This window comes from Thermobia domestica, chromosome 13 (genome assembly GCF_964235325.1).
Source record: "Thermobia domestica chromosome 13, izTheDome1.hap1.1, whole genome shotgun sequence".
In the NCBI taxonomy this organism is placed as follows: Eukaryota; Metazoa; Arthropoda; class Insecta; order Zygentoma; family Lepismatidae; genus Thermobia; species Thermobia domestica.
Window position 1 is genome coordinate 64,396,297 of NC_137466.1, and position 505,393 is coordinate 64,901,689.

General features: G+C 36.6%; 3 protein-coding genes across 4 annotated transcripts; all 3 read left to right on the top strand.

Annotated features, from left to right (window-relative positions):
- Positions 1-50,477: 50,477 nt before the first annotated feature.
- enc (R3H domain containing protein encore) lies at positions 50,478-363,622 on the top strand (the record flags this gene model as incomplete). Its single annotated transcript, XM_081735830.1, has 21 exons — positions 50,478-50,499; positions 115,131-115,241; positions 206,919-207,019; positions 209,206-209,412; positions 212,779-213,028; positions 215,879-216,023; positions 218,872-219,124; positions 235,665-235,766; positions 236,630-236,826; positions 242,963-243,147; positions 247,574-247,734; positions 251,196-251,324; positions 254,980-255,477; positions 291,010-291,243; positions 308,132-308,369; positions 315,253-315,421; positions 318,897-319,128; positions 332,519-332,707; positions 346,578-346,815; positions 354,508-354,768; positions 362,028-363,622. Coding segments are annotated over 21 exons (4,212 nt in total), but the record flags the coding sequence as incomplete, so codon positions are not given.
- Positions 363,623-401,473: 37,851 nt separating this feature from the next.
- Positions 401,474-402,652, top strand: LOC145667627 (uncharacterized). Its single transcript, XM_081735089.1, has one exon. It carries the CDS (start codon positions 401,474-401,476, stop codon positions 402,650-402,652), a length of 1,179 nt encoding a protein of 392 aa, XP_081591215.1.
- A 1,190-nt stretch (positions 402,653-403,842) lies between these two features.
- AspRS (aspartyl-tRNA synthetase) lies at positions 403,843-462,358 on the top strand. 2 transcript variants are annotated; one of them, XM_081735831.1, is made up of 13 exons: positions 403,843-403,962; positions 410,738-410,804; positions 416,817-416,904; positions 419,460-419,634; positions 420,955-421,057; positions 432,088-432,265; positions 433,943-434,086; positions 436,303-436,474; positions 439,198-439,345; positions 442,939-443,128; positions 449,736-449,816; positions 451,544-451,655; positions 457,512-462,358. In XM_081735831.1, exons 2-13 carry the CDS (start codon positions 410,764-410,766, stop codon positions 457,673-457,675), a joined length of 1,596 nt encoding a protein of 531 aa, XP_081591957.1. In that variant the 5' UTR covers positions 403,843-403,962; positions 410,738-410,763; the 3' UTR covers positions 457,676-462,358. The 2 variants fall into 2 exon arrangements, with proteins under 2 accessions (XP_081591957.1, XP_081591958.1); XM_081735832.1 differs by lacking the exon at positions 403,843-403,962 and adding an exon at positions 403,995-404,044.
- Positions 462,359-505,393: the final 43,035 nt, after the last annotated feature.

Consider the following 505,393-nt stretch of genomic DNA (forward strand, 5'->3'; position numbering starts at 1 on the left):
AACGTGAACCCAGGCCCGAGCCCGAGAGGCAAAGTGTTTTGGCAGGATTAAAAAAAAAAAATCCGGGTTTTCCGAATTTTCCCGTTCAGGTGTATGATACGACATGTGAGTGGTACCGTTGGAAAGGGCTTTGACCCATGATTCTAGATCAAATAGTAATGACGCAGTACATTCTTGAAGTGTTTATATATATATATATATATATATATATATATATATATATATATATATATATATATATATGTATATATATATATATATATATATATATATATATATATATATATATATATATATATATATATATATATATATATATAGGGTCACCTTCAGACCTTCAAAAAAATTTCTCCCGACCCTGGTTTTCAAGATACAAGATTGAAATTTTGCATACATATTATGTACGTAACAACGTATTTTATATATAAAAAATCAGATCCCTACGTGATCCCAGGGTCGGGCTAGAGGGGCGCAAATATTTCGAAAAATCTCTCGCTCTTTTTATAATTTTCCCGTTTTTGATATATAATACGGACAAGCGAGCGGTACCGTTGGAAAGTATGCTCTATCCTGAAAAAAATAGATATGAACCATGATCCTACGATGAATAGTAAGGAAATAGTAGCTTTGAGTGAAAGTCTAAAATTTACCTTAAAAAGTGGAAATCCTAAAAGTGTCAATCATATTGAAAATTATTATATCTAACGTTTATTTGAAGTTATCATTTACAACAATATACATATATTGTCTAACTTAATCCACTAATTCTTTCTTAATAATTGTTAATGATGATATACTTTCCAAATCTTAAAAGCATCGTGTTTACGTATACAGCGTAAGAAAACCATGAATAACCTTGAAACAGCTGTCTGTCTTTAAATTAAACCGCATGAAAGCGTATTCTTTCACGTAGTTTTGACTATGGTGATATATACAGGTATATAAATTCAAGAATAAATGTACAGTATTCCAATAAGCCTAGTCCTTACGTTATTTATTTTTATTTTTTTTAAATTACATTTCTGGTTAGATGACATGTTTTCCAGACACTGGATTGAGAAAGGAAAAAGAACAAAATGAACGTCGCCGTCACATAACCTTACATCATTGGAACTATGTTATATGGAGTGTTTTGAAATCTGAAGTGTTTTCATAAATATTAAGAATATCTCAATTATTTCCGATGAAGGGTGACCAATGTAGTGATTACTCTGAGAACTCATATACTCAAAAAGAACCCAAAGAATTATGGTGTTTTAGGAATGAAGAGTGAAACGCTCCAGAATGTTTGTTAAGAATTGTGGCGGACAACTACTGCAAATTTTTCACCGTTTCTTCCATGGAAATAAGATTCTATAGCTACTTTGTACATGGAAACATGTTTGAATTAAACATTGAAAATATTCTTATTGCGATTATAGCACACATATAATTTCTTAACACTTTTTTGTTGTTGTGTCGACTATTTTGTTAGTTTTCCATGTTATAAGCGCATTGCATATATATATATATATATATATATATATATATATATATATATATATATATATATATATATATATATATATATATATATATATATATATATAAACGGTTTTTATTTTTATTTCCTAATTTTGGCGTCCCTCTCAATAGTGAAGCTATATGAAACGTGGATCTACAGCTTATTTCTTTAGCTTTCTTACACATTTTGTCATCTTGTGTGTGTAACATCAGAGAAGAAAATAGAGGAAAGTTCAGATGTTGCATCAGAAACTCTACCACTATTGTGCACTTCGCAAGAGTGACGAGTACAAATGAGGTGATTACGGCTAATTCTTCTGTGTGTGTGTTTACATTACACTATATTCTGAAATCACTAATGTAAAATTCTTCGAAAATTTATTTGTTAAAGCTTAGGGTCCCTTTTCAGTACATATTTTATCTAAGACGTGAAACTACAAATTAAGATGGAATCGGAATCACCGTAGTGAGATCAAATTTTTAGCACTTTCCCAATGGGAATCAAATTCGGCACCATGTGCATCAAAACCACTATACTAGCGCCAAAAGCTGTTTCGAAAATGTTCGTTAACTGTGCTCTCTCTCTCTCTCTCTTTTTTTTTTTTTTTAACTAATCTTACCATGTTCCTAAGTTGAGAGAATCGTGAGATACTCAATGTTTCGCATAAATTTTGAACCCCCCGCTCCTTTCTTAGGATATGCCTACATATTTTAATCAAAGAGCATGGTAAAACTGTAAGGTAGCGAAGGGTCAAATCTGGTGCAAAAAATAATCAAAATCAGTTTATATAAAGCATTTGAGCCTCTTCCCAGTTCTAGGATACACGTCGGGGATGAATTTGGACTTAAACAGCATCGACAGTGTCATTATTCATCTCATGCATTGGACAATAATATAGTTTTTTTAACATATCATCCTCTTCCCACCATAGTCCATACAAGTGGGTTGAACTTGGACTTCAATGGCGTCCCTAGAAACTAGGACTAGTCACTAATATCCTTAGTTTTTGATTATTTTTAACGTCACCCCTTACCCCTTCACCTTCCCTTGCCGAAAACTGTACTAAAACCTAACTTAGACCAGGGTCCACTCATGTACCAACAAAAATCATCATAATCGGCCCAGCGGTCTAGGAGAAGTTCGTGGACAAATATCGTAACACTAATTTTTGTACACATAGGAGATGACCCCTTTTTCCCCTTTAAAATGAGAAGGTTCAAAAACTCTGAGTTATAGGTTCTATTATTTTAAATGAAGAATTTATGTATCAAGTTTCACCTTTCTAAGTTGAGGATTTTAAGACACTAAATTTTCCCTTAAATATTGATCTTCCCGTTTACTCGTTAGGGGACTTATTTTAACCCAAGTAACGTGATAAAAAAAACCTAGGATAGGCTATGGTCCAGTCAGGTACAAAAAATCATCAAAATGATCTAACGAGCTAGGAGGAGTTCACGGACAAACATCGTTATATTAATTTCTTACATGTCCCTTGCCCCATTAACATGGGAACTATTGGGTTATGGGCTGTATTATTTTAAACGTAGAATTTACATGCTCAGTTTCATCATCTTTGGGATTATGAGATACTCAATTTTTCGCATAAATGTTGAACCCCATTTCCCCCTTAGGATACGCATTTTAATCAAGGTAACAAAACAAAAACCCCAGTAAAGTAAGGGTCAAGTTAGGTGCCAAAAATATTCAAAATCGGTCAAGCGGTCTAGGAGAAGCTCAAGGACAACCATCGTTACACTCATATACTATATATTCTGCAACAATCATTACATATTATGACTACGTGAGTTGAGTTTTGTGTGGTATTGCATTTGAAACTATATTAAGCCTGACAGATCCGGGTTCCCCGTCTAGGTTACAAAAATGTCTTACCCGAATAAAGGTTAAACGTTTATTAACAAATCTCCTACTATATAGTCTGCGTAAGACCAATTTATTTTTCACTAAGCAGTCATGGATACTAACCATTCAAAATGTGTGCACAAAACATTTATAGATACATTACACCATACACTTGCGAAAAGGACTTCGCGAAACCTAGTATAGGTGCAGGCCCGTAGCCAGCCCAAAAATGTAGAGGGGGCCCGGTAGAAGTTAGGGGGGCCCAAGCCAACCATATTGTAATTCGTCAAATAGTAACATGAGCAATTCATCATACCTGCTCTTGAATGTTTAAGCATTTTGCTTCCACATAATTCTATTATCCCCCTCTACACACACATTAAGTTAACATTCTGTAATCTACATGAAAAAGACGTAAATTTTATTAAATAGGTATCACTAACTACACGAATTAGAACTAAAATATATATGTTTTAATAGTCCCACATGTAATACTAACATTAAGATCAAGAACGAGAGATGATCTACTGTGAAATAAGGAAATTAAACTTTACTTAGGCTCTTGTTTAGGGTTAATTGCCCATCCGTTTTTATCAAAATTTTGAAAATTTTCCTGGAAGAAATTGATAATTTGATTGCTTGTGTGCTTGATAAAATGTAAGTAAAGCGTGTAATATCTTTTGATAAGCGGTTATAAAGACGGGACTAGTGCTCTCAAACGGGTCGGGTCGGGTCAGGCTACTCGGGTCGGGTCAGTCGGGTCAGTTCACTTTGGTCAACTGAGTTTAGGTTGAGCTTAAACTCGGCTGGAGTCGAAAGCTACTGTTTTTCACTAGCTGCCTAATTAAAAATAGCAATTTTCAATTGATTTTATAGAAACCATAAATCTATTTTGAACACTTGCAGCTAGTGTTTTTATGGTAAATGCTTATTTTTGTACTTGTGTGTACTTTAATTTTTAAATGTGGAAGATTGATTTTACCAATCGACTGTAATATTAATATCTACGCCAATATGGAGTCTGGATTTAGAACAAAACTAAAAGTTGTTTAAACAAGGCCAAAAGAAAGATTGGATATGGACGACCAAGCCCAAGCAGGGCCGCGGTGGCTCAGTGGTAGAGAATTCATGTCTGGTGCATGGTGTTCATGGTTCGATCCCAGCTTGTGCTAAGTGGGCTTTGTGGTGGAGAAACGCCGTGTAGTGGGTTTTCTCGATGTTCTCCTGTTTCCTCCCACTTTCTTCATTCCACCATTTCATTCATTTCTCATGGTCACCATATCCCTTAGCCTCGGTGCAGAATCGAGGGACCTTAAACTGAATATTTCATGTTATTTCACCAAGCCCAAGAACATCGATACAAGAATAAGATAAAGATTGGATATGCAATACGAAGTGCATAGTAATCTTGCTCTTGGTCTTGTTTTGGTGATCACAAAATAGTGATGAGCATATTTTCTTGCTTTCCGTATAGTATGAAAGACCATAATCAAAATCACACTTGGTCTTCATTTGTACCGATGAGGCGAGCATTCTTGGCTCTTGTATAGCATGAAAGACCACCAAGACTACGAAATGCAGGACCAAGACTTGACTGTGCAAGACAAAGAATAAGACGTAGTATTGATGACCAAGACCCAGGATGCGAATTGTTTGAATTTCATTTGTTGGGCTGAAAGTGATGAAATAAAATTAGTACTTTATAATTAATTATCATACTGTATTTTTAAATTTTAATTACAAAATTCATATTATGTATCTTCTTACTTCCAACTATATATACTGTAAAATACGTTTTAATTACCGAGAAAGAAAAATCAAAGTGGCGCGGGTCCCGGAATCATAATAACCTATTTTGGAATGAAAGTTGAAGGGTTGGAAAAAATCACAGGTGTTCTCCTGTTTCCTCAAACCTTATCATTGTAGTTAAACGATTTCCTTTTGTCTCCGCCAAGAGACTCTTGCTACTGCCTTCCGAGAAGACCCCCTGCCGTCCGAGCAAGTGAGAACACTGACCTTGAATAAAAATTTCGTCACATAGAACTAAAGCAAAAAATAAATAAATAAATAAATTTCTCCCACGTCGGACATTGGTATCAGTTATAAAAAGAAATAACCAAACCTCAAAAGTGCCAAATATTCATTAAGATGCATATACAAATCCCCCGCTTGATCTAGCTAGTGGTTAACGTGTAAGACTTCGGTACACGTGGTCCGGGTTTAATTCCCAATGGGAGTGCATTTTGGCGTTCACCCAGTGTCGTGACCATAGTGCTCTCAAACGGGTCGGGTCGGGTTGTCGGGTCAGGTCAATCGGATCGGATCACGAGTCGGGTTAGTCAATTCGGGTCACGGGTCGGGTTGGGTCGGTCTTCAACCCGACCCGACCCGTTGAGAGCACTAGACGGAACTAATTCGCAAGTACAGGGAACTACTTGGCTCTAGGTTCAGGACGGTTGGATTGTGGATAATTTTCGAGTAAACATACCTGCAAGTGTACAGGGTCTTTGCAATGGATGTCAATTGACAATACTAACATTTGTAAAACATGATGTTGATAATGAGGTTAAACTTTTGAATATGTGTAAAATTCATGGGTTAATGAATGAAAGAACAAAGACCACCAACAATCGTTCACGAGTTTCTCCTTGAGATAGAGGAGCTCTACAAACCTAAGTACGTACTAAGGTAAGTGCGAAGTAGACATAACCTAACCTAAGTAACCTAGTAGTGCGTTATCCCACCTTACTTCGGCTTCTCGCTTCGCTCGTTCTTTCCTCTCAACTCCGCACTCCCCATTACTACCCACAACCGTGCTCCGCGCGGCCCGCCAGTCTCACCTGTAGGTTAATAATGGATTTCCATATGTAATTATGGTTCCTCTATCCATACTCCCACCCTCCAGGTAACGTAACAGAACATAAAATGAGTAAAGTTTAAGTAGAAATTGATGATTGTAGATTTTATTGTTTTTTTTTTTTTTTTTTTTTTTTTGTTGTTGTTGTTGTTGAAAATTAGGTGGACGGGTAACTGAAACATTCTGCTACTTAATTTCTCCTCTAAATCTTGCAAATTTTTGCTAGTCCTGGCTCCACAACCCGGAATTTAATCCTTAAACGTTAAATATGTTCACTTGCTCAGCTACTCATCGAATTAAGGTAATATAGCTTAACTTTATTCTTCTACGAGAACAAACATATGAAATTCTTTGCAACCATTACTTTTTCGGTGAATGTACCACCACAGTTCTTGTCTTACATATCACACCACAATAATTTACTAGAATCAGTCGCGTTTAACGGAACTCGGAGCTCTTTATTCACTCCACAACTAATTGTTCCACAATTAGTCTGTTTGCTGTTGACGAAGATTTTGCAACGCATGTATGTACTACAACTATATAATAGAATAACAATAACCTACCGCCGTTACTGCAATCGACGAAAGATAAACGTTTTGTTCCTGCTCCTGTTTTTATGATTTGGCTTGCGGTAAGCACTTCACACTTCGTCTCCTACCTCCAAGATCGCTATTACAACTGTGGCGTGAAGTAGTATGAACATATTCCTTCTTTTCGGAAAACTTGCTTCAATATGTATTGTGTCATTTCATATCGAGATTCAAGAAGACTGATAAACTTTACTTTAACTCCTTTAAAATATGTTTAGAAGTAAAAATCTTTGGGCCTTATGCAGAGTCATTCTGACGCGTGATTACTATTATACTAAAGAGTTCGACTAACATATGTTTCGTGCAGTAGTCAGGTCTTTAGCATGACGCTAATCACTCTTCAAAACGACTCTGCATAAGGCGGTTTGAGTTTTACGTCCCACGGTTAGACTAAAGGAGACGATGATTATGAGAAATGAATGAAATGGTGGAATGAAGAAAGTGGGAGGAAACGGGAGAACCCCGAGAAAACTCACGAGCACGGTGTTTGTCCACCACAAAGTCCACACGGCGCGAGCTGGGATCATGTTTAGAAGTGTTCGTCAAATAGTTAAAATGGAAAAAATTCTTGGAATAATCTCTTTTATATTGCATTTTATTCTTAGTGTTTACACATAGAATTAATCGAGATTTTTTGCAAGTCTTCCGTGAAAATTTTAGGGGGGACCAGTAAAAAGTTAGGGGGGCGGCCCTCTTGCCCCCCATGGATACGGACCTGTATAGGTGGGTGTGATTATGGGTTCGAACGACAAATTTTAAATTACCAAGCTAGGAAATTAACAGTCGATCAATTCTACAGATAAAATCTGAAAAGAAAATTATCACACTAAGATTTGCGCGACGTAAAATGAAGAAAACCACATATAAACTGGAGAGCATATACAAAGTTTAAAATGAACTTTTTACTCTCTCATTCCGAAGATGAATGATGCTGTTATTCTGCCGCATGTTATACATAGAAACAGGGGCTAAATTATCTCTAAGCTTACGTCATTCTCTAACTTTCCCTCATCAGAAGTCCTTTGGTTGGTGCTGCTCGTACTAAAGTAAATGTTGACACTAAGATAATTGGCTGCGGGGAAAATTGTCCTTCGAGGCCGACACCCCATCAAAAGTTGACATGACAAATAATACGTGCGACTAGTGGTTTAATCAGACGATTGATGTAACAGGAAGAAGGAGAGAGTTAATAAAACAACAGACAAGATAGAAAAAGTACAAAATATTTTCCACGTCTAAATTAAGGTTAGAAAAGAAGACCAAATCCTGTTCAAGAATTTAAAATATGTATAACTTTATATTGCAAGTGGATGAATGCACCATGTAGTTTAATCACCTATGGCTCTCCAGTTTAGTGAAGATTCGCATAATTTCACTTTTAATGAAATTCATTTCTATACTTCATTTTATATTTAGAATTACATGACAAAAAAGAAACACGAGAAATTTTACTTTAACAAGACTACATTGTAAAAAACACACACAAAAAATACTATAATACTCGTATATTGCACATTATTAGTTTATAACAAATAAAAATATCCAAAAATAAATCGATAGACCATATTGTGCTGAACAAAACTATATTTATACGAGAACCACATAATTTATATATATATATATATATATATATATATATATATATATATATATATATATATATATATATATATATATATGTATGTATGTATGTGTGTGTGTGTGTGTGTGTGTAGGGCAGGGACGTACGCAGGAATTTATTTCGGGAGGGATCTAAAGCGTTTCGGGAGCGTCCAAATACAATTTGAGGCTAAATTATATGAAAATTTCTAAAATTGCCCCTAAAAGTAGACTACCTTTAGAAAAGAAGTCGGGATTTCGGGGGGATCCGGACTCCCAGGACCCACCCCTGCGACACGACCCTGATACAGGGTGTCCACATGAAACCCCCCTGAATACAAATATTAATTGTATGGAAACCATTAGTCCCAGAGAAATAACGGTTTACGGCATCTTGAAGAGCAAGGGAATGTCAACCGACAGCCTGGCTCGGGCAAAGCACGAACGTCTGATGGAACTGTGGATGAGGTCAGGGAGGCCTTCACTAGAAGCTCAACAAAGTTAGTTCTCGGAGCGTCACGCGAGCTGAACATCCCACGTTCAACGGTCCATAAGATGCTCCATAAAAGACTGTGTTTGTATGCATATAAGGTTCAAGTCGTTCAGGCGCTACCAAAACGAACCAGGTTTGCAATGGAGGTTCTGGAACCTGACATAAGTCATATGGATTTCTTGTTATGAAACTATATCAAAGACAGAGTCTACATCACACCTGTACGTGATATTCCTGCTTTTCGTCACAAAATTTATGAAGCCATCTACTCAATCACACCGGACATGCTACACAACACATGACGGGAGATTGAATATCGACTGGATTTTCTGAGATTTACTAACGAGATCCACATAGAAGTGCATATATATATATATATATATATATATATATATATATATATATATATATATATATATATATATATATATATATAAACTGAGTTGCTCTTCAAGATGTCGCAAACCGTTATTCTCTGACACTAATAATTTTTGTAATCAGGGAGATTTCATGTGGACACCTGGTACACACACACGCATATATATATATATATATATATATATATATATATATATATATATATATATATATATATATATATATATATATAAAATTTTCAACATAGATGAGGTTCGGACCTTGGAGTGTTTTTATCATTTCACTTTGACGGTACAACGTAGGGAAGGGGGAGGGGGAGATACACAAAAATAAATAAAACAATAATTCTTGAACCACGAGACCTCATCTATTTACCATATAGATGAGGTTCAGGCCTAGGATGGTTTATATCATTTCATTTTGACGGTGCACATAGTTAATATTGTGATGGACAAACACTGTGTACGTGGGTTTTCTCGGGGTTCTCCCGTTTCCTCCCATTTTCTTCACTCCACTATTTCATTCATTTCTCATCATCATCGTTTCCTTTAACCTATATCCTGCATAATCGTGGGACGTAAAACTCAAAGATTTCATTTCATTTTCTCTTTGACGGTGCAACTTAAGGGAGGGGGAAATATATATATAATTGACCCAAAATGACTTGTATTAGTATCGAATCCATAGTATTCGGTGTCACTGAGATGAACAATGATACTCCAGATACCGTTTAAATCAAATTCAGCCCCGCAATTATGGGGAAGGGAGAGGATATATATATATATATATATATATATATATATATATATATATATATATATATATATATATATATATATATATATATATGAGTGTGTGTGTGTGTGTGTGAAATGATCAAAAATGACCTATATTAGTGTCGAATCCATAGTATTCGGGTTCGCTGAGATGAACAGTGACACTTCCGATGCTATTTAAATCCAAATTCAGCCCACAATAGTAATATTTATTTTTACTGCCTTTTTTTCCAAACACATGACTTAAGGAGTTGTATATACATTTAAAGTTTTTATTTTAACCCAGTAAAAGACTGCTACTTAATTTACCATTTAAAACATACAAGTTTTGTTTCACCTTGTAAGACTACAGTAAATTTCCAAAATTACGCAAATACAATTGAAACCGGAAGTAGTATGTCAATAACTTTTGGCTGCAATAGAGTGATAATGTGAGAGGATGAAACCTGTTCACCGGACACATAACCCACATCAAAAACGGTTTCTCGTTATCTCTTTATAATCATTACTGTGTAAGAATCAATATTGAAACCGGAAGTTGTAATACTTCTTACTACTTCTGGCTTCAGCAGAAGAATGACCTTGATATGAAATGCCGTATGTTCTTGTGATTCGGAATTCATATCAAAAACCTTTTCTCGCCTCTATTCCTGTTTTCGCTCTATGGACAATATTAGAACCGGAAGTGGTAGTTGCATTCTACCACTTTCGGCTGCAAAAGAGGAATAAAGCCGGAAATTGAACCTATTCTTGTGGTACTGAATTATTTTTTAAAACTGCTTCTCGCTATCTATTACTATATTTCATCATTACGATCAATGTTGAAACCGAAAACCGTAGATTTTTCGGTTTAAATATAGGAAGAAAGGACGAAATGAAAGTTATTTTTTGAACAATCAATCCATATCAAAAAGGCATTTCTTGCAATCTCTTACTGATTTTGTCCCGTCGAGATCAATAACGAAAGCGGAAGTAGTACTAAATTTCTACCATTTCCGGTTTTATGTGAGAGATATAGGTGGACACGGTATATTTCAATTGGACGCTGAATTGATTATAAAAACTCTTGCCTCTATCTATTCCCGTTTTCTTTTATGGTGAATAACGTTGAAACCGGAAATGATTAATTTCTACCACTTCTGTTTTGAATAGAGGGTTAACGGAGGAGATTGAACCTATCCTTGGAACGCTGAATTGATTTGAAAAGACCACTTCTCACTATATTTTAGTGTTTTTATTCTATAGTGATCACGTTGAATCTAGAAATTATTAATTCTTGAGCTTCCGGCTTGAATACGGGATTATTGGAGCAGATGGAACTTATTATTGGGACGATAAATCTTTCCAAGAAACCGGTATTCCTATCTCTTGCTTTATGGATATCAATATTTAAACCGGAAATAGTGTTAAATTTGGTAAATGTTTATCATTTCCGGTTTTATTGAAAGTATCCATGTACAGTATTTCGTTCTTGAAATGCTGAATTGATTCCAGAAAACCATTTTTCTGCCTCTTATAGATTTTATTCTTTGAAGATCAACGTTGAAACTGGAAATGCTTAATTTCTACCACTTCCGGTTTTAGTAAATTTCTACCACTTCCGGTTGACTGAGGTAAAACATATTCTATGGACGCTCAAGTGATTTTTAAAATTTCTCGCTATATCTTATCGTGTTTTTGCTGACTCGGCGAGATGAACGTTGACCCATACTACTAAGAATTTCCGCGACTCAAGTGGTTTGGAACTTTTGTCAGCGAATTTCCAAAGGTGAAAGATTGGTGGAAAATTTATTTCGACTTTTAAAATTATTATTGCAGTCATCTCCCATTGGATTATAAGAGGCACTTCAACTAGTACAAAGCTTAGACTATATCGAAAAGTTCTAGGTGCAACTACGAAAGCCACTTACACAGGACGTATTAGTATTGCCCTTCATACCCACAAGTTATGGTTTATTCCTCAACTAACACATATGAATTGTTTATCATGCATTAATGTTTCACATTCTTCGTTCATTGGCATCACATGTTGACATATAGATGAGATTCTCTAAACATGCGATCTATATCTAGAGTATCTCTCTCTCTCTGTGTCTGTGTCTGTGTGTGTGCGTGTGTGTGTGTGTGTGTGTGTGTGTGTGTGTGTGTGTGTGTGTGTGTGTGTGTGTGTGTGTGTGTGTGTGTGTGTGTGCTTATGGACTGGTGAAATAACTTTATTTCAAAAAGAAACCTATCTCTTTAATTTCATTAGATTAATAAATCATCATAAACACTGATGGATTTAACTGATGACATAGTAGTAATTGCAACACCCCGCCCCTCAATTTGCTCATATATCCTGTTAGAATTTTCCACCTTCCCGAACTTTATATTTCCTACGCTGAATTTTTAACCTTGTAGCTTCACATAAATAATAACTATAGAATCAGAATGTTGAACACCGTACACAAATCAATGCTATGCCGTGTTACTTAAGATTGCTTCTGTTTTGGGAACTTTCTTCAGAGTGAGGTTCTCAATCTTATACACCAGTTCCCATCTGAATGGAAATTCGCAGTCTGCGTTAGACACTAAATACATTTGAACCTGACCTGGGAGGACTGATAATCATAATAAAATTCACCAATCGTTTCAGACTTTGGACTTCCCTTAGCTTCATACCAGGTACTTACGTCACTACAAATTCTATAACGTTATAAGCATTTAACAACAAAAAAAAAAAAAAAAAAAAAAAAAAAAGTCTAAAAATGAGACATACAACAAACAATGGATAGATCTCTTTGAGGTAAACAAAATGCTATAGTGACTATAAACCCTAATGCGTACTTATCGAGAACATGGAAAAAGACGATTTTTTCCCCGCAAACCTAAAAGTAGATACTATACGATAACCAAATGTAAAAACATGCCCTGCATCTAGATTACTGGTATCTTCAGCTTCTAATACTCTCCATGGCTTTGGATTGATTATTTTAACAAAAGAAACACTGACCAAAGCTTAAAACACACTTTATTTTAAATTATAAAGGAAGAAGGATTCGTCGCTGCGCCTCGAAGAACCGCTATGTGTTAAAACTATAACTTTTCAGGAGGAGCAAAAAACAATCCAAACTTAACATTTTCCAAAATATATACGGAAACACTTGAAAAATATAATAAAATGGGTTCTGCGTATATTATGCACTGGACACTGTTGTAGCTTGCTTCAACAATATTATATTACTATTTCTGTATTTACATAGCATATGTCGTCGGTTTTACTTTTGCGCTTTTATAAGCACATAGAGGATCAATACGTACGTGATGAGAATTTGAAGTCTTTAATTTCAATCTATTATTTTATTTTTTATTTTATTATTATTTTATTTTATTATTATTTTTTATTGCTGTGGCGATACAATTGAATATTCACTTATCTTATTATAAGGGATGCTGTCTGACAGCTTTCAGATTTGTTTGCACGGCATAACTCATTTTCGACAAAAATGTCACATAGCGATTCTTCAGGGCGAAGCGACGATATCTTAGATATTCGAAACCGTTATTATAATTTAAAATAAAGTGTGTTTTAAGCTTTGGTCAGTGTTTCTTTTGTTAAAATTCTAATACTCATATGGGATTTCCACGATTCCCTACAAGAATTGCCTACTTGTTTCCCGATGCTATAACGAACCATACTAGGCTAAAGCAGTAATTTCCAACCTTTTTTTTTTGAATGACGACACAGTTTACTGAACATCCAATACATCACAACACACTTGCTTTTTTTTTTTTATTATTATTGATCTAAACCAATGATGGTCAAACTTCTTTAGGAGGAGATCTAAAAGTTTATCATAATCTGATTCGAACTAGAATGCAGTAATTCTGAGAAGTGAAGTAAATTCATCAGATTAAGAACAATGTTTCGGGGCGGACAGAATCTTTCAGGAGGCCACTTTTGGTCCGCGGGTTGTAGTTTGCCCATCACTGATCCATTCCATATTAAAGAATATCAGTGACTTATCATACTACTATAGATGGCCATAGTGCTCAGGCCATACTACTATGAACTACTACGAACTATTGTGCACGTGAAACTTTGTAAGAAAATTCAATTTGGATTTCCTAAGGGGTATGAAGGAGGTTTATATTTGTTGTATCTCACTAATACCTGAAAGTTACAGATATGAAAGTCGACATGGTAAACTCTTCATTAAAAATAAGAGATAACATACATTTTGGAAAATTCCATTCCTAAGAGGGGTCATTTCTAAAATACTGAAATATACACCGAACTTTTCGGATCGAGATCAAATTAGCAATATGGTAGACCTTGACCTGCAATATAAATACGTGAAGTATATTGTGGAGGATTGCTCTTCCCGAATTTTGAATCGTATTTCCAAAGAAAAAAACAAAACATAAATGAGTCACATGCGATCGTGGTATGGTTGTAGACCTTGACGTGCTGTATAAGCATGTGAAACATTATGCTGTGGAGGTTTCCAGTTGACGATTTATAGACGGTCAAATTTTGAGTCATATTTTCAAGAACAGAAAACATAGATCGAATTCATCTGATCGGAATGAAACTTAAGAAGGTGGTAGATAGACCTTAACCGTAGTAGTACGCGCTGGAATATGGCTTAATGGTCTATTAAACCTCCGTGAGAGGGGGGGGGGGAACAACTCACGAAACATTATGGATCTTATTCGGATTCGTTCTGACGCGTGATTAGTGTCATACTAAAGAGTTCGACTAACATGTGTTCCTGCTGCAGTCAGGCTTTTAGTGTGGCGCTAATCATACGTCAAAACGACTCTGCATAAGGCCTTATATCAGGGCGCAAAATTTCCGGTCGCCAGTCGCCATTGGCGAGTAGAAATTTAGAACTGGCGACAAGTGTTCAGTAGGAATGGCTTCTGCCTAAACTCAGGGCTGTGCAGTATCTGTTTCGCACGAAAATAATTGTCACTGAGTGAGAGAAAAAACGGAATGTGAAGTCTTCATAACAGACATGGAAAGTGAAATCTTCACAAGTTGTAATTCGCCCCTTCTTTCCAACCCTCATGGTGAGATCGTTTCCCCTCACTGTTTGAAGCTAGAACAGCTGGAGGATAGCCCAGTGCCTAGAATAGATCATCCAAATCACGTCATGATGTCAGTGATAAATAAACTTAATTAAATAACAAAACAAGTAAATACATAAAATATTTTAAAAAAATAGATATTTGCATGAGATACAGTTATCACTGGTCACCTAACTGCTTGCTCTTTTTAGCCAATCAATCAGTCAATAAGTACATGAAGATGTAAGAAGGAACAACTTCCATCTGGCACTGAAATTAACCTCTTTGTCAAACCAAAGGCCATGGGGGGGAAGATTTCATAATTTGTACCTGAGAGATAGTGGCTACCATCATTTTTGGATTGGCAAGTGCGTCTGACTTTGAAATTCTGCGCCCTGTCTTGTATATTTATCTACAACTACATATTTCTACGGTGTAGAATAACACTAGGTGTACCAATGCAAAAATAATTACTTGTATCCTTACTTTTGGACAAAACAGACTCTTGATATTTTACAAGCGATATTATATTGCTCGGTGCAGGTTTACTTTATGGTAGCGTTATTCATTATGATTATAAATACAGCTTTATCTGGACAGAAAATGTTTAAATCAAACTGGCGTAATCTATATTATAAAATGAAAGTGACCATGTTTGTGACTCTTAATCTCTTGAACCGCCCGACCGATCTCGATCATATTTCCAACGTAGATGCGGTTCTGGTCTGGGAGTGTGTTTAGCTATTTACTTTGACGGTAAAACTTAGGGGAGGGGGAGGAGGGGGACCTAGAAAAAACAAATAAAACTTAATAACTCTTGAACCGACCGACCGATCTTGATAAAATTTTCAGTGTAGATGAGGTTCGGAACTGCGACGAGTTTTATCATTTCACTTTGACGGAGCAACGTAGGGAAGAGGATGGAGGGGGAGATATATAGAAAAATTAATAAATATAAAAATAAAAGTGATTATGTTCGTGAATGAATTACTTTTGAGCCACCCGATCGATCTCAATCAAACTTTCAGCGTATATGAAGTTCAAACCTGGGAAGTTTTTTATCATTTCATTTTGACATTAGATCTTAGAGGAGGGGAAATATATGAAAATAAATAATACTTAATAACTTTTGAACCACCTGACCGATCTCAATCAAACTTTCAACATAGATAAGGTTCGGATCTGGTATGATTTCTTTATTTCACTTTTACAATGAAACAAAGAGGAGGGAGAGGGGAAGACATATATGTCAAAATAGTAAAAATAAAAGTGACTGTCTTTGTGATTTCATCACGTTTAAACCACAGGACCGATCTTAATCAAATTTTCAATATGGATGAAGTTCGGACGTGGGGTGGTTTTATCATATCATTTTGACGATACACCTTAAGTGAGGGGGAGGAGAGGGGACAAATATATATAAATAAATAAAACCTTATAACTCTTAAACTACCTAACCGATCTCGATCAGATTTTCAACAAAGATGAGGTTTGGGCCTGGGATGGTATTTATCTATTCACTTTGATGATAGAACTTAAAGGAGGAGGAAGGAGGGGGAGATATATAAAAATAAATAAAACTTAATAGCTCTTAAACCACCGGACCGATCTCGACCAAATTTTCAATCTAGATTAAGTTAAAACATGAGATGATTTTTCTCATAATACTTTGACGATGTAACTTAAAGGAGGGGAAAGACATTTACAAATGATCGAAAATGACCGATATTGGTGTCGAATCTATAGAGGTCGCTAAAATGAACAGAGACACTTCTGATGCCATTTAAATCCAAATTGAGCCCCATTGGGGGTATATATATATATATATATATATATATATATATATATATATATATATATATATATATATATATATTTAAATCCCTCTACCAATATGGGGACCGTCATAAAACGTATCCTTTTTGCAACCGGTAGAATGGCTGGAGTATAGAAATTTGTTTTTGAATATATCGTCTCTAGACATTGAGGATGACACCTTAGTCAACTTTTTTTGTTCATAATTGATGTATTTCTGCCTGTTCCCAAACTGGCGTTCTTCTGGAGACAATTCACTCAAGTACCTCTTCGGAGTCCAGTATAGATGCTTTTTTGCATACAGTTTCAGGCAATTTCTGCGCCCATTCAAGCAGAAGTACCAACGTTTGCTTGGGTCGTCCAATTAGCCTTACAATGAAGCGGACTTCCGGCGAAGCTGTGTATAGATGTTTTACGCACCTCTAGTTATGGCAACAGATATGTATGTATTTATCTGATGGAGCGACGAACTCTTTATTCTGTTCCTTCAGCTTTTTACTATATACAAGGAGTATCAGACCACCCGTCCCAGGTACTTTTCTCGCCTCGTAGTGCACGTAGACACTTGAAACAAAAAATGAACTACCAAATCGTATGTGAAGAATCAAATAGTGGTGCCTCCGTATCCAGTGGCGTAGCGGGAATACTTCCACGGGGGATCAACTTCAAAAATTTTAAATGGAATACTTCGACCGGGATCAACTTCAAAAAAATTATATGGGAAGTGGTATGAGTTTCGATTTCTTTGGAAGTATTATTGAAAAACAAGCAATTTTGCAGGAAACACTTTTCTTTAAATTCTACGGTTTGGCATCTATGTGTGTTATTTGTTGTTGAATTGCTATCAGACCACCCGTTCCACGCATTTCTCTCAGTTCGTACTTCGTAGTGCACGTAGACACTTCATACAAACAAAAAAAATGAATTACCAAATCGTATGTGAAGAATCAAACTGTGATTCTTTCATATTCAGTGGTGCAGCGAGAATACTTAGGCGGGGGATCAACTCCAAAATTTTAAATGGAGAGTGGTACTAATTTCGATTTATTTGGAAGTATTATTGAAAAGGAAACAACTTTTAAGGAACATTTTCGTTAAACTCTACGGTTTGACATCTACTGTATGTATTATTTGCTGTTGAATTGCAACTAAGGACAACAGCTTTAGTTGGTAATGACTCCAAAAGAACATCAGATAGCACATGTTCTATTAAATAGTTGTTGAAAACTCTTTACAGAATTCAGTATCAAACGTTAGGGCATATCTCTTCTACTTATCAACAAACGGAAACAATATTACAGAACAGTACTAGTTTAAATTTCGGAATCTGAACCAATTTAAAACAGAAAAACAGAGCAAAACACTCTGGTTTTAAACTACGTATGAAACAAATTTGGATGTAAAGTTCAACAACAACCCCCCTCCCCCAAAAAATCAAACTTACGAAATCACTGCCACTCTCTTAGTCTTCTTAACGTATGTAAACATTTTAATAAATCACTTTTCGGAACTCATTGCACAAACAATTGTTCAAGAATAGTACATATAAATAAACTGAAGATAATAAATAAAATAAATAACATGAACTGCAAGTTCTGAACATTCTCACAAAATATCGTACTCCCCCCCAAAAAATAAAACTCACAATAACTGTTCAAAGGATCGTCCAGCACGTGCGATGCACATTCGAATGCGCACCGGGACATTGTAGATTGCTCTTAACACTTCATTTCCTCTTAGTCCATGGCAGACATTATAGATCTTGTTCATAATGTCTTCCCTTGTAGTAGGACGCTCTTGCTAAACCAGCTCCTTCACACGTCCCCAAAACAAAAGTCGAGAGGAGTCAGGTCCGGAGAACGAGCTGACGAGGAAACGGCCTCCTCTTCCGATCCACCTGTTTGGAAATAAATGAGCAACAGTTTGTCCGGCAACTCTTGCAAAATAAGCAGAGTAACCGTCTTGTAATCACATTGTTTTACGAGTTGCTAACGAGACCTCTTCCAAGAGCTCACAAAGAACATCTGACAAAAAATTAGCGTATTCTACTTCTGTTAAAGTACCTTCGAAGAAGTAAGGACCAATTTGGCCTCCCACTATACCACAGCAGACATTTAGACTACAGATATGTTGATTGTCAACTTCACGTACCCAGTGAGCATTCTTGCTGGACTAGTAGTGAGCGTTGTGTATGTTGACCTACATTAATCTTGAAGGTCGCCTCATCCGTACACAGAATGTTCTAGTGAAACATGGGTTCCTGGCGCTCACCCATTGACAAAACACCAGACGGTTATGGAAATCTTGTTCTCGGAGTTTTTGGTGCAGACGAACATGATAAGGATTTAACGCGTTATTGTGCAGAATCCTCCAAATCATTAAGTGGCTCATAGCAGCATCCCTAGCTAATCGTCCTGTTGAGATTTGGGGAACCATAAGGACTGCATCAAAGATGTCGGGAGACCGTTTATCCTGCACATGACGCCTGATCTGCAGACGCTGGTTGTGGTGAGGATGGACGTGCCCAATCCTTTGCATACAAAGTACCGATCAGATACTCGTGGACAGATAGTCAGTGTCTGTGAATATCTAGTGAATTCAAATCGGTTGAGGGCTACGTCCATGTGACATACCTTTTGGTATGCCTCTGAAACAAGATGCGCTACATCGTATTCGGATGTCTTTACTCCAGCATTTTTGCGCATCCACAGTGAACACACATCATTGTATGCGTCTTGAAATGGTTTCATAAAACATTTATCAGTGAGTTGAGTCTTGTGAGTGATATGTGGAGAAGTACTGAGCAGTGAATCCTGTGATTCCTCGCACACTTAATCACTTTCAGTTCTTTATGGCTGCCATGTCCACCGACAATTAGCAGAATTGGGATGTCAGGGGAAGAATGACAGAATTTCACAAAGTGTTGCAACAAAGCTAAAAAAGTATCACTCGTTATCCAATCAGTACTTTGTGCTACAGCAATACTCTCAAGTGGAGCATCAACAAACAGTCCCTCACTCATTCTCTGGCCCGGAAATACGACTATGAAGAGGGGTAGTACAAACTGACCAGTAGCACTCACGCCAGTGGCGTAGGGAAGGGGGGGCCCGGAGGGGCCGGGCCCCCCCAAAGAGGTCCGACAATGTACTTTGGTAGTTTGATGTTTGTAATTTTTTATATATTTTTATATTCATATATTTTTTTGTTTGCAATTTTTCTATATGTGCCTATAACAGCACTTGGCCCCCCCCCCAAACACACATCCTGGCTACGCTACTGACTCACGCAGAATATTAATGTTATATTCCGACCTCTTTCGCCCGGCGTAGGATTGCCAGATTTTGTAAGCGAAAAACCGGGACACCAATCTCACGCTATATAGCCATTAAGATCACGGTTCATACTCATTTTACAAGAATCGATTATACCTGTCTTTTCCAGATTAGTAGCTACTTACAATTTTCAGGTGAGACATACTAGTTCTTGCGGGCTGATTTTTTTTTCAATCTGAAAAACGAAAACAGGCGTCCTGAAAGCCTTTCTTGGGACACTTAATTCTTTCATTGAAAACCGGGACGTCTGGCAACCCTAGTCCGACGTCAACTTGCCCAGAACTCGTATCCGTTTTTCACATATCACTTTGTTACTAACATGAACACACGATACGCCAATCTCATGAGCGTTCAGTATTCGTGCTGGTGGAAAAGAACATTTGTTCATCAGTGTGCACTAATTTGTATAGAACTTTGTAATTCGTTCCTTATTGAAAGTTGTTCACCGCCGGCCAGCGTGGCTCAGTGGTAGAGCGTTCACCTCTGCTGCATAGAGTTCTTGGTTCGATCCCAGCTCCGCCAAGTGACCTTTGTGGTGGACAAATACCGAGTGTGTGTGTGTTTCCTCCAGGTTTTTCCGTTTTCTCCCAGCTCCGCCAAGTGACCTTTGTGGTGGACAAATACCGTGTGTGTGTGTTTCCTCCAGGTTCTTCCGTTTTCTCCCACTTTCTTGATTCCACCATTTCATTCATTTCTCATCATTGCCGTCTCCATTAGTCTAGCCGGCATAAGCGTGGGAAATAAAACTCAAAGATTTCAATATACTTGTAGACACAGGTGTTCTAACAAATAAATTGGGAAGTCACTTCTTAAACTCGTATAAAAACCTTTCACAACACCCTGTTTATCTTTGTTGAATCTGTCATTGATATTTAGTTCTTCAGCTAAGTCAAACTAGCTTCAGGTATTCTTACCGTGATAATGACACTAAACGATCAGCTAACTGTTTCCCATGGCATTTCAGCTCTTCTCCATACATATAGGGGAAAGTATTTTCTCAATTCCTAACTTACGCGCAACAGGTAATTTCATTCCTTGCTTTCGCTGTGACAGTCTGCGTTGCAAAGAAGTATTTGGGACACAAAATCTATGTATGAAATGCCATGTGAAGCAGTTAGCTGATCGCTTAATGGCATTATCATAATAAGAATACCTAAAGCTAGTTTGACTTAATTGAAGAAACAAATATAAAAGCATCACCATTTGTTGTCTCAAGTGTATACGTGCACTACGAGCCGAAAAAAAGCCTGGGACGCCTAATCTGATACACCCTGTATACTTTAAAATTTCTGCAAAATTCCTGAAATGGGTTAAGTGAAAGAACATCTGAGGTTTGAAACATTTCTTTCAGTTTCAAACAGTGTTCAGTTCTTTTAAAATAAAACGTTTACTTTCCTTTAAATGGGTGAATATGCAACTGAGGTAAACTGTATGGCGTTTTTTCTCTTCAAATGTAATTTTCTGTTATGTAAAAGTAAAGCGTTGACTTTTATTTATATATCTACAGAATACTTCAAAAGTGCTGTAATATACAATAAATTGGTGAAACTGAATTTGCGGTGAAAATGTGTGAAAACAAAATTTCTACAATTTTAAACATTATGTTCACTTCTGTATATATTAAGTGTTTCCGAGGTTCCCAACGTAGTTTCGTTTGGGTGAAAATCCGTGGCCATAGGAAAAATTGTTGAATATGCATCTCAACTAAAAGTTCATAAGAATAAAAGTTTAGCAGTTTCAAGCGTAGGTTTCAATTAAAGCGGGTTGCAGGACATTTTAGATACCGTATTTACGTGAGTTTAAAACGCCCTCAAATGTGAGACAAAAAAAAAAAAAAAAAAAAAAAAACTACTCGGCATTGACTTTTAAGAATGAAAAAGATAAACATGTGAAAACACAATGAAAATGTTTCGTCTTCCATTTTCAGTTTCCAATTTCCGGATAGAACAATTTCCCATTTTTCGGAAAATGTGGGTATTCCTAGTATACATTTTTCACAGAATCATGACTAAGGAGTTTAGCTATCTCCGGCAAAACTCAATCGTTTTCTGCTGTAAATTGGGCCTTACTGACAGTGCAAAATGTAGGCCTAAACTTGCAAACTCGAATGTAAGACACACCTCGATTTTGGGGCTGACAAATAATTTAAAATGTGCGTTTTAGGATTGCGTAAATAAGGTATTTGAAAATGAAGGGAGGATAGGAGGATAAGACAAGACGCTCAGCCATTCACGATATCCCAAAGGAAAACTACATCCATTTAAGCTGCGACTTTTCCTTCCCCACGATCGTGAATACAAACTAGTATTGTGTGGTTATTTCTTGAACATGGATAAGAATATTGCACTATGTTATTAGAACATATAAAGAAAGCAGGTTCATGCAAGTTGGTGCCCTAGCACACTACGTCTTGCTCATACTAAACTACTTAAACACTAGATTTCAGTCAAACTGTATTGATCGTCAAGGAGCCCGAAGCTTACTTTGAGTTCGATGAACTACGCTTTCTGGGAGTATGGTTAATCTCTGTTGTAATGCAGCGTATAGATTCGCGACGGGGCTCATCTTTGCACGAAAACAAAGGATATATATAAGGGAAGCAATTTTCCCAAATTCCCCCCCCCCCCGTATCCTTTATCATTCCGCTTCAAAACATGGGTAGAATTCAACAGAGGGCACATTGAACAAATGTGCTCCCATCTAGGATACGGGACTTTTTAGACACCCTGTAAACAAACTTCAAATTTCTTTTCTTCTTGAAACTATTGCCATCCCCTTAAAAATTTTACCCTTATACGTATAGCTTTACTACGAACTTTTATATTTAACTATCATCCTCCGCAACAAAATCTACTTTTTTTCTTGACACTCACCCTCTTTAAATCAAACCTCTTTCACAGGGATGGACGGGAGACGAGACGAGAAATGGAAAAGTCTCGTCTCGTCTTGCAGTCTCAAATGTTGGTCTCGTCTCGCGTCTCGTCTTGTTTCGCAAATGTGAAGTCTCGTCTCGCGTCTCGCACAAAATTTTGAGTCTTATCTCGTGTCTCGCGCGGAACTTTCTCGCATGGTCTCGCATATATTCTGGGTCAAAATTTTGCAATGTGTTATTCTATGGCTGATAATGAATGATGGTGTGATATTCTGTCCGAATGCAGGTATTTGACCTAAAAGTCCCTTGGCAAGGTGAATCCATGGTGGTTTGCCATTGCTTTCCATGGGATGAATGTTCATAACATCGAAGGAAACGGAACCTAGAGTTCAACATGGTATTCGAACTTGTGTCCCCTCCGCTCCAAATTAAAAGAAAAGTTGTGCTGGAATTTGATTGCTGGACCATTAATTTTCGTCAAATTAATAGCGTATTTTACAGCAAAACCAGCATAAATTGTTGCTGAATCCAACATTGTTTTCCAGCTTAGAGGTCTCCAGCAATATTTGGCTCTTCTAAAATATAGTCGCCAATATCAACATTTACACGTTTTGGTCGTTTCCTTGAAGGGTGATTTTCCATTATAAAGATGTTTTTATATCACCAAAAGCACTTGTAGGCAAAAAAAAAAAAAAAAAAAAAAAAAAAAAAGAACTCCCCACAACACAATACGACCCAATTCTTTCGGTTCGTTCGCGCTTGTGGCAATGTAGCATTATCGCATTTTATCAACTTTCGCTTTTAACTTATATGGTATAGTGTTGCCAGATCTAGAAAATAAAATACTGACAGATATAGGGCCTTTCCTACTATCTCCCACCAAACCTATAGGGTCATCCTACCAAACCAGTGTTTGAATTAAACTTCCGAACTAGAGGGGTTGTTGTTGATAAATATATAGAAAGAAAATACTTATTCCATGTAATCATGTTATTTCTGCGAGCCGGGCCGGAGATAAACTTTGACGAGAGGGGATTTCTCCGCCATCCCCCAACATTAATCGCTAGTAGTAATGCGAAAAAGCAGAAACAACAGAAATATCACATTTCGCAGCAAGTTCATGTATTCGTGCGCGCCCGCGTGTGTGTGTTTGTGTCGCAAAAGAAAGTCCTAAATCGATGCTGTAATAAATTTCCAATTTACAAAGCTTTTCTTTTTTAATGATGTTTAGAAACTAAAGAAGGCTTTAATTCTGAAAATCAACCTTGAATAATAATAAATATCATAAAATAACTATTGCCCCAATCACTTTTTTGTTCCTGGAGGCATTAACGCTCAACTTAGAAAACAATAAATGTAAACTCACTAAATATACAATTAAATGTAATTCATAAGTGTTGCGAGACTGCGAGAAGACTCGCGAGACTTCTCATGCGAAACTTAACAGAGTCTCGTCTAGCGTCTCGTTTCGCATGGATTAGTCTCGTCTCGCGTCTCGCATAAAATGTTCACTCTCGTCACGTGTCTCGTCTCGCAAATGCGAGACGAGGCGCGACATAAGACGAGACTTCTCACGTCTCGCGTGCATCTCTACTCTTTCAGGCTGTTGCTTCGTAATGGACAATTTAATTGTCTCATTTTTCATTACAACCTTACGTGCTCATTGACGAGTGTCACATCAAGAGGCAAGTAAAAGTATTGAAGCCTTAAATACCAATTAACCTATAAAGAAATCCTACTTCCAGTAGTGACAGCAAAAGCAATAGTGTTGATTATCCGCATTAATTGAGACCGCGGTTACGCATCTAATTAAACATGCGTTTGTTTAGCAAAGAAAGGCACTACAGAGCATTGTTACTTTTCTTATAATACGTTAAGCTTGAAAAAGTGATGGCGGAAACTCAAGCAACCTTATAGCTTCAGTGCCTTGTGCTGAGAAGGCTCCATATAATAATCATAAGATTCAAAAATTATTATATTAGAAAGTAGTGGATATATGATACCACTGTTTTCTAATTATTACTGCTTTCTAATTAATTGAGACTGTATTTTTTGTGTCTCAATTAATAATTGTTTCTTAATTTTTTCTCAACTAATATTGATCATTTTTGATTAGTTTTACAAATCAACCCACTACCAATTTCCCATATATAGAAAGTCCCCCATAGAAGAGAAATTTAAAAACTGCTAGAACACGTTCTGTTTATTTTTAATAAAGAGTGAATATACTGAATTTCACTCCGTAAGTTGAACGACTTGTGAGATACTCAATTTTTCGTAAAAACTTGGACCTCCTCTCCCCCTTTAGTACATGTATTATAATAAAAGTGATATGATAACATCCCAGTTGGGATTAGGGTCTAACTATCTACCACAATTCATTTCATTTGGCTTTGCCATTTATCCGTGATCATCACTCACACATAGTTACATTCGCTTTTATGTAATAATTCATGTATTACAGGTGATTCAAAAATGTATTTTTTTCAGTAGTTAGTTCCTCTAAAAACTCTCAGGCTGTATCTCAAAAGCCAGGTAGTAAGTCCTATTGTTGTTACAACAGTTACAAATATCAATATCCAAAATACCTTAAGTTCTTTTTTCACATAGATATACTCATCTCAGATAAGTAAACAGAAAAAAATGAAAAATGAATAAAATGGAGGCCTTGAAAGTGAAACACAGGCACATTCATCTGTGTTCAGAAGATGCTGTCTACTATGGACTGAACAGAGTGAGTCAGTCGGTCTGAGTGTGTCGGTGAGTCAGAGTGGGTCACTGTGGGTGGTAGGTAGCAGTGGGTCACATCCTGCTGACCACGACCCACTGATCCACTCACAAATCTTGACCCACTGACCTATTCCATCTGTGGTGCAGACATATATATCCTTTGGGGACTTTCCTTGAAAAAAAATTATCATAGTTCAAGTCTTCAAAAGTGTGAAGGCTGATTGAGATTCAGACATCACTTCAACAAATCAGAAAACAAGATACAGTAATCACAAGAATTTTCATTGAATTTGCGTAGTGAGGACAACATAATAAAAATTCCGTACTCATTAAGATTACTCGAGAAAAGTATAAATAAGTCATGAGATCCGTCAACGGAACAACTCTTCTTCTTCGGTCGGGGTAAAATAGGACTAGTTTATCAAATTGAATGTGAATGTTCAACTTTCTAAATTAAAACATTCTGATTTCCTTAGTGATGATATTAATGTATATTAAGTAAGCAAAGCTTGTAACATATGAAATGTCACCAACATTATCACAAAGACATAATGAAAGTGAAAATACAAGTGTTGATAAATTACTTTCTTATTGGAAAAAGTTTCTTCAATTTACACACAGTATGAAAGATTATTAGTTACTTTGAATAAAACCGTCAGTAATAGAACTTAATTACTTGACCAATAATTATGTAGTAATGTTTGCACTAAATTATTTTGAGAACCAACTTACATCATTTACTTCAATTATTTTAATCCCAGCCAAAAACAAAGAATAATTAAGGAGGAAAATGAGTGATTGAACAACGAAAAAGAGTTGTAGCTAAACACATGAAATTACTAGTACTTTTAAAGAAGCTCGAAAGCAGTTGACTGTACCAGTAAATATATCAGCACAATCTTCCTGTCTTTACCCAACAATGAAAAATTAAAATTACCCTTACCAATTTCAACCTAGAGATTACAAATGTTCAGAAAAGGAAGTTCATATCTCATTTAAGGGCTTGGTTGTGCCGCCGTTTTAAAGTTATTTGCCTTTCTCATTGTTAAAGCGTGCCATACACCATGAATGAGCTCGGTATTCGTTTTGTAGGCACTTCGTTCGAACTTTTTACATGTCAACAGAGTTTTTTTTTTAAGTACCGTCAACCAGAGCCGTAAATAGAGATTTCGGCGCCCGGGGTGAAGTAGAATTCGGCACCCAGTACAGGCACCTTACCAAGCTTTCTTTTTTCTTTTTTTTTTTTACATAAGAAAAGCAGCTTTTGTTATTATAGTACACTGAATTTTTATTAAGCTGCTTAAAAGAGCATTACAACAGCCAAAAGCGATCATTATGTATGATACAAGATCATAGGCGAAGACGAAAAGGTTAGCAGAGGACCGTGGAGCATGGAAGCTTCTCAGCTGCGGCAAGTGACCTGCCAATAAAGGCAGAATACCTATGATGATGATGATGTATTCTTTTACAAATAAGAGCTGCTTTCAAGAGGTTTATTTTGGAATTTTTGTTAAACTTGACAAAACTCCCTTTGGTTCTATACAAATCCACTTGGAGAACAGTTATGGAATCTTACAGTACAACTATTTGCAATATTTCATACTATCGATAAGAAATGAAATTTCAGTACAGTAGAAACTATGTGCTTTTAAAATGTTCGAAATGAATTATAGCATTCATTTCCAGTAATAATTGTAAACTTTTGTAATTTTATTCTGTAAGTAAATAGGATTTTAATTTAAATTCTTTTACGGTAAAAAATATTTTGTGAAATGTAATGGACATTTAGCAGGAGCCTTCTTTGCGAATTTCTCAATATTGATCTATGGAGCTAAAGAATATGTTTAGTGCTGTATTTCAAATCCGAAATATAGTTCGCTACAACATTTTGAAATAATAGTAATTACTTAATCTCTTAATGAATAGTTCTGCATTTAAGGTTGCTTATTATTAATGAACATACTAAAAAATACACTAACACACATACACACATATATATTATATATGTATATACGTTTGGTATTATGCTGATAGAAAAACCACAAAACTAGATACGTATGCACAAAAGAAAATATCCTGGAAATACAAGTGGTTGATGGAGAAATAATTCCAACAAATTCCTTCAAATTGGAAGCATTTCTTATAACCTATCAAAGGAATAAAAAAAATACACTGGTAGTGATCAATCTTTGAGAAAGAGGAAATTCGCTGACTCCTTTTTTACACCTGCATAAAGTTCGAAAGTGTTATTATTCCTCTTGTTTACCTACACTTTTAATATTCCCGCGCAAACAGCAACTTGCATGTCCTCTCATGTCTCTTCACTCCTTTCATTTTTCTATCTTCATTCTCACAGAAATATTAATCCCATTGGGTAGAAAAGCATGATTAAGTAAGCAAACTCATCACCATCAACGTATTTCAGACTCAGACTTTGACTGTTTCTGATTTTGAAAACGCTCTTGAGTACATTATAAATCATTACTTTTACTTAGCACCTTATATATATCACATCGTCATTAAAAATGATATACAGCAATAACTTTCTTTAAGTACTAACATGTAACACTTCCCAAGTGTAACACTCCGATTTTGATAAAATTTGGCAGGTAGATGTTACACATGAAATAAATGAATACGTAATTTCTTCCTACGAAAAAAGTTTTAGGGTGCACAAGCCCGAACTCAAAATTTTGAAATTTGGCGTTCGAAAAGCAAGAAGAAGTGGACCAAAGTAAATGAAATTATGCATAGATACCGTAGAATTAAACCGAAGGAATACGTATTTCGTATTTTCTTAAAAAAAAAAAAAAAAAAAAAGGTAGATGGGGCACAGACCTTTTCAAACCTTTGATTACGAAATATCAAAAGTGCGAATAAGTATATATTAGAAGAGCCTAAAGGATAAGAAGAATTACTACAACAATTTGTGTAGAGACAATAGGCAAAAAAAAAAAAAAAAAAAAAAAAAAAGCGAACACGTGTTTTTAGTTTTTGTGGAAAAATAGTGTTGGGGCCAAGGCCCCTCCGAAGAAAGTAAATATTACAGCAGAAGCGCAAGAAGGAGTGGAGCGAAGCGAATGAAATTGTGTGTAGATATTGTATATGTATATAAAATAAAGCAATTCGTGTTTTCGAAGTGTCTCGTACTGATTTGCTTCAAATTTGCACATCAACAGTAAACAGCAAACAAATCGACACTTGTTTTTATTTATGTGAAAGAACACTGTAAGGGTTAAAGGCGCACCCCAAAATACTATAAAATACGCTATGGGTAGAAGAAACTAGTATGAAAATAGTGAAATTTTACCAATAGATAGATGACCTAAAAGTAGGAATCAATACAGTGAATTTCGAGTGTTTCGTGTTTCTGCCCTCAAAAGTTCAAGTTCAAAGACTGAAGTTAGCGCCCCCTAGCTACTTGCGAAACACATATTGCCTTATTTTACATACACAAGATCTATGTATAATTTCATTCGCTTCGGTCCACTCCTTCCTGCGCTTCTGCTTTATTACGTACTTTTTAGGAGAGGAACTTGGTACCCACACAGTTTTTCTGCACAAACTACAAAACACGGGTTAGTTTATTTTTGTGTATTGTTTCTTAACACACTTTCGTTGCGATTCTCTATGTAATTTAGGCACTTCGAAAGTATACTCAGCACTTTTCATATTTCGTAATCAAATAAATGGAAGGGTCTTTGCTCCACCCATTTATTTCTTTGTTTCAGGAAAATACGAAACAAGTATTCCCTCATTTTACATCTACTAGGTACAATATCTGTGTACAATTTCATTCACTTCGGTCCACTTCATACTGCGTTCGGGCGTGAACTTTCGAAATATTGGGCAGGGGCTTTGATCCCCAATAATTGTTTCTCCGCAGAAAATAAAAAAAAAAAAAAAAAAAACACGTATTCGTGTATTTTATGTGTAGTATCTAACTGCCAAATTTTATCAAAATCGTAGTGTTACAGTTGTATCAAATTGTATCAAAACCGACAACAACATTGATTTAATAGGGCGTCAGTACTTTTTTAAATCATTTCTAGCACTTTTCCTTTCTTTTTGCTCGTTCGGCGCTTTCTAGCCATCAGCGCCCGGGACGACCGCCCCGCGCGTCCTCTTCGAGCTACGGCTCTGCGGGAAACGGATCCGAGATTTAAGGAAACTAGTATAAAACGATTAACAATTTTCTTATAAATAGATATAAAACATTTTTAAACTTCTGCCAGTAACTTTCGGCTTTTATTATGTGAAAGTGGCCCAAAGACGCCCAACACTGCTTGTAAAAGTATTTGACATCCCACACGATTAATATGTATGATAATAGTTGAAACAACGTATTATAATAATTATTTGTAGATAGTCACATGTATTCTATGTACAAGCTAAAAATATTGTTACTTTTTCTTATCGTCTTGTATATTACTATATAAAATATTCTGTCAGTTTTTTCAGTTATTTTTTAATCATTGTTTGATTCCTTCATTCATGTTGTTTCTTCTAGCTTCCGAAACCGCGAGAAATCTCTCTATCTGCAAACAGAACAAAGTGCATGCACGAGCCAATGGTGAGCACAGCTGCCAACTGCGAAATGAGAACTTCCGGTGGTCCAAAGCGCCTTGATGTAGATAGAACTATACGCTCGACAAGCTATACACTCGCGACTGCCGCGCACCTGCCGATGAAACCCTGAACTGCAGTTATACAAAAAAAAGTTATCTCAGCACTGTTGGGACCACCAACGTCAATTTTCAAAGTTGATTTCTACGCATTAGTGATGGTGAGAGGAGACCGTCTAACACGGTTTCCCACTGGACGACCATATAGTGTCGCCTGATCGACCAGGTCGCCTGATGGAATGCAAATCGCCAATGTATGGTCGTTCCATCGGTATCAGGTAATATATATATATATATATATATATATATATATATATATATATATATATATATATATATATATAATGAAAATGACCAATATTAAGGAGCGCTTTAGTAATAGTAAAAAGTGACTGACTAACGAAACATATCACTATTTTTTCTTAATTTAACTCAGCGAAGCGGGTAATTGATGCTAGTATGGAATAAAAATCATCTTCTACTGTAAACTTTTCTCAGAAAATGGCAGCGAAACTTTATTTATATCTATACTACCCTTCGGCTAGCTAAGGACTTCACCCCCGGATCCCCACACTTGGTGACCAACTAGTTTCACATTCCTAACATCGAGATATGACCATGTTATTTTAATAATTAGAATCCACAATTTTTTCTTCCCTTCTAAAGAAACATAAAAAACCGCTGAATCATGTCTTTAATTGTTTTAAATTCAAAGTCTAAACATCAATTTTCATGTGTCTAACCTTACGGAATTTCGAGATAAGGCCATTTTATTTTAAAATTGCAACCCCACTTTTTTTTTAACCTGCATTTTCCCCTACTTCTAGAGGAAATATTAAAAAAGTGTTGAAACAAGTCTTGAGCCTTTAAACGCCTATTGACGCCCATCTGCGTTATGGCTTTAAACCTTTATAGCTCAGCCCCTAATGAAGGCATGAAGATAATTTTGGTATCAATGTATTTGTGAAGGATTAAGCTTTCCAAGGACATGCATTTTATGTATGTGGAGAATGCCACGGCAGAGGGGGGGGGGGGGGAGGAAGGAAAAAATTCGTGTTTTTTTTCATAAGTTTCTTTGGAGGGCATTCTCCCTCCCTCCTTGGGGTACAGTCATAAAAATCGATATACGAAACAATAAAGTAGTCCACTCTACCTCGCGAAGTATTTGTTGGTTATGTGTGTGGAATAGGGGAGGTTCAAAGTTTACCAACTTTGGGTTGCCAGGGCCTCCCAAATTCTATTTTTGATATTTTTTTTCGGATTTTTTCTTTCTTCATATTTTTCTTCTAGGAATAAAGCGGAAATTGCATAAGTGTTATCTCGTTGGAATTTGCAATCCATAAGCTTTCCAACGATGTATGAATCATGACTGTGATAATTACGAAGATTACTAGGGCCCCTAGGGAGAGTCTACGATTTTGTTGAAATCCCTGGCCGGCATTAAATGTTAATTACTTTGAATGAAAAATCTAAATACCAAATTTCGTGTTTCTAATGTTCAGTGATTCCACTCTTCCCCCTTTACCCTCTTTCCAAAAATATTCAACACCTGACTAGAACAATTTCAACCAAACTTAGTGCAAATATGACTTACAATCTGGAAAAAGTACAGAGAGGCTAAGACACATTGCAACTCTCTAAAAATGGATAGTGACACAGAAATAATAGAAAACGACCGATATTAGCGTCGAGTACATATTTTTCGAGGTTGCTGAGATATATATAGTAACACTATCAATGCAACTTAGATTTAAGTTCAATCCCTATCGGCAGAGGTGAAAAGAAGAGGTGAGAAGAGGTGAAAATAAAATGTGAAGATGACTGAGGGTATTGTCGAACATAACCATAGCTAGATATTTTGGCACCTGGAGCGAGTAGAATTCGGTGCCTTCGACACTCATCTCACCAAACTCTTACTTCTTTTTCTTTTTACATATAAGAGAAGCAGCTTTTGTTGTTATGCTACGCTGAATTGTAATCAAGCTGGTTGGACAGACCATTGCAACAGCCAAAAGCGATCTTTATGTATTCTTCTATGAATAAGAGCTCTTTTCAAAAGTTTTCTTTTGGACCTTTTTATTGAACATTAAACTGCCTTTGGTTGGTAAAGAGATCAACTTGGAGAACAGTTATGGAAATACTTCTAATATTTTCGAAATGGGTGACAGCATTAATTTCCAGTAATAATTTTAAACTGTTGAAATGTTATTTATGTGACCACACAAATAGCATTTTAGTTTCGATTCTTTTACGGCAAATAATATTTTGTGAAATGTAACGGAAATTCAGAAGGAGTCTTTTTTGCAAATTTCTCAATATTGATTTATAGAACTGAAGAATATGATTAATGTTTGTATTTAAAATCCAAAATATAATCTGGCTACTATATGTCTTTGAAATTACAGTAATTACTTAATATTTCAATGAATAGAAGTTCTGAATTTATGATTACTTATTATTAATGAACATATGAAAAATACACTAACACAGTAACACGGTATACATAACATATACACGCATGCATGTAGGTAGATAAAAACATCACACAAATAGATAAGAATATACGCACAAAAATAATCTGGGAATACAGGTAATGGATTGAGAAATGATCCCAATAAATTTCTTCAGATTGGAAGCATTTCATAGTATATCAATGGAATAAAAAATTAATAGAAGCGATTAGTCTGAAAAAGGCGAAATTCGTTGGGTTAAGTTCTGACGCCCATATTCGACAATTGCTTCAAGTTCGTTCATTTTTAATATTTCCGTTCAAGCAGCAGCTTACGTGTTTCTCTTTACACATCTCATTCTTAAACTTTCATTCTTACCATAGTGATTAATCCGATTCGGTGAAAAAAAAAAAAAAACGCAATTAACTACCCAAACTCATCACAATCAAAATGCCAAACATACATTTTTGATCTTGAAAATGCTCCTGCGTACACTATAAGTCATTACCTTGTATATCATATCGTCATTAATCAATATAGGTGTAATAACATTTCTAAGGGCGCGTCCTCAGGTTGCGGATCGAGGAGAAGGCCTCTAGATATAGAGGTCGCTGCGGATATACTTCAAGCAGTCGCGGACAGACAAGGAGTGGCCCTCCATCTTGGGGGTTTGGGTAAGGCTAACAACCTCATCCTGAGAAAAAAAAAATCAGAAACATTCACAGAAGCTTCGGAACAGGACTGATAACTTGGCACGACCTCAGCAAAACAAAATGGATATGAGATTTGGAACATGGAATATTAGAAGTCTTTATAGAGCAGGCGCGTTAAAATCCGTAACGAATGAGTTAGAGAAATACAGAATGAACCTTGCAGGAGTATAGCAAATTAGGTGGGAAGGAAATGGAACTGTGACGTCCAGAAATTTTACGTTCTTCTACGGGGACGGAAATAAAAATCACGAGTTAGGAACCGGGCTTTTTGTTCACAAACGAGTAATATCACCTGACACTGTATAAGTTTGCTTTATGGGATTTGTGGGTAGAGAGCTGAGCGGATACCCTCAGTACCTAAAGTAGAAAATTGCTCTCCCTAATTTATTTCAGCTTTTCGTGTCTGATAACTGCCCTCATTTACATATTTGGCCAAGTCATTTGATTTTCAATTCTACAATCTAATTGATGCAAGGATCTACAAATCCTTTTTCCAGCTGATACAGTCTGCTTCATGTTCGTGGCTTGTTTCCGAGTTTTCTTAGTTACTAATTAAAATAGTGTATGGAATTCTGAATAGTCCATTCTGGAGAATTTCTTGTAGGAACGAGGATCTTCTGCAAGTAGTTCATTATCTACCATTGAAAATACGGTGCTTTCCTGTGAATTATTGCGGCGAAGAATCGGGACTAGCTCGGGAGAGTAATAATCCCAGAAGTATGAACTAAATACACGGTTCTGATTGGTTGACGTTGTCCGTTTCTTGCCACGTAGCCCACATATAGCAGAAACCAAACGCTTTTTGCTGTCAGTCCTCGGGTCGAGCGTCAGTCTGTTTGTGGTAGCTGAAGTGTGTAGATGCCTCTGCGGCCATGCAAGAGGGCAGGCTTTTCTGTAACCTTCGTGCTGTAATCATATCAGATTATCTTCTTTAATAGATATATCCACAGAAAATCCGTTTATTTGCATAAACTCTTGTTTTGCGACAGTAGGAGCGAAACACAGTTATGGATAAGAAGGCAAGGCAAAATACAGTTAAAGTTTCATTTGATAGACAGACAATGAGTGTTCGACCAAAACCTTTTGAAGTTCATGTTTGGTTAGCAGATGTTGTCAAGTTAAATATTGATCAAATTGATTGCTTGCAGTTAAATAGTGATGAGTATTGTATATTTGTCAAATTTATATTCCAAAGTGCTATGGACAATATTTTACGAACCTTGCCGGATAAGTTACCTTTCAAGCGTGCAGACGTTACTGTAAGTGACGTGTTCATAACGAGTACAAATGAGGACGTAACAAAAGTTAAAATAGTCAATTTGCCTATGGAAGTCGAAAATCATTCAATCAGTGCTGAATTACGTGAGTATGGAAACATTTAAAAAATGTGAAAGAAACGTGGTTAGAAAAATTCCTATTTCCCGTAAAAAATGGGAATAGACTAGTGTACATGGAAATCAAAAAGCGTATCCCCTCCCGACTTTTAGTCAATGATCATCGTGCAACAGTATCGTACTATGGCAAGCCTCCAACATGTTTTTTGTGTGGTTCAGACTAACCTCTTGTGCATAGTTGTTTATTGAACAAAAGCCGTCAAAAAAGGGAACCGTCCCACAATACATTACATGACTTATTACCAGATACAAACTAATAAAGGCGATATTGCAACCGTAATAAAAGAGACGACTGTGCATCCAGCTCTGTAAATGCATACATTAGTGCTGACGTAAATGGTAGACTTACTTCCGCACATGCACATAAAACAAATCAAGATCATGTCTTTGCTAATTCAGTCTTTGAAATTGAATTTCAGACTTTGCTCAGCACATTATCGACCCAACAAGCATTAATTCTTCAAGAACATATACCTGAACAGAGGACAAGCACAAGCACCAAACAAGTACACAATACGATTCGTTCTAACAGTCAGGTCTCAAATAAAATTAATGCTTTTATCAAAAACGTTTCACAGGAAAAAACCCGGTTCATCTGACGCAAAGTCAGCAAATGTGAACGAAGAGACTGCTACTGCGGGAAATATTATACTGAATATACGTACATAACTTCGAAAGTAAAATCACGGCTCGACAGAACATATATCTCCCAAGAAATGTTACATAGTGTATGTTCAATATCAATTGTCCCGACCTCCTTTTCTGATCATGCTGCGGTATTCCTAATATTAAAAGTTCAAGGTATTACATGTAAGACATATGGACGATCTTATTGGAAAATGAATAAACAGCTTTTGTTTTCCGACGACAGAAAACTGCTATTTAATAACAAATAGAAATATTGGTGTAAACAAGAAAAGCATTTTCCTACATTAAACGCTTGATGGGTGCACTATACAAAAGAAAAAATTAGGAAGTTTTTTCAATGGATGGGTGTAGAAAAACAACGGGACAGTACAAATACATTAGAATTTTTATTTTGGGCCACCCTATATATTAAATGATTTGTGGAAAACTAATACGAGCCCACAGAACTATTGGCGTGTAAAAGTAATAAAAGCAAAAAATCTAATAAAACAAAGGCAATATCTCGATAGATGTCAATATACTATACAAACTGCAGATTTATTTACGAATGAGCTCATGACACTTTATCATGTAGTTCGAACATTCAAACGAAAAAAATACAATAATTTTATAGAGTATATAACCACAGTTGATGGAAGAAAAATAACAGCGTTCTCAGAGCTTATGACTTCAATTTCAGGTGAATTTCAGACCTTTTCACAGCCAACAAGGTGAAAAATGATGAATGGCCTGTCTTGTATGATAACTTAAAAGGACCATTGTCACAGTTTGATTGCCCCAATTTCAAAAGAAGAGTTGTTCACTGTAATCTGCAATTAAATCTGCAAGTAAGCATACCAGCTCTGTAAAGATGGTATTATTTATATGTTTTACGAAAAATATTGGGATATCATTGGTGGCGTCTTCACAAAAATTAGTAATGAAATATTCGAACACGGAAATGTGTTACAAAACGACGGGATAATAATTATGATTCCAAAAAGGGAACTTCTGGAAAAAATCAAAATTTTAGACCTATTACGTTTCTAAACACAAATATCAAGATAATCACTAAAGTTTATGGACGTCGCATCAGCCTCTTTGCCAAAACAATACTAGGCAACAATCAAACAGCCTTCTGTGGAGAAAAGAATATTTATTATGCACTAAGTACCATCCGTGACATTGCATATTTTCGTTTTCGGAAAGTGCCAGCATGTCTATCGATTTTCAAAATGCGTTTGACCTATTAAAACAGCTACTTGTATGCTGTTTTGGCTGCTTGTAACATTGCACCACGATTCATTAAAAACATACAAGATCTATATACAAACGCTACCTCACAGTTACAAATTAATGGCCACTTAAGCACACTAATTAAAATTCAGAGAGGAATTGCCCCTTGTCTATGCTACTTTTTGGGCTAGCAATAGAACCATTATTACGAACGGTAATTTGCTTACAAGGGAGTCAATCTTCATGATTTCCGCACTATAACGGTGCTAGCCTTTGCAGATGTCACGGTAACATGCACTAATAATGAACAAATGATGCACATACAACATACTCTAACAAGATATTATTCTGCAAGTGGCGCTAAAATAAATTTTAACAAAAAAGTTTATTTGGTGTTACAAGTCATTCTAACTCAGTGTAACTCCACGTAAGCTCCATTTGTAACTCTTACAACATCTAGCCTGAACTAAAACCCTCTCCACGTATTATGTAACATCTGGGGTGTTACTGAAGCAATCGCATTCCTTGTACAGTTCTTCAGTTCATTGGGGTTACGCACCAGACAAGTGAAAATTTGCCTCATAAGAGAAAACAATGTTCAATAGAAAATTATGGCCATAATCAATCCTGTCCAGAATTTCAGTAGCAAATGCTGCTCTCTGTGGCTTATCGTTGGGCTTAATTTCTTGCAACAATTGCACCTTATGCACGCGCAAACGTAATCGTTTGCGTACCACATCATGCACTGTTGACTTTGGAATTGCCAATTGCCTGCTCGCTGCGCGAATTGACTTCCTCGGGCTACGTGAGAAACACTCTCTTATTGCTTCCACACTTTCTTCTGACACACGCGATTTACCACGCTGTGTTGTTTCACTATACTCCCCGTTGATAAAAATTGATCCTTCCAAGCCTGGATACTGTTGCGTGATGGAGGATTCTTGTGGCAAACACGTCGAAAGTTTCGTTGAACTTGAACAACACTTTTTGTCTCTGCAAACCACCACACGCATTGCGCCTTTTCGACTGCCGAACCCATTTCGGTTTATCTCTGTTTGTCGATGATACTAGCGCTGTCACCGGTAGTTGTTAAAGTATGAAAATTTCTGAACAAAATTTTTCGAGTTTTCCTTCAATGTGGATGTTTTTTTCTTCTGTATCTCTGACCATATTAAAACTATACACTTTTAAAAACCACCAGTCCCATTTCGGACATCCTATAGATCTTAAATGTATCGCTTTACTTCTCATGCGTGCCTATATCTTGTTTCACCTCGACGAAACACATACAAGTCAATGGATACATTGCTGGACACCACGATTACCTACCCCAAATCCACTAAATTATGATTACGTAAGACATCGTCCAAAATATATGCAAAAATATGCTTGAATGGAGTTATATAACCACGGAAGTGCCGGGAATCTACCAGACTTCAAAAACTTTATATCAGTTTCTATTAGACAGATCTACTACCAAACATGTACCAAGGGTAGTCACTGAAAATCGATGTATACATTGGTCCCAAATATGGTCTAATTTGCATGGTACCTTTTTGACATCTCAGGTGAAAAGTTTTTGGCATATGGTTATACATGATTTATTCCCGACAAACAAATGCCTATCCGAGATACAACGTTCCGATTCAAGTGCCTGTGGAAAATGTGAAGATGACGATACATTGATACATAGATTTATAAAGTGCATTACCGTTAAGGACATTTGGATACAACTTGTAACGATGCTAGCGTTAATATGTCGTGTATCACCCAAGGCTTTTTGCCTGAAATAATCATTTACCCAGACTACAAGTACTATCCGAAATCTAAAAATAATGCTGTATCATGGCTAATAGCCAATTCTCTTTGATATATTGACAACTATAGATCTTTCCTCACAGTGGAAAATTACATAGATTTTTTGGAAGAATAAGATGGAAGACATGCCAGTTTCTGGAGGAAAACAAAACGTTTGATAACTTTCTTAAGATGGTATTGGACAAGAAGATAACATTATCACTTTATTTATTGACTTTGATGATCAGACATGTTTATCTTCCATTGAAAACCTACACTGTAATAACATGTATATACGAAAATAAAGTGACTATTAAAGAAACAAAGCGTGCTAGCGCTATGAGCTGTAACGGAAATAGCTTTTGGCGTGGATTCAAACCCTTCCCAAGGAAAGTTTTATTTTTTTTTTTTTAATTTTCATAACACTTTTTTGATTAAAATAAGATGAAAAATACTCAAAAAGTGATTTACTTATTTTTGTGCAGATAAGTAGTAGTAGTAGTACTAGTACTACTAGTAGTAGTAGATGTAGGAGTGTTAGTAGGAGTACGTGTAGTAGTAGTAGTAGTAGGAGGAGGAGGAGGAGGTGTAGTAGTTGTAGTAGTAGTAAGAGGAGGAGGAGGAGGAGGTGTAGTAGTAGTAGTAGTAGTAGTAGTAGAAGTAGTAGTAGGAGGAGGAGTAGTAGTAGTAGGAGGAGGAGTAGGAACGGGTTAGAAGCCCTGCAGGGCTCATTTTGTTCCACCTTGACCCCCATGATATAAATTTTGTGACCAAATTAAAACAGCTGACTGGGATAGCGCGCGAGAAAAACGTATTTCCGGCAATATTACTCTCCCGAGCGGGTTGGGAAGAATCCACTCCCTGACCCAGCAGCTCGTCTTTTTTTTCTGTTTCTTTTTTTGTAGGGAGGGGGACTTTTGTGCAGACAACAGAGCAGATATCGCTGCTATGGCTATTTCATCTCTTCTGATGAACTCATATTGCGAAATAAAACAATAATATTTACGACTAGCAGCGTTCACCCCGCTTCGCTGCGGTCACCCCGGAACGCAATAAACTTTGTTACTTAGATAATTTTTACTTTTTCGCTTTCAAGTGATATGATAAAAACCATAGAAGATTGCAGTAAATCTTAACATTATATCGCCTGTCATTTATGTTAACCCGCCCCGCTTCGCTGCGGTCATCCCGGTGCTGGCATATTGTAAAAGTGTCTGTAAAAATAAGCAAATCAATTAAAAAATTTTAAACAGAAGATTCAAGCTATTTTCCGCTGTATATCGCCTGTCATTTATGTTAACCCGCCGAGTGACACGGTCATGCGGGTTGCATATAAATACGTTTATTTTTACCTATGATGAACTAATAACAAAGGATTTGTACGTTATGGACACTTGAATGGTCAATTATCTCAAGACACTGGTAATTAAAAATTAAAGTGATATGATAAAAAACATCTAGGGTCCAAATCCTAATAACCCCCCAAAAATGAAAGAAATTGGTTCAGCCGTATTAGCGTGATGAGCGGACAAAGGATTTTGTACGTTCTCTTTTATATATATAGATTATGACAGCTGATTGCCTTGTACGTAACACATTCTTCAAGTGTTTTTCGCCTGTTTAATATAGCGGCCGCAAGAGGCTCTGCTGGTAAAACCTACCTAGTTTTAAGGATCGTCTGAGACCCCTACATCACCTCAGGATAGGGCGACCATACGTCCCGTTTTGGCCGGGACAGTCCCATTTTACGGGCATGTCACAGGTGTCCCGTCAGTAGATGAAAAAAATAGTATTTGTCCAGTTTTATGCAAGTGAAAGAAGTAATACTCCTTGTAAAGGTATTAATTAACAAAGAGGCAAGAAGTGAAGTGAAATTCCCTACATTAAACATTAAACAATACTATAGTTCGTAGTATTGCTCGAAAGGCAGCAGAGGTTTTAGCAGCTGCTTGTTTGTTGAACAAACTTCAACATATCATTTGGTTAATTAGAAGAGGAAAATATAAACCTTAATATTCTATTGAAAAGTAGGAATGGTGTTGTGCTTGCCTTGTACATCCGCCCCTATCGAGGGTGTTTTTTCTATCATGAATAACACATGGACAAGTGAAAAATCTTCCTTGCATGTTGCAACAATAAAAAAATCTGTTACTGGTACGGGTAAATTTAGAGAACTGCAGTGAATTTTACGAAAGACTATTGAAGAATAAAGCTATTCTCAAGAAGATAGCTTCTTCTGAGAAATAGTTCAGGCATTCTTCAGTTCAAGAGTTAACTTCTCACCCATTGTAATATCAAGAATACGAGTTGCGGCAAAAGAGCAAGTGCAGCACTGGTGCAAATCACGGGGAGGATGAGGGGGATGTGTCCCCTCAATCTTGGAACTGGGGGTACCGTCCGATTTGAAATGTGGTTTTGGGGGAGACATACGATGATTTGGGTCCGACTGCCACTTCATCTACATCGCCTGATAAATAATATACAACAGGTTCACATCAGAAATCAGATGCATCTATCGTAATATGAGTCTCATCTCTCCCCTCCCCCAGAATAAACTTCAAATCTGCCCCTCCCAATGTTGAGGTAGACTAGACACACGAGGCGGTAGACTAGACACACGAGGCGGTAGACTAGACACAGTGTCTGACTTGTAAAGCGTGGTTTCACGAACGTTGTGTTAATGCTTTTGGTAAGAAAAAGTTTATTTGCGGCATTTGCAAATCACAATCATTGTGATCCTATTTTCCCCAACACTGATCCCATATACCCCACAACCTTGGGGTAAATCGGATAGATCTACCATCTGTTACAAAGTAAAATTTTGGGGATAAGAACTATAAAATTTAAAAACTTTTCATTATAGTCTATTAGATAAAGGTTCACTTATTGTTATAGACCCTATATGTACTTTTTGTTTAAATAGAAGCATATTGAACTTCCAATTTGACGTTTTCTGCAAAGGTGATCCGATTTCACCTTACCTACCCTATATCAAGCTGGGTTTTTATCATGACACTTTGATGAAAGGGCGTATTCTAGGGGATAGGGCGTTTCAAAATTTATTCCGAAAGTAGACCATTAAGGATTTTTATAATTACACTTTTATAGAAATACATATCCTAAGGAAGAAGGGAAGGAACTCAAATATTTTTTAAAACTTAGTCTCTCCACCCAAAGAACGAGAAAGTCAGTTAATAATAATAACAATAATTGCATCACCGAAGCAATATGGGACGTTGACCTCCAGCTTAATGTCGGATCTGAACCACATTAATTCTACCGGGAGTCGAATCCTGACCTATTGAGCCACATAAAATCTTGACCCGGATCCGCCCAATGTGACACATATATAATACAAGAAAGAGAAGCAGATACGCGTCATCTGTAAGCTGTTTCGCTGTATGAAAACAGATGTTTCGTCAAATGTTACGTGAGAGGGCTGTCATCCACCTGAAGAACAAATATTGCATTCTTTGAATATCAGTAGCAACAGAAGATTGTCGAAGTCATATACAGCTTCTAGACATAAGTGCTGAGCACATACGTCTTAAGTAATTACTTATTCTTTATTTCTTGAATGGCTATATAATAATAAATATGTATGTTCCACTTCGCAGAAGAGTCTAGAGAGTAGTCTATTTTTCAAGATTGCTTTTTATTTGCATATTTTGATTTTGTTAACTTGTAAATTGTGCTATTACATACGAGGTGTGGCAATTAAATAACGAGGCTGCCCACCTCCTGTCGCGCAGGATCGTAGGGGGGGGGGAGGTAGCTAATGATATGTTGTTGATCTTGAACCTTCATGAGTAGCCAGTATTTGTTTCATGATTCTGAAAGCTTTTCTTTTCTTTGCAGGCTTGCATGAAGAGGACAGTGTTCTGTAGTAGTGCCGGAATCATGGTGAACAGTAAAGTTGAGCAGCACATTAACATCAAATTTCCGGTGAAATTAAACAGAACACCGACGGAATGTTGTGCAATGTTAAAAGAGATGTATGGTAATAATGCTATGTCACGTGCGCGAGTTTTCAAATGGCACAAACGATTTTCAGAAGGTAGGGAGGAGGTTAAAGATGATGAACGACCCGGCCGCCCTTTGAATTCAAGAACGGACGAAAATGTTCAAAAAATTAATGAACTTGTGCGGAAAGACAGACGTCTGAACATTCGGTTGATTGCAGGCATGACAATTTAAACATGACAAAAATTTGTGCAAAAATTGTCCTGAAAAACCTTTCTCAGGAAAAGATAGACATTCGAAAGACCATTTGCTGCGACGTCATGCAACGACGTCAAAGCAGAACCAGACTTGCTAACACGTGTCATCACATGTGATGAAACATGGATTTTCCAGTATGACCCCGAGACTAAGCGTCAATCCATGTACTGGAAGACTCCCACATCGCCAAGAATGAAAAAAGCATGAATGAGCAAGTCGAAAGTGAAGGTAATACTCATATTTTTTTTTCGATATCAGGAGTATCATCATGACTGGATGGGTGCCTCAGGGTCAAACGGTGAATCAGACATACTACAAAGAAGTCCTAATCAAGCTGAGGAAAAGAATAAGGAAGAAGAGACCGGATTTGTGGCAGAACGATGCATGGATCCTCCATCAAGATAATGCGCCTGCCCATAATGCCCTTTCTGTGAAACAGTTTTTAGCAACCAAGCGCATTACTGTGCTCGACCATCCTCCGAATTCCCAAACCTGGCTCCCTGTGACTTTTATCTATTCCCAAAAGTGAAAAGTGCATTGAAGGGAACACATTTTCAGTCTGTGGAAAAGGTGAAACGAAAAACGGCGGAGTTGTTGAACAGTGTGACATCTGATAACCTACAGCATTGCTTTGAACAATGGAAGGCACGTATGCAGTGGTGTATAGATAGGGAAGGGGAGTATATTGAAGGGGATAACAGTCAATTGTAAGTTTCTTTGCAATACATCACATTTATGACACCAGTCTTGTTATTTAATTGCCACTCCTCGCATTTGTTATATTGGGCGCTTACTGTTTGTCATTTCAGTTTTACGGTGCTCAACCAATTGTCGAACTGCGCTTGTTTACGTTCTTGATTTTACAAACAAATATATTACCTTCAGTGTTATTACAGTAAGTACGTACAACCGTTTTCTAAAAATAACACCTGTTCTGTGCATGAACGTACACATGGAGCTTAGGGGACAAAACACACCAAGATCTAAAGTTTATGCAAATAAATTGTTCCTCACTTTATACTTCCTTGTCGTTATATTTTTAGTAGCTAAATTTATTAAAAAGTAATATATGAATTGAAACGTATTTCTAGCTATCATTGGCGTAACTAGGACATTTTGCTGGAGGCAGGAGAGATGCGCACGAGACAAGATTTGTGGTTGTCTCGTCTAGAAAATGTGCTGTAAAAGTGATGTCTCGACTCGAAAAATGTATATTTCTCTATTGGAAGAGCCGTGTCTCGACCAGAGTTGGCGTGGGTCAATGAAAACCTGACCCACGACCCATTGACCCACCACCCACCATGACCCACTCTGACTCACCGTGACCCACAACCCACCATGAACCACTCTCATTCACTGTGACCTACTCTGACTCACCAAAATCCATCGTCATCAACTCTGAACACGATCCACGGCCTCTTCTGTACTGACTAGAGAGTTTACACTTGTAATAAAACAAGACTGTGAAATTGTCACTAATCGGAGTTTGAATTTCTAGTCAATCGTTCAAGCACCACTCTGTTACAATAACGGCGGATCTGATCTTTACAATATCAAATGGTAAAGAGTTTATCAGTGAGGAAATTGAAACACTTCGAGGTGGGGGGAAATTAATGTGAGCCTAAAATATACTTGCACTAAGAGAGTATTCTTGCAAGTGTTAATTTCTGAACGCATTCCAAAAGAAACTTCTATTCACAGGAAAATACCCCTGCACAATATGGAAAAGGTTTGGTTTCTCAGTTCAAAGTGTTTTTCTCACAAAAAAGTTGAACAATCAGTTTTTCATAGTGTATAAAGGTGCTCAGGTACCCTCTGTGAGAGCATCTCCATGAAGTACGCTCATAATTGTAATTTGTGTAATCACTAAAACATCACGTTAAATTTAAGTTACAAATATGCATAATTTCAATTATTATGAATATTTATTCAAAGTGGTTTATCTAAAGCAAAGAAGAGACTTATTAAAAATTAGGTACAAAGTTGAATAACACAAATAAGCCATTAGCAATAGAAGTATACATTTTCTATAACTCGTAATTTGTCACCTTAAAACAAATCTGAAATCGGGTTTATTTCCTGTTGGCCTCCAGAACTTTGTCGTGGTAAATCATCCGCAGTGGAATGATGTCCATCCTTCAGCCAAGAAATAACTAGCTCGTCTACTTTGAGCTTGTTTAGCGTTGGGCCATTAACATTGATGATCAACAAGTTAGACAATGTTTCAGCACTTAGTCTATTTCTAACATCAGTCATCTTTAAATTAATAAGGGGGAAATCCCCGTTTGCACTCTGTCGTGGAAATTGATAATACTTCTACCCAATTTCTGCAACTCCTCATCGACAATCTGTTGGCAGCTTGTTAATAAGCTTGTTAGACTTAAGTCTGATAACGATTTTTCTCAGTCAGTTTTGAAATATTCAGCAAGAAGTATCATCTCTCTATCACCATACACCTTTTCCATATCGACCATGTCAGTTGGCAATGTCGACTCATGGAGAACAGAAACTTCATCTACCACACCTTCGATAGGGAATCTTGAATTATCAATTAAAGCCTGATAAAATGATTATTTCTTATTTGTTTATGAATTTAATTTTTGTAATTACACATGAAGGTTTGATGCCATTACCAAGTTTCCTCCCCCCCTCTCTAGAAAGCGAAAGGGAACGAGGTTCCTGGAAAGTGTTCAGAGGTGAATGGGAATTTCCCTCCTTCTTTCCCTTCAATTACCTCACTGTTGTTTGCCATCTGCGAAATTACGATGAATTTCAATTAAATTATCATGGTATAATTTTCCTTGATGAATTATCGATACTTTTCAGTAGAAAAATGGATGAAATTTGAAAGTCCCAAATCAAGGTAAGTAGATCAACGTAAAGGGGGAAAAAAAATAGTAAAATTTTCCATATAATTATGCGTAGAATCTAAACTTACAATTTCCGTGTAATTAAGCTCACAGTACAAATTTTATGTCTTTTTTTCTCACAACTTTATGGGTTGATTACTCTGTGCTGTAAGCGCTCCATATAATAAACATAAGCTTCAGCAATTATTATAGTAGATAACAATGGATATATGAAGCAAAGCACTGTATTTTTTGTTTCTGATTTTTTTCCTAGCTTATATCAATCGTTTTCGATTATTTTTACAAACCAACTCAGTACCAATTTTCCATATATAGAAAGTGCCCCCCCCCCCTCCATAAAGGAGAAATTTTTAAAAAAATGCTAGAACACATTCTGTTTATTTTCAATAGAGTTAATACACTGAATTTCAGCTCCATAAGTTTAACGACTTGCGAGATACTCTCTCTCTCTCTTTTTTTCGAAAAAATTCGGATCCTCACTACCTTCTTAGGATATTATGTATTATAATGAAAGCAATATTACATCCCAGTTTGGATTAAGGCCTAACTATATACCAAAAGAAATTTCATTTGACTTTGCAATTTGACCGTGATGATCAGGCACACATAGTTACATTCAATTTTTTATATAATAATTTATGTATTACAGTGATTCAAAAATGTATTTTTTCCAGTAGTTAGCTCCTCTAATAACGCACAGGTCTCGAAAGCGAAGTAGTAGTATAAGCCCTATTGCTATTATTACAATTACAAATATCAATATCCAAAAGTGCCTGAAGTTTTTTCACTTGGTTAGATATACTCACCTCAGGTAAGTAGACAGAAACAAATGGAAAAGGAAGGGAAATGGTATTGAAAAAAAACGAAGACAAATTTACCAGTCTTCAGAAGATATGGTCTACAATGCAGTGAGCAAAGTGGGTCTGTAGATCAGACTGAGTCGGTGGGTCGCAGTGGGTCATGAGGTATGGTGGGTCGGAGTGGGTCATGGTGGGTGGTGGGTCGCAGTGGGTTATGGTGGGTGGTGGGTCGCAGTGGGTCACATGCTGTACCTTGACCCACTTGACCCACGCCATCTCAGGTCTCGACTCGTATTTTGTCAGGAAAATCCTGTCTCGACTCGTCCCGTGCGCATCCCTAGGCAGGGCCACTTACTTCTGAAAATAACACTGTCTTTTATTCTGATAGATTAAATACGGATGAAAATAACAATGGATATGCGTGAACTGAGATAAACTTATCACGTTATTTTCGTCAAGTAAAATAATTATAAGCGAGACAGTTTTGCTACTGTGGATGTCCTGGCCCCATGCCCCCCTCTAGTTACACATATAAATAGTAGCTATAAACTACACTTGCTTTCTTACAAAAATGATGAGGTAGCATGGAGATGTTAGGTGCACTTTCTGATTCGGAATTTTGAAACAAAACATTTTTTCCGCATACTTCCTTCCATGTAGGGATCGTTTCCAGGACCGTAGCCAAGGGGAATTAGGACGCCAGGCCATCTTTTTTTGCCTCCCTTAAAGTTTCTGGATGACATATATGGGAAAATGTTTTAATGGTTTTTAAATGTGGTCATATGATTGGTCCAGTTCTAAATTTTTCTAGCATCGTAAACACTTTAGCTTGCTACGATGTTGATCGGTTATAAAAGTGTGAAGTCTCATACAATTACATACACCTGTATATGTTTCAGTTTGTATGTATATGCATGTGTGTATGGGGGGAAGGCGCGGTGGCTCAGTGGTAGAGCGTTCACCTCCGGTGCTTGGGGTCCCTGGTTCGATCCCAGCTCGCGCCGTGTGGACTTTGTGCTGGACAAACACTGTGCTCGTGGGTTTTCTCGGGGTTCTCCCGTTTCCTCCCACTTTCTTCATTCCACCCTTTTCCTCATCTCTCATCATCACCGTCTCCTTTAGCCTAACTGGCATAACCGTGGGACGTAAAACTTAAAGATTTCATTTCATTTTTTTCATGCATATGTGTTTAACACGCTACATATCGATCCCAAGATATCAACGTAGCCTATAATGCCTCGATCTATTGGTGCGGAGGCATGTGTATGGAAACCTGCTACGATGGAAAAAATCATTTTGTGGTTGCAATTTCTGACAAGAAGGCGTGAAAATGTACTTCAGATCATTACAAGGGAGATGTGAGAACAACGTGTAAAATGGACTCTGCATAAATTGCTTTATCTCCTATCACATACACTGAATGAAAAAAAAAAATAATAAATCTTTGAGCAATTTCAGAAAATGTATTCTTCATTTATATAGAAAATATGCCTATCTATATCATATTCAAAGGCGATTCTTGGTGGAAGTAACACAGGCAAAAATTAAACTCTTATTCCTTCAAACTAAGAAAAGAAAACTGATTTGATTTACAAACTCTTGTATATAATTGAGGGGTTGAGCGCAACAGTGGCCTAACCCACATTTTTAAAAATGGAGAAAAATCAAGTTAAACACATGAGTTTTTTTTTTTGTACAATATACCAAAAGCAAGCACAAGTGCTTAAATGTTTCATACATTGTAAAAAAAAAAAAAAAAAAAAAAAAAAAAAAAACGATGTGTTTAAGTGTAACTTGATTTTTCTCCATTTTTAAAAATGTGGGTTAGACCACTGTTACGTTCAACTCCTCAATTGTAACACTAGGTAAGTTTCATTTCCTTAGTTTGAAGTGATAACAGTTTAATTTTTACTTGTGAAACTTTCCTCAAGAGCCGCTGTGCGTGCATTTTAGCTGAATATAGCATCTTTATTGAGTGTATGATGAGTATATTTCTCAAAATTTACAAGTAATAGGAATATAAATAAATCATTAATTATGCAAAAGAAGCCAAAAGTTACCAAGATTGCGAATTGACACGATAACCACCCAATGTAAATATGTAGACTTTCCAGATTTTTGAAGCTCCAAACAGGGACACTGTCAATGTCAATATTTTATAAAAATTTCTCATGATAAATTCTCAACTTAAGACATATGGAAATTCATAGGAGACTTAGGATTTAGATTTCTGGATTCGGCATCTAAGGCCATTTTGCCCTTCACGTTTTGAGGGGTGACGTCACTCGGCGAGCACACAATCCGGGGAAAGGGAAGGAAGAAAGGGTTGGGGAAGAAGGGAAGCGGCCTGGGACCTATAGGTACCACCCCAGCATTTGCCTGGTGTGAATGAGGAAAATCCAGGAAAACCTCATTCAGGGTGGATGGCCTGAAAAAGCGTTTTTCGCTTTTTCGACCGAGTGCCTCCACTGGAATCGAACCCAGGACCGCTCGCACCGAAGGCGAGGGCTTTAGCGACTAGGGTACACGGGGCCACAATTCATAGGGAACGTTTTTTTTTTAAATTCTAATATAAGATATATTCTTACACACCACTCAGAATTCAAACAAATTTACACTGCATAAATATTAGTATGGACCAAGACAGTATTTTCATTTGTGGTACCAAATAATAATATGCTTAATGATAACAATAATGAAGAAATCAGTCAGAGATATTTTAGTCTCAAAATTTGCTGTTCAGTAGTCAAATTTGGTGTTTTAATTTCTCTCAAGATTTGTGTCTGTTGATATATATATATATATATATATATTTAGCAAGACAAAATTTAATAACTAACTAGTATAACATCTTCGAAACAAGGAGAAAAGAAAGAACACATTATTCAGGCTTATACATTTTACTTGAATGAACCTTTCTCAAAAAACACTTATTGTTCGTAGTTTATCAAAGAATTCACTGCAACTCATTGCAAAGTTGATTTTGCAGAGCATTAGCTCTTTCATTTTTGACTTTTCCATTAAACTTTCGCGACGAGGAACTAAATTTCTCCGTCTGACCGGGACTGAACACAAAACCGGCCGGGACGCTGGGATGACCCCTTAAGACCGGGACTGTCCCGGTCAAACCGGGATGTTTGACAAGGTATCCACCCCTTCCCTCCGCACATTGAAATCCGGTCTTATAAAATAAATTCAAAATTTGTCATAAATACTCATCAAGAAGAAATACTATAAGAAGCATAATCATATCACACGAAAAAAGAGGGTCGGATCCAGGTTAAGATGGTACTTAGCATTTCTTGCAGTAGCGAAGTTATATATGAGACGTGGACCTATAGCTTAACTTGGGATACGAATCACTGAGCTTCTTCCGGGAATCGCACCTGGATGTCCCTCGCGAACTTCATAAAATAATTGACAATGTCTATCGATACCATTGGATGATAGATCATTTACCTGTCATGAAATTAGATTTTAATTACCTTTATTTCATGTTCTGTGTTACATTGGTAATTTTCCAAATACTAAAGGGGACCGTCTTTTCTGAGTTTTCAATTCATGGCGTGAATCTCTCTTCGCTATTTCGTCATACTCGTGTCAGAATTCTATACTTTAACGTAACCTTTTACGCTTCCCACAATCAAAATCCAAGTACTCATCTCAGCATGGCATTAACGGGATTTCCGCATACTTACATTGGAAATTACACTTTCGCATGTTTTGAATCGGTCTCAACATTCCGCACAGAAATTTCGATCGGCAACTATTTTCAAGTTGCGAGATTAATTCCTAGAGGACGTCGATAGCGTGTGTGACGTAACGTGCAGATTTGCAAGAGGTGAGGTGTAGTTTAATATTGTAGTTCCGAAACAAATAATTATTTACCGACGTATTTTGTGCTGGTGAGTGTAATTTTTTGTAATATATTTTTGATATTATGTACTGTGTCCTACGTTTAATAAAAAGTATAGTGTTTGACGTAAAAGAATATTTGTTATCGCTAATATTAATGTTGGCGGTTTGTATCTGCCATGTTGTCTGCAGTAGCAATAAATATGGCCTCCACCCGAAGTTATTTAAATATCGGAACGAGTGATTATTTGTGGTGACATGTGGCACTAAGTTGCACAAGTACGTCAGCAATTAACTTACATTGTCACAAGTTCCGTTAAGAACAGCTGACTAAACAAGGTGAATGAGCTGCTATTTTGATTTTCCTGAGTGACAATTGAAAGCACATTGCACGTTTCCTTCAAGTCATCTTATTGCGAAGCATACGCATAAATTATAACGCGGTAAATAATTTGTTTATGGATATCTATATAGAGCTATATGAATTGCGTGCAGCGTTATGAAACTACTTTTAATACTTAAAGTGTATAGGAAGATAGTACTGGATATCTTAGTTTATATGATAGCAGGAGACTGAAAAAAAAGTATGATAAGGTAATTCGTAGTCTTGTATGGAATTTGCATATTATTTGTCAGCAGTTTGTGGATGTTAGAGCGTAAATATATTGCGTGGTCTGTATTTCAAGATATACACGTAACACTTGTTTTACCGTAATATACGTATATTCATACTTTCGCAGTCGCCACCAAAAGTGATAACCTGCTGATAAAAATTTTTACATTTAAAAACTTCGTTCTTAGAGGGTTAGTTGGATGTAGTGTGGTTTAACTTGTAGGAAATTTCATTGTCTTTTTTAGCGTATGTCGTAGAGTAGGTTCAATATTTGTAACTTTTGTCATTCGTCAGGAAATCCACCGTCTTTATCTTAGAAAGTGGTTCTTAAGAATTCCTCGGTACACTTTCAATTTAAGAGGACTCCACCATTTTGCTTGTAAATACTGCGTCCGGAAACATGCTATGGAAGCTACAGTGTAAAAACCACAAACCAACCTGTGCTAGGTTTGCACTAAGAACATGAATGCTGTCTTAAGCGAGTCGGAGCAGGAGGCATCAGTGGGGAGAGAGCTATAACGATGGAGTACGTCCATAAGGAACCGGCGCGTTAGCGACGGTGGGTGTGCGCGTAAACGAGGATGTCACTAAAACCAGTAGATTGGTTTTTATTTATTTATTTATTTATTTATTTGGATTGAGTATAGCCCGCTCCCCCCAGTGATTTTTAACGAATCATAGTGATTCTAACGATTCGTATTAGTTCATAATGAATCGGAATCGCATGTTATAAAGATTTAAGATGTAAATCTTGTGGTAAGGAAGCTTTAGTGTAAGTAGTAGTAGTAGTAGTAGTAGTAGTAGTAGCGGTAGTAGTAATAGTAGTAGTAGTGGTGGTGGTATTTAGTAGCAATAGTAGTAGTAGGAACGGGTTAGAAGCCCGCAGGGGTTGGTTGAGTTCTGTTCTCTATATAAGTAGTAATAGAAAAGTAGTAGTAGTAGTACCGGTAGTAGTAGTAGTAGTAGTAGTGACTCTTCCAGTTCCGGTGACAAAGAACTGGGGGGAGCGGGCTATACACAAGCCATTTATTTATTTATCTATTATTAACACAGTGGTTACTTACCTTTACGATTTGTGCAATTCCGACACTGCCTATGGTCACTGACTTCATTTGTCGTAGATAATTTAACTTAGCACTCTGATAAATAACCCGTCTTATGCTTACTTTTCTCTCCGAATGCCGTTATCGCATAATTCTCTTGCCCTCGAAAAAAAGTACCTTTGCCGACTTTTGCCAATGACATATTCCATCATGAACACGATGTTCACATATAAATATGTACCTCTTTCTCCATTTAAGGAAAAAAAAAAAATAATGCCGTGCTTCTTTTGGCACACTTTCTGCTTAATCTCAATAATCTGTGCCGCTCCACAGAACATAATACCGGTAACTCGCCTTTTTCACCAGCATGCATTCTTATGAATGTCAAAATCGAAATGCCTTATGGAACTTGCTATCTTTCAGTAAAGAGAATTAATTTCTTCATTACATCCTAATGTCTGATGTCAGCATACTTCCACCCAAAATATTACCAACAACACGCAACTTTTTCACATTTCAAAATATTACAGTAAGCTTGTTTAATTAGCGTGATTTTCACGAAAAAAAAGTTCGGTCCTTCCTTTAAATTTTATATATTTTTTTTATGTTTCTGGACTTACTCTGCGGCAGTTTACACAAGTTTTAGTAATCTATATTAATCAAATGTCTTAATTTCCAAGGTTTTTGATGACAGGGGCTGCTTTCACTGGTGACAATTGATTCAAGAGGGTGCGTAGAATTTAATCGCGTTTTGTTTATAGGGTATATGTTAGAAAATGAACTCAGATATCGATGCTCTTTTTTTTGTTTTCTCAATAATTAGCATGTTAGGCATACTTTCCCCATACTAGGTGAACTTTGTGGTGGACAAACACCGTGCTCGTGGGTTTTCTCGGGGTTCTCCCGTTTCCTCCCACTTTCTTCATTCCACCATTTCCCTCATCTCTCATCATCACCGTCTCCTCTAGCCTCACCGGCATAATCGTGGGACGTAAAACTTAAAGATTTCATTTCATTTTTTTTCTCCCCATACTAGAACATGACGCGATCTGCGATGTGATCACAGAAGATTTGCCGCGCCTGTGCAGAAGAATTGCCAGAGAGAGAGAGAGAGAGAAAATAAATAGCTAACAGAAAAGTATAAAAACATGCCTGCTATGTGTAGATATCTTAAATGCGCAGAATCTTTCGTAAATATAATTTGAACTGTTTTTTACGTCACGTAAAGCGTATTTTTAATAATCACAAGTGTTTCTTTTACGGAAATTTTTTGCAGGACCCCTGCAGAAAATTTTTGGCTTACAAAAACTCTTCGCAGAAAGACAAAGTTCTGCTATCGGGCATACTCTAGAAATTCTGATTTTAAAAATCTGTCCGGTGTCATGGCAGTTAATGATTCGGGTGTAAGTTCAGAGTCGATCATATGGTAGAGCTTACACTACGCTAAAACATCCTCCTAAAAATCCTCTAGTTTATTTGTTCTCTTTTATTAGAATATGAGGTTACTGTAGGCAAGGATCAATTTTCGTCAAGGCTTTTCGCTACTCACGTAATTTATTTAAAGTTCGTCCATGAAACTTAACCTAAAAGGCAATTTTCTCATTGGGGAACTAGAACTTGCAGTATTTTGTTAAAGTATTTTATAGCGGACTAGTTTCCGTATAAACCTATGGATGATCAGAATCTCTCCCAACTCGTTTCATAGCTCCAGACCCGAGTACCTTGTTTTTGTTTAAATTGTGATAAAGGTAGAAAACAAGAAGCCCGGTGGGGCTTCTAATCTCCTTTGCTCACTCAGTTATATTTTGTGAAGTGACACTGGAGATGTTATATGTGCAAGATTGGGGTAGAAACTAAAATATGCACTAAACCTATAGTTGGCAGGGGTGATCTTTGCAATGAATGCGTCTAAAGCAGCATGTGTGTTAGTGAAGATTCGTATAATTGTACGATCGCGTTTGAGTTGGGTCTAATTGCAGTCGTTCTTATCTGTTGAAGTTTAGCGTCCTCTTTTAGCACCAACGCTCTATGAGTCTTGAACTTTCAGTTAAAAGTGGAATCCGAACCATCGTAATGCGATCGAATTTCTAAACTTCCGTAGTGGGGATCTAACCCAGTACCCTATGTGCAGAGGCGCGCGTGACAGCTACTAGACCAGATGGAAGGCTGTGGTTACTTTCATTCAGAATATAAATAATTGCGTTTGCTCATTTTACTTTGTTATACCACGTTGAGTTTTTATCCTAATTTTATTACCAGTGGACAGAAATATATGAATGAGTGCAAGTGTATATATGTACAGTGAAACGTCCCGTAACGGCAGGGTTTGACCCACCCGGAAAAAAAAAACTTTAAGACCCACCTGGAGTTTTTGAGCTTTTTTGTAGTATATTATTGGTACAACTAAAGTGATCACATTGAAAGTGGTTTTTCTGAGATTTTGGACTTCCCTTGGGTGAATTAGATGCTTTCATGTTAAAGTATGCAACAACATTCAATGTTAAACCTATATAAAGTTCTGAATGCACTGAATGATTAAAAAAGCTTACCTCAGCTTGGGATAATTATAGATCCAATTAATGTATGGATTGTGTTTATAGCCTATTTGAAGTAAATAATGCAATTTTATATTTTAGAAAATACTTTCCGTGAATAGTGTGCTTGGCGACGCCATGGGACGTTGTCCTTTATACGTTTGACGAGTTCAAGGCCATAATACCTGTATCACCAGCAGTGTCGGTTTCTCTTAATGTTTGCATGTTTGTACAAATCTCCTACCAATATTTTTATTTTTTATTTATGCTAAATCACTTTTCGTTTTATTGTCAATATCATCATTCATTTAAAGTGCGTTTGAAACGGGACTGGCTAATAGCTTTCTGCTTGGGAGTTTGACAGACTCCCCAGCTAGGCTACTGCGGGGGTTACGAGGTGCGAGGATCCTTATAGTGCCTCATAGGAATCTATATGTTTGCAGATCTTTTGCAAGCAAGTCTAACAACAAAAACAACTTGTGCAAAACAAAACGCTTTGGAACTGAAAAATATTAAATTATTATTATTATTATTATTAAATTATTATTATTTATAATAATAATAATAATAATGAAAAAATGAGATCATGTATTGTGCACCACCTAAAATTCAAAGCACGAGCCGCCACTGATCACCAGTAAATTTGTAAATACATTAGTGAAACTATTAGTATTATTTCATACATTTGATAGTAACAAGTTCTTCAGTAAAATTTGATTTTCCAACAGTAGTTTAGTTTAGTAATTAGTTGCTACTCATCAAATAAGCATTTTGTAGAATCAACACCAGCAATAGCGTAAAAATTCTTGTCAAATTTAAGAAGCTTGCTCGGAGTTCTGAAGACTATGTAACGCTACTATTTCAAGTGCTGGGTTTAAACTTCCGTACTAGTGGAAATAACGATGTACAGAAAAAAAAATGCATTTTCGGGGAAAACCCGTCGTGAAAGAAGTGTTCGGGAAATTCCCTCAATGGAACACACAAAGCATCGGAAGTGAATATTTCAACAATGAAACTATTTATTTTAGGTTGGAACATATTTAATTTCGTTTAAGACATTTTGAAACATTTACTTTATAAAATATGAATTAGCTCTTTGTTAATTGTTTTAAATTCATTTTCGGGAAAGAATCGTCTTGCTAGTGCTAGGGAAATTCCCGTAATTAAACGCGCAAAGTATCGGAAGTGAACTTCAACAATAAAACCATTTACTTTATAATACAGTGAAACCTGTCTATGTTGGCCACCATCGGTTCCATTGAAAAGTGGCCAACTTACAGAAAATAGGTGTAATTAGTGTATTTGTAGAATAGGATTTCTAGTATTACTTGATTGTAAAATTTTAATAAACAATGGCACGACAGCTCATTTTATATATATATATAACAATCAATGGCGTAATTATTATTTTGTTTCGGGTGGCTTTGCTACCTTTGTTTCTGGAAATGTAAAATTCTGTAAGATATTTGATTTACTTTAAAATAGTAAATAATACTTCGGGGGGCTTAAGCCCGGAAGCCCTCTTAAATGTGCCACTGAGAGTAATCATAACAATATACGGTAATAGAAAAATACGTATCTTATGGTGGTTTATTCTAGACATTCTTTTATTCGTTTTGGCACATATGCACATTCTAATTTTGGAGTTCTTGCATAGTATCCTCTACCGCTTATTAATGGGCTACAACTGTTTCACTCGGAGCAAAAGATGTTTTGAGAAAATCTTAAGGGAATTCATATCTTAAAACCTTCGCTACCTTTCGACAAGACGTCAGGTGTCAATAGTCGACAATTAAGATGGTTAGCTTTCACCTTGTATTACTAAAGCTCCCCACTGATGAAATGAGCCGTTATTGCTAAAGGTTTTACCAAAAGAGACAGGGTAAACAAATACGTACAGTCATTTCCTGAATTCCTGTCGGTGATTTTTCTTATTCACATCTTCCTTCACCGCCCCTTCATCAGGGTAGCGTATGTAATAACTTGGGCTCGGATTTTTTATGCTTTTATCAAATCATGGAATCTTGTGAGGAAGGATGTTGAAACTGTTTCCAGATTATTAGCACGTGATTTTTGGGGCTCTAAACTCGAAATATATGTCCACCAAAATCAAATAGAGCTCAAATCAAGAAATTCTCACTAAATAAGCATCAATTTTTAAGTTTGCATTCGTTTCAGCTGTCCATAGACCTATTGTATCGATTTAGGTCTCAAGTTCTTTCTCTTTCCTCGCTAGTATTAACGTTGACTTATTGCGTCCTTACATTATCTACAACAAGGTACGTAATTTTGTTTACAAGGTGTCGCAACCTAGTAAATAGATACTGTAACATAAGTTCAGGAAGGTATAAGGCGAAGAATGAAAATGTTCCCCGACCTCTCTCAGATTGTGGTTTATGGAAAATAAACATCCTGAAATTCTGAATTTTGCTACTCCCGATTAAAACGACTAAAATCACAGAATATCTTTGGTAATATAAAAGAACTTTAAGTCAATGTTAGATATAATCACACGCTCCTTTTCGCAGTACAAAATACTCCTGGCAAACCGAGAAAGTCTCTCATATTCTCCAACATTAAGATGATGAATGCTGCCAAATTCAATTTATTTCTATTTCACTCTTCTGTCCTAAAATATTAACAAATAAAAGGTCAAACTGTGATGTTCATTTAAATTTTTCGATGTTCTATTAAAGACATTTCTCAAGTATAGAATTTGACGGGAAAATGTTAAAAATCACATTTTCGATGTGGTATAAATGTAAATTAAAAATAAGTTGACTTGAAGATTGCGTGACAACTGAAAAATTTAATTAACTGAAAATTTTCGTGCAATGATTTATTACAATTTTCGACGTGGATTATGAAGACAAGAGTGCAGCGATCACCTTTTCTTCCACATTTGGCGATAAAGCCCTATCCTTGGCCACTGTGAAACGCTGGTGTAACATAACGATTTTACTCGTGGCCGCCATACACTTACTGACGAAATTAGCAAAGGTCGTCCAAAATCAGTTATTCAAGAAAACATTGATACTGTGCAAAACCTAATACTGCGAGATCGTCATGTGACATACTGTGAGATGGAGGCAACCCTAGGCATTAGTTCCACCAGCATATGTAAATATTACATGATCATTTAGCTCAGAGAAAGGTTTGTTTTCGTTGGGCCCCACATAATTTGACAAAAACTCAAAAAGAAGTCGATTGGTGCACACAAATGCTCAATAAATACAATGGCGGTGCTTCAATAGACATATAAGATTGTAACAGGTGACGAATCATGGATATATGCATATGAGCCGGAACATAAAAAGCAGTCGACTGTATGGGTGTTTCAAAATGAACCAAATCCAACAAAAGTTGTTCGCGCTCGAAGCACAGCGAAACAATTTTTTTTTTGGGGGGGGGGGAAGAAACTGGTCATGTGGCAACTGTGCCTTTAGAGGAACGTAGGACGGTCAACTCTGAATGGTACACAACAATCTGTTTGACGGAGGTCTTCGGTCAAATACGGAAAACAATCAATCGCCGTCGGATCATTCTTCATCAAGACAATGCGACCTCACACATCTCGTCTAACAACCGACTATTTGAACACACAAAAAATTGAATTGATGGGTCATGCGCCGTACAGTCCTGATTTGGCACCCAGTGGCTTCTTGTTTATGAATATCAAGAATAAATTGCATAGACAACTATTTTCGTCGGCACAAGAAGCCGTTGATGCGTTCAAAAACCATATTATGGAGGTGTCTCAAGAAGCTTGGAAAAAATGCTTTGACAAATGGTTCGAACGAATATAAAAAAAGGAGAATGTTTCCAAAAACAAATCAGTTTTCAATGACAAATTATTGTTTTTCATTGTTAGGCTCAAAATGTAAATAATGGTCCTCGTAAAGAAAGAAAAAAGAGGCTTGTACAACAATAAATCATAAATGGTACGGACGGGACAGCACATTAGAGACCTGCACGGGCCGAATGTTTCGGCCCGAGCCCAATCCGGCCCGAACGTACCTAGGCCCGGCCCAGCCCGGGCCCGAAAAGTTTTGGAGATTTTCGGCCCGGGCCCGATAAATTTTAAAAGTTTTTGGCCCGACCCCGGCCCGATAATTTTTTTAAAAAAAAATAGCTCGAGCCCCAAACTTTCTCAAAATTTAGTACTAAATTTGACCTAACCCTCAGAAACATTTTCTAAACTCTGGTTCACAATCGACGCTTGCCTCCCGAATGGTACCATTGCCTCCTAGAACTTTGCCTGTTATCGAGAGAACGAAAACTCCATTCCCTGTAACAAAAATCTAACTTAATTGATTTTTAGCATAAAGTGAAGATGGCAATATTGTTTAGCGACAGGCAAAACATTACCACCCCTTCTTGTTATATTTTGAGTTCAGTGAATGTCAAGGTCAGAGCTCAATTTACCGCATAATGCCTGCAATCCTCTATAGTGAAAGTGGGGCCGCTAAGCAACACAAACTGCAAATAGCTATTGCATCCTTTGTAACATTTTTCACGGACACACTTCTTCAACGTTTGGCTTGATTCTAATTATCGTTTAACAAAAGTCAATAATTATTAAAGAATTGCAATTGATCGGCCCCAGCCCGGCCCGACCTGAAAAGAAATCAGTGTCGGCCAGCCCAAGCCCGGCCCGGTCCAAAGAAATAACAGTGTCGGCCCGCCCAAGCCCGGCCCGGCCCAAAGAAATAGTCGGCCCGCCCAAGCCCGGCCCGTGCAGGTCTCTACAGCACATATCTGTAGTACCTTATTATCGAATACTACGATCGTCATACACTCACTGGACAAAAAATTAGTCACCCTTGTGCAGAAGGAGAGATGAATCGTAAAACCTGTACAGATGTCGCAGCAGTCGAGTCACGTGCACAACTGTGCGCGCACTGCCTTTATGGAACCATAAGGCAGCTTCAGTCAGTGAGACAAGTGTGTTGCAAGTGGACAGTGTCCGTCAAAATGAGTAAACGTAAAGATGTAACAGAGTGGCAAAAAGGAGCAATCGTGTTTGGCCGTTACCATGGCCATACGGTGAGGGAAGTTGCTGGATTTGTTGGTGTTTCGCAGCGAACTGTTCAGCGCGTGTACAAGCAGTGGTGTCATACACGTGGCCACAAAACACGGCATCAGAATTGTGGTCGGAAGAAGATCATGACTGAAAGGGACCGGAGACGCGTTTCTCGGCTTGTGAATGAAAATCGGATCCAAACCCGACAGGAATTGCTGCAGACAGTGTATGCAGGTCCATCCCAACCTGTTAGCGAAAGAACATTACGACGGGAACTGCATGCATTGAACATTTGGAGTTGGGCACCTTACAAGGGGCCATTGCTCACACAGACACATAAAGCTGCGCGTCTTCAATGGGCCAGAAATCACCAAATGTGGACAGTAGCTGACTGGCGGAAGGTAATGTGGTCTGACGAATCACGTTTTTGCTTGTATTCCAATGACGCACGTCGTCGAGTGTACCGAAGGCCACATGAAGCGTTTCATCCTGAATGTGTGCAAGCGCATGTTCAAGCCGGAGATGGGTCTGTGATGTTTGGGGGTGTTTTTCTTATCATGAAGTGGGCCCACTTACTGAGGTCACCACTACAATGAACCAGCATGTGTATTTGAACATTCTGGATGAGCAAGTGTTGCCTTTCAGTCAACATCTTCATGATGAGTATGCTGTGGAGACTCCTATTTTTCAAGACGACAGCAGCAAAGTTCATAGGGCGGGAACAATTTGTGCGTGGTATGATGAACACTCCGAACCCTCTTCCATCTAGATTGGCCTGCAAAGCCACCAGATTTGAACCCCATCGAGAATCTGAGGGAGATGTTGGAAGAGCGCGTAAAACACCGAAATCGGCATCCACACAGTTTGGCGGATTTGCGTGATCAAATCCTGAACGAGTGGCTCCAACTGGATGTGACATACCTGCGAAACCTTGTGGACTCGCTTCCAAACCGAATCCAGGCGGATATCAAAGCCAGAGGCAGTGTTATACGCTATTAATTACTGCTGTTCACGAATTCTTGAGGGGTGACTAATTTTTTGTCCGGTGAGTGTATGATGTACTAGTTGAAACGAAGTTAGATGGAATTGAAAATTTTACTTTCTTCAACTGACTTTATTTCAAGAATCCTTAGGTAAGTGTCACAACGAATTATGTAGATAGTTTTCAATACACACAAAGATTATAATGTTGTTTACAGCAATTTAAATGTCAAACCGTTCTAGAGATATAAAAAGGAATAGCGTATTTGTGGGAAGGTTTTAAAACAATTGTGGTTTTCTTTTGCTTCTATAGAATTATAAGAATAGTTTTTGGTAGGTGTAATTTCAACAGGTTCTTGGAATTATATAATTTTAAGCAGTGTTGCGAACTTCACCGGTATTTACAATGTGTCCAGAATGGTTAAAAGTATCAAGTTGTTTTGAGCAGCATTGTGGTCTTTATTCAGACTGGCTATATAATTGGTGGTACTTCTTAATGCATTTTTTTTTTTCCGAAATAAAGCCCTTTGAAAACCGTAAAAATTTTTAATCCCTTGTAACTTTGTTACTGTTCGTTCAAAATAATATCATGATCATAATATTACTAAGGAATTTCGGATGTGCATTACCTCGTATGTCTTACTTGCATTGTTACTGCTATAGAGGTCTCCAAAATTTTGGTGATTGTGATATTGTAGCGCCCTTAGTTTGATACACTGAGTGATAAATGGGATATTGTGTTTTTGTGTGATACATAGATTTGGAACTTGTAATAACTTGAAGTAGTGCGATTAAAAAATATGTATATATATATTGAGATTTGCAACACTGTTACCGTGGTGGTCCTGGTGACGATTGCATGATGCAAAATTTCAATGTTTTACATGTATTGATTTAAAAGTTAGAAAAATATATAGTTCATCCTGTATGTGTTCAGTGAAATCCGTCTCTATTGGCCACAATTGGTGCCATGAAGCAATATGTACAAGATGTCCTACAAAGGCGGTTATGTTGTTTGCACTTGAATAACTCAAACCAAACAAAAGATATATATTTTTTAAACCACAGAGAGGTCGGCAACGCTGTGGAACCGACCGAAAACATATGGTATGATTTCCGTTGGAATGGATTCACAGACAGTCTCAATCGCCTCTTTAATGGCATCCAGCGTACGTTATTTTGTGGGTAGACAGTGTTGTTCAGAGTTCCCCACAGAAAGAACTCTAACGGTGTAGATCGGAATATCTGGGTGGATACTCGACATTTCCTCGTCTTCCTGTTCATTCCTAAACAATTGTTTCATTCAGAAATTGCCGCACATTTCGATAGTAATGTAGTGGAGCGCCGTGTTGTTGAAGAAACAATCATCTCGGTGCAGTTGACAATTTTTTTCCTTCAACATGTTCAAGTACTCTACACCGGTCAGTATTTTTTGAAAAAAACAATGGCCCGACAAGACCTCTGACAGACATACCAAACCATGCTGATAACCCAGGAAGACTAACAGCTCGTTCTTCCATAACACGGTTATTATGTCTTGTCCAATACACACAATTGTAACGATTGATGGTACCATTCAATTTAAAAGTTGCGTCATCTGGCTAAACAATGAAATCCGTCAACTGTTAATTATAGTAGACCTATTCTTAAAATTTAAAGCGCATTTTCGGATCGTCCCTATTGATTGTGTGAAGGAAACTGGGAATGTAAGGTTATATTTATCATATTTGAATTTTGCTACACACATACACAAACAAATCTCCTCGTCATGTGCCCCCGTGCCAAAATAAATATAAATTGTTCAAGGTTGAAGGATCAATCTTGTGATTAAAATGCCCCAAGTTAAATTTTTTTTGCGTGCTGCTAGGTTCGAGTTTGGAGCCGCCTCAATTGTGAATATGCCTTTGTTTACCACGCCAAAATAATACATATAAAAAAATAATTCCAGGCCTCTCGAGTTGTGTCGAGAATAGTCCAAATCGGTAATTCTTGCCATTCAAGGCCGCTATGTTCACGAAAATCCGTTATTATTTCTTTTTATTTCATATTTCTTAATGTAAAATAGTGTGTATTGTTTCAATTATAAACGTAATCCATACATTAAACTGTTCTTTAAGTATCTCAAGAATAAAATGATATATACAAGGTCTGCCTGGAAAGTACTGTCGCAAAGTCAGCAGGTATGAAAAAAAAAGTACATAATAATAATAATAAAAATACCTGTATATTAAAATTCTTCAAAATATTGTCTTCCTGCTGCTTCGGTACATATTTGTCAGCGGGATTTCAAATCTGCAAAGGCATCCTGGAAGATCTATTCAGGAAGTGCGTTTAAAGCCGTTTCACAAACTGCTTTCACGCAGTTAATTGTTCAGTAACGATGTCCTTTCAGGGGGAGGGGTGGGAGGAAAGGTTAATTTAAACGGAGAAACAAAAAAAAAAGTTTACGAGAACCAAGTCAGGACTCAAGGGTGGTTGGGGCAGCTTTGCCACGTTAATTTGGCCAGGTACCTGGTGACGACGAAGGTAGTGTGGACTGACGCGTTTCCATGGGTTTTCAGTCGCCGCTGATGTCTGGTCTTACGAGCGGGATCCTTGCTGTAAGTCTCTTGAAAACTTATGCGTTAAATTTAGAGTTAACCCTTTTTCCAGAAGGTACAAACTCACGGTGGACGATACCTCTGATGTCAAAAAAATACAATGAGCATGGTCGTGGTCTTAATTTGCTCATTTTGAACCTTCTTTGGGTGAAGAGACGCCGAGGTTTGGCACTCGACACTTTACCTCTTCGTTTCGGGGTCGTACTGAAATATCCACGTTTCACCTGTGATAACATTGTCCAAGAAGTGAGGATTATTTTACACATTTCCAAAACATCTTGACAATTTTCCACTCAGCGAAATTGATCGTCGGTCAAAATTCTTGGGACAAGCTTTTTGTAATATACACATAATTATTGTTTTCCCGCATTTTGTTCAGCAGTTCCAAAGAAACTGAACATGCCATTGAATTTTTTAAATACAATGTTATTCAACTTTCATTTTTACGAACTAAACAAAAAGTTGAATTTTACACAATTTAATATCCTACCTCATGATGAACCAATTTCTGTTAGGAACAAGTTAATATATTTAAACGTGTTAAACAGAAAATCATTATTTTGTTACACAGAACGTAAACAGGAAGATATAGCAGAACTAATTCATATTTCTGGGTCAATAATAACTAATTACAAGATATGAGTTTTTGTTAGTAATCTAGTTTCTGAACGAGAAACTTATATTTTGAAAGTTCGTTGAGGCTCTTTCTTTACAAATGGAATAAAATGTTGAAAAGGAAATTGTCTCTTTATCTTTTCGACGGTCAGTATCCAGTAATATTTTTGTAGTTGGTGTAGACTGTGTTAATGAGAACCTAATAGGCATATAAAAAGGAAAAGTCTAATTTTCGAGGGGATTCATAACTGAGCTTTAGTGTGTTAGATTGAAAACGAACTATTCTATCATGTTATTTTCTGTTGAAAAAGTAAAAAATAAGCGTGCTTCGGCAATACATTATGATGATTAATACATCGCATTTTGCGGCGAAATTTTTCATTTGCAGCAGGGACGGCGATTAGGGGGGCAAGAGGGGGCAGTTGCCTCCCACTTTTTTTTAAAGTGATCTCTTGATATATATAGTTAAATTTGAAAATGTAAAATTTTTATATGTATTACTGTTTCATAGAAAAAATGGTGCACATAATGTTTGCCTTTGTGTGAGTACGTATTAGTTGTCTTCCCGTGGAGTTAAGAAAGCTACAGAAATTGGGTTTTAATTGTAATTCAAAGCAATTAATATTGCAATTGAGTTTTTCTTTCAATGTCTTAGCATGTACTTGTAGTGTTCACTGTCTTTCGTTTTCTAAAAGTAATAACATATATTTAATAGTATATGTGGAATATAAAAATATACATTGTTCATTAATCCCCAGTTTCAATATAACTTTTCAAAATAAGCCTCATTGTTCATTACTATTATGAATATTGTCTTTTCTATTTATTTAATTTGCAAATTTCTTATTAAATAATTTGATCACATAATTTTCCAGACAGAATTTTAAGATGTTCATGAGCAAGGAATCAAATCTCTTACATTTTTGTTGTTTGAGAATACAAAGGATTAGTACCGACTTCAATTTACTTAATAAAATATGAAATACGATATATTGTATTTTAACTGAAAAAGATAGTATCCTATTAGTTATACAACCTTTCGTCAAACAAAGTGTTAGAAATAACTAGGAAACCTAACGTTGATATACAAATATTCAGATCATGTCTTTCTCCCGCCACTTCTAACGTCGAATCGACGATACTGGTTTGCAGTTTAGAATTTTGTGTAGCAAGCTGTGATGCAATACAGCTTAAATAAGTTGATACGTATTTAAATCAATAGTCCATTGATTTTAATGATAAATGAACATTTGTTACTGTAATCTTTGTAAAAATTATGAAGTACAGTTTATTTATTTATTTATTTATTATTATTATTATTATTTTGAAAGTTAGAAAGTGTGTGTTACAAATTTTAGATGACATTTGGAATCTTCTCCCGTTCATTGCTCAGCATTTAATATATTCTACATAAGGGAAGAGATAGATAGCCACTCAACAAAACAGCATCTTTTGATGCTAGTCTCGATCGATGAAACCTGTCTGCTCCAGTTTACATCTCCACAGTCAGCTTTTCCATGTGGGAAACCTAACTTGCATCAATACGCCATTATGTTCTTGAGTTTTTTGGGTTTTGCGATTTACAAGTTTTGCCTGCATTCTTTAGTTATTAGTTGCATTTAATTGTCGCTAATTTTAAAAAATTGAATTGAAGAATAGGTACAATGTCGTAAATTGTGTACAAAAGTGGATTTAACTTACGACTGAATGTGCAAAGTACCTTTTTATTTAACAATTGAATATGACAGAAAACTCAAATGTAATTTCGTTTATTTTGTGAATAATCCTTAGAAGCAAAAGAAGAAAAGTTTGCGCAAGTCGGATGCACAAACTAAACGCCAATACAAAAATCATATAAGACATTATATTACTTATTAATTTTATCTTTCCATTACAAAATTAGAGCTTGATTTTTTTTTTTCTGGTTGTGATCCATAATAAAAGATCTCTTTATGAATTTTGAGTATGATTCCTCCGTTTTATGTCACAGAGTAGAGAGTACTCTTTCGTTCAAATGCGTAACTGTAAACTTAAGCCATTAGTATTTTCTAGAAGGTGTGACGGCGTGCTGTTAATACTGTACAATAAAATAGTACTTTAGATTTCAGATACACAAACTTGGAAAGAAATTACAAACTGATTCAAAATTGAAGTACAACGGCATGTTTTTGTAGCACACATGTAATACACCAAGATGGAGCTGAATAATAAAAATATAACAATTCTTTTTGTTTTAACTTCAGACAGTTTGTGTTTTTTTAGGTTAAAGGAACGGATACCGTAATTAATAAAAGTGAATCATTAAATAACTGATGGAATGGGATGATAGGAAGAAACGGGGGAACCCTGAGACACGATATTTATTACAAACTCAATTCCTTGGATCGAATGAGAAACCTCTCGCATCACAGATGAGAACACACTGAGCTACTGTGGTTTTCTTAATTACGAGCACTTGTTAGAATTCAAGACGAGTTAAAATTAAAAAAAAAAAAAAAAATAACATTTCACGATTTTCTACCGAGGTTAAGGGAGACCGTGATGATCAGATGAATAATTATTATAGTTGAATGACGAATGTGGAAGGATACGACAGAATCTCGAAAGAATTCATACACGTTGTTTTTCCTCCAAAAAGCCCAGTTGGCTTCGCGGCAGCTGGGATCGAACCAGCGACCGCTGCACCAAGGTGAGCACTTTACCACAGAGCCACCGCGGTCCCATGACGTGTGATACCAATAGGTTGTAGCGTATGATGGATGAATGTCTCTAGTGTAGATGTGATAGTTGGTTTGTTAAGTGTCGAAATGAATGTGTGGAAACATTTCTTTGATCACTTGGTTAGTATTCATAACTAACTAAAAACTAACTAATTCTATGGCCTATGGAACCCTGAGGTTCAATGCCGCGTTCACAAAAGCTCTTCACTGACTTCTATCCTTAGCTAACTGCATCCAGTTTCTACTTTGTATTCCAATCTCTGCGAGATCCATCTTAATATTGTCCTCCCATCTGCGCCTAGGTCTTCCTAATGGTTGTTTTCCGATTGGTCTTCCAGTCAAGACTTTGAAAGCGTTTCTACTTTCTTCCATTCTAGCTACATGACCCGCCCACCTAAGCCTCCTAGACTTGACGATCCTAACAATGTTGGGTAAACCATATAAATTATGTAGTTCCTCGTTACGAAGTTTCCGCCATTCCCCATTCCCGTTCCTCTTGGGTCCGAATATTCGTGTTGGATGACAAGGCTCTGAAAGCAGTCATCGCAAAGGACAGTGGTCTGACGTGTGATGAACTTGCAGAAATGTTCCATGTTTCCGCTGAGACAGACTGCACTCACATGGAATAGGGTACCCAGTTAAGCAAGTGGGTACCCAACACATTGTCGGCAGCCAACAAGGAACAACGAGTGACAGCATATTAAGTCTTTGCTCACTCTGCACCAGAACACACCCATCTTTGTCACTGGTGACGAAAAGTGGGTCCTCTGTGAAACTCCCGAGAATACCAGACATTGGTTGTTGCCACATGATCCTGTTTCTCACATCTCAAGACCACGTTTGCACCTACGAAAGGTTATATTCTTTGTATGATTGAACTGTCGGCGAGTGGTGCATTACGAGCTGCTTCCACCTGGTCAGACCATCATTGCTGACCTCTGCTTTAAGCAGTTGCAAAGGGTGCACCGTGAATTGAGGCAGAAGTAGCCGGCATTAGTAAATCGCAAGGGTGTTCTGTACCAGCTCAATTATGCCAAGTCATATGTGGAAAGAGGACCAAGCAGACCCTAGGAGACACTGAATCGTGTCAGTATACTACCACCTGTTTCATTCCCTCGACAACCACCTCTGTGGAAGATCCTTCGCAAATGAGGAAGCCCTTCGAACGCATTCGCGGACTTCTGTGCATCCACGACCGCTGTGTTTTATCACCAGGGTATTGTGCACCTGCAGGAACATTGGTGAAAGGTGTTGGGTGCCGAAGGAGATTACTTCCAAACCTCAAATTTCACACCGTCCACTGAATTGCATTTTGTTTATCACTGCTCTAGAACGGGAAGAACTATCTTAGTTACCTTGTAGATCCGGACTGAAATTTTGGCTGAGAAGTCGCTATTATGTTGTGCTTTAAGCAAGTACCTTAATGTAGCTGACAGTATGAGCTGCTTAGTTTCCGTAATATAGTGGGACTACATATGTTTTAAACAAATTAAGGGCTAAGAGTTTTTGAGCCTATTTGTGAGTTTTCATACTTACTTATTTTTTCTGTGGAATAAATGAATAAATAAAATGACAGTCGCTCGCCCTGTCTCCCGTTTGCATTCATAATTTCCTTATTCGTAGGATCAGAAAATATTTCAAGATACCATCTTAATTGGCTAAAATAGGTCTTTGCCAAAGCACCCAAGATTGTGGCAGTTGTCAGTTAAAGATAAATCACAAACTCTTACATGAGTTTGAGATTTTTCTACTTAATTCATGCAAATAGCATAGAAGTAACAGAAAGTTAGGTATTTGTCAACATTAATATATACAAATATACCAGAGGCATGCCGAGAGTTTTTAGATACTCTTTGAAAAATCAATTTATTTTCAGAAAACCTGTTACAATTTGTCAAAATAATTCCTTTGATCGTCAATGTACTTCTGCATTCTTGAAAACGAGTAAAATATTTTTAATAATTAGTTTTTTGGAATATCATAAATTTCATTATTGTGCGCTGCTATAGCCACTTCACTTGTTTAAAAACAGGGTCATCGAAGCATTTTCTGAGGTTTTGGGAAAAAGGCAAGGTCACATGGAGCCAAATCTGGAGAATAAGCCAGATGTAAAATACGGGATTAACGAGCGTCTGACGCTTTTAAATTCCGCAAATTAATTAAAAAGAGTTGTACGTGAAGGGATAAAGTCCCCGAAATGATTTACCAAACTATCGTGACACTGCTCTTGCCTTAAGCCGTACTTAAATCGTAAAAGATCATTGCACGAAAACCACGTCGCTCAAGCTTCATTGTCAGCAACTTACAGGCTCTGTAGCAAGGTGGATTGATTTAAATCAGTCTGATTTAAATCACGATTTTAATCAAGATTTAAATCACTTGATTTTTTAAATAAAAATCGTTGATTTAAATCAAATTTTGAAATAAATTAATTTAAAGTGAAAATAAGTAAAATCCCGTTTCTGTTCTGTTATTTTGATTATGGAAGATAATAATCATAATACAATGAGACCCAAATATATGTACAGCACAGTAGTAGCAGAGGATGATTAGGGAAAATCCCGTTTTGAACGGGTAATGAGAGAATCCTGCTTTCTTCTCTTCGTAACATAGGGTTTTTAAATCGTTAACTATTCCAACGGAGAAATCACCATCGACATTTAAGACAAAAATTTTTATGTCCACGTCTACTTGTTTGTTTGCAGATAATAGGAGCGTATTTAGAGGGGCCCGATCCCCTTTCCGAAAAAAAAAAAAACTTTAGGCGAAATTTATGTACTAAATACACAGAAGTTCCTCGGGATCGTAATACGGCAAATTTCGGATGCGTTAAAACATCGAATAATACTTTTGATAAAGTGCATTCTTTCAAATATCTAGGATCAAAATTAACAGACGAAAACAATATTTAGGAAGAAATTAAATGTCTACTAAAAGCAGGGAATTCGTGTTATTATTCAGTTCAAAATCTCTTGTTGTCACGAATTCTGTCCAGGGGCCGCAGTGACTCAGTGGTAGAGCGTTCACCTCTGGTGCTTGGGGTCCCGGGTTCGATCCCAGCCCCCGCCAAGTGAACTTTGTGGTGAACAAACACCGTGTGCGTGGGTTTTCTCGGGGTTCTCCCGTTTCCTCCCACTTTCTTCATTCCACCATTTCATTCATTACTCATCATCACCGTCTCCTTTAGCCTAACCGGCATAACCGTGGGACGTAAAACTCAAAAATTTCATTTCATTTTTACGAATTCTGTCCAGGAATTTGAAGATTAAAATATATATGCCTGTTGTTCTCAGGGTGTCTAGCAAGCAAGCATAATCAAATTCTCTGACTTTCCCTGACAAAATTATAATTTTCCCTGACTCTGTCATTCTTTTTTTCTTAGTAACTCTTGAAAAGTAACTTATATTTAAATCATGAAAATGAAATCTTTCAGTTTTACGTCACACGGTTATGCCGGTTAGGCTAAAGGAGACGGTGATGATGAGTAATGAATGAAATGAAGAAAGTGGGAGGAAACGGGAGAACCCCGAGAAAACCCACGACCACGGTGTTTGTCCATCACGAAGTCCACACGGCGCGAGCTGAGATCGAACCAGGGAACCCAAGCACCGGAGGTGAACGCTCTACCAGTGAGCCACCGCGCCCCCAACTTATATTTAAAGTGAACTGTGTTTTCACCATTGCTTATATGCTTATACAATATTCTACAAACGTACAAACGAACCAATTCATTTACCTGTAATTTAGGACTATTTTAGTGGCATTCCTTCACCCCTCGCAGCCTGGGAAAGATTTTTCCCTGACACACAATCAGTGGCGTATTTAGGGGGGTGGCTTCCGGGCTTAAGCCCCCCCGAAATCTTGTTATTATAGTAAAGTAAATGAAATATCTTGCAGAATTTTCACATTTTCAGGCAAACCCCCTTCCCTCCCGAAAGCTAGCAAAGCCCCTCCCGAAACAAAATCGTAAATACGCCACTGCACACAATGAAATTCCCTGACATTTTCCCTGACCCTGCAAATTCCCTGACTTTCCCTGACTGGTAGACACCCTGCTTCTGTATGGTTGCGAAACATGGTCGCTTACTATGAGGGAAGAACGTAGACTGAAAGTATTTGAGAACAAGATCCTGAGATGAATATTCAGACCCAAGAGGAGTGGGAATGGGGGAAACTTCATAACGAGGAACTACATAATTTATACGGTTTACCAAACATTGCTAGGGTCATCAAGTCTAGGAGACTTAGGTGAGCAGGTCATGTAGCCAGGATGGAAGAAAATAGAAACACTTTCAAATTCTTAACTGGAAGACCAATCGGAAAACGACCATTAGGAAGATCTAGGCGCAGATGGGATGACAATATTAAGATGAATCTCGCAGAAATAGGAATACAAAATAGAAACTGGATCCAGTTGGCTAAGGATAGAAGTCAGTGGAGAGTTTCCGTGAACGCGGCATTGAACCTACGGGTTTCATAGGCCATAGAGATAATTAGTTAATTTTAGGCGAAATTTATGTACTTTACATGTATTTCGTGCCGCTGGCTAGTTTCGATTTTTTAAAAATATACTCCTGCCAAATATCAGGAACTTTCGTGAAAAGAAAAGTGTCATGTTGATAAACGTTGCTATACGTTTTTTCCTTAATGCTTAAGAAATATTGTTTCATATTGAAATAGGTTAACGATTGAGGATTAATTCGAAATTAAACCAAAATACTTGCACTTAAATGGCATAATTGTCATTTAATATTAATTCCTAATGTTTTTTCTCCAGTTCGCGACTTGTATTATACGAGGAGAAAGATTTGATTTAAATCAAAAAAATCGATTTAAATAAAAAAAAAATCAACAAAAATGATTTTTATTTAAAAAATCATGATTTTTTCCCCCCTGCTCTGTAGGGATATAAGCAGTTACATTTTACGTTTACCTGCCAGTATTGCCCCACATCATTTTAATATTGCTCAACAGTAACATCGTGCGATTTGAAAACTAGAACGTAAGTAGAATAACCATTGTTCGGGCTCTGCTTTTTAATTACTGTTTAGCTCGACTGCCATCATCATAATGGACATTTGTAATTCAACATGCAGAACAAAGAGAATGAATCTGACTTCACACTATAGATGCATTTCTCATTTAAGTGGATTTATGAGAAATTGTCTAACGATCTTCTAAATTTAAATTTATTTCTGTATACAGTTATTTGAAGCAATGTTTGAGATGACTGGAATTTTTTCTTTTGAATTTTTGTTTTCTCTAGTCCTCTCTCCCGAAATACTGTATCTAACTGACGAGTTTTATTGTGAAAAGAAAGGGGGGAAAAAGTTTCCGATTATTATTATTATTATTATTATTATTATTATTATTATTATTATTATTATTATTATTATTATTATTATTATTATTATTATGTTGTCCGTTGATTCTTGCGTGCTAAAGAAACTGATATTGCAGGAGCCACTTGTGATACCACCTCGGTAGTAACGAAAATTTAAGATCGTGCATGTCTTAACAAACTGCTAGCGTGTACACCTACGTTCGATCCATTGCGTGGGAGTACTTAGTGTGTGGGTGTTTTTTCCGGTCGTGTTTTCTAGGCGGTGTTGCAGATGTTGATAAAAGTGCAAATCCAGAATCAAAGCGCAATTTGACTCCAACCAAATAAGTTCTCGTGGCTCTTTTGTCGTGATTAGTAAGTGATACGGACCTAGTTCATATTTGTTATTAATTTTGGATAAAATCTAGTTAGGTAAAGCGACTGTAGCGTTTCATCTTATGCAATGCAGTATAAAAATCTAGTTAAGTATATTTTTTTAAAAAGGCGTAAATGTGATCTATGAGTTGGATCGTGGAAGTGAACAACTGTATTTTGTTTTCGTGTGCATGAACTGAGCACTTAGTGCCGTTATAGGTTAAATGTTTCTGTATTGTTTTCTTGTGGTCATTGATGAAATTTTATTATTGTTAAATAATTGCATAAGCGACAAAATGTATTTGGCTTCAGTTCAGCTTGTTTTACTGAAATGATACACTTCATATTAAATCTTCAGGTTAACCAGTGGCCTTCAAACGTTAGCGCACTTTTAAATCACTCCACATGGCTTAAATCGCCTAACTGGTCACCACACCGTGGAAGATACAGGTAAGTAATATGATGAAACATTATTTCTGCACTATTTTGTTTTGTCTTTCCAATTATATTTCCATTTGGCTGTTCCGAATTCATAAAGTGGACCTATGTTGTTTGCCGATTAACGCGCGTGCCGTTGGTGCATGTAGTTTTGGGTTCGATTTTTCTCGTTGGTTTTTGTCGTCTGAGGTCTGATTGATTTGCAGCTACGAGCGATACCGAGTAATATTCTACTGGCAGACGTGATTTCTAGAATTGAAGGTTTTCGGTAAATCGACATGAATTACATTGTTATATAGGGTCTACAGGGTGGCTCAAAAGTAGGTATACACTCCTGCATTGATCAAGTATAGCATTCTAGTTTATTGGTTTATTTGCTTCGACTCTTCCGAACTTAAGATGTAAGTAAAAACACACTAAGAACAAATAATAAAGAAACAGTCTACCTGATGGATAACAATAAGAAATGCAATGAGCTGATCACTACGGTATTGTATATCTACTTTCGGGCCACCCTGTACAAGACGTAATCTAAATATGAGTGTCGTGAGAATTGAGTGAGTACTGGTTGTAACGGGCTTACCATAATTTTCTAGTCCTCCCCCCCCCTTTCTTACTTTCGTTCTTTTATTAAAGGAGGATATTAAAGCGAGGAAGCTTGAGTGAAAGAATCAATTGAGAATTAGGATGACCAACACCATATTTTGAATGAAGTACGTATTAAATAATTACAGTTTCATTACACAGATAATTACTGTACACAAATTAACTTTCTTGCTTATAAAGGCACTCTAACTTCCTATGCAGTCATTACAGAAATAAGATTGCCAGATGGAACTGAATGTAAACCCAATACTAGCGGCGTTTGGGTAGTTGAGGACACAAATTTGAAACAAGATTTTTGTGTGTTTATTGTCACCGTACTTCTTAACACTAACTCAACTACTACTACTAACTGAAGGTATACAGCTCAGAGCTAAATATAGATTTTAGTGATTATTTGACAGATCATCATCAAGTTAATCTGAACACAAATAGCGACCACCACAATTTCTGTTGGCATTTTGTTTGTATCATTTGACCATAATACTTTCATTACACTAAACACTTTTGAGGTACATTATTAACTGATAAGAGAATATAAAAGGTTTACTGTATCTGCTTTTACAAAAAGCGCACCATAATTTAGTTACTTTTATCCTTCGTATCAAGTATTGATATTACAGATGGCAAGCAGAAAAAAACATTTTACTGTCCATTTCCTAGAAACTAACTTAAGTTTCATTCATTCCTCTGTCAAATCGTTAAATCTTGGTGCCACGTGATAGTACAGGCGCAACAATGGAAAGTAAATGATAGCATTTTATTGTATAAACAATATACGTAATTAATTATATATGAGGTAAGATTTAAACTAAGGATGGCCAATTCCGAAATTTTTACTTTCCGGAAATCGGAAAAAATTCGGATTTCGGAAAAATTCCGGAATTTTTCCGAGAATTTTTCTGAATTCCGATTCCAAAAAATAAATTATGCAGATTCCGGAAAATGTTGTCCATTCTAAGTTAAACTCACAAATGTGTGCGCTGGTCTGTAGTCTTATGGAATGAATTTCGAACTGAGGCGGCATCCGGAGATATGGCAACTTTGTAGAAAAGTTGGGATACGTGAACGATTTGGAAATAAAGTTACCTCAAGAAATACCATAACACCTCCATCAGTTGCTCTAGTGAACCACAACCGTTTAATCGCTGCCCAGTGTAATTTTCATTGTAAGAAACTCGCAGAGATAGGACTTAACAAAGTTTTTATGAAGTCCTAAAAAAAAAAAAAAAAAAAAGGAACAACATATCGGACCCTTCCCGAGTTTATATATCGATAACTTACGAATGAATTGACAAATTCAGTTTTAGGAACTGTACAAAGAATGCATTCTCTGTATATTAAACAAGACAAAATCAGTTTACTCTTTACTGACAAAATAAAGTGCAAGGTGTGAAAATCCAATTTTGCTGGCGACTGTACAGTTTATTAAATCTCATAGAAAGCTGTCGTAGTGTAGTATAAGGAGCGAGGACTCGGACAGTTCGATCAATTAGAAATGTGTTAAATTTTGGAATTGGGGATCCCATGGTACAATTTGTACCATACGGGGTGTTTCATGGTACATTGCGTTATAACTCTCCTATTTGAGCTTTTTCGTCCGTTTTTTTTTTCAAGTCCAGAGGCATTGAAGAAGACATTACGTATGGTTTCACACCTTCCTGCGTCGAGACATAAGAGGTGATGACGTCATAAGTCTAAAATTTATATTTTCGTGTAATACTTTTTTTGGGGGGGGGGTATGTAAAGTATTTTTGGCGGGCTTATTTTTGCACGTAGAAGATTGAAATTTTGCACAAACATGCAGTCCACCGAGTAGTATTTACCAGATTTTTTTTCAGATTTCTGCGTTAAAACAGGGGGGGATCCAGAGGGTCAAAAAGTTGAAAAAAGGGATATTTTTACCAAAAAATCCCTTTCTTCGCGATTTTCGCGCCTTAGATACATGATGGAGACAAGTGAATGGTACCGCCTGAAAGGCAGTTCTATCAGGGAATTTTTATCAAAATATACTTCTGTATAGGGGAATTTTGGACATTTTCGGTATTATTTTTTGCTTGCTTATTTTTGCACCTAGAAGATTGAAATTGTGCACAAACATTCAGTTTACCGAGTAGTATATACCAGATTTTTTTTTCAGATTTCTGCGTTAAAACAGGGGGTACAGAGGGGCTAAACCTTGAAAAAGGGAAATTTTTACCAAAAAATCCCTTTCACAGGCTTTTCCCGCCTTAGATCCATGATGGGGACAAGTGAATGGTACCGCCTGAAAGGCAGTTCTATTCTGAAGAGAATGATGTTCGAAACATGACCCTAGGGTAATTAGGGATGTCTCAGGGAATGTTTAAAAATTTCCCTCTGTATACGGGAATATGGGACATTGTCGGTATATTTTTTTTTGGGCGGGTGTACTTTTGCACCTGGAAAATTGGAATTGTGCATAAACATTCAGCCCACCGAGTAGTATTTACCAGATTTTTTTCAGATCTCTGCGTTAAAACAGGGGGGTCCAGGGGGGCTAAAAGTTGAAAAAAGGATATTTAGGCCCAAAAAATCCCTTTTTTTTCGGGATTTTCCCGCCTTAGATACATGATGGAGACACGTGAGTCATACTGCCTGAAAGGCAGTTCTGTTCTGAAGAGAATGATAGGCGAAACATGACCCTAGGGTAATTAGGGATGTCTCAGGATTTTTTTTACCTGAGATCATGGTGTTTTACGGTAATTTGGGGCATGGTGGGAATTCCTGATAAAATTTCTCCCGCCCTTGGTATACAAGATAGAAACTTGAAATTTGGCACACACATTCAGTATACCAAGTACTATTTATCAGATTTTTTTTAGATGGCTACGTTCACACAGGGCCGCTCCAGGGGGGGGCAAAGTGCAAGAAAAAATCCCTCCGAAATTTTCCCTTTGACATCATTTTTCCCGCTCCTGGTATACGGTGTGAGCATGCAAGTGGTACCATTTGAAAGCCAGCTCCATTCTGAAGAGAATGAGGTATGAACCATGATCCTAGGATAAATAGTGACGATGCAGTAGCTGCTTGACTGAAAGTCTAAAAAATAGCCCAAAAACCCCGGATCCGGAAAGGGATAAGGAGCAAGAACTCGGACAGTTCGATCAATTAGAAATGTGTTAAATTTTGGAACTATATAACAAGCTTCTTTTTATTAAAACAACTGATAGTTTTCTATTATTATTATTATTATTATTATTATTATTATTATTATTATTATTATTATTATTATAGTAGTCATTTCAGCATTGGGTGATATCAATAAAACGGAGAAGTTACTCATTACGCCCAATTTTGAAGTAGTTACTCGCATTGGTATCAATAAAAAGAGAACTGAGCACTAGTTGTCTCGGCTGACCTCGAAGAAGCCCCGCCCTTTTGAAGTAACCACATCTCTATTCTCGTGCCCAGTAACTACTCCGCGTTTGATATCAATAAAAATCAAAGACTCTTCTGTGATGCTAATAACTTCTCCAAACTTGTGGAGCAAGCTAAATAGGTGACTCCGTGCGAAATATGGCAGAGTATATGATTGTTTTGCTATGTAACAAAATTTATTAATTGCACAGAAATGTTGCAAATGGAGATTACAAAAAACATAGGTTCATGAAAGAAAATGTAGAGTAGTTAGCACAACATTTTTTAGGAGAATCAACGGAACTTTGGGGTGATGCACTACGTAATGATGAAAAGATGCGGTTTTCTTGCTTTACGTGAGTGATCCGGGATTCCAGGTCTGAATGTCAGGGGATTCTGTTGTGGCTCAAAGTACTGTGTCTATGACTACTACAAGTGTAATGTATGCGATTATTGCGAAATCTGAAAATTGATTGTTTCCGGAGGCGTGTGTAATATTCAAACAGCAAAGGCAGAGTGGCAAGAACCATATACATTTCCGGGTGCTATCGAAGCACTTGACTATAAACACGTGGCAATAAAGAAACCTAGTATTTTGGAGACGAATACGCTAATAGGAAAAGCTCCTTCGTGGCTAAGCGGATAGCGTACATGCCGTTGGCATGAGAGACCCGCGTTCGATTCCCGGCAGGAGCTCATATGGTTCGGATTCCAAGTTAATCAGTGGGTCCCGTCTCATACATATAGCCTCGCTACTGAAAAGGACATTAAACTCAAAATCAACTCAACTCAACGCTGATAGGAAGGGTGTATACATGAGAATGTATATTTTTTTATGCCAAGGTGAAAGGGGACACGTATGGTGTGGAAAACGCAATCAGATGGACGTGCTTTACGACGTGACTGGTTGTACTATTTAAAAAAGGAAACAAAAGGACCAAGTGTCTGATTTCGTTCTTAAAGCCAAACAATCTTGGACAAGACCTTGGACAACACGTGATATGCGCTTGTCGTGCTAATCTTGATATTGCTGGATTCCAATCAACATCCATCAGTTCCAAGAGGTTCGTTCCCGTGGTTTCAGTATTACTTTTTTGTTTCCCGATTTCTTTTTCAAATTATTATTATTTTTATTTTTGTTTTAATGCTCGCTCGGATATTAAAGATTCTCTTTTGGATTTGTGTCTCAGTCGTAGATGTATTTGATATTTCCTTGCATTTCACTGTAATGGCCTTCAAAGCTTCGGCTTTCCTTTGTTTACTTTCTGGTAATTGTGACTTTGAAAGTACTACTGGAAACTCTTATAATATCCACAAATGCACTTTGATTGATTCATTCATTTCTCATAATCACCGTCTCCTTTAGCCTAACCGGCATAACCGTGGGACGTAAAACTCAAAGATTTCATTTTACTTTGATTGAAAGTGTCGTTGCTACTTGCCCGTGGTACTTGCTGAAATGACCGCGCGACGGATGGGAGAAATGAGTAACTACTTCTTTTATTGATACGACTCAGTGCTACGTGCAGAGGAAGCGCGAGTAAACGTTCATAAATCTGAAGCAGACTAGACCTGAGTAGTGGCTTGTTTTATTGATACGAAATTGAGGGAGATTACTCCAGGTGTAGTTACTCCGATTCTCGAGCAGGACTTCTCAGGAGTAGTTACTTATTTTTATTGATATCACCCATTGTCAGATGCGTTATTTAATACTACGTATATCTTCACTTTAAAAAGTGTGTTGTGTGATATTGGAGAACAGGATTTACAGCTCAAAACTTCATTAAAGTCTAATTGGGTAACAATCATAATTGATTCATGAAATGAGATCTTTAACAGTAGACGAAGACATGGAGGCTCAGAGGTAGAGCGCTTACCTCTGGTACGTGGGTTCCTGTTTCGATCCCGGCCAGGGTTTGTGGTGGATATGTCCGTGGGTTGTATCGGGATCTTGTTTCCTCCCACTTTCTCATTCCACCATCGTTCACTTGCCTTAATCATCTGTCTTTCTTAAAGTGCATATTCGTGGGACGTTAACCCTTGGATGCATACGTGGGGTCTCTTGGACCCCAAGCTGTTTTTCTTGCTTCACATTTCCCTTATTATATAGCACAGGAAATCCACATTTTATGACTTTTTTCCTACAATATTTTTTTCATGTAAAGGCATTTCTCAAATTTCTTTTAAATTTCTGAAAAACATAATCGATACCCTCATTTTCCATCTAAGGGTTAAACTGAGAGATTTCATTTTAACAGTAGACTAAGCACTATGAACTAGAGCAGGCGATTGATAAATACAAGTGAATGATGAAATTATTGCTGGTGTTACATAGTGGTGAGAACTCAGAGAAAACTCACTCAGTATTGTCCACCATAATCTCACATCCATACTTAGCATCAGAGTGGAATACTTTGTCACTATACTCAATTCATGGCACACTGTCAACATTTTTTCTCTTTTCAGAGAGAAAAATCAGTGATGCAAACTAAACTTAATCGTTCATGACAGCACGTATCTTTTACGATTCGTATTCATTGCTCAGTCTGACCAAACATTTTGACACGTGTCGGTAGATGGTATGCATAAGCAAGTGAGAGCACATGTGTGTTCTATATCGGGATTTCTCAACGTTGGGGTCGGGATCTAGGAGTCACGAAGGGAGATGGGAAGATAAATGTAATTAGGGTCTAGTAGCGGGAAAATTGTATTTTTAAATATTATTTTGAATTTCTTATTTTGATAGACCTATTATTTCTATTTTATCGTCAAACCAGCAAAAATTCTAAACAAACAAAGAATCGGTTAGAAAAACAGTTGGAATAAAAGAGGAAAGGAACTAGTAAAAAGATTACAAGAAGAAATACAATTCAAAGTGAATTCTAATGTGACTTGACTGGCTTCACAGATAGTAAGCAAGGATCAACGGAAAGCTTATTCCAAACCAAAATTATGGGATCTCTGAAAATAGGATGTGATAAAAGGGGATCGTGATACAAAATAGGTTGAGAAAACCTGTTCTAGGCGCATTTATTGGCTATAGTCTAGCGCACAAGCGACATGTATAGGCTATTCAAAATGTCCGCCGTTGTCAGTCTCACAGGCCAATGAAATACTGGTCAGTCAGTGATAGAACGCACTACTTTTAAAGGGAACGCTGTTCGCTGCAAGGCACGTTTCAGGGACGCAATATCAGGTGTCGCATCGAGTAGAACTTTGCCTCCGATTTAGACCACAGATCGTAATCCCTGGAATTGAGACTGGGGCTGCCAACCAGTCGTTCGTCCGTCGTGGTAAAGTCGGGAACGTGACTTGTCTGAGTTGACTGCCTTATGGGCCAGAGCTGAAGTTGGAAGACCGGATATTGGCAAACAAATTGTATGTATGTGTGGAGAGGGGGTATGGGTAAGAGCTCCAACAAATATCAGAACATTAGACTGGTATTTCACGTTTTCTCCAGTTCCATAGAAGTTGAATTTTTTGACTCTAATATGAATCTCCATTGTACTATTACCCTGCGAGATGTTGCGCTCTGGGAACGTTCGAAATGGCTTTATTTTTTATTTATTTATTTTTTTTTTTTAAATTAACGATTGCATATACTCGTTCATTTTGAATGTTCCAAGGACTTTGAATAGTGAAGATCTTTTCGTATTTAAACAAGATGTGAATGTAAATCAATTGTGAACCACTGAAAAAGCTGCTGTGCTCTTAGAACTCTGTTTCACCGTAACTGCAGAACTACGAAATATCCTTTGCAAAATTTGTAAGTCCGAACCCATAATCCTCACGTCCATAGAAGCCCTTACAGTACGTGATGACCTGTTGAGTCCTTACAATACAGCCTGACCTGTTAGACGAACAGAGTCCCATTTGGCTGCAGGAGTTTTAATATCTCATTCTCGATTTTACCTGCTTTATGCAGACCGAGAAACGTTGGCCTATTCTCGTTTGTTCCCCAATCCATCTGAAACAAACATGAGTAGTTCAAACATTGTGATTTCAAACCATAATACTCTATACCAGGATTTCTGAACCTCTGGTACGCGAGCTGTTTTTGGTGGTGCAACGGTGATGTTAATGATTATTAATATTCTTTGGTGGTACACCGATGGTAAGGGTTGAGACCCCTGCTCTACTATTTCCATCGGATATCACATTTTGGCAGCTCCTAATTGGCTACTTACGATGGCATGAATTTTCTATCAGTACCGTTGTTTAGGCTTGGCATTTACAGAACTAGAACGTCTCGACAGTCCATTGTTACTTGCACTGCAATTTTTAGAAAGCAAATTAGCCGTAAATTAAAACTACTAATTTGAGTAGAGAATAGTTCTTTAGAAAAAGTAAAGATAATTTATTTAGGAAACATTACATTTTGGAAATTTAATGTAGAATCTTAATATTTTAAATTGCATTATATTTAGCAAGATTTTGAATCCTTGAAGATAAGCCAGTTATTTAGAATGTATAGAAGTAGCATATGGGCCGGTATATGCATGTATAGAAGTAGTAAGGTGTGAATCAGGTTTATTGTCCCAAAACGAAAATCAAGGGAAAAAAAAAATGAAGCATGATTTCCAAACCAAAACTCTTTATTTCATAGACTACAGGATACATACAGGAATTAAAATTTCTTCAAGCAGATAGCATATAGCCCTTCTTTTTCTGCCACGCGCAGCTTTTTCTTGAAGTTGGCAAAAAGACGTTTTCCGTGTTTTGCAGCCACCTGCTTCGAAATACGGGTCCAATTTCGCTTAAATTGCGTTATGTTCTCGCAAAGAAGCTTTTTAGCAGCCATTTCTCTCTTCACCATAGCCCAGAACCACTCAGTTGGTCTACACTGTAGCACAGACGTGGGGTTGTCAACTCGTGACACATATGAGATCTGATTGTTCTCCAAAAACTGCACGTTGATCTGAACATAATGCGATGATGCCTTGTCCGGCCAAAATAAAATGGCCTGGGTAATGTTCAGACTATGTATCCATGGCAGCAAAATGTTTCGTAGACAATTTGATACGTACATTTCACTGTTTAATGTTTTGTCGGTCACAAACGCTGGAGAAAGCCTGCCACACCATCATTTTCTTTGGAAATTTGGATTTCGGTTTTGTCATGGCTTCCAGAGGGGGTTGGCATCCTGGTACAATAGACATATTCATTAGCATTCATCTCTGAAGCGTCCCATACGACTTTTGTTTCATCATCGATGATTAAGTTACCTCCCAAAGGTATGGCTTTCTTATACAATTTTGCACAATTTGTCTTTGCTTTCTCCAATTCATCTTTTCGTATTTTTGCCACTGTCTGTCTTTTTCATGAGTGAATTCCGGCTGTTTTCCGATTTCTCATCGCTGATGCTTACGAAATGTTTAGTTTTAGAGCAGCTTGTCGCGTTGACAGATTTGGTTGTTTCACGAACACCTTCTTTGTTTTTTCCACCATCTTCTGGTTACATGCTGTGCGCTGGGGCCCTGAATTTGTGTTGTATCGAACTTCACCAGTGTTAAGAAATCGTTTAATGACTCTTGATCCTTCTCTCTCTCACACACACATCTTTTTCTTTGAAGTAAGACACTGTCACCTGACGATCACAATTCTGCTCCTGGAAAAACAATGGCAATCGCAATGTTCTGCTTTTCCGTCTCCCTTGATTTAGGCATACTGCCCATGTGAACCGTACTGTCACTATCAAACACTCATAGGTCACTGCACAATTTGGGTGCAAGGCGCCTTCACTCCTTGCTCCTGTTCGCAGTGGTGCGAACTCAAAGTTTGGGACAATAAACCTGAATCGCACCTTATATAAGCCGGTATATGCTGGTATGGCATACCATTACTTCTCTATTCCATTGATTTTCATTCCGGCACTTTTTAAAGTAACTATTCTATACTGCTACACTAATTTTGTTCATTCGGATTTAAAATGCTATTTTGTTACAAGGTGTGTATCAGTATTTTCATCGAATTTAAGAAAAAGACAGAGATGGCTGCAGATTTATTTGTCGATAAATACACAACTGTGACTGTTACATAAATTGTTTCTCTTTGTGCTGATTATTGGTAGAAGGAAGTTCACCTTGCTATGGATGAAAAGCCCCAAAATCAAATTACAACAGTGAAAGATAATTCTATTATTTTCAAGTGGAATGTGTTACTTTGGTATTTTTTTTTAACTCGGTTAACTGGTTAAAAAAAGAAAGAACTAATAAGCCCTTGTCTGTTTCTAAAACACTAGGGTCCACAGACGGTCACATAAAAAGTAGTGCTGGCGGGAAAAAGGAGTCGGCAAGGGCCTACGTTCAAGGTACCATTTAGGTATTTACATAGTGTGGCTGAGAATAAATTACGGAAAATTCTAGTCAAGATAGCCGGCCAGAGGACCTTCCGAATGAGAAGCCAAGTGACGCGTTATCACATTATTATTATTATTATTATTATTATTATTATTATTATTATTATTATTATTATTATTATTATTATTATTATACGAGTGAGAAAATTTGAGGTCTTCCTTCATGCTAAAATACGACACTTTATTGGACGGCAATAGTTGAATTGAATTACAAAAATATACCGGCACTTCTTATTTATTTTTATTTCGAGTTAACATGTAAAGATAATGGTTGGTTTCAATCAAATAACCTAACTACTATTACTTCTGTAAACTACTGGCTACTTGGTTCTGTAATAGCTTTTTATTTCAAAAATCTGAGTATCATATTCTGCATATAAAGTAAATTGAGTCATTTGCAGCGCTAGTTGCAGTAGGTATTATATATATTCATTAGTATTTAAATAAATTGATGCCTAGTGCAGTCATTTCAGATAAGAACTTCGGACGTTACCTTTATTTTTCTAATGTTGAATTTGAGAAATCCTTAACTTTCTTCGATAAAAAATTATACTAAGATTGATTGTTTCGTCTAGCACGTTAAAGTATTACGCCGTATATAATGAAATGACATTTTAGCACCTACGAACTAGAGAGAGATTAAAAACATAGACCATCAAAGGAGTAGTAGGAATGGTAGCGTGACAAACGTTGTTTCCAAATCTTTTCCCTAAAACATATAATCTGAGTGTACGTATAATTTGTCTTTAACGCGTATATTGCGTGATTTTCATCATATGCCTGGAGATAACCAAATGTAATTAAACACATTATTAATGTCGCCGTTGTTAAGAATATAGTTTGATGTCTTCGTTCATATAGAAATGATAAAAGGTTACAGTAAGAAACAGTAGCTTTTATTAAGGTCGATAGTGAGTAACCTGGTAGGAGACAGCGAAAAGTATCGAAAATAGTATCGAATATTGTATTAGATAAATGAGAAGTATTTGATTGCTTGCAGTCTTAATTATTCTTAGGGGAGTCAGTGGCTTCTTATTAGTGTAGGCATAATGGTCTGGCTTTATAGTAGGTTTTAGTAGAATGATTTTATACTAGATACACTGTGAGAAAAGAAACAATCGATATATATTTGCAGCATTATGATTTTGAGATGGGAATACAGTACACCGGTACACCATTTATTTCTTTATTTTTAGAAAGGCCTACGACTCTTTTAGGAGGGAAACATTATACAACATTCTTACTGAATTTGGAATACCGAAAAAAATAGATTAAATAAGGTGTCTGTAAATGAACCCCAAAGTAAAGCCCGAGTAGGAAAATACTTGTCCACGAGCTTTTACGTCGAGAATGGCCTGAAACAAGGAGATGCGTTCTTGCCATTATTGTTTAAGGGTCAATCCAAAAGAAATTTAGCAATTTAGTGTTTGATTACTTTTTATTATTATTATTATCTAAGTTTGTATCATATTCTGGGAGTTGAAAACGGGTATTCATTTATTTTTTAGCCGCGCAGGTTTTGTCGTAGTGGCCATTTTGTATAGGCGCCTGAGCGTATTTTGAACTTTTCAGAGAATTCCGTTAAACGCTTTAACTTTTTAGGTTTTAAAGATAATGAATTCAAACCAAAACCATATGGAAAGATAATGGAATGAACAACATTCTGTGTTCTGTGGACATTGAGACGTACTTTAGAACGTCGGGGAAAAAGGCTTTGAACAAAGCTCTGAAACCTAAAAATATCCGTTTTGGAATGTATATTTTGAAACTAAATAAATGAGACTCACCTTCAATTTTTTTGTCTACATAGAGACTAGATAATAGACAACGTCCTAAACAAGTTCCAGATCTGAGAACTATATACTTGATTTTTTGGAAATTTTTAAACATTGCGAATTTTCGAAAATCATGTATTTTCACCATCAAATATCTCAGGAAGGACGCAAGAGAAAAATCCGAAATTTGCACAAAATACACGATAGTTTTGCAGTAACTAGTGGGTAAAATTGCGTCACTGAGACTAGTGGTAGATTTCATTTGGATTGCCCCTTAACTTTGTTCTAGAGTATGTTACAAGGAAAATCAAAGATAGCAATCAGGACCTAGAGCTGAATGGTGTTCACCAGGTTATGACGTATACGGATGATGTAAATATAATAGAGGATGATATAATAGAAAAAAAAATGCAGAAGTCTTATTAAGCTCTTGCAAGGACATAGGTTTGGAAATAAATGCTGAGAAAATTATATACGTCGAAGTTCGCCGGGATAATACTGCAAATTATGGATGCGCCAAAATTTCAAATATTACTTTCGACAAAGTGATACTTTCAGCTATCTAGGATTGATATTAACTGATCAAAACCATATCCACGAAGAAATTAAATGTCGACTGAAAGCAGGAAATTCGTGTTGTTATTCAGTTCAAAGTATTTTGTCTTCGCGAATTCTGTCGAAGAATTTGAAGCTAAATATATACAAATCAATAGTTATGCGAAAAATGATCGAAAAAAAAGGAAAGAACATAGACTGAAAGTATTTGAAAACAAGATGCTGAGGCAAATATTCGGACCCAAGAGGAACAGGAATGGGGAGTGGCGGAAATTTTATAACTAGGAACTACATAACTTATAGGTTTACCAAACTTTAAGGTGATCAAATCTAGGAGGCTCAGGTGGGCAGGTTATGTAGCCAGAATGGAAGAAAGTAGAGTCTTAACTGGAAGACCAATCGGAAAACGACTATTAGGAAGACATAGAGGCAGATGGGAGGACAGTATTAAGATGGATCTCGCAGAAATAGGAATACAAAGTAGAAACTAGTGTTGGGCACCAAAAACGGTTTTTCAGTTTCCGGTTTTTAGGAATATCGAAACCGGTGACCGGTTTTCTCCAAAAACTGGTTCAGTTCATAAAAAGGAAGTGCAAACCGAAACCGATATGCTTAAAAACCAGTATGTGTAAAACTAAAACTGCTTTTGTTGTAAACGGATCCAGTTTTGGGAGGACAACGGTACTCTACTCTAATAAGAAATCGAACCGAGTCTTTGAAAAAATCGAAACCGATTTCGTTTAAAAACCGAACCGTTTTTTGGAGAAAACCGAAATGTCGGACTTCGGTTTTTCTAGAAACCTGTTTCCGGTTTTTATAAAAAAAAAAAAAAAAAAAAACTGTTTTGCCCTCCGTAGTAGAAACTGGATCCAGTTGGATAAGGATAGAAGTTGGTGGAGAGCTTTTGTGAACGCGGCATTAAACCTCCGGGTTTCATAGGCCATAGAGTTAGCTAGCTAGTTATTTAAAGCATAAGCATTATAATTTCCTACTGACTATTGCCAAATTTTGGCTTCTAAAGGAAGGTAGGTGGGGAACTTTTTTTAAACAAGACATAAATGAACGAAAATTAGTTGAGACCCACTCAACAAGTGAAGGTGTATGTAAATGGATAGCATTCTTGCTTCACAGTTGGAAGATTCTTGATTCAAATCCTGCTATAGACTGTCTAAGGTTTTTCCAGTTTCCGTCAGCCCTATCCTGTAAATATTTGGATGGTACTTCTAGACAAATACACGCATACAAAAATGCATACTTATTACCTTTGCCAACTTGCTTCTCAAATTTCTACCTCATATTATATTATTGTTTCCTGTGTATATGTCAGTTTGTTAAACTAAAATAATAAATAAGTGTTCTATGTATAACCCAAGAAACGTGATTTCTGTGACTATTGAGTTTGGGCGATTAGGATGCTGTATGGAGGGGAAAATTCACAAGGTTCGACTTGAAACCCAAAATGTGAGAGCATGGCATTTACATAGGACTACTGCAAACTGTGTTCGATGCTCGTGAGAGTTGTCCATGTTGAGCAAGGACTATATCATTGTGAAACACAAAATCAACTGAAAGATTGTTTTCTATATCTGAAGTAAATGAAACTGAATATTATGTATGTGGTGTGAACACAATCAACAGCGTTTATAAAAGATAGGATAATGAACCCATGCCATGTAGGTGTTACGTGAAATTCCGTTTTTGTTTATTTATTTCGTCTGGCAAGAGAGGCAGGTCTCAGCATTAAAATACCGGTACCCATAGCATAAGGCGTGCTCACGAGAGTTAACCCTGGTAGAAATTTAAAGTTTTCTAGCAAGCTTTTTATCTGACAGAAGCGATGCTGGCAAATATCGTTTGTAGATGTAAGCTGTAATCATTATTATTCCCGGTGTTCGGAAATATTGGCTTTTCTTTATAGCTCTTCCGCCCATAGTCTTACAGGAAATAAAGTGCTATGATAACCCTGAACCTAACCCACAGAATTGCACGCCACTTTGCGTGCAAGACAGTTACCTGAGTGATCATATGACCTTGACCTGAAAATTTCATCAAGTTTTTCAATCAAACCATAACAAAAGAGCCACTGTTTTTTTTTTCTCCTTCTCCCGAACTCTTTCCTCTTTTCCGAGAAGTGCTGCTTTGCCTCTCCCCTACATGAAAAATTGCATTCAGATCACGTAAGCTTTCCTTTAAACGAGGATCATTTGTCATTTTGGAGGGCGTGGTTTATTGAACGGAACCTCGAAATACCGCTGTCTGATATAACACGAAGTTCACAAATCTGCGCCAATGCATTTTCAGATCTTCCAAATTAAAAGAGTTAAAACAATGAATTTTGAAGTCGTAAGCAAAGCTAACTAAATGTGAGTGGTCATGGATTGTTATATAAAAGTGATTAAATGCAAGAGATTCTATAGAAGCATTGAGTTTTAAGAGCGGAGACAAATCGTATATATGAAGGTTGTTACCGAAATTCTTTTATGTTTACAAATCGGGTTAGAGAGGAATCTGATTCATTGGAGCTATTTCATTTTCATATTACAAATTAAAATGGAAACATCTCAAGAAAATATAATTTAATTAATACTCCGTGGACTACAGTTAGGCACAGTCAGACTTGTTCATCGTGGAATTGAGGTCAGTCAGTCATGCATGGGCGGCGATTCGGGGGGGGGGGGGGGAAGAAGGGGGGCAGTTGCCCCCTACTTTTTTTAAAAATTACCCATTAATGTATATAGTTTCATTTGGAAATATAAAGTTTTGTAGGTATTATTTGTTCATAGAATAAAAATGGTGCCATAAAATATTTGTCGTTCTTGAGTACTTATTGGTTGTCTTCCCGTGGAATTAAGAAAGCAACAGGAATTGCGTTTGCACTGCCACTAAAAATGGCCCAAAAGTTAACCTATTGGAGCGCCACAATTCGAGCGTACTTTCATTTCTTCTTGCAATTGATCGATATGTTAGTCAGCCGCTCTGGAACTAATTGAGATAACATTTCGCAAGAAAAGAAGTCCTTCATAAGTTATTCTTTAATTGTACAAAAATAGACAGTTCCTAAAATGTATTTTCTTCTTTCTAATAATAATAATATTTTGATTTGATTTTTTCAGTTTAACATCCTGTTCAGCAGCGAAGTTATATGAGACGTGGACTTAATTATCAACGTGGACTCCGAACCACGTGAGCTCCCCCGGGAATCGAGCCCGGGTCTCCCACGTCTAAGGCGCGTACGCTAACCGCTTAGCGGGGTGTACATATACAGTTTTGTATATACAATTAAATTTAGTGAATTCAGCATAATTCTAGGTTTTAGGACTGAGTTTTGATATATTCCAAGAAAGTGAAAACTGTACTTAATGGCAGCGAACATGTTTCGGGAAGCTGCAAAAGTATTTCTTCAAATGTCGTAGCATATGCTTATAGTATTCACTGTCATTCTAAGAGTAATAACACATATAATAGCATTCGTGGAATTAAAAATATGTTGTTCATTAATTTCCAGTTTCAATATAACTTTTGCAAAACAAACCTCATTATTCATTACTATGATTATTTGATTAATAATATTCTTTCTGTTTATTTGTTTTGCAAATTTGTTATTAAATAGGCCCCTAATCTGATCACACTATTTTCCAGACAGATATTCATGAGCAAGGAATCAAATCTCTTCTTACACCTTCGTTGTTTAAGAGTACAAAGGGCTAATATCTACGTGCGTTGCTCTTGCCAATTTACTTAATAAAAGATGAAACAAGATATACGGTATAACTGAAAAAGACAGTATCCTAATAGTTATACAACCTTTCGTCAAACAAAGTGTTACAAGCAACCAGGAAAACTAACATTGATATCAAATACTCAGATCATGTCTTGCCCTCCCACTTTTAACATCCAACCGCCGCCACTGCAGTCATGAGTAGTTTCCAGAGGAATGTTGTTCCATTCCTAATACGCGCGGCACACAGTTCCCGTTAGCAAGGATGGAGACAGATGTTTACTATGGAGTATGAACTCCCGAGTCTAGAACTGCCCCCAGATGTTCATTGTGTTGAGGTCTGGGATTGAACGAGTCAGAAGAGCTGTCATAGTTAGACCTGTTGTTTATGAAACAATCCCTCAGTAGCGCGAGCATGTGAACTTCCGCTTTGCTATCTTGTCATTGGCTGGAAAATCTGTACCATAATATACATGTGACTACCTGAAATTCCACATAATCACGGGAAGTAATGCATCCTGTAAGCGTAATCACAGGACACGGGATACCAGAAAATGGATGCAGTTCCTCGTCTTACGTAATTAATACACTGACCATCTTAAGCTTGCACCTCCCGGGTTCGATCCCAGCCCCCGCCAAGTGAACGTTGTGGTGGACAAACACCGTGTGCGTGGGTTTCCTCGGAGTTCTCCCGTTTCCTATCACTTTCTTCATTCCACCATTTCATTCATTGCTCATCACAGTCTCCTTTAGCCTAACCGGCGTAACCGTGGACGTAAAACTTAAAGCATTTCATTCATTTTTTTAAGCTTGCACGAACTGACCACGCACCCAGAATTTGGTCTGTTTCAAAATGAGAGAAGTCTCTCATTTTGCATTACCCCCGTATGATTGGAATCACATGCCTCTGTTCTACCTCGAAGTGACGTACTACAGGACTATCACCTAACTCACCAAGAACAACCAGGATCTGATGCGCGTCATCAGTGTTACATGTTACATACCTTATATATTACAAATCACAGAGGTTTCCATTATTTGGGTAACTATCTGATATATATATATATCGTATATGCAATAAATTCACTGCTGGATGAAGGTCCCACCGACTCAATTCCACAAACACATATTTTGGATTTCGTGAGGACATCTGTTATTTCTGGTTAATGATTGCTTCTGACTGCGAGCGATCTTTTCTTGTAGTATGTCCGGCCTATTACCACTTCAATACCTTTATTTTCATAATAATATCTTCTATTATATCTCTAAGCCATGTTATTCTTTATCTTTACGTATGATTCATAGCATAAATCAGTCTGTGCTTTGTTCATTTAGTTGAACAAAATTAAAGTAATATCGTTTACACCAGTCTTGAAGGTAGATCTTCAAGCTGAAAAATATATTCTTTTTAGGCAACTATGCGTTGTTCTAAAATAGTTAAATAGTAATCCAGTAACCGTAATGCAAATCTTAAATTCTAAAAGTATTAAACAACATGTCGAATTATATACTAACCGATAAGTTGCAGATAAAATAGACTTTATGAAATGATCAAAAAACGTGTCTTATATTACTCCATATATTGAAGGAAGGAGTGAACAAAAATTTGATAGTTGTCTGTAAATATATATACGTGTTGTAAACAGTGAAAAACTGAGCTCTTGGTATACTATTAAACATTTCTGGATTGAAATCATGTTCTGATGCGAATACGTAACTCTAATCAATCAATTCAAAAACAGTGCGGGTACGAAAGTATTTCGAGATTTATTTATTACTAATATATGATGAATTCAAATTAGTATTTAAGTAAACTTTGTTACGTAAGATGGAAGAAAGTAACTATAGAATAGTGATCTCCCTTTGAAATTATCCTGGGAGTGAAACTATCCAGTAAAACTTAGCTCACAATGTGGTTGCCTACATTAGTAGGGGTTCATCACCAATAAAAACCTGTTTGACTCGATGTTGATATTAAGCGTGTGATAATCATCTGGAAGGGAATATTAAGACAGAAAACTCTTTTGAAACTTTTTTCACTATGATTAAAGCAAACTTTCTGAAATATTACGAAGTGTGCTTATTTATACAGTTTCTTTAAAACTGACATTTAGTCATGAGTAGACTGGCCAAACTGTCTGTACGAAGTGACTTTGTCCAAGATTGATATTGCCAATTCCGATTAAATCAACGTAGGAGTCATTAACTAGCTTTTGTTGGGTGGCAATGGTAGTTTACTTTTTACAGTAATATCTTGAGTATCGTGATTTCAGTTTATTACGTTGAGATTAAAGCAAACTGATTTTAGAGCAACACTTTGGTTTATGCTTTTACATTTTTTTTTTAGTTTTATTTACTAAATAAATTTTCAACTTTTCAAACTTAAGTCGTAAGTTTTATTTTGTTCAGTAGTTTTGTCTTTACGTAAGGCATGTTACACTGCTGTTAAAAGTTGAAATTATTCCATTAATATTCGAAGCCTTCCTGATAAACACCACCTTTACGAAGACACTTATGAGTCGGGTAGAAAGAATTGCGTGCTATAGTGAAATTTAGAGCTTTGTCGGTGGTAGTGCACTACCAAAAGGACCATCTTATCGAATTTGTCTAAATAGAAAAGCCAGACGAAGTGTGTTCTGGGAGAAGGCAGCAGTTCTCCAGTAGCAAAGTTGAAGGAAATCATAGTGGTTAGTACGGCGATTGGACATTACTCCCAGGCGTGGTCAGAGTGAATTTAATGGCTGGGTAGAAACCACTACTCTATTTTTTTTTCCTAGTTTGCTAACAGCAAAAAGAGATCATATCTACAATGGTCTTTCGCAGGTCAAAATATAGTTCCGGAGGTAAAATATCCCCATTTGAATTTCTGAAAGGGGGATGTCTTGAGAAGTACTATTGGATAAGAAAGTAACAATGTGGGGAAGATAGTTAGAGAAGCAAGAGCAGAAGGTTTAGGACAGGGATATGGAACATACGTACAGTGTTACAGTGAGGGAAATTAGAAAATCTTAAAGAAGAAATGAAGCAAAATAGTATAGATTTGGTAGGAATTTGTGAAGTTAGATGGGAAAGTAATGGATTGTTGAGCAGCAAAGGATGTAGAATGTTTGACTGAGGTAATGAAAAGGGCGGTCATAATGGTGTAGGAATAATTCCTGGTAAGCGATTAACAGAGATGGTAGTGAAAGTAGAATTTGTTGACGATAGTGTTAGGATGTTACGACTTAAGGGAAAAACGAAGGATCTACTTGTGGGGAAAAGTGCATAGTTTCAGAGCTAGGGCTGTCCAAAATAGCGAAAAGGTCAAATTTCAAGAGGCCATATTTCCAATTCGGCAAATCGTGCAGTGTGGTCCTTATTAGCGTATACGCAATCCAAAAATGCATATTTCATTAATGTTCAGTGGGTATACAGAGTATTTCCTGCAGGCTGAAATTCCCATGCATGGCATCAACCGAATTTTGAGATATGGTTTGACTTTTTGATTGGTCCAAAGTAGGCAAACGATAAGCCGTGACAGTAGTGAACATGAAATCCTTTGCCGCAATGTCGGAAGTGTTAAGGGTAGTCAACAGCACGGTCTCTCATACTTGGGAAATAGCATGCTGCGATGTTATATATATATATATATATATATATATATATATATATATAGAGAGAGAGAGAGAGAGAGCTACCGGTTCCTAACACTTCGACTTCTCTCCAAAGCACTGGATGTTGATTGTTTGAAGGCTTACCTCCTGCATACTTTGGACCCTCCTTGAAATCAAGGTATATCTAAAAACTCTATTGAGAGCATACTTGAGAGTTATACCCTGTACAGAATACCCTGTATACCCACTGAAAATTGATGTATGCATTTTTGGATTGTGTATGCGTGACTTCCTTTACGCTGATAAGGACCACCATCCCCAGTTTCAAAAATTCGAAATAGGGCCTGTTGAAATTTATAGCTTTTTCGCGTTTTTGGACAGCCCTAGCTCTGAAAGTATGCACTTTTCGCAATAGCTCCATATGAACTTTTTCGCTTATTTTGATGTTAGGAATCACCTGTTACAGTTTGTTGGTATAGTTCATTAACACCCTGTATATATAAAGAAGAAATTATTATAGACAGGAAGAAGAGGTGTGCATGTGTAATTGTAATGAGAGATTTCATGCACTTGTGGGAGAGAAACAGGAAGGTGGTGTCGTAGGCAAATATGGTGTAGGTGAAAGAAAAGAAAGGGAAGGACCGGTTAATTTCTGTAGACAGAATTTATTAGTAATTGGGAACACTTGGTTCTGTCAGCACAAGAGAAGAATACATAACCTGGAAATCCTCAATACGGCAAAGATATCAGACAGACTACGTTATGATTCAGTATAAGTATCGGAATAGCCTGAAGAATGCGAAGACCCTCCTGGGGCTGACATTTTCTCTGTTCATAACATTGTGCTGGCCGAAATGAATATTCAACTGAAAAATGTATGCAGAAGAAAAGTGGAAAACAAGTTGTTGAATACTGGAAAGCTGAAAAACGAGGAAGTAAGAAATAATTTCGTCAAAAAATTCGAAGAAAATCCTCAGACGAGGAAGGGATAAATACAGGTAGTTACAGACAGTGGGAACATATTAAACTATGTATACAGCAGGCTGCAGAAGTAATAGGTTACCGCGAACACACAACTGCTAAATAACTATGGGTTGCAGAACAGGTGTTGCAGAAGATGAGGAAAAAAAAACACGTTAAAACAGATTGATACAGAAGAAGGCAGAAAGACTACAGGAAGTCACACAACGAAATACGAAGGAAAACAGACAGAACAAGTAAAGTGTTTTACAAAAGAAAATGCGAGGACATAGAAGAATTAGAAAGAATTGGGGAATATGAAATGTACAAGCAGGTGAAACCTTTATAACTTCGGAGGAAACGAGGGGATATTACGGTGGCAGTAGAGAATAAGAAGAAAAAGGTAGCCAGAGAGAAGTGAAGTTTTAGGTAGATGGAAAGAATATGTTGAGGGCTTACGAAAGTATATGAGAGTAGGGATAGACCGTGTGGTCTAGATGTTAAAGTAGAAAATGAAGTACACGAGGATGATAAAGGATTTAGTATCCTTCAAGTATGAGTTTAAAAAGGCTCCGAGGTTAGGAATGGAAAGGCAACCGGGATAGATAATATGCCAATCGAATTCATTAAGAATATGGGGGACAGTGGCAAGAAAGATTTGTTCCGACTCTGCAAAGAAATATATGAAAGAGGAGAGCAGAAAAAAGTTCTTGAAGATGATCATAATACCGATGGCTAAGAAATAGAACCCAGAGAGATGTGAGGGTTATAGAACTATTACCCTCATATTGCATGCAGCAAAAATTTTGCTCCGAATACTGAACAGAAGGTTTATGGAAGAATAAATGAAAAGGTTGAGGAGGAACAGTTCGGGTTCAGGAGAGGTACGAGCACAAGAGATGTAATTAGATTCTTAAGGGTGATCGGTGAAATATTTATAGAAAAAGGGAAGTATCTTTGTTGTGTTTATTGAAAAGGCTTTAGTCCACGTAAATTCGAAAGTGTTGGGAGTTCTAAAGAAGGTTGGCCTGGAATGGAAAAATCGAAGACACAAGAAACTTGTATATGAAGCAACAAGGAAGTGTTAGAATAGGAGAGAAAATGTCAGGAGAGAATGCAATTGGAAGAGGAGTTCAACAGGGATGCTGTCTCTCGCCAACAACTTTTAATATCTATCTAGAAAATACAGTGAAAAAGAGCCTACATAATCAAGACGGCATTTCGGTAGGATGTAGAATAATACGGTTTGCAGATGATATGGCACTTGTGGCGGAATCTGAAAAGAAAAACAGTAATGTCCCTTTCACATTATCCGGCGATTTGCCGGATCCGGTTCCGGCGAATTGCCGGACGAGGTAGAAAGACATTGCAAGCAGTGAAGCTTTTCACATATGTGCGGCGGTCACCGGACATTCATCCGGCGAGCAAAAACAGCCGGATCTCCCTGCTAGAATCCGGCGCGGCAAATCGCCGTGTATAGCCAAGCGGAACATTAGAAGCAATGGCGCTCTTCACATATACGCGGCAAACTACCGGATGGGTGTTGGGGGAGGAAGCAAGTGTTGCCAGGAAAGAGCAGAAAGTGGCTGCTATAATATGGGAGCGTGTGGTTTTGTGTGTTATGTGAAGTGTGTTTGTGTATGTGGTTATGTTCTAGCCCAGTACATCTGGAGTAATTAACCAAACCTGTATATATAATATATGGGGAAAGATGACATGTAAAATTAATTGAAAACTACCAATACTACCGAAGTGTCGAAATCAATATAAATTATTATTTTTCTATGTAATAGAAGATTGGGAGATGTCCGTGTAGCACTGGACAAATGACCTTCTATAAATTTGTGGTGACCCAAAATTGAAATATACACTATCAAATATTTCAGCAATACAGTCTTTTGCTATATATTTATGTACTATTTTGCTACGCAAAGCAAGAGAGAATTCATGATGTGATATTTGATAAATATACCGTATTTTATATATTTTATAATTATCTGGCTGTAATTTCTTGAATAGTCCTCTGAATTCAGAGACTAGAGCAGTGCTTTAAAGAGACTTGAGTCAATAGTCGGAACGCTTAAAACAAAAGAATAAACACGAAATAGTATAATAATAATAATAATAATAATAATAATAATAATAATAATAATAATAATAACTCCAGGTTTCGGAAAATCTTTAGAACCACACACTAAATTTGGTCATACCTATTATTTGTCGTAAGAAGAATTCCACTAGTATTATACTGGCAAAGGAAGTACTAGAACTGAAGAACTAATTTTACATTAGCTTTGAATGAAATGACAACACACAATCAAGATGTAGTTTCAAATACATAAAAAAAAAAAAAAAAAAAAACATATAACTACTGGATTAAGTTTTCTAGTAATAAGGTTCTAAATTTTGTATTACGTCCTATGGTTCTGTTGGCTAGGCTAAAAGAGACGGTGATGATGAGAAATGAATGAAATGATGGAATGAAGAAAGTGGGAGAAAATGGGAGAACCCCGAGAAAACCCACACAAACGTTACTTGTCCAACACAAAGTTCACTTGGCGCAAGCTGGGATCGAACCAAGCACCCCTGCACCAGAGGTGAATCCTCTGCCACTTACCCACCACGGTCCCCTCGTTTGATTGAAGTGAAACAATTTAACATTAACTTATTTCTTCACAATTCTTTTAACACAACTAATGTTCGTCGAAAGTTATTCGCGTACTGAATTGAAAGAGAGACAGTATTTAAGACAAAATATTTGATTTGGATTTAAAACTTTAATTTATAATCCCCTTCATCGTGACTTGGTCGTGATAATCGGTCCTGACTCAAAAATATGAATTGTAGGGGGAAAAATATGACCTAAAATGTGTTAAAAGGTCTTTCTAAGAAAATATTCAAAAATTTAAAAAAAGAAAGAAAAAAAAAGGAGGTTGCTACCCGTCTTTCCAATCTGCCTTTTTCAGGTCAATTTACGGATCCTGTAGTATTTGCTTACTTTCAACAAGTTTGGACTTTTTTTTCGATTGGAAACTTATTTTGCCCTCAGGAGTAATCCAAAATGGCCGAGCCTAACATTTCTAACTCAAAAATACGAATTTTGGGAGAAAATTATAATCTAAAAAAAATAATACACTCTGTAAAGAAAAAATAGCGACACCTCAATTCTCAAGCTAACTTACACAGAAAACCATAGTTGCAGCCCGTTAGAAGAAGAATAGAAGGAAATGAAGAGTGGGATAGTTCATTTGCGTTATCTGTGATACCTGTGGTGTACGAAATCGCTTGCCAATTGTTTGTGTATCTTTAATATTTTCGCTAGATGGCACTAAGTGCGCCCCGTAAATTATTGTAGTGAGAATTCTGCATTGCATTTGTGATGTGTAGGCTGAGTTAAATAGCATTTTTGATTGTTCTTTGCTTTCTTTTTGTTTGGATAGTGTCAAGTGGCAAAATTGTTGTTGTGCAGCGTTGTTTGTGTGTGATATTGTTGCTACATGTGGATTGTAAACAAATAAGATGGGTAAGCAATGTGACTTGTTGCCATGTGAACAAGACATAATTCTTACTTTGCGCAGCTAAGGCAAATCTCTTACGGAATACTGAAAATCCATCATTCTATGGCAGGAAGAGTAATTTACAAGTGGAAACAGCATAACAAATCGTCCCTTCGTCAACAGTGTGAAAGAGAAAAGAAGGTATCACCCAGAGCAGATTGCTAAATAAAATCAATAGCACTGCCGATTTCAGGAGTGATTTCCCCAAAAATCGCTTCTGTAGTTTAACGTGATCTTGGAACTGCAATTACTCGTACAACTGTATTGTCTTGAGTGTATGAAGAGAATATTACAAAGAAGAAAAAGCGTAAAAAGTCGAAACTGACAAAACAAGAAGGACTTCATGTAGTTTTGTGAGTCGATATGCAACTTGGACTTATGACAACTGCAAGCACGTCGGTTTTTTTTTCGTTGAAAGGAGTTTAGAATAGTGGGAAACGATGGTGGTGTGAAGTTGTGGATACGAACAAGCAAGGAACTTGACAAAGATTTTGTTTAAGAGATGCAAATATTCAGCTACTGAGTGATGGTATTGGCTTGGTTCACCGTTAAAAACGTCAGAACGACGGATATATGTGAAGGATCGTTTGATGCACGAAAATATCTTCAAATTCTGGTACGTAAAGTTCTTACAAGAGCTAAAGATGACTTTTCTGAAGAAAATTTGGACTAGTTCCTTTTCCAGGATGATAATGCTTCATGTCACCGAGCGAAAATCGTAAATATGTGGTTCAAGAATATGACTATTTAGAGACTCATGCGGCCTACAAACTCACCTGACATGAATCCAGTTGAAAATTTGGGGGCTCAATATGAGCAGAAGATTCAATAGATAACTATCTCAAATAGAATTGAATTCAAGAAACAGATAATTCGGGTGTTATTCCGTGAAATCGAGGTTGCATTTTGCAATAGCCTTGTTACCAAAGGGCTCCGATGATTCGCTGCACTCCAGAAAGCCCATCGTGCACATACAAAATACTAGTTTGGTGTATGGCACTTCCCGATGTTTGCACACAATATATCTTACCCTTTAGAAATTCCATTCCTTGTTTTCTGGTTTTGTTGTTGATCTCTTTCAGTTTTATGTATAACTCTTCCTATAAACGATTTTGCTCTAAAGACACATAGGTATTATACGTGCATATAAATTCATTAAATTCATGTCAAAAGGCTGAAACTCTGGCGCAAGTATTAGGAAAGAACTGCTCATTAGGAATATGCATTGTAATATTATCAGGAATTAATATAACAAATCATATTAATTAAAGTATGTTGTGAAAACCATATCCGAGCAAGTGTCGCTATTTTTTCTTTACAGAGTGTAGTAATAAAATAACAAAATCAAAAATTTAGAATTAAAACAAATTGGATGAATTGGTTCCAAAGTTTTGAATTAGTAGACCTAAGAAAAAAAAGTCCCCTTTTCAATGGTCTTTGAAAAAAAGGACTTTTTGGCGTGAAATTATTCCCCTCCTCCTTAGAATTCGAAATTATCACAAGGAAAAAGGGGCCCCGGGAAAAATGTTATAGAAATCTTATACTCTGCCTAGCCATACATTATTATTTTTATTACTAATTTAGTCTAAATTCAGTGGCGGATCTAGAAGGGAAAACATGGGGGGCTGCCAGAACCCAGGCTGTCATAGATATATCATGAGTTTACTATAAACTTACAAAAATATATAATATGTTAAATTATTATTGTCACTCAAAAAACTGGGGGGCTAGGCCCCCCTGGCCCCAGGCTAGATCCGTCACGGCTACACTATTCTATTGATTACAGAAAGGACCTGGATCCATCACCTTGGAAATTCAGCTGCGAATATATGTAAGGTACTATTGATAAAGGAATTAACTTCTTGTGTTGAGTGTTTCGTCTCGTATATTGTAGTGAAATGTTTTAACATGGTTTTTGTTCAATATCTTATGACTATACGAAATTGACTCAGATCCTTTCTTCAACCATCTATTCAATTACATTAAATTTAACGTTATCTGTGTGTATAAAAAATACAAATTATCTTATCTTAATGTTACAGCCAACATTTCTGGAGGTTGAATACAGTTCCTAAATTTTAAATTCTGCCTCTGCAGCTGGGTCCGTCACGATCCAACAACTCATCAAAAGATGCGATAGACATACGAAAGTAATTAAAGAATTTTACTTCGTCTTCCCTTAATTGTGGAAACAGTATAGAAAAATCTCCTTCAAGTACCGCTTCTCTAAAAAAGGGTGAACCCATATGTGTCTCTGACTTTTTTTTCTACCTGTGTCTTAACAAGGCGAGTAGAAAACACATTTTGCGTCTGTCCATTACAACCACCACAACACGACAAGAGTCACTGAGTTTTGTTTCTTCAGTTGCACAGCAACCCTGCTCGCATATTTTTCATCCACGGCAAAACGCCGGATAATATGAAAGGGGCCGAAACCGGATCCGGCAAACAGCCGGAACCGGATCCGGCAAATCGCCGGATAATGTGAAAGAGGCATAAGATGTTAAACTTCAGGAAGGGCTGTGAAGAATGTGATGAAAATAAATGTTAGACAAACAAAAGCCACGGTGATTAGAATGAAGCAGTCGGTGTCAAATATAGTAATACGAGGAAGGAAAATAGAACAGGTAACTAGTTTCAGATACCTGGGTAGTATTATTAGTGATTATATGAAGTGCGAACATGAAATAAAAGCAAGGATAAGAATAGCGAAAGAATACTTTAGTAGAAAGAAAATACTATTTTGTGGGACCCTGAACAGAGAGTTGAGAAAAAGACTCGTAAAATGCTTCGTGTGTAGAAGTATGATGCAGAAACACGAACATCACGCAAAAATGCTGGAAAACGACTGAAAGCTTTCGAAATGTGGATGTGCAGAAGAATGGAGGAAATTACTAGGATCGAACGGAAAACGAATAAAAGGTTGTTAGAAATGGTGGGGGAGAAAGGAACTGCTTTAGATACGTATTATTGAGAATAGGAGCTGGTTGGGACATTGGCTAAGAAGAAAGTGTCTCGTGAGGGATGTGCTAGAGAGTATGGTGGCAGGAAAGACGCAGGGCGAATGAGACAATTAATAGACTATATCAAAACAGAAAAATCGTACGTGAAGACGATGAGATTAGCGGAAGACCGTGGACCATAGAAGGTTTTTGAGAGCTATGCAACCTTGAGTACAATTATGTGTTGTTAGAATGTATAACGCGTAGAATATGATGCTTTAGTTTTTTTTTTTAATTTCAACACTTCCAGTGTACCCGTAAAAATGTAATAAAGAAGTAGTGGCCATGTTTTTTTTTAAATATTCAATTAGAACTGGACAATCTACACAAAATTTGCAATCCATCAGTGAAAACGTCATCTTGCTAGAGCCTGTAGTTTCCGAGATCTCATTGTCGAAAGGATTGGCCACAAACATAAACGCCCACAAACGTATAAATAAAACAACTCCAAAGATGGCAGCACAATTCATTTGCATTGATTTTGGAAAAGGCTTATTAAAATACAAAGGCTTTGAAGAATAATTTAAAAACAAACTTTATGAAAAAGGTATATTTAAATAATTTATTGAAAGTACACATACTTTAAAATATTTCTTTTTGTTAAAACGTGAAATCACAAATCACCGTAAATCAAAGGTTTGAAATCAAAAGTTATAGGTTGGAGCTCAGGCGCTTATATTGCTATTGTAGCATTTTAATAGATAGATATTCCGAACATGGGCCAATTTAATGCAATTACCTGTAATTTAGAGAATAATATTAGTAAACCGTGTAGTATTCAGTTTGTAGAGTGTTATTCTTCGGTTCCTTCGCAAATATCAATACAATTTTGAAAGTTTTTTTTTTTTTTTTTTTGCAAGCATATATTAAAAATAATAACCTGTACTACTACAGATGGGTTTTAGAGGGGAAGATTTGGAATATTTTTTAAAACGCGACTGTACATTAATGCACTAAAAGGTGGTACGATTATTAAAACAAGATCATATATTGTGTATGTATCAAGTGTTCTATCATATATTGTATATGGGTGACCAAAGATTACCAAAACTGAAGATATAGATAGGGTCTATGTATAGAATTTTTGCGAGTACTTGACGATTTTGTTTGTGCTGACTGAACAATAATTGTATACATACAATTGCTTTTTAAATGGATGACAGAGAATTAGATGTACTTTAAAAAAAAAAAAAATTAAAGGTAGCATTGATGTAGAATAGCGTGCTACAAAGTACCTGAGAAACAACGATGACATTGTAATGATTATCCACAATTCTTGCGAATAATGAGCCTGAAGATCTGAGATAAGTAATCATTTGTATCGTAGGCATGCTATACATCCAAATTTAGACGAGGTCACCTGCATTTGCTTTATGCCTTGAAAGTTTGGCGGTTGTAAATTTTAAGAAAAAGGTCACGTCATGATAATTTTTGTGCTTGGGATCACCTTTTCCTTCTCCTTGATATTATATTTATTCTCGCTTTTGTACCTTTAATCTATGACAGACTTAACACTGCAGTGTATTTCATTGGATACAAAGCCTAAATAACCTTGTAATGGAAGAGCGGGACTTTGAATAGTTGTGTAAATATTAAAGTAAAATGCTTCAGTATGAATGTAATAGAGACTACTGTAGGCTTTAATAGTGAGAGCCATGCAAAAGAGTCAGATTATTTTAACATTGTGTCTGTCATCATTTAAAGAGTTTCGTTTGATATTATCAATATTGGGTTTACCACTGCATATATTAGTGAAGTGAAGCCCTAAAGGAAAAGGTTTTCGATTAAACTTGGGTCACAACCGTAAGATAGAACATCTGACTGTATTTTGGCTGTAATATTGGCGGTTAACTTCAGTTCTAATTACCGGGAGGGTTTGTTGTTTTAGAGGTGTGGAAAGCAGTCACTGTAAGGGCCGACAAAATTTAAAAGAAATCAGTGGCGTAACTGAGGAGCCTGCAGTGCGGGGAGGTCCGCAGGGTTTGGGGGTCCACCGCGAAGTAAATGCCAAGGCTACAAAATGTAAGCTGAAGACGGAATATCCATTTCCCTGAACAACATTATTTATTTTAGAAAAGAAAAATATGCTCTGGGTGAAAATTCATCCATTCTAGCAACATCAGTTTAAAAAAATCATCTTAGCACTCGAAGGTTAAGGGGAAATATTTTTTCCCTTTTTCTGGGCGTATTAATTTTAATTGTAATTTTGATTATATTCCATGGATTTATTAACCATTGTCTTCTACGGGGACAATATAGTTGGAAGTTAATGGACATGGGAAAGGGGCCCCAAAAATAATCCTGCGGTGGGGGGCGACAGCTTTGCGTTACGCTGCTGAAAGGTATCACCTACAAGAATTTTCGTCAAAGTTAAGCCAGTTTCGTAGAATACTGCTGTGTATAATGGGACTGTAAAGCAATAATTGAAATTGAAGTGTGTAACGTTTTAAAGTCACACTTCAAAATAAAACTGGGAGAAGGCGATTTCAGCCTCTAATCGGAGTTACTTTGCACCGATCCAAAGTAACCCCGTAGATAAGAAATTACTACTGCTGATACCTTTTACATTCTAATTTTAGGTAAAATTTCTATTTGAGTAATGCCGGAATGAATTTCTTGTTGGAAAATAAATTACGTACAGTGGCGGATCCAGAAAAGTACCTTGAGAGAGACTTCTTAGAAAAACTTGTTTTTTTTTTTTTATTATTATAAGAAATCACCAGATTTTTGGGGAGGGGGATTGAAGCTTATACGCATAGGATTGATAACATTATTATTATTATTTTTAAAAAGAAGGAAATCATGCAATTGAGGTGGGCTTCAGCCTGAAAGCCCCAAACCTTATAAACCTTCCACTGATTACGGTTGAAATAATACTCTTGGGCATAAAGAGCAACCACAGCAAATCAGTTCTCGGGGATTTTTTTCTGTTCCTGAGTTTGCATTTTTGTGTGACATATGCTAAACTATCAGAATGTGATTCCTGTGCCGGTACCGCAAAATACATAATTTTCTTTACAAATATCGATAATTCATACTAAGTACTGGTACCAGTACCTCATTCTTATATTAATATTTGTAGACTGCATGCAGTTTTGTGTAGAAAGCGAAATGTATAAATACTGAAGGGAAAACATTGCACAGAAACATTATGTTCGTATGTTGAACATACTTTTTTGTATGGGGTTACTTTGCACCAAAGTTTATATTTCAATAACTATGGTCATACTGAATGTTTACTAATGCACTTGCACGAATGTTTTCCTTATATATCTAGCTAGTATATGTTTAAAATACAGTGTTCTAAATCATTACGTCTGTAAGTTACATGCATTTTTTTTTTTAAATTCCTAACATCCGGTGCAAAGTAACCCCGTCTTACGGTACTCTAATCGGGAATCGGACTGCACGTGCACCAGCTTTTACGCTACACGTACACTTCCTGTGCTACCTTACACATTTCACTTATTTGCAAAGCATCACGGTATGATTGTCTTATTGCTCAACTTTTAAGTCGTGACTCATTAAGTTGTACACATTTTCATATTTTCCGAATATTGATAAATAACTCAAAGGAAATAATCGCTCGGAATCGTTAGTAGGTACATTTCCTTGGTTTTGTAATAATGGAAGAGAATAATAGTATACACAGAGAAATTCGAGCTTGTGCTGATTATAATATCAATGAAAGATTTCTTAATGTAGTAGTACTAATAAAATGTGCCATTTCCTTCCTTGGTGGATGTGTGTAGGTGTTGTAGCGTGCCGTTCTTTCGTTTATACGCCACATCTTTGATTGTGTGTGTGAAAATCTTTGCATGATTCATGTGCTTTTAGCGTGTTTCATTTGTGACATTGATCTTGCTGCATTCATTGTGGTAGCTATAGTAGATTTGCATTTTTAGCACGGCTTAAAAGAAAGAAGCAGTAACAAATTACAGTGGATCTGATATTATTAGGGAAAAAAGTTTCTTAACATTTTTGTAAGATAATCTTCGTTGTTAATCGTCAGTGTTAAATTTTTAGTAGTACTCGTTGAGGTACTTACGTTGAGAATAATGATAATACAGGTTAGAGATGGTCAAAAGTTAGTTTAATTATAACCTAAAATCGGTCTGTGGAAAGACGGAAAAACCGACTTTTTTGTTTTCTTCAAAATCAGTTCGGTTTTCGCTGAAACCGTAATTACTTTTCTCCAATAATTTCGAGGTTTGACTGAAACCAGCATGATTTTCGCCGAAGCCGGCATCCTTTCTTGTACTTTTAATACTTATTCGAACAAGTTAACAAAAAAGCAAAATCTTTCCTTTAGAAAACCGAGTTTTTTTTTTATTTATAGGTAAGCGGAACTGGTTTTTGAAAAGCGGTTTGTGGAAGTTTTCAGAAACATGTTTCGTTTTTTCCAAAACCGAAAAGCCGGCTTTTATGCTGACCACTAGTATATACCCAACATTTAATGTACTTTCAATGATATATCTTCTTGTAGACCACCATTTCTTTGGAATTTGGAGCTACTGATCGTGTTAGACATCATTATATGTGCTGAATGTGTGGTTAATTTCGATTCTATTTGCGCTTTAGAATTAGTTGCTCCTAGTGGCTGCTTCTTGATGTTCCTTACTTTTACCGGTGGTAAACGAATAATTTTATGCTAATTTTGTCTTTAAGTGCTAAGTGCAATTTAAATTTTGTTGGTAGTTGCTCTGGATTTTACATTTTACGCGCTTCATTACACCGGAACAGTGCAAAGTCGTAAGGAGCAAGGTCCGGACTATAAGGAGGGTGCTTAAGAAGTTTGTCCTGTAGTGGTCAAATATTCGGTGGTGGTTTTCGCACAGTGAGCTAGATCATTGCCATGATGAAAGAACCAGGTATCAATTCTTGAATTTGGTTGTAGATTTTTCATAGATTGGATTACTTTAGGCAGGTACTGTTCAGTGCATCACTTAGCTGTGACTGCCTTTTGTGTGTCCAAAACGACACGCTCCCGACTTCCACTCGATTTAAAAAATACAGCTATCATTTTCTTCTGTAGTGATCGGGATTTTCTGACAGCTACAGATGTATCCACATCATCAAAGATCCAAGGTTTGTTCTCAGTCTTGGTCGGCACATCATAATAGTGCAACCAAGTCTTATCACCTGTCACCATGTTGTTCACATATTGAGATTGTCCCTTATCAAATATTTCCAGCTTTTCCCGGCATCGCGTCACATGTCCTGACATCTGCTCTTCAGTCAGACTATGCGGCACCCAGAAACAACAAATATTCTGCACGTGCAAATGATCATGCAGAATCGAACGAATTGCTGGTGCATTTTATGTCTAAGGTGTTCTCAATCTGCAGATAGGGTACTCGCCTGTCTTTGTGAAGCATTTTCCTAACCGCAGTAATGTTTTCCTCCGTAACTGACGTTTGTAACCTTCGTTCTCTCAGCGTCCTCGAGTGAAATTTCCCCTTTGGAATCCTCTGTAACACCTGAATATAGTCGTGTTCATAGACAATCATATACTGCAAATCATTAAAGCACTGGTCTTCGTTTAAACCACGCACAAAGTTATACCGCAAAACTGCTCGTATCTCATTTCGTGACCAAAATGCCATAGACTTAGGCTTCAGACTATCGCTGCTAATACATAACTCAGCACATAGACTTCGCGCAGCGGTTACTGTGCAGGTATGAACATGTCTCAGCACGAATCAAGAAACAGACTCCAGCGACACATGATTTCATCGTGTTGCAAAACTTTCATAGTACCCTTTTTAATTCGGCCGCGAATGTTAGGGTTGTAGAGTTCTATCGGTATGTGGTTGTAGAAACAGGTTGTTTCATATATCGCAGTCAATTGTTGCATTAACTTTACAGTTCTTTGTGACAATGCTCTTTACAGCGATTCCTATCACCTAGTCTTTTTCCGTTCATTTTTATTCTTTAACATCTTGTCATGAGTTCTATATGCCATCATCATCTTGGATACTGTTACTTTCAGCACACGTTAAGCATTACACATACCTGCTTCATCTACGTACTGTTTGCCCTCTTTGAATATTGGTAAGTTCTACGATTTTGTACCACCATCGTCTGTCCTTTGGTACACACCATCCGTACTATACCGCCTCGTTAACTAATCACTGTCACCCAATACCACTAAAACTAGATAATCATAGTACATGAATGTTTAATGTTACTAACAAAAGGTTGTATACTTAAGTACATGGATATTCCTATACGAAGGGCTGCTGAAAAGTTCATAGCATAACCCAAGAGTAGTACACGTGAAATGATGAAATTTTGCAGTTATTCTACGTACTGCTTTCAAAGTTGAATACACTTCCTTTAACGGAGATTCGGGTTCAATTCCTGGCGGGAGCTCATGTGGTTCGGATTCCTCGCTGCTGAACGGGCCGTTGTAATACAAAATAAACTTCCTTGAACGGCACTAAAACTTTTTACCTTTTTTTAAAAAAAAAAAAATCTGAAGACTACTGTACTCGCACAACTATTCCATAGCAATAATCACCAGATCAGATCCAAATTGGCGTCATTTTAAGTGTTGTTTGAGCTTGGGGAATAAACAATAGTCTGATGGAGCTGGGAAATGAGGATGATTATCTAGACATTGAAACCCTAGATCATGGAGTGTCAGTTGTATTTGCAGTAATCGATGGACAGGGGTATTTTCCTTAAGGAACATGATTACTTTCTTCAATTTTCCACGGCATTGCACTTTGTCCTCCAATTACTGCTCTTATACAGGTAGTCTATGAGTACGACTCCATCTTATCCTAGAAGAAGTTGCATATTTTTCCAGCGGATTTTTGTCTCGTGAACTTCTTGGGACGAAGGGAACTTGAGTGCCGCCACTCCATTGTAGTGTTGTCAACGGCTCGAGCGGCTCGGCTCACGATTCAGTCACCACCGAGCCGAGCCAACAGCTCACCCAACCGAGCCGGCTCGAGCCGATGGCTCAGTTGAACCGAGCCGAGCCGGTTGACATCAGTACTCCATTGACTGTTTCGTTTCAGGATCATAGTAGTACAACCATGTTTAAAGCGGCCCATACACGTAAACACATGCCTGAAGAAACAGCCCGACTTGTATGAAAAATGATAAAACCACAGGCAAGTTGATCGTGTATGGCCTCGTTCATTCATGTTGAAAGTTTTCAAAATCTTCTGAAAACATGTTTGATGTTTTTGCCGTTCTGCATGCATGTTTACCGTGTATGGGCTCGTTCATGCAAGGTGGCTGTTTTATATTTAGGTCCGCCAATCACGACAGCGGAAGAAATCACGTGAGTCTCTCCTCCGTCGCATGCCAAGGTCGTGCAGTTGCAGAAAGAAAAAGCACGCGTTTCCTCGTCCTCCACATTTCTCAAACTACTTTCAGTATGTTGGACAGCACGTTGGTACGTGTGTGGTCAAAAAATTCTTTCAAGATGCGTGATGAAAGAAACCTTTCATACATGTTGGTAATGCAAGTGCGTGCGTCTATGGCGCGCTTAAGGCATGGTTACTATTCTTGACAGAAATGGACCGGCATTCGGGTCGAAATCGGAGATGACTTCCTTTGATGCCCTCACGCTTTTGATCTGACCGATTTTTGGGAACCCATTTTGCTGATTGCTTACGCGTGCTCAACTCCGATGTTACCGATGGGATCCCGAAAAGTGGCGACGATCTCTGCCACACATTTTGCTGAGATTTTGCGAGTATTAAATATAATGTTGCGAATTTCATCCACGATTTCGGGGACATAATGTTTTTAATCTCCCTTCACGTAGAGTATCATAATCTGTTAAGAAATCGCCACGTTTAAACTGTGCCACCCGCTTCTTCGCCCCCTGCATATGGCACAGAAAAGTCTCGTAATGTGTCGCTGATTTCCTCCGAATTTGCTTTAGTGACTTTCCTTGGTGAAGGGAGCGCGGTGGCTCAGTGGTAGAGCGTTCACCTCTGGTGCTTGGGGTCCTGGGTTCGATCCCAGCCTCCGCCAAGTGAACTTTGTGGTGGACAAACACCGTGCTCGTGGGTTTTCTCGGGGTTCTCCCGTTTCCTCCCACTTTCTTCATTCCACCATTTCACTCATCTCTCATAATCACCGTCTCCTTTAGCCTAACCGGCATAACCGTGGGACGTAAAACTTAAAGATTTCATTTCATTTCCTTGGTGGAACAAAAAGGGTGTAGCCGGATAAGATAGTGAAGAAGAGTGCCCTTACATGGATTGCTATTATATTTATACCAAAGGTATCTCATATTCAAAGATAATTTTGGCCAGAAAATCAACGTCAAATTCCTTCGAATTTTAAAGTTATTGTTGAAAATTCGAAAATCAAAAATTGTTCATACCTCGGAAACGACTTAAGTTACGAGGATAAAACAAAATACCGTCAAATGGGGTGAATAGAAACATGGGGGTGAATAGAAACAAAACTTCCAGATTAGTTTTGGATTTATCTAGACGATAAATTAATCAAGAAAACTGAAATTTCTTAACATAGTCTTATACGGCTAAAGTGTTCAGGGCAGAGACAAAATGTTTTACTGAGTTGGAAACACTGAGGTAGACGGCAGTAGCATTAATGTGTTACTGAAATCTTACACGGTATTTTCGCGCTCCTCAAACTTTCTTGGTAAGTATGACATTTTCATATTTATTGCATTTGAAATATGCCTATTTTGTAGTTTGTTGTTTCATTTACTGACGTTCATAGTAAAAGTTTTCCTTTTGTAAATAATTTTTAATCAAAATTTAACTTTACTGGGTTATTATTATGATTTTTAATTAGTGGGGTGAATAGAAACACTTGGAAAATTCTTGAGGAGCGGAAAAAAGGAAGGACAGGAATGAATCAACAATCTCTAAGAACAAATTTCCAAGTGTACTAAAAAAAAAAAAAAAAAAAAAAAAGTGACAAACTGAAGGAGGAAAATATCAGAGCTGGATTTGAAAAGTGTGGAATTTTTCCCCTTTGTCGAGACCAGATACTGAGGATGCTGCCAAAAAGAGACAATGAACGAAAAGAAACAGCACAGCAAAAGACATCTCAGACTGTAAACCGTTCCTTTATGGATCTTTTCAAGAGCATGAGAGAAGATGGAAAAATTAAACAAGGAAAGAAGAGAGTACGATAGTACGAATAGATGTTTCTGGTAAGAGTTTTGGTTTGTTTTCTGAAAATGATGCATTTTCATCAAATCACAACGAAACTCAACCTACCCTTGTATTGTCGGAAGAGGAGAAAGACAACACTCCAGACGATCACGAACTAGATGATGGTTTCCTAAAGCTGGTGATTTTGCTGTGGTAAAGGTTTATGAGAAGCTAAACCTCGATGAGACTATTCACTACCCAAGTGCGAAAATGTGAACATGATGGATATGTGGGAGTGTTTTATAAGAGAGCACATAAACAATAAAATTTTCGGAAACTTCTGAAGAATCGTTCTTTCTACATGAGGATATTGTTACGAAACTGTTAGGTTTTATTAGGAGTTCGTCAGCACGCTTTAAGTATATGATAAGTTTCGGGCTCCTTCGTGGCTAAGCGGTTAGCGTACGCGCCTTTGGCCTGGGAGACCCGGGTTCGATTCCCAGTGGGAGCTCATGTGGTTCTGATTCCACGTTAATCAGTAGGTCCACGTCTCATATAGCCTCGCTGCTGAACGGGACGTTAACCTCAAAATCAACTCAACTCAATCTTTTAACTACTGTTACGTTTTTGTTTGAACTGCGCACTAGCAATTCGAATAGTTTTAGTGCTGCAGTTCTAAGGTTGGAAATCGATCGAATAGGAACGGCAAGATGTCGAATAATGAGCAGGAATGAAAATCGTTCCCTGGACAAAAAAAAAAAAAAAAAAAGCCTCTATTTAAGCCATTTAATATTTATATTAAGACTGGTTATATTGTAGATATGCTGGGGCCAACATATATTATTAAGATCCAAACGGACTTTCGATTCTCATAGCACAATGTGATATTTATTGTGTGACTCGCAGCTTTCGGGATACAACTGAATATTTGGAAGAAAGAGGATTTACAGTTTTAATCCTACACTGAAAGGTAAGCGCAGGCAATTGACAACGGCTGAGGCGAACTTTTCCCGCTATGTTATAAATATTTGTTGGGTTGTTGAGGCTGTTCATGGTATTCTTGGACAAGTATTGTCTTCTACATCACCAACTGGACAAGTTGCTTCCTCATGTTGGAATTTTATGCTGGATAGCTTATTTATATAAAGCTTTTATTTTTTTTTTAATTATCATAATTGTGATGATAGCCTCGACGAGGAAGTTCAAGAAATGGAACGACAGCACATTGCAAAGAACACATTAGGATTAGAAACGAAAGAGCATGATTGGGACAGGTGTACACGCCCTTTCCCAAAATTCACATCTACGGACATCCCAGACTTTCCGGAGTAGACAGAAAGAGATCTACAAATTCTTTCTACAGGTTCCTGTCAGTTGTCTCAGGCAGTTTCCCACTCGGCTGGAATGATGAACGAGAGCTCCTTTCGTGGCTAAGCGATTAGCGTACGTGCCTTTGGCGTGGGAGACCGGGTTCGATTCCCGTCGGGAGCTCATGTGGTTTGGATTCCACGTTAATTAGTATGTCCACGTTTCATATAGCCTCGCTGCTGAAAGGGGCGTTAAACTCAAAATCAACTCAATTCATGCAATGATGAATGAAGATAACAGCGTCAATCTCCATTTCCTGAGAGAAAATACCCACACGAGGTACGATCTCGACATATTAGTAGGAAGACATACAGGTGTTATATTGATTTTGTTTCGACTACAATAGGGTATTCGGGTCTAAGCCATATAATTGTGAATGTGCACATAGGAATCGAACAGTGTGATGTGGTTCACATGTTGTTAAAATAATTCATTGCTTTCACGTGCTCGATACTTTGCTAAGATTGTTCGACCTACAGAGATTGTAAGCAAATTGTGTGTTGTCGGTCTTGGCACTCCAGTAATAAATGCACATATTCAGTGTCAGACTAGAGCTGTCAGAGCTATGCGGAGATGAAAACTTAGAGAGGCGGCTCATGGACAAATTTATGCAAACATTTTGGCTTTTCAAATGACTTTTTAATTTGTTCACAGCATTAAGCATACACAATTACACACAAAACGATTAGGACGAAATACCGTAAATGTTGCATAGCACAGAATAATATAATTACCGTTAACAAAAATGCGAATGTAGGATGGATAAATTAGCAGTAGTCTACCTATTTGAATACAAACAGAAGGGAAAAAATACCATTAGGTACAAATTACTATTAAATTTCACATCATGAGTAATCATTTAAGACCTCTTGAGCTTTTTGCTATTTCGCTTCTAGTAACATCGTAACCTACAGGAAAATTCTGGACGTCTTCAGTAATACGGAGCATTAAATTTTCCAGTAGACTTTGCCCTAAAAGTGATCTCAGTTTTGATTTAATGATCTTCAACTTAGAAAATAGGCATTCACAAGATACCGGGTTACTTGGAAGAGCCACGTCATATTCATACACACAATATAAATTGCTATAAATGCTTCCATTTAGAGTCAGCTCATACAAGAGTGTAAACGCACAGTGTATGCAGCTGATCCTGATTTTTCATTTTGTTTTCACTCCATTTTTTCATTTTTTTTTCATTTCCAGAATCAGCTGAGCACTGAACAACAACAAAGTCACGAGTAGAAGTATCCTTCAAATTCTTCAAGCAATCTTGGTAATGAATCGCAAATTGTTTGAGTTCGCGTGACAGGGTTTCTTTACACACGCCTGTATTTTGTGATAATGTTTTCAGGGCTCCATCTGGTAACCCATTTTTTTTATTTCTTCAAATCTTCATGGGTCCAAACAGGCATAATCTTTCATTAAATGTTCACTTGGAATAAGCCTCTCCTCAACGCTTATTCCAAGCGGTGTCACAAATTCTGTAGAAGATTTCTACTTGATGCTTCTTCCGCTTGGCTTCTTCTTGCAAAGACGAATCTTCATCAGAGCAGTTTTCATCAAGAAAAGCTTTTTGCACCGAATCCTTTTCGTTCCAAAATCAGTATCTACCCTGAGATGAAGTTCGCTTTTATCCCATTCCCTGTTAAGATTTACCGAAAAAAAATTAACGTTTCCATACAGGTGAGAAAATTTCTCTCTGAATGACTTCAAACTTGTCGCTAGTGTTCGGACCATTTTCCACGCCGTTAAGTAGTGCATCTTTGGGGACAGTGGATGATTCGAAGTTCGTGTTTTAAACCCTAAATAGCTCTGTGTAAAGAGCTTCTGTCATTACAGTTTCGACTTTTTGTCTCAAACTTTTTGCACTGGCTGCTCTGCTCTGTTTGCACCATTGCATATATCATTTTAAATTAAAATAAAAATAATATTGGGCTATTGAGCTTTCAATATAAAATCCAAACGTCCTGTCGCTCTAGCAAAATTTTAAACGTTAAAAATACATACTTTTCCGTTCTTACAATGCAGACGATACACAGATCTAGTCAAAAGAGCGACTGTTAACTTTTAACCAAAATAAACTTATAATTTCATAACTACTGAAAATTCATCCAGACGGAATGTGAAGATGTCTTTTAGATACATATGACGTATCTAACATATGCTAAACATAAAACATATGTTTAACATATGTTACGTAAAACATATGTTAAACATGATTTACGCAAAATTTGGATAGTAAAATTCTGAAGAAAATTTTATCCAAAAATATTTCTATTTTTACCTAAACATGTATGACTACTAAAGTCAAATTACATTAATAAATAACACAATAAACAATTGCACATAATATTCTTGCCTTAATTAACATCTACTTTCCTACCTGAGAGCACACAGGCGCCGCTTATGTTGAGTCTCGATGGTAACATTATATCATTACTACAGTCAAATAACGCAACGAGAGAATGAGTCATACAGCAGTCACAAGGCCATTTGTGATATTACTAGATCAGACAGAGTTGTTACATATCACCTAGGATATCTGGCAGTGCTGACACCCGCAACGAAGAGAGCACAACGGCTTGACAGCTTAAAACCTTTAAATAATCTACGCAAACCTGCAATAACTCTGTTACGGTATATAATATTTATTATAAAGACAATGACAGAAGTTTTAACTAAAATTTTCTTGTTCAATACAACTAAGCCTATTTTATTGTGACAAAGGGGCGCCATAAGAGGGTGGGCGCAGGCGGAAATCTCCGCCTCGTCACCCTGTCCAGTCCGACACTGCACATAGTGATCAAGATTGAAAGTTCCATACACTATCTCCTTCATTTTCCTTGTATTGTTTTCTAATACAGGAAAGACATTTTGAATATTTTTGTATTATTATCTTGTGCACTATAATATTTTGTACATTATATATAGGTATACATTATATGTAGTTATAATCAAAAACATTTTCTGTAAATCACGATTTAAAATATTAGTATCCTACTAACTAGTAAGACTGATTGAAAATCAATGGCACTAGTACTCTCACGCTGTTTCTGGAAGAGGGACGATTATGAGAGTTATATTTCCACGTAGAATCATTCATGACTAGTCAGAAACTCAAATTCGACCATCTTTGACTTCTGACAGTATTCGTGCCGGCCAAAATATGTATGGCGTAACGCCGGTTGCAGATCCAAATTTGGTTTACCTCGTTTTACACTAAGTTGCACCGCGAGTATCAAACCATGATCAAGATTTATATTATAGATGGGTTGGTGTTGCTTCTATGGTGGAAAATAGAAAGGTGATCACTCACACATAAAGAAAAACATTCTAGTTTTCAGTAAGGCCCTTCAACCAAAGTATATTCATATTTTGTTTCATCCTCGTAACTTAAGTCGTTTCCCGAGATATGAACAATTTTTTATTTTCGAATTTTCAACAATAACTTCGAAATTCGAAGGAATTTGAAGTTGATTTTCCGGCGAAAGTTTTCTTTGAATATAAGGTACACTCATGTCCAAAATTATTGTCGCATGTCTATAAATATGTTGTTGTTGGAATATAATTTTATAACAAATTCGCCCGGTATTTCTTATAATCGGCAAAGACATGGATGTGACAAATTTCATCTGAAAGAGCAGTAAATAAGAACAGTAAAACGAAAATAAAACTTTCTTGTCCATTTTGCAACATTTCGTTTTACTCATTCTAATCTTCGTAATTTTTTCCTATGAAATTTACCATAAATTTCCCGACTATACACACAGTATCAGTATTACAAGTACCCTACAAAATCATTATCAAATTATATTCTTACAAGAAGACAATTATAGATATGAGACAATCATTTTGGACATGAGTGTACCTTTGGTATAAATATCACAGCAATGCTTGTAAGTGCGTTTTTCACCGTCTTATCCAATGACAGCTCTGATCTTGATGTTCTTGAAATTTGTTGGTTAGGCACACATTTTCACTTCAGGAGCCTGAAAAAAGACTTAAGAATTTAGTTATTGATATGAAAATATGTATTTGTACATACATAGATGTGTTCTTTAAAACGTAGAGCTAGAAATGTTTCAGTAGTCTCTCGTCTTAAAGATGAGGCTACAACTTGCAACATATATGATGTTCATGGCCACCATCTTGAATGCAAGTTCGAAATTTCAAATATAATTGTAGCATTTTTCGGAGATTTTTCGAGCCTAAGTGTAGTATATATGATTATAGGAAGTAGTCATATTGTTAAAGACCAAATGCTACGTCTTAGTTTATTTGCTTTTTGTAAACCATTGTTCGTTGAAAAATATAGGATTAACTGCTCTTGCTTTATATATATAATTTTATGTAAAATCGAAAGTTATTTTGTTCAAAAAAATATTTTCTGTTCATTTTCTTTTCCCTTTAATTCTGTAATTAATTTATAGAATATCTTTTACTTTGTGCAGGTGCTTCATGCAAGGAACAGACCGGCGGGCCCGGCGCTGCGGAGTACCAGGATCATGTAAAACGATCCGCGGCCCCGGATCATGCTGCACAAGCCGAATACATTATCAGAGGTGAGAATGAAATGTTTCGTTATTATCAAAATTACGTTGAAGTATTGCATGAAAAACTCATATATTTGCATAGTATGCAAATTTCAATATTTAGTAATATATTTTTAATACTTAATAATGAATATATTCCGTTGTTAAATGTGAAGAAATCAGTAGTTCGGGGTATGATTTTCAGTCGGTCTTACATCGTTGATGCTATTCCAGTTAGGGTTGCGCACGAGACGAGACAGTATTTTCTAGGGGATACAACCCCATCAATAGTAACAAGTACATTTTTCGAGACGAGACAACGTTTACGACACATTTTCAAGATTAGGCAGTTTCAGCTATTGTCTGGTGCGCATCACTAATTAAAAATGTTATATTTAAATCCAAGAATTTCTCTCACTCTCTCTTGTGCAGTATCAAATGTTACTCCTTTGGCTAAGCCAGGATGTCGTAATGAAAAACCTTAATAGCAAGATGGAAGTTGGAATAGGGACATTTTCTCTGAGACGCGGTATAAGATGATAAATAAGACCGTAATAATCAGTAGAAATTCGAGAATCAAGGGTGATTTCATATTACAGTTCCTGAGTGTCATATAAGTGACCTGAGCTGCGTTTGAGGTGCTGATATTGTGACTTCCATCATTTCGGACTTGAGAACAGTTCGGCTATTTGTTCCTGTAATAATGATTTTTCAATTAGTAATTACAGAAATTCTATATTAGCCATACCAAATAAGACTTGACATTAAAAAAAAAAAAAGTCAATGATGGTTTCGCTCGACTTGTTTCATTGGTTTTCAAAATTGATTTTTCTTGTTCCAGAATTTCTTCAAATATTGTTTGGAATGCCTAACATCAACAGTAATGTTGTGTAACTTATTTGGGTTTCTTGGTTTGCAGGGGAAAAATAAGGAATACTTTGAATAAAGAAAAGGATAAACAAGCACGAAAACCACACTTTATATATATATATATATATATATATATATATATATATATATATATATATATATATATATATATATATATATAATACAGGATGTTAATGAACTATACCGACAAACTGTAAGGGGTAATTCATCACATCAAAATAAGAGAAAAAGTTTATATAAGCCTATGGCGAAAGTGCATAGTTTCAGGGCTAGGGCTGTCCAAATCGCGAAATAGCCAAATTTAAGCAGGCCCTATTTCGAATTCCAGAAACTGTGGATGGTAGTGCTTATCAGCGTAAGGCCACATTGCCACGTTAAGTGAATCTTGTAGCTGTCATAAAAGAAAAAACTTGCAACCTGATCTTTCTATTGACTGCGTACATATTACAGCTTGAAAGCAAGAAAGGTATTTCCACCTATGCAGCACTGCACTCTAGTGGACAAACGGTGAACGTGTATTTTGGCGCACTCCCTCTCGCTGTCCAATCTTCCGTTGTTTCGGAAGAGGCAAAACTTTTTTTTCTCTTTCTTTACGTCAGCGGGAGGGCGATAGCAGGTAACAAGCAAGACGTCCCAGAAAGTTGCACACTGTTCGACTCCTTGCAAGATGGAAAATATTTTTATGACCCTTTCAAGACTATGTGTACATGGTGAAATATGGTAGGGTTTCAAGATTTTTTTTGGTTCTTTTTTTTTTTTTCTTTATGACAGCTACAAGTTCTTCTAACGTGGCAACCCCTTTAAGAGAAGCCACGCATACACAATCCAAAAGTGCATATTTCATCAATTTTCAGTAGGTGTACAGGGTATTCCCTACAGGGTGTAATTTTCAGATATGCTCTCAATAGAGTTTTCAGATATACCCTGATTTCAAGGAGGGTCCAAAGTAGGCAGGAGGTAAGTCTTTGCAACAGTGGACATCCAGTGCATTGGAGGGAAGTTGGAAGTATTAGAAACCGGTAGCTCCATGGTTTTTGTGTTCCTAATAACGTGTAATACAATGTATTTTGTCACGGTATATTTCACGTTTTCAATTATAAGCGTGAAAGAAAACATCACAGCATGCGTTTTCTCGAGTACGAGAGACTGAGCTGTTGACGATCGTTAACACTTGCGACATTGCGCCATATGATTCCATGTTCACTGCTGTCAAGGCTTATCGTTTGCCTACTTTGGGCCAATCATAATGTCAGAGAATATCTCAAAATTCCGTTGATGGCATGTCTGATGGCATGACTTCCTTTACGCTGATAAGGACCCATCCACAGTTTTTCAAATTCGAAATAAGGCCTTTTGAAATTTGGCTTCTTCGCGATTTGGACAGCCTTAGCTCTGAACCTATGCACTTTTCTCCACAGGTCCATATGAACTTTTTCTCTTATTTTGATGTGAGGAATCACCTCCTTACAGTTTGCCGGTATAGTATATTAACAACAGAATACGTTGTGTAGATCATTACAAAAAACAGCATCTTTTCTGATTAGTCTTGAGGAACTTACCTAAAAATGCAGTATGTTAGAAGCCACGAGGGTCACAGTCCAACGTTGTCACTAGTGTTAAGTGCCTTTCACACATCGACAATGAGTAGTGTACGCGTAATATGTGTAATTTCATTTAATATTGTGTTGCTACAAGTCTAAAGTTTATTTTTTTTTTCACTAATAGGAAGACTTGATATCGAATATAAGTTCCTCATGTACATTTTGACACTGCCACGTTCAGTAATGATGCATCTACTAAGAAATAGAGTATATGTCGGGCGATTCTATGAAAATTTTCACTGACGATAATTTTCAACCAATTGCTTTAGAGAATTACGTGATATCGGATGTTTCTATAATACCCCGAAGTTTGTTGGGATATTGTTACTTTGGCAATTCATTTTTAAGTCTGATGTACAAACGTTTGAAGTAAGGGAAGGGGAACACATCTTAGTAGTATGTTTTTGATAGATTATAATTTACTTCAGAAATGGAAGAACTTCAGAAATAATTTGTTTCGAAGTTGGGAAACTGTCATTTGCAGATTCTGTTTTTATCGTTTCTGTTTGGATGATTTGAAACTTAGCTATTGACAGCTGAGTTTCGAAGGTTGTGATAGAAATTCTAAATTCGGGATAAATGAAAAAAGAAATAATTTATCTTATATGAATGTAGTAAGGGGGGGGGGAATAGTACTGATTTGAATGAGATAAAAAAAGCTTTTGATCTGTTGCGAAATATTTACTGTAATTTATTATCTATCCCAAACTCCTGTTTCATACATGTTATAACCTTGCAATCAATCCACTTCTATTCTCTATTTACTGTGAATATTTTCAGTTACGTATGTATATTCTGATCGTCAGTTCGGAGCAGAAACACGGTCAGTGTTCTTTGTTTGGCAACCATTCAAGAGCGTTGGCTAGACCTTGTCCTCAACACAAAATTACCATTGCCAAAACTGAAACACTTCTGTCACTCGACAAAGTCAAGAATGATTTGTCTTTGTTGCTGTTAGTGATATTTTGCAGCCTCTTTATTTTCTGAAAATACTTCAAGGAAGAAGAAAAAAAGCACCCATTCAAGTACAACAAGACTTAAGTAATTCAATCGGTTTCTTAATTTCGTATTTTCCTTGTGTAAAAGAGGGACACGGTGGCTCAGGGGTAAAGCACTTACCTCTGGTGCGTGGGGTCCCTGATTCGATTCGTGGCCAAGTAAGTTTGTGGTGGACAACATCATGTATGTGGGTTTTCTTGGGCTACTTACGTTTCCTCCTATATTCTTTTTCCACCAATTCTTCCATCATCATTTCCTTGTTTTAATCATTCGTCTTCCTTAGCTTAGCGGGCATAACCGTGGGATGTTAAACTGAAATATTTCATTTTTTCATGTGTAAAAAATTGACACACTTTTTAAAGCGTTCTCTAGCATTTTGTAATGTCACAACAAATGGAAAAATACACTTTTAGTGAAAGGAATATTTGTTTCTGTTCGTATTGCACAAATATGAAGTTGAGATTTAGCATTCAGTTTTCAGTTTCTTGATATGAGAACATTCTAGTTCAAGTGAAAATTGGATTCTCGTGTGTCTTTGATAAGGAAACCGAAGTAAATTAACTATGAAAACGAGTAAAAGGCTTGAATTAAGAATTACTGTATGCATTTGTATCGTTATTGATGTACTGTAGCGTTTATATATGACTAGACACCGAGCTCTCAAATTGTCAAGTTCTTACTGTAGTGCTATTGATGAGTTAGTTGCGTTACAATGTTTAGATATATGCAAGACAAATATTTGTATTACGAATTCTTAACTCTTCTTCCCAAAAAACCACTGTGATCAGGTAGTAAGTAGTACTTCGCATTCGAAATTGAAGTTCATTGTAGAAAATATTCATATATTGAATTCAGGCGATGCTTGACCAAGTTTAACTCAGTGACAATTATTGAGTACGGTACCTAAAATTGAACTATCAATTTCAGTAGCGGTAGTCATTGTCAGTAGTGACAGTTAACTGCGTTTCGCTGTTACGCAAAGTGAAACAGTTTTAGCTTCTGTTACTGTAAAATACGGTGATTCGTGAACTGGGACCCAGGCGCATAGGTATATACACAAAATACCAGGAAAGGAAATGCTGAAAGATTATAAGGCGATAAGTAATTTTTCAATGAATCCCTGTCTGTGAGCTTTGCAGTCTAGTTACAAGAACACACACATTTTCCGCTGAATTCACGATGTGTGGCACTGCCATTTAAAGGGTAATTATGGTTAAATCTTGCATTAATGAGTCATCATATGACAAAACCATCCTTTATAAATTCAAAGGTAAAAGAGGGCACCCTTTAGTATCCCAGACCCTAAGAAAAGAAGTTTATTGTACCAAATACACTTTGCGGCTACTTAAAAGCTTCAGAGCTTTGTGGTGGACAAACACTGTGTGCGTGGATTTTCTCGGGGTTCTCCCGTTTCCTCCCATTTCATTCATTCCACCATTTCATTAATTTCTCATCGTCGCAGTCTTCTTTAGCCTAGCCTGCATAACCGTGGGACGTATAATTAAAAGATTTCATTTCATTTAAAAGTTTCAGCATAGAAGAGCTCTTTAAAATAGTTAATGAATAGGTTTTTGACCTATTCGAAGGTCCAGAGTGAATACGACGAACAAGTCAAAAGGAAAATAAAGAATCTGAAATAAACAGAAGAAAGAGAAAAAGAATAGTTACAAGCATAAATAGGTTTGGGAAAACTTTCAAGGAGGTCATAATAATAATAATAATAATAATAATAATAATAATAATAATAATAATAATAATAAAAGAATTGAAAAGAACAGAAGAAAATGAAAAAGTAATAAGAGAAAACGAAAGATGATGGACATACATAGAAAACATCTGATCAGAATCTGTTGCGGAGAAAAAAGGAATAAATACCTACAGAAAAGAGGAAAAGATGTAGGAGATAACGAGAAAGAAAGGAAAGTGAAGGAGAAAGACTGTTAAGCTGATGGAAGGTGTTATTTCGAAGTCAAATGAAATTATTGCAGTACATTGATGAGACAAACGAAAAGTAGAACATAGTCTGAAGCAATATAAGGAGAACATGAAATTGAAAAAAGATTGAAGTACCATTTTCCAACATCTATAAGTCTATGAAGTAGAGTGGAGAGGGCAGACGTTTGTGGAGTAGAAAAGGAGGAAAATTTTCAAAAGTGGAAAGAAGGGAAATTAGAAACTGGCAGGACTAACGGCGATGGAGGAGTTAGCTGTCAACAAAGAATAGGAAAAACTACTGATTGCAGAAGAGAGGAGGAAAACAGAACAGAAAGGACAAGTTTAGTCAAGTTATGTTTGCTCGCACTTCTAAAAACGATTCACTGAAAAAGTTACTTTGAAATACTTATACTTTTAATTAGTGTGTGGACAGAAATAAATCATTTTAGTTGGAAGTGGTAGATGATTGATTGGAATGAATTCATATAAATATGTGATATACTTCATGTTGTTTAGATGAATAGATGATCATAACGAGATACTGTTTATTAGGCATACTCTAGCGAGATACTCTAGAAACACTTTAATCTAATAGTGCTCTATAGCATCTCTCCCCTGAAGTAAAAAGAAAGTGATCCTCTAAATACGTTAGCTTTCGAGCTATCTTAGTATGGTCCAACAATTAGTCTGGTCTTAGTATGATGCATGTCCATATGAACTTTTCTGATTAGAATCACCCATATTAGCATTTTCTGAAGTATTGCCCCTTCCTCCTGGGACACTATATATATATAGTATTTAATTGTTTTATCTTCTAAAATACACGTTATCAGACAGTAACAGTTATCAGATTAAATCTTGAGTTATTTCTTACGAAAATAAAAGGATTTGTTAGGAATTAAGTAACTTCTTTCATCCAGAAGATGTAATTTCGTGGACTTTTTAATATAATTTCACCTTCATGAAGAGGGAACCATGGAAGAGGGAGAATGTGTGGAAATTCTGTTGAAGAATGGTTTCACTGTACAATAGTACGGTTTTTCTTTTAATTCCACGAGATAATAAATTCGTGTGTAATATTACTTTGCTCGTGCCTATATAGTTTGTGTGTTCGGTTTTAGTGCTGGAGATTCGGGTTCGATTTCTGATGGAAGCTCATGTTCGTATCCACGTTAGGTGTAGGTTCACGTCTCGTATGACCTTGGTGCTGAAAGGGACGCTAAATTTAAATAAGTCCAGTCCAGAGCTTTCTGACTTTCTCATACTGGTATATAATAATAATAATAGGCCTAATAATAATGGTGTGCATTATTTATCTACATTATTATGGATTGATTTGAATAAAGTATTCCGAGGTAAATAAATCTACGTAACACTATGGGGCAGGGTTGGCTGGTTTAAACCAAAAAACAAAAAAATGTTCGTAAAAGTGTAAGTGTTTGTAAAATCTTGATGAACACACATTTGTGGGTTATCACGTTTCATTCCCGTATATTATTCGTATTATATTCAGACCTAAATTCCCCATTCATTACTCAAAAAGATTATACTACAAAAGCAACTTTTTTTTACAAGTTTATAAATGTTTATTTTGTAATTTTTTTGTAGTTATTATTATTATGTAATTGCAATCGAAGAAAAAATCTAAATATTGTTTCGTTTCAATGTTTACTATTGATAAAATACATCGAAAATGCTGTACTTTTTGTATGTGTGTGTGTGTGGGGGGGGTCATACAGACCCCACGAGAGGCATTTAGTGAAATAAGTATCTTTGGTATATATTTACATATATATTTACATATAAAAGAGTCTGAGCCAAAGTGGACTCAAATAATTCGTATCTTTATTCACTTTTCTTATTGATATGCAGATTAAGTCAGTGTATTTCTTTAATTTGGACCAATAAAAGTCGTTGTTAACTAACTTGAACTAAATTAGTTCTTCTGTACTCCGTCGTACTTTGAAATTGTTCATATGTAATTCTGTGTAATGGTTTCACTTGTGCAACTGTTTATCTTTTTGTCCTTCTGAAATGACTCTTGACAGTTATATTAAATAGCATGTAAAGATCAGTACAACGTATTTTTTTTTATCAGGATTCCTTCGTGAGTGAGTCGGCAGACGTATCGCATTTGTGGCCAATTAGTCCTGGTTCCGAGTTCAAATGTAGGACAATTTCTCTCGGATGTAACTCGAGAAGCGGTTTTTATTCTGCTTTAAGCTTATGTGACCCCTTCCAGCATAACCCGGTTGTTGCATAATAACATCAAGGCGAAACAAACTTATTTCTGTCCATATATGATATGAATATATAGAGCAAATCATTTAAACCATAAAAACCTGGTTTAAACAAACAAACAAAAAAAAAAATGGTTTAAACCAAAAAACGTTTTTTTTTTTTTCAAATAAAAACCATGGTTTTTGCTAACCCTGCTATGGGGAATAAATAAATGTCTGTTTAACAGCTATACTTCAAGATTTGAAATTTGACTATTGATTAGATTGCTAGATTATCCTGTAGTTGAGAGAGTGAAGAGTAAAGGAAGATATAAACTAGGAAAATATTTAGTTAAGGATTGAAATATTTCTGTACTAATAAATTCCAGATAAACTTTTTCTGTTGCTATAAATTTGCATAGTATGCAATATGTCATTTGTGAACTTCCCATATAGGTTAAATAGTATAGATGAAGTTCATCAGCCACTCCAAGAGTTTGGCAGAAGAATGGAATTCTTTGGCGAGATCCCAATCACCGAAAGAAGGATCAAGTGATTACTATAGCAGTCGCATTTATTTTTATCTATTTTCACTGTACTATAGAAAAACATACATGACATTTATATGGCAGGAGTTCAGTCGGATAAATTCAATTTATGGAATTCGAGTTCGGAAAAGTTGAAATGTATATTGTGTTCAAGATTTGTAAAGTGGTGTAGCATGATAGTACAAGTTTCCAACGTCATAATATGTAACCATATTACATGAAAAGTTATTTGTTCGAATAATTACAGGACGGGAATGGGCTGATATTGCTTTGCGAATATCATGACTATTATTTAATAAATTTGAACGGCAGTGATCATATAAATAGGTGTATTCGAAACTCCAGTTTGATAATTCATTTTTTTCATCCGTTTTTTTGAGATTTTTTCTTTCTCCGTTTGACCAGAACTAAAACTAAAAATCACGCGTTTTTCTAACTTCAGCGAGATGTTTGTTTTCCTTCAGCTCTAAGTACAAAGTAATTGTTAGAGAATCGTTGGAAAAGTTTCTGCAATCAATATGAAAAAAGACTTGTGGAATTCTGGGAACAGCGTTATTGTTTCACCTTTAAGATCGATACAATTGTAAACTCTCAAACCATTGTGAAAGATTCCACCCCCCCTGAAGCTGCTACTTGAAAAACCGCTGTTCGCAGTATGTCAACAAATCATTTTAACACTTTGCGACCTCTGAGATTTACTATAGTAGTGTTTCATAATCTGTTCAATAGCTCCGGTTTGTAACTAGAATGAGGTGATATATACCCTTTCATTTTTATAGACAATATCTACACTTCTAAATTTTAAGTTGTGATAGTCATAAATTCGTTAGAGTTAGTAGAGAAGCACTGCTGAAAGGTCCGGAAAAGTGGACCCCAATCTGCTTAGCTAGAATTGGTGATTCCACATTTTTGCTAAATAATTTGTATGGTATTCATTGTGAGACAGTATTATTTACACCAAGGCATTCTTCTTCATAGCACATTGCGTACACAATTCTAATGAATCTAGTACAGGATAAGAACTAAAAATAACTTTACCTCTTCAAAATTTCAAAATCTTCCACAGGCATAAATTTGCATGTTCTGATTGAAACTTAATGACCTTTTCACATGTGGTTGGACGCGCAACTCGCATCATCTGTTAGTTACGAACTCATTGCAGTAAAATTCATCAGAGAGAGAAAAAAAGCAGGATCCATTTCACCCAACCGGATCTAATGCCCGAACTTCCTCTATAGGCCTATTTATTAATTTTTATTTAAAGAAACTTTGAATAGGATATTCAAACAGTAAAGCGAAAGCGAAGCCATACATGGTTATTATAAGTGTTGCTTTATTTATAATTTCACAGTTAATTTGTCAATAACTCCCCCCGTAATTTTTTTGTTCACTACCCTCCAAAGAGCCTCTGCCCTAGACCCTATCATGTTGAAAATTATAAACCTCTCTCGAAATACTCAACTATACACAGGTATTTACTTTATCTCGGAGGAGGTGGGCCTTCTATAAGTATAAAAGCATAATTTTACCCTTGTAGTGCATAAATGTTAAGTTTGGTGGAACCTCGCATATGTATACAGGTCGTAGATGTTCAAAATAATCGTGAGTTTAAAATGAAGCAAGCTACTGGTAAGATAGCGAGGCGTAGTATTGGTTGAAAAATCTTGGAGAAGGAACTTCGGGTAAATCGAAAGTGAGGTAAGAGGCTAATATGAAGTAAATTGTGTGTATGAGGTGAGCAATAGCGATTGTGAAACGACTGGATTAGCACAATTATATGACGTTGAACCTGCGTGTTCCTTAAGTCATAGAATGTGTGGCGTAGTATCACGTGAGTCAATCAAAAATTGGTATACTAATTTTTACTTGTTGGTGTACATGAGGTAGAACCGCTTTTCGTGTTTGACGTTAGCTATCAATATATAGTACAGCCTTTATGATTGTGATGTGTCAAGCAATGGATTTAACCTTCTTAAATTTTTTGTTCTGTATGCAGGCCATGGCGTCGGCCTTCGGAATTTGCTTTATAAATCTCTAGTAAAGCTTTTCACACTGGGTTTTTTGCATTTATTCAAGTATGGAAGCATCAAAGAACATGTTTTATGGGCATTTTGCAGTCACGTATGCGATGCCTGGGGGCAGTGACGTCACAAACAACGAAGGCGGCTTTTAAAAAAGGGTAAATTATAGAGATTTTTTTTTCATCCCTATTAATCTTAGGAACATAGTTTGTACCTCGTTGGTTTCGTTATGAAGCAGTTTCCAAATGTAGCACTCAAATTTCCCTGTTAAGTACCAGAAGCAGGAAAATTCCGCCCAAATTGAAAAAGTTTTTTTTAAAACAAAAATTCCCTTTTTGGGGAATTTTCACCCCTCAGGTGGACGATAGGGATAGGCAAGTTATACCATTCGAAAAATCCGATTCATGCCAAACAAGACGAGGTACGATTGATGTTCCTACAATGATTAGTCTTTATGCTGAAGCGGATTGGATAGAAATTGACTGAAAATGTATTATGGAGGGAAAATTGGTAAATCGGCTATAGCGTCGAGACTATTTTTCCCCGTACATTCTTCGTTCCTCATTATTTTCACAATGAAGCAAAGTTTTTTTGGTACCATTCGCATGTGCGTGTCATATACCTGAGCGGAGAAATTCGCGATAAAAGAGGACTTTTTCAAAAAATCCCTCTTTCCCACTTTGAGCGAGAATATCTCGCATTTGGTACGTAATAGGGAAATTTGACTGATGCAGTTTGAAACACTGCTTCATTGCAAAAAAAAAAAAAAGTACGAACCAGCGTCAATAGTGTTGGTACTGTAGCTGCTTGACTGAAAGCCTAAAAATTACCTTAAAAAAAATTAAAAGTTAATACTCCTGGAACCTTCCAAGTGAATATTTCGAATTACAAATCTGTCTAGACTAGGGATGGGCAAAACCGGTTTTTATAAAAACCGAAAACCGGTTTTTATAAACCGAAATCCGAAAAACCGACATTTCGTTTTTTTCAAAACCGGTTCGGTTTTTCACCGAAACTGATTTCGGTGAAAACTTATCGGAAACACACAAAACTATTTCTGTGGAAATGGATTTGGTTTCCGGGGAACAACGAAACACCATTCTGGTCAGAAATAGAACAAATTTTGGAAAAAAAAAACAGAATCGGTTTTGAAGAAAACCGAAACCGGACCAGGTAAAAAACCGAATCGGTTTTGGAGAAAACCGATAACCGGTTTCGGTGAAAAACCGGTTTTTGTGCCCACCACTAGTCTAGACCATCTATGTTTGTTTTTGTTGAAAATAACTATAGTTTATAGAGGGTAAGAACTAACGTAATTAAAATTCGACGTGTTGAATATTCGAACATCTTAGAATATTTTCGAAGGACAGTCGTTGAACACATTTGAATAAATGAAAAATTGAGTAAATATGAAGATATGCGGTTTGTTAAAACTTTCTTACTGGATAGTTCAGGAATTTGACAAGCTGTTTGTCAATGCAGGCTCTTCAGTAAGACTGTACGCTCCCGTCTAGTTTAGTTTCTAATGCTCGTGCCTTTAGTTTACAAGGTCCCGGGTTTGATTTCCACTGCAAGAGCATTGAACGCGTTTCATTGGTTTCGATTCTACCTTAAGCTATAGATCTACGTCTCACGAAACATTCTTGTTAGAAAGAAAAGAAATGAAATGAAATCTTTGAGTTTTACGTCCCACAGTTATGCCGGTTAGGCTAAAGGAGACGGTGATAATGAGAGATGAGTGAAATGGTGGAATGAAGAAAGTGGGAGGAAACGGGAGAACCCCGAGAAAACCCACGAGCACGGTTGTTAGAAAGAGATGCTGAACCAACCAGCAAACAAAATATACTTTGAAGAACCTTACTATCAGAGTAATCAGAAGTTAGCGTACAGTTCAGTTCGAACTGTTGTATCTTTAGATAGTTTTCAGGCAATAAGACAGACGACGATTTCCTTATGTAGAAAACTGATACAAAAAACTACTATAGAAGGGTTGGTGGAGGATAGTTGATATTAAGCTGAAGGTAATGTTTATAATAAATGAGTTGCAAGTGAATGGTGTTCCATTTCTCTCTATATTTTATTATTCTTTCGTAAGATGAATTGAAGCTAATTCCTGCATTATAGAGGCATACGAATCTGCATTGTCTTCGTAGAGACTGTTTTCACAAAACGTTAAATTGCTTCATTACTTTTCAGTTAATAATAGCTTCAATTTTGTAAATTCATTCTTTTTCGTGTTTCATTACCGTAGTACTTCTTACAATTTATCAGTGCAGATGGAGATCAATTTCTTGTTCTCTCGTCTGCCTTATAGTTTTTCTATGTATTACGAATCTCGCCTTTCTGTATGAGAGTTACGAATTTTAAATCTATTGTAGTTCAATTTCCAAACTTTGGCAATGCGATTTCACTTAGCTAATGATCCAGGTAACTAAGATGGAGCTCCGCCTAGTGATTGTGTGCGTGAAGCGCAGACTCGCACGCATTCTCTTTTGCGTTCGTCCTTGTTTTCTTTTGGTATAAAGGGAACGAGATACGAGTCAGTACTTCATACACGCCCCACTTTTTATGACGTCAGTCATAGCGTAATGATTGCGTGTCTCGTCTGATATGACGTCACAAGTGGTCAAAAATAGCGCACGGGAGCCTGGATAGATCGAAACCACGTGCAGAGAGCTACCGCATTGGAGCCGCACTTTGAAATGAGGTCACACATTAACCCTGTGAGGTTTTAAATGTGCAGTTGGAAGTGCGCATGTATTTGTTTTGTCAACAAGAATGTCAGTTTGGATTGTTTTTTTACTATTGCAACGGGCAGAAAATAGAGATTTATAGCAAAAATTCTGATAGATGGTTAATTGCATATCTGATGCCGAAATGGGCATTTATCGATTTATTGGTTGTAATATACAAACTTAATAATGTTCTTGTACAAATTTGGTTTAAAATTCCCTTATTTGTACGCTATTCCTAACAAGGAAAGTTAAAACAATGCTTCCAGCGACTCAGCTTCCTGTACGAGTTCTGTGGAAATAGATGATGATGATTACCTACTTTGTTATTTATAATCAAGGTTTACTTTTGTTGTACACTTTCTTATATCTAAACGATCATCATTTTCGTCGTTTACACAGTAGATCTAGGTTTAATTCTAGATGGTAATTTCTAGTCCTACATTTAAGCTCCAATCAACCAATATTTTCATTAAAAGATTTAAAAAGAAAAAGTTGATGAATAGGAGCGGAAAAATTACACTGTTTTTTCTAAACATTATATTTTTCCATTGTTTTGTAAGTTCAAGAATAGCATCTCTCCAGTGCCAAGGTTCGAGATGTGGATGTGCAGTTAGAGGAATCCAAATTTCAATGCTCTCCAAGCGATGAGGGCTTCTCCTCATCATCTGTTAAAGTTGGAGTAATCACGTGGCAAATCTAGATACGTATAGTAATATTTCAGAAAGATGGAGTACGAATTTGTCATATACAAGTACACATTCTTGATCTGTATCGCAGTTCCAATGGAGAAACAAGATATGCTCTCTGTGCGTGTTGCCGAGCTTAGTCACCAGTAAGAGCATATGTAACGTGAAGTCTGATCTCATCAAAAATTAATTTTTGGCATGCGTATAAAGTAGCTGAAATATTAAAATCAAACTAAAGTAGGGGGCGCAGTGGCTCAGTGGTAGAGCGTTCACCTCTGGTGCTTGGGGTCCCGGGTTCGATCCCAGCCCCCGCCAAGTGAACTTTGTGGTGGACAAACACCGTGCTCGTGGGTTTTCTCGGGGTTCTCCCGTTTCCTCCCACTTTCTTCATTTCACCATTTCACTCATCTCTCATCATCACCGTCTCCTTTAACCTAACCGGCATAACCGTGGGACGTAAAACTTAAAGATTTCATTTCATTTCATTTCATTTCATTTTCATTTCAAACTAAAGTAAAGGGCCTATCCGGTTGCAATGGTGTGAACAAAACTTCGGGTGAGATGGCTGAAATTCGGTTCAAATGTAGAAGGTGCTTATATAGATTATGTATTCTAAAAGCAGGTTGTTGTAAAATGGATGGAACATATTCAAAAAACGCACAAAACATTAATGTCAGTTAAAAATCAGTGAAAAATAATTCATCCTCTTACCTCAAAAACAAAAAGAGGGAGATGACTGAAATTCAGCTCAAATATAGAACAGACTGTGTAGATTCTACATTCAGGAAGCACGAAACATGAACATTAAAGTCAGTGGAAAATTTAGTGAACGAAAATGTATTCGTCCACATATCTCAAAAACTATGATAAAGAGTTGGCTAATTAAAAGCTTATTTTAAAGATATAATGAAGCGCGTAAAACCGATGTATAGCACGTAAGGTAAATATGGACGAAACATTGTCAAAAATCAATTTGAGTAAAATCAATAATAATAAAATATATGTATCTTCGAATTACAGAGATCGACCTACGCGGAGGTTACGTCTTTAGAATATCTCACATCTGGATTTGGAATCTCCAGACTCGATTTAGCAAGAAACGTGACTTTGACTTGATCACGTGACACAGTCTGGTCCGTATGGCTAACCGAATAGGCTCTCTGTTGAGCACATGCTTGTGATAATACTGCCAATTACTGCTTGCTCCTCCTCCCCCTCATCACCATCATAGTCATCATCATCATCATCATAGGTGTTCTGCCATTATTGGCAGGTGACTTGCTGCAACAGCTCCATGCTTCACGGTCTTCCGTTAACCTCTTCGTCTTCACGTACGGTTTCTCTGTTTTGATATCGTCCCTCAATTATATTCCAGTTGTTTTCGTCGCTTTTGCGTAAAAATATTCAACACCCATACAGTACAATACTTCACACGAAGCACTTTATGAATCTTTTTTTCAACTCTTTATTCAAGGTCCCACAAAATAGTCTACAATAAGCTGTAAGCTGTTTTTCAATATTTTGGTTGCTTATGAGGCTCATTACCAAAAATGCAATTTCCTTACAATTAAATAACAAACAACACTGTATCTAAGAACAAAATTGAATTAATGCAATAAAAGAGAATACGTATGCGTAGAAAGTGACTTGGACCCACCTTACGCGCGAATCACATTTTACAATATGGCCGCGTGCGGGGAATATGTAAAACATGGACAGGGTACAAGCACGTGCTTCTCGTAAGAAACGCTGACCGATAGCCAATCATCCGATAACTGGCAGAGTAATATCATTCTGCAATGTTTATATCAGGATCAGAAGGTTAGTAGAATGAACTTTAGTTAGTTACCTGTTCTATTTTCTCCCCTATTCTATATTTGACGCCGATCCCCTCATTCCAATCATCATGGCTTTTGTCTTTTTAAGACTTATTTTCATCCCATATTTTTCACATAACTGTCTCAAGTTTTTTTTTTTTTTTAAACATCTTATCGATTTTGTCTTCAGATTCTGTAACAAGCGCCATCATCTGCAAATCGTATACGCCTAATCATTCTACCTCCTACTGAAATGCCGTTTTCATTTTGTTGTAGGCTCTCATTATCTATTCTAGATAGATATTAAATAATGTAGCCGAGAGACAGCATCCCTGTCGAACTCTCCTTCCAATTGCAATTTTCTCTTTCTGCTGTCAGCAAACTACAGAAAAATAGTGGCGGTGGTTTCCCGTTGCCTTGCATCCACAGTATCCGTGCCGTTAAAGTCAGTCTGACCATGCCTGGAACTACTCTCCAAGTTGCCGTACCAATGACTTTGCTTTCCGCCAACTTGTTTACTGGATAACTGCTGCCTTCTCTTCGTCTGGCTACTCCACCTAGACCAATTCGGTAGGGACGGCCCTTCTGGTAGTGAACGATGGCCAACATAGCTCTAAATTTCACTGTTGCACACAATCCTCCCCACCCGATACGTAAGTGTCTTCGTAAAGGTGGTGTTTATCAGGAGGACTGCCACCTCAAACAATATAATATTTAACGTTCGTTTAGACTCCCCCTCCCCCACATACCTCTTCCGAATTTCACCAAAATAGTCTCAAACGTTTGTGCATAAAGCAGTTTGAAGGTATTCACAAACTGGTCCGGGAGAGCTGTCTAAACACAGCTCCTTCACCTTCGCGATTTACGCCAAAATGGTTTCAATTCTTACTGCATCATGTATGCACGTTTATGCAAACAAAATTTTCATTTATGTACAATAGGAAGTATGAGATACTGGCGTATCTAGTGCAGATGCCGGCCTCTCCTCACCTCCGCAGATTGGCACCAAAACGGTCTCAGTCGGTAGTGTAACGTTTGTACACAACAGGAAGTATGAGATATTTATTTCTCGTTTGTATTATACAAAGAGAGTGTGAGATTTTGGAGTATCTATATTTGGGCACCAGTTTCCCCAGACCTACCGATTGGTGCTAAAATGGTTTCGGTTGGTTTTCGGCTCTTGGGTTTAGTCTAGGATTGGAACGATTGGAGCTATACTCGCAATATCCATAGCTCTCTGGCCTACGATTAAAGAACAAAGAAATAAAATTATATTTACATATACCAAGGGGCACAGAGAGTAAATTCATAAAATTTGTCGAAATGAAGCAAAACTTGCAGAATTCGCTCTCCATGAAGCTCTGAAAAATATTTCATTTTTTTCTTTTCCTATTTCGCGGAAGCAGAGAGGAAGTATTTCCCATGTAATGCCATGGTTCGGCTTTTGGGTCTAGCACGAATGAGTGGAATTACTGGAACCAACTTGCAGAACTCATAGTTCTTCGTCTTATGATTAATAACAAGTGAGTTTCGTTTCAAAGTGTGAAACTACGGTGGACTTTCAAACTATCAATTACCTTGGTGGAGCTGGTTAATTGAGTCATTCATTAACGAATAACGGCGACTTTTAGCGTGACGGTCTCTAACCCATATCCCATACACGTAAGTGATCTTTTTTTTTTTTTTCACCAGTAACTAGAGCGATTATCTCGATCGAGTTCGTTAATAGTCAGTCTGTTAACATATTTTGGGATAACGGTGACTCAAATAGCGCCTATCTACAGTCCATTTTCCATATATGTAAGCAATTTTTTTAAATTCTGTTTTTTGTAATTGAGAACTAGAGCGACTATTTCGACCGAGTTCGATAATGAAATTAATCCTTTAATATCTTAACGGATACCAGTGATTAAAAGCGCCTTTTCGTACGTACATAGAGATTGCGTGATCCTCTCCTGTCTTTACCGAAGCTTATTAGAATTTTAACTCAAGTATTTTTTTTTTTTTTTAAAGTTGCTTTTCACACGGTACCGTTATGTGTATAAATGATGATAATGTTGGAATCAAATATTTGGGAAATTTATGTTGTATGGTTGTTAATACTTTTTTTTTTTTTTAAAATTTTAGTGAATAACACCTTAGACAATAAAGAATATGAAAAGTCAGGTAGTATCTACAAAACGCTATTAAATCAACTATTATCCATGTCCATACCTTTTTATGTTCACCAGAAATTTGAACCTACCCAAATTTATACACTGTAGGAAAGATATAGATAACAATTACTAGTTGACATTATAAGTTGTAAAAACAGTGTGTACAAATATTTTGATACCCGGTCTACATATGTACAGCAAGATATCGAAGGAGTGTTAGTGATGTCTTGTAAACAGTCGTATTGGACAATGTTCGATTAAATTTCGTGTAAGTATATCTTGACCTAAATTGGTGTCAGGAACCAAAGTTGAGATTTTTTTTTACCTCATGTCAGGAATCTAATCCTGGATTTTTTTTAATGCCTTGTTTGCACGATAATATACGCCGAATGTAGTATCAATAAAATACGTTACAATGAGTATACAAAATGTTAAGTGCTTTTGATTTGATGAATCTTCGCTACCGAAATCATTTCTCAATCTGATTAATATTCATTATTACAAATTTTTAAATTATTTTTCATAGTAACGAGAAAAGTTTTAGTAGTATCTACTACAGTGATTCCTGAACTTTCTTCATAGGTGACACGTCACAGATTCCTCACGATATCGCGATACACTTATTAGGTTTTTGTTAATGGTAATACAGATGATAATGGTATAAGACCGTGCATTTCTGTCGGATACGTGAAGGCAAGTAAATGATGGTGGAATGAGAATGTAGGAGGAAACGGGATTTTCCGAGTACGAACCACAAACTTGCTTGGCCGGGAATCGAATCAGAGATCCCACGCTCAGAGGTAAGCACTCAGCCACCGTGCCCCCCGTAAGTATCGACCTGTCGAATTGAGCATTGTTGCTACCTTTGACTGATACAGACCGTCTCAGAATTTATTTTAACTCATTACTGGCATATATTGTCCGCTTCGCTGAGTTGAAATAAATAATTTAAATGCACTTCTTTGTATCTCATGTATTTTATTCCCATTAATTGTTTATTGTTTATTGCAGCAAGCATGTTTACACAGTTTTTGTTAATGTTTGAGAACGTTATGGTGTAGTAAAAATCTTTTCTCTTATCCAGGTTGTATTATGTAATTCGTGTATCAGTGCAGAACAGATAGTGATAATAATAATCTTAGTAGTACAAATATAGCTGTTACTGTTGGAATTAGATACGTTCGTAACATTATTGCCAACTAGTTGCTGCATCGTTCCAATTTCGTGTGGTGGTGGCGAATTTCAGAACTAAAGCAAGCGAATGAAAAACGCACAAGTCCTAAATGGCAGAAGTCCTAAATGGCAGAAGTCCTAAATGGCAGAAGTCCTAAATGGCAGAAGTCCTAAATGGCAGAAGTCCTAAAAATCGTATCGCGGCAGAAGTCCTAAAGTGCAGAAGTCCTAAAGTGCAGAAGTCCTAAAGTGCAGAAGTCCTAAAAATATGTGCACTAGACCTAAATTTTAGGACTTCTGCACTTTAGGACTTCTGCACTTTAGGACTTCTGCACTTTAGGACTTCTGCACATTAGGACTTCTGCCTCGGTATGATTTTTAGGACTTCTGCCGTTTAGGACTTCTGCCGTTTAGGACTTCTGCCTTTTAGGACTTCTGCCGCGATATGATTTTTAGGACTTGTGCCTTTTAGGACTTCTGCTTTTTAGGACTTCTGCCATTTAGGACTTGTGCGTTTTTCATTTCTGGATACAATTTCTGGACAATCGACTTTCGAATGCAAAATATATAAATCAGAGACTATTTGCAAGTCGTCTTTGTTCCAACGTTACAATTACTAGACAGGGTAGAGGAGCTAAATTTACTTGGGTAAAAACCTGTGTCCTTAAACGTTAAAAATCTCAAAAAAATTAGCTTGAATTTTTTCGAGCATGAACGTATCTTTACTGGTTTGAAGATTCCAAATTGTACACGCACATTCAAGCTTTGAGCGTACGCATAGTATAACGATTTCAAAGTATTGATATTTTCGAATTCTTTACCTTAGGCCTAGATTGCGAAATGCCTCGTTGGTAATATGTTCAATATGGACACTGAACTTTAGTTTCGGATCAAAGTACGCCTTGGTCTTTGATTACATCTTTCCTAAATAGTGGCTGTTCATTAATTACATACTCAAAGGAAATACAGGACTGTCTTCTGGTATATAACATTAGCATTTAGTTCATATTTGTTATATTTGTTAGCATTTAGTTCAATATAATTATTTTTACACCAACTGCTTATGTGATGCAGATCCGCTTACAACAGTTCACAATCTTGAACTGAGTTAACTTCCATATAGATTTTGAGATCATCAGCAAATAGTAACTTATGTGATTTACTTATACAGTCCGGTAGGTCGTTGATATAAATGAGAAATAGGAGTGGTCCTAAGTTCGATCCCTGAGCCTGGCACCTGAGCTTGGCGAGAATGATTTGTTTGATCTGTACACGACGAATTGTTTACGGTTTGTTAGATAGGATGAAAAGAATTTTACAAAATGTTGAGAAAAATTAAGGTGTCCGAGTTTAGTTAGTAGGGTTTGGTGATGTACTTTGTCATACGCTTTCGTAAAATCAGTGTATACAGCATCTACTTGTTTGCCATTGTCAAGGGTAGTGGAGATAAAAGTTTATCAACGTCAAGTTTGTTACCGTTGATCTTTGTGTAAGAAAGCCATGCTGGTATTCAGAGACAGCGGTTCTAGTATGAGCCATTATACGTTCAAACAGAATGGTTTCAAACACCTTTGAGCATGACGATGATATAGCAATAGGCTTGGTGTCCTCTATTGTTTAACAAGCCTGAGTTTTAGGAATGGGGCAGATTTGTGATGTTTTCCAAATGTCGGGGTAAATGCCTGTTTTAGCGATAAGTTGAGCAAAATAATCAAGGGGTAGGTAAAGATCTCTTCGCATCCTTTTAATATATAGCTCGGTACAGTATCAGGACCCAATGTTCTTTTTGGCTTCAATTTTTTAATGGCTGCCCTAACCTCGTCACATGTTGTTTTTTTCAATATGTAGCATGTCTAGGAGATTGTTGGTGTTGTGCTGTACAACAGGTGGCGTGTTGTATAAGTGTTTTTTTCCCGAACACAGACTTAAAAAATGCTGCAAAGGAGTCAGCAATGTTTTTGTTACTGTGCAATTCTTTATTGCTAAATGTTAATGCATTATTGCGCAAGTGTTTTTTTTTTTTTTTTTTTTTTTTTTTTTGGAGTTAATAAAACTCCAAAGCCTGCTGGAGCCAGAGCGTAGTAGGATTTTACTATTTTTTATGCAATTTGAGTACTCTAATTTTACTTGGTTTTTTATGTCCTCACGCAAACTACTGAAGTGTTTATATAAAATGTCATATTCATCCGTCCCTTTAATTCTTTTGAGTTTGCGATGATACATTCCATTGATATTGATCATTTTGACAATCTTAGGCGAAAACCAACAGAATATTTTACATTTGATTCTTTTACACAAGAAATACATTTATCAAAAATCATATAAACTACATTGTAAAAATGCTTAGTAGCCTCGTTTACCTCTTGGTACACTCGTGTCCAAAATTATTGTCGCATGTCTATAAATATGTTGTAGGAAAATAACGAATTCGCTCGGTATTTCTTATAATGTTAGTATGTGTATAATTGGCAAAGACATGTATGAGGCAAATTTCATGTCAAAAGAGCAGTAAATGAGAACAATAAAAAGAAAATAAAACTTTCTTGTCCATTTAGCAACATTTCGTTTTACTCATTCTAATTTTTGTATTTATAATTCTTTTCCTATGAAATTTATCACAAATATACATTTCCCGATTATATACACAGTATCAGTATTAAAAGTATCCTGCAAAATATTATAAAATTTATATTTTTACAAGAAGACAGTTATAGATATGCGACAATCATTTTGGACATGAGTGTACCTATTGAGAAAATTCCAATTTACGTCCAAAAATTATCTGTATTCTCTGTAGCTTTTTTAAAGTTATATCTTACAGATCCATTTAGTTTATTTTTAATTCTATGGTTAAGGTTCACTGTTATGTGAAGTGCAGGATGGCCATTTTCGATCATTATTATATATAGCTCCCCTCCCCCTCCGTGCTGCGACACACGGCATCAGAATTGTCACTGTTAATCTCAGCTACTTCTAAAACTATGGAATCGACACTAATATTAGTCATTTTCGATCATTTTTAAATGTTTATCCCCCTCCCCAACTATCAGAGCTGAACTTGGATTGAAACATCATTAGAAGCGTCATTGTTTCTCTCATCGGCCTTGAAAACTATGGACTTAACACTAATATCGGTCATTTTTGATCATTTTAAAATTTCTTTCCCCCTCCCTTACGTTGCATCGTCAAAGTGAATAACGTAAAGTAATCCCTGCCCCTAACCTCATGTATGTTGAAAATTTGATTTAGATCGGTCTGGTGGTTCAAGAGTGATGAAGTCACAAAGGCAGTCATTTTTATTTTAATTCTCTTTCTTTCTTTCTTTCTTTTCTTTTCTTTTTTTTTTTTTTTACATATATCTCCTCTTCCCCACCCCCCCTACGTTGGCTCGTCAAACCGAAAAAACACCCAAGGCCCGACCCTTATATATGTTTAAAATTTGATCGAGATTGGCCGAGATTCGTAAGTTATTAGGTTTTATTAGTTTTTATTTGTGCGGCCCCCTCCTCTAGGATCTACCGTTAAAGTGAAATTACAAAAATGTTTCCAGGCCCGAACCTCATGTATTTTGAAAATTTGATTGAGATCGGTCGGATAGTTCAAGAGTTATTAAATTGCAAAAATAGTCACTTTCGGTCTTATATAAATTGATATATATCATTCAATTAGAAGATTGAGTCAGAAACATAGTGATTTTCAATTTTATATATGTAGATTAAAGGCTTCATGCTAAAAATGTTAAGTCTAGAAGCCTTCTGGTTCAAGCAAGAGGAAGTACATGATAAATATTATGAAATTATAGGAATGACTATAACATAATAAAGAGCTACGTGTATAGGTGAACGTCTTCCTATGTACGTAGTACATAAAATATTCCGTATGTATTTTTGTGAATATATTTATTCAATGTCAGGCGTTTCTTTTTAAAATTGTGATCAGTTATTAATATTAACTAGCACTTGTTTCGTTCTGTTTTTGACATTTTCTCGTGAAATACCAAGTGCTGTACCGCAGTTTACCTTCGTAGTGCTTCCATGACCTTTCCAGAGCATTTTCCCTGGAGAAAACCTACACAGCTAGTAGACAACCCACTCGAACTTCGCAAAAGAATGTAGGTACTGGATAAAAAGAAATATGCTTTACAATGCAAGTTTTAAATACTTCAGCATTGTAATATGAATAGTCTAGCTCTGTGACTAATATGTCCGCGGAGACTCAGTGGTAAAGCATTTGTGTACGATCATAATTTCCGTACTAGGATCACTGTTTTATTTAACATATTGAGTCAGTCATTTAGTTATTTTGAAATGCATTGGATTTGATTGCAGTAGGCTACATTGTTTACACATAGTGTGCATATCATTGCAATAAACTTTGGCATTACGTGGTATTATGTTTATTCAATATTGAAGCAATATCCTGCAAACATTGTGACATGAGGTTTTATTATTATTATTTGCAACGAAAAGATAATGTGAGCGTTATTTGAAACATAAAAATACTTATCTTTGAAAGTAATGTAAGAAGTTTGGCTAGAACCTGTATATTCAGCATGGTATGGCCGTTGGCAAGAAGTTTGGTTAATACCAACAACTCGAGCCCTTTCCGCTGTCTGCGTGGTCCTAGGTTGGATTCCTGGTGGGAAATCTTGAAATTTGAATGCATTACTGCGGTTGGGATTCCACCATAAACTGGAAGTCCCCATCTCATATAGCCTGTGTGCTGGTGCCTCGCTAATCTTTAATAAACAAACAAACCAAAGCAACACCTCGAGTCAACAATATATTGACTCATTATTATAGGTATTCTGCCACACATACCATAAATTGTAAAGCTGACATGCCCTACGATCTTAGTTAACTTTCTCATCTTGGCGTAAGGGCTACTTTTTAAATACCGTCCAATCACTTGTCTTTCCTCCCATTTCACATATTTTATTACAAATTCGAAATATTTCTTCCTTTCTGTTTCCCGTTAAATTCTTACGTAACTAATTCTCTTGGCATTACGTATTCCACTTATTTCTATTCTCTATTTTAGCAAGTCCTTCTTCGAACTCGTATATTAAATCTTTCTTTTTGTGTCAAATACAAGGTGGTTACAATTAAAAGTGCCGCTATCCACGACGGTCCAGCGCAGGCTATAATCAACGTATTACATTGAAAGTTGGTAAATATGCTAATGATACAATGCGGAAGGAAGTTAAACTTGAAAAAATATTAGTTATACTCTCCGCCACCAGGGGGAAATCTGGCTCTGCACAGGCCATAACACGCGAGCTCACACTTCATACACACGATGGCATAAGGCTGTTGATAAGGTTAGTAAAATTGGTCTATCAGAACGGGAACAATTACAGTACATCATTGAGGGAATATCGGTCTGAAAGTAATGAGAAGAGAACCGCTATCAAGAAATAGCATAAAGAAGATAGTATTAAAATTCGAGATAACGGGTGAGTTGCGTTGGCTCCAGAAAGAGGAAGTCAACGGAAGTTAGTGATGAGCAAATGCAAGACAAAGACCACCCAGGTCTTGGTCTTGCACATCCAATCTCGGTCTTGATCTTGCTGCAAGAGTCTTGCAAGTCTTGCTTTTAAGAAATCGTATGCCTTTCGTACGTAAATTTTACTCTGGATAAATTCTACAATGCGCCACAACTAACGAAAATACAATGTATGTTTCTAAATGAAATAGTTTACCTTCGTGTATGTATGATGATAGTATACAACATAGGTGATAACCTTTTTTTACTTTCTTTTTTTTAATGGGTCCCCACGGTTCACTACTTATAAGATAAATCACAACGTTTCGTAATCTTTTAATATATATATATATATATATATTAACAGATTCAATACTCCACTGGTTCCCAAATTGGGGAAACGCATGAAAGAAAATAAAGACGGCACAGATTACTGAAATACCATAAATTGCTAAATTATTTTTACACTCTAAAGGCGTCAGATATTTTTCATTTTCAACCAAGATTAGCTAATCTTTGAATTGAACAAACTTCCAATTAAATATTGAGATTTTATTTTACTGATTCCAATATGTACTCTATGGAACAGAAACATGGACATTACGCAAAAGTGATGAAAAAAATATTGGAGGCTTTCGATAAAAGGAGAGAATTAGCTGGGTAGAACGGAAAACGAAGGAGAAGGTGTTAGAAATAGTAGCAGTAGGGAAGAAAAGAATCTTAGATGTAATTAAGAGAAGGAAAAGGAACTGGTTGGGACATTGGCTGAGGAGGAACTTTATTATGAGGGACATGCTAGAGAATATGGTGGAAAGAAATAGAGGGAGGGGGCAAAGAGTCTGTAGTTGAAGAAAATTGCTATGTCAAAACGAAGAGACTAGCTGAGGACCACCGTAAATCGAAGCTTCTGAGTTGCAACAAGTGACCTGCCAATAATGGTAGAATAGCTATGATCAGTGGCGTATTTACGATTTTGTTTCGGGGGAGGCTTTGCCTGAAAATGTGAAAATTCTGCAAGATATTTCATATACTTTACTATAGTAAATAAGGTTTCGGGGGGGGGCTTAAGCCCGGAATCCCCCTCCCTAAATACGCCACTGGCTATGATGATATGAAGCAATATTGGCCAAAAAAGAGAGAGAGAAATTAAAATAGTAACGATGATAAACCTCTTAATATTTTAGTATAATTTGAGTAAAAACTGAAAACGACTCAACTGTTTATGTATTTTGTGTAAACTCAACTTATACTTTGATCTATATTAGAAATACAAAAACACAGCATCAAACTCCAGGTTATTTGAAATAACTGTACAAAATCATTCTCACTTGTGAATATGGATTTTTATTGTTGTATAATGTTACATTGCTCAATCTTCGTATGTCATACCTGAGGAGGCTAAAAGTTATATTGATAAATAACTATGCAACGTTTAAGCATCCGCCCATGAAATCAAAGTATTTCATACACAAGTTTTTGTCAAGTCATGAAAATGTTATTTCGATATTAATTGTTTGAGCGCACACTACAAATTTCTAACGGATGCATGATCCTTGTAGCCAAGGCCATACCCATGTAGTCGGCACCTATGGTGTACGGAATTACCGATGTTCAATACTACATTTCTCTTTAGTTTTAGAACACCATCATTAATATGTTTTGAAATGATGTAATATCTAGTTTTACGTGCCACGATTATGCACCTAGGCTGAGAGAGATTGTGATGATGAGAAATGAATGAAATAGTAGGAGGAAACGAGAAAACCTAAGCACACGGTCTCTATCCACCAAAAAGGCTCATGGTGCAAGCTGGGATCGAACCAGGTACCCCAGCACCAAAGGTGAAAGCTCTATCACTGAGCCGGTACTTGTGCAAGAGTCTTGGTCTTGGTCTTGCATGCAAGACTTGCAAAAATGCGAGACCAAGACTCTTGCGCTCACCACTAACGGAGGTTGTTGATGAGGTTGCTCTGGCTCTTATGAACCACGCTGCACGTGCTCCATATTCCGCTACCAGTGCACGGACGGTGGCACGGGATCTGGCCATCCCATGGTCAACAGTGAGGAAAGCTCTTAGAGGCATTTTACACTGGTATCCTTACAGGATACATACAGTACATCAAGTAAAACCTCAAGCCGTCACAACGCCTTGCGTTTGACATTCGGTTTTTGGCACGGATAGAAGTGGATGACATGTGGCTGTGGGTATCCTGTGGACTGATGAGGCGAATTTTGCACTAGAAAGGGCAGTGAACATGCAAAACTGTCGGGTGTGGGAGCTCGCATAATTCTCGTGTTGTGCAGGAACAGTCATTACACTCTGCATACGTGACTGTGTGGTGTTGATTCACACAAACGTTCATTCCTGGCCCGTTTTTTTTTTTGGGGGGGGGGGGAATGAGACCTCAAGGAGTTGTCACCTGTACGTTATAGGGACCTTTTAGAGCGACATGTGATCTCTGCTTTACAGGTGCGTAACTATTTGGAAACGACTGTTTTCATGCAAGACGGGGCAACACCGAATATCGATCGCCACGTAAAAGATCTGCTTTGTGAAACCTTCACTGCTGATCACATCATCTCCCGAGGTTTTCCAGATAAGTGGCCACCAAGATCCCCGATCTAAATCCGTGTGACTTCTGCTGTGGGGATATCTGAAACCTAGAGTCAATCAGAAAAATGTCCAGTCATAGGCAGATCTCAAAGACAGCATAACGCATCATGTCGCAACAATTCCGCCGGAACTGCTGCGAACAACTGTTGTGAACGCCATTTTGCTGATGCAACATATCATCGATGTATCTGGTGGTCATATGGAGCATGTTAGGTAAATTGGTCATTGTAACCAGAAATGTTAATAAAGTTATTCCCATTGCATCTTTTGTTACCATTAAATGGAGATAAAGTTTCACCTTTTGTTACTCTCACATTGTTCCTAAAGTTGTTCCCTTTGCACCATTTGTTACAATCACCTGCCCTTCACTGTGGTTGCATTGCATTTCTCTCTCATGTTTGACCTGTTCAACCTAGATAATAGTCTTATCCATACATTCAGGACCATTTCCACGTGTATATTATCTGTACAGCGCATTTTTCCTTGGTGGCGGAAAGTGAAACTAATATTTTTTTCCAGCGTAGCTCGCTTCCGCATGGTCTCAGCATATTTACCAAACCTCAATATATGATGTTGATTACAGCCCGCACTGGACCGCCGTGAATAGCGGCACTTTAATTGTAGCCACTCGGTACCTAGACTATGTAGTAAGCTCACTTTAGTTCAGTTTCGTCAGTGTATTTTTTTTCAGTGCCTAAAAGTTTTCTTTCGTTCTCAATTCTAGTGTCGTTTGTGCTTCCTGGTTTCCTTCTTATTTACATTGTTTTACACTTGTTTCCATTTTGTTCATAGTACATTCATATTAGCCAATACTAGATTGTGATCTGAGAAACGTGGACTCCAAGGAAAATGGGAAATTCTTTAAATTCTTATAAAAGCCACGCGGTAATACAAAGGACTCAGTAAGTTTTGCGCAGATGAATATATCTAGGTAACATTTTCATTATTGCAATATGATGATGAAATTCTAGGTGAACATACTTCAAAACGGTAATAATTGTTGTTTCCTACGTTCACATCAATTCGTAGGAAGTTACTTCCGGTTTTATTTGGATCACACATTGGACCGCGTCAGTGTCCAGCATTGGTTGCAACGGTTTAAGAAACCTACATTTCCAGATCCGGGCAGAAAATTATGGCCTCCTATTTCTGAGAAGTGCGGTGTCATTTTCATAGACTTCTTGGAAGCACAAAGGAGCATATTTAACAAGGAGAGCTATTATTTGTCACTGTGTGCCCTCCAGACCAAGAGACTGGAGCTGCAAGGTAAGGTAATCAAAAATCCATCATGATAGTCCCAAGCCTCAGTCATGATGTTACAGCAGAAAATCATGAAAGTGGGATGAGAAGTTGTCCGTCAGGCTCCCTACAGTTCGATCTTGGATCCTTCGGATTTCTTTGTTTGGTCGTCTGACGGCCCAACTGCGAGGAAAACATTCGATAGTGACGAGATCCTAATTTCTTGTGTGAAACAATGGTGTAAAGTCAACCATTTGAATTTTACCAAGGTGCATTCAAGAGATGGGGGAAAACGGACGAAATGCGTCAGAGCAGATAAAGGCTACATTGAGTGACATGGTCTTGTAGCCAAAGGATCAAAGTATGTTCACGTAAAATTTCATCATCATATTACATTATTATAATCACTATGATATTACACTATAATAACAATATTATCATCATCTGTGCAAAACTTATTAAACGCCCATTGTATTTCGATATCGCTATCAGTGGAGACAGTCACGCATATGCTTCTGTAGTGCTCGTTGAATCACGTAGTTCTCACTGAGATCTGTTGACCAAAATTGATCACCAATCTATCCTCTTTCTCCTTATTACTTTCTTGGCATTGTTACTCCCCCTCTTCACTCACACACACCCAAAGCAAATTTCAACTCACCCGTCACAGTTGCACTTCCATCTCCCCTGTTTTAAAAGTTATTTTTCTACGTGTATTAAGTTGTTAGTTCGTATCTGTATACTGTATCAACAATAGCGAGATACTTCTGTGCCATCAGTTTTAAGTGCAAATTTAACCCGTCTGGACCCAGGTGGCCAAAGTGACACACACGGTTGTGTCACTTTTTAAATCCGCTCCTGTGTGGACACTAATTAAGATATCAGGATATTTTTTTTTCTATGCCAAGTATGGTTGAACCATAGTTTGTCATATTAGTTTCTTTTTCTTCTGGGTGTCGAAGTTCCTTCTCAAATTTCAATCCAAAGTCAAAATTCGAGAAATTTCGAATTTTCTTTTTTTTTTCTTTTTTTTAAATCCCTGTAGCTTGCTTCCTTGTAGAGAGGAGAGATCTCCTTACGACTTGTCAGGTAGATACCTCGGATGGATGCCTAATTGTTGACATCACTTCGACCGGCCCGCGTGCACTGTTGCCAACTAGGGAAATTAACATTTCTCTATTTTCGGGTGGAAAAAATAGAAAATTTCGAATTTATGTTGATAAATCCGTATGTGTACGAACACAAATCAAATTACGCCAGTCGAACATCAGTCTTTACTGAACAAAATCAAATACAGATTGTTACAATTTGGTAATTAGGGAGCGCACGAAAAATTAGAATTTATTTTCTAAACCTTTTTTTTTTATTTATTACTTTTTTGTTTAGCATAATCTCTATTCTTTTTAACTACAAGCTCCGTTTGTGAGACATCAACATGATACTTGTAGGATGTATTACTGGTGTACGAAAGTTTATTTTAAGATAGTTTTCGTCTATCTGGTAGCAATGTTTTCAGCCACAAAAAAAATTTTAAGTCCCGATTTTAGATGAAAAATTTGGAAAATATCCCACGTTTCTCTATTGTTTGCTACATTGGAACAAACGTACCAGTATCTGACAGCCTTTTCTTTGGCCTACATAGTGCATTATAAAAAGTTTCAATAGGATAATTAGGGAAGCTGACTACCCTGCATATCTGATTATGGCGGCCAGCGATTTCAGGTTTTCACCGTACCTTGTCAACACACTAAAGAATTATTTTAGGCGACTTGGACCCATGTGGCAACAGCGATGCCAGCTACAAAAAATCTTGAAATTCGGTTAGGGATTTTTTTGTAAATTTTCACCCCTACATTTCCCTCAATAATGTCCCTTCCTTTGGCAACGCTGCAGTGTAAATTACATAATAAAATAGCCACATCTCTCTTCTAAAAAACAAGGCCTTAACCATATCAGTTGGGTAAATAGCTTTTGAGCAATAAGTCACTAACTGAAAATGTAGGAAAACCAAAAACGATCTGGTTCCGAAAGGGTTAAAGCCTTCAAGTATTCAGGTGCAAATTTAAACATATCTTCATCAAATACTCGTCAGCTGGACGAATACGTAAACTAATGTGTGTACATATCACACATTTACATTGTAAACCAGTGCCATGTGATTTCGTGTGGTTAACAGCGGCTTATATGGAGTCTCAGGCATTTCGATTTTTGAGAGTTACATGTATGTTTGTCTGAGGTAGGTGAAGATGGTTTTGAGCGAATGGTCCACATAATGTTTATTTTATTTTATGTATTTATTATTACGGTTGATTATAGAATATTTAGTGTACAGCCCTAAAGATACTTGCTGAAGAGACATTACCAGGTAGGACTAACAGACATATTGAAATGGTACCATATTTTCAAATACCGAAATTTTGTGTTACTTATACCGATTTTTTTATTCCTTAGGATAGATAGAGCTCCTCCGTGGCTAAGCGATTAGCATACGCGCCTTTGGCGTGAGAGATCCGGGTTCGATTCCCGGCGGGAGCTCATGTTCGGATTTCACGTTAATCAGTAGGCCCACGTCTCATATGGCCTCGCTGCTGAAAGGGACCATAAACTCAAAATCAACTTAGTTCCTTAGGATAGATCGGGATTATGTGAGTATAATAGGAGAAATTTTTTTTCTTCTCAAAATTACACAAGAGGTGATTTAACTTAAGACGTCAAGAACAAATTATCATAGTACAGTATAGAAAAGAACTGAAGCTCTACTCTAGAACAGATAATCAGGAAAAAAATATTAGTGAAAATGACGGAAAAGAAATCGTGAAAAAATAATATAAAAAATTATTTTCAGTATTGCACTGTACGTTTATTTTATATATATATATATATATATATATATATATATATATATATATATATATATATATATTTTAATGTTGCTTATCTATGCTCATATTACTTACTACATGTAAACTACTTTAGAATAATTAGAGGTGGTTAGAGGTAGATATCTTATCCAAATTAGAAATGTGTACGGTGTAGTGAATTAAAAAAAAAAGTCCCGTACTACGGAAGTTATGAACCAAGAGAGTTTAAAACTTGTTAAAGAAATGACCACTTGACAAACATTTACCCCACACAAATCGTTTCTCCCGAAGCTCATGCACACATTTCATGATATAATTGTTTTCGTACTTGGCAGCGAATTCAATAATATTATCTGACAGATTCATCAGAGATATCTCTATACTTTATTCAAGGAACGTTCAGTACCTCATGTAAACAGATTCACGTGGTAATTGCTTCACTTTATTGGTTCAAGAGCCTTGGAACATCCATGCGGCAGAAGAAAATAGTCCATTGTCAAATAAGCTGTTTTTCAATGTTTTTGTTGCTTGTAAGGCTCATTACCAGAAATGCAATTTCCTTACAGTTATATAACAGAAACAACATGGTGCCTAAGAACTAAATTGAATTAAAGCAATAAAAGAGAATGCGCATGCGCAGAAAGTGGCTTTGACCCACCTTACGCGCGAATCACGGTTTACAGTATGGCTGCGTGCGAGGAATACGTAAAACGCCGACAGGGTACAAGCACGTGCTTCTCGAAAGAAGCGCTGACCGATAGCCAATCATCCGATGACTGGCGGAGTAATACCATTCTGTAATGTTTACATCAGGATCAGAAGGTTCGTTGAATGAATTTTAGGTATTAATTGGCACAGTTCACGTGACATTTTTTTCCTCAGATTCTTTTATATTGTAGTATTCATGTCGGTTATTGGTTGACACAGGTCGCCTACGGATTTTTTTTCTTGTAGGTTATTTTTTGTCTCCGAGATAGTGTTACTGCTTTTGTCAATATTTGAAATATTCTTTAAAAAAAAAAAAAAAAATCGCAGATCAGTTGTTAGTCTTACATGTTCTTATTATCGACCACATGCAACAAATATGAGAGCTCTATCACTGATCCACCGCGGCTCCCATAACCCTTCTAGATAGAGGCATATCTTCAATAATCGTAGCGCAGATTTAACCCCAATCGTGCAATAATTTCCAGCTTACAGGATGTATCCAAACGTTTTAATATACAAGGTGTCCACAAAATCCTGCTACCGTTATAATGAAACATAGCTTGTAAACTATATGATATAGAGACATGCGATTTTTTGCAACGTGTTCTACATTTCTCAAAGTTTTATTGAAAATTACAACACTTTATACGTGTACTTCTGGTTGGCATCATGATATCGAGACGATATTTGAGTTCTATCCGAGAACCGCAGCAATCCAAGGGAGTGATATCAGGTGAGCACGGAGACCAAGCGATTGGTCCATCACAGCCAATCCATCTCCCAGGGACACTTTGATTCAGAATATTCCGAACATCTAGACCAATGAAAATGTGCTCCATCTTGTTGGAAGTTACGTCTGGCTGCAGTTCCAGCACCTGAGGGAGTAGGTATCATGAAGCATGTTGTAGTACGCTGCCCCTGTATCCGTGTCCGCAGCAAAGAAAAATGGACTGATTACTCTGTCATGCATTAGAGCACCAAACGTTAAATTTCGGGGTAGCACGAACACATTCACGAATGATGTGTGGATGTTCAGAATCTCATATCCGAACGTTATGGAGGTCAGCATGTTCAGACACAAAGAATGTGGCTTCATCAGAGAGCATCATCCTGTGCAGTTACTGATTGTTGGGTTCGATTGAATCCAGCATGGAAGCAGCAAATACAAGACGCTGAGGAAGATCATTTGGCTCCGAAGCTTGCTAAGTTGCAGTTTATAGGCATGAAGATGTAACCGCTGGTACATATAATTCCCGTGACCACAACACACCGATTTCTGCAGGCTGCGTTGAAATGCAACTTACACGTTGTCCACAATTGCTTGATCCACGCCTGGTCGTCTACTCCGTGGCATGTTCATAACGTTACCTCTCTCTAAAAATTCCACGGTTCATCTGATTGTGGGGATGCTTTTGCTGGGAGATCTCTTCCATATTAGAGGCGGAATTTTCGTTGAACATTTACTGATAATTTCCCAGACTAAGCATATTACCACACACACATTGGGCCTTTTCCCGTGCTGCTGTCATTGTCATTCGAATCACAATCTGCAGAGAGAGAAAAGGGAACTTTTAGGTATGTGTAGAACACATTGCAACCACATAACACGATACGTGCATAGCACTTCAAAAGATGTGGAGCACGTTAAAAAACACACATGTCTATCTCATATCGTTTACGCGCTACGGCTCTTTGTAATGGTAGCAGGAGTTCGAGGATACAGTGTACTCAGTGGCATACATTATTTTGACGGCTTGGGCTACCACTGTCCTTGATAATACGTTATTATTATTATTATTATTATTATTATTATTATTATTATTATTATTATTATTATTATTATTATTATTATTATTATTATTATTATACTAGTTAACAAAGGTTTTGTTACATAAAAGGAAATACCTGTTCTTAAAGGAACTTTTTGCGCTGAATTCGAATATGCACTCGGTTTTTCTCCATCACGTACGATTATCCCGTAACGGAGGGATTTTCGGGAAAATCCCTCAAAAATTTTCCTTTTCGTTTATTTTACACCCCAAGATCTTGTCCCCTTGCATATACTAACATAGAAATTATACCTAAGTATACTTTGATTCATATTTAACAAACCCTCCAAGTTTCGTAATAATCGCTTTATTCTTTCTAGAGAAATAAATATGTTTGTATGTATACTGTGTGTACTGTTTATTGCACCTTATAGTAATGTTTTCAGATCTCTTAAGTTGAGGTAAAACGTTTTGCTTTATTACCACAAACACATATATAAAATATAATACAATATAATTTACAAGTGTGACAATTTACAATAAACAATAATACAAATGTACCAAAAGGTCATGAAAAGACAATCAAAACTATCACAATATATGAAACTTCCATTGGGTTACAAAAACGTACACTACTTCCTTCTTTTGTAAGAAATGTTGCATTCTCTAACAAGACCCCAACAATAGTCCCCCATCATTGAAGGATCCCATCGTCCCTGGTACCTTTTCTCCATTGCCATTATATCTTGGTGGAATCTTTTCCCCTGTTCGTCGCTGAGAGCACCTAGGTTAGCAGGAAAGAAGCTGAGGTGGGAGTGCAAAAAGTAGATTTTTAAAGACATCCTACAACCCAACTCTTTGTATTTCTGTATCATGTCCTGTACGATTTCTGTGTAACTCTCAGCTTTGTTATTGCCCAGAAAGTTGCGCACAACACACTTAAATGCTGTCCAGGCTGCTAGCTCAGCACTGTTTAACTTGCTGTCAAAGCTGTCATCAAGCATTAATTTCCTAATTTGGGGACCAATAAACACTCCCGCTGAAATCTTAGCATCACTCAGGTTAGGGAACTTATCTCGCAAATACTTGAAACCTTCACCAGATGTGTCCATGGCTTTGACAAAGTTTTTCATAAGTCCTAACTTGATATGAAGTGGCGGTAGTAATATCTTATTAGGATCTACCAAAGGAGCGTATTTGACGTTGCATTCTCCAGGTACGTAATTCACTCTAGGTTCCCATTCCTTCACTTCATAATGTTTGTCATCAGCTTCTTTCTTTCTTTTGCATTCTGTTACATTTGATAACAAATATTGATAACCATTTCCTGAACAAAACGAAAAAACTTGGAGAATTGTATATATATGTATTAAGATATACTGTACGTTTAAAAAAATATACGTTGGAAGTACATTCTATTTTTATACACGTTTCTTATTTACAGAGAGCAATACAAGTGTGTTGTTGACTATTGTAAATATTCATTTTTATGTCTGTGTTTGTAGTAATAAAGCAAATCGTTTTTACCCCAACTCAGGAGATCTGAAAGCATTACTATCAGGTGCAATAAACAGTGCACACAGTATACATACAAATATATTTATTTCTCTAGAAAGAACAAAGCGATTTTTACGAAACTTTTAGGGTTTATTAAACATAAATCAAGGTATACTTAGGTATAATTTCTATGTTACTATATGTAAGGGGACAGAAGCTAGGGGAATAAAATATCTGAAAAAGGGAAATTTTTGAGGGAATTTCCCGAAAATCCCTCTGTTACGGGAAAACTGTACGTGATGGAGAGAAACCGAGTACATATTCGAATTCAGCGCAAAAAGTTCCTCTAAGATCAGGTTATTTTTCTCATGTAACAAACAAAAAGTTTAAATTTGTTAACTAGTATTATTATTATTATTATTATTATTATTATTATTAGTAGTAGTAGTAGTAGTAGTAATAATAATAATACTCAAAATAAGCATAACAATGAGCAAATAGTGGCTAGAGATGTTTTTTCTTAAACTTTAGCTTTCAGACCCTTAATTTTTTAGTTTCATATTCCACGACTAGGCACCGAGACTGAGTGATGAGATGGCTGGTAATGGTGAGATGACGGAAAAGGGAGGAAACTGAACCCCAAGAAAATTCACTCACACGATGTTTGTCCACCTAAAAACTTACTTGGTGGGAGTTGGGATTGAACTAAGGAGTCTTCGCGCCAGATGAGAGCACTTTACCACTGAGGCATTGCGGCTTCTGTCTTTAAATGTATAGATCGAGGATGACTTGAAATGCAGCAATACCAAATTTGTCTAATTCTGAAATTTGCAGAACGTTACAAATGACTTTACCTTGTATCTTTGTCGATGAAAGTATCTTAAGTTCTCACCTACGTCTCTATAGAAGTGGACCAGCTCTTTCGATGATTCTTTGTGTTTGATGATTGCGGATCTTTTCTCTAGAACAAAACAGCTGGTGCGATGACTAGCAGATATATTCTGTCTCCTTTTGCACTAACACCAGTGTTCTCCAGTAATATAATATGTCTGTACCTCTGTTTCCTGTACAGCCTGTACCTATAGTGACATAATCCATGATACGATTCTAAAACATGAGAGCGTGTTTCTCACATCTTTTAAAAATTACAAAAAGGAAAACAGAGGAAGAAGTTTTCATTTTGTTAACAGGCTGTGGTCTTAACAGTTGACTTATGGTGAATACGTCTGCAGCAACTTCAAATACGTCGGATCACTTAAATAATCACACTAGTGAGATAGATAAATTTTCGAAGTTAGTTAAACTTATGAAGTTTCTCCTCGAATATATCGAATATAACCACGTGCCACATTTTTTATTTTTACCAGAAAACAAACAAACAAAGCGAAAGTTCTATAGCAACGTGATAATGGTGTGACCGGGAAGGTGTCAGAAAGTAATCGAACAAAATGGCACATATGAAGATTCATAATGTTTTGAATTCACAATAAATGTATTCTCTATTTTGATCTCCGAACACTCAATACTTTTTTGACAACTTGGTATTTGCATAGTAACAAAAGCTAGAATTTCCTATCGATTGGCATTTAATATCGCTCTTTACACCGAGAAGATACGAAACGAAACTTGTTGCTTATAGTGGAATCCGAACCACTTCTCAGAAGCAAGAATTTACACTTGGAATCATATTCGAGACTACAAAGCAGTGATACAAAAAAGTGTGATAAATATTTGGCGGTAATTCATTCTCAAAGGTAATATAATATTAGTGTAAGAATTTCGAGATTTATCAGCTTTTCGCACAGAATTATTTACGATAAAGCCTGTTAAAATAATCTCTTTTTTAGTACGCGGAATCGTGTAGATGCAGCTGTATGCTACTACTCAAGTTCATTGTATCTTTGAAATCATAAAGTCGTCAAAGTAGGTGTCACTGTACGTTATTGGATAATAGCTGATAGACGTAATTTCCATGAAGTAAAATGATTGAGTATACATTTATTCTCGCAATTGAAAGTTTTACGTGTAGTGAAATTTTTCTTTTTCCTAGTAATGAATTTCTCTAAGCTTCCTTCATAAAACAGCCTAATGATGATGCGTGGGATGTGTAGGACAACAAAACATGTCAATCACTAGCACGACCTTGGTCTATTCTTACCTTCTGTCGTGATCTTAGTTGGCAGCTAATATGGCTTCTGTCGTATTATAGTAATTTTTGAACCAAACTTTTTGTTAGACATGATGACTATGCTTGATGCTACAAAGTAACTTAGAATTATGCTAGTACAATGAGTAATATGTATGCAGAAAATGATTCAGTGATTGGTTTCAATAGCGAAAATTAAAAATAATGTAAACTTTACTTTGGCTAAGGATTCGTAGACTTCAAATAATGGAAGGAAACAAGGAGCTAAGAATAAGCCCACCCGTACAAAGGCCTGATTCTATAATGTGTTCATCATCAGAAACCATCCAGGACGTAGTAGCTATGGGCATATATATATCGGGTGTTCTAAAAAATGGCGCCCACGGACTACAGAGCATTAAAGTCGATATTGATTGACACTAGCACCACTTACTAGTGTACCAATTTATTCTACTGATTGTTGTATTCGCCGAGTACCGCTAATGGCTCCAAGTTAATCTGCGATGTTGCCACATTGTGAAATTTTGATTCCCCATAGCGGCTGGAGGCGGTCCCGATGAGCATACTATCACAAACTATTTTCGCTTTATTTTGGCCTATAGAATAGTGCTCAGTGGTCCGTGGGCGCCATTTTTAGAAGATATATATGGGAAGGTAAAATGCAGTTTTATTCCTAGTTTTCAAGTTACTGAGATTCGTTTTAAAAGAAATGTATGTATTGGATAGTACAAAAATACTGTTCCAGTTTCCACTATAAACAGTTCCCAGTTTCTTTGTTGGTTAGATTGGATTATAGATGAAGCCATATGTAATCCATAGGAATTCATTCACAATCAGTTTCTCATGTTTCGTTGTAAAAAATAGATAACGTAAATCTCTCGAAGACAAAATACAAGCTTTTAAATATTTTTGCAGTGTATTTCGTGATAATTTCCCTCCAAGCTGTTATTTATTTATTTATTTGTATTTTGTTTAGTTAGTTAATTGTGTAGGTCTTTGAAAGTAAGTACTATAATTCATTGGTTACGATTGAAGTACTAGAGCTGTGTGTTTGTTTCAAATAATCTTTTCTTTCAAACTTTAAGTTGTAAAACTTGCCTAGAAAGAAAACCGTGCATAAGTTAATCAAAATAGTGAAAACACTGTGCGTTAATATACAATATATTTGATGTTATTGCAATGATACAATGTAAAAAGAAATTACGTTTTGGAAACAAGGTATGCTGCTTCATTTTTCATGAGCAAGGTTAAGGTGGTTATATTTACTATTACAATAAATGTCTTTCATGTCGAAAATCATCACTGGAGACGAGAGTTGGTCTACTGTTACGTTCCGGTGACGGAAGAACAGTTCCCTTACTGGAAGAATTTAATGAAATAACGCTTTTCGTTTAATAATTAAAGCGGTAATATGATATAGGTCTCTCCTTTGCAAAATAGTTGAGAATTGAAAAAAATGATTGGACTTTTTAAATTTACGAAAACACCAACCAATTTATAACGGTATACGTGTATTCAAACGAGTATCGCTAGCCTGTGTATACATATGAATAAGAAATAGATTCACAGTTGCCGTACTTAACTTCTGCCTGCTATAAATAAATGTCCGTTGAACAAGAAGAAACTTAATCAAGGATATGATAAATATTCGTAATTTACCATCACAACAGCTCAGCTAATTGCATTGTTTGATCTAGAAGAGATCAGAAAGTGAATATTTACAGCATCTCATAGATTGAATTAAAGGTCCGATTTGTGCTGTGTGATTTGTCTGGAAGTTATTATTATTGTTGTTGCTATGTAGAGAATATAAATGTTGTTTGTCCAGGCTGATGGCTGAAAAACAATGATAAATTATTGACCAAATAGAAAAGCCGTGTGCTTGTGGTGCGCATTGTTTCAGGTTCATTCATTGGGGCCATAAAGTCTCGAACAGGAACAGAAGTAATGTTTTGTATTCTACTTTAAAACCACTAACAACTAAAACTGAGAAGTACGATGATTAATGGAGCGTTGCAATACCATGTATTCAGTAGATGATGCAGACTTCAAGGGTCTACTGCAAAACAGAAAGAAGGGACTCCATTAAGCGCCTTAGTTCGTGATTCACTTACGTAATATCATTTCTAGGATCCCAATATTTGCCGGGTACAAACACTACATGGTTTTCTGGAATCTTATTGCTTATTGCTGTTTATTTTCAATATGCTGTTGTAATCACATATGGCTATTCTGTGAGTTTTCTATTACATACATTTTCACCTACCTAAAATTCCCGGGTTTTCTCGTCGCTTTTAATGTTTCGACACATTAACCGACTTGTGTTTTCTTAAATTAAACATAATGCTTTTGCACGAATTTTTCAAAATTTCAGATATAGTATAATATTTTAAGAGACTGATCAAATAGCTATTTCTAGAATTGTGGGGCCGTGGTGGCTCAGTGGTAGAGTGTTCGACTCTGGTGCGTGGAGTTCCTGGTTCGATCCCAGCTCGCGCCAAGTGAACCTTGTGATGGGCGAACACCATGTGCATAGATTTTCTCAGGGTTCTCCCGTTTCCTCCCACTTCATTCCACCATTTCATTCATTTCTCCTCATCTCCTTTAGCCCACACAGCATAACGTGGGACGTAAAACAAGTTTTTTTTTTTAAATGTGCATTTACCAAAAATGTACAGTGATTACAATTTACAGACTGTTGTGCAATAGGCCGAATTAGTGTATTTTCTCGTGATTGTTTCTTTTTCCCATGTTCCTTGTCGACTTCGTTTGGTATTTCTATATATTTCGTTTTTCGATATAATTATACTTTTCGGTATTCAAAACATGCCGAACAATACTGAACACTTCTACTTAAAGTTTTGCAGTGGAAACAATATCGGTGTAAGTAATTTGAAAGTAAGTTAGCAAGGATGTGTCTGTAAAACTAAACCATCCATAAACACTTTGGACAAAATACACCCATATTGTTCAGAGTATTACGGGAAAGCATACTGTATTTTGTTCGTATTGCAATGCTGTGGTAATTGAAGTTATGTCACATCATATCTATTGCGTCAGCTATAAGAATGGTATGATAAAGGTATCCAACCCGATAGTAACCTTCTGTTTTAGGCGAGACTTTTGAACATTATTATTTCATGCATACATCCCGCCATCCTCGGAGCAAATTTAAATTCGATTGTATGCTACTGTTGTACAGAGCATATCCAATACTAAATAGTGTCTAAGTGCACTCTCTTCACATTTTGATTTCCTGCTCCCCTCTGATAGAATTTTCTGGAAAAAAGCCTATATTTGAATAATGGAGACAAATGATATTGAGTTACATAACACCACTAAGCAGCTCGAAGTTGAATTAAATTCAGGTTCCATGGCTAATGAAACATTGTATATATGAACAATTACCCTCTCACAGAATAGCGTGTATGAGTATTTAAATTTTATTTGGAAGTTGTAGTGTCTCAAAGAAAGACCCAATGGGAAGCCGCGGATCGCAAAAACCCTTTATAAATCTTACTACGGCCAGCCAAGGGATGAATAGTGCTGCTACTCCTTGTTTGTGCCGTGGTCTTGGTATAAGCATGATGTTACAGTAACGAACAGTTTTCGTCTATATTAAGTTTAAATAAATTATTGATTATACTAATAGATAATAAGCGTGCAGAATATATAATTCGAATATTCATCCTGTAAGGCAAGGCCAATGTCGTAATGATGCCTCCATACACCTGGCAATTTCGTGCGAAGTTGCAGTCGGAGCTCCCAAGCCCTAAGTATTGATCGGTTAGCCAAGCCGTGCTGTGATGCCAATTTTTACCAGGTCGTGCCAGCAGCTGGCGCACTCTACCCAGTGCCCTAGATACAGCCTCGTTCAGCCCGGTTCTGGGATGTTGCCGTACGATGTTTGTTGCTGATAGTATTTCTTATGTTGTTGATAGTGAAGTAATAGTTGATATTAGTATCATGTGCTAGTAGTATAGGAGAATGGAGAGGACTAGCAGTCTTCTTTTTATTTTCGGGAGCGGCTGAATTTTAGCCTCACGTGCGCCAGGTAGGGCTATGTGTTGAAAAGCTGCTGTGCTGCACAAAGTCATAAAAACCGTCCAATCGAACCTGGGCCATGCTGCAGCCGAATCGAGAAGGTAGGTATTGTTTATAAATTTCTTTTTACTTGATAATTTCCTTTTCATTGAATGTGACCTTGACCTTTGAGTGGTTACACTTGAATGTGGAAATCAAAATTTTCTGGTAGCATTTTGTGCAACTTGTGTATGTGTATATGTAATCAGTTCTTACACGAATATACATAATCTCAAGATAGTGTAGGTATTACAGTGTGTATTTACATATATATCTCGTGGAATACTATTCTTTGTAAAATTCGCGGATTTACAGAAAGCAGTGACGGCTTCGATACGAATCACAGCTTATAATTTTATTTTTAATTCTGTCGAATGTACGAAACCAATAACAAGGAATGTTCTCAGTTGACCCAGACCCCCTTTCTTTTAAAGCATAGTAAAATATTGCCAAATCTTCTGGCACGAGCGAGAAGTTGACGTAAGCCTTTGATTTCAAACTTCAGAAACTAGAGAGAGAGTGTGTGGGAGAGAGAGGGAGAACGAATGTTGTTTGAACGAGTAAGAATGCTCATTTAATTTGGAAGTGTTCTTTCGAAATGGATTTATTGTTAGCATCGTTTATACGGCTGATCAGATTTTTGTAAACTGTTTCGAGAGTGTATGATCATGAATGTGCTTAATACGTATACTTTAATGAATTAAATATGAATTCTTGTTTTGCCGTTGAATAATGAGGTAATCATGCAAGATAATTTTATTTTCGTGAGGGGAAAATAGGTAAATCTTCAGATTTCAGTGTTATCATTAAGTTATAACTCTTTCTTTTTTGTGATAGTATGGAATTATCAAAGACGCGGTGATTTTATTATTATTATTATTATTATTATTATTATTATTATTATTACTATTGGTTATAGTTAAGGAGCCGTACTTCCCATTTAGGGAAGGACGAGAAACGCCATACTTTCAGGAATTATTCAATGACTATCTAGGATGTTAAAAAGTAGGTAATAGACTGAGTTCTTGCCCTTGTACTTAGGGTGTTTAGGTAGTATAACAGTAAGATGTATCCTCGTGCACGGGAGATGAGAAGTAGCTGTTCTTAACTATTACCTTATTATTATTATTATTATTATTATTATTATTATTATTATTATTATTAGACATAAATCAATTTGAAAGTTCACAGGGAAAATACAAATCAGTTCTAAAACATTGTTACAGTGGCGCTTACGGATAGTTCTTGATTTATTTTTATGTAAGGGATGAAAAGTAACGATTTTTAAAATTTGTTTTCAACGCTGTGCCAATAGGTACACAGTGATCAACCGTGTATAATCTATGTATAATATTTACGCAACATGTGGTTTGCTACTGTATAAAGTGGTAAGATATTAAGAGATACACTTTGACTTTTGTAAGTACTAACTCCTTAACCCCCAACATTTGCAAATTCAGTACTTAAAATATAGTGCACTATGAGACTGTAACAGTAGTGTAACAGTTAACGATATTTTGTAAACTATTTTGTTTTTATTTAGTCTAAAGTTGAGGAACAATAAAAAAATAATTATTCGTGGGAGTTAGTTTTGAGTTTGTAGCACGTGACGTAGAATTTTATAAATTATTTTGATGCGTCTTCATAGTTTATATATATATATATATATAATACACTTCCTAAGAAACCAAATTTAAAACTGAGTTTATATTCCATGTAATGTACAGACTTCAAACCAATTCAATTGAACATTCTTCCAAATTCTTCAGTTTCTCTTAGCATTTAACCAGTTACTACATTTAATTGTTTTATAGTTAAATATATGGAATTATTATGTATCAGGACACCAGATCAGGGACCTTCAGATTCTTAAAAATAGTTTCTTTAAAAGTAAGTTCCACCGTTAATAATATGTCAGTTACCTTGCTCCTCCATGTAAGATTTCAAATTTCAGTTCATTAATTTTACAAACTCCCGAAACAAAGTAAATATAAGAATTAGTGAAAAGTAAATGACTATCTATGACTGTGAACAATTATAATCTTACGTGATATGTTTCGTGTTTTTATTGCATATACATATAACTAATGTGGATTATTATTACGACTAATATTTTTACTGTCCGTGTTCCTTTTTATTTCATTGTCAGTCACTGCTAGTACAGAAGCAAAACGTTGCAAAATCAATGAGTACATTTTTTTCTTAATATTTATAATTCTGCTAAAGCTTTTGTGTGTATTAAGTCAGGAAAATGCCATGTTCTGTTGTAGAAATCGTGTTAATTAATTTCATTTAAATTCTTTAATAAGACAACGTAGTTTCCGTGAGTTTGAAATACATATATGCATACGAGTATAAACACTTAGTTGGATTATGTCTAACATTATATATTTTAAGAAGGGAGATTAGTTGTTTTCGTCGCTACGCATTAAAGAATTATATGAAAGAGGCGATCAAAATGTGTTTGTTATTCATACAATGGAGAACCTCATTAACAATTTAATATTTTGATTATAGGTCTTTAATGTGCAGTGACGAAAACGACTAATTTCCCTTTTTAAACATATAATGTTAAACATCATCCAACTAAGGTGTAACCTTAACAATTTAATTTCAAAATTCTTAAATCGACTGATACTGGTAAACCTTATACATACAATTGGGTAAAATAATTTGATTCAAGCTACTATCTTACAGTTTACGTATAAAGTAAGTTGTAAGAAGATATGTATAACTCGGAAGAGCCGGGGGGGGGGAGGAAACGCGTTGTCCTACCCAGTAAATTATCGAATAAGGTGTAAAACATTATCGTGTGCTAGCTAAGCTCCTCGTAAAGTTTTCTGCTAGTTAGAGCTTGAGTGTACCCTATCGCATTGTTCATACTTATTTGCAGTAAAATCTGCGTAAGTTAGCCACGATATACATGGTTTATAAGGATAGTGGCTAAAGTCTACAACTTGACAGGTTTTACTGTATAAGCCACACTCTTGCTGGAGGCTTTACTTCTATGGAAAGCATAGAAGTTTGTTTCCAGATGGCTTATTCATGGTAGTGACAAATACTAATAAGTAATGTTTTATTCCTATATCCTAGTTCTTGAATTTTAAATATTGTGAAAACGTATGACAGGTGAGTATTAAGGTTATTCATTACGTCCAAATAGTTTGTGTCTAAAACGGTAGATGGCGCCACCGTCACCAATGTTAACATATGTAACTAATAAAATTAAAACAATCAAAAATAAAATGAACAATTCAAAAATTAAGCAAAACCGGATATAATCTGGTTAATGGACGTTACAAAATCTAGGGAATGGTACGTGTCGATTTCACTTATTGTTATTAGTTTCATTGTTAGAGGCCACCATTGTTAAGTAAACAATCAACTTTATCTGCCGTACTTTTTACCAGAAACTGACCAAACTTTACACACCCATTTAAGATTGAAATATCTAGGGAATGGTACGTGTCGATTTCACATATTGTTGTTAGTTTCATTGTTGAAGACCACCATTGTTAAATAAACAATCAACTTTATGTGCCACACTTTCGAAAACAAACTGACCAAACTTGGCACACCCACCCGATTAGCACAGATACATCTAGCGAATGGTACCTGTCGAATGTTCGACAGGTTTCATTGTTCGAGGAAACCATTGTTAAACAAACAATTGCTGGATTTTTCCATTGTTAAATAAACAATTAACTTTATCTGCCATACTTTATACTACAAACTAACCAAACTTGGCATACTCATTTACAATTGAGACATCTATGGAACCGTACGTGTCTATTTCACTTATTGTTGTTAGTTTCATTGTTAGAGGACATCATTGTTAAATAAAGAATCAACTTTATCTGCCACACTTTCTACCAGAAACTGACAAAACCTTGCACACTCATTTAAGATTGAAATATCTAGAGAAAGATATGTGTCGGTTTCTCATATTGTTGTTAGTTTCATTGTTCAAGACCATTATTGTTAAATACAAAAGCGTTGGATTTCTACATTGTTAAATAAACGATCATCTTCATCTGCCATACTTTCTAACACAAACTGACCAAACTTGGCGCACCCATCGGATTACCACAGAGATATATACTGAATGGTACCAATCAATTTCTCATATTGTTGTTAGCTTCATTCTTCGAGGCCACCATTGTTAAACGATCGTTGGATTTCTCCATTATTAAATAAACAATCAACTTTATCTGCCATACTTTCTACCACAAACTGACCAAACTTGCACAATCATTTACGATTGAGATGTCGATGGAACGGTACGTGCCGATTACACTTATTGTTGTTACTTTCATTCTTAGAGGCCACCTTTTTTAAAAAACAATCAACTTTGTCTGCCACACGTTCTACCAGAAACTATCCAAACTTTGCACACGCATTTAAGATTGAAATATTTAGGGAATGGTGCGTGTCGATTTCACATATTGTTCTTTCATTGTTAGATGCCACCATTGTTAAATAAACAATCAAGTTTTTCTGCCACACTTTCTTCCACAAACTAACCAAACTTGCACAATCATTTACGATTGAGATATCTATGGAATGGTATGGGTCAATTTCACATATTGTTAGTTTCATTGTTAGAGGACACAATTTTAAGTAAAGAATCAACTTTTTCTGCCGTACTTTCTACCACAAACTGACCAAACTTTATACATCCATTTAAGATTGAGATATCTAAAGAATAGTACGTGTCGATTTCACATATTCTTGTTAGTTTCATTACTGAAGGCCTACATTGTTAAGTAAACAGTCAACTTTATCTAACACACTTTCTAACACAAACTGATAAAACTTGGCACACCCATCGGATTACCACAGAGATATCTACTGAATGGTACCAATCGATTTCACATGTTGTTAGTTTCACTGTTCGAGGCCACCATTTTAAAACAATCGTTGGATTTCTCCATTATTAAATAAACTATCAACTTTATCTGCCATACTTTATACTACAAACTAACCAAACGTGGCATACTTATTTACGATTGAGATATCTATGGAATGGTACGTGTCGATTTCATTTATTGTTGTTAGTTTTATTGTTAGAGACAGCCATTTTTAAATAAACAATCAACTATATCTGCCATACTTTCTACCTGAAACTGACCAAATTTTGCATACCCCTTGAAAGTTGAAATATCTACGGAATGCTATGTGTCGATTTCACATGTTGTTGTTAGGTTCATGATTGATGGCCACCATTTTTAAATACAGAATCGTTGGATTTCTCCAGTGTTAAGTATACAGTCAACTTTTGTCTGCCATATTTTCTACCAGAAACTAACCAAACGTGGCACACTCATTTACGATTGAGATATCAATGGAATGGTTCGTGCCGATTTCACATATTGTTGTTAGTTTCATTGTTGAAGGCCACCGTTGTTAAGTAAACAATCAACTTTATCTTTCGTACTTTCTACGAGAAAATGAAGAAACTTTGCACACCCATTTAAGATTGCAGTATCTAGGGAATGGTACGTGTGGATTCCACATATTGTTGTTAGTTTCATTGTTGAAGGCCACTATTCTTAAATAAACAATCAACTTTATCTGCCATACTTTCTAAAACAAACTGACCAAATTTGGCACACTCATCGGATTTGCACAGAGATATCTACTAGTCGATTTCACATATTGTTTTTAGTTTCATTGTTCGAGGCCACCAATATTAAATAAACAATCGTTGGATTTCCCCATGGTTAAATAAACAATCAACTTTATCTGCCACACTTTCAACCACAAACTAACCAAACTTGGCACACTCATTTAGGATTGAGATATCTATGGAATGGTACGTGTCGATTTCACTTATTGTTGTTAGTTTCATTGTTAGAGGCCAGGTTTGCTAAATGAACAATCAACTATATGTGCCATACTTTCTACCAGAAATTGGCCAAACCTTGCACACACATTTAAGATTGAAATATCTAGGGAAACATATGTGTCGATTTCTCATATTGTTGTTAGTTTCATTGTAAAGATCACCATTGTTAAATAAACATTCATTGGATTTCTCCATTGTTAAATAAACGATCAACTTTATCTGCCATACTTTCTACCACAAACTAAGCAAACTTTGCACACTCATGAACGATTGAGATATCTATGGAATGGTATGTGTCGATTTCACATATTGTTGTTCTTTCATTGTTGAAGGCCACCATTGTTAAATAAACAATCGTTGAATTTCTAAATTGTTATCTAAACAATCAACTTTATCTTACACTCTTTCTACCACAACTAACCAAATTTGGCGCACTCATTTACAATTGAGACATCTATGGAACAGTACGTGTCGATTTCACTTATTGTTGTTAATTTCATTGTTAGAGGCCACCATTATTAAATAAAGAATCAACTTTATATGCCATACTTTCTAGCAGAAACTGACCAAACCTTACACACTCATTTAAGATTGAAATATCTAGGGAAAGATATGTGTCGATTTCTCATATTGTTGTTAGCTTCATTGTTGAAGACCACCATTGTTAAATACACAATCCTTGGATTTCTACATTGTGAAATAAACGATCAACTTGATCTGCCATACTTTCTACCACAGACTAACCAAACTTTGCACACCCATTTAAGATTGAAATATGTAGGAAATAGTACGTGTTGATTTCACATATTGTTCTTAGTTTCATTGTTGGAGGCCACCATTGTTAAATAAAGAATCAACTTTATTTGCTATATTTTGTACCAGAAACTGACCAAACTTGGCACACCAATCGGATTACCACTGAGATATCTAGGGAATGGTACTTGTCGATTTCACATATTATTGTTAGTTTTATCGTTTAAGGCCACAATTGTTCAATAAATAATTGTTGGATTTCTCCATTGTTAAATAAACAATCAACTTTATCTGCCATACTTTTTACTACAGATTAACCAAACTTAGCACACTCCTTTACGATTTAGATATCTATGAAATGGTACTTGTCGATTTCACTTGTTGTTGTTAGTTGCATTGTTAGAGGCCACCATTGTTAAATAAACAATAAACTTTATCTGTCATACTTTCTACCAGAAACTAACCAAACTTTGCGTATCTATGTAAGATTGAAATATCTATCCTATGGTTCATGTCGATTTCACATATTGTTTTAATTACGTTGTTGGAGACTACCATTGTTAAATAAACGATTCACTTTATTTTCCATACTTTTTACCACAAGCTGACCAAACTTGTCATATTTACAATTCAGATATCTAGAGTGGTACATGTCGATTTCTCATATTGTTGTTAGTTTCATTGTTGGAGGCCTCCATTTTTAAATAAACAGTAAACTATTTTCCATACTTGCTACCAGAAACTAAGCAAACTTTGCTTACCTATTTACGATTGAAATATCTATGGAATGATACATGTCGATTATCAAGGGCTAACAAGCTCTAGCCAAATTGTGTGTAATACATCAGTATGCGTTGGGATCAAACGATAATTATTCGTGATCAAACGAGCTGAATTTGTTTTCATGGTGGCTGTGGTGGAGGGGCTAACAGGTCATCGGTAAATGTTATTGTTCGGAAAATGGAATAGTAAATATATATATATATATATTTCATTCAGAACTTTGTTGCGCCAGAACTTGTTTATAGCCAGTGTGAACTAGTTGTGTGCCTCCAGATTGTTTTTTGTCTCAGGTGGAGCGGGATGGCCCCCTACAGCGTTCCTAGAATTACACTCTAAAAGCCCACAGTGTTCCTAGAATTGCACTCTAAAAGCCCCTCCCATACAACTGACCTGTGCTTCCCAGCAGACACCTCACATTTGAACTCTGTTGAGATTCTATGTAAGTTTGTCGGCTGTACGTACAAATTCAGAGAATAAACATGCATTAGGGAATGAGAAGTTCTCGAAATAAATTTGCAAGCTGAATATTTTTTCGCGACATAAGTGAAGAGTAATTATATACCCTTGAAGAGTACCCTGGAGAGTAAGAAAGCTCTAAGCAAAATAATCATTGAATAAATAGTAATGTAATCACAGTAATGTGTATATATGGCATGTTGTATTTCTACCAGATTGTCAGAGCACTAATTATCTCATTTTTTGATGTGAGCGATCTCGCTATCGAATTTCCAGAAGAACATTTAAAAAAAGTTGTATTTAGGTCTATTCCATTTTAAACAAACGAAATACGTTGCGTAAAAGAATTTTCCATGTTAAAATATTTGATAGGTAGAGTAGTTTGTGTGGGATTTGATTGTTATTGCATGTATCTATTGCATGCTGAATGGGTAGCTGGGAAAGCAGCCAGGATATTCATTCTGACGGTTGCAAGCCCATGAAAATACAGAGCAATAGTTACTCCAAGGGAGTAGATAATAGATAAAAATTCTTAAAACAACCGTGGGGGAGAGAGCCGAAAATTTGGGCCAGAATCACCTGTATACAGCTCTCATTGTTGAGACACTAAAATTTTTCAATTACTCGTATACGGAAGATAAACATTACGAAACTATTTTTATTTATTTATTTATTTACTTATTCCTCGGGGGTAGTCTATCTCAGAAAATTACGATTAGCATAATTCTATGTTTCAGAAGTGCGCTTCGAACCCACCCCCCAGAGGCGGTTTTTTGGGCGGGCGAACTATACCTTGTCCGCAGGTCCACACATTAATTAAAGTATATGTAACACACATGTACGTGTGTGTGTGTGTGTGTGTGTATGTATATATATATATATATATGTGTGTATATATGTATGCTAAATGTAAAATATTTTTGAACCAATGTTTCCAATCCAAATAATAGAGCCCCACGGCTCCAACTCGCCAAGGGCTCCATAAGAACAAATTCCGCCTGTTTCACCTTCTACACATCAGTGACTATGCCCATAGTATATTCTATGATAACAATTGACTGAATGTGCTTTTCAAGTTTCACTTTCTTGGAAAGAGAATGCGTAAGACTCTCTTAGTGTTCCAACGAGACGGGACTCGACTCTTTGAAGCGAGACACGATACAATACGAAACTTTTTGTGAAATGTCTCGTCTCGTGTCTCGATAAATACAAACACAGTTTCTGAATTTGCTTAAAAATTTATTAACCCGGAATAAATTATTTGCCTTCGAAATGTATACCATCTTTTATTATTTCAAATGATCCAAATGATTCAATGTTTCAAATCCTACAAAGAACAGGGAATACCTAAAGATTTTTTTAAAAATGATTCTTACAAACAGCTTTCACTTCCATTTTTCAATCGATTCAAGTTTAATTATTTTGTGATAGTGCTCTAGATTCAAATACAAATGTAAAGCGTTCATTGAGATCAGTGTTTCAGAAGATTTTATTCCGGGGGCTGGTGGAGATATCTACGTATAAAAATCCTGTTATAGAAGTACAAGTAGAAGTGGCAATTTTATCAGTAACTAACTATTGTTTCATTGTCTTTCTCGTTCCGAACCAAGACAGAAACGTGTCAGCCTTTCTCGATACTGAGTTTTGAAAAGATGCTGATTTGACAACAAAATTTATCTTTTTTATTGTTTTATGATGTTATTCGAAGCTAAACCATTTTTTAAATGGGAAAGTTACATAGGCCTCCTTATTTGTTGAAGTGGCGCCAGGGGTTCTGAAAAAAGGATATCAGAATAAATGGGGAAATCTTGCCTTTCGACTGTACTGACGGTATTGACAAATGTTCCTATCGAAGTAATTACTGGTTCAGTCGAATCTAAGCAGCCGTTGCTGGAAGATTGCAGTCGTGTTGTGTGTTGTGCTACCAAACAAAACTTGGTTAAAAGTTGTAATTTTAACCACTTGGTATAACAGCTCTTTTTGTGGGCCTCAGCCTTTCTGGTGTTGCCACGAGACGAGACAGAACCATTCGATATGAGACGAGACGACACAGCCAGAAATCTCGTCTTGTCTCGTAGCAAGACTAGACTCTCTAGATATGTCAGTAAAAGGAATGACAACGTTCCTCACGGAGCACGTGTTAGCTCTCAGCCTCTTTCTTTCACTGATGTTTGTTTACATAGTAGATGAATATATAGAGAGTAACAAAAGGATGAGATATGCAGATTCTCCTGAAACCACATTAAAATTGTAGCAGTATTTGGAGCTTGTTATAAATGGATGTACCGGGGAACTAAAATAATTCTTGAAATTGATCATACAGTATTGATATAAAAAAAAAAAAAAAAAACATGGAAACAAGTAAAGACAAAGAACTGAAATCGTGAATTTGTTTTCAAAATACAGAAATCTCAAAGGAATATCTGTTTAGCCGACTTTAATTGTAAACGAATTTTGAATAAATTTGCATTCCCTGAATTCTTATACATAAAAAATAGAAATTTTTCTTTTAGCGTACGAATGAGAGGCTTTAGGAAATTAGGCCAAGATAATTAAAATGATACTGTCCTTTACAAAATTTAAGGGGAAGACCATGATCGAAAAAGCATCAGTCAAACTATAAAGGTCAATGGTAGCTTTTGTCATTTCTTACGACTACTATATGCACCTTATTGCGAAAAATTTATTCGTATTATAAAACCGCTATCGTTCAATAAATGTCAAATTTAATAGATCTTAAAGATGAAATTGTCATTACCTCTGTCGCATAATATATTCTAGCTTTGGGACCTATGTCATTATATGACTTTCACGATAAGTGACAAGAAGAATATAAGTCCCAAGTTCAAAACGTAAAGAAAGAAACCGGCTGTTCGCCCTTCAAATTATGAAAAATGTACCAAAATGGTTGAAATTATGATTTTGTATTTCTTTACGAGAGAGAAGAATAAAAATAAAAATTGGAGCAATTGTGTATGTATAAGGCCACTATCTTCTTCAAGTTACTAAACTAACTTCAAGTGTTTCAACCATTTTTGACACATATCTCGAAAACTTTTAGTGATATTAGAGGCAAGAATACGTGGTTGATAATGAGCTTTTTAATTATGTCACAATACTTTTGAACTTTACCTTATGAGAAATGGCATATTCCAAAAATAATTCAGTACTACCCTAACCTGAATTTTACCAAAAGATTAGCGAAAGTGATACGGTGTGCGTCGTCCAGAGTTTAATTCCCGGTGTGGCACTCAAACATTGCTGTGTTGACCAAACATCGAGAGAAAAGTTGGGAAACTAAAAGATAGCGGACTTCAATCTAGACAGCCGGCTACGTTGGGTGTAGTTGTGCTGACCACTAACATAAGCCCGCTGCAGACTCAGATCACAAGGGACTGTTGCTCCATGAGTTTATATATATATGTATATATTGGTGTTATTATTTTACCTTACCTCTCAGTAGCGTAAGTAAGGACGAATGGGCCTCCCCGCAAAAATGTTAAACGGACCCCCTCTATCCACATCCGTGAGTCACGTAAAATTTACAGAGAACAGTTTTGACTTTCTATGTTCTATCAGTGAGTCACAACTTGCTCATATGCAAAAAAAGCACATTATTATTATTATTATTATTATTATTATTATTATTATTATTATTATTATTATTATTATTATTATTATTATTATTATTATTGTGCTATAGTTTTCGTCTATTCTTCTGTACCAACCTCGAGAGTCTACGACATTTTTAATGAGATGTAGTCGCCCCACTTTTTGTTGTTTGGTTCGATGCTGGTTTCACTGTCCTTTTCCCATCTTTGAAATACATAAGCACTGCAGATCGCGAAAACTCGACAAGTCGCGCTGTTTCCGAAATGAAGCTCCCAGCCATTTAGTCACCCTGATATATCGTCGTCCTTCCCCATTCAAGGCACAAGCTCCACACTGACTAATCGAGTGAGATTCTTGTCGTGTTTGGCGCGCGGTTGTGATATGCCTTGTAGCTCTTATCTCAGCCCGATGATTTCGTTCAAAAAGTAGCGAGTGGTCATAATGTTTTCGCTGGTCAGTATAAGTTTTGTTGGCATTTAATTTACTAAATAATCGCTCAGGTGTTACCGTCTTCACAGGTAAAAATGATATATAGTTGAAACATCACATAATTTTTAACATCCTAACATTATAAAGTTTAACTTCGAAACTGAAATGGGCCTCTTTCTGTTCTGGGCCTCTCAATGTTGCGGGCCCTGCAGGCCCTTTAGTTGCGCCACAGCATTCTCTCTACTCAGAAGGATAGGGACAAATAGAAAAATCAAAATTAATTCTGTCCATTTTTCAAGCATCATACACTTCATGAAAAAAAAAAAATCATATAATACTGATATGTAAGAAAATATTGGTATTGTTTGTTTTCTGTATACAAAGAACCATTTAGGTTTTTTATCTCATATTCTGGTAATAATCGAAAAAAAAGAAAAGAGCTTCATGTGATAAACGGACGAAAGAAAATTTGTCAACACGATGCGAATGACGCTCTTTGCAACCTAATTCACGTTTTTCGTACAAAAACTCTATTCCTACCTGCAAAAAGAAAAGATTTCTGTTACCCGTCAATGGTTGAGATTTTGCCCTGCGGCTGAACAACACGGCTTGCTGACTGACTGCAGGTGCACGAAGGAAAAAAAAAACTGTTGGATTCCTCTCCCCGCCCACTTCAATTGTGGATATCCTGGACACATTTAAACTGAGCGGTACGATCTTTCAGTTCTTCCCAGTAGAGCTGCCAGCAGTGATTGCTAAATGAAAAAGTGAGCACCTGGTGGCGAAAAGGCGAAGTGCTCGGACAAGGGGGTGGGCACAGTAACCTTAAGCTTTTGCGTCATTTTTTTCTCTATTGTGATCAGTTGGCTCTTTTATTACCAGTTTCATAATGGATTAAAAGTAAATTTTCTCACAATTGCAGAAGATAGTGGCAGTCAGTGTTCTGATTGGCCCATGCAGTTCCCCTTTATAGTTAAAGTGAAACTTAAATACCCGAGTTCGAGGATATATTTGTCTGCTTGCGGTTTCCTTTTTCATCGATCTTCAAAAAATATCAGAAATTTATAAAAGTTTTGGATATCCAGTATTTATTAAATGTTCAATTCATTGACAGTTGAAGAATACGTGTATGGTCTTTAACTTTTACATTTCAACTACAGTAGAGCGTCGATTATCCGATTGGGGGACATGGGTGTTCGGAAAACTGGTTTGTTCGGATAATCGAACTGTACATGTTTATTTGCCAAAAAGAAGTACTGTACAGTAAATTTATTCATAAAAAGAAGTGTGCTGATTGTTGAAACACAGCAACTGGCGGCTTGGCCGGTCAGCAGCGCCTTATGAAGGCCCCATTAGAAGCTATGTTCCGCCAGCGGTGGCTCAGTGCGGCGACTACTGTGGGAAACTTGGTTTGGGAGTGAGGGAGATGATGGACGGTAGGGTGGGAGAGTAACAGGTGCGAGCTAGTACACAGTTCGGTTAAGCGGTCGTTCGGTTGACCGACGTTCGAATAATCGACGCTCTACTGTACTTAAGAAAAATGTTCTAGAGGGTTCGTCAGTATTTTTATCCTAATTTATCACCTATAATTTTTGCCAGGTAGAATTGAGGACAAGACTATATTTCTGCTATATTAGTGTCAATAATAATAATAATAATAATAATAATAATACAAGAGGCAAAGTGTAGATTTCACCGTCAAAAGATACAATATCAACGTAACTTCAATATTCATACTTACTATGCATATTATTATTACATCTCAATTCCGAAGTATATTTCATATATGACTCAGCGAATACCTGTTAAAAGTTAACCTCATATAAAAGATGCTGAAAGTAAAATATTAATTTTTTAAAGTTATTTTACACTTTTAGACCCCGAATCTGACAATCCTTTCATCCTGTGTGTTCAGAATTACATCTTTTAGCTTTGTTTCAAAACCTTATAAAAATCGGATGAAGATTTACATTCTTTGTGAATAGTGAACTGGTAAAGGTTGGAACCCACGGGTGAAATGAAATCCGAACCTATCCCGGATTGTATCAGACAGTGTACTCCTAGCAAACCTGCAAACGTGTGCATATTGAAACTTTTTTTTTTTTTAGATGAATGAACGATAATCGTGTAGTTACTTTTTACCATAATTGGAAATCTGCTTCTTGATTTCACTAGTTAGTGTATAATTCTGATAATAACTTGGGCTAGTTGTGGAAGTATAGTCGTATCAAATATAATTGAGTAATACAAATAAAATTCAAACTTTCAATTTACGTATTTTTATGAACTCAAATTATTCATTATTTCCACATAACTGTACTATTTTAGTAGAAAGATGTCCGATTACTTACAGTTTTCGTTGTTGGACATTATGAAGAGGATGGAGAAACTGTTTAGATTAAGCCCATTATATTCATCTGTTTCGTCAGTCTACTTAGATCTTTGTATCTCCAGATGCAAGTTCGGTTCGTGTATTGTGAACATCTTAAAATTTCTTAATGCGTTTTAATCCTTTACGTCTGTACTCTGCAATAGCTTTTAGAGCACGCTTTTCATTTCTGGATGTCGCCAGAATACAGTAAGCTGTTGCATGTCAACGAACTAATTATTTCAAACAATTATCCATGACCGAGAGAATACATGACCACTTGTCCATGAACTGAGTTTTATGCGAACAGTCAAGAGGGCAACTAAATAATATGGGAAAAGTTAATCATCAAGACAGGATAAGAGATAAGTATATAATAATTTCAATAAAATCATTGCAAGAAATTTGTCAAATTTAATTGTATTAATATTTAATTGTTTTGTAAGGGAATAAAACAGCAGTTGCTTTGTCCGTTGTGGTGTTTATTATATCTGTAACGTCTTGTCTCAATAACTATAACATGACAATAAATGGTTGATAGATTTGGAGAATGAGTTCCGCAGTTTACGCGGCCCGTTGAGGTATAATCTAAGTTCAAAATAAATCTACGGCAGTTCTCAGTATCATGTCTTGCCTGTCAGTGGCATAACCAAGTATCTTTTGGTGAAATTTTCCTCTGTAGCCTATATCGAAAATTATCGTTATCGAAAAATCGACTTCAGACTGTGAATTACCATCACCACTATTGTAGTTTTCCGGTGTCGTGGCCGGCCTGTCAATGCTGTCAGGAATTCATTTGCTAGAGAAGGGATCAACTGTATCTTAAGAACAATAAGAGGTCGAGAAACGGATTTCATGTTCATGTCACCACTCTCAACTTATCCCGCCATTTGCAATGTTATTTACGTCAGTGGCATTGCCAGAAATCTCTTTAGGATGGGAAAAGTGTAGGAACTGTTAGTTAGGCTCTTTTAATGGGATTTAACCGAAGGGAACCACCTACTTTTACCTGTAAATTATATTCAAATTTGACCTTGATTCCCTTCTCTTTATTTTTGAAGTAAGTTCTAGCGAATGTCTGTGTGTACCCTTTCTTGCGAGCTCACGTTTCAAGTGTATACTACCTATGGAGGATAATCGAAATTTTCAAGAGTTAAAAAAGGAAAACATAGTACCCTTCTTTGATTCTTATTTACTTCGTTTGTTTTACTTACAGTAAAATACTAACAGAATGGTCCCATGGTGCTGATTCCCATTAACTCCCAGTCAATCAAATAAAATTGTCTATTGTAATTTGTAAACATGTTTGGAAAATGGCTGTATTATTTTCGTAACACAATGAGATACTTTATACTGTATATTTTATATGATTGAAGATTTTTAAGACTGGGCTTATAATTTCAAAATGGCAGTGCTAACAAGCTATTGTGTTGCATCTCCTTCAAAATAGTTTCCTCCTGAATGAACATAGCCGACTCATAGACGGAGATGAGGCATTGCCCTCCTCAACTTTTTGAAGAAAGAAAAAAAAAAGTAGGGCCTATTCATATTAACTCCAACTGTGTTTCCCTTTCGGAAGCATTCCTGAAAATTTTCTTCCTTAAGTGCGTTTGCACACGGCAACGATAATATCGGTGGAACCACCGATAATGTCGGCGGTGAAATCGACTTCAATGTATTCAAATCGTAGCTTGCACACGCCACCGATATTATCGGCCGATCCTCCGACACGCAGATGCTGTCGGCCAAGCCCCCGATATTGTCGGCGGTATCGCCGACACCGATTTTGTCGGGGGCAATGTTTTCTTATGATTGGATGCACACGCCACCGATAATGTCGGCCGGCCAGCGGGTCAGATGAAGAGAGTGAGTGACAAGGCGCTGTATATTTTTTTTTTGTTTCGTTTCTTGTCTTTGGAATTTTGTTTCCATTTTTTCTATTACAATTGTATAATATTATTATTATTATCTTGTCCTAAAAACAACTTCGGAACAGCTTATTATTTTTTTACAGTCTCTGTTTTGGAGTAGCTAATTCCCTTTATTAAATAAATATAAAATGTGGGAAGTCTGAAAGGTACTGGTTTCCCTCTAAATAGCTATTACCAAATAGAATATAGGAAATTTAGATAACCAATTTCTTGATTATTTTCCACTCCTTTTTTATTTTTGTTCTTTCTCTCTCTCTCTCACACACACACACTCTTTGATGATATATTTTTTAATCTATTAATGCTTTTAAATTTTAATACATTCTGGAAATTAATTTAAGCGTAATTTTCAAAGTTTGATACACTGTGAACATAAGCATATGGAAAAAAATTCTGATTATTATTACTTTCTTTTATTTTCATCAGAATTGTGTGCAGATCACTTTTCCTGGTTCCACTCAATAAGCAATGATTGAATAGAATATTTGTTGACAAGTCAAAGTAGAATTATTATTATTTTGAAACGAAACCAGCACAATCAAACTCTCTTTCCAAAGCTCCAAAGCAGGAGCGTCATTTCAGATTTTGCTTGGGGGGGGACAAGACCCTTTGATATAAGTAAAATTTCGCGTATTTCACTGATTTACTACTATTTAATTGATAAAATCTATAGAAATCTCAAACTCAGGGGGGGCAATTGCCCCTCCCTCCCCCTTAAATGACGCCCCTGCTCCAAGGACAAGTTACTCATTTGGCATTTTCTTGATTGTGATCTCAACAATAGGGATGTGACTTTATGCTTCACTTGTTGCAGATTTTTTCTCTCATTTCCAAAACTATCCCAAATCCCCCTTTTTAAAAATAATTTGTGGAATGGCAATTGAAAACAAAGACCAAAGCTATGTATCCAAGTTCTCCCTCTCCTCTTTGTACCGGGTTCCCCCCCTGATAGAGTTCTGCAGTTTAGCTACAGTGACTGAATGTAAAGGTTGTGTATTATTGCATTCGTATCTTTCTAGTTTTACTTAGAGTTTTAGGGATGGCAGGAATTTTTCCGTTCGCTATTTTAACCCTTATTGAACTTGTGGAATGTAGACCTTGCATATGGGATAAGATAACACTCTTTCAAGGACAGAATTGAAAAGCAAAAAGCATGGCGAAAAGTTTATGCAAGCCTTGCCCAGGATTTTGAGTTCATGGACAAAAAGAAACGAGAAACGACAGGTATGTATGCAACAGCGCAAATCTGTCTTCAACGTTGGAGGGGGGGGGGGAGGGTAAGATCGTTCCCATATTATATATATATAGCGATGTTCAAACTATTTCTGTAGTCGAGAAACAATGCTGTGGAGGATCAGGGGAGCAGAGTTGTATTCAACATTGGGAGGCGGACAGTTTTGAGGCTTATTCTGAGTGGACATTAATTTCATCTCACTTTCCTTTCTGGCGATCGGACACAATCAAATTTATCTCCCAAAAAACACATTTCAAATCGGATTATTAAGGGGGGGACAATCTCCCCAGTTCCAAGATTGAAGGGGACATGTCCCCTTCATCCCCCCGGGATTTACGCCAGTGTATGTATGGAGCAGTGTAAAACAGAATTACTAATTCGAATCTTATCGTTTAATCTACTATCACATTAATGTTAATTGCATAGAAAACAAAATATACATACAATATGTAACAGTGTTCCAACAAAAATTAAAACTAATATAGTTTGCAATGTACAGCAGCATCAATTCTCATCGAAACGAAAATAATATGTTTACAGCACCTATTTAAAACGGCACTGTTAAATCTAAACATGTTTAGGCATAGGGCTATTTTTTCTAAGTTTTGTACCGTCCTCCACACCTCTTCAGAACAGTTTTTGTAGTCCTTGTTTTAAAAAATAATTTTCCCAATTATTATTTTTTTTATTTGTTTTCATATGTGGAGAAGATTTTTGTGTGTGTGTGTCGCTTACTTCGCTCATCACCGGCAACGATATTGTCGGGGCTTCCACCGATATTGTCGGCGACGTGTGCAAAGTACGCCGAAACCGACACCGATATTATCGTTGCCGTGTGCAAACGCACTTAGGGTCTGAAGAACCTTATTTGGCTGAATGTCTTCAATGGCGTCAGATGGCTTTATCTTTCATTTCAATTTAGGAAACTCATAGAATTCGACAGGGGCTATATGACATTGCAGAAGTACAGGAATTTGATAATTCTTTAAAAATTCCGTAATCGTTCGGTTCAGTTTTCGGCCCGTTTAAGCTTTTTTCTGGACACTCCGCCTGGTCTGACAATTTCGGAATGAATTCCTGGACACATTACGCATGTTCAAATCTCCAGTTAAAGTTGATGAAAGCGCATAGAAACTTGAATTCATCAGCAAAAGTAATTCCCGTAATTGTAAGTCTGTGGTCAGAGCGCACTAAATCACGAAGTTTTACAATGTTTTAATTCGTTTTTGAAGGCCGGCCAAACTGAGGATCATGTTTGATTGATTCGCAGTCATCTTTGAATCTGTTTTATCATTTAACGTTTGGCCAGCTCAAATATTTATCCCCGAACGCTGTAGGAGTTCATAAGTTTTCGAAGCTTATTTCCCGGTTTTAACACACAATTTCACACACACGCACACTGATTAACCCACCGACCACAGGTCTTCAATCACCAGGCTACAACTGTCTTCTCAACCAAGATATCATGGTGATTTTTGCAGGATGTTTCAATGAAAGAACGAGGTTCCATTCCACACTCGAGGGCAAACCTAATCCGCTCTTATTGTGCAGTGACACCAGGTACTTCTTATGCTCGTATCATAAAGAAAATTTGTTTTATCTACTGTGTACTAGAACTAAATAATATATACTTAAAACAAACGTACTTGAAGTTCCAGGCCTGCATGTCGAAAACTTGATATGTTGGAATAGATTTCGGTGTTGAATATCTTTTCCGATCAATTTAAATGCAAACTACTTCTCGCTAACAGTCGTCAGGAGATATGCGTTTATATACGGTGGGCCTTTTATCGTGATGGCGTTCTTGTAACTTTTAAACCAATGAACAGAGAACGCTGATTCGTGCAAATATCGACAAGGGGACATTTTTTAAAGTACTCTGATACCACAAGATAAATAGTGTTGCTATCTTAAAGAAGTATTTTTTTTTTTCAAATGGCACTACTTCAAATTATTACGAGACCACAAGAAAAGGACCGATAATTTTTACGCGGAATTGGCAACATCGATGAAGTCAAGCATGAGCAGGAGTATGCTTTAGTATTCTGTGCTTGCAACAGAGGTAGAATCCCGTGAGTGCAGTTGCGTACGTGCGAATAGCAGTAAGGTGAATGGCTCGCGTAATACAAAATCCCGTCAAAGTGATATGAGATCTGTCATACGATTTCTGAACCCTAAGGACGGAATTTAGCTGACCATAAGGGTATTATGTGCCATTTACGGACCGACAGTAATGAATGAAAGAAAGGTCAGGCAGTGGTGCAGTTTTGGGAAGGACGTTAGTGTGCATGACGATGAGCGTAGCGAAAGGCATAGTGTTCAGACGGACAGTCTGGTGGAACGCTTTAACAAAAGGTGCGATGCAATCGCCGGTTCACAATAACTCAACTCGCCAAAAAGTTCAAAAAACAATGCATCGAATTGTGGCTGAGAAACTGGCTCATCGCAAACTGTGCGCTAGGTGGGTGCCAAAGTGCTAACAGATGCTTACGACGGGCAAAGAATGACAGCGGTGCGTATTTTTTTTTTTGCCCGCTCGAAGGGAGGATGAAGAAGACCTCTCACCTGAATATCCTACGCCACTGGGGAGTCGAAACAGCAGTTTACACGATGGCGGCACTGATTTTCCTAAAGTGAAGAAATTCAGACAAACCTCATCAGTTCACAAAGTCATGGCAACCATATTTTTGGATCAAAATGGTGTTATTCTTAAAGAAATCTTGTAACCAGGACGGACAATTACCGCATACATGTCTTGCAAAACACTGGGTGAAGTTCGTGCCATCCAAAATCCGTTGGAGAGGAATGTTACGCTCTGGAATTCTTCCGATCCATAACAACGCCCGCCCAGCCTCGACATAGCTGTTTGTACTGTTGAGACAATTCAAAGATTTCGATGACAACTATTCAATTCCCCTTACAGTCCCGACCTTATTCCCAACGATTTCTTCCTTCGTTTTTTGTTTCTGAAAAAGTGGCTTGTATCCTAAGCGTTTCTACAACAGGGATGTGCTCAAGACATTAGTTATACACTGGCTGCACTTTCAGGTGGCAGGTTTTTACATAGAGCAAGCTTGTACCACGCTACCAGAAGTATTAGTTCATGGTGACTACGTCGGAAAATAGCCAAGATATGTACTTGTGTATCAATCACAATAAATTTCTTCTATCATTTTTTTAATATCTGCTTTTTTTGAATTTTGACATACGCCTTGTATACATATTTCAGATCTTCATATAAAAGGGAAACTGACAGGAAAATTTGTTGCGTAGTGTTGCAAACTAAAGACGGACAGTATTACAAATATCGAAAAACAACCAAATTTTGAAGAGTTTTGTAACAGTTGAGATGAACGGGCTAATACTACTCTCACCCACTGTGACCCACAGACCCACCAAAACCCATTGTCATCAACTCTGACCCATGATTCACGCCCTCTTCTCTACTGACTAAAGAGTTTAAACTTGTAATAAAACAAGGCTATGAAATTATCACTCATTAGAGTTTGAATTTCTACGATCAATCGTTCAAGCACCGCTCTGTTACAATAACGGTGGATCTGACCTTTCTAATATAAATAAAATAAAAGAGTTTGCTTGTGTGTCTGTCTGTGTGCGGCCTGTGGACCAGATGAGTGGACCGAAAGTTTTGCAAAATTTGGTCACGGGTATCTTGGTCTACGCCCCAGATCAAGACGAATTTTTTTTTTTTAATTTCGAACTAGAGGGGTCTCAGGGGGACGCTTACTACGACCGGCCTGGGGACCAGACAAGTTGACCGAGAGTTACCAAATTTTGGTCAAAGATACCTTGGTCCAGGTCCCGACCAAGGCGAAGCGTTTTTGACAAAATTCGAATCAGGGGGTCTGAGAGGGCGTTTACCGGGACATGTAAAAGTAGTGGAAAATGACCGATATTAGTGCCGATTTCATAGTTTTCGCAGTCGCTGAGATCAATTGTAAAACTCCGATTGCATTAACTTCCAAATTCACCCAATTCGGCTGCGGGCCAGGGGTCAGCGGGGAGGGAGGAGGGATACCGAAACGTAAAAGTAATCCAAAATGACCGATACTAGTGTCAAATCCATCGTTTTCGCTGTCGCTGAGATAAATGGTGATACTCCCACAGGCGTTAACTTCTAAATACAGTCCCCATCAACTGTGGACCAGAGGCGTTTTTTTTTTTTTCAGAATTGGAACCAGAGGATCATAGGGACTTTTACCGGGATATGTAAAAGTAGTAGAAAATAGCAGATGTTAGTGTCACATTCATAGTTTTCGCGGTATAGGCTGGGGGCCAGAGGCGATATTTTCACAATTCGAACCAGGGGGGTCTCAGGGAGCGTTTACCGGGACATGTAAAAGTAGTAGAAAATCACCAATATTTGTGTCGAATCCATATTTATCGGGGTTGCTCAGATGTATAGTGACACTCCAGATAACGTTTACGTTCAAATTCATCCCCATCAGCCTTCCCAATGAAAGCACATGTACGTTGTTGGATATATATTCACACAAAATATATCCCGTTTTAGAAATGTCTCTTAATTGTTCTTCCGTTGTTCAGTTTGTTTAGATTGATATTTTATCTGATTCGTGCGAGGAACGGACATAACAGCTAGTACGAAATGGTAAAGTGTTTTCATGGAGCAAATTACACTGAATTCAATTATATAGATAACACTGGTCTACATCAATTTTGTTGATTAGAGGCTACAAGCTGCTTTAATAATTCGAGTGTGCTAAATCCAAAAATAAAATCCGTTTTTCTCTATGACGTCAGGTATTTTCACAATGAAATTTTATCTAATATTTCATGTATGCTTTAGAACCATTAATCATAACGTACTTCTAAAAGATATCACAAGATGGCAGCACATGCACTGTTACGTTTAATTTTATTTTTACGAGTTATTGGAAAACATTTAAATGTAAGAATTAAATAATATATTAAAGTATAGGTAATTCAAAATAATGTTCATTTAAAATTATTTGTTTATGGGACAGCCGTGCAAGGAATGAACACTGGGTAGGAAGATTGTGGCCTGCCACTGTACACTTTGAAGTGGGAGAGTAAAACATCCAGAACGAACCGCTTGTTGACTGTAAGAAAGTGTTACTCCCTCCACTACACATAAAGCTGGTATTAATGAAACAATATGTAAAAGCTTTGAGTCAGCTTGCTTCAAATACATTTGCTCAAAATTTCCTGCATTGACACAGGAGAAAGTGAAAGTTGGTATTTTTGACGGCCCCCAGATGAGGTTGCTAATGAAAGATAAAAGAGTTCTTATAAACCATGAATCCCACAGAAAGAGATGCATGGGATGCTTTTTGTGCAGTTGTTTGAAACTTAATTGGAAACTTTAAAGCGGACGACTACGAGGAACTTGTTGACAATTTGTTGGCCACATTTCAGAAGTTGGAGTGAATATGAGTTTGAAGCTTCACTTCCTACACAGCCACCTAAACTATTTTCCTTCCAATCTTGGTGCCCTTAGTGAAGAACAGGGTGAACGTTTTCACCAGGATATCAAAACCATGGAGAACCGGTACCAGGGAAGGTGAAACAAAAACATGATGGCGGACAATTGCTGGTGCTTGCAGCGTGACATTCCGGAGGTCACTTACTCCAGAAAATCAAAGAAATGAAGATTTTTGCCTAAGTAGGTAAGCACGTTGGGTTATTTTTTCAGTGTAAGTATGATCCGATTGTGTAAAATGCTGACGTGATAGGCAAAAACTAACTACACCACTGGAATCAGCGACCTCGATTTTAAAAAAAGTCAAATATCTGTCAGCATAAAAAAGTTTTCATATGTAGACCAGTGTAATTGTTATAATTATCATTTATAATTATTTCCTTGTTAAATTATAGACACTTTTAAGTTGAATAAAGAATAAAATTTGAAAATCCCAAATCAAGTAAAGTAGACCAACGTAAAAGGAAAAAAAAAGTATAAAACTTTCCATATAATTAAGCGTACCGTACGAACTTAAAATTTCCATGTTATTAAGCTTACAGTACAAATTTTCTCTTTTTCTCAGAACTTGATTTCCTTGTGCTCTGAACGCTAAACACAAGCTTCAACAATTATTATAATAGAAAGCAGTGGATATATAATGCGAAGCACTGTATTTTTTGTTTCTGACTTTGTTTCTAAGCTAATATCAATCGTTTTCGATTATTTTTTTACAAATCAACCCACTACCAATTTCCCATACGTAGAAAATCCTCATTCCATAAAAGATTTTTTTAAAATGCAAGGACACGTTCTGTTTATTTTTAGCTTCATAAATTGATGTTGAGTTTCGTGTCGAGCCGAGTTTGACAAATAGCTCCCTCGTTCAGCTCGTTTTCACTAGTTTTGAAATCATGATCTGATAATACTAGAAACCGAAAGTCATCAGAAATGTAAGCAGTAATGTGGAATACTTTTAGTGTGCATTTTGTCTCGTACTTTTAGTGCATCTCGAGGGGTACTTTTAGTGCATCTCGTCTCGATAGCGATTTCCTCATGACTTTCCTTGGTACTACAAAAGTTTGATAACAGTTCTAATCTTGATGTTCGTGAAATTCGCCTGGTTGAGCACACATGATCACTTCGGTGTCTGAAAACACAATAAGAATTTCATTATTAATGTGAAAATTTGTATTTACTTACAGAGAGATGTTCTTTAAAACACTACAATTTCATCATTCTACCTGCATTGCTCCTGGGTGGACGACGAATTTTTCAGTACCCCTTGTGTATATATAATTACAGCTAGATTTTAATATATAAAATAGTACAGAGGTTGTTCAGCCTACGTTGGCCGATTTCTTTCCTTCCCCCTCCCGGGCAGAATGGACTCACCCAACCTGGCTCGTGTCGTCCTGCAGTGTTGTGCAGTGGCTTCCTAGGAACGGAGTTGTTTTTCCGCGCGGACGACAATAACTCACAAAACAGGACCATTGTTGTGAGTGTTGTGTTAAATTTGTTTCCAAATGTGTGGGTTTCCGCTCTGTGACCAAAATGCCGCCCAAACTAGGCCGGTTTTAGGAAGGCTATGTTGTGGCTCTATATGACGCCCACTTTAGTGTTTTTGTCATTAGAAAACAGTGCAAGAAAAATGGTTGCAACATCAGTTTAAGTGGAATAAAAATGTTATTAAAAAGTACAAGGGCAACGAAGCTCCACCATTTGGATCACCAACGTAGTTGCCTAGGAAGCGGGAATGCACCAAGGCCACCTCCACCATGCAGAGGAAACTTCGCAAAATGGTAATGCAAGAAAGTCCGCAAACACAGAGGTGTATGGCTAATCGTCTTGACGTGTCTTTGGGGACTGTGACTCAGACCTTACACCATCAACTCAAGCTGGAAAAAGTCATGAATGCTCGCGGTCATCTTCTCACGGATGCCCAGCAAAAGGAACGAAAGTTTAACGCCCGGAAGCTGTACGAACATCTGGGAAAACAAAGGTGAATGTACGTCGTAACGCTCGATGAAGCATGGATTTACCTTTTTAACTGCAGCAAACCGAGAGCCATCATGTACCAAGAGAAAGGCCCCAAGAACTTCAGAAGGTGGGTCCGTGTCTGTAAAGAATCCTTCCCAAAAGGGTTCATGGTCGTTACTGGCTACTGTTACCGAGGTAAACTGAAGATTCATAGGGTGGCGAATAACTGCAAAATAAATTCGCAGTATTTTCAGGAGCAGATTGTGCGGCCGATCTACGAGCATGGGATTCCAATAATGTACTGAAATGACGCCAATCTGGTACGCATTCACATGGTCAAGGCCTGATCACGTATCGCACAATCGTCCCTCGCATTCTACAGGGAGATTGAGACAAGTTGTATACAGATGATACCTTTCAATGAGGTACCTGTTAAATCTCCAGATGCAAGTCCTATGGACTGTTGTGGATTTGGATTGCTGAAGCGGGCTTTGGGAAAACGGCGTGTAACAACTGTGGAAGGACTTTGGAAAGCTGTGCAAAGGGAATGGGACAAGATTCCCCTCCCAGTTCTTCAGAGAAGCCTATTACAGTGAAAATTACGCTGTCGAGCTATTGTTAGGAACCAAGGGAAACACGTCGAGCACTTAGGGCGCCATGGATTATTTTAAATTTTTAGTTAAGTCGAAATTGGCCAAATGTAAACTGAACAACCGCTGTATTTTCCTTCCGATCGCTATCAAAATGTTATTTCTTTCCGTGAGTATGTGTTCAACGAAACACACACACACAAGTTGGTGTGAGAATACAGTATAATAAATGACGTTATAGGGAGCGGACATGGGTGTCATGAGCTGGCTGTTGACTCGAAATCACGTAATTGGATATGAATACACAATCAGTGCTCTGTTATACACCCTTAGCAACAATTAACAGAATAATTTCAATGAAGCGGAATTGAAAGATGCGATCATCCGGATTGCAAGGTTCCTGCCATCCAAATCTACCAATGACATTGTAGCCCAGGCCTCTGCTTACAAAACTACTACAAGTGACATAAAGCAACAGTTAGGTTACCCCATGTACCTCAATATTTAGAACTGTTGCATTATCTAGTGAAAGTCGGTGATAACTGTGGTCGTGGATAGACATACAAATTCTACCATCCTACGGTGAGATTCAATGTCATTTATATTATGGGCTTAATTTGGAATTGTCATAAGTTTTTTTTTTCTTTCTTTGAGCACATGAATGCTGCGTAATATGCAGGGTGTCCCACTCATTAGAGGCCCCGGGAAAAGTGTTATAAAAAATCTTAAAAGTAAGTATGGAACCAAATTTGTATATAACATACCTTTATGGTTTGGAAATGAAGATACATTACAGGAAGTGCTGGAAGTGACTTGCTCCCAACTGTACCTAAGTATACACAGTTCAACACGTCACTGCATGTTCATGAATATTGCTGCCAGAGTATTGGACATGACTGCCTGGATTTCACGGTAATTGTTTTCGTGTAACTCGTCGATGGTAGTGGCTTGTTCTTGTAGATATTACCTTTAAGGTGATCCTGCAGAAAAAAAATGTTAGGTGAAATCTAGGTGGTCACGCCCATATACAAATTTGGTTTCATACCGCTTTTAATTAAGATTTTTATAACACTTTTCCAGGGGCCTCTTGGGTGTGGGACGTCCTGTAGTATAGAATCGTATTGCAAGATGGATCGCTACCCTTTGGAGCATGCGAACTATTGCAAAATAATTAATAGATGCCAGCACTTGTTAAGACAAAGCTTGTAACATACTAGAAAAGACAAATCGAGGTTTGAATTTTTCCGTGGCCCATACATGAGTCTTACAGGAATGGCATCTTTTGTAATTAAAATATAAACTCTCACAAACAAATTACGTGAAGCACTCTGTGAAGAATGATTCCACCCGTCACACGATTTATCGATGGTCGATTGGATACTATCCCACATAGGATTGAGACTTTGTCCTGTCAGAAGTGGTGCTATCAAGTTCGTACTCTAGCATCTGAAATTTTTCTGTGCACTGATACGTAACAGTGACATGTTTCTGGTGGCAATTTATATTAAGAGATTATAAATGGGAACGGCTAATGAGTAAGACAACGGGGATGGGAACATCTAATAGGTATTCGTCTATCTGACTCAAACATGGTACACTATGGTACACAAGATGACGATAGTAGGTGTTAGTGGCCTCAACAAGATGTCAATGGAACATCACGAGCATGTACAGGCGTATTCAAAAGAACTAACCGGCGACACAAAGCAGCTATTGGTAGGATATGGTATCCCACGGTCGCAGATCTTGACGTAGTTTGGTGAGAGTCTTCAAGAGTGCGAATAGCAGTGTTGCACTGTACCACCATGTTTCTTCCACATGTGCTCGACAGACCTTGATTCGAACATCTTACCAGCACAGGGTAGAATGCATATACAGAGTAGAGCGCGCTGGGTTGCTTTGGGAGTATGGGACTGTATGTTATCCAGCAGGAAGATGTTCCATAAACTGTCTAGATTGGATCAAATAGGATTGACAGTACGAATGCACAACACATTAGTGATAACTTCCTTGAATCAAGACCAGGGACAAGCGGGATGTGCAGCTTATTGCTCTCATACCAGAATGAGAGGTGTGGATCTTGTATAATGCGAATACTCGATCGTCACGGAGACAGACGACTCGCATCGCTGAATTCCATAACCCTCTCTTATCCTCTTCACCATAGTATGTTCCGACACTCCCAAAGATGTTCTCAACGATGACCACGTGTCATAAATTATTGATAGTACAGTAGGTGTGTTTCATATTTCGTACAATTCTGATTATGAATATGGGATGTACTTAAATGTGCTTCTGGTTCATATACGTAAACACAAGTGTTTGAAATTGAATGAGGCAGAATTTCTTTATACACACACCATGAAATGGGGCCATTGCTTTTCTTTATAATCACACGACTACTAACTCTCAGAGAAACGACACTTTTTGTGAACGGTAGGCGCATCTGCCGTGATTTACGAATAATTTCTAATGATTAGAGGGTTTAAAGTTGTGTGATTCCGATGGTTTTCGGTAAATGAACAGCGTAAAGAAATTAGGCCTTAGCCTAAGTGACCCGTGCAACACTGATATATTGGTAGAATATTAAATAATTATTTATTTAAGAGTAATAATAGGATACTAACTGAATTTGCGCTTTCTACATAGCGCATCAATCACATATGAGCATAAATCTTGTCATTCCTCACATCTGTACATTTCCCTTTACACAAGTGAAGACGTCTTGATAAAAATCGCCAAAGGGTATCATAAAGGGGAAACATTTTTTATATCCCACGCAGTTTGCAGGATTGAACCTACTTCCGGTTGGAGTTTCTAATTCATATATGATCAGTTTTCTTTCTTCTTGCATGCAGTATGTATTAAGCAAATACATTACACACACAATTAATTATAATGTCAGTGATATATTATGTTCATTGGGCAAAACTTCCAAACAATAAAGATTCATCTCAGACTGGAGAAATGGTTATCCATTATTTTCCATTATAATTTGGAACAAACACCTGAGAGATATGCAACTCCTGTATACTATTATGTACTGTTGGAATGTATAATGAGTAGGATTTTTTTTTTTAATTTCAACACTTCAGTGTAACCGTAAAAATGTAATAAAGAAATAATGGCCATTTTTTTTTAAATATTCAATAAGAACTGAACCAGCTACGCAAAACTTGCAATCGATCAGTGAAAACATAATCTTTCTAGAGCCTGTAGTTTCCGAGATCTCATTGTCGAAAGGATTGGCCACAAACATATAAACGCCCACAAACGTGTAAATAAAACAACTCTAAAGATGGTAGCACAATTTATTTGTATTCATTTTGGAAAAGGCTTATTAAAATACAAAGGCGTGGAACAATAATTTTAGAAAATAAACTTTATTAAAAAAGATCTATTTAGTAACTAATTTATTTAAAGTACACATACTTAAAAATATCTGTCTTTATTAAACGTGAAATCTCAAATACCCGTAAATCAAAGGTTTGAAATCGAAAGTTAAGAGGTTGGAGTTCAGGCACTTTTATTGCTATTGTAGCATTTTAATGGATAGACTAGCTGAATCTGCGCTCTCTACACAGCACATCATTCGCATATGAGCATAAATCTCCTCATTCCTCACATATTTCTATGTACATGTCCCTTTACACACACATGTGAAAGACGTCTTGATTTAAAAAAAAAATCGGCAAGGGGTATCATAAAAGGGGAGATTTTTTCGATTATTTTTTCTCAATATTTCGCACCGTTTGCAAGATTTGAGCCTACTTCCGGTTGGAGTTTCTAATTCATGTATGACCAGTGTTTTCTTTCTTCTTGCATGCAGTATGTAATAAGCAAATACATTACATATACAATTATTTATAATGTCAGTTATATATGGTGTTCATTGGGCAAAACATTCAAAAAATAAAGATTTATCTTATACTCAAGAAATGGTTATCCTTCCTTTTTCACTATTATTTGGCCATGGAACAAACGCCTGAGACACATACAACCCCAATATACAACATTGTGGTGTTGGAATGTATAACGCATAGGATATGATGCTTTAGTTTTTAATTTCAACGCTTCCAGAGTACCCTTAAAGAAATAATGGCCACGTTTTTTTAAAAATATTCAATTAAAACTGGTCAATCTACGCAAAATTTCCAATCGATCAGTGAAAACGTCATCTTTCTAGAGCCTGTAGTTTCCGAGATCTCATTGTCGAAAGGATTGGCCATAAACATATAAACATAGTTTAAAAGAACTCGGAAGATGGAAGCACAACTCACATCCATTGAATTTAGAGAAGCCTTATTAAAATACAAAGGCTTTGAACAATAATTTTATATCATAAACTTTATGAAAAAGATATAGCTAACTAATTTAGACTATTTAAAGTACAAATACTTAAAATGTTTATGTTAAACGTGAAATCATACATAACCGTAAATGAAAGATTTGAAAGCTAAAGTTATAGGTTGGAGCTCATGCACTTTTAATTGCTATTGTAGCATTTTAATAGATAGATTATGCAATGTAGTACCTGAATCATCCATGTCGCTGTGTAGTTTCCCCGTTATGGGATGAGTCCTACCTTAAAAGACCTGCTGGAAAGCCTATGATTGGCTCATGATTACGAGGACGTGGCACTAATTGCTCCTTTCTCCTAATTGCTCATACAATGCACAAAACCTTCGAAGAAGGTAATGGGTTACACCCATTAAGCGCGACCAACCCAAGTTTCCTATTCTGGTCCTCCTATAAGGCCCCTGAGCGTCTAACAATTATACCTATTGGTTGAGGGAACTTTCCTAGCGAGCAGGAGTCTGTCTGCATCTGCAATGTTTGCATCCGAGCGTTATATGATAAGCTTACCCGCCCATTGGAGTCAAGACTCTTAAGTTACCGAATTCCACTGTAAGACTACAGCCCAGCAGAGACCAACCTAAGTCCAGAATACCGTGGTATTCCTGAAAGGATTTGCTACTTTCGCCCTTGCGTACCTCCGATTGTTCTAATTCCGGGATGATATATCACAAACACGTTAGGTAGTAAGTACCTCTCTGTTCCAATGGTACGTGCAGATCACCATTTGAAAGAGAACTAAGGCTCTCTTCCCATTGGAGCGTCCCATCGTCTTACATCTAGTTATTTGTAAATTCCAGAATTCTATCACTGATTTAGACCATCTGATAACATACATTGTCATTCGGGAGGCTGAGCTCTCCCCCGGTAGGGATGACAATAGTTGCCTACCTCAAATCGTTCAAAATTCTGTGCTGAGGTACCGCGTACAGTTTCGGAATCAATGTTTCATGTTAATGACTCGACAGCAACAGTAACCTTACTTCTTCCGGTAAAGGTTCCCCCTCCTATTGCTCGTCACCATATATATATATATAATATAGTAATGTCCCACGTGGTATTTTGTATAAACAACTCTTCTGTCCCTTTCACATTATCCGGCGGTTGCCCAATCCGTTTCCGGCGAATTGCCGGACGAGGTAGAAAGACATTGCAAGCAATGAATCTCTTCACATATGTGCAGCGGTCGCCGGACATTTATCCGGCGAGCAAAAACAGCCGGATCTCCCTGCTAGAATCCGGCGCGGCAAATCGCCGTGTATAGCCAAGCGGGACATTACAAGCAATGAAGCTCTTCACATATACGCGGCAAACTACCGGATGGGTGTTGGGGGAGGAAGCAACTGTTGCCAGAAAAGAGCAGAAAGTGGCTGCTATAATATGGGAGCATGTGGTTTTGTGTGTGTGAGTGGTGTGTGTTTGTGTATGTGGTTATGTTCTAGCCCAGTACATCTGGAGTAATTAACCAAATCTGTACATACAATATATGGGGAAAGATGACATGTAAAATTAATTGAAAACGACCAATACTACCGAAGTGTCGAAATAAATATAAATTATTATTTTTCTATGTAATAGAAGATTGGGAGATGTCCGGGTAGCACTATAAATTTGTGGTGACCCAAATTTGAAATATACACTATCAAATATTTCAGCTATACAGTGTTTTGCTATATATTTATGTACTATTTTGCTACGCAAAGCAAGAGAGAATTCATGATGTGATATTTGATAAATATACCGTACTTTATATATATATTATAATTATCTGGCTGTAATTTCTTGAATAGTCCTCTGAATTCAGGGACTAGAGCAGTGCTTTAAAAAGACTTGAGTCAATAGTCGGAACGCTTAAAACAAAAGAATAAACCCGAAATAGTATAATAATAATAATAATCTAATATAAATAAAGAGTTTGTGTCTGTCTGTCTTTGTGCGGCCTGGGGACCATACGAGTGGACCGAAAGTTACCAAAATTTGGTCACGGGTTCCTTGGTCCAGGCTCCAGATCAAGCCGATGCGTTTTTTTTTTTAAATTCGAACCAGGAAGTCTCAGGGGGGCGTTTACCATGTAAAAGTAGTAGAAAATGGCCGATATTAGTGTCAAATCCACAGTTTTCGCGGTCGCTGAGATCAATGGTAACACTACCATTAACGTGCTCATCTTTTCTGTATGTGGCATGTTCTCTCATTTCGGTAATAAACAGGCCCGTATCCACGGGGGCTAGGGGGGCCGGGCCATCTAAACTTTGGCTGGCCCCCTAAAAGTTTCACGGCAGGCTTGCAAATGAACTATAATATGGTGATGAAGTATACTATGATTGGGTCGGGCCCCCTCTAAATTTTTGGGCTGGCTACGGGCCTGGTAACGAAGCGAATAAAATGCATATTATTTTGCATTTGTCCACTGCAACCACGTTAACAAAACTAATGAATGACAATAGTTGAGGTTGACAACTCGAATCAACAGATTTTTTCCTCCTTCTCTACTCCGAAAATTGCATAACAACCATGCTCATATATATACTTGGATACAACTGAAAAATGTTAAAAGAAAACTCTGAAATACGCTGTAGCCCATACGAAAGTAATTGAAGAATTTTCCTTTGTCTTCCCTTAATTGTGGAAACAGTATAGAAAAATCTCCTTCAAGATACCGCTTCTAAAAAAAAAAAAAAAATAAAAATAAAAAAAAAATAAAAAAAAGTGTCTGACTTTTTTTTTTCTGCCTGTGTGTCAACAAGGCGAGTAGACATTACAACCACCACAACACGACAAGAGTCACAGAGTTTTGTTTCTTCAGTTGCACAGCAACCCTGCTCGCATATTTTTCATCCACGGCAAAACGCCGGATAATATGAAAGGGGCCAAAACCGGATCCTGCAAACAGCCGGATAATGTGAAAGAGGCCTTCACGCTAATGTTTAGAAGCACCACCACATAATTTAACAAGAGGATTCTACACACCAAATGGATCCACTATCACCTGCAGACGACGGACTTCAGGCCCTTCCCACGGAGCAGACGATGACAACGAAGCAGCAGCGCCACCGCCTTCCGAGGATCACTTTAAATTTGGTGACACCAGCAACTAGGTACCAGTTTTCTGGTGTCCCTCCTACTGTGAGAAGTAACCTAACCCAAGGCCTCTAGTCTGCAACGGGACTCTTGGTCTACCCTTTCTCCTGGCTTAGCCTGCTGCGGGGCTCTGTTGGCCACCTAACCATTCCTCTGCTTGCCACGGAGCTTTGTGTCCCTAACTCCACTCTACTTAGCCTGCTACGGGGCTCTGTAGAGATCCTATCAGCGACCTTACTGTCAAAGACTACCTATAACTAACCTTGCAAGCTTGGAGAAATTATCTGTATAGTATTTTTGTAAAATACTGTTTATAGTGGAAGTTTTATAATAAAAGCCGGTAGTGGGAGTCTATTCCGGACACTCTTTTTTATTAACGCTTTACTTATAACCTATATGGGACGAAGGTTTACTATATATATATATATATATATATATATATATATATATATATATATATATATATATATATATATATATACACCCTCCATTCCAAAAGAAACCGAACGTTTTAAAAAAACAAAAAAAGCAATGTACATTTTGGAACAAATCATTTTTATTAATCAATGTATTCCCCTTCTGCATCGATACACATATTTGCACGCTCCAACAAGTTGTCAAACGACTTCTCCATGTCCTTTATTGGAATGGTCTTTAGGACGGCGGTCGTCGCCTTCTCAATGGCATCAATCGATGCGTGCCACTTTCCTTTCATCGCCAAATGCAGTTTCGGGAACAGATAGAAAGCGAGATCGGGTGAATAGGGCGGATGATGCAACCGAATAATGTGATTTTTGACCAAAAATTCAGTTACAAGTCGCGAACGATGTGATGGTGCATTATCGTCCAAAAGAGTCCAACTGCCGATTTCGCGATATTCGGGCCGAATACGACGAATTCTTGCCAGCAAACGCTTGATGACGCCCAAGTAAAACTCTCCAGTGACTGTCTGGCCGGGCTGAACAAATTCTTTGTGGATAATTCCTTTTGAATCGTAAAAACAAATCAGCATCACCTTAACTTTTGACTTCACTAAGCGACTTTTTTTGGGTGTTCCTTCATCCGGCGCTCTCCATTCAGCACTTTGCCGCTTTGTTTCGGGCTCATATTCAAAACATCACGTCTCGTCACCAGTTACAATCGATTTCAAGAAGTTTCGATCCTGCCGAGCACTTTTAACGATGTCTTTGCAATGCGCAATTCGATCAACTTTTTGGTCTTAGGTGAGTTTGTGTGGTACAAACCGCGAATTAACCTTCTTAAGGCCCAAAACTTCGGTCAAACTGCGGTATGCGGTTGTTTGAGGAATGCCTAATTCCATTTCAATAACTTTCACAGACGATTTTTTGTTATGTTTGATGAATTCACGCATTTTTCGATGTTTTCTTCCGATAATCCGGTTCTGGGACGGTCTGATCTTTCATCATCATCCAGCGTCTCTCTACCCGATTTGAATCGCCTGAACCACTCGTAAACTTGCGTACGGGATAGACACTCATCACCATATGCATTTTGTAGCATTTGGTGCGTTTCACTAAAAGTTTTACCCAGTTTAACACAAAACTCAATTGCAGCTCGTTGTTTGAAACTAATTTTCCGACCGATGTACACAACACACTGACAGTTGAAACGCAATAACTTTGTTGCCGTGCATCCAAATGTCATGACATTTATACCAGTTGTTAATGAGGGACTACGCCATCTACCGGTAAAATATTACAACAGATGGCACTAGTGGTACTATTTGTTTTCAAAAGTTCGGTTTCTTTTGGAATGGAGGGTGTATAAAAGAGCAATGCAGTCGAACGATAACGATTTAATTCTAACATTATACCAAACTGTCCTACTTTGGAAACTTGCAGAAGCATAAATCATAGGCGATTAAAGTCCTCGGCACAGTATTTTTCACTCTGTTGCGTTGACATTGCTGATCAAATATTTGAAAATCACAACCCGACCGTAGGCATAAGGTTATGTAACTTTCGTCGAACTGTTATTGTAGATGCAGATTACTCCAGAATCTTTTCCTGTTCTGTAGTGAGTTGTACAGCATTAGCTCTGCAGTTCCTTGTGACCGTTTCTTCAGAAATGTCCCATATTTTGGTTTGGTTTCTGCCTACTGTTCTCTACTTTGACACAATCTTGCCAGGTGTTCTGTATGTCGACGTTGTCTTTGAGCTTGCTCAGCCTTGCATACAAGTACTCCAACCGCGCACTCCCAATTCGCTCTCGTAGAGAATCAAAGGGGACTTCCATTTTGCACTCCCGTTTGGTCTGTTGCATGAATCCGTACTACGCATCCTAGCTTACTATTATCCAACAGAATACACTTTTTAGTATTACTAACTCACAAATATTGTGTGTTACAATGTATTAATGTTTCCATTGAATGGTGACTGTAATAGTTGATAGAAAACTTACGTATCTCTATCGTACACTTGAGTCACCATGAAGATTTGAATCACGTGGTGTTCAGTGTTTAGCTGCATATTATTTTGGCTTTGATAACTACTTGGCGCTTTCGCTTTAAATTTATATAATGTTTCAGAACTTTCCTCTCGTTCTTGGAGCATTAATCGTTTCAGATCCTTTTGACTGTATTGCTTTTGCAGATATTTTTTTTTTCAAAACGTCCCACAAACTTGAATGGAGCTCGAGTCTGGTGACTAGGTGGGTTTTTCATGATTATTTTGGAACTTTTTTTTTATATATATATATATATTAGCCATGTGTTTATTCAAGTTATCATTTTGAAAGTAACATGCGAAGGCAACCAATTTTATCTGCAATGTTCCCTTTTTTCCCCTTTGTTAAGCATGTGTTTATATACCATTTAATCTGTTACTTCATTCATAAAATATAAACTTTTCCCTTCTAGATTATGGAACTACGTCCACATTTAAGTGTTAGGAAAGCATTTGTTACTTCGTTGTTAGTATTTTAACACAGTTAACTCAATAATTGCAGTAGCAGATAGCCCTCATGCAAGTCGAACCTATTTGTCCTCAGATGGAAATTCCTGGTAGTAAATAACACTTCCTGCCATGTACACAGTTACCTAGTGTGTACGAATAGAAAAGATATACTGTATATTTTAATTGCATATTCATTTAATAAAAGCACATATCAACTGTTCTTCAGTTCTGCTTTGATAGCTGTTCCTTAGCCATATTCCCCCCTCCCCCGCTGGTCTGGTGGCTAGTGCGCACGCGCTTTCGGTGCACGGGTCTCAGGTTCGATTCTCGGTAGAGATCCTTGAAATCTTGAACGTTACGGTGGTTCTAATTCCATCTTAAGCTTTAAGTTGATGTCTCATATAGCCTCGGTGCTGAAAAGGGATGCTAACCTTCAATCAAACAATCTTAGTTATTTTACAGTATCGTATATAATGGCATTCAATTTTGTAAAAATATTTCACTTATGAGTTGGAAAAGTAGGTACGGTATTCAGCAGTGAATTATTCCATTTGCTACAAGCAGTCGCTAACTGGAGATGCTACGTGAATTCTTTGCAATAAGGAAATGCTTTTTGTTTGTAAATTTCCATTCTTCAATTTTACCTAGATACAGTAGCTTCTTTAAACATAAAATAGTTCTTCATGTAATACTATTGTTTATGGTATATATTGTGAAGTAGTGATCCTTTTTTTTTTTTTTCGACCTAATTAGAGTAGTGAAGTAAGGCCTCTAAATGAGACTATACATTAATTGGAACTGACAAGTTCTGTTGAAATCGATGATTACTTGAAAGATATTAATTACTTTATATTTTATTTTATTCATTTAATAGGTGTCTTTATTTTTTTAAAAAATTGAGTATTAGTAATTTATAAGTAATAATTTGCTCTGTCATCAAACATTCCCTAGTTTATTACGTGTTAAAGCTTACATAAATTAAGTTGGTGTCATTTTAAATAGCACAATTGTGCAAGCAATATTCTTGGCAATATTATGGTTAAAAAGAGATAAAGAGAAAAGAAAATAACAAGTAGTATGAGTGTATAGTATAAAACACTGATTGTCTATTCTTGTGAATAGATTTCAGGAACAGTCAGTCCTGACCTCAGTAGGCAGAATGCAGAACTAACCTGTCCAACATTGTAGTGCCCCTAATGTCAGACATGGCCAAGTTAGAAAGTGAGTATATTGTGTAACCCCCGCCCCTTTACCATTCCACTGCATTTTTAACAACTTCCATTGTACACCTGCACTAAGTATTAGAGTAGTTGATCCTTTTTGGCACAATATTTCCCTCACACTTCATTCTAGTGACAAACAGTAGTATTCTGTCTTAACCATTGTTAACCACAAACATACTTCTGTTCCTCCTCACTATAGACTGGTTTGACTTTCCATGTATTCATTTCAATTCTTCAGTTTCTTGTATTTCTTTGAAACAGATCTCTTAATTAACAGTGAGATCAAATTCAAGGAATGCTATAATAGAATGCAGTTATTTGATTGATTATTGTTTTGAATTTTTCCTTCAAGATTTTCTACTTTCGTGGTTGTTTGTTGTAATATTTATACTTATGCACGTGTCATGGATTTCTTCGTTAATAATTCCATATTTATCCTGTGATTTCCCCCTAAAAGACATTCCTGTTGTCAGTTTTCTCTATTAAATAATCTCCTGCATAAGTCGACTATAATTATTATTTTGTAAAAGCGTATTTTGAAGTTCGTATTTTGAAGTGCGTATGTAGATAGATTTGTGACACACAACTGCGTCCTCAGTTGCTTGGAGAGTTCGTGTACTATGACTTTTATATTCCCATCTAGTTTTTAGCATATAAAATTTCTTCTGTCCAGTTATTCCTATATGTTCTTTATTCGTTTTTTTTTTTTTTTTTTTTTTTAAGATTTGACTGACTATTTAAATTTTTATTCACAGCAGAAATATTTCGACTCCAGGCAGTAATTAAGGCATTAAATTCTGCAACTATGCATCTAGTTGCAGAGTTTATCCTATAATTATCCGTAGCTAAAATGGGATTGAAGGAATATTATAACGCATAACATGGAAATTATTTATATTGAGTAGTATGCATATTTACCTGAATTGTGTAATACGGAAATATTAAACAATACCAAGCTGATTTGAGTCTAAATTAAAAATATTATCTAGAAATTAAGGGTAGAAATAACGAAGTTTTAGATGAAAAGTGATTTATAGGAGAGCTGAATATTAAAATCAATAATTAATAATAATGAACGCATTACTGCAGAGCATTCAGTTTAGAGAACGTTTGTAATTTTAAGCTACTTGTGGTATTAAAATTTCGAATGGTATGAATATTAAAGTATACTCGTAAGTTCACAGGAGCTAAAACTAACCACTGATTGCTCATTTCAAATGTTTAGTTAAAATTAATTATTGTAATTCAGTAAATAAATAATGACCTGCCCTGAAACTGAAATTGCCGAAAGTATCATGAAAATACAAAAATACAGTTTAATTCAAATGCTTTAATATAATTAAAGGATATTGTCAAGGTAGCAGTGTTGAGTTAATCATAGCTTGAAGATCACTGTTAAAATACATGAATCAACTTAATATTTCTAGATGCCGTTAACATGTCTATGTATTAGAAATCGGGAATGTAGTGAAATCTTCTGAATCAGCTTGAAGAAAGCTACCAACAGAGGCACTCCCTTTTTTCTCACCAAGAGTATCTTAATCTGTAGGGGGCAGAAAATCTAATTTGAGAGAATAAATAAATCACCGGACAGTAAAGTAATATATGAGCAGCTCGGTGGAACATAATGGTAACCACTACTTCCGGTGAAATTGAATCAGTAGATGAAATGAGTTAAGATCGAACCATAAACAATATGTAGGTAGTTCTATTTTGGAAATGTATCTGCAGATGGTAAGGAAAGAGCTTGTTTGGTATGTGTCATTGCATTGAATTGCATGGGAATGTTGAAACTTCTTTTGAAGTTTACTCGAAAATTAGAAAATGTCATACTACTGTATTATGTTAACCCGAGCCGCTCATGTATTGGCGGAAACGTATTTGAGAACACTCCTTATATATCATCCATTTCGAATTGAATTCACATACAGAATATATATCTGTAGATGGCATGTCGTTTCTAGTTTGAAGGGAGTTGTACGAGTGTCGATGTATGTATATCATATTGTGTGTATATACAACTTCAGGATGATGCCAATGTACGCCTGTATTCCAATTAAGCAACTTTGAGCGTGGATTTATAGTGGGGGTGCAGAAGGCCGGATAGTCTCTTCATAGAATTCCCGTTCTCGTGTGCCATGTCACCGTTCTATTGATTGTGTAAACGTTGAGAGGCAGAGGATTACCACCGAAAACGTGGTCTTACGACACCGGGCATTTTCTGAACGTAAGGAAAGTTCGGTCCACACTAATTTACACGACGGCTACCATCAGTAGAATTAAAGCACAGCTACTCGAGTGATCACTCGGCTTGCACCGTTCCCTGTTCTGTAATCCATTTCTAGCAGTATATATGTATATTACAACTTAACTGAAGTCCAGAAGTATATTGAAGTTTAATATTGAATAGTAAATAGTCTGTATTTCTTATCTTCAATGATACATTAAAATTTAATTTGTTCTGAAACTTTTTAACTTGCAAATAAATTAGCCGTAGTCTATTTTTCCTGTATGGTTTGCACTGTCAGGCAACGGATCTAGCTCTTGTTTATATCAAACTTACTTCACTTTTGTTATGGGTGGCAGTTTGCCGCAGTGTCAATTATTTAATTTCCAGAATGAATAATAATAAATCGTTTACTTTTGAAACTTGGAAAGCAAGAGCAACACATTAAAATTTCAATCTTTTAGGTCAGTTGATCAACCATTATTATAGGAACACAGATTTCATGAGCACTTCAAAATGGAAGATTTTAGAGTATTTTAAAATAAATGCGTTGAGAATTTTGTAATTATTTTATTTTCTTCCTAGAAAGAACAATAATAAATAATAGTAGTTAAGTGGTAAAGCATTGACATAAAGAACAGACTGTTCTGAGCTTAAATCCCGACGCTGGTAGATTTTTAATTAAATATTGTGAGCTTATTCTATAGGCTTCTATCGTCTATTATTCAGTATTCCACTTTCTTTTAGAGCTCCCTCGTGGCTAAGCGGTTAGCGTACGCGCCTTTGACGTGGGAGACCCGGGTTCGATTCCCGGCGGGAATCATGTGGTTCGGATTGTGCGTTAATCAGTAGGTTCACGTCTCATATAGCCTCGCTGCTGAACGGGACGCTAAACTAAAATCAACTCCACTTTATTTTATTTTCTTGTCATTTTTTATGATTAGGTATTTCTTTAATGACATCTTCTAGATAGTCTACTCCTCATACATACTATGAATGTTATTTATTTATTTATTTTACGACAGAAAAATGAATTCCCTGTTTGCAGACCTGACAGAATTGAGAGGGATCTAGATTCAATTTTTTGGAGTTGGATGGTGAAGATGAAAAAATGGCTTTTTTTGGGGATTGTTTTCTTTTCCTTAAAAATACTGCTGCTCGTAAAAAATAGCTTTGATTTTGAAGAATCATTTTTGTTTTCCTGTAGTGGATTCGACAGTTAAGAAAACGCTTCACAACATTCAGTACTTGGAGTTCCGTGTTCAGTTCGCGGCTGGGTGCCTTGATTTGTTTTCAAACTAGCATTGCATTGGTTGCCAAGTGGTAAGTTATGTAACCCACTATACCACTAGTCTCGCTTTGGTCGTTAACATCTTATCAAGTGTCTGGAACACATACGGGAAGCATGTCAGAACAAAGAGCCGATCTTAAAGTAAATAAATAAATTTAAAAAAAACGAGAAAATGATGGAAGAAATTTGTGATTGATGTACGAGTACATACTGTCGCTGTTTTTCGACTTAGTCACCATGAACCTCCAGACAATTCGGAGGCTTCTGTATATCCTCTGTATAAAAATCTGCCGCCTGAGAGTACAACCAGAATACTTTGATGCAAACCACTTTTTCAGGTGAAGACAAAGAAATCGTTGTGGGCAAGATCGGGGCTGTAAGGATTGAATAGTTATTATCGAAATCTCTGAATTGTCTCAACAGTACAAAAACATGGAGACGAGATCTACGATGAAGTAAAGACCATGTGCCAAACTCATCTGGAGCTTCTGAATTAGCTGATGTCAACCAAATTTTACTAATGACGTGTTTCACGCAATGAATGAAATTGAAGGTTTTATTTTCTCTTTAAAAACAAGCAAGTAAAAGCAAGCGAAGATCATGAACTTCTTTGAGTGCAGTCAGTCAAGATTGTTATTACTATATGAATCTTTGTCTTAATGTACTGTACGCGACACTTTGCTTCAATGTATTTTCCATTGTATGTTTGGCTTAATTTATGTGCGCGTGCATGTCGTTTGGCGGTATTTCATCACACAAATAATGTACTGTCTTAATGGTAAAGCGTACTGCATACTAATCTTTTCCATATACGACGCGTTCCATCTCAATTCAGGCAGGGCATGTACCGGTCAAGTCATGGATTTTGATAATTATTTTTTTTTTTTTATGAATTCCTTATGGAAAATTAGAAAACCCGTATTTTTTTTCTCGAAAAAATTTTCTATTGAGATATTGCTTCCTTAAGTTCATTGTCCGTAATTGCTGAAGACCAAAAAGTAGTATTCTGCACTACTTTTGACGAAGCATATCTCAGCAACAAATTAATTTAAAGAAGTAATTTTTTTTGTCTAATAGATAATTGTGTGTAGTTTGTGATGTCAGAAGGTTATTCCCATGTCTTGTATACAGGGTGTCCAAAAATTGTGGCAACTTCAGAAAAAATTTCGAAAGTTACACAATTTCGGAATTTCCCCCCTCTTTTCCGTAACAATATATATATTTGTTGTTTACAACTGTGAGTAGGCATGGCTAGGCTCTTTAACGCAAAAATACTTTAAAGAGGTTGTGACTGTTATTTTAGCAGTAACAACAACGAGAAGTTAGCAGTTTTCGCAAAGTCCGCCATATTTAGACGCCTTTTTTTTTTTTTTTTTTTTTTGAAAACATATTTTCAAAAAATATAATTTTTCAGTGTAAATGAGCTATGTATGTGTTCTAAAGGCTCACCAAGTCTTATGTTCGACCACGCACTGGTTTAGATTTTATGGCTAAAAGTTTCCTCCGAAAAACTGTGTTCACGAGGCAAGTCGCGGGATATTGAAATTTGACGGAAGATGATGCTGCGGTCGCCGATAATTCATTTCTCACCTTTGCGAAGTTCGCAGAACATTAGTTACCATGTTTAATCTCGTCCCTTCCTCCTCCTCCTCCTCCTCGAGCTCCTTCGTGGCTAAGCGGTTAGCGTACGCGCCCATGGGGGGAGACCCGGGTTCGATTTCCGGCGAAGCTCATGTAGTTCAGATTCCACGTTAATCAGTAGGTCCACGTTTCATCGGTGCTGAACGGGCGCTAAATTAAAAATCAATCAATAAATCCTCCTCCTCCTAATAATAAATTGCTATTTCCAGTAGTAGTAGGAGGAGATAGAGAGTTCTTATCCAGGAGGCCATGTATTCGAACCCAGAAGTTTCCAATTCTATATATTTTCCAATTATCGTTATCTACACCAGTTGAATGCCGGGATAGTACCTTAAAACTAACTCCTGATGTACTTCTTTCCGACGTACTTTTTCGTAACTCCGTCCTATGCTGAAAGGTCATAAATAAAATAATAATAATGATTATTATTATTATTATTATACTGCGTGGCCAAGTCGGTAACGCGCTCGCTTTCAGTGCGAGCAGTGCGGGTTCGATTCTCGGGTGCTCAAAAATTTCGGTGTTGACTCTGCATCGTAAGGACAACTCGGGAGCTATCTGAATAGAAAGGCAGCGGACTCTGGTTTGGAAAGCCAGGTTATACAACTGTGGGAGCCGAGGTGGGAACCACGTCTCACCCATGCGAAAAGCTGTCTGGTCGGTTTAAGCTCTTTAGGGCTTCATGCTATGGAGTTAATATTGTTGTTACTATATGCCAATTGATTTTAGTTTTCCACAAACAAGCGAAGGCCACCACTTCTATGCAACATGTTTGAATGGAAAAATAAATTATACAATATTCTGTGACCTTTTATTAACAAAAACGGGACATTCCCTAAATAGAGGCCATTATCGAACGGTTGCAAAATCGGGATTTTTTCTAATGTTAGTCATTGGTTTTGACTGTAAAGATTGGGAAATTTCCGAAATCCTAAAGAAAGCACTTCGTCTTGCAAACGCATTCTCAAGCAGATCATTTCGAGTGTGAATGTCGTGGAGTATGTTGTGTGTGGGTGGTTAGTTTTGCTGCTCGTTCACTTCTCATCGTAATTTTTGTAGTGCCTTCGAATATTAACTGAATACGTTCTTAAGGTTCGCATTTTGAAGAACTTGTGTTTTCGACTGTTCGGGCTCTTAAAATTTAAACTAAGACTGGAATTTTCATTAATTTACGTAACCGTGAGAACATGTTGTAAACATGTACAGTGTGGCTAGGACACAGCATGTACACAAAGTTGTTGACATAGTGCTTTGTAGAATTAGTCTCTTTCGTGCATATGATTGTGTAATTTTCAGTTCTTTGTGGTTAATAATTTTATCGAGGAAGTGTTTATAGATAAATCTTGAAAGGAAAAATACTTGGGCGTTCTTGGCCTCTGAAACTACGTCATTGCTTAAAAAAAAAAAGTGATCGTTTCAGTGAAAATATTGGGTGCATTGTCAGGAAGTGACTAAATAGCTTGTATACTTTCACAAATACACCCTCCATTCCAAAAGAGACCGAACGTTTTAAAAAAACAAAAAAGCAATGTACATTTTGGAACAAATCATTTTTATTAATCAATGTATTCCCCTTTTGCATCGATACATATTTGCACGCTCCAACAAGTTGTCAAACGACTTCTCCATGTTCTTTATTGGAATGGTCTTTAGGACGGCGGTCGTCGCCTTCTCAATGGCATCAATCGATGCGTGCCACTTTCCTTTCATCACCAAATGCAGTTTCGGGAACAGATAGAAATCGCACGGAGCGAGATCTGGTGAATAGGGCGGATGATGCAACCGAATAATGTGATTTTTGACCAAAAATTCAGTTGCAAGTCGCGAACGATGTGATGGTGCATTATCGTCCAAAAGAGTCCAACTGCCGATTTCGCGATATTCGGGCCGAATACGACGAATTCTTGCCAGCAAACGCTTCATGTCGCCCAAGTAAAACTCTCCAGTGACTGTCTGGCCGGGCTGAACAAATTCTTTGTGGATAATTCCTTTTGAATCGTAAAAACAAATCAGCATCACCTTAACTTTTGACTTCACTAAGCGACTTTTTTTGGGTGTTCCTTCATCCGGCGCTCTCCATTCAGCACTTTGCCGCTTTGTTTCGGGCTCATATTCAAAACACCACGTCTCGTCACCAGTTACAATCGATTTCAAGAAGTTTCGATCCTGCCGAGCACTTTTAACGATGTCTTTGCAATGCGCAATTCGATCAACTTTTTGGTCTTAGGTGAGTTTGTGTGGTACAAACCGCGAATTAACCTTCTTAAGGCCCAAAACTTCGGTCAAAATGCGGTATGCGGTTGTTTGAGGAATGCCTAATTCCATTTCAATAACTTTCACCGACGATTTTTTGTTATGTTGGATGAATTCACGCATTTTTCGATGTTTTCTTCCGATAATCCGGTTCTGGGACGGCCTGATCTTTCGTCATCATCCAGCGTCTCTCTACCCGATTTGAATCGCCTGAACCACTCGTAAACTTGCGTACGGGATAGACACTCATCACCATATGCATTTTGTAGCATTTGGTGCGTTTCACTAAAAGTTTTACCCAGTTTAACACAAAACTCAATTGAAGCTCGTTTTTTGAAACTCATTTTCCGACCGATGTACACAACACACTGACAGTTGAAACGCAATAACTTCGTTGCCGTGCATCCAAATGTCATGACATTTATACCAGTTGTCAATGAGGGACTACGCCATCTACCGGTAAAATATTAAAACAGAATGCACTAGTGGTACTATTTGTTTTCGAAAGTTCGGTTTCTTTTGGAATGGAGGGTGTATATATATTTAGACAATCGTTTTTAAGCTGTTAACCGGTCCTATTTTTATCGTAATTCTTCGTAATGAGTACGTGTACAGAATACCGTATAAAGTGTGCGGATTATGCAAAACGGCACAAAAAAGTGATTTATAACCAAAGTCAAGCAAATTTTGTTCTGTTGGCGAGTTAGGACTGGTTAGTGTAAATCAACGCTGTCATCCTCAACTTCTTATTTCGGATGCTGATACTTTGTGTTCGCGGTGTGTTGAGTATTATCTGAGTGCAAGAGAAGACCTTCCTGAACCATCCACACCAAATAGTCAGCCTAGTACTCCCACGGCAATATCACCTGGTACTGATGAGCAGAGGTATGAAGATCCTGCAGCTCTCACATATTCTTTAACTTTGCCCGCACGAGTAATGGAAATAGACACTAGTCCCCTTGTGCCACCGAAAGTCTCAAAAGTCACTAGCTAACGAATGTCATATGCGTCAAATAACGTCGTAAATTCTCAAGAATTTAAAAAAGTTGTAGCGAAAACAGTAAGTTCAGTGTACGACGTCGACCTTACACCAACTAAAACCACCCCAGTCAGTCCCGTTAAGTGTTTTGCATGGAAAGAAAATATCAATAAAGGCTTTAGCGCAACAACATCTTACAATGAAAAGGTACGATTGGCTACGATAATACCAACTTCCGTTTCCAGGTCAAAGGCACTAGAATTATTTCCTTCCGTGACAAAATACTTAATTGACAAGTCAAGAACAGTAATAAAAACCAAAGGAATTTACAGAAATCGCGATCCAAACTGTGACCATCCAATTGATGAGAACACAATTGGAAGAGCTTTGAAGTATTATCTATGTGACGAATTTGACTGCTCCCGTCAAAGCCCAAACAAAAGCGATGTCGTCACTGTGGTAGAAGATCGTGTTAAGACAAAGAAAGTTAAGCGATACCTAACACGGTTAGTTAAAGAAATATATAAAGTCTTGAGAAGAGAAAATCCAGAATTGAAAATGATCCACTCAAAATTTTATAGCCTGCGGCCGAAATGGGTTATACCCCAACCCTATAGAGACTTGTTTGTGTCTGCTGTGCGAACTTCGAACTTGCCGTTATTGCTTTAAATAATCTGAGAAACAAAAAAAACTAGTAAAGAAGTGTTCCAGGAGCTCTTTTCACTTATGGTATGCTCAATTGACAGTCAAAGTTGCAAGCTGGAAGAATGTACCGATTGCCCTGGTATAGAAGGAATACACATCGCTTCCCTGGAATTGGAAGAATACCTAACAGAAGAGGTTTCTTATGGAGTTTGAGAAAACGACGATCTTATAACGAAAACCGTCCCTCTGCAAAGTTTCGTCTCGTACATTGGTGCAGTCACAGTTAAAGTTCTTGTACATAGGGAAGTGAAGGAAATTCAAAGGAAAGCTGTAGCTACTGAAAAACTTGAGATGCGTGACGATAGTAGTTATTTAGTAACACGTTAATTTTGCAGAAAATTGGTCTGGGGAAATACAAAGTTACCACTGGCAATCCAACCAAATCTCAATTTTCACCTCAGTTACATACAGTGGCAATGAAACCAAATCCTGCGCTGCTGTTAGTGACGATAAAGTACATGATATCACCCATGCTATATAAGCTATGAAAAAAATTGAGGAGCACGTTAAATTGGAAAGCCAAGCAGAAATAATGAAGTTGACAGTTGTGTCCGATGGAGCAGCTAGCCATTCAAGAACCGATTTTAGTTTCAGGAACTGAAAAATCACTCGTATAAATTTAAACAATGGCTTTTCACGACAGCTGGACATGGAAAAGGAGCTGTGATGGCATTGGGGACTTGTAAAACATTTTGCTACACATCACAATCTCAGCAAAAGCGCTACTGAAGTGATCAAGAATGCACAAGATTTTGAATTAACTGTGCAAGATTATGTACCTTTAATTAAAATTATATTATTACGAAGTTCGGATGTGGAAGATTTTCGAAAACAAAGTGTCGGCGTGGCAAAAGGTTCGTCCTATTATAGGTATTCAGAAATATCATTTGCTTTCCCAGGACAAAATGTATTTACCTCGCACAATCATGATCTCCACGAACCAGAGAACATTGGGACAAAGTATGTTGGAAATGGCTTCGTGCAGTTAAATGATATTAAATCTGGTTTCTTTGTTACTTGTCTTTATGACAGTGAATGGTGGGTGGCAGAAGTTTTAACGGTAACTATGAGTTTCATGTTTGTTACCGCATGGGCCTTGTGGAGGTTATAGATTTCCCGCTGAGCACATGAAGGAAGAAACATGTTCTATCCCACTAACAAATATCTTAAGAGTCGTTAATACACCTGTACCGGTAGGCAGCACAGGAAGGTCACACAAAATAAGTGTTTTTGATACTGAGGAAACCATTCGTCGCTTTTCATGGAGGACACACTAGTGGTAAGTATTTATATTTGCATATAAACATTTGTAAGCATGCTAGCTTATTATTACATTATACACAAGTTGTTCCATTGCGTTGTTACTGGATGGGTAACATAGATTTCGACTGTGCAGCATTGTTCATAGTCGATCTCACTTTTCGAATCAATGTTGTCCTTTTCTGTTTTTCGATCAATCTAATTTAACGATGGTAACTAATGTACTGTATCAGCACATGTTCTGCGAGCTTCGCAAAGATGAGAAATGAATTATCGGCGACCGAAGCTTCATAGTCTTCCGTCAAATTTCAATATCCCGCGACTTGCCTCGTGAACACAAATTTTTCGGAGGAAACTTTTAGCCATAAAATCTAAACCAGTGCGTGGTCGAACATAAGACTTGGTGAGCCTTTAGAACACATACATAGCTCATTTATACTGAAAAATTATATTTTTTGAAAATACGTTTTCTAAGAAAATGGCGTCTAAATATGGCGAACTTTGCGAAAACTGCCAACTTTTTGTTGTTAAAATAAGTCACAACCTCTTTAAAGTATTTTTGCCTTAAAGAGCCTATCTAAGTTGTAAACAACAAATATATATATTGTTACGGAAAAGAGGGGGAAAATTCCGAAATTGTGTAATTTTCGAATTTTTTTCTAAAGCTGTCACAATTTATGGACACCCTGTATACAAGACATGGGAATAACCTTCTGACATCACAAACCTATACACAATTATTTATTAGAGAAAAAAATACTTCTTTATGTTAATTTGTTGCTGAGATATGCTTCGTCAAAAGTAATACAGAGTACTACTTTATGGTCTTCAGCAATTACCGACAATGAACTTGAGAAGGCAATATCTCAGTAGAAAAGTTTTTTTCTTTTTCGAGAAATTAAAAAAATTACGGGTTTCTTAATTTTCCACAAGGAACTCACAAAAAAAAAAAAAAATAATAATAATAATAATAATTTCCAAAATCCATTGCTTCACCGGTACATTTTTTCTTGACCTGCCTGAATTGAGATGGAACGCGTCATACAGTAGTTTTGTTCGCGTGATTTTAGGTACTTGAAATGTATATTTTTGGATAATTCGAGCTTTTTTTTTTTCATGTTCCCTTGGACTTCGAGTTAAAAAGAATATATAGTTGTTCCTCAAAATCTACATAATTTTCAGAACAGTTATTGCTAGTATTGTTGGTTGAACTTCGCTTGTTTTTATCGTTCAACGGTAATGTAATAGCTCTACAAACAATTCCTTGGAACTAGAAAAGCTCTGCATACACCGATTTTCCCTTTTTCTATCGAGTGACTGATTTTCTTTAGTTCTAGATCCCCCCTCCCTTCAGAACAGTAGATAAGGTTTTATATATTATAATGAAACAAGAAAGGTGGAACTGTTCTCTCTCTCTCTCCACCAAAATTGAAATATTTGAAAAGGTTTAAAAAAAAAAGACATGGAAAAACCGTTAATTAAAGCCATTTTTCGTGGCCTTGCATCTTTACGCATGGCATCATTCTCCGACTTGGTTCGGAAGCATTAATGCATTCCCCGTATTGTCTGGGTATTGTGCCGTCGAATTAAAATTAGTTGTATTCGTTAGACAACAATCTGCGAAAACAGCGGTTTCAAATCCTCGATGAGATGGCTGTCGCATTGTACAATTTCTTTGGTTTGCATTCCGCTGTTTTCCGCCGTGAGATCGATAGTCTTCCCGACTGTTGGAGGTAGGTTATTACTTCTGATAGGAAGTATTTCTGATTTTCCAGGTACGTCTTCGTTTATTGCCTTTGTTTTTCGAAGTTCAAAATCCAACAGAATTTCTTGTGTACCAAATAAATGTGATCTCAATTTCTGTTACGATTTGGGGGGGGGGGGGTTTGCTTTAACCTTAAATATTTATCGTATGCATTTTTAAAAAGTTGACATTATATTTTGCTGTCTCATTAGATTTGCTGCATGACAGTGTTTTTATATTGCAGAAATCATTCTTACTGTATGTATTTGTGTTGTACAAAATGAAAATTGAGAATTCAAATTACTGAATTAGAAATAGGTCTATTATAATTTATATTAATTTGTTTGCGAGAATACACATACTTTGTATAAATTGGCTACATTCCAGTGGAAGCATGATAGTGAACATAGGTTTTGTGGCAGTGTGCGTATCACGGATGCGTGGGGTTCCTGGTTTAATTCTAGTCCATATTAAAGCCTGTGACAAACATCTTGGTATTTCAGCTAAACAAATGAAACGCAAGCTCTGACGCGACGTTGCCAAATGGTAAAAGGATGTGGCTATGACTAAACAGACAAACTACAACGTGGTCAGATGGCAGGGGACAGTGTGGATGTGTACAAAATAAATGTGGCAATACCGCTGGCCTCTCATTTGCTAGCAGCATTTAAAGGGAATTTGGAGCGCCGCCTTCAAATGACAAGATGTTTGTCACGCCGTTTAGTTTGCGATGGACAATGCCGTGTCCGTGGATTATCTCGGTGTCCTTCAGTTTCGTACCACATTTTCATCCCATAAATCATTTCACAGTCATTTACTTTCATTAATTATCTGTCTCCTTTATCCTACAGGAGAAAAACATAACATGTTAAACCCGTGTTTCATTTCAGTTTTCAGTTAGATAGGTTTCATTGTACGTGAACTAGGAAATTGCAGAACGTGGTATTATCCTCCCACACCTTTTACCTTGATGTACTTTATTCCAGTAAAGAAAGAGGCTCTCAGCTATTCTATATGGCTGAGAAATCTTCTCTTAGCAGTTACTACGAATGTGCGAACTACAAGTTCGAAATAAGTGACTGTGAAATGACAGACAAAAGATTACTATTGTATGATGATGCTCCAGAATATATTCTGTTCCAGTACAGACTTACTTAGTATTTTAGTATAGTAAGAATAGGTATTACAGTGATGTAGTCTTGAATGTTCCTTTCTATTTATAGAGCTACTTGTTTCTTGATTAGCTACGAACCATATGAGAATAATGGACGTGGTGCTCATGTGCTTTTAGTGTAGAATATAGTGAAGAGTGCTTGGAAGTAATGTAGTTCTTTCACATGGCTCTGAAGGTGATGCTCTCTTTTCTGTTCCACTAACTTGTCTCAACTGTTTTCCTTTCTGTTCTCAGTCCCCAGTATAGTGGTGCACAACGGTTCTAACAGTGCTCCAAGCAGTCCCAAGATGGAGCGGACTCGCAGTTTACGTTCGCAACGCATGCTTTCGAAGCAGGTATGGTGGAGGGACAAAAAAAAATCACAAGTGCATCATCTATATTGCTTCCTTTATTCGCATTTTCTGTTCTGCTTATTTGCGTAGCTGACAGTGTTGCACGTTATGCATGACATTTCAAAGAATGTGAAAATTGTTATACCCACTATCAAAATTGCTATTTAAAGAACCTAATTTATTTTAAGATGTCGCTAATCTTATCCTAATATATATAAAAACAGGCTTAATTATTTAACCCAATATGTTCAATCAAAACATGTGAAATTAATGTTCGAAATGGTTTTTATACTTCTTTGTATTATTTAAGTAAGAACTCTGCGTGATCTTTCAGTTGTGCTTATCGTGTCAATAATTTGCATTAGTACTTACTTTTTTTTTTTCTGTTGATACATCATCTACTGGATCAGTGTAAAGAGGAATGTTGAATCGGGAGGGGGTAATCAGTGAATCAATGTTCGTCGGAATTCGGTATGATATTGTGTACCACCTTGAAATAAAATTATTACCGTATGTTTCGTCTATCCCATTCTTCGCTTTCTTTCGCCTTGTTGCTATTATTAAAGAACCTTTTTTCTTGATGTATGTATTAATATTGAACCCTATTCTGTAAAATGAATACTAATCAGTGTTTGGCTTCTTGTGGCTGAACTTTCGTTTCGAATTGGAGCATGAACCATTAAGAAGGCTTTAGTTAATTTTTTCCAACTCTTGTTTAATTATGACAGTCTTTCCGTCATTGACTATATGGTGTGAGATAGTGAGTTGAATTAAAATTTAGTAGTGGCTGTTGCAGTGTTCTATCTGTGCATAGACGTATTGCAAGCTAATTACTTTGTTAGTTAATTCTAGAAGTGTAGAAGTTTTTAACAATTGTGGATATATTAAATAACGAAGGAGTTTTTCACCACTGTTTTGCAATTTTTAAACTAAAAAAAAAAAAAATACATTTGCCGCCTTACTAAATATAAACTACATTTCGTCCAGATTATTGAAAAGTATTCTTGTTAGCAATACCAAGATACGTAACACTAGAATTCGTTATAAATGTTTGCCAAACTTCACACAATATTTTTTCACTTCTAAATCCTATAAAACGGAATATTCACAAGGAAATTGATAACATAAATTCCAAATTATGTAATCTCTTCCGTTAGGAAGAGGGGGAAATAGCGTAAAATAATTTACCTAAAGAGTAATGTAGAAAGTGGTAAATAAATTAAGACAATTAGTTTTAAGTAATTATTTGTTTTCGTTTCAAACTATATAAACATTTTACCTTTATCTTGCATGTTTTTGAACCTATAAATATCTTATAAGTTCCCTGAAAATTGCACTCATTATAAAGAGATTTTATAATAAGTGCAATTTTCAGGGAACTTATAAGATGAACTAATAAACTCATTTAAAAGATAACGTAAGTTATACTTGGATCCTATAGACTTTCGATGCTGAACGTACTCCACATAATGAAGTGTGACGAAAATAAAAGTTGTACATTAGTGTACGAAATATACATGCATGCTAAATTTTTATTAAAGTAATTATTTGCTTGGGTTGGAATGATCAGCATTCAATTTTAAAATAATCCTTTAAATGTCGTATCGTTCACATACTGTTCCTATCTTAGGAGCTCTTATCACCGCTCTTTAACAGTGCCTTATATGCATACCTTTTTTTTTTTCTCCAAATTTATCCACAGATGTGAACATCTTCAAGCATTTACATTGTTCCTAATGCCAATATTGTTTGTATTCTACTGTGAATGACTGTTAATATTGAAAGTAACCCAGTTATCAATATTTTACTGAATAAGAAACATTTTAAGATTTATGTGATTATTGTGTTCTTTCACGTTTACAGCTGAAAGTCAATTTACAAATCATTCATAATCTTATGGCATTAGGGAAGTATAGTTAATCTCTTTTCAGTTGTCCGTTTTCCGTAAATTAACTGTAAATTACTGTTGTCTGCATATGTGGAAAACATGAAAGTAAAAGAGAGTATGAGACCAGCATTTCATAATGCTTAGTAGAATGTTTGATTTTGAACTCTTAATATGAGTGGAAAAAGCAAAGTAAGTACCATGGTCTGTTCCCCGTTGCAGTGCATAATAAATTCATGTTAATTTAATGTTTTTAAATGTTCGTAATGTGAAAACATTGAAATATTTGTCCATGTTTCAACAGGATGAATTTGAAGAAGCAGATGATGAGAATCTCGTTTTGGAAGAAATCTCAGGCACATTGGAGGAAGTTTCAAGTAATGGCCATAACGCACCTACTACAAGTGAAGGATTGGGGGTTACTGGGGATGAGCTAAGTCAGGGGCCAAACACTGCTAGTCTTGATACAAAGGAACAACGCGAAGAAGAAAAGCAAACATCTAGGCAACGGGTAAGAATAAATATTTCGATCTTTAATATAATAATGTGTGCTTGAGTAAGTGACAGCTTAGAAAGTGCAATTTTGAATTTTCGTGCAATAGTTAATAGATTTTCATGCATTGAAGTTTATCTCTTCTTGCAGAAAAATCAGTTCTGTTGACATGTTGATATTGTTTGACTTAAATTGATTGACCATAGACATAATCATTTATATGAGCAAGAAGGTGTATACTTATATATTTTCTCAGACTACATAGTAGATCAAACTAATAGTAATATGGACAAGGTGTATTAGTTTATAAAATATGATTGTAGTTCAGCTTAATTAAAATAGCTAATAGTTTCATTTTAAACTTAATAACTCTTTAGTCGAAATTGCATTAATTTATACATTCATATCTATCATATATGTCGGCTTTTCCTCCTGGGACGTCCTACATATGTAATATACAGGGTGTCCCAAGAGGAAAAGGCAGTATTTTGGGAAACGATAGTATAGCTCATTAGAAGCAAAAATACCCCCTTTATTCAAAAGAACTTCAAAATTCCAAATTTTTCTTTATATTCGGGTATCAAACCTTGCTTTATATATATATATATATATATATATATATATATATATATATATATATATATATATATATATATATATAAAGTAATGAAATTAAATGAGCAAATATGACTACCTTATGTATGCTCTAATACATCTCGTTGGTGCTCAAATTTGTGTCGCAACACGAATATTAATATCGCCGACATAATACAAAGAATGCAAATTGCAAGAAATGCTTACTGAATGTTGGTTTTAGGATATCGCGCAGATAGATTTAAAAAATATAATAAAACGTGTAATGATTTGTATTTTGCAGCAGCCTAATAACACAAATGAATATATAATATAGAAAATTCGTGAACCATGTAGAGAATACTTACAATTAGGGAGTTCACTTGACAGATCGCTCGAGTGAAGATGTTACCATCACAACAAGAACATTATTTAAAACATCTTTCAAATCTTAGCCACAGACGAAATTATTCGGAAGTGGCCATTGAATGTATCATCACAATAAATTTCCAAAAATGTCTTCATCAACTGCAATACACTTAGCACTACGTACACATCATGGTATCGAAGATTTCATGACTTTGTGCAATTAGTTCTCATATACATCTTCTGTGTAACCCGTTTCCTTAATATAACCCCTTACACAGAAGTCTACAGGTGTTAAATCTGGTGATCGAAGTGGGCAGTGAACGTATTCACCACAACCGATCCACCGATTGAGGAGGGTTGAGATGTCTTGAGAATGATGCCCACATCATGTTTTTTAAAATCCATATTCATATAGTTATCTAACTGTAGTGGAAAATCATATTGCAGAAAATATAGCTAGTTTTGGCCCGTCATTCGATCAGATAACACAACGAGGTCAATGATCAAATCATTAATAATCGCATCACACGTTCACCGCAAAACGTTCCTCGAAACTTGTCTATAAAATTGAATGCAAATTCTCATGCATTCATTGATACGAGTATTGTTCATGCTTTTGTCGAGTGAAGGCAGCTTCGTCTATAAATAGAATGAATGGAAGTAAATGTCAATTTGTCTCACCCTCAACAAAATTCCACACGCAACATGCAGGTGTTGCAACTCTTGTACATGAAAAGAATGTAAATCATCTTCGAACAGTAACTGATGCACATAGGATTGAGTTACACGTTCACGTGTGGCAATCTTGCGTATGCTGGGGTAGGGCTTATTTGAACCATTTCTAAAATATTATAGTCCTCGTCATCGTCTGGGACGTTCAGACATTAATTTGGAAGCATGCCACTATTATGTAATGCCTTATACACATGGAGAGATACGCACCGATTACATGTTCTGCGATCAGGATGCCGTCATATATATTCTTCTGCACACGTGTTAACTACCGTCGCAGAAGCCATAGAGAAAGAACATGTCCATATAATCGGCATTTGTGTACAAGTGCGACACTTCTAACATTTTGAACTTATTAACTTCACCACATAATCTTTTATTATTTCGGACCATCACTTTCTTTTGTTGCACTACTATAACGCTGATTCCTTTTCCGATCAACAGTACATAATATTGATCGTAAGATTGTTGCAGATGTTCAATACAAAATGCAAAGCGTAACATATTCCTAAAGTATTTGTTGAGTGTGGTAAACTTGCCTTACAAAATATTGTTTCATTTTGTAATTCTATTAATCTGTTTTTCTTCGTTAATTGTCATCATACAACCAATAGGCTCTTAGTACTACCATCTTTCTGCAAACAAGAAACAGTCATTATAAGTCTACATATTTACCCTAGTTACTGACGCATAATAGCTCTTCAGAACTGAAAATCAACATTGAGTTATTACAATGATATTGATCTCAAAGTTCCTTCATTTCCAACACATTTAATTCACATTTGATATACTATAGATTACAGTATACTGAGAGAAAACAACTTTTCGAATTTTTGTATTTGATGTCTCATTATTCGTGTTGTAACACCGATGGTAATAGCTGTATTGCAACACAATTTTGAGCATTTACATTATGTATTATCGCGTACATTGGGTAGTGATATTGCTAATTTATTCTCATCACTTTCTAAAATATCAGGGTTCAATAGCCAAATTTGAAGGTGAAAACTTGGAATTCAAAATTTTCTTCACGATTAAAGGGGATTCTTAAATGGGACTAAGTTATACCTTTTAAAATCCTATTTCCTTCCCTACCTATCTTCTTTTAAGTGATGATAATATATACATTATTACAGAAAATACGTAACTAATAAACTGTAAATATAATAACTTGGTCTTTATTTCGATATATTAATGTCTCTAAGACTAAAAGGATTCGACCCATGGTTCATATACACTAACACATGCTATCATTTTCCAAAATTTTGCCATATCCTTCTGCGATAATAATATAGTTCTATGACATGCATCTTTTAATGTTGGAAATTCAACTCTTGCCATTATAGTAAACATAAAATGTTCATATTTTGATCCATGCAAATTGAACACAAATGGGAAGAAGCTTACTCAGCACTATAAAATATAATGATGCTTCCGTAATTATCAGTGGAATATAGTGAAACAGACTTGCATAATATTAATTTATTGTAAACATTTTTACCTTCAGTGAAGTCAGTCTTACAGTATGTCGAATAGAATATTGTATATTTAGATTTTCCTGTATTTGGGATTTTTTTTATATGATACTTAAAATCTAATTATGTGGCTAAAGCTCTCCATGGGCTGTAATGCCAGAAAGGTCCTAAACGTATAAATATACGCAATATAGCTTTTGTCTTCATTAATTGTTTAGCTTGTATGTTGTTCCAGTCTCATTCAAAGGTTAAGTTGTTAGTTCGAAGTCATGCCATGAGGGAAGAAACATCGCCGCCACCAGATCTTGATATCGGCCAACCTGTTACTGCACAACCTGTTCCTGTCTCTGCTTCACAACCCACTCCAAACAGTCTTTCTGTGACAAGTGCTTCAACGTTGAGTCGGCCAAGTTCTCGCCACAGACTGAGGCATCAAGGCAGCTCCCAAGGTAGTGCAGACAGCTCCTCTCCATGTCTTTCTAGAGGTGAGATCCGCGTACTCAACTGATACGTCAATTAATTTATTCGTTTAGTAATAATGTTTTTGCTCGTCATCGTACTTTAAAACCGAATAATGCCACATTAACATCATTGTGTTGTAAACATATATTTTGAAACGTACTTCCTCGAAATTTCACGTCAACCTAAGTTCTACATACACATACTGTGTCTTTCATTACAACTAGCGGTGGCTCACTGGTAGAGCGTTCACCTCTAATGCTTGGGGTCCCGGGTTCGATCCCAGCCCCCACCAAGTGAACTTTGTGGTGGACAAACACCGTGTGCGTGGGTTTTCTCGGGGTTCTCCCGTTTCCTCCCACTTTCTTCATTCCACCATTTCATTCATTTCTCATCATCACCGTCTCCTTTAGCCTAACCGGCATATCCGTGGGACGTAAAACTCCAAGATTTCATTTCATTTCTTTCATTACAACTATGTATTACAATCTTGTAAGTACACATTCAGTCGGTAATTGCTTTTATGTATATACAGATCTATACGTCTTTTTAGTTCATTCGTAGTTAAGAGTAAATTTGTTTTATTTATTTAAATTAACACTTCATTATCCGACTGTCCTAAATTTTACGTTATTCCAAGTCGAGTTTACAGTTCGTATCATCAGTGAAGTGGCATAATTGGAAGTACTAAACCATTCGTACATAGTTGTGATTGATCTTAGAAAATAGTTTAAAATGGTAGTTATTACACTTCGGTAATTCTTGGATGCAAATTCAATTATTTTCATGCAAAAGATTTCTGGTCTGTTGCTTTTTTTTTTTTTTTTTTTTTTTTTTTTTTTTTTTTAATCATGGCATATAACTGATGAGTAAACATATTGATTTCAACTGAAACAACACTAAAGCACAGCTTTGTGTTAGTGTTAAAAAAAACGACTATTAGGAAGGGGGAACACATTAAAGATTTGCCTTTATAGAGATACTACAGAGACTGAAATTCCAGACATCGATCACCATGTTACAGACCAAATAGAATTAAAATAGACGTAACTCAGATTCGAAACCAGTAATGAACAAGGGATGGTAGAGCGTTAGTTTTTGAAATGAAACGTGACACATTCAATTAAAGTTTCGGCAACCGCGAGAGGTTATAGGTAAGAAAGAGGAGAATGTCAGTAATGACACGTTTATATATATATTTTTTATGTCAATGTCTTCATTCCTCTCATGGACCACAGTTGGTTTTACTCACGAACACTCCCCGGTTCGATTTCTGGCCGGAGCTTATGCAGTTCGGATTCCACGTTAATCAGTAGGTCCCATTTCATATAACCTCGCTGCTGAAAGGGACATTAAACTCAAAATCAACTTAGCTCACGAACACTGTCTATGGTAGTGTTAAGTTGGTAGACGAAAAGACGAAGTCCACAGCTAGTCACCAACACATAACTATCTGGTCGAGACCACGGACAGATCAACGGTTGACGAATCACAGCATGTATGATAAAGATTCAGAGTAGCAGAAGATTTCTTCCATTTCCATGGATTAATGCCAGTTTGTAGTTTCTAGGATGAACACCTTTCCATATTGCTTTCTGTTTGAGTAAACATTACATTGTGCTGTATTGGAGTCAGCGTTCCTTTCAACACCGAGGTTATATGAGACCTAACCTACTGCTTAACGTGGCATCCGAATCACATGAACTCTTGCCAGGAGTCTAGCATAATCTCCCGCGCCGGAGTAAACGTTACAGACAAGTGGAGGAGGAGCTGAGAGTTTAAGATATGTTGTAATGAACTATATTTACACAACTGATATTTTTATAAATTTGTTACATTCAAACACGAGTACTCTTCGTGGTTAAATGCAGATATATATTAATAAAGCTTGTGTAAACAGGATTCTAATCCATGTTAAAATGAACATGGGTACATTGAATCCGTTATGTTGGCTTCTAGACTAAGAGCACATGGTTATTAACTTTCTCCGTTTTTCCGTTACTGTTCTGTTGACTGTGAACTTTCCGCAGGCTTGGATGTGATATCATGTAATATGCCAGTTTTTGACTATTTTTGTCATATTTTGTGAATGTTTTTTTACCTGTCACTTCCTTGAGACAATGTCCAGATGGCCTGTTTCTATTAGAGAATACGCAGGTTGCTCTGAAAAAGAATGGAAGGAAAATATATTTCCCTCTTATGCAGATCTAAGGAACGTAAGGATCTAGGTTCAACTTTTTAGACTTGGACTCTGGAAAACAGTGTAGGTTTTTGTGATCAGGAGTGTATCCCATGAACCGGCTGACAAACAACTAAAACCATCTCTGCATCAGCAGAAGGTGATTGTGTGTGTGGTGAACTATTCAGGGCATCACGCATCCCATGCTGCTATCGTTTGAACAGATGATCAAATATGTAGTGCAGCAGTTGGAACATGGAATTACTATTTCTTGCATTCGTTAGACAATCATCTGTGGGGACGTCTGTTCCAAACTCACAACAATACAGCTCATGGACTACGAGTTCATAGTCCACATATCGCTCTTCTGTTACACTGGAAGACCCATAGTCTACCCGCTGGAGATAGGTTATTGCTGCTGATAGGGAGTAATTCTTTTTTTTCTTTAGTCTTGGTTTTTGTTCATATTTGTTTGAATCATCATTCCCTTTGTAGGATCAAAATCGGTCAAAGCTTTCTTTGATATCTAATATGTCCGAATGCTTTACCTCATTCTAATTTTTGGTTTAAAGTAGATTTTCGTATAGAGTCAATTTCGTTGAGTTCGTAAATTAAAACAAAAGACGTCGTAAATTATATAACCTTTACCTGTAGTCATTATTTTGTGTGAAATTCTGTATAAAATGTTATTTTTCAGATTCCAGTACCGAACAGCCCTATACGGATAGCACGGGTATTGATTTGCAGCAGTTTATTATTGATACTTTGAATAGGAACCAAAAAGACAGAATGCTTCTGCTTAAGATAGAACAGGAACTGCTGAATCTTGCTAAAGATAACAAGTAAGTTTTTCAGTTTAACAAAAAATTGGTTACTTACTACAATATAACATTTAATTGTAAATTTTTTCAATGTTTGAAGTAATTTACTTACGTTGTTACTCAATCAGCTACTTAGTCTAGTGTCAACGTCGGATAAAACCTTGCCTCCGACCTCTCTTTAAAAGGTTGTATATAAAACGCAACGTATGTTAAAAAAAAATTTTGGAGTAAAGATCTAAATTGGCCAAAGAAAGTTCATATTTGTTTGAATTAATTCAGTCTGTCAATAAGGACACAGAATTTTTACAACGAGAGGTGGTTGACTAGTGTTTATTTTGAGCAAGACTGTGCATAGATCATGGTTAAGTTGTGCATGCCTTAATTTACCTACATCCTTTCCTTCCAAAAATAAAAATAACCTGCTCTTTTCGAAGATTTGGACGTATACAAATTGATTTTGACCTCTACGCAAGTAAGTGTGCAAACTATTAGAATCATGGCACGATGTGATGTATACACCAAGACAAGTCAAGGGTAGCTATATGTGCCTTGTCCCCTTTTAAATTTACACCATAAAATAGTTTCAGCATTTAATTTATCCTAAAATGGATTAAGCCACACGCAGACGTGTTAAGCTTCTCTTTGACTAAACCGTTGTATCTGCACCTGTAAATTTGTTCATTTATTTCTTTCGTATTGGATCCTAGTGTATACCTGGATGCTACACACGTTTTTCTCTGTTCTGTAGTTTTTCTGAAAGGAAAGAAAACCTAAGTTCCTAAGTGTGAATTAAATGTCCAGTTGAGTGCCATATTTTAATACTGCCATATTTCTTTTTTCAAAGGAAATAGGAAATGGATACAAGCTTATACGGGGAACAACAGAAAGAATGGCGTTGAAATTACCTTGGATAAGAATATGAAAAAGAAATTGGTGGACGTGAAGAGAGTAAGTGGCAGAATTATTAGAGTCAAGCTCGTGCTAGGAGGAGTAACCCTGAATATAATCAGCGCTTTTGTCCCGCAAGTTGAGTGTAATGAAGAGCCAAAGCAAGAATTTTGGATGGAACTAGATGGTACTCTGCAGAATTGTTCTTTACATGAGAAACTTGTCTTAGCAGATATAAAAGGGCATTGTAGGACAATCATGATAAGGATATAAAAAAATACATTCATATGGATTGAAAAACAGAAACAAGGAAGGCGAGAACATACTACAAGTGGCAGAAGCATACGATCTCGCTATCCTGAATACCTCCTACAAGAAGAAAGAATACCTTATTACATAGAATGGCACTCTAAGGTATCGATCGACTTAATCTTATAGTGGAGACAAATTCTACATGATACAAAGGAGTGCAAAGTAATACCAGGTGAGAAGCTAGCGGAGCAACATCACCTCGTAGTAGCTGATATCTTCATAGAAGACAAAATGTTCTTACTCGAACACAAAGTATGGAAACTAGATGGGACAAGTGCTGAAAAGATTCGAAAGGAAATTATCACATCCAAATATCGCAAATAAAGAAAGAAGAGTTGCTCGTGGAAGAGGACTGGAACAGAGTATCAGTAACATTCAGAGCAAACAGCAAGAACAGTGTTGGGAAAAACAAAAGGAAGACGCCTCATTGATAAGAAAACATGGTGGTGAAATAAAGAAGTACCTTAGTTGTTAAGAAGAAGGAACGATACAAAAACTGGCAGAACTGGCAATCGACTAGGTCTGATATATTACAAGGAAGCGAAGAATATTAAGAAGGTAATTAGTGTAGCAAAAGACAAGGCCTATGATGAGTTGTACAACCTGAAAACTAACAAAGAAGAAAGATGATGCACACGCTTTCGAAGGTAAGAGGGATATATATATATATATATATATATATATATATATATATATAATATATATATAATATATATAATATATATATAATATATATATAAAGGACGAAAACAACGAGATTCTGACAAGTGAGGAGAACATAAAGAAGAGGTGGAAGAAGTATTTCCAGAAACATCTCAATAAACTAGAGGGAAAACTTGCAAAAATCTGTTTACGAATCAGGGACTGGTTCGGCCTGTGACCATAGTAGAGATAGAAAATGCCATGCAAAAGATGAAAAGTGGTAAAGCTCCAGGACCGATAATTTCCCTTTCGAAGCATGGAAAAATTTAGGTAAAGGAGTGCAGTGTTTTATTCAACTTCTTAATAGGATGTTGGAAACAGGAAATATGCCAAGAGAATAGAGAAATAGTGTGTTGAGTTTGCAGTTCTGCGCGCTACGCTCAGACTTCAAATTTAAGAGTTAATTAAGAACCTTTTGTTGGTCGAACTTCAGATTTTTTGCAGGAAAACAGTGGCTTAGTAGTAGAGGGCTCATTTCAGGTGCGAGGTTAAAGTATGTTCCTTGATTGGACAAAGTGATTTTCCTCTGCTACTTACACCTTATAATTTCACCAATCATTAACTTGCATTTGAATCATCAAAATGCAAAACATATGTTTGAAAAAATGTTGTTGTGATCGGTTAGTTGCTTTATATGGTTTTAGAAAGAAAATTAAGATGCATTCCCCTCTTCTCCCTAAACCATGCCTATAAATTGGAAGAAATTAAATTTATTGTAGCTTTTCACTGACCGAACGAGTAATGAAATTGCTTTGTTGCAAACTGTTTTATATAAGAAATCATGTTTCAAGTAAGTTAAGCGCCATCATGGAAGCAGGATATCAAACCTTTAATTTAATTTAAATTCGCAGGGCAAGGAGCACGAAACTTATTTATTTTTGTTACTGTTAAAAGTGATATACAATACTGTATAGTTAGCTGTTAGATATTTAAACTTAACTTACACATCATTTGTGAAACTTTTCAGGAGGGCACAGCACAAATTTCCTCAAATGTCATCATACCAGAGGATGCTAGTTCATCGAGTAGCAGCATTTTTCGGAATGGACCACAATGTAGATCAGTCAGGAAATGCAGTCATAGTAAACAAAACCAAAAATACTAGGATACCAGATATTAAATTTAGGGAACAAATTCGGGATGAACTATTACCAGAAGAACCAAAGAAGTCTATTTTGAAGAGGGATTCATCATCCTTTGAAGAGGGATCAAATTTTAAGGTGAGTTGACAAGATCGAGTACAACATTACTTACGAATGACCGCACAAAGAAATACCAGAGATTTCACTACACAGAACAAAATATACAGTAATCTATATTTAGTGTGTTATTTTCCATAGGCCTACGATTAAAGTACTAAGTTTAATTAAAATTTGAATTATTTCCATAACTATGTTATTGTCAATTCATTCTTTCAGTTCAGTTCTTGAGTAATCCAATAATAGGTATGCATGCATTGTGAGATACTGGTGGTATAATTGATCAACTGTAGGGTCATTACTCGTGAAAAGCTGATGTACACGATTGAAAAGCTGATGTACACGATTGAAAAGTCGCTTACTTCAAAGGAAGCAAATCAATTTTAGTAGGTTAAAGTACAGACTACGAGACAAACAGTACGTCTTAAAACACCTCAGATGTAGAAATACAAAATAAAAGTATATCTTTGCAACACATGCTTGAAATGAGTGTCCTGTTCAGAAATGCATGCGCGAACTCTCTTTTCCTGTGTTATTTTGCTGAGTATCTTTACACTGACATTACTAACTTTCATAATGTTCCTATTTAGTTCTCCTAGTATGTGTGTATTGTTTGTGTAAAACTTGCGTTTGTTACCTCCCCCTCCCTTTTCTCAAGGAAAAAGTCTGATGAAAGCGGAAACCGTAATCCTTCCGATAACCGAAAAACTCGCGCAAGAACTGCGTGGTTTCATTGGATGTGTGACATTTGGCACCGTATTACTGGAATAAAATCACGTTTATCGGCGCTAAGAAGTGAAGTGAGCTGTACTGAATGATCTCGGTATAGTGCACTGTTCACTGAATTTTCAAAGAAAAATTGACCTAGTGTTCGACGACGTGATACAGCACAACACACTCTAGTTTTCTGACAATGCAGTCATATTTCACTTAACATATTTTCAGGCGACCAAATCCTACTATTTTGACTTTACATAGCTACAAAGGTGGAACCACGCTTCGTCGGTAAAGAAAACATGATCAACTACTACAGTTTCATGGTTTCAACAAATGATTGGAATCGTCTGTCTGTACGTACATACGAACATTTTTCTTTATCCACCCCCTTCAATTCCTGCACACAGTGAACATGATATACACCAACTGATAACTTTTCTTTCTGAGCACTTCCTCACAACATTTCTGGTTGTATTGAGCCTTTTTAGGATTTTGGAAAGTGAATCCTTTACCTTTCGTCAAAATAGTCGGTCTCCCGGATTTCTGTGTGTCTGTAACTGAACCGCAGTCTCGAAAATGGGAGATTACTCTTGTATCGTGAAGTTACTAGGTGCTGTGGAATCCGAATATTTCTGCTTAAACTCATCAACGACGGGTGCATAAGAGTGATGACCGAAATAATGTTCAACAATGAAAGAGTGTTAATTTTTCTTTTCAATTAGCAATGGAATAACAGCTGTACTTGAAGTGTTATATGACCACTATGCGTCAGATGGCGTGTATCCTTGTGATTAGTACTTCTATGGTATCGTATGGCGATGGTGAGCACAAATTTTCGATGTCACTGTATAACTGGAGTTCATTCGAAATATTAAAGACTTGCAATTTTTAACTTTCAATAACCTTGAAGTATTCCCGGAGGAGTACTTCATATCTCCAGCTGGTATTTAATAGTATTTGTTATAATAAATTATAGAAAGTGGTTTTGTAAAATATACTGAAGATACGTTCGTAGTTGTAGAAGCAAAAACAGGCGGTACCTTAAGAATTTTATATATATATACACATACACGTTCTGTAACCCTTGTCTTAGAACAATGCTCTGCACCGTAACTCGGGTCAGCTTAATTGCAAAATCTGTTCTTTCCTATCACTACTGGTAAGTTTGCCATAAACCTCCATTTGGTCGCTACCATGTGTTTCCGGAAGCATATTGAGGCAGCCTGTAGCGTAGAAAATCCATTAATGATTCTTCGAGTGCTTATGTTAGTACGATCGTATGAATCCTATATTCTAAGCATATGCTTCATGTAGGTGGGTATGGACGTGGATGCGCCCCTGCTCTGCACTGCTTCCTTGTTTAACTTAGGAGCATCCACATGTAACTCATCTAAATAATTTGGTAGCTTGTTTGCATGGTAAACGGAATAATTATCGGTTCGGATACCAAACATATCTATTCCTAAGACCTGTCTGACTTCGTGACAGGGACAAGTAACATCGTTGCAGACGTCCGTATTATACCCCCAGCCAACCACCTCAGTGATTTCGCTCTAAGCATTACTGCCAGAGATGTTAAAATGCTACCATGAACTGATCTTCAGTAGAAAAGACAGTTTTGGGGGAACCTTGTCTGGGAAATACACCAGTCTTTGACATAATCCTTACAATGTAGGTGTTATATAAGATATGCACTAACGTGACAACTATTGCGGGTTTATAGCCTACCTCGCTGGTCTATGGCTAACACGCGCGCGCCCTTGTGGTACATATGATCGTGGTGGGAGAGCCGTAATATTGTGAGCACATTACGGCTGTTCGGATTACACCTTAAACTGTAAGTCAGTGTCTCATACATCGTCAGTGCTCAAGTGGATGCTAAACTCAAAACCAACAACTTTTTATAGGGTTTATGATTGTCTATGAAACAAAGATTATTCAGTCTAGGATTTTGTTTGATGTAATTCACGAAATAACTTCATTAAATAAGAGGACGAAATATGTATTCCAAAATTGACGGTGAACATACTTCATACGAACATGGTTTTGGAAACTAGTAGAAGTTTTGTTTTATAAAATAGTCTTACTATACAAAGTTCAAATTCTGATATTAAACTTTAAAATAATAGTAATAAACTGAAGTTAGCTGTTAAATAGTATTTGTGTATGGACAAATCAAAAATGCCTGTTAGTACGTGATTCTACTTCGGAAGGGGACAGGATTTCAGGTGTTGACTCAGCATCGTGAGACTCTTCAGATGCTTTTTGGCTTTTGCGAATTGCTCTTTTCAAATGCACTTGCAAAACATTAGCATGATAATATCCATTTACAATTTCATTACCTGGAACCCAATGTTGTAGTACTATTTCGCGCATACCAAAAAACAAACTTAACGCTTACTTATTTGGGGAACCAGAAACTCTTAAAAGAATTTCTTTTGGGAGGCTTCCTTCAAAGTACTGTAACGTGTGAAATCCAGTGTTAAAAACTTAAAACGACTTTAATAATAATAATAATAATAATAATAATAATTAATAATAAATGTTTCGAAATGGATAGTGATAATTTTAACTCTGCCAGTAACTCTAAGCCAGCATTCAGAAATTATTTTAATGGCTTATAGTTTCTGTTGAACAGCTTCTATGGAAATAATTTGACATAGGTTCTTGGAAGAAAAAGTAATAATTATAATAATACTTTTATTTTGTTAACAAATAGTTCTTCACATTAACTATGTAGAACGGAGTAGATTATTTTAATGAATTAAGAGGTGAAAGAAATACGTATACGAACTTCATATACAATATGCTCTTTTCTTTTGTCTGAAACTATCTTACCACGCACAAGGAAAGTTAATATTGATGAAAGGTTAAGAAACTTCGAAAAACTGCAGATGGAATTGATAGAAAATTGCAGTAATTTTGGGTTGAATACTAACGCTAAAAATTATATATGCACGAAATTCGTGGTAATATTGTATCGTATCGTAGAGTAAATATTTCGGAAGTGCTAAAATCCTTATGGTCGCACTATGAACTTTTTAAGTTCAATAAATCAAAGGACTTTAAAATTCAACAGATATAATATAGTGAAGTATTTAAAAATGACGGTTAATTTTCATAAATCAGGATATCACCACAATCAAAGGGATATGACAATGATTGTCCACTAACGTTAGTACTAATCCAGTAATGCGAAGTAAAATGCACATATTTTCTGAACATTAAATAGACAGAGTACGCAAAATTCCATAATATACAGAGTATAAATTTTCACTTGTACGGTGTAATCTATAATAACTTGGTGATTAGTAGTTGAGCTATTAATTCACTTTATTTCTGTAGCTAAGTATATTCATTTGTTTAGTCTGCAAAAAACGTTCTCACTCTGTAATAGTGGCTAGTCTCTTTTTTTTTTTTTCTTTTTAAGTAAAGTAAAGTAAAAAGCTGTGTTCGAAAAGGGCGTCACGTATTTCACTTATTTTGATAGTATTTAAAATCAGAAATGTAAAGGGGAGAATTCCTAATTGTGAAACTACGAAAGCTGGATCTCAAATGTACATAACCGTTGTTAGTCAACTCCAGGTTAATTGCTGTTTATTTACCTGATGCGTTTGTGTGCAAACGAAGATGTATTACATACTGAATTGTAGGGTTGTATAGTATTAATATTTTACTTTTTCTTAAATTTGTAGTAGTTAAGACTTCAAGAACTAAATATTAAAATGTAATCTGGAAAGTTCGAGATAATATGAAATTGTTTTTACATGTCGGAAAACGTGCATTTAGAGAAGGTTGTGTATATGCAGTCGTTAAAAAAAATAAATAAAAAAAAGCCCATGCATTCCAGTACATAGGTGAAAAGCATGGTGGTGGTGGTTTAGAGCGCGTACTTTTAGTGGGCAGATTAGATTATATGAATGTTAGGACGGATTGTTTATTCGTTTAACTTATTCCATTGAACCTACTATTTCATTATTCACTTCGTAAACTTCTGAATCTACAAAGCAAATTCCTCACTTTCTTTTAGTCTCCTAGTAGGGTAAACCTACCTAACTTCTTGATATTAAGGAGGTTGACTGAAAAAATACACATTTCCAAGCATGCAGGATAGATGTAATTTCTATATTAGGAAGGCCGAACATAAACACAACTGCTGTAGTAAAAGAAGCGCAAACAATATAAAAGAAAGAATATAAAGAAACATAATACAATATGTGTGAACTACCTAACTTCGTGATAGCATACCTTATTCCGTGAGGGTGTGTACCTAATTTCGTGATACGGTAATGTACTCACGTTATATTAATTATCACAGTCTGTATCACTCATTTGTCATTGCACATATGCTGCACATGAAAATGGTTATGCCAGTTGAATTAAAACTCTGGCTCCTTTCATGAAACCACCGTAAACAGGAGCAGCACTGTATCCGGGGGCTACGATTCTTTCCCAAACCGTAGCGCTCGTTACAATTAGCGCTCAAGTCATCAATTTGCTTACGCTGACACTTGTTCTTTTTAGCTGGAGAATCACGTTGAACTGTAGTGACATTTGCCGTCGACGTTGTGCCTAATCAAGATGAACTGTTGCCTTTGTGTCTCGTCGAGCTTTTCTGCTAGAAACAGTATTGTTTTTGTCAATCAGGATTAATTCGGTACACGGGGAAGACTATCCATCGGTGATGTAGGACTACTGGTCTAAGCGAGTGATTAATTCTCAGCGCATACAGACTTAGTTGCGTCCAGGGAGGAATCGAGACGTCTTGAGACTGTTTTAAATGCTTCAGTGGACACTTTGTGAGGATTCGGAGGAAATATTCCCCTTTTAATGAAACCAGATATGATATTATTTACGGAAAATGCTTTAATGAAGGAAAAGTTCAAGAGAGAATGAAACTGAAAACGACCATGAGCCATTCTGACACAATTTATAATAATATGATGCAATTTGATAAGTGTCTATTGCTTTACAGTTGCATTACTTCAAGGTTTCACACAAAATGACAACCAGAGTATTTTTAGACCAAACGTCTGTAACAAAAGCTACACAATAACACCGTACACAGACATAAAATATTTGGTCTTCGAAGATCACTTGACTGAGAACCGCTTTCTACCCTGTGCACCAACTAACATCGTGAGTGACATCCGCAAGGTAACAGTTGCCACTGGAAAACCTTTTTACCACTTGTCGGTATTCCTACCCTCTCTTGAGCACCGCTGTAACTCTTATCTATAATGCATACCTTTCTCTGTGAAGAAGAATTTGTCTCGTATCACGAAATAAGGTATATCACGAAGTTAGGTAGGTTTACCCTATATTATTTAAGGATGTAATTTCACGACTTAATAACAATGAGATGTTCAGCTTTGACTTCAGTAAATTAGCTTTAGTACGTAGACCAGGAGATAAGGTATGCAGGTTATCATTCATTGCAAATAGACTTTATCTTCAGTGCACGTAAAATAATTTTTCTTCTTTACCAGAAATATTGATCTTATAGGAGTGAATAGTCAACATTTAAAAATAAGTTTCTTTTTTTTTTTTTTTTTTTTTTCATTTTATTATTTGTTTTTGTATATTGTTGAGTTTAAAAATATATCGTAACATAGTTTGTGGAGTATTCTTATATTTCATTTCTAATTCATAAGTGGAATTCATATTTTCCTTATATCCTTTAAATTTGTTTATTAGCCGGACCTTGGAGTTAGTTATCCGTGACATTTCCCACAATAAACTGAAGATATTTGGACGTTAACCAGCGTCGTTAGGAAAAATAGGGATATACTTGAATGGAATAATACCGGTGTTCGGAGATAAATTCAGAAATAACGAATGGGAAATAAGAAAAAAAAAATGAAAATCAATGTCCCGTCAGGCCGGCTTTAATTCTCCGTAGCTTGTAGTATCACTATTATTATTATTATTATTATTATTATTATTATTATTATTATTATTATTATTATTATTATTATTGATTTATTATAATTATTTAAAATGCACATCTTGTTCAAAAATAACCTGACCACCTACCGCGCCTTCAAAACCTATATTCTGTTAATGCATAAGGTGGAGTAACTTTATTTGAATCCAGTGTATTAAATTTTCCATACGGCGTATGATTTTTTTAAAACAAGACTGTAAATTACATACGGCTGTACCAACATTTGTAAACATGACTGTTTATTATTTGTAAAATGCATAATCAAATAATAGTTATTGCATCAAGTATATTAATCGTCTATGTATATAAAGAGCTGCTTCCTGTTGAACATTTTCCTCAATGTGGTTTTTGAATTGATTTACAGTAAAACCTGTCTGTTGACCACTGCTTGTTCCGTAGAAATCTGGAGATTTACAGAAAATGAATATAATAGATGTATTTTAAAGCAGAATTTCAAATATTCCTTTAATAAAGTTCTAACAATAGAATATTTCCTTACTCTTAAGAATCAACAATCTTTTACGACAAGAACAGCTAAAGAATATCAGAATTTTAGTATTATTATATATAACAAAAGTGACGACAATGAGTCGGTTATTAATGAAATTTCTGTTACAGCGGTTTATTTTGTATTTCGTTTACTTTCTGTGTCGCACATGTAGATTTTTAACTTTGGAACTACAGACAAAGATTTTATACTTTTCAATACCAACCGGCACGGCGTTTTTTTTTTTTTTTCCTAGACAATTATGTGCACTTCCTGAAGTGAGGAGCAATTAAACAATAAATTGCTACCATCTTACTTTTTATTAACTAGAACATTAATGAAATAAATTTACGTTTAAAGATTCTTTTAAGGATTTTTTTTATTTATGAAGTAACGAACACTATGATACATAATATTGAAATTTAGACGTCAGAAATGCATTCCTATGTAACAAAATATAAATTTATATAAAATTTTCCAAAGAGTTTTCACAAACTTGCAGTGGTTCTTGGTTTTAGGGAACAAATGAGTCACATGGACTCATGTCCGGTGAATAGGATGGGAGGTCTAAACCTCCTACTCCCATCATGCAAACGGGTTCCTCACAGGAACTGCGTTTTGACAACGGGTGTTGTCATGCAAAACAATGGATGGATCCCTTATAAAGTTTGGTCGTTTTGTGCGCGGCGCAGGACAGAGATGATGATCCAGAAACCTGCGGTAGTACACTGCATTTATGGTCTGGCTCGCAGTGACTGCATGCCGTAATATGACACCACGTACATCGTATGCCACTATCAGCATACCTTCACAGTCCCCTACGTTATACTTACTTACATGCTGACGCAGCTTCTTGGGTCTGGAAGATGATGGGTGGCATCACTCGTTGGATTGGCGCTTAAGTTCTGACTCATAAGAGCGCGTCCATGTTTCGTCAACTGCGATAATCCTGTCCCGGAACACGCGACTTTCCCGTCTCTAACGTACCAAAAGATCACCGATGAGGGCGTATCTGTGCCCTTTTTGTCGTCTGTAAGATAAGGCGGTAACCACCGGGATGCAATTTTTCGGTAACCTAGGACATCGTGCAACTCATTCAATACTGTAGTGTGGGATGTTCCTACCTCGTTAGCCAGTTGCCTGCCAGTCCACCTCTGTCCACATGTAAGAATTGAATCAATTCTGTGACTTCCGACCCCATGTTTACTCCATCTTGATCCTGTTGCACACTATCCGGCACGAAACGTAACCCAAAGAATCTCAATCCAGTTCGATATCGCAATGCGTCATTACCGCATGCTTCACGTACTTCAGAGTGACATTCCCTGGCGTTTTTTCCATGGTCCACTCGGAAAACATCCCCTTTAGAGCTGTGTGATTTGGCAACCTACATTCAACACACACCACTACTACCACCGCAGCACCTACACTAGCGCGCCACACGCGTTGTATAGCTCCACATACTCTGCATGTGTTGCCAACATCAGCTCGAACAAAACTCCTTGCACGGAGATAAAATAATGTTGTCACGTGTTTCTTCCTAGCCCTCGTATTTATTTTTAACTTCAATCGTGATAGCTAGGAGAACTTTAAAATGCTGCTGCTGCCATCTACACAATTTCAACCGAAGCTGACGTTTGAGAAATATGTTTACACTCAATAAAGGTCAGGGCCCAACGGACCTGCTTGGGAATTCATGCTATAAATTAGTAAACCTACCACATGACCTACAAAATAAAATAACACCTAAGTAATTTAAAACAAGAATGCAAACAGAAAAAAGTCAGAGAATATCAATATCACAGTATCATTATAATTACTGACAAAAGAATGTGTATGGGTCCAATGTACCCACCTGATAGTCGTAGAGTTAATTTTGAAGCTATTCAGTTCACATTGTTGATGACCTTCTGCAGCGTTTACCCCGAACTCTTATATAGTTTGAAAAAAGCGTAAAGGAACACAGTTATTTATTCACGAACTTTTGACAAACTTGACAAACCATCGAATGGCATTATATGAAGATAGTTATCTTCAATCTTTGGGAATTGACCAAAATTAGACTCCTTCTGTTGAAGAGAGACTACGATTTGTTCACTCACTTGTCCAAAACAGACTTGAAAATAATAAAGAAAACCACTCCACTTAATATACTCCTGTACTTGTTTTTCTTAATTGATTTCTTCTTCCTCCACCCTTTAATCTGAGTGGCATTCCTGTCATTGACCTCTCTGGACAATAGTATAGCGTTGAGTTTCCATTAATAATTTAGCACATGCGCCTCGCATACAGCTAATACGAAAATTGAGGTTACAAGATATGTATGTAAGAATAATATGCTCAATATAAATAGGTAATTTTAAAATTTTGAAATATAGCAACACAGACTTCTTATAATATGGCCAAGTGTCAAGTTACGCAAACATCAGCTCACAGAGGAATAAATAATATGTGACTTACGGAAATTTTACGGTCTGATAAAAATAGGACCAAGTTAATGTTTTACCGTATTTATTTAATAGCAGTAGCGATACGAAATAAGTCATGTGCTAAACACAGTAAAGTACAAATGAAGGGTAAGGGAAAAAAACAAGGAATGTCACAAATCTACATTTTCGAGGAAATGGCTTTTTAATATTGAAAACTGTGTACAAAATGAATAGGGTTGAATTACAAGAACGATCGCTTACTCAAGTTAAAAGTTATTGTTCATTCGTTATTGTACGCAGTGAAATAGTACCAAGAAGTACCAACAGATAGGCAGGCTAAAACACTCGTTAAAACAAACACATGGACATTCCTTGTTTTTTTCCCCTTACCCTTCGAATATAATTAGTTTTTATTCAATAATGTACCTTCATCCACAAAAATTAGCTTTCTTCTTTCCTTTAAATTATACTGTCATATCAATAGCTGCAATTGTATCAAAAGAGCTTCTGTTAAGATTTGGAGGTTGCTCATAAGATAATAGGTTGAGATAATTAAAATCACCTCCTTATATCAGGAACCTCTTCGTCCTTCCAAGACACATGTCAACACCAATACGTTTGTGAGCAAGTGGTACAGTAATCCAAAAATTCTTGTCTTTTTTTCAAATGATTGTAGTTTTATGGTGGAAGTAATTATTTCTAATGCAATATATTATCTACGAAACAAAGTAAGGATTGTTTTATTTAACCGCTAGTACATTTTTGTTAAATGGACAGATAGCGTTTTACTTGACACTTCTAAAAGCTCTTTACTTGCAGCAGTAGGAAATTGTTTGTAAGCTTGTAAGAAAAACTTGCAAGGAACGAAAGTGTCTCCTTTCAACTAAGCTGTAAAGCTTTTCAAAAGAAAGTTACCTTTTAGTATAACTATGCATGGGAATAACGAGTCAATGAGACAGGTGTGCCTTTCGAATAATATTTAATTCACTTTGTGTGACTCTCAGATGTCCTATATAAAGAACACTTGTGCGTCAATTATTCTGTGGAAAACGAGGCTAGAATAAATTTCGTAAAATAAGTTTGCTCAAAGGTAAAGATTCACTCAGAAAGTGTGTCATTTGTGTAGATTTCTTGTTATCGCTCCATGAAAAGTACATCTTCTCTTAATAAACGTGAGGAAATCATTTTGCCTATTGGAACTATGCAAGAATCTAATGATGCCAATTAAATAGGGTAGTCCTGAATGAAAATTTTTTATGACACATGTATTATTTTCCAGTTATGTTTTATTTAGTAGTTCCAGTAGTTTGATTATTCGAAAATGAGAAACAATAGTTCAATTTTTCAAGTTTAAATTTTCCGTTCAGTTTCGTAAGATTTAATAAGGAGTTTTATAATATGAAAGTAAAATTGTTCTTGCTAATAAATAAAGCCAATTTAATTGATATCGCGTAGTTGAATTTTGCTTATAAGATATATTTTGAATATATCTTAGTTATGTATGTGTAATTATTCAAGTTCCTTGTTGTTATGAACTGTGGCTATTTATACAGTCTTAAGCTCAGAAGTTTATTCCGCATTATTGATTTAAACCTTCCGAATATTTTCGAATTTTTGATTTTCTGTAATTGGATGAGATCTAAGAACATTGCATCTTATCAGTAATTTAAATTTCACAGAAGTTCCCGAGAAGAACTTTCAAAATTGATCTTATGCATGTATCTACCTTCTTCGAAACTTATTAACACCCAACTAATTTTCTGTCAATGTTTTTTTTTTAAACAAAGAACAAAATTTGTGTTGGGAGAGAGAACAGAGACATATTAAACAAAATGACATCTTGATAGATTATATTTCAACTGAATGAATGTAACCTTTCCTAACTCCCATAGTACTCGTGACATGACAGTAAATGTTAATTTTTAAGTAATTTCTCTTCAGCTGTTATTGTTTTGCGTGGTTGTTTCACATATCAATGAATGAATCTCTTGTATTTCATAAACATATAAAGAGTGCATCATGGGTGTACTGGTATATTTTATGGTGTCCGAAAAGATTCGACCCATATTGCAGGAACATATATATGAGGCTTGTTGGGAAAGGAAAGATACAAACACATTTGCACAAAGTTGGCAACATTAGCAGTATTCTTGATCCATACGACGAGGATTTAGAGTACTTCATCAGTTCTACGCTTTGGAAGTGGCAGCAGCAATACTGAATCCTGTTGTGTGTGAAGTGCACTGCGTGATAAGGTTTTTGCAGGTACAAGGAAAACGTTCACCACAGATCCATCCAGAAATAGTGCCTGTAAGAGAATTTAATAGATCAGCAAAATGTAGCAAGGTGGTGCCGTCTTGGTAGAAAGTCGGTGTGATATTACATGAAGAGAAGCGGAGATCACTACCTACCTTCGCAATCGCATTGAAACAGAGGTGCATGCGAACGGGCATTTGGCAATTAGAGAATTGTGTGTACTTTCTCCTGACGATTCATGAAAGACTATCATGAAGTTACGATCGGTTTAAAATACAAGAAGTTGTGTGCACGCTGGATCCCTAAACAGTTGATTGACGAACGAATGGAATACGCACTAGACTTCTTTACGCGCTAAGCAGAAGAGGAAGATCTCGTATTCCTGGACTTCATTGTGTTAGATTGAGATACGAGTGTTTCACTATACGCCTGAATCCAACCAGCAGTTACTGTAGTGGTGCATACCTATTCTCCAAAAATTAAAAAATATCAAAACCTAATTTTCAACCCCCAAACGGATGGTGACAGTTTTCTGAGGTCGTCACTGCATCCTACTGGTGGAATTCATACCTCCTGGAAGAGCAGTTAATGCTGAAACATTACCAGACTTCGAAACATCTTCGCCGTGCAGTTCAAACAGAGGCTTATGTTGTAACGTGAAATCCATTTTACTTATGACAAAGCCCACCTCCATTCAGCAAATGTTAGCAAGATGTTGCGGGTTCATGTTCAAGGATATCCCACTGAAAATCCGTCATACAGCTGCGATATCTCACTTACCGACTGTCATCTGTTCCTGTACCTAAAAATACTTTGACGACGATAAGGTTGAAGAAGCATTCACAACGTGGTTTCAGATGCAAATGCTGGATTTTTATGATTCTGATTACAAAAACTTGTTTCGCGTTTGAACAATATTTTGACATTTGTGGCACTAATACAGAGAAATTAGCCTCTGCACCAGTGTAGCTTTCTATGCGGCCATTGTATTTCTTGTATATCCTATTTTATGTTTGTATCTTTACGTCCCTGACAAGCCTCGTACAAGAACCCGGTAGAACAGCTTATATCTACAGTGATGAACTAACCACTGTACACGGTGTCCATAAAATCTGTGCCATCTCTGAATCTCCTAAATATTTTATATAGCGAACCTTAAACACTGAAATTTTAAGTAGTACTGTCAGGTAACATCGTTGGCGAAATAATATTTCAGTACAACTCTCAAATCTTTTTGTTTTCTTTTTAAAAGGACAAATGTGTTTACAAGTTCGTATCACACCTTCTGATTCTCCGAAACAACCGAGAATTCTGTCTTTTAACGTCGAGATTCATATTCCATTGTTTATAAGATTAAAAAAAAAAAAAAAAAAATCAGGGCGTCACTACAGAAAAATAAATAAGTAGCAAAGGGCTTCGAGTGATACATCTTGAAAATGTCTTAACGGTAAAACAGATATCTTACTTTCTTTCCAAAATGGTGGACTGTATTAGAGAGATGAGCGTGGACTGATAAGGTCTTCGAGTCCGGGCTACTGCATCAGCACAGCACTCGCCTACCACAGAGCTTTTGCGAAATTTCAATTGATCCTATCTTCAAAACTAAGAAGTGCTTCACTTCGTAGTTGCAGGAGTCATGCGATTTCATAGACATCGTCCACCATTTTGGATGGAAATGGTAATTTTTGTTTTGTTTGGTTTTGTTTTTTCAAGACTTTTGAACGATATATCACTAAACCTTTTTTTAACATCCTGCACAGTTCTTGGAACTAAAACTTCGTTGTTTTAATTTGTTTGATGTTTTGAGCCGTGGCATGAGGACTTAATGGACCCTATTTACGTTTTGAGTAGAAATATGAAGATCTAAAGAAGTACCAAGATGTTGCTTTCGTCAAGACCTTTACAACGAAATCAGTTAACCCCCTGTTGCTATGCTAATTTATGTTCATTTTTGGTGTGAATGATTTCAAGTGTAACTTCCTTTCCTTCATCATCTACACATAGGGTCCGAAACACAAAAACTGTCCTCGAAAAGGACCCTTCGTGTATTACTTCAGATGGAATTTTATTATTCCTGAAATATTTCTGTTTTTCATTTTATTTATTTACTTTCCTTCGGTTGGAATATTCAAGAAATGAGATTTCATGGAATCTACTGCAGTATCTACCAAATCTTTATGGCTCGCTGTATGTTTTTTGTTGAATGCAAGACTAGTGTCTGTTTATGTTACAGATCCAGTAGTTCTAAAGTCCTTGAATCGTAGATTATTTTTTTTCTTTTGAAAATAGAGAAGTTTAATTACTTTCGGGAAATTGAAATAATTTGCCTTGCATATTTTAGCCAGTGCAGTCACATCTCTGTTGCCCAGTCGAATAACGGTCATTTCAGGTCTCCAAGCTAGTCAATGATTTGGAATTATTTTTGCGGAGTTACTTTAAAGTTCATGTGTACAGGATATAAAGGAAAGAGGAATAAAGTTTGAGAGGTGACACCTCACACCAAATGTAACAAAAAAAGTATAATATAAATAGGTTGAAAACGCGTTCTTTCATAAATACGGGATACTCCTAAAATCTGCACTCGTTCCCAGAATGTCAGAACCTGAAAATACGGGAAAACTCCCGAGATCGCATCACATTTATACTTTAAGGATTAACTTTGAGGAAATAAAACTTTCTTTGTCAGCTTGAAGAACGTGGAGGACTGGTTGACTCTAAGAATTTTAAGTAGCATGGAAATCAAGCACGTTGTTTGAAATGTCCGTAAAATAAATATTTCTGTGTAACTCCGAAGTGTTCTAAAAGACCTGTTGAAAATAATGGAACGCGTCAAGAATATATATTCTTGTCTAATAATAATAATTCTTGATTAAAACCTTGACAGTATATCACTCGATTTCTATTGTTTTAAAATTAGGTTATCTATTTTTATCACGGTTTCAAGAGTAACTGAGTAAAGTATATTTCAGCTCATCTGGGAGTTTTTTCGTTTCTAAGATTCTTAAAAAAGCGAGTAGAGAAAGTGTCCTGCAGAATTAGTGTGTGGAATTCCCTTTCAGCATGTGTTCCTCTGTTCCCTTTGCATCCCGTAGGTATGTATAAGCAAAAGAAAATCGAAAAAAAAAAATGACATAATTCAATTTGTTACAATTATTACTTGGAAAGAATAGTCTCTTTGAGTAATTTAAAGATTATATATGAAGGGTAACTACGACTTCTTACAGTTAATAAGTTTTGATTTCAGTTCCGAAATACTGCCATGCTTTCAGACCCGAGATCTGTTTCTCGACTGGAATGACACTTCAGATTGAAATCCCACCAAAGTAATTTTAAGATTGTATGTTTCAGAACTACAGTATTCACCCAAAGTACAGGATTATGACAGTCATTTGACCAAAGGAAAGGAAAATTGTTCCTTATATATCGAGCTTTTTATATATCAAATTAAAATAAGTTGACATTTTACAAATATTTGGACATAAATTTCAGCACATATGTGGAATCCTAACATGGCCTTCCGCCGAGAATCGAATTTAGTTTTCCGTACGAAGGTCAAGGGATTTAACCATTTAGCCATAAGTGAGCTGTAGAAATAGCATAGTATCAATTTCTTCAATATTACATACCACATTTTTATATTAAAAGACTCTTGTTAGCAGATACAGTATATCTGATACGTATCATTTTGAAGCAAGATTATTCAGCCTTATTTCTGTTGTTGTTTCGTTTCAAAGTTATCTTAAACTCTGGCAGCTTAAATCAGTTCCTTTTCCTTTTTCTTACATCGTGCTGGATCTGTTCGAAATCCGATTTTGAGAAATTATATCTTATCCCGACTAATATGAAGAAATTGTACAACAGTATGTGAATTGTAAATCATGGAGGTGAGTGACTGAAGTTATTGCAAAAAATGTACATCGCTCTTCTCCAGTACATTACAGCTTCCAACGTACAGTAATATTTTGAGTAGTATATGTTTTTCAATAGTATTTATTGTATCATTCGAGGCTCAAACTTTTTAAATGTGTTTGTTCGCGAGATGAAGGAAAGATGTAAATTTTGAAATAAATCGTGATGATTTCATGGGGAAACTTCCATTAATTTGATTCCTCTGTAGTAGAAGGCGACAATCAACGCATAAAAATTAATCAAAATGAATAGTCAGTTTGTTTATTTTATATTACGTAGTCACACGCATAAGTCAGTTGTTACAGTAGATTTTCTGTTATTTGTGTAAAGTGTGTTTATATATTTATTTAACATGTATTCAAAGAAAATAAATAAATACATACATATTGAATTTGACATAACATGCAACCATATTAATTCCTGTTGAAATTATGAATTTTATATAATATGTACTAGCAGACAACCTAATACCTTCTGATTATATTTTTGTTAATATATTCCCTGTCTTCACATACTGACTCAGTTTGAAAATAAATTATTATTATTAGAAATGAAAATTTAAATTAAAAACTAAATATTCAAAAACATATTTGTCTTAATAAAAATTCCTCTCATTCAAACAAAATAAATTTTTCCGTTAATAATAGTCTTATTTACAAGTAACAGAAGTAGTTGAATTTATTCCAAATGGAATTTGAAATCAAAATTTGAATTAAAATTTAACTCAAAAATAAATTTTAAAGCAAAAGAAAAAAATGTAATAAATACAGAGAGCAAGACCTTGGCAAAATGAAAGAGGTATCAAATTTCTTTCAGTCTCCCGAGAGGCAGTTAAGCTCTGAGTCAAGGCGAAGTAAAAGTTTTGAAGAAAGAGAGGAAGAGTATGAGAAGGCAAGGAAAAGGATTTTTAATCAGGATGTGAGTATTGTCTAAGGTTGTTTGCGTGTGTGTGGTTGTTTGTGTGTTTGTGTGTATGTACGCCTATGTGTGTGTGGTTTGTGTGTATGAGTGAGTGCGTGTGAACGAATGTGTTTTCTAAAGTAGGTCACTAGTCACAGCTTCCGTATCCTCGCACACACAACAGAAAAAAAAAAATACACTGCTTTGTCTAAAAGCAATGCAACGCCGAATATACAAAAGGAACAGAAATAACAGCTATAACTTTATACACTTTTTGTGTAAGCATGAGTTTTACTTTTTCATGAACAATTGAGTTGCAAATTGAACTTGAAAAAGCACACTTTCTTTTTAATCCGCCGAGAACAGAGCGGCATTATGTTCACATGTGTAAATTGAATTTAACCCTGGATTGATAACTTCATACAAAAATTCATTCCGTTAATTGAACTGATGTTTTGATCATTGCATGTCGATTGCATATTAAGTTTTGTGTGCAGAATGTTTCACCTCCGAATACGGAAGTTAACGTGTCAGAATTAGTAGCCACTATTTATCCTCCTTACTGAATCTTACGAAAGAAACCACAAGCGTAGAATATTACTGCAAAGTACATACAATTTAAAGTAAAGATGGAGAACAATGATTTATATGTGCTTGTAGTTTTCATGGAGCAACAACCGCTTTCCTTGTAGAATAATTCAAAGTTGATAAATTAGTTACCTAAGTATATTTTGCAATATAGATCATCTCACTTTACAGGCATTGTTGTTTTCATTGATAGTAGGTACGGTAAATTGGCTTTCGAAACTAACTTAAGGCGTTTATTGGATCGTAATCATAATTTTGATATAACTAATTTGTAAATTTGCTTTTCCTTCTAGTCGTCATCATCTCAGGAAGGTGCAAATGATTCTCCACTGCGTAGTCATGAATCAACGCACAATTCATCACGACGGAGTAGTCAGGAAGAGTTACGTTGGTCTGGAGAGGTTCAGCCATGGAGCAGTTCCGATTCTGATACTTCAGGAAGACTGAGACCAGCAGGTGTTAGGCCTGCTGATTCAGACAATCAATTAAGGTATTTTATAAGTGTGTGCTGCATTTCGATTGAATAAGTAGATGTAGAAGTAATACCAGACAACAGTGGATTTTACATATACAAATGTGTGATTAAGTAAAGCTGGGCATTGATCTAAACTCGATTCTAGTTTCAGGTGAATGGATTAAATCCTTTTAAAAATGTCAAAAATCAATGAATTTATTACATTCTAATATCTAGAGTATAGATAAAGAAAAGTCTGAGAGTAATGAAATATCTTTGAGTTTTGGAACGTGATACGATATAATCAGTGAATTACAATTAAATGATAAATGACTACAAATGGAACTCCTTGGACAACCTTTATTTTACTTTGTTTCATGCAGTTTCTCGAGTATCAAATACTAGGCGCATACTAAAAAAATAAATAAATAAAAATAAGAAAAACAAGAAGATAAGAGGAGAAATTTATTGTGATTGATACACAAGTACTACCTTGACTATTTTCCGACGTAGTCATCATGAACTTTTAGACATTTCTGATAGCGTGGTACAAGCTTCTGTATTCCCTTTGTATAAAAATCTGCTGCCTGAGAGTGTAGCCAATCCAGAACTGATGGCTTGAGCACTTTCTTGTCGTTGTGAAACTCTTCAATGCAAGCCACTTTTTCAGGTGAAGAAAAAGAAAGAAATCATTGAAGGCAAGGTCAGAGCTTTAAGGGAATGATTGAATAGTTCCCATCGAAATCTTTGAATTATCTCGATAGTACAAGCAGCTGTTTCTGGGCGGATGCTGTTTTGGATCAGAAGGATACCAGATCTTAACCACCTTCTGTGCCGATTTTGGATGGCTCGTTAGAGATTATTCAGTGTTTGACAATACACATCTGCTATAATTGTTCTTTCTGGTTCCTAGAATTCCATAGGAATCACATTCTTTCGGTCCCAAAATATGGTTGCCATGATTTTGTGAAGTGATGGATTGAATTTCTTCGCTTTAATTGAATCAGAGTGTCCCCTTTGCATTGACTGCTGCTTCGATCGCCAGTAGCGAACGATATCCAGGTTTTGCCCGTCACTATATGAGAAAAGAGGTAATTCCCATGTTTCCCCTTGCGGGCCAAATAATCACGTGCAGCTGTCATTCTTTGCTCTTTGTGAGCATCTGTAAGCATTTTTGGCACCCACCTTGCACATAGTTCATAATAACCCATCTTATGTGTCACAGTTCGATGCACTGTTTCTGCAGACATCCTGGAAATTCTTTGCGAGTTTAGTTATTGTGAACCGGCGATTGGATCTCACTTTCTCATTAACGGGTTCCACCAGATCGTCCCTTTGAACACTAGGCTTTCCGCTACACTCATCGTTATGAAGATAGTGGCCCCGCGTAGCATAGTCGCTAATGTTCTCGCCTCGGTGCGAGCGGTCCCGGGTTCGATTCTCGGTGGGGTCATTCGGTCGAAAAAGTGTGACACGCTTTTTCAGGCCAGCCACTCTGAATGAGGTTTTCCTCATTCACACCAGGCAAATGCCGGGGTGGTACATAACTTATAGGTCCCCCCAGGCCGCTTCCTTCTTTCCCCAATCCTTTCTTCCTTCCCTTTCCTCGGATTGTGTGCTCGCCGAGGGACGTCATTCCTCAAATCGTGAAGGACTAAATGGCCTTAGCCCAGAAAGCCCAGCAATCTAAAATCATAAATCCTGAATGTCATGAACATTTGAGAGCCCTTCCCGAAACACACTCGACCTTGTCTAAACCTGTCTTTTACACATTACTATCGGTCCGTAAATGCACACAATTTCCGATGGATGTCAGCTGTATTCTATCGTTTGGTATTTAGAAATTGTATGACATCTCATTTCACATTTGGTGGGATTTTGTATTAGGCGGCCATTGCACCTTACTGCCACTCGCATGTACGCCACTCCACGATTCTATCTCTGTTGCGAGCATAGAATATTAGAGCGTGCTGAACCTTATCAGCGTTGCCAGGTCCCGTGTAAGTCATGAGTCTTGATCTGGTGAACCATCATACAGAACAGCTTCAAGCTGAACTTGAAATTCTTCTTTTTTCTGTCCGCAGTAAATTGCTTTCTGGTGGAAATCCTAGGAAACCTTCAATAAGCAATAACACTCATGCAGGGTCAGTCGTGTGGCCAAGAATTATATGCGAAAGATCTTCCCTTCCCTAACAAATTTAGCCCTTTTGCCTCTGGGCCTTGCATCTTTCCCGACAGTTTCATAGATAACAAAACATTGTTTGTTTTACAATAACATTTTCAACGAGCAATGTTTCCTCTCTTACTTTTTTGGGGGGAGGGAAGCAACATTTTCTTTTACTTATGGTGCTGTAACAAGTCTGGGTTGGAGTTCTCCCGGCTTCCTTTTTTACTTTCTCTAGTCTTTGTGATTGGGACCAATAAACAAATGCACTCTCAATAACTTGCCTTTTCATCCATTCCGCCAACGAAGATGCCGCGCCAGTACACAAACACACATGTTTCTTCCGCAACCGCATTGAGGATTCTCAGAGGACACTTGCTAATGAGTTTTATTGCCCTTGTAGAGGAAAAAGCATGCCTTTTTCGCTAAACAAAAGTTTAGTTGGTTCCTAACGCATCTTTTGAGAAGGTTCTGAGAATATGAAATAAATGAAAAACGCTTGGCCTCCCGCTTTCCCCTCTCATGTAGGAAAATATCCAAACATCTTCGGCATATTATTCTTTATCAGTTGATGCAGTGCAAAAGAGTGTGCCGTGTCGTGCGTATAATTTGTGGGTTTGTTACATTTAGTTAAGTGCGATGGCCGCGAAGCGGAAGACTTTAACAATTCGCGAAAAAGTTGAAGTGATCGAGTGGGTTGAAAAAACGAAAAGCAGTGCTCGGGTAACTGCCGAGAAGTTTAATGTTGATAAGACTCAAATTAGTTCCATTCTACAACAAAAGGACAATATTTTAAAGCAGTGGCGTGAAAACGGCAGCGATAGTATGAAAAATAAATTTCCAAAAAGTGAAGGTCTAGTTGTCGATAGTGTTGTCTTCGAATGATTTTCAGTAGCAAGAAGTAAGAACATACCAATTTCCGGTCCTTTAGTTCAGGAGAAAGCTAGGGAAGCAGCAAAAGAGCTAGGGTTCGAAAATTTTAAAGCGTCGAATGGCTGGCTGGAAAAATTTCGTACCAGGCACAACGTAACTTTTAAAACAATTTGTGGGGAATCAGTCGACGTTCCAGTAAAGCAGGTTGAAGATTGGAAGGATAAACTTGAGTCCATTATTTCAGGCTATAGTGAAGAAAACATTTATAACGCAGATGAAACGGGTCTTCTCTTTCGTGCTTTACGTGAAAAGACGTTACGTTTTCGCGGTGAGAAATGTTCGGGTAGGAAAATATCAAAGGAACGATTAACTGTGCTTTTGTGTACAAATATGGCGGGGGACAAAGAAAAACCATTAGTTATTGGGAAAGCAGCAAAACCTCGCTGTTTTAAAGGAATTGACGTTAGAAAACTACCTATAGAATGGACAGTGCATAAAAGATCATGGATGACAAGGGAGATCATGACAGAATGGGTTACAAATTTTGACAAGAAAACGGCGAAACAAAAAAGAAAAGTTCTACTTTTCCTCGACAACGCTTCTTCCCACCCACAACTAAAATTAAAAAATGGATTGTTAATTTTTTTACCTCCTAACACCACATCAGTGTGTCAACCACTGGATCAAGGTATCATTCGAGTATTCAAAAGTCATTATAGGCGGATGATACTCAGACGTCTTATTGCAAAAATGGACCATTCAGTTTCTTCTACAGCACTTAGTAAATCGATCAATGTACTCGATGCCATTGGTTGGGTAAATTTGTCGTGGAAAGCAGTGAAAAAAGAAACGATTCGGAACTTTTTTTTCGAAAGCTGGGTTTTCTGCCCCGTGCGAGCCAAACGTGGGAGACGTAGAGGGTGATGAAATCAAAAGAATTCTATACAGACACTTCTCGTTCAAGCTGGGCATGGAAATGTTGAGGCGTTCGATTACACGTCTATTGATAAAGATTTGTCAAAATTGGCGTGTCAAACAGTTGAACAATTAAAGAAATTTGCCATTAATCGCGGTGACACAGAAGCTCTCCAATTGATCCAACAGTTACAAATTTCGAACAGAAACTAGTGTCCGTAGGATGTACACGGCAGACAAGTATTGCAGACTTTTTCCCAAGAAATTCATAGTTGGTGAGTTTGTTCTCAACATTTTCAATATTTAAAAATAATACTGTATGCACTTAAGCTATTTTTATTTTTAGTATAGGCGGTATGTGAATTAATGGATTTTTTACAGGGTGATGACATGTACTTAAGAAAATTACCATACACGTATTATCTTTTGCAATATACAAATATATTAACACATCCCCAGCAATATTATTATTTAACAATTGAATTTCTCCTTCATCCCTCCCCTTAATTCAAATACTGTACGTACTAAATACAGTATTTTCATATTGAATTCTACGTATTTACGCTCATACATAATGTTTTTACTGTATATTACTGCATACAATTACCGTTGGGAGAAATTAAATTTCTGAACCTCTCTGTAGCGGACACCTCTCAATAACGGACAAAAATCCATGTCCCATTGGTGTCCGTTATTCAGAGGTTTCACTGTATATATATATATATATATATATATATATATATATATATATTACATGTGCCTCGTAATAAATGTAACTCACGTAAAATTTCTTGCAAAATCTTTAATCTAATATCGTATTTTAATAATAACTTATTTGACTACTTTTTTTCTGTAATAAATAGTGAAATGTGATCTTAGTTATATAAAGCTTCGGTTATTTTGTAAATATTACTGCTTAAACCAAAATAAAATAAAATTCGGATAAAAGGAGAGTAGGGGTTGCAAATAGTCAAGTAATCGAAAATACTACTTCGATGAGACTGCAGGAGATAATGAGAAAGGGCCGTTTGTAGTCGCATCAGATGAAAACGTTACATCAAAGCATATACAAACAGAAAATCTGAGACATTGATTTCGTATATATACTACACGATGTTTAAATTGTTGCCAATAAATGAAAGGGAGTGAAAAATAAATTAATTTTTGACAGTGGCTTCATTTACACCACTCATTTTCATCGTACTTTTACTCATAATTTTCATTCTGCAGAGGAAGATCAGAGCTATGAAGAACCCTGCAATTAGTTAGGTTCTAATAAAAATTCTTGAAAATTTGCATCATAAGATGCTACTTGCCATTTCCAATTTTAGAAGTCATTGTACTGTATTCCAAGTTTGTCCATACTGGATTCATTACCTTCTACTTCAAAGAACAGCAGTAAGAGGAAAGTAAGTAAAATGATCAGTAGCAGACGGACAATAAGTTGAAGCTTAATTTGACGCATTTCAGTAGAAAGAATACATAAGCTCTTAAGATTTGTGAAAATATTTTCGCACTTGACACTAAGTTAATGTATTTCACAAACAGTTCTGTTTATCTACCTAGTATTTGTTCTAGACCAAATGACATATACCGAATATTGAAATCGAGAATGGTAAGTAGCCAATATTTGTACCCAATAGAGTTCGAACAGTCTTGCGTGATAAAATATGATCTGTCCGAAATTTATTTTCAATATGCTATAACCTTTAATGGTTTAGAAATTGGGAAATTTTTCTTCTTGGGTAAAGTGCTTTAGAATATCCTCGTATTCCACACTTCGTGACACTTGTCATGCCTCTTAATATCTATTGCTTAAACACTGTAGTAGTATAGTATACTTACGCTAAAATTAAGAATACTAACCAGTTTACTATTTTCAGTCGATATAAACTTTGACTATTGAATTTGTAGTAATGCTGTTAAAAGGTGTCACTTAATTGATTCATTATTATTATTGGAATGCAGGTGTGTGCATATTAACAACTGTGTACGCAGTTGTGAAATATTTTACAAAAAAAAAAGGGACATTTGTAGTTTTTTCTATGTAATTCCTTCATAAGCTGTTAATTCTATCGCTTTTAAATTCTGTTGTATAGAATGGTGATGCAATTCTTTGTTTTAAAAAATGTAATTAGTTGATTGGGCTTAATAATAATGAAACAGTATTCTTTCCTAACAATATTGAATCTAATCTTAGAAGTTATTTTTTCTTTCTAGGCCAACTAGGCTTCTGAAAGTGGAATCGTTTGAAAGCAGAGACACACTGAAAGCCAACTCGCTTCGGCCTTCTGTTTCTAAATCGTACAGCTTTGGAGGTTACTCAGGTGGTGTATCTGTTCTTTCCAGAGGCGATAGCGTAACTAGCACTCAAAGTGCGGGAGCGAGACTGTTAACTAAACAAGGTCTGTTGTAGTGCTGAGTGTTAAATACGAAACTTTAATGTCCGTTGCTTCAAGTTACCGAATGACAACCGCCTTTTGTATTGTCAGTATGCTTATGTGGCATGTGCAACTAACGTAATTAATTTTGATCTTCATTATTACACAATGGTCACCTTAAACATGAGGATAATGATTTGAAAATTAACGGAAGTGAAAAATAAACTCCACATCTTCCAAGTTAAGAAAAATATGCATGTCCTTAACAGTAAATAGCTATCGTACTTGCTTGTTCTGTTAATGCTTTAATCGTAACTCTTGTACAGATTTCTTACACATCAGATCTAATCACGAAAAGCAGTATCACTGTGCATACTTTGATTTTGAGTATAGGAACTGTAAAAATCTAGTAATGTTATATCCATATTTGATAAAGAAATGTTCGTAATGAAGCAAAATAGGGGGGAGTTGTAAATATGATAGTTGTATGGTGATTACTTCGGAATATTTTCAGTTTCATGTGTTTTACAAGAAAAGAATATTACAAATCGGCACATCTTGTTTCAAATTTTTTTGTTCTTTCAAGTTTTTAATTTTATGCACCATAGTGTTTCACATTAGTATGTAAGAACTCCCTTGCAATGTTTCTAGACTTGCATGTATCAATTTTCCTTTATATATGATAAAGCTGTAACACCCGTTCTTCGCATGGGAAAAATAAGTGTATGGGAAATACTTGAATATGATTCAAAGTGAATGGGAAATATGATTCAAACTTTAATCGAAGTAACATAATAAAAACTCACCTGGACGTAGATACTATGTTCCAAAAGTTATTTCAAACTGTCAGCTGTTCTCCCGACCCAGAAAATAATGGATCGACAGTTTCTCGGTCATTTTGGATTTTTTGAGGGCTGAACGTAGACTTAAATAGCATCGAAGGTGTCAGTATTCATCTTAAGTGATTCTGTAAACTATGGATACACTATAAACAACACTAAAATAGGTTGTTTTCGATTATTTTTACATAACCCATTTCCGACCCCACAATGGGTTCTAAGGGTGTCTTATCCGTACTGGGGCTGAACTTAACGGCGTTAGGAATGGCAGTATTCACATCTGTGGCCCAGAAAACTATTTATTCGACATTAATATCTGTCGGTTTCGATTATTTTTACATCATTCCTATCTACACCAACTCTTACTAAAGCTAGGAATGTCTTTCTACAGGTGTTTTTTTTTTTTTTTTAATTGTAAAGCATTCGTGTACCAAGTTTGGTTGAAATAACTCCATATGTTTGAGTTATGATGGAATATGAAGGCTTTGCCCTGTCGGAAAATAAAGAACTGAGTAGAATAAAAACGAAACGCAACTCCTTTGGCGTTGCTCCTGCAAATTCCCGAGTCAGCTAATATATCCGTTCTTGCCTAAGCTTGGGCTTGAATGTCATTAGGATTGGCACCCAACAGCTAAACAACCCCGAAAACACAGTAATCGATGATGGACCCCGATGAATTCGACAGTAATTTCGATCATATTCTCACCGTCCATATCGATGGGGACTGAATTTAGATTTTAACGGTATCAGACTGTAACTGTTCATCTCATTGACACGGGAAACTATGAATTTGACACTAAAATTGGTAGTTTTAGATTGCTTTTTCAGGTTTCTCCCACCCCCTAATGATTTTAATGGGGGCTGAACGAACTTAAACGGCATATAAAACGTCACTATTCATATCAGCGACCTCGAAAACGAAGAATTAACCAGTAATATTGATTATTTTATTTTTACACGCTAGAGGATCTTATCCACACTGGGAGCTAAACGACATCGGAACTGTCACCAATTAACTTAGCGATTCCAAAAACGATTGACTGGACACTGTCAGTCTTTTGATTAATTTACATGTCGCTTTTTCTTCTCCCCTCCCCCAGTCGTGTTGATGGATGCTAAACTTGGACTTGAATGTCATTGAAAGTGTCACGTTTCACCTCAGCGACCCTCGACATTAATATCGATCATTTTTAACGGTTATAAATCACCCTTCCTACCCCCCCCCCCCCCCCCATGAGTGTTAGGGATCTTACCTGTAGTGGGAGCTAAACTTAAGGGGCACTAGAACTGTCACCAATCAACTTATGGGAGATTTCTCCTGGGGTGATTCGTGTCACTTAGCGTTATGTTGATTCCTTGCGCTGTTACAAGGAACCAACGCTTCCTTGCGCTTCCTCACAATAAACTTACAGGCTCATGTTGCAGGTTTTTTTGCTGCGGACTGTACCAGTGAGTGAGATCGCGCAGTGTGGACTTTGTGGTGGACAAACACCGTGCTCGTGGGTTTTCTCGGGTTTCTCATAAGTGACATCTACAGCTGCACGTTCCTCATTCTCTACTAAAATGTCTGTCCCAAATCGAGACACCCACTTCTTCACCGTTGCGTATGACTAGGAGACTAAAACCATTAGAGCTGTGAAGTCTGCCGTATAATCTAATTGAAATTTTGATACATAATTTATTTATATCATACCTAAAGCATAATTGATGAAATTGTCATGCGTAACGATCAGAATAAAGTTCAATACTTACGAGCACCGCTTCGTACAGTTTGTACAGAAGGTTATTCGCTTTATATCCGACTATTTTTGACGGGTACTCACATTAAGAGATACCGCATAGCATTGTGGGCTATCACACGGCTTTGCAGTTTCCATTGCAGCAAGCTCCGGCGCAGAACAGGCATGAGAATTGTGTCCCACTCCTTCCTGCAAGCTTTCCATAGACCATCCAGGGTGCGCTGGCGGCAATGTTGAAGACGTTATTTCAACAGTCCAAATGCGCCAAAATCTATTGGACTGGCATATGGGCTTTTCACAGAAATGTCTTCAAACAGAATGACACGAATTCCTAATTCTTTTTTAAGTGATGATGTGGCGGTATGACTTGAAGCCTTGTCCACCTGGCTCGCGTACTTTCCACACAATTGTGGGATGTCTCTTCAATAGATAGGCGTCAGAATGGATTCTTGGAAGTATCTTGCATTTACCTTCACGTTTTTGTGCACCTTGCATATCAACTTACCCTCATACGTGAATCCCATAACAACCACAAAGCCGCGAAGGAAATTTTCCCTGCACTGATGAACAAAGTTGCCACTCCTCTTGCCGTCAGTATCTCAGTACGTTATTGCCTGAATGTGACCACCAGCAGTGAGATGGAGATATGATTTATCCATTGTGACAACTTTCTTCCATTTGGAATCCGCCAGGTACTTTTCATATAGTTTTTTGCAGTTCATATTTCGTTCAGTAATGTGCCGCGGTAGCAAGTTGTGTACACGGACTTTCCGCATACACTTCAACCTGAGGCGCTTGCGAATTGTTTTGTTCACAGTTGATGGTGCGAGGAGAAATCTGTAGTCCATATCCCATTGAGTCGGGGATTTTCTTGGCTCGCCAATCGACGAATCCCCCTTAGCACTACGGATATCACTTTGCTTGCAGCCTTTCTCCTGATGGTTTTCGTGGGTGAACGTTTCGCAAGGAGAGCCTGTTGCGTGTAACGAGCCACAGTAGCTTTTACAGTCGTCGTCCCGAGTGTTAAGGCATTCTCCCGACACTGTTTCACAATGCGTACGTACGAAAACGTAGCATGGAAAAGGCCATTACTTAACCCTCCTAATACCGGTTGATTTTGGGCGCCATTTAATAACACTCACGCACTTACAAGGTCAAACAACGCTGCTCCCGCCAGCAAACCCATAATTCCAGCATGATACGCCAGGTGACAGCACCAAATCGAAAATAGTCAGATGTACAGCGAACCACCTTCTGTAAAATTATTATAAGCATTGTTTAATTAAAAAGAATACATTGATAGGAAACGAAAAATAAACACTTAGAAACAAGTGACATTCCAAAAAATAATCCAGTGTCTCTTACACCATGTGCTGTACGTTAAATTAATGCCAGGACGGTGTAAGCGAATACAGCTTATGCAGTTGAATTTAAGCGAGAGCATGTCGTGACCTACTGAAAGCCGGATAGACGTTCCGCAGAGTTGCGCAATTCGTTGCACGGGGAGTATCTGCTGTACATCAGTGTTAGTGCGATTAGTTCGAGGGAGGTCTGCCTTAGTCAGAATGGCAGCTGCGTGAGAACTGTTATTGAAGATCGCACTACTTTTATCACATTACAAATTAGGCTGATGTCACACTTGAGTTGTCAAGTAAAATCATTTGCTGGAGCAGGACTGTAAGTACCCTAAACTCCTAACATAACCAACCTACCAGCATGATTATACAGTGTAAACTTCAATCCTTATGTGCGCAAAATTTCATTCGTATAGAACAGTGATTTTTGATTGTTCATTTTTTCTACCAATGTAGTTATAAATTATTGAGAAATTATTAGGAACTATTGGGGTAATGGAAAATTTGATTTTTCCAGATTCTGGGAGCAGTACAACGTCTCGTATCAGTCCATCAAGCTCTGGATACAAGTCTCAGTCACAACGTTCTGATACAAGCACAACCATGTCCGCAACCCCATCTCCTACACCAACGCCTACTTCCCAGCTCAGTCTTTCAGCACCGTCCCCCCAGTCTCAGGTAAGGAAAATGTGTAATCTAATCAGTAAATGTAACATGTGGTAAAATATTTGTAAGTATATGGATACCAGATGGTTCTAGTATGTCATTACGTTTTCTTTCTCAGATGAATAAATTGAATAATTGGGATGTTTTTGTGATACTTGTAAAACAAGGAAATTTTTATATAGGGTGGGTCATCATCTTCGGATACCTTTGTAACTTTTAAACTAATAGATAAAATAATGTACGATGCAAATTTCGGCAGGAGGATACTGTTCTTGATACTCTGCAATACTGCCAGGTTAACAGTATTGCCAACCGAACATATTTTTCTAATGACTAAATCATTTTGTTACGTATTTCAAATCTTACACATGTAACGAAAACTTAGAACGCTTCATTCATTGGCATTGATGGTTGTCTAAAGACCATAGTACCGTTTACAGCAATAAGGTAGCTCAATCCGTCCCAGAGAGAGATGAACACATAAGTAGAGATTGCTATATTGCCTAAAATAACAATTTGATGTTTGTAGAGCAGCCAGAGGAGGAGCACACGTGAAGATCCATTAGGTTGGGGGAGGAGGTACAGTGATTTCTCTTTTTGAAAAAGAAAACCACGTGATCTTACTATCGGTAGCAGATATATTTTAGTTTATTACTGTATTTTATTTGGTAGATATTTTATCTAGACATCTATTTCCCGAAGTGAAATATAAAATATATTATCAGAAAAGAGTAAAACACAAACACGACACTAGAAAAATAACACTGTGAGCTCTTTCATTAAAGCAGTTCATTGTGTAATGAGAGAAGAAAAACTAAAGCAGATAAAAAGCTGCTAAGCGTCCAGATAAGTTCCATTGGCGAAGAGACGTCAGCATTCTCTTCATTTACTATTCCTTCACATTAATTCCCATTAGTTTTAGCTTTCTCCACTAAAATCAGTCTACATTCAGCCTGGTACTATCATCACATGACCCTGCATTCCAATATGGCACTAATCACACACGCTTCACAGCTTTCTCTAATATTTTTTTCTTTTTTCACTAGTTAGCATGAACGAATGGTAATACTCACACAAAAATATGCTACAATATAATTTCGTTTCTTCCTGCTCTACTGCCCCCTGCCTAAAGTCTTTCAACTGAAGTATCATAGTGTACTTGTTTTTAGTGTATGTATCATGTTCTCACTATTTTCTGTTAAGTAATTAATTTTATTATAATGTCAGAAATACAAGTGTTTACACTTTCAGTATATCTGTCTTTGATATTGTTTCACCAGTGGAATACAGTACTTTCCAAAGTAAGATTTTCTGACCCGAACTTACTACAAAATTAGAAACAATCATACAATCGTTGGGTTGGTTTATTAGTTCGTTCCGTTTGGAACCAATGGATAAATTTCTAATTTGAGGCTTAAACTAATCAGACGCTGGAACACTAGCGTATTCCCTCTCATTTTTCACAGTCTCTTTTGTTAGATGTCTTTACGGAAAAAAGTTTGGTGGCTTGGATGCATAGAAGTCATCAGTGAAATTTTGCAGCTGCTCAGTTTTCGAGTCCTACGGAGTGCATTCGACAGGGACCGGAAATAATGGGAATCAGTAGGAACCAATCTAGGAAATATTCCTGACAAGAAAGTACTTCTCATTGAAACTGTTGAATGGCAATGATTGTCAAGTGTACCACATGTGGTTTAGCGTTGTCCATGTGGATGCCGATGCAATGTCTTTTTTAAGAGCTGCGTGAACACGTTCGAGTTGATCACAGTATGCAGTAGCAATGGTTTTACGATTACGGGGTAGGAGTTTACTGTGGACAATTCCTTCCACATCTCGTCACATACTAACTCTATGGCCTATGGAACCCGGAGGTTCAATGCCGCGTTCACAAAAGCTCTCCACTGACTTCTATCCTTAGCCAATTGGATCGAGTTTCTACTTTGTATTCCTATCTCTGCGAGATCCATCTTAATATTGTCCTCCCATCTGCGCCTAGGTGTTCCTAATGGTCGTTTTCCGATTGGTCTTCCAGTCAAAACTTTGAAAGCGTTTCTACTTTCTTCGTCACACACAAATTATCTTTTTGGGATGCAAATCCTGTTTGAGACTTGGTGTTGCCTTTGTGTTTGGGCTGACTTATTCCTTCCTCCGCTTAAAGTTCACGTACAAGCATCATTCATAATCTCCGGTAACAATGCAAAAAAAAAAAAAAAAAAAAGGATGTTGGTAATAGGATTTACGATTACGGATCAACCAAGAACCACATATAGCAACACGCTGATTCTGGTCTGCACTGAGTGAATGAGGCGCCCACGAAAACAGTTTTTGAACCTCTTCCGTATGTTAAAGGTGACTCACAGCAGTTATGTGACCACTGTCTATCTCCATGGCCAATTCCCGGGTGCTTTGACGTGGGTTATGGTGGAACAAGTCGTTTAAATGGTCCTCATTAAAGTTGGATGGGCAACCAGAACGTGAGGCATCACTTGGGACAATTTCCATTTCGGAACCTGTCAAACCTTTCCGGGTGCCCCTTTTTAGCAGTAGCTCCATACACTGCATATATATATATATATATATATATATATATATATATATATATATATATATATATATATATATATATATATATATCTGGATGCCTCTGTGACACTGTGGATGGAGGAGGTGACCCTTCTTTTCAACTTTTCACTTCATACTTCAGACCTTAAAAAACAGAAATTGGTTATCCCAGCAAAACAGCAAACTACATGTTTCACAGCACTGCCATTATCACTGATATCTAGCAAAAAAAAATTCTGAAATTGAACGGCATAAATTAATGAACCAATCCAATAGAAGTGGCTAACACACAATTCATACATTTTCCCACACTTTTTGTTTTCAAGATTGTTGTATCCTCTTTAAATATTCTTCGGGACTTGATTGCAAATCATTGAGTGTTAGGTTTTTCTTTTATAAGTTAAGCATTTCTTCATTACTGTGATTTTTTCAAGTAGAGAACTTTTACAAGTAGAAGTTAAAAACGAAATGTCATTTGAATGAAATACTTGTGGCAATAGAATTAAGAATTTTCTTTTTACATATGGGAGTGAGTTTTTCAAATATCGTGTACGAAACATTCATACTACTTTAATATCAATATATAGTTTAGTAATTTAAAAATGTAAGTTTTGGATATATAATTTTGTACGTTGTAAAATTTTCTCTTGAGAATTCCGTTAAAGATATCTTCTCCATCTGCGTCTATCTTTTTTTTCTTGTACAGAAGCGCATACGTGAATGGGTTAACCATGTGCAATACGTAGTAAAACTGACAGTTCTTACATTCAAGTACAGTACAATAGTACTGAATTGCAAATCATTAAAAGAACATATTGTTCAATACTATAAAGATCTAATTGAATCACCCTGTACTAGGTATATATAACTGTTAATGTTGTTATGTACATGTAAGGATCTTTTCTTTCTAGTCGTCTAGTCAGATAGTGTTGTCTCCAAGGAGTAACACTACACCCCCTGAGCTACAAGGGCAAACTGTTATGTGGGCTGTTACGAGTATGGAAGCTGTACCCCCAGGAAGTGTACTTATTAATCCACAGGTAAGAACAAGATAAGTGAGGGCACTACATGTAATTCTATAGATAAGTCCCAATTAAGGTTTCTGTTTGATTTAGTAGACTTTGGTTCGATGGCCGGTGAGATGTCAGTGTGGTTCCAATCTTGCACTAAGCTCTTAGTCCATATCTCGTATGCTCTCGGAACAATCAATCAGTTATTTGCCATATAGAATAAGAAAATATTAGAAAGATTTGTAACATGAGTACAATTATAAGGAGAAATACAATTGTTTCTGTATTATTGTTTTTCTCATGTCAATCCGGAGGATTACAGTGAAATCCCTGCAACAAGATGTAGTACAGTAAACTATATTTCACTGAATTTTGGTACTATTTTGCTGAAATTACTTGCAATTCATTGATAAAACTAGTGAAATGTGCCATTTTCGAAGGAAATTGCTAATTGAGTGATTTTGGCATACCAACAGATGTTCGTCATATATTCTGGTAGGTCTGTAATAATCTCATTGTATACGTCGGCGGGAAAGTTTTCCCAGTTTGTTCTCAGTCTTACGCGTTGAAACTTCTTTCATCCAAACCTTTCGTCTTTTGCTATTGTTTTGCTCTCGGAATCTTTACCTATACAAGTGGGTGCGTTTCAAATACTTAATCAAGTTCATTGTAACGCCTTGCAAAATTCCAAATTGATAATTCAGTGATGCTATTACATTAGTGCTTTACACGCACATGTATATATGTATGAGAATAGGTGGGCAAAATATATTGGATGGTTGAGAAGTAATGAGGGATTAGAAATTTTCGGTACTTTTTTTTCTCTTTATTTAGTATTTAAGCAATCTGAATAAGTAATAGCTCGGAACTGAACGTAGACAGCAACAGGGACCTGTTGTGTTGATTTTCGTAGATTGTGTGAACATTTTCTGCACAAATGCCACATTCTTAGAGCGTGGTGTTGACGGACGGCCACTTCTTAAGTCTCTAACCGAGCCTGGTCATAAACTTCGTTTTAGTATTTGTCTCTCCGGCTCGATGGTTGCATTTGTACCCTTCACGATGTGCTGCCTTTGCTCAATAACGACTGAATTTCATACTTCGTAGTATGCCTTAATCTGCGTTCGCTTCTGTATAGTCTGCGTCAAATGGACATATTATTGAAAAGAGAAAATATAATTAAATTTTGAAATTTGCTCTTTAACTACAGCAGATTTTCAATGACTAATTACTTCCCTGTAGATTAGTTGCAAGTTTTATATCCTTTTAGGCTATAAAACAGATACTAAAATTAAGAGAAGTACTAAGTTGTCATTTTCTGTGTGCATTCTTTTTCCTTATAAATACAGGATGAGTCAAGTCTTCTACACCCTTTTATTTTGAAACTTGAGATGAAAATGTGAAATCTTTTAATGGGGGGATGTGATAGAGTGGCAGCTTGTAAGTACTTGGTTACTATGACCGCCATCTTGAATGTAAATTCGAAATTTCAAATGGAAGGGAAAGAGGCCTATATTATATCAAGTAACACCGGTGCGAGCTCAGGAACTCAAAGGTATTAATGTTTCTTTCATCTTGTATGATGTGCACATTGTGAACAGTGAAGTTGGAAAATCACCTATCAACAGCAGGTGTAGGTGAGTGGGACCTCTCACCGTGGAGCTTGTGGTGAAGAAACACCGTGTGCGTAGACTTTCTTGTACTTTTTTCATTCCATCATTTTATTCCTTATCATCATCATCTTAGCCTTCACAGCATAATCGTGGGACATAAAATTGAAAAGTTGTATTTCCCTTCATTCTGATATCCCTCCTTCTCATTTGAAATTTCGAACTTACATCTAAGATGACGGTCACAGTCGCCATGTATCCTACAAGTAGCGCTTCCATCCTCCCCCATCTATCAACTCCTATTAACAAATTTTACATTTCCCTCTCAAATTTCGTAATAAAAGGCTGTCCAAAAATTTTTGACATCCTGTGTTGGTGTTTCATAAGTTGTAAGCATTACTAATATCTACTATCTTGAATTATGTAATAACAAGTACAAGAATTATCTTTTTGAAAAAAAAAATAATAATAAATTACAGTAGAATTACTATATGGACTATCACTTTTTTTCCATTTAGAACAAAATTAGAGGCTTTTAAAATAAGCACAGTCTTGAAAATGTAATTCATCAATTTTTTAAACTAAGTTTCCAATTTTAATGCATTTCGTGATAACATTGAATTCCGGCTTTTGCTTTAGGAAATAGTTTGTAAAAGTAAGGAAAGTTTCAGAAATTAGGCATGCCGCCAGCATTACAATGATTTAGAATTTATATATACAGTGGGCTTTCTCTTTAACCGTCCGTCGGCTTAACCACCCATCTTCCAAGAAAAGTTATTTTCGTTATCAGCCGCGTTCGGTGGTCCTCAACAATAATATGATACTTTACTGTACTTCATTCAGTATTGTAGGCCCAATCATATTTTTTTCAGTTTTATGTTTTTCTACCCACATACTATCAACAATTGGTTGGTTGGTATGACAGTCTAGTGTGTGTTTTATTCAGTATAAATTAGTGTTTTATTCAACTGAATGTCACTGGAGCAGCTTGCGGATGAAACATCTGATTTTGATATGTTAAATATATTGAATTATAATACTGCATGCCGTTTGTTAACCATTATAGAGATGCCATAAAATTTAAGGGGTATGAAATGATAATTTCCATTTTAACCGACTTTTTCGTTATCTGATCAGGACCCAGTCCATAGTGATCGGTTAACAGGGAGTCTGTGTATATAGTATATGTATATACATATAATAAAGTCTACTAATTGTAAAATAAAACGTTCTGCATTATCATTTAAGGAATATTTAATGTTTATATCACAGTATGTTTAACTAGTGTTAAATGCATGTAATCAGTAAGTTAATTCGTACAATAGAAGCGTGCTGAAACAGGTAGTACGGTAACACCACCTTGAAATCACACCTCATTTGTTACTGCCATAAACAAGAACAAATATTTCTCACACATATCAAAACGTATGATTATAATTTGTGAATTGTTGTCATTAAGACTCATTTTATCTGTATGTAATAGTAATGTGTTAAATATAATAAGTTTTCAGAATAGTTAATTATTTTGTTAGAATAAAGTAGTATGTAGTTCTCCAAATATTTTCCAAGGAAATGTGCTAAGTTCATTACTAAAATTGTCATAAAGCATCACTGTAATTTCATTGCATGCAATTCCTGATAGGTAAGTTATTACTTCAGGATTGCCATAGATTAAAAACTAAGGATGTTTGAGTAAGTTAGAGAGCAGGAAGAATTTTTCAGTTTTTGTATACACACTTAATTCATGTTCTTGGTTTCAGTTAAACTTACATGCATATTTTCCTATCTTCCATCCGATTAGGAAAATGTATAGTGTATGAGCCAACCAGATATGTAAATCGGTTGATCGCATTGTTTTATCAAATGTTTCAACATGTTTGAAATATCGAAGAAGTTAATGTAAGATTGTGTTGATCTTGCTATTTCATCCTGAAATCTCCGTTTATGTAAATGTTCTTGTTCGTGAAATGCATTATTCGCCACTAATGAGAAATCATGATAGCATGTGATTCTATTTTGCGTCTTGTGTATATGAATAACGTTGGTGTAACTGCATAAACTTATTTCATTTACAGACTGGACAACCATATGTAAACGCTGATGGCTCAGTGTATCGATTTGATCCAGCCAACCCACCCAAAGTAGTCCAGCCATCAACAGAAACTTCCACATCGGGCAACAAAATACAATCGCCGCATCCACCACAATCATCATCATCATCACAGTCTGCATCCGTCAGCTCAGTCACAGTTACGGGGAATACGCCGGTCGTATCTTCGTCTGCATTGCTCACATCGCCATCACTGCCCCCATCATCATTGCCCCTTACCTTGAACCCACCAAACCAACAAGTGGTCTTGCCAGCTCCTTCCCACTATGTGGCCGTTGGAGACGGTAGTGTATCAAGACCAGTAGTGGCAGCAAATACTTCTTTCCAGCCATTTACGAACCAGTCAGAACTTGTGTTTACGCAAGCACAACCAGCACAAGTATTATATACTACTTACAGTGTTTCTGTGCCTGCTTCTGCTCCTGGACCACCGACAATGGACCAGCGACATGTTCAAGGAACAGTAAGTAAATATAGTGAAACTATCTGTATCTATGTCCTGTTAATGATTAGGTTTGTTTGGAGAAGCGTAATTTCAATATGCATGAAATATGGAAATTTTAAGTAATTTTAGTTTCAAGCTTTTTTTGCTTGTACATCTATCACCTTCTGCTTGTTTACCGGAAGTGCAACATTGATTTTTAGAGATGCAGAGGCCCGAGAAGAAAAGAGGCGTAAAATTTGAACGTAAAATCCGTAACTTTAGTGCCTTTCCTTAAGATTTGAATTTAAGTGAGGAAAATAGTAATTTGGTTCGTTCTTCTTTCTTCACTATAACATGAAAAAAAAGCGTATTTTTACCCAGGGATGTGCGCGGCCTCGAACGCTCGGAACCGCAAAAAATGTGCTTAGGTTATAAATAGCTTATCCAAAAACAATGTTATGAGTCATTTCCCTGTAAATCGCAGCTGTTTGCTAGTTCCTTTCGAAGGTGGAATGTTGTACCTGTACAAACACGTACTTACTCCAGTTGTGTGAATAGTATAGCTGCAATAGGCCTTATTTTGGAGTGTTCTGTTGTGGGTGAGAGTGTAAAGAGGGTACATCAGTATAATGAGGCGAATTAATTCCATGAGTGTTGTCAAACTGTTAGAAGCAAAGTTGCGACGTCCTGAATATGGAAACGTAATCGGAGTCAGGGGTGCTGTTCTAGAGCATAGTAATTTACAAATACAATTGGGATGACGCAGAAATGCATGAAGATACGCTGGATAGCTATAATGATTGTGAAGGACAGGCAGAGCCCGTACCTGAAGTTGGCCCATCCAGCAGTACAAGACTCATCTCGAGAGCAACAGGAAACTTCAAGTGAAAGTGAGTACAAACCGTATCCACCCAAAATGTCGAGGGTCAGTATTTTAAAAGGTATTGATGACAACATACTGGAGAACATTTTTGAAGACTATTACAATCTTGGCTTCAACTTCTATAGCAAATTTATAAGGTGCATTCGAAGTAAATCAAATTGCAAGGTAATATTAGATTATATAACAAGCAAAAGGCGAAATCGAGTTCACTTCAAGGGAAACAAGGTGTCACAATTAAAAATGATAGAGTATGTAGTGTCACAATTTGATAGAGCAAGAGCGTATTTTTTCTGCTGTTCACTATTTTCATCCATAAATGTGGGTAGTAGAGAAGCGTTTAAAGAATTTACCTTGACAATTTCACAGCTTCGATTACTTTTATCAACAAATTTAGGCTGAATATGGATTTCTTCCAGACATCATATTATGTTCGTCTTATGTTCATCAGAAAGCACAAGGGTTTGTGGAGGAAGTAAACAAGTATGTAACAGACGGGACTGTGGACAAATAAAGTATTTGGAACAGTGACTAAAGTCAATTTAATTACGAAATGTCTTCATTGTTAACACTGTCTCACAGAGGCGAGAAAACTACAGCTGGTGTGTTGAAATCTGTGCATAGCTCTACACATAGCTATACAATTTATGTAGTTTTATCAATGAGTGGCAAATAAGCTAACAAGTTCTATATTTTCAAAAGCCACAAGGCACTTTTGGCACAAATGTTTCAAAGAAACTTGAAGCAACCACGAAACTTTCATGTGGAGGCAAGCAGAAGTGGCAGAACGATGAAAGAGCATATGAAAAGTTTTCTCTCGCCCTTGGTGAACATGTACATACGATGTGAAAAGTCTATTACTCTATGATTCCTGGTCAGGCCATCAAGATCATACTCTATTAGATCCGAAAGTTTTCCGAACAAAGATGTTACGCTCAAGACGTTGCCACCTGTTTGGGGTTATTTGTGTTTTTAACAGGGTGCTTCTTTAGCTAGCAACAGTGTGGGTTTGTGGAGGCTAGAATTGCAGTTTTCTGGTAGACCATATATTATGATCGAAGATCGTACAATATATTTCGAACAATTAGCCATCGTATCACAAGCAGTTACAGCTAAAGACCTTGTGAATATGTACCTTTCTGTGTAATATTATTGTGTGCAAATTGAAGTTACTATCATTTCAATATAGTGCATTTTATATTAGCTGCACTCGTGTGGTGATATGAATCAAACTTCATTATAGTCCATTATGAATATTGTTTCTAACTAGCATTTCATTTTATTTAGTGAAAATATTTCAAATATACACATTTACATTGTACACCACCGAAGACAAACAAAATATTATCAACCTCATGATGTGTACTTCTTTAGGTAATATAAGCTCTACGTGAGAAGGATTTTGTAAGACTACAGTGTGAAAAATCATAAGTAGAGTTACACGATCGTCATTGCATCTTGATATTTCTCTGTGCTACACAATAAACTTTCTGCACCGAAGTACAAGCCTATGTTACAGTATGCTTGGCAAAAGACAGATTATGATCTTGACATAACAATATCATCGTTTGAAAATGTAAATAGTGTGTCGTTTGATATTGGACTACTTGAATACAGAAGTGCTGCAGAATGTAAAAAGTGGCTTTAGTCAGATGTGCATTTTGTTCTGTTCCTCTTTGCTTTGACCACTTCATTGAGGGATTGGGGGGGAGGGGCTTGGTGGTAGAGCGTTCACCTCCGGTGCTTGGGGTCCCTGGTTCGATCCCAACTCGCGCCGTGTGGACTTTGTGGTGAACAAACCCCGTGCTCGTGGGTTTTCTCGGGATTCTCCCATTTCCTCCAACGTTCTTCATTCCACCATTTCATTCATTTATAAACACCGTCTCCTTTAGCCTGACCGGCATAACTGTGAGACGTCAAAGATTTCATTTAATTTTCATTTCACTTCATTGAGATCCCATACCTGCACTTCAAGAACTGAATAGCGGGCAAGCATTATCAGGTCAGTGGAAAAAGTTGTACAGATAGCGAAATCATTTTAAACAGAAGGAAAATAAAAATCGGTCGCGACATTTCAATATGTTTTCTTGGTCCTATTACATCGATATTTTGTTTCTTCGTGTTACTATAGTTCCTCTTAGACCTTGCCTAGGTGATCATTCAAATGTCTCTCGTGGTAAGACGTGCAGTTTTGCATGTGAATGGCTCTCACCACTGCTTGTGGGATGAGCAGTTTTATATTGTAAGCACATTTTCGTGCGATTTTGAGCGTTTGAGGTCTCTCATATCTCTTGTTGGACGGAACATAGTTTTTAAATTATCGAATCAAGAGCAGAATTGTGGATGAGATTGCACTAACTTAATATTTTTTCTTCATGTTTATTTTTATAATAATTACCAGAGTAATACTTAACAAAGAACTCTAGTTAATGGATCCAATGTCAATTGGACTGAAAATGTAATGGTCATTTTTATATTTCATGAAGTTATTATCTGTGAATTTCAGAATAATTTACTTTAATTCTTTACACATACGTTAAATAAACAATTTATGTGGAAACATAGACTGTAAATTACCATACTTAGATATTGTGAAAATTGAGCGAAAAGAACTTGGTTAACTTTTACCAAGGTACAAGAAGATTGTGTCCAGTTCTCAACATTTTAATATGAAAGTAACCCTTAATTTATAGCAGTAACGTAAAATTGTCTAGTTTATAGTAGTAATTTCGACTACCATGCAAAAGCTTCAATTTATTAGAAATGGCGGGTCATTTCTTTACCTTTGGGAATTGTATTCACAACAAGCTTTAAAACCCAATATTTGAGACCTTGTACAATAGTACTCTAGAGCATGCGTTATTTTAATGCGAAAAGAATGAATGTGGTGTTAGAGCTTCTACATTTTCCTCCAAGGCAGTTTTATATTTCTTGTCTTCCAGTTCGAAATTAGGCAACGCAACTCAGAACGATAAGGTGTGTAACTTTGTCCTAAGCATTCCAAATAACAGTTGGGTTACTGTGGTTAATATTGCAGACAGAAGATATCACTTCAAAATGAAACAAGGTAGTCAGCCTTGGATAGGCAACCAAGAAGTCCAGAAAAAAAAAAAGTGTAAAGTTTATTTAAATATAAAGTCTGCTGTATGAAATCAAAACTAGTGGTTGAGAAAAGCTAACTTTTACTTTTTTAAATCGAAAATCTGAAGTTTTCTGTACGTATGTAACATTCACAAATGATATCCCCGATTTTGTTCCCATGTTATGTTAAAAATATAGTGCCTAGAGTATTGAAACACAGCGCGCAAAAAAAAAAAAGTTATGTCCCTCCTCTAGTCAGATAGCACATGGTAACATGCAGAAGGCTGTTTCATCCTTATGGCAGCAATTTGCAGTCGCCACCAGAGGCGCTAGTTTCGCGTCAGCAACGTGACGCACGCAGTACGGAGTAGCCAGACACTTGTATACAAGCCGTGCAGAAGAGAGACGTGTGTGAGCAGAATGCCGCCGAAAATCGACCTTTTTTGGGAGGGCTACATCGTAACACTTTCTGATATAGGCTACAGCTATAGCCGAATAAGAACACAGTGCAAGAAGAAAGGTTTCACAGTGTCTGATAAGGGAATTAATGCTGCCAACCATCGCAATGCAAACCCAGAGCAACCATTGCCATGCGTCGTCAAAAAGGGCAAAAGAAGCAACCGGCTCTACAACGCAGTCAAGACGTCATTGCCAAGGTCCGCCGGTTTGTGACCCAGGAGAATCCACCCACCCAACGTGACATAGCGAGGCGTGATGGACGGTCAACTGCAACTGTGTACCGAATCGTACGCGACAATTTGGGACTCTGAAGTGCACACAAGCGGCGGGTCCATGTTCTGAAGCCAACGCACATCACAGAACGGCGTGTGGCATGCAAAAGGCTGTATGAAGGTTACCTGGTAGGTGACAGATGGCGTTATGTGATCACCTTAGATGAAGCATGGGTCTATTTGACCAGATCCCAACAGATGCGTGCAATTTACTACTGCCGCAGTGATGGAACTGATCATGCAAAGTGGGTTCGCTCCTGCAAGGAGAGTTTTCCAAGAGATTTATGGTAGTGACGGGTTACTGTGGAAAAGGAAAGCTTCCGATACACCGGGTGTCATCAAATGTCAAGGTGAATGCAGCGTATTATATCGACATGTACTGGAACCCATCTATCGCCAACATGCCCCGGCTTTGTATGGCAATGACACTGACAGTGTGTTCATCCACCAGGACAAGGCCAGCAGCCATACTGCCAAACGAACGGTGGCCTACATGACACGTATGGAACAGGAGACAGGTGCAAAGGCTATCCCATTTCGAGACATTCCCGTTAAGTCACCAGATGCATCTCCTATGGACTTCTGTGCTTTCGGCCTCCTCAAACGGAACATCAAACAGAACATACTTTCCATCGTCCGACCACACTTGGTGGCCTTTGGAAAGTGTGCAAGGAGGAGTGGGTGAAATTGGATCAGGCAGTGCTCTTTAGAGGTCTCCTTTAGCGGAAACTACGATGTCGTGCAATCGTTCATCAACGGGGCTCTCACATCGAACATGATCGCTGGTGGAAACGGGGTTTTACGCCCTAGGGCACGGATCTATACTTCACTACCATAAGGCTGAAACAGTTTTCTGTAGTAGTCCATCGACACATGTTGGAGCACATTCTCGTCAATTCTACGTACAGCCGCTCGGATCCGATTCCTCAGGTCATCAACATTAACTGGCAACAGTGGTACATAAACTTCGTCTTCGACGAAACCTTACGGAGAAGAAAGTCTCAAGGGTCAGTTCATGTAACCAGGGAGATTAACTAATCAGACATCAATCATGGGAAAAGGTGGGCGTTCCGTGGATTTCTTCCAGATATATCCACTTGTAAATTCGGAATACAAATTACGTATTTTCTTTTCACTTGACGCTTTCTTACGAAATCGTGCAGAGAAATAACAGTAATCACTTATTACTGATCTTGTTGCATGGAATCAAGGACGTAATGTACACCTTGTCTCAAAAAGGTTGAGCGCATTCTTTACTGGTGTTTTGAGGCAATAATTTTCTAAGTCCAGCTTCGGGTATCTTCGGGAAAAAGTAAGCCAGGTTCGAACCTCCAAGCCAGCCTTTGCAATCGGGAAAAAGTTTGCAGATTTATTTTTCTTCTTTTAAATATAATAAGACTTGTTACCAAGTGTTTAAAAAAGCAACATTGATTGAAATACTTAATGATACAATATTTCGAAACTTTTTTTTTTAATGTCAGCACATGCTTGTTTGTCATTTAGCTCTCCATACGTAATGGAACATTTAAATACGTTAAAGAATCTTTCCATATGTAAAAGAATGCTCAAAGTTAAGAAATAGAACATAATTATCGCCTGAGTACTAAAATAAAAGTCAAAGTAGAACAGAAACAGCGTTTGTAATGGATATGAATGTCATAATTATCTTGAGATCCGTTATACATCGCTAGAAGCATAGTTCTAGAAGTCCTTGTGCTAGCTCATTGGTAAGCTGTCGGATTTCAAATCATAAGGTTTCGAGTTCGAATCCCGTTTAGGTTAATCCTTTTTTTAAAATTATATTTTCCGCAATGCATGAAAAATTATATAAAATAATTACATTAGAATACATAAGTTGTGTATATATAACATAATCATTGCAGAACATAGTAATTAATATGTTTAAAATATAACATTTGAGATAATTTTCACAGTAGGTCGGTATTATATATGAGGATGTAAATAAAACTTAAGAACCTCGTTCAATAGCAATAAATAAATCATGTAGTGTATTTATTTGCAGCTATTTGTCATATAGAGGGTAATTCTCAACATTCATAATACAGAATGTCATTTATGTTCTTGAAAAGTTATTCGATGCATAAACAGAAGGTATAAACAGAGAATCCAAAGTCGGAACGCTCACAAAAAAATTCATGAACCCCAAAGGTCACATGAGCAGACTGGAATTGTCCTTATGAAGCATGCCACAGCAGAAAGTCTTTACATAGATTTTCAATTCAATTCCTGATATACAGTATGCTTTTGCAATGTGGAAGTGGTGATGCCTTCAGTCGCCCTCTCTCGCTCGCTCGCTCGCTCACTCTCTATTTATACAGAATATAAAAGTGGATTTATGTGTGTATTTCAACATAATTCTGATATATCTAGAGCAATTTTAACTATATTTCTTACAGTCTGGAAAAAGAGTACTGTCGGGATACATCTCAAAAATGCTAGAAACGGGTCGATATTAGTATCGAATCCATAGTTTCCTGGTCGCTTAGGTGAATGGTTCTACTTTCAATTCAAGTCCAACTAAGCTCCCATTAGCACCCAGGGTGGTTACGTAGCGACATAAAGATATCGAAATCATTCGATATTAGAATCGAATCGTAAGTTTTCAGCGCCGCTAACAGTGCAGCATTTCCCATTAGTCCACAATAGTCCACATTTCACATTAGTCCCATTGCCTAGAGGGCAACATATTTGCAGAGTGCAAAGTTTAAAACTTGAATAATATTTTATTTTTTCCGTATGAAAAAGTTATATATCAAGAGCAAATATACTATTTCACGAACAATCCTCTTTTACTATTCTAATATGTTTAATAATAGCGTAAGAAATCTAATAGTAATTCAGAACATGTTTCACAGTTGTTATTTTTTGTTACATAGTTGTAGCTGTAGCATGTAGTGAGTGGAATTTAACTGTAATAAATTCACTAATTAACCATATTCGAATTAAGTTTTATTTTTAAGTTCGGGATGAAGGGGCGGAGAAATATGTAGTTATTGGGGGCACCGAGCTTTTCTACATTTTACTTTCAAGATCTCCATTTTTCTTTTGTCATTTGTTCCTAATAAAAACAGTTCAGTCACTTTTGGATTGTCATAGGATAGTAGGAGTTGGATTTTGGGATGCAGCCTGTGAGATTCTAGAGGAGCTAACTGCTTGAAAAAGTATCTTTGAATCATCTGTAAGATATGAAATAAGGATATGTATCATAAAAAATTGAAAGTAACTATGTCTGCGTAATCATCACGGTCAAATTGCAAAGCCAAATAGATTGACGTTTAGTATATAATCAGGTTCCAATCCCAACTGGGAAGTTATCATACGCGTGTCACTTTCATTAAAATACATATCCTTAGGGGGAGTAGAAGTCCGAATTTTTGCGAAAAATTGAGTTGAGTTGAGTTTAGTTTAGCGTCCCTTTCAGCAGCGAGGCTATATGAGACGTGGACCTACTGATTAACGTGGAATCCGAACCACATGACCGAAAAATTGAGTATCTCACAAGCCGTTCAACTGAGAGCTGAAATTCAGCATATAACTCTTTATTAAAAATAAAGAGAATATATCCTGGCATTTTTTAAAATTATCTTTTATGAGCGGGGGGACGGGGGTGCATTTTCTATATATTGGAAATTGGTAATGGGTTGATTTGTAAAAATAATCAAAAACGATTGATATTAGTTGAGAAACAAATTGAGTAATGCAAATTAAAGTTCTTTTTGAATTTTATACCCACTGCTTTCTATTTATAATTGCTGAAGCTGGTGTTTAATATATGGAACGTTCCGAGCATAAGGCAATCAAGCCATAAAGTTAGAGAAAAATGGCCATACAATTTGTATTCTAAACTTAATTACATGGGCATTTTCAATTAGTACGGCATGCTTAATTATATAGAAATTTAGTTTCTCTCTCTCTCTCTCTCTGTTTTTTTTTACGTTGGTCTACTTTTCCTTGATTTGAAACTTTCAAATTTCACCCTATTTACTGAAATGTGTCTGTAAGGCAACAAAGAAATAATTATATATGATAAATTTAAATTCATTTTAATTTGGAAGATGAGAAACACTTTGCCATTATATATCGTAAAGGTCAGACCTACCAGTATTGTAACAGAGAGGTGCTTGAGCCACTAACGGTAGAAATTCAAACTCCGATAAGTGATAATTTCACAGTCTTGTTTTATTACAAGTGTAACCTCTTTAGCCAATGGAGAGGAGGACGTGGGCCATCGGTCAGAGTTGATGTCGATGGGTTTTGGTGGGTCGGAGTTGGTCACAATGGTTCAGAGTGGTTCATAGTTGGTGGTGGGTCAGAGTGGATAACGATGGTTGATGGATCAGAGTGGGCCAATGGGGCATTTGGGTGGTGGGTGATAGTGGGTCATGGTGGGTCGTGGATCAAATTTTCATTGACCCACACCATCTCTGGTTAAAATTGTACTAAAGATAAGAGGCACCGAAGATGCATGTCGGCTATTATGCTCAAATTTTGCTCATGGATAGTACTCCACCAGGAAGCAATAAATCTGAAACGGTTCACGGTATCACCTTCTAGAACTCGAGATGTAGGGGTTTGTCTGATTGGCTAAATTAAGACGTCAATGATTTATCCTTCAACAACCAAGCTTTTTATGATCGTTTCCGTGGGGAAGTCAGAAGAACACGTGCCTAGTAATCGTAATATTGATAGTTTGCGTCCACCCCGGGTATTTGTTTTGTGTTTTTTGATTCATCTAAATATAAACAAATCACACATATAGGCATTTTGACATATTTTGGGAGAGTAATTTTGTGGTTCGTTGGCGTTTCATCGCGTCTCTGCTGCTGGTAGTAAAGTTTTCAAAATGGAACTTGGGCCACCACGGATCGTCGCTGCGGGGCCACCAATTTCTGGCGAGAGGTCAATAGTTGACCATCTGTAGTCCACCGACGCTTACAGCTTAGAGTAATGAACGATGTCTTTGCCTTGTAGAGTTCATGACTACCGACGTCGGCAGTCAACTAGCTTTTAGTATTCCTTTACTAACCATCTATTGTTCATGTTTGTACACGGTGTTGTCATAATAATAATAATAATAATAATAATAATAATAATAATAATAATAATAATAATTATTATTATTATTATTATTATTATTATTATTATTATTATTATTATTATTATTATTATTATTATTATTATTATTTGTAGTAATAGTAGTATAATTGATGATAGAATAATTATTGTCTATGTATTGTCCAGGTAGGACTACACACAGGATTTTGCTCGTTTTGGTTCGACTTGACTCTAATCCGAGTCGAGTTGGAAGATATTTTTCGCGCCGAGTCCAAGAGTAGACCTCAAAGATGTCTGTTTCGAGTCGAGTCGAGTTTCAAAGAAAAGTCGTTCGTGCCCATCCCTACTAATCGGAGTTAAGCGAAATTGAAAGTCTCACTATTTATCTAAGCGACCCCGAAAACTATGAATCTAATATCGATCATTTTCTACCAATCTTTTATATGTATCCCCCTCCCATTCACCATAGGTAACCCGACAGCACTCTTTTCGAAACTATAAGAAATGTGGTTAAAATTACTCTAGGCCAGTGGTTCTCAATCTAATTCCTATCACGATCCCCTTTTATCACACGCTCTTGCCAGCGACCCTTTTATAATTTGTTTTATAATAAGCTTGTGTGGGATTTTTAACATACCTATTTCTATAATAGTAGAATCCATTTTTTTTGTTTATAGTGAACAGTGCCATGGAAAATCAGCGCCCGGGGCGAGAGTATAGTACGATGTCACCGTATATATGAGTGACGTCGGCAGACTAGCTACGAAGCGCCACCATGGTTGGCACGAAGCTCAATAACATTTTCAAAATAAACCATACCTTTCCTTAATTTTGAGCACATTTTATTACGTTTTTCCTTCTATTTTACACATGTGCACATGCACTTTCCTAACATGAGTAACACACTTCCTCCGAAATGTGTGGCCCCTTTTTTCGGCGCCCGGCACTGACAGTGGATTCAATAACTGTAATATCTATATTCCCAACGACGAAGGTGCTGGTTCAAGATGGATGTTAAACTCCTTCATTGAAGAGGCCATTAACGTATCCGATCTAAGCCCACAACTTCTTGACCAAATAATAGAATGATCATGCGACAAGTCTTTGCAACTGGTTTTTTGTAACGAAGACTTGGACAAGTTCTGCCTGATGAGGAGAGAAGAATATCCTGGTCTGGGGATTGCTGCTTTAAAAGTAATAATTCCATTTGCTATATCGTACTTGTGCGAAAGTGTGTTTTTTATGGTAAACATTAAAACAAAGATAAGAAATCGCTTATCAGTTGAAAATGGCTTGATAATGTTCGTCATGAAGATTGAACCGGACATTGCTGAACTAGTGAAATTACACCATGCTTAGGTGTCTCATTAGGTTTTAATTTTAATTGTATTTCAATGTGCAGGTTTTGTTACATGTGTATTTTTCTAGTATTTCTATATACAGTTCTCATTAGTTTTATATCATACCTCTTTGATTTAAATTCATTTTTAAACAACTCTACTAACTAACTAACTCTGTGGCCTATGGAACCCGGAGGTTCAATGCCGCGTTCACAAAAGCTCTACACTGACTTCTATCCTTAGCCAATTGGATCCAGTTTCTACTTTGTATTCGTATCTCAGCGAAATCCATCTTAATATTGTCCTCCCATCTGCGCCTAGGTCTTCCTAATGGCCGTTTTCCGATTGGTCTTCCAGTCAAGATTTTGAAAGCGTTTCTACTTTCTTCCATTCTAGCTACATGACCTGCCCACCTAAGCCTTCTAGACTTGACGACCCTAACAATGTTGGGTAAACCGTATAAATTATGTAGTTCCTCGTTATGAAGTTTCCGCCATTCCCCATTCCCGTTCCTCTTGGGTCCGAATATTCGTCTAAGGATCTTGTTCTCAAATACTTTCAGTCTATGTTCTTCCCTCAAAGTAAGCGACCATGTTTCGCAACCATACAGAACAACAGGCATGATTATCGTTTTGTATATTTTAAGCTTCAAATTTCTCGACAGAATTCGCGACGACAAGAGACTTTGAACCGAATAGTAACACGAATTCTACACCCTTTGAAAATGTTCAGTAGACTTATTTTTTATTGTTCTTTACAGTGTGTATAAAAAACAAAATTATGCCTATCAGAACAAAATTAAAAATAATATTTAAAAATAATTTCTGGTATTAGATTCTAACTATATTTATCTCTTCCGCCTATCTTCGCGATCCCCTAGGGGCCGCGACTCCCAGGTTGAGAAACCCTGCCCTAGGCATACATGAGTTATGTTGGAACATACATACATACACTTTTATGTGTATAAATGCAGATAAGAGAGAGTTGAGAGAGAGCGATTAAGGAATTACCGCTCTCAATCTCTTCACTTTACTTTTGCGATTCGTGAATTTCTTACGTGACAGTTTGGGGTTAGCTAGTTTTTTGTCTTGAACCACGATCCGATTTTCGATATGCTCTACCTAAATGCTGTAATGCGAATATTGAGAAGTTATCTGCGATGAAAGTAGCTGCAAATAAATACATTACATAACTTATTTATTGCTATTACACGATTTTTTAAATTTGTATTCAATATTCACACATAACACACCGACGTTCTGTCAATACCTCAGATGTTATATTTTAAAGATAAGAATTACTTATGTCGTGAAATGATATGAATATATATATTCAACTGATATATACAACTGATGATATGAATATATATATTCAACTGATATATACAACTGATGAATTGTAATGTAACTATTTTACAAAATTTTCATGCATTGAGGAAAGTAGAATATCATAAAAGATTTTCACCTGAACGGGTATCGAATTCACGATTTAAACGCTCGGTGGTGTACCACTGAGCTAACATGACCGCTTTTCGGAAGCTGCTTCTGAAATATAACTGAGCTCATACGTAAATGCTCTTTTCCGTATGGAAATCACAATGACGAAACGAGAGTGTGAATACATAGTCTCGAAATATTGTATCATTAAGTATTTCAATGTTACTTTTTTCTACACTTAATACCATTTCAACATATCTTATTATATTTAACAGAAGGAAAAACGTATCTGTACATCGTTTCCCGATTACTAAGGTTGGCTTTGGAGGTTCGAGCCAGCAGCTTTAGTTTACTGTTTTCCGAAAATACCCGAAGTTGGACTTCGAAAGAGTTTGTCTCAAAACAGCTATCATCATATCACTCAATCTGTTTGGTATATGGTATATGTTTTTATACGTGTAAAGTCAGTATAACAATTCATTCTTTAAACAGCTTTTCGTATGTATTAATATTACTTTATAAAAACTGTTTTTGATATTATTATTACGGCACACCATTATCAGATTTCTTTCGCGAGTCGTTGACCAAGTCGTTCCCCACCAGCGTTGCCAGACTCACAGCTCGGAATTATTCCAAAACCTGATCGAACTTATGCTAGATTCGGTCAAATTATGCTAGATCCTCATAATTACTAATTCAGGAGTTTAAAAAAACGAAGTTGAGATACGATAACGTAACTTAAAATACACAGAGAGCAAGAATGCAATACTTCACGCACCAAAATTTTAACTCAGCTAAATTAATGCAGTCGTTGCCAGACTCAATGGCGTATATATCGTATAAATGAATGGAAAGTTTTTGTTTACATATTTTGAAAGAAAATTACTTCGCAGCATAAGGGGAGTTGGGAATCGTCTGCTGGGGGGGGGGGGGGGGCGGCAGATTTTTGGTCGGTCTCGGAGCTGTCATTTCAGGAATAAATATGATCATGAAGTCAGAAATAAAGATGGTGAAGTTGTCAAAAAGTTGGGGGGAGAATGGCCCCCATAGCTCCGCCCATGCCTCGGAGTTAAAGGATTAGAAAACCCTGGGTGGAGCCACAAAAAATCCCAAAGACGTTTCGAACTTACTTCGGAAAATAAGACTGCCTGTATGGTTTACCGACTGTATGAATCAATGGAAGAGGATACATTTCTGCCGTTCTTTTTCTTCCCACGACCAACTTCTTTCTCATCTCCAGGTTTTACGGCTTTCTGATAAACTTGCTGAAATTGTGCTAGATTTGGGCAGGATGCTAAAAGCAAGATGCTAGATGCTAGAGACATGCAAATTATGCTAGATCTAGCATCATTATGCTAGATCTGGCAACGCTCTTCCCCACAATAGGCGTGTCGTGCAAGTAACCAATCACACGTCAGGTACTAGCTTTTACCTACCTATTGCTTCCTTCTCACAGCTCAGAACATTGGTAACTATGGATAGACGTACAGCAGTAATTACTTTATGGGAGTTGGAAGGTTATTCTGCAACTGCAGCTAGCAGGCGAGTAGGTGTCCCGGCCTCTACAGGAAGGCGATGGATTCGGAAATATGGTGCTACAGGTCAGACTGATAATTTACGATCTCCTGGTCGTCCGCATGTGTCAACCGAAGCCCAAGATGCGAGATTAGTAAACGAAGCCCGGTTAGACCTCCCAAGGACGTCTAGACAGCTAAGGGAAGTTTCTCTTAGCAGAGGAAGCATACAGCTCTGCGAAGGCTTCGTCATGCTGGGTTACGTGGCCGTGTTGCTGCCGTGAAGGAAAAACTCTCAGACGACCACAAAATTTACCGTCTCGCGTTTGCACAGGCGAATGTGGGTCTCAATTGGGAAAACGTAGTTTTCTCAGATGAATCCATATTCACAACATCAAAGGAGGGACGCCGTTTTGTGTATCGTCCGAGAGGCACCCGATATGACCATGGATATGTGGCTGCTTGCAATCGCAGTGGCCATGTATCTATTTTATGTTGGGGTTGGATTTCCAGTCGCGGAGCAGGACAGCTTCATAGAACTGAAGGACATCTGGACAATTCTCAGTACTTAGACATTATCAGTAATATCATGGTGCTATCTGTACGAGTATTTCAGCCTGATGGTGTAATTCAGTTCCAGCAATACCAGTCGCCAATACATACTTCCCGTGTGATTCAGGAATGGTTCGCAGGGCACCCTGAGATTGATTTAATCGACTGGCCGCTCGTGGAGCAGACCTCAATCTCATGGAAAATATGTGGGCAGAAGTGAAGCGTACTCTAAGGGAAAGTTGGCCTGAGGCAGATCCACCAAGAACTCAGGATGACCTGTGGCATCTTGTTTCCGAAGCATGGCTGGAGGTAGGGGAAGGAGATAGATTTGTCACCCATGTAATAGATTCCATGCCCAGAAGAATGGAGCGTGTAATAAATTCAGAAGGGTCTTGGACACAATATTAATGTCCCCGCATTAACTCCCGAAAACAGCCCTTTTCAGGGCTACCTAAACGCTTCTGAAAATATTTCTAGAAGTAAACCACTCCTTGTATCCGATTTCTGTGCAATCCTACTAACAAAAGAATGATAATTAGCTGTAGGCTTTGAACTCAAGACCTCTTTATTGGCAAGTCCGTACTCTACCAGTGAGCTAACATGAACACGCAAACCCAACCTGAAGAAACACGACTTTCAATTTCTGGTATTCGATGACAATGATGCTCATATACTTGGCAAATGTTGTATTCAACTTGGAATATTCCGCAACACACACACACACACACATAAACAAAGCGAAAGAGAGAGAGAGAGAGAGATGAATATACAAAAGCATATTCAACGTATTCGAATGAGACTCTAAGTAACGACATTCCGTTCTAAAGAGAGTTTGTGTTTCTTCCCGTGACGTTAAGGGGATCGGGAAAAGTTATGTGTCTTGAAGCAGGATACGACTTTGGATACTCTGTTTATACACTTTCTATATCCGTAGGAATATATTGTATTTCACGAATGTAAATGACATGCTGTAATGAGAATAATGAGAAGTTACATCTGTATGACAAATAGATGCAAATAAATACACTACATAACTTATTTATTGCTATTGAACGAGTTTCTTAAGTTGTATTTACATCCTCATATATAATACCGACCTACTGTGAAAATTATCTCAGATGTTATATTTTAAACATAATAATTACTATGTTCTGCAATGATTATGTCATATATACACAACTTATGTATTCTAATGTAATTATTTTATATAATTTTTCATGCATTGCGGAAAATATAATTTTAAAAAAAGAACTAACCTAGACGGGATTCGAACTCTCAACCTTAAGATTTGAAATCCGACAGCTTACCAATGAGCTAACACAACGACTTCTAGAACTATGCTTCTAGCAATGTATAACGGATTTCAAGATAATTATGACATTCATATCCATTACAAACGCTGTTTCTGTTCTACTTTGACTTTTATTTTAGTACTCAGGCGATAATTATGTTCTATTTCTTAACTTTGAGCATTCTTTTACATATGGAAAGATTCTTTAACGTATTTAAATGTTCCATTACGTATGGAGAGCTAAATGACAAACAAGCATGTGCTGACATTAAAAAAAAAAGTTTCGAAATATTGTATCATTAAGTATTTCAATCAATGTTGCTTTTTTAAACACTTGGTAACAAGTCTTATTATATTTAAAAGAAGAAAAATAAATCTGCAAACTTTTTCCCGATTGCAAAGGCTGGCTTGGAGGTTCGAACCTGGCTTACTTTTTCCCGAAGATACCCGAAGCTGGACTTAGAAAATTTTTGCCTCAAAACACCAATAAAGAATGCGCTCAACCTTTTTGAGACAAGGTGTACACACGCCTCTTGCATCGCCACAGTTTCTCGCAAGTAATCCCCTGTCGGTGATGACTGTACTAAGATCTCTCACAATATCTGAAACGAAACTTGGTGAGTTTTTTATCTTAAGCTAATGTTTCAATACTCTCCGCAATATACTGTTAACACAATATACAGTGGAAGTCATACTAGCCTCACATTTCTTCAGCCTTTATGGAAGTAAAATACTATTTGTGAAACTTTGTGCAATATTTTATGGTATTGGCAAAATTATCTTTCGAGGTTTTAAAATTCTTAAAGAAACAAGAAACCAATAATGTGTTTGATTGCCATATGATATATCGATTCATTAACCAGGGGGCTATCAATGACAGGTTGAATCTGCGTAATCTCGTTACGTAACAATCCGTCATGTCCCTGAAGATTTGATCCCAGAATACATTAATATTTATTAAAAATAGAAATAACATCTGAACTACATGATTACAAGAAGAGGGTACGGATAGTGGCCAAAATAGTGGAAACATTGGCAAAACATGCCATTGAAACCACGTCATTCCACTTTTTGGTGCGGATAATGGAGACTAGGAGTACGAGAGTGTATATTTGTGAACGTTCTGCTGATTCAGACTTAATTGTAATATCTAGCTAGAGCATCTGCGACCAAAACATGAGAAATAGTACGAAAATCATGATTACATACACTTACACGGTAGAAGAGGATTTGATCAAAAATAATAATCACATGAAATATGTGCAAGATAGAGTACCATTGGGTATTGAAGCGAATAAAGATGTCGCGGTGGCCGCCGAAGTATAATGCCCCACTGCACACGGTCCAGGATTCCGAACTTAGGCACATTTATAGAAAGATTGGTTTTAACTTGTCACGTTATGTGATTGTGTTTTTTGTAAACAGGTTTCCGTACAAGTTAATTTTTTACATCATGGTTACAATGTGTTTAAATGGTGAGAGGATTACAAGGACTTCGGTTCTCATCGCAGTTCATAATTTTAATAATAATAATAATACTAATAATGAAATTAATCAATTCCGGCGTAACAATCCTTCGTAGATCTGAGCCTACTCTAACGTTATCTGTTTGCGACTGGTGGAACTGCGCGTCTAACAAGCGCGGGAGCTTTCTGGACCTATAATAATAATAATAATAGAAGAGGAGGAATAAAATATTCGTTGATATACTGCAACGAAAATCTTTTTTTTAAGATATAGTAAAGCAAATTGTAGCTTCAAAAATTTAAAAAAAAAAAAAAAAAATCGCGCTTTTCATAAGAAGCTTATTTGTTACTTTGCGAAATATTATCAGTAAGGATTTTTGAATCAAAACAGCAAATTTGCTCTTCAAACACAATGTAAAATTGAAACTAATTAGAGTTAAGATTTGATACTTTGACGGTATTATTGTACTAATAAGGGCAGCTTAAGGATAGCTAATGTTCCCGCTTCGAGGGATCCCATTCTTGTTATCCATTGAAAGTCCAAATGTATCTTGGTAAAATAAACAGATAGAAGTATCTTTCAAAATTCCTTAAATCAAAGATAACACAGACATTTGTAATCCCGTTCAACTTGTTCATTTTAGGTTACCATAATAAGTTACAGGAAGAATCTGGTGGCAGTAAATAGCAAGTAAAATAAATGTGGGTAACGGGATGAATTATTTAGTACATTGAATTTTATTTGCTGCGTAGGCAAACTTTAATATTATAGGTTATGTGTAGAAGCTTAGTGGCTTCATTTTACATTTTTATACCGCCCATTCTGCGTAATATTTCAAATAAAGTTAAGATAATTAGGAATCGGTTTTGAGTATAAATATAAATAAGCAAATGGTAGTTAAATACTAATTAATTCGACGTCGAATTGAAGATTTACGAGATGTAAACGAATAATTCAGTTAGAAAAAATGAAATTAATGAAGTAATAAAGAACAAATGGGCAGAACTGATTTTATGGATCGTTTTGGATTTTGAACACGCTATGCTAATATGGATATAAGACTACGCATTTCATATTGGTATCTTGGAACAGTTCGTTACTATTCTATATCTCACTTTCTGACTAGCTCTTTTGAATGCGTTATTATATCATTCACACTATCTATATTGACGTATAATAATGGGATGCATAATTTTAAATTAATGCATAAATTCTAGTATGATGTTAATATTACACACAAATTTCTATTATGAACTCTCCCTATATTGCATGCAAGTATTTTACGAATGCCACTACATGTAATTTTACTACAGCAAAGTCTACCAGTTCTTACACAGAATAATACAGCAACGCTTCCTAAAATTAACCTACTAGTTGCAAATATTCTAACGTGGAACGACATGCTTTTTACACGAATCTGGATAGCACTATTTTATTTTTGTTAGGTAACAAGGAGACTTAAGCAATGATCCGATATCTTCGCGTAGATGCCTATGTCACCTCGCGCGGAGCCATCTTAAGTGTAGAACATGGTGCGCGAAAATGCACTGTTTCACCGAACGACATGCAATATACGAGGAAGCATGAAGGATGGAGAAGGAGAACTGAACAGAAGTGACTGCAGAAGTAGGCGAGCACCTAAACACTCCCGTGTCACACAAAACAGTGAGGCGGTAACTTCAGAAAATGAATATCTATGATAATGTTATAGCAAACTACTAGTGACAGACCGCTCAAAAACGACGTGCATGGTGCGCCGATCAAAAAATTTTGGAGTGTCATTTGGTCGGACCAGTCGACTTGAACGCTCTCGGAACTATTAAACGCGTGTTTGTATGGCGAACACTGCACCAAGCACATGATGAGAAGTCCCTCTTCCTGACAGTCAAGCATAAAGTGACTATTATGATCTGGTTGCTATATCGTAGTATTCGACAACCCTCCTTGTCACATTGTACGGTTGGGCCACAGCAAAAGCATACCAAGTAGTCTTGGGCAACCATATGTACCCAACGTGGTGCAAACATTATTTCCGGACGGCTTTGTCATATTCAAGGATAATACCTCCATCTAAATTTCTAACCCTTCGGAAGGAACTAGAGAAGCTAGATGGTCGTTGAAACATGAAATCGGGCAACCGAAGTACAAGGAACAAGACAAATATCAGGAAGCCTAAAAAATTATTGATATTTAACCTTTTGCGCATGAAATGACATTAATGTCGTAAATATTAAGACTATATGATTTGCAGTAGGTCAGACCTAACACTATTTGACAACTGACTTTGAAACTAGTAAATGTGCAAGAAGTGGTGAAATTCTTACACTCAGGTAATGTATTTTGCCATGAAGATGAGTGAACTTCCTTCAAAACTGCGTTACAATTTACAACTTTATTTCGATAAAGGTGCAAATGCTGCACAGACACATGCAGGAACTTATACTGTTTATGCTCAAGTTACGTTATCAAAAGCAACAACGAAATATGTTCAGTCGCTTTCGCTCTGGAAAGTTTGATGTCGAAGATGCTCCTCACAGTGAGCAACCAAATCACAATAAATGTGGATGATATTCTGGCAGAAGTCGAGAAAGACCGGTATGTAAGTAATCATGACTTCACCAATGACCTAAATAAACATGCATCACTAAACAGTGTTAAACCACATGAATACAGTTGACTACGAAAAGAGTATCGATGTATAAATGCCACATGATTGGACTCAAAAATCGGATGAGTGGCACTCCCATCGTCCAGCATTATGTTACAATGCTTCCGTCCGAAAAAGCTGCATTTTGATCTGGTCGAACGTGCGAAAAAATAGTCTAGGATTGAGAGTGATTTTTTGTTTTGTGCGTCTCTTTGTCTGTGTTTATATATCGTTGGACTTACGATTGAAGGCATAGCTTTGGACTTTCTTAGCATTGACGTTCGGACCTGATGTTTGGTGACTGCTGGTGAAAACTCTGGGAGTGCGCCTTGTAAATGTCCAATATGAAGTCTGATTCCTCCCCTTAGTCGGTGAGGCAACGGTCTCCTAAATCAGTACTTATCAGTTAAGGATGCAAGTGATCTTGTCTTATTGCAATTGTGTGCTCTTGCTTTAAACGATGACTCAGCGTGCTGACGTAGGGCGATCAGACATTGATTGCTCCTAGAACAGTGACGATGGAGTAGAGGAGATTTGGGTTATTTCATCAATGTAGCTACGCTTCGTAATTTACCCTCCTCAGGAACAGACCGTGGAGTTTACCTCCCGGTATTTAATAATCAAAAATTGATCCGCTGATACGATAGTTTAGGTAATTTGTCACCTTTTGCTATTCATAAACAACTCTTGCAAATGTCATGGATACCTTTCCCCTGATCATATTAAGAAATCATGCAATGACATTTTATTAGTGCATATTATAACCGACATACAGTCTGAATTGTTGAACTTGACGTCGTTGGGACCTGCCCCTATCTGAGTCGAAGCCCACCGTCAACTGAACACTAGTAGAAGCGTCATTACTTGCTTTGATCTTCAAAATGTCAGCGAATAGCAGTTAAAAGAAAACCTCCACGGCCAGCATATAATGATGTTAAGCAGATTCAGAATAAAACTAAATAGCATTCTTACGCCTACCCCTTCCTCTATTCTTACATGCGGTGGTTCTGAGCTTCCATCAGCTGTGCTCCACGATCAGCATGTAATTGATATTAAATGGATTCAGAAAAAAGCGATGGCATTCTTACGGCTACCCCATCATCTATTCTTACCTTTGTTGTTCCCGAGCTTCTATAATCTGAGAGAGCAACTTACTATGTTCTCAAGATACGACCGTATATTCCATTGCCATTATATTCCTTTGTTTTAAATGCCAATATTATGGCCACACTACAGAGTTTTGTCCCTGGCTTCGAACTCGTATGTGGTAACTGTGGTCCTTAGACGCAAAGAAATAAGTCAGTATCTGCTGAAATCTAGTAATTAGCAGGAAGATGGCTGCAGACATTCCAACACAAGGAGCTATACTTTAAATGTTAACCTGCTTACATTGTACTGTAATCAATATAGGTATGTTGTGTACTAGAATATTACAAGACTTACGACTGAGCCTTGTATACTGACAGAAAATAAGCGAAGGGTTTGCCGTATATAAAGTTCGCAAATAATCCTTTACATAATATCGTAAGAATCACCAACAAAACCATTAATTTGACATATTAGAAAGGACTCTTGCTGGGTACTCATGTTGCAGAGCCATGGTTACCCATCATCTATAGTCTTCCAAGAATCTATAATTAAGTTTGTGAGGTCTTTTATATGAAGACAGCGCCATCTTTCGTGCAAGTTGGTAGAGTGGATTATATTTTTTTTTTTTTTTTCAGTGAGTTAAATATTACTGTCACGCACTATGGGGGGAAAAACTGTTGAAGTAAGCTAATTTGTATTGTAAATTAGTCAGTGTGAACTGTCAAAATAGCCTCAATAGATGTGGCTGATATTTACCTTACTATACTAAAATTAGTCTTCGAATACATAACAGCTGTCTTATACATAAAGAAGTTAAACTCTGTCAAGATGTATGAGATATTGAAGTTGCTCGCACGTTGTATATCATACAACATTTTTTTCCCCTTTGAGGACTGTGTATTTCATCAAGGAGAGATTATTAATTGTTTCAGTTTTTCGCTAACCTAGTTCTTCACACATTCAATAGTAAAAGAATCCTAACTTACAGGTGCTATACTCTACTATCGTTATATAGATAACGCAATGTTTCTCTACAAAAAGGATTCACTTGTGAAACTGCTAATTATTAAATTAAATGAAATTCTTCCTGGCATGAAACGTACTGTTGAACATAAGCTACAAGGATAAAAACTTACCTACTGAATTCTTAACATTATGGGACATGATGAGTGTATCATCAGTAATCACATAAGTCTGTTGCAGGTACTTAGTGTATTAATAGGTCCGCACATTCAACAGTTACCAAATAAAATATACAGGAATTTTTCTTGGAAATATAAGACTTTTTTTCATTGAAATCTGACTTAAGGAAATATATTAAGGATTAGTAGTTTGAGTAGATATCCTGTATCTACTATATTAAATTAGATAATCATGTAAAATGGAATTTGACTTGAAGTGCGCGAAACCGGGACAATAGTGAAGAAATGAGTTGTGCTGCGTATACTCCCAATATTAACAACTGCATTGAATAAGACATTTTTCACTGTGTGGCTTACGCGTTGTATTCATTCCTCCCTCGTCCTCCCCTTCCAAATGAACCAAAGTTATCGATTTTAAGGGTAAAGACATTTCGAAGATACGTCGCGATCGAGGTCGAGGTTTAAGTCGCTGTCGCTCTGTCGTCGTCTAAATCTAGCTGGATGAAGGGCACACATAGTGAAGAGGTCTCATCCTCGCTGCAAGTTCTCAGTTGAGGAGAGACATTATTGTGACGCATTTGAAATTATTCCGTCAGTGCATAAAAATCACTGCGAAACTACATTTTGAAATTGAAAGGACCAAACAGTTTATAAATAGGGGTGGAGCGAGACGAGACATGAGAAATGCAAAAGTCTCCTTTCTTGTTTCCCAAAAGTATTGTCATCCGTTGTCCATCTCTATCAATAAATCGAAGACTTTTACCCTTTTTCAATTTTTTATGAATAAATGCCCACTTTCAGCACTCAGACGAGAAATCATTTATTATTATTATTATTATTAATCTCGGAATTGGGAGGAGGGGTGAGGTTTTTAAGCATAAAAATGATTAACAGTAGCTTCTTTTTTCTTTAGAAATTCCGGAATTGAGACACTTCAACCCTAAAACCCCCTCCCAGTAACCACCACTGTCTTATAATAATAAGCTACATTATAATTCTCAAATATGAATAACTTATCTGACATTCCCATTTGAGTTACTGTTCGCTTTCATTCTCTGTTTAAAGCGTGCCTGTTATGTTGTTTGTGTCTCCTATCCCATATTGCTGGAACATTCTTCATTAGTTCTACTAATATGTCTTTCATAATCAAATTTAAAGTGCAGCCTCTGCAGACGAAATTCTGAACAAATGAAGATTTTATTCCGTGCAACTCTTAAGAGTGAACCAAGGAAAACACGAGCCAAACCGATGCTTCCACTGAACATCGATGTGAAAATAAACTCGATTGTTTATCATCGCGACTACTAATTCACCATCGCGGTCGACTTCTAGGTCGCGATGTAGCATACGTCTCCGGCATGCGCTTACCCATTCGAACCAATGTGTTCGTGCGGTTATCGTGGTAGCGTCCGCGACTGAAACCTCGACCTCAATCGCGAGGTATCTTCAGTATGTCTTTACCCTAAGAGTTACAAACACTGATCCGAATATGCAGCAAGAACTAATTTTTGAACTTGGACTGTGTAATATTGGTCTTTTGAGGCAAACATTTCCTAAGTTCAACTTCGAGTATCTTCGGGAAACAGCAAACCAAAGATGATAGGTTCGAACCCACAATCCAACATTCACAATCGAAAACATTCTGTAAATCTATATTTTCCTCTTTTAAGTGTAATAAGATATGTTGATCCATTATTAACTGTACTGTAGAAACAATTCATCATTGTAATACTTAAAGATAAAGTATTTCGAAATTATGTATACACGGGGGCACATGGTAGTTGCCTCAATCTAGCTATAATCAATGCCCGCAATTTCCTTCGTGTAGTTCAAACCGATTTTCCTGCAAGCTGTTACACAACGACAATTAGTCTAGTTGTCTACGTGTCGAACTGCTGAGCCAAAGGACTAGGGATCGAATCTCTGAGATGGACTAAATTTTTATTACTTGCAGAATTATACATTTCACCCATAATAAAATGAGCACTAAAACTGTTTCCGTGGAAAAGTAAGAAATTATTTCAAGTTAAACTTGTGAGCAGTGAAGCAAAACGAATTGGGCTCATGGTTGTCCGAATACCTGACGATTTGAATAAATCATACGACACGCCTTTAGTATGAAGTTAAAAAGCTTTCTGATACGTATAAAGAAATCTCACTGACCTAAATTCCATTACGAAATAGGACCTACCAGAAGCTTCAACACCACGTCTGCGTCACTTCGGTGAACGCTGTATCGAAACTTCCGATATAAATTTCACTCACTTGACGTCTAGTCAGTCGACCGTACTTGGTTTGTTAGCTAACTATATTGAAGGGGTATAAACGAACAATATGCAAAATCCATTTTTCAATTTTGTCAGGAAACGAAGAAAATGTGACGCCCTTATGTTTCAGAATTGTTGGACTTTTTTTTTATTGGGGGGGGGGGTTAGATTTCACTCATCTGCTGTAAGTAGTGACTACTGCTGTTAACCATTGCTTCCTTTCATTTTTTCATTTACACATCCTATCCTCTTTCAAGTTCGGTTCCACATGCCATTCCATTTAGTATCATATATTCTGTTCGATTACATTCTGTTCGATAATATGTCCAAATTAACAAAACGGTTCTCTTGCTTTCTTTCTAATAATGATGATTTAGATTTCAAGAGAGTTAATTTTAAATAAACTTGCAACCAATTTGTTAATTACTACGAGCATTGAGTTCTTCCTCATTGTGTGTTTATATATATTCTTCAGTGTTTTCATTCTAATAATAATAAATGTTTATGCCACAATTAAATATAATTGCAGTATACGAAGGTTAACTGGGTAATAAAGCAGTTCAAGCCAATATCTTACTTCAATCTGTATCGTAGATTACAATTATCCTTAAAATAAATTGAATATTCGCATCCAAAATTTATTTTATCTAGTTAGTTTGGATAGGGATGCGCAGGAAACAAGATTTGAGGCCGTCTCGTCTCGACAATATGCTGTAAAAGTGATGTCTCGGCTCAACAAATGTATATTTTTGTATTGGAAGAGCTGTGTCTCGACTCGAATTTTGTCAGGAAAATTCGGTCTCGACTCTGCGCATCCCTAAGGATGGACAGTTTGTAGCGCCGAGTATTCCGAAGCTGGCGGGGTAACCAATTACACCATTACGCAACATCTATTTCAGATACAACCATTATTATACACTTCATTTTCACAAGCTGCTTCTTATAACTATATCGATTTCCTACTTAAATTCACTTATAGATAATTGTTTCTTATGCAGCAGCTAATATTCATGCTATACAGTATAAAACAAGTACACATTCAATGTAAATAAATACAAATGTAAGATATTACAGATTACTGGCATTGCGATTTAATCCGATTTTAAGCAGTACATATTTTCTAAATAATTGTTCAAATTGCTTTATAAGAATCCAGATTGAGGCATCCTAAGTTTCTGTAATGCAAAAAAATACAAGCATATATATAGGTGTATTTTAGGGGACTTCTGAGTTTGTCCCCCCCCCCCCCCGGAATTTTATGTTTATTCAAATTAAGTATTGTGAAGTGAATGAAATATCTTGTAGAATGTTCACATTTCCAAGAATGAAGTTAGCAAATCCCCCGAAATAAATATATAAATATATAAATTATATAAATTATATATATATATATATATAAATTATATAAATTATATATATATATATATATAAATTATATAAATTATATATATATATATATATATATATATATATATATATATATATATATATATATATATATATATAATATGAATAATTTTCATTTTAGGTATTCAACTGTGTTCACATTTCTCATTTTAGCGTTTTCGTATATAAATTATGGACATGACGGGCTAGTAAATGTAACAGGGATTTGAAAAGTGACAGTTCGTCGGATAATGTGTTTCCAATCACTTCACAGTAGAAATTTATATTTATAAAAAAGTTCTCATATATTTTTAAAAAAAAGTAAAAAATAAAAACGAACACTCTGCACGGAGGCTCGAACCGTCGCCCTTCGTTTCAGAAAGGTCAGTAGCAGTACTAAACCCGCTTGACCACAGACGCAACTTACAAGAAGTTGTTATAATATTGATAATAGAATCGCTCCAAGCACAGGTTCCTACTTAGAGGTTTGAATATCCATTTTCTGTTGTTTTCAGCAATTTCTACTTAAGTTAATGGTTGATTTTGCATATTGGAACTGTGCATGAGGTGTGCAATCAATATTAATTTCAAAAATAAGTAGTTTCATTTTGTTTTTACATTTTCACATCGCTCGGATGACAGTACGGTTTGCAGCTAGTGTCTATATAAAGAACGGCGGGAACATGTAATTCCCTGTGCATAGATCTGCGGGAATTGTGACGGATCTAGACTCACTTTTCCGGACTTAGTTTCTGAACGAGTTTCCAGCTTTTTGTGAACAGGTGTGTACCATAGCATGACCGAGTTTTCTAGAATACTACTGGTACTAGAAGTTATTGGTTATTGGCTGGATGCGGAATCCATATTTTTGTTTCTATACGTCCCTTCTCCCTACTGCTGATGACTAGATATAAGATGATGCCTCCGTATTGTTCAGACATATAGGGGAAGGGGGAGCAAAACTATCTTGGACCAGGGGCGTAAAATACCTAAATATGATCCTAATTGTAGATGTTGATGAAATTGCTAATAATAGTTCTACATTCTTATTTATTTATTTATTTATTTTTCATTAGCAAGATAAAGAACAGCCATTTCGACAGACTTAAAACAACGATGATATAATAATAATAATAATAATAATAATAATAATGTTTAAAATACGTTTGTTGGAAGCAAACAGCATTACAGCCACAAGTGCTCCAAAGAAAAAAAATGTTTTTACAAGCATAGGGCGCATGCAAATAGAATTAACTACATACAACTGATTATACAAAAATAGATGAAATGTATAAAATATTAGTTCAGAAAAATAACATAAAAACATGCAGTATCGGTTACAAACTGGGAAATACAAAAATAACAATAGTAAAAAAAAAAAAAAAAAAACATAATTAACATGCATATAGAAAAGGTATACCATATAGGATAAGTACAAAGTATAAAATTCTAAAATAGATTATTATTTACCATGTAGTTGTAACAGTTTACAAAATATTGAAATAAAAAAAAAGTTCAAAAAGACAGTATGTAGCTGCTATTACAAATTAAAAAATTTCTAAGTTACACATCAAGTAATACACTGATTCATAAGGCTAGTAATAATGACGAAGATAAAATAAGCATAAAAATTACATATGACACAAATTTAAAAATCCATGACCAATTTTTTTTTTTTTTAAGTGCAGTATACGTAGTAAAGAAGGAATTAAGCATAGAAGAAAAGATAATAGAAAAATAAAAGACGAGAGAATAACAGTAATAATAATAATAATAATAATAATAATAATATAATAATAATAATAATAATAACTAACAAAACACTCAAGGATCTTTCAAATGGCACCTTACAAACTATACAAAATGACCTCCAGAAATATAATAAAAATAAGAAACAAACATGTATATCTATTCAGAGTTAAAAAGGTTCTTACAATTTGGTTTAAAAAAAATACAATATATACATATAAAACAAATCCATACAGTATTTAGTGAAAATACAAAACAAAATTAAGACAATGAGTTGCAAGGCTAAAAATACTTAGACATTTCATACTTTGTTTAAAAAATTAAAAAAATAATTCACACACCTTCTTGAAACTCTTATGAAACAAATCAAGAACCGGATAAAAGTTTTTAGCTGTTTCTATACTTTTACAGGGTTGCCACAGACCTGGAAAATTATGGAATTTGAAAGTGGTCAGGGAAAATCATGGAATCAAGGTCAAAAGAGATGAAAGTCATGGAAAATTGTATAAAGACGTATGTTTAAAATTATTTTGCTGTGTTAATAGTTTTTGTTTGTGTGACAATAATAAGTCGTCTTGAAATTACAACATATGAACAATCCAGTGGTGACAGAAGAAATAATAGAGCAAATGTTCTTAAGAGACTCTTCAATTTAAGCAGAATAAGTGGAAGTGTTGCAGAGAAGGCAGTGTTCTCTATCATGATACAGTGTTTGCTTCCACATTCTTATGTATTGCTTGTCCAGTATGATAAGTCGATTCTTCACAATCTGTAAAAAAATTAACTTTGACGTGAACAGGATTTGAACCTACGTTCTATAACTGTATTATTCATAAGGCCATTACGTTACCCCTACACTATAATGCCATCTGAAATTACAAGCCAAATATTACTTACTTTAGCCCTGATCTTTGGAACGAACCAAAGTACACAACGAAATTGACTTATTCGACGGCCTAGAAAGAAATTAGTGCCCACTAATAAAGGAAAAAAACACAATCGAGGAAAAGAGAGAAATAAAACATATTTTACAATAATTTCGCCATGCAAGTTCAAAAGTACGAAAATAATAACCTATATTATAATATTGAAAGTATCTATGTTTGTGACTTCTAATCTCTTGAACCACCCGACCGATCTGGATTCAATTTTCAACATAGATGAAGTTCGGGCGTAAGATGGTATTTATCTATTTACTTTGACGATATAACTTAGGGTTGAGGGGAGGGAGGGGTTAAAAAGAATAAATAAAACATGGTAATTCGTGAAACAAAGGATCAATCACGATAAAATTTTTAACATAGGTGAGGTTCGGGCCTGAGATGATTTTCATCGTTTCACTTGGGAGAGGGAGATATATAAAACTTAATGACTTAAAAGTGATTGTGAAGAATCGACTTCTTATACTGAACAAGCAATACATAAGAATGTGGAAGCAAACGCCTGTATCAAGATAGAGACGATTTACGAATGTTCGTTGGGAAAGGAAATTACCAGGACATTCTAAAGACATCATTGATCTGCAGTGTAAAATTTTCGTGTCATCGTTCTCAAAGAAACACAACACCATTTGTTACACAAAGTTTGGCTAAAGCAATCGGTGGTGTAGTGGTAACGTGCCTGACTTCCAAATGGAAAATCTTGGTTCGATTCTCCATCAGGTATGATTTTTTTCGCATAAAATAATGGCTGCAGAGATTTATCTTCTGATGGAGAACTTACAAGGCATCACTGGCGATAGTTCGAGTAAACAGTGTGTGCGTTCTACATCATACCCTGCAATGATGTTTCATATTTATATTCGTCCCCCTTTCTCTCTCTTGACGTTTCCCTATCCTGTCTTTGCATCTTTCACTTCTCTTCCTCTCTCCTCTCACACACATGCACTTCATGTTCCAAAGTTAAAACGGACCAAGAGTCCGATATACCTGGTCTGGAGAATCTCATTAACTGTTAACTTCGGCGTCGTGTTCTTCGTGCTCTGGGGATAACATCTCCAGTCCTGGTCATCTCTGACAGAAATTCTGTTTAAACGCAAGGGAATAAGTAAAATCTCGTTTTTATCCTCTGGGTTACCGAGTCTCAGCCGAATTACCGGATCACTACGGATTTGAATCCTCGACCCAGTGGTGGTCTATAACCTAACGAACATCATCCGATTGACACGATGATCCGTTTGAGCTTTTAGCGTATTCATTCTATCTGTGCAAATTACGTTATATCCCGAGGAGATGAAATCAGTGCTGGATGTTCGGAACAGATAAATCTTTGGAAAAGACTAGAAAATGGTAACCTCTTTGGTTATTTGAAAACAAAATTTTATTTATACTAGTTCGACACAAAATTTGTTCCCATGCTATAATTCAATTTTTTTTTTTTTTTTTTTTTCACGTTGAAATTTGAAACATGCTACATCTATGAGGAACATGAACTTTTCTTTTCCAGCATTTGTTACTTTTCATTACGATACACTTTGAACTTTTAATATAAGGTATTTCTGATAGAAATTTAGCAGTAAAATAGAACTTTTCTTTTCTTTTAGTTTTTTTTGCTTTTTTTTTTCAGTTTGCATTAGTAGTCTGAAATAGAGGATATGACCAACGCTATCTACTGGGTTTATTAGAATGTATTTTGGAACAGTACGTCCAATGAAAATCTACCGAATTTGCAATCGAACCACGCGGAAACAAAGCGTGTGTGTTAAACTTCCGACATTATCCCAGATGTGTCTCTGAGATCTAAAGTTCTACTTGAAATTGAGTATGTTATTCATTATGAAAGGGACAAAATGAATGTTTAAAGCATCCTCTATGTATTCGAATAGTTCTGAAAAAATATGTAAAAACAAACAGTATTTCTACATTACTGTTGGATTTCTGGAAACGGAACTTGATAGTGTTAGGTTGTTTTCTTTCTACGTTTGAATTCCAGTTTTATCTGTTCTCCCTTTTCTTTTTCTTCCTCTCTCCTCTTCTCTCTCTCTGTCTCGTTTCTGAATCTCTGTGTAATAGACATCCATTAGTTTCAATTTTTCATTGTGTGTGTTTCAGTTTCTCCCTACATCAACCTATGAATCTTGTTTCGTCTCGATTTTATTATTTCATTTTGTCGAAACTAATACATGTGTAGTTTGAAATAAAAATTGCGCTTATGTTGTTAGCTAATTTTAGTATAGGAGAGAAGAAAGGAGAGAGAGGGGGGGGTCTGTTTACCTGACACGATTATGGGATAAGAAGATATATATTGGGTGGCCTAACTGCACGGCGTTAGCTGTCGCTTTTTTTTTTTTTTTTTTTTTTTTTTTTTTTTTTAATGCGGAGTGTACAAGTCACTTCAGTTACATTAAGTTGTTTTACAATACTCTCAACTTCTTTTACCTCAACTGAGGGGTTGAACCTAGTTACAAATAATGTTTTTTTTTGTTTTTTTTTTTTCTTAAATTAGTAACCAAATTTGAATTATTTGATCCACTACCTACTTTTAGTTTCCTCTGTTCCTTTCTTAAATTTGATTTATCTTGTACTGTTTTAGTTGATTCACTTTGTATACGTTTTTTATTTCTTACAATTACCTGAGTTCAAGTTTGAGGGAGACCTTCATCCTTGTTACCTTCATTACTTATTGCTAATGCAGGGAATTGATTTTTATCGTTTACATCTAATACAGATTCATCATTCGTTTCAGATAAAATTGTTTCACTTCCAACTTGTTTCTTTACTAGTAACAACTTTAATTCAAAGTTCTCTTTTTTCAAAAGATCAAGCTCCTCCTCTATTATGCCAAATTCATGTTGTAATTCTAGTCTTATTCTGTTTATACTCTGTTCAAACAACTTAAATATGGATTCAAGATAAGTAAATGATCCTTTACATCTAGAACACAAATAATTTTCTTTCGTTTGCACATTTTCTAAATAATCAGTTGATTTACCCAGAGTTGAACCTCCGGCCACGCCAGGAGAACGATCTTGGCCAGTTTTCAATTTCAGAACACAAATATTACACTTGGAATCATTTATATGAACATTGTTTCTATCATTATATTGTTCAAAACAAGATAAATGACTTTTGCTCGAACGTAAAATACATCTTACTGTCTTCTGCCTACCATACACAGCTAAATCACATAATGGACAATTATCCGAAGAAGGTGCCATCAAACAAAAACTAAATATTAAGAAAGAACAACAAAAGCAAAGAAAAAATTCACACTCCCTGGCCAGAGTGGAGACAAATTAATGAATTCAAAAAAGACGCTTCTTGACCTGCCAGAGGATCTAAAAGAAATGAAGACCTCACGACCTTTCAGTTGTTGGCTGGAGTTAGAAAAGAAAGATGTAGAGTTCCCTTTTTAGCCACCGAGAGCCCTACTGCAGCACACAAACATTGTAGCACGACCGAACGACGTAACTACTGTGAATGGCTGACTAACAGCTCACGGTGTTATCAGCCCCAACCGGCCAAAGTTAAAAGAAAAAATCTCATTGGTCCTCTAGGAGGAAGGGACAGTCGGTCAAGATGGTAATTGCCAGAAACAAAGGAAATCCTATGATAATAGAGCGACCATGGGGCCAAAGGCCGAGAAGCGATCCACTGAATAATAATAATAATAATAATAAAATAAAGTTCGGCAAAATTAATCTACTATGAATTACAATAAATATGAAACTAAATTTATATGGAATACTAAGTTCAGGTAGATAACTAGTTTTATTTTCTCTTTGTAGCTGAAATGAAAATACGTAGAATTACTCAGAATTCATTTAATTTGATGTATTCTTGAATCTGTAGAGAGAATGACTATAAGTAGGCATGATAGGGTTGACACCCATACATGAATCCTTTCTCCCGACTAGTTCATTTTTTCCGTTGTGAAATCTTGACTTAAGTATGAAATCAATGTTTTATTGATACTTACGTGCAATAATTAACTTCCGTAACAGTATAGCTTGCGAACAATGATAATAGTCACAATAGTAAACAAAAGAATGCTTTATACTCACTGCAGTGATTATGAAAACTAAGAATGTTTTCGAGGATTACAGTACTCATCAGCTTACTTTTAAGTCGGAAAAAGGTTATAAAACTGTAAAAGAAGGATGTGGAAAAGATGAAGGGAATTAAAGGTAATTCGAAGCAACTACACAACTTCATGTAACAGAACACTATGACGTGACGTGAAATATGTAGTTGCTTCGGATTACCTTTCTCTCTCTCTCCACTTTTTTCACGTTTCTTTTAGCGATAATTATTCCCATTAATTCTGTCTTCATTTCCATTAATTCTATTCTTCCTTTCTTACCTGTGTCTTGACTGCATATTAATGCAGAAAAATCCTTAATTGATGTATTATTATGTATACCAAGATTTTATCGTACTGAAATGACATTCTTAACCAGTTTTAATGGAAATAAGTTTTAAAAGGGTTATATAATTAAAAACTAGACGTTTCGTACATGCATAGTTGGTACCAGTTAGCCCATATATTGATTGTAGGATCATAGTTATACTTCAGATGTTGTTTTGCGATCTTTATGACAAGCGATAATAGCGCGAACTGAATGATCATAGAGATAAGTTAAACTTTATTTTTCCGTGACAGGTGTGGGGAACGTTCGTGTTGAAGAATGGCACTGAAGACCGATCCGCTGTTGGGAAGGCTACATAACGGCGCTTTCCGGTACCAAATACAATTGAATCGGTGAGTAGAAAAAGAACATTATTCCAAAAATAAAGGATAACATTCCACGATAACAATTTCTCCACAACTAAATATCCAATCCCATTACGTTTTTGGAATTTTGGGAAATGAAAGGTCTTAACATACGCTACAAATCTCCCATACATATATTTTTACGTAAGCAAGGTATTTCCGGTAAGGCAGTTTTACTTTTCGTTTTTCAAAAGTAACGTGTTGGGGAATTTCTTCTTTTTCTACTCACTGATTCAATATAGTGCAATAATAAAGATCTACGCGAAACATGGATTCTCTGTACCAAAGAATGACGTGGTATGTGTTTTAAAAGGAGCAGAAAAGCCGATAAGTGTGGGCGACTCCTGTTGGCCAGAAATAAACCACCTACGTCCTGCTGCGAGCCATATACCAACTATTCGGAAAGTACAGGCTCTCAGCAGGTACATGAGAGGTATTGGAAGCTGTGTTAGAATGTTTTCGAAGACAATGTACAACATAATGGGTGATATCAATGAAAATGAGTAACTACTCCTGAGAAGTCCTGCTCGAGAATCGGAGTAACTACAACTAAAATAATCTCCTCCCTCAATCTCGTATCAATAAAGCAAGCCACTGCTCAGGTCGAGATTGCTCCAAATTTATTAACGTTTACTCACGTTTCCTCTGTGCGTAGCAGTGAGTCAATCAATAAAAGGAGTGATTCCTCATTTCTCCAATCTCCTGGGCGATCATTTCGTTGTGATTAACCTATAAGCAGTATCCTAAACGCCATGGAAGGAAGAACTTGCAACGACAGTTTAAATCAAAGTGCATTTGTGGATTTTATAAAAGAATTTTCAAAGTCACAGCTTCTAGAAAGTAAAGGAGGGAAAGCCGAAGCTTTGAAAGTAATAACAGTGAAGTGCAATGAAATGTCAACCACTGAGACATAAATTCAAAAGAAAATCTTTAATATTCGAGCGAGAATGAAACGAAAAACTGATTTAAAAAAAAAAAAGGAAAAGTAATACTGAAACCATGGGAACGAACCTATTGGAGCTGATGGATGCTGATTCGAGTCCAGCAATATCAAGATTAACACGACAAGTGAATATCACGTGTTGTCCAAGGTCTTTGTTGATTGTTTGGCTTTTAAGAATGAAATCAGGCACTGTCCCCCTTTGTTTCCTTTTTTTTTTTTTTTTTTTTTTTTTTTTTTTTTTTTTTTTTTTTTTTTTTTAAGTCCAGCCAGTCACGTCATAAAGCACGTGCATCTGATTGCGTTATTCACACCATGTGCGTCCCCTTCCTACTAACGTATTCGTCTCCAAAAATACGAGGTTTCTTCATTGCCACGTGTGTACAGTCAAGTGTTCCGATAGCACCCGGAAATGTATATTGTTCTTGCCACATATTAGCATCAATTTTCGACAACTCGATGAGTCATATAGTATGCAACAAGGAGAAATAGGTTGTCATTCTGGACGCTTATGTTTATCGTAAGACTGCAACAGACTACATTAATTTTCTACAGAGAACGTGGTGTGAAAGAATTCGAGAGATGGTACGGGAAATGTAGTGGAAGTTTTGGTTGATTTCTGTAACAGTGGAAGTTGAAGATGCGTCTTGTCGCCAAAACTGTCAAAGTAAATTTTAATTATTATCGAACTATTGTCCTGACACCAATTTATTGTAATATCATTCTTTGTCTATATGGGAAGGAGACAAATCAGGTATATTGCATCAAAACAAGCCACCTAGCCATATTCTTATTCGACAGTCCTCTGCCTTCTACAAACGACAGAAGAAATCCTTTCCTTCACCCAAATTCCAGTGGCATCTCCGAATGCCTCACCGATAGGCTTTGTGCCTTCAATTTCCTCAAACAGGCATCGGTACAGCGGAAATCCCACACCATTTATGGCCTGGGAAAGTGTGAAGAGTGTTGGTTTTTACTCTATACTGCATACCAACCTCCTCCGATGGAAACTTAGATACTGGGTATCAACTAGAATGCGGGGACAAAAATGCAGTCATCGGAGATGCTGTCATGAAATTTCCTGAATTAGGTACAACTCGAAATCGCAATTATAGATCGCAAACATCATCTGTATTTAGTTGACTATAAAGTTTACTGTTTCAACAGACTTAAAATAGCCAAACCAAAAAGTGCTAGAGGAAGTATTTTATTCTTTCCTCCTCAGGTGATATTTACTTTTGTAATAATGTTGCCATCTTCTATATTTTCAGGATAGCAATATCACAGTAACTGATCTCAGTGGTTATTTTATGGGAATGAGCCTGACTTCAGGTGCAGTTCCCGATCAAGGTGCGGGTGGAGATACAACGCAGCAGCAAGTAACCTCAACCCCTGTTCATCCAGGAGCTCCCCCTACACCTGTTGCACCACCAAATCCACAACAGACGTATGCTCCTGCGTATCCCAGTTATTGGCCCGGCCAGCCCCAAACTAGTCCAGTGCAGGTATTTTTGATTGAATTATATTGTTTACTAAAATATCTTAGCTGGTGTCATCTCGAAAGATGATAAATTTCATTTTAATTTAATCTATTTTCATATAGAACCAAAGTACGAATTTCTTCGAGGTTACTCGGCTGATCGTTATACATACGCAGCAGAAGTTAAGCAAAAACTGTAAAGTATTATTAGACTTACAATGGGTTTACAGGGCCTGTGACACATCCATAAGGTGTCTGGGACATAACAACCGATTTTGATGAAAAAAGGTGGACTAATAGGACACCTTGCAAAGGAATTTGTCGAAAAAGCTGTAGTTTCTCAGATACAGTCGATTCATTAAAGATGACATTTGTCGTGATATCTCGAGAACGGCTCCTCCGAGAACAAGCAAACTGTGCAAGCCATTGTAGATACAGGATAGCTTTAAAATGAAATTAAAACGAATTGGCTACACCTGCGCAGAATGCGCAAATAATTGTGCGCATGCGCATATCTCGAAAACGTGAAGACTGTGGTTTTTTAGTTTGAACTATATGACAAGTATAACATAATGCAAGAAAAAAACTAGACTCAAAGGTGAGCGTTTTCAAGCAATTGAGGTGAGATGATGTTGGGGTGGTCTGCCTCCGGACACCCGCCTCTAGTTACGCACTCTGTCTGGCTTCTCGGTCACAAATTTCCATTATACCTGTGTAGAAGTGATATAGTTAACGTTAATACAGAATAGACACCATATTCGGGTCGTAGTGATATCAAGTACTGTAAGTCCTCAATGTTGCACAACACAGTAACACAGTATTAAGAGAGCGTAGGGATAAACTATAAGGCCTATAGTCGCGATCTATTGAAATTAGTGGTAGGCACAAAAACATGTTTTCCGGTTTTCGGTTTTTAGGAAAACCGAAACCGGATTTTGAAGTTTCAAAAACCCGATTTTTCACCGAAACCGGTTTTAACCGAAATTGTTCGGTTTTTACCGAAACCGGTTATCCATTTTCTACAAAGCAGGTTCGGTTTTCTTCAAACCCGGTTCCGTTTTTTTAAAATTGGTTCTATTTGTGACCAGAATAGTATCGATTCCGTTTCCACAGAAATAGTTTTGTTTTCTAAAAGTTTTCACAGAAATCAGTTTTGGTGAGAAACCGAACCGGGTTTTGAAGAAAACCGAAACCGGTTTCGGTGGAAAAAACCGAACCGGTGTTGGAGAAAACGGACCCTGTTTCGGTGGAAAAACTAACCAGCTTTGAAGGAAATGAAACCGGTTTTTGGAGAAAACCGCAATGTCGGCTTTTTCGGAATTCGGTTTTTCTAGAAACTGGTTTCCGTCTTTTATAAAAACTGGATTTGCCCATCCCTAATTGGAACCAGGCTATACTTTTGTGACGAGACTGTTTCACTCAACGAGATGAGACTACCCCAAATGTCTCGTCTCATGACCACACTAACTGTATATAGGTAACCCTATGGCCTATGATTTTGCAAGTTTCTTTGAAGCATAAATGCCTGCATCACACTGACGTGTTCCAATAGACCGCTACAATAGGCCTGATAGTTTATCTTTACGCTCTCTTAATACTGTATTACTGTTGTGCTACATTGATGACTTACAGTACTTGATATCATTACGACCCGAATATGGCGACTATTAACATTAACTATATGACTTCTACACAGGTGTAATGGAAATGTGTGACTGAGAAGCCAGACGTAGTGCGTAACTAGAGGCGGGTGTCCGGAGGCAGACCACCCCATCATCATCTTACCTCAATTGCTTGAAAACGCTCACCTTTGAGTCTAGTTTTTTTCTTGCATTATGTTATATTTGTCATATAGTTCAAACTAAGCAAGAGAAAAATATATCGCAGTCTTCACGTTTTCGAGATGTGCGCATGCGCACAATTATTTGTGCATTCTGCGCAGGTGCAGCCAATTCGTTTTAATTTCATTTTAAAGCTATCCTGTATCTACTATGGCTTACAAAGTTTGCTTGATCTCGGAGGATCCGTTCTCGAGATATCACGACAAATGTCATCTTTAATGAATTGACTGTATCTCAGAAACTGCAGCTTTTTCGACAAATTCCTGTTAGTTACATTAGTTTTGCAAGGTGTCCTATTAGTCTACCCTTTTTCATCAAAATCGGTTGTTGTGTCCCAGACACCTTATGGATGTGTCACAGGCCCTTTGCGTTTTATATATATTTACTAATAAAGTAATTTCAGATACATTGAGACCAAGTAAACTCAAACAGTACTTACCTCGTTCTTTACACTGTTCCGAATTTATTAAAAAGAAACTTTATAGTAAAGTTCTTTTATTTCCTAATAGCATTGCTCCAGTGCAGGTAAGAAAGAAAGTAATAATGGAGATAAAAACTATAAAATTAATGGGAATAATTAACGTTTACAATTAGATACAATAATTCCCATTTATCTTACTTTTTCCCTTTCTTTTACGTTACGTGACAGTTTTGCTAATAAAAGCAGAGAAAACATGATGATTAGTTTTGAATATATGTATAACAGTGTAGAGAAAAGCAAGGTAAGTTCGTGTTTATTTGTAAGATAGCTCAAGTGTCTTGCGTAATCAATTGAGACTAATTTAAGAAGATAATTTGAGAAAAGTCTGTTCCTGCAGTATAAATAAAATTACATAATAAGACCTGTCAATTTCATACCCCTTGTCTAAGTACAAATCAGTATTTGAATCTAGTTGCCACAATGCTTTAACTTTATGTGCTGTGTGGTTTTAGATGTGTGTGTGTGTGTGTGTAGTTCCTATCTACGTAAACTCTTTTCTTGACTTCGAAGTGTGAACCAAATTAAGTACCGTTTGGTGTAATTAGAAAAAAACGTCTTCTTAAAATTAGAGATACAATCTCAAGACTTCTCGTAATGTGGAAGTTATTGATAAGAGACCAAATATTCACATAGTTCAATCTTTTCGACTTAGATTTTAATTCCCGTCTACTTCCCGCAAAACTTACAGCATTTGAACATGTTGCATTGACAGTTGGATCAGTTTGTAATGTAGATAACGTAAGAACCTTGTTTGTATTTATATTATCATTCTTAACGAACAGGGTCACTTCTGTTTAAGAACGCTTACTACAAAACCTCAAGGATTTTTTTCTCGACCTTATATCGTCATTTGTAATGCTGTCTGGGTTTTGAATAATCAAAAGCGGGATTTGTAAATTTCCTTCCATATTATTTCTGGGATTGCAGAAGTTTTAAATTTTAATATTTCAACTTATTATTAGACCCTGGTTTTAAAATAATAGTCTTCATATGGATTTGCGTAAAAGGGTTTAGATTAGTTTCTGAAAGTGGGATCCGCGGACCTTAATTGGTGTTTGAGGTTCTCTTACAGTAGATTTAGCATTAGAAAAAAAAAAAAAGAAATGTGTATAACACTATGAGAATCTCAAACAGGTATAGATTATACAATTTAATAAGGTAAAGATTATAAAAATTCTAATAGCTTATGCAGATGTATTATTATAAAATATTCGTGATTAACCTTCAATTAATTATCTACAAGTATTAAGGCCGATTTTACGTCTTCGCATGAGGATTATTTTGGTCCTCAATGTAACGATTTATACAAAAGACCTGTAAATCCGCACTTAAGGAATCATTAGTAAATTTCCTTCACTTAACGAAAAATAATACAGAAGGAAACATAACACAGTGCAACAGTGAAAAAACGTTTTGCGCAAAAATGAGTGTTCTTTATGTATTTCGATCTCCTGAATTCGAAAATGACACTCAAAACATCCTATCACCCACTGTTTTACCACAAATCGTATACTTTGCCATTATTGATAACACACATTGAAGTATTACATATATATATATATATATATATATATATATATATATATATATATATATATATATATATATATATAGAACGCGAATCATGCTGAAGTAGAATATAAGTTCAAAACAACAAAATATTGAAATATGCACACAGTGAACAGATGCATACAGAAAATGTGACACAAAACATGCATTAAGTTCATTCATTCCGTGCTTTCGTCTGGTTATAGCGTGGCCCCTGCTTTTCCCCTTATACGGCATTTCCTAGTGCTCACGGTGAAGCGTCCAAACGCAATCACCCATCATCCGAAGTTCCCTGGTATCGTCGTTCCATGTCCTCGATATCCTGATGGAACCTTTCACCCTGTTCCTCACTTACAGCACCCAGATTTGGAGGGAAAAAGTAAAGATGCGAATGTAAAAAAATGTAACTCCAAATTCATTGAGCATCCCAGCATTTTGAATTTCTTCAGCATGTTCTCACCTATGTCGATATAATCTGGGCTACGATTGTTTCCCAGGAAGTTTTGAACCACACACTTGAAGGCAGTCCAGGCTTCTCGCTCCACGGCATTCATTGAATGAAGGAAACCTTCATCCAACATTAGTTTGCGAGTATCGGGACCAGTAATCATACCTTCTTTCAACTTAGCATCTGACAGATTGGGGAACTTGTTACATAGATATATATGAAACAGTTGCCACACTTAGGTAATGCCATGACAAACTGCTTCATTATGCCTAATTTGATGTGCAGAGGTGGCAAGAGTATTCTCTCTCTCTCTCTCTCTCTCTCTCTCTCTCTCTCTCTCTCTCTCTCTTTCCACTAGAGGGTCACGCTTGATATGTTTGTCCCTTGGAACCAATTCCAACCTTCGGGGCCACTGTTTGTGCTCCCAATGCTTGTCACGAGCCCGACTGTCCCATTCGTAGATGAAACAAGATAATTTGGTATATCCTGATTGTTGTCCTAGAAGAATACCCAACACTTTCAAATCACCACACACCATCCAATTGTGATCTTCATAATGTATGGTGGTAAGAAGCACCTTCATGTTGCCATATGTTCCCTTCAGGTGCACAGAATGGCCAACAGGCATTGAGGCATACATATTACCATTGTGCAGCAGAACTGCCTTCAGGCTTCTTTTGGATGAGTCAACAGTCACCTGGCGCGTACGGAATGTTCAACTGACCCATCAAAACTTGTACATCACTGCAGTACACTAACAAGTCCTATTGAGCAAAATATTGTGTGAATATTAAGTCTCGTTGTCTGTAAAATGTAACGGGTCTTTCACGCAGTCTCGACCTTCGGAGCTCTGCTTTGTCCTTTGTCAGTCGCAGATCACGGACTAAATCATTTAGATCTTACTGAGTGAACAGAATAGGGCCCTCATCTATGTCTACTTCAAACTCAGTATTCTGCATCTCCTGCACGGTATCTGTCATCAACGTCATCCGTATCTGATGTCTGCGAAGGCTGTGCTATAGATATAACCGCGTCATGTGGAACAGGACGAATCGCTGAGCGAATGTTGTTCGGATACACAATATATATATATTTGGTCTAGGAATTAATTCGTGCGGGTGGACAAGAGATGGCGCAACGAACGGAGCGTCCCACAGTTCCGTGTATCCACACATGTGTTGCAAACCCCTGTCATCGCGTATCGTTCGTAGTATAGGGCAGTGGATTAAAGCGTCAACAACACCAGTTTGTAGTTAAGTGAACAAGGCGCAATTTGTGCCTGATAAAGTGTTTTTGCGGGGTGTCCTGCTGCATTACTTTAACATGCAGAAAAGTGCGACTGAAAGTCATCGTATTTTGGTGGAAGTGTATGGTGACCATGCTCTAGCTGAGCGAACGTGTCAGAAGTCGTTTGCACGGTTTAGAAGTGGTGATTTCGGCTTGGCAGACCAAGAGCGAGCTGGACAGCCAAAAAAATTTCAAGACGAAGAATTGACAGCATTGCTCGAGCAGGATTCGTGTCAAACGCAGGAACAACTTGCAGCAGCATTAGTCGTTGATCAAACAACAGTCTCCAAACGCTTGAAAGCCATGGGAATGATTCAAAAGATGTCACATTGGGTTCCACATGAATTGAAAGACAGAGACGTTGAAAGACGAAAAACCATTTGCGAATTGCTGCTTCAACGACAGAGCAGAAAGGGGTTTCTGCATCGAATTATTACAGGTGATGAGAAGTGGATCCATTACGAGAACCCTAAACGAAAAAAGGCCTGGGTGAAACCAGGTGAACCAGGTCCATCACAACCAAAACGAGATATTCACTGTGCAAAGGTTATGCTGTGCGTATGGGGGATATGAAAGGTGTGGTGTACTATGAGCTGCTGCAACCGGGTGAAACTATGAATGGAGAACGTTATCGACGACAATTAATGCGCTTGAAGCAAGCTCTGGCCAGAACACGACCAGAATGGGAGAACATACATGATAAACTTATTGTTCAACATGATAACGCTCGCCCACATGTCGCAAAACCTATTTAGAAAATGTCGATGGGAAGTTTTACCCCACCCGCCGTATTCACCAGACGTTGCTCCTTCGGACTACTACTTGTTCGATTGCATGAACAACGATTTGATTGGACAGCGGTTTACTTCTTCAGAAGATATCGAAACATGGGTCTCTGACTGGATCGCTTCCAAGGATGAGGACTTCTTTCGCCACGGAATCCGTACATTGCCTGACATGGGCGAAAGTGGTGGCTAGCGATGGACAATATTTTTCTTAAGGTATTTATGTATTTTGTGTTTGTACTACAGCTTCAATGTGTGCGTACCAACCGCACGAATTAATTCCTAGACCAAATATATATATATATATATATATATATATATATATATATATATATATATATATTTTTTTCGTGTTGAAACCAGTAACCTTACAAGAGCAGAAGTAGCAGTCGTCGGTGTGATTCTGTTGCTCCCGTCAGACCATGGGGATGACATATCGTAATGACTTCTTCTTTCCTGACGCCCGTCGTAAATCTTCTACACACACAACCTGTGGAGCCCATGGTTTGTTTATGTCGCCTAGTTTCACTCCGAAATAGACATGGTAGATTTTTATTTTTTTATTTTTTTATTTTTTTTTATTTTTTTTTAACGAAATCAGTCATGTTTCTTCAGTCTTTTTTCTTCACAAGTTCACCACAAATATAACAAAACTGTTAGGAGAGTTTACACAGCCTCGGGTAGACGTTGTACACTAACACGTTCTTCCTTCGTCAAACAACACAGTGACGAACAGGAAGCGCCATTTCCAATGTGACCGTTCATTGTGCCGCTAGTGGCTTAACTGTTGATATGCGATGCGCCACTTCTGAGCTTCATATGGTGTTTTCGTATATATTATAATATCATTATATTACATTGTCATCAATTGCAAATGTAAGCGATTTGAGCCAAAATTGTGGGTGGTACAATATTTTGAGTATCATTTTCGAATTCAGGAGGTCAAAATACATAAAGGACGCGCACATTTTCGAAAACAGTTTTTGTGACATTGCAATTTGTTACATTGTGTAATTGTTAAGCAGATTGTATTGATTTACATCGCTCACAAGATGCCATATTTACTAGAATCGGTAAATCCACTTGTATATGACTATTTCGATTAAAATCAACGAAAACTAGTATCAATATTTCCGTTCATTATCGACTGGCATTAGGACCGAATATTATTTTTTTGAACTCTGTTAGGAGGTATAGAATGAAGCTAGATGGCTACGGACTTACAATGTTATTGAATAATGGCACATCCCTATACTACGATAATGTGTTGCAAGGTTTTATGCTGTGCAAATAATGAGTAAACCTTGCAGCAGAATAACATAAAATAGTCATGTTCCATTATTCAATAACATTACAAATCCATGACAATCTAGCCTCATTTCATATCTCCCAACAAGCTCAAAATGTTCAATCTTTGGAAGATGAAAACAGTGATATTTTACAATTCTGGTCACAAATAGTGGGATTGCCTTCCAGAGACTATCCAAAAAATTAACCCTAGATCCTTACGAATCTCCTTTAGGTCTGACTGTTTTTATCTGCATTTCTGCAACAATCGTGGATGGAAATTGAACGATAATACTGCAGTATGCATATGACATTCTAGACAAACAAAATAGCTAATATGGAAAATTACCGTAATTTTTAGTCACAAATGTGATAATTATTTATAATCTAGAAGATTAAATAAGTGATGGAAGTAGAGAAAATATCGTAACTACAGACAGACTACAGTGATGAACCATCTGCTTCATGCAGTTTAGTAATTGTTCCACTGCCAGTTCGAGTGTCTCCAAAACCTGTTTTTGTTCAGTTATTTTCCTTGGAGCCAAAACTAACGAGTAATTTATTTATTTATTTATTTATTGAAAAAAAAATCAGCAGGGTAAAAGCAAGAATATTCGAAAACGTGGTGCTATTTTCTGGTATTTGTGATTCATCCAACCCATCTTTTCCATAGGAGGTTTAGAGGGGCTATATTTCAGGAAGCAGAGCAAAATTTCATTTACTTATATTATAATGCCAGTATTACAACTTAGCAGAAAATAAATCAAACACTTAAATAAGTTTTGCTGCACATAAGACGAGTTACTTTTCTTTTTTTTAAAAAAAACTGGGGTCTTACATTAGGAAAGTAAAGATTTCTGCAGTTTATTTGCTGTGAAGTTCTTCAGCAAGGAACTCAAAATTAACATACAAACACAATGAAAAGAGTCTTTGAAATTATAAATCTTTACAAAACATAGTGATTTGTTTGTTACTTTTTCTGATGTGAGGGGGCACGGTGGCTCAGTGGTAGAGCGCTTACCTGTAGTGCGTGGAGTTCCTTTTTCAGTCCCCGTCTAAGTAACGTTGTGGTGGTCCGTCATTCACTTGCCTTAATAATCTCTCCCCCTTAGCGTAGCAAGCATAATCGTGGGGCGTTAAACTGAAAGATTTCATTTTATTTTTCTTTCTCTGGTGCATAAGGTCCCTCAACTTTGTAGTTGACAGCACCATGAGCGTGGGTGTTCAGTTCTCTCGTTTTCTTGTACTTTGTTCATTCTACCATTATCTTCTATCTCATTAACAGAGCTTCCTTTAACCTCCGTACGTAAACTTGGGACGTTAAACTAAATAACAGTATTCTACGGAATATTTAAAATGTAAGAATAATGCTGATGTTTCATTATGTTCTTAAATAACCCTTACGCAGTTTAAATTAATTCAAGGTAGCCAAAAAAATTTTTTTTGCCATTCTATAGCAGTGATGAACAAAGAGCATTACAACGGACGGTACATATCTTCATCAGCTTCCAACACCTTTTGCCAATGCTCCTGCAACTGCACAGTACCCTGGTGATAAAATTCGGCAGTCGTGGATGCAAAGAAGTTCGTGAGTGCATTCCGCAGTTCTCCCTTATTTGTGAAAGATCTTTTACGGGGGTGGTTGTCGAAGGAATAAAGCTGGTAATAATCTGTTGGCGCAAGGTCCGGTGAATATGGTTCTTGACACTATCTTCCAGCTAAGTTGCTGAAGGGTCTCCCGGATTCTCGTTGCCACATGTGGCTTCACGTTGTGCAGGAACAGCACACCCTTGTGATTTAACAATGCCGGCTCCTTTTGCCACAATGCACATTGCATCCTTTGCAATTCTAAGAGTAGAAGTCAGCAGTGATGGTCTGACCAGGTGGAAGGAATTCGTAATGCACCACTTACCGACAGTTCCACCATACAGAGAATAACCTTTCGTAGGTGCAGAAGTAGTATTGAGTTGTGAGGAACAGGGTCATGTGGCGACAACCAACGTACGCTTGGCAGTATCATAGAGACTGGTGACGTAGACTTTGTTCCCAGTGAGCAAGCGATCAAAGATGAGTGTGTTAGGTGCCGAGTGAGCAAAGACACAATCACCCCTTGTTCCTTGTTGGCTGCCGACAATGTGTGGGGTACCCGCTTGCTTAACTTGTATGACTTCCTTATTCCATGCAGATGCAGTTTAACTATTTCATCGGAAACATGAAACCTTTCTGAAGTTCATCACATGTTAGATCACTGTCCTCCTCCATGTTGGTTTCAGGGCTTCGTCATCCAACGTGGTCGTCCACTGTGAGGTTCATCCGAAAGGCTCACATCTCCTGAACGGAATTTCTGGAACCAATACCTGGAAGTGCGTTCGTTCACAGCATTCTCCCCAAATGTATGGTATATGCGGCAACTTGATGCGGCAGCTACAGGCGCACTTTTAAAGTCATACAAGAAATACATGCGAACAAGCTGCTTCGATACCTCCATTTTTCTTCAACACTGGACGAGTTATGACTGTTGTGTGTGCGAAACGTGCCTGTGTAACTGTAGATAGATGGCCAGACAAACTCGCGATCACTTGGCAGACATGTGCGTCATTTCGTTTCCTCTCTGTAAGCGGATGATTAATGAGACATCAAAAACTGCAAAAAACCTTTTAAGTTACCTTGTAGTATCTGACGATTGAAAGAAAGTAGGATTCTTCTAACAGCATTCCTACAATCTATTCATTAAAAATACCTGATTCAGGATTGTAAAAAAAAAAAAAAAAAAAGAAAAAAAATGCAATATTCAAATTTCTAGTTTTAAATTTATTACATCTTCCCGCCGTATGCAGGAAAGACACTTTCGTTAGTATTGGGTAAAATTTAACGTCTACTTTACATACACAGTTGTTCTTGCCCGTATTAGTCATTTCAGGTTTGGCTTGTGCGAGGGGGACTCTTCGATATTCGTAGTTTCACGTTTTTCAGTAATATATTATTATACTATTGATTAAAATGTAACGCATATATATTATCCGCCTGCTCTCCAGAAATGACGCCCCTGCTTTCGCGAATTACTAAGGAAGTAGTTTCTAGAATGGACGTCTTTCCGTATTGCCTTCTGTTTAAGAGTAAACATTAGACTGTGCTCTATTGAGGTTTAGCTTCCTTTTCAACACCGAGGTTATATAAGACCTGGCCATACTGTTTAACATGGAATATGAACCACATGAGCTCCCTCAGATAATCTAATATGGATATCCCACGCCGAAATAAACTTTAGAGACAAGAAGAAAAGGAGTTGTTTTTTTTTTAATATATAGGTTCTGATGTACTATATTACATAGCTATGATATACAGGGGTGGACAAAAAAATCTAAAACGTTTGCAAAAGTGTGAAAATCATACCTAGTATGGTGTGGGGGCCTCCTTTTGAGTCCAAAACAGCTTGGATCCGACGTGGAATGGACGTATACAGCTCCTAAATCGTGGTGTGTGGAATTTTGTACCATTGTTCATCCAAAACATGGTCCAGTTCCTTAAGGGATGCTGGTGGAGGGTAATGAGACCGAACACGCCTTTCTAACTCAGACCATAATGGCTCAATGATGTTCAGATCTGGTGATTGTGGGACCCAGGGGAGGTGTGATAGCTCCTGGTCATGCTCCTCAAACCATGATTTCACCGTTTTTGCAGCGTGACAGGGTACCAAATCATCTTGATAGATGCCACCACCATCAGGGAACAATATTTGGGCCATGGGTAGAACCTGATCCCCCAAAATGGCCTCATACGCCATAGCATTCATCATTTCATGTAGGGCTATGATGGGACCTGCAGAAAACCATGATATCACTGCCCATACTGTAACAGAACCATCGCCACGCTTTACAGTTGGGAGCAGACAGTCTGTATCATAGGCCACGACGGTGTTCTCCATACGTAAACACGACCGGTTGTTGGAAACAAGGTGAAGGTCGATTCATCGGACCACATTACGTGTTTCCACTGCTCATGAGTCCACACCTTGTGGTCCTTGCACCACTGGATACGCATCTTCGCATTTACTGGTGTGACCAGGGGTTTGGCGATAGCAGTCTGTCATGAATTTTCATTTTATGAAGTTCCCGTCGTACTATTTTCGATGAAACCGGGTTCTGTAGGCCGGAATTGAGTTCAAACGTAATTTTCATTGCGTTTTTTTTTTTTTTTTTTTTAAGCTGGCTACAATCTGTTTTAATGCCCTCCGGTCCCATCTAACAGGATCGTCTTTCGACCACTGTTGTGCTTTGCAGACGTCATTTGCCCATGAATTGTGTATGCCCTCGTGACATTGGATGCAGCCTTTCGATATCCCCACAATGTTCGCCACTGTTGCCACTGAAGCTTCAACCAGACGGACACCAACGATCATACCTCTTTGGAAGTCTGTCAGGTCGCCCATTTTACCGCACCACTTTCACACCACGACACTCACAGGTGAACTGGTTACTGCTGACGGAAGAGGAAGGTCCACATGACACACTGAAAACAAAAAAAGATCGGCAACTGCAGCACGTGTTGTACAGTGGAGGGCTAACCTTACGTGTCCTGTATGAAGTGTTTTTAGATATATATTTTTTTCTACCTCCTGTATGTGTATATAAATTCCTTGATTCAAACATGAATGCTCTTTGTCAGTAAAATACAGATTCTTTATTTAAAGAAGAAAGCTTGCCCAACCAGGATTCGAATCCATATTGAAAATAAACATTAGCACGCAAATTGTTATCCACCAGACCAAGAGCGCATGACCATTAGCCTTTTCCATTTGTTACTGTTCTGTTGATGATATACAGGGTGAGTCAAAATAAGTGTTACAAGCCAATATCTCGCTAACTATACATCATATAAGAAAAATATTAAGAGACAATGTACAATACAGAGGGGCCTCAGAAATGAGTCAAACATTAGGTTTCCCCCGTCCCCCATTTTGGGGGCAGGGGGGTGAACGTGAAATTTTTAAATGGGAACATAAGCCGAGTGATACCTCGTTCGAAAGAGATTGAAAAATTGAACAATTTTTATAGGAAGCAATTTTTGATATGGGGCACCGTTTTCAAGATGGGCACCAAAAATGGTCCAGTATCCGATAAAATTTCCACTACTTATAAATAAGTGTTACAAGCCAATATCTCGCGAACTATACATCATATAAGAAAAATATTAAGAGACAATGTACACTACAGAGGGGCCTCAGAAATGAGTCAAACATTAGGTTTCCCCCGTCCCCCATTTTCGGGGGAGGGGAGTGAACGTGAAATTTTCAAATAAGAACATAGGTCGAGTGATACCTCGTTTGAAAGAGCTTGAAAAATTGATCAATTTTGTAGGAAACAATTTTTGATATGTATCTGCTACAGGACCATTTTTGGGGCCCACTTTGAAAACGGTGAACCATATCAAAAATTGTTTCCTACAAAAATTGTTCAATTTTTCAAGCTCTTTCGAACGAGGTATCACTCGACCTATGTTCTCTTTGAAAATTTCACGTTCACTACCCTCCCTCCAAAATGGGGGGCGGGGGAAACCTAATGTTTGACTCATTTCTGAGGCCCCTCTGTATTGTACATTGTCTCTTAATATTTTTCTTATATGATGTATAGTTCGCGAGATATTGGCTTGTAACACTTATTTATAAGTAGTGGAAATTTTATCGGATACAGGACCATTTTTGGGGCCCATCTTGAAAACAGTGCCCCATATCAAAAATTGTTTTGTACAAAAATTGTTCAATTTTTCAAGCTCTTTCGAACGAGGTATCACTCGACCTATGTTCCCATTTGAAAATTTCACGTTCACTCCCCTCCCCCCAAAATGGGGGACGGGGGAAACCTAATGTTTGACTCATTTCTGAAGCCCCTCTGTATTGTACATTGTCTCTTAATATTTTTCTTATATGATGTATAGTTTGCGATATATTGGCTTGTAACACTTATTTATAAGTAGTGGAAATTTTATCGGATACAGGACCATTTTTGGGGCCCATCTTGAAAACGGTGCCCCATATCAAAAATTGTTTCCTACAAAAATTGTTCAATTTTTCAAGCTCTTTCGAACGAGGTATCACCCGACCTATGTTCCCATTTAAAAATTTCACGTTCACCCCCCTCCCCCCAAAATGGGGGGCGGGGGAAACCTAATGTTTGACTCATTTCTGAGGCCCCTCTGTATTGTACATTGTCTCTTAATATTTTTCTTATATGATGAATAGTTCGCGAGATATTGGCTTGTAACACTTATTTTGACTCACCCTGTATATATAATATGCTAGTTTTTTACATGCCACCTGAATATTTACTTGGAGACAATGTCCAGATATATTTCTTCTAGAGAACACGCACATTGCTCTGTAACAGAATGGAGGAAAATTAATTTTCCTTGTAATGAATTTTGAAGGACATAAGAATCTAGGTGCAACTTTTTGTATTTAGTCGTTGGAAAGCAGTCCCAATTTTTGTTACCAGAAGTGGACATAGTACATATTTATAAAATAATAATAATAATAATAATAAACTGATTAGATTCAATGGTTAATAACCTGTTTGAAGAGATGTTTTTTTCATATTTGCATATGTTAACTTTGTATTCTTTCTAAAAATGCAAATCAAAATAATTCAGATCTGCTATTTTAAAAACACAAAATGTGTTAAAATATTAAAATTATTATGCATATTTCTTTCATATCAAACTGCTATTCGGTGAAAAACCCCATTTAAGGGGAAAAATGCTAAAGCAATTTGTTAAATCACATATACTCTTTTTCTTTTCTTTTCTTTTCTTTTTTTTAATAAACTTAAGAGAATTAATACTATTTTGTGTATAAGTGTTGTGGTATATGTTAAACAAAAAAAAAAAAAATCCGAATGCGACAACAGTAGGGTGGTCCGTAGAATGTGACTAATAAAACGGAGTACCTACTTGAGAAAGTTCGAAAAACTTCGCTGTAGAGGATAATACATTTTGTCACTCCTATATTTTGTGTAATATATATTTGACTAAACCAAAAATAGATTTTGCGTATGTTGTGAATGGAAAAGAAAAGGTAATAGAGAACAAGATAGTAACTGTTCTATCTTTTCGCTCTTCTTAAATGAATTGCACTTATAAGGGTTTCCCCCGATCTGGAAATCCTAGAAAGGTCAGGCAATTCAGCTTACACTTAAACCAGTTCTGAAAAAGTTACAAAATTCCATAAAACTGAATAGACTTCGAATAGTCAGGGAATTTAGGTACAGATGTTTACATCTCAAAACTCATTTCTTTTTATCTTACCCGGCTATTTGGTAGGAGTATTTTATAAATAACTTAGTTTATGTAGCAAAACTTCTCGGCCTACACTCTCTCACTATACATTTATATACATAGTAAATAAGGAATCCACTTCTCGTTTTGAAAAATATAATTGCTTTTTTACATTATATATAGACCTAGAAATTTATAAATCGGAACCTGGAAAATTCATGGACTTCGTGTTCACCAAATAAGAAGGAACCCTATTACAGTGTTAGATTTTTGTCTTTTGAATGAGTTCACATAACATTGTTTTGTAATAATGTTAGAAATAAACAAACCATTGCATCACAATACAAAGCAGAGAGTTCCTATTACTGATATCTTTATACTTGCTTTTCAGTAATGTAAGTAATTTTAATTGGCAAAAACTACAAATCATATATACGAGATCACCTTTTATGCGAAAAATTTTGGTTGGATCGGTAGTAGTATGTGTGGTCCGGATTCCATGTCAAACTCTTGTCTATATCTCACTTACTTTTGATGTTGAGATGGACATTAAACTCGAGAGGAACCAAAGAAGATAATAAAGCTTATGTAGTTTTCTGAAAATTCTGAAGTGTGAACATAAAAATTCAAATATCAAGCTAAAATGAAAATTTACAAAATTGGTCAGAGAAACAATGAAATGAGGACGATCCTAATAAAGATAAGATTGGGGGGGGGGGAATGTTTCTTTCTTAACAATTTCCTTTTAGATCGATACGCTTTTCCCAGCAATGTTCAATAGCTTCGATACCCCGTTCGTTTATAGTCTAAACCGTCGAGATCCTAAAAATAGCCATTAACCTCAGCACCTATTCATTGTTGGCAGTTTTTTCAAGTTTGGAAAGAGAAAATAATCTGAGAGGCTAAATCTGGCGAATAGGTTCGTGAGGAAGCAAATTAAACTTTCTCATTGGTTTTGGCCATAGCAATAACGGATGTGTAAAATGGTGTATTGTCGTCTTGATGACACAGCATTTTCTTTTTCGCGAAATGCGGCCCTGTTTTATTTATTTATTTATTTATTTATTTATTTCATCATTCACTCGCTGGAATAAGTTCGCATAATTTTCGCCGTTGATTGTTTTTCCTTTTTGAAGATAATAAATCAGTGAAAATTCTCACATATCTCAAAAAACTGACGCTATGACTGCTAGTAGATGCAACTATCGTCGCCTTCTTTGCAGCCGATTATCCGTTTTTAGTCTATTGTTTTGACTATTCCTTCCTCTCAGGCGTGAAGTGACGGATCCATGTTTCATCCATGGTTATGAATTAACGAAAAAAGTATGATTTATTGCTGCGAAACATCGCCAAACACTCGGTTGAAACATTCTCACGATGCTTTTTGTTCCATTGTGACCAAACGCGGCGTCATCTTGCACACAGCTTTCTTATATCCAAATTTTTAGTCAATATACGATGTACAGCACGTTTTGAAATGCTTACAGGATCTGCTAGCTCTCGCACTTTCAGTTGACGGTTATCCAATTCCATTTTCTGGATCTTTTTCCATATTTGACGTGGTCACCTCATTTGGTCGACCACTGCGATGTTCGTCTTTGCAGCTTGTGCAGCTTCGTTTAAATTATTGACTATTGTAAATAAAGGAGAAAAATCTAGTAAAATTTAGCTCAGCTTTGGTATTCGTTGAACTTAGGTCTTTCAAATGAAAGTATTGTATCACATAACAATGACCCATTTTTTTTTACTGAGAGCGTTCATTGTTGATGGCTGCCAAACTAATACTGAATAGCATAACGTATTAAGCTTTATAAGGTTGGTACTTTCAAACAATTTTTTTTTTTTTTTCACGCAACAGCTGCGATCTAGAAGTCAAGTCGACTAATTCTGGGACTGCTCACGTAAATAAATATGAAATATATGTATATTAGCAGAGTGAACAACATTACTTTTCTTTCTTTCTTTAGCCTGTCTACTTTGTACCTCCAGCTGGAAACGTTGGATCATGTGGTCAACAGACAACTCGTTTTGTCTATCCTCAGTATATTCAGTCTCCTGCTGGACCACCTCCAACTCCTGCCCCAGCGCCAACGCCCACTCCCGCTCCGCCTTCCAATCCCCCTCCGCCTCCACCGCCACATGCTCTGGTCAATCCTTCACAAACCTTGCAGTCGCAGGATCGACAGCAACATCTTCCTGTTACAGGTAAATATGTGGATATTTTTAAGAGATTTACACAAATTGATTGATTTTGTGATGGTGAGAAATTAGTTACGGTACAAGGTGGATATGAAATTTGAAACTAGTGGGAGAATTAATGAATAGTACATTACTTTAGCATAGCGTACGCGCGTTTGGCGTGGGAAACCTGGGTTAAATACCTAGGCCGGAGTTCATGTGATCTTATTCCTACGTTAAGCTGTATGTCCGCGGGACGGGACGGGACGTTAAACTCAAATCATATCACATTAATTTAGCACTAAATATATTCCTCATGCTCAGTACACTTCCTTAAATGTTGTAACGTATTTTTTTGAATTTACTTCGCGGTGTGAGGATCCAAGATAACTTATTTTATTTTGTAGTCTTCTTAATAAATATTTATTTAAGAAAGATAAACAAATGCCGTTAAAATTTGAACAATTCATTATTCAAATATTCGAAAGAAGTAATAGAATAATTTTTACTGTATTAATATGATCAAAATTTCAGCAGTTTTTGAAGAAGATATCCTTTAATAAATTTACCGCCAAGAGTGAAATCTCCTTGCGTATTCTTTCAAGAGATGTGGTTTATTCTATAATGTAGCATTGTTAATGTAAAATATACTGTATTCAAAATATGAACAAAACCGTTCGAGCAGTTTTCGAATAAATTAAAATTGTACCCTTCAGTATACTATCCTTATTTTTGGAGTAGGAAAAAAGATTGAGAAAATAACCTGGAGAATCTTACACCAGGACGAACAGGTAAATGGACATTCCAAAATATTTTTTTTTTTTTTTTCGTTATGTAGTAATCATGGTACTTGTAAATCGGTTCAAATTTCGAATTTATTATTATTATTTATTTATTTTTCACGATCATAGCTTCTTATTTCATCGCACTACTTACTGGTTAAAACTTGTTGACTGTTCTTAAATCCACAATCCACAACTACGAACCTTTTCTGGTGTTTCGCTATTTACATAGGTGAGACAGTGTAGATACATTATTTTCTTGAACTGAGGATCTTGTATGCATCCATTCTCATAGAGGAAGGGCGAGAGGAATACAGAATGCACTTTTTTTTTTTTTTTTTAACTTTTGGTAGGTAATAAGTATGTTGAAATTACATTTATATCAAAGAGTGCAAATGGCAAATTGAAATATTTATTACATTTTTTTTGTATTGCAGAAGTAATTTTTACTATATAAAAGACAAACTTATAACGATGCATTCCATTCGGGACAGACGATGTGAATGTAAGGATCCAGATTTTCTTGACTTCGTTATACACACTGGAAGCAATATAGTCAACACCACACTCCGGCTAGGTGGACCCCTAAGCCGTTTTGAATCGAGGAAGAAATTCCGCCCCCATTAGGGATCGAATTCGGACCGTACGGTTGGTAGGTAAACACTTACCGACTGCGCTACTTTGGCTGTCATTTTTGCTATGCATTATTCATAAACTACAAACGTACATAGGTACGAGTGAAGTATTCCATTAGTATGTTACAATTTATAATAGTTCTTCAAAATAAACTTATCTGTAAGTTGGTTACTTTTTAAATAGAACCGATAGTAGTAACATAGTTAGGTTTTACTGTATTAATTAGGCTAACATTAAACAAAAAATGAATAAACCTTCATCATTCGTAGTCTTAAATGTCTTTCATGTATATATGTTCAATAGTAGTTCTATGTATGTTAGACATTGTTTTCTCTCTGCTATCATTAAATACTGTGTATCATAGATTATTAAATACTATGTACCATTCCCGTTCCTCTTGGGTCCGAATATTCGTCTCAGGATCTTGTTCTCAAATACTTTGTCTTTGTTCTTCTCTCAGAGTAAGAGACCATGTTTCGCAACCATACAGAACAACAGGCATGATTCTCGTTTTATATATTTTAAGCTCCAAATTCCTCGACAGAATTTGCAACAAGAGATTTTGAACTGAATAATAACACGAAATCCCTGCTTTTAGTCGACATTTAATTTCTTCGGGAATATGCTTTTCGTCTGTTAATATTGATCCTAGCTAGTTGAAATTATTTACTTTATCAAAAGCATTATTTAATATTTTAACGCATCCATAATTTGCCGTATTACGGTCCCGACGCACTTCCATGTATTTAGTTTTCTCTGCATTTACTTCTAAACAGGGTGGATTGATTTAAATCAGTCTGATTTAAATCACGATTTTAATCAAGATTTAAATCACTTGATTTTTTTAATAAAAATCGTTGATTTAAATCAAATTCCGAAATGAATTATTTTAAAGTGAAAGTAAGTAAAATCCCGTTTTTCTTCTGTTATTTCGATTATGGAAGATAATAATCATAATACAACGAGACTCAAATGTATGTAAGCACAGTATGAAAACGAGTATTATGTAGGGAACGATCAGGGAAAATCCCATTTGAACGGGTTACGGGTGAACCCTGCTTTCTTCTCTTTGTAACACAGGCTTTTAAAATTTCTATTCCAACGGGGAAATCAATATGGACATTTAAGATAAAAACTATTTTGTGCCTATGTCTATTTGATTGTTTCCCGATAATAGGGGCGTATTTAGGGGGGTCCGATCCCCTCCCCGAAACAAAAAAAAAATTGGGCAAAATTTATGTACTAAATACATAGAAGTTGCTCGGGATCGTAATACGACAAATTTTGGATGCGTTAAAATATCGAATAATACGTTTGATAAAGTGGATACTTGACCCCATTGGAGAACATGCCGCGATTTGCGATGTGATCGCAGAAAATTTGCCGCGCCTGTGCAGGAAAAATTGTCAGAGGAAATAAAATAGCCAACAGAAAAGTATAAAAACGTGCCTGCTATGTATAGGTGTCTTAAATGCACGGACAACTCGCATTTGAACTGTTTTTCACGTCACATAAAGCATATTTTTAACAATCACAAGTGCTTCTTCCGCTGGAACTGATCTTGATTTTTTATTTTATTTTTTTTTATTTTGGAATTCCTGCAGAAAATTTTTGACTTACAAAAGCTCATCGCATAAAGACAAAGAAAGTTCTGCCATCGGAGAAAACGATATTCACGAAGAAATTAAATATCGACTAAAAGCAGGGAATTCGTGTTATTATTCAGTTCAAAATCTCTTATCGTCGCGAATTGTGTCGAGGAATTTGAAACTTTAAAATATATAAAACGATAATTATGCCTGTTGTGCTGTATGGTTGTGAAACATGGTCGCTTACGCTGAGGGAAGAACGCAGACTGAAAGTATTTGAGAATAAAATTCTGAAACGAATATTCGGAACCCAAAGGAACGGAAATGAGGAATGGCGAAAACTTCATGATGAGGAACTGCATAATTTATACCATTCGCCAAACATTGTTAGGGTCATCAAGTCTTGGAAGCTCAGGTGGGCAGGACATTTATCGAAAATGGAATAAAGTAGGAACGCTTTCAAAGTTTTAACTGGAAGTCCAATCGGAAAACGACTATTAGGAAGACCTAGGCGCAGATGGGAGGATAATATTAAGATGTATCTCGCAGAAATAAGAATACAAAATAGAAACTGGATTCAGTTGACTAAGGATAGAAGTTAGGAGAGCTTTTGTGAACATGGCTTGAACCTCCGGGTTCCATAGGTCATAGAGTGAGTTAGTTAATTTTAGGCGAAATTTATGTACTTTATATGTATTTCGTGCCGCTAGCTAGTTCCAATTACTTAAAAATATGCCGCTGCCAAATATCAGTAACTTTCGTGAAAAGAAAAGTGTCATGTTGATATACATTGCTGTACCTTTTCCTTAATGCTTAAGAAACATTGTTTGGGATTGAAATAGGTTAACGATTGGGAATTAATTCAAAATTAAAACCCAATACTTTAACTTAAATGGCATAATTAACATTTAATACTAATTCCTAATGCTTTTTCTTCAGTTCGCAACTTGTATTATACGAAGAAAAAGATTTGATTTAAATCAAAAAAATCGATTTAAATCAAAAAAATCAACAAAAATGATTTTTTTGAAAAAAATCATGATTTTTTTCCACCCTGCTTCTAAACCCATGTCCCTGCAAGCGTTTAATAAGATCTCTGCATTTCTTTCTATTCTCCTGTCATACCCTATTAAATTTATATCAGCAGCATATGCCATAACGTGATGAATACCGTTCAACTCTAGGTCCTGGTTGCTATCTTTGATTTTCCTTATAGCGTATTCCAGAACAAAGTTGAATAATAATGGCGACAACGCATCTCCTTGTTTGAGGCCATTTTCGACGTGAAAGCTCGTGGACAAAAATTTTCCTACCCGGACTTAACTTTGGGATTCATTTAAACATATCTTAAGTAATCTAATTAGCTTTCTCGGTATTCCAAGTTCTGTAAGAATGTTGTATAATGTTTCTCTCCTAACAGAGTCGTACGCCGTTCTAAAATCAATAAATAGTTGTACCGGGATATTGTATTCCCAATTCTTTTCGAGTATTTGGCGGATGGTAAATATTTGGTCGATACTTAATCGATTTCGTCTAAATCCGCACTGATAATCTCAATAATTTCATCTGCGTATGGAGTCAATCTTGCTAATAGAATATTTGAAAGGATTTTTATAGAATGTTGACAAAAGAAATGCCTCGATATTATTACAGTCAGTTTTGTTGCCTTTCTTGTGAATTGGAACACTGATTGATTCTTTCCACTCTTGTGGCAGTTCTTTATTGTTCCAGATAAGGAGATTGAGTTTGTGCATCTTGTTCCACAATTTTTCGCCTCCAGCTAAAATTAACTCAGCCGGAAATTCGTCTAAACCCGGGGATTTGTGTTTCTTTATAGCGGTTTCTACTTCTATGCAGTTGGGTTCTGGAGTATATGGTTCTGCGGTGTGTATCTCCTTTTCTCCACTCACATTAGTTTTTGGCTACGTGTACAGCAAATCATCAAAGAAATCTTTCCATCTGTTTAAGATGCTGTCCGTATCAGTGAGAACTGTATCATCAGCTTTCTTTAATATATAAGCACGAGGTTGATACCCTTTCTTAAATTCGTTGATTCCCTTATACATGTTTTTATTTTTACTATTATCTTCAAGTTCCTTAATGTTAGCTTTCAAAAAATCGCGTTTCTTTGTTCTAAAAGTTTTGGAAGTTTCCCGCCTGATGTCTACGAAATTTTGTGAAGTTATTTCATTCCGATTTTGAAGCCAACGTAATTTTGCTTGTTCTCTCTTCTCTGCTAGTTTAATGCATTCCTGGTCGAACCATGGTTTGTTCCTACGTATTTCCTCGTGTCCCAATTGTTCTTTTGCTGAAATTTTAATGCTAACTCTAATTTCAATCCAAGCATCCTCAACACTAGTAAACTCCGAATCTTCTAAAGCCGAGAATCTGTTCAAAACTTCAATCTGGTATTCCTCTCTTACCTGGCTCTCATCTAATTTCTTTAAATTAAATCTCTCCGTTTTCGGACGTTGAATATTTCCTTTATTCGACGATAATCTCTCTCTCTCTTATTATCGCTGCTACCAGGTCACTCTCAATCAACCCTTCTAAACGACCGGACATCAATTATGCTAGATTGTCTTCCTCTATCTACTAAAACGTGATCAGTTTGATTGTGTTTTTCCGTCTGGTGAGGTCCAAGTGTATTTCTGAACGTCGCGATGTGGGAATTTTGTTCTCTTCACGATTAGGTTTTTGGATGTTGCAAAGTTCACGAGTCTATCACCGTTGTCATTACTTTCCTTAATGCAGACTTCTTTCCCTATAATCGGTTTGAAAATATCCTCTCGTCCTACCTTCACATTGAAATCCCCTAATGTAATTTTCGTATGGTATCGCAGGAGTTGGTCAAATATCCGTTCCACTTTTTCGTAAAAACTGTCTTTTATATCGTCATCCTTATCTTCTGTTGGGACATGAACAATTAAAACAGTATCACACCATCGACCCTTAAGAGTAATAAAAGAAAGTCTGTCAGTAACAAATTCAACCCGCTTAATTGCTGGTAATATTCGTTTGTGAATGAAAAATCCTGTTCCTAATTGATGATTTTTATTTCCTTCCCACCTAACTTCCTGAACCCCTACTAGGTCCATCATGTATTTCTCTAACTCACTTGTTAGGAATTCTAACGCGCCTGCCGTATAAAGACGTCTAATATTCCATGTTCCAAATCTCATGTCCATTTTCTTTTGCTGAGGTCGTGCTAAGTTAGTCCTTGTCCGAGGCTTTTATGAATGTTTCTAAACAAGTGTTTTTTTTAAATAAAGAATGATGTTATTAGCCTTACCCAAACCTCCAAGCTGGAGGACCAATCCTTGTCTGTCCGCGACTGCTTATTAGGATATTCGCAGCTATATCTAGAGGCCTTTTTCTCGATCCGCAACCCAAGGACGCCCCATGCCATGGTGACAGGAACCCACGTTACACGGGTTCCTGTCATAAACACTTGAAATACATACACATTTGAAAAAATAAATTAAATAGATTTTTAAGCTCAACGTCTCATCATTTTGTTCTGAACTTGGACATTTTGTTGCGGAAACTATTAACGTGCTCGAAAGCCGTTGAAAAACCAAAAATTGTACACAAATATTACATATATCATGTGAGGCCCTGTAAAGAAAGGTTAACCTGTTTTATAAAATTAAATTGTTAAATTGTGGAATTCCACGATGATCTATCACTCTTTCAAAACTAAATTCACTAAGTAGTGTTTTCCTTTATGAGCATTGGTATGGGAGTTCGTTGTATTTAACATAAAGTTCCTTCAGAAATTACTTTTTTGTGTCGTAACATTGTGACATATACATCCAGTGTTAGCGCTCTTTAACTAATTTGATGAAGTTAGAATGAAGGACATATTTAATATTGGAAGTTTTTTTTTTTTTTACTTTTTAGGTCCGTACGTTCCTACGTATCCTGTTGTTACGTATGCAGCACCTATTATGGGAGCGGGAAATGGAGAGTGCATTCCTATCTCACAATCTGTATACACAGTTCCGTCTCAACCAGCATTACAGATCGCTCCACAAGCAGTGTACACACCAAACAGTATTAGTATGGCCAGGTAAGATTCTGATGAATAGCATGTTTATAATGTGGAAGTGTCACGCTTATACAAAGTGTTTCCAAACGCTGATATGGATTTTCTTATGGACATGCTTTCTATATATGTGCAAAACATGTTAAGCTTATTTGCAGTGTTACCAGACGTTGACACTGATTTTCTTGGTTGTATTGGGATATATATAGGTATATGGAACACGTTTCACAAAATGTAAACCGATTATTCTAGTAGCCATAGCAGTAGAGGGCAGGTGCTTATCATACGTATTCTGATATGTGAAGTTGAGTGAGTTATTTTCTGAATTTGTACAAGAGTGTTTGTGGTCTGTTTCTGGAAAGAAATGGATGTGAAAGAAGAGCAGAAGTGTGTCGGGGAAAATCAACACTATACATTTATTTCGATAATAGTTTCTAGCATAATAATCGTAAATATCTCCTTTAGTTTCGTGAATTCCATGATATTAATCATATTTAGCCTAAATACTAAATATAGTACTGTCGGATTGTAAGTCAGCTATGCTAAATAAAATGCAATGAAATCCATGTAGACGTAAATTACAAGTGAATGAAGAAAATACGTATATCTAATGTTCTTTCAAATGCATATTCCTGGCATTCCTTCCATTTCATTACTCATAAGGCATAAATGTCTTCGTCCAGAATACAAAGATGAAGATAAAGGTAATTGAAAAAGACTTCGTATTAACACTTTGTATTTATCATATACAGAGAGAGAAAAAACCACGACGGAACAAAAATTTGCTCTGGAATATTTGTTCCAAAGAAATCGATAATTAAGTTCTCTTCGAACAGTAATCACGAATTTTCATCTAGACTTGTAACTTTATCCACCATTCACAAAGAAATTAAAAACATATGCACGAAAATAGATATATTGATGCGGATACGCATCCATACAGACCTGTAGTAATGCATTAAATAATGTTATTGGTAAGTTATGTATCAGTAATTTTAAAATGAAGGACATTGAAGAAAGATAATGTGAGTATATTAGTTTTATTTCGTTAAATTGCTATAATTTGAAAGAAGACTGTATACATTCGTAATTTCAAGATTTTACACACATTGCAGGGTTCCTACTGGTCAGGGAAGTCAGGGAATACTCAGGGGAAAAGGCTGGAGATCAGGGAAATTTTATAAAATATATTTATTCTAACATTAATTGTATACCAATTTCAGCTTACCCTACCATAAATGATCACAGTATGGGACGTTGCTCAGATTTTTATGGGAGGTAAGTGGGATGTACGTATGAGCAATTGATTACTATTGGTCTCTATAGAATAAATATTCACTGTTACTTATTCCTTATTTGTATATCAGCGTCATCCGACACCTGTCATGAAAGTCAGGGAATTACCTGCCAGAGGTCAGAGAGAAGTCAGGGAAATAGATTTCTCCAGATCAGTAGGAACCCTGCATTAACAACTGATGCTGAGATGATCTAGCAGTGTAAATAAATCTGAAATTATACGTTGCTGAAATCCCAGTTTTGTATTTCGAGAGAGAATTGTAATTAACCTAATTGGTTAAAGTATATTATGACTTCTCTAAACAAGCTTGTGGTAGAGTGCTTCAGAATAGCAATCAATCAGAGAAAATTAGGACTCTCAAGGAAATTGAAACCTGCCTAGGTAAATCAGGAATCACATCCACGGTTGGACACTAATCGTGCAACGAAGAAACTGATATTCCCTTTTCCCGAGAATCGATTTCTCCCTATTGTTCCCCTCAATGCTCTTTACCTGTGGAGTGCAGAGGCACAGCATATAGACAATTTATCTGTATCTATAAAAGTTTTGTATCTCCCGTTGACGTTATCTTACAACCATACCACGACGTGCTAATTCTTAAGGACTGTTTTGCTGTGTACAGGATATGACAAGATTTTTTTCAAACTATTAATACCTTGCTTCATGACAACGTTGATTACTTAAGACAGTAGCTAGGGAAAACTAATCCGGGAACTATTTCACTAGTAACGTGGAGAATAAATCTACGAAGTACATTAATAATTGACAAGAGTAATTAAGTAAAATGATACCGTTCTATAGGTTAGTTTAGTCATAGAAGCCATTGAGATAATTATGCTAAACAAGAAGAAAATGAAAACCAAACTTCTGCAGTTCATTAGCTATCTCTCTCATATAAGCTTTAACACGTTCTCCCTGACCTTAGTTTACAGTCAGTTCAACTCATGCTAGTCGGATTCAAAAGTAGATAGACTTGACCAGGTGAAAAGCAAAATAGGGAAACGTGTAGCGGTAGTATGTGGACTTGGATTCTACGTTAGCTTCATATAGTTTAGAAGCCGAAGAGGAACACGACAAGTAGAATTTTAAAAGCAATACTACTACGCCAGTAATGCTGAGGATTCTGACACATTAGACATGTTCTGTATCCAGAAATATTTTAAAAATAGTAGTATAAAACTCATAAAGTAGACGTAATATAGACATGTATCAAGTAGTTCATGCGAAGACGATCTAAAGACGTATTAAAATATAAGACAGTTGACTTGTTCTTCGTTGGGGCAACCAGTGAGCTAGTATTTAGCCATGGGAATAAAGGGAAGGAGGGGGGAAAGAAAATGATTCAATGCCCATTTTTCTTTGTAAAAACTTTGGGTTCGCCTCAGTAAGTAGCATGTTTCCATACAGCGGTATAAATAAAAAGAATGAGAAGTCAATGGTTAACTTTGCTATAACGTAGTTTTTTTTTTTTTTTTTTTTTTTTTTTTTTTTTTTTTTTTTTTTTAAGAGAAAGGGAGTGCGTGCATCGGACGAAGAAATGTTATTTACTTTATTACCTCAGGAAATCATTCGATGCCAGAAGTTGACCACAGGATATTAAGTCAAACAGGACGATGCACACACTGACCTATTTGTTCAGCGGCTTCATTTTCTTGCCGTCACAGTAATGTTTTCTTCCAACAGTGAACAAAAAGATTCCCCAAGGATTACTATCCAGGTTCTACTTTGCTACTTCACCCTTTCGGAGAGTTGAAAATCATAAATAGTCCAAAATTTGTAAATCATGAAAATGAAGGAAAGGTTCCATTTTGCAAAAATCTTAATTTTAGATCTAAATCATCCATCGACTTTTGTTACGGTCTGAAATATACATATATTACCAACGAAAAGATGGATTCATGTGTAAGTTTTTATTTATTATTATTATTATTATTATAAAATCCAATGAGTTGTGTTCAAGTGCGTCTATATTTGGCTTATTTCTTTTCTAATTTTCAATAGTTTCCGGCAGTTGATGACCACCTTGACTTCCTATCTTTTTTTTACATATCCTTTCGTTTAAGAATCCAGCAATAGAAAACCAGAAACTGTTTCGGCTAAAAGTGTCCTTTACAATGGTTTGTTTGATATAGACATAAATTATTACCCCAAATTACACATTCATAAATTGTTAGCAATTTAATTTTTTTCTTTCATTTTCAGTTTAAATAATTCTCAGACCACTACAACTACTCCGTCGTATAGTGGTGGGGGAGGAGGGGGAGGTGGTGGTAACATTGCGTATTATCCAGGCACTCAAGTGGTAACTCCTAACGTAGGGGTTGGAGTACCTTATCCACAACCACCCACTCCTGCACCTTTATCTGGCGTCAGTTATAGAACAGCAACACCTCCGCAAACTCCAAGCAATCAAGGCATGAATGTGCAAAGCCAGGTGAGTGACATTTTAGAAACAAACTTTTGTCCGGCTTCCTAAACTCATGTAAATTTTTGTAAGTTCTTAATCGTCGTCTTACTCGAAATTTTTGTAATATCTGTAAGAAATATTTGCAAGTATGAATTCCATAATTCCATATTGTAATTGTTAAAATAACATGTTTATAAGGAAATCGTTGGTTGGTTAGAACATTAACAAACAAATGGAACTTTGCTGTGTTACTGAGTTGAGATTGGGTTTAAAAACAAAGGCCTTCTGTGCCAAACTTTGCATCTGGTTAATTGTAAACTGCAGTTGAAAACAAACTTATCACCTCGGCTGTACTTAACTGTTTTTTATGTTACCTTTAATAAACATGATGGTATTTAGTTTAGATTTGTTGTCGCTAGCTCATTTTTGTTAACTAAGTAATATGACTTGCCTTACAACGTAAATTCAATGTTATAGACCCACCTGGAGCAGGGTTGTGAACACCCAGTGTATATAACCCTCAGTGAGTTTATTGGGTAAAATTAGGTTTTATTTAATTTTAACATACATTATTCCTACGTGAAATACCACTTAAGCATTCATGTTCTATTGTACATATTTGGGATAAAACTGGAATCCCTTGTCATATGAAGAGACCCGTGAAGACGCATCCACGTTTCGTGGGACACGCTTTACACTTGGAACTTGTTTATATTTCGATTTCTTAAAAGGAGGAAATAGCATTGAATGGAAGTAAAATCCCTTATTATACTCAGGACTCAAGGGCGAGCCCTCCTGACTGAAGGTTTCTTTAACTTCCCTTAAAACATGCCAGCAAATACGAAGATAGTATACCTCAAATTAGGAGCCAGAGATCAAAGAAAGCGGCTTTATTAACACTTCTGGTACAAAAGCTGTGTTACGCACGTGTCATTAGTTATTCCCTAGAACACACATGTTTGCTTGAAAGTTTTTTATGACTCCAGGGTATGATGTAATGCATAATACATTTCTCTCTTTGCGTTCGACGATGTAAGGTGATGACATTCCTTCAGGTTTGAGCGTGAAAGAAAGCCACATGGTTTGGAAGTAGCTTAGAAATATTTGTGCCTTTGCTTCGCAAAAGAGAAAGGAAAAGAAAGTTTATGGGTACTTTAGGTCTACAGCTCATGTGCATGTATTAAGCACTTTCCCATTCCTCTCCCCCACTCTCCTCCTTATACTTGGAAAACTCTCCGATTTAGTTCTAAGGCAAACAAGGGAAATGAGTCTCTTTTAAGCTGCTATTGATGTGGATTTCTCACATTTTTATTAGCGAATGGTAATATGGTACCAAGCGAGATAACGATCTAGCACAAGTCTCATTGAGAATAGCGATCCCAGACTCGCTATCGTGAGCCTCGTTGAGATAAGTGAGCGCGAGCACCATTGAAGGTAGTAAGTCCTAGTGATCTCTGATCAAAAAATAACTACGAGAATAGAAAATGAAATGAAATCTTCTACGTCCCACGGTTATGGCGGTGAGGCTAAAGGGGACGGTGATGATGAGAGATGAGTGAAATGGTGGAATGAAGAAAGTGGGAGGAAACAGAAGAACCCCGAGAAAGCCCATGAGCACGGTGTTTGTCCACCACAAAGTCCACAAGTCGCGAGCTGTGATCGAACCAGGGGCCCCCAAGCACCGGAGGTGAACGCTTTACCACGGAGACACCGCGCCCCCATCACGAGAATAGAGTACGAACCATGATACTCTGATGAATAGTACTGGGGCAGTAGCTAGTTAACTAAGGCAATATTTTCTCAAAAATTCCAAGAATTTAAAAGTTTACCAGATTAAAAAATAGTTTTGTTGTTGTTGTAAGAACTGAAATGTTTATTTTTTTAAAAATTAATTTTCAGCTGCCAATTAGCTTACAGTATATTTTACGATTAATGGACCTCGGTGATATGCGATAATTTCTTTATATAAAGAAAGTCCTAACTGGCTTAGTGACTATTGATCAACGCCTAGGCCTAGCTCAAGCTAAAAACTTAAAATTTGGACAGAGCATAGGATTTGTAAGGGGGGCGCGAGAGACAGGTGATAATTATTTCTTGAAGTGTCCATATCTCGGTATATCTAAAGTTTAGAGACATGAAATTTGGCACATGAACTTATTTAAATTTATGCTCGTGTTTCATCATTTTTTGATATCTGCTTTATAAAAGATGAAAAAAGGGTAGGTTATAATTATTATAAAGTAACTATAGACGTGTTTAGCTTTTTTTTTTTATATATTTCTCCTAGAAGGAAAGAAAAAAGGATGGGGATTGTAATTGTTAAAATAACATGGACATATCTCGAAGTCCTTTAAGATGATGATTTGTTTCAGCGTTTTTTGATGTTTCCCTTAGAAGGGAAGAAAAACCTGGGAAAAGAAAAAGCGGGGAAAGTTTGCAATTGTTATAATAAGACAACTAAGATTGCAATCTCGAAATCCCTTAATTTTAGAAATTTGTTAGGGATATGAGAAGTGCGAGGGTTTGGGACGAAGTCCCCAGCTAGCCGAAGGCTAGTCATATTATACATCGCACATTCCACCAGATACTCAAGAAGGACTAAAAAGTTTCCCGATCTCCTTTTTAATACAACTATTTTATATATATAGGGTGACTGGTAATTCGATGTATTCCTTGCAAGGGGGTATTCTACAAGTACTTTGGAACATTTTTACCTATTTGAACCGAAGATCGCAAATCAATAGTTTGAGTAATTTTTACATGTGTAATTTCTTTGAAATTTGCCGGCTAACAAGAAATGCGCGGGAAACTTTCTCCCTGACCAACTTCCAAATACCGTAGAGTAGTGTTGTAAAATTTGAACCTGTCTGTAAAAAACAGTTTTTTTTTCTGGAAAAATTGGGAAAGTAACAAAAATCTTCGTATTAAGTTAATTTTACTAGTAATGGAACAGGTTTTTTTTTTTTCTTTTCTTCGAACGCGTGAAAATGTAAGTTGAGAAATCTCAACATTGGGAATATGTTATATTCGAAAATAAAACTGTTGTAATTATTCTTGAAAATTAATAATCTGCACTCATTTCCTTTATGTGCTGTTTGGTCGTTTATTCGTGGTTGTGCATTAATTGCAAAACTTTTAACAGTCGCAGACACATCTATCATCATCAAGCGTTTCTGTTACTACGCCAAATTACTTCTTAAAACAGGAAACAGTAGGCAAATTTTACTATTATGTAATATTCTAATATAGACTTTTAGATAAACTTTATGTACAAAATTTTGGATGCAAACAAATACCTGTTTTCTAGTGCGACAAATTGTATATATATATATTTGTAACTTACCAACTCTTGAATCACCAGACTGATCTCAATGAAATTTTCAACATAGATGAGGTTCGGACCTGGAATGGTTTTTATCATTTCACTTTGAGGGTGCAACTTGGAGAAAGGAAGGGGGGAGATATATCGAAAATGACTGATATTAGTGTCGAATCCATAGTTTTCGGGTTATTTGGAATGAACAGTGACACTTTCGTTGGCGCTTATTTCCAAATTCAGGCTCGCAGCTTGAGTAAGAAGAGGTATATCGAAAATGGCCGATATTAGTGTCGAATCCATAGTTTTCGGGGTTGCTGAGATGAACAGTGACATTTTCGATGCCGTTTAATTCCAAATTCATACCCGCAGCTTGGGTAGGAAGATAAATATAAAAATGGCCGATGTTAGTGATAAATCCATAGATTTCGGGGTCTCTGAGGTGAACAGTGATATTTCCTATACCGTTTAAATCCAGATTCATCTCCGCAATTTGAGGGTGGAAAGATATATAAAAACGATCGAAAATTACCGATTTTAGGGTCGAATCCATGGTTTCTGGGGTCACTGATAAAAACACTAACATTTCCGATGCGATTAAATCCAGATTCATCGTCCTAACTTGGGGGCGGAGGACAGGGAAGATATACGAAAATTACCGATAGTGTCGAATCCACAGTTTTAGGGGTCACTGGGATGAACAGTAACACTTCCGATGCCATTTAAGTCCAAATTCAGCGCCGCAACTTGGAGGAGGGAGAAGCGGTAGATATATAAAAATGATTGGAAATGACCGATATTAGTTTCGAATCCATAGTTTTTGGGGTCGTTGAGATGAACAGTGACACTTCCGATGCCGTTTAAATCCAAATTCAGCCCCATTAGTACTCCTAAACGGGGAAAGTAAATGAAAATGACCGATATTATTCTCGAATTCATAGCTTTTTGGGTTCCTAAGTTCATTGATAACAGTTTTGGTGACCTTTGTCTAAAATGAAAGGTATTCTCCCCATGCGAAGAACGGGTATTCTGCTAGTCTTTAATAATAACGGACGGAAGTTTTACATGTTAAATTCTTTAATATATGTCTCGCTGCTCAAATTTACGCATTTGTGCGGTATATATATTTTCAGATTTTTCTAGTGGGTTCAACATATCCGGAAATTTTGCACAGCACAAGGAAGATACGTATGTCCATAAAATATATATTTGATTTTAACATATTAACTAAAATGATTCTGGCTTCATTATTATAACACTACCCTGCCATCAAGCGGGAACTTCATAAGATTGCTTAAGATAATTTAAATGCGTCTATACTAATTAAGCTAACTAGGATTATGTGTTATTATTTTCTGTAGTCATAACTCCATTCTATCACGGTACTAACTTTAAAGAAGTGGTGCACATATATTTGTTACCACAAATTTTTCCTGTTCTAATACAAGAAACATAAGTACTCAATGATTTTAACTGTAAGCTAGTAAATATAAAATAGTTCTCATTTTAAAAGCATAATGTAGTAAAATATTTGAAAATTTCAAATTTTCCGGTTTTTTTTTTTTTTTTTTTTTTTTTTTTTTTTTCTCAAGTTCGGGGGGGAAAACGGTAAAAAGCTGGATTTTTAATATGATCTTGAAGCTTTGCTGGCGTCTACTATTAATCCAATGTTCTCGGGATTGCTGCCAGAGTGAGTGTTGCTGTGCTGAGCTTTCGTTACCATACAGCGGCAACATCTTCAGAGCTATGTGTTGGAGTGTGCTGGTCGTACAATTTATATTGTTGTCTTAAGAATCGCTGTGTTCCTATTGGTTGTTTTTGTTGGCCAATGACGTGCTTTGATTTTGCTGGTGGAAACTGCTCTCTGATTGGCTGATGGTTCTTTTCGTACTGAGAAGCTGGATCCAGATGTCAGGTAGATGATAATCTTCGTCTCTGTTGATGGATGGCTTGTATGTACGGATGAATAGAGATTCATGTATTTTCCTGTCCCAGAACTGTTTGCTTTTCTTTAGTACTTCAATTTGATCCCACATGGCCGTATGATTTTATTGTATGCAGTGTTCGGCTATTGCAGATTTTTCCGGTTGTTTAAGTCTGGTGTGTCGCTGGTGTTCTTTCATTCTGTCTTCAATGTTCCTTCCCGTTTCACCTATGTAAGTGGCGTTACATTCACAGGTGATCCTATAGATGCCTGGTGTCTTTAATCCCAATGAATCTTTTGCAGTTGGTAGTAAACTCCTGATCTTCGGTGGAGGGCAGTGTACAGTCTTGATGTTGAATTTCTTCAATAGAGATGCTAGTTGGTTGGAGGTTTTTCCCATATATGGAATAACTGCAATATTTTCCTTGTCTGCCGTGCTGTCCTCTTTTGTGGTGCAACTTCTGCTACTGTATTTTCTCATAGCTGTCTTGATCTGTTTCGACGAATATCCGTTGAATTTGAATACCGTTTCCAGGTGAGACAGTTCTGTGCTTGTATTATCTGAATCTGCTATTTGGTATGCTCTGTGTATTAGAGTATTTAACACCCCCATCTTCTGTGCAGGATGATGAAAACTGGTCGCATCGAGGTAGAGATCAGTGTGCGTGGGTTTCCTGTAGATTGAATGGCCTAGACTTCCATCTGGTTTCTTGTATACAAGTACGTCCAGGAACGGGAGTCTTCCTTCCGTTTCTGTTTCCATTGTGAACTGGATGTTGCGGTGTATAGGATTCAGATGCTGAAGGAATTCGTCGAGTTTCTGTCTGCCATGGGGCCATATGACGAATGTGTCGTCTACATATCTGTAGAATACTGTAGGTTTGTATGTTGCTGTTTCTAGCGCTTTGTGTTCAAAATACTCCATATAGAAGTTCGCTATTACTGGAGAGAGAGGAGAGCCCATTGCCACACCATCGCTTTGTTCAAAGATGGTGCTATGTATCTGAAGTAGGTAGACGTTAGGTTATTGCCTTCCGAAGATACACAAGAAAAGTTCCATTACGACCCATAGTTAACACCATAGGAGGCCCCACGTACAACCTGGCCAAGAAATTAACAGGACTGCTACAGCCACTAACAGGAGAGTGTACACACCATATCACGAACTCCAGCCATTTCGTACAGCTACTACACAGCATCAAGACCAACGCAGATGACACTCGTTAGCTTTGATGTGGTTTCTCTCTTTACGAGGGTACCACTAGAAGATTCTATTAAACTCCTTAATCGCACTTCAGCAAGGATATAGTACATCTCTTCAGACACACCCTAACGTCTACCTACTTCAGTTACCAAGACAATTTCTTTGAACAAAGCGATGGTGTGGCAATGGGCTCTCCTCTCTCTCCAGTAATAGCGAACTTCTATATGGAGTATTTTGAACACAAAGCGCTAGAAACAGCAACATACAAACCTACAGTATTCTACAGATATGTAGACGACACATTCGTCATATGGCCCCATGGCAGACAGAAACTCGACGAATTCCTTCAGCATCTGAATTCTATACACCGCAACATCCAGTTCACAATGGAAACAGAAACAGAAGGAAGACTCCCGTTCCTGGACGTACTTGTATACAAGAAACCAGATGGAAGTCTAGGCCATTCAATCTACAGGAAACCCACGCACACTGATCTCTACCTCGATGCGACCAGTTTTCATCATCCTGCACAGAAGATGGGGGTGTTAAATACTCTAATACACAGAGCATACCAAATAGCAGATCCAGATAATATAAGCACAGAACTGTCTCACCTGGAAACGGTATTCAAATTCAACGGATATTCGTCGAAACAGATCAAGACAGCCATGAGAAAATACTGTAGCAGAAGTTGCACCACAAAAGAGGACAGCACGGCAGACAAGGAAAATATTGCAGTTATTCCATATATGGGAAAAACCTCCAACCAACTAGCATCTCTATTGAAGAAATTCAACATCAAGACTGTACACTGCCCTCCACCGAAGATCAGGAGTTTACTACCAACTGCAAAAGATTCATTGGGATTAAAGACACCAGGCATCTATAGGATCACCTGTGAATGTAACGCCACTTACATAGGTGAAACGGGAAGGAACATTGAAGACAGAATGAAAGAACACCAGCGACACACCAGACTTAAACAACCGGAAAAATCTGCAATAACCGAACACTGCATACAATACAATCATACGGCCATGTGGGACCAAATTGAAGTACTAAAGAAAAGCAAACAGTTCTGGGACAGGAAAATACATGAATCTCGATTCATCCGTACATACAAGCCATCCATCAACAGAGACGAAGATTATCATCTACCTGACATCTGGATCCAGCTTCTCAGTACGAAAAGAACCATCAGCCAATCAGAGAGCAGTTTCCACCAGCAAAATCAGAGCACGTCATTGGCCAACAAAAACAACCAATAGGAACACAGCGATTCTTAAGACAATATAAATTGTACGACCAGCAGACTCCCAACACATAGCTCTGAAGATGTTGCCGCTGTATGGTAACGAAAGCTCAGCACAGCAACACTCACTCTGGCAACAATCCCGAGAACATTGGTTTAAAAGCTGGATTTTTACCAAAAATTTCAGTTTTTCTCCAGGCCTTCACAACACTACCGTAGAACGATGAAAGGGTCTTTCCTAGTGATAGTGAAATCGGCCCTTGATCCAAATTAGGTCGCTATTGACCCAAAAGGTTACCCTTGACCTGAAACTACCTAAAAAAAAAAAAAAAAAATCAACTCCTCCCCTTACCCAATTATCGTATCATACATGCTCAAAATTGAATATTTTTAAATTTTGGTAGGATTGGTCGAAAAGTTTGAAAGTTTCACATTGTAGATACTATATAGGTGTAAATGTGCATTTTTTTCAAAACCATTGGTGTATATGTTCTTTTAATTTTGTGTGTTGAAAATTTCAAAAAAATTTAGAAAAAAATTTGGGGTGGGGGACATGTCGCTGATTTTTTGGCTAAAAAAATTGTTACACTCTTAGGTACAACATATATTTTTTTCGGGGCCTGAAAGTGATGGCAACATTGTCAAAAAGAAATAAAACTGAAAAACGTGTTTTTCGCGCAGTTTTCTCACTGAGGGTCCCTTCAAATAATCCTATGCCAGAGTTCACAATTTTCCTTTCTCTTGCGTCCCTTCCGATTCTATCGTTCTTCAGCTGCTTCGATTGGGTCCGTTTCGGAATAGAAATACCAACCGTAATAGTGCTTCCACTGCAACCTACTCTTGCACAACAAAGTTACACACACCTCGCGTCGGCTCCTCGTATCTATCAGTGCTTGCTTCTCAGACCACACACAGAGTGGCGCTCTCTATCGGTAGCGCTCTCTACCGCTAGCTGTGTAACTTCCTTGTGCAAGAGTCTGTTGAAGTGAAAGCACTATTACGGAGATATAAATGAGCAAAATCGAAGCAGCCAAAGAACGACAAAAGCGGAAGGGACGCAAGAGAAATGAAAATTTTGAACTTTGGCAAAGGATTGTTTGAAAGGGCCCTCACCTTGAGGGCCCTGAAATGGTGGGAAAACTGTACGGAAAACACGTTTGTTTTCAGTTTTATTTCTTTTTAACGATGTTGCCATCACTTTAAGGCCTCGAAAAAAATATATGTTGTACGTAAGGGTATAACAGTTTTTGTAACTAAAAAAAATCCGCGACTTGTCCCCCCAAAAATTTTTTTCCACAATTTTTTGAGATTTTCAACACGCAAAAAAAAAAGTGCATGAATGGTTTTGAAAAAAATTGCACATTTACATCTAGGTAGTATCTACAATCTGTGAAACTTTCATTTTTTCGATTCAATTTTGAACATGTATGATGCGATAATTCGGTAAGTTTTTTAAGGCAACCTTTTGAGTCAATATCGACCCAATTTAGATCAAGGTCCGATTTTCACTATCTTACTAGGAAAGACCCTTAGGATTACAAATGTCAGTGTAGGTCATGTGGTAATGTACAGCTCGTAACTCTGCACCGTTGCTGTGTTATGGGTCCGAACGTGAAGTAAGATGTAGTGGTTCAAAATCCATTACTGCACCTCAGAAAACAGTGTGAAAACATCACAGAAGTACTTGCCGCTAGAAAATATGTGCAGGGTTGAGAAGAGGTGGAACGAAGAAGGTGTGCATTTAAGAGAACACGCAAACTATGACGGATTTCATACCGAGAGTTGTGCATCTGTCTGGCCAACATTTGAACAGTAAACGGTTGCCTTGTTTTCCAGGACTCGGACGCCTTTCGTCAGCATGCCACGCTCTGTTTCTATTTTTCACAAGTTTTTGTTAGTGCTACAGGGGTAAATGTGTTATTTTGTTATGACTTTCCAAGGTTTACTTTTTTACCTTTATAGAAAGCTTATCAATTGGTACGGCAATGGTCGTAATTTTGTTTTGAGTTATTAAAGCGATGTATTAGATTGTATATCTTTCCTTTCTTTGTTTACGTATTTATGCAAGTGAATGACTCAAGGATAGGTTTGGACCTCCAACTCCGGAGTGAAACGGTCTTTCACGTGTCTGGGATTTGGAAAGGAACGCCCTGGCTTTCTAGAAGATACCATTCCAGCCTTCGCCTAGTGGGAATGAAGAAAACCTAGTCAAACCAATGACAGTGTGCCGACGTATTACCGCCAAAGAAAGTCTGTGTTCAACTCTGAGCGACCAAAGTGATGATCTTTTTATTTTGGATCAGCATTACTACTTGCTTTCCAGGCAAAGGGCTACAGTTACCAGGATATACTGTGCCTCACTGCTGCGTGTGTTGCGGGATTTTGTGAAATCGCAGAGCGCGGCATCCTGACAAAAGGTGTCCGCCTCCTGGAAAACAACGCACCCGTTCACTGTTCAAATGTTGGCCAGACAGATGCACGACCCTAAGTATGAAACCCGTTATAGTTCGCGTTTTCTTTTGACCGCACATCATATTCATTCCACCTCTTCCCAACCATGTAGTCATTTCCTTGGGACGTTCTTGATGCGATGTTGCCACACTGCTTCCTGAGGTGTAGTCATGGATTTTGGATCACTATACCTTACTTCATGTTCGGACCTATAACACAGCAACGGTGCAAAGTTACGAGCTGTACGTTACCACATGAACTACATAGGTACGCAGGATTACACATGTACAATTTCATCGCTCTACGATATATGGAAGTGGGTCAGGGTGAAAGTTTCTCGTGCACCTCTCGTTAGCGGCAAATTTCAAAGAACTCACACATTGCATATTACTTAGAAACTATTGATTTGCGATCCCCGGTTCATATAGATGAAAATGTTTCAAGGTACTTTTAGAATGCAAGGAGGGCATTGAATTACCAATATATATATATATATATATATATATATATATATATATATATATATATATATATATATGTATATATAATTATCTAAGTGTAGTGTTGAGAAATAGAGGTAGATCTTTAGTAATTCCCTTCGTTAGTGAAGCGATTGTATTGTCTCTGATTCAAATTATGGTTTAAAAAATGCGCATTTGTAATTATCATAAGAAAAGATTTTGTTTTCTTTCTAATGGAACTTCGTTTCGTTTGTGTGTATGTAATTATCCAAATTGAAAACTCCCTTTTTAAGTGAAGTATATTCCATTTGTAATTAACTGATACATGGAGGAAGAAATTTTATTATTTATTTGCACTATACCCGAGTATTACTACAAAAACAAAGGGAACGTTGTCGAATTTCTTTTGTCCCAGATTACAGTTAAACACAGAGAGAGTTTGACCTGCGCGAAGTAAATTCGTTATGTACAATTTTCTCATTTTTTTTAAAGGTATTCTATTCTGGAGATTTCTTGTTGATAAATATATATTTAAAGCCAATTCCGAAACGAGGCGTGTTATGAGAAACACGATTGAAGAAAGTAATGAAGATTAAAATAAGGTTATAAGGTTATTAGTTCAATTGAGGTTTGAAGTATATTTCTGTTATATATATATATATATACTTGAGTCTTGTTCCCTCCAAAAAATAAAACTGTTTTTTGGACTTGCTAAAATTCCAATGATCTGGAGACCTGGTAGGTCAGGATAGAAGGCGTGTATCGTTACATGCTAAGTAGTCCTGGCGGAATGGGGATTCACGTTATCGTTCTTGGAAAATGAGTTTCCGCAAAATATATAGGCATTTACAGCGATGATATCACGAATTTACAATGCATTAGTCATATTTCCGTGAATGATGAGAACGAAGTGTGTAGCTCAACTGCGCCCATACCAGAATCCCAGGAGTAAATTCTACATGGCGTCTACGAACACACGCGAGATTTACCTACTCACCTGCACATTTACAGACATGCTTATAACTATTACTATGTCCAAAACAGAAAGGACTCAAATTGCTGAAAACCATCGTCCTCCATTCGCTTCGCTACTGCAGTCTCTTCCGATATCACTGAAGGCGTTCACAGAGATCACCAAGTGTCGACGGTAATCGTCCGAGAGGAATTAATTGTCACTTAAAACAACAATTGTTTAACATTTGTTCACTCACATGGGGAGCCATAGTGAATGTGATTTCACTGGTGTGCGCCGTTCCGTCAGTTCAGGTAACCCACCCTCTCCTTAGCCCATGTGAGCGCACGAACACTAACAATTTCGGGAGGCAGTTCTAAGTTCTTGCGTTCCTTTCACATGATCACTGCCGATACCTAACTGATATCGAGAATGTCTTTGCTGACATCAAGAGTAACTGCAGTGGCAAGGCGAATTTCTAGGCCGTGGTGCCTCAGTGGTAGAGCGTTCACCTCTGGTGCGTGGGTCTCTGGTTCGATCCTCGCTCAAGCCAAGTGAACTTGGTGGTGGACAAAGACCGTGTGCGTGGGTTTTCTAAGGGTTCTCCCGTTTCCTCCCACTTTTTCATTCCACCATTTCACTCATTTCCCATCATAATCTCGTTTAGCCTAGCCGGCATAACGTGTGACGTAAAACTGATTTCATTTCATTTCATTTCGATGAGAATCTCAGACATTGCAATATTCGCCTGGGGCTCTTATTTTACTAACCACTCTTACTATCTGCTTTGTGAGTACCCATCACTAACTATTAAGTTGATTGTGATAGCTACAGCGATACGGCAGAAAACTGATTGCAGACTCGATGAAACAAATAGAGGGGTTCACATATATTACAGTTTTGATGTGGGAAAATCTGGTGAAACTAACTTTAACAACCTTTCATAGTTTACTAAGATGCATTTCTTACAGGTATCACAAATTACTATTCCTATTTGTCATATTATTTGGAGCGTCAGATGGTCTGTTTAAAAGTATTTTATAGGTGAAAGATAAATCGGAGAAAAGTATCAGTACCGTGTATTGACAGAAAAAGGGCGCGTTTATCTATATTCATCGTATCTTTTTTTTTTTACTTTTATTCATAATATCCTATTCTTAATTCACTGTCTCTCTGTCTACTCCAGCTCCATGATGTCCAGTTTCCCATGCTTGTTCGTTTGGCTTACCTCCCTTCTCTTCCATAACTACGTTAGGTAAATGGTTAAATTCTTCGAGCAGTTGCAACAACCGAATTGATATGTTGATGATTACATGATCTACATTTTAAAATTACAGAAAAATCAGCAAACTTTTGTATTTATTAAATACATATTTACTATTTATTAAATACATACTTGTATAAATACATACTATTTATTAAATAAATAAATAAATAATATATGATATACACGAACGAATATTCCCAAAGGGTTAGTTTCAGGGATTTATTTATAGGGAGGAACTGGAATTTTCAACCTTTAGATATTCCTTTTCTGTCTATTTCATCATGTCTTCCTAGCGGGGAAAATTATCCTATCTCTCCTTCTGAAACTATTTCCATTAAATCTTTCACATTTCACGTAATACCAACACTTTCTGTCTTGTTTTCTGTATTAAATCTAAGTTAATATTTCTTATCTATAGTGTCAACATGTTGCCAGGGAAAGAAAATATAGGTGAATAGCCTTTGTGCAAACTTAGTATGTTGATTTGAGAAGGTGTTTTATAAATGTAGAAACTTAGAAAATTTAGTTTACAAGAGTATTGTGCCTAGCGAAGGCAATTATGATAAATAATAAAAAATGTATTGTTTCAGAGTTTATGTAGTGTTGGACATCCATTTGTGTTTTTGAATGGAAACTACGGCATATACAATGCAGCAGGCAGTGGGAACCAAGGGACACCTCCAAACTCCACTTCACAGTCATCGACACCACCAACAGCAGCCCAGTACATTCCCCCAAACATCATGTCCAATTTAGGAGTTTTTAGAACAAATGTGCAGGTGAGTAGCTGAATAATGTCGATATTTAAGTAATACGAAATTAGAAATTAAGGAATAACCCACATCACCTTGTTCTGTACAGCATATCCTTGGGTACGAAATCTGAAATCATTTTTGTATTTCTGATAATGAAAACAGTATAGTTGGATTAATCACTCATTTCCGGCTAGTAAGGGCGAACTCAACAAAGGCTTTGGGGGAAAACTTATTTTAAACGTTCTTCAAAATGGAACCCAACAAAGCATTCCTCCTCCTATTAGTTATTGTTATTGCTGAATTTCAGTTATTACTTACGTAAGTATTAATAATAATCTGATGTCTGTTCTTATTACTCAAAACTCATCATATACTCATTGTAACTTCCGTTTTAATTAAAGATCACGATTCTGTTGTATCAGGTAGTCGAAAAGGTTTTAAACCTTTTACACACGAGATGTGTATAGTGTCCCAGGTCTCAGTATGAGTCTCAGCGGGTCAAGCCTGACGTCATTTTACATCTGACAGTTGGAGTTAGTAGATTGCAAGGAGTGGTGGAATTCTCATAAGTAGGTGGAAGGTTTTGCGCCATGAAGATGAGCCAACTTTCCACGAATCCACAATATTTTACAATTTTATCTCTAAAAAGGCTGAAGTGGTGCGCAGGCATGTGAAGAAATTTGTGATGTTTATGGGCAAGATACGTTATCAAAAGCAATAGCTGAAAGGTGGATCAGTCACTTTCGTTCTGGAAATTTCGATGTTCAAGATGCTCCTTCGCAATGGGCAACTAATCACAACAAAAGTTGACAATATTCTAACAAAAGTCGAGCAAGACGGACATTATAAGCAATCATGACATCGCCAATGACTTCAATATCCATCACCAAACCATTTAGAGAAAATTACAGGCTACAGAAAGAAGCTTGACATTTAGGTGGCACGTTTTGTGACTCAGAAACCCTTTCTCGATCGAATTTTTATCTGCAAACAAACTGAAACTTAACGAACTAGAGTCATTTCTGAAGCGGTTGATCATGAGTGATCAAAAGTAGATAACCTGTAATAACAATGTGCAAGAATGATTACACACCATCGACACGTTTCATAGACCCACTCGTTCCGACTAATAAATACACCGTTTCTGGTAAAACAGGCTTCATCAGTGAACAGTGCAGAGATGGAACTGTGCATCGACCACACAGCACTGCACTAGCCATTCACAAAATAGAACACGAAAGTCAGCTTGATTCACATTGTAATCTTTGTGGATGATAGGGATGCATCTGCTGTTCATGTAGTACTTTCCTCACAGTAGTGTACCGCCACACCCATTTCATGTACTACAGTCCTCGTGCATGTGGAAAGCCGTTCCTTCATGCAGTCAAGTTCCACTTCGAATGCGGTGCGGGAAACCGGGTAGATCATCGTCCTCCTTGGTCGTAAAGTTGCAGTTGCAAATGTCCCGTTTCCAGCAAGCACTGAAACAATGTACGAATGTAGAATTAGTCCTGGGCCCAGCCTATATCCCCGTAAAAATTTTTAGGTCCGGAGAGTTTGATTGCTGGAATGAGTTATACAGTGACCAAATATAATTAAAATTTTAGGTAGACATCTGGTATCCTGTTCATTCTCTCTGGGCAGACATTTTCCAAAATGGCCGTCGCTCAAATGTAAATGTCTATATATCTCGTGAACCAAGGTACTTAGAAAGGTGATTTTGGTGTCAAAGTATATGTTTTCGAGGTCGCTGAATTCAAATATGGCATCATCGGTAATGTCACTTAGAAAAATTACTAGCTGGCAACACTGTTGTCTTAACGACCAACTATAAAAAGTTACTGATGCATATTGCACAAGGATGTAGCGTGTCCCTTCCAGGACTACAGAAGAAACAATTTTTGCTGATAGTTGACATCACAGAAAAATAGATTTTAGAAATTAATATAAGAAAAAGGTGGCTTTAAATTCAACATGGCTGCCAATATGACGGCTAGTGACCAGGCCGCCAAGTAATGGACTTATTCAAATGCCTATAAGGCAGTCACTTACTGGCCTAAAGAGTTCAAACAAGAAGCAGGATGTGTAGGAAAGGACAGACGTTCCAAGCGTTTACGGGTGAGGCCCAGTGAACGAAGCGTATTCTCAGGGGGCGACAGAGTTAAAAAAAAATGCACAAATTTTCAATGGAAAACAGAGCTTTGATCCATTGTTTCCAGACAACTATACCTACAAGGATGTAGCTACAAAATGTCCCTTGGAAATCTCCCTAATATTCCATTTGTAGTATGTCCCTAGTGTGCATAACTACGTGAGGACAAGGGAGCAAACCCCTGTTTTTTGTTAATTCTTTCGTTTTCAGCGCTATAACCCCGTATGAGCCAGACAAAATTAAAATTTACTATAGCCTGTAAAATTGTTTTGGCGCGGAGAGTTTGATTGCTGGAATGAGTTATTCAGTGACCAAATAAAATAAAATCTTAGGTAGACATCTAATATCCTGTTGATTCTATCTTGGCAACCATTTTCAATATGGCTGTTGGTATAACACCCACCAGAGTATCATTGGAGCCACTTACACTTGGTGAATGATTTAAAAACAATCCTGTGTTTTTGGATTTGTTCAATCATATGAAATTATTTTCAAACTAATTTTAAACGTAGTACACTGTATTTGGAAATTAATATTACCAAGACATTATACCATAAGGGCGAATACGAATCAAATATTTTAGTTTATGTAGGTAAAGAGGGAATGATAGTACTGGATATAAAATTCTATAATTTATAAGAAAGAGTAAAATCGAATGTACAAAATATTTCGGTGGATACAAATATATTTCTAACGTATGATTATGATAGTTTTATTCTTTATCAATCTTCTTTGTATAATGTAGTTTTCATGTTATCTCTGTCATGAAGCAGTTTGTTTGCTTATCAAAATTTTCACTTTGCAGTTTTTATTTGTTATTACACTGTGCACTATTACACTTACAGTAAGTCGTACACTTGTAAAATACTCCTCTACAAGGACATCGATAATTGTTACACAACTTGCATCCACATTTTCGGATCACATCATTTAGCAACGGGTTCATGAATTTTATTGGTCGCAAAACACCATTCAATTCAGTCCGTCCAAAAGTATACGGATCCAGTTCCGGAAGCAATGTTTCTAATATGGTAAGACCTTTTCTAATTGAATAATAGGCACGGAGAATGTGACCTTGGATTGACTTTGAAGTTGGGGGTGATTTTGCAAGCGGAACATTTCTTCTATATTCTTCATATCTGAGTTCGTTATGAGTTGATCATTTTGTGCTAGGTTTCCAAACGTGCACTAGGTATTTCTCAACAACAGAAACTCCTATTGTGTTGTCCTCTGTCTCTACAAACTTCTGTAAATACATTGTAGTTTCTGTACGCATAGCACCTTTCTTGGTTCCAATTTTGTTAACTTCATTGTTACCTGTGATTATATGAGCTTTTATAAGATTGTTGCAGAAAAGTGAAACAAATTTGGAGAATAGCGTGTGAAGAGGTAAGAAGCGTCGTTTTTCGTCAGTTCCATTGCTTACCCAAAGTTCTTGCAAACCTAAGAGCAAACAATTCTCGACAAAGCGAAGAAGGAATGCAACAACATCGACGTCATTTGAAAGAACAACTCTCTTCTTTCCGTGAATTATTGCCCAGTATGTGTGAAGTAGAAGACGCAGATCCACTTCTTCCACGTTACTGTTAAGATCTTGTACAATTGAGGTTTCGTGATTAGGGATTTGGGTTGCTTGTAGCTCATCACCATCATTAAGCATTCCACCAATAATTACAGTAGGACCCTTAGCCATCACTGATGAGTCTTGTAACATGAAATCTCTCATCTTATTTTTTGTTGACGTCCAGAACTTATCTCATTGAATAGTAATGAGGGTTGAAGAGTCGATATATACCATTTCGATTGTTGAACAATCCGATTATCTCCTTATCCGCTCCGAAAGGGAAAATAGTTGTCGAAAACAATATGCAACTCTTGGGCATCACAAGTGGACATCATTGTCTGAAGAAAGCGGTGCATCACCTCTCCGAAGGACTGGAAGGAATGCCGGTCGCTTAACAGGAAGTTCGTTGCTTTTAATCATTGAATGGATAGCACTCCATGTTGGAAGGTTACTTGGATCGCTTGTGTCTTCTCCACACCGTATATATGATATCGCGAATTCCACCTCTTTAGCTAATTGTCCTGCTTGCTGTAACTTTTGATCATCACCTTCTCTTATGTTGAAAGAATCAGGAAGATTGAACGAGTAGTTGGCCATGGGTGCATCAAGACGCTTTGACATGGTAGCTCTGGTTTTAGTCCACAATTTCGTCTATTAGAGATCACCGACGAGACTGATGAGTTACCCGGATCATAATCATTGACAGAATCCTGGAATAATACCATTGCAGTGTGATTTCTTCCTTTAACTCCAGACAGAGATGAATTATCCTCAAAATCGAAATTATCTGAAGTGGCGACTGTGAAACCATTTGTTGTGAAATGGGATGGTAAAGGTATGATTGTATTTGCAGAAGATTCAATAGCATACGCCGCAAGATCTCTATTTCGTTTGACTTCTTTGTAGGTTACAGATACACCAACCTTGTTCATAGATGTTATAAGTTCCTTACTTTTGCAATTTTCCTAGATTGAATGCTCGACCATAACCTGCAGCGGAATTTTCTTTATCCCATGATGAAGCCCGTAGATCAGTATTTGGAAAAGAGAGTTAATGTTGATGGGAACAGAAAAATCATTAGCACGTTCTCCATCGTGTTCTTCATCACACATCTCCAATACTTCCTCATTCAAACCTAAATCAAAATCTTGGTTCTCAAATGGCACATTACTACTAACACTCAGAAGTCGACACTTGTTCATATGAAATAACGATGATAAAAATGTAGCTACGCTATCTGGCATACACATTGTCTCCCAAGATTTTTTTAAGTTCAAAGGAATCACAAAGCTTATCCTGCAGCCCGAAATCCACAGCAAGTAAATCTTTTCTTAGAATATTTGCAGCACACTTTAATGTGTCATTGGCTCTGTTTCCGCAGTTTCCTCTGGGGGTCAAACTTTCCGAAAACACTAGAAGTGATTCATTTTTTCTGTTGGATGGACAAAAGCATATTTTTTCGCCGTAGTACGTACAAGGAATAATTTGATTGCATTATTATACACTTATATATCTTTGTCAACATATTTTATTAACTCTCTTATCTCAGATAAGGTCAGGGCATAGCCAGAATTAATAAGTGTTTCTAATTTTGGATTAACTTTTTGAAATACGGAAAATTTCACTGATGATTGTCGCACTTCCGTTTCTGTCCCTGAAACTGCTTTCTCATACTTTCTAATGTATCCTCGTATACAATTTTCATATGCGTACAGGTCGGCTGCAAAAATTTTTTCCTCACTTTCTAGGTCAGCAACTCGACAAAATACTTCGTCTTGGAAATGGCTAGCTGCAGCTAGAAAGGAGTTTGCACGTGCTGACTCACAAATTTTATATTTTTTCCTCACAATCTCTCCCACATTTCCTCTAGTTGCCACGTTTGCGAATACGACGCACGGTAATAGATACGGCGAAACACCACTACTAGGTTCTGAATGTCCTCGTTTTCCTGAGCGAAGCGATGGTTTCCGTGGTGGGAATAATGAATATCCTCTCTTCCACAGCCCTTTCAGTTACTTCAGTTTCCTTTGCTTTTCAAATAGCCTCTACAGTTTCTTTTTTCTTTTTTTTTTTTTTTTTTTTTTTTTTAATGTGTAGGTCTTGTAACAAGCGTTGCCACTGTGGTACACTATTTTCTCTCCATGATTTGCTTTTATACGTTTGCTTACGTCGTCATGACGAATTTCAGACTTCTCTTAGTCCTTTAATCCAAGCAGCTGTACTGGTCAATCGTTCCGACGTATTCCGCTGACAAATTACGCATCTGCAGCTGTCGAAGGGCTCTTCCATGCGTTGACGACTAAGTTTATCTGGGGTAATACTTATTGCAGAACTATCAGTCATCCTTGTTTCTTACCTGAAATAAGAAATGAAATGAAATCTTTAAGTTTAACGTCCCACGGATATGCCTGTTAGGCTAAAGGAGACGGTGATAATGAGAAATGAGTGAAATGGTGAAATGAAGAAAATGGGAGGAAACGGGAGAACCCCGAGAAAACCCACGAGCACGGTGTTTGTCAAATGAGAAAAGAAGTTTTACTTGTTAAATTTATATAGTTTTTGTAGCATGTAAGTACACATTCATGGTATGAATATGGTCGAACATATATGCCTTAGACCCCTTGCAAACCCGTCCATCTGAAAGGATACAATGGAATACAATAAAGATGAGTTGCTTCCTTATCTCAGACAACTATAGACGGTATGGACAAAGTAGGAATTGAATCTTATGACATTTTTCAGGGAACATTTAGTGCTTTACTGTGCGTTATATGCATAATTATCTAGAACAAAGTCCTATTTTTCATAAAAATGTCTGCCCCGCCCCAGCTCACCTTTCCTCCTGAGAATACGCTTCGTTCACTGGGCCTAAACCATAAACGCTTGGAACGTCTGTCCTTTCCTGCACATCCTGCTTCTTGTTTGAACTCTTTAGGTCAGTAAGTGACTGCCTTATAGACATTTGAATAAGTCAATTGCTTGGCGGCCTGGTCACTAGCCACCATATTGGCCGCCATGTTAAATTTAAAGCCATTTTTTTCTTATATTAATTTCTAAAATCTATTTTTCTGTGATGTCAACTACCAGCAAAAAGTGGTTTTCTGAAGTCCTGGAAGGGACACGCTACATCCTTGTGCAATATGCATCAGTAACGTTTTAAATTTGGTCGTTAAAGACAACAGTGTTGCCAGCTAGTAATTTTTCTAAATGGCATTACCGATGATGCCATATTTGAATTCAGCGACCTCGAAAACATATACTTTGACACCAAAATCACCTTTCTAAGTACCTTGGTTCACGAGATATATAGACATTTACATTTGAGCGACGGCCATTTTGGAAAATGTCTGCCCAGAGAGAATGAACAGGATACCAGATGTCTACCTAAAATTTTAATTATATTTGGTCACTGTATAACTCATTCCAGCAATCAAACTCTCCGGACCTAAAAATTTTTACAGGGGTATAGGCTGGGCCCTGGACTAAATGCTTCAAATGTCTCCTTTGTGAAAATCTTTCACGATATAACCTAGCTGCTTCATCCGTTTCCAATTAGTCATTTCATAGGTAAACACCATGTCTGCAAGCTCATGAACGGCAAACTCCATTGCACTGCTAAAGTATTTACTGTCACAAACGACACACGGAGTAACTATCTACAGTAGTCTGTTAGCACTAACCAGATTACTCCCAACAAACCTTCAATTCCACATGAAAATTCCACTACCGTAGTAGAGATGTCTGATTATCAAAGCCTGGAATTAATGACAAAATGCCATATATTATAGTGTGCATATTATTTTCAGGAAGAGGGTAATTTCACAATTTAGAAGCAATTTGTTTCCATTTTTCCCTTCCACTACTCTTTATCCACGGATGAATGACGGCATACCGAAGGTTTGGTTCCCTCTTACCTGGCCAAGTGATCACAGTGTCTAATGATAACTTTGATAACTTCAGTCTATTGCCGTTTGAATATGGAAAGAAAATTTAGTGTGTTTGGGTGTAGCGCGTTTTCAACAGATAGTTCAGTACTGTTTTGCAGATTATGTGAAACTGGTTCTCTCTTAGAAGCGTCATATTGTTACACATCAAATAAGCACTGCGAAAAACAAATATGTAAGGACACGCAAATCAGGTGGTAAAAAAGTTCAGAATCATCTTGGAACGTTCACAAATCTCACTACGCTTACTAACAGTTATGCGAATGATCTGGGTGAAGCTCTAATTAACGCTTACTTCCTTTATGGAAGTTAGAAAATGTTTCCTTTAAAAATTTTCTCGAGAAATAAAGAAACAAAAAAAAAAAAAAAAAGTTCCAAGTAAATAGTCTTTGAGAAAGAACGTTGATAACGTGTACAACAGTACTATTGACGATATCCGTAAAAGTGTTGGTGACAAAAATATATGGATTTCAGTAGAAGCTTGGGATATTGTAGGCCACTCCATTGCTGATGTTATACGAGGGTCACTACGAAAGTTTTGAGATACGCATTGTTGTGGCACAGTATTTGAATTCCAACAACTGCGTTCGGTAGTGGTACCAGGGTTGGCAAGGTAATTTACTTGTTACGTATTTTACGTAAATTACACGTAATTTACTAGTAATATACGTCATGTAGAAAGCCAGTTTTTTACACATACGTAGAAAACTATATTTCTTTCATTAAAACTAAGATCATTTTGAATAGTCGGTTATATTGTAAGCTTAGTTTTCTTATTTAAGCATTAAAACATTATTATCTTCTAAACATTATATTTAAAAGTAATGATTTCATGCCAAATCATAGTAATAAAAGATAATTTTGGATAGCCCCTCGCCGGCCCACTACTACTTTCCACCTATTAGCGCACACCCAAGCACAACCACCCAACATATAAGCACACACATTAAAAATATGTATTGGTTTGGATATGTTTGAAAGTATCAAGTAACCTTTTGATTATAACAATTTATTGTTATACCTTTGCAGCTTTTAATATAAAACTCGAAACATTTCAGTATACTTTGAAACTTCTATTAGAAAAGAAAAAGAGATTGACTGTTAGGCTCATTTCACCTTCATATTACACACTAATACACACACAACTGATACGAAACGTACTGATCAGAATATTGAAATAATGAAATTTTAGAATAAACTGATTTGTTTTTCTTTCACGTCTGAACGATACTATATATACCACTTCACTTAGCACTGGTAGATATTGAATTTTTGATGTAAAAGTTATTAGATTCTCATTTTAAACACACACAATTGAAAAAATATAAAAGCACCCAACAGAATAGTATACTAATTTTTTCGGAATGAACTCATTTATTTTGCTCTTTTCTTCCAAGTCCAACAACAACACTAAATATGTTACTTCCCTTAGCACTTGACTATCATTTGAACATTTAATGTAGACATTTTTCATGCTCATAATAAATAGACAAAACTGAAGAAAATACTCAACAGAATATTGAACTACTTGTTTCTTCGGTTTTTTTTTTGAAAGAAACAATTTGTCTTTCTTCCTAGTTCGAATACTGAATATATTTCACTTGGTTCCAATAAAACTGCGTATATCATTTCATTTAAAACTTAGCCATTATTTTAATTCTTAAAAAAAAAAAAAAAAAGTTACATGTCATTTCCATTATAGTTTAGTACAATTCGAACACAATACTCTTAATCACACTAATATTCATAACTTGAGTGGTCTTGTAATTTGAGGGTGTAGTATATTTGAAGTAGTTTCTTCGAACGTTCGAAGCTGAGCCGGTTTCTTGTGACGTTATGGACAAAGGACCAATTTGAGAAAAAGTCTTTCAATTTGCGCTAAAGATGCTAGGATGTTCCGTAACTTCATAGCAAATTCCGACAACTCCTTATGTTACCGAGTAGCGAAATACCAGAATGTGCGTGGTGTTGTAATTCCCTTCTTCATAAGTTCTTCAAAATTTCCACATTTTCCCCGATTTTGCTGGTAGCTAGTTATTCTTGAAGAGCCGAGGTTTTCCAACAGAAACTCCTCTACTTGTTCGTGATGCTTTTCTCAGACATTGCAGAAAGTCGTCACAAATGGAGACAACGAAGGCTTACCATTGTTGTTATATTGCACAATAGTTTCTTCTATGGCTTCTCTGGCATAAAACTTTTCTCGATTACAGAGGGTTTAAAACATGAAGCATGATGAAATGGGTTTTGAACAGTCACGTGCAAACCGTATTATACAATACTACTTTACAAAGTCAATACAAAATTCCCAGTGTATGCTTATGGATTAAGTTTTGCAAAATCCAGCTAGATTCCATACAATTTTAGGAAGAATTTTTTTAAAGCTCAGCGTGTAGAACGTTTTCTTTTAATTTGTAGATCTGTTTCTAATTTTTTACGTACTTTACGTAAATTACGCGTTTTTTACGCGTATTTTACACGTCACGTAGAAAACCTTTTTTTACTCGTAATTACCCAACCCTGAGTGGTACCCAGAGCGAAGAAGCGAAGCAAGTTTCAACTCGCCTTGTATCAACGTGGCCGTATCGCCTTCACTTGTTTGTTGATGTGAACAGCATTCGGCTGTCTAGAATGGAGCTCGAAAGGGAACATTTTCGGCAATGATCCTTTACGATTTCAAAAGTGGTTTGAACGAGACACATAGCCTTGACCGTTTGCAGGGGGCATTTAGGGACCTTGCTCCTTCCCGTGTTACAATTTTTCGGTGGTTTGGTGAATTCAGAAGAGGCCGGACATCGCTTAAAGATAAAGAGAGAGCTGGATGTTCGGCAACAGCTGTGTCAGATGAAAACATTGCGGCTGTGGAACAAATGATTCGAGAAAATCCTCGAACAACTTTGAAGGACATTGAATCTACAGTGAACATTGGATCGCCAGCAGTAACAAAAATTCTTCATGATCATCTTCGGCTCAGGAAGGTTTCATCTCGTTGGGTGCCTCACACTTGGACTGAACAGCAGAAGCGCATGCGTGTGGAATGGTGTGAAGAAATGCTTGCAAGATTTGATGGAGGCAATTCTCGACGCGTCTCTGACATTGTTACTGGTGATGAGACTTGGATCTATCAATTTGACCTGAAAATAAACGCCAATCTACAATTTGGATGTTTCCAGACGAAAATCCACCCACGAAAGTGAAGCGACCGCGAAGTGTGGGGAAGATGATGGTCGCAACTTTCTTCTCCAAATCTGGCAATGTTGCAACTGTTCCACTTGAAGAACAAAGGACTGTTTTTGCTCAGTGGTAGACCACTCTTTGCCGAACAAAAGTGTTCCAGAAGCTTCGGGAACGGCGTCCAAGAACTGGATTGCGTGAGATCCTGCAACACCTGAAGAGAAAGGTTGGCAACACTGCTCCCTCTCCCATATAGACGTGGCATTGATCATGAAGCTAGAAAGATGGAACAAACGCCACTCGCAGCTTTTGCACAACTGAACACAAATAAAAACAGGCCTAATTGCTGCATCATGCGCAGTTTTGAGATAGCATGAAACATATCTAAATATTTAAATTTTTCCGGGCTACGACCATCGTCACGCACATGCTTTCCTTGCGTTCTTTTTACCATGTTCTCACTTTTTTCTTCATGTAATATCACTTTTTTTCAATAGTTTAATCACATACAGGACTACTTTGTTGCCTAAGCAGCAATTTTTAACACTGCCCTCCTGAGATATTACGTCCTAAAAATGGCATCAGAATCACAAATTTCCAATTTTCGAACCCCCTTAAACTACGGTGCCAGTAGCATTATAACTGTGGATATTTCTGCAGACTCTTTACATGCAATAGTATTCAGCACAAAACCTCTGAACTCCCCCCCCCCCTTCCACACACACTTTATGCCATTCCAAAATAGAGCCCCTTTAAAAGTGTAATTTTCTGTACTTTTTCTGGAGATTTTATGTATTGGTTTGCAACCCTGTATATTTATTTAGAAGCAAGAATATATTCTTCGTGTGCCTCAGTCTTTCCTGTAAACATTCTTTTTTGTTTGGTGTTCATCTGATTCGTACGTCCTGAGCAACTGTAGTTTTCGTAAACGTTTGCAAATGCAAAAATTGGCCCTCCACCGACGACAAAGATGGCCGTCATTCAGAAACACTTGTACATATCACAACGTGAATAGTGTTGTTGACCTTCTCATACACAAGGTTCATCTCACTCCAATTTCTATAATTTTCGGAAATGGTCGAGCAACCATTTTCACCATCTTTGGACCACTTCAAATGGATTAACTCTATTGACAATTATATGAATTCTTCCCAAATTATTTGTTTCCAGTATGCTCCAGTGACATCTATAGATGTGGAAAGCTTACTTTTACGTCTTAAGTGAATTTCTTACAAGAGGCAGTCTTTCGTTTGAAACTCTTAAAAAGTTGATAATTATTTCAGAGAACAAAAATATGAAATAACTTTGAAAATAAACTGCTTACTGTAGTGTGATACAACTTCATTTTAATATTTTATATTCTTTGAATGTTTTTTAAACTGCTAATGGAAGTGCGTATGAATGTAATGTGAAAGTTTTTCTGTTTATCATTATATTTCATTGTTACTACTGAAAAATGATGATTGACACGTTAGATTTCGTCCTTTACAGGTTGCACAATTTTCAAGTTTCCAGAAATTTTAAACTAAGTTAACAATGCAAAATGAAACTTTTTATTTCTTAGTATCTATATTTTTTTTTATTCGACTAGTAAACCAATTATGGGCTATTACAGTAATTAAATATTTTATTTTAGTACCTATTATTTTCTAAAAACCCTTGTTTATTTTGCAATTTTACGTGCTAACTTTGGGTTTATATTTCGCAATTTTCCCAGCCATTTTGGGATTTTTATTTTGCCATTAATTCAAGGCTCTAGTGATTATTCTATCATTAGTTCCGATTGGTACTCCATCTACTGGCCGTTTACTGGCACTCCGTATATTTGTTTCAAACTGAGAACATGTTCACTTCTATGGAATGGAGCTGTTGAGACTAGGAACAGCTTCTGTGAATCAGGAGTAGTCTACAAAAAAACCTGAGAGACCAATATTAGAGACGAAACCTTACATCTACAAAACGAGACGAGAAAACCATACTTTTAGTCTCGTAGTGAAAAATAGCAGCAGCTTCATACATATTTTCTTTGACAACCAGATTCTCACATTCTATTTTCAGTTATTGTGTATTCCCGTTACTTTTCGGCAGGCCATACTCGGACACGAAAAATTTCTGGCCAATGGCCTGTAACAAAAGATTCTTCTTTCTTGATGGCCCACCATCCCTATCAGTTTCCCACGGTCACAGTTTCCATCCAATCCGTAGCTCATGCTTTCGCAGGCCTATATATTTTCATTTGTTTCAGGTGTTGGACATCTTTCTCCTGAAATAACTAAATGACTTTATTGCATAGAGTGGACGATTTCTCGTCGCATTTTTGTTTCAAATGTACGAATTATCCTGCTCTCCTTTTGGGACTGCCGTTACGCCATCTCTGCTTCCATTCCATTCATATAACAATGAAATCTCTGGTATGAATATGCTTACTGCCTTTGACCGGACGTTATCCAACATTTTGTACTCGAATTACCACCATTTTTATTCCGTTGCGACAGGTTTTCGGTGCGCTCTTATCTCCGAAACTGCGTACTTCCAGATACTTGTTCCTATTCTCAAATTGTTTCTTTCATCATCGTCTTACCATCACTCATTCCCAGTTCACGAAAACAGCCTTGTGAATTTTTAAATACTTGTTTAAATTTTTAGAGAAATTTTTGTTCACAATTATTTTTTAAAAATTTTGGTGAGAGTATTAAATTATGGGTCGGTTTTGTAGCAGTTTTCCTTTATAATTATTGAAAAGTTGAGAACTGCTCAATTGAAACATACTATAAGTTTGATATACTATAATGTTATGTTATAGTATAAGTGATATATTGAGTCTATTGAACAAGATAATAAATACCAACTATATACGATGGAATTCATTAAATATATATTTATGAAATAAAAGAACTGATAGCTTTATTAATTAACATTGTGTTTAATTTTGAAAGTATAAAGCGAAATTTGGTGAGGTCTAAATTTTTGTTTCTCATTGATAATCGTATCCCTTAAGGGAAATTCTGTTTAGTAAAAGCGTTGTTTCACTTAGAAGGAAATTCGATGTTTGTCAATTTGTAGATGATGTCTGCTGTTCGTTCTGGTACTCCACCTCCACCACGGAATTCCGGCAACACCCAGTTGTGTGGTATGCCTACGTTAAGCAAAGCATATAGCACCCCAGTAGTTCGAGACCAACAAAGTAAAGGAATGGAACGGCATGAAGTAGTGGAGAAGGCAACGTCACTTAGTACTCCTTCCACGCCCGTTGGATTGCGTTTTCCATCTCTTCCGTTGTATGGGCTTCGAATTGTTCAAAGTAAGTACTATTGGTTCAGTATTTTGAATGGCCTCTTCCTGTAATATTAACCGTAATTGACATATGCATTTCTAAAGTAATAAACTCAGAAAGTTATTTGATTATTGATTATGCTTTATCATATTGCATCCGTTTTGTTCAAGCATTATTTCAACTGTAGCTTTCGTTTTTTGACGTCCCATGGTAAGGGAGAGTTTAATTTTTTTTTAATCAACCTAGAAATTTGATTTCCTTTCCTTATCCTTTATCCCTGAATGTGTGCTTACTTAGGAAATTAATTTGTCGGGTATATGATAGTGTGACTGTTTAGGCTTTAACTAATTTATAAATGTATAGTGATGTTTTAAAAGTTAGAATAATTTGAAAGGTAATATTTTAAATTATAACTTTTCTTCAGTCTTAAAATTAGTGTTCCTCGAATCATCAAGTTTGAAAATAATTTTAATTTTAGTTGAACTAATTTTTTGTACTATTACATAAAATCAACACAAGACCTATAATTCTTAAAATCAGCTTCTTCCTTCTTTCTCTCTCTCTCTCTCTCTCTCTCTCTCTCTCTCTCTCTCTCTCTCTCTCTCTCTTTGTGTGTGTGTGTGTGTGTGTGTGTGTGTGTGTACGCACGCACAGGGTAGCAAAATACCTTGAAAGCTGAGAAATGTTAGGGAATTAGAGGAGACCGGAAATTCTACTAAGAGTCAAGGAATTTCGATTTGCTAAGAATGAGATCTTATAAATATTTGAAATGAAAATTGTATGGTTAAGTTACCAACTTCAAATTTCCACTAACGATGTGTAACAAACTTAAGTTCTGTAGTTGTTAACATTATCTTTTACTTTCAGTAGTGCAGTGGAATGTCATATTCGTGAAACATCCACAAAATGAAGTTGGATCAACGGTCCAATGGTAAATTCATTTTTGACGCGCACACAATTCAAACCGTTTTCCTCTTTTGTTCTCATTAATAGTGGAAAACGGAAGCACGGGAACTGTGAACGTTAAACTGAAAATCAAATCAAATAACTTTTTACTAAATAATTTGGATACTTCAAAGTGAAATGATGTAAGAGATGTTAAAATAATCTTATTTCTCTCATGAAACTTCAAATCTAGAAAGAGGATTTTCAAGCAATGCACAATCTGTAACATAATTTAAAAGAACAACCTCTACAAGCACACAATTTGTGTACGATAAAATAGCTTCTGATTACCTTGAGAAACTATCCGTAAGGAAATCTATGATTCATTATGCACGAAATGCTCGTATTTGTTTTGAAGAGCAACAAATCAACGGCGACGAGAGAAAAAAGAAAACAAACAAAAAGACTGGAGAAGACTGGAAAATAAAGATCATTCTGAACGAGCTTAAAGCTAAGACTAAAATAATAGAAGATATCCACAATATTGATGAGGAAATAATAATTGGAGAAGTGAAATGAATTACCTAATACTAGTGGATTTTTTTTTTTAAAGATATGTGTTTACATAAAGACATCCAATTTTATGTACATACTTCCACGCTCTTGCTTCCTTTCGTATATGGCAAAACTTCCATCATGTGACTAAAATTACAGAATTATGATTCACGGAAAATGTTTAATTTCTTACCTTGTGCAAGAATTTTTATTTCTTTGTGTTCTGTAATTTCAAAATAAAATACACTGTATTTATTTTTATGTTCGTTGTTCTAGTTGATAAGTCAAAAATATATTACGTATATATCATCGTTGTCATGTTTTCTTGGTCTTATTTTCCCATGAACATGATAAAGTCTGTTGCTAATTATATATGCGGAAAAATTTTAAGAAAATGTTCTGAAAAACAGAGAAAAGTCAGGGAATTCTTTTTCATAACTTTATAGACACCCTGTGTGTATTACATATGTTCCGACATTTTAACTTCCATTCGTTACTTTGTATATCTCACATGACAGTTTACGCTTGCATGTAGAGAGAGAGAGAGAGAGCTTTAGTTAACTTTATCTAGTCAAAAGCAATAATTGTAAATCCAACTTTATTATTTATTTATATATTTATTTTCAGTAAATTTCTAATTATACAAATTTCGTTTTTATGTTAAATGTTTAAAGTTTAAGAAATCCTAGCATGGTTTATTTGAAAATGTAACTAAGAGAAAAATTACAAATATTAAATCTGACAATACGTATAATTCTTACAAACTTGGCCGTTCGTTTTCTACATGTGTTATTTTTTTTTCCTTGGGTAAGCACTCGTCTCTTCACCTATTTTAGTCATATAAGTCCTTGGCGTGTTGTTCCTCAAGGAGCTCATGTGGAGTAAGCTCAATATATAAAACAGTTGTAATATTTATGCTGTTAGATGCGAGTTTATATATATATATGCTCAAAATATGTGAGTACTCTTCTGTCTTTCAATAATTACCTTTCACCCTTGGTGTAATGTTTTGATAGAAAACCTTATTCTTGCGTAAAGAATGTTTTGCAATGAACTAGAAGTAATATGACCTGTGCTTTGAGATATTTTGTGTATGAGAATATAGTTATTTATTAACGTGTTGTCTCGATGAAGCCATTCAGAACCTCTTCTCTCAAAGGAAAGAGTTAAAAAAAGAAAAAAACTTTTTAATCTTAGTTGGTTTATGTATTGTCCTAGCAATAACTACAACAATGTTAGCAGAAACTACTGAATTTGAAAACACAGTTTTTCTTTCATAATAAGAAACAAAAAGAATAGACCTACAATAACAGATGTTCTCGTGTTTTTTAAATTCTATCTTGCTTTTTCTTTAGAAATTTTCCTTAACAAGGACTGAGGTCTTTGGCGACCTCTGGCTAAATCCATCATGACTCGCAATGTACACTCATGTCCAAAATGATTGTCGCATATCTATAACTGTGTTCTTGTAAGAATATAATTTGATAAAGATTTTTCAGGGTACTTTTAATACTGATACTATTTGTATAATCGGGAAATGTATATTTGTGGTAAATTTCATAGGGAAGGGATTATAAATACGAAAATTAAAATGGATAAAACAAAATCTTGCTAAATGGAGAAGAAAGTTTTGTTTTCGTTTTATTATTATTATTTACTGCTCTTTTGACATGAAATTTGCCACATACATGTCTTTGCCGATTATACACATACAAACATTATAAGAAATACCGGGCGATTTCGTTATCAAATTATATTTCTAAAACAACATATTTATAGACATGCGACAATAATTTTGGACATGAGTGTACATAATAAGTGGCCATTTTCTTGAGTCTACCAAGGATTTAGTTTCCTGGTTAACTGCGTAACTAATAGGATAATGTCGTGTCCTACTGGGCTGAGTTGCATAAATTTAATGCAGGAATTCGGATTGTTTCACTTTGACACATTACTATGACCATACTACATATTGTCAGTATACCTTATTAGTATCAATCGAAAGTTCGTTCTGCACATCGTAATACATTATATTAAATGTGTCGTTGCTTTTATGTTTTCAGACATAAGACAATAGGATGCCAAAACACGGTTTTTGTAAAATTTACTTCAATGTGTTTAAACTAGGTTGAAGAGGAACCCCAACAATTGGAAACATTAATGAATGCGCGGGGTGAATTAAGACAGTATGAGCGAATATACGATGTAACGTCGTTCCGAAAATTGTTTAGTGGAACATAAGCTTGGAAGATAAGATCACGGGTCTCATTCTGTTATTGACAACCATGAATTGAGGGTGATTACGGAAGTAGATTCGTGGAAAATTACACGAGAGATTACAGAGGAACTCTGTGTGCGTTGATCATCTGGAAACACTAGAAAAGGCGGAAAGGTGGATAACTTGAACGGGGACCAACGAAATCAGTGTTTTGAATTCTACTCTGCTGTCGTCTTGCGATATAAAAATAATCTATTTGACACACTCAAACATGCAAGGAACGATTAATATTATTCAGCAACAGATGCATTCTGTCAGTTATTGAATCGTGCTTCTGTTCCTACAACGTTTCCAGCGCCGACATTGCATTTGAAGAAATATGTAGTGACTGTAAGGTTTCATGTGTTTCGTGGTGTCCTAACCATTACAGCTTACTCAATCCGGGAAAATTCAGTAATTCAAGAAATTCAGAAATGTACGAAAAAATACAATGTTTGTCAAGCATTTGAAAGGTTAACATGTATTGCGATACGAAACATGGTCCTGTGCACCATCTGTCAGACCTTGCTCACTGGGGGTGTTTTTCTAGAGTACACAACCAAGAGAGTGGTAATAATCCCTTCGAAGAATCTATCATACCAAAACAGCAAATTTTTATATTGATATCCTTTTATATTTAGTAATACAAGAAATTGAGAAATTTCTTGAATTACTAAGTTTACTGTCGCGCGTAATGACAGTAGATTCTCATGCAAAATCTTTGAAACTACTGGAGCACTTTTTCATCGAATCTTGAAGTTTTGACATGTCGCACAGTGGTACATTTTCCCAAATTCCTGGCCAAAACCCTAAAATCAAAATCGTTAATTAATCTTTCAACGTTATTATGAATTGAAGAGGAAGGATGTGGCTTTCAACTTTTGCATATTTATTTCTTTTGAGAAACATACGGAACCAGAACAATAACCTCAACATCCACTTCAGTCAGTTTGAGATAATCTTGTGAACGGTGATTCTGAAATTTTATTTTCTAAAGTTGTAATATTTTAACGATTAGTGCTAGAAAAGAAAACCACAACATGGATTCAATTCCCGGAGGTTTGTAGAATACTTTAGTATGATATTTATTGAGAATTACTAATAACATTTAAATAAAAAGCAAATAATTTACCTATATATGTGTATTATGCAATGAGACATCTTGTTATTATATTTCGCACAGCTTTCAAGTTACCGATCGTGCACGATCGGGTAACACTGTGGCTCAAGTTTTATAGAATGGATATTGTTATTTATGATTGCAGTCAAAACTGCTGCTTTTAGCTGCCATTTTACGAGTAATTACATATTATCAGAAACTGCGCAGTTAGGTTTACGCCATTGTTCGCTAATTATTTGAATAACTTGTGGAAAAAGTGCTTTTATATTTCATTTACTTTCACGATCAGAAGCAGACATACAACTCTAACGAGGAAAGAATTTTTTATGTTATGCAAGAGAAGACAGCACAAAAATTCAGAGGGAAATGCAAATTTGTGAGGGAATATATAGTTAGGCTAACCGGGTCAGAACTGAAACCCACTAGAGATTTATAAGTTAGGTTAAATCATTTAATATGCGATTTTAAAAGTAGATAGCAAAAGACAAGAAGAAATACACAAAGATTTCTTGACGAGAACCAACAGTGGCTGCAAATGAGCATCAATTTCGCTGTCAATGTTGCTGAAAAGCATCAGGGAGGTGGGTGTCCATCGTCTGGGTTTGAGGAAAGTAGCGACCGTTTATAAAGGAGGAAAACTGTAACATTGCGAACAACAATAACTAAAAATGAACTTGCATATGTAACGCAAATGATCCTATGAGCTGCAGGAGAAACCGAGGCTTCCAAATCAGTAAAGGGCATTATTTTCACAACTCCGAACAGAATTTTTAAGTACAGAAAATCATATAGAACATCATCTGATTCCATAGTCCCAATAACAGGGTAAAAGGCATTGTCAGTTATTGTTGAAGCCAAGCTAATAAAATCGCAATATGTCATGAGATCAGCTGCAAATAATGCCAACAGTAATATTTTCCCCGAGTAGAGAACTGTTCTAGAAATTAAAAACAAGTGCTCCACTGAGAAGACAGATTAGTGTTTTTGATGAAGCTGCAGAAACAGCGTTACAGGGGATTTTAAACCCCACAGCTAAGAGTGTAGTCGAAGTCCAAGATGTTGTCCGTACCTTGAATCCGGATAAAAGGGGATAATATTGAACTCATTTCCGAATGTAGATGTGATGGAAGCTTCTGTCATAAAGAATATCATCAAAAGTACGAAGATAAAAATACATCTGATATAAGTATGTTTGACACATCTTTTGTTCGCATCCAGATGAAAACTAAAACAGGAAAATGTTTTGGAAAAGTCCTCACCCATCGTCTCTGTAATTCTATAAAACTTCCTTATACCCGTGAAAGTACTGATATTATTGTTGCAGAAATGGGATACTAGAAAAACAAATAGATCATCTACCATTTTCAGTTATAAATTTTGATGGTGACCAAATTACTGTTACACATAAACTTCTAATTATTTTCAATCATTTATTATTATTTCTTTTAATTTTAAAACATTCTTTGGTTTTCTTTTGGTTTGATTTATTTTGCAACCCGCATATAACATTTCAAATAGTAATTTTATTGGTATATAATTATGTGTATTAAGTGTATACAAAATATGTTTATTTAGTATTTTGAGAGTACATTATGACCATTTTCAGTTCATATTGAAACAGTATAATGTTACTGATAACTTTATCTGAAATTATGCTCACACGCTTACAAATTGAATAAATAAAACATGCATAAAACATAATTACTGAATGTTATAAATTTAATTCACTGCTTAGTTTCACATTACCTGGCAAAATTAATATAATCAGACTTATTCTACTACTCAACCACGGCACTACAACGATTGCAAGCTTTTTTATTTATGTACTTAACAACTCAGTAGCAAAAATATGAAATTATATGCAATTACAGGTTTTGGCCAGGAATTGGGAAAATGTACCACTGTGCGTCGTCCAGTGTCCTATATGTTGGCATGGAAAAAATGTTACTCAGCTCGTACTTTCTGATAAATTGAATGGACCTAGCGTGAATTGCATTTTTCAGCATATAAGCAAAGTATATATCTGGTGTTACCGTGTTCGCGCTGCCCTCCGCACCACTCTAATAGTTAGAATGCTCATGTTTGGTGCATGGAATCTGAAGTTCGATTTCCAGTGGAAGAGCATTGAAATTTGAACACATTACGGTGATCCGGATTTCACTTGTAAGCTGTAGGTTCAAGTCTCATATAACTCGGTGTTGAAAAGGAACGCTAAACTTCAAGAAACAAATACCGTGTTCACGCTATAAATATTCTCCCAACAATGTTTGCGAAATAAGACACAAAAACAAAGCACATATATTACGTAGGTAGAGAAATTAATGCTGTTTTCTCGTAAACACTAACGATTAACAGTTTTCTTCTGTCAGGTATCACTCCCAAGAAATGTGCGACCCTCGAGTCGCATTACGGATCTGACTTTCTAACCTGAACTGTTGTTTTGGTATACTCGTATCATCCCTTAAAATGTGTACAAATAGTTTGTCCTCATCCTGTGTTGTAGGTACAACAATAATAAAGATAACAAATTTGCCTCAATATTGCAATCTGTGAAAGTAATTGAAGGAATAATGTAATAACTGATTCAGCATCTTGAAGTGTTACCTATTTGTATTTTTTAAATTTCATTTACAATATAAAATGTATGTATGTGTGCACTATTCTGTATGTGAGAAATTAGTACTTGAAAACCAAAAATCAGTCTTAAAAATAGTCCTTGAAGTTGGTAGATTTTATTGATTAAGAGCAACACTGGGTATTCTATAGGGATAAAAGTTTAAAAATGTGGAAATAAGAGTTAAATGTGGAATGATATATTCCTTGAGTATCGCTTTGAGTACAGCATGATGCATGTGTGATTCATTGTGTCATGTATATGATTAAGATCCTAACTCGTTTATAGGTGACATGCGGTTGGTGGGATCGCCAATACAACATCCAATGGCTTCTCCTGCCATGAGGATGCCGTTTGTTTTACCTCCTCCGCGTCAACGGCAGCCCAGTCCAGCACCTGGAAGTTACTCGTCTCACGGAAGTTCTTCGGAGAATACGGGAAGTACAGGGAGACCTCCTAAGTTGAGAAAACAGCGGTCAAAGTCATCAGGCAAGGGAAGAGAAGGTTCCATTCTAACACCACAGGCTTCCCTTGAATCACAAGATACAGGTGGGATCTCGAATAGTTTCCCTCATATTATGTTCTGTGGTATAACTTCTCAAAGGAAAAACGAACATTGTTTAAGTTAGGAACACAAAACGTTATCGCAACTAATGATATCTTACAGATATTGTTGTTGTTTTTTATTATGAATATTGTATGCTGCTGTTCCAACTCCACCCGCTCCTAACCCGCGGGCAATACCTAGATTTCTTACCCGTATTAGGAAACTTCATTACAAAGTATATATCTGTGAGCTATTGCGCATAGAAATAGAGAATTGTGAAAAGAGCATTAAATTATATAACTTGCGTCTGACGCATTTTTATTGTGAATTATAAACTATTGACAGTTTACTTAACTAGAGAAACTGCAGTGTTCCTGTTGATAATTTCGTAAAAAGAAAATAGAAAAATCTGAATCATTTCAAACTAAACAATCAGTTCACAAAAGAAATTACGTATGTCGGATCTACAAGATTGATATGAATTTGAAAATAATAATTATTTTAAAAAATCATCAATTTACTATCTCCATTTCTGTAAATGTCTATAATATAATAATTCCACCATGACTTAATGCTTTAAATGCTTTAAATGTTACACTCTAGTCATTTTGACAGATAAATGATACATTGATACACATTTTTTATTATTATTATTTTAAGAAATATGAATAATTACTGCTTGGTTTTCTAAGAAGATAAGTTGTTATCTTAATATCGCGATTAAATTTTACTTCAGCCATAAATTCCCAATTTCGATCACAGTTAATATTTTGTGTGGTTATCATCTTAATTGTATTAATTTCATGAAATTCGTTAATTAAAACAATTAGTATTACTATGTTTGACTGTGATTTGATGTTAAGTTTTGTGTAGTATTTTTGTACTAACGGAGTTTGATGCATTGTGGATGATTATTTCTTATATGTAGCTATAATCTTTTTATTTGCATGCAGATTTGAGATGGTTGTTTCTTATAGACAGACGGTTACTTGGTAGATACAAAAAGTAATACGGATATTATTATTATTATTATTATTATTATTATTATTATTATTATTATTATTATTATTATTATTATTATTATTATTATTATTATTATTATTAAAGAAATTCCTTTCATGTATTCATTTATTTGGTATAAAGAGTATAGTTCGATTATTTACGATTGTGACACACATTCAGGGATGTATAATAACAAGGAAACCATATGGTCTTCACTAGATCTGGAAGTAGAGGGAATTTAAATTTTGAAAATTGCTGTTCATTTCACTCAGTATAGCTTCGTTTAGTAGGTAGAAAAGCCGTGTTTCATTTCCGAAATTGAGCGTTAATATAATATGCAAAACCAACAGAAACCAATTTCTAATAGTTTAATAAACTTTGAATATTATTCGTGTAGAATAAGATACGGAACATCGTTTAAATTTTAGTTAGTTGTATCAGAACTGAAACTTCTCTGAATATCAACTAAAAAGAGAAAGCAATAACTAATATAAATACAAATAAAAGGATTAAAACGTCTTTTTTCCCCCTAAAATGTGCCAATTCTATCACGTCTTCTTAGATACAGTTGCAGTTTGTTTAGTTTCCTATATGTGGAATGTATTTCTTATTTAGTTTTCTTTCGTACTTATTAAAAATAATAACGTGTTAATATTCAGAATGTGTATGGACCAGGAGGAGTTGCACGCCCCTCTCAAGGGGTAAATATAAAATTTTTTGTGTTATTTCTGGTGTTCTATATATTTGTATTTTTAAGATAACAGGTATTTTTGTGTTAATATATTAGACTAGTAATCTGCTCTCAGTATATTGTTTGAAAAAAACGAACTAATATCCCCAAGTGTTGTAGCGGGTAATATTTTGCGCCCCATCTTAAATTTCCATCTTTTTGGACATGAATCAAGAGATACAAATCCTCTGTGGGCCAGTGGCCGACCTAAAAAGGGGAGCGCACTTCTCTCATGGAGAAAATATAACATTTCTGTCTTACGTCTACAGATGACAAAAGTTTGTTGTTGTTGTTGTTGTGTGTGTGTGTGTCAATATATTAGGCCAATAATCTGCTTCCAATCTACTGTTAGTACAAAGAAGTTAATATTCCCAAGTATTACAGTGAGTAACGTTTTGTCTCTCTTCGAACCTTCCATCCGTTTGCGTAAGAATCAAGAGAGAGAAATCTTCCGGGCCCAGTACTGGAACTAGAAGGGGTCGCATGCCCCCTTCAAGGGAAAATATAACTTTTTATGTTACTTCAATGAGATGAAATGACTGAAGTATTTTTATATCAATATAAATTAGACCAACAATCTATTCTCAGTCTATTGTTACTACAAACTAATATCCCCAGGTGTTACAGGGGTAATATTTGTGCGCCTCTTCTGAACCTTCCATTTTTTTGCGAATGAATGAAAAAATAACTCCGTAAACAGGAACGGATTTGGAAGGGGTTCCTTTTCCCCCCAAAGGAAATGTTAATCTGTGTGCTTTTTCAACAACATCGAGACATGAGTATTTTTATTGTCAATATACCAGACCAATAAACTGCGCTGAGTCTTATTAGTACAATTTGGTTAATATCTCCAAAAATTACAGCAGCTAATATTTTGCACTCCCTCTGAATCTATCATCCTTTTGTATAAAGAGAGAGAAACCATCTGAGTGCGAAGGTCTAACACACTGGAAAATGTAAGAACAATTCGACACTGTTTTTGTGATATTACACCCCGTCATTCTTGGCATCAAAAATGAACATCTACCTTCTATAGACTAATCACACAGACTAGTTAGAAGCCATCGACTTCAAATTGAAATACATATATAGAGAGGTTTTTAACAAACTGTAGAACAGATGTTATAGTCAGTACGTTATTACATTTAAAACCAGTTACCTCCTTTCCAAATTTTTGGAGCCGCTCCTATTGCAGCAGGAAAATGTAGCTAAAAACATTCCTGCAATCAGCTGAATAGACCTTTAAAAGAAAATTGTCCAAGGGTAAATCTGAGAAAGAAAGAAAGATGGGGGAGGACTGCACTGAGGTTGCTAAAGGACATCATTCCTGCATAGAAGCTACATGTAACAGTTTAATTTACCTTAGCTCCGGTGAGGGGAAAGAAGTTGGTCAACTCCGGGGGATTTTCAGGTTGTATGCGTAGAGGAGACACTGCAGCTGAACAATTTGATACTTCTCTTCTTTTTTTATTTATTGAACAGAAGTTAAGAGGGAACAAGAAACAGAATCCGTGTGGAAAGCAAGTCCTCCCTTTTATTTTTTAAATCTTATAAAAATACAACTTATTTTCAATCCATTTCTCATCTTATATTTTGGAACATGGAGAGCTATACAATCCATCTATAGAATGAGCAGTGTATTCAAAATATTTTTCTTTCAGAATATAACGAAACTAGACTTGTCCTTTAATACATTACAAATATTTTTTTTTTTATTTTTTATTTTATTTTTTTTAAATATATATTTATTCATCCGCCTTACTGTCAGCCGGTGCCGTGAGCATTCAAAACCGGCGAAGTATCATCATTGCGAATGATTTCTCTTTTTCTCTTTTGGATTTATTTATTTCATAATTTTGAAGAAGGAAAGGGAAGGAAGAAAGGACATGAAACTAAAACAAGGGATTGGACAAAAAATAAAAGATAAACAAAAAAACAAAAATAACTAAACTACAAATAAATAAATAAAAGTAAATAAGCATGTAGCTTTATCATAATATAGGGAATACTGAAACTTGAAAGATATTATTCCAAGTTGCTTAGCCCCCATACCCGCCACTCCCCCACACAAAGAAATTACTGGATCCGTTCCTATCGTTCACGAAACAGTCGAACGCAGGAAAGTTTCGGATACTTGAAAATTAACTAGAGGTAAAATAGGAAAAAAAAAAATACGGGTTCTGAGATTTTCCTAAAGATGGCTATATACTATTTCATAGAAATCTGAGGTTGTAGGTGAACAAAATTCGAACTGGGTGATTTGACCATTTATAATAATTAGTGTTGATAGGATGATCAAAAGTAATTCAATTAGAGCTCAGCATGAACTTTCATGGTTAGATTACAGTCATGCGTAAATGTTATTTTCCAAATTTAGTATTCGTGAAACGATTCTTTAGTACTGCGTTTAAAGTAATAGCTTGCTATGTAAAATGGTAGGTAATAATTGAACCTAAATGTAGTTTGCTTTGCTGTTTTCATTTTTTTTCCTTTCCTGTTATAACTAAAAGTGTCCGAACGCTTGTATCCGTATCCTAAAAGAGGATATGTAATTCTACATTCCACATTTACATACCAGATGGATTTAAGCAAATATCACCTAATACTTTTTGATTAGAAGAACCAGTTAGAAACAGTTGATAATTGTCTTAATGTACGTGGGTGGTTCAGCAAGTAATGCCTCAAAGCCCACTACTTGGCCAATAGTACTGCAAACATTCGGAACTGTTCATCATAATGCAATGATGTTTAAGCTGTAGAATGTCATTTGTTTCACATTCCTATCTCTTCTCGTTCCAAAGTAATGGAGCAATCCTTTGTATCAGTCGTGACGTCGTTTGAAACAGTGGGCTGTCATTGAATTTCTCACTGTGGAATGTTATTCCCCCAGGAGCATTCATCTCCAGCGGCGAGGCGTGGATACACCATTACGACTCGGAAACGAAGTCAGTCAAAGGAGTACCACCACACGTCCTCACCTCCGCCAAAAAATTCAAAGTTGTCCCATCTGCTGGCAAAGTGTTGTTGATATTCTGCCTCATCCTGTCTATAGTCCGGTTACTATGTCAAACACAAATAAAGATATCACCTTGGAGGCATTACTTTCTGAACCATCCTCGTAGATTCAGACATAATCAAATCAAAGATATGGTTCATATATGGGCTAATCCGTACGAAGCGGTCCAGAGGTGGTTGCTCGACCATCTTCGAAAATTATAAAAATTAGTGTGAGATGACCCTTGTGTATGAGAAGGTCAATAACGTCATTCACGTTGTATGTACAAGTGTTCCTGAATGGTGGCCATCTTTGTCGGTGGAGTGCCAATTTTTGCATTTGCAAGCGTTTACGAAAATTACAGTTGCTCAGGACGTACGAATCAGATGAACATCAAGCAAAACGAATGTTTACAGGAGACACTGAAGTACACGGAGAATATAAAATTTTGCGTCTAAATAAATATGCAGGGTTGCAAACCAATACATGAAATAACCAGAAAATCTGCAGAAAATTACACTTTTAAACGGGCTGTAGTTTGGAATGGCATAAAGTTGGGGTTCATAAATTTTGTGCTCAATACTATTGCATGTAAAGAGCCTGCAGAAATATCCACAGCTATGATACTACTGGCACCGTAGATTTATGGGGGTTCGAAAATTGAAGTTTGTGATTTTGATGCCATTTTTGGGGCGTAATTTCTCAGGAGGGCAAAGTGCTAAAAATTGCTGCTTGTGCCACAAAGTAATTCTATATGTGAATAAACTATAAAAAAAAATTAAAAATGACTGATATTACACGGAGAAAAAAGTGAGGACATGGTAAAAATGCGAAGAAAGCACTGCGTGACGATGGTCGTAGCCTGGAAAAAATTTAATGTTTGGATATGTTTCATGCTATATCTCAAAAACTATGCATGGGGCAGCAATTAGGCCCGCTTTTATTTTGTGTTCAGTTATGCGAAAGCTTGCGAGTGGCGTTTGTTTCATCTTTCTAGCTCCATGATCATTGACACGTCTATATGGTAAGGGGGTTAGCTCCTCATTGCTCCCACGATACACATCGTCGAACTGGACCGCATTATTAAGGCATTTAATGTATCAGCAAAGTATCATTGAAATTCAGTCACAGTTGCGGAAGTTAATATGTTCATAAAGTTGCGTTATATAGGATAGACTGACTGGTCTTTGGCTACCTGGGGACTCCGCCCCTAGACCCCCACGTTTGCTTGGCCTACGGCCTCGAACCACTAAAACTTACAATTCTACCAAATTTCAAGTTTCTTTTCGTATTTCAACTATCTAGAAGATAAGATTTTGTCTGACAAGAAAACACTCATTTAAATAACATGGAAATTACTTCATCTCCCGAATAAATACCTTAAAAACTAAAAATATTCAATTGGCAATTTTCCTGTTGGTTAGTCCCGGAAGTCTACAATCATACTAAATTTCCTCATTCTAATCCCGTCGTAAGTGCCTAAACATTTTGGAGTATAGAAGATGCCCCATACAAATAACATTGGGAAGATTTTCAGTTCCCCATAAAACCTCTCTACGGTTGAACTTTTTTTTATTTTTGGTGATTTGAGTAACTAATGGAAACGTACAACGAATTTCAAATTTTTATTCCGATTCCAAGTATCCAAAATATGAGATTATAAGTCCTAAAAAGGGCTCATTTAGATCCCTTAAAAATTAAAAATAGTAACTTTTGGCAATTTCACTGTGGGTTAGTACTTGAAAGTAAATTTCAACTTTTCACGTCAACCAGAAGTATCCTTTTATTTTATATTAGTTCATGTAGTTAGGGTAGATATAACGCAACCTGTTGAACATATTAACTTCCGTAACTAGGATTGGATTTCAATGTCACTTTGCTGATACATTAAATACCTTAATACCACGGTTCAGTTCGACGATGGGTGTCGTGGGTGAAAGGGGGAGTAGTATCATAGCTGTGGATATTTGTGCAGACTCTTTACATGCAATAGTATTCAGCACAAAATTTATGAACCCACCACTTTGTCATTCCAAACTACAACCCGTGTAAAATTGTAATTTTCTGGTGGTTCCATGTATTGGTTTACAACTCTGTATATTTATTTAGGAGCAAAAGTGGTGGATTCACCGTGTACCTCAGTCTCTCCTGTAAACATTCGTTTTGTTTGGTGTTCGTCTTATTCGTACGTCCTGACCAACTGTAGTTTTCGTAAACGCTTGCAAATGCAAAAAGTGGCACTCCACCGACAACAAAGATGGCCGCCATTTAGGAACACTTGCACATACGAAAACGTGAATGACCTTCCCATACACATGGTTCGTCACACTGAAATTTTTATAATTTTCAGAGATGGTCGAGCAACCATTTTCACCAACTTTGGACCACTTCAGATGGATTAACCCATATATGAACATATAAGAAATAGTGATAGCAAGTGTAAAAATATAGTATATCTATAAAAAAGACTGAGATGTAGATATGTTTTTATACAAGCTTGTGTCTGTATATTAATTACCGTTACTTTATTTCAGGTAGCATTTTAACGGTGCAAGGTCTGCCAGCTGGACTCAATCGACTGGACACGGAGCGCCAGCTGGAGGAGCTAACACGTTTAGGAGCCACAGTCCATTGCTTCCATGACTCTCAGTGGTGTTGCCTTTCTGGTTTATCCGCTGAAGTTGTTGTCACAGGGAAAATGCCTCTTCGTGCAGTCTTCCCTTCAGAGGCTGCTGCGCAGAGTGCTTTAGCATCACTCTCCACTTCGAAGTTCACTCTCCGGCCCAGGCAACAGCATCAAGATAGCCAAGGTCAACCCAGCTGAGATTAGTTTTTATCCTAGGATATAGAGGACTAGGATAGGGCCAGAATTCTAAAAGACTGCAGGGTTGGGATGGGAAGCACTTCAAGACTTTAGTAAACTACGAAAACAGTGTTTATTGGGGAGGGGGGGTCCAAACAAGCATTCAGAACTGTGTATCGAGAATGTGATGATTGTTAGTGTGGTACTGTTTAATAGTACTTCAGCATAGTACTAGATATTTACTTTCAAAGAATATTAAGGTCACCCTAAGTATGGTACTGTACAGTGACCCCTGCGTAGTCAGGGGGATATTTTTTTAAACGTGATGGTTTGGACAAAAAAAAATGTAACAAAGGATCATAGACTATAGTGTCTATTTTTTTGTTTTTTTCAGTTCAAGATGCGTATAAGAAGATTGAAATGGATGGAAGTAAGTGAGACTGTTAATACCGTGTGTGATCTTTTTAAAATAGTTACTAGCGTCTAAGATCCAAATGTGGGTCGCTCACATTCGGAAGCTACACTACAGTAGTCTGGAAAAGCAGACCTGTAGTTTTAGATTGTTATATATGATTATATATTGATATATATATGAAAATATATATATATATATATTATACTACTGAGCATCTCAGCACTTCAGGAATTTCTGAAATCAAGGTATTGTGATTTCTTTAAAGAAAAGAAAATAATAAAGACTGTCAGTATGGTGGTTAGACCGAGGAAAAGTGCAGGTAACTCTAGTAAACCCCCAGCTCAAAGAGTTCAAATTTGTTCCAGATAAAGTGAAGCAACAACTTACTTTCATACAGTTCCATCAGTTCTTTCAGATGACATCTTAATCCTGTCCTGGATCCTCTGCATCCTGTTTTCCTTTTGTTATTTAAATCTAGTTCACTTCCATTCCTTCAAACTCCTGCCTATTCTCTTTTAATTTTCCAGACATCCTAGAATTCAAAAACTGCAATATATATATATTTATATAAAAATATGTTTTGTAAAGGGAAAAAAAGAAACTCCTATCTGGATTGCTCAATCATCTTCCAATAGGGTCTGGCAGGTTTGAAAATAACTGACATTTTCAAGGAAAGGTCAGTTGAACTGTTGATGAGTCATTATTCGCTTGTGTGCCTGGACATGTATGGTTTACATTTGTCACCCAGATTTTTCCCTTGGTCTGTTGTTGTATGTGTTGTAGTAAAAAAAAAAAAAAAAAAAATTTCACTGTTTCTGTTGTTTTTTCATATAATTAATAAACTGTACTTCAGATCTTGTTATAACTATTTTCCAAGTGAATTAAATTATGATTCGAATGCACAAATACAACGGTGTATTCTGTTTACCCTAATACAGCTTTTACAGCAAATCCCTTTTTCAGTTCCTATATTGCCTTCGTTGGTAAACAATTTTATTGCTAGCTGTGAATACCATAGCCATAAACCAGTTACTCCCTAGGTGTCTTAAAAAGTTGCATTGTCGTTTCTGTTCTGTTTTCCTTCCTTCCTGTAATATTCAAATTAAATTTTATTGGAATTTGAATGAATGTTAGGCAGAGCCACAAGAAGTCGCAGAGAATTATCAATAACAAATCCGTCTCCTACAACATCGCAAATACTGTAATCCCCTTACCCTTTCAATCTCATGGTTTTCGAGGGAGTAGTTACTTTTGACAGAACTAGGAAGCAGATACAGAAGCTTGTTCAGTTTGTATCCGACCAATTTGGCAGCGGTACTGTGATTGTGTAGTTAATCCAGAATCATGTAATCAGCATCACTATTAGTGTCGTGTTTTAGCTTGCAGGTTCCGGCATTGCATAAGTCTAATGAAATGCCGCCGGAAGTAAATAGTTATCGAGAAGGGCAATTATGACTTTTTCACAAACATTTTTTGCATCACCAAATAATGAATGTTTCAACCATCGGAAAGGCTATATCTGAAGATGTCCTGATCAGGCGTACACAAATGTTCGCCAAAAATAAATTAATTAAATCTTCTGGTGGAGGTTATCAGCTTGAGGTGCTTCGAGGAATTACAGAGTTCACACTAACCGTGAAGGCCAGGGAAATTAAAATGAGTCGAAGAAATGATTCAGAGTATTCCGAAAGTTAGAGAAGTTGCTGTATTTTACTGAAGACGTCAGGTATTTAGATAAGAACACTTCAAAAGCAGCCCATACACGTAAACACATGCCTGAAGAAACAGCCCGACTTGTATGAAAAATGATAAAACCACAGGCAAGTTGATCGTGTGTGGCCTCGTTCATTCATGTTAAAAGTTTTCAAAATCTTCTGAAAACATGTTTGATGTTTTTGCGTGCATGTTTACCGTGTATGGGCTCGTTCATGCAAGGTGGCTGTTTTATATTTTGGTCCGCCAATCACGACAGCGGAAGAAATCACGTGAGTCTCTCCTCCGTCGCATGCCAAGGTCGTGCAGTTGCAGAAAGAAAAAGCACGCGTTTCCTCGTCCTCCACATTTCTCCAACTACTTTCAGTATGTTGGACAGCACGTTGGTACGTGTGTGAGCAAAAAATTCTTTCAAGATGCTTGATGAAAGAAACCTTTCATACATGTTGGTAATGCAAGTGAATGCGTCTATGGCGCGCTAAAGGATCAAGACAGATTCAGACAGAAGATGAAAAAATAAGGATAAGAAGAAAAATATTCTAGAAACAAAGAAGCTTGAGGAGCAGTAAAGGTGTTAAAACTTCAGGCTTTACAAGAAGAGCAAATTAACCATTCAAATGCTAAAGAAAAAAGTTACGGTCATTTGTTTTAGATATTTAAAACAATACTTCATTCATGATAAAGGCCTAAGAGGATTACTAAGAATGTTAGTCTGACGACAGACCAAATTATGAAATACCTTGACTTCTTGTAAGTGTATTCAGAAAATAGAGTAATATCGTCAGTGTATAATTATCGTTTCGCTACTAGTGGTTTACTGTGTTCCAAATACATAAAGTTTGTTTACAGTAACCAAGTAAGCTTTATACTGTATTTTAAAAATGCTGTATTGAGGATGGTGGAGGCAGATTTAAAAAATAAAATAAAATAAAATAAAAACTAACCGTAAATTATTAGCGGTATCTCGGCCAGCGAAAATTTATTTACACCGTCAAGGAAATCGATACCAGAATTTCAGGTCGAACCTTGAATTAGTCGACAGACCGACGAGAATTTACCACTCCAACCGAGATTGAGTCTGGCGCACTCTTTCAGCCACGTCATTTGTCTCCTTGGCCTCCTGGATGTGTATAAGGACCAGGTTCACAACACCTTCACGCCACATTGCAGAACGAAAACTGAACTGCAGGAAAGTGTATGAAAATAAACTGTCAAGTTCAAGTGGCAGACAGTCATTACAATGGATGAAACATACGGGATGTTCAACTTTCGCATGTAAATCAGAAATAGGGATAGATACAGGCCTGTAGCCAGTCCAAAAATGTAGGGGGGGGGGCGATCCAACCAAATTATAGTTCATTTGCAAGCCTACCGTGAAAATTTTAGGAGGGACCAGTAGAAATTTAGCCCCCCAGACTCCCCTGGATACGGGCTTGGATAAATAGAAAGGTTCGGTTTGCAACATAATGTTCACACACCTAAAGTTTCAGTAACCGTTTGAGTTCAATGTGTGCGCCACCTGCAATACGCATGATATGTAAGTGATATTCGTTCCGCCCAGCATGTCTTCCGTGACATTCAAATGCTGTGCCGATGCGAGTTCGCAGTTCCTACAGGTCCCTCACTGGGTTCTTGTAGACCACATCCTTCACGAAGACCCAAAGAAAAAAAAAAGTAGTGGGATATGTCCGGGAACTTTGAGAGCCAGGCAATGGGTCCTCCTCGGCCAATCCTGCGACCTGGAAATTTCGTCCAAAGCCCGTCTAATGATTGCGGCCCATTGAGAAGAGGCATTATCCTGTTGCAGCAGGATGTCAGATTGAAAGTGTTCGACCTGTAGAAATCCAAACTGTTCCAACTTGTCCAGATAAACCGTCGCGGTGAATGACATCTTTGCAAAGAAAAATTGTCTGACCCAATCATGAATTAGACCACATCACACGTTACCTTTGGACTGTCGCGCACAATTTCCCGGTGCCTCATATCTGTACCTTGTGTGGTTTACCATCCAGGACATGAAAGCACGCTTCGTCTGAAAACATCACCTTTGTTAGAAAATCTGGGTCCTCGTCAGTACGATTCACAATCTAATTGCAAAGGCTTTGCGCTTTGGCCTGTCGTCAGGTGGAAGTGCATGCAGCAGTTGCAACCTGTAGACGTACAGCTTCAGTCATTTGTGTAATATCCTGTGTACCGTGGTTGTTGAAGGCTGCAACTGACAAGACGCTTTTCGGAATGATGTGGTTGGGCTCCGGAGAAATGCGTGTTGTACCCGGTCTACATCTGTTTCACTCATGCTTGGATGTTCAAAACACGTCCTCTTCATGACACTTCCGGTTCCTTTGAACCTCGTGTGTACCACTACCAGATGCTCGGATGTGCTGGAGGTACGCGTCTGTAATGCATCCGGAAGTTCCACTGGACCTAGTGGCAGATTTGGTCTCTATCTACCATTCTACACACTGTGGCATCTCCTTGGAGTGGTCAATTTCGTCAATGCTTCACTTTCAAAGACAAAAGCAAACAAAAATCTTAAATAAGAGAGATTTGTTGGAAATGGTGTAGAACAAAATTTCAGGTGTATGTGAACATTATACGCAAACCATACCTTTCTATCTATCCCCGTTTCTGACATACGCGATCAAAATTGGAAAGGTAATTTTGAAACACACTCGCTCTCTCGCTACTGGTTGTCTGATTCTGACAATCATATACAGTGGCACGACATTTGCTACAATCCCAAAGAACGACCGAGAAAATTCCCCTTGTTCATTTATGGTTGTTATGGGATTCAGTTATGCGAAAAAATTGCTGATGTGCAAGGTTGATTACCTTGAAAGGGAATAGAAGCTATTTCCAAGAATCTGTTATGACCCTTATCTTGCTGATCGACATCCCACAGTTATATTAGTGCGATCCTCCCCCAAGTATTTAAAGACAAAATGATATTTTTTCGGGAAAGTTTTTGGTTTGAAAACTTTTAGTTTGAAGCAATAACTTCGAGATCTTTGAATCGAAGAATTATCAAAGAAGAGTAAATCTGCTTCTGTCGACATGTCGGGAAATAACACCACTACGTTCTTAACTACAGCAGAGGGTGTTATCATCTAAAGTAAGTACATTTTATAAGGCAAATTAAATTCTATTCTTGGCAATATGTTAACTTGCTTGAAATTACACAAAATTGAAAACACATGGCTGAGATTGTAACTCATATCAGAATTACAAACATAGGAACATAACTGTCTATCACAAGCACCACTATTCATTAGAGTCAAACAACATTGCCAAACTGGCATCACAATGCGCAGAGAGTACATTTAGGAATGCTACATAAATCACAACTTCCTTGAAATCAAGATTTGCATTCAATACACTGAATTCTATTGTTACTAATCCTGTTATCACAATATCATCTCTCCTAGTCCCGGCAGCATTTTCGCAGTTTCCAAGAGTTTCATCCAATATATGGCTCAAGTAGCACTCGTATTGGCAAATTGAATAGTGACTTACAGAAAGATGACGTCACGAAGTTTAATCTGCTGATGTACTTCTTGGATTCGTTTCTCTCTCTCTATCTCTTTCTCTGTGTGTGTGTGTGTGTGTGTGAGAGAGAGAGGGGGGGGATTATAAATTCCTTTAAATGTTCACTACGCGGTACAAGTATATTATCCTTACATAATTTTTGTCCAAGTAGGAGCTTTTTAAAAAACAAACCACATGAATTCTATTACTCTGCAATTTTAATATTTTTGTTAAATCATATATTAGTTGATGGTGTGCACAGTGAATACGCTGCTTTTGCAAAGATCGTATTGCTTTGTAACGTAACACTTTGTTTTGATTTCAGATTTACATACAAATCATAGGTTTCGGTCACTTAACAGTGCTAATTGAGTAGTTTTGGCCCTGTTACATTTACCATAGAGGTACAAGAAATATGCTATCAGATTAACTTTACAGCTGAACATAAGACCCGAACCAGATGAGCTCCTGCCAAGAGTCAAACCCGAGCCTCCTGCGTAAAAGGCGCTTACGCTATCCATGTAGCCACGAGGGAACTTTGTGTAATAATTTAGAAACGAAGAGCATTTTTTAAAGCACTATGTATACACTGAACATCGGTTTGCGTCATTACCATGCAACTGTATGTAAGAGAAACATGCACCGACGATATGCGATAATTGTCATGACGCTGGTAACATGAAACTACCAATTATTACAATTTTTAATCGATTATTTGGTGTTTTACCGGGAAAACCAGAGTTCGGTTCCCGGTGGAAGTTCGTGTGGTTCGATCGCTAAGCTATAGATCCACGTCGCATATAGCATCAGGTCTGAAAGGAACTCAATACTCAAATCCCTTCTTCCAACTTGATAGTTGGGTAAAGTAGTTTGATTTCATCGAAAGGAGAAACATTAATTGTAAGAAGTACGTAAGTGAAGTGAACATAAAGGGGAAATCGAAAAATGCAGGGCAAATGTGTTTAAATTTAAAAAGTAGTACTTGTGCTGCACATTGCTATCTCCATGGGAGAAATATGTGTGTGTGTGTGTGTGTGTGTGCGCGTGCGCGCAGCACTTTTACGATGGCTTATATGGCAGTTACCCTTATGTTCTATTTCTACCTCACTATTGCCTATTCCTATGTGCTGCATACAGAATTTATATTACTTGAATTTAAATTTGGTTATACCAGCTTTTAATATTCTTTGAAAACACTGCCGTTTTTAGTAATTTTCTTTAGCATGCTTAAGATTAATCAGCATTTAAACTAAGGGGTATTATTCATATTGACTAATATTAAATGCCTAGCTTGATCGTAAACTGAACAAAGTCTCAAGATCAAAGATGTAATAAGAAAGGAGAGCTGTTCTAACGTCAATATTGAATAGTCCAATAGAGGACACTCTTGGAATGTACCTATTCAGAAAGGCGGAAATGCGTCCCGACAGAACAAGTCTGTCTTTCTTTGTTAACGGTGTGCGCTTCTCCGTGCTGGAAAAAGTGTGAGGAGCAGCTGTTGCTAACATGGTATACTTACTAATATTCTCTTGGCATTTAGAGAACGATCACCGACAGATTTGCTTCTAGTTCTCGTAGGTGTCGGCAGCAGCTTATGGGTAGAGTGGTCACTGGGTGCTGCTGAGGGAAGCGAATCGTGTGTGTGTCTGTAGATATTACTGCAGGTTGCTCTTGCTCTAAAATATCACTTGCTGCAAAGGCGACAGCGAGGTTATTACGTAGGTTCTACCTCGAGGATTATCATAATCAAATTCTATCTTTTCATATTTCTCTTGCATAAAATCACTGAGGGAATCCAATTTAAACCCGATACATTGGTACACGCAATTATAATGTTTTACCATTTTGACTTATGTGGTATTGTACTCTTTTGCTTCTTTCTGTGCCAGAATTTTTGGTTCCTGTTGTACGTTTAACTGCAGTGATTTCATCTGCATTGAAAATTGGCTCTATAGTGTCACTTGAGTTCAAAGCATGAAGCATATCCTCTGGTAGAAATTAAAATCCACTTCTGCTTTGTTGAATCGCGTAAGTTCCATAGCTCAATTTTCCGCTATTTTGAAGACAATATCCAGTTCCCTTACCATAAACGTAGAAAACTAGTCTTTTCGAGCTCTACTGTTAAGAAATATGTTGTCTATGGCGTCCTCTTGATGCGTACTGTAGTCTGAAACATCTTTTCCGGTTAAACCAAATCTAACTCTGTAACGGAATTATTCTCTGTTTTAATTCTGTTCCCGATACAATAGAAAACTGTGATCATGTTTTCTTATGCTTCTTGTGCAGTCTCTCAGTCTTGCGGCAAATAAACTACATGCATTGCCGGACTGGCCACGTTTGCTACTTGGCAATCGCCAAGGGCGCATGACCTTTAGGCCATATTTGAATTTCCGCGATCGCAAATGCTTTCTTGAGTCTTCCTACCAAAAAGGTTGCGGAAGCCTAAGTTCGTCTTTCCGAAAGAAGTATTCTCGGGCTCCTCTTGCTCATATCAGTACGGCCCCGTGAGCTAGTAAAATTTCGTCCTTCCAGTCCGTAACGGCCCCTTTCACTTATTCGCTTTTCGCTTTTATCTGTTATCTCATGAGTACCGTTCATGTATACTATCCAACCCCCTCTCCAGTGTTAAGTTTATATATATATATATAATATACGAGGTGTGGCAATTAAAAAACAAGACTGTGCCCACCTTCTGTCGCGCAGGATCGTGGCGGGGGAGGTAGCTAATGATGTGTTGTTCATCTTGAACATTCATGAGCGGTGGCTCAGTGGTAGAGCGTTAACATTTAGTGCTTGGAGTCCCGGGTTCGATCCCAGCCCCCGCCAAGTGAACTTTGTGGTGGACAAACACCGCGTGCGTGGGTTTCCTCGGGGTTCTCCCGCTTTCTTTATTCCACCATTTCATTCATTACTCATCATCACAGTCTCCTTTAGCCCAACCGGCATAACCGTGAAAACTCAGATTTCATTTCAATTCTTTTGACACGACGAAACTCGGAGAGCTTTTCTTCTTTTTCTTTCTTCGTTGACACACAGTTACCATGTCTACATTTGTTAATTTCTTTCAACTGACTACTGACTGGCTACTGTTCCTTGTATAAACAGACAACAATTACCCCTGCATACCACATAGCCGTCAATGATTGACTTATGAAATCTGAGTTAGCAGGGTGCGAAAATTGAGATGATGGTGGTATCCGACTGCGGTATATGCTGAAGTTATCTTATTATTACATGAATGTTCATCAGCGAAAGCGAAGTTCTTTAATCTATCACAGAGTATCCATAATTATTTTTCCTTAGTCCTTCCTCACAGACACCTTCAAAATATTCAAATCACGTGATTGGAAACCTCCCTTTTCAACAATGCTTGGTCATCTTACAGTCAAACTATAGCAGCCATGTTGAAAAATTACTGTGTAATCCTTGAAGTTTTACGGGAAGAAGAAAAACAATACTCATCGTGCTACGCCAAGGATCTATACATGCAACTGAAATCTGTACGCAACATAGCGTATTTGTTCATCTTTACATACATCTCTGGAATCACGGATAGACTGAATGCATTTCAACAAGGCACGGATATTACCCTTGCAGATACTCATGCATCCATTACCTCAGTAGATAAATCACTACAGGAAATAAGAATGGAAGAAGCATTTTTTTCTAGAAGATACTTAAAATTGCTCAAAAAATAAGATTGATATACCAGACCACCACGAGTCTAAATAATAATTACGAAATAAACTTCTAGGGCCTTATGCAGAGTTGTTTTGACGTATGATTAGCGTCATACTTCAAGTACCGCTACCATACCATATGTTAGTTGCTCTTTAGTATGGCACTAATCACGCTTCAGAACGACTCTGCATAAGGCCCATAATTTCTAAGTATTGCCAAGAGCTCAACCAAAACGTCGGTACATCATGAGGAAAACAATTTTCGGTTTGATATTCTTTATGCTGTGTTAGATGCCATTATAAAGAAGTTTCGAGAGCGCTTTAGATAAAGACAAAATTATTTTGCGAGGTGTGCAAGCTTGTTATTCTGATTTATCGATTTTCCTGAATAAACATTGGAAGCTTTTGTAGGAAACTTTAGAATGGAGCTCAGTAAGTCTGAAATAAGTGTAGTCCAAAATTGTTAGATGTGAAAATTTCACTTAACTACCGGTACAATAACATTTCCGATGTTTATTTCCCAAATCTATATTTCCTCAGAGCAGGGCTTTATTTCAAATCGCATTGACACTACCGGTGTCATGACTCATCATATGCGTGCGAACGATTCTTCAGTGTTAAGAGACTAAACTAGATAAGAATAAGAAAGAATGTTTGCTGGCTGTTTTGCAAATCGAACAAGAAAACTACCCGCTACTTTATCTGTGGGTAAAATAATTGATGCATTTCCAACGAAAACAAGAAGACAACTTTTTTTAAAGAAGTAAACCATCTGAATAAGCAGGTTAGGAATAGTATATGTGGTGCTGTGTGAAACTTATAAGGCGGTATGAAATTTCAGAATTGAACGCAGCTGCGAAATTGAATGTTACCGCTGACGAAACACGTGATGCTATGGGTAAGTATTATTAAACGATTTAGTGTGTGCACTTGTATATGATGTGTGTAAAATAATGTAAACCAGTATTTTGTAAAATTGAAATAACTTCACGAATTAGGAAATTCCTGACTTTCGAAAGTGACTATAAATATCTTATTTGATTCAGGAGCACATACTGAATATTATCTCTTAGGTTTGTGGCAGTGCAAATGTTATTGGAGGACACGTGTGTGAAATGCAAGCTACTTTTGGACAGGACTAACTTCTTGTTTTATTCAGAAGGAAGGATTATTGAGAACTTGATAAATAGTAGTATCTGTTGCACACTGTAAAAGTTTAAGGCACTAGCTAGCATGTTTTTATTACTGTATAAATGTATATTTTGATGCCTTCGGCTAGCTAGGGACTTCACTCTCAAGACCCCCGCATTTACTCGGCCTATAGCATCAAACCTCATGTTTCAGCCTTTGCTTCCGTACTTCACACAGCGAGAACGCGTTTATTACTTTTTTCAGCCCAAAATATGAAAATCTCTCTCCCTTAAATACGCATCAATCAAAGAGGAAAAAAATCGAATCAAATGCTAAGTCTGCTCAAAAATTTTATTTTAAGTGATTCATCCGTTTTGCCCTGATGATGAGACTGAGAATCTCGAAGTCATATTCATATATTGAGAAAAATATAAATTATCCGTCCTCCTCCTCTCGATAAAAACGGAATTTTAGGAATCGTTTCATATTCCCACTTGTTTCGAACTAGAGTTTTATATACCAAATTTGATGTCTCTAATCTTAAGGGATTTCAATATATGGCCATCATATTATAACAATTATGCTTCGGCTATCTGGAAATTTCCCTCCAGACCCCCATTTGCTTTATCTTCGGTTTTGTATCATCGTCCCAGCGTTTGCTCCCGTGCGTCGCACGGCGAGAATATGTTTATAGCTTTATTCTCTGGGAAATATTTAAGCCCCTTTTCCCCCCTTAGAATACGCATTTCGACCAAAACAAACATAAAATCTATCTCGACCCAAGTGCTATTGAATATATATATATATATTTCAAAGAGCACTTGTTTTCTGCTGATAATGAGACTCAAAACCTCGAAGTCATCTTTGTACACCATATTGAGAAGAAAATAGAAATTGCCCGCTCCGCTCTCTCTCGTTAAAAGTGGAATTTTCGGAAGCGCTGTGATATAGCCCTCAGTTTATATACCAAGTTCATATTTCTAACATGTCTCGAGTCTTATGAGATATTGAGATCTGGCCTCTCTGTAATTCCCTTCTAAGAGAAACATCAGAAAACTGTGAAAAGTGTAAATACCAAATTTAATGTGTCTTGACATTAAGAGATTTCGAAATATGACCATCTTATTTTAACAATTGTAAACAGTATCTTTTCCCCCGCTTTTGTTTGTTTGTTTGTTGAGTAGGAAATTTCTGAAAACGTTGAAACACATCTTGCGTCATTTTAAATGAAAAGTCGAAATACCAAATTTCATAAGAAATTTCGATAATTTATAAATGGATGACCCCTCTTCCCTTTTATCATTCACTATATTCTCAAAATACTCATCTCGTGTGGAATAAGACTCCTGATTTGCAGCGCAGAATTTTCGTCAGCAGCATTCTTCTTCATAGCACCCAGCAAACAGATTGTAGAGCCTTTCTATTTGAACTGTGCCCCTTCTGGCGCTACTGTCGATGTGTGTGTTCCTGTACATCCCTCGAAAGAGGACGGACAAGTTGCTGCGGCCGAGATCTTTCATTCGTTAGATGCGGAAGCGTTGCCACAAAGAATTATTTCACAGGATTCGCTGTGCACTGTTTTGTTAGACATTCTAAGTAGCCAAGATCTTCACTCGTCAAGACCAAACTACTTAATGACAAATTGGCAACACGGTTGAGGTCATTCACTTCTTTTCCGTAAGCAAAAGTAGTTTCCTCCGTCGTAGGGCGGCTGGGGTGGGGCCGAAGTATAGTTCGCATAGTTTCCGAAGGCACACCTCAGATAGACAGGCTCTAGTAGGCGTAGTTGTCTCACGCCCCAGAACAAAGCCAATATGGTAATGTAACTAGTAAAAAAAAGTAGGGTAAAATTATAAATATGTGTGTCAAATAGCGATCAAGTAATTATTTTTTATACTAACGCTTTCATAAATTGTTTCCTTTGAAATCACGTAATTGAAAACATTAATCATCCAGTGGTATTGTGGTTCAAATCCAGAAGTCAACATGCAGTGAGCATAGATTTACATTGAGTAGGCAAGGAGCGGTAAGTTACTGAAGTGCAAGGTATAATGTTTGTTTAACCTGGTTGGTACAAAGGTAAAAATAAGACTTTTTGCTTAATATTTTATGCTAACCACACCAACGCTATAAATTTACGCCCGAACAACTGACTCTAACCACCAATCACATTATAAAAGTAGCGTCCCAAACAGGAATAAACACAATCGAACCCAGGAAATAACGTAAAACCCAACCTCTCACGTTATAGAAATGTCTTCCCAAACAGGGACATACAAGGATCGAACCGATCACGTTATAGAATTGGCGCCCGAACAGGGACAGAATTTCCGAACCATAAACTTTAAAATTGATTATTAATGATTTCGAGATGATAGTGAAACATAAAAGTGACTTGTTGCCATTGCAGTATTTTGGGTATAAAATTTTGAAATTATTTTTAGATGAATGTTTTTAAAGTTGATAATATAGTTCAAAATGTCGTTAAATTTGGAAAAGGTAAGTCAGCGCATAAAGGTGTTGCGAGAAATGCAAGAAATTCGGAAAGAAAGGAATTATTTAATGGAAAATGTGTTTAAATGGAAAAAACAACTTTTTGTACTAGATTATGATCTAAATTCGTAAGGTTTTCACAATGGAACTTTTACGTATTGGAGGAGAGCTATACAAGCACCCGGATAAAGTATTTTTAATCAAAATGTAGAATATAGAAATAAAATCGAAAATGAAATCTGGTCAAAGATGTTTCAAATCAGTAAGACTGAAAATTTTCGAAAAATTGAAAAGAAATCTATTTATAAGCAAAAACCTGTTTCGTTAGACTACATTCAAGATAAATTACAAGTATATTTGGAAAAGTCCAAAGTTGCACGTGAAGCGAAGGCACGATTAGCCCGGCAAATTTATCAAATGTATTTACGAGTTCACGCCAAGAGTAGTAATGAAAGCTTAAATTAGTCACGCAGTAAATAGCCCATGCAATGTATATGAAAGTAAAATTGTAGATCAGGAAAATAGTTCTGTAGATACCTTAAATAGTAAAAATGTACAAAGATTGGGAACAAGTGTAAATAAAAAGGTAGAGCCAAAGAGAAATTGCGTTCCACAGAGCTGAGAGTACGTTAAATGTGAGTATTTGCTTCTACTTAGGGTTAGAATTCCAGCATTTGAAAAGGCAGCAGTAAAAATAGTGCCAGAATAGTGTGTAGAGCAATGGAAAGTAAATGTACCCATAGTCGCACACTCGTAGCCAACAAAGTAAAACGGTGAAATAAAATATGTCGATTTCAAGTATGAGCAGATTGAGAATATAGGCGGATTTTCATGCCCGTGTTAGAACGGAAGCATCACATGTAGCGTATTCACCGTAAATTATTTTCGTTTTCATACATCCGTGCGTGTATTGCGCCAAATTACTACTCCCTAGCTAATGCGCATGCGTAAAATAGAAAGTTTGCGACTTCCGCCATGTTAGTCAGTGAATACAATAGTGTACGCGCGCTACTTCCGTCAGATTTGGACAAATTTCTACTCTGACGCGAGTGTAGCGCGCCATCTCCGATGCGTGATTTCATTGGCTGTTTAGCACAATCGCTCGCAACTCACGGAGGTAAAGGACACATGAAAATCCGCCTTATGTCTGTCGATGAATACAAAGTAGTTCTAGTAAAGATTGAAACGCCAGTAGAAAATGTTAGTTGCGTAAATGTAGAACAAGGGTGCCAATAATTTGTACATGATTCAGTTAGCGCTTGTACTGTTAAAGAAAAGAGTTGTCACCCAGTGTCAGACAATAGTAAAAGTTTAGTCAGTCAAACTGTTGTGTCATGTATGCCTAATGTACATTCGAAGTTTAGGGCCGTATGCAGAGTCATTTTGACTTGTGATTAGTGTTATACTAAAGAGTTCGACTAACATTAGGTTCCTGTAGTAGTCAGACCTTTAGTACAATGTTAATAATACGTCAAAACGATTCTGCATAAGGCGGTTAAGGTTTTGTGCGTGCAATTGTACTAATGTAGTAATATTATTTAATAGAGGCTGGAACGTGCGCTCTTTAATCATTACTCACATTTTGAATTTGATGGAGCTAGAATGCGTCCTAATCACGTCAGATAGGTTAGCATGTATTCTAAATAATGACATTTGTTCATATTTCGTGAACATAGTTATAATTCAAGTAGACAATATGCAAAACAGCGGTAACAGTTGTAAGTTGGTAGTAATCAATGTATGTGTTACGAGAATCAATCGCATAACTTTTTTTTGTACATATCCAGTGTTTATTTCAGAAACAATGTTCCGGGGGTACACTTAGTATTCCGGGGAGGCACTACTGATACTATTATATTTATTATATTATAGACGTATTATTTGGTCTGCTTCGGGGAGCACTCTGAGCTCCGGGGGGGGGGGGGAAGTGCCCCCAAAAAAGAACAGGTCTGGAAGAAACACTATGTAATGAATGATGAAATTAGTTTAGACACGTAGGTTCAATCACACCAATGTTGATGAAAGAGCATGGAACGAACAAATTGAAATTTGTCAAAATAGTTTTGGTAGGCTGGGATACACACTGAATAAATTTTTAAGGAATATATGTATTGGTTACGGCGTAGTAAAATCAGGCACTGTAGGAAACAAAAGTTGTGTAAACAAACAAAATGAGGATGCACAGAATTTTGGAATCTCTTGAAAACATTTCGAAATTTATTCGTAAGAATTTTAAGAAAAGTCAATGTCAGCGCAAATGCAGTTACATGGTAGGTAGTATTAATGAAAAGGTAAATGCAACCGTTGTAGAGAAACCAGTCAGAAAATATCACTAATAAAGTAAAACGTCAAAATTTAGTAAGCGTTATAAATTGCTTAAAAAGTCAACTGTGAATGAAGGTGCAGACCACACACCACGATTAATGTCAAAAGATGAAAATTCGCGCAAAAGCTTTAGCAGTTGTATGAAAAAACCGTGTTGTCACCACCAAATTCGTTCAGTATGTACAAGGTCAGAAGTTAGGAGTCGAGTTCAATTATAGAGGAAATATTCAAACTGGCAGTAATAGAAATAAACAATTACCGGTTTTTATGTTGATCATACAGAGCAAAAACGTTAAACATATTCTGCAGTCGATTTAGCATCACAAGAGTACATTTCATCTATATCCTTTACTCTGCATTTCAACCGGAAGTAGTAGAAGTCCACCACAACTTTCGATTTCAGTACTGATCCACACAGACTAAAAATGATTTTTTTTAAAAAAAATCGAGAAGTTATTTTTAAAAATCGATTTAATGTTCTAAGAATAAGAAATATCTTCTGTCTTAAACCCCTAATCAAACCAGAAGTTTCATATATAAACCACTTTCGGGTTTAACGTTGGTCCCCATAGAATAAAGCCTGTAATAATAGTGTAAATCGGTTTCCTGTAACAGAAAATCGATTACTTCCTGTTTTAATGGTGTTCGCTATACAGTAAAAGCTGTCATAGATGACAAGAAATTGTTTTCTGCAATCAATGAAGCGTCCCAGTAATATTGTATTCCCTCTTTACTTAGAGGGGTAAACGCGAGGGGGAACGCGGGGGTCGTCGTCCGCTAATTTCCAAAAAGTATCTATGGCGTCTCCCCATTTCCTAAAAATATTACAACAGGTAAAGATACACACGGAGGACGGTGTGACGTCATGCGTCCCCGTACCTTTTCAGGTCCACTTTTACCCCTGTCTTGACTCAAATCTCTACTCCAACTGGAAACGGCAGAAATTTATTTCCGGTTTCAATAATAATTGAGAAAATATTACGCCGCACAAACCACTTCTTCACGTGATGTGCATAGATCAAAGAAGTAAGTTTATTTACCCGTCAAACTCAGTACAACGATACATTATAAAGTAGTGGTTACATGTGTACACCAGAGCGAAGGTGGGGTTTGTGATAGCTGAGCGCATATGGGTGAATTAATTCTCCCTGGGGAAAATATTCAATTCGTACACTGATTCATCTTCATTTTTAAGTACTTGAAAGTTATGACGAAAAGTTGAACTCCCAATGAGATCATCTTTTTCTCGTTCTTTTTCACGTTTCTGTCCCAGTCATTGTTGCTGCCCTAGTTCAGTTTAAATTAATAGTAGTGGACTTTGTGTCGCTATTTCCTGATGCTTCTTGACAAATTTCAATAGATCCGCGAATTATTTACTGATGAAATTACCAACTTATAATTCATAACTGTGACAAACAATTTGTTAGTTATAAATACTGTTTCCTTATTGTTAAAATTTAAACCAAACCAACTCATGCCATGCACTGTGTAGATTTATGTTCTGACTCGTGCAGTGATAATATCTTGGCTCAGTTGCCAAGGACGCCGGTATTGTCGGTACACCCAGCCCGGTCTTGGGAAGTAACGTAACGAAGTAACGCGTTACTTTTTAAGTAACGTTTCCTAGTAACGCGTTACATTGTTTCCAGAGTAACTGTAACGGTTACGCGTTATAAATTTTTAAGTAACGTACCTAGTTTGCGTTACTTTCTTTGCGTTACATTTCGGATGAGTAACTATAATATACGTATATTTTTTCGGAAATAAATGTTTCTTTCCTGTAAGTTATTTTTTAGAATGGAGCAATAGAACATAAACTACGTATGTCTGACCGACAATCAATTACCGATACACAGAGAAACAGATAAGATCATAGTGCCACTTGCTGTTTTTGGAAGATGAGGACAGCCTCAGGGAAATCACGTGTACTGATTGCAAGCACGTGGAAGATTTTGTCAGATTTTGACAACTACAAATTAAGACATTGAGTAAGTGAACTACAACTGCAATTGGACCGGTAGTCTATTTTACTTTGATTGGTGTTGTTTCTATCCAAATGGAGAACGAAAATATTTTACCGTTCGAACATTTGAAAGAATATTTTTTCTTAAAAGCTGAGGATGATGATGGGGGAATTTAAAAAGTAAAGTGTCCGGAATGCCACGGCGGGAAATATTTATCAACAACTAGGGTGCCATAATTAACTATATACAATAAGGGGTTAATATAAAAAAACTGTGTTCTGATGAGCAGGCTACTTCATTACTAGAAAATAGTTTGTTGATGGTATGTAATATTGTACTGTGTGTTTCAGATTTAAAGCATCACGGGCAATAGCCAATGGTGCGCGATATTCCGCGCGGTGTTGCCGGATCATGGACTCCCCTTTCCCTTCTCGCTCTTCCTCCAGTTGAGATTATGACACATACATTGGAAACATTATTCGCAATGTAAATATATTATTCCAGCAAACTCAAGAATTTTGACTGTGCATCTTAGAAGTATATATAGCAATTAAATTACTTACCTATTAACTTTTCTAGTGGATATGCTAAACACTCGTCTTTAACACTACTTTCACTATCGTCTAAGTCAGTTAATATTTCGTCATTGTCTGAATCTGTCTTATAAATTTATTATCATGGGTTAAAAAAATGTAAACACAAAAAATAATTCTTCGAGCCTGATTTCGTAGCACTTAATTTTTATTTTTATTTTTTTTAAAGAAAGCTCCGCACTTGTACTCGGTTTGCTTAAAGACATTGTCAACTATAATTTTGGAGAAGAAACGAACTACCACGAAAGAAAGTGACCCAGACTGATGAATTCTGTTTGTGCTAAAAGAGAAGTTACGTTCCTACACAACTAGCCCTTTGTTTCCTTCTCAGTTTTCATAGCAAATAACATTCTTGGGCTTGGTCGTCACACAAAATCAATCCGTCTGATTCCTAAGCAAGTCCATATGATCGAGTTTGTTTTGGGTTACGATAATTTACAACACCATTCAGACGCCTGGTGCTTTTGAATCCCTGTTGGAGGAGGAAAGAGGGAATAAGTGGCCGCATATATGTAAGGTAGTGAAACGTGAAGGAAAAAAAACGTACTGCGTTTTTTCTATCGAATAAGGAAGAATTTATCCCGAAGTAAATTTCAAAACAATATTACGAACTTCCCATACTTTTGTTCTTACGATGTTAGGCATATTATATATATATATAAATAAATGAATGAATGATTGAATGAATCAGATTCCAAAGGCGTCTAGCCACGGGGGAAAAGGGGGCCCTGTCTTTCCAAACTATTTCCAACTCCAAAATGAGGTTCGTAGTATGTGTTTAATAGTCAATGCCAATGAAGGACGTTTATAATAAAATATGAGAAGTTAAAAAAAATCAAACATCATCAATACGGTTTTTGTACCTAATTAAAACAACTAAAATTAACCATATGCTTTATATTCTCATTTTCCTAACTGGTAGCACACTGTATGAACTCTCTATTAGATTATTGCATAATAATATCTGAGTTGATATTTTTTCGAGTTTTTTCTTTTACTATTTTAACCCATATAAATACAGTCAGATAAACAGACTACTATAAACAGTATTTGTTTTCTTATGAATAGCTTATTGATTCATCTACAATCCGGGTTTTAACTCAGTAGTGTCAAGATCCGTCTTTTGATAGGATAGCATCGTGAAAATATAACATGTGTATAGTATGTATGGTGAGTTAAAATGCTTTCATATTCTGAAAGAGATCATTTGTTCTCTTTTATATGTGTGAAAAGCTTTCCTCCCCCTGAAAGTAATGTTCCCGTAGAACAACCTGCTGGTTACACCCATGATTATTTTGTAACAAAAGTTGAGTTCTATTTCCAAATTGGAGAAAAATCCACTGGAAATTAGACGCGGGACTCATCGCTCGTTTTACCAATTGTTTTATATGGAAACCTTTAAAAGCGTTATCATAACACCAAATTGACATAAAAAGATGTAGTTTTCACGTATGTGTTCGTAATTCTTTTCTCTACTTCGTAAAGTGAGCAGTTGATGTGCTAATACAATATTTCTAATAAGCGCCTCTGGTACCGTCAAGATTCGCAGTAGCGCAAGAAGTCAGCGTGCAGGACTGCTTGTCGCGAATTGTCAACACCGCTTAAAGCCAATTGGACGCCGCGTGAAGCCAACTCAACGCCATGCCGCTTATCATTTGAAATCTGCAATAGTTCTTGCAGATCAGTTTGCGTATCTTAGAGTCCCATGGATTAGAGTTTAGAACAGTGATAGAGCGTTCACCTCCGGTGCTTGGGGTCCCTGGTTCGATCCCAGCTCGCGCCGTGTGGACTTTGTGGTGGACAAACACCATGCTCGTGGTTTTTCTCGGGGTTCTCCCGTTTCCTCCCACATTCTTCATTCCACCATTACACTCATTATCAGCGTCTTCTTTAGCCTAACCGGCATAATCGTGGGACGTAAAACTTAAGGACTTATTAGTGTTTGGAACAAGTGTACGCTATTATACAGAATACGTTTGAATTTACACGCTATTATACAATTTCACAACCGAGCATCTCATGGAGGCTACCCAGACACCGGATTTTCTGTCTATGATATCTCAGCCACTTTCAGAGCACGATGGCCAGACTCCAATGCAGCCGATTACTGCCGATGAAATTTTCGCTGTCATTCGTCGGTGCGGAGTCGTAGCTCCCCTGGGGACGACGGCTAGACGCTCCAGTTTTATAAACAATATTGGACTTACCTCAGCACTCATCTCACGTCTTTATTTAATGCTTAATTATCTGGTGAAGCCTTTTGTCGAAACATGGCTATTGTGGTGCTCATTCTCAAATCCACTTCTGCGAAAGTGGTTCAGGACTTTAGGCTCATTTATTTATTACCCGTGGATATTAAATTGTTCACGAAAATCCTTACAGCTCGTCTCCGTCCACGTATGTCGCACTACATCAGTTCGTTTCAAGCTGCACTTCACTCCACACAATCTTACGTATACCCTTCGCTCTTAGCGGGATCTGTTTTCCTACTTTCATTTTCGTCAAGTTCCACCAGGTGCTCTGGCCGTAAATTTAGAAAAGGCATACGAAGTCTCGATCACAGTTTTCTTATGCAGATTCCCGAAGCTTGACAGTTTCCCATAGCATTACGTGCAGTCATTGCGAATTTATACTCTACGGCTACTTTCCGCATTCAAATTAACTGACATCTTTCCCCTAATCCCGATGAAAGTGTCTTAGACAAGGGTGTAGTTTATCAACTAGCCTATTTGCTCTCGCTCTAGACTCTGCTCAGGAAATTGGGAACATTACATCCTCCCGGGCCTTCTCGTTTTTTTTAGCCAAAACATATTCGCGTTTGCTGATGATATCAATATTACCGGTTTGATTCCCAAGCAGATGGCGAGTGTCTTCGATGTGATACAGCGCTATGGCCGTTGCTCAGGATTATATTACAATCCACGAAAAATCCAACTACTCCAATTCAATGATTTTCGTTTACCCAATCCCGACACCGGGACTTCCCAAATACCGCATGTCTCCTCTGTGCTGATCTTAGGTGTTCCTTTTCCGTCAAACGCTACCCCTTTGTATGACGAAGTTTGGTCACCACTCTTAACCGAAATCCGTCACCTGTTGTATTCTCAGCGATTTCGTCGTCTCCACTTATTGCATCGAATCCAATTTATTAATATTTATGTAGTTTCTAAACTGTTGTACAGAGCGCGCATTTTTCCCATTACCGGAAATCTACGTGAAACAGTTTGAATCTTTATTTTTGTGGAGTATTTGGCGCGATTTCTTCTTTCGTATCCCACGTCCGGCCCTTTATCTTCCCCGTTCTATGGTTGGTTTAGGACTGGTCAATATATGTTTTAAATGCCAAACTTTGTTTATGCTTGACTTCTATACAGCCGTCTATAACGCCGAGTCCTTTACACACCAGTGGATCCGTTGTTTTTGGCCGAGTTATGAGGTCCCTCTCAACCTCCCGTTCATTCAATTCTATGGCTGTTGCCCGTCTTACATTCTCTCATTAATACAGTACTGGACCTATCCTGGTGTAGCACTAAGCCCTGAGGTGCACACTTCACGTACCTTGTATCATTTACTTGCATCTTACACTTTTGATTCGACTCTCTTCGTATCTCCCAGCGTTTTCCACAGATTCATTGGTCGCAAGTTTGGGCTAACATCTCTGTCCCCGTTTTGCCTTCCTATTTCCAGGCGACCTGGTTTCAAGTGGTTCATCAGCTAATACCCACCCGCGTTCGTCTCTTTGAGCTGCATCGTCTCCCTGACGTTCAGTGCATCAGATGCACCCAGGAAGACAAGCTGTCCCACCGTTACACTTGTTGCGTTGGTGCTCCAATTATTTGGAATTGTCTCACGCCTTTATTAGGAAGAATTTGTCGGCGACCCCCCCCCCCTATCAGTTCACAGTGTCGTACATTTTGTTTCCAGATTTCCGTTTTTTCCCACCTACAAAACATCACGCTGTTCTTTTTCTAGTCGCATGCACCCGTATTCACCGCTACGCCCGATGATGGACACTCACACTTATTACGACTTTCTTAAACGCACTCGTTACAAGCTTTTTTCGTGTGCGTTGGACAAGCGGTATTTTAGTAGATTTCTAGAAGTTGTACTTTCGTGAGTCCTCCTTTTCCTGTTCGTTACTGCTTGCTTCCATTCGAAAGCGCTCTCAATTGTTATGTTAGTCTTAGTATATATGTTTGTGTCCCAGTATTGTTATAGTGTTTAGTTACGGAAGCAACCGTATTATGTAAATTTCTGTAACGTCTTATCAAGTCCCGTACATGTACAATAAAACTCAGTAGGTGAGTGGTTAGAGTATTGAACTTCTGTTCGGCGGACCCTGGTTCGAATCCCGGCCAGGTTGAAAATTTTCAAATGTTTCAATTTCAATACATACTCAGTGTGACAAGAAAGATCTCTTCCCCAGAAAGAAAATGATGTTGGAATGAGAATTGGAGAAGTTCTCTCAATTCTAGATTTGATTCTCAGTTCTAGATTTGATATTTTCAGCTACTTTCAAGCATTTCCTGATAAATGCATGGTCAGTATTTATATTTCTGTAAACCTACAGTATATAAAGAAATAATACATTACATATACAGCAATATTGAGATTAATATATGGTGTTCTTTGGAAAACACGATCCGAACCATGCAGATTCATCTTAGAATGGAGAACTGTTTCGTTAATCACCTACTTTATAATTTTACCCGAATAAACACCTGGATCAGGTCTACCAACTTCTGTCAGTACCGCGAAAAGTTACGTGTAAGTTGGGTTGCATCTGTCTAGGCGTTCTCACAACTGCACCCCAAGGAATGGAATTTGAGCGCTTAGGGGGGAAATACTTTTGTGGCTGCGTGTACACTGATTAAGGACTCTGTAGATAGGCTATCTATATTATAAAATTGAAAGTAACTATGTTTGTGGCTATTTTTTTGAACCGCCCGACCGATATAGATCAAATTTTCAACGCAGATGCGGTTCTGGCCTGGGAGTGCTTTCAGCTATTTACTTTGGTGGTACAACTTAGGGGAAGGGAGGGAGAGGGACATAGAAAAAATAAATAAAACTCAATTACTCTTGAATACCCGACCGATCTTGATCAACTTTTCAATGTAGATGAGATTCGGAACTGAGATGATTTTTATCATTTCACTTTGACGAAGCAACGTAGGGGAGGGGGTGGAGGGGGAGATATACAAAAAACAAAAAAATATAAAAATAAAAGTGATTATGTTTTTGAATTAATTACTTTTGAACCACCCGATTCATCTCATATTTTCAACATATATGAAGTTTAAAGCTGGGAAGTTTTTTTTTATCATTTCATTTTGACGGTAGATCTTAGGGACTGGGGGTGGGGAGGAGGGGAAATATATGAAAATGAAATAATAACTCTTGAATCACCTGACCGATTTCGATCAACTTTCAACATAGATAAGATTTGGTCCTGGGATGTTTTCTTCATTTCACTTTTACAGTGCAACGAAGGGGGAGGGGAGAGATATATGTGAAAAAAGTAAAAAATAAAAGCGACTGTCATTGTGAAGGTGCAACGTAGGGGAGGGGGAGGGATAGGCGGAGATATATATGAAAAAATAAAAATGAAAGTGACTGTCTATATGATTGCACTCGGGAACCACACTGTAAAAAATTTCGCCTTAAATTTACTGACCGATTACCGTCAACTCTCGCTGCCATCCGATTACCCTAAATTTTACGAACCACCGTTTTTTCATAAAAACGGCAGACCGTATATTTAGAAGCAAAATAATATTGACCGTGTTTAGAAACAAATTTGGTACCGTATATTTTACGGTAGTTTACCGTAAAATTTATTGGTCGTTTTTTTTTTTTTAAAAAAAAGCACAGGTGTGTTATTACCGTAGAAGATTTACGGTAATTATCACACCGATTCCCTATCTAGAGGTCCAGCGTGCCCTCTTGCTAGATCCAGTAAGAATTCTTGCTGGGCAATATATATTGACCCAAGTTTCATCGAATTGCTGGAAACTGTATCAGTACACACACTAGCTAGCAATAATTTTTCCTGGATGGATGCAACTAGGCTGGTCCACTGGTGTTAAAGACTACTTAACTAAAGAAAACACAAAAGTGAACGAAAGAAGCGTTGCACCTACGACGTGCATAATATCCATAAGAATAAAATTGAAATTAATTCTTAGTTTGTAATATCGAACTCTTGTTCTGATATCATCTTGAACATACAATGCTTTTTCTTTTCAAAATTACCAATTTTGTCATGTATTGAACAAAACACCAGAAGAGGATTCGATATTACATACAAAAAAAAAAACTACTTGAATTTTATACCTGAGTTTTCGCACGCTTTGAAAATGTAGTTGGAACAAACATCCATGTCCTTTTAAGATATTCATAAATCGATATTCTGTTGCAGTGTTAAGACTAGCTTTAACGCATGTATTTTCGCTATGAGTACCAGTAGACTAGTAGACCTCAAATATTCTAATCAGCGATTCATTCGATTAGTCGCATTATTACGGTTTCAGATAACCAAGCAGGCACCCGGCAACATAGCTTAGAATGACCAGAAGTACGACAAAACAGCGTAAAACCATATGACTTCTCACAACACTACCGACAGTATCCAGTATCCGCTATCCCAAATTAATAAATACGTGTTTGCATAATTATGTAACAGTGGCATCAATGCTCAAAAAAAAAAAAAAAAAAAAAAAGTCACCAAACTTCTAGAGTATCGAACTTTTGCATATTTATTAAACACTCAAATGTATTAACAAGACACCAGAACAGATTATAGGTACTCAGAACAAAATTAAAGATAAAAACATTTACAGAAACATTTTTCAAATCTAACAATTCATTTGTCCAGAAAAAATAATGACAGCATGGGCGCCCGATGAAAATTTTCTAGGGGACTCATCTCCCTGGTTACTATATACCCTATTACATTTGATATTTTTTATTTGTATTAAGAAATTTAATACATTTTCATTAACTAGGGTAGCGACCCCGTGCCCCTCCTTCGGGCACACATGAGTGATAGTATACTTTTATTTCTGTAACATGAAAAATTCCAGTTGACGCAACACAATTTATGTAATGCTGTACTAAGTACGAAGCACGAAGCACTTCTCCTATTTTTTTCTTTTTTTTCCCCCTTTTTTTAAAAGTATTTCAACATTGTGATGCTAATTCTAGCTTCACCACCACTCGTAGTTGGCTACATTATCATAAGACTTTAGTTTATACATTCAGCAACTTCTTGGTTTCGAATCGTTGCACTTTGGAGCGATCTGCTTGTCACGATAGCCAACTAAAGTTTTGTTTGTCACCGAACAAAGTTCAAATATTAACATGGTGCTTTCCCATACATTACCTTGCTTAATGTTGAATTTCCAGGATATCTTCAACAGTAGTAGTCCTACTGTATATATTACACCAGAAAACCACACACTAAACAAATAAACAAACAAACAAACAAAAGAAAGAAAGAAACAAAACAAAGCACAACACATCCGAACCTACGCGCCATCAATCCTCGCTTCCAACATGTGCTTTTTCTCTCCAATGCGCATGCCCGACACAAGCATCTGACAGGAAAACGGTCTCCTACCATTATTTTTGAAAAACGGTAAACCATAGGGAGTTCTTAAGTTGACACAACCAGAGCAACAGGACATGACGTCACTTAATGTCGTCACTACCCTGGAGCACTTCATGCGCAGTGTATCCATAAGCAAGGCAGCTCTGTTGACAGCATTACGGCTGAGATAATATGCCAAGGTGGATTATAATTTAAGACATACTGGAATTTGTTCGTGTAATGGTGGACAATAAAAAACACGTTATGTTGTTACAGAGGTTGTGTGAGTTGCGTTTTACATTCAACAAACGAACAAGATTATACACAAACAATGCACTGAATAATGCGCAAATAATTGCGGCTCGTCCCATCAACGGCGGGAAGAACGCCGGGATTTTTTTAAAAAATCTCATTTCGTTCTGCGCACTGATACGTGTATCAAGATTGAAATTTCAGGTTTCCTCAGTTATGTTCTATTTTATAAGTGTACTGACATTCATGATATATCAATTTCTTTTAGCACCAAATGAACTCTTGTAGGTTTAGTAAGTGTTTTGGAGTGGCAGCAAGGGATTAAGAATACGTGGACATTTTTAAAATTACAATTTACAGATAAAAGGTGTTAATTCAGAACAAAAGACAAATGTTTTGGGAATTTATTTATGAAGGTGCAGAATATGTAAGTCATCTGTGAACATAGATACAGCAATAAGATGTTGCTTTCATTTCTATGAAACTCTCCACAAGGGCGTTAATCCAGGGCTGCAAACTAATATACAAGGGACTTGAAATATGACTATTTCGCTGCCTGAACCTACCCTAACCCAACCCGAACTACTGCTACTCTACTACTACTACTATACTATTATTACTACTACTACTCAACTACTACCATTACTGCCTTACTATACTACTACTACTACTGCTAGTAGCCTATTATTGTACTATCATTGCTACTACCAGGGCCGAAACCAGCTACAAAGGTTTGGGAGGGTCGTGAATATGTTACGGGGGACCAAGTCATTAAAATTATCTTATAAATATCTAAATTGTGATTTCTGTATTAATAATAAAATTTTGTATTGAAGTCTGGAGGGGCCACAAAAAGTTTAGCCCCCTCTGGTTGCTCGCCTGGCTACTACTAAACTACTACCCTACTACTACTGCCTTACTACTACTATCCTATATTACTACTATTACTACTACTAAGTGTGCACCCATAATTTTTTTTTAAATGTAATTTTTGAACAATTATCTCTTGTAGCGCCCCCGAATTTTACCTGTTCCTGGTGGATCACTGACATGCGCCAACACATGTACAGTCTAGAAGGCGTGATGATACTATTTTCATCAATAAATGTGTTTCAAAGTAATATGAATTTGTCCACGTATTGTTGATCTGAACTGTGTGAACTGCTCTATCCCAATTTAAGGATGCATATTAACACTGATGTAATAAAGTAATTATGCAGCCTATACCTAAGCTACACGAGGTTTACGTTTACGCACCCACTGGCTCAACTTTTGAAGTATTTCGTTTTATTATCTTATCGACGTCGACCATACCCTAGAAGCCGCATGGACAAAGTCGCACATAGTACGAACTATTCGCAAATTCAAAGTAGGCGAATCACTTATCGACAATTTTCGCGTTTATTACTGCCTTAAAATGGGAAGGTCATTAAGTGACATGAATTCCCGCCTATATCTGTAAGTGTGCGTTGTGGATTACACGCACAACATTTAATGGATTTATCAAGAAATACTGAACCCACAGGTTCAACACCCACATAACTGCATTACTTATGAACAAGGGCTCCCATCAGGGGGGCAAGGTGGGGCGTTCGCCCCCCTAAGAGGAAATTGTACTTGGGAGTATTGAAAACCCAATAGAATTTTTACATTACTTACAGCAAAATTTGAAACTATATTTGAAACGTCGCTTATACTTGCCCCCCTTGGAAACCACAACATGGGCACCCTTGCTTATGAACGGCACACTAAGAAAAATCCGTTCTCCGGACAGCGGTATATTGTACAAATATACGAAATCCTCTTGCTTACTACAGAAATCAGTATGGAGCATATGCTACATACGCACTGCCCTTAGGTGTTACATCATGCAATTGCAGGATGTCTGACATCTAACAGTTTTCCGTATATCACCTATGTTACATTCTGCAGCTATATTCTTTTCTACTATGGACATTCTGCGTCGATTTGTATGTGAGATCCTAACCGCCTATATTGTTTCATACGGAAAGTATGTATAGATGGAACACATACGGAAAGTATTATAAAACATGCGATTTCAGTTATACGTTTGCTGTACGTTAAGTCCAAAAACTACAGGAATTACGCATGTAACCTACCGTTTTAAGTACGCTACCCACATTTTTTTTTCTCAGTATGTGCTTTGAAAACTAGCCATATGTCGGATTACGGGGAGAAAGCATTTTTTGTTGAAAATCATTGCTGTTTTCTTAACTGTTTTTGAGGTTAATCTACCTAAAGCCAAATATACCACTAACTAAAGAGTTTCAGATAGTATTGCTGAGCATGAGTAGTCGCTAATACTCTCGCCTTTGGTCCTGGGCTCGATTTCCGGCAGGGTCAGTCGGTCGAAAAGGTGTAACAGCTTTTTCAGGCTAGCTATCCTAAATGAGGTTTTTCCTGGGATTTCCTCATTCACACCAGGTAAATGCCGGGATGGTATCTAATTTACAGGCCTCAGGCCGCTTCTTTCCTTATCCGTTCCTTATATCCCTCCCCCGTACTGTGATTGTGTGCTCGCCGAGGATGTGATCCCTCCAACGTGACTTGCTCAAGGCCATAGATGCCGGTAATGGCCATGACTTTATATCAGTCAATAAATAAATCAGTGACCAGTATCAATAAATAAATATTGACGAGCGAGCGCTAGCAAGCGAAGTCGGATTAGAACGCCGCAATGCACGTTGTATTTGTCCATTCTAATTAATAGCAAATAGTAATTGCAAAATTTTCCATTCCGCACACGGCATTTCCAGTCTACTCAGTTCACAAATTACTTACATATCAATATCAATTATCTTTCCGCAACATGAACTCATTCCACCTATAAACATTGTGTTTTACGTAGTTTTGGTCCCCCGTAATCCTACAGAACCCGAGAAATACATTACATACTTCTTTCCTAAATTTTGCAAATTCAAACTCATAAAATAGGACTGCACCATCGTTTTCTACATACAGTAAACGTTATATAATTTTTAAAAAATTAGTAGTACAGTCCTCTTTCACACGCAGTCATTCATTTTAATCATAAATTACTGTTTTTATGTTCATGTATTCTACATCTGAATCAATTTATCCAGCGCCGTAACTTACTTTTTTCTTGGGAGGGGAGTAAGCATTAATACGCGTATTTGGTGCTCCTAGAAAAAAGTTGTTTCTCTAATTCTTGGGCTCCCTCTTTCCATATTTCTCTTACTCTTTATGGGCCCGGGTCGTTAGTTACACCTTTGGACCCGTTCCATACATGACAAATAAATTAAGGGAACAAGGGCCCCTAATAGTAAACTTTTTTTTTATTGAAATGGGCCCACGACTCATTTTTGTTTTATTTACCTTTTATGTGTTGTTTTGTTTATGTAATATAGTGGACATATTCGATGTTACATTTATAATTTCATGTTCGTATCGTATACGGAGTAAGAAAATTTTGTCTTAAAATGGGTCCCCTCGAACGGTGGGGATCTTCCTTGGGGAAGCATTTGCCACCTCCCTCTTCAAGTTACGGCCCTGTCACTTATCACATACTAGGCTGGTAGCCAGCCCAAAAATCTAGGGGTAGCCCGGTAGAAGTTTGGGAGGGGGTCCCGATCCAAACGTAATATAGTTAATCATCATATTATAGCTCAGAACACAAATTTTCCGGTCTCCAAGTCGCCATTGGCGACTAGAAATTTAGAGCTGGCGACCAGTGTTCAGTAGGAATATTTTCTGCCTGAACTCACAGGGCAGCGCATTTTCTGTTTCGTAAGAAAATAATTGTCACTGAGTGGGAGAAAACACGGAATGTGAATTCTTTCTTTGTCAAACCAAAGGCCGTTTGGGGGGGGAATCTCAATTTGTACGTGAGAGATACTGGCGACCATTATTTTAGGATTGGCGAGTGCGTCTGACTTTGAAATTTTGCACCCTGTTATAGTTCATTTGCAATCGTACTGTGAAAATTTTAGGGGACCAGTAAAAATTAAGAGGGGGCCCGCCCCCCTAGACCCCATGGATACGAGCCTGTCACATACTAATATGATGTAGACCTATCATTAATTTTTATGTTAATTATATATTGTAGATCTCCAAATTTTTTGTGACAACAAATCTTTCGCGGAGCACATCATCAAATTTCGCGTGTGGAGATGTTATGTTTTCATACAAATAAACAAATATCTCTTTAAGTATATTACTTCATTAACAGATAATCATTTTTAAACATATTTTCTTTACCGGTCTGTTACTCTAGTATAAAATTAATAAGTTGACACCAAGTCAGTTGCAAACACTGCTCAACTTACTATCACTTTTAGTGACGTCATATTGTATGGTGCTCTGGTTTTGTCAACATAAGATCTCCCGTAAACCATATATATTTCATGGTAGGAAGCTCTTATTTTCACGGTTATTGGTTACAGTGCACCTGACCGATCTCGATCAAATTTTCAATATAGATGAGGTTCGGGCCTGGCATGGTATTTATCTATTCACTTTGATGATAGAACTTAGGGAAGGAGGAAGGAGAGGTAGATATATAAAAATAAATAAAACTTAATAACTCTTGAACCACCGGACCGATCTCTATCAAATTTTCAACCAAGGTTAAGTTGGAACATGAGATGATTTTTGTCGTATCACTTTGACGATGTAACATAAAACAGGGGAAAGGCATTTACAAATGAACGAAAATGACCGATATTAGTGTCAAATCTATAGGTTTTGAGGCCGCTGAGATGAACAGCGCAAAAATTGTGAGAGGGGAGGGGGATATATAATATAGGACCGGATTTGCGGGAGGGCAATTCGGGGCATTTGCCCCGGGGCGCAGCTAGTTGAGAGTATGTAGGGGACGTCATTTAGATGCAACATTAATGCTGGCAAGTTCGGCTAAGGCCGTATGGGCGATGATGGGATGGTTGGTGGAATGGTGAAAGTAGAAGGAAACGGGGAGTCAAATAAGAGGAATATAAACGTTTCCAACATTTATTAATTTTATTCACTGGAATTACTTCAATGTATTTACACTTTGTCAGGTCAAAAATAAATCAATTTATTTTATGACGTAATAAATCAAGTGCCGAAAAGACTTTTTTCCTTTGTTAATTGGTTCATAATATTTTTACCCGTAATGATTAAGTTTAGTAAAATGTAATCGATTCTATTTTTATTTAATGAAGATAGTAAACGTAGTTGAATGTGCTAAACATGTTTTAAGTAGATTATAATATATAAACATTTTAAACGATACTACGAGCGAGCATATTCCTTTCACAATTAAGAAAGGAATATGAAAATTATAAGAAATCAGTGAAACATAACATTTACCTCCAAGTGTTTTCTAAAGTTAATTTTTTCTCGATACTTTGTCAGTAATCTGACAATATTATAATTGTTATAGAAGATGGGGGAAAATGTGAAATAAAATTACCCCACAGTCAGATTATAATGTTTTGAGGTTTCATTCGCACGATTTTCTTTGTTTTCCCGTTACTTTTCTTAACCAAAGTTGTTCGTTACAAAACTAGGGTATATCTTCGATTTAAAGAGCATTCACTACCAATATCGATATCACCACTACTACACATGGAAAATGTCGAGAGGCTGTGCGTTGAAAATACTATAATACTTGCCCAAATATAAATTGTACTTGCCCGAACGAAATATCAGACAAAGGAAGGTGCTATTTTGTACAAAATGTCATGGTTTCGTCATTGAATCCAGACAACATAGACTTTTCTTGTATATACATTTGCTTAAAACTTCACATCCAATCACTTTTCATCCAATCAACTATTTAATAATAGAGATAAATTATTTGCCTCAATTTATCTTATTTTATTGTCCATACCTTCATTTTTACAAAATATCTTTTACATATCTCGTTCCATGCCTGTTCACGAATGTCACGCTTTTTGTGTTCCTCACAAGAGGTTGGGTTGATTTTAGATTAGCGTCCCGTTCAGCACCGAGGCTATATGAGACGTGGACCTACTGATTAACGTGGAATCCAAACCACATGAGCTCCCGCCGGGAATCGAACCCGGGTCTCCCACGCCAAAGGCGCGTACGCTAACCCCTTAGCCACGAAGGAGCTCTCCTCACAAGAGGGATCCCATTAACATAGTATTAAATGAAAATGAAATCTTTAAGTTTAACGTCCCACGTCTATGCCGGCTAGGCTAAAGAAGACGGCGAAGATGAGAAATGAGTGAAATGGTGTAATGAAGAAAGTGGGAGGAAACGGGAGAACCCCGAGAAAACCCACGGGCACGATGTTTGTCCACCGCACCTCCTCGAGAAAAGTGACACAAGTCAAAAAAACTAAAGATCCAAGTTCGTATCCCTCGCGAGAAAAGTGACATAACACGAAATTTGTCATCTTTGTTCTAATATACTCTGATTTTGGGATAACTTTAAAGCTATATTTACAACACTTTTACACACAAAAGATAAAAACATAGTGATTATAAAATAACTTTAAATCAAGTTACGACTTGTGTCTTTTTTCTCACGAGGGATACGAACTTGGACCTTTAGGTTTTTTGACTTAGGTCACTTTTCTCGAGAAGGTGCTAAATGCACAAGACACTTTTACAAGTGTTACCATTAATATTGCGAAATATGCTCATAAAGTTAATATAGGCTCAGAGGCGTAACTAGAGGCTTGGAGGCCCTCGCAGACAGCGTGGAGTGGGACAACTTCTCTACGTCCCAATTCACGATTTGGGGGCCCCTGACGGCTTGTCCTCCCCCCATAATACGGGGTTTGGGGGTCCTTATTTACGCCCCTTTATAGGCTACGTTAACTGTGATGCATATCCAATTTAAACTTGGACACTGCACAAGTTTGTTAGAAAAAGTATGAATACTATTCTCTGTCCCACCCTAGGAAGATTATAAAACGGAAATGACGTTCAACGAGCGCAACGTTGCCACTTATTATGAGTAGGAGGAAGCCGATTTGAGAAAATAAGAAAAGAACACTAACCAAACTGCGCAGCGATAAGCGACTCAATAATAATAATAATAATAATAATAATAATAATAATAATAATAATAATAATAATAATAATAATAATAATAATAATAATAATAATAATAATAATAATAATGAGGAATTGTAATTACTTAACTTACGTAATCTATTCCTGGAGGCAAGAAGCACCCAAATCATTACTCCAGACAAGTTCAGTGGGAGGGAGTTCGCATTGATAAGGGGGAGACGAAGAACTTAATGTTCGGCTCCTTTTGCAATGCGGTCTATTCTGTAGGAGACTTTTATGTTGGAAGCAACTTTATTTAACATTTCTATTGATTCAAATTTGTTGGAGCTTGAATCACATTCAACACTTTAATTTTTAACCACTCTATAATTTCTTTTTTGGAACATGATTTCGTAGGGATTTTTTTCGTCTTTTATTGAGTGTCTGCGGTCATTATCTATAACAATCACGGAATTTGGTGCTACATTCGGAAGGAGTATTTCTTGGAAATGTTCATATTCTGCTGCTCAAATTCTCCGTGATAATCACCTGTTTTTGTGCCGCGAAAAACGAGGTCAGTCCCAGGAATTTACCCCCTCTGTCATGGTATGAATCACACTATTACTTCCCCTCCTTTCCGGAGATGCCTTGACGCCTAAGCACAAATCCTCTCTCCAGCTTCACTGTCTGTTTTCGAAAATATGAATAAATGTTTAATAACATGATTTTTTCACCAGTAGAAAGAGGTTTCTCTTCTTTCTTTGCTTCTTATAACAATGCGAGAATTTTCAGCGACTGTCTCCAAAAATACCACTACAGCAGTTAAACACAAAATTAGCTACTAACAGCACTAATAATAACACACATAACACACGGAATAACTATAATAAGAAAATAACAAAATAAAACAAAACAAGAAACGCGCACAACAAAATTCGTTGAACTATCACAGAACACAATGAATGAAAACTGTCATCCCGCTTCCGCCGACGTGGCAACAACCGAGCTCATGTTGCCAAACTTACCTTATCGTAAGAAATTTAACTGATAAAGAATAAATTTGTATACCTCTATTGTTATTCTACCAGTCTGTCTTACTTTCTTTGTGTATCTACTGCAAAAGTAGCTCCATTTAAAAAAAGTTTGTCGATAAACTAATATTTAAGTGAGAGTAAATCTGACAATCTTACTTGTGTCATGCTTCTGCTGTTGATGTCGACCAGAGTTAGGGTTACAAGCACTTATATTAATATACTAGATGAACTTTCCAGCTATTCTAGACACACGAATAATTATAAACTGCCGGGCAAGTCAACTCTGAAGTTTAATTTGTTTTTACCACAATCTTCAAAAACATTTTAAATTCTGTCACTAACCGAATTCACCAAAACCGTTTTTGGTTTTAAACCCTCTCGTTTTCTACTAAAAAACCGGTTCGGTTTTCTATTAAAAATCGGCTCCAGTCACAAACGCAACAGTTTTTAAATTCGAAACAATTTTCTCTGAAAATCGGAACTGTTTTATAATCTTCCCGGTTTTTGAAAAATCTCTGTCGGTTCTTTTAAAAACCGCAAAACCGTTATTTCTTTTCGCACCAGTAGTATGGAATACCACACAGGTAAGTGGGTGGTCCGGAACCCTCCCTCGTAAAAGTTGTTTTAGGCTTTTTTTTTTTTTTTTTTTTTTACAAATTTATATTCCCCCACCGTTTCAATGACTTGTTCAAGCAAATTTAGTTTTGCTTAAATACTTTCAATAGAGAAAGGGCAAGCGCATTTAAACAGGTTTTACATCATTAATAACAATGAAATACATAACAATTACAGTGTACTGAAAATAAGAAAAGCATAAGCTATTAACTTTGTCAGTTTTAAAATTGGCTACCTATAGCTTTGACAAAAATAATAATTCAGGAATTAAAAAGAAAAAACTTTTAGGGGTGTATAGGCCCGAATCCTCCCTGGCCACACTACTGCTACAAAAATTATCATAGTTTAATTTTTTGTTATACTACACCTTTCGTAAACATCTCGTGATGAGGAGGGAATCTCATAAATTGTGGATGAAATTAAGAAATATCCGGGCATAAATAAATTTACAAAACAGTCCGAATAAATTTTGAGATGAGATGAGAACTAATCCTTCGATAATTGAGACGAGAAGTAAGTCTTCCATAATCGAGACGAGACAAAAAAAACTTATTTCTCGCCTCGTGAGTAACACTATTTGGACAGATTGAAGATTGTCACTATTCATCTAGCGACAACAAAAACTATGAATTCTACACTAATCTTAATGAGTTTGAACATTTTAATTTTCATCCCCACTATGTGGATGGGGCTAAGTTTGGACTTGAACAGCTTCGGGGAAGTTACTATTCATCTCAGTGACCCCCAAACTATGAATTCGACACTAATATCATTCGTTTCCGGTTATTTTTACATATCAACCCACTACCAACTCGTAATATACTAAAAGCGCGACCTCCCACTAGAAAGGGAATCAATATTTGTACTTAGGGGGATGTTCAAAATAAAAGCTGGTGTATTCACAAAGCAATATATTCTGTAACTCAACTATTAGTGATAACTGGTTTAATAGTCTCCTCCCTCTCAACCTTCATTTATACGTATCAATTTGCTTAAAAAATAAAAAAAAAAAATACGCTTAATTATTTCTCGGAAGGAACTGCGGCGCCCAGAGGAGAAGGATTAAGCATGTCCATCTTGTTGATTGTCTTGATCGAAACTCCGAAACAATGAAATAATGTGCTTTACAAAACCAGACATGAGCATGTGTTTACTTCGTATTTTGAAAGGAAACAAATAAATCAGCAAAACTTTTTTTTTTTTAATTGATGCAATAAATATATGATACTGAGCGATGGAATTGGATTTGAAGATAGAATTGCATTCCTTTTCTACGCAGGAATGTGTAAAAAATTGAATGTTAGAAGGGTTTAGAATCTGAAGGGAATTATCAAAAACGCTAAAATTGCTGGACTGTCTGCTTATTGTCAAAAAATGTCAAATTTCAGCTTTCTAAGTTGAGAGTCTGATGAGACTCCCCCCACTCCTCTTTGGTACATTATTATAATTAATGTGATATGATAACATCTCAATTGTTATTGGGGTCTAATATAAACCGAAAATCTTTTCATTCTGCTTTGTCGTTTGGCCATACATAAAATTGGATTACAAATACTATTAAGTTATTTAAGCAAAGAAATTGTTATAAATAACTACATAAAGTGACTTGTGTCGTTCACTTCCCACTTGTTCTGCTAATAGAGGCAACCGTAGGGTCTGTAACCTTGAGACTATATATGCACATGTATAAAGGGACAATAGCCTTCCATCCTTTCTGACAGAAAAGTGTACTTTTTGCTACTGGCTACACTGGTTTGACGCGTTTGACGTACTTCCGTTTTATATTCTTCCTAGGGTGAAACAAAGAATAGATAAGGATTTGTAGATTATTGAATTCTAAATAGGATTGTCCTATATTCAATAAAATAGGACAATGCTTATAAGTGGGTTTCCCCTAAGTGAATTCACCAATAACTTTTTACGTTACGCTAAGACTGGAGCAATCATTATTGCACCGAACGCTACAGCGCTGGATACTGATCTTATATCTCTTATCCTAACTTATATACATATAAGAATGAAAGTGACTATGTTTGTGACTTAGTAACTCTTGAACCCCGACCGATCTCGATCAAATTTTCAAAATAGACTAGGTTCTGGCCTGGAATGGTTTTTATCATTTTACTTTGACGGTAAGGGGAGATATTTAAACAATGATCCAAAATGACCAATACTAGTGTCGAATCCATACTTTTCAAGGTTACTGAGATGAATAGTGTAGAAAAGATGCCGAATATCGGATGTTTGAAAAAAAGGAATAAAATCTTTACCAACGGATATTTAATTTATTTAACCTCTTCTCAATGTTCTTTTATCTTTGTAGATTATAATTTGAAAGTTTCGAAGCAATAAGGAAATATTAAAACAAATATAAATACACTTTGATACTAAATGGCATTCTTATATGTTCGGAAAAAGGTTGCCCCATATCGGATAGTAAAGGGTCTTAATATCGGACAGAAATTAAAATGAGAAAGATTTAAGGAAAACTACAATTAGAAAATACTGTGCATTATTTTAATTATATTACATGGTGTAAACATACAAAACGTAAAGTTGCAAAATATGCAGATTTAACTAAACGTTGTTCTACAAAATAGAATATTTTCTAAATATGTACATATGTAAATTTATCTTAACTAAACACTGTTCTCAAATGTCCTAAACGTTTTCAACATGTAGATTTACTTTTAACTAAACATTGTTCTATCAAACATTTCTTTAATGCAGATTTTCTGGTACTTTCACATTGTTCAGTAAAAGAGGCTACTTTCTAATAATGTATGTGTATTGATAACTAAACGTTGCTCTACTCATCTTTAGGAGGATCTACCAAGAAGTTAAATTATTGGCAAAAATCATAAACAAATGATTTCCACGCTTTTGGATCAGTACTTGCACATAGCTCATATGCCCATTTAAGACATTGATACATCGTATCCATCATTTACCACCTTTGTCAAGTTTTACAAAACACACAATTGTCATCTGCACTGTATTCCGCATCGGTTGAGAGAAGAGAACTTAATGAATCGTCTGAAGAAGACGTTTCATCTATGATTCTCTTTTGGAAGAACGCTTGCTAATAAGATCTGTGCTGTGCTTTCGTTTTGTGAAAGAAAAGAGCGTCCTGCTGCAAGATGGTACGAGTTCTCCTTAGGTGTTTTTCGCACTGTCTTTCATATCCTTTTGCTGGCCTCTACCTTTCTCCAGACCTCTTTGTACGGGGAAGCAGTTATGACTGTAGCACTTCCAGTAAGGTTGTTTGTGATCGAATGTCGAAAGGAGAGAGAGTTATCCTAGATGATGCAGAAACTTGTGAGGTTGAAGATTGAAGGACGTTGAAGATTTTAGATGCCTTGAGGAACCCCATTTCTTTCCCTTGACGGCAGCAACAGCTTCGAGCATAGCTTCAGGATCTCACTTTTTCCTTCTAGCGATTTCTGTCATCTGTAATAATCGAAGAATGCCATCACCAATACCGTTCCCTAATAACTGATATCCGATATTTGGAACCTCTGTACTATTCGATATTTGGCAATGAAGGTCGTGTAGCAACTTTCAACTATATACATAACGTAAACAGAAACGAACTACCAAAACATCATGCAATTTAAAATTACTCTTCTTAGCCTATATTATAACTACTGTATAGTATGAATATGCGGTACTGAGCAGTATTGCGAACTATAGATCATGTTTAATGTAGGGAATTTCAGTTCAATTCTTGCCTCTTTGTTATTATTAATTACACAGACACACAAATAAAAGTTCTGTACAACGGCCCTCAGGATATGGATTCGATATATTGTTTTACATAGAATCCAAATTTCGAAACCCCAGGACGATTGACCGAGCCATTTTTTGTTGTTGTTGTTGTTGTTGTTGCTGTGGACGAAAAACTTGAGCGATTTTGGACACGGAGGATACACATTAAAAAAAAAAAAAGTATGTGCAGTTGACTACGGGATATGGATTCGATGTATTTTGTTATACAGAATCCAAATTTCGGAACACCACGTGCCATTCTTTTATAACCGAAAAATTTGAGCGATATTCGATAGAGAGAACACACTTTTGCGCCCAGAAACAAAATTGACATGGTCAATCGTCTAGAGGTTTTGAAATTTCGATTCTGTGTAACAAAATACATAGAATCCATACTCTGGGATCACATGCACAGAACTTTTATTTTCTGTGTAGTTCTGTTATTAATACCTTTACAAGGATTAAAGGTACTGGGTTTGATATTTACTTCTTTCACTTACATAAAACGGGACAAATACTACTTTTTTCCATCTATTGACAGGACGGTCGGGACACGCCTCTAAAACGGGACTGTCCCGGTCAAAATGGGACGTATGGTTGCCGTATATACATGGTTTCAGATCAAGAGAACCCTGGTTCCAGGAATTCACAGATCACCCACATGGCTCTGACCCTTGTCAACTGGCCATAAATCTAAGCAAACAAGAGGCGAGAAACAGAAAAAGAGATTGCCAAATGTCTCCTATTCTCAAGATTTCTTTCAGTCTCGAATTACTCTTTGTGTTAGTGTGTTCGGTTATAATTCGCTACAATGTCAATGTTTTTCCGACCTTGATTAAACAATAACACTCGTAACGAGCAATATTTGGACAAAAATCCGGAGACCGGACCTTCTTCGCCAAGAACTACGACGAAAAAAGATAATGTTGTAGTTGAGAGGGGAGCTAAGTTGCGTAAGCAAACGATGATGTTAGTGAAAAATGTGATTTTTTTTAAAAAAAAAATACGAAGTGTCATTGATAATGGTGGTGTCTTAACTTCCAAATACTTAAGTTATTAACGCAGGCGACTGGTGTTAGCATTAGTACTATGAAAAGAATTTGTGGGAAAATTGATGTAAAAAACTATTCGAGATCAACAAAAAAGAAAGTTGTAAAACAAAAGCTTCAATTCGACAAAATTGACGATTTCACTCGTGATTTATTGCGCCGCACAGTTTTTGAATTTTATAAGGAAAGCAAATCCCCCACAACGGAAGCGCTAATTGAAGCAATGGGGCTTAAGACAGCTGACACCGAACACAAGTTTCCATACCAACGCACTAGAGTTTATCATCTGCTACGAAGTATGGGTATTAAATATAAAACCTCGGTGAAAAAATGTATTCATAATGAATCACCACATGTAATTGCATGGCGGTATAGATACCTGCATAGTATCAATAATCTTCGTGCTCAGGGTTATGTAGATGTGTATCTCGACGAAACATGGTTTGATAGTAACTCCTGTCGGATGAAGAACTGGACAGACGATTCAGACAATTGTGTTATAACGAGTCCTGGGAATAAATGTGATAGAATTGTTATTCAACATTGCGGGGGGCGTTCAGGTTTTATTGACGATGCGCTTCTAGTAACTCACAAAACAATGGCTGATGCTCCAGCAGATTACCATGGTAGCATGAATGCAGATATCTTTGAGAATTGGTTTGAGGAGAAACTATTGAAACGCCTTGAAACACCATGTGTAATTGTTATGGACAATTCCCCGTATCACAGTCGTGTTCTCAACCCAAAACCAATCTCTTCCTGGAAGAAAAGTCAAATTCTTAACTATATGACCTTGCATAATATCCCCATTCCTAATCCTGTTCCTATAATTCCCGTTCTCCTTGAAGTTATAGAAGGGAACACTTCTGTTACCGACAGAAGAAAGAAATGTTCGGTGGACGAATTAGCTGCAAAATATGGGCATATTGTGCTACGTTTAGCACCTTACCATTGCGTCCTCAACTCCATCGAAATTTTGTGGTCAGAACTGAAAGGTATTGTTTTGTCTCAAAATTTAAGGAAACGACCAGTGGGGGAAGTAATACAACTTCTTAAGGAGTCGTGCAATCATGTGATGCCCGAAAAGTGGATAAATTATATCAAACATGTAGAAAGCATTGAAGGAAGATACGAAAACTTTCAATCTATTTTTGATGAAAGGATTGAAATCTGTGTACAAGCAATAGGTTCTTCAGATGAGAGTGATGATGATAGCTAATAAAAAAGAAAGATAAGAGTTTACTACATTTTGATCACACACATATATTAATGTTGAAATAATAATTATAATTATTGTTAGTAGTTGTAAAAGTATTAACGACAATAGTAGTAACAGTAAAATGGCTATTGCACACGCTTATCATATTCGTGGTTCTGATTGATTTCCAGGCACAATTTTCGTTATTCACTTCACATTTTGAGACAAGTGGAGGGCTTTTTCTTTTTAAATTAAAAGATAGTGAGCCTGGTCTAGAGATCCAGAAATAAAGGAGATGGAAATCATACACTGACATCACCTACTAAAAGTTGGCTGGCTGGTCATACACATTCATAGGCTGTATCTCCAGGAAGTTTGTAGTAGAACTTTCAGTCACTAATACTAATACTATATATATATATATATATATATATATATATATATATATATATATATCAAATTGTCTTTTTGGTGGGGGCGCGGTGGCTCAGTGGTAGAGCGTTCACCTCCGGTGCTTGGGGTCCCTGGTTCGATCCCAGAAGAAATCTAGAACAGACTTCCTGATAATATGGACATCCTACAGAAAATGTCGCTTTTCAGTGTCAATGAGGATTTGAAACCAATGAAACAGTTTTTTACTATAACTTAGCTTTAGCTTTCATTTTAGTATTTGAAAATAATATCGATAAAGTTGAAAAACACTGACGAACATAAAACTGATGACATTTATTTTTATTTTCATGCAATGGGTAAATGAGTCTTTAACTAAAGAAGTTTTTGGCAAGAAGTAAACCAGTCGATAACGGAGGAGAAACTCGATTCCACCTTCCACATACGAACGCGGAAATGAAGCTGTGCTCAACCAGGTCAATAGTCAAAAATAGACTCTCAGACAGGTTGAAAACAAAATTTCTTCAATTTTAACATACTGATTTCTGCTGCACTGTATGCAAAAGTGCTACTTTCATAAAAAAAAATAAAAAAAATCTAGCCAGTTTTGCAGCCCGGTACAATGAATCGAGAGTAACGAAGGGTCGCCTCAATCTAAAGAAAAAGAAGATGATGATGACATTTAGTTTTATTATGAGAGTTTTGTTTTAATTTTATATTATATGAACCGAATTTATTTACCTTTCTCAGCGCGAAACCTTGCATTTTTTAAGGTTTTTAAAAAGTCATTTTGCAATTTTCAACTGTTAATTTTAACCACTTCTTTTCGTTGAGTGTTGGCAACAATACTTAGCAGTCTGCTAAACAAAATATAAGCGAAGTGCGCGAAACGGGAGCAGCAGTCTATTCGTGCGTGGTTGCATGTGATTCTTATTAAGCAGGTAAGCTAATATGTCGTGAAATGATGAAATTTATTGCAACATGACATCTTATATAATGTGAAATGTATGTAGTATAGTGAGTGTAAGTATTGTCACTATTTAAGAATACAGGGTCAAATTTATATCTAATTTGCGTTTCTTTACGGAAATTGGATCCTTAAGCATTCTATTCTCTTCCTATGATAGCGCATGTAGATACCGGTGTTGGAATAAGCAAAGTTCAGAGCATCACCCAAAAATAATCATTCAAAAATTATTAAACTTTCAGTAGTGATCTCCTAATAACTTTAAGATCCCCATTTGTTTTCTTTTTTGCGACTACATTCCTGCTCACAAATATCGGAATGATTACTTGAGAAAAACATGGACCAACCTGTGCTGGGTAGTCATTTTGGCTTAAGTTTAGAGTTGCCCTTCCAGTCTGAAGGTGCCCTTGGACTTTGCAACATACAAAAAACAGTGCTCAAAGTATTAAACATTTTTACATTTCACTTGACTTCAGTACTCCGTGGGCTTCACAAAAATTTACTTCATTATTCTTGCGCATCCGTTACACCTGTTCGCCATATTCGCCATATTTTACAAGCACCATGCTGCTGAAACCTTCCGCGAATGCTTCCGCATCCGGCAAATAGTACTAATTTCCACATATCTTTTCTCGTATTAAACATAACTATCCTGCCGAACTTACATTCCTAAACATCAAATAAAAACTTCAAATTATCATTTCTTACCTCATTTCTCTTGTAAATTTTCCTGATTTTTATAAAAAGCGGAGGGGTAACTCTAAACTTAACCCGTCATTTTTTTATACTGAAAGCATCCAAGGTCATAGCTGCATCAGTGATGCCTAAACATTCTCACAGGACATCATCAAAAGAATATCAACAGGGCCAAAGCCTCACCAAATCCGCGCAGGACAAGTTTAGGCAACCCACTCTAAGTACTTGAAGAATTATAGTTCTTTCACTAATTTCCATATTCTCCGCAGTGATACGGGTTTCTGTAGCCCTTGTAATGATTTTACACTGCTAGCCGTGTAAATTCAGCTGTATTATTATTTAATTCAGCCTTCTTCACAAATTTTTCCTTTTATGCATACGAGAGACGATGATGGTGAGATGGATGACAACGGCGAAATGAAGGTGTGGGAAACTTGAGAATCGCAAGAAATGTCACGTGCAAGGCGTTTGTCCAGCAAAAACTCTCTTGTTGGAAGATGAGATTGGACCCGGGACGTACCTCACACGGCATGTGAGGCTCTGCCATTGAGCCTCCGCGGCCCCATATATGTATGAACAGGGTTTGTTCCGCAGATATTAGCCAGAACTATCCTACCTTACACTACCCTAAGCTAACCTAAAAACATCTTGCTCATATCTGCGGATTATATCGCATAAAATTTGTTATTAGTTTTAAGATCTGCTTTAAACTTTTTGTGTGCATAAATTGTTTCTGAAGATTTCACTTGCTTTCTTAAGCCCGTTAATTTCGCGTATGCCTCATACTAGTAGCACATCAAAATACAAAATGTTCTTGTTTACTTGACACATCCAGTCTTCGAATTCGGGGATCGTATTCCATTTTTGGGGGTATTTTTGTTCGTATGTTGTAGCCATAATACTTGCGACGCAGCGGATAGATCAAACCTGGCTTATTGTAACCAGTACGTCCGGCATCATGTGTTTCCGTTTCATTTGAAAGATGTGAGCTACATGTTCAACTTAAAATAGTATATTTTACATTGATTTAGAAATATTATAGTGAAAGCCAGAATTACAGTTTTGTTTAAGTTTCCAAAGAATGGAACTTCATATAGATCATAGATAAGTAATTAGACAATTTAGAATAAACAAGCATAAATCATTTGCCGTTTCGTGCTTTCTTTATCTACCAGACGTATTGTTTTGAACCGGAAATTTAGTTTGATCCTTGCATTTAGATAGAAAGTGGAAATAATGAAATACTTGAGTCATCCATTAATATTATAAAGTTCTTACGTTGTACTGTTTTTAAAGATTAAAAAAAATCCAAAATTTAGCTAAATAAGTAGAACTCACACTTCTAAAGCTAATCGGATTGTCATCAGTGATGTTACATTTCTTGTGTCTTTCAACGGAAGCTCTGTAAATTAAAGGATACTGAAGTTCGAATCCTTGTCCATTAGAGGGTAGGAATAACAGAAACCAAAGCTGGGTTGTCGAAAAGTGGTCACTGTCTACCTTTTCTGCTCTTCGTCGCTTGTGTGGATAAAAAAAAAAAAATAAATAAATAAAAATAAATAAATAAATAAGATAAAAAAAAACATACAAAAACTGCTTTGAACTAATGGTATTTGATTATGGAAGAACAAATTTTTCGTAGTGCAAAGTCACTAAATTTGTAAGTCGCCGAATCGTTCTTTAAAATTTACTAAAAATTCGCAAATCGGAAAAATGATTTTGTTGTTTCTTTATCTTGAAAGTCTATTTCCCCTATATTTAGTGCCTTTTTCCAAAATTAGTAACAGTGGTATCCGTGTGTCAGTGCAGGGGTATGCCCATTGCAGAATAAATGGTAGTTGTATAAGTAATGACATAGCTGCCATTTTAAGGTATCTGGGATTTTTTCTTACATATTGATCGGCTAATCGTCTGCTTCAAGGTTCTTGGCCATTCTATTCTGAATTAGAGAATGGGTTGTTGTTCTCGTACCAGTTAGGAGCGGGCACATCAGTGATGGTGGGTATGGGCATAAAAGAAAACTCACCATCTTTTGCCAAATAATCCTTACAGCTAGCCTGCGTTGCAACGTATTGTAATGGACCATACTTTTTAAGCCAGTTTTGGTATTCACAGATCACTTACATGTTCTCCACCTACATAAAGTTCCTTGAACATTGCTGTTTCTTTGTAAATTAACAGATTTTACTTGTAAATTTCAGAAAACTACCTTCTCCTCGGTATTCTTATTCTCCCGGAGGACGTTATTATTTTGGTGACGTACGTCATTATGGCTAATCTTGACTGCTTTACAATATATAAGATCATAGTTTCGTACTAAATATTAACCTTCTTTTCAGGTGTTATTCATAAGCCTACGTAGCGAAAACTTTCGCGTTGAGCCTCTATAGTTTAATGGTAGAACTCTCACCTGTTACGCATGTGGTCCCTGGTTCGATCGCAGAGTGGGTTTCCTCACGTTTGTTATTCCATTATTATCTAAAATGAACTAGAAAGAAAATAAGTTTTACCCATGTGCTAATGTGTATTCGGTGAAGGTCAATATCTGTTTTTCGACTTACGAAAAGGAATTTTATTGCTGCTTCCGTATAAGAAATAAAGCAGATTATTTCCTCGTATTTTTGGGTTTCAATGGAAGAGAAATTACTACCTTCTTGGTTAGGTTATGAATTTTTAATAGGCTGGATCATGTTATCTTGAAACACCTGTGTAATTTTTGAACTAATGGATTTAAAAAAAATATACGATGCAAGTATCAACGGGGGAATTTTTTTGGATGTAATTTGCGATACCGTGAGATTAACACTTTTGCCAGTCCAACTTCAAGTTGTTTTTTAAAATGGCACTTATATTTCTAATCTATATATTAAAGGAAAAGTTATAGACAATGTTTCAAACTAAGAATACTACAGTATAACAAAAACATCTTTCCACCTAAATTTCTAGATGATCTACAGGAATAACGAAAGTGAGCTCGGACAATGTACAAGTGCCTTAGTGTCACACTACTATCATGACATGACGTATTTCCAATGAAGAGAAACTAAGTTACAAGAATTGTAAATTCGACTTTTTTTTCTCGATAGCCAGTATCTTGGAGAGAACAAAAAAAAAGCTTAGATAAATATCATATCTATTCATTGTAGATGGTTTTCAAAAAACACAGAGATCATAATTCCGTTCACAGCAACGTCTCTAAACTGTTCCAAAAGTGCGAAGAACACGTTTGGAGATTTGTTTACTGTTTAAGAGGACGTGTGTGTGGAAAATGCTTAAAGGAGTTATTACTTCCCTTTGTTTCTTTGACATTACAGCAATAGATTATAATAGTTGTTCTTACAATTACATAGTAGACAAACACTGTGTGTTTGGGGGGGGGGGTCCACAAGGTTCTCACTTTTGTCATTCCACCACTATCATGGGGGCACGGTGACTTAGTGGTAGAACGTTCATTTCTTGTGTGGAGTGCCTGATTCGATCCTAGCTCGCGCCAAGTGGGCTTTGTGGTGTACAAAAATCGTGTTCGTGCTTTTTCTCGAGGTTCTCCCGTTTCCTCCCACTTTTCACTCCACCATTGCATTCATTTCTCATCATCACCGTCTCCTTTAGCCTAACCGGCATAATCATGGACCACAAAACTTGCATTTAATTTTATTTTTTTCACTTCTGTCATCCATTTCACCATCAGTGTCTTCCTTACTTTCTTTGCATAATTGTAGCACGTTAATCTGAAATAATAATAATCATAATCATTGTCACAAACTTTGCCAATGTTTATCGTATTGCCGGAACGGCTGGAGATATCAAATTGCTGTAAACGGCATTATGATCTTTACGTCTATTGAAACACATTAACATGATAGAATGTTATACTTCGGGATTGAGTTGAACGACCCTCGTAATTTAAAACTTTTCACACTAGTTATACAGGGTGTCTACTGATACTGGAAATACTTGAATTATACTGGAATTTAATTTTGATACTGGAATTTTGATCCACATACTGGAAAAATCATGAAACTGATAGTTTCTGAAGAATACTTTTCTGTAATTGTTTTAATACTCTTAGAAACAATTTTGTATCCATTGAGATTATAAATTTTTCCAAAGCATGAGCTGTATACATTTTGTAATTAGACATTTAAAGCAATGGGTAGAGTGGAGGGCTGTGAGGGGAATTGGGAGGCCCATTAAAAAATGTTTAAAAAAATCATTGTATTTTAAAAAAAATCAAGGCTAACTAAATTTATTAAAAATAAAATATTATTTTGATGGTAAAACAAGTACAAACGTGAAATCATCAAGAGTGTGATTATTCCTTTAAAAAAACTTTTAAAAAAATCATTGTATTAGGTACGAATTTTGCTGATAGTTATACTGAATATATTGGAATTTTAAAAATGAAACTCATTAGACACCCTGTTATATCTGCAGGAAGATTGTGGATAATGGAAAAGTTTTTATGTAAATATTTTTCCGAATTCTCGTTTGAAGAACATATGTACGTATTTTAACTTTCTCTCGCACTTTTTCTACCGATATTAGGGGCATGGCTTATAAATAATATTTGTACATTTTAATTGCTTATAATTCTTTTTGTCAAGAACAGGAGCCCTAAAATGCAAAGTTCTACAAAACCATACTAAATAAAATTTATGGGGTTTTCATCGAATTCTTAATTTTGGTGGTTCAAAAAGCCCCCTTCGCCACGTGGATTAATGTCAAGAATAAGCATAGCATCGGAAGAAGAGTTACTGACGAAAACCGGAAAAGGGTTGAAATAATTTGAAATAATTTAATGTTATATATATATTGTTTAACATTTAAATTTGAAATATATAATAATCTCACGTAGTGCCATTTGAAAAATATATGACTTTTTGTGTGGGTTCTCAATACTGTTATTCTGGTAGTACAGCAGCGTATGTCAAGCAATGTTCCCTGTCGATATTTGCATCACTTAAAATCTCAGCATTTTTCATCATTTAGTTTAAAAATCAGAAGAGCGTTTCAAAATAAATGGCGCATTCGTGTATATCTATTGTATAGAGGAGAGTATATAAGTTTACTGTATCGTCTCTTGCCAACTGGAGGTTGGAGGATAATACAGAAAATTACGTTTAATGTATTCCATGCTAGTTATACTGTGTTGGTGTGGGCATCCTTTTTTTATGTATATATAATCAAGGTGCTCACGTGTCGGTCTTTTGCATCCGTTTTTTTTATTTATTATTATTTTTTTATAAACCTTCCAGCAACTCTGAATGGTGAATGGGAATTATGTTTACCATAATTACTCACAATGCACTTGTTTCCATCTGTTAATATGTAACTGATATTACTGTTTTCCGTCCGTAATATGCAGATTCCCCGTGGAAATTTATCGTTCAGCTTCCGCGTCTCAAATAACCTCTCTTAAAGGGACACTAAACTTTAACCCAGTTTACCCGTAATGTGTGGAGCATTCTTCAACATCACTCTTTAATTCCTCCATTTTTGATATCTGATTTTCGAAGTGTTCATGTTTGTTATACGTACAGAGGTGCCCTCTACAGAAATGTGTCTTTCATCCAAATTAAGTAAGAAGAGAATGCATGCAATGAAAATATATCAGATGTTTCTCTCTCTCTCTCTTCTTTTTTTTATTTATTTATTTTTTTTTTTAATATAAGTTTAATAAAAATATAAGTTTCTTAGAACGTATTGATAATAGTTTGTGAATATGTTTTTCTTGCCTTTAAAACGTTCCTTGCAAATCAGCTGTTTCAAATATTACTATTATTGCATGACTATATTTTTCCGTAATTACATTCTCAATTTAATTTGCTTGTAAATTTCTTGGAACTCAGATGTGTTAATACGAACACAGAATACTTCCTGTAAGACTACAAGTGCTTGGATCTAATATTAAACTTGTAGATCCACGCCTCATATATTTTTGGTGCTGAAAAGAACATTTATATTCCCAATCAACATGCAAATAATAAATGTTTGAAACTACTTCACGAAAATTGTATTTTATAGTCTATTCATATAATGTATTTCCTTTTCAGGACAGTTTACTTACACGTAAGAAAGAATGGTGGAAGAACATACCCAAGTAGGAGAACCCAGCGAGGGGTAAGACTAGATAATTTTTTTATATAGTAGAAGTTATTGTGTTCGTCTTAGAGATTCATCAAATAGTAAGAGAACAAAATGCACGTTATTCAATCATTTTCAGATCTACGAGAGGAAAATTACGAATAAGAAATAGAACACTCATTTGATATTTTGAATGAGTAATCCTTAATATTATTTTATTATTTGATTAACCTTGATTATTTTATTTGAGGTTCAGTAGTTTAATTTTCGGATATGGGAAAAACTAGGAGTGGGGACTTTCAAATAACGATCATACGTTCTCAAAGTAGTTCCCTTCATGGCTTTTGCAGCTTTGTATCCTTTGAGACTATGCGTGGCCCACTTCATTACTCTTCGGGTATTGTCAGTACTAGTTGTACGTGTCAGCAACCTTATTTGTGTTTTTAAACTGTCGCTCATGAAGAGCAAAACTGCCGAATGATGTATCGTTGGGGATCGTATTGGTAAATCTATTCCTCGTCATTTCTTACGTTGTTAGACCCCAATATCAAAATTCTTGGATCATGTTATGGCACTATTGTATTTGAACTTTCTGCTTTCTTCTGACAGTGATATCCATCGGAACAAACCTTCCGTCATTGGCAGGTTTTAAATGGTGTACACTGATGGCGATGTGATACCGAGTCCACCCTTAAGTACCAGTATATCATTTGTGAATCCATGCGAAGTGTTTTCCTATTAGCCAAGGTTATGATAGGCCGACCAGATTTCGCTTTGTGCCCGAACCATCACTACACCTGGAGAAGTCTGGAAATGCTCCCTACAAAATATCCCAACAGTTGTGCTATAGTTAAAGCACTTTCGAAACCATAAAAAATTACCGCACAACAGTGCTCTAGTGACAGCTCCATTTTTGGAAGCAGGTAGAAAATTAAAAGTAAATTGTAGTCTGGAAAATTAAAAGTAACTACAAAAATAAATATATATTCACATTCTATTCTTTGAATCTTTGTTCTATTCTGTGTATCGTCCTTTTGTTTTCATTTGTCTAGACCAGTCAGGACATGAGCTATAAAAATTTAAAACTTAGGCTGTATCCAAAAGTGTGAAGTGTATACTTCCAGCTATATACAGGGTGATTCAATAAGAACGTACCAGGCCTATATCGCAGCTAATACTGCACGTAGAGTCTTCAAACAAAAAATTGCATTACCAAATCGTATGTGTAAAATGCAATAAAAATAGTAGCGAGACCAGTGGCGTCTCGTGAATATTTCCAACGGGGGTCATCTGCAAAATTTGACATGGAAACAGGGGTTGGTTTTGTCTCCATTGAAACAATCGCACAATGGGAGAAACGTCGAGAGGAAACACTTTGTCATATTTCTTCCTTGTTGGCAACAACACGGTCGCATTACTAGGTGAAAGTCAGATGGTGCGAGGGTGTCCCCAGTCACACCAGGCGAATGCCAGGAGGGTACGTGCATACCATGCCCTGGCAAACAACCACCGACGCCTTTGCAGGTTTAACTCGGGGCCTAAGCCAAGGGTAGCCCAAACCCACAATGACGTGGACGCGCGATGTATCTTGTGTGCGTACGTACAATATGAAATATCTTCCAAATCCGTGAGCATGTGTTGTGGGCTTGTTTGTCATTGTTTCGAACAGCACACTCATTTATCGTTGCCAGTGATTGTGTGGTGGTAGTCTTGTAGATCCAGTGGCTAACACGTACATGATCTTGCTCAAGACATAGTCTATGCGGCCTCGAACAGGCGATTGCTGCTATGTCAGACAGGGGCAGAAGGAGCGATGCTGTAGCCAAAACAGGTAACACAAGCGTGTAGAGTCCGAGAGTGATTAACCTCTGCAGTGAGTTAAAGTGGTCCGTGTACTGGACAAGATGTCGTGCGTTGAGTTCTACTACCCCTGTGCATTACAAGCTCGTGACGGGACGAATACGAAACTTTCACAAGCAGTGAAATCTCTTTGATTGTGTTGATGTTTGAGTGATTGTAGTAGGAAGCGTCGGTAGTAAATAACATTCATGCGGTATACGAATTTGGAAGCATTCCAAATGCTCATGATTTTAGGGGAATGCCGGGAAAATTTTAGGGCTGCAGCTCGATTATACGCTGAACGATATCCACAGCGACAAGCTATTTCCCATAATCTGCTGCGGAGATTAGCAGCACGATTGCGGCAGACAGGCAACATGCGTGGACGCTATGGTGTCCGGAGAAGAGTCGTATAAAATAAAGATGTTGCCATTGATGTACTTTCAGCTATTGCAGTAAATCCTCATGTATCTTCGCTGCAGATCACACGAGATCGTGGTATCAGTCAAGGTTGTGTCCTGCGTATTCTGTGGAAATCACATTTTTACCCGTACCACCTCTCTCTGCATCAAGAACTAAGTGATGCGGACTGTAATTTACGACTTCTGTTCTGCAACTGGGTGGTCAATCGCGTGAGAGAACATCCGAATTTCATTCACTTCATTTTATGGACTGATGAAGCGACATTCTGCAGTGATGGCAACGTGAATCTCCACAATGCACACTACTGGGCAGCGGAGAACCCTCACTGGATGAGAGAAGTCAATCGTCAACACCGATGGCGCATTAATGTGTGAGGTGGCATTGTAGGGACTCAGGTCATCGGGCATGGTTTTTTGCTGGTCATTTAACAGGTGCAATGTTTCGTGATTTCTTGCGACACCATCTACAGCCGCTATTGGAAAACGTACCGCTCCATATACGTCAGACGCTGTGGTTTCAATTAGATGGCTGTCCAGCCCATAATGCTGCCATGTGTAGGGAAGAGCTAAATGTTCTATTTTCGCAACGCTGGATGGGAAGAGGTTCCAATCCACAGTTTCCTCCGCGGTCGCCCGACCTTACTTGTATGGACTATTTTTTCTGGGGTCGAATTAAGGATCTTGTGTATCTCAACCGAGCAACTACAATTCGCAACATGCAAGACCGCATTCCGGACCATTAACGTGGCGGAGTTGGAAGCTGTTGCTCACAATTACGTACAGCGAATAAATCGCTGTATTGCTGTTCGGGGACATCACTTTGAATATATGTGAAAGCCAGGAGCCGTCGACTACATTCCGCAGAAGGTAAGCTGATTCTTTAGCTCTTTACTCGTCTTTTTCCAATGGCTTGATTGCAACGCCTCAGCTTTCTGTCCTCCCCATGTTTTGTTCCATGCTTTGGCAACAGCACATTCGGTAGCGTCTTTCTTCGTTACAACCAATAGTTTCTTCTTCCGTTTTGTTATAGCATCGTACATTGTTCCTCATCATAGTTCTCTCCATCCACTGCGCTTCTGTCGCAGCCATACGGAAACCACTCTCTTCAAATATTGCGTTCCCTATTTAGAGCTTCATTCAACAGCAGCAAATGTACCTCTGATTACTGTTACAGTATGTACCCTTCCCCCGTCGTGATCTCTTGCTGACGCCATTGTTGTCGCCACTTAAATGTGTGATTCTGCGTATGTACAATTGTACGTCCCGTTCGTTTCAGACCAGTTTCTTCCCTTTGGTTCCGCATGCAGTAACCCTCGCATCATCTGACTTTGACCGCGTAATGCGATCGTGTTGCTGCCACAGAGGAAGAAATATGCCAACGTGTTTCCTCTCGACGTTTCTCCCATTGTGCGACTGTTTCAATGGACACAACCAACCCCTGTTTCCATGTCAAATTTTGCAGATGACCCCCGTTGGAAATATTCACGATACGCCACTGGTGTCGCTACTATTTTTATTGACGTCTACACATGCGATTTGGTAGTTCAGTTGTTTGTTTGACGGCTCTATGTGCATTATTAGCTGAGATAACGGCCTGTACGGGTAGTTAGATACAAGTCTGCAACAACGCCTCTAGCGGCTAAATGGGAAAGGATATGACAAAGTTTGTCCTCTAAAAGTTTCATAACATTTAATGTCCTTTCGAACGATTCCAACAGTTATACCACTTACCATTTCAAATTTTGAAGTTGCCCCCCGTTGGAGGTATTCACGAGACGCCACTGGTCTCGCTACTATTTTTATTGCATTCTACACATACGATTTTTTGTTTGAAGGCTCTACGTGCAGTATTATCTGCGATATTGGCCTAGTACGTTCTTATTGAATCACCCTATATATATATATAAATATACTAGCTGAAGTGCCCATTGCTCGCACGGGGAAGATGGGTTTGTAACAAATATTTGAATCACATTCCCCGTAGCATATTTTTTTAAATGAAAGTTTAATTAAGAGAATACAGAAGATACTCTACTTTTGACAAATATTGAAACACCATACCCCCACAAAACACACCTTTAATCATAGTGATATGATTTAAAAGCCAGCTTGAAGTAAGTACTAGCTTTCTTCCGAAAGGCATGTAGGAATGGTCAGACGTTTTCCCGACCTCGAAGGCTATGAATTCGACACAAATTTCAGTCATTTTTGACAGTTTATTGTTTCCTCCCACTCCCTCTCCTCATCCTCTGCCGATCGGGATAAGCATGGACTTAAACGCAATTAGGAGCATCACTATTCATTTCAGCAACCCCGAAAAGTATGGATTGCACACTAATATCAGTCTTTTCGCATTATTTTTACACATCTTTTATCCTAACTCCCACCCCTTGGGTGTCTTACTCCTATATATATTCAAACACTGTGTGCGTGGGTTTTCTCGGGGTTCTCCCGTTTCCTCCCACTTTTCATTCCACCATTTCATTCATTACTCATCATCACCGTCTCCTTTAGCCTAACCGGCATCACCGTGGGACGAAAAACTCAAAGATTTCATTTTTTTTCCTGTATATATATATATATATATTCAGGTTGAAAGTCATATGTTATCCAAGTTTGGCTAAGATTGCTTCAGACGTTCCGAAGTAACACTGGAATATACATTCATACACATACATCCAAATATGTGTAATGTGCGAGTAACGCCTTCAGCGCTGCCCCTGTAAAATCCCAATCCAGCTGACGTGCTTATTCGTGTCTAAACTTGGGTTTAAATGTCATCGCAATTGTAACCTTATAGCTTAATTCGATACTAATCTCAGTCATGGAGATCGTCGTGAAAAATACACCGCACAGATCGTACTGATATCTGCAGACAAACAGCATGCTTCTTAGCAGACCATCCTGAACTCAGGTCGATAGATCTTCTAACCCTCTCAGTGTTCCTAGGGTGTTATTATCGGTTATACAAGGTGTTTGTCTAAAATTCTCAATCCATTTCTTTGTGTGTCGATCAGGAACATTACCTTGCCGGCCTACTGGAAAATGTTGCCTGAATGTCCTCTGTATAACTATTACACTATACTAGGCTGCTGATCAACGCTCCATCTCGAAGTAAATGGCATAACAACTGACTCGGTGCATGAAATCCTCCTCGTAAGGTCTTCAGTGATAGCAGCTTCGGAAAATGGTAGTTGAACACACTGCTTAACCCTGTATAAACCGTCTGGTGCATACCTTACAATACTAATGTATTTTACCAATAAAAATATTTTCGAAAACAGCTGTTGCTTTCATTCTTAGCCTGTCCAAATACGAAAAAATAACTGGGAATGAAGCAACAGCGGCTTTCGAAAATATTTTCGCTGGTACAAATACATTGTCACTGCAAGAAAAATCATATCATCTAGTTAAGAAATTGCGCAATTTAGACTGTGAAAACGTGACGAAATTATATTTAATATAGAATCAGAGATGTAATATGTAGTCGAACAAGCTCAGACTAGGGCAGAATATATGATAAATAATTAGTATTATTCATTTATATTATTAGTACCAATATTATTAGTATTATTCACTTATATTATTAGTAATAGAGAAAAGAATAACAAAACAAACATTTACGCTATTTAAAACTGGTTTAGCAAACCAAATAGAAATATGTTCACCGTTTTGTGAGAGTAGTAGAGGTTCGCAAGTGGTTGAGTTTGAAGATACTAACAAGAAAAACGATCAAAGGTGGCTGAGATACGTTTTTATGTTTTAAAATAGATGTATTATTTTCTAGTGCTCAAGGAAAATCGAAGAAGCAGCAGAAAAAGGAAGCCAAAGAAGCGGCCAAAGCAGCGAAAAAAGAAGAAAGGAAAGCTAAAAATGTAAGGTTTTTCCTACTTGTTGAAATTATTATAGCCAGTATTTTTATTTTGATGTAATACGAAGTGATTCAAAATCTGAGAGACATGTTTTTTTTTATGTAAAAGGGATGAGGTTATGGCCATTTTTCCCGGGTTGGAGCCACCTTGAAAAAAAAAAAAAAAAAAAACTCACCTAGGTTTTTGTGCTTTTTATTAGTGTATTATTGGTATAACCCAGCTGCGTTTGAACATTTCTTGAGTGAATTAGTTTAAATACTTTCAAATATTAAGCTATAGCTATTTTGTACAATTTTCTAAGGAAGACTAAATCTATTCTAAAACCAAGATGACTAAATCTAATTCTGAATGTACTGGATGAATGAAAATAATTTTCTCTTAGTTTGAGATCATTAAAGAACAGATTAATTTATTGAGAATTTTTGCTGTTTTACATAAACAAAATGTCAAGCAAACGACAATAGTAAAATTTCGAGAACATAGGGACCCAGAACGTAGAAATCATAAAACGTCGATTTGGATCATTCTTGGCACAAAAACCGCTTCTTTATATATATATATATATATATATATATATATATATATATATATATATATATATATATATATATATATATATATATATATATATATATTTTGGCACGATGAACAAAGACTGATATGTAACAGATAGGACCAAAATTCGAGTTAACCAGCACGCACTAATTTGAAGCTTTTTGTAAATCCCACAATTAATCTTTTCACTTTGAAAATCAAAGGCAGACTTTTATACTTACGGTACTGTATTTATTTAGGTGAGCGGAACGGGAGACTATGAGATGTGTATGTATGTGTGGTAAAATGCAAATGATATGATATTCATGGATATTCATTTCGCCACAGGAAAAAAAGAAAGAAGAAAAAAAGACACGACTAAGAAGGCTCAAAATTCAAATTAAGTAGTATCATGCAAAAGTTCTGAGACCGGTTTTGAAATTCTTGGTACAAGAATAGACTTTCGGCTTGGGAAAGTTCATAAGCGTATATATTCAGTGTTTTATCCAGATATGTTAGGAGAAGAACTTCCCACCAAAATTTTGAAGATGTAGCATCGAATATGGTCTCCCTAGAGCTTTAGGTCCCTCCTCCCCCAAATTGAGAAGACTGGATAAACCACTATATGTGTATATATATATATATTACGGTAGCGTGGGAAAAAGAGAACACTAAATTCAGCATTATTACATAAAACCGGATTGACCGAATTGTTTCGTAACATGTTCGAAGTCTTTTCCTTCTGGAAACTTGTAACGAGTAACAATTGGAATCATGATGTAAAAAATAATAAATACAAAATAAAAAAGTTAAAGAACAATCAGAACTCGTTCCCACTCCTTGGTAGTCCAAACCCAGTAGCACAATGAATATGTTTGTGAAATCCAAAACTAAATGCCAGTAGGAATTGAAAAGCTTATCTCCCAATGTATTGTCATAGATGAAATGGGAATAAGAGAGAAGAATTTGTTGCATTCTGTAGGTACACCTATCTCTTATATTACGCGATTAATTCGTTCCCAGAAATTACTGCGTAACACGAAAACGCGTAAAGTGAACCGTCCAGGTGATTGCAAAATTACTTTTGAATTTTTTTCTCACGTTTTTCTTTCTTGCCTAAATCGCTGACATTGCTCGTGTAATTTGCTTGGCTGTTAATTAAGAGCCATGTATTTGGATATTGGATTTTAAAGTAGTTGTAACAGTTTACCATTTAGCAATTACTTTAAATGTATTTTTTTCTTTGTATACCTTACCACACACTCTTGAAAAACATTGAGTGTTCTCAGTACGACTGTATATATATATATATATATATATATATATATATATATGTGTGTGTGTGTGTGTGTGTGTGTGTAGTCTCATACCCACACATCGTTCTTGTTTGGAAACTCAGGCCCCATATATTCGTTCATTCCTTCGAACAAACCAATCACAGTAATGCAGATAACAGGAGTACAGAAGTATTTTAGTCGTTCCTGGGGTCAGGAATAACACGAGATCTATGAGATAGTACAGTAAAGCAGATAATGTGAGTGAGAAACCAACAAGGCTGTCAGCGACATGTCAGGTCTGATCTCTCATATATTTCCTCACAGAATTAACGATCAATCTTCATTCTGTCCTCTAAGCGACATTTAGATGTCTAAGTGATCTCAAGGTTATTTCGAGATCTTCATCTTGTTTCTTTCGTCATATGTTAGTGTTTTCACTGGACAGACAAGTTGCAGATCTTCGTCCACAAACACCTGCGTGATTCCCACTTTCACACACAAGTCTTACAGTCAGCTACCCGTAAACCGAGAATAAAGCCATGTTAAGTGTAATATATGGAGTATAACAGTAATGTTTCTGATACTTTAAATCCAGACCATGTAAGTTTAAAACTCTTATTTATAACTATTTTGGTAAGTGTTTATCGTACGTTTAGTGTTCGTACCATTAATAATGTAACTGAAATTGTATTGTTTGTAAGAACACTTACGACAAAAGAATTTTATAACTTGTGATGTTTTCTCAAGGAGGAGCAGCAGGAGCAAGGAGAGGATTATTCTGCTGGAAAATATGGTCAATTGCCGATGATACAAAGTACAGAGAAGATAGTAAGGGAGATATTGCCAGTGAAAGAGTTGACTCCGGAATTGGCAGACAGGAAGGTATGGGTACGAGGAAGACTTCATACAAGTCGAGCAAAAGGTAAAAGGGAATTTTATTATTTATTATTATTATTAAGAATTTAACGGAAGTCACTTGAAACAAAATTCGGTTGCGAGATCAACAAAAGACATATACTATTAAGTAAAATTTTGTATAATGTAAATATTATTCAAAGGTTTTAATTCAATTGTAAATACAATTTATTAAATATCATATTTTTAGATATTTTTTGTTACTTATAAAGGAAGCAATTTAAATATGATACATGGACCTCTCAATGAAATTAGAGAAAGAATTTAGTAGACTAAATATTGATGAAATATGCATTTCGTATAGAACAATGACTTGCCAATAGCAGGCTCTAAACTAAAATAGGAAATCTTTAGTTTAACGTTTAACTGTTAAATATTCTAGGCTAAAGAAAACAGATGATAATGAAAGTGAATGTTTATGCAAGTATTGGTGGAAGGAAACTAGAGAATCCTGAGAAAACCCACTGACACTATGTTGTCCACTGTTCACGAAATTAATTTACTTTTCTGATTTGTTAATCCCAATATCTACAAATAAAGAGCGTTAAAAAAAATTGACACTTAAAGAAGTCTGTTTCATTTACGGTGCTGATAACGTTTCATGGAAAGATTGAAAATAGCTCACATATAATATCATAGCTCACATATAATATCTAACCACCCAGAACATTGCTTACATATAATATCTATCTACCTAGCACTATACAACGTTTTGTAGGAGTGCATGGATCGAAGTTTTGTACAGCTTAATTCAACTAGATTTCAATCTCCATGTAACCTAAAGCATAATTCGTGGATATAAAATTAAAAATAAAGAATTTCATTTGTAGTAGAATATAAGAGTGTTGAATAATCAAAGACAGCTTACTAAAATACTAGAAAACCTCAAATGTGATTTATTTATTTCTTAATAATGTTCTTTGTAATAGAATGTGTCGTAAGCTTTATTCTAGATCAGCTGTTCATCCAGTCTGTGGGTTCTCAGGATTGTTTCGATTTCCTCCCACTTCAGTTTAATCAGTCATGCTGTTGAGTGTATTGCAATTTCGTTTAGGATATAAAGAATCCATGGAGCATTTGATCAAGATTACATTTCGATCTGATTTCTCATAATATTTGCCTAATATCTGTTGTGGACAAAGTGATTGCTTTTTTTTATTTTTTTATTTTATTTATTTATTTTTTTAAGTCATGAGTGCGATAATTACGTTGTTGAAGATCAGGAATTGTAACATTGTTTGTATTTGTGTATTTTCTTGTGCAGAACTGTGTATCTTGTCGTGTTATGGATTTTTCTATGTAATAAAATACACATATCATTCTTTAGGAAAGCAATGTTTCATCGTACTAAGAGAACAACAATATAGTGTGCAATGTGTGGTTGCAGTTTCTGATACTGTTAGTAAACCAATGGTGAAGTTCACATCGAAGTAAGTTCCTTGAATTACTAATAATATAGACAAGATATTAACAAGTTTATATATATAGGGTGTTCAACAAGTTACGTAACCGTATGGGATTTTTATTTTATTTTTTTATTTTCGACATTAACTGCTGGAAGTGACTATGTAATATGGTACACCAAACACCAATTTTTTGTGAATGCAGGGACAACTCTTTCAGCATATGTGGATTGTCACTGGCCCATACCCGAGAATTTTGAGTATTAATGTATACAAATCCAGATAAAACCATGCCTCATCAGTCCTGTATCAGTAATCGAGTTTCTTTCCTGCTGGCGTTACAGATTCCATAAACTAACGACTATAGTCCCTTTGGTCGTCCATATCTTCAGGTAGCAGTTGCTGTACCTCTCTAACTTTATTGGTGTACAATCTGAAACACTTGCGCAAGGCAGTGTGTGCATTGCCAATAGAGAGCTCGGGCTGGCTCAAAAATCGTCGCACACTGATTTTTTGGACTCGGTATATGCAGCGCGCACATCGATCAAATGTTCTTTTCTTAACCTTAATCGACCGCTTGTCAGTCTGTCACTACCAGCGGTGTAACCACGGGAGGCAAATGGATGTCCGATTCCCAAATAAATTCCTGCCTTCCTCCTAGATAGATTTCATGTGTTAAGTGTTCATTTAAACATGTTGAGTGCATCAAATGAAGAATGTTTTTAATAGAACAAGTATAAATGCCCATTCTTCGCTAGGGAAGAATAGGTTTAATGAATATAAAACGAGAAGTTTGAATATTATATAAATTGCTCCTCTTTTTCCCTTTTAAAGCGGAATTTTCGTAAACATTGCAAGATGTGTTTACTCAATTTTGATTATGATTTCATATATCGAATTTCACACCTCCAACTTAAGCGAATTATCACATTTGGCAATTTCTGGATAAAGAATCGAAAGTTTTAATACTTAAAGTTGTCTCCTGTAGGAGCCAAATTTTTGAAAAAGGCTAAAGCACGTTTTCGTTTTATTTGAATTAGGAGTTTATATATCTGACTTAATACCTGCAACTTAAGCGAATGCTCACTTAGTTTTTCTCTCTGAATGTCGTTCATTCTAGCTTTGGAACTGCTTTGCCTTCATTAAAAATCTGACCAAAACAAATCACTTTTAATAAATAATAATGTTACATTTTCGGCAGTGTATCATTGCCTTCATCATACACTTATTGTTGAGACTTTATTTTTTAATTAAGTTTTTTCTGTATAAAAAAATCAAAAATGTGAATATTGTAGAAATTGTTCCCTTTCTCCATTAGAACTGGAAATGTCAAAATATAACTATGGGTCAAAATATAACTATGGTGTTGATGTACCCTGTCATAATCAATACTCGTATACACAGTTGCAATGTATAACCCGTAGCTGCTAAGTTATTTAGCACCTATAACGAAACATGAACAATTCATGAGATTCCCATAAGGTAACTTTTTGAACACTTCGTGTACACACACACACACACACACACATATATATATATGTATATATATATATATATACAGAGCGTTTCAAAACAACACCGACAACGTTTGGAAGATGATTCCTGACACCAAGATAAGACAAAAAGTATAGACCAACCTGGGTGCACAAATGCTTCCTTTCGGAGCTATAGGCTGCCGAAAACATGAAAAAGTGAACTTTAAAGGTCCATAGCTCCAAACCTATGTGATCTCCCGTAATCGGGTCCAAGACTTCACTTAGGAACTAATATGTGCCCTATCCAAAAATACATGTTTCAGAATCCTAAGATACTCACGCAACCATTTTTATGGAGGGAGTTTGGCTACGGGTTTGTATTTTGAAATACTCACCAACTACCTCTATAAAAAAATGTTGCGGAAGTACCACAGGATTATGAAACCTGAATATTTGCATAGAGTAAATACTAGTTCCTAAGTGAAGTCTTGACCCGAGCACCTGACGACAGTAGGTTCCATAGTTTTCGAGCTATGGACCTTTAAAATTCATTTTTTCAAGTTTTCGGCAGCCTATAGCTATGAATGGAAGTATTTGTGCACCCAGGTTAGTCTATACTTTTTGTCTTGGTGTCAGGAATCACCTCTCAAACGTTGTCGGTGTTGTTTTGAAACACCCGATATATATATATATATATATATATATATATATATACACTGTAGTGGCCAAAAATAAGACCCCATTTTTGAATTAAATGTATAACTATACAGCGTTTGACACGAAATTTGTCCCAAAACTGATAATTTTGTCGGAAAAAGCATGTGATATTATTGCAAGAAACAAGATAGGCGTGTTGCAGGATAACTCTTATGAAAAGACTTCTTTTTTTTTCCTTGTCATACAAACATTGCCATCTTATGTGCAAAACAATGAGGAAGTCGAAAATATTAAATATTCTGGCTCTATATTTCTTTTTTTCAAGCCATAACTTTAAAATGGCTCTTCGTAGTTTCTGGATGCAACTCGACGAACAAATCGGAATACAAACATTGTGTTAGAAAATGCACATGTAAAAGTGTTGTTATGTTTGTTGTATTTCCTGCGGTCAAAGTGCAGGTCATAGTTGATTAGTATATCATGATGCTTCCTTTAGCTTTGATAAGCGCCTCGTAGCTGCTGCCATCGAATTTATCAAATTTTCAAGCAGCTTGCGATCTTTCTTGAATGTCAGCTATCCCCCTGTCAGTCACTGTTTCACCTCTTTTATTGTAAACTCTTTTGTCCAGAAGTTCCCGTACAGCCCTATCAGATTCATGTCGGGAGACCGAGCAGGCCATTTTTGAATAAAGACGTCGTGCTTCTGAAATTAGTCTATAACCTTCCTTGAAACGTGACAAGGGGCATTGTTCGTTGATATAGTCACTCTTTACGGCGTCTAAAGAGCCTCTTTTTGGATGAAAATTGTAGATGCTCATGTGTTGAGATACTTGTCAGAATTAATAGTTCTGTCGTTGAAAGCAAGCTCACTTGGGCCCTTCGACGATGTACAGCCATTACGGAGCCGTCACCTTTCTGGACTCAGGAAACGATGGATTTTGGCGCAAACGTTTCTTCTGTCCAAATTCTAGTAGCATGATTACTGGATAGCTAGTAATACGACTCATCTCAAAATAACACATTCTCCGCTTCCCTTTGTTTAGGAGCGGTGAGCCATTGCTTATTTGTAGCGAATCTTTTTGTTCTATTTTAATAAAGATTTTGACGTCATAATCCAAGGACGTCCAGCATCCTTCAGTCTTCTGAATAATGTTATTCAAGACGCAGTAGAATCAATTTTGACATGTATTTTACTTGCTGTAGCTCGTCGACTCTGCCTGCAGAATGCCACTATCCATCGATCAATTCATGCATCAGTAACCGCGGCTTTCCTCTGTGTAACCTATACTACTGTGATCGAAAAAGTTAGTCTAAGAAATTACAACATATAGCCTTTGGTTCGAAATTCAAATAATATTTCAATTTAAAATGTCTCATATAGTTCAGCGTCACTTTTCGATATCACAAATACTATATGACTTAAGATAATAAATTGCATAAAAACAAAAGGCCAAAAACTAGCAATTGCGAGTAACTCTGAATCGATGAAATTTAGAAACAGCAGCAAACCTAATAACCTCTTCCCCCTAAAAAGTAATAAGATAAATTTTAAATGTGCAACACGCCACACTCTCTTGTTTATTCAATTAAGATTAGTTGGTGAATACAGGGTAATAGCAGTCAAATAGGTAAATTACATTTCTGATAATTTTACTTAATGTCAATTTTAAGATTTAAGTACAATATACAGTTCAACGCAGGAAAAGTAGTAACAACAGTTTTTAAATAACGATTAATTCCTCCTTGAAGAATTTACTTAATAATCAGAATCCAATTTACTGAACTAAATCAAAGAACTGAACCAATTTACTGAACCGTTATTCAAAATTAAATTTCCAGTTTAAATAATTCTTCCTTTTTTAACTTCTAATTATTAGAATTACGCGAAATTTCCTTAGAAGAAATTAGATTTCAAATTTAATGTAAATTCTCACTGGAAAGAGAGAAGAAGAAAAAAAAAACGAATAAGAGGCACCGTACTATTACTTCATAGTAATAGTACTGCTTGAATGACCGCACAGTTTTGGCATTAAAAATTCACCAAATAATGATGATAAAGTTATTTTCTCAACATTAATTTTAACTCCACTGCTACTAAATAGCAATTAAACATGGCATACAAACTCCCTTCTTTATACACGTATTAAGCCACATGGGTGCTTCTGCCTGATTTGCCACTGTTTCGTCCTTTCAACCAAGTCAGCGCTAGGGAGCGACGGCCGAGGCCGAAGGAGGCGTGTCGGTTATATCTTTTCCTCTTCCTTATCATGTCACTTTTCTTACATTGTTAGAAAAGATGTTCCGATTAGAGTTTCAAGCTTTTACACAAGAACAAGAGGAAAAAAATCATTTTCCTATATATTTCAAGTTCCTTTACTTACAATTATTTTTAATCAACTTCCCTGTCTTTTTTCTTTTTTATACTAACAATAATAATTACTTTCAGCAATGGCATTAATAATTCACAATTCTTATATAAAATACTTAACGGAATGGTAAGCGTATTAACGAATCACTACGTCTTCCACCAGAATTGAGCTAATTCTGCCAGTGACAACAAACTTCTTGATCATTTGATGTACGTACGTTTTAATCAATTTTAGTTTACGAGTAATTTCCATTTCACTGCATTCGCCACTGCGTGCATTCCCATCTGCGTCTGCACATGTTATGTACAAGCACTCAGCACAGCTCTCCTGCTGCCAATAGTTGACCAAGCTACAAGTTATTTTCTGTGATAAGGTGTGCTTGCTTGCATTTCTAGATTTTTGTTCTCGTCAGATTTTTGCGTTTTCTAGCTGCGGCTTGAAAACAAGATATATCGATCCAAAATATGTTTTTCGGTTTCCTTATTGTTTTAAACATAAGATGGCAATGTTTGTATAACCAGAAAAAAGTTTATTTTTTGTTACAGAATAAAGTATGTTTAATTTCGGTGAAATCGCAAAAAGTAATTCTTTCTTTTATACAAGGGTGAGCCATAAGTTTTGCAATATTCTGGTACACAACATAAACGATGAAAGCAGGTTAGCATTCAAAGTACATATCCTCGTGATGGTCAGTCTGCAGCCCACCTTCCTTGATTCCACATCGATACGACGTCTTGTCTTTAGAGGCTAAGAAGTTAGTCACTGCTGTTTTAGCCTCCTGCTGGTTGATGAAGTATCGTGTGATTTCAGAAAGTGTGCTATGGACCGAAACAGGTAGTAATCCGAAGGGGCAAGGTCAAGATTATGCAAGTCTGGCATCAGTTCAGTGTCGTCAAGCTCTTGCATCTTTATTGTGTTCTTCGAACCGAATTTGGTTTCGCTTTATTCTGTTGCAGCAGGGCGCACTTTTAGTTCACCAATGCAGAATATTTTTGGCGTAGTGCAGCATAACCAACTATTCGGAATAAACGTCGACATTGATATAGGACTGTTAGCAACGAGGTCGAAGCTAATTATTCCCTCGTAATTCCACCACACACACACACTTTATACTCGAAACGTCCCTGTTTGATGTCCGGATCTAAAAATTCTCCTTTGCTTAACCACTGATTTTCAGAAAAATACATACTTTTCGTCTCATGTGACAGTCTGTCTCAGGAGGATACGCACATCACGTAGATTTTGCAGCAGTTGTCGGCACATATCCACTCTCTTCTTGGCCTGAGCTGGGATCAACTTACGTGCCACAATGCAGTATCTCCTGATGGTTTTCCCGAGTGCGTGATGGCGACAAATTACAATGGACTGGGACACTCTGAACTGTTTTGACAATCGTCGTATGCTGGTAGATGGATATTACTCAATAGCTTGTCGTATAAACTCAGAATCTGTTGCCCTTGGGCGACCGAACCTTTTCTGATCTTCAGTTTTACAACCAGTACGAAAATTCTTTAACCAATAAGATGCTGTGTTGTGGTTCACTGCACCTTTCCCTTTCGCGTGTCAAATGCTTTAGGTGAAGATACGGAGTGTCACCGTCCGTGTTAAATAGTCCGCTTGGCACACTACCTCTTGGGCTGGTTTGACTTTGCAGTTACAGCCGATGACTGCGTATACACACGCCTGATCTTTGGGTTGTGAAATAATTTTTAAATTGAGTTGAGTTGATTTTAACGTCCCGTTCAGCAGCGAGGCTATATGAGACGTGGACTTAATGATTAACGTGGAGTCCGAACCACTTGAGTCCCGCGGGAAATAATTTTTAAAGACTTACAACTCATCCTTGTAATAAGTGTGATCCTGTAACATGCCAATCGTATTTCTTCCAGTAATATTAAATGCTCTTTTTGACAAAATCATCAGTTTTAGGGTAAATCTCATGTAAATGCTGTACAGCGAAATATTTGATTTGAACATGGATAGTCTTATATTTTTGGCCACTACAGTATACTTCAGTATTTCTCCCTCTCTCTCTCTCTCTCTCTCTCTCTCTCTCTCTCTCTCTATATATATATATATATATATATATATATATATATATATATATATATAAACATACTATTTAAGAGCATAAAATGAAAATATGTTTACCACATTTAGAAAAATATTTAATGGCACTTCTAATGTTATCGTGTACATTTCTTTTTGTAATATTTCTCTCTATCAAATCATAAACAGGTAAGCAGACAAATATTCTAACTACTTATTTTTCCCCTATATTATGCCTAACAGTGTCATATATTATGCCAAATGGACATGAACATTCTAAATATTACTTTTAAAACATAAAGTACTTATTTCCTTCCGGTAAGAAAATAACTTGTAGAAACTTTCTTACATAGTGTTGTTTGTTCTTACATACATTTATTTGTTTGTTTCAAATTTGTAAATACTCCCACATGCTACAGTGGTAATAATTTTTTCCACACCATCTGTGACCAGCAGACCGTTCCGCTGGTCTAGTGACTAGCACGCGTGTCTGGTGCACCGGGTCCGGGTTTGATTTCTGGTATGAAAGTCTTGAAACTTGATTGCATTACGGCAGTTCGAATTCCACCTTAAACTGCAGGGCCACTTTTATATTGCTTTTGTGCTGAAAAGGAACGCTAAACTCCAACCAGCCAAGCAAATATGCGTCCTACATACTGTATGAAAAATTTGAATTCTTTGTGACTAAAGGTTGCCATATACCAACTATGATGCATTTCTGTCTAATGATTTTAAAGAAACAAGACGTTCTTTGTATCGCCGTGCTGTATACATGTACGTTTGATATGAAAATAATTGAAATACCTGAAGAAAATGCAAAACGTACCGATTAATACGGCGTAGAGCCATATTAACTGGCAGAACAGCTCTGATTCGTTGTATATTGAAAGCATATAAGTTGTGAATGGTTTCGAGAATATTGTGTCACATTTCATGCAGTGCAGCACTCAGTTGTGTCAGCAAAGATGGGATAGGAAGATATCTGCTCTGGTATCTGAGCTTCAGAACTGTCCTCAGGTATTCAATAATGTTGGGTTCTGGGAATTAGGCAAGCCAAGGTGGTGGTGTTCACTCCAATGTTCACAAAATTACGCCTTAACAGTTCCAGCAGCTCATTGTCACGTTGAAAATTGCGTAATTAGGTGGAAACATTTGGATCATAGGATACACGTGGTAACTTAAAATGTCCACATAACCACTGGTAGTATTAGCCATGTGGGAGTAAGAAGGCCCACGGATGACCAGAAAGATTACTACCCGCATCACAGAGCCATCGCCGTGTTTCACAATAGGGAGGAGGCAGTTCGGAGCCTAACGTTCTTTGGACTTCCGCCATACATAAGCACAGCCTATTGTTGGAAAGAAGGTGAAACAGGACAAATCAGATCATATCACGCGCTTCCAGCCATCGGTGGTCCACGTTATATGTTAAATGTTCTCGGTGCCTTTTCCTTCGTGCGTAAGTATAGTTAGCGGTGATCAGCGATTTGAAAATTCCAACTCGACCACGCATATTCAGATGCAACTTACGTCGGATTGTTATTGTCGGAGTAGGGTCTACCAGCTGCTGATTGAGTTTCAAAGTCACTTTAGTGGCATTTGCTCTATAGTTCTTTTCTATGCTGACAATCTCTGTCACAGCGGCTTTTCTTTCATCCACTATTACTCTTCGCCGATGTTGGTTGCCTGTAGGCAGTTGTCATTTTGGATACTGTCCTTCGCGACACACTTACTGGCTACTTAAAAATACTTGTTCCAACTAACCTCAGACTTACAGCTTGATCTCGTTCAAATTCGGAGAAAATCTCTCATGTTGCATTATCACCGTGTGGCCATTTCAACACACAACTCTGTGCTACTCCGCCTGACGTACTATAAACAATCACCTAACACCACTAATAAGGCTAGGCTCTACACACACTGAAGCGATTCTTAAAGACATCTGTAGTTTGAACTGCCTGTACGATCAAAACAACAGTAATACCATGAAAGTCACCCAGAGTCAATCTGACAGTATGGCTCGAATCTAACTCGTCTCATGATGCAACGGGTTAGTTGAATAGGCTTATTATATTCGATTTAACAACTCTTGCATGAATACAAAATCCAATAAAGAAATAAACGTGATTAATATAAAAAATATAATCAAATACAGAGTGATATTTAAAAGATTCCAAACTATTATGTTTAATACAAATATAATATCGAACAACTTGTCCAAAATAATTCAAATAATTTATTAACAAATATCGATAGTTAAATTCAAATATCAATTACCTTTCGGATCAGATCAATAACTCACTAACGATATTGAAAGTATAATATTTGAATTTCTAGCATGAACATTATAGACATTCACAATGATATCTTATTTAAATCTTTCAGTATTTTCTTATTAATTCTACCTTCTTTCATTAACAACAATAAAAGTGGAAATTATCGATGAATATAAGCCGAACACAGTACACAGCAGCATAAAGTTATTCGTAACTGAATTCAACACGGAAGTTATCAATGTCTACTAAAGGCCGCAACTAGTAGAATGTAGTCCACCTCAAAAAAAGAGGAAGGACACAAGATTGCACAGAAATAAGCAGCTATTGCCCATCAAAACGGGTTATTTAACAAATAACATTAGCTGATTATAACGAAAGTCAGCACTTTACTATAAATGAATGGAAACAACCCGACAGTTGTCCACCACAAAATAAATTACTTTGAAAAATAATTCAAGCTGACTAATTTAAGGCAAAGTAAGAGCCGAAAAACAGCTGAAAGCGTATAAAACTAGACATCTTAGCTAGTAATTTAATTAAACATGAGTCAACACGGGGAAATAGAAAAAAAAAAAATCCTGGCAAAGTTAACAAGAAAATATCAATAATACAATCCTAAGCAAAGATCCGCTTTCAAAAATAATATACGGAAAACAAATTTTTAACAAGTTTCCGGTCTCATATCTGAAAGCAAAATGTTAATTCCGATCAAACTACTAAGTAATTTTAACACAAATCCAAAATAATCTACCGTCCCTAATTCTAATTTTAAAGCGAGTATAACCTCTTTAAATGCTTTATGGCACACATGAATTACAAAAAATTATATTTCTGCACTTACCGTCAATACTACAGGTTACTCCAAATCGCAGCGAGATTACCCTCTGGGAAGGTTCAAACCAAGGACCAAATAATTTTTACTACAGCAGTTACTTTAAAGCCAATACAATGCTCAGATAAAAGAGACTGGAAACAAAATTAAGTATATATCCAAAGAAAAAACTAAAGTTATTAAAGGTAACACTCTCTGCTCCATTTGAATCAACACGACCAAGCAAGCGACGAATACAGATCCAAACTAGCAACTAGCTTAACGGGCAGCCAGTCGCTCGCATGAAACCACAAGCGCTTTCCACATGTTGTGACGTCATTTGGCCTTGAATAGTAAACAATACTCCAAATCTTTTTACTTCTTTTTTTTTTCAAAAAAAAAAAGAGTGAATAAATCAATAAATCGGTAATAAAGTTCTTTTAAACGGACTTTAACATAGTAATTATCGAAAGTCTATAAATTATATTATTGTCACAAATCGAGTTTTTATAAAGAAAAACTTCCTTTCAGTCTTCTTTCTTCAGGAATACAGGGTGTCCCAAAAATTCTAACATTCTGCTGGTGGTGATGTTATCCAACATTATGGGAATGACCCATTCGCCACAACACGTAATCTCTTACCAGCGCACAGATCTTGCTCAGCATATTTCAAAGTACAGATGTTACCATAATTGGATAACCATCTTTGTCTCTTACTACACTGTCAGCGAAGTACGTGTCAGTTGCAGTTATGAAAATGTTACCGTACTTCAAGATCCTTGCGTATCTCACGAGCCTAAGATCTTGGATAGTTCTGCGTGCCGCTCCAGATTGCTAAGTGTGGGATTAACAAATTCACAAGGTAGAAGACAAATGTACAGCAAATTTCTTGAAGTATGGAAGTCTGGGAAATAGAACAGAAAATGTAAATATTTTGTTCCTATCTACAGATTCGATGTTCTTTGAGTGGTGAATTTTTGTTTTATGAGCCCAAAAGCACTTTATAATTGCGTTCCTTTAACAGTTAAAATAAAACATGTATGTGATAATAGTGAAGTTACCACGTGTATCCTCCCCTTCCCTCCTCCGGAGTCGAATTAGAAATAATACTATGCCCAGCGGCGTATTTACGATTTTCTTTCGGGGGGGGGGGGCTTTGCTAACTTTCGGGGAGGGCTTTGCCTGAAAATGTAAAAAATCTGCAAGATATTTCATATACTTTACTATAGTAAGTAAGATTTCGGGGGGGGCTTAAGCCCGGAAGCCCCCCCCTAAATACGCCACTGACTATGCCTATAGCACACTGCAGGCAATAACCAGTTATTATGATTTCTCTATGTAGTTTTAGTGTAATGATAAGACTCTCAAGAGACAAACACAATTATATAATAGATTAATGTACTTTTTTTTTTTCCTTAAGCGTTACAAAAGAGTCAATCATAGACGTTGAAGGTTTTGTCCGCACTGTTCCTAAGAAGATTGAAAGTTGTACGCAACAAAGTGTTGAGTTACATGTGGAGCAGTTGTTCGTTGTTAGTGTCTCAAAGCCCCAACTGCCTTTGCAGATAGAGGACGCAGCTAGGCCAGTGAAAGATGATGTGAGTATGCATCGTTAAACATATTTAAGTATTTTAGATGGATTTATTTTTCATAAATATCATTTGATACCAAGTTTTAAACAGACGGCTTAATATCTTAGTTTCTCATTACTTCTAAAAGTGAACATCATAACGAAAATGTGTGCATGTAATAGTATATGTAATAAATTCAGGAAATACTAATTTTATTTCATTGCAGCGGGGGGGCGCGGTGGCTCAGTGGTAGAGCGTTCACCTCTGGTGCTTGGGGTCCCGGGTTCGATCCCAGCCCCCGCCAAGTGAACTTTGTGGTGGACAAACACCGTGCTCGTGGGTTTTCTCGGGGTTCTCCCGTTTCCTCCCACTTTCTTCATTCCACCATTTCACTCATCTCTCATCATCACCGTCTCCTTTAGCCTAACCGACATAACCGTGGGACGTAAAACTCAAAGATTTCATTTTTATTTCATTGCAGCGATTTTATAGAACGAATTCAAAATATTCCAAGAGAGAAAGAATGCACAACTGAATCGGAAGTCGAACCTGTGTCTCTGGCTTACCGTGGCGATGTTTTAACTACTATGATATCCAGTCCTCTACCTCAGCAATCACATTCCATCACTCTTGAAGTCAGTGCTTAACCATTCAGACCACATATATCATGTAAGACTCCCAGATTTTCAGGCTAAAAAACATGGCATCGTATATAATTAATATTTTTCTGACCAGAGTATGTACTTCATTGAAATTAAAATAATTCGTAACAGTTTCCATAACGTAACGAATTATTTTAATTTTAATAAAGTACATAATCTAGTCAGAAAAATATTAATTATTTAAGTAATAATTTCATAGTCAACATGGATGGCATCCTATCAAAATTTTCTGTATAGCTCACCAAAAATGAATTACAGAGAGTAGATTATTTGTATTGAATATCGATAACTAATAAAAGCGATGTCTTGTAATATCACACGTTTTAACGAATGAAGTTAACTTAAGTTTTAGACAAAAACCAGGACATTTGAAGTTCTGAACAATTTTTGGAAGGGCAGATCATATAAACTCGGGATGTCTGGGAATCGTAAATATGCGCTTGTGCGTAAGGAATGTCATACATTAGGGCCTGTCCAAGGATAGTTTTCGCAAGACCCTACCGTATCTTTTTCTGTCATGATTATTCCAGAACTTCATATTATACTTCAGTATTTATAGATTAAATTTTCTAGAATATGTGTTTGTACCTAAGTGCATTACGTTGAAATGGGATGTGGTGGCTCGACATAATGTAAGATCTAACTTATCGCAAAACGATAGCCAGACCTTTAATTTATGTATGATTTGCATCATCTAACTTTTTATTTATTTATTTTTATTACATAACATGAATTAGTCATATTATCGAGACCATGATGTTTACGACGTTTCACGTAATTTCGGTCAATTTGCCAATATTTAAGTACCTTCTAAAAGAGCAGTTTCTTAAGTACTGTCTAAGATTTATCTCTTTATCTTTAAATTAGGAAATTTATTTTTTCTGACATTTTGAATATTTTAATGTCACTATATTTTAATAAAATAGTCGCAATAATTAAGATTATCAGTTTGAATTTCGTATCAATTATAATTAAGATTATAGTTTGATGTTCACATTCTACTATATAAAACTTTTTTTTCTTCTTTTTCGTTTCTTTGCAGGACCCAGAAGGTCTTAATATTCATGTCAACCAGGACACCCGGTTAGATAACAGAATTTTGGATCTACGAACACCTGCGAATCAAGCTATTTTTAGATTGGAAGCAGGTGTGTGTCAGCTGTTCCGAGAGGTTCTTACTAAGAAGGTAAGAATTAAATACTTGGACGAGCTCCTACAATGTTTTTCTTTCTTTGTTTCTTCTGCCTACTATTTACCCAACTGCTATCTAATGAAGAGTTTGCCGAAAGAACTCATTACGTAACGTTTACTTGTTAGTGTGCATAATTGTACTTTCACATGTACACAACCGATTGCTGAATTAGGACCAACCACCTACCTAGCAGCATATAAATCATCCTTTCGCCTTTCATACAGCAGCAATACAACATACCATGAGCCATTGGTGGTAGTACCGGTTCCCGATAATGTAGCCAGTCAAGTTGGTTGTAATGCGGCCTTTAAATCCGAGTTGATGCCTTGAAGACGATGTTAATCATAATAGCGAGAAAGTGTCTACTGTCCGTGGCGTCCCATGGGTGCTTAGTCGGTTGAAATCCAGAGAGATTAGGGGTCATACAAGATCCTGGAGAACCACAGTGTATTCCTCGAACCATTCCTCCATAGGACGTGCACGATTGTCTGTTAGCTGCATTAGCAATGAAACAACATCCTACATCAGTACAGAACCGTCACTATGCTTAGAAATAGAAAACCTGGAGCATATAGTCTGTTTGGGTGTTAGGCGTAAATAATCCGACCTGTTATTGGAAACGAGGATGAGGATGACTCATCAGATCATATTACGCTATTACACTCATCGGTGGTCCATGTTTTATGTTCTTGGTACTTTTTTGCGTTTCCCGGAGTGGCAGCAATGATAAAAAGTTTCGAACTCGGAAACCTAACTCAGACATTGAGGTTATGCAGCTTTCATCAGATAGGTGATTGTAGGAACAGGTCGTTCAGGATGCTTAATCAGTTGTGTTGCTTTGGCTGCCTCTACTGTTCTTGACATTCTTCATATATTCGGCGATCGCCATCACCAAGGCTTGGTTTCCGTTTATTATGTCTCTCCTTTGATAATGTGTTATAACGAAATCTGTATCCTTTATCTTGGACGATACACGTAGTACCTGGCATTGGATGGGGAATTTGAACCTTCAGATATATCGGTGATAGTTGATGCGGATCGATTGAGAAGGTAAATTTCCAATCTAGAAGGTTGGACAGTTGATGCATTTAAGAATGTAAATGGGATTGAAAGATTCGTTACCAGAATGGGGGAAGAGGGTGTACTTTCGTCGTGATGGGATATTGAAAAAACAAAGTGATACCGAATCGACAACAGTTTTGTATTTAAATTTCTGTTCCTTCTTCAGTGGAGATTCCAGTTCCTGCAATAAGACTGTGAAGGTTCGAATGGGGCAGGAATTCGCTTCCATGATTGCATCAGGCTTCCTTTGTTCCAAGCCATTTATTAAAAGGAAAAAATGCTAGTTGTATTTTTACGCAGTATGTGTGTATGATTCATTTAGAAATATGTAACTCTCATCCTCAAGGTTAACATCTCTTTCATCTTACTTATTGCAATCTATAGTTGTTTCCATTTTTATTTTGGTTGTTTTGCACTTGCCTCCTAATACTAGTGTTAAGATGCCACTATTACCACTATTTATGCTAGTTTTACTTGAAATTGTAAATAGAAATGTGATGGTAAATGTCAAAATTTGACAGTCAACCAGTCTGGAAGATTGGAAGCAGGTTTTCGTCTTTAAACAGGACAGTTATATGCAGTGATGATCTCAGGGTTGATAGGGAGAAATTCCCTTTGGGTATTTTTGCAATCGTACTCAACCTGGATTAGTAGTATTTTCACAGTACTACTCACTCCCTACCTAATCAACTTCTTTCCGTGGGCGAAATCTTCTGAAATTATGATTTGTATATATCTACTATGGAAATCCTAGTCGTATCCAAGGATTCTTTATTATTTATTTATTTATTTATTTATTTATTTATTTATTTATTTATTTATTTATTTATTTATTATTATTATTATTATTATTATTATTATTATTATTATTATTATTATTATTATTATTATTATTATTATTATTATTATTATTATTATTATTATTATTATAATAATAATAATAATAATAATAATAACAGAAACGCAAAACCATACCATTAACATTCGTTTTGAATCTTTTACAGTAAAAATATGGTTCCAGCCTTCCACAATTAGCTTCCGTGTGAACTCATTTTAAAGTAATCCTTTTGTTCCTATGGAAAACATCTGTATAGCAAACTATAGTTTATTTTGCGGTCTGAAGTTTCAATAACAGTTGTTTCTTGCAGGGCTTTGTGGAAATTCACACTCCAAAAATAATATCAGCAGCCAGTGAGGGTGGTGCAAATGTGTTTGAAGTTTCCTATTTCAAACGCTCTGCGTATTTGGCTCAGAGTCCTCAGCTGTACAAGCAAATGGCCATTGCCAGTGACTTTGAAAAGGTTTTTACTGTTGGCGCAGGTAATATATTTCAACTGTTTATTTTAAAAAAATCTAAATTTATTTGTCTATGAATAATTGGTTTCAGGGTTCTGGATATAGGAAGTGTAAGTTTCAACGAAGCAGTTCCTCGATAGAAATTTAAAAAATCAGACTTCATTTGTGAGGTATCATTTATAAGCCTTGCAACTACAGGGAGGGAACAAATTTATACTTCCTGTATCCAGAATACAGCAAAATCAAAGGAATGACTTCTGTTCTGCTTTATAAATGATTCATAATTAATAGACATAAAATTTTAACTCACTTAAAATTTATGAAATATGCAACTATGCTGTTGCACTTAATATGCATTAACAATGCAGTAAAAGAGAGCATTTTCAAACATGCAACCAAGTTTTGACAGAGTTTTGTAGGTGACTTTCAGGGACTTCTCTTCAGAATTTATTTTTATGACAATTACAGTTTAGGCTATATACTCCTAACTTTTCAAAACACACACAAATTATGAGATTAAAATAAACACAGTGATATAAGAGCACGATCTCTAGTATTTCTTCACATTTGTATTTAGAGTGCATTTACTTTACATGAAATAATACGATCCCTCAACACGTTTCCACAGTACAGAAAAAAAAAAGGTTTTCGTTTTTAAGGATTGACTCCTCCATATCACAAAATATTTGTCTTCATTTTTTGGTGTCAGTTTGTGACGTTCGTAGCCAGAAAATAACCTGTCAACATCAATAGGTGTTACTAGACAATATTTATAGAGAGGAACAAGTTTAGGACCTATATTTTTTGCAAGTTGAAATTTGACCCTTGGAAGTATTTTCCCATAGCTTCAATTATTTTGTAGTACGAGTTTCTAACAATAACGTCCGTCAATTTCCTTTCCACAGAGCACCCTAATTTATTAGGAACTGACTGGAGCTCATGCTGGACTTCACCAACTAATGCTAAGCATTCACTAAACAGTATTCCTCAAGTTTCTTGTTCCAGAATTGATGTTGACACGATATTACAATGTTTTGATCATTATCAGATTGCTCTTAACGTCTTGACAGTTGTAAGCGTCTTTGCTCTACTGATCAGTTTCTAACATTATTGATCCTCCATACAATAGGTATTCTTCTATTCTCCCATACAAAAAAGCCATTCTGGTTTATAAACATGTAAATGCGTTGAAAATAAATTTAAAATTGGATTTATTCCATGCTATAAGCATACATCTGAAATAAAAACTTATAAAATATGCTGAATGTGCTCTTAAGCATTAATTAAACACTAATATATGCTCTAACCTGTGAAATTTATATTTATATGTACTATAAAACTTCGAATTTGAGCTGAATTATTGTTGTTAGAAACTCCTACCAAGATTAACAGAGATGTTTATAAGCGAATAAAATATGCATTTGTGTAAAGATCCGATGTCAAATAATTAAAGAAAAGCAAAAATTAGCAATAAAGGAGCACAATATGTATAGAAGTTGTACTAGGATTCTGTAGTTACTCAGCAAACGTTCCTTTCGCAATTATTCAACAATCGTAGACCAACCTGCCTCTGATAGTTATCAAATATTTATTTATTTCAATCGAACTTTATGGAATTTGATCATTACTTTGATTATAGTAAAATCGCTCAAATCGTCCCCACGCGGCTACAAAGGAAGCGGAACACCATTGAAGGAAACCGCGTATTTCTTTGTTACATGGGAGGGATAATTGAACATGTCCTTCCAGTTGAGGGTGGCCTGCCAGTTGACCTGCTGAAAAAGAAAGCGATGTTGCAATTTTCACCCTCTTGCTTACTGATTCTTCAGTAGTCTTCGCAGAAAGACAGATTTATCTGGTTTTTTCGTTACTTTTGTTTTCATTGCTTCCTCCTCCTTCCGTCTCCTTTAGCTTGTGGGACGTTAAACTGAAATATTTAATTTAATTTGAATTCAATTTGGATATGTTATAATGAAGAGAAAAAAGAAATCAATTATTAGTTTCATGAAATGTGCTTATATTACTCTTAAATATAGCATATTGTTAATATTATGTAACTTCCATAACGATAACGCTTGTACGAACCAAACATGTTAAGTAGTTCGCCCCTGTCCTCCCTCCCCCCCCCCTTGCAAGGCAGTGCCGCAAAAGCCCGATGAGAAAAAAATACAATCTTTCTTTGCCACTCCCAGAAATCCGTCCTTGACCGCCCCTGTGCATACTATTATACTGAATTCCTTTAATGATTGTTGTGTTTTATTATTATTATTATTATTATTATTATTATTATTATTATTATTATTATTATTATTATTATTATTATATAATGTATCCATCGAAAATAAAAGTTTAGCGATGGCAACAACGTATTACTTCGACACCGAACATGTGCCATTTATGGTTTATTTGAAGTGTTATTTATGAGGGCAGTTAGGGTAAATTTTCTACTTGAGCACAAAGGAAGCCGGTTGGGGACCAATATAACGTCTCGACTATACCTTTTAATCTGATGATTAAATACATCTGATGTGTGACATGTACTTTGACACTATGTAATTGGTTTACAAAAGTTCTGTTTAATTGTTGCAGCAGTGGACTTACGAAAAACTGTTTCAGTTTGAATACTGTAAAATTAGATGTAGCATTAAAGCCTTCGAGGCAATTTTAATTTCTTACACTTGTATCATACATCATCTGATATTCAGCAAATGTTATCAAAAAATCTAGTTTCGTTATTATTTATTTAGTTTTCAGAGCGGAAGATAGCAACACTCATCGGCATTTAACTGAATTTGTGGGACTGGACATGGAAATGGCTTTCAAATATCATTATCACGAAGTAGTTGATGTGATTGGTCAAACATTCACGGAGATATTTAGAGGATTAGCAGAAAGGTTTGTTAAAATCATATAATATTAATATAAGTTGTCGAAGATTACTTTAATGGTTAAGATTAAGGCTACTCTTTCTTAAATTTTAGACTTTTGTGCGATTTTGGGCAGATCGTAGCTTCATAAAAATCATATTAACAGCGATGTCGTTTATTTTGTTGTTCGAGTTAAATGGAACAAAGTCTCTTGTAGTCAACAATTGATCGTTCTGTAGAACACGTTATTATAAATGTTGACAAATGTGTTCGTGATTAAGTGGCTAACATGCGTGTTTTTCGTTGTGTCCCGGATCGCTCCCCGTAGGGATACTTATCTGAGTAAAAACCCGAGTAGTGGTTGGTATCACACTTCTAAGCAGTAGGTCCTGTCTCATATAGTCTCTTCTATAAAGGACCATTAAACTTCCGCCAACATAGTGAAAGTTACATGGTAAAGTTAAATAAAAAAAATACTCTTTTGGTAGCTCTAGCTATCCCTAGACTATGTAACTTAATGAGAAAAAAAATAATGTGTGCTACTCAATATCTTGGTGCAACAAGTTGCAAGTTTCAACACTATTCTTGTAAATATGTTTTATATTTGCTGTCAAGTCAAGCGAATCAACTCCGAAGTTGGCTTTTATTAATAATTAGAACGATAATGTTAGGAAATATGAAGTATTAGTGATTTTTAATATCTGGTTCTCAAGATATTTATAGGTATGTAATTATATAAGAACCAAAGTTTGCTACAAGGATAATTTTATATAGTTGTTGTTTAGGTCATAGAAAGTTAGACAAAACTTAAAAAAGATTTTTTTTTGGGGGGGGGGGGGTTCTCTGAACCATTGATGGTGCCCATCTGTAAACGGCATGCTGTATATCTGTTGCAAAAATGATGGAACACTTGGTTACCATATTTTTCATATCTACAGCTGTTCTATATTACATTTTTCGTTAAACATTTCTGGCCAAATTTTCATTAAAAATTCTTCATCTGGTATTCTGGAGGAGTTGTGTTTTTGATTGATATTCTATTAATAGCAAGTAAATTTCGTTTCGCATTGTGAAGCTCCGGTAGATTTTCAAACTATACTAATTCAATACTAAAATTTATACAAGTAGTTCTAGTAGTAGATCTATAATTTTTGATTGCATTAGAGTTATAAGGTCAAAAATGAAACCTGTTCTTCGGTTGCTGATTCAATACCAAAAGTTTTTTTTTTTTTTTTTTTTTTTTTTTTTTTTTTTTTTTTTTTTTTTTTTTAAATATTGAAACTGGAGTTGTACTAGTGTTTTATTACTTCCAGTTTCAGTACAAGAATTAGAACAGCTGGGATGCTGAATCCATATTAAACAGCCAATTCTTGCTGTCTTTTACCATTTTTATTCTATGGAGATGAAAATTAAAGCTGGAAGTGGTAGTTAATTTTCCGGTTCCAATGTAGCAATAAAGTAGAAGATCGAACCTATCCATGCAGTACTGAATTCATATAAATAAACTGCTTCTTTATTTCTATTATCTTATTATCAATATTGAAACCGGAGGGTGTGAATTTCTACCATTTTTAGTTTTAGAAGAAGTTATAATTGTAAAATAGGATTTATTATTAAGACGTTAAGTCGCTTGCAGAAAACCCCTTCTTGTTCACTATCTATTACCATTTAATGTATGTCGATCAACGTAAAACTGGAAATTGTCGATCTCTACCACTTCCGGTTTGAATAGAAGATTAAGAGAGGAGATGGAACCTATTCATTAGATGCTGAATCCTTTCCAAAAAACCAGCTTCTCACTGTTACATGTTTTTTCTGTAATACCTGTCGACAGACAAACAGCCGGACATAGCCTTCTATAAGACTTCCCGTACTTATGCAAAGCATAGTCTAAAAGTACGACGTGCTGTTGGCTGTTACGTTAAATTGTAGTACAGGCGTTCTTTCTCTGAACCAAATTCTAGCTTCCCTCAACTTCATAGCTAGAACGCTCGCGTTCAGTATGCATGATCACAGATTGGAAACTCTGCTGGGAGTAGAACATTCTATATACAAACAATAGTGGTGTTACACTCTATTAATAGATTCCATCTTCTAATCTTCGATGATGCATGAATACACCAAACATAAATCATGATAACAGTCATAATCTGAACCAAAGTTCTGGATTCGATTTCTGATGCTTGCCAGTCTCTGAAACAAACTGCAGGAAACCGATAAACCTTGTCCTTCTTCATAGGATTTATTTAGCTCTTATCAAACGTGTGCACTATATATTGAGTACATAAAAGAACAATTACAAATTAGTATACTGCAAATTTAATTTTAGTAGTTGACTTAGATTAGCCACAATAAAATTTTTAAAGTTTCTAGTTTTTACCTGTGCATTATTAATTTTATACCATAACATATATACCTGATCTTAGTTGAACTGCAGTATTATAAGGAACCAACCAAAATGTTAATGTTCATTAGAAAACATTACCTGCGCATTACAAAACCTTCGGGCCAATGGGACAAGTATTTCAATGCCCTTCAAGTAGAATAAAGTCTTTCGGGATATAGGCATATACATTCTTTTTTCAGATCATTCCTGTATCTGTATTGCTCCTCACATATTTATCCCGAATGGGGAAAAAAGTAAAGTCAGTTGGTGTGATATCTGGAAAATACGGAGGATGGGATAGTTCGTATCGAAAGTTTCTGAACTTCTCCAGGGTCATCCGGGTACTGTGTGGTGAGTAGTGTTATAAAAAGTAGATAAGGCGCCTTTTATTGACCAATGTATACTGCTTTGCTGGAGCAACCGACTGTAGCTGGGTACAGTACACATCCACGTTGCCCATCGTATAGTAGTTTATAGTGGACAAGTCCGATGCCTGTCTGTTTTGGGTGCAGTGCGGGTTTTGATGTGTGTGGCTCCATTTCCTGGCTTCAACCACTAATGTGACCTCTTGGGTTTCGTGTACAATACCCATTTCTCGTCGCACATTAAACTATGCACGAACGGATCTATGTTCTGACGGTATAGTAGCAAGGAATTTCCGTCGATAAATAGAAATTTGTTGTTTGGTGTCAGTTCATGGGGCAACAATGTTTTAAGGTTCGACGCATCATCGCATCAAAGATGGTTAGCAGCCGTATCTTCCAAGGGCTTTTGCCACATCAAAGCTGATCTGTAGCGTACGCTCCTTTGACGCTGGACACACTGCTTCAATTCGCGGTGGGAGGTCATGTGCTTTATTCAAGTTGTAGATCCATTTCTCATGTAGCCTCGGTCTGAAGATATACAACAAATCTAGCCACTTCTGGGCAGTTCTTGCGCATATTGCATTATACTCAAACACACTGCAAGCGTTTCGAACTGCCTTTGTACCCAACTTCTACTCAATAAAACAGGCATGCCAAATAATAGAATCTTTTCACACTCATATTACGAAATTATTATATTTGACCACTATAGGTACAAAGTTAACGCTGCCGACACAGTCAACAATCCGCTAAGGTGTACTGTTTTCACGTTACATGCTCATACACTTGAAAAGTGCACGAATTTATTTGAGTAGCTAGTAGGTAGGTAAAACATAGATATAAGTATAAAGGTATAATATTTTGTTAAAGGTTTTCTGCGGAAATCGAGGCCGTTAATCAGCAGTATCCTTCAGAGCCATTTACCTTCCTCGATCCTCCATTGAAACTAGAGTTTCCGGAAGCAGTAGCTATGCTCCGAGAGGCTGGGGTTGAAATTGGCGACGAGGATGATCTCAGCACACCAAATGAGAAACTTCTAGGCCGTTTGGTGAAAGCAAAGGTAAATATGATTGTCATTGTCTGTCATTATTTTTCTTCCATCCAGTGTGTCTAATCTAGTAGGCAACGTTGTTGATCGATCCAGTGGACCTACAGATTTTCTCAGTCTCAATATGTTAACTTACGTTCATTCATTTACATTAGGATAATGACATATTGATGTACAAGGGTTGTACAAAAACAACTGTCAGCGGCACTCATATATCCAAACAACTCTACGATGTAGGGCTGCAATTCAACTCGTTTTCACTAGTCTACGTTGAGCAGCCATGGGTAGAGAGTACGTTGATTTTTATCACTCTAGGTTTTTTGAGTTGTAAGTATGAATATAAAAACGAAGCAAAGTTGTGCGATTCTATATTGTGTTCGACGTGGTTTATCTGCGTCGGCAACTATAAAAAAGACTTAAGGACGCCATTAAAGAAGAATGTTTAAGTGGGAGGACAGTATTTAGTTGGCAGAAAATTTTTGTTGAAGATCGCGAGTCAACCACGCTAATCTCGAACGGTGGGTGGCCATCAGCAACAGTCACTGAGATAAACATTAACACAATGGCAGTGATTATTCGCTACGATTGACATTTGTCAGAAATTGAATGATACTGACAACGATAGCGAATATTTGTTGTAAATTTGTTCCTAAACTGACAACTCGTAAAATAAATATGTGTGGTTAATTTCGCCAAGAATTCTTTACCTGACCTAACCTAAACTACCTCGCAGCCCTTTCTGCGTTAGCTAATGAGGTGAACTTCACGTCTATATCGTTGTCGGATCGCTTTGTGACATTGTTCGAAAATACGAGCTCCACTGACAGTTGTTTTGTGACAGCTTTTGTATATACTTAGCATACACGCATATATATGCATTTACATATACAGATGGTGATCAGAAAAATGGAAACACCTGAACGAAATTGCAACTTACCAGACTAATATGGTGTCGGGCCACCTTTCGCCTTCAGAACAGCCTTGATGCGACGTGGGATGGAGGCATAGAGGTCGTGAATGGTAGCAAATGGAATTTTACACCATTCCTCGTGCAGGGCATCGGCCAGTTCTGTGAGAGAGGATGGAGGTGGAAATCGTCGCCGGAGTCGTGTTTCCAAGACTGATCACAGATGTTCAATTATGTTGAGATCTGGGGATTGGGCGGGCCAGGGGAGGTGTTGAACTTCATCCCGATGTTCCTCAAACCACGCTCCAACAACGCCAGCTGTGTGAATGGGTGCATTATCATCCTGGAAGATGGCGTCATTGTCCGGGAACAACATCCGGACCATAGGATTCAAGTGGTCTCCTAAAATTGCGACATAATCGTTGGCAGTGATTCGTCCGCTAAGTGTGATCACAGGACCCAATGAAAACCATGATATGGCGGCCCACAGCATCACCGAGCCGCCGCCATGTTTCACAGTTGGGCGGAGACACTGCAGATCATAAGCTTCTTTGGGCGTTCTCCACACATAAACACGGCCCGTGGTTGGGAATAGGGTGAAGGATGACCCATCCGACCATATCACACGTTTCCAGTCCTCAACGGTCCAAGTTGCATGGTCGCGGCACCATTTGCGGCGTGCGAAAGCGTTATGGTCCCTGATGAGCGGTTTGGCCCGTGCACCACAACCCCGTAAGTTCATGTCATGTAATTCGCGGCGGACTGTGATTGTTGAAACAGGGTGGGGGACGTGCTGATTGAGTTCCTCCGTCACTTGCTCCGCAGTGGCACGACGGTTCTGCGTGACAATGCGCTTTAATACCCGGCGTGACCTGTCACTCATGATTTTCTTCCGCCCACTGTTCCGCTTCCCCGATGTGGTTTTCCCGTGTGTTGTGTAGGCCGTCATCACCTTCGACACTGTCCCACGCGACACACCTAACACAGTAGCCACTGCCGTAACACTCAATCCACACAACCGCGCACCAACAATTTGCCCTCTTTGAAAATCTGAGAGGTCTCCCATTTTACACTACCTCCGTCTGCTGCAGCCACTGGACACTGCTGTTCCACTGCGCCTGACATAGTATGGAGACCGACCTAACACACCACCACCAGCGGTCCGGCGCTGCGGGCGCCACGACACCACTGCCAACCCATACATCTGACGTGTTGCCAACTACAGGTTTTTCCATTTTTCTGATCACCATCTGTATACGTATGTGCAGTATCTTCGCTCTTTCCCTGTAACCCGCGTTTTTGAAAGAACGTAACCTCTTAGACAGAACTTCGAGAAGATAGATTTGCTAATAGGGAAATTCTAATAGAGAAAATAACAATGTAACTAATACTATTTTCTATGATTTTTAGATTTTTGCAGGTGTGTATAACGGTTTCTTTCTCTGTAATATTTCTTGCTTTGTTTTTCTCTCTGTCAAGATTTATGTGATTGTGTTCTGTTCTCGTTAGTTCTATCCTAACATTTTCACTCTTTTCAAAATATGGATGAATTCAAAGAATAATATTACTGCAAATAAAAATGACCGCACGTTAATCTCAGCACATTTATTTACTGTTAACAGATATGCATCCGATTCTATCAACTAGTAATAATGTTACTTTTCGTAATTTCCTAACATGTACAAAATATGCTAGTAACAAAAACAATTTTAAAGATAGCCTTCATTTTCATCCAGTTAACCTATTAAGATTATGATGTCATAATTGATTTGAAGATGTATTGTTTGGAAAAATAAAAAATATAACTAATCCTATGACTTATGGAACCCGGAGGTTTAAAGCCGCACTCACAAAAGCTCTGCATTGATTTGTGTCCTTAGTCAGCTGGATATACAGTAGTTTCTCCCTTGTATTCCTATTTCTGCGAGATCCATCTTAATATTGTCCTCCCATTTGCTCCTAGATCTTCCTAATGGTCGCTTTTTGAGTGGATTTCCAGTCAAAATTTTGAAAGCGCTCGTTCTTTCTGCCTACATAGCCTGCCCACCTAGCCTTCTGGATTTAATGACCCTAACAATATTTGGTAAACGGTATAAATTATGCGGTTCCTCATTATGAAATTTAACTATTCCCCATTTTTCGTTCTTCTTGGGTCCGAATATTCGTCCTAGGATTTTATTCTCAAATACTTTAAGTTGCGGTCTTTCTTCAGAGTAAGCGACTATATTTCGCAACCATAGAGAACAACAGGCATGATTGTCGTTTTATATATATTTTAAGCTTCAAATTTCTCGCAATACAAAATTTTTTAAGTAAATAACAACGCGAATTTCCTGATTTCAGTCGACATTTAATTTCTTCGTAGATATGGTTTTAATCTTTTAATCATCATCATAGGTATTCTGCCTTTATTGGCAGATCACTTGCCGCAGCTGAGAAGCTTCCATGCTCCACGATCCTCCGCTAACCTTTTCGTCTTCGCGTATGATCTTTCTGTTTTAATATCATCCATTAATTGTAGTCTCTTTCGCCCCCTCCCTCTCTTTCCCGCCACCATACCCTCTAGGACGTCCCTCATGATACAATCTCTTCTTAGGCAATGTCCCAACCAGTTTCTCTTCCTCTTCCTAATAATATCTAAAAGTGTTCTTTTCTCACCCACCATTTCTAACACACTCTCATTCGTTTTCCGCTCGACCCAACTAACTCTTTCCATTCTTCTCCACACCCACATTTCGAAGGCTTCCAGTCGATTTTCGTCACCCTTACGCAATGTCCACGTTTCCGCCCCATACAGCACAACACTCCACACGAAGCATTTTATTAGTCTTTTTCTCAACTCTTTGTTCAAGGTCCCACAAAACAGACTTTTCTTTCTTTTAAAGGCTTCTTTCGCCATTCCTATCCTTGCTTTTATTTCACGTTCGCATTTCATGTCATTACTAAGAATACTACCCAGGTATCGAAAACTATTCACTTGTTCTATTTTCTCCCCTCCTACTTTTATATTTGACACAGACCCCTTCGTTCCAATCACCATGGCTTTTGTCTTTCTAACATTTATTTTCATCCCATATTCTTCAAAGCCCCTTCTCATTTTTTCTAACATTTTATTGATTTTCTTTTCAGATTCTGCAACAAGGGCCATATCGTCTGCAAATCTTATGCATCTAATCATTCTACCTCCTACCGAAATGCCATCATCATCATGTAGGCTCTTTTTCACTATCTCTTCTAGATAGACAGTAAATAGTGTTGGCGAGAGGCAGCATCCTTGTCGAACTCCCCTTCCAATTGCACTCTCTTCCGTCAGTTCTTCCCCTATCCTAACACTTACTTGTTGGTTCATGTATAAGTTTCTTATGAGTCTTCTATCTTTCCATTCCAACCCTATCTTTGTTAGAACTCCCAACAACAATTCCCAATTCACGCGGTCAAAAGCCTTTTCTAGATCAATAAATACAACATACACCTCTTTCCCTTTTTCTATAAATCTTTCACCGATCACCCTTAATAATCCAATAGCATCTCTTGTGCCCTTGCCTCTTCTGAACCCGAACTGCTCTTCCTCAACATCTTTATTTGTTCTTCCATATAACCTTCTGTTCAGTATTCGGAGCAGAATTTTAGCTGCATGAGATATGAGACTAATAGTTCTATAATCCTCACATCTCTTTGGGTTTGATTTCTTAGCCATCGGTATCATGATCGTTTTCAGAAAGTCTCTTGGCCATTCTCCTGTTTCATATATTTCATTGCAGAGTCGCCACAATTCTTTCTTTCCCTTGTCTCCTATATTTTTAATGAATTCAATTGGTATGTTATCTATTCCTGTTGCCTATCCATTCCTAATCTCAGATATAGCCTTTTCAAACTCATCCCGAAGAATACTAAATCCTTTATCATCTCGCCTACTTCATTTTCCACTTCAACATTTAGGCTACACGGTCTATCCCTACGCTCATATAAGTCTTCAACGTATTCTTTCCACCTTCCTATGACCTCATTTCTCTCGCTGACTACCTTCCCATTCTTATTTTCTACTGCCATCATGATACTCCCTTGTTTCCTCCGAAATTCCATAGATTTCACCTCCTTGTACATTTCCTCATATTTCCCAACTCTTTCTAATTCTTCTATGTCCTCGCATTTTCTTTTGTAAAACTCTTCCCTCGCTTTGTCTGTTTCTCTTCGTAATTCATTATTTAACTTTCTGTACATCTTTCTGCCCTCTTCTGTATCAACCTGTTTCCACATCTTCCTCTCCCTCATTTTCTGCAACATCTGCTCTGTAACCCATGGTTTCTTAGCAGTTTTGTGTTCGCGGTAACCTACTGCTTCTTCTGCAGACTGTAAGCAACGTTTAATATGTTCCCACCGTGCGTTACTACCTGCGTCTATCCTTTCCTCGTTTGAACATTTTTCTTCGAATTTTTCAGCGAAAAGATTTCTAATTTCCTCGTTTTTCAACTTTTCAGTATTCAACACTTTGTTATCTACTTTTCTTCTGCCTACATTTTTCAGTTGAATATCTACTTCGGCCAGCACAAGATTATGATCAGAGAAAATATCAGCCCCGGGAAGGGTCTTCGCGTTCTTTAAGCTATTCCGATACCTGTCCTGAATCATAACGTAGTCTATCTAATATCTTCCGCCGTTTATTGGTGATTTCCATGTATATCTTCTTCTCTTGTGCTGACTGAACCAATCTTTTAATATTGATCCTAAATATTTGAAGACATCCACTTTGTCGAAAGTATTAGTTGATATTTTGATATATCCATAATTTGCAGTATTATGATCCCAGCAAACTTCCATGTATTTAGTTTTCTCTGCATTTACTTCTAAACCCATGTCCCTGCAAGCATTTAATAGGGCATCTGCATTTCTTTCCATTGTCCTAGGAGGAAAATATAGACTATAAAATCAGTTTCACTAAGTAGGAAGAGTTCCGATGTAGCAAATAATTACGCAGATAAATTTTAGTATTAATTACTGATTCATACAAGGATGCATATTTATTAACAGAAAATAAAAATCCTCATATCTATCTGAGAACATCCATGACTTTTTGGATGTTTTCAAATGCGAGAAATTTTATTTATTTATTTATTTATTATTATTATTATTATTATTATTATTATTATTGTAAATATTTCTTATATTTCGCAATATTTTAAACTCAGAATTCTAAATTCAAAACTGAACGATCATTTGTAGATATTTTTAAGTGTACATGATTTGATTTTATTTTTCCTAAATTTAATTATTTTACTTAATTTTCAAACATTAAATCTGTTAGCACTTATCAACCAATTTGGATTTAAGACCTTTATTTGTTGTTGTACTTCTAAACGCAATAAATGGCACACTATTAGTGTTTAGCCATCATTTTACTTCAGAAATTGTCATATTACTAATATTAACTTTCAGTCTATCATTTTAAGTAACGCACAAGCATAATAAAAACAAATTAACTTCGTATTTTTGAATCAACATTTGTGTACAAATTCAGAACAGGAAAAATTTGCTGGTAGAGCGTTAAAAATCCACAGAACAAACTTCAAGTTTTAATTTAAAAAAAATAGCTTTGTATGATTTTGTGACTTTATTCTGTCGTTTTCTGTATTTTGAATATTTTGTATTAATCCATTTAAGAAGTCGAACAATTTGATGGACTAATCTGTATCTCTCTCCTTTTTTTTTTTTCAGTATGATACAGATTTTTATATCTTGGACAAATATCCACTTGCTGTAAGGCCGTTTTACACAATGCCTGACCCTAAGAATAATGTAAGTAATGCTGTAGGTAAATTTTGTATATCACTGATTTTTTCTTCTTCTTCTTCTGATAGTCATATGTAACAGAAAACTCGAGAATGTGTTATAGATTAAAATTGAAATGTCCATTCCTTTTAATTTTCCAATACGCGGTGGCTCAGTGACAGTGCTCCCTCTGGTGCAAATGGTTCCTGATTCGATTCCAGTTAATGTGAGTTTTTGGTGGGCAGTATCGTGTTGGTGGGTTTTCCCACGTTCTCATTCTACTAATTCTTTTATAATCATCGATTACCTTCGTTGATCATTCTTCTCCTTTAGTCTTAAGGCCATAACTGTAGGACGTTAAAGATTTCATTTCGTTTCGGATAGACGTTGAGCATGTTCCTAAGGAACAGGCTGCTACGCTGCTTCTATGCGAATTCGCTAGACATTGTCTGCTGGAGGATCTTAATTAACAAAGTACTGACCAGTCATATTCCCCACATGTTCTATGGGCAATATGTCAGGCGACCGTGCAGGCCATGAAATCCTCGAAGAGGGCTTGCATATTCTGGAATACATGAAGTCGTAGATTTTTCTACTGAAATATCGCCTTTGGAATTTTCTGAAGGAATCGCCTCTATAACTTCGCTGATGTAGTTGTTACTGGTAAGGTTGCCGTCAGTGCGTAACAGCCAAGATCATGAGTTGTACCTAAGACGTCCCATACCATCACATGTGCCATTCAGCGTCTTTGACGTTACAGTGCACACTGACAGATTTCGCTCTTCACTATAGAGTTGAATACGTATATGGCCATTAGTGTAGGACACATCCGAAAACAAGACTGTCTACCACTCAGCACGCTGGTGATTTTATGTAGCCAAGACATTGTTGGATCTCGGTGTATGAAATCGATATAAATGTATGTATCATGCTAGTTCAACATTCAAAGACGATAACGAACCATCAAACGCAGATAAGTACACACTCATTAATAACCAGCTAGCGTCAACCTAACACTGGGTAATTCTACACAAACTGGCATGCGGACATGATGTCTGCCATCCATGGTATGGTCAAATAACGCAGTCCATCTTCCGATTGTCCATCCATACGGTTCACTTTTGTCCAATGCTTCCACACCATACACACGCGTACGTATCACTAAGGTAGTAGAAGCTGCCTTTCCGTAGACTGACCATACGGTCCTATTTCAATGCATCTGTCTTTATATTACTCTCTAATCTCGACAAGGCATAACTTTGTTCGTTCGCTTATCCACATTTTCTACCTGAGTGCTGTGTAATCTATTCTCGTATTTTGTTTTATTTTTCTTAAAAGTAATATCAGGATTATGGTTAGATAACAAAAGAAATAATGTAAAAAGTTAACTGTTAACCGTATTGATGGTGCGGAATAAATTGCTCCCCTCCTGCTGGTAGCTTCAGTCATTCGAAGGAAGAATCTGTGTATAAATCTACGAAAAACTTTCTGTTCAAAACAATGAGTTCTTTTTCTATATTGTTTCTTGCTTTGTCTTCTTTCTTATATTTTAAACTTCTTTGTTGTTATCTCTGAAGAAGAGCCGGAATTGACGTGGAAACCAAGGGTTTTTTGTGTTTTTGAGAGGAGTTGTAAAAACGAAAATACATGTTTCTGTCTTTTTATTAATTCATGAGTAAGTGAAACATCTTTGTTTTTTATATGAAGATTAACTATACATACTTTAACATGTATCAATTTGAAAATCTTTACAGAAATATTCTAATTCGTACGATATGTTTATGCGAGGAGAAGAAATTTTATCTGGGGCCCAGAGAATTCACGATCCTGATTTTTTAAGTGAGCGTGCCAAAGTACATGGAGTAGGTAAGTTGAAAGAATAGAATCCAGAATGTTAATCACTATTATTTACTCTTCAATTTCTTTTTGAGTGACATTCACCATAACATTTATTTAAAACAAGTAAATAAGTAGATATTTTCATTCACTTCATTTTCACGGAGATAATCATAAATCGGAGAAAATTAAACTTTCGATGTTCCATTCGTGTTTTATTTAACTATCCTTTTAAAAGCAACTGACTGCCTTTATCATCAGAGTTGCACTAATTTAGGGAATTGTCCAGTCATTGTCAAGTAGAAGTACAAGAAAGTGGAAGGCCCACTGAAGACGTTGTATCAATTCTTCATCGTAATCATCATGTACATCTGCACTTTGTCGTCTGACAGCAATGACTCCAATACTGACTTTGAAATGAGCGTCTGGAAATACGCGAAGGTACAATGCCTACAACAGACTGTTTGCTTGCTTTATCCAGACGAGATTTCAGCATGTAGAAGGATGGAAAACAGACGACTACAGATCTCTGAAGAAGAAGCTGTAGTATAATAAATTACTCTTTTGTTCATTTCGCAGTCTGTCCTACCTTAGAGAGAGAGAGAGAGAGAGAGAGAGAGAGAGAATGAAAGAAGTGCTTTTTAACTAGATACCTGTGACTTTCCCAAACCAATCTCTAATGTTATACAGTGTCCCATAATATTTGACATATATGCAGGGTATTAATGAGTTATACCGACGAACTGTAAGAGGTGATTCCTTACATCGAAATAGAAAGAAATTTATATGAATATATGAATGTTCCGTATATATGTATAGTTTCCGTGCTAGGGTCGTTCAAAAGCGGGAAGGAACTACATTGCCACATGCGTTATTTCGAACACGAGAAATTGTAGAGTGGCGGTTCATGTCAGCGTAAAGGAAGCTACACAAACACCATCTGAAAATACATATTTCAACAATATGTACTCTTTGTGCAACGGATTCCCTATAGAGCATAATTCTTAGATATGGTCCCAACATAAGACTCGGATATGCTCTGATTTAAGGGTGAATGTATTCTTCCACGGTAAATTTTACATTTTTCACACGTATAAGCGTAATAATACATCGCAGCATGCGTTGTTCCGAACAGAAGGAACAATAGAACTGGCGGTCACTAACACTTTCGATTTCCCGGTGACGCATTACGTATTCACTGCTGTTAAGTCCTACCTTTTATCTATTTTGAGTCCACCTTTAAGTCAGAGCGTATCTGAGAATTATGTTAGAAGCATGTCTGGGAATTATGCCCTGTGGGGAATTTTTTGCGTTCTCATTGCACATTGTTGAAATACGCATTTTTGGATGATGTTTGTGAGAGTTCCTTTACGATGCTATGAACCACCACTCAATTTCTCGTGTTCGAATTAGCACGTGTTACAATGTAATTTTTCCATTCTCGGACGGTCGTGGCTATTATGCACTTTGGCCCACAGGTTCGTGTAACTTACTTTGATGTGAAATATCACCTCTTTCTCGGTATAGTACATTAACACCCTGTGTGGGTACGTATCTATATTATTTGTGTGTGTGTGATTCATCGACATGGCAATTGTTATTCCTTATTTATGTCTTTCTGACTTCGCCACTGATTATTGCAGAAAAAATCTTGCCATTGACTTTATCCTGTATGAAGTCAATCCTATCAGGATTATTTGTATCCTCTCCCAAAGATTTTTGTTTACTTCATTCACTCAACTTACTATTCTGCCCAGAAGTTTCTTCAGTAGAACCCTATATATCACGCACAAATTTCCTGTATAAGTAACATGTCATGGTTTGTTTTTTCTGTTTTGAAAAATTATGTTTAGTATGTACAGTCGACTTAGGAAATATACATATATTAGGATGGTCCTTAATTTCCGATTTCCGAATTTCTTTGCTCCCAACCCCTAAATTGATTCCATGTCGGACCAGATTAACCCATGAAAAAAAAAATGGCTCAATTGAAAAGTGTTTAACCGACCCCTAAGCAGGGTTGGCAAAACCATGGTTTTTATTGAAAAAAACAAACAAAAAAAAACGTTTTTTTTTGTTTAAATTTTTTTTTTTTTTTTGTTTAAATAATTTACTCTATGTATTTATATTAGATATGGACAGAAATTAGTTTGTTTCTCCTTGGTATTATTATGCAACAACAAGGTTATGCTGGAAGGTCACACATATGCATAAAGCGGAATCCAAACCGCTTCTCGGCTTCATCCAACAAAAAATGTCCATTTCGACACATAATCGGGACTAATTGGTCACGAATGCGATTGCGGACTCACTCACGAAGGACTCCTGATAAAAATACGTTGTACTGATCTTTACATAGGCCTAGTTGTTAATATAATTGCCAAGAGTCATTTCAGAAGGACAAAAAGATAAACAGTTACACAAGCAAAAGCATTATACAATTATATATAAATCGGGAAACTTCCGGCTGAGCCATTGGGAAAATCCTGTTATTACTATAAATGTATTTGTATATAAAATTTTGAGGTCATAACCACTACGCTAAAACTGAGGTATTAAATTACAAATTTGGTATGTAGATATCATTCAATGAATTTAAAACAGTCAAATCCAAGCTGATGTTGGAAGCTGCGTAGGCAGTTGATAAATTTTGCCAATTTCTATATATATATTTAAGCAACCTTGGAACAGGCATTCAGGCAAGTAGAAATATATAATTTGGTTTCGTTTCGTATGTTTAGGCTTAACATCCTTATGAAATACCAAGGTTATCACGGAGAAGACTTTCGCTTAAAGGGACACACCTCAAATCGCTACTTGGTTTACACTTGAAAGATGGGTTGTGGTTCGACCGAGAATTAAACACGGGACCCCTTGATTAAAAGGTGAAAAGTACATAAACGTAATGCAAATGGTTTCATATGTGGAGACGTCACTATGAAGTTCACACGATTTAAAGCATTTTTCGTTCGTTTTTTGTTTGCTGCCACCTTGGTTTAAACCAGCTAACCCTGCCCCTAAGCGACCTAAACATCTCATTACATATACAATATATAGTATACGGCAAAAGTTTGGAATTACTCTTGTTACTTTGAAACGACTGAAGAGAAAGGGATCATATTTTGGATAAAGGTAATGGAGGTAGATCCACACCTGAAACTGAGTAGTACCATGATGGCGGCCATCTTGAAGTCCGCCATCTTGGATTCAGACCCAAAATTTTAAATAGAAATGGCGTTATGTGACATATCGTTTTGGGGTAGCTTTTCACCACAAATACACGTCTGTCTTTATTTTTGACTTATCTCTAATCCTGTAATAGTTATTACCTTGAGAATATAAATATACATGTGTGTCATTTTCTGTAACGATACCGGAATGCGCTAATGTTGAAAGTTTTAAGGTGTGGGTACTCCAGCTGCAAGTAGCATAGAGAAGGTTGACAGACTAGCGATATTTGTAACTTTCAACGCCAAAGAATAATTATTAGGCATCCCTGAAATACCATCATCTGCAGGAGCAGCACAAGCTACAGATCTCTACCAAACAGGTAACACAGGCAGAATAAATGGCAAATGGCGCTTGTACAAAACTTGAGAAGAAGTTTGATCGTAATTAACTGTACCTAGCATGCCGACATCACCGTTTGGGCCTAATGTGCATTTGTTTGAAAGATCTGTGTAATCTTGGTCGTCCATCGACAAAAGTAACTACTAAACTGGGTTAGATGATGTTACGGAAGATGTCCGTGTCAGTATGCTGGGATTTACACAACAACAGATACGCCAGGAACACCATAGAGGCTATGATGTTTCTCTGTGGTGTTTTTCTTGTTGATCTATGAGATGGCACCCTTCCACAAGGAGTTTCATTTCGCATTCCTGGAAATAGAACCGGGATGGCAAAGACTATATATCGCACACCCGGTGGAAGAGTGTTACAACTCAAAAAATTGAAATTTTTAGTTATTATTGCTCAAAAAAGAATTGAGAGAGAGAAGCGAGCTCTACCTGGTGGTATTTTCGCAGAAACGTAACTAAACAAATTAACCCCTAGATGGCAAAAATACCAGTATTCCAGAAAGCGATTTTGATAGTTTAATAAACTTTAAGAGTCATGTTCCATAAATGTGTATTTTTGACTTGCAACGGTCTTCCACCGGGTGTGCGATATATGGATTTCGAGATCAATTTGAAGTGACGAGAAAAGAGAAGAATTGAATCAAGAGACTATGCATTTTCCTTGTCCGATTCTATTCACAAGTTTGGTTCCTTGCACCATTGGCTGGGAAGCTCCGTATCACGATTACAAGTTACTTCATGTAAATAATTTCAACATAGGTTGGTGTGCATTGGAATGGAATGTACTATTATATAATAACATATAATTGCTTTCTTGTTACTTGTATGTGCCTCTTTTTAAATACTTATGTAAACTATGAGAAAAGACAATCTTGAAGGATATTAAACTATTATTATAAAGGTAATAACTATTATATGATCAGAGATAAGTCGAACATAAAGACAGATCTGTATTTGTGGTAAAAGCTACCCCAAAACGATATGTCAAACGACCCCATTTCTGTTTAAAGTTTTGGGTCTGAATCTAAGATTGCGTACTTCGAGATGGCCGCCATCATTGTACTACTCAGTTTCAGGTGTGGATCTATCTCCACTATCTTTATCCAAAATATGATCCCTTTCCCTTCAGCCGTTTCAAAGTTACAAGTGTCTATTCCAGACTTTTGCCATATACTACATATTATACGGTAAATGCATTCAAAAGTTCGGGTCGCTTGGAGTCGATTAAATATTCTTCAATTGAGCTTTCTTTTCATGGATTAATTTGGTCCGACATGGAACCAATTTAGAGGTTGGGAGCAAAGAAATTTAAAAAAAAAATCTCCATACAATTTAGGGCCACCCTAATATATATATATATATATATATATATATATATATATATATATATATATATATATAACGTAAGTGAAAACTTCTTTTTCTTTAAGCGTTAAAAAAGAAAAAAGAACGTGGCATTTCTTTCGAAATTACTGGCACAATAAATTAATGAGAGAAATAGTTTAGAATTGAAAATAGTGTAGACTGAGATAGACTGTACGAACGAACTATCGTCTCTTCGTCACTTAAAAACTTAAGCTTTTGAAAACTTTGCATTCTGAAATTGTCTCAAAGGAAATTAACTGAGTGAGTTAGAGATGTAAAACAACTAAAAATACCTAATATAAAATAATTAAAAGATTTCACAGTACACAAATTGGAATGAAAGAGTAATTTATCCATGTTCTCATCAGTTTCCTTTCTTTCCGTTTTCCTTTTTCTTTTCTCTATGTAATAAATATTGTAGAATTTATTTATATTATTATTTTTTTTAATGTAACTTAAAAAATGGAAAACTAAATTGAGATATTGAATAATTTACATATGTTGGTTTCTGTTTTCATTCTTCTGTGGAATTTCTTTCTAAAACTATAACGTAAATATCTAGGACTAATGAAGTCTTTAATAAGCTGTCGAGAAAGTAGTGGAATGATAGTAAGTAAAGCTTTACTTAGTAAATGACTATGATAGTAAAAATAGCTATACTTTACGGTCAAATTTTGGTAAGATCACTGGAACTTTGAATTTCGTGAGTTTAGGAAAAATGGTATACAGTATTTCATGCAAGTTGTTAGGAGTTGTATATTCAGAGATTAGTTTAATTTTGCAACGCAAGTACAGCTTTAGTTGGTAATTAATATGCATTGTATCAAATTATTAAGAATTCCAGTCGGATGGTAGAAATCTTGGAACAGTAAATAGACTAACAAACTGAAATATCTAGTTACATTATGAAATTATAAAAATCATGTTTTCTTCATTTCAGATCTAGAGAAGATAAAAGCTTATATCGATTCATTTCGATATGGTTGTCCTCCACATGCAGGCGGAGGCATTGGACTTGAGAGAGTAACCATGTTGTATCTAGGTTTGGATAACGTGCGAAAAACGTCCATGTTCCCACGAGACCCAAAACGCCTAACGCCCTAAGCGTTATAATCTGTGCTCAAATCACAGTTCGTAAGAACAAAATGTATATAAGCGAATTGGATAATGTCAGTGTGTCGTTAACAAAACTGATGTGTATGCACAGAAAATAGTAGTTACGTTTTATTCTGAAAAAACTGTAATTAATTGAATCCTGTATTGTATTATGCAACAATATATCATCATTAAAATACTAAAGTTGAAGAGGAATTACTGACACATGCATTGTAATCTTCGAAGGGAAGTACTCTGTACCTAAATTAATACGAAATCTTCATAAATGATACTGTATCAGATTTGGTTTTAATAATGGATACTGGAACAGAAGGTACAGACAGTGACCAAATTATTTGACTCAGTTCAAAAACTTCCATCCACATATAATTTGTTGCTAATTAACAGATTTTTGTATTTTTATTATTATTATTATTATTATTATTATTATTATTATTATTATTATTATTATTATTATTATTATTATTATTATTACTTTGCAGCAGGACCACTGCATTAATTTCTAACACTGCCGCGACAATTGTTTTTGCTCGATGTTTTTGTTAATTGTTTAATACAACTCACCAGTCATAAACTCGAATGAGAATGGGAACAATATAAACAAGAATGCATCTAACTCTTGTAAAAGCCAATCCAAATAGTGAAAGACCAGAAATATAAGAAAATAAAATTATCAGCAAAAATAGGCGTACATTCTCCCTCTTTCTCTCGTTCCCGACCATTTGTTTTATAGAAAGAATGGAAGTTCAGAAAACTGTTGTAATTGGACGTTGTTGTTTACAAAAGAATATGTGTAGTGCGTATACGGATTTTTGTTGATAATTGTACCAAACCTGTATACACTATACAAGGTATTACGAAAAGTGAAAGAATGTAGCTCAAACTTTAATTATTGGATCAAATTGATTTTTGTGTAAAATTTTCTACGGCAGCAGTGTAGCTAGCAAGTTATTCTAGAAAGGACCCCAGATCTTTCCAGGGAGAGCAGGCGTTTTACATACTATAAGGAAAACAAAAGTACTTTTAGAATATGATTTGGTTGGATTGGAGTTCAGCGTCCGTTTCAGCACCGAGGCTGTATGACACGAGGAACTATAGCTTAACATGGAATCCGAACTATGTAAGCTCCCGCCGGGAATCGAACTCAGGTCTCTCGTTCAGAATATGAAAGCATTAGTAACTCATCATATACATACATATATACATAGTGTTATAATCATTATTTTTAATATACCACTTTCAAGCTCCAATGCTAAGGGAAACTGTGATGATGATAACTAAATGGTGAGTTGGGGGTAAACAGAAGAATCCCGAGAAAACCCAGTGAAAATGCGTGAAGTTAGAAACACAGATTGTGGGAAATATACCAATAAAAAACTATTCATAACGAAACTGAAAATTCTTATGGATGTCCATTTGTTTGACTTCGCATTTATATGGATATAAATGAAGAAAAAGTAAACAATTCTGTTGTGCACCAGTATAGTAACAACTTCACAACTGTGTATAGCCAGTTGGAGAAATAAGTTAAGTACCTAATCAATTTCAGTTTCAAATATTTTAACGTGTTGACATGGTTTAATTTTTTTTAAAATATTTTTCAATTTCTACGTATTATTCTTCATTTGCTCTAAATATTAAACAATAATAAACATAAGAGATGAAATCCACTTGAGGGAATAGGCTTCAATTTATCCCCCGTGGCTACACCAGTGCCTTATATGCTACAGAACAGTGAGTGAAGGGAGAGGGGTATAAGTCTACTATTGATGATTGTGTATATTTCCGTTTCTAAAAATCAGAACATGAATTGTAGTTTTCATTTTTCAATAGGTCATTTGCCTTGTCTGCATATTGTGCCCGAAGGCACATTCTAGCCTATTTATCTAAGTCAGGCAAAGGATGCTGATAAACCTATAGAATGAAGACAGGATAGCTATATTCCTCTGGAGTATAGAAAGGTGTACGGGCAACTGTAAGCTAAGGAACTAGAGTGCACGGATAGATTACGAATTGAAAGTAGTAGTACTGTCTCGTAAAATGCTTTATTTCACCGGTATCAGGTATTGTCTTGTATGTGTCAATTAATATTTTTTGATATATAACAATCTTATTTACTACAACATGAAGAAGCTGCTGTAGTTATAATTTGAATAATATTAGTGAATAGACGTGATAGAAAACTTATATTTATTCATGCAGATATTGTCTCATTATTTGTTTAGGATCAGTTTCAGTGAGTACGGTTAGTTTCACAGACTAAAATTATCAAATAGCATTCTCTTAAGTTTGATTTTATATGTAAACGATGCAGCATTTATAGGGTTCTTTCTTCGAAAGATCATTGTGCATGGGACGGTAATTCAATAAGAGTAGATAAGGTTCCTTATCGGTCAGCGTTATGAAAATATTTTCTGTATTTACCTTTGTGCCTTTATAGTGGTAACGAACTTTTAGCTACCATGTCCTAAACTAGGATCTCAAGGAGTCCTTTCACGAGTCTGGGATGCTGTGTTTTGAGTTTCACCGTAGTCATGATACTCAAGATTTCGGATTATATATTTGCTGCTGATTAACAATGATTGCTGCAGTGGTTTTAAATTGTGCTGTATTTATCAACTAGTGAAGACCAATTTTTCAGAACACTAATTTTAAACTCGCATTGTCATAAGCACAACCTTTGACAGTCAAACTATTAATTTGTAAAGGTACGTTAAAAGTAAGAATCCATAATAGGTATTTGGGCTTTATGGTGTTATCAGTAGTGTTTTTTTGGCATCGGGTTATGGTAATGGAATGATTGTATGTAATTTTTGTGTCTACGGGATGTACATTTCCTCCCTTAAGATTATGTGTCTCTTAACTTTGATTCAAATGTTAATCACAATACCAAGACAGGTTTTGGTGTAAAAATGAATTTAAATATTATTTTTATTTATTTATGTGTATTTTATTTATTTATTTTTTAATCAAATGACATTCACTGATAAGATCCTGTGCAATAAAGACATAAGTGATCTGTTTGTATTCATGAAATTAATCCATTTTATTTTCTTTTGTGTGTTAGTTTTTGTAATGCAGTACAGAAGGAAAATAACAATAGTTACACATTCGATAAGTTAGAAGTCAAAACCTGACAAATGCCAGTTCTTATTGAACGTCATTTGTACAGTACAGCATTTGAAATAGCTAAAAATTGGTATTTCAGTAAGATACACTGCGTTGGTGTAATAATACCCTCCTCAATCATAGCAAAATTTGAAGGCAAAGTAGTTCTTTCATATATATACCCATTTTATTGTATGATCTACAGAAATATTTGGAATAATTTCTATTCTCGTAATGTTAAGTGTGCTTCTTTATTTTAAAAAAATAAAGGGGAAAAAAAAAACGCGAGGTTGAAAATGCAAAATAAAACTGAAAATCTTCATATTGATCATATTCAACTGAGAATAACTTTTACAGTTACGTTCATTCATCATTGGTTTTGGGAGTCCTGCACCCTAAACCTGCACATAAAACATATTTTTAACTGTATAAAGAAACAAAGAGAGAGACGATCAAGACAAGCTTATTTAAGGACCTTCACTGCGCTTCCCAACACCTTTTAATAATATTTTGTAAATAATAATAATAATTATTTTGTAAGCTAAATAGTTTGAATATGGCTATTACATAAGGAAAATCGGTATATTGTTTTCAAAATTTTTTTTTATTTTTTTTCAGGAGCCTATATTAGTGCGGAAATTTGAGAACCAAAAATTACTACTTCATAAACTGTTTCCCCAGATTTCTATAACAATTACCAATAGTTTTTTCTTAATTTTTTAAAACGTTTTGTAAATTCTGTGAATTATTTTCGATTTATTTTATATTTATTAACCGACTAAAAAAAAAAAAAAAAATTCTCAGCTTAACGTGTATGTATGTATATAAGGTTATTCGCAGTTGTATCGAGAAACGTTGGCCATCTTTCGATGCGGTTTTCACTATTCGAATAAGCTGTTCCAAAGGGAGGTTCTTATGTATAAAGTGTTTTAAAAAATAATAATTATAAAAACATTGATATATATACACAGTTAGCATTCATATATATATATATATATATATATATATATATATATATATACTTGTTGTGGTATGTTCACCATATAGTTGCACCGATTTTGATTATTCTTTTTTGGTGTGAAAGAGTATACCTTCTCCGTAGTGTCATGTAAATTTCAAAAGGATCTATTGATAGTCTTTGGAGCTAAACTGTGAAACTACTCAACGTCTGACATTGTAAATGAGCCGACTTCATTCTATGCATGTTCACGCGTAACTTTAACTTGAATGTACCCATTTTGATTATTTTTAAGTTTTAAAAAGGTGTATAGGTTCTCGCAGGTTATATATAAATTTCATCAGGATATAATGGCAGTCTTCAAACCTACGTCATGAAACTTCTCAACAGTTTCACGTGTAACTCCATAACGCGTAGACTGAGTTTTTTTAAAAAATACATTTGTTCACTCATGTGTCATAGGCCGTCCCATTTTAAAGGAAGTTAATTTCCTGCCTTTAGTTTAGGTATCTAACTAAACTGCTTCAGTAACGAAAAGTGAAGAAACTTAAACAGATTTATAAGAGAAATAACACTAAAAAAAAAAAAAAAAAAAGCAATAAAAAGCAGAAAAATAAGTTTAAAAAATATGAACCAATTTCAGAAAAGCACTAAAAAGGATAAAATAATAAAGCGATTAAATACAAAAAGTAATTTATAAAATCTATAGAACTCCATTCATCAATAAAAATTACTTCAAGTCGTGCCAAATGAAATAAATTGATTCCTCATGAAATTATCATCGAAATGATTTTATAGTAGATCTTCACTCGGTTTGGCATAACTTTTTAAAAATTTTTACAGATGATGATTAATATGTGCTTTAGAGCGCTTTATTATTATTATTTTCTGCCTATAGCGCTTTTATTGTTTTCTGCTTTTTTAGTGAGCCCTTTTTTAATATTATTTTTTATTTTTAAAGTCGGTTCGTATTTTTTAAAAAGGTTTTATTGCCTGGAGTAGGTGGGTAGCGAAGAGCGATTAGTGAAGACCCTTAATTGTGAACTTATACACTAGGGTATAAAAACAAGGCTCTGGAAATATAACGATTGCATATTACTAATATTGTCATCACTGTACCGTTTCTTGCTCATTGGCTTTATTTAATAAATGTTTTCTATACATTCTCCTCACCGAAAAGGAAATTCGTGAGAAATATTTGAAAACTTTGATGCATGCTTGTTTTTCTGTTCATGGTAATAATGAAAAGAAAACGCGATTATCTACAATTTTTCTAACTTTAATTGCTTTCGGTCACCAACTTCAGTAAAACAAAACGAAAAATTTTAGATTAAGAAAGTTGAAGCGCTCGATTTTATCATGGAAAGATTGTAAAACCATGAACTACATTCTACCTTTCTGTTGTTTAGTACTAACATATAAAAATACTTTTATTGGTGTGTGAGAGAGGTTGATATGAATCCCTTTTATAACAGACACAAGTTAATATTTTTTTAAAAATTGAATTTTGTAATATATGAAAACGTTTTGTATAATATCAAATTAGTTGTTAATAAAAATGATGACGTATTTGAGATATTCTTTGTTTTTTAATGATTCCTTTAAGTAAAAATGAACCAATAAGGATTACTATGAGCATCAAAGCAATTATTAGTTCGAATTTAGTATTTACATTCCTTTTGTCGTATGATACAAATCTACAGTCTAATGAGAGTTACTGCCCTCAAAGCCGATGGATTCACGAGACAAAGAAGTCATTCTCTTTGGGGTAGTAGCTAGGACGCGCACCTTTGGTGCACGTTGTTTCGATGGGAGAGCATTGAACGCATTATGGTGATTCGAATAGCACGTTAAACTGTAGCCCACGTATCATATAGCCTCGGTGCTGAAAAGAGATGCTGAACTTCAACAAATAAACGAGAAAAAAAGGTTCCAATTAGGTACCTGAAGAACCAAAGTTTAAAATCGTATTTAGTCAGAAACCAATCAGCAATATAATAGTTTGCTTTTAATCTGTTAAGAATTACAAGTGAAATAAGTGTTATTCCGTGAACAGATCAAACTTCGAAAAATTAACACTTAATTGTTGAAATGAATTATCTATTTTATTTACTTATTTTTATTTAACTAATGACGTTCAGAGTACAAGCAACAATGAAAGAGAAGGAATTTTAGAAAGTTTGCCAAGTCCCAAATTTTGAGGTACACGTCTGATAACAAAAACTAGACTGCCTTCCAGAGATTAACTAAAAAAAAAAAAAAAAAAAAAAAAAAAGTCCTTCGGGTCTGTGCTTACAGAAAAACATATTTTCTTTCCATTGTGCCACAGAATAATATGGGTAAATGTCTAGAAGAAGCTACAAGGAAAATAGACCATTTGGACGTGTTCGTCAAATAAATACGTAATTTCCATATAGAAAGCGGTCATACATGCTGACAAAAGATTTTTTTTAAAAAAAAGTACAAATCTGGTATATTGCATAATACATGGTTGAAACCTGTAGAGTCAAGGATCTCACGATACTAAGGCACACAGATGGAAGTGTACTCTTTGTGGTTTAGTTGTTAGTCTCACGGATCTGTGAGGAAGCGTCATTTTAACATGAGTTTGAATACTGTCTACGGAAAATTATTTATTATTTAGAAACTGCTTTCTATCGCAACGAACATGAATATATGGATGTAAGGAAATACCTGTATCACAGCTATGTAATACAGTATAATAAATCATGTATATTAAACATATTGGGCCTTATGAAAAGTCATTCTGACTCGTGATGAGTGCCATACTAAAGAGTTCGACTAACATGTTCCCTGCAGTAGTCAGGCCTTTAGTATGGCGCTAATCGTACACCAAAACGACTCCGCATAAGGCGGATTATCTTCTCGTCTCTAATGTATGCATATGCTCGAACAGAAATCAGTATAAAAATACATCGATCTTAGTTTAGTATTTCGCATAAGGTAAATCATTATGTAAGAAAATAAATAGTCATTTAATTATATATCTATTATTTTTTGGCACTACAAGACTTGTCAGCTACGTTTGCTAATGAAATGTTGACGTTACTTGCTATCTCTTAAATCCCTGTGAAGGAAACATAGGCTTTCACTTACAATCCGACATGTCAGTGACGTAACCCGACTCAAGCCCCCCTTTAATACAATGATACTGAAAATCATTCTACTTACATGTAGCATATTCCGTTTGCGATCCCGGTATTATGATTTTAAAAACTAATTTATAATAAAAAAAATGAATTGCACAGAATTGCTCCAGAAGCTCTATATTTAACACTACATAAGATTTAAGGGCCGTGGTGGCTCAGTGGTAGAGGGTTCACCTCTGGTGCATGGGGTCCCTTTTTCGATCCCAGCTCGCGGCAAGTAAATTTTGTTGTGGACAAATACCGTGTGCGTGAGTTTCCTCGGGGTTCTCCCGTTTCCTACCACTTTCTTCATTTCATTCATTTTTTATCATCGTCGTCGTCTCCTTTAGCCTAACCGGCATAACCGTCGGACATAAAGATTTCATTTACTACATAAGATTTCAGCAAATTAGTTATAGGCTATATGCTGCTCTTTCTCGTTAGTATATGCTTCAAAATTCACTATCTGCGTGTGAATAGAAAGTATTAAGAAAGAAAATATATTTTAATGTGTATTTATTTTATATATAATTTCTGCTTAGCCAAAATACGTACTTTCATGCGTGCGACTTCAGTGTACATAATTCCTTACTATCGGTGGGAGCACTTATTTCTGATGTTGATCATGAGCTGGTCCAGAAATATTGGAATTTGGGTGAAAATAATCAGACCACACAGCACCCAATTGAACAAGCGCTATCAGGCCAACTGTAGCGAAAGCAAATTTAATTTAGTACTTCTTTCTGTGTAGTAAGCCATATCAATGGACTGACTCATAGGCCCGTTTTTATTCGACGAAAAACATTGTGATAGGGCAGACATACTTTCAAATGTTTACAAATTTCCTGACGTTCGAGTTAGTTAGGTTGAGAATCAAGGATTGCATCCACTATCAGCAAGACGGATTCCCGCTCGCACACACATTTTGCACAAGTTGTCAGGGACTACCTTGATCATGAGCTACCTAGCAGGTAGATTGAGCGCGGAGGCCCCAGGTCCTCCGATTTGACACCCTGTGATTTTTGGTTATGGAGTCACGTTAAGACAAAGGTGTATGCGGAAAAACCAAGGGACTTGCAGGACCTGAAAAGATGAGATTAGTGAGTGATCAATGACATTTCTGACGACGTCAGACGGAATAGCATTCACCAGCGGCGTGCCGTCAAAGGGACTAGAGGACTAGGCTAGTCCCCTGGCATTTTGATTAAATTATTTTGTGAAATATATACCAAAGAAAACGAAAACCTTGTTTATATTTCTCTTTTTTCGTAAAATAACAGTTTCAATTGTTCTCTCACAACTTTAGACCGCGTCGGTGTGCGAGTGCTGAATACGACAGCGAAGTGGAGATCGGAAACGCTCGCGTTTTAATCAGCTTTTCTCGGGGAAAGGAACAGGATCCAACCAGCTAGTCCGCATATCATATTGTCTAGGCTCTAAGCTCGGGCGTTCTGTCATAAGCGAATTTAATGCTCGTTTGATTTTTACGGTTAATAGTTTTAACGCAATTAAATTTACAGTATTAATCTTGACACTATAAGACATCTAGTGAAGTGTGAACTTTTTAGATTATCAATATATTTTGAAATTGGCTCGAAGAGTAAAGTATGGAAGGCGATTCGTCTGAGAAATCGAGTGCCTTGCAGTAAAGCGATGGCGCAAGCAATGATATTACTTCAATTGATACAGGGAACAGTAGGGGTGGGGATCGGCCTTTACACTTGTATTCTGGACCAATTATTATTTATGGTGTCATTTAGATTCCCTAGTTTTCAAGGAAAGCAACAAATAATAACCAGTGGTAGAACAACTTCAAGCATTTCCATTCAGACAAAAATGGAAGATTATATACATAATATCAAAACGGATTATTTCGCTTCTTCAAAATAGTTAAATGCATGTGTCAAGAAACAAACAGTATTGCTGGCCTTATATTCTGTTCCACAGAGAAAAGGACGTGTGGAATAATTATGGTTTTTATGATATGAACAACTTTCAGAAACCCAAGTTGCGCCACAAAAAGTGTTATTCACACCTGTCCACAATAACTAAATTGAAAACTTTGGGGAGAACCAGAATTGATTTTCAATTGAGCGAGCAAACAAGGTTACATATTTCAAGCCATAATGCAGAAGTTGATTCAAACCTAGAACTAATGAACCGATTGACTTATGTCTCTTGTTTTATGGCTAAACAAGAGCTATCATTTAGAGGTCATAACGAACAGAAAGATTCTGTCAATTAAGGAAACCATATTGAAGTAATTCAGTTACTTTCTAAGTACGACACTAAATTGACTTGTCATCTTCACAGTACGGGAGTGTTTAAAGTAGGGTTGCCAGACGTCTGGAGGTGTGGCGATGATGGCGGTGGTGTATCTATGGATGATGATGCAAAATGTAAGTCTCAAGAAAGATACTAGGCCTAACATTTATTTCACTGCAATATCATTTCCAGCGGCGTAGCGAGCATTACAAGATTTGGGGGGGGGGGTTCGAATTTAATTTCACACCTCAATTCAGGATCATTATCATCACCCACGATGCATAACTGTTAATTTGACAACTCGTGGCTAATTTAGGTAATCCCCGCCAGCCAATCCTCACGAGAAGCGCGCAGACTAAGATTTTTTCTTCTGTCCTCCAGTCTCCTCCCACTTCGATTTCATGATTTCGCACTCTGATGCAAAGTATTAAATACAGGCAAGAAAGATACTAATATATAACCTCCCTTTTAGGCGCCCCTCCAACCACACGCTCGGGACACGTGCCTCGCTTGCTCCCCCATAGTTCCACCCCAGTGAGCTACATAAGTAACATACAATGGTTATGTAATGCTTTGAATTATAAATATTATAGAGAAAAGAAGAATTGCAAGTTTTGTTTAACTTTCCAGAAGAAGCAACTACAGGATTAAAAATAAGGTAGGAAAGGCTACACATTTGTATGAAAATGAGTGAAACACACATCGGTCTATGCTTTTACCCAGCAGACGTATTGTTTGGCCCTCCAAAATGTGGCTTTTGGAATTATGTACTTAGGTTCACAGCGGAAGCAACAAAATGACTTGACTCATCCATTGTAGCTTGTCCCCGAGAAATCTACTGTGCCCCCAGTGTCATGCCGTGGAAAATCAATGTCCGGGGCGAGAGTATACGACGGCATCCCCGTACATATGAGTGAGGTCGACAGACGAGCCGTGAAGCGCCACCATGTTTGGCACGAAGCGCAAGAATATTTTCAAAAATAAACCCTGCTTTTCCTTGATTTTGAGCACTTTTTATTACTTTTTTCTTCCATTTTATATATGTACACATATATTTTCCTAACATGAGTAACATTATAGGACCACTTCCTAAACAGAAAGAGAATTTAAGTACATACTAGCAATATTAGTAATATTCCAAATACCTTTTCTTTTTCTTTCTCTTTTCTTTTTCCTCCCCAATTTTGCTCCCCCTTTACTTCTTCGTCGGGGGCCCTCGCCCCCTCTTACGCAAGGCACTGGTAATACTATATTCCCAAAACACACTTTTGTTCAGTTCTCCATACTCGAAAAGCCCTGTAAATAGAAAGTCTTACTGCAAAACAGAACTGAAATAAGTAGAGATGGACACGAGTCGAGCTAAAACTCGAGTCGAGTCAAAGCTAATTTTCTCGAGTCGAATCACTGTTTTGAGGTCGAGTTTCGAGTCGAGTCGAGGTAGATAAATGGCTCGCTCCTTCAGCTCGTTTTAAATCGTTTTGAAATCATGGCCTGATTAGATTGGAAAGCGAAAGCCATGATAAATGTAAGCAGTAATGTGGAATACTTTGTGTTGCTTACGACAGGGTGCATCTCGTCTCGTACTTCTAGTGCATCAGAAAAAAAAAAAAGTTTCAGGGTCCCAGACGGGGTCCAACTCAAAATGTTGAAATGGGAAAGGGGTTCAAGTTGAGTGCTTTTTTTCCCTAGAAAGTCGGTCGCAGCGACCTCAACAGGTACCGTATTAGTAGCGTTCCACTTGTAAACAAAATACAACTTCTGTACACTGTGCAGAAATTCACCGTCAGTGGAAAATAGTTTCTATACAGGCATCTTTCATATCAACTCACTTATTTTATCCGTCGTAAAGCACTTGTAATAATTTTACATTAGTAATCCTACACTTGTAAACATAAAATTCAGATGTGATGCGTCAAAAACAGAAACAACGAGAGTTAATTTTCATCAGCGTTTCGTGCAATTTAGGGAAAAGTTCTACAATGCTGGCACAATACAAAAATTCTGAGAGGGGTTCTTGGCGCAGTATAAGTTTACTTTATGGGCTATGTGGGCATTTTTTTTCTTGGTACTGAACTGAGCGGATACACTCAGTACCTATACTAGGAAATTACTCTTTCTTCTTTATTTTAGCTTTCCGCGCCTTATAATGCCCTCATTTACATATTTGGACAAGTCATTTGATTTTCAGTTCTACAATCTGGTGGATGCAAGGATCTACAGACCATTTTTCAGTTGATACAAACTCCCCCATGTTCGTATCTCGCTGCCGTATTTTCGGAGTAGTAAAGAAAGTCAGAGAAAACTGAATAAACAACTTGTGCAAGGAAATTGAGGAAAATATAGTCAAAGACAATACAGAAACGGCATATAGAAAGGTTGAAAAACATTTCGGTGAGAAAAAGAAACGCACACACATAATCATAGATAGGAACGGGACAGCGTTAATAAAGGAGGAGCAGACAACAAGAAGATGGAAGGAATACATTGAAGAACTCTACAAAGGAGATAGAGTGAACGAAGTAGAGATAGCAAATTTGACAATGCTTTGAAAGAGTGAACGAAGTAGAGATAGCAAATTTGACAATGCTTTGAAAAAAGTGCAACATGGTGATGCCCCAGGAATAGACCAAATACCAAGAGAAGTGATTAAGAATCTCGGAATAGCAACAAAGAAACACTTTAATCTTATTAATGAAATGTGCACCTCGGAAAAAATACCAAGAGACTTCGTGGAAAGCATATTAGTCCCTATCCCGAAGAGAAAAGGCTCACGGAAATGCGAAGAACACAGGACGTTAAGTTTCCCTTTCCATGCATAAAAAATACTGTGCAAAATTATCGCATAACGAATAGAAGGGAAATCGAAGAACGGCTATCGGAGGACCAGTTTGGATTCAGGAGAAAATGGGGGAACAAGGGAAGCAATACTGACAAAGAACGGACATGGACATGTCATTCGGATATCCGAATAAAACCTAGTCCATTCGATAAACATAACAAAAATACGTTCATGCACAAAAATTAGGTGCCATGGACAACGGAGCCCTGGGACCCATAAACCTAGTTAGTGTAAAGAAAATCGTGGACTCGCAGTGAAATAGCTATTGCATCAACACTATTCATTGAAAAGTCATGGTTTATAGTTCATTCTCTTCAGCATGAAATAAGCTTTCCAGAGGTGCTATGTGTTGGTAGCCATAACATAATTCAACAAGGAAAATCGGGAGAATGTCGGGAAAATTCCCTCTAAAAATCTCCCCCATCAACTTTGGCTCTCTCTAAAAGTGGCCCAGGGTAAAAGCCCACGGATCAAATTTATCTTCAAAAATACTGTGGGGGATAAGAAGTGTGTACCAAGTTTTGTTTTGATAGACGGAATAGGTATGAGGGGAAAAGTTATATACCAATACGCTCTCTACATACAAAACCGATACTGATATCAAAATTTGTGCCACATTCCCTGTAGAATAAAGCAAATGCTTTAAACAACTGTTATACAGTTGCGTTGGCATAAACTCACGCTACCCTAACAGAGCAATTACATAGCAGGCATATGCCTATCATGTTCCCTCAGGTACATGGGAATGTGTCCAGTATGTGCCTTATACACTTCTAAGAAAGAAATCACATGGATGGCAAGTGATAGTCACAATCTATGTTCGCCCCTAGGCACATGCCTGACATGTACCTGGGAAACGTGCTTAGTATATTCTAGGTATGTGTCTCCATGCCGTAAGCGTCAATGAACCACAAAATTACTCCCCCAAAATATGTTAAATCGCCTATATGCGTTATGTGCTTTCATTAAGGTGAGTCTAAACAACACTCTAAACAAGTAAAAAGAATGTAGGGCCACCCTAGGGTAGGCGTAAGCCATCAACCTTTGGATTACTAGCCGCGTGCTCTTCCGACTTGGCCACAGAGACGATGAAGAGAACGGCGCTTGTAGAGCGATAAATTACTGAGGTATTTTGCAATCGGCTAATCAGAGTGATCCTTTAACCACATATGTTAGACGATAACCGTTTGGGATCAGATAAAATCTGTTCGCCATGTAATTTTTTTAACAAATTGACGAGGGTCTATTTACTTTATTTCATAGTTTTTTATATTCACTTTCAAATAATCGGAGACAGTTGCTATCTAATAAAGTTTATGCGTTTATTGCTGCTAGTACACAATCGCTTAGAAAAAGAACCAACAAATGCATCAAATCTAGGAGATGAATTTAGAACATCTAAATGGTGCATGCCAAGCACATCTTGTGCTGTTAAGATATCTGAAACAATATGTTCCTAAAGGACGTACCTAGAACATGACAGATATATGTCCCAAGTTACGACACAAAAACAAATGACTGCTAGAGTGCGAAATTGAGCTAGGTATATAAATGCTATACACCGTATTTCTGGTACCAAATTTCAGAGAAGTAAATCCCCACGTTAAGCGGGTTTGCATATCCAGGCTCCTAACTATGAAAACATTTACGATCACTCCAACCCCAATCTTTTACCTGTTCTCGAAGTTTCTCTTTGTATTTCTATCGGATTCGAATAAATAGAACTTCGAATAGAGACCACGTTGAATTCATTTACTGAATAAGCCTGAAATTCTTATAACATATGGCTACGATTATTATTATTATTATTATTATTATTATTATTATTATTATTAGTAGTAGTAGTAGTAGTAGTAGTAGTAGTAGTAGTAGTAGTAGTAGTAGTAGTAGTAGTAGTAGTAGTAGTAGTAGTAGTAGTAGTAGTAAAAGTACGAAGTTTCAAATCAGGCGATGCAATATTTACGTAACGTAAATGATAGTTTATTTGATAATATTCACTAGCCCACTATACATTTACGAGGTTTTGCTTTGGGAAATGAAGTGTATGCGACATTGAATAGTAAAAACATTACAATAAAAATATATTACTAAAAATATTGATGAAGTAATTGGAGTTAAACATGATTTCCAGTAAGAATTATATGTAAAGAGGATTTACTTTAAAGTGCGATGCAAACGAATATTCTAGTTTTAACCAGATTAGAAATCGATAACTTACACAATATTTACTTCATTAGTTCTATAAATCTTTATGCTTATCGTATTATAATTTTCTTTAAATCTGATTTTGTCATTCCAAAACGTAGAACAAGAAATAAATGTAATATTCTACCTAAGTATTTGTTAAGGAAACGTTTCAAACAGTGATGATTTCAGGGCATGACCTGTGGGAGAATTAAGAGTTTCTTACAATTTACAGACAAATGCATTAGACAATTTGTTTCTTTTCTTTAACTTAACTGATTCACTGAACGTATCTGAGTAACTTGTCTCTATTTTCTATTCGATTATACACGTTTTACAATCATTTCATTTAAGCCTGAACGACAGGAACACGAGTACAAAAACATCTAGGTCAATTAAAATTCCAAATTTCCCCGACCGGGAATCGAGCCTGGAACCCTGTACACCAAAGGTACACATGTTAGCAACTAGACCAGCGGTAAGATCGAATGAAATATATTTTGAAGTGTCTGAAATTTATGCCTATTTCGCCCTGATGTAATATGTCTATTGATGTTTTTATGTTTACCGTATTCGTTCCTTTGAGGAATGATATATGTTATTCAATAGGTTCTATTACGTATTCGTCCATAAATATTATATAAATTATCAGAATTATTCATCATCTTTCATGGAAATTCACTGGTGCATTCGCAGTAGAAACAAACAATGCAGTTTATTGATATTAGTCCGAATGCAAATTTCTAACAGGCTGTCAGAATTCCTTAATGGAAGCAGTGGTTCCCAACCTGAGGACGCGCAGCTTCCTCCTGGTTTAGCATGAAGAGGGAGTAAGGGGGCGAAAGCTACTGGCAGAAATGAATTGTGAAATAAATAAATAAAGCATCACTTATAATGACTCTTTAAAATTTAGCTTGACAATTTTATAATGACTGTTTAAAAACATAATACTGCACTAGTAGCGTATGCTAAAGTCTTGCTGGAAATAAATATAAATACCTGAGATTATTATTATTATTATTATTATTATTATTATTATTATTATTATTATTATTATTATTATTATTATTATTATTATTATTATTATTATTATTGGTCACCCACTTCTTGGCCGAGATGTGAAATATTCGCCACCTTATTCATACCACTAAACCAATTTCTTGTCCAGTTTGTCCCATAGTTACTCGACCTATGATTTCCCCTCGCATAGTAACACATAGTTCTCTACAGCCTTTGGAGCAAGCCATTTTGACAGCCTGTAGAAATTTGCATTGTGATTCGTATTAGCAATGACAGTAAAGTGGATCATTCTGTTTGTACTGTGCATCATTATATCAGAAGTATTCCGCCATTACTAGCGGGTCACTTACCGCGGCTGAAGCTGGCATGCTCCACGATCTTCTGTTAACCTTTCCATCTTCACATACGATTTTTCAGTTTTGATATCGCCAATAGCCCAATTCTGTTTATATATAGTCTAATTCGTCCCTTCCCTCTCTTTCCTGCCACCATACCCTCTAGCACATTCCTCATGATACAGTTCCTTCTTAACCAATATCCCAACCAGTTTCTCTTCCTCTTCTTAATAATATTTTTCTCCTTCCATTTCTAACACCCTCTCATTCGTTTTCCTCTCGACCCAGCTATTTCTCTCCATTCTTCTCCACGCACATATTTCGAAAGCCTTCAATTGTTTCTCATCATTTTTGCGTAATGTCCATGTTTCTGCCCTATAAATACAGTAAAATACAGTACACGAAGTATTTTATGAGTCTTTTTTTTAAATTCTATTCAAGGTTCCACAAAATGATATTTTCTTCATCCTAAAGGCTTCTGTCGCCATTTCTATCCTTGCTTTTATTTCACGTTCGCATGTCATATCATCACTAATATAACTACTTAGATATCCAAAACTAGACATTTGTTGTTCTCTCCCGGTCCTACTTCTGTATCGTTTCGTTTCAATCACCATGGATTTTGTCTTTTTAACATTTATTTTCATCACATATTCTTCAGACACCTTTCTCAAGTTTTCTACATCTTATTAATTTTCTTTTTAGATTCTGCAACAACAACCATATCAAACCCAAACCGTATACACCTCATCATTTTATCTCCTACCGAAATTCCATCTTCATTAGGTAGACTCGTTTCCGCTATCTCTTCTACATAGCTATTAAATAATGTCGGCGAAATACATAATATCTGTTGAACTGTAAGTCTGCTGTGCATCACCAGTGATTTTCCATGAAAGATGATGAATAATTCTGATAATTTATATAATCAGAATAATTTATAATATTTATGGACGAATACGTAATAGAACCTATATGAATAACATATATCATCAGTGACGACGCCAGCTTTAAGTTCTTAGGGGGGCAAAGGAGGGGCAGATACATTTTCGGGGGGGCTATTTTCCACGCAAAAAATGACATTTATTATGTTTGACTTACTTTATATTACATTGTGTATTTCGTTGCTGTTTATATTAGACCTATATGATAAACTTATTTCAAGTAAAATTTGTAACTTACAAATAAGTAACGTCTGCACATGAAATATTTTTCAATGCAACTTTTGAAAGCTTAACATAAATTGAATTACTTTCGCGTATGCTACAAGTAACACATTTGTCTAGTACTATATGCTACGTATATATATATATAGTGGCGGATCCAAGGGGGGCTATAGACCTCCCCTTGACGCTCAGGTATACATTGGATAAAATGGACTTCAATCCTGTTTTACACTGGATAAAGCCCCTCCCTTGGTTTAGCCCCTCCCATGATCATATCCTGGATCAGCCACTATATATATATATATATATATATATATATATATATATATATATATATATATATATATAATTTACGGAGAGCTGCTGCTGAAAATCTTGTTGTCCAACCCAGAAGGAATGTAGGTACTGGGTACAAAGATGAAGTTGTAGTTTTGAAAAATATATCTCTGTATGTACAAATACAAATTTTCATATTAATAATAAAATTCTTATTGCTTTCTCAGGCCTCTGAAGTGATTATGTGTGCCCAAACAACGAATTTCACGAACATCCAGATCACAACTGTTATAACGTTGTTGTCTAAAAAGTGTAAAACGCTTTTTCAGGCCAGCCACCCTGAATGAGGTTTTCCTGGGTTTTTGTCATTGCCACTAGGCAAATGCCGGAGCTGTACCTAACTTATAGGTCCCAGGCTGCTTCCTTCCTTCCTCAATCCTTTCTTCCTTTCCTTTCCCCGGATAGTGTGCTTGCCGAAGGAGTCATCCCTCAAAACGTGATGGGCTAAATGGCCTTAGATGCCGAAAGCCCTGAAATCTAAATCCTAAATCCTCCCTTTGTTCCACCAAGGATAGTCACCGAAGTAAATTAATGAGGAAATCAGTGAAACACTACGATACTCTCCTCCGTTAAATACAGTGGTGAAGAAGTGAGTGGCTTAGTTTAATCGTGACGATTTCTCAACAAATTATGCTTTACATCCAGGTGACTTAAAGCAGTACATCCAGGATGACTTAAAGCAGTACATCCAGGATGACTTAAAGCAGTGACTGTTCTTGAAATCATGGATGTAATTTTTGACATTATTCTTTAAAATTTCAACCAGTGGTTGATATAGCCCGGGACCGGGGAGCCTAGGCCACCCCAGATTTTAAGTGACGAAAATAATTTAAGCTATTGTTTATATACTTTTTAAATTGTATAGTAAACTTACGATATACTTATTATAGTCTGGGGTCTGGCTGCAACCCCCTTCCATCGTTTTTACCGTCTCAGCAAAACTTCTTCAGTCATAAATTGTGGTCATTTCTTTGGAACGCGTCGGTAGCATAGTTCTGAATGGCTTGGGTATGTGCAAGTTCTCGATATAATGGGTTCCCAAAAGATCTGTCAAGAGAATAAAAGAGTGAGGGCATTAAGAGAAATATTCTGCCAATTTGACTGTAATGCTGATAATTTCGCTCACGAATAGTAACCATGGACGAAATATGGTTGTACCACTATGATCTTGAAACGAAACAACAGTCAGTGGAGTAGTAGCACTCATTTCTCCCTCGCCCCACGAAGTTCAAGACACAGAAGTAGGTTGAGAAACTGCAACATTCTTCTGGGATAAGTATGGAGTCGTACTCATAGACTACCTCCGCAACGATCAGATATTTAATCCAGAATATCTACATTACTCACAAAACTGAAAGAGAAATTCAAAGTTCAACACCGCGGAAAATGAAAAGAAAAAAAATTCTGTTCCTTCAGGAGAATACACCTGTCCATCAAGCCCCTGCGAACAGACTTGGCATTGCATAATCTAGGATTGCAATGTCTATATCATCATCCTTATTCCCCATATTTAGCTCCGTCTAACTATTGCCTGTACTTATTTCCCAACCCAAATAACACTTGAAAGGACGCCATTTTAGATCTGATAAGGGTAGTGCTTCGAACAGTAGTGCGAGGAAGTCTCCAGGTTTTGTTTTAACTTTTCTGCAAAAACTGGAGCACTGTATAAGATAGTAAAAGTAAACTCAAATCACTCTTATTAGATGATCCAATATATGATATAGAACAGTTTTACGAAATTACAAAGCAGTTAAAGTGAAAAAAATAACATAGCATTGAACAACTATGAGAAAAATAAATAGACATGTATAGTACGAGTAGTTATCTATTATATTGTGTTTTAATCGTTATTCTTTGTATTGTATTGGAATTAAAATCGAGAATTCATATACATTAGGTTATGTATTACAGTTATATATATATATATATATATATATATATATATATATATATATATATATATATATATATATATATATATATATATTCTTTCTTTTCTGTATGCATTTTAATCTGTTACTTTAAGATCTGACGATTGTAATGCTTTGGATGGCCTCTGAAGTTTCTGCAATAAAGACGATATGAATATTGACTTATTGACTCTCGGGGGAAGTGTAGAAGAGGTAAAACTTCACCATTCCACGTGCACTCCTCCTGGGTTGGGATACGAATTTTTCAGCAGATCCTCGTATATTTCTAGTCAGTATGGTAAACTTCACGTCAGTACTTTAAAACAAAATAAGTAAGGGAGCAGTAATGCATACCAGTCACTAACAAAAGATCAGCACTCTGACCACACCTTTTTTGGGGGGGAGCTAAATATCAATTTAATTCCATACATTTATTATTATTATCATTTGCAGGAAGGGAAAACACAACTCTTTTTATCTCCTTCAAAAAATTAAGTCCTGGTAGTCGCAAATGAAGCTGTTATAAGCCCATCCTCTGAATATTGAAAGCCGAGAATAATGTTTCAGGAAATAGAAGTATAGATCCTTCAAATATAACAAAATATGAAACTGAAAACTTCAAATCTCGATAAATACAAACAAGTTATGTAATTGGTTTTACATTTCTTTTGTTTCTAACCGAATTTGATCCAATGAGAAGAAAACAAATGGACCAAATCTGCTATTGTTCGCTAGGCACAATAATTAAAATTCATAAGAAAGAACTATAACTAAAATTTACCGGAAAAGTCGCTAGATTAGAAAACAGAAATATGCGTGGATAACCAGACGTTCAAAGAAGAAAGCTTGAGAACTAATCTGTTACATAGTAAATGCATAGAGAGTACGATCTGACAATGAGATTGGTTATGAAACTGATATGAAATACTATATGTAGAATGTTTTATGATTGTAGGAGTCTGGGGGGGGCAGTTTAGATGTCAGTCAGAGGGGCAGGAATAGCCACAAGGGGGGGGGCTCGCCCTCTTGCCCCCCTCTGGCGTCGTCACTGTATATCATTCCTCAAAGTAACGAATACGGTAAACATAAAAACATCAATAGACATATTACATCAGGGCGAAATAGGCATAAATTTCAGACACTTCAAAATATATTTCATTCGATCTTACCGCTGGTCTAGTTGCTAACATGTGTGCCTTTGGTGTACAGGGTTCCAGGCTCGATTCCCGGTCGGGGAAATTTGGAATTTTAATTGACCTAGATGTTTTTGTACTCGTGTTCCTGTCGTTCAGGCTTAAATGAAATGATTGTAAAACGTGTATAACCGAATAGAAAATAGAGACAAGTTACTCAGATACGTTCAGTGAATCAGTTAAGTTAAAGAAAAGAAACAAATTGTCTAATGCATTTGTCTGTAAATTGTAAGGAACTCTTAAATGTTAGTTCCAGTCCCACCAAAGTAACATTTTTCTTTTACCTGTTCTTGAAGTTTCTCTTTGTATTTCTATCGGATTCGAATAAATAGAACTTCGAATAGAGACCACGTTGAATTCATTTATTGAGTAAGCCTGAAATTCTTATAACATATGGCTACGATTATTATTATTAGTAGTAGTAGTTAAAGTACGAAGTTTCAAATCAGGCGATGCAATATTTACGTAAACTAAATGATAATTTATTTGATAATATTCACTAGCCCACTATACATTTGCGAGGTTTTGTTTTGGGAAATGAAGTGTATGCGACATTGAATAGTAAAAATATTACAAAATATATTATTAAAAATATTGATGAAGTAATTGGAGTTAAACATGCTTTTCAGTAAGAATTATATGTAGAGAGGATTTACTTTAAAGTGCGATGCAAACGAATATTCTAGTTTTAACCAGATTAGAAATCGATAACTTACACAATAATATTTACTTCATTAGTTCTATAAATCTTTATGCTTATCGTATTATAATTTTCTTTAAATCTGATTTTGTCATTCCAAAACGTAGAACAAGAAATAAATGTAATATTCTACCTAATTATTTGTTAAGGAAACGTTTCAAACAGTGATGATTTCAGGGCATGACCTGTGGGAGAATTTGAGACCCTGTCGACATAAATCTCCCCCTTCGTGGCCATATCTTCGATCATGGTCAAAGTAGACTAATAATGTTCTATCAGTTTTCTCTCATTCATATATTGACCATTACCCGGGAAGAATCTTTTGAAATCATCAATGCTTATAATTAGTTTTTCATTACAAATCAATGGATAATAATGAAATACTCAACATACTTAATATTTTGTTTTCAGCTGTGGATTTTAGATTTGCAATTCATATAATGTTTTCTTTCAATCGAATTTGAGGGAAAAGTAGTTGCCAAAGATTTATTCAAAGAAATGTTCTCAGTCCTCTGATGAAAATAGGAACACACTTTTAAGAAAGAAAAAAACAAACAAAACGAATACTTTCTATAGGATTTGAACACTTAAACTTACGATTGATAGACTATTGACCCAAACCGCTCGACCAATTCGTACGTCTTCACTGAGCATCTTTAGACTTTTGTGTAAAGTGGTTTCCTGCTCCACACTTGTTTTTTGTTTATGTCGAAGTTTGTGGTGAATATTTGGGCGTTACAGGTCTTGCAATGCATAAAAGTCTTTTTCCTATAAACGACATTCAATTTTACGTTAATAACTTATATACAACAGGTTGAATCTGTGAAATGATTGGGGTTGGAGTGATCGTAAATGTTTTCATAGTTAGGAGCCTGGATATGCAAACCCGCTTAACGTGGGGATTTACTTCTCTGAAATTTGGTACATAGCTGCAAATATCAATTAGGTGTAACAAGTACCTAAAACTATAGGTACTGAAATACGTACTTAGCACATAAATATCAAATGTGCCAAGTGTCGGGTACCTAAAAAGTAGCTGGGACACCTAAATGGCACATGCCTGGCACAACTTGTGCTATTAGGGTATTCGCCAAAACCTCCACCTGTGTCCTTTTGTTCTCTATTCCGTTCTTACTGTGTCATACTATATCTTCTGCCTTGTTTTAAGGATATACCTCCTATCCGTACATCTCATAGTATTTTTCAAGGTATATTTTAATTGTGTACTCTTATCAGTGTGCGACTTAACAGGGTGGATAAAGGGGATATCTCCTCTAAAGAATTGGATGTCTCCCATAAGTTTTGAACTTTCCCATGTTAAATTTCTCGAATGTGCACTTTATCCCTCCGTTAAATGTAATTTAATTCGCATACTGGCTCCGGTGTTGCTTCAGAGGACGAATAACTTCACAATAGAACTAGTTTGGAAGACATTTTTGCTACTTATCCCCAATTTCCCTCTCGACATGTTACGGAACAATATGCGTGATAACTATTGAAATGCTTGCTTCATTTTACAGTGAATGTTGTACAATTCTTGATACCAGGATAAATAGTATTGGGTCTTATGCAGAGTCGGTTTGACACATGATTAGTACCATATTAAAGAGTTCGACTAACATATGTTTCTTGCACTAGTAAGACTTTTAGAATGTCGCTAATCATTCGACAAAACGACTCTGCATAAGGTCCATTGTGTTTATAATTATTTTTTATATTACGTTCTCTTTATAGGTCAGGTCATAGATTTGGTTTTGTATGTACGGAGCGTATTGGTGTACAATCTTTCCCCTCATACGTATCGCGTCTATCAAAACAAAATTTGGTACACTCATTTCTTATCCCCTACATAATTTTTCGAGATACATTTGGATCGTGTGCTTTTTACCCGGGGCAACTCCGGAGAGGGCCAAATTTAATGGGAGGGATTTTTGCCCAATTTTCCCTGTTCAAGTACGTTACGGGCACCAATACATAGCACCTCTGGAAAGCTTGTTTCATGCTAAAGAACATGAACAATATAAACCATAACTTTCCAATGAACAGTGTTGATACAATAGCTATTTCATTGCGAGTCTACGATTTTCTTTATACTAACAGGGTCAATGGGCCGCAGGGGCTTAATCCGTTGTCCATGACACCTAATTTTTTTGTTCATGAACATATCTTTGTTATGTTTATCGAATGGACTAGGTTTGATTCGGATGTCCGGATGACATGTTCATGTCCGTTCCTTGTGAACAGTGCCGGATTTATAAACCGCAAGACCCCGCGGTGCGGGGAGGGGGCGGACTATAAGGGTCCCAAGGGATTTTAAAGGTTCCCTTGCACCTTGCCTGTAAATACTAATTTTTAAAACACTTGAAAAAAATGATATTTTCAGAATAGTTTAATTACTTTAACACAATAGTTTAATTACAAATTCTGAAGAAGATTGTACTGTCTATTGGCTGAAGCAAGAAAATCCAACTGATAACGGTCATTATGAACATGTTAATTTATCTGATAATATTAAGTATTATCAGTGGCGGCTCGTGAGTATATGATACGGTAGTGCCAAAACGTACACAATAAATAAGCGCATATCCGTGAAAAAAAAAAGTACATGTAAAGGCACAAATAACATTATTTTATTACAATCACACACACACACGCATATATATATATATATATATATATATATATATATATATATATATATATAGATAGATAGATAGATAGATAGATAGATAGATAGATAGATAGATAGATAGATAGATAGATAGATATAGAGAGAGAGTTATTTAGAATGAAGTTGTTTGTGCCTACAGTTAACTTATTATAAACATAAAACAGATTTTGTCCAGCATGCGACCCCCCTTCCCCAAACAACACACGGAAAACAAAATAAAGGATTGGCTACATCACAACCACGAATTCGAACTGTTTTTCAAATATATGTTCATGTTAAATTGATGCAATCTTTCCTTATTACGGATCACTTGCTTAACACACAATTTTAAATTAGGCATTTGCTTTCCTAAATTTCCTGCTTCCAGTTAGTTTGTCGTCATATGATAAGGATGAAAACGGATATTTCACTAAATTACTTGCCGCATTCATCGTAATGTATTGTTCTGGTTTCACGGAAAGTAGTTACAAATATAGAGAAAGAAGAAAACAGCACTACACTTCAGTGCTGTATGACAACCCACCGCCCTCCCCAGAAGTCGGTTCTGGATCCGCCCCTGCTACACTTAAATACTCTGCATCAAACTTCTCAAAAATATATAATTGACAAGTTACATACACATACCACATTCAACACCACAAACTCTCAGGCGCACAATGTGTTTATGTTTCAATGAGGGGGGGGGGGTTCATACCTGGATTGACAACACAATAACGAAATAAACTCCAAATCGATTTTTGGAAGGGTTAAATCTAGATGGTACATATTGATATGTAATAAGCAACTAGTTTGGAAACAATGCATTAGGAACAAGTGAATCAGGAGTCACGTGTTAGAATTCCAGGCAACTTAAGAGTCTTTACTACAGCGAAATTAAATTACCCCTAATTTTAGAGTTTTTTTTCTGGATATCTTCAAAAAAAAAAAATATTCGCAAAATAGAAACGTGGTGAACTAGACAATACGATTTTGCATGTGATACCTTTACCACAATTCACCCATCTGCTTTTGGTATGCCGCTATTTATAGAACCCGTTAAAAATGCTTGATCTATCGACAGTTCAAATCGAAAGCAGAAGTTGTGATAACGGTATCAGATGCAAAATCGAATTGTCTAGTTCACTACGTTTCTGCTTTTCGAATATTTTTATGTGTTTTGAAGATATTACAGAAAAACTCTAAAATTAGCGGTTGTTAAATTTCGCTCTAGTGAAGACCCTTAACTCCAAACCAAAGCCCCCTTTCCTAGAGCATCAAAACATAAGACGAAACAAATCTCCCGCTTCGAGCCACCTTCGATTGTGGCACAAAACGCTAGTTATTTCTCCGTACTTTCCTTCTGTTCTCCAACTAACGAGCATGCGCAGAAACCATTTTTAGAACAGTCGGGAGTGCACGGGAGAACTTGGCACGAACAGAGTAGAGATAGGCCTATGTACTGCTAGCGTGCGAGTAATTCTGAGCGCATTCAATCACTGAGCGCGACTCAAACCCAGAGATGTTCACCCTCGCGAGGGTGGCCCTCTCGAGGGCATCCTCACCCTCAAGTTCCCTCGCCCACAGTGACGCGAGGGCGAGGGAGCGCGAGGGCGAGGACAAGTTTTGGCCGCGAGGGCGAGGACAAGCTTCGATGGCGAGGGTGAGGGTGCGCGAGGGCGAGAACAAGTTTTGGCCGCGAGAGCGAGGGTGCGCGAGGGCGAGGACAAGTTTCGGCAGCGAGGGCGAGGGTGCGCGAGGGCGAGGACAAGCTTCGATGGCGAGGGTGAGGGTGCGCGAGGGCGAGGAAAAGCTTCGACGAAGAGGGCGAGGGTGCGCGAGGGCGAGGACAAGCTTCGATGGCGGGGTGAGGGTGCGCGAGGGCGAGGAAAAGCTTCGACGAAGAGGGCGAGGGTGAACGAGGGTGAGGGCCAAGTGTTACTGCGGGAGCGAGGATGAACGATGGTTAGAGACAACTTCCTTCAGGAGAACGAGGGCACGCGAGGGAGGAGGACAAGCTTCCTTAAAAGCAACTGTTTTGGAGTTTGCTGTTTGACCTCTTTTGGAGAGAGGCAAAATTTAAAATATCATCTGCCATGTCCCCTAGATGAAAAGTTAGTGTCATAGCAAGGTTATACATTAATCGTATTTTTCCTTTCAATTAATTGCAGTAGACAATTTCTCGTGCGTACGTACATAATTATTAAAAATAATAATGCAAATAAGAATAATATTTGATTTTTTCCCGTGAAAGTTTCCGGGTAGAAATAGCGCTACATTAAGAAGTAAGTGTGCCTCATTTTTGCCCTCCCTGTGCTGGAGACGTTTTAGATAAGAAGTGTCTACTACACTGTCATGTTTAAAGAGTGTTGGTAGACAGACAGACAGTCACTCACGTCATTCAGCAGTAAATGACAAGAACGCTGATATCTGAACAAACACAATCAATGAGAGAACCATCAGAATGCAGTAGATCAAGACTTGATGGAATGACTTTGGTTCATAGATGGCCATTTTGCTCTGGACTCTCTCGGACTCGGGCTCACTTTTTTCAATTGGGCTCTCGCTCATTTATTCCTTTGGGAATCGTGCTCGGGCTCACTTCCCTCAGTTGGACTCGCGCTGACTTATTTCATTGGCGCTCGGGGTAGCGCTTAATTATTGAACCCGAGAACGGTTGAGCGCGAATGCCGAGCTAGCGAGTGTTGGGCTCGTGAGTTTGGATGCCCATGAAATGGGCTGATTAATAGCATACATCCTCCTCCAATGTCCACCACTGATGAAGTTGTTACAATTAATCGGAATTTTTAACTTTTCATAGTTTTGTGACAGCCCAAACTATTATCTGAATCGATATTTGTTAAAATAATGTCAGTCACTATTGTATCGATTTTCATTGTTTCTGCTTTTATAATCTACGTGGGTAGAGCTATCATTTAGTTACAAAATAAATAATATGTTTTTTCTTGTCCTTAAATAGAAATATCTGACACGTTAATACTGAAATTTTGTTAAAAGAGCTGCTTTAACAAAATAAATTTAATAAGTTCCACAAGACATAAGTTGTTTATGCAGCCGAAATTTGCAACTGTTGACTGATTGCCATTTAGCGTCTCTTTCGTCGGCGAGGCTATATGAGAAGTGGACCTATAGGTTTAACGCGGAATTCGATCCACTGTCGTTCAATGTTCTCCCACTCGGAATTGTCCCCAGGACCCCATGAACCAAAGGTTCGCGTGCAAGCCAGTGAGATAGGGTTCGTATGTTGTGTTGTTCAATGATTTTTATTAGGAATAAAATACGTTACAGGATGATATACTGATTGTAAATATTATAGTGCAAGTATTGAACGATTGTGTGGTACAAGGAGAAATATAAATTTGGACAAATTAAAAAAAAAGCCTGAGAAAAACTGTAGGATATATGAAACATATAAAACTTAGGGAAAGCCACTTCAGCAAAACGAGCAGGATTTTGTTGTGGGTAAACAGTTTAATCATATTATTATTAATTTCGCACAAATGTGCCACACATCATAGCATGGGCGGCGATTAAGGGGGCAAAGGGGGACAGTTACTCCCCACTCTTTTGAAATGACCCATTAATGTCGCTATATAGTTTCGTTTGGAAATATAAAGTTTTTGTATGTATTAAGGTTCATAGAATGGTGCCATAAAATATTTGCCGTTCCGTGAGTACGTATTAATTGTCTTCCCGTGCAGTTAAGAAAGCTACAGGAGTTGCGTTTTAATTGCCACGAAAAATGGCTCAAAAATTAACCTATCCGAGTGTACTTTCATATTCATTTCTTCTTACAAGGGCTCGATATGTTAGTCAGCCGCTTTGGAACTAATTGAGATAACATTTCGCAGAAAAAGAAGTCCTTCATAAGCAGTGTTTCTTTCAGAAACAATGTTCTGGGGGGGGGCACACTTAGTATCCCGGGGCGGCACTGCAGGTACTATTCTATTCATTATAATATTATAGACGTATTATTTTGGTCTCCTTCGGGGGGAGGCTCTCAGAGCTTCGGGGGGCAGTACCCCCCAAAAAAAACATGGCTGGAAGAAACACTCTTCACAACTTATTCTGTAATTGCACAAAAATCGACAGTTCCTGAAATGTCTTTTCTTCTTTCTAATAGTAAGGAATATTTGATTTGATTTTTTTAAATATCCCTTCAGCAGTGAGACTATATGAGACGTGAACCTACCGATTAACGTAGAATACGAACCACATGACCTCCCGCCAGGAATCGAACCCGGGTCTCCCACGTCAAAGTTGCGGCATTGTTTTGCAGTGTAATATACGAAATCAGGGGTGTACATATACAATTTTGTATATACAATTAAATTTAGTGAATTCAACATAATTCTAGGTTTTAGGATTATTTGGGGTAACTGGAGTGTGGAGTGATTCTAAGTATTGTTGAAATGAAATGAAATGAAATCTTTTTTAACGTCCCATGGTTATGCCGGTTAGGCTAAAGGAGACGGTGATAATAAGAAATGAGTGAAATGGTGGAATGAATAAAGTGGGAGGAAACGGGAGAACCCTGAGAAAACCAACGAGCACGGCGTTTGTCCACCACAAAGTCCACACGGCGCGAGCTGGGATCGAACCAGGGACCCCAAGCACCGGAGGTGAATTACTGAGCCACCGCGCTCCCTTAAATATTGTTGAGTTTTGATATATTCCAAGAAAGTGAAAACTGCACCTAATGGCAATAAATATGTTTTGGGAAGCTGCAAAAGTATTTCTTTAAATGTCGCAGAATACGCTTGTAGTATTTACTGTCTTTCTAAGAGTAATAACATATAATAGCATGCGTGGAACTAAAAAATATAAATTGTTCATTAATTCCCAGTTTCAACATAACTTTTACAAAACAAGCCTCATTTTTCATTACTATTCGATTAATATTATTCTTTCTGTTTATTTGTTTTGCAAATTTATTATTAAATAGGCCCCTAATCTGATCATACAAATTTCCAGACAGATTTATAAGATAGTCATGAGCAAGGAATCAAACCTCTTCTTACACCTTCGTTGTTTAAGAGTACAAAGCGCTAGTATCTACTTTGCGTTGCTCTTGTAAATTTACTTAATAAAATATGAAACACGATATATGGTATTTTAACTGAAAAAGACAGTATCCTAATAGTTATACAACATTTCGTCAAGAAAAATGTTAGAAGCGACCAGGAAAACGAACATTGATTTACAAATATTGAGATCATGTCTTGGCCCCCTACTTTTAACGTCCAACCGCCGGCACTGCATCATAGCCCAAATACTGAACATGTTTACCTCTTCTGGGATGCTTGTCTATCAGCAGACAATTATCCTGGACATAACAGACATCAAACATTACGCATAAATATCTCTTGTTTTTAACTTTTTTTTTTTTTTTTTTTTTTTTTTTTTTTTAGAAGACAGCTTTATATCATGAGATCGAACCTTTGGAGTTATAATTAGAAATTTAAGGAGACTTTACAGGTATTCAACATTCATGAAATTACAGGACTTATAATCACAACTGCTAAAGCTACATGACCAAGCGGGGGATCAAACTCCGGTCTCCCGCACCACTTAGCCACGAGGGAGGGAGTTAGGCTGTATTTTGTGTAATTTAATATATCCATATTTAAAAACGTTCTGCGTTTAGAAGGAAAAGAATGTAACTAACAGGTGAACAGAATATTTTTTTTTCAAAGTGTAAAAAAATAAAACTGTTGGGAGTCACACTATTCTTTGTTCGTGGAATTTTCCAATGACTCGTTTAAGGTTCAGAGGTACTTGTTTGTGTCGCTTCCCATCTCAGGTAGAAATATCTCAATAGTAGCTAGCAGGGATTTGCAGAGGTTTATGCCTTTGTCGGAAATATTTTTAGCGATCTGATTCACATCTCTGCAATTCATTCTTCAATAGTGAGACTGAGACTACCAAATGTGTCACTTTGAGGATAATTCAATTCCTAGAATTTGCCAAGACCAAAGAATTCTGTGAATACAAGTGCTTCTGTGAATAAAAGTGCGTCCAAGCGTAAAATCATGTGATGCTTGTTTGAATACAGAAATTTCAACAATTAGATATTCATTTGATAAGAAAGCTCGTTCTTATTTTGTTGGATGGAAACAGATACGTTGATCATAAACCACAAAGCGATGAAGGAAAAGAAGGGTTATATTTAACTAGTGAAGCTGTCATACATAACAGAGTAAACCTTCGAAGAGGTCTCGCGTTCAATTCTGAGTATGAATTTTTTTTCCTAGTCCTACCAGTTTACGATTGTTTTAGGTACATCTTTAGTTTAAGATCCCACGATTATGCAAGCTAAATGCTAAAGGAAACAGAAGTGAATGATGAAAGAAATAGTTGAATGAGAATGTGGTAGGAAACTGGAGAATCCCCAGAAAACCCACGAACACGATGTCCTCCACCACGAACTTACTTGGACGGGAATCGAACATGCGACCCTTCGAACAAAGGTAATTTCTCTATCGCTGAGCCACCGTTCCTCCCTAAATGGCACGCTCAGAGCTTAGTGCCTCCAGGGGCCTTGGAAAGATTATCGAGCCTAAAATGATTTAGCACTGACTTTTATAAATCCACCAATTCAACAATTAATAATGTCGTGCAAACTTTAATACGTGAAACCTTTAAGATTGTAGTAATGAAGGAAAAGATGAAATCTTTAGTTTAGCGCCCCAGAGTTATGTAACTGCTAAAGGAGATGGATGAAATTGCAAGTGAATGATGATGAAAGAAATGGTGGAACGGGAAAGTAAGAAAACAAACCTTTATTTTCTTTAGCACAAATAATTAAATGTGTAGATTAATTGATTTCCAGAAATTTTATTATAGTTAGCAATTAAAAACTGAAAGGGCGATCACAAACTTTTCTTGCCCAGGACCTCGCAACAATTTGTTACACGCTGCCATACATCATTAAAACAGGAGTAGAGTGACTTAATTATTTTGCTCTGTGGTTGAAAAGTAATAATGCAAAACAGACAATTATTGACTTGAAGAGATAGGATAGTTTAAAAATTCTGACTGGGGAATAAAATCTTCATTTTTACGTCCTACGATTATCGCAGTCTTGTAGCCAACCTGGAACGAAAGAGATTCAGCCCACTGAAGATTCTTTGCGAATATCATTTCAATGTGAATTTCGAACAAAGATCTAAGCTTACCTTCATGCTTACGTTACGTCAAACAACTAACATATAAGGTGGAAATTATTCAACTTTTTTCATAAGATGTAACCCAGCTGACTAATTAAAATTTTATAAGCTTTATATGTTATATGTTGATTGATTAAATGTTGCACCTGATAATATGTAGTCGTTACTGTTTGTTACATAGTATTAGCGTGTGTAATGGTTGTATGGGGGAGAGGAGTATTTAAGCGCTAATATTCTAAAGTGAAATATTTACATAAAAATTAGGATAATTAAACATTTTCAATAATTCCCTCTTAGACTTCGACTCTGGTTATAGGTCGATTACCGGTGATTACTGAAAGTTAATGATATTGAAATATACAAAGGAAGTTAGTATAGTGTCTAGCAAGCATGTCTGCTTTGCAGCAAGTCTCAGGTTCGATTCCCTTGAGTAAAGTTTGAACGCATTACGGTGGTTCGAATCCTACCATAAACTATAGATTCACGTACCATTTAGCATCGGCATCGGTGATGAATTATAAAGGGATCCGAACTCTAATACGTCAGAATACAGACAGATCGACTGATTCCCAGATATTCATAAGTAAAACTTATATTTTCCAAAACAGCAAATTACGTTAGTAGAGTGCTATTTTTTTCTAAATATAGATGATGAACGGTTTGAAATTATGTTTATTCTGTTGTGTGAGAACGTTTCTCTATAGTTAGAATTGAGGACATCTTCGAAAGTTCCCCTTCGGGAGGATGAACACTAAGAATCATGAAATTATAGGTGTAAACCTGAATGCAGTTTTGCCCACTTATCTCAATAGTAATCTATGTAAATGTAAGGTCACTTGACAGTTCCACATGTAAGGTCACTTGACCAAAGGCTTAGATAATGTCCCCACAACCTCCACGATGCGGGGCCACCAACTCCAGGGATGTAAAATATATAGAAAATGTTTAAAATTTTAACATTAAGGTAGGACAAATTAGTGGTGAATATTAACAATATTTGAGCATCGAAATTAACCTTACAAGCACATTGACACTTTTCAGTTTATATTTTAAAATACCAATTAACTTAGATTCACATTCAAATCAATGAAGTCATTCATGTTATAGGTTAGAGTGGGTATATATTTCCGAGTGATAATTCAACAATAGTGTTCTGAAGTATTTTATTTGTTTGCTGACGGAGTTTCAAAATTAAGCTCTTTAGATCTTTCCCTTTGAATTTGTTCAAATTCCTTAGTTACGCTACATACATCAGGGATTGCCAACGTGTTGACTGTCAAATTCTGACAGATAGTTCGCGGCAGTCACTCTACCGCCACTCATCAAACCTTGATTTCACCCTCACCCTCATGAGAGCCGCCCTTGTGTGGCTGCATACTTATGCTTGCATTGTAGTTCAAGGAACATTTTGAAGTAAAGGCATTGGATACTGTTGATAAATGATGTAAACGTCACTATCGACCGAGATCTCCATTGTAACAGTTGTTACATTTTAGGTGTTCCACAGTAAGTTATACGATGATATGTTTAGTTTCCTTTCTTTAGGACGTATGTTAAGCAAGGGCGGATGCAGGACGGACTTCTGGTGGGGGTGGTGGGTTGTAATACTGCTACTTAGAGCTAATTTTAAGAGCTCCAAACTCTGGGATGCGTTTTATTTGTATATATAAAATAAAGAAGTTTCCTCTTCTGGGGGGGGGGGGAGCGATCACCCCGATCGCCCCCTTGGATCCGCCACTGACGATAAGGAAATAATTCAACAAATAGATTGAATAATTGATGCTCTGATCCTCACGAAGGAGGCCCTCTCGAGGCCTCCTCACCATCAATTACGCTCGCCCTCAATGATATGAGGGCGAGGGTGCGCGAGGGCGAGGAAAAGTTTTGAGCACGAAGGCGAGGGCGAGCGAGGATAATGGACAACTCCTATCGCGAGGGCGATGGTGCGCGAGGGCGAGGACAAGCTTCGATGGCGAGGGTGAGGGTGCGCGAGGGCGAGGAGAAGCTTCGACAGCGAGGGTGAGGGTGCGCGAGGGCGAGGACAAGCTTCGATGGCGAGGGTGAGGGTGCGAGAGGGCGAGGAAAAGCTTCGACGGCGAGGGCGAGGACAAGTTTCGGCAGCGAGGGCGAGGGTGCGCGAGGACGAGGACAAGCTTCGATGGCGAGGGTGAGGGTGCGCGAGGGCGAGGACAAGCTTCGATGGCGAGGGTGAGGGTGCGCGAGGGCGAGGACAAGTTTTGGCCGCGAGGGCGAGGGTGCGCGAGGGCGAGGACAAGCTTCGACGGCGAGGGCGAGGGTGCGCGAGGGCGAGGACAAGTTTCGACAGCGAGGGTGAGGGCGCACGAGGGCGATGGACAATTCCGTTCGCGAGGGCGAGGGTGAACGAGGGCGAGGGCCAACTGCTACTGCGAGGGCGAGGGTGAGTGAGGTCGAAGTAAAATGAACATCTATGCTCAAACCAGCTTTTCGTGAGCAATGATGATGTTGCAAGTATAGTATTGTGCATAAAATTAAAAAGTTTGTTATTTAGTAAGATGCAAATATTATTTATTTTATCTTTTGTATTATTTGTGGTAGTGCCACGGCACATTGGCTCCCCTTCAGCGGCCGCCGCTGAGTATTATATTGTCAAATCTGGATCCTGTCAACCAAATGGCCCATTTCCGAAAAATGAGAAGAATAGAGGATTTTTCTCTGCGTATTACAAAACAATTACAAAAGCGGGGCAGTCATTGCAGGTAAAAAGGCTGAATGTTTCAGAGAAACTGGATTATGCATATTGCTTGCCATGTTGGTTATTCCCTGGTGGTGAAAGTAAAAGGGGATTGGCAACAGGGAACAGAGACTGACAAGGATTATAAAATAAATAAAAATAAAAATAAAAATAATAAAGCAACATCAAATCTCGAAATCACATTTCAGCATGTTAGTTTTTCGGTAATTGAAAAATGGATGAAACCATTGATGATTCACTGGAGAGTGAAAAGAAGTTTGAAGCAAAGTTTTGAGCCCAGGCTCTGGAGAGACTTTTCGATATTACACTCATATTAGTAAAAAAAAAAAAAAAAAAAAAAAAAAAAAAAGGCAGTAAAGAGAATGATGCAAAATTTTTGTCTTTCGTACAGTTGTTAACTAAATATGATCCTACAATGGCACGGGTAATCAGTCTACCCAAAGGCCAGATTAAGTATCTCAGCCATGATATTGAAAATTATATCATCCATTGCCCGTCTTCAAACTCAGAACTTAATTTGTTGAAGGAAATTAAAAGAATGCTATTTTTCTTATTAATCATTGATACGACTTAAGATTTATCACAGAAAGATCAAATGAATTTCATTATAAGCTATGTAAATTTTACGAAGTTTCTAGACGGATCGAGATTGAAGAAGTGCTTTTAGGATTTTTACATGTAAGAAATCCAACTGCAACAGGACTTGCGACTCTAGTGTTAAGTCATTTGAAGAAATTAGGATTGTCTGTGAAAAAATGCAGACTGCAGAGATAGATGACGCTGCTGTGATGAGTGGTGCTTACTCAGGTGTTCAGAAGAGACTTCAAGCAATTGAGGAACGAACGTCATCATAAGTATTCTGCCTTTATTGGCAGGTCACTTGGCGCAGCTGAGAAGCTTCCATGCTCCACGGTCCTCCGCAAACTTCTTCGTCTTCACGTATGATCTTTCTGTTTTTATATCATCCATTAATTGTAGTCTCCTTCGTCCCCTCCCTCTCTTTCCCGCCACCATACCCTCTAGGACGTCCCTCGTGATACAATTTCTTCTTAGGCAATGTCCCAACCAGTTTCTCTTCCTCTTCCTAATAATATCTAGAAGTGTTCTTTTCTCACCCACCATTTCTAACACTCTTTCATTCGTTTTCCGCTTGAACCAACTAATTCTTTCCATTCTTCTCCACACCCACATTTCGAAGGCTTCCAGTCGATTTCCATCACCTTTACATAATGTCCACGTTTCTGCCCCATACAGTACAACACTCCACATGAAGCATTTTATGAGTCTTTTTCTCAACTCTTTATTCAAGGTCCCACAAAACAGACTTTTCTTCCTCCTAAAGGCTTCTTTCGCCATTCCTATCCTTGCTTTTATTTCACGTTCGCACTTCATGTTATTACTAAGAATACTACCCAGATATCGAAAACTATTCACTTGTTCTATTTTCTCCCCTCCTACTTTTATATTTGACACCGACCCCTTCGTTCCAATCACCATGGCTTTTGTCTTTCTAACATTTATTTTCATCCCATATTCTTCAAAGCCCTTTCTCATTTTTTGTAACATTTTATTGATTTTCTTTTCAGATTCTGCAACAAGCGCCATGTCGTCTGCAAATCTTATGCATCTACTCATTCTACCTCCTAGCGAAATGCCATCATCATCGTGTAAACTCTTTTTCACTATCTCTTCTAGGTAAACATTAAATAGTGTTGGCGAGAGGCAGCATCCTTGTCGAACTCCCCTTCCAATTGTACTTTATTCCGTCAGTTCTTCCCCTATCCTAACACTTACTTGTTGGTTCATGTATAAGTTTCTTATGAGTCTTCTATCTTTCCATTCCAACCCTATCTTCGTTACAAATCCCAACAACAATTTCGAATTCACGCTGTCAAAAGCCTTTTCTAGATCAATAAATATAACATACACCTCTTTCCCTTTTTCTATAAATCTTTCACCGATCGCCCTTAATAATCCAATTGAATCTCTTGTGCCCTTGCCTCTTCTGAACCCGAACTGCTCCTCCTCAACTTCTTTATTTGTTCTTTCATATAACCTTCTGTTCAGTATTCGGAGCAGAATTTTAGCTGCATGAGATATGAGACTAATAGTTCTATAATCCTCACATCTCTTTGGGTTCGATTTCTTAGCCATCGGTATCATGATCGTTTTCACAAAGTCTTTTGGCCATTCTCCTGTTTCATATATTTCATTGCATAGTCGGAACAATTCTTCCTTTCCCTTGTCTCCTATATTTTTAATGAATTCGATTGGTATGTTATCTATTCCGGTTGCCTTTCCATTCCTAATCTCAGATATAGCCTTTTCAAACTCATCCCTAAGAATACTAAATCCTTTATCATCCTCGCCTACTTCTTTTTCTACTTCAACATCTAGACCACACGGTCTATCCCTACTCTCATATAAGTCTTCAACGTATTCTTTCCACCTTCCTATGACCTCATTTCTCTCGCTGACTACCTTCCCATTCTTATTTTCTACTGCCATCATAATACCCCCTTGTTTCCTCCGACATTCCATAGATTTCACCTCCTTGTACATTTCCTCATATTTCCCAACTCTTTCTAATTCTTCTATGCCCTCGTATTTTCTTTTGTAAAACTCTTCCCTCGCTCTGTCTGTTTCTCTTCGTAATTCATTATTTAACTTTCTGTACATCTCTCTGCCCTCTTCTGTATCAACCTGTTTCCACATCTTCCTCTCCCTCATTTTCTGTAACATCTGCTCTGTAACCCATGGTTTCTTAGCAGTTTTGTGTTCGCGGTAACCTACTGCTTCTTCTGCAGCCTGCTGTAAGCAACGTTTAATATGTTCCCACCGTGCGTTACTACCTGCACCTATTCTTTCCTCGTTTGAACATTTTTCTTCGAATTTTTTAACGAAAAGATTTCTTATTTCCTCGTTTTTCAACTTTTCTGTATTCAACACTTTGTTACCTACTTTTCTTCTGCCTACATTTTTCAGTTGAATATCTACTTCGGCCAGCACAAGATTATGATCAGAGAAAATGTCAGCCCCGGGAAGGGTCTTCGCGTTCTTTAAGCTATTCCGATACCAGTTACTTCAAAACGCTCCAGGATTTGTATCAAATATGTATAAAGCCAGTAAAACAATTAACATATTGGTCTATTTGGTAACATAATATAAGTTTTTCGTGCTGGTACTCATTTATTACCAAAAACTTTCAGAAGTTACGCACAATCGATATAGCGCAGTTTAAACAATTCAAGTTTTGTAAACCTTTTTATTTACAAATTTGATTGTTCCTGTCTGTTTTAGAGCAGTCAGTGTTCAAATAATCAGTGCAAATCTATATATATAAAAGAGAACGTACAAAATCCTTTGTCCGCTCATCACGCTAATACGGCTGAACCAATTTCTTTCATTTTTGGGGGGTTATTAGGATTTGGACCCTAGATGGTTTTTATCATATCACTTTAATTTTTAATTACCAGTGTCTTGAGATAATTGACCATTCAAGTGTCCATAACGTACAACCGCATGACCGTGTCACTCGGCGGGTTAACATAAATGACAGGCGATATACAGCGGAAAATAGCTTGAATCTTCTGTTTAAAATTTTTTAATTGATTTGCTTATTTTTACAGACACTTTTACAATATGCCAGCACCGGGATGACCGCAGCGAAGCGGGGCGGGTTAACATAAATGACAGGCGATATACAGCGGAAAATAGCTTGAATCTTCTGTTTAAAATTTTTTAATTGATTTGCTTATTTTTACAGACACTTTTACAATATGCCAGCACCGGGATGACCGCAGCGAAGCGGGGCGGGTTAACATAAATGACAGGCGATATAATGTTAAGATTTACTGCAATCTTCTATGGTTTTTATCATATCACTTGAAAGCGAAAAAGTAAAAATTATCTAAGTAACAAAGTTTATTGCGTTCCGGGGTGACCGCAGCGAAGGGGGGTGAACGCTGCTAGTCTATATTATAAAATTGAAAGTGACTATGTTTGTGACTCTTAATGTCTTGAACCGTCCGACCGATCTTGATCAAATTTCCAAGGTGGATGCGGTTCCGGCCTGGGAGTGTTTTTAGCTATCTATTTTGACGGTAGAACTTAGGGTTGGGGAGGAGGGGGACGGAAAAAATAAATAAAATTTAATAACTCTTGAACCACCCGACCGCTCTTGATCAAATTTTCAATGTAGATGAGGGGGACTGGGATGATTTTTATCATTTCGCTTTGACGGAGCAACGTAGGAAGGGGGCTCAGGGGGAGATATACAAAAATCAATAAATATAAAAATAAAAGTGACTATGTTCGTGAATTATTTACTTTGGAACCACCCGATCGATCTCAATCAAATTTTCAACATATATGAAGTTCAAACCTGAGAAGTTTTTTTATCATTTCATTTGACAGTAGATCTTAGGGGAGGGGGAGGGTAGGAGGGGAAATATATGAAAATAAAAAAAAAACAACTTAATAACTCTAGAATCACCCAATCGATCTCGATCAAACTTTCAACATAGATAAGGTTCGGTCCTGAGATGTTTTCTTCACTTCACTCTTACAGTGCAAATAAGGGGAAGGGGAGATATAAGTCAAAAAAGTAAAAATAAAAGTGACTGTCTTTGTGACTTCATCACGTTTAAACCACCCGACCGATGTTAAAATAAAAATCAACATATATGAGGTTCGGACCTGGGTATCATATTACTTTAACGGTAGAACTTAGGGGAGGGGAGAAATCTATAAAAATAAATGAAACTTGGTAACTCCTGAGCCACCAGGCCTATCTTGATCAAACTTTCAACATAGATAAGGTTCGGGCCTGGGATGTTTTCATCATTTCACTTTTACAGTGCAACCTAGGGGAGAGAGAGGGGGGAGATATATGTAAAAAGAATAAAAATGAAAGTGACTGTCTATGTGACTTCACTCTTGAACCACAGGATTGATCTTAATCAGATTTTCAATATAGATGAAGTACATGCCTTGGGTGGTTTTTATCATATACCACTTTGACGGTAGAGCTTAGGGGAGAGGGGACAGATATATGAAAATAAATAAAACCTAACTCTTGAACCACTCAACCGATCTCAATCAAATTTTCAACATAGATGAGGCTCGGGCCTGGGATGGTATTTATCTATTCACTTCGACGATAGAACTTATAGGAGGAGGTAGGAGGGGGAGATATATATAAAAATAAATAAAACTTAATAACTCTTGAACCAGCGGGTTTCGACCATTGAAAGAGAGATCTTATACGGGAGTTTGCGGAAATGAAGTTGAGGAGGAAGAATTTCTTGTAAAACGTAAATATTTGAATGTTCATTCCATAGCAAATAGAACACTAGAAATATTTCATTAAAATGTACTATTAAAAATATTGAATATAGAGGGTCCCTTTCAAATTTTCTTGTGTGTGTGTGGGGGGGGGGCATTCCTAGATCCGGTACTGCTTGTGAATCTACGGTTGATCATGGAACAGCACATCAGAATAAACAAACCAATTGTGATAGAATTTGTAGATATAGAAAAAGCTTTTGACAACGTAGATTGGAATATCATGTTCAAAACGTTGAAGAATCTGAAGATGAATTACAGAGACAGAAGGATAATATACCCACTTTGCAGGAACTAGGCAGTTGTAATAGGAAGAGATCAGAAGGAAGCAAGAATAAGTAAATGATTAAGGCAAGGATGTGGACTTTCACCTCTCCTGTTCAACGTCTATATAGAAGAGGCTATGAAAGAATTCTTTAATAAAAACGGTAAAGGCGTAAAAGTAAATGACCAGATTTTCAGCACAATAAGGTTTGCTGATGACATAGTACTGATAGCGGAGAACGAAAAGGACTTACAGGAAGCATTCTCAAACTTGAATGACCAACTGGAAAAACAATGCAAAATGAAGATAAATAAAAAGAAAACCAAAGTGACAAACTGCACAAGAGCAGGACAGGAAGAGGCAAACGTATGGCTAGATGGAGAGAAAATCGAAGACATTAAGTCGTTCTCCTGTTTAGAAAGTCTAATATCCTCGGACGGAAGAAGTGAAAAAGACGTAAGTTCCAAAATAGCGCAGGCAATACAAATATTCAATAGGAAAAGACGGCTGCTAACATCAAGAAATGATGTTATTAAACGCTCGTAAGCGATTTAGTAAGACCCTTATCCGTGGCGCTTTACGGATCAGAGACGTGAACATTGAGAAAAGCTGAAATATCCCAGCTGGAAGCATTTGAAGTGTGGTGTTGGTGCAGAGTGTTGGACCGAAAGGAAAAGGAATGAAGAAGTACTAAAGGAAGCTAAAGAAGTACGACAGATCATGGCGATAGTAGGAAAAAGAAGAAACAGCATGCTTAGCCATCTTATTCAGCACTCTGATTGGATCACTGTGCTGATAGAGGGAAAGACATGGGTACCCGAAGAAAATTTTCTAGGGAGGGGCCCATCTCCCTGGTTGTTATATTACGTTTGGTATTTTTTATTTGTATTAAGAAAATGTTAAGAAATTTAAGTTGTTTTCGTGAGCCAGAGGGGGGACCGGATTCACCCTGCTCCCACCTTCTGGCGCTCATGACCAAGGATAGAATATTTAGATGCAGTTATGAAGAAGAGACCTTATCAAAGTAAAAAACAGCTCTCCCAAGGGAGAGGTAAGTTTTAAAATTTCCATGTTGCCCACCAACCTATGGTTGAGGTGAACAAGAAGTAGAGTGATGGATTACTTCCTTCCTCCTAATTTAGAAAATATGTTCCACAATCATTTCCATTAATCATGTTGGTCCCGTCGTGCCCCACAAGGGACATAATTAGACGACATTATTATTTCTTTATAACTTTAAAATCAGACTGGCAACATTGAAAACTGTTTATAAGGGATGATCAATCTATGATACGACCCGTTCGGGAGAGTAATACTCCCGGAAGTACGTTTTTTCGCGCGCTACTCTAGCCAGCTGTTTTACGCGCTATCCTAGTCAGTTGTTTTAAGTTGGTCACAAAATCTATATCATTTAGTACAAGGGGAACAAAACGAACCTTATATTATGGAGTACAAGGGCAACAAAACGAGCCCTGCGGGACTTCTAACCCGTTCCTACTGCTACTACTACTTATCTGCACAAAAGTAAGTAAATAACATTTTTGAGTATTATTTTCGTATTATTTTAATTTAAAAAGTGTTATATAAATGTAAAAAAATGTTTAAAAAACTTCCTCGGACCGGTTTGAACTCACGCCAAAAGATATTTTCGTTACTAGCATATAGCGCTAGCCCACTCGGCCACGATGACCGACAACAACAATTGTCTGAATTCTGCTATTTGAATGCAACGTGGCAAGACATAGATAACGCCAACCAATCAGGACTGTGTTTTCCGTTCCTACTTCCGGGAGCATTACTCTCCTGAGCTAGTCCTTCTATGATCATGCCCTGTAAACAGTTTTCAATGTTGCCAGTCTGATTTTAAAGTTGTAAAGAAATAATAATGTCATATTTTATGTCCCCTGTGGGGACGCCGGGACCGACATGGTTAAAACTGTTCAATTTTGGAGTAATATGTCGTAAATTTCCATTAAGGTTTCGCAATTCATTCGCTCCGCATGGAACTGAAATCAGTAAGGTATAAAGTAGTGGTACACTCCCACGATATTTTTAGAGTTCCACGATACCTTTAATAAAACTCATTATGTATATTCTCTTCGACTCGTTTCCGTAATCCCCAGTTCTTGGAATATTAAAACCAATCAAAAATAAGCGGCGAATTTAGTTCCCCTAATATGGTGTAGATTACTCCTTCACACCCAATTTAAAAATTGAGAAAGAACGGAGTTTTATTTTCCGTTTTTTTTTTTTTTATTAAATTTTATATTATAAAAGTGTCTTATATGAACTACAAATAGAAAAGTTATGCATATAATGATTGCATTAGGATATGGCCTTTAAAAGTTTTAGAACTTTTAACTAAATCGCGAGGTGCCAGAAAGGTACAAGTATCGATTGCATTGTCACAATAAGGGGCAATCCCGCGAGAAACATGCATATTTTATTATGAAGAATAAGACATACATACGTACTTGTACATCGAGCCTTTATTTCATCTAAATAAATTTTTCGACAATATTTCGAACTGGGATCAGAGGTAAAAGTGGATCTGAAATGTAGGGGGACGGTAGGAAGCGGCATGACGTCAAGCCGTCCCCCTGCCTATCTATGCCCATTGTAATTTTTTAGAACCTGGTGGAAGCCGTACATATTTTTGGAGGTGGGGGAACGACGTTCCCCGCACTTTTACCCCTAACTAGGATCTTGCCGCCAGGCTCCCTATAGTTCCGTCACTGCGAGGGATTATCCTTATATGACTCATATTGTTACAACAGTTTAAAATACGATGTGCCTCCTAGGAAAATAAACCTGTAGAATTGAATGTAACAACTCAGCATGTCATTTGAAGAAGAGAAACATAACGTTTAGGTGATTTTGAGTAAATAAAAGACAACTTGCTGACAAAAACTTTTTTTCTTAAACTTATGTTATTATACAAATACTTGACAAACCCGGCATGATTGTAAAGTTTATTTCCCAATGGATGCAATGAATTCGTCTTTTGAATGTGTAGATATTGGCTGTAAACAAGGCCGGCCTGTAGTTGAATAGAAAATTAGAAAATTTCACGCTTAAAAAGTAATAAGTGTGAGTTGTAAATCGAATAGATGTAAGCTACATTTTAATATAAAATTGCATACAATTAAGCCTACGAGTAAATAACAATATTTCTGAAAAGTACATAGTCTACTACATTTTAATGACTGAAATGTTTTCTTCAAAAACTTTTTCTTCAGTAAAAGTGAAAATTTAAGTGTACTCTTGGAATCAATTTATATTTTTGAACTTCCAAAAATCACTTAACATTCATAAGCTACGAATGAGTCATTCTTTTGTAATAAAGTTGTTTTCTTGTTATTTTTTTTATTTATTTCTTGCGAAATATTTTAGGATTTTGCATAAATTGCTAATTTTACATTCAATGGACAAAATTGGAAACTGTTCAAACTTCTTGCTGAATTGGTGATCCCAACTAACTAGGGAAAGTCGCGGGGTGTCACTCTGACTTCATATCGAAACTACGCTCAGTCGACTCCTTTTTACATGTGAAACAATTAGGCAACCGGAGAAATCTTCGATCGCAAGCGTGTTTGAATTATGAGCGTTAAAAGTTCAAAATGAACAGATTTTGCAAAAAGTTTGAAGTAGAGATGGATGATGAAGAAAAAGGATCCAGTATATTGAAAAATAAAGCAGTACAAGTAATCAAAGACATGCGAATGAGAATGGCCACTGCAGATGATGACATACAAGTAGGTTTGCTCAAGGGATTAGGAGACAATGCAATGAAAGTACTGACTTTACTTATTAATAAGATCTATCTGAGTGGAGAATGGCCAAAGGATTTTCTTGATGTTACAATGACTGCATTGCCCAAGAAAAAGCAAGCAAGGAAGTGGAGCGATCACATAACCATTATCCTTATTTCCCACACTGAAAAGATTATGCTGAACAGGAGGCTAGACAATGAGATAGAAGAGATGTTAGAAGAAAATCAGTTTGGATTCCGGAAAGAAAAAGGCACCAGAGATCAAGGGCGTCGATTTCTCTATAATTTTGGGGGGCCTATTGAGATGTGTGTTTGGTTGCAGAAGGCATATATGAGGATTTTAAGATAAATTTAATTCAAATTATGGCAAATATTGCACATTTATAAATAGAATGCGGAGGCCCACATGAGCTTTGGGGGCCCGGGCCCCCTTGGCTCCTCCAGGATCGGCGCCCTTGCCAGAGATGCATTTGGTTGATGAAATTGCATCATAACGAGTTTTTGATGTAAATGAAAAGTTGTGTTTGTGCTTCATCGACTGGCAAAAAGTTTTCGACTGGAAATACTTAAAGAAATTGGAGTCTACTGGAGAAACCGACGTCTCATTCGAAATTTGTACATAGGACAACGAGTGAAGTTGCACTTAAATGAAGGAGAAACCAATAGTGTAGAGATTGGAAGAGGAGTCAGACAAGGATGTAGTTTGTCGTCCCAATTATTCATAATTTACAATTAATGTTTAATGAAGAAAGCATTAATGGGAATTGGGAATTTCAAGATTGGAGGGTAGAACATTAACAAGATCAGATATGCAGATGATACGATTATTAAAACTAGAACTAAAGAAGGACTACAGGGGATGATTGGCAAAATACTTGATACTAGGAAACTATATACCGGTAGAATGGATCAACATCGAAAAGTCGTAAGTCATGAGCATATCGCGAGGAAACGTGCCCTTACGGATTAGAGTAGAACAAAGAGAACTTGAGGAGATCGGTAATTTCAAATATCTAGGAAGTATTTTAACAAAAGACGCTTACTTCACCAAAGAGATCAGGTCAAGAATTTCCATAGCCAAAGAAGCATTCAACAAGAAAAGATCATTCTTAACCAGCTTACTTAATAATAATAATAATAATAATAATAATAATAATAATAATAATAATAATAATAATAATAATAATAATAATAATAATAATAATAATAATAATAATAATAATAATAATAATAATAATACTTTCTGGGAGATATACCCATCATTTTTGGTATCGGAGGGTTTTCTTGAGTGCCCAATCATTAGTGAAGTCAAAACATACACATTTTGCAAGATGACACTTATTGGGAAGGTCGTGAAGGGTAATGGCATCTTACAATTTCCAAATTGCCTCCTGTTTGGTATACCGAATCGATATGCTGATAAAATGTATTTGCTATCCCTATTTGTCTCCGAAACACTTTGCCGCGGGGCTAACGTAAACGGGACTCCAAATCAACCAGCCTCTTGTGGATTGTAGAAGACGATGTTTCAATATCTGATTGCTAACCATTAAAAAAAAAAAAAAAAAAAAAAAAAAAAAAAAAAAAAAAAAAAATAATCAACGGATTTTAATGGCGATTATTGGAAAATAGGAGCCAAACTTCAGGGAACATTTTACGATTCGGCGAAAAATATGGTCAAAAAATAAATAATCGGATAGCGACGACGGATGCAAATAGCGGCTTTCTCGAGAATATAAGCCATCTTGTTTACAGCTTTATGCGTATATTCCCGCTGATCAACTTTTATCTTTCGTCTTATTTTCTTGCTGAATATCTTCAAATATTCTTTGAAGTTTGACCAATATTTTCCCATAAGCAGCATATATAGGGTGTTTCAGATAAAACGTCCAGTGCTTATAAATCCGAAGCGGCTGAGAATAAAAAGATGAAACAAAAACTGAGATAGGAAAATGTCATAGGGCGCATCACACGGTGTTGTTGTGGTGACTCCCAGGGCCCTCCATCAAAGGGGCCCAGGGGCCAACCTCAAATTTTCAAATGGGAACACGTATTGAATCATAGTTCATTCAATAGTACTTGAAAAACGAAACAACTTTTGTAGGAAACAATTTTCGATTTGGGCCACCGTTTTCAAAATGGTCGCAAAAAGTGGGTTCTGTATCAGATAAAACGTCCAGTGCTTATAGGCCTAAATCAGAAACGGCTGATAATAAAGAGATGAAACAAGAACTGAGATAGAAACGATGATAAAGCATATCAAGTGATGTTGTTGTGGTGACCCTCAGGAAACTCAGTGAAGGGGGCCTAGGTGCCAACTTCAAACTAATACAGGACTTTTTGCGGCCATTTTGAAAACGGTGCCCCAAATCGAAAATTGTTTCATACAAAAGTTGTTTCGTATTTCAAGGACTATTGAATGAGGTATGATAGAATACAAGTTCCCATTTGAAAATTTGAAGTTGGCCCCTGGGCCCCCTTGAAAGGCGGCCCTGTGGGTCACCACGACAACACCATGTCATGCGCCCTATGACATTTTCCTATCTCAGTTTTTGTTTCATCTTTTTATTCTCAGCCTTTTCGGATTTATAAGCACTGGACGTTTTATCTGAAACACCCTGTATATATATATCTGAAATTGCGCGAGCTGTTTGAATCGCCAATTCTACGCGATTGACTATAAATGGAACACTGATGCTGTAAACTGATATTCGTATTCAATGTCAGTGCCAGCCTATGGCAGATAATTTATTTCACTTAACTTCGTTTTAACAATAAACTGATTTTTGTTTTCTATATATAATACTATATTATAGTGCGCCCCAGTGCAAAATTTTTGCTGGATATCTGATCCGGGGAAAACAACACATTAGCGACAGAGCCTTTGGAGAAAATATTGGTATCTCCTACCTAGACTATCACAAGATTAAATGCGAATACCAAGACGTTCTTGATTAAATTTCGCACGTCTGGCAAAGCGTTATGGAGATAAATGTCATTTTTCAATTTGAAGGTAGCCACACAGGAAAGTGATATTTGAATGACAATATAGTCGAATAGGGTTAGTAAATACATTTTTTTTTTTAGCCTATCGACCCAGTGTGCTAAACATGAGGCAATTTGCAAGTCTTTGACGTAATTACCCTTCACATCCTCCCCAATACGTACTCTTATCTTGCAAACTGCGTACATTTTGACCTCACTAATGTGTTGGGCACACAAGAAAACTCCGATACCAAAAAGGAAGCATCTATCTCAAGAAATGGTACTTCATATTTTCTGCAAAATCTGTTCAATTTTGAACTTTTAACGCTCATAATTCAAACACGCTTGCGTTCGAGGATTTCTCCGGTTGCTTAATTGTTTCATATGTAAAAAGGAATCGACTGAACATATGATCAATATAAAATCAGGGTGACACCCCGCAATCTTTCGTAGTAAGTTTTGATCAGTTTCAAATTGGAAAATCTCATTTCGCCGAATGCTACAATCACGAATTATCAGGACTAACTATATTGCAATGTAGTCTTGTGTGTATTTGACAATCGAAATTAGATTACTCTGTAGCGCGAAACCCCTTTACGTAACAAAATCTTATTTTTTCAAATATTGGAATGCATCCCTTCTTCAAATGGCACATTCAATCAAGTACGAGGCATGCCCACAAAATAACTGTACTAGGGCCCTCGCGGCCAGAGGGAATTTGCTATTGCTATGTTGGTCACACTGCCGTGTAGCTTAGTTCCTACGTATTCCAGCGAGCCCAATCATGCGTCACTACGACCAAAGCTGGACACAATAACGTCTCCCGTGAAAGATATCGATAAAATCTGCCATCGAGTGCGACATTCGCAGCGTTATCTGTAATCTCGTTGTGAAGGAAAAAAACTTCATCTGAAGTTTTTAAACTCAGTTTCAATTCAGTTTATGGCGAAGAATTATGAATTTAAGTGGTGTGTGAATTTAAAAACGGCCATAATGATGTGCACGATGAGCAAAGGAGTGGAAGATCGTCGATTTTAACTGATATGCGCATTCTCCTGACCTGACACCTTCAGACTACAATCTGTTCACCTTCCTGAAAATTCACATGAGTGAGAATATTTTTCAACTAATGAGGAAGTGAAGGTGGAGATAAAGAATTGGGCAAAAGAGGTGGCGACAGACTGCTTTGATATAAAAATTAATCAATCATCTTACTAAGTGCATCGAGAGGGATAGCTAACATATGTACTGATGTAAGCGTACAAGTTTTAATTTTTTTTTTTTTTTTTTGAAACCTACACAAATTGAGTACACTTATTTTCTGGACGTGCCTCATATATTCCATTCATATAGGGAATTGATGGAACTCTGTATTTTCATGAGTTCCAGAAATAACAAGGGGAAATTTTTGAAAAAGGTTAGCGTGTTTTAGTTTAAAAAATTGCAGTGAGAAAGTTTAGTGCGATGGTCTGTGCCTTTTATTTATTTAAAAAAAAATTAAAAAAAAACGCTGTATATTATATTTTTACATGTTATTTCCTTCTGGTTCAGCTATATGTTTTCTTTGTATATGATTATTTGTAACCTTTGACTATAACCCTTAC

What these genes read in the sequence shown, in the direction of transcription:
- AspRS (XM_081735831.1), top strand. Translation starts at nt 410,764, where the DNA reads ATGGTGGAAGAACATACCCAAGTAGGAGAACCCAGCGAGGG. An exon ending in AAGAAAGGAAAGCTAAAAAT is followed by an intron (nt 416,905 to 419,459) that starts GTAAGGTTTTTC and finishes TGTTTTCTCAAG; the next exon opens with GAGGAGCAGCAGGAGCAAGG. An exon ending in GAGAGGTTCTTACTAAGAAG is followed by an intron (nt 434,087 to 436,302) that starts GTAAGAATTAAA and finishes TGTTTCTTGCAG; the next exon opens with GGCTTTGTGGAAATTCACAC.
- LOC145667627 (XM_081735089.1), top strand. Translation starts at nt 401,474, where the DNA reads ATGAAAAGAATTTGTGGGAAAATTGATGTAAAAAACTATTCGAGATCA.